This window comes from Hyperolius riggenbachi, chromosome 1 (genome assembly GCF_040937935.1).
Source record: "Hyperolius riggenbachi isolate aHypRig1 chromosome 1, aHypRig1.pri, whole genome shotgun sequence".
NCBI classification, from domain to species: Eukaryota; Metazoa; Chordata; class Amphibia; order Anura; family Hyperoliidae; genus Hyperolius; species Hyperolius riggenbachi.
The window spans coordinates 357,641,472-358,166,740 of record NC_090646.1 but is presented as its reverse complement, the minus strand read 5'-3'; the positions used below and the strand labels follow the sequence as shown (position 1 = coordinate 358,166,740).

At 42.9% G+C, this 525,269-nt stretch overlaps 6 protein-coding genes across 8 annotated transcripts in view; 2 read left to right on the top strand and 4 right to left on the bottom strand.

Moving 5' to 3' along the window:
* Nucleotides 1–20,771, bottom strand: part of CERS1 (ceramide synthase 1) — a 95,965-nt gene extending 75,194 nt beyond the window's left edge. Inside the window, exon 1 of the mRNA XM_068271279.1 lies at nt 19,853–20,771. Within this exon, the coding sequence (XP_068127380.1) occupies nt 19,853–20,098 (246 nt within the window). The 5' untranslated portion in view covers nt 20,099–20,771. The remainder of the gene's footprint in view (nt 1–19,852) is intronic.
* Nucleotides 20,772–41,848: 21,077 nt separating this feature from the next.
* On the bottom strand, nt 41,849–61,726 carry COPE (COPI coat complex subunit epsilon). Its single transcript, XM_068234200.1, has 10 exons — nt 61,511–61,726; nt 56,718–56,780; nt 56,518–56,618; nt 54,134–54,286; nt 48,231–48,284; nt 47,377–47,458; nt 45,797–45,952; nt 45,616–45,684; nt 43,846–43,920; nt 41,849–42,166 (listed from the first exon to the last, which is right to left on the bottom strand). The coding sequence occupies exons 1-10, from the start codon at nt 61,691–61,693 to the stop codon at nt 42,119–42,121; spliced, it is 984 nt and encodes a 327-aa protein (XP_068090301.1). The 5' UTR covers nt 61,694–61,726; the 3' UTR covers nt 41,849–42,118.
* Nucleotides 61,727–61,729: 3 nt separating this feature from the next.
* On the top strand, nt 61,730–101,320 carry DDX49 (DEAD-box helicase 49). Its single transcript, XM_068234199.1, has 13 exons — nt 61,730–61,899; nt 66,350–66,473; nt 66,597–66,682; nt 68,530–68,651; nt 68,793–68,980; nt 74,184–74,324; nt 78,665–78,740; nt 81,860–81,936; nt 85,599–85,696; nt 86,484–86,558; nt 91,985–92,073; nt 92,164–92,235; nt 98,888–101,320. The coding sequence occupies exons 1-13, from the start codon at nt 61,785–61,787 to the stop codon at nt 99,062–99,064; spliced, it is 1,440 nt and encodes a 479-aa protein (XP_068090300.1). The 5' UTR covers nt 61,730–61,784; the 3' UTR covers nt 99,065–101,320.
* Nucleotides 101,321–114,669: 13,349 nt separating this feature from the next.
* Nucleotides 114,670–339,323, bottom strand: HOMER3 (homer scaffold protein 3). 2 transcript variants are annotated; one of them, XM_068234198.1, is made up of 10 exons: nt 338,810–339,323; nt 267,286–267,462; nt 244,282–244,438; nt 243,880–244,011; nt 231,744–231,848; nt 206,917–207,038; nt 175,906–176,062; nt 148,708–148,818; nt 147,828–147,908; nt 114,670–119,143 (listed from the first exon to the last, which is right to left on the bottom strand). In XM_068234198.1, the coding sequence occupies exons 2-10, from the start codon at nt 267,303–267,305 to the stop codon at nt 118,955–118,957; spliced, it is 1,074 nt and encodes a 357-aa protein (XP_068090299.1). In that variant the 5' UTR covers nt 267,306–267,462; nt 338,810–339,323; the 3' UTR covers nt 114,670–118,954. The 2 variants fall into 2 exon arrangements, with proteins under 2 accessions (XP_068090299.1, XP_068090298.1); XM_068234197.1 differs by lacking the exon at nt 267,286–267,462.
* Nucleotides 339,324–439,143: 99,820 nt separating this feature from the next.
* On the bottom strand, nt 439,144–487,206 carry SUGP2 (SURP and G-patch domain containing 2). Its single transcript, XM_068234196.1, has 11 exons — nt 487,127–487,206; nt 482,698–482,829; nt 472,525–473,808; nt 468,194–468,293; nt 466,235–467,676; nt 464,132–464,243; nt 459,073–459,386; nt 455,346–455,404; nt 454,124–454,266; nt 450,319–450,449; nt 439,144–442,772 (listed from the first exon to the last, which is right to left on the bottom strand). Exons 2-10 carry the CDS (start codon nt 482,816–482,818, stop codon nt 450,323–450,325), a joined length of 3,702 nt encoding a protein of 1,233 aa, XP_068090297.1. The 5' UTR covers nt 482,819–482,829; nt 487,127–487,206; the 3' UTR covers nt 439,144–442,772; nt 450,319–450,322.
* A 107-nt stretch (nt 487,207–487,313) lies between these two features.
* On the top strand, nt 487,314–520,058 carry ARMC6 (armadillo repeat containing 6). 2 transcript variants are annotated; one of them, XM_068271278.1, is made up of 8 exons: nt 487,314–487,434; nt 497,117–497,258; nt 497,869–497,951; nt 501,118–501,688; nt 511,200–511,345; nt 515,517–515,648; nt 516,617–516,754; nt 519,244–520,058. In XM_068271278.1, the coding sequence occupies exons 1-8, from the start codon at nt 487,336–487,338 to the stop codon at nt 519,454–519,456; spliced, it is 1,524 nt and encodes a 507-aa protein (XP_068127379.1). In that variant the 5' UTR covers nt 487,314–487,335; the 3' UTR covers nt 519,457–520,058. The 2 variants fall into 2 exon arrangements, with proteins under 2 accessions (XP_068127379.1, XP_068127378.1); XM_068271277.1 differs by having other exon boundaries at nt 487,314–487,482.
* Nucleotides 520,059–525,269: the final 5,211 nt, after the last annotated feature.

The window sequence follows — 525,269 nt, the reverse complement described above, 5'->3', positions numbered from 1 at the left end:
GGCTGTCGTTAACATATGGATTCATGCTGTTGGCAGAAATTGAAAAACTTCGATAGTACTCCTTTAAATATTTTTTCCATCAGGCCCGGTTCACACTGGCGGTAAAAAACGGTTCATGGATTGGAAGGGATGCAAATGGATCCAATGTTAACCTACTGTATGTATCCGTTCACATCTGTCCACTCAAATGGATCCGTTCTGCACGATCCTCTGAACGGACCGCAACTTTGGTTCTGCAGCAATTTGTCCGGACCACTGAGCCCAGCGGAATGGAAACTGAAGCTGAATCGCTACAGTGGGGGCAATGAAAAATGGAACGTTTCTTCACTCTAGTGAAGCAATGGACTGTTCTAAATAGCTAAATACACTTTGGGGGTGGGGGTCTGGGGGGATGTTAGGAAACGGAATGGAAGCAGAGGAACAGAAACGGAGTGAAAACGGATCCGATCAACCGTTTTCACAGATCCTTTTGCCACTTCAACTCAAGTGTGAACCAGGCCTCAGAAGTGTTTTGTAGCACCATAAGACTTTCGAGAGTTTACATTAAACGTTCGTGCGCCTTCACCAGAACCAATAACCACTTTTTAACACTGACAATAGTTTTTAATAAGAAGCAAGTGTCATTGTCATAGTATAGTCTGCTGACATAGCACTGCTGTACACACCAACATGCCTCGGCTCTCACTCGTATTTGTGATTTTACTGGCTTACACCACTACTAGACACACTGAGTATCGTTGCATGCAACCTCCACGCTTATTTTGGGGATACTATACTTGGAGCTGACATCATATTATCATTTTCAGGAAATGATAATTTGTCTGTCAAGAGCCAAACAACTCCTGAAGAAGTGAAGTTCATCCTTCACGAAATGCCTCGCGCCAAGCAGTCGGCCTTGATATACTGTCTTTCTTACGATTAACCTATTTTGGTTCCTGGGCGTAAAATCTACGTCTAGGAACCATGCGCGCTACCGCGCGCTCCCGCGGCCGATCGCGCACGTGCACGCGCACTCCCGGCCGCGGATTCGGTAGCCACGGAATCAATGTATCGGGCTATGGTGCCCGATCACTGATTCCTCTCCCCCGCTGAAAAAGCGACAGCTTCTCTCGGAAGCTGTGCTTTTTCTGGCTGTCACCTCCCCCATGCGTCGCTCTAAGCGTGTGTTACGCTTAGAGTGACGTCATGTAAACAAACTCATGGCCGCCATTTTGTGGCCAAAAAGTAATACTACAACTGAAAGTAAAAAAAAATAAAAATTAACACACATTTACATTATAAATCTATTGTTTACCTCCCACCCTCCCAAAACTACCCAAATAAAATGTTTACTATAAAAAAAACAAAAAACATTACAATAAAACAAAACAAAAAAAAAACGTAAATATTTACCTAAGGGTCTAAACTTTTTAAATATCAATGTAAAGATGAAATATTTCTATATTTTTTTTATTTTAAACTTGTAAATAGTGATAGATGCAAAATGGAAAAAATGCACCTTTATTTCCAAATAAAATATTGTCGCCATACATTGTGATAGGGACATAATTTTAACGGTGTAATAACCGGGACATATGGGCAAATACAATACGTGAGTTTTAATTATGGAGTATTATTTTAAAACTATAATGGCTGAAAACTGAGAAATAATGAATTTTTCCATTTTTTTCTTATTCTTCCTGTTAAAATGCATTTACAGTAAAGTGGCTCTTAGCAAAATGTACCCCCCAAAGAAAGCCTAATTGGTGGCGGAAAAAACAAGATATAGATCAGTTCATTGTGATAAGTAGTGATAAAGTTATAGGCTAATGAATGGGAGGTGAACATTTCTCACGTGAAAACGACGGAACGCGAATGGGTTAATATCTGGGAATTATTTGAAGTGTCTATACCTCTTATCACTCAGATAATATTATATCCAACTCGGTAAGTTGGTAATGTCCTAACATTAAGGTTTACGAAGGTATACTGAATACATAGAACCTGCGTTCCATTTTTATATATGTGTTGTCTATATGTATTTTTAGAGATGTTGTAATAAAAGTTGGTTTTATATGCTGAACAATGACACGTGACCTTCCGTTGTTTAATTGACTCCTATATATTTTTTCTCATAACACTCACAGCAAAAACCTATTCTTAAAAAGTAAAGGACTGCCTGGATTTATTGAGCAAAAAGTACACGTCTCTGCACATGACTACTAGCTGCTAATTTACTAATCTTTCAACAACCTTGTTATGTTCAGATCTGACACTGACATAGGTTGCAAAAAAAAAAAAAAAAAAAAAAAAAGACACCCAATAGTAGAATAATAAAAAAAAAAAAACAGTCTAGGTTTGCTGGTCACTCCAGTCTTAATATTAATCAGCCCCAATGTATTTTATTATATGTACTAACCTTGGTGTGTATTGCAACCTAACAAGGGCACTGTATTCCACTTTCTGTGTGAGGGCACGGTCTGTAAATAGATATCTGTGTAATATAGCTGTTTTTCTTTTATTGAAATATTGATCATTTAATGTACAATACTTTGAAATATGCTACTTCAGGGATTTTAGCATAATGTTTGTATGTACATTTTACTTTTGAGCATTTAATAAAAAGATAATACATAAAGAAATATTGATCATTTGTTTGGCATAGAAGTAAGCACAAGTTAAAAAAAATGTTTTTTGTATAAAATTGATACAAGATCAAGTCAGTGGATGTAATTAAAGATGATCTTTCCTTTTCAACTTGCAGCCAGCAAATAATTTGAAAAACATACAGTAAGATCAAGCTGTGCTGCTTTGAAACCACAGCAACAGCACTTTGTACAGTGTACAGACCGTCCAGAAATACCCACCTTGCCAGAGCTGGATTAAGACCATACAAGGCCCCGGGCAGACTAATTAATTTAGTGTATATAAACAACAAATGAGAGACTCGCAGGGGTGAAGTGACAAAAAATGAGCAAACTGTCGTCAAGAGGCGATGAAGTGCATCATGCTGTTAGTAAAGGTATCAAAACATGCAACAAGTTGTAGATAGACAGCAGCATATGGAGATCAATCAGCACTGGTAATAGGCATGCATTATGAAACAGAAAACATTCCAGCAGTTTGTAGATAAACAGCAGCGTGTATGGATCAATCAGCATTGATAGCAAGCATGCATAAGGAGGCCAAAGCAAAGCATTCCAACAGCAATCCAAATGGCAACTTTCATAAGGCATGCATTTCATAATGCATGCCTATTACCAGTGCTGATTGATCTCCATATGCTGCTGTCTATCTACAACTTGTTGCATGTTTTGATACCTCTACTAACAGCATGATGCACTTCATCGCCTCTTGACGACAGTTTGCTCATTTTTTGTCACTTCACCCCTGCGAGTGGGGGGTGTAAATTTGTGGAACTCACAGCAACAACACTTTTTAAAAGTTCTCTATTTGTCATCACATTGGCTCCTGCAATTGGGGGGCATAAGCTCATGGACTTTTGAACTTTCTCTTCAGGGCAAGAGATGAGAAACTGCTTCATTATATTTCATGCCAAACGTGTTTGAAACCAGCCATAGGATTTTTTTTTTGACACAAGGGTGTGGGACTGGATCTGTGGGGACTGCAGCCCCATACTCATTACCTATCCCCCATCAATGCCACAGAGTATTAGAGCCTGGGTGGTGTATTAGGCGGAGCAGAGATTCATTTAACTTTTTAACATTCTTCTAGTTTTTGTATTTAATGTGGTGTTAGATTATGATATACTGTTGATTAATAAAAGGTATTTATTGTCTTTCATGCACCCAAGAGCCAATTCTCTCATTTGTTGTTTATATATATTATTGTTGGCAGGTTGCATGAAAAAGTCGGTTTTATATGTTTAATTATCCTTTTTTCTCCCCTTTTTGTTCCCATTCAGGTCTAGGTCTCCCCTTTTGAGTAATTTACACATATAATTAATTTAGTGAGTGCACCCTAGAAAGTAATATGTAGACAGATGCACCCACCAATCTGCAGTATTAGGTAGTCCTGTGAGTTCCTCAGTTAGTAATATTAGGTACATATATGTGCCATCAAAATAGTATTAGGTAGCTGGATGTACCCCCTCCCCACCCCACAAAAAATTTATACAGATGTGCCCCACAATATAGTTAGGTAACCCCACAGCTTTAGGCAACCAATTGTTGCCCTTGAATATTATGTTGCCAGAGGTGCCCCCCAGTATTAGTTATCCAGAGGTGTCCACCCAGTATTGGTAACCAAAGGTGTCCCCACACTATAGATACCTAAAGGTCTCCCCAGTATAAGTAGCTTGATTATCCCCCAGTACAGGAAGCCAGAGATCTCCCCCCAGTAAAGATAGCCAGCAGTGTTCCCCCAGTACATGTAACCAGAGATGTCCCCCCAGTAAACATAGCTAGCGATGTCTACCCAGTACAGGTAGACAGTGGAATACCCCCAGTATAGGTAGCCATACGTTCCCTCAATATATCAATATAGTTATCCAGATATCCCCCCCCCCCTCCCTAAATATAGGTAGCCAGATTCTCCCCCAGTATAGGTAGCCAGATTCTCCCTAGTATAGATAAGCAGGTGTCCATCCTCTCCCCTGCCCTGCTGAGTTATTAGCAGAGAAGAGAAGCATCTCAACTCCCTAAGCTCCAGTGCCATATCTTAAGCTTCCTCGCCTTAGCACCACTTAGCGTTCATTCTCCTTGGCTCACCAGCTGGAGCCACAGAGAGGAGATGCTAACTGGCACTGAGGAGAGGAAGCTGAAGATACAGCGCTGAAAATGGGAGAGGTGAGAGACTTCTCCACTCCCAACTTTGCAGTTAAGAAGCCCTTTGGAGGTATCGATGAGGCATACTCTGGACCCAAATCAATTGCTTTGCCTGCTTGGTTGTTAATCCAACCCTGTAGATTGCTATATGAGTAATTAGCTGCACACATTTTCGTTACTAGTTTTCTACACCTTCACACTAATCCAGTCACTTGGAAGAAGAGCGCCAAAGAATGACTGTGTTTTATATGCAAAGTAACCATGCTGAAACATTGTTTGCCATAAAGCTTTACCATATAAAGTATTTGTAGAGAGCTGAACTAAATGAATTATGTTTTACTCAACCAAAGTGGAAACTTCCTTTACAATACATATGATAAGCATATAATGATAATGTTCAAAGCAGGAGGGTAGGCATATGGTTGCAAAAAGTGGAGGGATTAGAACTTGCATTCCAGAGAGCTATGTTCTTTCTTGTTCAGGAGAAAAGCAGTGCCATGGCAGTGTTTTTTAATGAAGGCATATAAACACAACTCAACACAGTACAAAACAAAAACCCTACACTACAAAATTCTTGCCTTGCCATGCTGCCTTAATGTTTTGAGTGATGGTTAGAGGACTAGCTAGCTTATACATATGAATGGGAAGGATGTGGCTGTAAATAAAAATGGCTTTATTTACAGTATAAAGCTTCCATTGTCATCAACAGAAAATGTTGACTGACAAAGCATGTGAGGAGGAAGGTCGCTAAGCGTTACACACTTGAAGCTGACAGTCCATGCTAACTGTGTATATACATCCTGCTAATTACAGTAGCATGACAGCCTGCTTAGTGTGTGCAGTATCAGGCCTGCACCGAGTGATATCAGTAGGACAATGGCGGCACAGTCTCTCACCCACTCTCAACCACACAGCCTTAACCCTTATTATGCTTGTATGCTAAAGGGTCTGAAATTATAACTATCCATATCATTTATGAGCTCTGACCCTTTCTCTGATAAGCTCTTATAGTTTACCCCTACAGGAAATGTTCTAATGAACAAAGTAAAATACCATCTGAAAGCCACTTTCTGAAATGAGCACCATGCAAATTGTTATGTCACTGTGCTGCCAGACATGTCACCTGGTTATGAAAGTACACTTATTAAATCATGCCTGAAGTGAAAATTAAATAATAATAAAAATACTTTTGTGGCTGGATAGTGTAATGGTTAAGGGCACTGCCTCTGACACGGGAGACCAGGGTTCAAATCTCGGCTCTGCCTGTTCAGTAAGCCAGCACCTATTCAGCAAGAGACCTTAGGCAAGTCTCCCTAACACTGCTACTGCCTATAGAGCGCGTCCTAGTGGCTGCAGCTCTGGCGCTTTGAGTCCGCCAGGAGAAAAGCGCTATATAAGTGTTTGTCTTTGTCTTTTGTTGGTAGTGGGAATCTTCTGGATTGTCTAGAGGCATCCCCAATCCTCCTGCCTCCCATCGTTCCAGCGCAGGGTCCCTCTTAACATAATCAACAAGACCTTGTTGAATATGCTTCTTGTGGCTACTGTCTACAAGGGCATCTGTACTAGGCATGCTTGAGTAAGTTCTGCACATGCCCAGTAGAACAAAGCCACTCGTGAGCGGCTTTTTTTTCCTCTGAGCATAAGCAATTTGTTCAACTGGGCATGTGTGGAACTTACTTCTGCCTGCCCAGGACGGATACACTCTTACACAGACAGGAGCGTGGCCACAAGAGGGTCCTGGGCAGCAACGGAGGATCTGGGAAGCTTCTGGACCTTCCAGAAGCTTCTCTCTACTTAGGTGAGTATCCAGATTTAACTCCTTCCTTGTCACATATGTGCTTTAAATTTGTAAATCTCTGCTATATTTGTTTAATAAATTTGTCTTGAACCTCCTGTACATTACTAATGGAAGAGGAATATGTGAGGCTGCATGACACCTTTATCACTGCCAAACATGTCTGCAGAAGATGGACATTTTACTTAACGTGTTTTCTTTTCTAAACCATAGGTGCAAAGGATTCTGGGGGATTGATGTCATAACTCCAACTACACACTGTGAAAAGAGATGTAATTAGATTCAGGCAGGCAGAGAGCAGGGGAGGGAGGGGCAGGGGAGGGAACCAGGGCTGGAGGGGAGGACCCAATGCCGGGGGTGTACTTAAGCAAGGCTTCAGCATGAGGAAAAAGAAGGAAAAAGAAGGAAGTGCTACTACAGATATAAATGTGAATCTGTTCTATCCACTGTGATGTTCCAGATGTTAACTTTGTATGTTCATCTAACTGGACACAGTGCATAGACTACATACATGTATTGCCTTTCAAACCTTTTTTGGGCCGGAGGTGCTCTTTAAGCACAGATGTAATGAAAGCACATAATTAGGCCTTAGTTTTCTACAACTGCTAGGTGTCTCAGGACAGAAAGAGACTTGTTATCAAACATACAGTGAGGCTTAAAGGTAGAGCTGCTGAAGGAAAGGTTTGCACATGTACATTGTAAATCTCACACAAAAAAAGTAATAACAATGGGTAAGAGGGAATAATGAGCTTCTGTTAGTAAAATGGTGAATGATTAATTTGCACACCTTTCACCCCTAACTAGACTGAAAATAACTTCTGTATAAAAATTTGTCTGGATTCAATAGACTTTTATAAACAGACCCCATGGAACTGAGATGGAAGGATTCTGAGAGAAAATAGATGAAGGCCAAATGAAAAAGATCCAGAAGCATAACACAGGATCTTCTCCAGCCTTACCCACAGTCATTTATTTTCAAAATGGGGATCTAATAGCCAAGACATAAAAGTGTTGGGCGTGGAGTGGTGAGAGCAGTAAGGCTCCCGTCACGGCCTAGCCATCTTCTGCCATCTATTTCAGCTCAAGGGTTACTTGGACTTGGAAATGTAACAATCTTACCTTTCACCGGCGGGTCCCGCGGCATCTCTGGCGGCGAGACTTCCGCTCCGTTCTCTTCTAGCATCCCCAGCGCGCGTGCGCAGACTCTCCAGTCAGACGCGTGGGGATCAGAGCAGCCTTTATAGGCTGAGGAGGTGTGTCTGACAGAGGGGCTGTCATCCTGGGGGCGGGACCTGGATCTATCCTGTGCGTATATTAAGCCATGTGATTCAGTTGCTCACTGGCCTTGATACTAATCAGTTCGCTGGTTCTTGGCCTTAGCTAGTGAGAAGTCGAGAGCTACATTCATATATTGTGCATCTGCATGATATATATGTACTCTAGTTAGTCAGTAGCATTATATCTGTAATTTATATTTGTAATATTATATTTGTAAAATATATATTATACTGTATTTTGATCTGTGTACCGACCTTTGCCTGCCTCTTTGACCTCGAATCTGCCTAACCCCTCTGTACATCTGACATCTGATACCTGTGTTGACTCGGCCTGTTTCTGACTTTGCTTCTGTGTAATCCTTCCAGTTCGACTGACATCTGACTTACGTGTATGACCCGGCTTGTTTGATTGACTACGTTTTGCCTGATCCCTTTGTACCTCAACCATCTGCTCTCGTTAACGACTTCGGCCTGTATTGACTACGCTTGCTCTTTAGCATTGTATATTATTACGCTAGCTCCTTTCACGTACCAGCGTGATAGGAAAGCAAATAAGCAAGGCACAAGAGGGTGGTGGTCAAGGCTGCAGTCTGGCATGTGGCTTATTTTTTCAATGTGTGTGTGTGGGTGTATGTGTATATGCAATATTAGTTTCTCTTGAAAAAATAAAATGAGTAAATTTTGAGGTGATCGGTGGAAACAGCACAGAGTCAGGGCCTTAGAAGCACCACAGAAGCAAGGCCTTGTTTACACATTTGCTGTATTCAGAAGCATGTGCAGCACCTATTGTAGTTCAGCTGGTGTTTGGTGCACTCGCTCTGTAGGATGCCTCCTTGAAGAAGACGTTCTTTGTATGGTAACCATGGCCTGAAAGTTGTAAACAAGGTTTGGGAAGCTTAGAACAAATGTACTCACAAACAATCACGTAAACATATACTAAGTCACATGGCTGTTTTCCTTATTTTACTCAGACATCTACAGGGCGGTTGGCAAATGGTGAGTAGCACTTGTAAAACAGCCACTTTTACAAATCTTTTGGAACAAGCTAAGAGAGGATGAAAATGAAAGTAAGAGGGAAGAAAAATAATACGCTGCTGAGTAATCAAAGGTGAATAGAACTGCTGACTGAATTATATAAATACTATTACTAGTATTATTTTTTAGTATTTATATAGCGCTGACAACTTCAGCAGCACTGTACAGAGTATATTGTAGTGAATATATCCCAGACTAGGGTCAGGGGGAAGCCAATTACTAATATGTATGTTTTTGGGATGTGAGAGGAAACTGGAGTGCCATGAGCAAACCCACGCAGACACGGGGAGAACATACAAACTCAGTGTAGATAGACCCACCGCTGCAATTATAATTGGAGAACACTAAGCATTCTGGTTAGGATATACTTGTTCAATACAAATACAAGAGAAATGTGGTAAATGGGGATAATAGTATGAAAAGCTCTAAAGATCTCATCTTTAATTAATTATAGAGTCACACTGCTTTGTCACCATTTGGCACAGTTGAAAAGCCATAGCAAGTTACAGTATGCCCATCAGATACAGGCAAGAAGAAGAAAGAAAATACAGATCTCAGTATCTGAGTAAGGTTTGATCTCCTTTGTTATTTTGAAATCTGGTTTCTGTTAAAAAAGCACAGAAAGTGGGTGTACTAATTACAGGGCTGTACCACTGTCTGGAAAAATATACAAGATTTTTACAAAGTGAAATATTAACATTTCAATACAGCCATGTTGCTCCGGCAAGTGGCCAATGCTCGTCTTTGATATTTACAGTGCTGCCCATAATTATTCATACCCCTGTCAAATTTTGACTTAAACTTACTTTTATTCAACTAGCAAGTCATTTTTTTGATGGGAAATGACGTAGGTGTCTCCCAAAAGATAATAAGACGATGTACAGGAGGCATTATTGTGGGGGAAAAAATTCTCAGCTTTTATTTACATTTGAACAATAAGTATCCAGTCCAAAATTATTCATACCCTTCACAAACTGTCACAGTCTATGGAAAATTCCAAAGTTCTATACCATTCCAAATAGTCCAAGCTGTTCTAAAGCATCCAAATTACCCTGATTAATTGTGAACAGCTGTTTTAATCAACTCCACAGGTGAACAACAGCAGCTTTCTGCAGTTGGTTTGTGGACAGACATGGCTATGACAAAGGAGCTCAGTGAAGACCTGGGGCTGCGCATTGTGGCTGTTCACAAGTCAGGAAAGGACTACAAGACCATTTCTAAATGTTTTCAAGTTCCAGTGGCTACAGTGCAAAGTATTATTAACCTCCTGAGCGGTATGCCCGACACTGTGTCGAGCATGCCGCTTCAGGAGTCTGCCACTATGAAACTATCTGTTTGTACTAATAAATAAGCCAGTATATGTGGCAGCCACCCCCGATTGCCCAGAATCCCCCTGATCCCCCCACTTATACATTACCCAGCCTGGCTCCAGTGATCAGCGCGGCCTCCCCACACAGCTCGGTTCTTCTCTATGGGGAGGATCGGGTCTGCACATGACGTCGGTGATGTCATGTACGATCCTCCCCAGAGAGAAGAGCGGAGCTGTCTGCGGAGGCTGCACCAATCGCTGGAGCCAGGCTGGGTAATGTATAAGTGGACTGATCAGGGGGATTCTGGGCGATCCGGGGGTGGCGGCCACATATACTAGCTAGCCTAGTGCTAGCTAACAGCTTATTTATCAGTACAAACACAATTTCATAGCGGCGGACTCAGGCTAGCAAAACCTCCTGAGCAGCGTAACACTCAGGAGGTTAAAAAATACAAGATGTTCCATACTGTGGAAAATCTCAGATGTGGTCAGAAGTCAAAAGTGACACCTGTGCTGGCCAGGAGGATAGTGAGAGAGGTGATAAAGAATCCAAGGATTACCACTAAGGCCATCCTGGTGACTCTGGGCTCTGCTGGTGGCAATGTCTTAGGGCAAACAATACAAAGGACACTGCACACTGCTGGGTTCCACTGATGCAGACCAAGGAGGATGCCACTTCTCCAGATAAGGCACACAAAAGCTTTGTAGGCCTTTGCTAATGCTCATCTGGACAAAAAAGAAGACTTCTGCTCCTCTGCGTTATGGTCAGATGAAACAAAAATTGAATTGTTTGGTCACAATGATGTTTACTTCATTTGGTGTAAAAAAGGAGAAGTCTTCAACCCAAAAAACACCAAACATGGTGGTGGGAACCGAATGCTTTGGGGGTGTTCTTCAGCCAATGGACCAGGAAACCTAATCACAGTAAACGGCACGATGAAAAACGAGCAATATATGAGGATTCTCAACAATAACATCAGGCAGTCTGCAGAGAAACTTGGCCTTGGGCACCAGTGGACATTTCAACATGACAATGAACCAAAACACACAGCAAAAGTGGTGAAGAAATGGTTAGCAGACAACAACATTAACCTTTTGGAGTGACCCAGCCAGAGAACTGACTTGAATGCGATTGAGAATCTGTGGAGCGAGCTAAAGATCAGAGTGATGGCAAGAAGACCATCCAACCTGAAAGATTTGGACCTCATTGCGAAAGATGAATGTGCAAAAATCCCTGTGGAGACCTGCAAAAAGCTGGTCTGCAATTATAGGAAGCGTTTGATTGCTGTAATAGCTAATAAAGGCTTTTCTATTGATTATTGAAAAGGGTATGAATAATTTTGGACCGGACACTTTTTGCTCAAATGTAAATAAAAGCTGAGAATTTTTTTTGTCCATAATAATGCCTCTTGTACATCATCTTATTATCTTTTGGGAGACACCTATGTCATTTCCTGTCAAAAAATGACTTGCTGGTTGAATAAAAGTAACTTAAAGTCAAAATTTGCCAGGGGTATTAATTATTATGGGCAGCACTGTATATAAATCATTATTAATGGTAATAATAATTAAAAGCTGTCCAATGTTGATTGAAGACTAGTGTCCCACTTATCCTGTCACTAGGGTCACATGACTAGAGATGGTGCAAGCTAAGTGAGACATAAAGGGGAGAGCAATATAACTAGGCCTCACTCTGTACACATTTGGAAACAGATTCACTTTAACTCATTAGGGACGGCAGGCTCTGGCCCCTTTAAAGGATACCAGAACTGAAGACACTTGGAGAAATGGGGGGAGCAGGCATGTATGGGAAGCTGAGATGATGCCCACCGCTACGCCCATTTTCTTCCAACCGACAAGATGTTTCCACTTGTGATAAATTGAAGAATGTAAATCAGAGTGAGGAAAGATTTTAGAATGGGCAAACGCTGTTTAAATAATTAAAAAAAATAAAACTGTAAACCGTAAGCAATTAATTAATTACACTATATTCACTTAAACAGAATCTGTATTGTTAAAATCGCACAAAAGTAAACATACCAGTGTGTTAGGGGACATCTCCTATTACCCTCTGTCACAATTTCGCTGCTCCCCGCCGCATTAAAAGTGGTTAAAAACAGTTTTAAAAAGTTTGTTTATAAACAAACAAAATGGCCACCAAAACAGGAAGTAGGTTGATGTACAGTATGTCCACACATAGAAAATACATCCATACACAAGCAGGCTGTATACAGCCTTCCTTTTTAATCTCAAGAGATCATTTGTGTGTTTCTTTCCCCCTGCAGCTATCTTCCACTGAAGTGTCAGGCTGTTTCTTCCAGCAGAGTGCAGACAGCTCATTCCTCAGTAATGTGAAAGCCCAGCCAGCTCAGAGGAGGATTTATCCAGCTTGTAAAAGATAATAGAGCTGAGAGAATCTGCACTAATCTAAATAACACACAGGCAGTGTGCAGAGAGAGGCCTGGAGGGGGGAGATGCATCACAGAACCACAACACTGAAGAACTTGGCAACCTTCCAGACACAGGCTGACAAGTCTGACAAGAGAGAGATAAGTTGATTTATTACAGAGATGGTGATAGTAGAACGTGCTGCAGTAAGCCAGAGCACATTAGAATAGATTTTGGAACTTGTAGGATGGAAGAAAACCGGATGAAATTTTTGTTACGGAGTCACCACTTGCCGACCGCACACTCATAACGTGCGTCGGCAAAGTGGCAGCTGCAGGACCAGCGACGCAGTACTGCGTCGCCAGCTGCAGCCTAATTAATCAGGAAGCAGCCGCTCGTACGAGCGGCTGCTTCCTGTCAAATCACGGCGGGGGGCTCCGTGAATAGCCTGCGGGCCGCCGATGGCGGCTCGCAGGCTAGATGTAAACACAAGCGGAAATAATCCGCTTTGTTTACATTTGTACGGCGCTGCTGCGCAGCAGCGCCGTAAGGCAGATCGGCGATCCCCGGCCAATCAGCGGCCGGGGATCGCCGCCATGTGACAGGGGACGTCCTGTCACTGGCTGCACAGGACGGATAGCCGTCCTGTGCAGCCCCGATCACCGGGGGAGGCAGCAGGTAGGAGAGGGAGGGGGGAATTTCGCCGCGGAGGGGGGCTTTGAGGTGCCCCCCCCGCCACCCACAGCAGGCAGGAGAGATCAGACCCCCCCAGCACATCATCCCCATAGGGGGGAAAAAAGGGGGGCAATCTGATCTCCCTGCCTGCACCCTGAAGTGGTTCCTCTTTAAGTGGCTGACAGTAGTTTGACAGCCAAAGTAAGCAGTCAGTCTAGAATATATGTATAGATCTTCCTATTACGCATGTGTTGGGATATACTGTTGATGTTATATTGGCCTCATATGTCAGTGTCCATTCTCTGTATAACCTTACATATATCTCTAGGCCCCCATATATAAGTGATGGCAATCACACGATTCAGCTGTGTTTGGCTAGAGTGTTTATGGGAGCCGTGCCTGAGCAGCAGATGTATGCCGCTGGGGAATAGTGTTTATCAAGCATGCTTGAAATACAGGACTAACCAATGTCGCTCTTCTGCTTCTGACTAATGGCTTATCCCCCTCCCCTCTCCATGTACATTAAGCTCCTCTTCACACTTGTCCAATAAAAGTCTGTGTGTTTGCTGCATGAAAGTACATTTCATATAGCAATCCTTCCTTTTCCATATGGCTAATTTCATTTGTTTAATATTTGTCTATTGTATATACTGTATCTAAATGGACTGTAACAGCTTGGTCGAGCTGATGTTTCACATAAATGTAAAACTTTGGTCCTATAGATGATCAGACTCTGTGTTTCCATAGACATTCAGTTACTGTCACCAAAAATGATTGTTTCAGGTGACAGTTTCAGGAATGATGCGCAGAAAGACTGCTCAACTATCTGCCCTGCAGCTTGCTTTAGGGAAGAGATACACTGCAGAGCAGTTTTTCAATCCGTTTTCGCTCTCATTGACTTTCATTAAAATCGTGGCAAAATTGCCGCAATCGCGATTTTTAAAAAAATATACACTCTGGCAATGCCTAAGCATTTCAGATCAGTCAAGCTCAGGGGGCCACAGGCACCAGGGGTCTGGGAGGGGCTTTAAGTTGGTTGAGAAAAGGGGGGTGGGAATTTATTTAACTGTAATTTGCAAATATAGTTATTATTTTAAGCAGAACTGCAGTCACCACTTATGTTGTGTCTAAAATTAGTAACTGTACTTCCTGTAGTATAAAATAATTAGCATTGCAAAAGTATTTTTAGTTTTCAAACTAATACTAAACTATAACATATATTAATTTCCCTGGGCTGTAATTACATGATTATACCTATAGGAAGCTAATGACGTGTAAAAAAAAAAAAACTACCTCCGCAGTTATCCATTTACTAGAAACAGAATACAATTGTAAATATACTCTGAACAAAAATGCTTGGAAATTCAAAATCAGTGAGCTCCTCCACTGTCAGAATAGATGCTGCCAGTAACAGCAATTCCCCTTTTTACTTGGACTCTACCACCTGGCAAGCCATTACAGCACTGCATAAACTGAAACGACCGTGTGCAGAGAAGTAATGGCGGTTAGAACTCTTCTGAGATGGGAGAAAACAAGAAAATAGCAGAATCCCTGTTCCTATCAGTGGCTCTTCTGACAAATCAGAAGCTGAAAGATGCTAAAGAATGAAATTTAACATTGTTTTTGTTTTTTTACACAATATTGAAGAATGATGAGGACTTACTCTAGTGCTATTATTTTACTGACTGAATTCAGTAGAATTTCAACATTTTGCTTGCAGTGACCCTTTTATACTGGATTTTTCTTCCAGCATTTACACAAGCAGTTTTCTGTAGACATAATCATGTGACCACAGTCCAGGGAAAAACAATATACTTTTTTTTAGCTTTAAAATAACATTTACAACTCTATGTTTATGCTAAATGGACTGCAAGGTATTAATTTTGGATGCTGTGTATGTGGTTATTGTTGTGTCATTTTATCGAAATTTTCAAACAGGTGCTGCATAGACAGCAATGCAGTATAGCTGCTATACAATGCAGCTTGTTTAATTTGGGAGACAGCGTTCAAAGCCCGGCACAGGTTATCGGTTTTAGGGTAATTCAATTAAGGGAACAATGTTTAGCTATTTTATAGCTGATTTATGAATTTTCATCCTAGAGGATAGTTGGGCACCCGCACTCAGCTATAGGTTAGCTGAGCACCTGCTATCAGTTCCATGGCGATTTGCCTGTGCTTGACTATAAAGTAGCTTTTCCCACTGATTAGGAAATCACTTAGAATGGTCGGTTGCCCAAAATATTGGCCATGGATCCTCTAATGTGTACTAGGCCTACGAGCACTTTACCATGCCATACGCAATACAAATTGTTTGATTTTTATGATTATTCGATAAAATAATTGATTGTACAGAAAAAAATTAATGTAATTTTTCTTTTGGTAGACAAATCAATTTTGTAGAACATTTGATAAAATAAGTGACTGGACATGGTGGAAAATTCTGTTTGCGCTAAAAAAAAAAAAAAAAGTCATTTAGGCCACGTTCCCAGTGGTGCATTGTGGTGTAACAGCCACTTTGTAACGTGGCTTACCACACTGCAATGCACCAACGGCCACAGTGGGGTGGGTGTGTTGCGGTAGTATATCGGGTTTGGTAAGGCATCGCATGCAGTGAGTTACCGGTTAACGCACATGTTAACAGACGCAGTGAAGCAAACTTTTCATTGACTATATGCTTCACTGTACCAGATTCAAGCACGGTTAACGTGCAGCACCCCTGTCATAATCCATTGCGTTCCTGCTGTCGCAGGAAATGCAAAGCAATAGCCACCGTAAGGCCTCTTGCACACTGCAAGTGATTCCGATTCAGATTCCGCTTTTTAATCAGTTTTTACATCCGATTCAGATTCCGATTTGCAGTTTTCTCCCTGCACACTGCAAATCGGAATCGGATGTAAAAACTGATTAAAAAGCGGAATCGGAATCGGATGTAAAAACTGATTAAAAAGCGGAATCTGAATCAGAACCACTTGCAGTGTGCAAGAGGCCTAAATGTGGCCTAAAGAAAAAACGAACTGTGTACCTTTAGAGTGATGTTACATGGGAGACTCTGCGGCACTAGCATGGTTTAGGTGACCCAGCAGGTGAAGTATGATCCGGTGTTAGTCGTGGAGCAGAAATGCAGACATCAAACCAGCAAACGTTGATTCTGGTGATACCTTTAATGACTAACAAGATCTCTCTGAAAGCTTTCAAAACTTTCAGTTTCTTCTTTAGGCATTATACAGAACGGGATCACAACCGTACCACATACACAGAATGAGATCAGAACCATGGTACGGTTCTGATTCAGCTCTGTATAATGCCTGAAGAAGAAACTTGATGTTTCACAAGCTTGCTATAAGCCATGTTACGTTAGTCATTAGAGATATTACCGTGACCCAGCAGGACACCTTATAGGATAATTCTGCTAATGTGTTTTGGTGGACAGCACCCTCTCAAATTTTTAGGATTCAGATAGGTTGTAGTAATAATACACCCACGCTTTTTGGCCAATTAGAATTCTCCTAGTTGTAAAGGATGCTGTAACAAGTCTCTAGCACATCAAAGGACCACTATTAGGAAAATTGTAAAATTTAAAATACATACAAATATGAAGTACGTTTCTTCCAGAGTAAAATGAGCCGTTAATTAATTTTCTACTATGTTACTGTCATTAGAAGCAGCTGTCTGCAATGACCATGTCCAGAGCCGGGGCAAGGTCTTCCAGCACCCAAAGCTGAGACACCAAAGTGCGCCCCTACATCCCTCCCACCCTAGCAGTCACACACTGATTGCTATTAGACTAAATGGTACTCCAGGGCCCCCAATGCCTTTAAGTGGATCCGAGATGAACTTTTACTCGTTGCATAATTGTGTGTTCCTTTCCTATTGTTTATAGGGCATTCCTCAAGCCAAATACTTTTTTGTTTTTAAACGAAATGAAGAGGATGGGAAAGGCAATCGGCACTACAGGTGCTTTGTTCCAACAGCAAGGCACAGTATTGCAGTACAAAACATTGCAGCTAAAAAAGGTCACATACCATCACTCCACATGATGGTATGTGACCTTTTTTAGCTGCAATGTTTTGTACTGCAATACTGTGCCTCGCTGCTGGAATAAAGCACCTGTAGTGCCGATTGCCTTTCCCATCCTCTTCATTTCGTCCACACTGCCTCGTACTTCTATCTGAGGACGCAGACTGCACCAAAGCGGGAGAAGAGTGTGTGTGAACCCTGCCTGCATCATCCCAGTGCTAGCTGTCCTGAGCTGCAGTGCCAACTATTCCCCCCCTCCTCTTGCTTACACTTTTTTGTTTTTGTTTTAATACTCCTATTCCCTATAAACTAAACATGCCTCGCCCACAGGTTTTCAGAGAGCCAAGGCATATTCAGACAGTAGCAAGGGCTCATGGGAGCTCAGTCTGGGCAGGAGGAGGGGGAGGTATTACTAGCCAGAGATTTCAATGGCAGAGGGGAGGAGGGAGGAGGAGGGGGGATTAGGTTTTTTCACAAGCTGAGTTTACATGGCTGCTGTCATTGTATCACAGGAAGAAATAATCATATTCTATTGAAGCTGTTTGCAGCTAGATTTGCTGTGTAAACTATCTAAAATTTAGATAAAGTATATCGGCAAGTTACTTGTTATAGTTAGTTTTTCATCTCGGATCCGCGTTAATCTCTGGTTATCTGGCTTGCAGTCACTGCCATGTATCCCCTTTTCTTATTTCTCTTCGCTTCAAACACAATAGGGGAACGATAGCTGAGTGAGATGTGCACCCCCTCCTACACTGCGCCCTGAGGATGGAGCATCTCTCACCTCTGCCCGGCCCTGCCAATGTCACTTCTCAATGCTCACAATCCCCACTAGCTTGGTGACTGTTGGAACTGATACAAACCTACAACCTGCATGTTGCAGCAGCAACCATGTGCCATGGCTAAAACTTTGTGTCCAGCTTACCCATACAGCAGTTTCCAGTACATACAGAAAGCATACTGGCGTACTGTAAATTGGATTTTGGAAGGAAGTCTATGGAAACCAGGACTGAACACACAAATTACATGCCAGCAGGGACCCAGGTGATGACTGAATCCAGAGTACCAAGACGGCACAGGGCTACTGCCAGGTATGGCACCTACTATGTTAATCAAGAACTAATGAGTCCATTCTCCATACCTTCTTTTACCACCAACTTGCCTGCATGGAGTTTTTCAAACACTATAATTTAGATGTTCATTATATTCTCAAAATTAACTCATTCTTAAATTTAGAAGAAAATAAAAACATAGTATGAAAGGAAACAGATAAGATGCAGGATTTTCTTTTTTGGGGGGTAAATTAAGTTAGAACCACTGAGTGAGAGAGCATGTTGCTATGGAGACACAGAAGGATGCTGGTGTTTCTATGCTACAGCTGCAGCCATTTATTTAACCTCAAGATCTCCAGCATCCGCTCTGTACGACACCTGCAATGCATCTGATTGTTTGCCTGGTTTAGTTTAAATCTAGTTTCTCTTCACTACTCCATTTATCATGAAGACACATACTGTAGGTGCTGCATGCTTTACTCAAGAGTAATGAAACTAGATACCCATTAAAAGTTGTTTGTAAATTAATCTTGAGCAAATACTCCACAAACTACATGCAGTGCAAACATGATGCAAATGAAGATTCATAAATGTGTCCTATTATTACAGTGATTCTTTATTTTGCATAACGTGCAGAGAAGAATATAGCATAGAATATAGAATAAAAGCATATAGTGAACCTTTCTATTTGCACAATATAAAATGTCACTATCAGATGCCTAGCAGTCTGTGTTTGAATATAGAGAACAAGTTATCTGGAAAACAAATCTTTATAATGTTAAGATTTTCTATTTCACGTAGTAAGTATGCAAATTAATTTTTAGATTATAGAGAAGAATTAACAATCCCGGTCAAACAGCAATATTTGGCAGGTACAGTAAGTGGCAAGCAATAGCATCCAGCCAGAAATCAACTCTTAAAGCACACTTGAATTGAGAAGGATATGAAGGCTGACATATTTATGTCCTTTTAAACAATGCAATTTGCCTGGCTGCCCTGCTGCTTTCAGCCATAGACCCTGAACAAGCATGAAGATCAGGTGCCCTGACTGAAGTCTGACTGGATTAGTTATGCTTGTTCCAGGTGTGTGATTTGATTCAGACACTACTACAACCCAAAAAGATCAGCAGGACTGCCAGGCAACTGGTATTGTTTAAAAGGAAATAAATATGGCAGCCTCCATAGCCCTCGCACTTCAGGTATCAAATATATGGTCTGTGGAAATCACAGTTCATGTTGTCCAAAGCAAACAATCAACTTATCCCTGTCACATTTCAGTGCTATATGAAAATATGCAAGGAAGAACATAATCAGCAGTCATTGGCAAAAGGACAATTATTTCATCACCTAGAGATAGCATTTGTGTAGGTGTCTCCTGATTCTGCTGTAATATGATAAGGAGAGTGAAATGAATTTCTGTTTGTGCAGTGATGGCCAAGACTGTGTGTACAGGCTTACACCTGCCATCATCATCCTCATACATTTCCGGTCTGCTTCTGGGCACATGGCCCAGTAGTCACATTTCATGGAGCGTTACTGACCTGGAAAATCCATTTGGTAGTTGCAGTTCGGAGACCCGTCCATGCCAGTGCACACACAACCACACACATCATCTCAAAGCAGGTGAATTTGGCATGAGCTTGTAAGGTATTCAAGGAAGATGCCACACCACAGTCTTTACATTCTCTCAGGGCACCAAGGAACTGTTCACCACTTTTGATGAGAAGGTCCACATATCCCATAGAGGAAGCAATCTGGATATTTTGCATTTTTTGCTCTTGCTCCATGATAGGCGCACAAGAAATACAACTGACTACTTTGTCCTCCTAAGATGTTAGCTTTTGGTCCCAAGGATACTGGATTAGGAAACCTGCCCCCAAACAGCTTGGCACATTAATGGATGGCAGGGACGCACATGAAAGAAAAAATTAGGTGTTATCCATGAAAACCTACCCTTCCGTGCTGGAGAAAGAATTTGCACAGACATCTGCCAACCTTGGTCCAAATGACCCCTTCTTTCAAAGGGTGCAAGTAATCATGAAGATGGGTAAGGCTGGTTTTTGGTACCTCGCGATGGCCTTATTATGTCTTGCAGATCTGATTAAAGATGCAGGATGCAGTATATAGGTAGAGATAAGGGGGGATCCGTCTGCTACACATGGGGTGATGTCGACGGAAGGATGGGGAGGGAGAGTCTCAGGGCCCCCGAGTCTTCTGTCTCTTGCTGAGGGGAAGAGGGGGGGCAGGTGGTGCAGTGAGGCTCTGTGCTTCTGATTGGAAGGATCCAGTGTAGCAGGGCAGGTTCTAGGAGGGAGGAGAGGCTGCTGCTGCCCGTTCTATATCAGATCTCTATAGGAAATGTGAGCAGACAAGCTAGGCTGGCATCATGTGAGTTACTTGCGCTGGAGATTGGACTCACAGCACGCGAGCAACCTTCTACCCGAGAACGAAGCTGTCAGCCTTCATATATTCACAGCACGTTTGAATGGAGGGGAGGGGATAAGAGGGAAGGGATGTCCAGCAGCCAATCGCTGTCAGTGGAGAAGAGAGAAGGGACAGAGCCCATGTGATGTCACATACTGTGCTGCTGTCCTGCGGAGGTCCGCACATGCAGAAAGAAAGAGGATCTTTTACTAATAAGTCATACGATTCTTTTCTGCTAAATCATGAGATGCATGTGTGTTGCAACGCAACATTTCTCTGTAAGCTGGCTGGCACTACTAGGTATTGAATTTGTGTAACACGGTGGTTTTTCTGTATTCTCTGTATGTAGTCATTACTCAGTCGATGGACTGTGAAGGGCATGTAAGTGGTTGAAAATCAAGAAACTACATGTAAGATACATCTCTATGGAGTTATCACCATATATACAAGCACGCTGTTGAATGACCATCTGCTGTATGAGTGGTTTGTTTTGGGTGTAAAACACCCTCTGGAAAAATACACAGGAGACAAAAAAAAGGGAGGGAGCCCAATGGTGTAGTCAAGATTATGTGGTAAATGTGGAAGTAAAAAGAACTACTCACAAAGGTGGGTTGCAGGAGGCAGGTGGAGACAATAAACCCGACTCCACTCTGGGGCTCGCTGGGGACCTGGATGTGGTCGCACTCCTTAGGAAAAGGAAGGAGACAGATCTCTACTGTGGTAGGACCACGGATGCTCTGCCTCCGCCCCTAAGACGAGTGACGTGTGGGGGTATTAAATGCACCATTTGGGTAAAAGAGTATACGATAAAAGCATTTAAAAACAAAAAGGTAATGAGGTAGCTTACCTCAATGATGACAAAATCTTTGTATCTTTATAACAACAAAAGATTTTATTAGCACAGGCAACGCATTTCGCGGGTCTGAGCCCGCTTCCTCAGGCCAATAGCAGTGCCATACCAAAGGAAATGTTTGGCTTAGGTAGGCTCCCTAAGCCAAACATTTCATTTAGTTTGGCACTGCTATTGGCCTGAGGAAGTGGGCTCAGGCCCGCGAAACGCGTTGCCTGTGCTATCACTAATAAAATCTTTTGTTGTTACAAAGATTTTGTCATCATTAAGGTAAGCTACCTTAATGCCTTTTCATTTTTAAATTGTTTTTAAACGCTTTTACCGTATACCAGGGCGCCTCTTTTACCTAAATAGTGCATCTGCTGTATGAAGTGCAGTACAATTTGTACATGAGGACAATGTTGGTTGTATGTAGTGGAGTGCAGTGATGTAGCTAAGGAACTTTACATTGATATGGCTCACCAAAACCCGAAGCAGCTTATGCCGTCATAGCACTAGTGCTATGCTGCGCTCCCCACACAAGAATCATTCAGGGATCAGCTAAACTCCAGACCCCGAATTACAAGACAAGACAAGACAAATAACATTTATATTGCGCTTTTCTCCTTGCGGACTCAAAGCGCCAGAGCAGCAACCACTAGGGCGCGCTCTATTGGCAGTAGCAGTGTAAGGGAGACTTGCCAAAGGTCTCCTACTGAATTAGTGCTGGCTTACTGAACAGGCAGAGCCGAGATTCGAACCCTGGTCTCCTGTGTCAGAGGTAGAGCCCTTAACCATTACACCTTCAGCCAACTCCCTCCAAGTTGCTAAAACTCGGAGGGGGAATAGTAGTGCCGCCAGGGATTTGAGTGGCAACAGGGTGATCTGTCGTTCAGTTCACCCTGCGCCCAGCTCATCATTGGCGCCATAATACGTACTCCCAAAACCTGCCAAGGACATCCACATTGTCAAAGGTGTAAGCAGGGGATGGGGGACAGATTGTTAAGGATTACCAGTATTCGAAGCATCTGTAGAAGTGATCATTATTAGCACAGGTTAAATGAAGAGCTAATACTGCCTTTGAGGGAGGCAACAATGGTGGGCCTATCCAGCCCAAGGGTGCTGGTGCGGTGTGGTAGCATTTGCATCCTATCAGAATTTGCATCCTTTAGAACAGGGGTAGGGAACCTATGGCTCAGGAGCCAGATGTGGCTCTTTTGATGGCTGCATCTGGCTCACAGACAAATCAGTAGGGGTTGATTAACTAAGCTACACTGCTCAAGCAGCGCAGCTTAGTGTGGTAGCACAAGTAAAACTTTCAAAGTAGTCACACTACTGCTGTAGCGTGTACTGCTAACTTACTCGCACTCCCCCAAAATGAACAGCTGCTCCAATTGTCCCACTCTTCATCCTGTCAGGTCCAGTGACTTTGTAGGACGAGATCCCCGCACTTTGATTGGCCCAATAGACTGCCTGTCACTTGACAAGCAGCCTATTGGGCCAAAGTGCGGGGATCCCGTCCTACAAAGTGAATCAACCGCCAAGTCAGCTAGCCAATTGTAAAAGCTGTTAGTTGGTATTTCTCTACTGCTGAAACCCAAGAGAAGCTGAAGACGTGTCTGACACTTCCCCTGCCTGGCGGATCAACTGTATACACATCACCATGGCAACAGGGACATGAGCCCTCTGCTGCGCAGGTGCACAGTCCCAGTTTGAAACATATTGTATGGCTCTCCCGGAAATACGTTTTAAAATATGTGGTGTTTATGGCTCTCTCAGTCAAAAAGGTTCCTGACCCCTGCTATAGAAGAAGGTTAGTGTTAAGCAGAGGAGAAGGTAGTTTTAGGCACAGGATGGGGTAGGTTAGTGTTAGGTTTGGGTGGAGGGTAGTTTGAGGCACAGGATAGGGGTAGGTAAGCGTTAGGCAGAAGAGAGGGCAGGTTAGTGTTTTCCTAGAAGGTTCATGTGGGGTTGAGAAATGGTAGAGATTGCGAATTCTGACTAAGTTGCAAATATTTTCACTACAGGTAGCATTTTATGCAACCGGTCAGAATTTGCATCCAATAGGAGAACAATGGTAGAGGTTGCAAATTCTGACAAAGTTGCAATTATTTTCATCACACCATCACCTGACCTCAATGACAGGAGTCTGAACTAGGGTTTTAAAGTGGGCCTTTACCCAAAAATATATTTCAGCTTCTATGGAGTGAGTCAAGGTTTGGCCCTTTTCAGGGCCGCCATCAGAAATTTTGAGGCCCCTCACACATCATCAGGCCTGGGCCTCCCCCTCCCTGGGCCCGCCCACCGGTTGCTGTCCACACCTACTAGCCACTCCACCCCTTGTCCATGCGCGAAGTGCGCCGCCGCAAAACATGTGCATGGCACTGACACTGAAGAAAGCGGCATGCACAGCATGATGTGGCAAAAAGTGGGCATGACCATGGCATGTTGTGGGTGGAGCAAAATACTAGCAAAATACAAATAGACCCCGGTTAACAAATGAGATAGGCACTTGTAGGTCAATTCTTATCCTTTATCCGTTCTCTTTTGTCCCCCTCTTTTCTTACTGTGCCTCTTTTGTCCCCCTCTGTCTCACCTCAGCTTGTGCCTCTTTTGTAGGGATGAGACAGCGAATCCACAAATCCCTCGAATATTGGGAAATATTCGAGATTCGTGAATTCGAATCCCTACGCCATTTTCCACTATACGAATCCGCCGAATCCCGCAGACCTCTCGCTTAATTCCTGGTTCCCTCTAGTGATGGCTTTTACAATGACGTCATCAGTAAAAGCCGGTCCGGCCACTAGAGGGAACAGGGAAGTAACGAAGAGGTCTGCGCTCCACGGGAAAGGTGAGTAGATACTTATGCAGGGGAGGAGGCACAGGGGATGGAGGAGGCCGTGGGGGTTTGGGGGTGAGCGGAGGAGGCACGGGGGGGGGGGCTACCTACCTACAGGACACTATACCTACCTACCTACCTACAGGCCACTATAATTAACCTACCTACCTACAGGCCGCTATACCTACCTACCTACCTACCTACTGGCCACTATACTTACCTACCTACCTACAGGCCACTATACCTACCTACCTACAGGCCCCTATACCTACCTAAAGGCCCCCTATACGTACGTACCTACCTAAAGGCCCCTATACCTACCTACCAATCTAAAGGCCCCTATACCTACCTAAAGGCCCCCTATACGTACCTACCTACCTACCTACCTAAAGGCCCCTATACATACCTACCTACCTACAGGCCCCTATACCTACCTACCTAAAGGCCCCTATACCTACCTATCTACCTAAAGGCCACTATACCTACCTACAGGCCTCTATACCTACCTACCCACCTACCTACCTAAAGGCCCCCTATACGTACCTACCTACCTAAAGGCACCTATACCTGCCTACCTACCTAAAGGCCCCTATATCTACCTAAAGGCCCCTATACCTACCTACCTACCTATACTTAAGGCCCTATACCCTGCTACCTATACTGAAGGTCCCTTTACCTACCTACCTACCTAAAGGCCCCTATACCTACCTACCTACATATACTTAAGGCCCTATACCCTGCTACCTATACTGAAGGTCCCTTTACCTACCTACCTACCTACCTAAAGGCCCCTATACCTACATACCTACCTATACTTAAGGCCCTATACCCTGCTACCTATACTGAAGGTCCCTTTACCTACCTACCTACCTAAAGGCCCCTATACCTACCTACCTACCTATACTTAAGGCCCTATACCCTGCTACCTATACTGAAGGTCCCTTTACCTACCTACCTACCTAAAGGCCCCTATACCTACCTACTTATCCACCTATACTTAAGGCCCTATACCCTGCTACCTATACTGAACGTCCCTTTACCTACCTACCTAAAGGCCCCTATACCTACCTACCTACCTATACTTAAGGCCCTATACCCTGCTACCTATACTGAAGGTCCCTTTACCTACCTACCTATACTGAAGGCACATGTACCTTACTACCTATACTGAAGGCCCCTATACCTAATTACCTACTAATACTGAAAGCACATGTACCGTGCTACCTATACTGAAGGCCCCTATACCTTGCTACCGATACTGAAGGCACATGTACCTTGCTACCGATAGTGAAGGCAGACATACCTTGCTACCGATACTGAAGGCCTCTATACCCTGCTACCTACCTATACTGAAGGCACATATACCCTGCTACCTATACTGAAGGCCCCTATACCTAGTTACCTACCAATACTGAAAGCACATGTACCGTGCCACCTATACTGAAGGCCCCTATACCTTGCTACCTATACTGAAGGCACACGTACCTTGCTACCGATACTGAAGGCACATGTACCTTGCTACCGATACTGAAGGCCTCTATACCCTGCTACCTATACTGAAGGCCCATATACCCTGCTACATATACTGAAGGCCCATATTCCCTGCTACCTATACTGAAGGCCCATATACCCTGCTACCTATACTGAAGTCCCATATACCCTGCTACCTATACTGAAGGCCCATATACCTTGCTACCTATACTGCAGGCCCCTATACCTTGCTACCAATACTGAAAGCTACCAATATTGAAGGCACCCATACCTAGCTAGCTATACTGAAGGCACCTTTACCTCGCTACCTATGCCTGGGTACCTATACTGCGGGCAACTATACCATGGATCGCACAATTCTTATGTGCAGGATTCGTTAGATTCGGGACTCAAAAGGTTCGAGATATTCGAGAACCTTTTTAGATTCGGATCCGGATTCGGATTTGAAGAAATTGTGGATTTGTCCCATCCCTACTCTTTTGTGTCCCTCTGTGTGACCTCATGTTCCAGTCTCATCTCTTTTCTCCCTGTGCCTCTTTATCCCTCTGTGTTACCTCTTGTCCCCTTCTGTCTCAGCTCATCCCCCTGCCCTAGCCAGGTATAGGTGCCCCCAGTATAGGTATCCAGGCATAAGTGCCCCCAGTATAGGTAGCCAGGTATAGGTTCCCCCAGTATAAGTAGCCAGCTATAGGTGGTGCCCCAGTATAGGTAGCCTGGTGTATATGCCCCCAGTATGGGTAGCCTGGTATAGCTGGTGCCCCAGTATAGGCCAGCAAGATACAGGTGCCCCAGTATAGGTATTCAACTATAGGTGGTGCCCCGGTATAGGTAGCCTGGTATAGTTGCTCCCAGTATAGGTAGCCTGGTATGGGTGGTGCACCAGTATAGGTTAGCCAGGTACAGGTGCCCACAGTATAGGTAGCAAGCTATAGGCGCCCCAGTATAAATAGCCAAGTATAGGTGGTGCCCCAGTATAGGTAGCCAGGTATAGGTGGTGCCCCAGTATAGGTAGCGAGGTATAAGTGGTTCCAGCCTCAGTATAGGTAGCCAGGGGTAGGTGGTGGCCGAGTATAGGTAGCCTGTAGCCAGATATAGGTGGTGCCCCAGTATAGAAAGTCTGCTGTAGCGGGCTCACTCATCTGCTCCCCACACTCAAGCGCTGATATCACTCTTCTCTCAGTGCTGGAATGTGGTGTGCTGGTTAGTGAGCCACAGGCCCGCAGCCAGTAAATGCGGCAGTTCCAGCACTTTGGGGGGGGGGGGGGCACCCAGAAGCTCTGGACCCCTCACTGCAGTGTTAGTTCTCCCCCCCGATGGCTGCCCTGACCCTTTTTACTGAAGGTAGTGATTTCAGTAAGGTAGATTTCTTTATACCCTCTATGGAGAATATTCTTATCTGGATACATGTGTATTTGGCACTTTCTTGTCTGATGCCTGGTGTACTGAGTAGACGAAATAGGGATTAACAGACTAATCTCAGTGTTGATAGAATTCCCCCCTCTCCCCACTTTACTACCTTCCCTATAGTGACTCCAGCCCTTTAACTTACCAAGTTAATAATTATAGCCCTCTCTACTTCCTAACCACCACTGACTTTAACTTGCACTGTGAGTAGGTGGTGGTGACATGAGGATGGGGGGGATAGATGGATGGGTAGGTAGGTGAGGGACAGGAGAGATAAAGTCAGGATCAAGACAAGTGAGGAGTGAGTGGGTAGGTGAGAGTCTAGAGAGTAGACATGGGATGAACGGATGAGGTGGTTAAGGCAGTGTAAGGAGACTTGACATGCGTTTGTTGGGAGCATAGAAACAGGATGGATTGTTAGTTGGGGTATCAGAGGAAGTGACTCATTAGACTAGAAAGACAGATAAGGGGTGGGAGTTTAGATGGAGGTCAGGAAAGCTAACATCGCGTCCAGAAAGATAGATGAAGGTTGGGTGGTTTACAGGACCGAAGGGAAAAGGGAGAATGGCACTCCATGTGTATGTGTCTCATTAGCTGATATTTCAGCTAATGAAACACATACAGCAAGCTGGTTACTATTAGCTGAAATAAAGAATCGTATACTTATCTTGGAAGACTGCTCACTCAGTCTCATATAAGACAAATACTGTAACATTTATATTGCGCTTTTCAACTGGCAGACTCAAAGTACTTGCGAGGCAGCCACTAGAGTGCACTCTATAGGCAGTAGCAGTGTTAGGGAGTCTTGCCCAAGGACTCCTCACTGAATAGGTGCTGGCTTACTGAACAGGAAGAGCCGAGATTTGAAACCTGGTCCCCTGTCTGAGAGGCAGCGCCCTTAACCATTACACTATCCAGAGGTAGAAGACTGGAATGGTGGTGGACAGAGTTGCAGACTCCATAGAAGCCTATCCACTCCTGAATCATCTAAGCTGAACTGACTCATTCAGAAAGTGCACATGCTGATACTGTCTAAATGACAGGTTCAGCCATTTAAGAAAGGGGAGAGACCCAATAAGGTGTGAGCTCCACAGCAGTTACACTTTTACACACAGGAAGCAACATTCTCCCATTTGCCGCTGTTTTTTAATTAGTTTTTACAGCTACAGTAGAATCCATTTATAGTAATCTCCAAGGGACCAGGAAAACTAGTTTACTATATCAGAAGTTTACTATATTAGAATTAGTCATACATTGTACAGTATATTTATACAGACACATTTGCTGGGACCTGTGGACTGAGTTTACTATATAGGTTTACTACATCAGAGTTTATTATAACGAGATTCTACTGTACACTAATGGCAGCTGCCTATGTCTTCGTGAGCACTTAGGATACACCATCTGTGCTGCCCCAGAAATCCTTTCTTGAGTCATCTTACTTAACTGGTTGAATGGTTAGAGAAGAGATATTGGGTAAGTGGTAGTAACACAAGGAAGGATAGATGATTGGTGGGTAGAAAGGTGATATAACATGGAAGAATAAGTGATTAATGAGTAAGTAGGTAAGAGTTTAGAGGAAACAGGATGAATGGATAACAAAGGTGGGTAGGGTAGGAGGAGGAGAAGTGACATAGGTTTTTTGGGAGGAAAGAGGGATAAGGGGTTAGTTTGGGAAACAGAGGAGGGGGCTCAGTGGCATAGAAGCAGAGATCAGAGTGGCATTATAGGTGGAGTGCAGGAGAGGTAACATGGGGGTGGAAGAATAGATGAGGGAAGGCTGGGTAGAGATAGGATTGTGAGTAGGTAGTGGTGACATGGGGATGGAAGTATAGGTGAAGGGTGGGTAGATAAGAGACATGAGAGGTGACATGGGGTGTAAGAATGAGTGAGAGGTAGGAGGGTTATTGAGGGTGGATAGAGGTGTTACAATTAGTTATGATAGATGAGAGGTGGTTAAGTAGGTAAGGAGGATTAGAAGTGATGACATTTGCAGTAGAAAAATAGGTGAGAGTGGAGGGGACATATGATGGAAGGATGTAGGTGAGGTGTAGGTGTAGGTGAGGGTGAATAGAGGTGGCACATATAGGTGTCACACGCCCCCTAGTGGCTAGACCATACAATGTCTTCCAATCAGTTCCAGCACACAGACCATGCAATCTGTGGTCGCAATCAGTGCGCAGAAACCACTTGAATTTTGGCAGCAGACAGGCTAGAAGGGAGCTTGTGAGTTACAGTAATGCAAATTAAACACTATTTCAGGGTATAGAACTGCCACCACTCCTGCAGAAGGGCAGGAGACCTAACCTCACTGATACTAATACCTGCAAATAAAAAGGTTAAAACACACTCTATGTTATCTAGCTATCAACAGTAGTAGCGACTCTTCGGAAGGCTAGGATTCGTTTTGCGTTGCTAAATAGTAGGCATAGCCGAAAAATAAATGACTTTTAGAGGTCTTTTATTATAAATGCAATATAAATAATTAATATATACAGAAAATCATTAAAATCAACAATTATGGAGACAATAATAGCGCAGTATAAAAATAAAAAGGGAAGAAAATACGAATACTTAGGTTCAGGGGAAAATATATCCTTTCTGGGAAAACACGTGAAGTTCTTTTGTTTCCAGAGCAAAGTTCATACAAGATGGCCGCTAACCACATGGTCCTCTGGCTAGTAGCAGCATGCTTTCGTGATGATGGAATTTGGAGGACTCAAGGGAGGAGTCTCCGTCAAGTTCTTTTGAATGACCCACATTTTTGGGTGGGGTCTCAGGTTCAGCCCAGGGGCTGGACAGGGTGCGGTTACCCTTCTGGGTGGGTTTCTTGTGCGCACCAAATATGACATTTTACATATCTCAGCTTACGTTTCCCACACACACATAACAGTCACAGATTCAGAATCCTCAGAATATGGTGTTGGTGTCGTACGTTCTGTCATGAAGTAGCGGAATACCTCGGGTTCTGGGTACATCAGTGGCATCAATTTAATATTAAAATATTTACCATATCCAGACCAGCAGAATGATATAACTTTCATACCTCTCATATAAATGGTATTCCTTAAACAAGCTAAAATCAAATACTACATTTATGTTTAAAGCTAATGGAAAGGCTCCGCCGTGTCTGGAGCCCTGCTGTGTGGGAAGCTCGCTTTTGGCTGGGATCACCAAATGGTATCCTTTCAAAGGGCATGTTCACACTTGGGTGTCACTGGCCCATGAAGGAACTTCTTTTGATCAAGTTAATTACACAAACAGGTCTTATCAGATAGCATACTTGGCTCTCATGAAAAGAACTCTGCTAACAGCTATGAAGGAAACAGAGACCCCCAGGTTTGACTGCAAGGACCTGAACATCCAATTATGATCTGGCACGTCCACGACAATCGGTGCAGGAAACCAATTGCGATGGCGTTTTCTTTTCTCACGGCACTTCCGTGACAATAGGTATGACAGATAAGTTGTAGCTGGGCGAGGGAGTGGGACTTCAGGAAAAGTGAGGTGTTGTATTAGGATAGCTGAGGGCAAGGAGAGGAGACATGGTAACAAGAGTGGATGGTTGTAGGACAGAAGAGCCATGGGGTTGGAAAGAGAGGTGAGGGTGAATATAGGTGAAATCAATCAATCTGTAATCATCAGGACCGAGATTGGTCCTGTGCAAAGTTCCAGTTTTGCGCACATGGATTCCACTCGTAGAGCAATAAAAAATAGGAAAAAAAATTGCTGATTCAAATCTAAAGCCCAACAAAGCAAAAAATAAGGCAAATTCTCAAAACAATTCTCTTGATTAGTGTCCATTATACGTATTACCTTTAGAATTAAACTTCTCATGTTGAATATTCCTCTGTGTAGCTGGGCTTGCAGCAGCTTTGCATCTATCCATAAATTCTAAAGACCTCTCATGCCTGTTATTCCCACTCCTATCCTTCGTTATTTCCACAAAGTGTGTGCTGTCAACGGTTCCAGTGATTCCTTAAAGGAATGAATAGGTTTTAAGAAAACCTCAAGTGAAAATAAACTTATATGATTGATTGTATGTTTTACTAGAGGTCAATATGTTCAGTTTAAAGCGGATCTGAAGTATGGAAACTTACTATAAGTTAGATATTTACCTATGCAGAGGGAAGGCTCTGGATAGAACCTTCCCAGTTCTTAGTCCATCGCGTTGTTTGTTAGAGTTATTTGACTTGTTAGGTCAAATACCTCTTTGGTACTCCTCGGGCAGCCTTCGGAAGTTCTCATGTCCCCGAAGGTGACTGCATCCGTGTTGTGCATGAGCAAGTCCAGGCATGTGCATGTGCAATAATCATGTGACACTTTACAGAAGCATTTGGGGATGCAAGTACTTCTGAAGGCTGCCTGAGGAGTACTAAATACCTATTTGTAAAAAGGACAATAATTGTCAATTAAACTCCCATGGCAGGATCTTGCAGTACAAAACTTGATACAACTTTATTAGCACAAGAAATACAAAAATGACGTTTCGATAAAAACTTTATCCGTGAAATCAATCTTCATGAATAGCAATAAAGCATGTCAAATAAAGACCTTCATGAGACTGATAGATTCTATAATCTGGCTTGACATATAGAGCAGTTATTGTTTCAGGCTTGAAACAACTTTATTCACGGATAAAGTTTTTAAGGAAACATAACCTTACCGCTGGTACGATAGCTAAAATGAAAAAGTTTAGCTGGAGTTTCACTTCAGTAGTGACAACTAGACCCAGTACCTGTTATCACCAAGTAAGGCCCTGGAATAGTTTTTCCAATAATCTACTCTGTACAAAGAAGACATCAAAACCCCCATCCAATGCAGTGATAGGAGGGCAGCACTGATAGGTGTCAGTGAAGATGTGCACAGTGCACCCATCACAGACATAATGAGTAAGTAAAGACATTAGATATTTGATGGCCAAAACGATCATTTGTGATCATTTCAGATGAAAGTCTGATGTACATCTGTGCACACTTGAAAAAGGCTTTCAAAACGATATTGAACAATCATTTCTGGTGACCTAAGTTGCAAGAGTATAGCAGCCTATTCCCAAAGGAGACTTGCATACACTGTAACTCCAGAGTCACCCCAAGAGGAGATTTACTCACAATTGACTTTAAAGTGTACTTAAACCAAAGGGAGAAAAAAAGAGTTTTACTTACCTGTAAAGCCCCTTGCAGCTGCCCTGTACCCGCGAAGTCCATCAACGATCCTCTGGTCCCCTGTCGCGGTTAAGTTTCATTTTCTGCAACTGGCCAGTAGATCGCCACTGCGCCTGCGCGGCACTGCCTGCATGCAACCTCGTTCACACTCCACTTGTTGGGAGCATGCTGCGCAGGCGCTGTAGGAAATTCTCTCCTATTGCGCATACACAGGACGCTCCTGGCAATGGGAGCATGAACGAAGACACGCGCAGCAAGGGCTGCACAGGCGCAGTGGCCATCTACTAGCCAGTTGCGGAAAATGAAACTTAACCACGGCAGGGGATGGACTTCATGGGCACAGGGCGGCTGCAGGGGGCTGGTAGAAGCCCCAGGTAAGTTAAACTCCTTTTTCCCCTCTTTGACTTAGGTTCAGTTTAATGAAGACACAAAATGTTAGGCCAATTAGTTCCAATTTGAATTACAAATTTACTTTACACCACCTTAATACAGGTACACAGCAGAAAAAAAAAGGAAAAAAAAGGTAGTCACTCATTCAGGCTGATAACCATCATATGAGGAGTTCACAAGGCCGGGCAAATAAACAGTGCAAAATTTAAAGAGACATGGGCTCAAAACTCTCACATAGCCAGCGGCTAACACAACATCTCAAAGTAAATTATATTGTTAGTGCCACATATACAACAGGCATTTGGTTTAAGCCTCTCTACCGGCATCAAAGCCAATCTCCTAGAGGGGTCCCTACGCTAACAGTGGATGCATTTGCATCCTAGACAAGGCACAGAACATTTATATTGTGCTTTTCTCCTGGCGGACTCATAGCGCTTCAGGCTGCAGCCACTTAGGACGTGCTCCATGGGTGAACAGGATCATCAGGGAGCTTTGTCCAAAGACTCCTTACTGTTCACTTACTGGCTCGAACCGGGATTCAAACCTTGATCAAGGGCTGAAATCCTACATCAAAGGCAACAGCCTTACCAGCTACACATAAAATGAGCATATTGATAATTGGACACAAGTCTGATATAAGATAAAAAGCCCTGTGGGCGACATTAGGTAAGTCTGTTCTCAGGCTTTTTATTCTATATCAGATGTGTCAAATCGTGTATATGCTCATTGCATGTGTAGGATGCAGAAGCTTCCACCTATAATGTAGGGACCCCTCATGGAAATTAGCCTTGATGACAGCAGAGGGGCTTAATCTACACCCCTGTTGGATATGTGGCACCAACAATCTCATTTATTTTTGGATGTTGTGTTAGCTGCTGGCTGTAAGTTTTGAGCCAAGGTCTCTTTAAATTTTGCTCTGAATACAGGTACAGATTGTTCTTGCAATAGTGTGGGGATCATCTATCTGCAGGATCCAGAAGAAGGCGAGTTAGGTCTGATTTGTGCCTCAGTGGGAAAAAAAATTCCTTCCCGTTTCGTATATGGCAGTTGGCTTTCACCCTGGATCCCAAGTAAAACCCTGAATCCTGAGTATCACCCTGGATCAAACAGGCATGCTATCTCTGCTGGGAATCTTCTGTCAACTCGTTATTCTTATGTTGCTGCTAGTGATTTGCCTTCCTAAAACAGAAGGTACTTACGATAATTCTACTTTAAAGTGGTCTGAAAATCAGCATTTCTACTTTGCTCTAAAAGATTCCTCGCAGCTTGAAAGCTACTATCCCAGAATTTTTTTTTAGCAGAACATCACTAAAATAGTTAAACAAAGCACTTTGTCCTGCTATTCAGCTTCAAATCTGCATCCAAACTGGAGATAACAGTATCTTTGTTTGCATTCCAATGTTGATACATGTGTGTAACACAGTGTAACAAGTAAAAAGCAGCTCTGTGCTTCAAGCACACAAACAGCTCAGAACAGCTAATTAGAAGACGTTAATATATAATAAAAAGCAGTTTGAATAAAATGCAATGGCAGGTTTCAGGGCAAGGTAAACTACACTTTGGAAATTGAAATTTGTAAACAGACAATATTAGTTATGCACAAAAGCAAATATAATAACTGTATGAGTAGTAAAAAGTAGGAAAACACATTTTTATTGAATGTTATGTCGGAGTTTCAGATCACTTGAAGTGAACAACTGTGGGGCTACCCACAATGCACCGCTACTGAATATGCAAATTATATCTTTATGCCCCTGAAGCCAGGCTTGCATCCAGAACCGCTGGTGTGTAGCACCCCTATAGCTTTACATTTTACAGAGCCACATCAACCCCACATGAAGACAGCCTGTTTCGAATTTTGGTCCTCATCTGTACACGGCAGGGATTGATATGGCTCTATGGGATAGTGCTTGAACCAGTACAATAGAGCAAGGCTCGGTCCACACTAGGACTATTGCAGAACGCAATTCGTGGCCCGGCTCCGGTTTTCAAAAAACGGAGCATAAACGGATCAAAAATGGACCCTTTTGCAGCACGTTTCCAGTCCATTTACGTTTTAAAAATGTATCCGTGTCACATAGCTGTGGGTTGGGGCCACCATGCTTGCAGGGGTAGCATCCAGGAAGGGGGCAGCGGGCACAGCGGCGGGGAGGGGGTCGGATCCCCCCTTCCGTGCTCCCCCTCCAGTTAGTTTCCTTAAAATCAAGCCAGAGGCGAGCAGGGAAATCACTCACTTCCTTGTTCCACCGCTCGCCGTGTGACTTCCTGCAATGTCGCCCACTGAAGTACAGAAGGCAGCATTGCAGGAAGTGACGCAGCAAGTGGTGGAACGCAAGGAAGTGAGTTCCCCACTCGCTGATGGCTTGATTTTAACAAAACTAGCTGGAGGGGGAGCGCGGAAGGGGGGACCCAGGTGAGAGAGGGGGATCCATCCCCCCTCCCCACCGCTGTGCACGCTGCCCTCTTCCTGGCCGCTTCCTCCTCCACCCAACCTGGGGACACCTATGATGTTGAGGGGAGGAGAATGCAGTAGGCAATCCGGATCTCCCTCCGTTTCTATGTACGAAGTTCTCTGTGTAGAGGGAGATCTGATTTTGCATTGCCTTTCTCTACCCCTCCGTGTATCCGGGGTCCGTGGGGTTCCGTGAAGTGCCGACAAATCCGGACTCTCCATTCAGTTTTTCAAAACGGATCCCCCGGATTGCCCACGGATCTGTTTTTGAAGTGTGTGAAGACAAGACGCTATTTTTAACATTTGGTCCGGGCCAAAAAACTGAGCCACAGATACGTTTTTAAAACAAATGTGAACCAACCCTAACCAAGCAGCTTGGGGTGACCCAAACCACTAGGAAAGTATAGTGGACTAAAATAGACCAAAAAGCCCTCCTACTAAAAAGCAATGTTTGGTGTGAGTTGCCTTCTTAAAACAGAAGGTACTTGCCATAATTCAGTTTTAAGTGAACAACTGTGGTTACCCACAATGCACCGCTACTGAATATGCAAATAATCTATTTATGCCCCTGGAGCCAGGCTTGCATCCAGAACCATTGGTGTGTAGCATGCCTATAGCTTTAAAATTTTACACAGCCACATCAACCCCACATGTATTATTATTATTTATTGAATTTATAAAGCGCCAACATATTGCGCAGCGCTGGACAATAAATATATACAATAATGACAGACATAACAAGGTTATACAACATAGAACAAAGTTATACATGCAAATTGTACAAAATACATGATCATGCAATATGGGCTGCTTAGGTAGGCCCAGTAATACAAGTACAGGCTGTCATAGGACAGGAGCACATGATCCTGTAGATTACACTAGGGAATGGAGGACCCTGCCAGAGGCTTACAATCTAAAGGGTGGGGTGGAAACACTAGGTGGGGCTGTTAAATATTCAGTAGAGAGTTACTGTGTGGTAGGAGGTGGGTAGGCCATCATAAAGCGGTGGGTTTTAAGGGCTTGCTTAAATGAGACAGCCTGTTTTGGACCTTTGGGGCCTAAAATCACTTGGGTTTGTTAGAGGCATATAAATGGGATGGGTAGTTATGTAGGGTATCAAAGGAGCTGACTCAGTAGGGCAGACGGATAGATAAAGAGGTTGAATTATAGGTGTAGTGTAGGAGAGGTAACCTGGGGGTGATGGATGGGGGAAGGGTGGGAAGAGAAATGATTCTGGGTAGGCGGTGGTGGTATGGAGAAGGATAGGTGAAGGGTAGGTAGATAAGAGACAGGAGACGTGAAAGGTGGTAGAAGGACAGATAAAGGGTGGGAAGATGAGGGATGGAAGTGACAAGGGGTTGGAATGTCAGGTGAGGGGTGAATAAAGATGAAATGTGGAGTAGAAAGGGTGAGAGTTTGAAGAGGAGGCATGGGTGGAACAATAGAATATATGTAGGGTGGACTCGCAGGTGAGAGCTGAGAGAGGAGACATAGGGTGGAAAAGATAAATGAGTGGGAAGGGGTGGGTGGGTGGGCAAGATTTTGAGAAAAAGACTGGTATGGTAGAAAAGGTGAGGTGTGGGTGGCTAGGTGAGAGTTTAGATAGGAGACTTGGCATTAAGAGCAAACGTTAGTCTATATTTCATATACGATTGCACGTAACTGGGGGGTTAATGTGTAGCATAATAATTATTTCAGTTTACATTCCTGGAGCTCAGTTCCACCAGGTCTTGTTACAAAGGCTGGAGAAAGGTTTACCCTCTTGCATTTTTGGTTATATTGATTTCTATATTTACATCTCTAAAAGATTCAGCAAGAACCGTGAAGCTATTTTGCTGAGCTAGCCTTTATCTTATTTCTAGATGTTTCTTATGGGAAATCAAAACTCTGCATTACAATATGGGCCAATTGCAGGAATGCCCTTCACTGCTTACTCAAGGTTCAAGTATTCTGCAGTGAGTTGACAGAAAATTGTTTCCCAAGAACTGCTTATAACTCCACCAAAATATTGTCTGCCATCTTGAAAGAGACAACATAACCACGTCATCTCCCTCTGAACACCTCCTCTGGATAACACAAATTTTCAAGGTGCTGTGGTGCTATTTCAGTTTGTTTGTTGACTTGTTTTTGCAGCATAAGTGTAACGATTGGGGAATTATCTCCGTGGTCAGCGCACAAGATGTGCGCCGACACTGCGGAAATCCTCCACAAGCGTTTAAATAACAGAACCCAGCTTTGGTGCAATGCACCTGTAGAGAGGAATTCCCACCAGCAGATGGAGCTGTGGAGTGCAGAGGAATGAACCCTCTGCACTGCCACAGATGCCAGATGGAAATTGTACGAGGTGACACAATACAGGGCAAGATAGCCCCTAAAGGAGAGAGTGAGAACAGAGACAGAATGTATGTATGTCCACCAATCCAGTCGCCACCCGGCAACAGTTGACATACAACAGCGAAAATCAAAGTGAGAAAGCAATCGCCAGAATGGCGATTTCTAATAGAGAGACAAGACTGAATGAGACAGAGCGTGACTGAGTAGGGAAGACACAGCAAAACCACAATCTGAACGTCAAAGAAAATAACAAACGAACTACCTGAGCGTGGTCGCCGCACGAGAAGCGCAACAGCGACAAAACACGTTAATGGCGCGGTCTCCGCACGAGAAGCACAACAGAGACAAAACACGCCAACCCTGACTAACAAATGAACCTAACAAAGACGACAGACAAATAACGCGAACGCTTACTAATCGGTTGCCTCCCACCAGACAACAGCAAGCATTCGTGCTGGACAAGACAGACTAAAGGAGTAACCAGTTGCAACCGCAGCTAAGGTTATACTCCAAGACAGACAAAGGAGATCCACCGCCACTACCGCCAGGGCGAATGCGATCTAGGAACGAGACCAAACGATTTACTGCCAGCCGCCGCAGGCGACAGTACAATCGCAGGGACCAGACAAAAAACAGCACAGGAATAAACAGTACAAATAATACAAAGCCTGACTGCACTATAGAGAATGCAAGATGCACTCCCCAATAATTAACTACACTAGAAACTTCGCCAACAATCAGCAGAGGGGCTGAAACTCCAGGAAAGTTAGCAGGAACAAACCTTCATGACCAGCAAGGAATTCTGGGAGGAAATGGTATTTATACTGCAAGCCATCAAAGGAAGCAGCTAAGCAATTCGCATGACAAGTGGATGCAAATTCCTCCGCAGAAAAGCAATTCTGAAACTTGCAGAATGAAGACAGGACTCTTTTCCAGGGACCTGCAGCACTCAGACCTAAAAAATGGTCAAAAAGCTGTCTGCCTGTGCAGACAGCAGAGCAGATCATTACAATAAGACAATGGACTTTCTCCATAACTAGCAGTAACATCTACATTTTTAAAATACAACCTAGAGCATTGTCAAATTCAAAAAGCTTTTTCACTCAAATCAGATACCTCTGAAGCCTGACTCACACAGGAGAGCTACACTAATTCAAGTAATCCAGACAGGATTTGATTTCCATTTTCAGTTTTACAAAGAATGCAAACTTCTGGAAGTGCGGAGTATTGACACGCTCATTTCATTCTGTTCATCCACTAAATAAAACTGATTTATTATTCCTTATTTGGGTGTAACACTGATGTCAATCATCTGCATACCCCACCTGATTGCCCATAATCTATAAATAATGGAAAATTGTGTCTTTCTGTACTGGCTTCACATTTGGTTGAATTATAAAGTGATAAATTAGGTTGTTGAGCATGAAATGTGTCAAGAGCAATTCAATCCAAGGCAGACTGTCTTTGATAACTGTTACTGGGTTTATGTTTCATGCACTTACACAAGGGGAGTACCAGTCGCTTACTTATACATTTTCCATGATCAACCAACTTTTCTTTTGAGTGGATTTGGGTGTCTAAAATGATTTTAGAGAATGCCTTTGCTTTCCATTGTTTTTATAGTAGTGTTTATACCAAAAAAGATGATACACTTGATTCTGTTATTGGCTTTGTACATTTTCTATTGCATTACCCAAACCGCTCATTTGTTTGCTTTGTTAATTAGATACAGAGGATGACAGCAGTAAACTTTTTCCTCAACTGTTCCTATTTATTCCTTCTATGACTAAAGGATTTTTTATAGGAATTAAAATAGGACACTAAGAAAAATTCCATCCGCTGCACACATTACATAGCTAGTAGAATTTACCGTTTATACAAAGCAAATCTTTCCAGGTGAGAGCATTATGCACAGAAGCAAATTAGGTACTTCTTTTTCACCATGCACCTTAAAGATTAAAACTACTGAGTTGCAAATTAAAAGAAGCATTACTGTAGATGGCCACTAGAGGTCTCCAGAAATTTGTCACCATAAGTGATAAATTAGAACTAGTAGTATATTGAACAAATTACAGAACAGTGCAATAAGTAGGAATTTATTATAGAATTGCATTAGCAATCATGACAGACTCCATTGAATTAGTCCAGTGGATCTCAAACTTTCTTTGGTCAAGGCACATTTGATGACTGGGAATTTTTTTCATGGCACCCTTGTCAAAAACAATTACAAAAATGCACAGTTGCCATTTTACGCATTGTCCTCTGCTCCCCTTTTTATTCCCGGTTTTCCAGTGTCCTCCTTTGTCCCTCGGTGTTTCCCCATTTTACCCCATGGCCTCCTCGGTCCCCCTTTGTGTCCCTGTGTTCTCGTTTGTCCCATGTCCCTCTTTGTGTCCTTGTTTGTCTCGTGTCTTCCTCCTTCTCCCTTTATATCTCCTTGTCCTCCTTTGAATCTGTTTGTCCTGTGTCCTCCTCCATCCCATGTCTTCCTTCATTCCCCTTCGTGTCCCCATTCCTCATTTGTCCTGTGCCCTTCTCCATTACCCTTTGTGTTCCCGTATCCTCATTTGTCCCATGTCCTCCTCCTTCCCCATTTGTGTCCTCATCTGTCCTGTGTCCTCCTTCAACCCTCTTTGTGTCCAGTGTCGTTTGTCCCATGTCCTCCTCCATCCCCCTTTGTATCCACATTTTTCCAGTGTCCTCCTTCCTTCCTCTATGTGTCCCCCTGTCCCGTGTCCTCCTCTGCCTCCGTTTCTGTCCCCGTGTCCTTATTTCTCCCATGTCCTCCTTCATCCCCCTTCATCTCCTCTGTCCTCAATCCCCTGTGTACTTTGTCCCAGGTCCTCCTTCATCCCCCTTTTGTCCCGTGTCCTCCTCTGCTCCTCCCCCGCTGATTGCGTCTCACATGATCCTGGGAGCTGGTGGCATTCAGACAATCGCTCTTCTTCCTCCTCTCTCTTCCTCCTAGTGCCAGTCGCGTGTAATGACGCGACCAGGAAAAGTGGAAGAGTGTGGGAGAGAAGTCGCTGTTCGCCATGGGTGCTTATTATGTCAAATCACCACCTCTTTATAATAGGCTACATTGAACAAACCTAACCTTTCACTAAAAAGGCAGATTTGACTTGCTGTCTTTTTTTTTTTTTTTTACAATTTAGAAATATGCCTTAGGGCTAGTTCACATGGATGGCTGATCTGCCAGCGCTTGCTGCATAATAGAAGTGAATGGCAGTGTTCGTCACCACACGTCAGCGAGCACTTGACACATGATGTTACCACGTTACTTCAAAACTACTGCATGCAATAAGAAGCAGGTGGCAGTCGCCCTATCAAAAGTAGATTCCGGAGTCAGGCGTCATTCCAGTACCTGTGCGGAGGTGCCTGCCAGCATATGTAGTATGAGAGCTTACCAACACAATCTGTTCATGGCATTCAAAATCTGTTGACCCTCATACTACATGGAGGTAGTAAAATTGAACAGTGATTAGCCAATCAAAATTGGATGTGTGTATGCACCCTTAGGCTAGGCTATTCCCTTCAGACTCTAAGCTCTGCTTCTTGCAGGATCTAACTCAAGAATTCACCTACTCCATACATACAGCTTTCTCAATGCTCCTCACTTCCTCTCTATTGCCTAGGCTTAGTTCCCACTTGTGTAAAATGTACCTGTTCAGTACATTTTCTACACCTCAATGCAAGGAGCAGATCCGATTGATAAAAATAGGATCAGTTTTCACTTGTTAAAGTGTACCAGAGACGTTAACTTCTAAAGATTTGATACCCAACCGGGGTTTCCTCCAGCCCCATAAGCTCGTCTGAGTCCCTCGGTGTCCTCCCGCGGTCTACCATTCAGCACGGGAAACTGGCTCAATCGGGTCCAGTCTGGGTCTTGAGATGTTTTTCGGCTTCATACTGCACCCAAATCGCGCACACACACACACACACACACACACACACACACACACACACACACACACACACACACACACACACACACACACACACACACACACACACACACACACACACACACACACACACACACACACACACACTTTATCCTGTGCAGGGAAGAGGGGAGCATGTGTACAATTTTGGAAACTCCAAACACTTTATATTAAATCCATACGCAGATTTAATGTTGCCCATTTATACAGTAGAAAGATAAAATATTAAATAAATGCAACGCATTTACTAGTGAACAAACATCTCTTGGGTAATAGAAACAGATGTTTTATTGGGAATGTTGACAGGAAAAGAGAAACAGCTGAACACACTACAATGGATGCGTGTAGAAATGTATCGTGCAACCGTTCACTGGGTGTTATCACATAACACATTCCAAGTATAGGAACTGTACATATTGACTACATGTGGCCAACAATCCAGTCCTAAATAGCAGTTTTGTAGCAGATGGTGACTTCCATTGTAAGAATCTCAGCTTGTTCTGAAGCATACAAACATAAATTAATCAGATCCAGTTCACGAGCAGGGAGCGTACTGCAGCACAAGGCGATCAAATTCATTCTCCTGGAAGAAAAAAAAAAAGTTACAAAATAGTATACATACCGTGAATCATTTAACAAATTCATTTTATCCACCAGATGAATCATTTATAAGAACTCATATGCCCCTGAGCAACACAAGTGCAGAGTTCCTTAATCTCACTTTTACTTTTGATATCATACTCATACCATCTCAAATTTCTGTGTATTTCCCATCACTGATGCTTCAGTTAATATTTATTGAAGTAAGGATCCTCTAAGTGGAAGCTAAGCCCACTGTGTTTTTATGCTTTTAATATTATTAATTGGTCTGATTAGGTTGTGTAAAAATACAGGTGCCCACCAATGGTACAACATTGATTGTACAATCTTCCCGGTGCCGCTGAGAGCCTGAATTTCCCTAAGTCGCTGGCTTAACCTGCTTAGCAACAGCGAAAACCCCCCGCAAAAAAAAAAAAAAAAAAAAAAAAAAAAAAAAAAAAAAAAAAAAAAAAAAAAAAAAAAAAAATCGGCTGGTGCCCGAATTTCCCTATTGGCGCCAGCTTGCCGATATTTTTAATTAAAGTCTATGGCGATGACTGACTTGTCCAAAAGCCGCATGCACAGATTTGCCCGATACCCTACAGAGATACCCCCGAGGAAGTGGGCGTCTGTGCGGGTGTCTGAGTAGCATGAGAAATAACCTATTTTGCTGCAGCATTACTGAAGTAAGCCTCCCATTGGACCTCGCCATGGCAAGTACCTCTGGGCATTGTTTATACAGGTAGTCCCCGGTTAACAAACAAGATAGGGACTGTAGGTTCATTCTTAAAGAGACTCTGTAACAAATTGTTTATCTTTATTTCTTCTATGCTATAAGTTCCTATGCCTTTTCTAATGTGGTCTGGCTTACTGCAGCTTTTCCTAATTGCACAGTAGCTGTGTTATCTCTGTTATATGATCTAATCTTCTCTCTATAGTCGGCACAGTCAGGCTGAGGCAGTCAGACTGGAATGTGCAGGGCTGCTTGTGATTAGCTAGAAGCTGTACACACCCCCTGCAGGCTCTGTGTGACTAACACACTCTGTTTAGCTGAGCCTATTAGAAGCTGGTTAGTTTGTTTGTAAACACTGCCTAAAACTGGCAATTACAAGCCAGGTTTGCAGCAGAGAATGGCAGAAACAGCACAGAGGGGACCAGGAGCACATAATGAATAGAATGGTATGCTTTTTATTGTAAGAATTTCAGAGTACAGATTCTCTTTAACCTGAATCTGTTCAGAGCGACCTCCAGGTCGGCCTGCACTGTGCCTGCGCGAACGGCGTTGTCAATCACAGCCACGTGGGCCGGAGCGGACTGCTGACTGCAGAGCTGTGGCGAGGGACATGCTGGGAGCTTGGGGCTGGAGGAAGCCCCCGGTAAGTACCACTTATTTTATCCATTTTCGCCTGATGACTCCTTTAAGTCGGAACATTGTGCCATCTCTGTCCCTTGTACTTCCCCCTGTGCCTCCAGTGTCCCCCTCTGTGTCACCTCTGCCCTCTGTACCTGTTTATACAAGTTTAAAAGTAAAAGATTGGTAAGGAAAGAATGCATTTTTAAATGTTAACGGTCAGACCCCCGCATCTGCTTCCATTTATGGACCTCATCATGCACTGTAAACAATGTATGCTCAATTTCACGGAAGCTAGCCACCACCAAATGACTAGTGGCTGGGATTATTACCTTTGCCTGGAATTCCTTAATAAATGGATGCGTTCGATGTCCATCTTTCAGCTGAGATAGATAACGGTTGGTGACCTAGTGTGATAGAGATAGATTATAAAACATAATTTCCTTTCACATCTGGTTTGTTTAAAAAAAATACAGGCTCTAAATGAAAATGAAAGCAATTTTTTCCCCAAGATCCAATCTCTAACCAAAGATTACATTTTAAAAAGCCCCTAGGAAAGAAGTACATTATATAGAACAGCCTAAGCATTAAAACGACCTGCCCAATATTTATTTAGTATTTATATAGCATTGACACCTTCTGCAGTGCTTTACAGAATATAGTCTTGCCACTAGAGGTGCGTACACACATGCGACTATAGTCTTTTGAAACGATCGTTCCCCGATCGTTTCAAACGACGATCGTTTAAAAAAAAAAAAAAAAAAAAGCAGCCAACGACCATTAAGTCTAACGACGGACGAGCTAGATCGTTAAAAACGAATGATCTAGCTTGGCGGATTTTTCCCAACGACGATCGTTTGCAAAAGTAGTACATTGTTGGAAACGGTCGTTCATACTAAGCTCGACATGCGCATTTCACTATTTCTCCATGGAACTTTTCATTTTTATGCGCAGGCGCAATAGGTGCTTTTACGTGATGTAACGTTCATTTAACGATCTGATCGTTACACACCTTTTAAAACTAACTTTACTTAGGTCGTTCTTTCGTCAATTAAAAGTTCGTTCATCGTTGACAACGAACGATCGTTGTCGCATGTGTGTACGTAGCTTAACTGTCCCTCACAATCCAACCACTCCAATAGTCATTTTCCCATCATGGTCTAAAGCCAACCTTAGGTTGAAGCCAATTAACTCCTGTTAACTCTCAGCTAAGGGGAACTGGCACGAGAGAGAGTGGCAGCAATGGATATCCCACTAGAGTCGTCTTCACTATCCCCCCCCCCCACCACCACCACTTGCAGCCACAACTGAAGCCAGAACAATTTGTGGAGCTGAAATCAATCTTTGCTGCAGGTCACCTGCCCTGTCTATCTACAGCAAGGGAGCAGCTGCATAATAAAAAGGAGTCCATCTTCCTTTAAGCTGCAACTGGTCAAAAACGAACATATAGAGCCAGGGGGCCGCACCACCAAAACAGGCCTTCGGGGATTACTACGTTACTATGCAGTAATCCCCTTCTGGTAGGTATTCTTACAGGAAGTGATGTCCGCGGTCACTTCCTGTTTTGGAGATCCAGAAGTGCACGGAATCGTATTGTAAAAATAAGCTTCTGAGCATGGGCATCACAACGCCAACATTTTGGCAAACCATAGACTTACGGTCCACCACAGATCAGCGCTGAGGACACGCAGTAATGTCGCTTTGTCCGCATGGTAGATTGGCGACTTCCTGCGCACACCATACAATATAAAAACACCCATAGGCTTTCATTAGCATTGTGGTGAGGTGTAGTAAAATGACCCACCGCACCACACTAGTGTGAAAGGGCCCTCAGGGATACATCCCTAACAAATTTTGTTATATTAAACAGCAGATTCTATGCTGCAACTGGGACACAGTTTAGGAAAGACTATGACAACAACCATCTATCAGACATTACTACAACAGTTGCTTTCCCATTCAGCTGCTGGAACAAATATTCCACCAGTAAACAAAATGTTTTGGAGGGGCTGGGTGCAGACATGGCTTATAAATCATATATGTTACACATACTGCTGTTAAATGAAAAGTTTAAAAGGCAATATAAAAACATTTCTCCTTACCTCTGGTGGCTTGCCAATGTGTTGAGTAAGTATGATGAAATTAATCAAGGTTTCAGGATGACTGCTGTCCTGCAAGAGATATATAAATAATGTTACGTTAATAGCTTTGAAAGCCATTTTTCTTTGGGTTCACATCCTGACATATTCAGAAAAGCACACAATTCACAGGTGTAATGTGTACCTTGTCCAGAGCCTCCTGTAGAACCCCCTCTGCATCTTCCCACTTGCCCTGGCCCATGTAACAAGTGGCTTGTCCATTCAGCAGCAGGAGAGTGGCGGAGTACTTGTCTGACATTTCTTGAAATATATAATAGGCATCCTGCAGTTTATCACCACCCTATTAAAAAAAAAAATTAAAAAAAAAAAAAAAAAAAATCACACATGCATGTAAAACAAGCTGCAGCAAGAAAAGATAAAGGTAAAGATTAAAGGGCATCCCTGAAAAATAAATGCATTTCTCTGGTGTTCCCTAGCGATGCATCTGGACAGCACTGGGGCCCCTGAATTCGCCCTAGCGAATGCATCCAATCGCTACAGAAGTGCAGGCTTGGGATAACGTTCTGCCATATGCTCAACTAGTAGTGCAATTTAGCATATGTGGTATCATTTTAACAGAGAAGGGCCAAAGAATATATTTTGATGGGTTTTATAAATGTGGGACTTGACATGGGAATTAGGAAGGGTGAAAAATGAAAAAATGCATTTTCTACATTTACGCCTAATGTTTCCCCATAAATGTAATATACATTTTTTTTCATCCAGAAAAAGCCTAGATTGTAGTGAAAAAAAATACATACCACCAAAATGGTATTAAAAAAAAGTGTTACTGCTGTACCAAAAGCAACACAGCTAAGAGTTTTAACTCATCAGTAGAGACAGCACTCCTCAGAATGCTAGAGTCTAATAGGGGGAGCCGATGAAAGAAATATGGACGTTGGTAGCTGAGGCCATAATTCTGGAAGAATGGAAAGGAACAAAGGCACCTGCCTTCAATGTATGGTTAACCCGCATGAATAACTTTTTTTGAAGCAGGGGAGGATAAGATAACAGTCATTAATGAATCAGACAAACAGAAAAAGTAAAAACGTGCATGAAAAACCATATTTGGTAAAGGAATTAATTCAAGAGGTTATTAAACTAAATTACTGTAGCCGATGGAAACTGTCACAGTTGGGTGCAGTACCATGTGTATGAGCATTCCAGCAACCACTGAGAAGAAGTATAGGCTACTGGTGAGTATTATGGCAGCAGTTTTAAACAAGCGAAAACTATTTTAGCCACAAGGGTAATACTTTGAAATACTTTTTAAAGGAAACGCCCAGAATGAATAAAAAGTAAAAATCTACTTACCTGGGGCTTCCTCCAGCCCCTGGCAGCCGTCCTGTGCCCTCGCCGCAGCTCCATTCCCCTGCGTTCCAGCATGCGGCTCACATAGTCACACTGACATCATCTGACTGTACTGCACAAGCACAGTAGTTCTGCACCTGCGCAGTACAGTCCGGATGACGCCAGTGTGACTCGGTGAGCTGCATGGTGAAGCATAAGCAGATGCTGACCTGGCGAGGTCGGCATCTGCACCGGAGGGGCCTGGGAGCCACCAGAGCTGCGGCAAGGGCACAGGACGGCTACCAGGGGCTGGAGAAAGCCCCAGGTGAGAAGATTTTTTTTTAATATTTATCCTGGACCTTCCCTTTAATGGCTTATCCATTGATCCATCTAAAATTTTACAACCAATAGTAAAAATGAACAAATATTTCATACCATGGCAATATTGACCCATGCTGTCGCCAGTTGTGTTAGTGTTGCATCTTCATCCATCTCCACCATTTTCTTGAGTTCTTTGCTGGTTGTGGAATAAAAAACAAAATGCATGTTATCCTCTGCAACAAAAATAATCAGCTAAGTCAATAAGCTGCCGCAGAGTTGCTATGAAGACAGACTGCACAAATCTCTTAATACACTTAAAGAAAAAATATATCATGTAAACCGTGTCAAAAACTTGCTTAAAGGTGGCCATTAACAATACAACACTGTGGACGATCGGTCGTTTCTGAGGACTGGCCATGTCCATTAATGGCCAAAGACCTGGTAACCAATCCTATCAGATTGATGGCATTGATCTAAAAAACTGCTCAATTGCATTAATCTGATAGAACTGGTTGGTGGGTGGTTGGCCCTTCGTTGGAACGACTGATCATCTCCAATCGATAACCGCAGTGACCGGAAAGGATCGAACATACAGGGGATTGTATCGTTAATGGCCACCTTAAGTTCAATCCATCTACAGATATGATGGGTTGCTGGCAGTCTGTTTTCATATTTGTGGACTGTAGATTTTCTAATTTTTTTTTTCAGTCTATAAGGAAGCGTGTTTCTGTGCCATGTATTTTCCTTCCTTGGTGTATATGACAATGACTGTTGCCACCTCTGAAACATTTCTCCTGCTTCCAGTTGTCATTGTTACAGAGTTGATTTGCAAATGAAACAAGAACTTGAGCTATAGGCAACAAGCACTAATTCCCACCATATATAAGGCCCTGGCAAAAGCTAACAACCCCGTCCTGGTAAGTAAAACTGGAAAGAAAAATTTACTATAAAACCACATATGTACTTACCGAGCTAGATCAAGTCTGTCAATTTTCAGTAATATCTGAACTATCATTGCCGAGCTGCAATGGAAAGCAGGAGATAATCAGATTAAGTCTTTCATTTTGATGGATTTTGTTTTCAATACTTCAAATTGTGAAAATAAAAAGTAAAAAAAGTACTATTGCTGACGTTGTGACAAAAATCTATAGACATTAACACACAACACTTGCACCAAATACAAATGTGGAGCAAGTGGAACTTGAGGACAGGCTGTTGCTGGACATGTTTGCCTGTTCCACTGGCTGTGACTGTCCTAACGGATAACAGGATGCACCTAGCTTGATGAGATGAGCCCTTGCCCCTTTTTGTTTTGGGTATGTTTGTCCACTAAATAAAGGGATAACAAATACCGGTATACACCATTTGAACATCTATAAGTTGTTAAAGGACATCCGAGGTGAAAATAAACAGATGAGAAAAACAATTGTATCTATGCTCCTTCTCCTTAAAATGACTTTCTTAGATATCCCCCAATTTTAATATTTAAAACTATTTTTTACTGTTTCATTGTCTCCGCTCAATTACACCTTCATTGAAGTTTGCTAGAGCTCACATCTATGAATTATTGACCCCATTTATGTCTTTACTGCTCTCTGAAGCCATTTACTGTCAGGGAAGTGTTTTATGGCTGTAATTACTTATCAGTGAGGGTTATGCTATAGTGTAAACCAGATCCAGACAGAAACTGTCACTTCCATACCTGATATTTAACTCTTTCAGGCAGAGAAAGAAAGAAAGAAACGAACACAGCCTAGTTATTTGTGTGTTTGGCACTGTTCATACACATGTCTATCTCAACATGTCACCTCGGTTGTCCTGTAACCTCCCTGGCGTTCAATTTCCTCAGGATTTCTGTGCAAAAAGTGGTTCAATTAACTTTCATAACCTTTTTCCTGTAACTTACCAAATTGCGTCAAGCAAAGGTCTAGTACACATGTTGAGTATAATGAAAGCTTGAAACACAAAATAAAATCAAAACTAAATTTTAAAATGACTCCCCAAAATATAGCGATGATGGGCAGACCAAGAGATATTTATGTCCCTAGTATTAGGCAGGTATGTGTCCCCAGTATACATTAGGCAGCTTTGGGACAGGCATTCAGCCGTCCTGGGGAAGCCAGGGACGGCTCTTTCATAGAGGCAAAGGGGGCAATTGCCCCAAGGGCCCCTGCAGCTATAGGGGCCCCCAGATGTCCCCCTTCACCTAAGATGACTGCCGCCCAGATACCCCCGCACCCTCCCCCTGCTGTGGCTGCCCACCAGATCTCCCCCTCGCTCAATCCTCCCCCCCTCCGCGCACTGTCTCCCCCCCCCCCCCAGTGCAGCAAAGGCAGTGAGAGACACACACACACACACACACACACACACACACACACACACACACACACATCTCGTGGACGACCCAGACGATACAGCTCCTGTCTGTCTTCAAATGGAGAAGCAGGAAGTGTGGGACGGAGTAACTGCAGGGGAGACAGACAGGAGCTGCCTTGTTCAGGAGGTAAGTGTGTGTATCTCCCACTGCCTTTGCTACACTGGGGGGGGTGTAGTGGACCCCCCTTCAAACCCCCCCCCCCCCCCCCCCCGGTGTGTAGCGATATAGCCCTCCCTTCCTCTTGCCTTCTGATTGTAGCAATCCCTGGCCTCTCACCCCGCCTCCCCCCCCCTTTCCTCTGTACAGCAATTCCCCCCTTCTCTCACCCCCTGCCTGTGAATTGATCCTCCTTCTCCCACCCCTGCCTGTAGCGATGTAGCCCTCCCTTCTTGCCTAAGTTCTGTATAATAAGGGATCCCTGGCCTCTCCCCCCCCCCCCCCCCCGCATTCCCTTCCCTTTGTGTAGCAATCCCCAGCCCTCATTATACGGTAAGTACTTATGGAGCCTCTGAGCCTTTCTGTTCCACGATGAGCCTCTCTGTCATCTCTGCAGCTGCAGTGACACTCTCCTCTGCTCGGGACACAGTGATTCGGCTCATTGAGCCTCTCTGTCCCATGATGAGCCTCTCTGTCATCTCTGCAGGTGTAGGGACACTCTCCTCTGCTCGGGACACAGTGATTTGAATCACTGTGTCCCGAGCAGAGGAGAGTGTCACTGCAGCTGCAGATGACAGACAGGCTCATCGTGGGACAGAAAGGTTCAGAGGCTCCGTAAGTATTTATAATGAGGGCTGGGGATTGCTACACAAAGGGGGGGGGGGGGAGGGGGAGAGGCCAGTGATCCCTACAGAACTTAGGCAAGAAGGGAGGGCTACTTCGCTAGACAGGCGTGGGAGAAGGAGGATCAATTCACAGGCAGGGGGCGACGGAAGGGGGGGGGGGGAAATCGCTGTTTAGAGGGGGAAAGAAGGGAGGGAGAATGCCGCAGCTCCAGCTTATCTTCTCTGCCAGCTCCCAATCACATAAGGGCTTCCCCAGGACAGCTGAATGCCTGTTGTCACACTGTGGGTAGCGTAGATCGCTGCCCACAGTGTGCTGGCTGGCATCCAGAAGTCTTAGGAAATCCCTTGTAAGTAAAAAAAAAAAAAAAAAAAAAAGTAGAGCCGGGTGAGAAGATAAGCTGGCTGCACAGACGAGTGTAGCTCGTCCTTACCACTTTCAGCATTTTTTTGCTGGACGAGTTACACTCGTGCTTACCGCTAGGGAGGTTAAAGGATACTTTACGTGAGAAGAAAATGAAGGGAGATTTTTTCTTTGTTAAAAAAGCAAATTGCCAGAATCAAAACACTTCAGGCACGTGGTAACCAAGAATTAGCAGGCAGATCAGGTATTCTAATGATGGAGACATGTAAAGGTGAACTGGTTTAATGTGAAAACAATCAGTTTTTCTGTAAACTTACCGTATATACTCGCATACAAGCCGAATTTTTGACCCCCAAAAAGGGGGTCAAAAGTTGGGGGGGTCGGCTTGTATGCGAGTCTTCCCTGGTGGTCTAGTGGTGAGTGGTCGGGTGGTCCGCGCCCCCCCCTCCCCGCTCCCCCCGCGGCCGCCGCTGCTATTTTACCTTCTTAGACAGCGGCCGCTTCCTAATCCGCGTTCCTCTTCTTTCTCAGTGTCAGTGTATCACAGCAGCGCGCCGGGCGCTGCTGCTGTGACGATGCAGGGGGCAGGAAAGAGTGGTTCCCTTGGTAACGGCGATACAGATCGCCGTTATAGGGAGCCGCGCTATTTCCTGCCCCCTGCATCGTCACAGCAGCAGCGCCCGGCGCGCTGCTGTGATACACTGACACTGAGAAAGAAGAGGAACGCGGATTAGGAAGCGGCCGCTGTCTAAGAAGGTAAAATAGCAGCGGCGGCCGCGGGGGGAGCGGGGGGGGAGCACTACCCACCTATGCTGGGCACTATACTCGCTAAACTGGGCACTATACTCGCTAAACTGGGCACTATACTAGCTAAACTGGGCACTATACTAGCTAAACTGGGCACTATACTAGCTAAACTGGGCACTATACTGGCTAAACTGGGCACTATACTAGCCATACTGGGCACTATACTAGCCATACTGGGGCACTATACTAGCTAAACTGGGCACTATACTGGCTAAACTGGGCACTATACTAGCTAAACTGGGCACTATACTGGCTAAACTGGGCACTTTACTAGCTAAACTGGGGCACTATACTAGCTAAACTGGGCACTATACTGGCTAAACTGGGCACTATACTGGCTAAACTGGGCACTATACTGGCTAAACTGGGCACTATACTAACTAAACTGGGCACTTTACTAGCCATACTGGGGCGCTATACTAGCTAAACTGGGCACTATACTAGCTAAACTGAGGCACTACCTACCTATACTGGGCACTATACTGGCTATACTGGGCACTTTACTAGCTATACTGGGCACTTTACTAGCTATACTGGGCACTATACTAGCTATACTGGACACTACCTACCTATACTGGGCACTATACTAGCTATATTGGGACACACTGGGGGGCTGCACCAATCCAGCATTTCCTACCCCCGGCTTATATGGGGGTCAATCATTTTTCCCTGTTTTTTCAGGGAAAAGTTGGGGGGTCGGCTTATATGCGGGTCGGCTTATATGCGAGTATATACGGTAATATCCATTTTAACATCTGGGGGTTTTTATTCCTGTCTGTTTAATTAAGTTAATATTGGTATGTATAAAGTCACGTCTCTTTAACACTGGGCATAGACCATTATATGCTAATAATTCCAAGATGATAAAAATTTGATTGGAGCAACTCCTGCATAATTTTACATAAAATTAGTATCATCTCAGAATTTTAAGCGTCTCATTCACCATCCATCCTTACCTAAAAAAAGAAGAGAGAGATCCTTACCTAAGAATAGGTAAGCCTCTGGATTCCGCATAGAACACGGAAGGAAATCCGACAAAAGCCTCTTCCTGCACAAGTGTAGCTGTACTGCGCTTGTGCGAGTACGACCACACCTGTACAGTAAGCTGGAGCCCCGCATGAGCTTTCAGTCACAAAATGCAATAAACATGTTTGACAACAGTTGCTGCCTTTGCGTTTTCTTTACAAAGAGAAGAGACCCAACATCATCTTTAAACGTATGTATTCAAGCTCTTTTTATTTTTAAGGCATTAAAAAGCAAACACAAGGCAGGTCAACGCATTGCAATGCCTTGCCATGTTTCTGCTTTTTAATGGCTTAAAAATAAAAAGAGTTTAAATACATTTTGAAGACTGTGCTGGGTCTCTTCTCTTTGGAATTCCACTTGCTGTTCCTGGAGGCAGAGGGACACTGACCAAAGCAAGTCACACTTGGATGGTTGGGTGCTGCCTACTGCTGTTTTTCCACTCTCGAAAAGTCAGATCAAAACACAACTTTGACTTCTTACTTGACAGAAAGGTTGACAAAATATATTTGTGAGTTTCTCATTTGTTGTGCTTATGATAAATCCTTCAAACTTACAGATAAAGAAAGCGGTCATTTAAAAAAGCAAGGGAGTAAAGAGTACACTCCCATAAAGAAGTTTTCTGACCTTTAGAGCTCGTTCACACTACAAGAGCTTTTCTAAGCGCTATGATTTTAAAAGCTCTTGCTAATGTAATCCTATGTGAGTGTTCACACTGGAGCAATGTGATTTTGTAAAAATCCCCCATAGGATTGCATTAGCAAGAGCTTTTAAAATCTCTGGCGTTTAAAAAGCTCTCGTAGTGTGAATCAGCCCTTACTGAGATCATCCAAATGTGATTTTTGGGGCACTAAAATAAGTTTTATATATCTCAGATATACTCAGCTTTATCCTCAGATATACTCCTCTATTCGCCTTATACAAGAGGAGAATTACAGAGATAGAAACATTTTGGAAGCTGTCCATACACTTTATGCTGGGCAACAACTGATAGTTCTTTGGATCTGATTTAAAGCCCATGCACAGTATGTTTTAATACCTGCTGCACCAAATCATAGATCCTTGTGTTCTAAGAAACCGCTTGCTGCCTGCTCACTCCTCCTCTAGTCAATCTAGCAACACATACCTGCCTACTAGAGTAGAAGAAAAAGATTGCTTCCCTCTTATTTACATGGCCACAGGAATGTGGCGTTTCTAAATAAGATGGAGGTGAGTCAGTGAGGTTATAAGAATTTATGCATATCTTTTCCGTTTTATCTTGCAAAAACCTTTTTTTAATGCCAAATTTAGAATAATGCATACATGAAACACTGTCCCTTAACTGGCACTTTATGAAACAAGCAAATTGACATGACATTGACAGCCTGGCTGCCGTCACACTGCCCACAAACCTGCGTTTTACACAGATTAAGCGCTGATCTGCCATTAGAAAGTATAGCAAAACTAATTTTGAATACTCCTGCCATACAGCTGCAATGCTTCTCTGCCTGCCACACTTGTAATGGGGAAGAATCGCCATACCATTCTAGACTCTCTCCTTGATGAAGAGCTCGCAGGGCTGCATCTGTATTGCCATCATGGAAATAAATTGAAGCTGCAATCAGCAGAAAGGTAGTATTGCTGACATCAACACTCTTGGCCATCTTTTTATCCAGCTCAGAGACAATTGCATCCCTAATAAAAGTACAGCAAAAGATTATAACCATACAAAGAAGAAGATCAGCTGTGTATACAATAAAAAATACCATCAGCAAAAAGTGCAAATAAATTAGTGAACAGAATAAGCCCCATTATTTACTGTACAATACATAAAATAAAATTAAATCCTTAGCTTTTAGTAATGAAGAAACTGTTTCACAGAAGTCCCTGTAGCCAAATATATCATGTGCCTCGGCAGTACCATAGAAAGCATTGTAAATTTGTGGCTATGGTGGCACCGGGTGCTTAGTTTGTAGGCAGGAACTCAACAATGATATAGCCGAGCACACATATCTGTTCTGACTGCTGGGGGGCCGGAGTATACATAAAATGATGTAGAAGTCTTTGTGGGCCAGACAATGAAGCATACCCAGATAACAACATGCAGTCCAATTGGATAACAGTGTCACCTGATGTGGAATTTGATTGGAAACCAGCGAATTACTGCTTTCTGGCTTCAATCTATATGTGGACCACCAATATTTAAAGATGTAGTGGACCGCATCTATAATACATTTTGTGTGTGGGGGGCCGGTAAAAAAGCCTCAGGGGGCCACATTCGGCCCGCGGGCCTTAGCCTAAGGACCACTGGTGTAACTGAACTCAGATAACAGTAAGGACAGCACACAGATCAGTACTAAAAGCATTGCACACAGATCAGTACTGTGCTGGATAGCCTGTGGCTGGATAGTATAATTGTTAAGGGCGCCGCCTCTAAAACAGGAGACCTGGGTTCAAATCTTGCCTCTTCATGTTTACTAAGCCAGCACCTATTCAGTAAAGAGACCTTGGGATAGTCTCTGCTACAGCCTACTGAGCATGCTCTAGTGGCTGCAGCTCAAGTGCTTTGAATCAGCCAGAAGAAAAACGCAATATAAATGTTATTTATCTTTATCTCCATCTTCTTTATCTTGTCTACTGAGTTCGGCTCCACTGTAGGCAAACTCAGCGTCAGGGACTGGGCATTAATCTGAAGGTATAGGAATGGGATTTAGTTGTAATATAGCTGAGTCCTGAGGGCTCGTGATAGAAAATAAAATAAGAGAATGGGAGAATGGTGTTAGGTGTGGAGAGGGAGAATAGACAAGGAAATACTACCGATACTTTAACTATTGGTACTGTAATATCTTGCATACAATGTGGCTAAAATAAGCACACACCAAATATATATCCATTAAGGCTTGGTAATAACATTAATATATCATCCGTAAATATATACATCTGCATAGCAAGGACAGATTTGACCATCTGCAAATCTCCATTAAGGCTGCTTACACACCAAGACGTTACAGGCGCACGTTAGTGCGCCTGTAACGCTCCCCCAACGCACAGCAATGTAACACAAGTGGGCTGTTCACACAGCCCACGTTGCGTTACATGTAATGCTGCACGTTCGGTGCAAAGTGCAGCATGCTACGGCGTTGGAGCGGCTATAGCCGCGTTAGACTGTTTGCACATGCGCAGTGGGGGGCGGAGAGGAGGCGGGGAGAGCCAGCTACAGTAGCCGCGCACATGGCTACTTAATATTCACTGCACTGGCGGCAGCTGATTGGCCGGCGGGACCACGTGATGCGGAGTGTCTCGCTCCGCATCACGTGGTCCCGCTGGCCAATCAGCGCCACTCTGGGAGACATTATAGGAATCGAGCCGCCGAACGCGGCTCACTCTACCGTCGGCTTTTGCAGCACCATACGTTGTGTTAGGTGCACGTTATGCGACCATAACGTGGCACCTAACACAACGTCTTGGTGTGCAAGAAGCCTTAACCTGCCTCTGGCAGCATGGATGACAACCAGACATTACGGGAGTGACTCAGTAAGATGAAGGATGGTTGCTGGTGGTATCTAGATCAATGCAGACTGCAATACATCTGACCACACATTTCAGCTCCGATCGCTCATTGGCACTATAGCCAAATACACGGATCCCATCTATGCAAAATCAAACTAACTAGCCAAGAAGGATCTTTTAATTATGGTTGTTTTAAATGTCTTACAATATACAACATTAAAATCTGTATGTGTGTGGCCAGCATAAGCTGCATGAAAAAAATAAATAAATCAGTGACTCAGAAAAGGGAAAAAAACAAACAAACAAAAAAAAATAAAAAAATAAAAATATAAGGATAACAACCATAAACCGGTCAATACCTATAGGAAAGATCGTCAACGGCATACACATCTCACATATCAATCCAGTACACATACCTGCGGCTCTCGTTGGACAGATATTCAGCAAATAACCGTACAGCCTGAAGCTCAGGGCTGGCGTTGGGATGGATTTCATCAAGAACTACTCCATACTTCCTCTATTCCAAGTGAAAGAAAATTGTCAGTGCTTAAAACTCGCAATGCAATGAAGAGAGAGGTGACAAAAAAAGAAAATGTGTAGGAAACATTTATGTTACCTGTGCTATATAGGCTCTATAAAGGAATACATCTCTCTCCACTTCTTTCTCTGGGCTTGAAGGCTAAATAAAATATATGAGAGATGCAAGACACTTGTAGCATGAAGAAGGCAAAACACATTTATTAACAGCATGAATTATGTTACCTTATTAATGGAACTCCAAACTTAACCTTTTTACTGGGGTTCACTACCATGGGGAGAGTTAGGTTTTCATGGCCTTCTTTGTGTATATGTTATAGGCAAAATACAAGATTCAGGCAGTCTATACAATGCCTAAATCATTTCAAGCAAAGTACAAAATGCTTCCTTTTATCACAATATTATGTACTTTGTCTAGACATGCTATAGAATACCTTATATGGTGTTCATACACAGCACAACAAAAATGTTCGATTTTCTCATTTATGCGACCAAAACGATCAAATTGAATGGAAGTCAAAAATAATTTTTTTTTTCTATCAAGAAAAACAAATGATTACCCTGTTTTTTTTTTTATATAAAAATCTGATCAGACATGTTGGAAAAATCTTTATATTCGATCTAACGGAATAATCAAACAAAATTATCTAATCGAAAAAAATTGTACCATGTATGGGCACCATAAGATGGCCAATCAGACGATAAAGAATAACAATAATGAAGTACTATTTTAGGCAATAAATCATGAAAATTTTTTACACAATAAAGCACATTTATTCTCATGAAGGGCGGCTTTGTTGGGGACCGTCTACGAACTTCTCATTATGACTGGGGTGAAATGCTTTAATGTCATTTCAAATGACAATCGGCCACTCTGCTGTTTTTTTCTACACAAAAGTGGTGAGACGACAGATGACCGATCAAGTCCATCTATCAAGATGGATCATAAGATTTATCATATAAGCGTATGCTTTCACATACATTTATTAATTTCTATTCACTGTAAATGGTTTAATTTTCACAATTGGGATCTCTCCTAAATGATGAATTCCACAATGGTTTGGACTGAGCCTTTCTTTAAAGGGAAGATCCGTGCATAATATAAAAAATAAACTGCACTTACCTGTGGCTTCTTCCAGCTCCTGGTAGTCGATCGGTGAACTCGCCGCAGCTCCTCTCCCTCCCGGCATCCAGCGGTGAAGAAGCCGACTTCGCCAGGTCGGCGTCATGTGCACTCCAAAGCGCGGGTCCCGTGGTGTAAGTGACGTCATCGGGTCTCTAGAGTAGACCACATGACACCCCGCCGTGGAGCGCACGGAAGCCCACCAGGAAAGCTGACCTGGCGAGGTCGGCTTCTTTACCGCTGGACGCCGGGAGGGAGAGGAGCTGCGGCGAGGGCACCAATCAACTGCCAGGAGCTGAAAGAAGCCCCAGGTAAGTGCAGTTTGTTTTTTATATTATGCGCGAACCTTCCCTTTAATCTCCTGCTCCAAACTGGATGCATTGAAACATCCTGTTTGCAGCTGTTAACTGCAAACAGGACGTTTTAATGCATCACTCGAATCTCGTGGCGCCGCGCATGCTCCTGCTGCTCGCACCTGCTGAGACTGACACATCTGTGAGTGGTGAGTGGAAACGTGTTCCCTGAGCCAAAGTGCCTGTAAGGCAAGGATAATGGCTTCTAAAGAAGCCAATGATCATTCCTGTAACAAAGGAGCACACAGAATAAAGTGTGAGGGGACATCTAGTGGTAAAAAAAAACAAAAAACAAAAAAAAACAAATTGAAGTATATTAACTCCTCCTTCTTCTCCCTCCCCTCATAGTTACCATAATAGTTACAAAAAAGTTACGGCATTTAGGACTTGCTGAAGCTGCACCACACCTCTCAAAACCTCAGATCAGCAAATCCTATAAAACTGGTCACTCCCAGAGTGCACCTCAAAACCTTTGGACCCAGAGCTTATTGTCATGCTGCCCCTACCCTTTGGAACTCCCTACCACACCCACTAAAGACAGCCCCTTCCCTGGTGTTATTCAAATCTAGACTGAAAAGCCACCTGTTTAGCCTGGCATTTCCAGACTTACAGAGTTCTTCCTCTGTACCACATTTTACCAATTGAACCAATTATTGGTCTGAGCCATGCTTATTCTCCGAGTCCTACGGGAGAAAAGCGCTTTACAAATGTTATTTGTTGTTAAAAAAAAAAAATAGTTACCTTAGGGACACAGCTTTTTTTTAATATGTATGTCATGAGGATATATTACTGTTATTACAGAAAAAAATGGCTTGTAACCATTGATAGAGTACAATGAGAAAACAAAACAGTTTAACTGATATCCAGTCTATAAAAAAAAAAAGTTAAACTTTACTTACCTAGGGCCTATTCCAGCACCTAGAAGTCTTTCTGGTCTAGTGCTACAGTTCCTCTGCCCTCTAGGGTACTGCTGTCCCCTTCATAGGATCACCAACCCCAGCTGTGTGGCGGCTCCTGTGCATGCGACACACACATGGTCAAGCACAAAATACTAGTGGCTGTGGGAGCAGAATCGCAAGAGGCACATCATCCCGCAAGCCAGCTGGGGTCATCGATCTTGCAGAGGGGACAGTGGCACCCCGGATGGCAACGGAACTGCATTAATGGAATGCATAGACTTCTAGGGGCCGGAAGAAGCCCCAAGTAAAAATTAACGGTTTCTTTTTTAACAGCTACGCCCCCTTGAAAAAGCCAGTAGAGCCGGTGAAACAGGTCGGGTCCCCTGGCGTGTTCCATGCACTAGTGACTGCTGCGGTTGCCTGCTGACTCCGCTCACATGCCTGTACCTCCTGCTGACTACCTTCCACCGCCCAACGGAGACTGCATACATCCGCCGCCGCTATTGTGAGACCACATGTTGCGGCAGAGACATTGATCTCCAGGTGACTGACGGCAGCGTTTTCCAAGCTGGCCTCTTTAGCACATTGCATTCTGCTGACTGTCATCTCAATTTGCCATTCTCACGGAGGTGCTTGTGTTGGACGAGAGTCTGGTACGCTACATCAAGTCCATCAACTACACGGTCTCTCCCCTGGCAGTGAGCTCTGGCGGTGGGTTGAGCGACCAGCACACAAGGCTGGGATATCTATTGCGTGCAGCTGCTTGACGCCCCACGAGAGCCGGTATAGAATGTTGTCGCATTACCCTCCTGGTTGTGGATTGCTCATCGTTGTTGGCTGATCTGCCACTAACACAGCTGTTTGAATACTAACCACATCTGCTTGTCTGGGTCTAGTTGTAAGGCTTTGCTGAGACAATTTACTATTGCCAATTTAGACCTCTGGTGAGATTTGCTTCAAGCTATTTGTGACCATATGGGATCCCTGATCATACTAGGTGATCGTACATAGGTGTGGTTGTATGCGTGTGTGCGTGGAGGCGACGGCCACATCGCATGCAGTCACTTAGTGCATTTTTACTAGTACCAAAAAAGACCACCTCATATATTCTCTGTGCAACTCAATAAGGAGCCAGCAGAATAGCTTCTTCCATAACACACAATAAAGTAAATCTGCTGTCTCGTGCACTTATACATTTTTTGTTATTTGCCTTAGCTGCATCTTGTTGTATCACATACATTAAAATCAGACACAATTTAAAAACAACTACCTGGCCAGGAGTGCTAGCTATTACTCTAAGGGACCTGATCAGCTCAACTGTGCGGTATAATCGCCCAGCCTCAGCAAAAAATCCGCACTAAGATAGATCAATTTGGTCCTCTACCACCACACACACTGTGAGATATCGGACCAATTATATGGTATCACTGTACGAATTCCGATCCTCCAAACGGTTTTCAGCAAGGCAAAACTTTAAGTTGGATGGTGGAAACAGCTGCTGGCATGTGGGAATATACTGAATCCAATAAGCGCACAGCCATTTGCTAGACTAGAGAATATACCAACTCCATGAAGGGGTTGAATATAGCTTTTATACTTGCGCATTTGGTGGTGAGCTCCAGCTCACATTGCTATTAGCGGACAGTTTCTGACCCAGAGCACTGTGGATCTAATAGCAATGTGAGCTGGAGCTATATTCAACCCCTTCATGGAGTCGGTATATGCTCTAGTCTAGCAGGTCAGGTCCCTTAGAGTAAAAGCTAGTACTCCTGGCCAGGTAGTTGTTTTTAATTGTGTCTGATTTTAATTTATGTGATACAACAAGATGCAGCTAAGGCAAATAATAAAATATTTATAAGCGGATGAAACAGCAGATTTACTTTATTGTGTGTTTTAGTGCATTTTTAGTGATTTTCTCTATGGAATTGGATAATTAATAAAGATTTTTTATATGAAAACAATGTTGTTGATGTAGGTTTTGTTGCATATGCCCTCTACCCCTATTCTTCCCTTGATCCATGCATGATTGTTTTTTTTACAGCTCAGATATTGTTTAAGAGTTGTATTTTAAGACTGAATTCTTAACAGAAGCCGAGACAGGCTGATGCAAAATACACAAAAGTATTGACTTTTCAGCACTGAAATGTTATTACCAGTGTTTTGCCAGCCAAATTAAGGTAATTTACTTTCTATTTACTTTTCAGAACAGCGGTCTATATTGGACTTGTTGTTTGACAGTCAATTGCATAGATACAACACCTGCATGCTAGGAAACAGAAGGGGACTTCTGAGTTCATACAGTAGGAATAGTACTATCATGTCACAAGTCAGTTTAGGTACAATTGTCCCTTATGTCCTTACCTGCTGCTGATTGTAGAGGAGTAAAAGTTTAAGTTACAAATATGCATATCATCACTTCTCAACAACGCCCCCCTTCCTTGCCTTATCATGTGATAACCTGCCGCTGAGCGCCCACCCACGTCTGCCATTCCATTACCTTCACTTTCTGCGCTTCATTAATGCTCTGCTGATAGCTGCCGATGTAATACCAGTTTTTTACATCGAACAGCTCATCCACTTCTCCCTGGGCAGCCATCTCTCTCCCGGACACGTCACCCGGCCTGTCTGCTCTGCTTCCGCTGCCTACAGCTTGCTTCCGCATACTCTGTGCGTCAGGCATTGCTCCCAATCGTGCCAGCTGCCAAGCCGACGGGTAGTGACGACATTTGTGTGAGCCGGAAGTGCTGGCTGCAGTACATGTGTTGCTTGCTATGGAGGGGTTTACCAGGCTTGGACTCTCATCATGGCTTATAGAGCAGTGCAAACAGCTGGGCATCTGCAAGCCCAGTCCGGTCCAGGAAAACTGCATCCCGCCTATACTGGAGGGTGAGTGCTGCCACCTGGGTTCTTGTCGTACTGCATGTTTATCTTTGCATTTTCTCCTATGTACATATGCCGCTAAAAGTTTTCACATACGTTACAAAACAAAAAAAGAACAGTAATGGAAAACATTACATATACAAACTACATAGACTTTATAAGGCAATTACGCAAAACAATAAATACTTATACTTACCTACTTATGAGAGAGCCTTTGACGCTAGACTACTTTAGGGGACCCAGCAGGAAATCTCGTACGGAAATTCCGCTAACGTGATTGGGTGGACGGCACCCTCTTGAACTGCTAGGTTTCCAAAGTAGTCTTGTGCCAAATCTCCTTGTTTAGCATATTAAAATTACTTAAGAATATTTGTTACATGTACAGGTATATATTTTGCTAAGTGTGTGTGCGTGCGTGCGATTTATGAGAAGTTTTGTGAATAAAGCCCGTTGTCTTTGTGACATTTCATGAGAGCGTCAGTCTCTGTTGATTCTAATCAGACCATTCAGGTGTTTCTCCTGTCAGTAAGATCAGGCACACTGAGCTTCTGATCTTTACCACTGCAGCAGTTGTAGCTGTCACACTGCTAGAAACCATGCAAAGCTCAAAGCAATTCTTTGTTACAGATGGCTTCAGATCACAGAGATGAGTGAGCATGAGAATTGCTCATTCATCTTCTCCTGCTTCTGCTATTCTGAACATTGCTCCAGCATAGGTATCAGTTAAAAAGGGCGCCAGAGCCGCCTGTGTTAAAAGAGCACCACCATAAACTTCAATGTTTGCCATGATTTGCGGCTATAATGCAGTAGAAAAAGGGTGCCCATAATTTTGTACGGCTATATAAATGCAACTACAACAAGTACGTCTAAAGATCAGTTATATTAGCAGGTCACAAATTTGCATATATTTAAAAAAATACATAAAAGGGCTACAACAAGGATGTCTAAAGATCAGTTATATCAGCAGGTCATAAATTCAGTTATATTTTCAGAATAATGTATATTTGACTTGAGATGTAGTTACAACTACTGTCTAATACATTTGGTGGTACTTATCCGTTAGCCGGGCGCATCCGGCAGGTGGCGCTGTTGTAGCGAATTTCATTCATGCTTAGTTAACGTAGTGCTGTGTGAATGGAAGCGCCGCAGGTGGCGCTAATTACATTGATACGGCACATAACAATAACAGTGTTAATGGGAACTAATATGTATTTCAAGTGGCCGGAACTGTTACTTAATGCAATTAAAATGAAGGCGGCGGCAATGTAACAGATGAAGCCGCCGCCTTCGTCTTCTTCTCCCCCTTTGCCCTCCTCTGGCTTTTATACAATGCTGGCAGCTGGGGGGGACATGCGTCTCCCCCCAGAGTCGTTCGTCGCAAGAAAACAAACAGGATTCCCTTCCGCGACGAACGACTCTGGGGGGAGACGCATGTCCCCGCAGGCTGCCAGCATTGTATAGAAGCCAGAGGAGGGCAAAGTGGGAGAAGAAGACCAAGAACAGACGAAGGCGGCGGCTTCATCTGTTAAATTGCCGCCGCCTTCATTTTAATTGCATTAAGTAACAGTTCCGGCCACTTGAAATACATATTAGTTCCCATTAACACTGTTATTGTTATGTGCCGTATCAATGTAATTAGCGCCACCTGCGGCGCTTCCATTCACACAGCACTACGTTAACTAAGCATGAATGAAATTCGCTACAACAGCGCCACCTGCCGGATGCGCCCGGCTAACGGATAAGTACCCATTTGGTTATATCCGTTCAAATTCAAAATAAAGTATATTTGTTTGACATGAAATGCGGCTATAACGAACGCATCTAAAAAGTCAGCTATATTAGCAGGTGCCTAAATTTATGTAAAAGAAAGAACCGAGAGCCCAGTATAGTGTAGTACGTTCAGGAAAATTGATATGATTGAAACGAGTAAAATAATACTCACAAACCAGGGTTACCTCCAGGCAACCACAGTATAGGCAGGTGAGGATATTGTCCTGTCCCCACTCAGGAATAAGAAGTAGCTCTCTGTAGACTCAAAGAAAAAGTAAGGGGTATCCCCCTCCACCAAGGGTGGATATTAAACGTGTTGTAAGAAAGAACAGAGGTGCCAAAAGGATAAAAACAGTAATTCAAATGTTTAAAATAGCTTAGGAGGCAGTGGTGGGCTTACCTCCTATAAGCAGACACAACAAGCTGTGTATTCAAAATAAAGGACATTTATTGGTACACTCCAGGGGTTAATTGCAACGCGTTTCGCAGGTTCATACCCGCTTCATCAGGCAAAATGTGACAGGAGTACACAACAGCAGTCAGTCCAGATTACACCTGGCGCCTTATTCTTATATCGTTTCAAAATAACATATAGTTGACATGAAATGTGGCTACGTTTAGGCACCATCATGGGGGTCTTAGGTTTAGGTTGGGCTTCACCGGAGGGGGAATCTTAGGGTTAGGCTACACCAGGAAGGGGGGGGGGGGATATTGGGGTTAGGCATTACCTGGGGTGGTTTGGTGTGAGAGTAGGGAGAAGTTAGGTCATAGTAATCACTTTATCTAGTCCTCTATTAAAATGAAAATCACTTTTCTCTGCTATATCTGGAGCCCTTTTGTAACCAAAATCTTTTTTTCAACTGTATCCAGCTCTCTATTATTTTTCTCAGGCTATAGCCAGTTCCTTTTTATAACCAAAAGCATTTTTCTCGGCTATATATGGTAACCGAAATAGCATTTCTTGGCTACATCTGGCGCCCTTTTTTCCAGGCCCCCTTTTCAAATGAATGCCCAGCATATGCTGCAAGATCTCAGAAATGGCTGTCAGTGAAAGGTTTAGTCTTGCTGAGATAAGTCTCATCTTGAGAAAGGGTTAAAGGGAACATGAAGTGACATGATGAGATGTACACCTATGATACTAGCCTTGCAAAGAAATTATGTGGAGTCCCTTTCAGTTTTTCAGTACAGGAAGAGTTAACGTAAACCTGTTGAGGATAAAGGTGCCCCTGGGGGGTACTTAACTTGGGAGGGGAAAGCCTCTGGATCCTAATGAGGCTTCCCCGTCTCCCTCCGCCGGCTTATCCAGCGCTGGCAGTCTTGAACACAGAGAGACAATAATATTTACAATGATCTGCCTGCACAGACGCACTAGCGGTTCTCCACTCAGGCACCGGCGTAAGTAGCTGAGCCTGATTGGGTCCGCTCTATTGCACAGACGGCTCGCACCTCTGCAGTAGAGAGGACCCATTCAGGTTTGGCTATTTTCACCAGAGCTTGAGGGAAAGCGGCTAGTGCATCTGCACAGGAGCTGTGACAAACTGACTTTCTGGGGAGCCAGCACTGGATCCCCTCTGCTGAAGATGACAGGTGCCTCTTTTAGGTTCCAGAGGCTTTCCCCACCCAAGGTATGAACTCCCTGGGGGCACTTTTTTCACTACAAGTATACTTAACCTCCCTGGCGGTAAGCCCGAGCTGAGCTCGGGCTATGCCGCGCAGGAGGATTTCTCAGGGTCTGCTGGGGCGATTCGCCCTATTCAAAGTGCTGTGCGCGCAGCCAGCACTTTGCTAGCCGCGCGCACAGCTCGATCGCCCGCACGCAGCGGCAGAAGAGGGCCCCCCGCCAGAGCCCTGCGCTGCCCGGATCAATGAGTTCCGGGCAGCGCTATGGGCTGGATCGAGTGCGCATGACGTCCATGACGTCATGCCGATCGTCGCCATGGCGACAGGAGAAGCCAAACAGGGTAACGCGTTATATACGCGCTCCCCTGTTTGCTATTGATGCCGGCAACGATCGCACTAGAGGGCCACATGCGCCCTCTAGTGGTGTTTCATGTAGCTACCACTCTGGTAGCTTTACATGAAACAAAAAAAAATTAAAAAAAAAAGGATTTTTGCCCATTTTGAAAAATAAATTAACCGCCAGGGAGGTTAAAGGACAACTGTAACTAGAGTGCTATGGAGGCTGCCATATTTATTTTCTTAAAAAAAAAAAATACCAGTTGCCTGGCTATCCTGCTGATTTTCTGCATCTAATACTTTTAGCCATATATTCTGAACAAGCATGCAGATCAGTTGTTTCTGACTGAAGTCTTACTGTATTACCTGCATGCTTGTTTCAGGTGTAGGAGTCAGACAATACTGCAGCCAACGATTTTTAAAACAAAATAAATATGACCACTCTATATATTGAGTTCTTCAGTATTTTTATTCACTGTAATGTTTATTATTATTATTCTATAGAGTCTCTTTGTGTAAAAAGGACTAATTAACTAATTCAATACATAAAACAATAATCTGTGTGACGTTGAGTCATCCAAATCCTTTTTATTTTTTCTCAACATACTTTGTTAATGGTGTCTAAAATAAGTGCAGTTGTGTATTGTGCTGCTTGTCTTGATAAGCATTGCTGTAAAGCAATCACTGTGTGTTGTAAACCTAGCTAAAACATTTTCCATTACTTCCTTAGGCCGAGACTGCATGGGTTGTGCAAAAACTGGTAGTGGGAAGACTGCTGCGTTTGTGTTGCCCATACTGCAGAAACTCTCTGAAGATCCTTATGGGATATTTTGCTTGGTTATCACACCCACACGGTTAGTAGAATATTCTTTTCAGGGATTGATGCAAATTTTTCATTATTGTTTGTGAAGCACTGATGTGTTCATTATGTTAAATATGGGATAATTAAGAGGGTTGTATCTGTTTGTCCTTTTCAGGGAATTGGCTTATCAGATTGCAGAGCAGTTCCGGGTTCTTGGCAAGCCACTCGGGTTGAAGGATTGCATAATTGTTGGAGGAATGAGTATGTAAATAATTTTTGTTACATTAGTGTGAATTCATTTTAATAGCAAATACAAATCTATGTTTCCCAACATTACTATTATTATTATTATTATTTATTGGATTTATAAAGCGCCTACATATTACGCAACGCTGTACAATATATAAGATTAAACAATGACAATGGTTTTGACCAACAACACAATACAGGCAAGAAGACACAATACAGGTAATAAGCAAAAGGGTACACAACACAATACAGGTAGTAATACAATTCCAGATCATACACTGGAGTGGTATTCCCAGTAATACAACTTCACATTACTCTGGGTAGAGTGCACAATCAAGTATGAGAGGAAATAGACTTTGTGACCTTGCGAGTTGACTGGCTTGTCTTAGTGAAAACACAGGTCAACACCAAAAAGGCCCCACTCATGCCCTGAACCCTTAGTTTTATTGTGTCTTCTACCCAACCAAAAACAAGCTTTTTTTTTTTTTAGCTGCTGTCAGAGTATTTAAGGTTATAAGAGTCTCTTACCATCATGTTTTCACCTTTCCCAGTTGGGATATTACCTGGCAGTTGACATACTTTCTTCCTGGAGAGTTCTTTTTGGAGTGTTTAATTACTGTTTGGTGGGAGAAGGTCCTTATGCTTACTCTACCTCTGCGATGGCTACAGACATGGGAGGAGATCCTGACCACCAAAACTCTTTGCGTTATGCCATTTGTGGATAGCATACTATTTGACACTCTGTGGGAATTGGAAGGCCATGTATGCACCTTTTTTGTTAGGATCCTTGAGCTTTTCTTCCCATGTGTATGTAGTGTGGAAACCTTCTGGGACATTTACTGTTTGTCTCATAGTAACATGGTTTCCACTGAACACCTACCTGAATGTGTTTATTCATCTACTGTAAGTCATAACAAATACCTGAAATCTGCACTAAGAATAAAGATGATTATCAGTTCAGAGCTCTCCTATTTGGCCTGGCACCTGCTCCTTGAACAGCAATAGAGGCAGAGATGTCAGCAATTCTCCACCTTTTCAGGATAATATTTTCCCATTTCTGGATGACTTTGAGTCTTTCTTAGTTGGAGTGAATCTACAGTTCTGCAATGAAAAAAATTTCAGAACTTGGTTGATAAACCTGCAAAAGTCTGCCCTAACTTATTACCAAAGGATCTTTTTTTCGAGGTCCCTTGAAGACTCCTAGAATACAAGAAAATATTTCCAACATCACCCTCAGGATCTCTAGAGTGATCACAGGAGACCTTGCATTATGTAGTATGAATGCCCAACAGAATCCCAATAGTCTCACTGTCCCCTGACCAACTTGTGGCAAAATGTTTCCTGGGATTCATCTCCTGTATTGTGGGTGTGGAGTGACTCCTCCTGAGGCCATCTATGGACCCACCACAGCTTGTCAGAAGTGTAATGGATACGAGTGGGTGAGGGAAGAGCCAGATCAAAAAAAAAATAAGGGATGTGGGTATTCTTTTGCACAGCAGGACTATGGTATCCTTATCTCAATTGAAGGGTCTAGAGTTATTGATCTCATTCATTTGTCACTGGAGATCCTAATCACTGGCAGATAAAACACAACTTCCGTTTTGAGATTTTTTTTTTTTTTTTTTTTTTTTTAGGAAGATCTAGATTTAGTCTTATCATGGTACGGAGAGAAGATATTTCATTGTCAAATTCCCATTGTTGAAGAGTTTCTATTTCATTGTTGAATTCCTATTGTTGTAGAGTTTCTGATTCACCTTGCAATAGAGCTTTTTGAAAATTGCCTACTCTGGTTAACTGAGGGCCGTTGGTGTGCTTTTTAATCACATGTTTGAATTTATTCATACCTTCTGTTTTCTCAGATATGGTTGCGCAGGCTTTAGAGCTGGCCAGAAAACCCCATATTGTCATAGCTACCCCAGGTCGCCTGGCTGACCACATTCGGAGTTCCAATACTTTCAGCATCAAAAAGATAAAATTTTTGGTAAGACTCTATTACAGTAATGTACAGGATAACCCTTCCTTTCTTATCAGGGAATTGTATTAAGCTGCTTGCAATATTTAAACACATTAATTTATGCATTAATTTGAGAAGTAATTCATGTATGTATGTATGCGGTTTTAGGTTCTGGATGAGGCAGATCGTCTGCTGGAACAGGGCTGTACTGACTTCACCCAAGACCTGCAAGTGATTCTTAGTGCTGTTCCTGCCCAAAGACAAACCTTGCTGTTCAGTGCTACCTTAACAGACACGTTACAGGAACTGAAGTCCATTGCTATGAACAAGCCTTTCTTCTGGGAATCCACCTCAGAGTAAGCTACATTCTTGTGATGTCTTTACTTAGTTAATGAAGCATATGCTGACAATTTCAAGGCAGAAATTGTGTGAATTCAGTGTTGAGGTAGAAAGAGTTAGAAATCATAATCACAACACCTTCTATTCATTTAAGTGGAACTAGAATTTCCACATACAATTACCCATGCATTAGAACAGATTGTAAAATATAAAAATCTGCTTTCCTGTTGTGAAGCAAACATTCTCCTCACAGGATCTCCTTAGGTCCTCAGCAGCTCTAAATGAAAGTGTTAATAGTAAAAGATGGGAGGAGCTAAAAGAACAGAACAGTGCCTATTTAACCAATATATGCCCAGAGATGACAGAGCAGTATGTTATGCTGAATACACACCAGGCGTTTCTGCGTCGAATGCGTCCGTCGATACGCGTCGATTCGATTATTTCCGAGCATTTCCGAACGCATTTCGATGATTTTTAGGTCGATTGCCAAGTAAAGTATGGCAAATCGACCTAACTATCCATCGAAGCTTGAATCGGACATGTCAGAAATCGAATCGATGCGTATCGACGGACGCATCGAACGCGGAAACGCATGGTGTGTATCCAGCATTAGTGAATCTGCGTAGCAGATGTGCCAGGTCTTTGTTCTATTGGATGTTTGGATATGTCAGTTTGTGGATAGGTCTGAACACAGAGGCTGTGGTGTAGTGACCTAGCAACATGCTTGTGATGGAAATTACAGCTTAATGAGATTCGGATGGTTGGGCCCAGACTACATGTAGTGCAAGTCATTTTTTTATTTTTTTTTGTATTGTATGCTGACAGGTGGAGGAAAGAAGTTTGTTTTAGACAGTGAAATATTGATTTGAATTATAATATTCATTTAAAGTGTACTGGAGGTGACATGAGATAAATGTGTATGTACAGTGCAAAACATTAATAACCAGGCTGTTTTACTTGTTTTATTTTGCTGCCTGAAAGAGTTAATTTCTAGGCATGGAAGTGACAGTTCCTGTTTTGTTGGTACTTTGGGAGTATAGTAAACATCACTGATATGCAAATAACAGGCCTAAGTTTTCCTGGCAGAATACAACTTCTGAGGGCAGGGAGAGATAAAATTCATGAACCATTGACCTTTTTTCTAATGTTGGGACACTTATTAGGCTGGCAGTGAGCAGAGGCAACACAACATTTAATCTACCGTATTTCGCGCCGTATAAGACGCTCCGGAATATAAGACGCACCCAGGTTTAAAGGGCAAAAACAAGAAAAAAATACTAAACCTGGTGCGTCCATATTCCAGGAGCGCCTTGTAGAAGTTATACCTCAAATGGTATCCTCCTGTGTCCCCCATGTGTCCTTATGTCTCCCCATGTCTCTCCCATATGTCCTTCTGTATCCTCCATGTCTCCCCATGTGTCCTCCTGTCTCCCCCAGTGTCCTTCTGTCACCCCCACCATGTCTCCACCTGGTCTTATGTTTCCCCCATGCATCCTCATGCCCCCACCCCATGGTCCTCCTCTCACCCCCATGCATACTCCTGCCTCTCCCTCCATGTCTCCCCCATGGTCCTCCTGTCACCCCATGGTCCTCCTGTCACCCCATGGTCCTCCTGTCACCCCCATGTCTCCTCCTGTCACCCCATGGTCCTCCTGTCAGCCCATGGTCCTCCTGTCACCCCCACCATGTCTCCTGCTGTCTCCCCCGAAGTCCACGTCTCCTCCTGTCACTTCCATGTCACCCCCTATGTCTTTCCTCCCCCATGGTCCTCCTGTCCCCTGCATGTGTCAGCGGCTCCCCGCCCCCTCCCCTTGCGTTGTGTGGCCATGGTCCCCCTGTCCCCTGCGTGTGTCCGCCCCCTCCCCTTGCGTTGTGTGGCCATTGTCCCCCTGTCCCCTGCGTGTGTCCGCCCCCTGCCCTTGCGTTGTGTGGCCCCCCCCGGGTATTTATCGGCAGCTGCTTACCTCAGCCATCATGCCCGCGTGGACTGCAAACTTCCGGCTTCTGTGTGCGGCTTCCACTAATGCCGGCTTCTAATGACGCGTCATCGATGACGCGTCATCGATGACGCGTCATTAGAAGCCGGCACTAGAGGAAGCCGCACATAGAAGAAGGAGGTCTGCAGTCCACGCGGGCATGATGGCTGAGGTAAGCAGCTGCCGATAAACACCCGGGGGGGGGCCACACAACGCAAGGGGAGGGAGCGGACACATGCAGGGGACAGGGGCACTATGGCCACACAACGCAAGGGGAGGGGGCGGACACACGCAGGGGACAGGGGGACCATGGCCACACAACGCAAGGGGAGGGGGCGGGGAGCCGCTGACACATGCAGGGGACAGGAGGACCATGGGGGAGGAGACAGGACACCGCACACAGGCAGGGAATCCCCGATGTGGCGGCGGTTTGCATCGGCGGGCGTTCGGGAAGTCGGGGATTCCCTGCCTTTGCCGTATAAGACGCAGGGACTTTTTCACCCCATTTTTTGGGGAGAAAAAGTGCGTCTTATACGGCGGAAAGTACGGTAGTTTGTAAATGTTTAAATATAAAATAAAAACCATGGGATATCTAAAAGGTAATTTTTAGGACTAGGAACATAAATACAGTTGTTTATCTCTTCAGTGTTTCTTCACCACGGGTTCACTTTAAGGGAAGATTCACACTGTATTTTGCAACACCAACAAAAATGTGAATTTGTTCAGAAAAACCCAGGTAGTGTGGCTTTCATATAATACTTTTCAGAGAAACAAAAACACAAACAATGCTGCAGGCTGTGGTTTCCACCTGTAGGCTCCTGATGTTTGTCACATGACGCAGAGGCCTCCACCCTGCCCCACCCCCCCTTCCTTGGTTGCCTGAATGCCAGATATGACGAGTTTTAGGCTGGGTTCACACACAAAAGGTGTAATGTCAGTTTAAGACAGTTTGCATCAGTTTTGTATGGGTTTTTGTGGCTTGGTTCACACAACAATCTGTACATGTCCAGTCCTGTGTTTTACACATAAAAGGTGTACATTTCCAATCCTGTCAGGTAAAACTGATAGTAAACAAAATGGACTGGACCAGAATTGTCCAGATTTATGTGTGAACCAAGCTTTAGGCTCGGTTCCCACTTGTGCCGGATCACATGCGGCCGGCAGGAGCAGACAATGCAGTGTCCGTTCTGATAGACCTCTGGTCCAGCTTTAGCCCAGGGCAGATGCACACCCTCATAGGCTGTATGGGGAACACGTCTGCCTGCCAGGGATTATCGCGGACTGCACAGAAGTGCGGCTTGCTTACCGCAACTGATCCCACTAATCCATTGCAGCGTGACAAGTGTGAACAGCTTCTATTTGCCAGTTTTGCAGAGTACAGACAAAAAAAGGCCATTCTTTGCTCAAGTGTAAAGTGACCGAGCTGGACTGTATCACCATAGTCTATCCTCACCTGTCCTGTGCACAGGTTCCTCATTGCAGCAGTTGGATCCTCTAAAATTCATGAACCAAAATGTATAGTTATGCAGTTGAATAAAAAAAGAAGCATGTAAACCTTTTGATGTTCTTCTTCTGCTTTCGCAATTATCTATTAAAAGTCTGCAATTATAACTTTTGCAGCCCTACCTTTTTCCTGAAACGTCCCTGAACATCTGACATTCTCAAGTCATGGTTCAAGTCTGTTAGATCATTTTTTTTGCTTCGTCACACATTCGTTTTGAACAATCTGTCAGTTCATTTTTAGGTGTGAATGCGAATGTTTTGCAATAAGAACTATGTCACATATTGTTTAAAGCAGAACTGCAGTCAGATAAAGGAAGCAATGCAGTATTTGGCAAAGTTATTGTCTATTTGCAGCATGGTATTTCTAGAACTGTAGTTTTGTTAGACACAGACAGAATCATCTTTGTCATCATAAGGCTTTATTTGGTGCAGTGCTACTTTTTTACCACTAGAGGGTGTTTCAGAACTAAAGCTGGAATGGCTAGAAAATGTGTACCCGCTTGCAACAGACACACATTGTACCTATTTTGCGTGTGACATTGTATTTGTCCCATGGTAAACTTCTTTCCTATATTATTTATTTATGTGGCAAGTTTATGAGCAGATTTCTAATGTTGCACTTGCTTGTACATCTTTTTTCAATTTAAATGGCTATTTAGTATCTCCTACTGAAATGTTGGTCTCACTGTTAAAAAAAATAAGTTTTCCTTCATATTCTTGTCACAAGCGATCCTGAAAAGGGCAATTTTATCTATTTTTATTTAAAGCTGACCAATTTATAATTTTCTTGAAGAAATGTTGTGCTCTGCAAGCAGTTCCTGGACCGCAGCCTGGGATTCTAGGTGTGTCACCAGATCAGTATTCAAACTGAACCGCTTTTGACACCCCTTCCCTTTTCTTATACCCAACAGTTAAACTCTTGCCAGCCACCTTCAGTTGTTTGAGTCTAAAAATGTTTTATACAGCCATGAATAAGCCATTGGCCATCATTTGTTTTGTGTAAAACTTCACGCCTCCATATGTGTTAAATGCATTAAATATATCAGTGCCATGCTGCACACTTTGTAATTCAAGTTTATTAGAAACAATCTTCCTATTTCAGTTTGCAACCTACAATGAATGCCTAGAAAGGCTTGTAATTGTTTCAATATAAAATCGGTACATTTATGTAAACCATGTCCTGTCAGGCCTCAGTAACTCCCATATTCCTGCATGAGTAATTATTTGCACAGAGCTGGAAGCAGTACATCTCGGGTGTAGTGTTGGTATTTGAATTTGTAATACCAGAATACTCCCAATTGCCGCTGCTCAGCACTGAACAAGCGGACAGGGTCAGGAGTTCACTGACTTGTCAGTTATGTCATACAGCCAATAGACCTTGTGCTGTTATTTACACTGTGGAAAGGCTGTTACACTCTCAGCAAATACAACAAAAGTAAGAAATCATGTTTGCAAACTTCCTTGTCATGTACAGATCTTATCTGAGGGGATTTTTTTAATCAACAGAAGTGGAATATCACTTTATAGTCTCCTTTATTCTTCTTTGATGTATACATCAGCACATTCACTACCAAACAGCAGTTCCCCAATTGTATGTGTTATGGATCATTTTCCCAATAGGTTAGGTAGATTATGCCCAGACTATACTCCTGATATATTAGAAGTCCATATATTATATTTTAGAATATGGTGTGCTAGAAAGCGATATATCATTTGAGTTGTATTAATTCTTTATTATTAGGGTGCGGACAGTGGAAGAGCTGGATCAGAGATACCTTTTGGTACCAGAGAAAGTGAAGGATGCATATCTGGTGCATCTTATCCAGAAATTCCAGGATGAACATGAGGACTGGTCCATCATTATCTTCACCAACACTTGCAAGTAAGACTGTATAGATAAATCGGTCATAGCTAAATTAGAAAAGGTGTATAGGCTGTTGGTGCAGCTGTTCCAGAGAAATTCACTTTGGAAAAGTCTGTCATGTGACCCTTAATTCTGTGCACAAAAGCTTGCAGCTGCTAGAATCTTAGAGGTTAAGTGTTTTCTGAAACCATTCTGATTGAAGGCAGACATCTAGGCTGTTCGTGTTGTCCAGTCAGTTGGAGTAGTTCACTCAACATGTACAGCCTAGTTTCAGGACTTTTTGTATTGGGAATCTGGAAATGGGTCAAAACCTGTTATGATTTTTTTTTTTTATTGCTGTCTGTCTTCATCTTGTAGAATATTCCCACTTTTCTTCCTTGCAGCTGGCTGTGATATTTTTTTTTCTTTAATGGCTGAATGGGGTGGGGTAAAGGCTTATGACTGGTACATGCTTTCAATTAGGCCAATCACTGACCAATTTTACTACCTCCATGTGGTCTGAAGGTTTGCCTACAAAATCTGCTCCTAGTATTCATATATTTGTTGACCCACATACTACATGGAGGTGGTAAAATTGGTCAGTGATTGGCCAGTCATAATTGAAGGTCTGTACTAGGCTTTACTCTAAGGGGAAAAAAATATTTTACTTTTGGATGAGGGACTGTATTTAAAATTGATTTGAACTCAGAACTTCCTCTCTGGTCTAAAAGATAAGCAACAACATAATAAACTTAAAAAAAGTCTTTATTACAGCTTACAGAACTCCTGCAATATATCTGCAGTGTCTACTTCCTGGTTTCATGGAAGCAGAGAAAGAAATAACACCCTGTGTTTACATATTAGCTGAGTCTCGTGGGACTTCCGAATTTCTGTGCTGACACAGCTGAGAGATTAAATTACACTTCTGATTACTTACAGATGTGGGGAATAGATATGCTATTCTCTCTAAAAACACACAGTGCATTTTTCTCAGTTTTCTTGTGTCTTGTGCAAGAGTACAGGTCCACTTTAAGTCCTCTGTCTTTGGATACGGTCTGTAGGAGGCACGTTACATGTAGGGTTGCAACGGTATGAAATTCCATGGTATGATAACCGTCAAAAAAAATACCACGGTATGACGGTATTATGGTATACGGTATTAAACAATTATTTGGACCTGGGCCCCCACCCCCTTACATTAAATAATGTGCACCCACCCGCCAGTAATAGGTGGCTGCAGCATAGGTATCCAGGGATAGGTGTAGCCAGTGGTAGGTAGCCACAGCACAGGTAGCCAGGGATAGGTGTAGCCAGTGGTAGGTTGGCCACAGCATAGGTAGCCAGTGGTAGGTGGCCGCAGCACAGGTAGCCAGGGATAGGTGTAGCCAGTGGTAGGTGGCCGCAGTGTAGTAGGTAGCCAGGGATAGGTGTAGCTAATGGTAGGTGGCCGCAGCATAGGTATCCAGGGATAGGTGTAGTCAGTGGTATGTAGCCGCAGCACAGGTAGCCAGGGATTGGTGTAGCCAGTGGTAGGTGGCCGCAGCATAGGTAGCCTGTGGTAGGTGGCCGCAGCATAGGTAGCCAGGGATGGGTGTAGCCAGTAGTAGGTGGCGCAGCATAGGTAGCCAGGGATAGGTGTAGCCAGTGGTAGGTAGCGCAGCATAGGTAGCCAGGGATTGGTGTAGCTAGTGGTAGGTGGCGCAGCATAGGTAGCCAGAGATAGGTGTAGCCAGTGGTAGGTGGCGCAGCATAGGTAGCCAGAGATAGGTGTAGCCAGTGGTAGGTGGCGCAGCATAGGTAGCCAGGGATAGGTGTAGCCAGTGGTAGGGTAGCGCAGCATAGGTAGCCAGGGATTGGTGTAGCCAGTGGTAGGTAGCGCAGCATAGGTAGCCAGGGATTGGTGTAGCTAGTGGTAGGTGGCCGCAGCATAGGTAGCCAGGGATAGGTGTAGCTAGTGGTAGGTGGCGCAGCATAGGTAGCCAGGGATAGGTGTAGCTAGTGGTAGGTGGCCGCAGCATAGGGATACGTGTAGCTAGAATTAGGTGGAGAGCCAGAGGGAGGGAGAGGGAAGTCAGGGGACAAATACTCACTTGTCAGCAGCAGCAGTCCTCAGTCCTAAGTGCTTCATTCACTTAGAGTGCAGAGACACTGGGCGGGCACGAGCGTCATTGATGACGCCAGCACAGGACTATTCAGGAGAAGTGCTCTGCATAGGGCGCCGCTGGTGGGAGCCTGGGAGGAAGTCTCTGCGTTCCAGCAGCCGCGTCCTCACTGGACGCGCGTCATATCCGGCGCCTGAGAGCCGACCCGCTGAGTGGTGACAGGCGGCAAATGCGGAAGCGGAAAAACCGGTATTTTGACAATGTGCATGGTATGATAACCATGCACATTGAAACCGCGATATATCGCGATACCGGTATATCGCGACAACCCTAGTTACATGTGGATGCATGGAGACATTTGCACATTTATTTTATATATATATATATATATATATACATATATACATACATACATACATACATACATACATACATACGTTACACTGATGACAGTTGTGAAGAGCCCTTATTCTAATATGATATCTTCCAGCAGAGAGGATGGCCATCATTTCTCTGGTGCATTAATAATTGTTCAGTATTTCATTTTCCAGCTGTGATTCCAAGCCAAGACCTTTCATAAAACACGCTTGATAAATCCAATAGCCATAATAGTAGACCAAATTGCCGTAGATCACAAGAATATTCTGAACATGGAAGCAGGAAGATTCGTATATACTGTGATTAACAAGAGGATTCTTGAAATGACATTGAATTCCCAGGATCCAATAACATGAACAGAGAATTAAGGGTGGTCATGCATCAGGCGACTTTGCAGTGGATCAACCATCCGATTTGTTTATTATAATCTGATTAGATGAAAATCTGTGCCGCCAAGAGCATGCTCAATCGACGATGCAAACCGATTTCGGGCCAAAATTGGTCACATGTATCGATCAGACAATGCTGCAAGATGTAAGGCCGACATGCTTGATCAGGTGCACGGCGGTAATGGTGTGCGATATTGGTACCAACATGATGGAACCGCATAGTGTAAAATGTGCCCCGTGTAACTTACTTTGCCTGTTGGCGTCCGTCGCTGGTTCTGTCTCTGGACTCTCCACACATACATGTGCCCCCCGTGGTTGCCAGTGTAAATGTGGACGCGTCCCATGTGCAATTCGCTGGCAACTATGTGAGGCGTGTGTATCTGCGTAAGAGTCCTGAGACAGAACCAGCGACAGACGCCAACAGGTAAAGTATGCTACACGGGGCACCAGGGGGTACATTTTATATTAGGCAGGACATCGCAGGGGGCGGCAGATGTGTTGTCACAAGGCCAATTTCCGAGAGATTTCATGCTAAAATTGATCGGGAATCGGCCTGTTGTGTGTGTGGACAGGCAACAGATTTCTCTCTGATCGGATTGAGATCGGGGTCTTGGTCGATCTGCCCACGCATTAGCCTCAATTCACTAAGCTTTATCGAACGCTTGATAATTTACCTCATGAGTAAAATCTAATTTTGAATTCACTAAGGTGTTATAGATTTATCGAATGTTTTATCGATAAAATGTTCAATAACTATATAACACTTTAGTGAATTCAAAATTTAGATTTTACTCATGAGGTAAATTATCAAACGTTCGGTAAAGTGTTTAATAAAGCTTAGTGAATTGAGGCCATTGTCTGATGTATGGGCACCTTAACCCTCAAACTTCAATACTATCAGTACTACTATGTCTGCGCCACGATAGTGGCCCTCCACAAGACCCCTCATTAGTAGGGATTAATGACAAGCTGAGGAATAACCGAAAAGGAAGAATGAACAAAAACACAGAAAAGCAAATAAAACTGAAAAGAAAAACTTTGCTTGCAAAACTTTATATTCCTCTAGCATCAAATATTTATAAGTCAAAGGGAATTCACCTTGAAATGAGCTTAATATTATTTGCCCACGCCAGAAATATATAAACAGGAAGGAATGTATGTTGTCTAGAGATAAGACAAGTGGTTGAACTCCTCCAAGTCCTTGAAGTCCAGCCAGATAGACCACAGGAAATGGTCTATTTTATACCCATGTCCTTCCTTTTGTGAAGGGAGGAGACTCGCATTATTTATTTCTTGTGTAAGCTGATTTTGGGTCTTCCTTCTGCACGAAGGAAGTTGCAGCATTTCCCCTTTTGTACCTGTATATAATTAGAACACCCCCTCTCTCGCCCGGTTTGTCCCTCCTTCCTTCTCTGGCAGCGTGACTGTATGTGCACTTTCAGATGACATTTTAGTTAGTCGGCTCTTGTTATGAATATCTTGTAAAGGCCAATATCTTTCAATGTTGCAGAAATTGTCAGATCCTGAATATGATGCTTCGGGAGTTTAATTTTCCTTCTGTGGCACTGCACTCCATGATGAAGCAGGTAAAATATTAAGTTCATGTAAAAAAAAAAAAAAAAAAAAAAAAAAAAAAAACTTGGTCACTTTACATTCTTTTGTTCTTACTTTTTTTTTTTGGGGGGGGGGGGGGGGGGGGGGGGGGTTGTTTTCATTGAGGTATAAAATTGAACAAAAATATGAAAAACAAGAAAACAAGCATAGATTACACTTGTGTCTAATCCTCCCACATAGGGTAAATGCATACACACAGATGGCATTGTCTGTAAATATGAACTTAGGAATCATGTCTCACCTGCTGCTTTAACAATTCAAACGGCAAGATATCTTTTTACTCATTATTCTCTCCTGTAAAAACTGCACAATGCTGTTTTTAATTTAAAAATGCACATGCAAATGCTTTCATGCCAATCACTCATCCAGGAACAACTGCTATCCCTACAGCTAAGTTAAAAGCCAGGATCTTTGTTACGAAAGAATACATACCCCTACGTATTCACATATGCCGCACAGAGGCTCCCTATAGGAATACTGTAGAGTCTCTGCATGGCGTATGTGACTGTACAAGAGCATTTGTTCCTGGATGATTGATTGACATGAAAGTATGTTAGTGTGTGAAGGTTTAACTGATTTTGCTGTTTTAAAGAGAAACTCCGACCAAGAATTGAACTTTATCCCAATCAGTAGCTGATACCCACTTTTACATGAAAAATATAATGATTTTCACAAACAGACCATCAGGGGGCGCTGTATGACTGATTTTGTGCTGAAACCCCTCCCACAAGAGGCTCTGGTACCGTACGGTACTCTGGGCAAACTGCCACAATGTAACAATGACACACACAGGAAATGGCTGTTTATAGCTGTCTGTTAAAGCCAGAACAGCTACATAATCTGCCCACAGTAACAATGTCACCATGTAATACATGTCAGAATGTGAATCTGGGAGAGGAAAGATTTTACAATGAGCAAACTCTGACTAAATCATGTATACATAATTATTGTAAAAATTAAGCACCTTTTTATATTAAATTATTTTCACTGGAGTTCCTCTTTAAGGTCACACCCCCTTTGGCACTTCCCTTATAACTTATTAAAATGTCCTAACTTAAAGGACCACTGTCGCGAAAAAGTGTAACATTTAAAGTACATGTAAACGTATACAAATAAGAAGTACATTTTTCCAGAGTAAAATGAGACATAAATTACTTTTCTCCTATGTTGCTGTCACTTACAGTAGGTAGTAGAAATCAAACAGAACCGACAGGTAAAAGACACTCCCTAAAAAGGATTTATACAAATAAGCTAGCCAGCCTCCCTGCTCGCTGCACAGTTTTTTTTGGCAGTTGGATGGAGAAACTGCCATTGCCAGGCCTTTTGAAAATAAAGAAAATCCCCCATGAGGAGATAAGCTGGTCTAAAACCGGTTCTGTCAGATTTCTATTACCTACTGTAAGTTACAGCAACATAGTAGAAAAGTAATTCATGTCTCATTTTACTCTGGGAAAAATGTACTTCTTATTTGTATGTGTACATGTACTTTAAATTTAGTGGTCCTTTAAGGGGAAGAGCTTGGATTCTGTGTTTGTTTTTTTGTTTTTTTTTTGTAGAGTGATTTGGAAGCCTGCTTGCATTAGCACAAGTGCTGACAAAAAATGGAAATAGGCCCCTATTCTAAAGGTGGCCACACATGATGCAATTTTTTTTTTTATATATATTTTTTTAAAATTTGCCAACAATTTTTTTCTGATTAATTGTAACATTTTGAAATGTCTGACCAATGTATCACACACGTGTTCAATTTTTCCCCAATTGTGTAAAAAAATGTATAAATAGTGTATAAATTAACAATCTACTATATACCATAAACATCATCTACTCCGGACTTATATCGATAAAAATAAAAAATTCAATCAGATTTCTCGCTTGCATAAAAATAAAAATAAAAAAAAAAAACCCTGTACAACCGATAGTCTTCATTGAATTGCGGTAAAATCAGATGTTTTTATTTTATTTCGTGTGGCCACCTTTACACTCCTTGTTGCCTAATAAGCAATAATTTAAACCTTTTCACAGATGTAATTTTTCCTTTACTGAGAATTTATTTGATATTCACTAGTGGCAATGTCCCACTTGTTATAGAGACTCTGAAGTCTCTTAATCCTTTTTTTTTTTTTTTTTTTTTTATCACAAAATTATTGTTTAACATATTAGCCCTAACTAAACCGCCGCATTCCCCGCCGCTGTACACTATCTGAATCCCCCCTAACTCCCGCGGGGGGGCAATCCAGGCAGCGCTTCCGTAAGAGGCAGAGCTATGAGCCGCAGCTCTGCCTCTCAGCGCGTCTGTCAGCCCGGATCGCCGCCTCTCCGGAAATCCGCCGCTGACAGACGCGTGTGAGGCAGGGCTGCAGCTCATAGCTCTGCCTCACACGAAAGAGTAGAGGGCAGCAAAATCCACAACCAAGAAAGTCGTGGATTTTGCACGGGAGAGGGAGGGCGAGTTTGGGGGGATTTAGATAGTGTGCAGCGGCGGGGATGCGGCGGTTTAGTTAGAGCTAATATGGTAAACAATATTTTGTCATTAAAAAAAAGGATTTTTAAGAGACTTCAGTGTCTCTTTAAGTAAAGCCAAACCCTACAGCAAAACTATACCAAAGCAACCACCAAGACCTGTTTTGCTCCAGATACCTCTTACAGTAAAAGTCTTTGGAAAATAATTTATACATTTTTAGCTGCAGCTAATTCTGAAAAGGTCACAAATCGTATTACCTGCCACCGATATCTTGTAGCTTGACTGTTGTACTGTTTCATGATATTTCTTTGATTTTAATCTGTACCATGCTTAGAAGCACCATTGTGGTATATGCTAGTGTGTTGGAACACAGATAAAATGCAGATGAATGTGTGCTGTGTGCTGTGTGCTGTGTTTCTGATCACTTGTAAATTATAGAGAAATTATAGAGAATTATAAACTTATATAGTATTTATACAAATATGCTCTTTCTTTTTCTCTAAAATGCTGTAATGATCTCAAATCTAATAAGCTACAATCTAGAATGTCAACAAACAGCATCCAGTCTTGTTATATCTCTATGATTAGAGAGCGTGCTGCATTTTGATTGTGCCTGTGTTTTGATTGTAGAAACAGAGATTTGCTGCACTTGCAAAATTCAAATCAAGTGTTTTCAAGATTCTCCTTGCAACAGATGTGGCTGCCAGGTGAGAACCATTGCCTGTCACTGATGAAATCCCCACAGAATTGGTAATGTTCCTGCCTTATCCCTATGCCTCATCAGAGGACGGGAAGGCTGTGTTCCATTTGTTCACTTCCCTACTAACAAGACATGTGTATTCAAACACATTCACAGAGGTGAAGCTAAACTAGATGGAGATTGCATCAGGGGTTTTTTGTTTTGTTTTGAAGGAAATGTACTTAGTAGAATTATGCCTACCATTTAGAAGAAGTAAATTGCCATGCAATATTATGGAAACAAAGATCACATTTAGATCAAGTCGCAGATCTCTTAAAGGAGAACTCCGTGATGTGAGATTGAATGGGCGTTGAGGGGAATAACATGGCAATTTATATCTTTATTTATTTTATAGATTACCTTTAAAATATTTTGCCCCTCACAAGGTATCTGTTGCAAAAGTTTTAGCCATGCTCTTGCCAGATTAATGACTCACCCATTTGAATGAGTCTGGCGATAATCGTATAAGCAAATTAATTAATTTGCATTACAACACTAGATACAAGGGAACATCTTTAAATATAAATGGATGCCTGAGAGAAACGGCAGATCAGTCAACACAGCAGATAGTGTGATTAAAGTCTATGGCCCCTATTCAATTAACCTTCCTGGCGGTAACCTGCAGGAGGTTTTCTCAGGCCCTGCTGGGCCGATTTGCACAATTCTTTTTGCTCACGCAGCTAGCACTTTGCTAGGTGCGTGAGCACACCGATCGCCGCCGCCCTGCGCTGATTCGCCGCTTTTTTTCGCGATGGTGGTCCTTTAACGTTTCTCCTAATGTTCTCATATTTTTTTCTATTTTTTCACTTAAGAAATAACTTTTCAGCACTTAACATATGAGAAAATGCCAAAATGTCGGTAAAAAAGGAATATCAAACTTATTTTGAGTATTTTATTCCTTGCAGGGGGCTTAAAAGATATTTGATTGTATGCAGCAAAATATCCTCTGAGAACTCAGGAGAAAAGTTAATTGGATAGTGGCCATTGTATCTCTATCCATGATAAACAATGCTTTCAAATACAGAAATGCTATTTTCAGCAATCCTTAAAAGCATATTATAAGCATACAAATATTTTATTTTTTAATATAATATTTAATAATATATATATATATATAATATTATTTTTTTATTTTTTTTTTTTGCTGCACAACTGACATAACTAAGGGGGATACTTTAAGCAGATTTTTTTTTATGGTACTTATCCGTTAGCCGGGCGCATCCGGCAGGTGGCGCTGTTGTAGCGAATTTCATTCATGCTTAGTTAACGTAGTGCTGTGTGAATGGAAGCGCCGCAGGTGGCGCTAATTACATTGATACGGCACATAACAATAACAGTGTTAATGGGAACTAATATGTATTTCAAGTGGCCGGAACTGTTACTTAATGCAATTAAAATGAAGGCGGCGGCAATGTAACAGATGAAGCCGCCGCCTTCGTCTTCTTCTCCCCCTTTGCCCTCCTCTGGCTTTTATACAATGCTGGCAGCTGGGGGGGACATGCGTCTCCCCCCAGAGTCGTTCGTCGCAAGAAAACAAACAGGATTCCCTTCCGCGACGAACGACTCTGGGGGGAGACGCATGTCCCCGCAGGCTGCCAGCATTGTATAGAAGCCAGAGGAGGGCAAAGTGGGAGAAGAAGACGAAGGCGGCGGCTTCATCTGTTAAATTGCCGCCGCCTTCATTTTAATTGCATTAAGTAACAGTTCCGGCCACTTGAAATACATATTAGTTCCCATTAACACTGTTATTGTTATGTGCCGTATCAATGTAATTAGCGCCACCTGCGGCGCTTCCATTCACACAGCACTACGTTAACTAAGCATGAATGAAATTCGCTACAACAGCGCCACCTGCCGGATGCGCCCGGCTAACGGATAAGTACCTTTTTTATTTTCTCTGACTTCTAAATAATTTCCTCCAGGTTCCCTTTGTCTTTGAACTGTTAAATTTTGGTCTAGACCTCCAGATACCTGACACCGATTTATAATGGTTGCTCAGCTTGCTACCTCATCATAAGACTGGGAGCTAAGTATGTAGACATTAGTAAGTTCTTTATTAGTCAAGGCTTATGCTACGTACACACATGCGACAACGATCGTTCGTTGAGAACGACGAACGAACTTTTAATTGATGAAAGAACGACCTAAGTAAAGTTAGTTTTAAATTGTGTGTAACGATCTAATCGTTAGAACGAACGTTACATCACGTTAAGCAACTATTGCGCTTGCGCATAAAAATGAGAACTTTCATAGAGAAATAGTGAAATGCGCATGTCAAGCCTAGTACGAACGACCGTTTCCAACGATGTACTACTTTTGCAAACGATAGTCGTTGGTAAAAATCTGCCAAGCTAGATCATTCGTTTTTAACGATCTAGCTCGTCCGTCGTTAGTCTTAATGATCGTTGGTTGCTTTTTTTTTTTTAAACGATTGTCGTTTGAAACGATCGGGGAACGATCATTTCAAACGACTATAGTCGCATGTGTGTACGCACCATTAGTATCACCATACAAAGACAAGTTCAGTGATTCAGGTATGTAGTGTTCTGACTCAGCCCAATCCCATCCTGAAGTAGATGCAGGGGCTGCGTGTTGGCTGCAAACGCAATGCCTGCTCTTAGTTGGCAGCTTTCAAATGAACAGCAGGGAAATTACTGATCATGTAACTAGATTAACAACTCTCCTTTGATCAGATCAATACCACAGTCTACAAGCCATATAATATGAGATATGTCACTATAACTGTTATATATATGTGTGTGTGAGAGAGAAATCCACGTGTTTTGCACCTGCATCTGTACTTTACTTGACCTCTGTGCTATCTCTTGTGAGTTATGAGTAATGTAACAGCAAAAGCTGCATCTAACCTTTTAGTTGCACATCTAATTGCAGTTGTTTAAATATAATGATTAAGACAAAATTGTTTCTGTCAGTGGCAGATTTTCATATTGGAGTCACTTCTGTGTAGTGCAGCATTCTGTGTGAATTACATACTGTAAGTGGCTGAACATTAATACAGTTATGTTGGCAGGCACATGTAAACCGTACTATTGAGGCATTTCAATAAACTAAGTTGTCCTAATAAAAAATATTTTTTGTACTTCTGCAGCATATCAATTAGATATTCAAGTATAATTGCCATGAAGTCAAAAATGTTGTAAGACTTCTCCTTCAACACATTTAAGCAAACCCTCAAAACCCACCTCTTTCAGATGCCCACAACCACACAGTAACTCTCTACTTAATATTTATTCCACAGCCCTACTAGTGTGACCACCTCCCCTCCCCTTAGATTGTAAGCCTTTGGCAGGCTCCTCCCATCCCTAGTGTAGTCTACATGATCGTGTGCTCCTGTCCTATGACAGCCTGTACTTGTATTACTGGACCTACCTTACCAGCCCATAATCACATGATCATGTATTTTGTACTGTTTGCCTTGCATAGCTTTGTCCTATGTTGTATTACATTGTTACATCTGCCATCCTTTGTATCATTGTTTGTATTGTCCAGCGCTGCTTAATATTAATATTAATAAATAATAATAAAAGGTCTTTTATTATTCAAATCATTACATATGGTAATATCTTTGTGTCAGTTTTATTAGCTTTTCAATCTGATTTACATTTGCAGGGGCTTGGATATCCCCACAGTTCAGGTGGTGATTAACCACAATACACCAGGCCTTCCCAAGATCTACATCCACCGAGTGGGAAGAACGGCAAGAGCAGGTATACTTTATGTCCGCAGTCACAGGATCACATATTGAATATTTACATGTCCAAGCTGTTATGTGTAGATTTCATTTTAGTTAAGTTTTGGGAAGATGGAAGTCTTGAACTTGGAGCTGTAATGGTCTAGTGCCAGATATACATAACGTGCTGATATTTAACCTCCTTGGTGGACTGTGCAGAGCATAGCGCGCAGCGGGCGTTTTCACACACCTCCCGGGGGATCCAAATACCGGCAGCCATTCTCCTTCCTGTCTTCCAAGTTTCTGCATCCCTCGGGTAAGATCGCCATTTGTCGTCATGATGACAGATGGCGATCTCACTACAGGATTACAGCCCCACCCGGAGGACGGAGGGAGAACTTCAGCGCTGGATCCCAGGGAGGTAAGTGCTGGGGTTGCTGCAGATCTCTCTGCAGTGATTTTTTTTTTCCCCCAAGTTTAAGGGTCTAAAAGCCTACAAAAAATTTGCACTGCTTTTAGACCCTAAAATCTGGAAAGAATCAGACCGCCAGGGTGGTGAATGTCTATCAAAGATTACAGCTATCACCAGCTCCTGCGTTCTCTTTCTGCTTTCCTATAATTGCTGTAAAGTATGCCCTGAAATGTCCAGAGGAGCTGAAACAAGAAAAAAAGCTTTGTAAAGTATAGTAGTTGTATTTTGGTGCTGCGGTAGGTCTCAGCCCAGCAGTGACTATTCATCAGGAGTCCTGCAATGTACCGTAATCATTTACTATTTATTCTCTCTTGTAATGTAACCCATTTCTTCGTATTGTGTTTTTCCTCAGGACGAAATGGCATGGCAGTAACCCTTGTGACCCAGTATGACATTCATCTAGTGCATGCAATAGAAGAACAGATAAGTGCGTTTGTCAAACTTTTTTTTTTCCTTTATTGTCGTGTCTTTATTATTATTTAGTTTCCACAAACTGGGGCATATACATGAGGTATTTGGTCCTTGTGCATTTTTATGGTTTAGACACATTATCTGCAGGACTTTTGCAGAGAATTTAGACCATTTCTGTAACTCTACTGTTGCTACCTCAGTACTTGGGTTTTTTTTAAGGTGGGGCGGGGGTAGTTGAAACTGCCGTACAAGTACAGTATGTCTGATTTTTCTAGAAATTCTACAACTTCCAATTCCAACCAGTGTTAAGAAAACTACACTTCTGTTTACAAAAAAAACATAACATTGCTCAGTGCTAGATGACCTTTACATTTTTATTTTTACATTTTGGAAATCATAACAGCATTCTGGTGTTCTATATATCTAACTTTCCCCAATGTGATTGTTCCGGCTAGGTCGGAAGTGTGGATGCAAGCATCGCCAATAATCCTGGCAATCCATTGAGAGAAGCAGGAAGTGCATCTGGTGGTCTTCCTGGCTTGTGGTGGGACTCCATGGGAGTACACAAGCCCAGTGACTTGTTGAGCCCATGTCCTTTCTAAAAATCAGTTATAACACCTTGCTCGTCTTACAAGTGCTTTCCCCACCTTTTAGGTTTCCAGTATGAAAACAGTACTTGCAGTCCTCTATACAGTGCTTGGTGGAGCAACTGTGGGCATCACTTCTATCAGCTAAGGAAGGATAGGTCCAATTTTTTATAGTTGGACTTTTAAAGTGATATAAAACTCAAATTCCTTCTTTGGTATAAAACATTAAAGTTGCACTAAGCACCTATTTATCAAAATAAACCTCCCCCAAAGGGAGAATTAAAAATGGAGTGTGCTATTATTATTATTATTATTTATTGTATTTATAAAGCTCCAACATATTACGCAGCGCTGCACAATAGATAAATGGGTTAACATACAGGTAGAACATACGGAAACTCACAACAAAACAAGATCATGCAAATGATTTGATAACAATACAGTGTCATAGGTCAAGATAGAGACTGTTCGAGTCTACAAGAAGGGTGGTTGTGAGTAAGATTGCATAATCAAGCTGGATACATTAGGGAGGAGGGCCCTGCCAGAGGCTTACAATCTAAAGGGTGGGGTGGAGACAATAGGTGCGTCTTTTGAGAGGGTGTCTAACAGAACATATTATGATGCTGGTGTAGGGGGGTATGCGAGTGTGAAGAGGTGAGTCTTGAGAGCTTGTTTGAAGGTATTAAAGGTGGGGGCGAGTCTCTGACGGCTGGTGGAAGAGAGTTCCAGAGAGTAGGGGCAGCTCTGGTGAAGTCCTGCAATCGTGCGTGTGACTGAGTTATGCGTGGTGCGACTAGGCGCAGGTCATTGGAGGATCGGAGGGGGCGGGCTGGTATGTGCCTGTGGACCAGATCAGAGATGTAGGTCGGGCAGGTCTTGTGCACTGATTTGTAGGCCAAGCACAGGATTTTGAAATTGATCCTAATGCTGATGGGGAGCCAGTGTAATGCTTTACAGAGCGGAGTTGTAGAGGCGCTGCGGTGAGAAGAATGTATCAGTCTGGCTGCTGCATTAATTACCAATTTAAGTGGGTCAGTACGGTTAGAGGGAAGGCCAGATAAAAGAGAATTGCAGTAGTCTAGGCGGGAGATGACAAGGGCATGAATGAGGAGTTTAGTGGTGTCAGGGGACAGGTAGGAGCGGATCTTGGAGATGTTGCGGAGGTGGAAGTTGCAGGATCTGACAATACCTTGGATGTGGGCTGTAAAGGAAAGTTCAGAGTCCAGAGTAACGCCTAGACAGCGGGCTTGGGAGGTAGGGTGGATAGTAGTATTTTCAATAGTGACATGCAGATCTGGGAGGGGTGCAGCTGTGCGGGGTGGGAATATTAGAAGCTCAGTCTTGTCCAAATTAAGCTTCAGGTACCTGGCAGCCATCCAGGAGGAAATGGATGTGAGGCAGGCAGAGACTTTGTCTATGGTAGAGGAGGAGAGATCTGGGGTGTGGAGATATATCTGGGTGTCGTCGGCATACAGGTGATAATTGAAACCCATGGAGGAGATGATTTTGCCAATTGAGGCAGTATAGAGTGAGAACAGGAGTGGTCCTAGGACGGAGCCTTGAGGAACACCAACTGAGAGGGGTGTAGGAGTGGATGAGGAGCCATTGAAAAATGTTGTGAAGGAGCAGTTGGAGAGGTAGGAGGAGATCCAGGCTAAGGCTGAGTCCTGAATGCCCATTAGCTGCAGGGAGTGGAGGAGGAGGGAGTGGTCGACAGTGTCAAATGCCGAGGAGAGGTCCAGGAGGAGCAGGATGGAGTATTTACCTTCGGCTTTGGCAAGGGCAAGGTCGTTTACCACTTTGGTGAGGGCTGTTTCTGTAGAATGGGCTGTGCGAAAACCAGACTGCAGGGGATCGAGAAGGGAGTTGGAGTTAAGGAAGTTGGTCAGGCGTTGGTGGGCCAGGTGTTCAAGAATTTTTGAGGCAAAAGGGAGGAGAGAGATTGGGCGGTAGTTGGATGGCAGAGCAGGGTCAAGTGAAGATTTCTTTAGCAGGGGAAGCACAGTGGCCTGTTTGAATATGGAGGGGAAGATGCCGGTGGAGAAGGAGAGGTTGAACAGATGGGTGAGGACAGGGGCCAGATCAGAAAAATGTGGGCGCAGAGAATCAGATGGGACCGGATCTAGGTGGCAGGTGAAGTTGCCAGCAGCTGGTTGACTTCCTCCACCGTGACAGGATTGAAGGCGGTAAGGGAGGGGAAAGAGGCAGGAGTCGGATGTGGTGGGGAGGCAGGGGCGATAGTGGAGGAGAGAAATATCCCTCCGGATGGTTGTAATTTTGTTGATAAAGTAGTTTGATAGGTCAGTGGCTGAGAGGGTGGAGGTTGTGGGGGGAGGTGTGGGGTTAAGTAGGGCATTGAAGGTGGCAAAAAGACGACGTGGGTTGGAGGCTTGGGTAGCGATCAAGTGAGTGAAGTATATCTGTTTACTATCAGCGAGGGCAGTATGGTACGTCTGCAACTTGGTCTTGTATCCCAGGAAATCATTGTTGTGGCGGGATTTCCTCCATTTGCGTTCTGCAGCTCGTGTCTCATTTTGTAGTTTTTTTGTGAGGGCAGTGTGCCAAGGTTGGGGGTTGGGGCGACTGTCGGTACGAAAGGTCAGGGGAGCAGCATGGTCTAAGGCTGCGGAGAGGTTATTGAGCTGCCGCTTCGTTGGGGCAGGTTAGGCTGGGGAGGGAGGAGGAGAGAGAGTGGAGGGGTGTGGCTAGTACATTGGGGTCAAGGTTGCGCAGATCTCTCTGCCAACGTCCAGTTTGAGGAGGGAGACGGGGTGCTGGATGGAGTGAGGGCGAAGGTGATGAGGTGGTGGTCGGAGATGGGGAATGGTGTAATGTCCAGGTTGGTAAGTGCGATGGCTTTGGAGAAAATTAGGTCTAAAGTATTACCAGCACTGTGGGTTGTGGCATTAGTATGCTGAGTGAGGCCAAGGGAGTTGGTGAGTGAGAGAAGCTGAGTGGCAGCAGAGGTGGTAGGCTCATCAATTGGAATGTTAAAGTCTCCGAGGATGATTGTTGGGAGGTCGGAGGACAGGATGTGTGGGAGCCAGGAGGCAAGGTTTTCTAGGAAGTGCGATATTGTACTGGAGGGGGGGCGGTATAGGACTGCAATAATGGCTGGGAGGGGATGATAGAGGTGGATAACATGGGCCTCAAAGGAGGTAAAGTAAAGAGACGGGGGAGGGGTAAGGACACGGAAGGTGCAGGATGGGGAGAGGAGTAGGCCCACCCCTCCCCCAGGCCTGTTATCTGGTCTTGGGGTATGGCTGAGGTGTAGACCCCCGTAGGATAGGGCTGCAGCTGCAGGCAGGTCAGAGGGGGTGAGCCAGGTCTCCGTAAGGGCAAGAAAGGTGAGTGTTTTTGAGATAAAGAGGTCATGGATAGTTGTAAGCTTGTTGCGGATAGATCTGGCATTCCAGAGAGCGCCAGATAGAGGAAGAGATTGTCTGAGTATGGGGCGGATGGGAATGAGATTGGGGCGAGAATGTTCGTGGGTAAGGGGAGGGTGGGAGGTGCAGCGGGGAGAGGGGCTTGGTGGGTGAATTTGGTTGTGGTGGGTGAGGTGGGAAGTATGAGGAGGGGAATGGGGGGGCTTGGAGACTGGAGTGGGCCTGGGGTTAGGATGTGTGGTGAGCAGTGGACAAGGGACCAGGGGGAGGAGCAGATGGAGCCAGAACATGAGGCACCAATTGGGCGGGTGATCAAAGGAAAGAGGAGGTATGAGGGGGGTACGCATAATGATGTGTTGGGGATACATACTGTTGCAATGGGAGTGGTGGTGAAAATAGGTAGGGACAATGGTGTAGCAGAGGTTAGAGGATATACTTGGTGGTGGGCTTACCTAGGGCAATGGAGCAGTGTTTAGTGCAGTTTGTGTTTATTTGGTGGGGTGGCTTGTAGGCTGTGCAGTTCAGAATCAAAGGCAGAGATAATCTAGTTAGACAGCAATAGTGTGCAGCAATACAAGTAAGTTACAACAAAGTTAATATTACCTTGATGTGGTGCTTATTTCTGCTGAATTTCTGGTGAATACTGGTAAATTCGTTGTTGCCCTTTGAAAGCTGCCCTTAGAAAGCGAACCTACTTGTCGAACCGACAAGGTGTTTCTCCTTATATACACATAGCTATAGCATTAGCAATGTGTAATCAGGAAGGAAGGCCTAGTCAGCTGGCAGACAATATGCGAATTAAGTAATAGGGGTGGTCTTATTTCCGGCAACTGCAAACAGATCTGCATGTGATACAGGCTTTGATGGAAATTGCAGATCAGCCACCAGTAAACAAGGTGTGAACAAAAAGCCAGAATTCAATAGCAATTACAATACTGTCTGTAATGGAACTCAGGTGCTTACACTATTACAGAGGAAATCAGGAAAGCAAAAAGTGAAAAAATTAAAAAAGACGGAAGAGATTAGACATACACAGCAGATGCAGGAGGAAATTAAGCGTTTGCTTGCGTTGGGGGGGATTACTTACCTTGGGGGCTGCTCCCTAGTTCCCCATCTTTATGCTGGGATTCATCTTTTCCGAGGACGCTGCAGTGCACTCACACTGAAGGACTGCATAGCATTGCAGTGGCTGGGAGCGCACATGACCATACCGCAGGCATTTCAAACTTGCAGTTGCGGGTCTCCTTGAAGAGTATGGATGCTAGCATAAAGATGTGGGGCTAGGCAGCAGCCCCCCCCCAAAGGTAAGCATCAAACTGCATACCTTTGCCATGGTTTCCAGTAGGTTTATCAGAGAGTTTAACATTTACTTGCAAAATGTCTTGTGTAGTGTTTCCATCTGTTTTAGTACATGTTTGCAGCAAGATGGAGTCTTATTTTTCTCATGGCTTTCTCATCACCCTGAACAGATAAGAAGCTGGCAGAGTTTGCTGTAAAGGAAAGTGAGGTGCTGAAAATTCTCACTCAAGTAAATGTGACTAGAAGAGAATGTGAAATAGTGAGTGCTTATTCATAGGGAATGTGATATTCCACAGAGATTGTGGAAACTATAAAGGGTCATCCTGATATTGTGCTCTGTTTATTCTAGAAACTGGAGTGTACAGATTTTGATGAGAAGAAGGAGATCAACAAGAGGAAGCAGCTTATTCTGGAAGGGAAGGTAAAACGCAGTTGTGCAATAGTTTCCATTCTTTCCCATTCAGCAGTTAATACATAACTGGTATCTTTAGCAAATGCAGTGAGGATTGCTGAATACAGAGCAGCTGATCTACAAGGTGTAGCCTGCTGACTGGGAGGTTCCTTTGCCACCTTGGCAAAGCTCATGTGACTTGGTTGTTACATCTTGTGCTCATTTCAGAGCCTTTGCATTACATAATAGATATGTGCTCTTACTGCTTCTGATATGTGATTCCTGAGCTTTGCTTAAAAAACAATGTTCTGATTTGGTCTGCTTTCAAATCGCAGATAGTGTTCCTTGTCTTGTGGTACCTATGGGATAGTCTGCAGATGGGAAATATGGAACCTGAAGTGAGGGTTTCTGACAAAAATCGGACAAGATTAGCTGCATGCTTATTTTAGATGTGTGAGTCAGACACTACAGATGCATGAAAGATCAGCAGGATGCCAGGCAACTGGTATTGTTTGAAAAGGAAATAAATATGGCAGCCTCCATGTCTGTCGTGCTTCAGGTTCCCTTTAACAACTCACCAACCACATACTACAGTTTTGAAGTTTATGGGTACCTTTTAGTCATTAGTGTGTTCATGGTAGCAATTACCATTCTGAGGCCAGTATTATTTTAGGATGTACTGTATACATTGTAAAAAAGCATACAGCAAGACATGTGTTGACTAGTTTTTTCATTGATACTGTTGCCATTTCCCGTTTCGTGTAGTTTTGTTGGGCCTAGTGTCTGTAGAGTATCATTAGGTCATGCGTACCACATAACATTGCTATGAGCATTGATCCTAACACAGAAATGTTGGAAGGGAAATGATACACACTGCCTACAGAAAAAAGTAGTAAGAACTGCAGGGCAAAGCTGAACTAGTTGGCACTTTAAATTTGGCATTGAGTGAGTTCATATAAAGTAAAAAGGTGGTTAGGCTGTGAGCTATGCAGCCTTTCCACACCCAGTGTTCTGAAAGTGCAGTTAAAGAGGAACTGTAGTGAAAATAACGTAATGGATAATATTACTTATTTTTTTATAATATTAATTTATACATATTAGTCAGTTAGTGTTTGCCCATTGTAAAATCGTATCTCTCCCTGATTTACTTCCTGACATTTATCACAGACGGCAAGATCTTTAGTCTCTGCCGTGAGCTCTGCGGAATGATTCTTTACTGAGTTCTAATGCCAGTAGTAAATATACATGGTCTCCCAGAATGCTCTGGGGGAGAGAATTCCACATATCTAATCAGCCTAGGCTAAGCATCACTGGGAGGTCAGGGCTACATACTAATACACAGCAATATACTGTATAGATATAGGAAGTGCTTCTGATGTTGAAACCAGGATAATTAAAGTAAAAGTGGGTACCTGAATAATTGACTGCATTCTGCTATATGTCAGTACTGTGCCTCCATAACTATTGCTGCACAGAGCAGGCTTCTGGCCTTCCCCGTCTGAGCTCTGTACCAGTAAGTGGAATGCTTGCTACTTTATATTTATGACCTTTCTAATAGCACCATGAGGGCTCGTTTCCACTATCGCGAATCTGCATGCGTCCAACGCATGCAGATTCGCACATGTAATGCAAGTGGGTGGGCCTGTTTCCACTGTAGCGTTGTTGAGGTGCGTTTTTTTCAGCGGTGAAAAAATGCACAAAAGAGCCACAGAATTCGCCTGCGAGTGGAATGCATGCGAATCACCGATAATGTATTTAATAGGGAATTCGCCTGCGGCTATGGTATGCGAATTTTCATGCGTATTTTCATGCGAATTCGCATAGGTACCAATGTAACTTCAAACAGGCAGTGACATGGTTAAATTCGCATATACCCTCACCTATGCGAATTTGCGGCAAAAAACGCAAAAATTCGCATCCACATGCTATTTCATGCTATTTCATCAGCGGTGGAATCCAGGCGATTCTGCACCGCAGTAGTGGAAACGAGCCCTGAAGCTTCCCCCCTGCAATCAGCACAAATAAAGATTCCATCATGCTTGGTTATTGGTATAGTGTTGTGTTTTCTCTTCTATTTATCTTGCAGGGCTCTGTCACCATGTTGTAGCTATTATAAACATAATGCTGTTTATGTATGAACTGCTGTTCCTTAGATGTGGAGTCTCTTTTTGTAGCTTTATATAAACCTGCTACTTCCCTCACTAAAGTAAACAAACATTTGTACTATACAGAGTATACGTGCTGTGTGATCCGCGACTTCTGATTTTAGTAGTATCGGTTGGCTCAGATGTTTGTAGATATGTCTGTCATGTAATTTCCATCCAATTAGCCTCTCATCTCTTTAATATGTTTTGTACCCCTCCAAACTAAAGATTCAAGTGAGCAAGTCAGTAAGATTTGCTTTAATTCTCTCCATGAACCTGACAGAGAGAGAGTACAGTTTCATGATGCAAGTCTGAAATGTAACATATGGTCCTTGCTTACATAGATTTCATTCTATAAACACATTCTTGTGTTCATCTAAAATTAACCATTCTCCTGAATCCTTAACGAGCATCTCATAACCATGCATGAATGTACATGGAACAGATTAATATTTTTGGATTGGTGTAATAAACCAAGTCTAAAGACAATGAGCAGAAGTAGAGCAGTTGCACCAACCAGTCATACAGGTTTCAGGTGTTGGAGGGAGCAGACATTTTCATTGGTTACCCTGGGCGACTGCCCTATTTTTGCTCCTGTTATATTTGTACCGATGTCTATAAATTAAGCCCTTTGTGTTCTGAAATATAAAACGAATGCTTCAGTGCCTTGAAAGACATTACATATATTCATCAGTTTTAACTAGTGCTAGCTGAAGCTTGCTGAATTATACATAATAAAGCTTAAGTCCCAAGTTCTCACTTCTCACACAATTTTTGTGTATTTAATAAATCATGATTTTAAATTATGTATACATAAAAATGTTTTCACAATAAAATGTAAACTGTGTAATTTTTTTTTTCTTTTAGGAAAACGTTTGCTGGACCAATTCATTGTCATTTGCTCAGCAACCTACAGCTGCCTGTTTGCTGCTCCCCCCCGTCAGTCTGAATCCAGCTTTCTCTAATAGAGACTGGGAGCCTGATGGGGAGGCATGGCTTCAGCTGAAACATGGCCATGTGATTGTTTCAGACTATCTGTGAGGGTGCAGGCAAGCTGTAATGCTTGTTTCAGACTGTCTGTGAGGGTGCAGGCAAGCTGTAATGCTTGTTTCAGACTGTGAGGGTGCAGGCAAGCTGTAATGCTTGTTTCAGACTGTCTGTGAGGGTGCAGGCAAGCTGTAATGCTTGTTTCAGACTGTCTGGGAGGGTGCAGGCAAGCTGTAATGCTTGTTTCAGACTGTCTGTGAGGGTGCAGGCAAGCTGTAATGCTTGTTTCAGACTGTCTGTGAGGGTGCAGGCAAGCTGTAATGCTTGTTTCAGACTGTCTGTGAGGGTGCAGGCAAGCTGTAATGCTTGTTTCAGACTGTCTGGGAGGGTGCAGGCAAGCTGTAATGCTTGTTTCAGACTGTCTGTGAGGGTGCAGGCAAGCTGTAATGCTTGTTTCAGACTGTCTGTGAGGGTGCAGGCAAGCTGTAATGCTTGTTTCAGACTGTCTGTGAGGGTGCAGGCAAGCTGTAATGCTTGTTTCAGACTGTCTGGGAGGGTGCAGGCAAGCTGTAATGCTTGTTTCAGACTGTCTGTGAGGGTGCAGGCAAGCTGTAATGCTTGTTTCAGACTGTCTGTGAGGGTGCAGGCAAGCTGTAATGCTAGGTACACCATACAATTTTGTGTTATGCTGGGAATACACGTCACGTTTTTCCCGTTCGATTCTCTGCACTATCTATTAGCCATTTGCTTCTCTGCTCGATTCTCTTATCTTTTTTCAATTCACTTCTATGAGAAATCGAGTGGAACCGAATCGAGCGGAGAATCGGACATGTCGGAATTTTATCATCGAAGGCGGCATCTATCGGAACGATTCTCCGCAAAAAACGTAACGTGTATTCCCAGCATTAGATAGATGGTTCAATAGATAATTTCTGACATGTCCGATCTTATTTTCGATCATTTTTCTGATCGATTTATCATAGAGGTGATTGGAAATAGATAAGAAAAGATAACAGAATAAAATTGAATCGGAAATTGATCAGGTGGAAAATCGACTGAAAAAAACGCATTGTGTGTACCCAGCATAAGTCACTGAGGAGACCAAGATTCATGAATTGATGCAGCATGCGTTTTCCTTTATTTTGTAAAACTATACTATTTTTTACAAAACTTTCTTTAAAGGGTATCTGAACTGACATAAGGTAAATGTGTATGCACGGTGCCAAGCATACAAACAACATATTTCTTACGTTTATTTTCAGTTCAGGTTCTCTTTAAATGCATAATTAAAGTAAACCTGAATGGAAAAAAGGTGTTAATTTGGGTACTTACCTCGCCCTCCTCCTCGCTGTTCCAGTGCTGAGACTACCTGCGAATTGCGCCTATGCACTAGCACAGAGCCAATCTGGCTTGGCTTTTATGGCCTAGCTTGAGCAGCAGCTCCGTGCTTCTGAGCAGGTGCAAGTTGGCAGGGAAGCCTCTGGAAGATGCAGAGGCATCCCTCTCCCGAGGTAAGTATCCACATTTTTATCACCTAAACCTCTCCCACATTTAGTTTAACTTAATTTTATGTTCTATTAAATATATTATTATTTTTTTAGAGAGAGTCAAAAAATTCTGTAGCGCTGTATAACATGCCAAATGTAGAATAATGGGGAGATTAGACACATTCAAGCACCGCAGAAACCAGCCTACATAATAACCCCTGCACCACCGTGCATTGGGCTTGATTCACTAAACCGTGATAACTCAAATATCACACCTTATCAAAGTTAACACGCCTTATCAGAGTGGCATAGTGAGCGCTACGAACTTATGCCTGCTAATTGGCAATGGCACTTATCCTGCCCTGAGCCCCTGCGGGTTCGTAGCGCTCGCTATGCTACTCTAACAAGACATGTTAACTTTGATAAGGTGTGATATCTTTGATAAGGTGTGATATTTGAGTTATCACGGTTTAGTAAATCAAGCCCATTGACAGCGTCATATGCATAGTGCCGCCTCCCACTCAGTGACGTACTCCATGCTGGGCAGGAAGTTTGTCACTGGGATTCCCATTGGTCCATGCATGCACACTGCCATCATTTTACATTTACTGCATCGTCCATTGACTTGCATTGCTACATAATCTGTGTGGCAGGCACGGATTATGCGGCACACCTCAAGGCTTTAATGGTGCACCTGATCTCTGCCACTAAATAAATTGTGCGTGATGGTCTGTTAGCTGTGACAGATACTCGGCTCTATCTCCGCTATGTGGTTCTTGAAACATTGTATTCTGGCATCTGGATATGAACTCTTTCCACTGCAATACCACACACCATGGGTCTGACAATTAGTCACGGGAGAGACTGCATGTCGTGTGTGTGTGTGTGTGTGTGTGTGTGTGTGTGTGTGTGTGTGTGTGTGTGTGTGTGTGTGTGTGTGTCTCCATGACCATCTGTTGAGGATAATACCTTTTATGGCAGGTCTGGACAAATTTAATATGGAATTTAGGAGCTGGTATAAAATATTTAAAGGGATCCTTAAAGGATACGTCCAGGCATAAAAACAAACAAAAATCCATTTACCTGGGGCTTCCTCCCGCCCCTGGCAGCCATCCTGTGCCCTCACCGCAGCTCCAGTGGCTCCCAGTCTCCTCCACTGCAGATGCCGACCTCACCAGGTCGGCTTTCCGGGTTGGCTTCTTGTGCGCTCCACCGCGTGGGTCACATGATCGTGCTGACGTTATCAGGACTGTACTGCGCAGGCACCTGCGCAGTACTGTCCTGATATTTTTTTGCCTGGACGTATCCTTTAAGTCACCTGAAAGAAAGAGGGTTTTACTTATCTGGGGTTTCTACCAGCCCTCTGCAGCCGTCCTGTGCCCGCGTAGCCACTCACCAATGCTCCGGTCCCCTGCCGCGGGTTGGGTTCGTTTTCGCCAACTCGTAGTCAGCAGGCCACTGTGCCTGTGCAGCCCTGGCCACGCTTATTCTTGCACGCATTCCTATTCGCAAAAGCGTCCTGTGCAGGCGCACCAGATACGTGTGGGCAGGGCTACGCAGGCGCAGTGAAAATCAATCTAACACGCGGCAGGGGACCGGAGCATCGGTAAGTGGCTACGGCGGGCACAGGATGGCTGCAGGGGGCTGGTAGAAGCCCCAGGTAAATGAAACCCTTTTCTTTTTTTCAGGTGACTTAAGGATCCCTTTAAGTGACAGTTTAATTACCAATAATCAAGAGAAAACCTCAAAAATCTGTAGCCAGCTACCATGTTAGATGCCCTACCAAAAATGTGTGCAACAGGAATTCAAGAGCTCATCAACATTGTACTGGACAATCCAATCCTGAAAGGTAATACTTGAAACATCTACTAGTATGACTTTGTAATGTGATGGCCAGCTTTCTTTACCTGACTTTAGTACTTGATCTTTAGTCATACAGTCTTGTGACACTCATTGCCTTGACTAATGAAACATATGTGTTGTGTGCACCAAAGGAATAGTACAATTAAAACTCCCTAACCTGGAAATCCTTTTTTTTTTTTTCTTCTTCTCCCCTGCTTTAAGGATCCTGATCTGGAAGCAAAAAGAAAGGCAGAGCTTGAAAAAATCAAAAAGCAAAAAAAGAAGTTTAAGGAGCACATCCAGGAAAGCATGAATAAAGAAAGGGATGCAGTGGTGCGCAGGAAGCGGCAAAAGAATCTCCGGAGAAATCAGAAGAAGGCCGCTAAACTGAAGGAGTGACAATTTGTGCAAAGACTAGAGCAAGAGCTGGTGGAGCAAATAAACGACTTCCTGGACCTGAAATGAAAGACTGATATTGGAATATGTACTGGGTACTCCTGGTGTCTGTATAACACAACAGGATTGTGCAATGTACTCATTACCCTGGAGAGGCATACTGTTCTTATAGATACATGAAGCCGGGGAAGCTAGGCACCTCACTGAAGGACACTGACACCTGTTTTGCTCACCACCCTGGATAGAGTTACTGCCACCTGTTGAGCTTCTCATATACGTGAGCTCTGGTGTATGCTGGAAACTGATCTGATTTGTTCCCACTGAATGTCACACCTAAGCACTGCACAGAGAGTATCTGCAGCCAGTGTTGGAGTTTCAAATTTAATATTTATAGTGTTTTTTACTGGAGCTGTATAAAATATGCTATCTATCAGTATGTTCCCCCCTTTTTTTTATTTAAAGTGAAACTGATTCAGAACCAATAATCAATAGGGTAAATGCAGTCTTCATGAAAATGGTTATTTGCAGGCAGTGCTATCTGTTTTGTTTCACACACCCACAGGAAGAGATGCCAGTTCTTGGGAAATCCTGTATCTAAAGGCCAGTATATACATTCAACTAATGTCACCCAATGGGAATCAGAAGCCGATCCTTTGGGGTGACATTGCAGGGGCGAGGCTGTGCAGACACATTGCCTGCTTTGCAGGTGTGGTGGGGAAACAATGTCGCTTGGTCAAAGTGCTCTGCCAGGCGGAGTGGATGTGCGCATTGTGAGTTGCAGTGAACGTGCTGGATTCTCAGCAATGGCGGCCATTATTGCCCAACTCAGCCAAGTTCCATCTGGTGTGTGGTGTCTGGTGTCTACAGACCTTTACTCTTCTCATTGCCCCACTAGCCTCCTCTTATAGATAAGCCTAGATATGGCAAACTTCCTCACTTCAGCTGAACAGGCTATTGGGTAGCTGCTGACACCTCACAGCTCACATGCAGCTCTCCTCAGTCTTCTCTTATGTTCCTGGTCTGGCCACTTTGATATTTTTTTAAAATTTGTGTTAATTATTGCTATAAAGTGAACTTCTAATGGGGAGAGAGATAAATGATACTTCAGTAGTTTAAAGCCTCTGGATGGTCCAGAGGCTTCCCGGATCCTCGTCGAGCCCACTGTTGGAGCACAGGGTCTTGACAACATCCCGGGCATGCGTAAGTAAGATCCATATATGCCCAGTAGAAAGAAGACACTCACAGCTTTTTTCCTCAATGCATATGAGAGCGTCATTCTACTGGGCATATGTGGCCCTTACTCACCCATCCCCAGTCCGGATGCTCTTACCCATGGCAGGAGTGTAGCCCCAAGAGACCTGTTCAACAAGGTTTTGTTGAATAGGTATTAAAACAGTGGAACTGCTGGAGGCATAGAACCGTAAACTGCGCTGGAACAGTGGACTGCTGGAGGATACAGGAACTGGACTATCCAGAGGTTTCCCACTATCACTCTCTTTAAATAGTTCTCATCCAAAACAATTGTTAGAAATTGGAGCTACACACACGCGCGTTACTCAGCTTCCGGCAGTGGTGAATACAACAGTGGTTTGGTAAGAGTGAGCCTGCTTTCCTCAACAATGAAGGGAAGGTCAGAATGATGTTTGTGGACACCTGAAAACACTATAGAGATGATAATGCACTATTGTTTTGGTTGAGGAAAATCTAAAGCATGTGTATAGCTTCAGAAATTGGACCGCACTATCCAGGCAGTGTTTCTACAACACAAGAACTTTGATAGGTTAGTTGGTAGAAAATAACTTTGTGCCAAAAAATTCTTTAGCGATTCTAATTTGAACTTTAACGTGCATAAATTATTGAATTATCTGGCGATTTCCACACCTGCATGCAACAGTTTATCAGTTAAAGTCTGTACATTATGTTGTAAATAATTTCCCTTAACATTCACATTTTATGTAAATTATATGCAGCTTGAATTTGGGCCAATGCGAAAATTGACAGGAGATTATTCTGATTGGTTTAAGCTGCATATAATTTACATGAAATTTGAATGTTAGGGAAAATTATTTGCATCTCATTGATTATTCCTATTTTGTAATCTAGCAATCACATATGTTTTATGCACATCTTGTACCATACAATTTTCCTTTTTGTTTAGTTTGCGGATGGTTGGCTGACCATGGCTGGCCTACTATATGCAGATAATGCTGATAAAGTTTGGCAGGTGGCGTGACAGTAATAAAGTCCTCATGGATCAAGTTTTAGGCTGAGAATGGACTTTTGTTAAGCAGTACAAGTATTTAATTTGGAAATCATTGTCTATAGGTACCTTATGTAGACCTTGTAAAGCTGCCTCTGGTGCCTTGTCATGGATGGGAACTGAGGTGCATGCTGTCTTGCTTGGATTAGGGTACACAACATGCTCACCCAAACATATACTGTAGCCCTACACCTAAAGCAGAGCTCCTTTTACTTTTTATTTCATAATTCTTTGCTTCTGGTCAGCCACGTGAGGAGGCTGTGACCTGTCCATTTACACAACTGGAAATCCAAAGGAGCAACTATGAGTGGGAAAAGGGCAGAATCCACCTAGACTAGTGTTAAGAGATTACTGGGAATGGGAACTTGTCCATCATCTTGCGCAAAAGATCTCAGCCCTAACAATCCCCTTGAAGCCAGATGTTCTACGACTTCACAACTCTTGTTGTTGTCACAGAGAATATAAATCCATAATACTTCACCCACTTGCTCGGTGCAGCAAGAGCACAGATGCCATCTCTCTGGAAATCTAAATCCACCCCTACAGTGACTCAATGGCTCTGCAAAGTCACCAGAATAAAAAAAACCTAGAGGAATTAATGCATTAGGGTCCATAACACAATAACCGCATATAAGACCGACTGGGCGGGATGGTACCGTTTCACCCACTCTAGTGATTACTTACAATTTCCACCCAACTCATCGTCCTCTTTGTGATGGCTCTATGATGGAGATTGTCTGAATCAGTAGTATTAAATAGTACTAAGTAGTACTTTTCTACATATTAAAACACTCTGCCTTATCTTATCACTTTTATCTTTTAAAGTCAGGATATTGGTAAACACTCAATTGTATTCATAATGCTAAACTTATCTTACATATTACCGAGTTATGAAATACCTGACTTCGTTAAGGAAAATCCATGGTAGAACTAGTTCATCATATGAGCTCGATTTTGTTTCTCTTTGAAATTTTTTGACTAGCACATTGTTCTATAAGATGTTTGAATATGGTCCTTTCATTCAAGGATGTATACTGTTTATGCTAATTGCATTCAATAAACATAATTGAAACTGAAAAGATCGAATCCTCCACTGATAGAGAAATGAGACTAATACATCAGATGTTAAAATGAAATATCTGCTCTAGTCCTCAGTTGAGTCTTTATAATGCCTTGGAGCCCTCAGATCCTGGGTTCACTGCTGTAAATAGAGCCTGCCTCTGCAATTAAAGAGGAACTCCAGTGAAAATAATGTAATGAAAAAAGTGCTTAATTTCTAAAATTAACTATTTATAAATGATTTAGTCAGTGTTTGCCCATTGTAAAATCTTTTCTCTCCCTGATTTACATTTTGACATTTATCAAATGGCGACATCTTTACTGCTAGCAGGTGATGGCTGTGAAAGGAGATGTTACCTTGTTTGGCAATTTAAAACAGCTGTTATTTCCCACAATGCAACAAGGCTCCCACAGTGGCATATCAGCACCCTGGTGCTGACATCCCACTGTGGGAGGGGTTTCACCACAATATCAGCCATACAGAGCCCCCTGATGATCCGTTTGAGAAAAGGTAAAGATTTCTGGTGGGAAAGGGGGTATCAGCTACTGATTGGGATGAAGTTCAATCCTTGGTTGCGGTTTCTGTTTAAGTGTGTTGCTTGGGCCTCAGCAGTCAGAAGTGGTGCTGCTAAAGTGTATATATAGTTCCCAGATTTGTTCCACTTCTGCTTACTTTCCTCAGGATTAATGTTAATACCACATATATGAGCAACAATGCACATTCCATTTGTTTGCGGCCCAGAGTTGCTGTTACTGAACCTGAGCAGAGCTGAGATAAACTTCTATTGCAGGGTCCACAGTCTTCCCCAGTGTGCCACAATCCTGTCGCCGTCCTCGTTGATTATTGCCTTCTTCACAGTTTGCATTATTGTTAGTCTGGTGATTCTGTATGAGCTGAACAGATTGGTTTAGTCTGAGATAATCACCCCTTTCAGCCTGATGTTATAAAAGGCAAGCATATAAAATAAGCAGAGAATATAGAATACATCACTTGTTTGCTGACAGAAGGTGAAGGACCAAGGAGGCGTACGAGATGAATCGGCGCCGGGAGACTTGGGCACAGGATACAGCCGGTATATGGCTGATCCTGCTGCCGCACAAGTCCCGGCCGTGTTAATTACTATCCCCCCTCCAGGCCGCCATGGATAGTGCTATTGCTGGAAGCCGAATTACAGTGTCTTAAATGTAACTTCAGCTCTGTCTTCTGACTGCCCCGAAGTTACACTCTGTGCGCTGCTATTGCCGTAATTCCTATTACAGCCTATGGTGGTGCCGGCTGCCCCCAAGTCTCCTGTGCTGGATTCTTAGTGTTCGACTAAGGAGACCTGTTAGTGCCATGTAGATTTCAATGCAGATTTGAAGCGGCTTGGAATTAGGCCAAACACAATCACCAGGATGTGCTTTTGATTGGCCCAATTATTAACCATCTCTACTGCCATGTCCCACAACGGATTCAGTTGCTGCTTCTAGTTGCAGCTACTATTAATGGTTTTCAGTGCAGTTGCTAAGAATTATACTGCACTACTAAAAGACAGAGCACCATAAAATCCATGTCTATGGACCAAATCATGAACACTATTAAACAACAAGAAAGTAGTCCATGGTCTAAATACAACAACTGCACACAGATGTAATAAAATACACAATCATTTTATTCAAGGACTTATCCCAAAAATTAAAAACCAGTGTACTGCCAAATTGGCCAAAGGGGGTAAATGAGTATGTAAATTCATAAATATATATATATTAGTACAAAATGCCAAGCATTGGTAAGCATATGAGAAATACAATTGTTCACCATATGAAAATTCTTGAATGCTGCCAAGAAATGACCTCCCTCTCTAAACAGTGCTGCAGACAGCAGCTGAGTATATAATGCAGTGATCTGGAGGATAATACAGGATCATCTCCGAAGAAGCATCTGTAAGGGTGCGATACATGTGAGGTCCTTACTGCCTATTGGACCTGGGGGTGACAGTGCTGAAGTTTGGTAAGGTTATTTTCTTTTATCTACATTTTGTGTATTATCCTCCAGATCACTGCATTATATACCGGTACTCAGCTGCTGTCTGGCAGCACTATTTAAAGAGGGAGGTCATTTCTTGGCAGCATTTGAGGATTTTCATATGGTGAACAATTGTATTTCTCATATGCTTACCAATGCTTGGCATTTTGTACTAATATATATATTTATGAATTTACATACTCATTTACCCCCTTTGGCCAATTTGGCAGTACACTTGTTTTTAATTTTTGGGATAAGTCCTTGAATAAAATTATTGTGTATTTTATTACATCTGTGTGCAGTTGTTGTATTTAGACCATGGACTACTTTCTTGTTGTTTAACAGTTGCTAAAGGTGCCTATACACTCGTCAGATTGGCAGCAGATAGATAAGAAATGCATCTGATGATCTATCTGATGCGTTTTTAGAACATTTTTTACCAGGATAGAATTCCAATAGATTTCAGTTTGAAATCTATTGAAATTCGATCTGATGGCATTTTTTTGCCATCAGATTTCCATTAAGGCCAATGCAAACTGATAAGCAATCTCATCAGATCGACCTAAATTTTCCACCCTGCAAGTTCGATGGAAATCCATCGAAATCGATCGAAATCGGCCATCGATCGGTCGATTGGCCAACCGATTTGCAATCGATTGATCGATCGATCGATCGGCCAGAAAATCGGCTGAGTGTATGGGCTGCTTAAGAATTATGTCACACCAGAGCAGCAGCAATTTGTTGCCATGTGTCACCATTATTAGCAACTGCACTAGGTAACATTAGCAGCAGCTGCAACACCAGTGAAACATGGCCCTTCAAGTAAACCCAAGCTGAGAGGGATATGGCGGCTGCCATATTTATTTCCTTTTAAATAATACTAGTTGCCTGGCAGTTCTGTTTATCTTCTGGCATCATGTGTCACAACCCTGAAACAAGCATGTGGCTAATCCAGTCAGACTTTAGTTACAGCACTTGATCTGCATGCTTGTTCAGGGTCTTTGGCTAAAACTATTAAAGACACAGGATCAGATGGAGAGCCATGCAACTTAGATTGTTTAAAATGAAATAAATATGTCAGCCTGTATATCACTCTAACCTCAGTTCCCTTGCAAATTACAGCTTTTGTTTGTCAAAAAGGTAGGTTGCAGATATTATATTTTAGATGGAATATTTAACCACTTCCCGACCGCCTAACGCACAGAGGCGGCTGGGAAGTGGAGCCCTTAACCCTCCTGGCGGTTTGCAAAAAAATCGCCAGGGGGCAGCAAATCTTTTTTTTTAAATTTTTTTTTTTTTTTTTCATGTAGCGAGACAAAGTCTCGCTACATGATAGCCGCTGCTCAGCGGCATCCCCCCAGCCCCTCCGATCGCCGCCGGCGATCGGAGATCCGGAGATCCCGTTGAAAGAACGGGATCTCCTGGAGGGCTTCCCCCGTCGCCATGGCGACGGGCGGGATGACGTCATCGACGTCGTGACGTCAGAGGGGACTCCGATCTGACCCATAGCGCTGCCTGGCACTGATTGGCCAGGCAGCGCACGGGGTCTGGGGGGGGGGGGGCGGCCGCGGCGAGAGCAATTGCGGCGGATCGGCGGGTAGCGGCGGCGATCGGGCACTGCACGCAGCTAGCAAAGTGCTAGCTGCGTGCAGCAAAAAAAAAATTATGCAAATCGGCCCAGCGGGGCCTGAGCGGTGCCTTCCGGCGGCATAGCCCGAACTCAGTTCGGGCTTACCGCCAGGAAGGTTAAGGACCGGCTCACCCACAGAGGCGGCGGTCCATTTAAGGGCATGGGCGGAGCGATCGCGTCATCCGTGACGCGATCCTCCGCCGGTGCCTGTCACCGCTCGCTCGCCGCAACATCCCGCCGGCTATACGGAAGCGACGGCGGGATGTTAACCCCGCGATCGCCGCATACAAAGTGTATAATACACTTTGTAATGTTTACAAAGTGTATTATACAGGCTGCCTCCTGCCCTGATGGTCCCAGTGTCCGAGGGACCACCAGGGCAGGCTGCAGCCACCCTAGTCTGCACCCAAGCACACTGATTTCTCCCCCCCCTGCCCCAGATCGCCCACAGCACCCATCAGACCCCCCCCTGCCCACCCCCCAGACCCGTTTGCACCCAATCACCCCCCTAATCACCCATCAATCACTCCCTGTCACTATCTGTCAACGCTATTTTTTTTTTATCCCCCCCCCTGCTCCCTGCCCCCTCCTGATCACCCCCCACCCCTCAGATTCTCCCCAGACTCCCCCCCCCCCCCCCCCAGACCACCCCCCCCTGTTTACTGTATGCATCTATCCCCCTGATCACTTGTCAATCACCCGTCAATCACCCCCTGTCACTGCCACCCATCAATCAGCCCCTAACCTGCCCCTTGCGGGCAATCTGATCACCCCCCCACACCAATAGATCGCCCACAGATCCGACATCAGATCACCTCCCAAATCCATTGTTTACATCTATTCTCTCCTCTAAACACCCACTAATTACCCATCAATCACCCCCTATCACCACCTGTCACTGTTACCTATCAGATCAGACCCTAATCTGCCCCTTGCGGGCACCCAATCACCCGCCTACACGCTCAGATTGCCCTCAGACCCCCCCTTATCAATTCGCCAGTGCATTAATTACATCTGTTCTTCCCTGTAATAACCCACTGATCACCTGTCAATCACCTGCCAATCACCTATCACCCATCAATCACCCCCTGTCACCCCCTGTCACTGCCACCCATCAATCAGCCCCTAACCTGCCCCTTGCGGGCAATCTGATCACCCACCCACACCATTAGATCGCCCGCAAACCCGCCGTCAGATTACCTCCCAAATGTATCGTTTACATCTGTTATCTTCTCTAAACACCCACTAATTACCCATCAATCACCCATCAATCACCCCCTATCACCACCTGTCACTTTTACCTATCAGATCAGACCCTAATCTGCCCCTTGCGGGCACCCAATCACCCGCCTACACGCTCAGATTGCCCTCAGACCCCCCCTTATCAATTCGCCAGTGCATTAATTACATCTGTTCTTCCCTGTAATAACCCACTGATCACCTGTCAATCACCTGCCAATCACCTATCACCCATCAATCACCCCCTGTCACTGCCACCCATCAATCAGCCCCTAACCTGCCCCTTGCGGGCAATCTGATCACCCACCCACACCATTAGATCGCCCGCAAACCCGCCGTCAGATTACCTCCCAAATGTATCGTTTACATCTGTTATCTTCTCTAAACACCCACTAATTACCCATCAATCACCCATCAATCACCCCCTATCACTACCTGTCACTTTTACCTATCAGATCAGACCCTAATCTGCCCCTTGCGGGCACCCAATCACCCGCCCACACGCTCAGATTGCCCTCTGACCCCCCCCCCCCCCTTATTAATTCGCCAGTGCATTAATTACATCTGTCCTTCCCTGTAATAACCCACTGATCACCTGTCAATCACCTGCCAATCACCTATCACCCATCAATCACCCCCTGTCACTGCCACCCAACAATCAGCCCCTAACCTGCCCCTTGCGGGCAATCTGATCACCCACCCACACCAATAGATCGCCCGCAGATCCGACATCAGATCACCACCCAAGCGCAGCGTTTACATCTATTCTCTCCTCTAAACACCCACTAATTACCCATCAATCACCCATCAATCACTCCCTATCACCACCTGTCACTGTTACCTATCAGATCAGACCCTAATCTGCCCCTTGCGGGCACCCAATCGCCCGCCTACACGCTCAGATTGCCCTCAGACCCCCCCTTATCAATTCGCCAGTGCAATATTTACATCTGTTCTCCCCTGTAATAACCCACTGATTACCTGTCAATCACCCATCAATCACCCCCTGTCACTGCCACCCATCAATCACCCCCTGTCACTGCCACCCATCAATCACCCGCTGTCACTGCCACCCATCAATCAGCCCCTAACCTGCCCCTTGCAGGCAAACTGATCACCCACCCACACCAATAGATCGCCCGCAGATCCGACATCAGATCACCACCCAAGCGCAGTGTTTCCATCTATTCTCTACCCTAAACACCCACTAATTACCCATCAATCACCTCCTGTCACTGCTACCTATCAGATTAGACCCCTATCTGCCCCTAGGGCACTCAATCACCCGCCCACACCCTCAGAATGCCCTCAGACCCCAGCCCTGATCACCTCGCCAGTGCATTGCTTGCATCTATTCCCCCCTCTAATCACACCTTGAGACACCCATCAATCACCTCCTGTCACCCCCTAGCACACCTACCCATCAGATCAGGCCCCAATTTGCCCCGTGTGGGCTCCTGATCACTCGGCCAAACCCTCAGACCCCCTTCCGATCACCTCCCCAGTGCATTGATTGCATCTATTTTCCCCTCTAACCACCCCCTGAGACACCCATCAATCACCTCCTGTCACCCCCCTAGCACTCCTATCCATCAGATCAGGCCCAATACAGCCTGTCATCTAAAAGGCCACCCTGCTTATGACCGGTTCCACAAAATTCGCCCCCTCATAGACCACCTGTCATCAAAATTTGCAGATGCTTATACCCCTGAACAGTCATTTTGAGACATTTGGTTTCCAGACTACTCACGGTTTTGGGCCTGTAAAATGCCAGGGCGGTATAGGAACCCCACAAGTGACCCCATTTTAGAAAAAAAAGACACCCCAAGGTATTCTGTTAGGTGTATGACGAGTTCATAGAAGATTTTATTTTTTGTCAAAAGTTAGCGGAAATTAATTTTTATTGTTTTTTTTTTCACAAAGTGTCATTTTTCACTAACTTGTGACAAAAAATAAAATCTTCTATGAACTCGCCATACACCTAACAGAATACCTTGGGGTGTCTTCTTTCTAAAATGGGGTCACTTGTGGGGTTCCTATACTGCCCTGGCATTTTAGGGGCCCTAAACCGCGAGGAGTAGTCTAGAAAACAAATGCTTCAAAATGACCTGTGAATAGGACGTTGGGCCCCTTAGCGCACCTAGGCTGCAAAAAAGTGTCACACATGTGGTACCGCCGTACTCAGGAAAAGTAGTATAATGTGTTTTGGGGTGTATTTTTACACATACCCATGCTGGGTGGGAGAAATTTCTATGTAAATGGACAATTGTGTGTAAAAAAATCAAACAATTGTCATTTACAGAGATATTTCTCCCACTTAGCATGGGTATGTGTAAAAATACACCCCAAAACGCATTATACTACTTCTCCTGAGTACAGCTGTACCACATGTGTGGCACTTTTTTTACACCCTAAGTACGCTAAGGGGCCCAAAGTCCAATGAGTACCTTTAGGATTTCACAGGTCATTTTGCGACATTTGGTTTCAAGACTACTCCTCACGGTTTAGGGCCCCTAAAATGCCAGGGCAGTATAGGAACCCCACAAATGACCCCATTCTAGAAAGAAGACACCCAAAGGTATTCCGTACGGAGTATGGTGAGTTCATAGAAGATTTTATTTTTTGTCACAAGTTAGCGGAAAATGACACTTTGTGAAAAAAAACTATTAAAATCAATTTCCGCTAACTTGTGACAAAAAAATAAAAACTTCTATGAACTCACCATACTCTTAACGGAATACCTTGGGGTGTCTTCTTTCTAAAATGGGGTCATTAGTGGGGTTCCTATACTGCCCTGGCATTTTAGGGGCCCTAAACCGTGAGGAGTAGTCTTGAAACAAAAATGACCTGTGAAATCCTAAAGGTACTCATTGGACTTTGGGCCCCTTAGTGCAGTTAGGGTGCAAAAAAGTGCCACACATGTGGTATCGCCGTACTCGGGAGAAGTAGTACAATGTGTTTTGGGGTGTATTTTTACACATACCCATGCTGGGTGGGAGAAATACCTCTGTAAATGACAATCTTTTGATTTTTTTACACACAATTGTCCATTTACAGAGGTATTTCTCCCACCCAGCATGGGTATGTGTAAAAATACACCTCAAAACACATTGTACTACTTCTCCCGAGTATGGCGATACCACATGTGTGGCACTTTTTTGCACCCTAACTGCGCTAAAGGGCCCAAAGTCCAATGAGTACCTTTAGGATTTCACAGGTCATTTTGAGAAATTTCGTTTCAAGACTACTCCTCACGGTTTAGGGCCCCTAAAATGCCAGGGCAGTATAGGAACCCCACAAATGACCCCATTTTAGAAAGAAGACACCCCAAGGTATTCCGTTAGGAGTATGGTGAGTTCATAGAAGATTTTATTTTTTGTCAAAAGTTAGCGAAAATTGATTTTAATTGTGTTTTTTCACAAAGTGTCATTTTCCGCTAACTTGTGACAAAAAATAAAATCTTCTATGAACTCACCATACTACTAACGGAATACCTTGGGGTGTCTTCTTTCTAAAATGGGGTCATTTGTGGGGTTCCTATACTGCCCTGGCATTTTAGGGGCCCTAAACCGTGAGGAGTAGTCTTGAAACGAAATTTCTCAAAATGACCTGTGAAATCCTAAAGGTACTCATTGGACTTTGGGCCCTTTAGCGCAGTTAGGGTGCAAAAAAGTGCCACACATGTGGTATCGCCGTACTCAGGAGAAGTAGTATAATGTGTTTTGTGGTGTATTTTTACACATACCCATGCTGAGTGGGAGAAATATCTCTGTAAATGGACAATTGTGTGTAAAAAAAATTAACAAATTGTCATTTACAGAGATATTTCTCCCACCCAGCATGGGTATGTGTAAAAATACACCCCAAAACACATTATACTACTTCTCCTGAGTACGGCAATACCACATGTGTGGCACTTTTTTGCAGCCTAACTGCGCTAAGGGGTCCAAAGTCCAATGAGCACCTTTAGGCTTTACAGGGGTGCTTACAATTTAGCACCCCCCAAAATGTCAGGACAGTAAACACACCCCACAAATGATCCCATTTTGGAAAGTAGACCCTTCAAGGTATTCAGAGAGGGGCATGGTGAGTCCGTGGCAGATTTCATTTTTTTTTTGTCGCAAGTTAGAAGAAATGGAAATTTTTTTTTTTTTCTCACAAAGTGTCATTTTCCGCTTACTTGTGACAAAAAATAATATCTTCTATGAACTCACTATGCCTCTCAGTGAATACTTTGGGATGTCTTCTTTCCAAAATGGGGTCATTTGGGGGGTATTTATACTATCCTGGAATTCTAGCCCCTCATGAAACATGACAGGGGGTCAGAAAAGTCAGAGATGCTTGAAAATGGGAAAATTCACTTTTTGCACCATAGTTTGTAAACGCTATAACTTTTACCCAAACCAATAAATATACACTGAATGGGGTTTTTTTTATCAAAAACATGTTTGTCCACATTTTTCGCGCTGCATGTATACAGAAATTTTACTTTATTTGAAAACTGTCAGCACAGAAAGTTAAAAAAATCATTTTTTTGCCAAAATTCATGTCTTTTTTGATGAATATAATAAAAAGTAAAAATCGCAGGAGCAATCAAATAGCACCAAAAGAAAGCTGTATTAGTGACAAGAAAAGGAGCCAAAATTCATTTAGGTGGTAGGTTGTATGAGCGAGCAATAAACCGTGAAAGCTGCAGTGGTCTGAATGGAAAAAAAGTGGCCGGTCCTTAAGGGGTAGAAAGCCCAAGGTCCTCAAGTGGTTAACAGCTGGGTAATCTAAAGATTACAGGCCGCTATCGTAGCATCCTGGGCCTCCATAACACCTAAGCAGTGCCACAGGCTGATTGCCTCCATGCCACACCGCATTGAAGCAGTCATTTCTGCAAAAGGATTCCCGACCAAGTATTGAGTGCATAACTGAACATAATTATTTGAAGGTTGACTTTTTGTTTTAAAAACACTTTCTTTTATTGGTCGGATGAAATATGCTAATTTTTTGAGATAGGAATTTTGGGTTTTCATGAGCTGTATTCCAAAATCATCAATATTAAAACAATAAAATGCTTGAACTACTTCAGTTGTGTGTATTTGAATCTAAAATATATGAAAGTCTAATGTTTATCACTACATTACAGAAAATAATGAACTTTATCACAATATGCTAATTTTTTTTAGAAGATCCTGTATATTCTATACTAAACTTTCAAAGACTTAGAATAAGCATTTATTTTGTCTGGCCCATCTTTTGTCAGTTTATGTATATGCTATCCATTCTTACTGAGCAGTGAAACTTGGGACAATGCAGGGTTCAGGACTTTAGTTTAGAAACTGCTTGAGGAAGACTTATCATCACACAGCAACCCAGCAGTAGCCAAGATAACTAACTGATTTGAGCATGTCTCCCTGTGCATAGCAAATCCTCTGTTATTGTCCAAGTGACTAGTGATATCATATTCCACTGGTAGACTCAGTCTCCTATCCCTCTTATCTGCATGGTGTTTGTATGTTGTCCCTTTGCATGGGATTCCTCTACACACTTTGGATTCTACCCACATCCCAAAAAACACACTGGTAGGTTAACTGGTTTCCCCAAATAGACGCTAAACTGCTAACAATTAAATTGTGAGCTCCTCTAAGGTACAGTTAGAGACCTGATCTGTTCAGTGTACCCTGTAAAATGCTGTATACACAGGAAGACAGGTTTCAGAAAGCCTGCCACATTTGTGTATGACTGGCTTTGCGTGTTGTGGACTGCAGTAGTCCTTGAGAAGGACAAAGGCTGTTGTTAGTATCACTAGACATTGTGGTCTGCACAATGAACTGAGCATGTATGTTTACTGAACAATACCAGAGGATGATTTCCCAAGGATACTGTGAATTTCTGTTTTCATCTAACATCCAGTCATGTAAACATCTTTGCACATATAAAGAGGTGTGTGTGTGTGTGTGTGTGTGTGTGTGTGTGCGTGCGTGCGTGCGTGCGTGCGTGCGTGCGTGTAGTGGTTTCAAATGCTCAAGGAAACTTTAAGGGCCTGTTTCCACTATATGTGGTGCGGTACGATTGCTGCACCACAACCAAACTGCATTCAATGTTAAGCATTGGAACCGATTCCATTGACGCATATTTCCGGTCGCATTAAGGTGCAGCTAAATTTCTGGATAGCATGCTGCAGTTTTCTGCTGTTTCTACATGGGTCCCATAGGGTTTGTATTGAGCCGCAGGTGATGGCGGCAATGTAGCAAGTGGAAAAGGGCCCTTAGTGAGAGTAACATGGAGGCTGCCATATTTGTTCCAGTAGTGTCTGAATCATACAAATGGGACATGCATATGGCTGATCAATGAGATGCAAATTTTTCTGAAATTATGCAAGTTTTTTATGCAAATGTATGTAGTCTGAAAACAGACCAATCAATTTAAACCCAGGTTTAAGGTGGCCATACATTAGAACGATTATGGGCAGATTCGACCAAAAGACAAATTTATCTCTAATCGAATCTGAATAGAGATAAATTTGTCTCTGGTCGAATCTGCCCATACTCTACAGGCCGATTCCCGTCTGATTTCAGCATGAAATTATCAGGGAATCGGCTGAGCCGCCGCGTCCCCCTAAATGTATGTAGTGTAGTGCATTTTATACATTACCTGTCCTGTAGCAGCTTCCAAACGGTGTCCTTCCATCTTGGCGGGTAAGCCGCATACATGCTAGCGGCGCATAGCGTCTGATGTCAGACGCTATGCGCCGGCGGTGTGTATGCGGAACCCGGCGAGATGGACGGAGACCGCGTAGAAGGCTGACACCGGACAGGTAATGTATAAAATGCACTACACTACATACATTTATACATCGCAGCGTCGGGGGTTTCGTCATCTCGTCGCTCCTTCGCAATTTGGCCGCCATACAGCCGTGCACCCGACCAACCAACTTCAGCCTGAAATTTTCCAGCATGCGCGATCGACCGTGCGGGCAATTTCTGTCCCGAAAATGGTCGCTTTGTCAGTCGGGCATACACTTGGCCGCACCAATTTTCATCCAATTCCATTATAATAATCAAATTGGATGGTCGATTGGTTGGTTGGTCGACTAATGTATGGCCCCCTTTAAATTAATTGGTCCATTTTCAAGCTGCAAATATTTGCATACATTTGCATCAACTCGGAAAAATGTGCATATCTGTGATCATCCCTAGACATGCATGGAGGCAGAGGAACCAGAGCAAGCCAGCCATGTACCATTTGTAATAGGAAGTTCACAATGGCACCTTCCATATTTTCCCCACTTCAGGCTTTGCAAAAGTGTTCCCCATTCTCTTGATATGCCTGTGCTTTCTACCAGCAGTTGTCCTATATACATGTATTTTGTAATTCTCCTAAAAATTAAATAGACTTTTTAAGAAAAAAATAAATAAAATGACACCTTTTATTGAAAGCTGCAAAGCTTTATTAAATCAGAAGAAAGCTCCAAAATGTTGAAACAGTTCCAAATGTAAGAAATCTCCTAGTATTCTGCTAATACCTTAGATATAAATAAGGGGAGTAGCAAATAAGGGTTGTGCTTTCATACAAAGAAAACAAGAAATGGCTCAATGTCATCTGTTATGTGTATTTTTTCCTGACTCATGTTCATTTGTTCCTGAACGGTGAGAATGCGCGCTGAACCCTGTGCCATGGTCATGAAGCAGCAGCTAACAGATGGATGCAGTGCTGTCTCCTTACACATGTTGTTTGGCATTCCTGAGTTTTTGAGGCTTGAAATGTGGGGCCTCAAATTATAACACAGATTTCTCAGTGAGTTTAACGGAATGCTAAAAAGGTCACCTTAATGGATGGATTTCTGGTATGAAAAGGATGGGGGCTTCTGCACTAGCATTTCTAAACTCTGCTATATTATGTACCCCTTTGTTAACACGAAGTGCCTTTTATCCCACATCTCTAAACATGCAGTGCCCCATATAGAATTGTTTTCCAAGCAGCCCCCTCAATAGATCTGGTTTCCTTCAGCTTTAGTTTAAACAGTGCTAACCGATCCTTAGAGTAGACAGCACCCCAGAGTACTTTTATTCAAAGGAGTAATGTAATAATTAAGCACTAGAGGTGGGCAATACTATCCTTAAAGCACATCTGAATTCTATTCATGAAAAATGGGGAAAAAAAACACACCGTAAAGCAGCATTACTTGCAAATCAGCACCACCAACTTCAAAAAGTAAGTTATTGGTAAACCCAGGTGGCTCCTCTATCTGCTGGGAGTCAGAGGTCCTGCCCCCTCTCCCAATGTAACCAGGCTTTGCATTCTTGTATTAGAAGGGATGTGCCTGCACTTACACTACCCAGAAGTACAAATCTGCATTGCATTCAGTCCTCGCGGGTTACCCCAAATGCAAGTTGAGTTTGGCCAAGAGCGGACAGAGGAGTTGTGGGTCAACTGCAGGTACAGGTAAACTAGCTGAATTTTTTAAGGAAACGTTCAAAGTTTTTTTTTTTTTCTTTTAAATCAATTTGGCTTTCCCATCTATCCTGTCACTGGTATGCATCATGTGATGTGGTGATCTGGTGAGGACACATGATGCACACTGTGGAGGAGTGAATGTCAGCTAACTAGTTGAAGAGGAGGATTCCAACCAGATGACACGGCTATAAACAGTCTGCTAGGGATGGGGTGGCACGCTGTAAGGCCTGGTGCACACCAAAACCCTCTAGCAGATCCGCAAAATGCTAGCAGATTTTGAAATGCTTTTTTTTTATTTTTCTGTAGCGCTTCAGCTAGCGTTTTGCGGTTTTGGTGTAGTAGATTTCATATACTGTTACAGTAAAGCTGTTACTGAACAGCTTCTGTAACAAACACGCCTGCAAAACCGCTCTAAACTGCTGTTTTTCAGAGCGGTTTGCATTTTTCCTATGCTTTACATTGGAGGCAGAAACGCATCCGCATTCCAAAAAATGCCTCACCCTGGGAGTATGCGTTTCAGCAAAACGCCTCCCGCTCTGGTGTGAACCACCCCATTGAGATTCATTGACCAAGCGTATCCGCAAAAACGCCGAAAAACCCGCTCGGTGTGCACCAGCCCTAAATGCGTATTGGGTAAGGGGAGTTGCTGCACCTACTGGGGTGTGTGCTGGGTCAGGGGTGGATGAGGGGCCTGCAAATAAGTCAGGTTTGGATCTGAAAAAGACATCTTGTCTCTAGCAAAGTCTGCAGTTAAATCGTGGGAACCTCTGGGGCTCATACAGGAGTTATTTTCAGAAACACATGCCACTGTTCAGAACTAGCAGTCTATATGCTTATACTGTGGACCAGAACATGGTTCAGGTCTGCTTTAAGGAGCATAAATCACATACATTTAAACATTCTCTGCTGAAAGTGAAGCTACAGCCAACACATGTTACTCATATTGGATAGAGCAGGAAAGGATAATTACCTTTGTAATTGCTATTGTCTGTGGCCTTGTTGGGGAGATTTTGCCTCACTTCCTGTGTTAAATGACAAGTAAAGCAAGAGGAATATGGAGGCTTCCATATTTAATTCATTTTACACAATACCAGTTGCCTAGCAGTTCTGCTGAGGTGTCTGGCTGCTGTAGTATCTGGATAACCCACCTGAAACAAGCATGCTGCAAATTCAGTAAAACTTCAGTCAGAAACATCTGATCTGCATGATTGTTCTGGGTCAATGGCTAAAAATATTAGAGGCATACGATCAGCAGCACTGCCATGTAATTAGCAATGTTTAAAAGGAAATATGGCAGCCTCCATTTCCCTCTCACAGTCGTCCTTTAAGAGAAACCATTGGAATTGCCTAGAGCTAAACATACTCAGAAATGTAATTTTCAAAAGTTAATTTAAAAAGTCTGCTAGGGTCTAGTGTGCAGTGTGAAATCAGAAGTCTCTTTGTGAAAATTCCCAAATCATGGAAAGGTGAGAAGAAACGGGACCCCACCAAAGGTACCCTTACTTTGTCGCAGTGGTGGGGCTTGCGTGAACAAGTGAGCCTGAGAACTATGCCGGCGGTAGCCTAGCTACTGGTAAGGGCCTCCCTAGCTGGACAGGTCAAAAGGTGATGTTTCAGACAAAATGGGATACCCTGGTCCTCCAAGTCTGAGGGTTGGGCAATAGGCTAACAACCTGTTCCTGTAAAAACCTAATTGTCGGGAAACCTTTAGAGAAGCCTCGGAAATCAAAATGGTGAAAGAGATGGATGGGGTAGGAAACTGAATGAGGCCAAGGCTCAAATCAAACTGTCGTGCCATTGGAGGAGAAGAAGAAAAGGGAAGCTTAAGTCAAAGTAAAATCCAGTAAGGATGGTTGGAAATGCCGATTTCGGCCTTCACGGAAATTCCGCTTACTGCCAATGCGGATTAACGCTACCGGTTTCCACCTGCCGCGTATTTCAACATTCCAATGTGGATTTTCCTTCAAAAATTATCACGTTCTCTGATTGACTTATTAATTGTAAGTCTTCTGAAGTTCAGACTGGCTTAAAATGACCGAATATCGGTAAAGAGAGCAAAAAAAAAACAAAAACGCATTATCTGATTGGCTAATTCATTCCGACTTTCTGAGTCTTCTGACAGGCATAAAATTACCAAATCTCCGTAATGTGGTTTTTCTGCCAAAATTTGTGCCTAAAATCCACATTCTCTGATTGGTTTATTCATTCTGAGTTTTCTGATTAAAATTGCTGCATATCAGTATCTGCATATAGGTAATTTCTGCATAAAATTCACTTTTCTGCAAAAATCCGCAATGTGCATTGGCATTCTGATGCGGTAATACGGACTTCCGAACGAAAATGCGGAAAAGTCCAAATCAGCATCCCTAAATTCCAGTTTCATAATGTTTCTAAACCTCGTACATACACTAGAGGGAACTTTCCATGCACAGGGAGTGAGTAAAAACTTCCCAACTGGAACACCGTTATAAATCTAATTGACATTACAAAGTTTCTTGTATACAAATGTGAAGCACCACTGCCACTTTCTAAAGGAGCCCAAAGTGAGGGCTCATGTGCTGCCTTTGCCGTGGCACAACGCCCTGATTTCTGCAGCAGAGACCTGTCTTCTGGTTGTGTTGCCCCACCCACCGTGTAGCGCAACCTGCGTACAGTGCTAATACTACATCTGCTAATGAAAGGTAGTCTACAAGAACTGTTTAGGATATGTGTCCCTTATGAGAAGATGCTAACAGTCCTATCATGGTTAAGGCATATAGATAGCTGGTCCCAGTTTTCACACTGAGGGGTGCTGCTTCTGCTTTTAAAAAAACTGGATTCTAAGTGGAAAACCAGAGGTGTGATGGAATCACCTATAGCTCAGAAAACAGAATTCACTTGTTAAAATGAGTATTTTGTATGTTTTGAGTTTGTCTCATGGCTTTTGTTCCTGGTAAGAGAAATTGCAGAGGAAAAAAAATGGAAACTACAGTTCTAGTGAATCTGCAGTGTTCTTAAATCATGATTAGAAAGAGCGGTAAGTATGCTGGTCCTGGATGTGCAGGAGACCTGGTTTGTCTACATCTACTGTTGCCTGGGCTAGAACACTAACATGATTTACAGGCATAAAGCCAGTAGAGTTGCTAGAGCTGCACTCCAGCAATCCAGACTCATCTGTCTCTTCTGATTCGCTTCCAGGAACTTAGCCTAGTGTTGTTCCAGAGAACATTAGGCATACAATCATAACACTTCTCAACAGCAAACCTTCCAAAATGCTCAGTTGCTATCAAGAAGCTGGGAGAGTCCCGAACGCAGCTCACTAAGCTGACAGATCTTAGCATCCAGCTCTTCTCCTGCTCGGTTGATCTCCTCTTTTATCCTGTCTCTTTCCATATGAGTTTCTTTCAGGCTCTGCTTTGCCTTCTCCAGCTCTTTCTCTAGCTTCTGGTTTTGATCCTCAACCTCCTGCCAAAACAGACAGTAAAGTACACATTAGAATATGCACAATATCAGTTTTTATCAATAAAACAGGACAAAACACTATTACCTAATATTCATAGGTAAATCTGATAACATACATATGGATGTGATTCAGAATGCCCAATATTTTTACCAACTTGGGTTTCAAAAGTATCTCAATGTTCGGTAATAAGGTTGTTGGTGTTCCCCTTAGTCCCAGACAAAATGCTAATCTGAATTCAGGCATACAGGACTTTACCGGGGAAGCCAACTGTACACAATGTTAAGAAAAGTTATAAACTGATTCTAGAGTCAGGTCATCTAATGGTAAATGAAAAATAATATTTATTAACAACTACAACATGTTAAAAATCATTTTTCACATAGAAAAAAAAACGATTGCTGCTTAGCCATCATGGTACAGTAGGTTATAAAGTTAACAACTTTCTACTTTACTTTCAGTTACTTTCCCATCCGGGAAGTCCTAAAATGGAATAATCTCCCAAAATGTGTTTTCCCCCATACAGATTACAGTGGAGCCACATATATATTCAATATTAGTAGTTATAGAGTTAGCCGAGATATTACTCTATGCGTTTTGTGTGCGTGACAAATGGTATAGTCCACTTCTTCAGGAGTGACGTTTTGCTTCCTGGCTCAGAAAAGGCATAGTTTTACTGTTGGCTGATATCCCAAAGGCTGATAACTAAATACTGGTACATATGCACATCTTGTTTTCTTCTCACACCAAGTTCACACATATTAGGGTCATGGTACTACAGTAAGACAATGATTGCTTGTATACAGAATGTAGGTCAGGGAAATCAGCTAGTCCTGCCTGGACGCTTAGTTTGGCAGGACCTCGTGGAGTGAAGGTTTCAGCGTGCATCTCACATACGGATGCATCAGTGATGATTCTATCAGCAGTACAGCATCCCACCACAATTTGTGTTGTTTTACATGACCGTCATGTTGCAGTGCTATTTTTCAGATTGCGCAATGCAATGTGTATATAGTGTGAAAATACCTAAAAAAAATAGGGGATGGGGAACAGTTTGTTAATGTTTACTGCTATTTAAAGCATCTATAGAAGTGAATACTATCACCACAGGACTAATAAAGAGCTAATTCTGCAGTTGAGAGAGGGCCCCTCAAGCCCAAGGGCCCTGATGCGGTCTCTACCTCTGCACCCCCTACACCACTGCTGCTAGTGTGGAGTCTTACTTAAAGAGACACTGAAGCGAAAAAAAAATATGATATAATGAAATGGTTGTGTACTATGAATAATTACTAGAAGTTTAGCAGCAAAGAAAATATTCTCATATTTTTATTTTCAGGTATATAGTGTTTTTTCTAACATTGCATCATTCTATAATATGTGCAGATTACACAACACTCAGCATTCAAAATGATTCTTTCAGAGCAGTCTGTGACTTAATGACCTCTCCTCTGGCAGAGAAAAAGTAAATAGTTCAATAACACTTGAGATAATAAAAGTCAGATAACAGCCCTCTCCACGACTTTGAAAGTCACAGAGCTTAATTGCTTTTCTGCACAGAGATAACAACTGGAGTTTCTTAACTCTTCCTGTACTGGAAACAATTAGACTGATGTATCTGATCTTAATGTTTTATTTCTTAGCTGTACTGCACATACAAATCATAATATCATAATTTTTTTTTCGCTTCAGTGTCTCTTTAAAGTACACCAGAACTGAGAGGAAGGTAGATGCCATATTTATAACCTTTTAAACAATTCCAGTTGTCTGGGAGTCCTGCCAAATCCTTTGGCTGCAGTAGTAATTGGATCACACACATGAAACAAGCATGCAGCTAATCCAGTCCGATTCTTGTCAGAAACCTCGGATCTGCATGCTTGTTCATGGTCTATGGCTAAATAGGCAGTGGCTCAGCAGCACAGCCAGGCAATGTGCATTGTTTAAAAGGCAATAAATATGGCAGTCTCTATATTCCTCTCATTTCTCACTTAGTGCTTTAAGCCTCATACATACACTAGATTATCCTTAGCTTACATGATCACTTTGGGTCATTTCTGTTGAGATTCTAGTGTGTCCACAGATGTCCCACAGTTGCAAGTTAAAGGTCCTTCTCTATTGTCCTTTGCTTTGGCTAATTACGTATAAAGTGCAGGTAATATATCTTAGCTAGCATACTAAATAAGAAATTCCAGTATTATAGCGCAGTATGGGACTAAAATCCATTGATGCAAATATATTGCATTATTGATCAGGGCCTAATGAAATAAGTACACTAGCTGCCCTATAAAAATGGACCCAAGCCCTGCAAGATTTTGCCACATGTAGATCAATGGAATCGAATTATAACCTGCAGAAGAATAGGAAAGAGGTAGGAGGTGCCCCAGGGTGGTAATATATAGCCAGAAAATATCCGGCAAGGGAATCTTACCTTCAGCAAGTAATTCCAAGCATATGAAGCTTAGAAAAAAAATCTATTTATTATGCATAGCATATAGCACTGCACAAAGTAATACAAACTTTACCCTTATTGGGAAAAAAAAATGATAATTTCTGATGGAGGCCTGAGATGTGATAATTCTGTCTCATGATTGGCTGAGGGCCCTTTCACACTGGCGCGGTGCATTGCAGCAATTTACTGCACTGCTCCCACAGGGCAATGAAAGTCTATGGGTGCTTTCATATTACATGCGGTGCGCCGGAAGTGCTCAATCTAAATTGCTTCCAAAACTACGTTAGTGCGTGTATCTGCATTGACGTGCGGCAGGCCAGAAGTCATATAAGTCTATGGCGCTGCAGGTATTTGAACAAAGGTTGGCAGCGGCCGTGTGGTGACATTGTGCAGCGCATGCAGGGAAGCGTATTTTTACAATACACTTCAGTATATCAGAAAAAGGAAGTGAGTAAAAGCGCACCTCACGTCCTGTTTGTCCAGATGCCAGAAGGGGAATACCGCACAGTATCACGGTATTCCCCTAAGGCCTGGATTTGGCCGTGCAGTGTGGTGCGGCCACTGCACCGCTGACACCAATATGCAGTGTGAAGCTGGCCTGATTCAATACTTCATGCATGCACATTGAGATGGAGACTGGGTGCTGCGGCTGCGCAGGTCTACTGTATTCCTCCCTGCGTTTTTTTTATTTATTTTATTATTTATTTTATTTTTTGTCACAAGTTAGCGGAAAATGACACTTTGTGAAAAAAAACAATAAAAATCAATTTCCGCTAACTTGTGACAAAAAATAAAATCTTCTATGAACTCACCGTACTACTAACAGAATACCTTGGGCGTCTTCTTTCTAAAATGGAGTCATTTGTGGGGTTCCTATACTGTCCTGGCATTTTAGGGGCCCTAAACCGTGAGGAGTAGTCTTGAAACAAAATTTCTCAAAATGACCTGTGAAATCCTAAAGGTACTCATTGGACTTTGGGCCCCTTAGCGCAGTTAGGGTGCAAAAAAGTGCCACACATGTGGTATCGCCATACTCGGGAGAAGTAGTACAATGTGTTTTGGGGTGTATTTTTACACATACCCATGCTGGGTGGGAGAAATAACTCTGTAAATGGACAATTGTGTGTAAAAAAATCAAAAGATTGTCATTTACAGAGGTATTTCTCCCACCCAGCATGGGTATGTGTAAAAATACACCCCAAAACACATTATACTACTTCTCCCGAGTATGGCGATACCACATGTGTGGCACTTTTTTGCACCCTAACTGCGCTAAGGGGCCCAAAGTCCAATGAGTACCTTTAGGATTTCACAGGTCATTTTTGTTTCAAGACTACTCCTCACGGTTTAGGGCCCCTAAAATGCCAGGGCAGTATAGGAACCCCACAAGTGACCCCATTTTAGAAAGAAGACACCCCAAGGTATTCCGTTAGGTGTATGGCGAGTTCATAGAAGATTTTATTTTTTGTCACAAGTTAGTGAAAAATGACACTTTGTGAAAAAAAAAACAATAAAAATCAATTTCCGCTAACTTTTGACAAAAAATAAAATCTTCTATGAACTCGTCATACACCTAACAGAATACCTTGGGGTGTCTTTTTTTTCTAAAATGGGGTCACTTGTGGGGTTCCTATACCGCCCTGGCATTTTACGGGCCCAAAACCGTGAGTAGTCTGGAAACCAAATGTCTCAAAATGACTGTTCAGGGGGATAAGCATCTGCAAATTTTGATGACAGGTGGTCTATGAGGGGGCGAATTTTGTGGAACCGGTCATAAGCAGGGTGGCCTTTTAGATGACAGGTTGTATTGGGCCTGATCTGATGGATAGGAGTGCTAGGGGGGTGACAGGAGGTGATTGATGGGTGTCTCAGAGGGTGGTTAGAGGGAAAAATAGATGCAATCAATGCACTGGGGAGGTGATCGGAAGGGGGTCTGAGGGGGATCTGAGGGTTTGGCCGAGTGATCAGGAGCCCACACGGGGCAAATTAGGGCCTGATCTGATGGGTAGGTGTGCTAGGGGGTGACAGGAGGTGATTGATGGGTGTCTCAAGGTGTGATCAGAGGGGGAATAGATGCAAGCAATCCCCTCGCGAGGTGATCAGGGCTGGGGTCTGAGGGCATTCTGAGGGTGTGGGCGATGATTGAGTGCCCTAGGGGCAGATAGGGGTCTAATCTGATAGGTAGCAGTGACAGGGGGTGATTGATGGGTAATTAGTGGGTGTTTAGGGTAGAGAACAGATGTAAACACTGCACTTGGGAGGTAATCGGACGTCGGATCTGCGGGCGATCTATTGGTGTGGGTGGGTGATCAGATTGCCCGCAAGGGGCAGGTTAGGGGCTGATTGATGGGTGGCAGTGACAGGGGGTGATTGATGGGTGATTGATAGGTGATTGACAGGTGATTGACAGGGAATCAGTGGTTTATTACAGGGAAGGACAGATGTAAATAATGCCCTGGCGAACTGATAAGGGGGGGTCTGAGGGCAATCTGAGCGTGTAGGCGGGTGATTGGGTGCCCGCAAGGGGCAGATTAGGGTCTGATCTGATGGGTAACAGTGACAGGTGGTGATAGGGGGTGATTGATGGATGATTGATGGGTAATTAGTGGGTGTTTAGAGGAGAGAATAGATGTAAACACTGCGCTTGGGTGGTGATCTGATGTCGGATCTGCGGGCGATCTATTGGTGTGGGTGGGTGATCAGTTTGCCCGCAAGGGGCAGGTTAGGGGCTGATTGATGGGTGGCAGTGACAGGGGGTGATTGATGGGTGGCAGTGACAGGGGGTGATTGATGGGTGATTGACAGGTGATTGACAGGTGATCAGTGGGTTATTACAGGGAAGGACAGATGTAAATAATGCCCTGGCGAATTAATAAGGGGGGGGGGTCTGAGGGCAATCTGAGCGTGTAGGCGGGTGATTGGGTGCCCGCAAGGGGCAGATTAGGGTCTGATCTGATGGGTAACAGTGACAGGTAGTGATAGGGGGTGATCGATGGGTGATTGATGGGTAATTAGTGGGTGTTTAGAGGAGAGAATAGATGTAAACACTGCGCTTGGGTGGTGATCTGATGTCGGATCTGCGGGCGATCTATTGGTGTGGGTGGGTGATCAGATTGCCCGCAAGGGGCAGGTTAGGGGCTGATTGATGGGTGGCAGTGACAGGGGGTGATTGATGGGTGATTGACAGGTGATCGACAGGTGATCAGGGGGATAGATGCATACAGTACATGGGGGGGGGGTCTGGGGAGAATCTGAGGGGTGGGGGGGGTGATCAGGAGGGAGCAGGGGGCAGGGGGGGATACAAAAAAAAATAGCGTTGACAGATAGTGACAGGGAGTGATTGATGGGTGATTAGGGGGGTGATTGGGTGCAAACAGGGGTCTGGGGGGTGGGCAGGGGGGGGTCTGATGGGTGCTGTGGGCGATCTGGGGCAGGGGGGGGGGAAATCAGTGTGCTTGGTGCAGACTAGGGTGGCTGCAGCCTGCCCTGGTGGTCCCTCGGACACTGGGACCACCAGGGCAGGAGGCAGCTTGTATAATACACTTTGTAAACATTACAAAGTGTATTATACACTTTGTATGCGGCGATCGTCGGGTTAACATCCCGCCGGCGCTTCCGTATGGCCGGCGGGATGTTGCGGCGGGTGAGCGGAGTCGAGCGGCGGCGGAGGATCGCGTCACGGATGACGTGATCGCTCCGCCCATGCCCCTACAAGGACCGCCGCCATTTGTCAATACGGCGGTCCTTGCGGGGTCCACTTCCCGGCCGCCAATTGTCAATACGGCGGTCGGGAAGTGGTTCAATTTCTCAATAACTTTATCCCTGACCTGTCTGGTGTGTTCTTTGGACTTCATGGTGTTGTTGCTCCCAATATTCTCTTAGACAACCTCTGAGGCCATCACAGAGCAGCTGTATTTGTACTGACATTAGATTACACACAGGTGCACTCTATTTAGTCATTAGCACTCATCAGGCAATGTCTATGGGCAACTGACTGCACTCAGAGCAAAGGGGGCTGAATAATTACGCACACCCCACTTTGCAGTTATTTATTTGTAAAAAATGTTTGGAATCATGTATGATTTTCGTTCCACTTCTCACGTGTACACCACTTTGTATTGGTCTTTCACGTGGAATTCCAATAAAATTGATTCATGTTTGTGGCAGTAATATCACAAAATGTGGAAAACTTCTAGGGGGCCAAATACTTTTGCAAATTACTGTATGCTGGATTCTCTGCCAAAATGCCCTGGAATGAGTTCACTCCAGTAGGTGTACAAGTAGGCACGTGCAGAGGGGGACTATGGGTGCCCAAGCACCTCCCCATTAAAGTATTCATAAAAATGCCCCTTTGGCTGCGAAAAGGAAGCCCAGCCACTAGACGTGATAAGCTCCCACCGCATGTGGGAAGCCCTGCCCACCACCCATGGGAAGCTCCTTTGGAGTAAAGAGGTCCCATACAGGAATTCTAGTGTAACCATCCCCGCAGCTGTGTGGGAGCATGTAAGATGGTGTCTCCCTGACAGCAGTGACCTCTCCCTCTCCCCCAGAATTCACAGTGACCTCTCCCTCAAACTTGCACCCACAGTGACCTCTCTCTCCACCAAGGACCCATATTGATCTCCCCAGCATTAGCACTGCAGTGATCCTGCCTCCCTCAGAACCCACACTGACCTCTCCCTCCCCCAGCACCCACATTGACCATTCCCTCCCACAATGGCACCCCTCCTGTCCCCAGCAGTACCCAGAGTGACCTCCCTCAGCACCTAAACTGACCTCTCCCTCCCCCAGCACTCCCAGTGACATCTCCCTCCCCTAGCACCTCCAAGGACTTCCCCTTCCTGCTGCACCCACACTGACCTCTACTTCTCCCAACAACCATCCACCCCCCTTTCTCCCATAGCTGGTACCCAATACTCACATGACACCAAGTACTCACACCTGCACACAGCCTCCACATGGCACCCACTATCTGCACCAAGCACCCACTTAACCAGTACCCGCACCCAAAGTATCTGCATTTAAAAGTTATACTGGGATGTTTGCGCTCAATACGGTACCCTGAGGCATATGGTAATATCCAGCAATGGTTCAATTCAAGTGCTTTTATCACTCTGGTTGTCCGCTGCAGTCTGTAGCGATATTCCTCAGAAAAAAAACACTGAAGATAAAATCGTAATAGTGTAGTATCCTTGTGTCTTTGTGCACCTCCACCTCAACCTCTGTGACACCAAACACCATGTGAACACCCGCACATAAATTATATATGCAAAGCGCTCACCAGATGAGTATGCTGCCCAATCACAAACAGCACTTAGCGCACAATCAGTTGCAATCTCCCTTGATTTTCCTGATGCCTTCTTATCACTTGGCGGTAGTTCCTCAGATAAAAGACATAATCAAAAACATAGTGCAGTATATTTAGAAGCTGATGGTCCTACACCGTTATCACCGTGAGCACAGCACTCAGCCTCTTCCGCAGTGCTTATACACCCGTGCTTGTGCCCCACAAATCACTATGTGCTCATCTGAACCACCACTCCACCTGCATCAACCACGCAATCCTGTACCTATAATAAGATTGCGTTCACCAAAACCAGATGCTGCCCAGTAACAAATAGCATATATAGCTTTGCAAATATCTTGCGTATGATGCCCAGCTGCTCCTTAATTCAGGGAAATGAGCTCCTAAAAAACTAAGCAAACACTCTCATTGCGCAGTACTGTCTTTAATATGTAGATAAAAAGTAGTATCAAACTCACATGTTCCAAATTAAAAAGCGCGTATAGTAAAAAGTTTAGCAATCAGTCATGCCTCCGTGTAGCCGTCCTTAGCTCCGTCCAACGCGTTTCGTCATCACGACTCATCGGGGGCTAGTGTTTGGATTGGCACACTGGAGGCTGAATACCATTAGGCAACTCCCTCACCAAACGTCATCATTGTGGGCAGGCCAGCTTACCCCGTACATATCCCACTGATCTAACAGAACTACATTACCCATAGCCCATCGACTTCACTTCCGCCGCTAGTCAGATGGCTTCCTGAATAGTTGGAACGCCAGCGGGGAAAACAATAAAGGCATAAGAGATGTGGTGGCATGCAACCCCTTAGTTCTAATCCCGTGTAATACTGTACGGTCTCCCACATTGATGCGCAATTACACAGCTACATCAAAACAAACTATCTATAGAATAATAAACATCCTCTTCCAATTACACAATGCTGAATATTAAAGTTCCTCACCATGCATCACCGCTGTGGGAAAAATCAGCCTGCTCCGCACATATGCCCATGATAAACTACACTACCCATAAACCCGTGCCGTAACAACCGTACGCCAGGCAGGTCAAATGAAGTAGAAGAAGGGTGCTAGAATGACATAACTGAACTCTCATCCTAGCTTAAAACCCGTGCAAGCCTTTATGACCTCCCACAGCGCTGCACATTTACATAAATTATAATAAAAAGCATACACAACACCTTATATAAATATTTAAAACCCACATGACACCCAATGCCCACCTATAGCCAGCACCCAGTACAGGCATGGCATCAAGTATTCGTACCCATATCACACCCAGTAACTGAACCCAGCACCCACATGACATCCAGCACACACACCCAGATCTCACATGGCACCCAGCATCTGCATTCAGCACCCACATGACAACCAATTACCCCCTAACCAGAAACGAGAAGGGGGAACATGTGGCCCCCAGTTGGAGAGCCGGGAAGGGGGGAGGGTGAAGGGCACTTGTCATTGCAAGACAAGGGGTTCGGGGGGTGGGGGAGGTCCCCCACCACTTGTAGGTACTACTTTGTATTTCCATTTCTGGGGGGGGGGAGGGGGAGTCCTTTTTTTAAATTTGAGTACCCCTCACTTAAGGACCCTCTGCACGGCCCTGTGTACAAGAAATAAAGACTACCTAGGGGGAAATGTACAATACAATTAATGTAAACCTCATTCTGATTTAAGATAGAATTGGTGATTGCAGGGGTAAATAACTTACCCGCTAGTTGGTATATTGTTAACCTCCAAACACCCCCATCGCTGGCCTGATAGGCAGCAGTCGAGCTGTAGGCAGGCCACATCGACAAAAGAAGGTGTGGCCACAAAGATCTGGACTTCGTTGGTGAGGCTTTGGGCAATTTTGCTGACGGGGGCAGAGTTTATTATAAATCCATGTTGTAATACATGCAGTATGCAGTTTGGTATTGTGTTGCTGAAATGAGTAAGGCCTTTACTAAAAACACATCATCTGTATAGCACCATATGTTGCTCCAAAATCTGTATATAATTTTCAGTATTAATGATGTTTTCCCAGATGTGCAAACTATCCATAACAATCATCAATCATTTAGTAATTTCACATTGCCTGAATAATAGATAAGAAATTAATCTATGCCTCTATTAATGTTGCTGTCAAATTTTGTGTGCTTGCCACTCTGTGTTCTTCTGTCAGGAGTACGGCAGTGTCAACGAATATGCTTAATAAAAGGGTTAGAAGCACAGCTGCTCCCCAGGCTGCTGTATGTCTTTCAAACCGTACCAATCAGAGTGACCTCAAGTTTTTTCCAAAACATGAAATGAGAATTTAATAAATTCATATGGAAAGCAAAACAACCAAGGATTCGTTTTAAACTGATGACACAGGCGAAGGAGGAGGGAGGGATGGGTGTACCAAATCCACAACTAAATTATGATGCTGCAACATTGACTAGAATTGTTGATTGGCATACAAACAGGGGACATAAACAATGGGTGCAAATGGAACAAAAACTAGTTATAACCCCCTTGGGAAATATCCCCTGGCTAAAGAAGAAGGTAAAGGATATACATCAGGCCGATTGTCTTGTAAGGAATACAATGAACGTTTTCTATAATTACACTAGAAAGGGGGAGGCAACAGTGTACCCGTCCCCCTTCCTCCCAGTCATTGACCATCTTGAATTTGGTATAGCATGCAGTAACAGCGCGTATAGGAAGTAGAGAGGTCAGAAGACGCTGCGAGCTAAATTATTAGTTGAGGGGGAGAACTGGAAGCCCCTGGAGGAGGAAGATAGCATGCAGAGGACGAATTTGCACGAATGGAGTTTAATGCAGTTTCGAGCCTTCCTGATGGCTCAGGGGAAGAGAGCGGAGATGTCTAGAGAGGAGATCCTGTTTGAGAGACTTTATAATGGTGATCAACAGGTTGGGTGAGTGCTATCACAGATATATAAGATACTGAATAGCCCAGCTGGGTGTACATTGTCCCTCAGATATGGATGGCAGATCGAACTGCAGGAAGAATATTAATCAATGCACATAAATTCTCCATCTCAAGTTCCAAGAGTGCAGGAATCGAGGTTCAACATTTTAAGGTGGTATTGTACATTGTAGATTGAGTAGAATGTTCTCAGGGGTGGATAGTAGATACTGGAGGTGCCAGAGGGAGGAAGGGACCATGTTGCATATATTCTGGGGATGTGACATGATCAGACCTTTCTGGGAGGAGGTTAAAAGGCTCATGGGAGTATTCACAAAAATAGAACCTCTGGAAAACCTGAGCTTTTATCTCCTACATTTCAATCAATGGAGTGTTAGAAAATATAGGCGGAGTCTGACCAGACATCTTATAAATGCAGCTAGAATACTAATAGGAAGGCATTGGAAGACAACAGGTCTCCCTACCCTAAAGGAATGGGGAGAGGAAATAATAAATATACAGCAAATGGAGGCGCTAACGGATATACTATATGAAAGAGCACACTTGACTCAACTGACATGATGGGACAAGTGGCAGAAAATTTCGGAAACGGAGTAATATAAGAACATGTTGGGAAGAGATACATAGGTAGGCACGGACAAATAGAGGGACTAAATGAGGATATTGGATCACCTGAGCAAAAATTTTATAAGATGACCCCCACCCATTTCCCCCCCTGACCTTTTCTTCTACACTAATTGCTCTCTGCATCTCATCCTCTTCTGTTTTGCAAGGTTACAGTCATTGAGATAGGGCTTAGTGGAGGGGAAAAGAACGTCGCCCTGAGGTGAGAAACAGTACGCAGGATTTGCTGATCCCCGATGATATAGGGGCAGGTCCAGGGGAAACAGTGGAAGTTAGATAAGTGGCAATGAACTCTGTCCACTGGACCCGAGGTATCAATCTCTCAGGACCATGCTGGAAGTGTGTTACCTTGATTTTTTATGAAAATGGATATACTGTACATTAATAGACTCAAAGAGGTATTTGTAGCAGGAGGAGGGATAGGGAGCAAAATAAGGGTTGTATGGAAAGACAAGGAATTTATTAGATAAATTTTCTAGCGGAATGTATGATTTATCTATTGTATATGTCAATTGATATGTCTTTTGTACACTATTGGAAAGGATAAAGAACAGAAGCAGCTGTGCTATAGAAGCACAGCTGCATTTTGGGTAACATGAATGGTGGTAGATATCTGTGTGTGTGCGTGGGCAAGCGCTATCAGTTCAGTTTGTCCATGGCACATAGAACACCTTTCAGCTTGCTGGGACTTACATTGAGCACAGATCGAGCAAGGTGAGGATGAGAGGGTGATTGTCCCCTCCTATCTGCACAATCACTGGGAGTCCTGTTGTCTGCACATCATCCAGTGGTGTAGCTAAGGAGCTTTGTGACCTAGTGTGCACACATTGTGCAACAAAAGGGGAACGATTTGTTAATTATTACGACTATTCAAAGCATAAATAGAAGTGATCATTAGCAGCATAGCATCATTCAAGAGCTAATACTGTGGTTGAGGGAGGACCTCTTGTGGGTCCCTCTGGTCTAAGGGCCCAGGTGCTGCTGCAACCTCTGCATCTCCTATTTCTACGCCACTGCCGTCATCATACCATGTGTCACACCACAGTTCCCAATCCATAGACCAGTGGTCCTCAAACTAAGGCCAGCGAGCCGAATGCGGCCCCCTGAGACTTTTTCACTGGCCCCCACACTCAAAATGTATTGCTGCCTGCTGCATCTTTAAATATTGGTGGCCCATATATAGCATAGCAGTGCTGGCACCACCCTTCCACATGGAAGCCAAAAAGCTGTGTTGGTGGCATAGGCTATCATTTATAAAAGTGTGGTCGGTAACAAAAATTCGTGCGAAAAAATACCGCTTTCGGAATTTTAGACTTCTGGGTGGTCATTCATAAAAATTTTGCCAGTTGCAATACAAGTGCGGTGATTTGCCGAAAAAGGCTGTCGGTAGGCTTGTGGAAACAGAGACGCTGCCTGAGCTAGTGGCTGGATAGTGTAATGGTTAAGGGCTCTGCCTCTGACACCGGAGACGAGGGTTCAAGTCTTGGCTCTGCCTGTTCAGTAAGCCAGCACCTATTCAGCAGGAGACCTTAGGCAAGTCTCCCTAACACTGCTACTGCCTATAGAGCGCGTCCTATTGGCTGCAGCTCTGGCGCTTTGAGTCTGCCAGGAGAAAAGCGCGATATAAGTGTTTGTCTTCTTTTTTGTCTTTGAGTCCCTCCATGCGCTGCTCTCACTGATGCTGCTTGGGAGGTCTGTCTCCATTAACTTAAATGTATTCCGCATGCTTATCGCTACTTCCAAGGGAACAGTATTCCCCGTCCGCATACCGCTTGCTCTAATGTTTATGAATTTACATTTTGTTACATTTTTTAAGATAATCACCGCACAAGGCGGTAATTTATCACTCTGCTCGGAAATGTCAGCTTTTCATGCGGAAACAGCCTTTATGAATACACATTTTGCGAAGTGGTCGGTAAAGTAAGCTGTTTTAAGCATTTCCGCATGCGGGAATGCTTTATGAATGATAGCCAAAATATCAGCTCTGGATCAATGGGAGACATGAGGGCTGCTCATGTTAATAGTCGCTGTCTACCTAGGTTTAATGTAAAGTGTTTTTTTTTTTTACATCATTTTATGTATTCTCTGGCCCTCCAGCAGTCTGAAGTATGTTGACCTGGCCCTTGATCGAAAAAGTTTGGGGACCCCTGCCATAGACCAACACTGAAGAAGAGTGATTGACAGGCCAACCATGACTTGTTATCAAGAGTTCAACCTGCACGGCTATCACACATCTGGAAATCAACATTTTTCACTTTAAGAGTGCAAAGATTGTATACAGAATATCTGTAAAGAACTTTTATTATTCCTGTTTATATCATATATAGTGATAGTAATTTGGGTTTTTGGTTCCTAGAATTACTGGTGTGGCTTACATTACCTACATTTATACTGGAGGACTCTGGACACCAGTGGCTGGCAACTGCCATCCTGGGTATGCCTCTCTGCACTTTGGTGGTTGGTAAAACTGATGTGATGCAATGATGTCACAACACAGCATTGGCACCACAAGGTCGGCTTGGGTGGTCCAGGCTGGGTTAACAATATATAAATGAGACATGGACACTTTCTCCTCAGGAACATCTCAGGAGTTAATTGGTCTTTTGTTTGCCTATATTTAAAATGGTCCCTTCAGACTAAGAGATGGGAATTTAGCTCTCTGAATAGAAGGCTGCACTCTGAAAAAAAGAATATTGCAGCCATGAATAATGCTGCTTTTCTTATAATTCAATTATGAATATAACCTTAGATTTGAAACAGTGGTTTTGGTCATTGAATGCTTGCTACGGAAGAAATGTGTCAGAACATACTACATATCGATGAGGCAACATCACTGTGGGCGCAATTTGGTTCCCTGTCTCTATTATGAGTATCTGTCTTATTGGAACATACATAGTGTTTCATTGATGTATGTATATACTGATGTTAAAAACCTAATGCTAGTAATTTTGATTTATAGTGACACTATCTGTTTACAAATTGACCAACCACTGTTTGGATTTTTTTTTTGTTAACGTTATGTTCATATCTCTACTGGGTATTTTGTTCACAGTTAATAACCTCTATACTGTAATTTATTACTATCCCTACCGTAAGATGTTTTATTTACAAACAAAATTAGACCTCGTTCACATCTCTTCAAAGCAGATGGCCGTGCGATTGGAAAGCAACGCGTACAATCGCACGCCATCTGCGCTGCTATCCGCTGCGCTGTTGATCCCATCCATTGACAGTGATGGGATCAGCTCTGCGCTTGTGGGCACAATGCCGGCAGCAGTACGCAAGCACATCATAGCGCATCGTACTGCAGCGCAGTGCAGCAGATGTGAATAGCAGAAGGGCTGTCTATGCCCTTCTGCCATTCTTGCGTTTCACCACATCATACGCGCTTCCGAATGTGCACAGAAGCGCGTATTATGTGAATGAGGCCTAAGTGTTCTTCAGCTGTTTATTTGCATATTTTAAATGTTCATAATTATTGTAAAAATTAAGCACTTTTTTATTACATTATTTTCACTGGAGTTCCTCTTTAAATAAGGAAGAACTCTTTGTAGCTTGTATTTGTAAAATAATACCTATAAATACCTCATATTATAAAAAGACAAAGCTATACTTCACAGCAAATAGGGAAGGGCTTTTAGTTGATGCTTCCCTGACTTCAATATAACCTGTAGGTTCTCCATGAAGTGATATAAATATATAAATATGATTGGAAGAAAGCATGGAAGTCCACCTGGCTTGGGTAGCTGCTACTCAGAACAGCCCTGTAGCCCAAATGTAATGAAAGTGTACATGAAGAGCAGGCGTTTCTTCTTCTCAGCGTGAAGCATTCACAAGTACACACTGAGTCTGGGAAGAAAGAAATGCACTGAGGTGACCTCACTAGTCTGCTTTTCATGCTAACGTCGTCTTAACCATATTAACCAAGGCAAAACCCATTTTCTGTTTGCTCATTAGCAACAGCCTGGGGTCATCTGTATATAATATTCTATTAATTTCTCCTCACTTCAACAGCAAGAGCAAGCACACCTAGCATTCAGAAATAATGATCATCTGAAGAGGAAATCCAATATACTGTGATTTTAATTGTACTCTACCTACTACCTTTTATCAAAAGCTGATTCAAAGAAATGAATGTGTTATGTTTTTCTACAGCTGTTCTATGTGTAGACTTTTCTTTCAGCGCAGTGGTTGTGCAGTTATATGGCTAAAAGCAATACAATCCCTAGGATATAATAGGGAACTCAGCTCATTCTGCTCTGTGAAGTCTTATGTTACGAGAAAGACTTGTATCCAGTCAGGTTGTGTCTGCTAAATGTAAAGCCCCATCCACACGATACGATTCTTTGTGCGATTCGATTACGATTCTACTACGGTCAGATTAAATCCGACATGTCCGATCCAATATGTCGGATTTAATCGGGTCGTAAATAGAATCATAATCGAATCGCACAAAGAATTGTATCGTGTAGATGGGGATTAAGAAGGATTCTGATTGGTTGCCCTGGGCACAAAGGCGTAGCAATAGGGGTTGCAGAGGTTGCAACCGCATCAGGGCTCTTGGGCCATAGGGGTTCCACGGGGCCCTCCCTCAACTGCATTATTAGCTCTCTATTGGTCCTGTGCTCATAATAATCACATCTATAGATGCTTTGAATAGTAAAAATCATTAACAATTTGCTTCCCATCCCCTTCTTGCATCTCAGACACTGTGGTTGCCATTGGCAGGTTTTGGTGCACCGTATCAATTGTTATGTATAGAGTGCTTATGGGTGGCCCAATGTAAAACTTGCATCGGGGCCCACAGCTCCTTAGCTACGCCATTATTTACACCAGTATTTTTTGCCTTATTTAATAAAACAGACCTTCTGATAAAAGGCCTTTTTCAAAAATCAGACTGTTAAAGCGGAATATAACCCTGCATTTCAACTTTGCTCTAAAACATTATTTACAGTATATTATATGCAACCAGCATTTTTTTTTTACTAGACCAGCATTGAAAGGGTTACACAGGGCTTTAAAGTCCCTGGAGATTTTTGCAGATGCATCCGAACTTGAGTTAGATACTTTTTGTTTACACAAATGTATCTAAGTGTTTATTGTGACTCATCTCTCTCACTGAGAAGGAGTTGGAGGACAGCCAAAGAGTGTGTAACATTTCTAAATATATACATATAACTAAATAGAATGTAACTATCTGAACGTCTGCACGGAACTTAAAACCTCTGTGTTTAACCCTTCCAATGCTGGTCTAGTAAAAAAAAAAATGCTTTTTGCATATAATATGCTGTAAATAATGTTTTAGATCAAAGTTGAAATGCAGGGTTATATTCCGCTTTAAGGTAGCCCTACATCTAACGATTTGGCTGTGCGATCGACTATTCAATTCGATCATTTGAGGGAATCGAGAGAGAAACAAATGTGTTCCAGAATTCCCAATCGATGAAAAGTGGCTGATTTACTGTCGAATCGACCAGCTTAGTTGATCAAGTAGGATGCAAGATATCGGTCGAATGGACAGGAATTGACTACTGTTCACATGTCATTCGAACGACTCTGAATCAATTTTTTAATTCAGAGCATGGAGACACAACATTGGTCAAATCGAATGTGAAGGTGAATCGCATAGGATATTGTTTGGAGTGTGTGGGTTACTAGTCGATCGACTTTCGATCAACCATACTAAAGTCGATCACTTTGTCGATTGAATCAGAATCGCTAGATGTATGGCTACCTTTATGTGTGTTATTCAATGACAGATAATGAGTAGACAGGCATCATAGTTATTTTTGCACTGTATTTCCCTACTCTATGCCACTTTTCTCTAGGGAATCTGGATCTAGCAAAAGATTTAATTTTTTTTATAGTAGGCACAAAAGAGAAAGAACTGACCTGTAGGTGGTGCCCTTTACAACTCTTCTGTTTCTTTGGAATTCTTCATCTATGCTATATTTTAGTAAACACTTTTTTACTTTTGTAGGTATTTTATTTGTACTGTATTCCACGTTTATACTCCAATTCAGTTCCGTTAAGGCTATTTAACTAACCTTTTAAACAATTACATACATTCACAATTTACACTCATATCTTTATATATATATATTTCATTTAATGGTTTTACAGTTTCTTTATTACATTACAAAAGTAATAATGTAATACCTTATATCACAGGTGTCAAACTCAAGGCCCGTTGGCCGAAGGCGGTCCTCCTTGCCATTTTACAGTTGTGTTCAAAATTATTCACAAAAGTTTTGGGATAGTGTTCTGTGGACTGATGAAACAAAATTAGAACTGTTTGGGCCCATGGATCAACGCTATGTTTGGAGGAGGAAGAACAAGGCCTATGAAGAAAAGAACACCTTGCCTACTGTGAAGCATGGCGGGGGGTCAATCATGCTTTGGGGCTGTTTTGCTTCTGCAGGTACAGGGAAGCTTCAGCGTGTGCAAGGTACCATGAATTCTCTTCAGTACCAGGAGATATTGGATGAAAATGTGATGCAATCCGTCACAAACCTGAGGCTTGGGAGACATTGGACCTTTCAACAGGACAATTATCCCAAGCATACCTCCAAGTCCACTAGAGCATGGTTGCAGATTAAAGGCTGGAACATTTTGGAGTGGCCATCGCAGTCACCAGACTTAAAGTGAACCTAAAGGCAACAAAAAAAATTAGATGAACTCACCTGGGGCTTCCCTCAGCCCCCTGCAGACGATCGGTGCCCTCGCAACCCCGCTCCGATGGCCCAGGACCCGCCGGCGAACACTTCCGGTTTGGCCGTCACCGGCCGACAGGCATGGGAACGCGAGTGATTGTTCGCGTTCCCAGCCTGTATATCGCCCCCTATGCTGCTATTGCGGCCTCCTGGCAGCATAGGGGGCGATATACAGGCTGGGAACGCGAACAATTACTCGCGTTCCCATGCCTGTCGGCCGGTGACGGCCAAACCGGAAGTGTTCGCCGGCGGGTCCTGGGCCATCGGAGCGGGGCTGCGAGGGCACCGATCGTCTGCAGGGGGCTGAGGGAAGCCCCAGGTGAGTTCATCTGGTTTTTTTTGGGTGACTTTAGGTTCTCTTTAAATCCGATTGAGAACCTCTGGTGGGACTTAAAGCAGTTGCAGCACGCAAGCCTAAGAATGTGACTGAACTGGAGGCTTTTGCCCATGAAGAATGGGCTAAGATACCCGTAGATCGCTGCAAGACACTTGTGTCAAGCTATGCTTCACAATTAAAAGCTGTTACAACTGGAAAAGGATGTTGTACTAAGTACTAAGAATGAATGTCACTTGGGGGTTGAATAAAACTGATAATGATGTGAGCACAGAAAAGACATTTGTGGCTATTTCATTATAAGATGGTGCCTGGATAGGAAGCCACGTCCACAGGGCTCCGGCAATTACCTCTTTTTTTCTCCTCTCCCTGGATCCCCGCCTGGCCATGGCTCACCACAGAGGCTCCCTCCAGCACCTTCAGCGGTGCGGTGCAGTGCGGTCGCTCTCCGGGCTCCGGCTTCCCAGCGCTCGCTCTGAGGACCAGCTGGCTGACCCCACGTGTTGATGCGGATGCTGCCCCCTTGGCGGATTTTGCCAGCGGGCTGCAGCTGGTCGGGCCCCGCTCCGCTGTACTGCCTCCTACAGCTGACCCACTCGCCGCTGCTTCCTGCCCGGCCAGCCACGTGGAGGAGCTACTCGCTGCGAGAGCGGCTCTCCGGCCACTCCAGAGGCAGTCTCCACCGCTGCCTTCAGCCCGCTAGGCCCGCTGGCCATGGCTGTTCCGGCCACCGCGAGGGAGGGAGGCAGAACAACCCACACATTCTCTTTGCCGCTCCCAGCTGCTGTAGCCACGAGGACGGCACATGGAGGGAGGCGACAGCTGCTGCAGGAGCCGCCGATCAGGAGCCGCTGGCAGCAGGGCAACACAGGACCACACAGCTTCTCTGCTGCTCCCAGCTGCTGTAGCCACGAGGACTGCACATGGAGGAAGGCGACAGCTGCTGCAGGAGCCGCCGATCAGGAGCCGCTGGCAGCAGGGCAACACAGGACCACACAGCTTCTCTGCCGCTCCCAGCTGCTGTAGCCACATGGAGCCTCCCACAGCGCACTCAGCCGTCCGGGGCCACGTGGAGCCTCAGCCATGGAGTCCCAGTGAGAGGCCAGAGCTAGTGCCACGCTGCTGCTCCCAGCCCTCCAATGCACATGGGAGCTGGTCCACTGCTCCGGGCAAGGCAGCTCCTGCATCTGTTTGAGGGCCGCATCAGCCATCGGGTCACTGGCCATGCTGCCCCCTTTGGCCACCAGATACTGACACCGGCAACACACTGCCCCAGCAGCCATTGGACCCATGCTCTCTTCGACCGCTGCCAGAGCCTCCCCACCACAGGGTCGATAGGGTACCCGATGTCCTGCACTCCACTACCACTGTGCCTGCAGCTCCATTGCTGTACATCAGCTGCACCGACAGCCATTGGGACATTTTGACCAGGCCACTAGCTGGCTGCGGCAATGCCCAGGGACTATCTCTCTCCTCTCTCTCTGCTCTCTCCTTACCTTCCTTCCTTCCTTCCTTTTCTCTTGCATCTTCTCTCGCATCTCTCTCTCTTCCCCAGGGTTGGACTGGGGGGGCATCTGATTCAAGTATCGCTGCAGAAGCGTTTGAGTGCCATATACGGCAGCGGATTACCCCCTCCAGTCCTTCTCCTGGGTCCACCTGTAAGTTCTATTCTCTATATCTCTCTCTACGCTTCTTTCCTGGAATTCTGGGGGGCATCCAAATAGCTGCAGAGCTGTTGAGCGCTGCAGAGAAGGTAGCGCTCCACTCAAATAGCACCGGATGACCTTCCACTACGTAACTATGTAACTAAGTATTATGTTCCATGCACTGTGTACTCACTACTAAATGTAATGTACATTACTGCTTGCGTTTTTGCTGTACCATCACCGACCCTGTATGTGCCAAAAATAATTCCGGGTACAACCCCCGTTGTACTTGGCGAAATAAATGATTCTGATTCTGATAAATGTTATGTTATATTTGTCTGACTTACAAGTGCCTCTTTGATTTAATTGTAAACAAGATGACTGAAATGATCAAAATCAATGTCAAACTGGCCAAAACACTCAATTTCAGTGGAAGTTGAATAATTTTGAACACAACTGTATGTGGCCCTTGAGAGCTTCAAATGTGCATCATAGTAAGTAATGAAAACTTTTTACACTGCCTTGCCATCCAGAGGAGCACACCAGTGACAGTGTTTCTGGGTGAGATGTCAGTTTGAGCCGCGGTTCAGCAACAACCCACAGGATCCCCCAGCAAAATTAGCACAGGGCCCATCCTGTGATCCAAACCCCTTCTTGTTGCATGTAAAACACCCCCCTCCTCCCAAAACCCTCTCACCACATTGCAGATTAGCGCAGTGGAGCAATGCAGAGGCGGTTCTAGGGAAAGCTGCGCCCATGGCAAACACTGGGGGGGGGGGGGGGCATCCTTCAAATATCTTAACATGTAGTCTTGGATTAATTGGTTGTGTGCAAGTTGAAGTGAAACATGGCCTGTAAGAATGGTGTATCATAATAGGTCAGCCTAGGTATATCCCCCAAATAACAGGCAGCTTGTTCTCCTAAAAGATGTAACCCGGCAGCAGAATGTACTCCAGATAAAAACTAGTAGGTGTATGGAAAACAACAAGGATGCTATGGAGCAGTGCCCCCCAGTAACCAGCGCTCATGGCACATGCCATATCTGCACCCCTATAGATACACCTCTGGAGTAGTATAATATTTATTTGCTTAAGCAATGCGGTGGGTTTCTCCTGTTCTTTCCAGCAGCGCCATGCTTTGTGCTTCCATACCTCCAGCTTCCAATCACATAACATGCATTGGGAGCCCAAAGTATGCAGCACAGAGAGTGTGGCTATTGGGAAAATCAGAGGAAACCAGAAGCAGAAATGGAGCAGGTAAATATTTATCTGCTTAACTACACTATTCTGCAAAAGGGGGCAGCACAGGGCTCAGAATATAATCCCTACCATAGTCCTATGTATCGTGTAGTGTATGTACAGTATCGTAGTCTAGGGGCAATTTAGGGGGAAGCCAATTTATCTGTATGTTTTTGGCATGTGGGAGGAAAGCGGAGAGCCCAGAAGAAACCCACACACACATGGAGAACATACAAACTCTGTGAAGATAGTGCCTTGGCTGGGATTTGAACCAGGGACCCAGTGCTGCAAGGTGAGAGTGCTAACCACTAAATAACTGTGCTGCCCACAGAATGTGTAGATAAGCTCTCATACTACATAGAGGTTGTCAAATTGTACAGCCATTGGCCAACCGAAACTGAATGTTTGTACCAGGCTTGGCTACTTTCACACTGACACAATGCAATATAAATGTATTGCCAACACAATGCAAATATTGTAATGGTACTTTCATTTTGGCGTGTTAGCATAGCAGTGCATCAGAAGCCTTTGGAATAACACAAGGCATGCTGTGCGGTACATACAACAGGGAAGCATAATTTGTATGTACTGTATGCTTCACCATATGTGTCGCACTGCATGCTTACCTCGTAATGCAAATTTTTACTTTAGTATGAAAGTAGCCTGAATCACAAAAATAGTGGTTTGAGTTACTCTTTAATACATGTTGTAAGACTACAGGGATGATAGATTGTGGGTATCAGGTAAAGGCATAATTTAGCCATACTGTAATATTTCATCCTGCCCAGAGCTGCTACATACCGCAATAAACAGAACACTAGCAAAATACGAACATGCAAGGATTAAATAAACTATTGTTGTCTGTACTAGAACTCTATGTTATACAGATCAGGATTAGAGAACTCCATGGTATTGGTAAGCTGAAGTCTGAAATGAATGTATATATCTTTAAGTATTTATGTGTTTCATACATAGATAAAAAAATTCTTGAAGGACGTCAGTGTTGCAAGGTCTCAGTGGAGACCCGGTTTGCTTCACGCAGAGTAAACTGCTCACCCCCCCCCCCCCCCCCATCTTCTGACTTTTCCCTTCCAACACATTAGAATAACAGGGAGCCGGCTCTGTATCCTTCAACAAAGCATCAGGGCAAAGCATTGCCATGGCAACCTGGAGCACGCTGACAATGAGAATCCACAGCAAAATAGAACCACATGAATTAAAGAGATTTCAAGACACAACAGTAGAAATATGTGGAATCCTCACATAAACTGTCCGTATCTTCTTCAAACAGTGCTCCTTTCCTACAGTGTGTGAAGTAATCTGTTACACTACATTCTCCAGCAATGGAAAAGCCATGCCCTGGATCCACAAAGTATAGTAGTTGGATCTGAACACGGTCTGCAGCTATTGCTTTTACATACAGCAAGAGAAAGTACGTAACAGTTATCTGTTATTACTATCCTCATAGACACAGTCTGTGAAGGGTTACACTGTGGTGTAAAGTATGTCACATTGCAGTACTGTCTCTGTAATAACTCTCCCATTTGCTGCCTTCCTGCACAGAGTCAGTCATAAGTAGTGCCTCATATACTGTAACTTATTTTTTCTGCCTCGTCATCTACTCAGTTTGTGAGTTGAAGTGCCCAGGCCCATCATGGTGTCAGAGCACATCCATCACTAATAAGTCCCTGCATAAGAAGGACATGATTTGCCATTTAAATTCACTTGTAATTCGACCAAGTACATTGTTAAATGTCCACAGAATGAAGAGGGAGCATAACAACCTACTATCTACATGGGATGGGGCATGGGACTGGTGTTACTAATGTACACTTCTTATATCTTGAGGTTAAGTCACTTGGTCAGGTTGTTGATTAGTTACCTATGCTGCATCCAATGATTCTCTGCAGTTATGACTTTCCCCTAGCAACAGTAGTGGATTGGCTTCTTTCAGATAGGAGCGTTGTAGCTCACACCAGAAGAGTTATAGGCTAGCTAGTCACCTCAGAACTCAGCCATTTGCCCAACACCATAGAGCCTTGCCGCTTAGTCTATTGATTTTATCTTTTGTCATGGTTTTTTGTTTGAGGGAGTTGGTTATTCAACAAATGACGGTATGGACTTATAGTTAATATTAACGACAACCTGATGGCTTTACCTGAATGGCTAGTTGACCAATATTTACTGGTTGTTAGAAATGGTTTCAAGTTACCCTAATAAAGAACCACAGCAGTTTACAAAAAATTGAAAGAGGTTTATTTATTTATGTTGGTTCCATCAAGGGCTGTGGAGTCGGAGTTGAGGAGTTGGAGAAATGTTTAGGTACCTGGAGTCGGGGTCAGTTTATGGTTTCATAAAATGAGGAGTTGGAGTCAGAGTTGGATAATTTGTGTACCCACTCCACAGCCCTGTTGCCATCCCATGTTTTGTCTCCTCCTAGTGCCCAGACACTGAATTATGATACACTGTGGTTGTGTATTTTATAGCAGTTCCTAGGCAGGGCTCACACTTGCTCCTGCCTTTTTCGGTGTGATTTCAGGTTTTCCGGTCCTCTGAGATTGTGTTCGTGTTTTTCTATCTACAATTTTCCACATTGCAGCTAAATACATTGTAATTTGGAGCATGTGCATCATGCGAAAAAAAAAGCAGAAATCCATCCGATTTTAAAACGTGGGGAAAAATGCAGAAGAGGCACACAAAGAACATAAAAAATCCAATTCCTGAGTGGGCCATTAACTTCAATAACAATCACAGTGGTGAGTGCTTTGTCACATGTGGCAAAACATGAGCGAATCTCACAAGTGTGACCCCTACCTAGGTATTACTGGACCGCTGACTACCCTCTGTCAGCCAACATGTGTTGTTGTTAAATCTGGCATGGAAGACAAGACAGACAAGACAAATAACATTTGTATTGCGCTTTTCTCCTGGTGGACTCAAAGCGCCAGAGCAGCAGCCACTAGGACGCGCTCTATAGGCGGTAGCAGTGTTAGGGAGACTTGCCAAAGGTCTCCTACTGAATAGGTGCTGGCTTACTGAACAGGCAGAGCCGAGATTCAAACCCAGGTCTCCTGTTTCAGAGGCAGAGCCCTTAACCATTACACCATGGAGTCAACAACATGGAATTAAAGCTGCAAGACATACAAAAGTCATAGGAATGAAAGATATAACCAGCAACTCATGGAAAGGAACATGAAAAGGTAGAGCATGATTATGCAGCTCAGACAGCTGTGGACTCACTTAATAAAAATAACTGTAAAAGTAGCCATATATCATGGGCACAATCGATTACGAACGATTATAAAAACGGTCGTCCGATTGGATTTTGGGCAAACCAAAATTTGGATTTTCTAGTTGGGTTTGATAGATAGGAAGCAAATATTGGTTTGTTGATGGTGTAGTGAACGATTTTTCTTCCGATCAGAATTATCTGATCACTCGAACGATTTTTTTATTAGAAATTGGATTGTTAGTGGCCACCTTTAGACAGATCTCTCTCTGATCGAATGTGATTAGAAAGGGATCTGTTGCCTGCCCATAAACCGACTGACTTCTGATATATTTCAGCACGAAATCTACCAGAAATTGGCCTAGCGCCAGCTGCCTCCACTGCCTGCCTGGTCACCCCCAAGTATCTAAGTGTCTTCCCAGGTGCCTGTGCTCAGTAACGTCTCACCTGTGCACTGTCGCAACTCCTAGCCTTCTCCAGTGTTCGGCATCGATGCCAGCATCTGTGCCTAATAGGTATATGTACGCCGCTGGTGAGCTGGGTGCAGGGGTGAGCTGAATGAAAGCTCACCCTGCTGACCCACAAATCCCCGGTGGCATAAAACACTATTCCCCTCCGAATCGTCGCAACTCGGAGGGAGATGTAATTCAGGGTCTGGCAGTTGCTGGAACACCGAATTACCCTTACGCGCCCCGCGCAGTATAACATTATTGCTACAGCCTTGTTTCAGCGCTGAATGCCATGCGCCGATACCACCTGCTTCGCTTGTGCCATGTGGCACCAGGTGCATGTAGTGACGTCACACATGCGTCTGGTGCCACGTGGTCCATATGCTCGCAGTAATGGTGGATACTGGAGGAGGCCAGGAATCGCACCATCAGAGAAGTGAGATTTTACACTGCACATAGGAATGGAGAAACTTTTAAACTTGGGTCGGCATTGGGCGGGGGTCCGTCAGGTTTTTTTTTTTTCCAGCATATCCGTTCGATCCTGTAAACCTATGTCAACCATAAATCAATTCAAAGATCGATCGGGCAGCCATGATGCGCCACCGATTCTCTTCCAATTCAATAAAATTATTGAATCGGAAGGTAGATCGGGCTGCAATATGGAGCAGTGTTTAGGCACCTCCACAGTGCTATTTCATGAAACCTTATAGTTGCAGCTCTTTATTTCATCACCCATTTTTAACAGCTTGACATAAATGGATGTTGTGAACCCTTCACTTGTAAACCAAGATAGTCAGTGAGATGCAAATATTTACTACTTGCATGCAAATTGTTGTTGTTTGTGTCTATACTCTTCCATTTTTTTTAATTTATCTTAAATTATATAATTTTAATTGGTTTGTATAAAATTGAATGAGATATGTTGGGCAAAAGGCACTTGAAAATTAAGTTTTTAATGTAATGGAAAAAGCAGTAGAGTGTGATGGCCTTCACGTTATGGAGAATAAACAGCTTAACTTTTAAGTCTTTTGATATTTCCTTCTTGTTTCTATGAAATAAAAAAGACCTGAAAGCTCTGGGGGAGAGACCATGTCCTCTACCTTATAATGGTGTATGTAGGGGCAGTTCTAAGCAAAACTTCTGTGCACAGGATGCCATTGCCTACATCAGTGGCGTATCTAGGTAAAATTGCGTCTATGGCAAACACTGAAATTTGCGCCCCTCCACAAGACATTAGACTATGGTACGGATTAGATTGTGAGCTCCTCTGAAGACATCCAGTGATATGACTATGTTCTCTGTGAAGTGCTGCAGCACGGCAGTGCTTTTATAAATACATAGTAATAATATGGTAGGACATTAGACTATAACTACAGTAGTATTCGATTGTCAGCTCCTCTGAGAACAGTCAATGGCATGACTACGTACTAAAGTGCTGCAGAAGATGTCCAGGGGGGTCGGTAGAGGGAGTGATGGAACTAAAGATGGCTACTAATGGTCCGATTTCCTGAATGAATGGCTGAAAATTGGCCGGGAACACCAATGGTAAATTAAAATCTGCTAGATCCAATCCGATCATGGAAATCGATTCCATAGTTTCCCTGATCAATCACTTGTGGGCGATTTTCAGACAGTTAATTGTTGAGGAAATTGGACCATTAGTGGCCACCTTAAAGAAAAATGTTAAGAGAATGTAATGTTGCCAGTTACTTTCTTGGGGCCTTTTCTAGCCTCCTGAAGTCCTTCTGGTCCCTCGTCTCATTCCGTGCTGCTCCATTCAGCCACTCTGCCCCACCGAAAGCTGTATGCATGGCCCTGTGCCGCATGCCTCCTCCATCGCTCTTCCATTGCTGGGAGCATTAAGCGCTTGTGCAGTAAGTAAAAATTGCTACTGCGCATGCATAGAACACTCCCAGCCATGGGAACGTGATCAAGACAAGACAAGACACAAGACAAATAACATTTATATTGCGCTTTTCTCCTTGCGGACTCAAAGCGCCAGAGCAGCAGCCACTAGGGCGCGCTCTATTGGCAGTAGCAGTGTAAGGGAGACTTGCCAAAGTCTCCTACTGAATTAGTGCTGGCTTACTGAACAGGCAGAGCCGAGATTCGAACCCTGGTCTCCTGTGTCAGAGGCAGAGCCCTTAACCATTACACCATCAAAGAGGTGGGGACAGGGCATGTGTCCTGGCCCGCAAGTGGTGGACTCAGACAGCTTTTGCAGGGGGACAGTGGCTGAACGGTGGCAGTGCGGAATGACACTGAGGGCACATGACTCCAAGGGGCTGGAAGAAGCCCCAGGTAAGATAAACTAGCCAGATATACTTCACTTAAAAGTCCTTTTTAAGGGAGAAACAACAGAGTTAAGCTAAGTACTCACGGGGGGACAATTGTAGCTGTCGCTGCACACGGGAGCGTGTGCGCGACAGTTCGTCAACAGTTCGGCGACAGCTCGTCGCCAAGTCCCTCTGCATCCACACTGCAGCAGAGGGATTAGCGATGCGGCGGAAGCTGTCGCCGAGGTTCCTCCCCCCGCCGGAAGCTCCGTGTGCCGTGTGTGGGTCGCTGTCGCTAGCCCGCATACACATGCGGGGCTAGCGACAGTTCCGGCGAGGTTGCGGCGACGGCTGTAGCCAGCAATTGAACATGTCAATCGCCTGGCGACAGCTCCGACGGGCGATGGCCGTACCCCGTGTGTATGAGCCTTAAGAGAGAAGCAGAGAGAGGGTGGAGTGAGATGGGGAAATGGAGAGTGAGACATGTGGGAAAGGCAGAGGGGTAGACACAAAAGAGAGGGCAAAAAGGGAGGAAAAAACACAGGAGAGAGAAGAAGGGTGGGAGATAAAGTGGTAGAGAAACAGGAGGGACAGACTGGGAGTTATTCACTAGTCCCGTTTAGCAGGGACATGTATACACACCACCAACATGCTTCAATGAGCAGGACAGAGACAGGAGAGCACACAGAGAGAGAACAGGAAAGGAAGGAAAGGAAACTTCTTATCTAAATTGTGGGGAACTTCACATACTTGGGCTATCAGCACTGTCAGCTTATCACAGCTTTGCTTGCAGTAGGGAGACACCGATCGTCTCATTCTGCCCAATGCTGCAGGTTTTCCCTCTGAATGTGGGAATAAAGCAGTGCCCAGCTTCTTTCAGATGTGATCCCTCTCTGTCTCTGCCAGTGCCTGCAATCACTCGCTGTCTGTGTCACTCCAGCTGCTGCAGCTACACAGACTCTTGTTCTCCTCTCCTCTCCAGCCCCCATCAGCCCCAGCAGCAGCAGCAGGGCTCCATGCATCCAATCAGGAGGGGGATGTGAGCCGAGTCGAAGTTAGCAGGGCGATAACTAAGCAGCAGGGCAGTGAAAGGGACACAGCACAGCACTGTAAAAGTGTCTCCTACTACTGTACTGTGCTCGCTGTCATGCGAAGGAGCCAGGAGGTGCTTGGATCTGGCTGGGAGGGAGGGTTTGATGTGCTCACTTCATGCGCCCCCAGGGAGGTGAGTGACAAGGGGCGCCTATAGCAGGAGCCCTATGTGCACACCTCTAGATCCGCCTCTGTCCTACATTCAGCCATAACCACATGAATACTTATTCTCAAGTCTTATTGAATTTACTGCACAAGATCAGGATCCCCCACTCTTTTTCTCCTACATCTGACTTCTGCTGCTGCAGTTTCATGAGTGCATCATGTCACTTCAGAGATGAAGAGGGCAGCTGTCATACTGAGAAATGTCATTTTCATCATCTAGCATATACAGTAGAAAGGACTATCTAGCTATAGCTCATGTGCCTTACCTGAAGCTTCTGCAGGAGGTCATCCCTTTCACTCTCCAGTTCTGTGAGGTCTGGTCTTTGACCTTTCAAGTGAAGGATTTCCTATGGCCAGAAACAACAGAAACAACATTATCACTGACATCAATTCTGATGGACCATAAGGCAATATGGATTCAATGTGGCTAACCTAAGCTATTTAGTTGTCTGAAACAGTACAGATGATTAAATGGGACAACAATCAACTTAACTCTGCAGCCATTTTAACCTAATGGTGTTTCCTTGCAAGTGTTTGTAATGAGGTTTTCATATTGTGCTTATGCAAAATTTATAAGCTGCTGACTTGCTCTACATGCAGTATAAAGGACGGGATGCATTAGCTTCTGTGTAAACAGGAGTGATTTTATTCCCCTTAAAGTCAGCCTTTTATTTTGCTGTATTCGTAGAATTTCCATCCTAAGCGGGTGCAGTGCGTAGAAGGCAACAAGGATGTCAGCTACAAGGCCGTCTTGTAGTTTCTCTAGAAAGCCAAAAGACTACAATGTTCATAGGCTGGATAATGAAACAGGATTATCACATAAGAAAATTGTATTCCATATACCTTTATAATGACTATTATTTTGGATTTTTACAGCACCAGCACCTTCTGTGGCACTGACATAGGGCCCTTTTCCACCAACCCCGATCCGCTTAAAGAAGCAGATCGCCGACGTTTTGCCAATCGTTAGTGCACTGTGATTTACTCGATGTACTTTTCCATTAGCGCATTTCCATTTTCCGCAAATCGCAATTGTCACTCCTGATGGCTCACGTTGCAATCACCGCAAGTGGAAAAAAAAATCTAAGGGCCCTTACTGTACATACTTTGTTTTACATACTATATATTAATGGTATCAACATTAACCTCTTCTTTGCTCTTAAGTAGTGTTTCCAGATTCTGCAGCCTCTCAGTGAGGTCCCCATCCTGCTCGGTACTCGGCACTGTGGACTGAGACTTTGACTCTAGTTCAGCCACCTGTAAGAGAATTATACACAAACTGTTATACATAGCAATGTTTCGCCATAAAACAAAGTCAAACTATGACTACAGGTAAAAGTTAAGTTTAAATCCACTGTAGCTTCCAAGGCAATTTCATTTATAGAATTAAAAGCCTGGCATTAATGGCTTCCACACAGCGACACATGCCGACCACTAAGCAGCGAGTTTCAGATCCATAAGTCCTTAAAGGACACCTGAAGTCAAAGGGATATGAGCGCAGCAGCATATAAGTACTTATTTATTGGGCTATCAATGGTACTGCATCGTTACAACGGCGGAAAAAAGACATTTTATATTATTTTTATTATATTAATTCATTTATGTTTATCTTTTATTCTTTATCTTTAAGTTTTATGATACTTGGAGAGTGTTCTCTAAAATGTATCTAAACTGCTGCCTTAACCAACGCCATGAGCTGGCATGTCTGATAAATGGGACTACAGGGCAACAGGCCAGGGCATCATTGGTGGTGATTACAAACTTTCATGCCCACATCGCACTTTATAAAACATATTTGCAGTCCCTACTACCTAATGAATACAAAACTACCGCAATCACAGAAGAGAAGGAACTTTATCCCCACAGTCTGGTACACTGTAATTTTCATCTGAAAAGTGCAAACCACAGATCAACAACACAACTTATTTTATGATTTTATGTACTCATGCTTGTTAACATAACTCATTTCAAAGAGAACCATTCTAAAAAGAATTAAACAGTGGCTGTTGCCAGCAATGCTTTGGATTTCTGGTCACAGAAATAGAACAATGGGATTGATTCACAACATGTAACCACATTATTTTGCCTTACTTATTTTTCACCTCAACTATAAAATTTATTTTAAAGAAAACCTAAACTGAGAGGAATATGGATGTTTCCTTTTAAACAATACCCATTGCCTGGCAGTCCTGCTTATCTCTTTGGCTGCAGTAGTAGCTGAATCACACACCTGAAACAAGCATGCAGCTAATCCAGTCTGACTTCAGTCAGAGTACCTGATCTGCATGCTTGTTCAGGGGCTGTGGCTGAAAGTATTAGACACACAGGATCAGCAGGAGAGGCAGGCAACTGGTATTATTTTAAAAGCAAAAATCCATATCCTTACTCAGAGGAGTTTCTAAAGACGCTCTACGCCTACTGATCTAAACTATACCTGTCATAGACACCCATTAGGCCCTTGGCAATAAACAAAGATGCTATCCTGCACTGCTTTTACGAATCTTCCTTCAAATTGGATTCGTCTTGAGGAAAGGGGGGGGGGGGGGGGGGTCCGGAGAAACCTAGAAAGGGAGGGCTTCAGGGGTGGGGTTTAGTTTCAGCGTATCTATAAAAAAAAAAAATGTTAAAGAAAATAACCTCTCTGTCCTACCATCTTGAAGATGAAAAGACATGGAGATACTGAGGACTTGTTTATGCAGACTATCTTTAAATGTTTTAAGACGTACTACCTAACCATGTGCCTCCCTCAACATGACCTCCATGTTTTTGATGTTACAGACTCGCAACACACTATGGGACAGGCTACCTCAGTCACATGCCAATTGTTTTATATTAGATGTTATATGATGTTAATATATCATTGGCTATGCAATATCTTACAATTTGTGTTTCATGATATTTTCTCTGACTCAATAAATATATTTAAAAAAAAAATCCATATCCTTCTCAGTTTAGGTTCCCTTTAAGCACGTTTAAAGCAAATAAATAAATATATTACTCAAGTTGGTTCTGATTAACTTAAAATCACTATTTAGGGCTAGTTCACACCAAGAGCGCTTCTGAGCATTTTTAAAAGGGCTAGAGTTTTGAAAAACGATTGGCTAATAATGTCCTTCTATTGGCCTGTTCACACCAAAGCGATGGGATTTTTTTCCAAATGCAAATGTGGGTCCTGCAGCATTTTGGAGGTGATTAAAGTGTTGTACAGTATAGGCAATTAAGGCAGGTTCACACTGCAAGAGCTTTTTCCAAGCACTTGTGATTTGAAAATCTCTTGATAATGTATTGCTATAGCTGTGATCCCACTTGAGTGATGTGATTTTATAACAAACACCCATAGCATTGCATTAGCAAGAGCTTTTTCAGATCACTAGTACTAAAAAAAACTCTTACAGCATGAACCAGACTTTTCTCGCCTTATTTGTAACACTTTATGTTTGCTTGTTGACAAGGTTTTTTTATATAGTATTTGACATATTCCCAACAAGCAAATTCAAATGCCATCTAATTTTTGAAAATACCATCTTTATAGATATGTCCTACAGTATTGTACTGCTATATAAAATGGCTTGTAAGCAATAAAGGAGATGGACAAGCTGCACCAACCTGTGTAATATCTGCTTGTTCACCACTATTGCTTTTTCACAGTAGCTCTGTTCCTTGACATGCAAAACAGCATTCAGCTGATCGAATTTAGCCACCTAGCCCACCCGCCTGCCTGAGACTCTCGATCCCCTACTTGTAACCATTGAATCAGATGAAATAAAAGCAGATATTACATAGGTTGGTGCAGCTTCTCCATCATCTTTATCAATTTCAAATTGCTGTCTTCAAACTCCACAGTTTGCACAGCTTGGCACTGCAATCTCCTCAGAGGTTCACTGATACAGGATCGAAGCCCCAGTCTCTGCACACTTGATACCAGATATCCACAGTTAAACGAGTCAGAAGGTGCTGATCCCTTCCTCTTCTCTTTCCACACATAAAATAGTTTGTATATGCCACTGTATATACACTGAAATAATGAGAGATATCTTAGCTCCATAGTTCCCGACATATTGCATGACACATCACAAAAAGACCTTTGAATTTTCATGACACATCACAATATATATATATATATATATATATATATATATATATATATATATATATATATATATATATATATATATATATATATATATATATATATATATATATACATATATACCTCAGGGACATGTGGTGGTGTGTGTGTTTGGGGGGCCGTCGACTTGACAGCCAAGTAAGGAGCCCTGGGCAGTTTCCCAGTTAGCCTCTGGCCCTGAACAATTGGTCCATAATAATATCAGCTAAAACTAGTATTTAGCAGTATCTGAAGACTTGTGTACAACAAGTAAACCTGAAGAGATCCCCTTTGCAACTGACTGTTTCCCTAATTCCATGTTCTTACGGAAACAATCCCTTTATCTTATCCACGGCCGAAAAGTGACTTCCTAGTGTGTCTTGCTGGTGTTTAAGTTTTTCTGTTGTAAAATATGCCAGACAAGTATGTTAATTTCAAGCACCAGGTACGGTCTCTGATCTCAATCTCAAAAGATAGCTTTTCATTTCAAAATCACTCCTACAGTTCATTTTCTGAGTTCCAAAATGATTTAAAAGTTGGCTAAATGAGAACCCTCTTACATTGTAGTGCATCACAGCAGTGGTATGTGAATATTCTTTTGCTTCATAGAAGCCTTTCAAGAATGTTGGGTTTTTTAGGGGGTTATCTCTGATGTTATACATCTTGACCTGTTCAGCACACACCATTGTTTCTGACTCAAGGGTCTCATGGTGCAGAATGCAATGAATAATAACAAAGTTGGATTATCCTTCTACACAAAAGTGTAACCAAGCAGCTTGGGGCGACCCAAACCACTAGGAATTCACCACTTGGTGAAATTTGCCTTCTTAAAACAGAAGGAAACTTGCAATAATTCAGCTATAAGTGAACATTTGTGGTTACCGACAATGCACCACTACTGAATATGCAAATTATCTCGTTCCTCCCCTGTAAGCCAGACAAGCATCCAGAACCGCTGGTGTATAGCAAACCTATAGCTTTAAATATTACATAGCCACACCAACCCCACATGTAGACAGGCTGTTTTGGGCTTGGGATTCGAACCTGCAAAACTTTCTTCCTAGTCTGTACCCTTAGCACTGTGCTACATCAGTTGCAGGAACATGTCAGAAAAAAACAATTAAGTACTGGTGTCTGTAGTAGCAAGTGTCCGTGGAACGTCTCTGCCCTCCTCCTTTGTGCTCCTTATTGGCCGGACTGGGGAAATATCTAGCAGAGGCTGCCTCGGATTCCTCTCTGTTGCCATGGATTTGGACGCTAGCAAGAAGGATTCCCGGAAATGTGAGAATGTAGCTGTAGTGAAGCCCCTCTGCTTCTTCTAACGGTGCACCGATCCACAGATAAATGTATCTTAAAACGCTATTTACCGCTTTAATGTATTAACATTAAAACGGTAAATAGCGTTTTATGATACATTTATCGGTGGAACGGTGCGCTATCTTTTCCCCTGCGCCATTTTTCCTGCTCCCTTTTGGCATTATTGTGTGGCTGCTAGTCTTGCATTGTAACACTGAACAGTACCATGAGTGTTAACTTTAAAAGTCCACTTACAGCCACTAACTAAGGTCCCTGTTGGTAGTTGTATAGGCATGCAGGTATAATTGTACAGAAAAGATTTAATTACCTCTTCAGCAGCCTGGATCTATTTATTAGCATCCCCTTGAGACTTGAGATATGCTGGTTACTTATGCCAGCTGTATTTGCTTTGTATGAGAGATAAGCAGGTGGTTTGCCTTTCTTCTCTTAGAGAAAGCTATGGTTTGGTATTTGAACTAGCTGGTTTCCGTTCATTTGTGGTGTTTATATTTTTTTTTTACTAGGCAAAATGTAGTTAAGTGTACCTGAGATCTTAGGATAAAAAGATTTCATGCTTACCCGGTGCTTACTCCAGCCCCATGAGCACCAATGCGTTCCTTGCCATCCTCCCGCATGCCTCCTATCGGCCACAATTAGTCCCAGTAATATGGTTCAGCCGCACCAGTCGTCTCTTCAGCGCATGCGTGGGGGGGCTGCGCATGCGCAGCAGAGCCGACTGGCGTGACTGAGTAGATTACTGGGAGTAATTGCGGCTGAACACAGGCACTCGGAAGGACGATAAGGGACATGCTCTGGAGAAAGCCAGGGGTAAGTATAAAGTCTTTTTATCCTGAGATATCAGTTTTACTTAAAAGAGAACCCAAGATGGATCTTCGGGGGCAGATGGGACACAGAGCCATGTTCTCTGCCTATTGACATGGCTCTGTGTCCCCCAACCACCGCTCTCTGCCCCCCTCCCCACTGCCGCATTATAGCCCCCTGAGTTTAACTCGGAGGTAAACAGAGGGCAGAGGTATTCCCTGTTTAAAACGCCCGCCAGGGGCATTCCTACAGTGTTTCCTGAACTGCCATTGGGCAGCTCTCTCCCCCTGGCCGCACCTCCTGCCGCTCATCTGCCTCCCTGCATGCTATGAGAGACAACACAGTCTCTCAGTGCAGCGTTGTGACCCATGGGTCACGCAAGTGGAAGTGGGCCATTGCGGCCCACGGGAGCAACGGGGAGCGGCGTTTTTTGTGGCTACCTGATCCACTCAGCCCTGCGGATCAGGCAGCCTACTTTTTTTTTATTTTTTGAGCCCACCTCGGGTTCTCTTTAAGTTCTGCAATGACAAAAATACAACAGTGGATTACCCCACAACAGCAACATATCCCATAAGGGACCATTGCTCTCTAAACATAGGTGTTAAGATAATGCCAATTTTATCACTAAGCACCTTTCATGGACTAGGTTATGAGAGGCAGAACGCTCTTACAAAAATGGCCAAATTTTATACAATTTCTGCAGATAATTATAGTTCAAACACTATAACACTTGCATAAAAAAAAAAATTGATTTCCCGAACTCAGCTTTGTTTCACCATTACCAGACTTATCCAAAGCCTTCACTGAAACACTTATTTTGTCTGGTTATTAGTTTGCATCAGTGTTCGTTACATATAGTGCTGTGCAAAAGTTGAAGGCTTAAAACTTTGTTTGTAGCAGTCAAACTCTGTTACCAAGGTGAGGTTTTAGAAGATTGAGCACAGCAACAAGACACAAGGTAGTTATACTGCATCAGCAAGGTCTCTCCCAGATAATGATTTTAAAGCAGATGTGCTGTTCAAGCTCTTTTGAAGAAGCAAAAAGAAACAGGCAACATTGAGGATTGTATATATAGTGGTCAGCCAAGTAAACTTAGTGAAACAATTATGTGTGCCTGCAGACAACAGTGAAACATGGTGGGCGGTCCTTGAATGTTTGGGTCTGAATTTCTGCAAATAGAGTTGGAGATTTGGTCAATATTAGTGTTCTCAATGCTGAGAAATACAGGCAGATACTCATCCATCATGTAATACCATCAGGGAGGCATATGATTGGTCCCAAATGTATTCTGCACCAGGACTACGACCCAAAAACATACAGCCAAAGTCATTAAGAATTATCTTCAGCATGAAGAAGAAGAAGAAGTCCTGGAAGTAATGGTATGGCTGTGGCACCCACAGAGCCGTAATCTCAACAACGTAGAGTGTTTCTGGGATTACACGAAGAGTCAGAATGATGTGAGGAAGCCTACATTCACAAAATGTCTGTGGTTAATTCTTCAAGATGTTTGGAACAACCTACCAGCCGAGTTCCATGTTGCTCAGTATGTGGCCTGAGTGGAAGCTGCATCCTCAGTTTACAGGTTGTGAGTTTCCTTGTTTGCCACATAAAGCACAGTGTCTAACAGAATGCTGACATCATAAAAATAGCTTGGGCGCAGGATACAGCCGGTATGGCTTATCCTGCTTCTGCACAAGTTCCTGGCGACGTTAAATCCTATTCCCCCTTTAGGTCCACGTGGATAGTGGGGAAATGAAATAATTCGGCTCCTAGCAATTGCTGGAGGCCGAATTACAGTGTTTAAATAGTAACTTCAGCTCCATCTTCTGACGGCGCCGAAGTTACTCCCTGTGCACCGCTATAGCCGTAATTCGTATTACGGCCTTTGGTGGCACCGGCTGCGCCCAAATCTCCTGCGCTAGAATAGCAGTGTTCGGTCAAAAAGTTGCCAATTTTCACATTAACTGGAAAGGCTGAGCATGAGGCAAGGATCCTGGTGTCATATAATGATCATAATGATTAACAATGCATATGAAGTCACTTCCCTCATGTGGGAGCACTGTGCTGTCATAACTGTACCTTGCTTTCTTTTTACAAAATAAAAATTGATTTGTTAAAAAAAAACAATGTATATGAAGGAAAAAGAATGATAAAGGAAGAGTAACTTGGTCTGGGGCAGAAGTCCACACGGACCACTGTGGACACCACAAGGCCTGCCTGGGTGAAACAAACTACTATTTAAGGGAGACCTCTGCCACTATGATGTCAGGGACTTGGCTCATACCTTGACAAAGGTGGATTGTTATCACCAGAATGTAGGGTAATGTCTCTCTGGGTCCCTCCTCTATATGTAAGTCATTTGCCTACACATACAATTGTATTCTAATGCTGTACATTTGGTTCTATTGTAACGTGACTGCACACTGCCTGTTGCCTGACTGTAACGTGACTGCACACTGCCTGTTGCCTGACTGTAACGTGACTGCACACTGCCTGTTGCCTGACTGTAACGTGACTGCACACTTCCTGTTGCCTGACTGTAATGTGACTGTACACTGCCTGTTGCCTGACTGTAACGTGACTGCACACTGCCTGTTGCCTGACTGTAACGTGACTGCACACTGCCTGTTGCCTGACTGTAACGTGACTGCACACTGCCTGTGCCATTGTAGATTTTTGTAGCAAATTATAGGAAGCACATTATTGGGTTATTTTTAGCAAGATTCTATATATTTTTTCCACTACTGTTTTTGCCTTCTTACTCTTGATCATCATAGAGCTGGGGCTTTACAAGCAGATGTTGCAGCCACTAATCCAATGATTGCATAACATGTATATATGTTTGTTTTTTTCAAATTGATGGCAGAACTTATTAATCTTTGTATTTTTAGCAAGTAATACGAATTGTGTATAGCCTTCTGCTCATAAATGTATTTATGTTGTTTGATGAATTCATACTATAAATATTCCTCTGAAGAAAGAGAAAAACACTTATGGGTGTGTTTGCAATTTTATTTTATTTTATTATGGTTTCTGATTTGAATAAAGCAACCTCTCTCTGACTCAAAGCTTTTCACTATACAGTGGTGGTAGAATTATGTCATCAGGTTATTCAGATCTATTTAAATGTTTGTGCAAGGCTTACATTTTTTTTTACGTGAACATAATCAAAAAGGCTCAGGAATGTGTCTGGGGTATTATCTGGGAGCGTGAAGTTCCTCTTTGTGCCCAAGGTGACACGTGACATGATAAGATAGACATGTGTATGTACAGTGCACCATACACATAACTAGACTGTGTTCCTTTTCTTCTTTTTTTACCTGAAAGAGTTAATATTTAGGTGACAGTTTCTCTCCAGTCGGGACTTAGTCGGACTATACTATAGTCACTATAGCTTGCCCCTCACTGATAAGGAATCACAGCCATAAATCTCCTGCCTGGCAGAGAACAGCTTCTTAGTGCAGGGGCTAGATAAAAAAGGTTAAAAGCTTAATTATTTTAGCTTGGGAACACTTGAAAGACCATGTGACTGAGCAGAGACAATAAAACATTAAATGTACTTTTTAAGTTCTTAAACATAAAATAAAACAATGGGATATCTTTAAAAAAAGGTCATTTTTAGGAGTAGGATAATAGATACAATTGTTTATCTCATCAGTTTATTTTCACCTCAGGTTTACTTTAAGTCAAGTTACAGACTTCCTTTTGTGTGACTCGACCAGCACAGTTTGATAAACACCATGTCACTCCTCCTGCCCTTGGTCTGCTTGAAAAATAACATTTCTAAGATGTACTGCATCATGGGAGTCTCTTTCTTGTGATATCCTTGAGGCAGTGGAGGTAAGTTTTTTCAAATGCTTAAACATATTCTATTAGAGTACAGGGTTGAGAAATACCAGGAATATGCCAGGATACCTGTTTCCAAACCGGCGGCTGGAGCTCTGCATTAAATCGCAGCTCACACTGCAGCATACCTCTGAATTCCAACTCAAGCTAAGCTTTGATTGTAAAGAATAGATAAAATGCCTGGAGAAAATCAACATTTCAAATCATTCAGATATGGACAAATTGCCAGGCCACGATATAATTTCCTCTTTTGTGGCGGGCTGATTAGAGATTTCTGCTAAAGTTGTTTAAAAGGAATCTAATCTCAGTGCATTGCTTTAGAAGCGTTGCTCAGAACATTTTCTGACCTCTTGTGTTATGGTAAGTGCTGAGCGCGTGGGAGAAAATTCTGCTTGGGCTCATACTGCTACATACACTTGAATGTGTGACTTTGAAGACCAACGATGAGAATGCCACAATGGGCTGCCTGGCTCCAGTGCAGTGCTGTTTTCTTTGCCGAACTCAGTACAAATTAACCTGCTTTTTCCCTTTGTGTGCCGTCAATCTGACTGAAGCATGCCCACCTTGCAAAGGGCAATTATTTTATCCCAGCATCCATTCAAATACTGCAGTAAGGAGTTTGCACATTGAAGAGGTATAAAATTGCTACTTTTTTACTTACGTAAACACATCACAGATGGTGACATCTTTACTGTTGGCAAGGTGCATCACTGTGGGATGTTTGTTATGAAGTGAGCAGAAATAGCACCTTATTTCCCAGAGTGCTCTGGGGCAGAAAACTCTGTGACATCATAGCCTAAGCTAAGCTAAGCAACACTGGGTGGGCAGGTTTACATAGCAATATACAGCAATTTATAGGTATATTAAAGGAAACCAGAGATCACAAAGTATAAAGAATTGATACTTACCCGGGGCTTCCTCACGCCCCATAAACACGAGTGAGTACCTCATGTCCTGCCGTTCAGCCATGATCAGCCCCAGTAACTGGCTCAGTGAAGTCAGTCTGGGTTTACTGCGCATGCACAGAAGACCCAGACAGGGCGTGGCTTAGCAAGTTACCGGGGCTGATCGCGGCTGAACAGCAGACTGCAGGAGGACGGCATGGGACTCACACGTGTTTATGGGGCAGGAGGAAGCCCCGTATCGATTCTTTATACTTTGTGATCTCTAGTACACTTCAAGTGTTTCTGATGCTGAAACCAGGATCATTAATTGTCTGTATGGCTGATATTGCGGTGAAACCCTTCCCACAGTGTGACGAATCTCAGCCAGATCAACATCTGCAAGGAGTTTGTATGTTTTTCCTGTGTCTGCGTGGGTTTCCTCCGAGTTCCTCCCACATCCCAAAAACATACAGATAAGTTAATTGGCTTCCCCTTAAATTGGCCCTAGACTATGATACATACACTACACAATATAGACATAAGACTATGGTAGGAATTAGATTGTGAGCCCCTCGGACAGTTAAAGTGAATGGGAACCGCATTTAAAAAAATGAGACAGATACTTACCCAAGGAGAGGGAAGACTCTGGGTCCTATAGACTATAGAGCCTTCCCGCTCCTCTCGAGTGCTGGCTTGCCCGGTAGCAGTATTTGACTAATTTAGTCAAATACTGCTTTACCCGGCTAAAGAAGGCTTCAGAAGTCTTCAGGGAGCCCGAGTGCTCCTGAAGAAGGGCGGCCCTGTACTGCGCCTGCGCAAGCACGCTCTTTTGCACACTCATGCCTGTGCAGTATGGAGCCGCATGGAGACTTCCAAATACCCTTTCGGTGGGGAATTGAAATGGGGGGGAGCCAGCACAGGATAGAGGGCACCGAGAGAGGAGACGGAAGGCTCTATACGACCCAGAGCCTTCCCTCTCCTTAGGTAAGTATTTGCTTCATTTTTTTTTAAAATACGGTTCCCATTCACAGGCATATAAGAAGAATATGCTTTCTAGGCATGGGAGAATAGAGAGAAGCAGAATCCATGTTATCACTGGTAATAGATTATGTTTCCTGAGGAAGTAGAAAGGGTGTATAAAGAGTTCACGTCCACCTTAAAAAGGGGTTTTGATTCACTGGAGGATTGAAGAATGCTGGGGAACTTAAAGTGAACTTGAAGTGAAAATAAAATGATGATTCTATGAGCAGTACAGATGATGGTAACATGAAAATTAATCTCATATTTTTATTTTCTGTTTAATTGCTTAATTTTCAAGATTGCATCAGACTGTCACAGTTGTTATAAAGAATCCATACTCTGCCTTGTTAAGCTGAAAGAGATGTAATGTCCCTTTGATCTTTCCTGCACTTATAGGACACCTGAAGTGAGAGGGTTATGGAGGCTGCCATATTTCTTTCCTTTTAATCAATGCACATTGCCTGGCTAACCTGCTAATCCACTGCCTCTTAATACTTTTAACCATAGACCCTGAAAAAGCTTGGGTATAACAGGAAGCTTCCTAGGGCACAACCTGCTGGAGTGGGCACCAAAACCCATGGCAATCACACGTGTCTTTCAGGAAAGTTTATACACAGCTGTTGGTTACCGTACATGATGAAAGAGATGGAATGGAACTATGGTGTAAATATGAAACATAAAGTTTTTAAGTTATAAATACAGGCCAGATCAATAATTTGTTTACACTTAAAGTGCTTCCCTCATTAGCATAACAATTGCATTCTGATTAGCATATACGTGGTGCATCAAGTGCTATCAATGCACTATTTAGTTTTGTTTTATTGAATACTAATACACAATAGTGCCGTATATACAGGGCCGGCGCTACCATAGAGGCAAAGGAGGCAGCTGCCCCAGGGCCCCAGAGCTTGTAGGGGCCCCCAGTGGCTACAAGAGGAAAAAAAATTCAAATCGGCCTTATAGTTTTTGAGAAAATCGATTTTAAAGTTTCAAAGGAAAAAAAATACACATTTAAAAATCTGCCGACTTTAATGGTTAATAGCAAATCCACCTTAGATGCTAGAAACCCTAAATTTACAGGATATGTTAAGGAGATCATTAGGAATAAGAGGAAAAAACAATTTTTCAAAAAGACCTTATAGTTTTTGAGAAAATCGATTTTAAAGTTTCGAAGGAAAAAAGTATACTTTTAAATGCGGTAAATGTCACTTTTAGTACCTAATGGTAGTGTAATTTTACATGTATCAAAAGAAAGAGCAATACATTTCCTGACGGGGTTTCCAGGGGTCCATCTGCAGCCGCAGCGCTTTGGCCAGGGATCGCTATACAGCCGCAATATGGCTGTATGAAGATCCCTGGCATTTTTTCCTATTTTCCCAATTTTTTTTATGTTTAGAGTGTGGGAATTAAAAAAAAAAAATTATGTGGGGTCCCCCCTCCTGAAACTTTTTAACCCCTTGTCCCCCATGCAGGCTGGGGTAGCCAGAATGTGGAGCTCCGACCGATTGGGACTTCACACCCTGACTATACCAGCTGCAAAAAAGGTCCCCTAATGCCGATTTTTGTTCCGGGGTATCTGTTGGGGGGGCCCCCCAGGTTTATTTTGCCCTGGGGCCCCATTGTTGCTTAAACCGGCCCTGCGTATATACAAGTTCTTTGTGAGTCCAAAAGAAAAAAAACTGGGCGTGATATTTTTGTGCCTGCTTGCTACTTAAAGAGAACCCGAGGTGGCTTTGTATAACGTTAGTGGGGCACAGAGGCTGGTTGGGCACACTAACACCAGCCTCTGTTGCCCCATGGTGTGTGTCAAAGACCCCCCTGCTCGCCGCTATCCTTCCCGCAGTGCTGGCGACACGCAGCGCGTCGCCAGCACAATGTTTACCCTAGCGCTGTCTGTCAGCGCCGCTCCCCCGCCTCCTCCGCATCGCCGCTACCCGCCCTCGTCCCTTCCCTCCAATCAGCGTGAGGGAAGGGACGAGGGCGGGTAGCGGCGATGCGGAGGAGGCGGCGGAGCGGCGCTGACAGACAGCGCTAGGGTAAACATTGTGCTGGCGACACGCTGCGTGTCGCCAGCATTGCGGGGGTATAGCGGCGAGCAGGGGGGTCTTTGACACACACCATGGGGCAACAGAGGCTGGTGTTAGTGTGCCCAACCAGCCTCTGTGCCCCACTAACGTTATACAAAGCCACCTCGGGTTCTCTTTAAGAAAAAATCAAACATTCTTTCAAACCTTACAGTAAATGCAATGCACTGCTGCAGTGTATAAGTACAGGACCCCAGCAGCGAGGAAAGAAGAGTGGGGTGACTGTGGTTACCTTGCCTGGGGCACTGAAATAGTCAGAATCCTCAGACAAGCATTGGAAAAAGAAAAATGGTCAGATGTATGCTCATAACATTTCTGTGTTGTGATGGTACTCTCATTAATAATGCTGATTTATTTTAATTATAGAGAAAAGGCAAACATGAAAAAAGAGCTGTATCAATGAATACATATATTGTACAGGGAAAGGCAAATTGCAGATGGAGAAGAGGTTTAGGTATTTCCCAAATACTGCATGGTGCTGCCGATTACACTAAGCTTTTCTCTAATTGCCACTTTTTGCCTTGAATTGCCACTACTGCAAAACACTCTTCAGACTTTAAAGGGAATATGATGAATGTGATAAGGAAATACATAAATAAACATAAATCACTATCTGGTTTATTTAATCAATTGCCTAATGACTTATAAATAGGTAAACACTGTATCTTAAATGGAAAAATAACCCCTTAACTGATCAGTAAGGCTGAATATGAGCAACTTATCTGTCCTAGCCATAAAGAGGAACTGTTACGACCCATAGGAGAATGCAGTAAATTATTCAGAATACCCACCTATACATTAAATATACTGGTTTCAGCATCAGAAACAGTTCCTATAGCCACATATTGCTGCTGTAAGGATTCTTCCTGTGGCGTGTTCTGTCCATTGCGGTGGAGCCGCAAACGGACAGTTCTGGCTTGTCAGCCTGCATTCGGTCGTGCATTCGCAATGAGTCACATTGTCATTTCCAATTGCTCTGCAGCTCAGAATGCTGTCATCATTCCACCAATGGCTTACTACAGCTGAACTGCAGCCAGATAGCCCTGGATTTCCTGCATGCATGTTGTTGCATAGGACTGCATGCATTGGTACAGATAGTCTTTCAGCTAGCAAATGGTAACCAAGCCAGCTCAAGATTGAATGATTACCATTCAGCTGTGTGGTGTAACGATCGGTGTCAGCAAGAACAGATTTTCTGATTATTGTTGATCTGCAGTATCACCAATAATACAGATGCTATACCGGATTATGTAGTGATCTGCAGAATCACCAATAATGTAAGTATAGCGATACACAGGACAACGAGATGTAAAGATAGGTGTTTGGTGCAACAGTAATACAACGAATACTGATCACCCGAGGAGCGGGTGATTCAGACTGCACTGCAGCTGGTGATCACCTGAGGAGCAGGTAATTAACACTATACTGCAGTTCCTAATCACCTGAGGAGCAGGTGACTAAGAGTGTACTGTAGCTACTGGTCACCTGAGGAGCAGGTGATTCAGACTGTACTGCAGCTACTGGTCACCTGAGGAGCAGGTGATTCAGACTGTACTGCAGCTACTGGTCACCTGAGGAGCAGGTGATTCAGACTGTACTGCAGCTACTGGTCACCTGAGGAGCAGGTGGTTAGCTGTACAGAAAATCCCTCACCAGGGACTAGGCTCTCTGGTGAGGGCAGAAGAGTCAGACAGGCAGATTTGGCAACACACGGACAGATAAGGTACAAAGACAGAAGGCTAAATCAGAGTAGTATTCAGGCTGAGTCAGCAACAGGATCAGATAGGCAGAAGCACAGAATCAGTAAGCAGAAGAGTAGTCAAGGCTAGCAGAAGGTCATAACAAATAATACAATTCAATTAGTACTTTAGCTATCAACAAAAACTGTGTGGATCCCCAGCTCCTGCTGGTTCTAGGCACACTTTGGGATCTGACTAAGGTCTGAGTGCTTACACGTAGCATATGCAACAGCAGACGAGGAGCTACTGACAGGCATGTCCTATATATAATGAGAGCGCCCCATAGCGCCGCCCCAGTCACTCAGCCAATCAGGAGCACTGCTGGAGTCAGCTGACCAGCCGATTAGCTGACTCCCCTTCTATTCGCATAAAGGTCCTGTCGGCTGGCGCGCGCGCTCATTGCCCTCAGTCTATGTGCAACTGAAGGACCAGGCAAAACTCCACCATGTAATAGCACGGCGGACATGAAATGATCTCACACCTCTCATGCTGGCTGGGAGATCAATCACATATGTCACATCATTAATTTTTTTGGACACTGGGTATGGGCCTACAAATCTGGGTCCTAACTTAGGTGATGGTTGCTTTAACGCCAGATGCCGAGTAGACACCCACACCATGTCTCCTGGGGAAAACTTCCACTCAACAGACCGCCTTTTATCTGCCTGTTTTTTCTGCGTCTGGAAGGCTTTTCCCAGATTCCTTTTTACAAGCACCCAGATCTCCTTCAATGCCCTTTGCCAATCCTCTAGAGCCGGAAAAGGGGAAGATGTCAATGGTAAAGGAGAGAATTTGGGAGATCTCCCTGAAACCACCTGGAAAGGAGAAAACCCTGAAGAGAAACTCTTCAGATTATTATGCGCAAATTCCGCAAATGGCAGGAACTTTACCCAATCTGAGTGTGCATCTGCCACATAACACCTGAGAAACTGCTCCAAGGACTGGTTAACTCTTTCGGTCTGTCCATTGGTCTGTGGGTGGTAGCCTGATGAAAATGACAGGTCCATACTGAGCTGATGGCAAAAGGCTCTCCAGAATTTAGACACAAACTGGACTCCCCTATCTGACACCACATTCTCCGGAATGCCATGCAGCCGGAATATGTGCTGGATGAAGAGATCAGCCAGTTCCTGGGCCGAGGGGAGTCCCTTCAGAGGGACAAAATGAGCCATTTTGCTGAACCTATCAACTACCACCCAGATGACCGACTTGCTTTCAGACCTGGGGAGTTCTCTTACAAAGGCCATAGACAAGTGAGTCCATGGTTCATTTGGCACCGGTAAGGGTTGTAGCGTACCTACTGGTGCTTGACTAGAGGGCTTATTTCTGGCACACACAGAGCACTCTCTTTACAAACTCTTTGCAATCAAGGGCCAACGAAGACCACCATACACATCTGGCCAGTAGGTCCTGAGTTCGAGCAGCCCCGGGATGCCCTGCATTCTTATGGGCGTGGAACAATTGCAAGAGTTGTAAGCGAAAAGGAAGTGGCACAAACAGAACCCCCTCGGGCTTCCCTTCTGGAATATCTTTCTGGTAAGGCCCTAGGGTAAGTGCCCAATCCTCCCAGGTCTCCGTGGCTGCCACCACCAGTCTTTGAGGTAAGATGGTCTCAGGGGTTGATGGCTGAACTGTCTTGGGCTCAAAACATCTAGATAATTCATCTGCTTTGACATTCTTACTTCCCGGTGTATACGTAATGACAAATCTGAATCTTGAAAAGAACAAGGACCAGCGGGCCTGTCGGGGGCTAAGTCTTTTAGCCCCTTCGATGTACTCCAAATTTTTATGATCAGTATAGACCGTGATCGTATGTTCTGCCCCTTCCAGCCAATGGCGCCATTCTTCAAAGGCTAACTTAATGGCCAAGAGCTCCCTATTGCCAATATCGTAGTTTCTCTCGGCTGGAGAGAACCTACGAGAAAAGAAGGCACAGGGATGTAGTTTGCCTTGAAGGCCAGAGCGTTGAGACAGCACAGCCCCAACCCCAATCTCTGATGCATCCACCTCAACAATGAAGGGGAAGGTATTATCCACGTGTCTCAAAATGGGAGCAGAACAAAACAACTTTTTCAACGTATCAAAGGCAGACTGTGCCTCTACTGTCCAATGATAAGTGTCAGCCCCCTTCCTGGTAAGGTTAGTGAGGGGTGACACTACAGAAGAAAACCCTTTGATGAACTTCCTGTAGTAATTGGCGAAGCTAAGAAATCTTTGGAGTGCCTTCAATCCTACAGGTTGAGGCCACTCCAATACAGAAGAGACTTTTTCAGGATCCATGGAGAGACTTGAAGTGGAAATGATATATCCCAAAAAAGGAACCTTAGTGACTTCAAAGAGGCATTTCTCTAACTTCGCATACAACGAGTTCTGCCTCAATTTTCTTAAAACGAACTTCACATGTTTCCGATGTTCTGTCAGATTGGGTGAGAAAATCAGTATATCATCCAGATACACTAACACAAATTTTCCCAGAACTTCCCTAAAGACTTCATTGATCAACTCCTGGAAGACGGCAGGGGCATTACACAACCCGAAGGGCATGACCAGATACTCGTAGTGCCCGTCGGGCGTGTTGAACGCCGTCTTACATTCATCACCGTCCCTACTGCGTACCAGGTTGTATGCTCCTCGTAGGTCTAGCTTAGAGAAGATACTGGCATTAGTCACCTGAGCAAACAAATCGTCAATCAACAGCAGTGGATAGCGATTTTTCACTGTGATCTTATTTAAACCCCGATAGTCAATACAAGGTTGCAGCCCACCGTCCTTTTTCTGTACAAAAAAGAACCCAGCCCCTGCTGGTGACCGGGAAGGACGGATAAAGCCTTTGGCCAAATTTTCTTTAATGTATTCCTGCATAGCCAGCTTCTCTGGCCCAGACAGATTATAGAGATGGCCTCTAGGGGGCATACAACCAGATCTTAACTCTATGGGACAGTCGAAGCTCCGGTGTGGCGGGAGTTTCTCTGCTGATTTTGGACAGAACACGTCAGAAAATTCTGCGTACTGCACTGGCACCCCTTTAACCTGAACCTTGGTGGCGCAAACATCAACTTTCTCCAAACAATGATGATGACAATGGGCTGACCAGCTCTGTAGCTGACCTGAAGCCCAGTCGATCTGAGGGGAGTGTAGTTGCAACCAAGGCATACCGAGGATTATGGTAGAGGTTGCCATTTGCAGGACAAAGAACTGTAGTTTCTCCTTATGCAGAACCCCTATATTACACAACAACAAGGGGGTCTGAGAGAGAGGCTGTCTACACTGTAACCGAGAGTAGAGTGGGGCCGAACCTCCGATTTTAGGTTCGAGAACCGGGTTCGCGAACTTCTGCGTAAGGTTCGGTTCGCGGAAAAGTTTGTGAACCGCAATAGACTTCAATGGGGATGCAAACTTTGAAAGAAAGCTGGCCACAAAAGTGATGGAAAAGATGTTTCAAGGGGTCTAACACCTGGACCCCCAGGTGGAGGAGTGGGATACATGCCAAAAGTCCCCGGGAAAAATCTGGATTTGCCGCAAAGTAGCGTTTTAAGGGCAGAAATCACATTGAATGCTAAATGACAGGTCTAAAGTGCTTTAAAACATCTTGCATGTGTATACATCAATCAGGTAGTGTAATTAAGGTACTGCTTCACACTGACACACCAAACTCACTGTGTAACGCACCGCAAACAGCTGTTTGTGTAGTGACGGCCGTGCTGGACTGGTGCGCACCATGGCGAGAGTGCAGGTTTTGGTGGCTTTACAGCCCATATGGTCGCCTGGCTGATGTAGCTGAATGACAGAACAGTGACTGTCCAGCTGATCAAATTTGGTCTGACCACAATGAGGCAACGACCTTATTATCGTGGGTGTGCCCCCCGAGACACTCATCTAGGCGCCGGTCATTGCTTCATTGTGATACGCATTGCTTCATTGTGATGCGGTGGGTTCACTGAACAGAACAGGTATGCAGTGGTGGGTTCACAGAACAGGTATGCAGTGGCAGGTTCACAGAACAGCAGGAAACAAAGCAAGCGCTCACCAACATGGGCCGCATCTGAATGACTCACCACCTCATATGCACCGCTTAAATAGCTCAAATACACACTCAGCAATCAGACAGATGCAAAACATATGCAAAACTAAACTAAATACTTACCATGCAAAACAGGATTAGCACATTTGCATGCAAAACTATGATGGAAGCTAAAATTTCTCCATAGACCAGTATTGCATTGTTTGGATGCGGGCGTACATTTTAGTCCAGGGGGGGCGGTGTGCGCCACAGCGATTAACCATTCAATTGTACAGTATTGGGTCAGGGATGCGCAGCCTTTTACCTATATTTTAGGTTCACAGAACAGGTATACAGTGGCGGGTTCACTGAACAGAACAGGTATACAGTGGCAGGTTCACTGAACAGAACAGGTATACAGTGGCGGGTTCACTGAACACAACAGGTATGCAGTGGCGGGTTCACTGAACAGAACAGGTATGCAGTGGTGGGTTCACTGAACAGGAATACAGTGGCGGGTTCACTGAACAGAACAGGTATGCAGTGGCGGGTTCACTGAACAGAACAGGTATACAGTGGCAGGTTCACTGAACAGAACAGGTATGCAGTGGCAGGTTCACTGAACAGGTATGCAGTGGTGGGTTCACTGAACAGGTATGCAGTGGTGGGTTCACTGAACAGGTATGCAGTGGTGGGTTCACAGAACAGGTATGCAGTGGCAGGTTCACTGAACAGGTATGCAGTGGTGGGTTCACTGAACAGGTATGCAGTGGTGGGTTCACTGAACAGGTATGCAGTGGCGGGTTCACAGTACAGGTATGCAGTGGTGGGTTCACAGAACAGGTATGCAGTGGCAGGTTCACTGACCAGGTATGCAGGTATCCAGTGGGCTCACTGAACAGAACAGGTATGGTGGGCTCACTGAACAGAACAGGTATGCAGCCAGGAACAAGCTAAGCCTAACTAATCTTTCCCTATGAGAGACAGTCTGCAGCAGCTCGCCCTACTCTCACTAACGCAGGCAAACGAGTGAGCTTAATGGCCGCCGCTGCCTGCCTTTTATTAGGGGGGGAGTGGCTCCAGGGGCTAGTGTAGCCTAATTGGCTACACTGGGCCTGCTGACTGTGATGTAGAGGGTCAAAGTTGACCCTCATGGTGCATTATGGGGCGAACCGAACTTCCGCAAAATTTCGCCTGCGGGACGCGAACCACTGAAGTTCGCATGGAACCGTTCGCAGGCGAACCGTTCAGCCCAACTCTAACCGAGAGTCATCTACCGCTGTGATCTGAATTTGATGGTTTAAAGGAAGTAAGGGAATCCCCAATTTTTTGACAAAGTCATAATCTATAAAATTAGCTGCAGAGCCTGAGTCCACGAATGCTTCTGTGGCCGTGGCCCGACCCTCCCAGGTAATGGAGCAAGGGAGGAGTAAACGTTTATTATCTAGAGGTAAACACGGCTCGCCTAGGGTATTACCTCTGACTACACCTAGGCGGCAGCGTTTCCCGACTTTTTAGGGCAATTCTGGACAATGTGACCCTCCTCAGCACAGTATACACAGAGTCTTTCTGACCTTCTGCGATTCTTCTCCACTTGTGTTAACCTAGACTGACCGAGCTGCATCGGTTCGTCCTGAGGTGACGAGGGTGGAGAAGAGGCGTAGGAAACAAATCTTCCAGCATTTCTCCCACAGGTTTGTTTTTGATCGCGAAGGCGGCGATCAACCCGCACCGCCAATGAAATTGCTTCATCCAGAGATTTAGGCTCAGGATGACCTAATATCAAATCAGAAACTGCATCAGATAGTCCTGACAAGAAACAATTTAATAACGCATACTTTGCCCATCTAGCTGAAACAGCCCATCTCCTAAATTCTGCGGCATAAACCTCAACAGGGTTACGACCCTGCCTGAGATTCTTTAGTTTCCTTTCAGCCGTGAGAGCAATATCCGGATCATCGTATAAAACGGCCATAGCCTTAAAAAACTCCTGAACTGAGGATAATGCCTCATGCCCTGTGTGAAGACTATATGCCCATGTTTGTGAATCTCCTGACAAAAGGGTCTTTATAAAAGTTACCCTCTGGTTCTCAGATCCTGACAGATTGGGTCTCAACTTAAAATAAGATAGCACACGGTTTCTGAAACTCTGAAAGTCAGATCTATGCCCCGAAAAGTTTTCGGGTACGGACATACGAAGGTCCGAGACTGAAGGGGATCGCACTGTATCAATAGTCGTTTGAAGTACCTGTACTGTCCCAGACAGTTAAGTGATCTGAGTCTGTTGGGTATTGATCACCCCGGTAAGACTGTTTACTGTGGTGGTCAGGACTTCAAGTTGACTACGCAGTGCGTCCATAATTTTTGGTCTGCTGTTCTGTAACGATCGGTGTCAGCAAGAACAGATTTTCTGATTATTGGTGATCTGCAGTATCACCAATAATACAGATGCTATACCTGATTATGTAGTGATCTGCAGAATCACCAATAATGCAAGTATAGCGATACACAGGACAACGAGATGTAAAGATAGGTGCTTGGTGCAACAGTAATACAACGAATACTGATCACCCGAGGAGCAGGTGATTCAGACTGCACTGCAGCCTGTGATCACCTGAGGAGCAGGTGATTAACACTATACTGCAGCTCCTAATCACCTGAGGAGCAGGTGACTAAGAGTGTACTGTAGCTACTGGTCACCTGAGGAGCAGGTGATTCAGACTGTACTGCAGCTACTGGTCACCTGAGGAGCAGGTGATTCAGACTGTACTGCAGCTACTGGTCACCTGAGGAGCAGGTGATTCAGACTGTACTGCACCTACTGGTCACCTGAGGAGCAGGTGGTTAGCTGTACAGAAAATCCCTCACCAGGGACTAGGCTCTCTGGTGAGGGCAGAAGAGTCAGACAGGCAGATTCGGCAACACATGGACAGATAAGGTACAAAGACAGAAGGCTAAATCAGAGTAGTGTTCAGGCTGAGTCGGCAACAGGATCAGATAGGCAGAAGCACAGAATCAGTAAGCAGAAGAGTAGTCAAGGCTAGCAGAAGGTCATAACAAATAATACAATTCAATTAGTACTTTAGCTATCAACAGAAACTGACTAAGTGTGGATCCCCAGCTCCTGGTGGTTTTAGGCACACTTTGGGATCTGACTAAGGTCTGAGTGCTAACACGTAGCATATGCAACAGCAGACGAGGAGCTACTGACAGGCATGTCCTATATATACTGAGAGCGCCCCATAGCGCCGCCCCAGTCACTCAGCCAATCAGGAGCACTGCTGGAGTCAGCTGACCAGCCGATCAGCTGACTCCCCTTCTATTCGCATATAGGTCCTGTCGGCTGGCGCGCGCGCGCATAGCCCTCAATCTATGTGCAACTGAAGGACCAGGCAAAACTCCACCATGTAATAGCGCGGCGGAGGCCGCCGGCTGAGACGCGGAGGCAGCCGCCATGCCGCTCACTGCTGCGGCGGCCTCTCCACTATTCACTACAGTCCCAGGCAAAACTCCATCATGTAGTAGCGCGGCGGAGACCGCCGGCTGAGACGCGGAGACAGCCGCCATGCCACTCACTGTTGCGGCGGCATCTCCGCTATCCATTATATGAGGAGATTTGCATGCTTGCATCCATTGGCTGATGCCAGCATAAAAGTCTGCCTCCCCTTTTAGGCCTCGCCCGTCATAGTTTCAGCTCTGTCTAAGCTGTTACTGGGTCCCTTTATACTGTGAAATATATTCCTTGTCTTGTTACTTTCTAGTTCAGTTATCTTGTGGAGCTCCGATTATATATTTCCCCCGGGGACATATATACGTACTCCTTCTAGTGCAGAGAATTTGTATTGTTTGTATTGCCTAGTTAGTTCGCTGTATTGCTCCAGTCCAGATCTAGCTAGTCCTTGCTTATGTTATATATTGGTTCATCGCCAATATATACATATTCTAGTCAGCGTTTGTTATTTTCCTTGTATTTGTGTTACAATGATATATCAGTGCCGCTGATATATACGTACTCGAACTGTTGATATCCTATGTTCAGCTAGTCAGTTTTTAGCACGTTTCGGTAGGTTGCGCTTAGCGTGATCACCCGTGCTTAGCTAGCATAGTCCTGTCCTTGAGAGGTAGCTATTGCTGCGGTTGCTATTGGTTACCTAACTCTTGTCTTTGTGAACGCTTGCTGTCACTGAGGCAGTGACTAGATTAGCAAGCGTTCATTCTGTCAGCCTCTGTCCTCCTAGTCCTGTCCTTCCGAGGTAGCCTTTGCTGCGGTTGCTACTGTCTACCTCACTCCAGTCTGTCCTGTATCTGTCTGAATGTTTGCTATCGCAAGAGCAGCGCAACATCGCACTGCGCTGCTATTGGGTCTTATCAGAAGCCCAGACGGTAATGAACATTCTGCAGAGATCACTTGCCAGTACTAGAGATGTTGCCACCTTTTATACATTTCAGAAAGTAAATCAGGGAGAGGAAAATTTTACAATGTAAACACTGACTAAATTATTTATAAATAAATATTTTTTTTAAAAAAAGCAATTTTATTCATAATGTTATCTTGGTTACAGTTCCTCTTTAAATGCGCCTTGGTACCCATGACCTTGTTGACAGTTCACCAGTTATCCTTTCTTGGGCTACTTTTGCTAGTTACTAACCACATGATACCTCAAACACCCCAAAAGACCTGCTGTTATGGAGATCCTCAGACCCATTCGTTTAAAAATCACAATTTTGCCCATGTGAAAATCATTCAGATCCCTATGTTGGTCATTGTTCCTACACGTCATCTTCAATATTTGCTGCCTAATATATCACACCCATTCACAGGTGGCCATCTAACAAGATAAGCAACTTTATTATTTCCGTTCAGCAGAGCTGCTCAAACATTCTTATGGTGGAGCGCCTCTAAAGGGGCCCATACACCTAACGATTTTCCCGCCGATATACAGCAGATTCGATCACTGTGATCGAATCTTCTGTAAAATCGTTGCGCAAATGCAAACGATTGATTTCCGTCCGAAATCAATCGTTCCCGTCGATTCACGTCGAGCCGTCCGTGCGGAAGATTTTTCTCGATCGTCGGGAGTGCATCAATAGCGGCGTTCGAATGCCCGACGATCGATGCAATACAGCGGCAATACATTACCTGCTCCGGCCGGCGCGAGTCCTCCCGGTCACCGATGTCTTCTTCTCCGCTGGGTTCCGCGTTCCGGTCCGGCTGGCTTCACTTCCTGTCCCGGCAGGAAGTTTAAACAGTAGAGCGCCCTCTGCGTTCCAATCGCTGCTCTCTCACCGCCTGTCTTTTCCTCTCTGCATACACGCTGATACACACGCTGCTTCCGGCTAAACAGGAAGCAGCGTGTGTATCAGCGTGTATGCAGAGAGGAGACGCGGCAAGAAAGCAGCAATTGGAACGCAGGGAGGTATGTTGTATACAGCGCTTCCTGCTTACTCTGCATCTGAGGGGGGGGGGGGGCACGGAGGGTGGCCCGGGAGAGGAAGGGACGGAGAGGTCGGGCTGCCATCCCCGCGGTTCCGGCTCCCCCCTCCATTACAGCGCCCCCCTCCCAACAGCGCTCAGGGCAGCGGCACGGCCCGCACGGCCCTAGAAACGGGCATGCACATAAATGTGAATGTTAGTAGCAACCTTCCATTGTTAGTATTACATTCATGTAAAGTAACCGCTGTATTGAGTACTCACTGTCCCAAAATACAAAGAATGTGTTACTTGTGTTTTAATAATTCTGCACTGAATGTTAGCTTTTTTGTTTAGATAAACTTGCCCTTCTTTTGTAGCGGATTGACCCAGTTACTGTGCCTAAAAGCAGGCAACTTATCTGCTCAAATCTGGAGAGATTTTTCTCCAGGAATACATTGAACTAGAAGGATAGAAGGAAAGTGATTCCTTTGTGTACACAGATTAATATAGCTTAAACCGCTAGATAGAATAATGTATTAATATTTGCATAACACAATGAACAATTACACAAAATACTTCCAAAAAACAAAACTGACAAAAAATCTGACCAACATTTTTGAATCTGTAGTCCATCCATATGGTTGTGGTAATAGCAGAGATAAAAAGTCTCTCGCAGGCAACACATAGATATAATTGCATGACACTCCTCTATATCATCCAAACATCATATTATGATGCTGCAAATGACTGATTCCACAGGATCACACATATGAGAAATTGAAGCAGGCAAGTCTCTGCTGGTATCCAGTGTGAATATACGGAGGATGGAACCAGAAGAAAATATAACTGTGATAAGCCTCAGGAAATGCACCAACCAATTAAGATGCAACCAGCCATTGCCATGTGTTGTAGATGGATTGCCAGAATATGCCTGCAGCAACACATACAGAGCTCAGTGATATAATGAAACTGGTGCCTCATAAAAAAAAACATACTTCAAACTCGTATAATGTCCACTAGTCCATAGATGTAATGAATCTGAGCTGTCTACACAAACCAAAGTGAGCAGATGTCATCCACAAAAAATTAAATTGCCAGTTTATTTTGTCTAAACTTCAGTCCAGTCTGGCCATTTACCAGAATAGATGGTGCATGAATTGAGTTCAAAATGTAAACTGCTGTCATTAGCTTGTGTGTGCTAAAAGACCATTATCACCAAAAATTGTAAAGTTTAAAATGGATGTGCATGCATATGTATATAATAAAATATACATACAGATGCAAGCCACAACTGTAACACTGTTGCACATCAGCAGTCCATTAGTGATTACCACAAACTACCAGTCAATTAGATGCAACAGTCCTCTTCAGTAAACCAAATAGAACAGTGATTGACAAAATAGTCACAATATCATGCTCAGTGACCAGCAAAATTATAATCAGCAGTAGCACATAATGATAGGCCTCATTCATAATGATAGGGCCTCATGGGCGGGCGGTGCATCCAAGTAACCGCATGGGTTAGTCACATAGTTTTGTGGGCTTCATAGCTCTGTAGATTGAGAGTATGTAAGATTTAGTTTTGATTTAGTAATCTAGATAGGCCAGGATGGGTAGTTTTATTTATATTAAAAGAGTTAGATACTTAGGTTATTTAGGTATATATATGTATACATTGACATGTATACCTGTGTCTCTTGTTTGGTTCTGCCTCTGTGTTTGTATCTTTCAGGTCCTGAGGAGATGCTGTTGTTAAGGATGTGTAAATCTGCCTCACCTGCAATTGGCCAAGGGCCAGAAGTGCGGAAAAGCTACTGCCCAATGCTGGAGGGGTCATTTGTTCTATAAATCACTTGTCCTCACTTGCCTGAGGTGCAGCCTAGACCGTTCTTCTCCCACCCTCCCTTCCCTTGTTGTGGGCATGAATAATTGGTGGTGTTGAGTCAAGGTCGGTTGTCCGGGCCTATGTTGTTTTGTTGGTTTAGTGACTCATCTAATATGGATTCCATGTGGCTATGCCCATGGAGTATTGGGTGAAGTCACCCACAGCTGTGGGTTGGGCTTTGTTTCCTGTGTCATTGTGGCACATTCATTAAATAATCTGCATAGTTGTATTGTTATTTAAAGATGTTACGGTTAAGTGTATTTGTTTCATTGAAATAAAAGAAAAAGAAACAATTTATCCACCAATAAAAGTGCCTGCTGCCTATTTTATTCCACATTGTTGTGTGAGTCTTTATTCATGTAGGTATTTTTGTCTTTTAAGCTTTTAATTTCTTTTCTCCCCACCACCCCTTTGTATATACTGCCCTCCCATGCTTCTAAATGTGCACACTGCTGTGTAAAACTTCAGGACAGCATATCGCACTAAGCTCATCCAAGACAAAGAGACAGAGAATGATGTGTATGTCACTCAGGCACACGGTGTGGGATCTACCAAGAAGTCCTTTATGTTTTACCTGTAGATCATGATCTACCTAAGGGCACCCCTGGTTTAGTCCATCTCCTCATAGGGGATTCTCAGGGTTTTCTTTATTTTCAAAAGCATTTACTGAACGACAGTGAATCAGTCCAACTGCCAAAACAATGTGCAGTGAGTATGGAAGCTGTCTGGAGGCTGGTATCTTTGTATTGATGCTTTCCAGGGTGTGCTTATGGGAAAAATAAAGGAAATATTCATACTACCACATGAGGCGATGAACAAGTCCAAAATCTGTCACATATGTCAGATTTTAAATGCTAACTGTAAGCGACAGCAGCATAGGAGAAAAGTATTTTATAATACATTTTATTTTGGGAGAAATCTACTTCTTAACATATGTATTTAAAAAAAAAAAAGAATTATTTTAAAGGATCTACTATTCTCAGCTGTGCTGACTCTGCACTAAAATCTGCACTGAAGACTGTCTAACGAAACAGCTGTAAGGTAGGGGGGTAGCGGGGTCTTCTCTGCATATCTGTATGCAGATTGCTGCAACTTACACCTGTTTTTAGGGTGCAACTACAATTAGATATCACTTTGAGCACATACAATTCTCCTAACCCACCTTCTTTCACAAAGCCTGTGTTTAAAGGGTACCTGAATGTACAGCTTATATAGATTTTAACAAGTAAATCACATGACTATCATACCCTTTGACGTAGTCTCTCTGCCTCCTCCTGGTATCCAGCCAGCTGCTTTTTCCACTTCTCCACATTAGCATTTGCTTCACGCAAAGCTGCAACCAGCTTGTTGTTGTTGTCCTGGAGACTGAAAAACTCAGCTTCCCATTGCACTTCACATACGGAACTGCACAACACAAAGGGGACACATGAAATACAATAGATAGTCACACTGCCTAATTCTCATTCTTTTGTATCAGGGTAGTAATCATGCTTGCGCTACTGTAATGATGAATTCTAATTTCTAAACACATCCTCACTTAAAGACGTTCTCCACAAATGTTATATAAAAGTCTGCGCATAGTCATATCAGTTTCTATGATTAATCTTTAAATGCTCTTTCCCCTTTACCCACATTCTGCTTGGAAAGACTATACTGTAAAACCGTATCATTGAATGAGTTTCAACAGACTTTCCGAAGAAGTCTTTACATCTTTTACAGTGTTTAAAATAATAGCCAGTCCATTCCAAGCAGAGTATGGAAATTCTGTTCTCTTTAAAACAAACACCATTGCCATTATGGTCTAAGTTACCTTTAGTTTAAAAATTCACAGCTAATGTAGAAACATAAAACAAACTTGGCCCCAATCACTTTTTAGCACCGTACAATCTCTACCTGCTTTGCTGACCCTAAGTGGATCCGTGAATCTAACTATCTGCCCATCTCTCCCCGGGGCCATATGTAATTCACTTCTAAGTTTTCTACTGGGAGATCATTTTCATCTTCTTTAGAGTCATTTTTCAGCACTTTGCGATTAAAAAAGTACCAAAAAGTAGGTAAAAAGTACTGGTTATAATTATTATTTAGTATTATTTATATATCTTCTGCAGCACTTTACAGAGTATATAGTCTTGTTACTAACTGTCCGATAGAGGGGCTCTCAATCAAATCCCTACTATATTGTAAACAAAACAGAGACACCAAGCAGAATAAAATGAGTTTTATTTTAAGAAAAGTGGCACTGGTGGGCTTACCTCCCCAAGAAATACTTAGCGAGATTATGTCAGCAATCGACTTTAAATATGTACTCCAAAAAATTGTGACACATTTCGTAGACATTAATCCACTTCCTCAGGCAGTATAAAGCAGGAGCAACTGGTGCTGTCTCTTAAGCAAGCAAGGTGCTCCTCTAATCTCAATGATCCTTTCTTGGGGAGGTAAGTCCACTACTGCCTCGCTTCCTAAAGTTGCTTTTAACTTTATTCTGATTGGCGCCTCTGTTTTGCTTACAATACATTGAGTTCACACCTGGCGTAGGGGTGGTACCCCCTCTTTCCTGCATCTATAGAGAGCGACATCTTAATCCCGAGTGGAGTTGGGTCTAATCCCCTCCCCCGCAATAAAAGTGGTTGCCTAATGGTAACCCACAGGTGTGAGTATTATAACGTACATTTTATTTAATATCAAAACGTGGTTTCTAACTACTACACTATAGAGGCTCTCGATTGTCTTTTTATATTACTATAATCCCTACCATAGTCCTATGTCCATCGTAGTCTAATCCCAATTTAGGGGGGAAGCCAATTAAGTTATCTGTATGCAGTAAGTACCCAAAGGAAACCCATGCAAGCAGTGATGTAAACAATGTAGGAATAATTATAGCAGACAAGTCGCGTCTGGTGGCGGAGAAGAAGCTCTGCCAAATAGGATTAAATTCTAAGCAGTAGGGGAAAGGATACATAAAGGGGGATGTAAGTCCGAGGGAGGAGATGGAGCTATGAAGATTGTGGGCAAACTATGGTGAACAGATGGGTCTTTAAAGGGATTCTAAACTGAGAAGGATATGAATTTTTCCTTACCAGTTGCCTGACTCTCCTGCTGATCCTGTGTCTCTAATACTTTCAGCCACAGACCCTGAACAAGCATACAGATCAGAAGCTCTGACTGAAGTCAGACTGGATTAGCTGCATGCTTGTTTCAGGTCTGTGATTCAGCCACCACTGCAGCCAAAGAGATCAGCAGGAAGCCAGGCAACTGGTATTGTTTAAAAGTAAACATCCATATCCCTCTCAGTTTAGGTTCCCTTTAAAGCCCCATCTACACGATACGATTCTTTATACGATTCGATTACGATTCTATTTACGATCCGATTAAATCCAACATGTCCGATCGGGATTCGATCCGATTCAATTCGATTTGCCATTGCAAAACAATGGCAAATCGAATTGGATCGAATCGAATCCCGACCGGACATGTTGGATTTAATCGGATCGTAAATAGAATCGTAATCGAATCGTATAAAGAATCGTATCGTGTAGATGGGGCTTTAGACCTGCTTGAATGAGTTGAAGATGGGGTTGAGCCTGATGGGGGAGAGGGGGCGGAGTCCTGGAGCCTTGCGAGTGAGCAAGTGATGCGGGGGGTGGACATCTGCAGAGTGTTGGTGAAGAACAGAGAGCGGGTTGGGGAGTACCCTGGAATGGGATCCAAGATGTACCAAGGGGAGGTATGGGGAATGAAAACTTTTTTAAATATCAAAGTGAAAAAGTATTGTCAGAAGTATTCAGTTTTTTTGCTTGCTTGTGGTTAAAAGGGCATTTTATCGATAGGTTGTGAAATTATCGCCTAGGAGAAGACTTGTTTTCCAAAGTTTCTTCAAGTGATATTTTCACACCTTCAACGCTTTTTAAGCTACCAGCAAGCAAAAAAAAAAAAAACAAAAAAAAAATTGTAAAAATTACTTTTTGGTATTTTTTCTGATGTAGAATGCTGAAAATGTATTATAAACTGCAGATGAAAAAGTATCTCCGAGGAGAAAAACTTAAGGTGGCCATACACTCGTTAGATTAGCAGCAGATAGATCATCAGATAGATTTCTGATCTATCTAATGTGTTTAGGAACATTTTTTACTAGGAACAGATTTCCAATAGATTTCAGTTTGAAATCTATTGAAAATCGATCAGATGGCATTTTTTTGCCATCAGATTTCCATTAGGGCCAATGAAAAATGATAAGCAATCTAAACAGATCGACCTAGATTTTCCAGCCTGCCAGATTGATTGAAATCGATCGAAATCGGCTGCAAATCGATCAATTGGTCAATCGATTTTCAATCAACCAATCGATTTTCGGCTGAGTGTATGGGCCCCTTCAGGAGAAAAAGTGTACTGAGTAAGGGCCAGTGTATGATTTTCATCTGCTGAATCCTGATTGAAGTGGGTTCCTTATCTACTTGTACAATCACAGTCCCTTCCAGGTAGTATTGGACTCTTATCTCCATGTTCATTTGCTGCCTGGGTGTTTCAGGCCGTGCTTCTCTCCACACTGAGAGCCGAGTTGCTTCAGCAGAAAATTCCAATCTCTGTATGGAGGCCACAAAGCCCTTACATGATTTTAATCATTTTATACATGGCCCGTGGCCATAGAGAGGATGTTGGCCGTGTGTTATTGGGTTAAGTGGGTTACAGGTATAAATTACAAATATTATTCCCCTTGAATGACACATCCAGTGACACTAAAGCAGCCCATACACTCAGCCGATTTTCTGGCCGACCGATCGATCCCGATCGATCGATCGATCAATCGATTGCAAATCGGTTGGCCAATCGACCGATCGACGGCCGATTTCGATCAATTTCGATGGATTTCCATCGAACTTGCAGGGTGGAAAATTTAGGACGATCTGATGAGATTGATTATCAGTTTGCATTGGCCTTAATGGAAATCTGATGGCAAAAAAATGCCATCAGATCGAATTTCAATAGATTTCAAACTGAAATCTATTGGAATTCTATCCTGGTAAAAAATGTTCTTAAAACGCATCAGATAGATCATCAGATGCATTTCTTATCTATCTGCTGCCAATCTGACGAGTGTATGGGCACCTTTAAGGGGGTTATCCTTTAAGCGTTCCTTCCAGTAAATGATCTACTTAGAGGATAAAATCATTTCTGGTAACTGTTCCCTGCACTGGACATTTCCCCAGTTTATCAGAGAAAAGTCATCAGATTTAGACAGGCAATAAGTACATACAGCTCCGCATACTGAAAGGCATTACAATCTACTAATCCACTCTGTAAATGCAAGTGATTTAGCAAGGTTTCATTACACTAATCTCCACAGTAATCAACTGATTTCAGCGTTGGAATTCAGGAGATGAGAGGATACAACTGATTAATGTCTGGTTATCTTTGCCTTTCCCATTTGATTGATATCAGTTTTGATAAATGCTATCTAGAGAGGACAAGCCAAAACCATACAGCACTAAAGAGGTTCTAACCTTGTGCTGGCACAGGGGAGAGATTCTAAATACACAGATGCACCCAAATCATTATCTGTGTTATGTAATTGTTGGGTATTTCAACTGACTGGTAGCAGATGGAGCAGGGAACTACTCAAATCTGGATTGCACTGGCATATTTTCAGCCATACTGTATTATGTGTCATGGAAAAGCTTCACAGCTCAACATTCCTGCTTATGTGCAGAATGCTGGGTTACTAAGATATTGTTTAGCAAATAAGCACAGAGTAGTTTTCCCACACAGAATTTATTGCGTATGTAGCATAATATTATATTTGAGTTTTTTTCTGCTTTAGGGCTAGGGTACCCTTTTTTTTCAGTTCAACTGTCATTTTAACAGTTTGGGAGATTTTTGTTGGCTTGAATTGCACACGTTTTTGCGCACAGTGTTAGGCAATGAGGGTGTACATTAGTCAGTTGCTTCTTTGTCTGCTTTGCATCGCATGCTCCTTCAAATGTTGTTTATGGTTGTGTTATCTGTACATTATAATGCAATACGATGCAGCTTCCCAGTGTGAAAATAGCCTAATTCAAACCAATGTTATATTTAAGTTTCACTCAACCAATGAGCATTTACAACACTACTCCTAGCTAGACGCAGTGACTTTGCATGACAGAAGCTCAAGTATATTCACAAATCATCCAACTAGATGTAAAATATACAGTATAGGGATTGGTTGCTGCTCAGGTATATCACATTTCTCATGATCAAACCGCTCCACTTAAAGAGAATCTGTACTCTGAAATTCTTACAATAAAAAGCATACCATTCTATTCATTATGTGCTCCTGGTCCCCTCTGTGCTGTTTCTGCCATTCTCTGCTGCAAACCTGGCTTGTAATTGCCAGTTTTAGGCAGTGTTTACAAACAAACTAACCAGCTTCTAATAGGCTCAGCTAAGCAGAGTGTGTTAGTCACACAGAGCCTGCAGGGGGTGTGTACAGCTTCTAGCTAATCACAAGCAGCCCTGCACATTCCAGTCTGACTGCCTCAGCCTGACTGTGCCGACTATAGAGAGAAGATTAGATCATATAACAGAGATAACACAGCTACTGTGCAATTAGGAAAAGCTGCAGTAAGCCAGACCACATTAGAAAAGGCATAGGAACTTATAGCATAGAAGAAATAAAGATAAACAATTTGTTACAGAGTCTCTTTAAGGGCCTATTTTCAGTGGGTTGCTGCCTGGCTTTCCGAAATGCATGCAGCAGCGACACCGCGGCTACGTATACATCAAGGCGTAGCTGAGATGATGTTATTCACAACAGGGGATAAGTGGCAAACACAGTCATTGATAAAGGGGGTGTAAGCTGTAATAATGTTGATAAATACTGATATAGATCGCATGAAAAAATAGGAAAAGGGAGATAACTCACGAAAGAAAGATCTTTATATTAGGGCTTTTATATTTTTCTTAGCTTATGTCCAGAATATCTTTCTGACCACCTATCCAGTGATTAAAACAAATAAGTGGAGAATAAATGTTAATTTAGGGGAGGTTGCTTTAAGTACTTCTTTGCTTTCATGTGCTGTACAGGGTAAGACAGGAAACACTTGAGAAATGATGACTTGTCATTTGTTTGCCATTATTGCCCTCTCCTGCTTAATGTGTGCACAGAAACAGCCCAGATTTAGTCAGGCTGGCAGGAGGTGGCGTATCAGGCACAGGGACACTGGCCTGGAGGATTCTAAGTAGAAACCCCACATTACCCAATTAACTATGACAGTAAGAAGAGAGCTTCCTGTGGACAATAATGGTAATTGCAACTGGAAACCTTGTTTACAGTACTTCTAAATGGCCCAGTTGTCACAAAAATGTTAGTGTATTTATACCAAAGTGTGCTTAATAATAGGGTAAGCTTCATAATCCTGCAATATACTTGCTCTACTTAATTTGCCCCCTTTTAAATATACAGGCACGTTAGGCCTAATATGTACAGTATAAGCTGTTACACTCTGCTTAGAGTGATAATAAACTAGATACAGTGTGTGCTGATCTCTGCTTGAATCATGAGTTTTGAAACAGTTCCCACTGCTTCTAACTCTACACTTTCAGTGGAATTATTTCCGTTCGATTATTTAATCAAATCTGCTAAAAATCGATGCCCCAACATTTCAGCCTGATCAGCCAAACACTTGCTTTTCAGCTGATTTCGGCCTGAAATCTATTAAAGTTCAGTGTGTGGAAGGATTCAATCAGATAGATCCCTGTCTGATCAGATTATGATTTGCGAGGAATCTATCTTTTTGGCCATATTGACTAGTATGGCTAGCTTTACAATCACCCCTATACTAAAATGCTGGTAACATCTATAAACACTGAGTAATGCCTTCTGATTACTCATGTTTATAAAGTTACACAATGGCAGTGACAAGGTTGAGTTTTACAGTAAAAGACAAAAGAGAGCGCTCTAAGCAGTGATGTCGATGTGAGTGAGAGCCCTATCCAGATCAGGTCTCACTTGGTTTCAATGTGGCTGTATAGAAGAAAACAGCTTGTGATTGTAGTTGTCCCTTTAGGAAGGCCCTCCTTCATTCATCGTATTAGCTTTGCATTGGTGCTATGCTGATAATGAACTCCTCTATATGTGCATTGCATAGTGGTAATCCTTAACAATCTGTGCCCTTAAGGTGGATCAGTCAAACAGTCTTATCAGTCTGCCGACTGCCTGTACTGACGTACTACTGTCGGCAGAACGACCGCGCCGCGGGAGGGTCTGACGGACCCGTCCTTTGTTACAATAGTGCGTGTGTACGCACCTTAACTCTAAATACACTTCTCAGACACTGCAGCTGTCCTTATTTGGTTTTGGGGCTCCATGTCAATAGAGTGTTTGGGGCCCCAAGCTCCACAGTTATGCCACTGGTTTTAAGCACACATAAATAGAATTTTAATAAAAAATCAGTATGACTTTCCTGTATCTGGTTGTGTACACTACAGGCATACATTGAATGATGAGCCAGCTCCAGTCACTGAAATCTATTGTCATCATACATACAGAATTTCCTGGTTTGCTAGAAAAATCTCCACGCCGTTGGGCATTCGCCCTTTACCTGTGCAATGCTGAAGAATGAATGATTATATCACAGAGCACAAGTCACTGTTACATGCAGGTCATGTATACCTGCAGGTCTTGCCGCTCTTAGTACAGATGTACAATTAGGCCACCAATGTAAATAGGACAAAAGGGGCCCAGTGGGAATACAGTAGCTGAATAGCATTCCATGGCTTACATGAAGGGTAATTTATTACCAGAAATGGTCAGAAGTAACTGGTAACAATGCCTCACTGGAACACTAGCAAATTTGTATCAATACTAACCTCCTGATTAACTAGAACAAAACAAATATATCAATAATGTACAGTGTGCAGTAACACATAAAGTACTTATCAAATTCTAGCATTAACAGGTTAGGTGAGAGGAAAATGATTGCTAATTGGATTCTATGGATAACTACACTTGACATATTACACGTTTTAATACCAAATAATCCTAGTTGATTGGCTGAAGCTGAGCATGCATTTTCAGTGATACAGTATGACTGTAATTTACGAAGGCAAGGGACTGGACATTGCATTCCCACCTCCCACCTGTAATGAGGCGAGAGTGGCAGTAGAGTGGGAGAATTTAAAGCTATTAGGTTTAGGCCTCTTTCACAGAATAAGTGCACAGTTTAGCCTCCCTTCTGCTGGATGTTAAATGCCTTCAGGCTACAATTTAATGGAGCAAATTTAAAGTGTTTGTAACCCCATGCCTGTCAGCATTTCACAAGTGGTGCAGTTACATAGCAGCAAAAAAGTCGAAAGGGGTCCATGTGACAGACACCTTCCCATGCCAAGGACCAGCAAGTGCCAGGCTGCCGCACAGGAGCAGGTGAAAGGCAGTGGATTTCCCACCTGGAGCAGTCTGTGTGAAGTGGGCCTTACTGAGCTGTGCACCACTACTGCAGCAGCCATGCACAGCTCGATCTGCATAGGGAAACAGTGCCTGTGTGGGGAAACATTGCACTGTTGGGAAGAAAGGCCCATCTGTACATTTATTAAGTAAAAATACAGCAGCCAGCAAGTGCAGTGTCTGGCGATGCCACTTTGATAGCCCATGAGCATGTGTAGTGTGTTAAGAGTTTATGGCGGCCACTAATGTTCCAATCTTTTTCTTTCAATCTTAACATTTCCATGTGATACAAAGGACTGTCTAAATTATCCATTCAATATAGTCCCTCAATTTACCCTTATACTACATAGATTTGGTAAAATTGGATGGAAAAGATTGGATCATTAGTGGCCACCTTTAGAATAATAAACACATATTTTTGACATTTTCATTTACTTTAAAAAAAGAGAGAAAATTATGCCCTTTAACCCCTTGACCTCATGCAGGTTGGCATGGCCCAGAGCAGAACACATCGAGGTGTGGATCCACCTTCTAAGTCATACCGATCCACAGGGTACAATAGAATAAGGGAGCCAATCTGCAAAAGCCTTCCCACCTTTGCAAATTGCCTTTGTCCAATATTATGTACAGCTATGTACAAGAGATGCAGCTACCCTCTCCCAGGTAAATGGGGTCATTTTTGACCCCCTACCTATTTACAGTAAAGGGTTAAGTTAAAATTGTATTTATAAATTAAAACTATAAAAAATTTGATTACAAATAATAACTGAATAATGACTGAAAAACTATTTTTATTTTCACTGATATCATTCTTTCTCTTCTGTATACTTGCTGGTAATGACTAGAGATGGTCAATGAGATGGTAATAATTCTGACTTGCATGCAGATTTCATGCAACTTGGAACTGGGCCAACCAAATGCACTTCATATCTATTTTGATTGGACCAGTTTCAAGCTGTACACAATCTGCTTACAGGTTGGAAATCATAATTACCGGTAATAGCATTTCACTGACCATGTCTAGTAGTGACATTTTCTGTATGCTTCTTTCTTTTTCTGTCATTTTCATTTGTAAATGTCTTTGTCCTTCTTTGATCCTCTGTCTTCTGTGCTTCTGCCTCTATTTTCCTAATAGCTTGATTGTAGCTTGCCACTCCCACCCATACTTGCTGCTTAAAGGGAACCTAAACTAAGAAGGATATGGATTTTTCCTCCAATACTTTTAGCTACAGCCCCTCAACAAGCATGCATATCAGGTGCTCTGACTGAAGTCAGACTGGATTAGCTGCAAGCTTGTTTCAGGTCTGTGATTCAGCCACTATTGCAACCATAGAGATCAGCAGGACTGGCAGGCAACTGGTATTGTTTAAAAGGAAACATCCATATCCCTCTCAGTTTAGGTTCCCTTTAAGTGGTAAGCAGTAGCAGGGCATATATATATACTTTCTGGCAGAGCTCTGTTTTGATCCACACTGTGAACCAAAGGGAAATCTAGGCAAATACAAATGATCCCCTGCTAGGAAATTCAATATTTACATTTCCTGCCAACCAGATTCCTAAAACACTGAATATACTTTACAGGTTTGTGATATTATCTTTACCGTATTATGTTATAAATATGAATTATTGACCTTCTGTATATTTTTAGATGAGGATTGTAGAAATGGGGGCTGAGCTATGTCACAAGGAGATGGGGAATAGAGTTGGTGGGGAAACCAGGTCCAAATTCTGCATCGGGACCCTCAGATCTGTAGCTGATCTCTTTGGTTGCAGTAGTGTCTAAACCATGCAGCTAATCTAGTCAGACTTTAGTCAGAGCACCTGATTTGCAAGCTTGGTCGGGGTCTATGGCTAGAAGTATTCTAAACAGAGGATCAGCAGGGCAGCTAGGCAATCTGTATTGGTTTAAAAAGAAATAAAAATGTCAGCCTCCATATTGCTCTCTCTACAGGTGTGCTTTAAGGGAACTCTCACAGAACACCTAAACTCAGAGGGATATGGAGGTGGGCATATTTCTTTCCTTTCATACAATACCAGTTGCCTGGTGTGCTGCTGATCTCTTTGGCTGTAGTAGTGTCTAGATCCCACACCTGAAACAAGCATGTAACTAATCCACTCAGACTTCAGTCAAAAACATCTGCACTGCATGCTTGTTCGGGGTCTGTGTCTAAAAGTATTAGAGGCAGAGTATCAGCAGGACCAGAGCCGGGCCGAAGCAGAGGCTCCAGCCTCAGGGTGCAGTGTAGGAGGGGGCGCACAACTCACTCAGCCATCATTCCCCTATTGTGTTTGAAGCAGAAAGAAATAAGAAAAGGGGATACATGGCAGTGACTGGAAGCCAGATAACTAGAGATTAAGGTGTTGGGGGGGGGGGGGGGGAAGGGGGGCTGAGGCGCCTCTAAGCAATCAGTGTGTGACAGATGGGGTGGGAGTGACGGAGGGCCGCACTTTGGTATCTCAGCCTTGCACCCTGGAGGACCTTGTCTTGGCTCTGAGCAGGACTTCCAGGCAACTGGTGTTTAATAGGAAATAAATATATCAGGTGTACTTCAAATTACAGGAACAAGGAGGCTGCAAAACGTATTCTCTTTTTTTCCTAAATAAATGTGATTTCTCCACTCCAGCTGTCATGCTGATCTTTTTGACAATACCCAACCTGTATGCTTAGTGACTCAGAAGGTATTTAAAGCTGGCGATTACCACAGCAGGGAAGTAACATTTTCAAAAGACAGTCAGCAGTGGCTTCTTGCATATTTCACTCAGCTCAAGTCTCCTTGCAGGTGTAGTAATGAGACCCTCTCTGTGTACAGCCAGGGCCGGATTTGTACTTTTTACCGCCCTAGGCCCACAATCACCAGCCGCCCCCCTGACCAACAGCATAACGCACGCACACAAAATATTACCTTGGACATGAGGAGAGGGCAACCTTTAAACATGAGGAATAGTAAAGTTTTACTTACCTGGGGCTTCTTCCAGCCCCTAGAAGTCCCTGTGTTCCTCACCACAGTTCTGCTGTCCCCTCCATAATTGCCAGTGACCCGGCTGGGTCAGTGGCTTCTGCGCATGCACGGGTGCGCCGCTCCTGATTGATTTAGAGTGGCCTTGAGTGTTGCACACGCACAATTTAAGTCTTTGTGGACTGCGCAAGAGAAGAACGCTTTCAAGGAGGTGCGCAAGTGAGTCTGGGTCAGAATGAAAAGCGGGACCCTGGAGAGGATTGGCACTACAGTGAGGGACTGCAGGAGGCCAGCTGGAAGAAGTCTAGGTAAGTACATCTGCACTATCCCCCCCCCCCTGCATTTAAATAAACTGCTTTTGAAATAGAGGTATATCTACAGTATATACAGCCCCAAATAACACAGAGAGGTATATCTACAGTATATACAGCCCCAAATACCACAGAGAGGTATATCTACAGTATATACAGCCCCAAATACCACAAATAGGTATATCTACAGTATATATAGCACCAAATACCACAGAGAGGTTTATCTACAGTATATACAGCCCCAAATACCACAGAGAGGTTTATCTACAGTATATACAGCCCCAAATACCACAGAGAGGTATATCTACAGTATATACAGCCCCAAATAACACAGAGAGGTATATCTACAGTATATACAGCCCCAGATACCACAGAAAGGTATATCTACAGTATATACAGCCCTAAATAACACAAAGAGGTATATCTACAGTATATACAGTCCCAAATACCACAGAGAGTTATATCTACAGTCAGGGCCGGGCCGAGGCATAGGCTGGAGAGGCTCCAGCCTCAGGGCGCAGTGTAGGAGGGGGCGCAGAATTCATTCAGCTGTCATTCCTAATTGTGTTTGAAGCAGAAAGAAATAAGAAAAGGGGATACATGGCAGTGACTGCAAGCCAGATAACTACATATTAAGTTGTTGGGGAGGTTGTGGGCCCTGTGGCACCTCTTAGTCTAATAGCAATCAGTGTGTGATGGCTGGGGTGGGAGGGATGGAGGGGGCGCACTTTGGTGTCTCAGCCTTGGGTGCTGGAGGACCTTGTCCCGGCTCTGTCTACAGTATATACAGCCCCAAATACCACAGATAGGTATATCTACAGTATATACAGCCCCAAATACCACAGATAGGTATATCTACAGTATATACAGCCCCAAATACCACAGATAGGTATATCTACAGTATATACAGCCCCAAATACCACAGAGAGTTATATCTACAGCATATACAGCCCCAGATAACACAGAGAGTTATATCTACAGTATGTCTATAGTATATATATAGCCCCAAATAACAAAAAGATTAGGCAATATATAAGTGCTTAGAGCTCCTGAGGAACACAAAAGTTGCAGCCAAACAAGAGATAGTGTTCAGTGCTGTACAGCCACAAAATGGATCCCTTATACTGGTCTGGTCAATACACTACACTGGTCAATACACCACATAAAGTACACATTTAATGCAGCTGATATAAGTTGATTAAAACAAAAGAAGAAGAATCTGTAGCATGAAGTGTCTGGCAGAAACTCAGACCAGCAGTGGAAGGGTTAGTAGACAGGAGAGGAGGGATGACGCTGGTGTGAGAAGATAAGAGAATAGATTAAAGCTGGTCAGCTAGAGAGTGGAGGAAGGGGGGCCGTTTACCTAAAATACCAGGTCTGTCTGCCTCAGTGACTCGTTTTCTGTTTATTCGTGGTGGAGGAGGATTGTCTCTGCAGAGCAGCTGGCAGCAATGACTGTGTGTCTGGATCCAGGCTCTGATCTTCAAATCTCCCGGCTCTGTCTCTGCCTCTCCGCCCCACTGTCAGAGGAGAGGGCGGGATGGGTCAGAGCACACAGCGTGCATGAGAGAGACTCAGGCAGCCACAGGAAGTCCCCGCACAGAGAGGTAATAATGGAACAGCTGATCTGTCAGCTGCAACTCCGCCCCAGCTTAAGCTCCGCCCTAGTCCTGTGCCTTTCCGGCCTGCCCACAAATCCGGCCCTGTGTACAGCCTCATCTGAATCGCTGGACAACTTTGAAAGTCACATCTGAAATATCGGCAAAGGATTTATTAACAAATGGAGAAAGGCGGAGTGTTCCCAAGCTGGGGTGCAGCTCTCACTGCTGAGCACAGATCCACTTAGCCACCTCCTTCAGCTGCTGCCCGGAGATGAACTGTGTGTGGCCAGCACTGCACTTACACTATGATGCTACGTACACACATGCGACAACGATCGTTCGTTGAGAACGACGAACGAACTTTTAATTGATGAAAGAACGACCTAAGTAAAGATAGTTTTAAAAGGTGTGTAACGATCTGATCGTTAGAACGAACGTTACATCACGTAAAGCAACTATTGCGCCTGCGCATAAAAATGAGAAGTTTCACAGAGAAATAGTGAAATGCGCATGTCAAGCCTAGTACGAACGACCGTTTCCAACGATGTACTACTTTTGCAAACGATCGTCGTTGGTTAAAATCCGCCGAGACAGAACTTTCTTTTGTAGTGATTTGGCTCGTTCTTCGTTTGCCTTAATAGTCGGTGGTTCGTTTTTTGTAACGATCGTCGTTGGTAAAGATCGGGGAACGATCGTTACAAACGACTATAGTCGCATGTGTGTACGCACCTCGAGACTCTGCTGTAGCTGCAGTGCTCACCACAGGCAGGTAATCTCCTACCAGCAGAGGGAGGAGCTAGGGTGGGTCAGGTGATCTGTGCTGACAGCGAGAAATTTTCTTGTGTCCTATCAATGATGGCCTTGTGTGTGTGATGATGTAATGGGAGAACAGTCTGGACAGCTTTCTCTCCAGTAAAACTGCATTGCCATCTCAACAGGAAATGGAACTGTGAAGGTTCATACACACCTACCAACTATCAGTCCAACTATCTGCCAAACTTGTCTGTTAAGCCCCATACAACTTTTTTTTTGAACCAAGTTGAAACAACTAAAAAAAGTATTTTTCTATTGTTCAAACAGCTGATAAGACTGATAAGAAGTCAATCTTAAGGTCCGTACACATGCCGGACTGGCAGGGGTGCAGCTAAGGTTTTTGTGGCCCCAAGCAAACTGCAGGTAGTGGCCCTATCCTAATGGGCGTGGCCATTCCGCAGACAGTGGGCGTGGCCATAACATTTGGGTGGAGCGGGAGGGTGGGACTGGAGTGGATGTTCGCAGCGCGCGTATTGCGTCGTGCCGAAAAATGGGGTGACCATGACATTGAAAATAAACGCAATTCCGGCCACATGTCAGCAGAAAAACGCAATTCCGGCCACATGTCAGCAGAAATGCAATTCCGGCCACATGTCAGCAGAAAAACGCAATTCCGGCCACATGTCAGCAGAAAAACGCAATTCCGGCCACATGTCAGCAGAAAAACGCAATTCCTGCCACATGTCAGCAGAAAAACGCAATTCATGCCACAGGTCAGCAGAAAAACGCAATTCCTGCCACAGGTCAGCAGAAAAACGCAATTCCTGCCACAGGTCAGCAGAAAAACGCAATTCCTGCCACAGGTCAGCAGAAAACAAACGCAATTCCTGCCACAGGTCAGCAGAAAACAAACGCAATTCCTGCCACAGGTCAGCAGAAAACAAACGCAATTCCTGCCACGTGTCAGCAGAAAACAAACGCAATTTCGGCCACAGGTCAGCAGAAAACAAACGCAATTCCTGCCACATGTCAGCAGAAAACAAACGCAATTCCTGCCACACGTCAGCAGAAAACAAACGCAATTCCATCCACGTCAGCAGAAAAAACACGCAATTCCTGCCACACGTCAGCAGAAAACAAACGCAATTCCTGCCACATGTCAGCAGAAAACAAACGCAATTCCTGCCACACGTCAGCAGAAAACAAACGCAATTCCTGCCACACGTCAGCAGAAAACAAACGCAATTCCTGCCACACGTCAGCAGAAAACAAACGCAATTCCTGCCACATGTCAGCAGAAAACAAACGCAATTTCGGCCACAGGTCAGCAGAAAACAAACGCAATTCCTGCCACATGTCAGCAGAAAACAAACGCAATTCCTGCCACGTCAGCAGAAAACAAACGCAATTCCTGCCACACGTCAGCAGAAAACAAACGCAATTCCTGCCACATGTCAGCAGAAAACAAACGCAATTCTGGCCACATGTCAGCAGAAAACAAACGCAATTCCTGCCACGTCAGCAGAAAGCAAACGCAATTTCGGCCACATGTCAGCAGAAAACAAACGCAATTTCGGCCACATGTCAGCAGAAAACAAACGCAATTCCTGCCACACGTCAGCAGAAAACAAACGCAATTCCTGCCACATGTCAGCAGAAAACAAACGCAATTCCTGCCACATGTCAGCAGAAAACAAACGCAATTTCGGCCACAGGTCAGCAGAAAACAAACGCAATTCCTGCCACATGTCAGCAGAAAACAAACGCAATTCCTGCCACACGTCAGCAGAAAACAAAAGCAATTCCTGCCACGTCAGCAGAAAACAAACGCAATTCCTGCCACACGTCAGCAGAAAACAAACGCAATTCCTGCCACACGTCAGCAGAAAACAAACGCAACTCCTGCCACATGTCAGCAGAAAACAAACGCAATTCCTGCCACGTCAGCAGAAAGCAAACGCAATTTCGGCCACATGTCAGCAGAAAACAAACGCAATTTCGGGCACATGTCAGCAGAAAACAAACGCAATTTCGGCCACAGGTCAGCAGAAAGCAAACGCAATTTCGGCCACATGTCAGCAGAAAACAAACGCAATTTCGGCCACATGTCAGCAGAAAGCAAACGCAATTTCGGCCACATGTCAGCAGAAAGCAAACGCAATTTCAGCCACATGTCAGCAGAAAGCAAACGCAATTTCGGCCACATGTCAGCAGAAAATAAACGCAATTTCGGCCACATGTCAGCCGAAAGCAAACGCAATTTCGGCCACATGTCAGCAGAAAACAAATGCAATTTTGGCCACGTCAGCAGAAAATAAACGCAATTCCTGTCACATGTCAGCAGAAAAACGCAATTCCTGCCACATGTCAGCAGAAAAACAAACGCAATTTCGGCCACATGTCAGCAGAAAAATCCCCTCAGACATGTCCACATCTCCCCCTCCCAGACTACACATAAACATGCCAGCTCTCCACTTCCCATTCATACACTTGCCTCTTGCCTGTAAGAAGCCATCACACACAGTCTCCTGTCTGGACCTCACTCATCCCCAGCAGTGTCGCTTTTACTTGCCTCAGGGGAGAAGTTGTCAGAGGCAGACACATCCATCAATGACAGCCAGGCAGAGGTTAGTCCGAAGAGCCGCTGGGCCTGCCGTGCACATTTCGGCTGGTCAAGATCTCCTGACTCCAGTCAGCTGGTCTGTCTCCTCTTCTCACTCAGCTGTTTCCCGCCTCATTAGTTTTTGCAGAGAGACGTCAGGTCAAAGTGTGCACGTCTGACGTCTCTCTCAGTACCAGCCAGAGAGAGGAGGAGGAGGAAAGAGAGGTGTGGCCAAACAGCACTCGTAGCTGTGGCATCTCTCCAGACTAATAATAAAAAAGAAAAAAAGCAGCGGCCGTATGTAGGCCCCTAAAAACATGAGGCCCCAAGCGGCCGCTTGGTCTGCTTGGTGCCTGCCGGCGCCCCTGCGGACTGGAGGCAACGACGGGTCCGTCGTCACCTCCCGCTGGGTGGGCGTTCCAGCGACAGTCCGGCGTGTGTACAGTCTGTCTGCGGCTGTTTCTGAGCGATCCGCCCGCCTGTACAGACTGTACACACGCCGGACTGTCGCTGGAACGCCCACCCAGCGGAAGGTGATGACGGACCCGTCGTTGCCTCCAGTCCGGCGTGTGTACGGACCTTTAAGGTGGCCATACACTGGTCAATTTGCCATCAGATCAACCAACAGATAGATCCCTCTCTGATAGAATCTGATCAGAGAGGGAGCGTATGGCTGCCTTTACTGCAAACAGATTGTGAATCGATTTCAGCATGAAATCGATTCACCATCTGTGAAGCACCCCCCCCCCCCCCCCCGCATACATTACCTGATCCGGCCAGCGCGAGTCTCCCGGTCTCCGCTGTCTTCTTCTCTGCGCTCGGCTACAGCTTCACTGAACTTCCTGCCGGGGGAAGTTTAAACAGTAGAGGGCACTCTACTGTTTAAACTTCCTGCCTTGACAGGAAGTGAAGCCAGCCAGAACCCAGAGCCCAGCGGAGAAAAAGACAGCGGAGACCGGGGGAGTCGCGCCGGCGGAGTAGGTAATGTATTGCCGCTAGCGTCGGGCATTTGAACGCCGCTATCGATGCACTCCCAACCCGCTGGCGATTGAGCAAAATCTTCCCCACCTACGGCTCGACGGGAATCGACAGGAACGATAGATTTCGGACGGAAATCAATCGTACTATCAGCGTTTGCGCAACAATTTCACAGTAGATTCGATCACAGTGATCGAATCTGCTGTATATCGGTGGGAAAATCATTAGGTGTATGGGCCCCTTAACTGTTGGATTGACTTCTTATCAGTCTTATCGGCTGTTTGAACAATAGCAACATACTTTTTTTAGTTGTTTGAACTTGTTTCACAACAAAAGTTGTTTGACAATTGTGCTGCATAAAAGACCGCTGTTGAGCATGTGTATGGGGCTTAACAGACAAGTTTGGCAGATACAGTAGTTGGACAGATAGTTGGTAGGTGTGTATGAACCTTAATGCTGGGCATACACGGTCAGATAATTCTTATCAATTGAGCCGCTGATGGCTCGATTGATAAGATCCAACCTGTCCGATACCCCACTGGATCGATACTGCGCTCAATACCGGCGGGGAGAACAATGGGAAGAAACGAGCGGCTGATTAGCAGCGCCCGCGGGGACAAGCGGGAATCGATCTGCGCGAACGTGTGGACGAGCGGTGAAGCGCCGGTTTACTACCGACGCAAAAACTAACCGTGTATGCCCAGCATAAGTGACAGCAAGAGAATTTTAACCACTTCCGGATTCCGGGTGGTTTGGCTGATCGGTGCTGCGGGGGCTCTTCAGCCCACAGCACAGATCAGAAATCAGGCAGGGCGATCAGACCTCCCCCCTTTTTTCCCCACTAGGTTGATGTCCTGCTGGGGGGGTCTGATCGCCGCCGCGCTGCTGTGCCTAGCGGGGGGGGGGGCTCCTCAAAGCCCCCCTCCGAAGCACTAGTCCTCCCTCTGCCTCCTTCCCTCCCTCTCCCGTCCCCTGTGTGTGGCGCAGGACGGAAAGCCGTCCTGCGCCGGATAGGATAGGCTTTAGCCTATCAGATGCCGGCGATCCCCGGCCAATCAGAGGCCGGGGATCGCCGATCTCCTCTACGGCGCTGCTGCGCAGCAGCGCCGTATATATGTAAACACCGGGGAAGATCTTCCCCGCGTGTTTACATTTACCCTGCGAGCCGCAATCGGCGGCTCGCAGGGTGTTCACGGAGACACCCTCCGTGAACTGACATGGAACGGCCGCTCGTATGGAAACCACTTCAGGATTCAGGGGCGTAGTTAAGCGTACGCAGAATCCTGAAGTGGTTAATATATTTACTGCAGAAAACATGCAATGCACAAAATCTTATGCACTGCAGTGCTAATTAATGTAAATGTATCATCATTTGCATTAAAAAATGGGAGCCTGAATTAAGTCTTTAATAATATTTTGTAAATGTTTGGTAACTAATGTAGGAAACCAATTAGAGTAAATTTGAAATATTGTCCCATTTTTGACTGATATTGGTTTACAGCAGTCCCACTGTCCAGGGTCTCCTTTTTGTGTGTTTTGTTTCACAAATATGTTTAGTAGGCGACAGGTCTGGACTGCAAGCACGCTAGTTTAACACAAAGATGCAAAATGGGTGCCACATAAATTTGCATGCCGCAAATAGTTTAGTAAAATTACCAATATCCTACTATTGGGCAGTGGTAATTCTAATAGTAAAATATCTGTTAATTTTACCAATATTTACTATTGCTAAACCTAACCCTATTTTCACATGACTCTCCCTCTCCTGATGCATAACCCTAACTGACCCCCCCCCCCACTGATGCCTCAGGCCCCGTTTACACGTCTTCAGTTAGTACGCACTTTTTTTCTTCTCCATAGCAGTGCATTGTGAAAAAGATTTCAGTTAAAACGCGTTAAGTGTGAAAGGTGCTATAGGAAAACATGGGACTTACTTTGAAAATCAGTTGTCCTTTCAATAACTGAGAGTAACTGATTAAATGTAAACGGGGCCTAACTGTAATGATCGGTGTCGGCACACAGAGAGAATCTGATTATTGGTGATCTGCAGTATCACCAAGAATACAGATTATACCTGATTATTGATGATCTGCAGAATCACCGATAATCTAAGTATAACTAACCTCTGGACACCTTTATAATGTGAGTGTTTGGTGCAACAGTAATGACTTTGAGTAAGACCACCGGAGGAGCAGGTGGTCTCTGGCAGTATGGGTGATACCGCCTTTTGGGAAGTACAAAAACCGTCCAACAGCCTGAGGCCTCCAAAGGGGTGGAGTCCCAGGCTGAAGGTAGGAAGAACCTGTGAGTGAGTGACACCTGAAGGTGGATGTCACTAGCAGGTCTGGAGACTATGGCTTCAATTCATCAAAGGGTGTTCGACAACAAAATCCCAGTCCTTAAAATACCGCATTCGGTATTTTACACTTCACTGTGCTAATTCATGAATATTTTCACATGTGTGGTAGAGGTTCCTTAAAGAGACACTGAAGCGAAAAAAAAATGATGATATTATGATTTGTATGTGTAGCACAGCTAAGAAATAAAACATTAAGATCAGATACATCAGTGTAATTGTTTCCAGTACAGGAAGAGTTGAGAAACTCCAGTTGTTATCTCTATGCAAACAAGCCATTAAGCTCTCCGACTAAGTTAGTCGTGGAGAGGGCTGTTATCTGACTTTTATTATCTCAACTGTAAGTGAACTGTTTACTTTTTCTCTGCTAGAGGAGAGGTCATTAGTTCACAGACTGCTCTGAAAGAATCATTTTGAATGCTGAGTGTTGTGTAATCTGTACATATTATAGAATGATGCAATGTTAGAAAAAACACTATATACCTGAAAATAAAAGTATGAGAATATTTTCTTTGCTGCTAATCTTCTAGTAATTATTCATAGTACACAACCAATTCATTTTTTTTCGCTTCAGTGTCTCTTTAAGTTACCGAACTACTAGGCTTCAATTCATCAAAGGCTGTTCGATAACAGCAGAGTGGTGCAGAGCAGCTTGGAATGTCCCTGTGTTGTTACAAGCTGATTACAATAGAAGGCATCCAGACATCCCTTTAGATGTAAACATGTGTTATATTTACTGTTATTTATATTGCCTCTGCTGCTCTGAGTATAAATCAGTCTTTCTTAACATTTTACTTATTTGCCACAACGTAGATTAACTTCCTGGAGACATTACAAATGCCATGCTTGGTGATTTCACCACCAGCATCTTTGCATTTTCAAACAGGGACTCAAAGGGTAATGGCCCATACTCACGGGCTACAATTGTCGCCGCAACACGCGGCGCGCGCGTGTTGCGGCGACAGGTCGCCCATGAGTATGCGCCGTCGCACGGGCGCGCACCCCGAACTGTCGCTCGTCGCTGATGCCGCCAGGCGATTGGCGCGGCCAATCGCCTGCCGACAGTCGCCGCCGCAACTCCGCCGCAACTGTCCCTAGTCCGCGTAAGTACGCGGACTAGCGACAGCAGCCTCCATTGAGGTATACGGAGCTTCCGGCGGGGGGTGGAGGAACGTCGGCGACAGCTTCCGTCGCGCCGCTGGTCCCTCTTCCGCGTGTGTACGCGGAGGGACCTGGCGAGGAGCTGTCGCCGGCCTGTCGCCCACACGCTCACGTGTGCTGGCGACAGGCACAAAAAGTTGCCCGTGAGTATGGGCCATTACACCACCGAAGGGTATCTGGGGATATCTTTTGTCCCGTTCTCTCTGCTCACTGCCTGGGGGGTCTGAAAGCTTGTGTGGAGAAGCCTGCATGACCTATCAGCGGCACTTGCAGGAGAACAGGGGCTGTTTCTATTGGCTGCCTGCTCCTGTTAATCATGAAAACATTCACACAGAAGGCTTTCGAAGCCTGTTACGACAGGGGAGAGCTGGAGATAATCACTGAATGTGTTAGCGAATGTGGTAACCTTGATGAATTAACATTTACTGACATTTGCTGACGTGTGTTGAGCACATGTCGGTAATTTATCTCATTGCTCTGTCATTTCAGCTTCTCATTCGGTAACTGCTTTGATGAATTAACATTTTCTAAAGTGCTCCGTTAAGTCAGCTGTTTTCAGCATTACCGAATGCGGTAATGCTTGATGAATTGAAGCCTATCTCTAAAGAGAGAAATAGCTCTCTAGGTCGGGCAAGCCAGGTCGGCAACACACAGACAGACAAGGTACATAGACAGAAGGCTGACTCGGTATCCAAAGGCAACAGATAATCAGATATGCGTAGGTACCGAATCAGAAAGCAGAGGGATAGTCAGGAATGCAACACGTCATAACAGATATCAACAATGCCTAGTCTTGGGTGTGAGGTCCGTGGTCTCTACACCCTGGAACTAGTCTGGAGTATAATATGATGGTACAAAGTATTCCTAGACTTGGGTGTGAGGTCCGTGGTCTCGACACCCTGGAACTAGACTGGAGTATAACAGAATGATAACACAGAGTCCCTAATCTTGGGTGTGAGGTCCGTGGTCTCGACACCCTGGAACTAGTCTGAAGTATAACAGAATGATAACACAAAGTCCCTAATCTTGGGTGTGAGGTCCGTGGTCTCAACACCCTGGAACTAGTCTGAAGTATAACAGAATGATAACACCGAGTCCCTAATCTTGGGTGTGAGGTCCGTAGTCTCAACACCCTGGAACTAGACTGAAGTATAACAGAATGATAACACAGAGTCTCTAATCTTGGGTGTGAGGTCCGTAGACTCAACACCCTGGAACTAGTCTGAAGTATAACCCAATAATACACAGAAGAAATCTGGCTCAGTGTGAATTCCCAGGTCCTCCTGGTTCTAACACACTGTAGGATCTGACTAAGGTCTGAGTGCTTCCACGTAGTGTTCGCAACGGCAGACAACTTGAGGCTGACCAGCAGTGACTATATATAGCGCGGTGCTCTCCGGCGCCACCCATCAGCGATCAACCAATAGCCACTTGCTTTGAGGTCAGCTGACCAGGTTGTCCCTCCTTGTTTGTCATAAAGGTTCTGCCGCTCAGCGCGCGCGCGCGCGTATTCCTCAGCCTGCGTGAACTAACAGGCCAAGCCACACCAGACGCACGCTGCTGCGTGCAAACCGCCGCGCTGGACGCGGAATCAGCTGCCTTGCCGCCAGTACATGCGGCGGCTTTTCCGCGTTTTATCACACTAACCAACCAAGCCCCAAGATGCCTAACCCTAACCGAACCCCCCTTCCTAGCAATGCCTAACCCTAAGGCCCCTTTTACACTTAGGGCCCGTTTCCACTAGTTAGTGATGCGAATGCGGAAGTGAATTGAGGAGATGGGACGCGGATGCGGCCGTGCGAAAATCTGCAGCATGCTGCAGATTTTTGGATCGCTCCGCACCGCACAACATGCACGCAGTGGAAACTCTTCCACTGGCGTGCATGTGTTTCAGCACACCCGCGGTGCGCACTGCTCTGAGTGGAAATGGGCCCTTAATCAGTTGCTCTCAGTTATAACTGAAAGAAAACAGATTTTTAAAGTAATGCCCATGTTTTCCTATGGCACAGTTCCCACTTAATGCGTTTTAACTGAAATCTTTTTCACAATGCACTGCTATGGAAAAAAGGCGTACCAATGCGTACTAACTCATACTAACGCATACCAACACATTAAGTGTAAAAGCACCCTAACTGACCCCCCAATGCCTAACCCTAAGGCCCCATTTACACTTAATCAGTTGGTACACGTTTTTTTTTCTTCTCCATAGCACAAAAAGATTTCAGTTAAAACGTGTTAAAGGACCACTATTGGGAAAATCGGCAAATTTAAACTACATGTAAACATACAAATAAGAAGTACTTTTCTTCCAGAGTAAAAGCAATAATTAGTAATGAGCCATAAATTACTTTTCTCTTATGTTGCTGTCACTTGCAGTAGGTAGTAGAAATCTGACAGAAGCGACAGGTTTTTGACTAGCCCATCTCTCACAGGGGATTCTCAGGGTTTTGTTTATTTTCAAAACCACTTAATGAATGGCAGTTGCTCTGTCCAACTGCTAAAAAAGGGTGCAGTGAACAGGGAAGCTGGCCAGCATCATTATATAAATCCTTTTAAGGAAAGGCCTTTATAAAGAATAAGAGCTTTGCTGAGAATCCCCCATGAAGAGATGGACTAGTCCAAAACCTGTCGGTTCTGTCAGATTTCGACTAACTACTGTAAGTGACAGCAACATAGGAGAAAAGTAATTAATGGCTCATTTTACTCTTGAAGAAAATTACTTCTTATTTGTATCTGTTCATGTGAATTTTAAATGTTACAATTGTTCACGATAGTGGTCCTTTAAGTGTGAACTGTGCCATAGGAAAACATGGGCATTACTTTGAAAACAGTTGCCCTTTCAGTTATAACTGAGAGCAACTGATTAAGTGTAAACAGGGCCTAACAGTCCCTCAGTGACAAACCCATATCCACGCTGCCTTAGTTATTTTATCAGGTCCGTCTGGTGGCCAAATTTCTGTTTATAGCTGCTATTAATATGGATGGGTGGTTATGGAGCATTTGGCAGTTTAGCACCACAAAGCCTAGTTGCCATAATATGATGCATGGCACTGCTGAAATAAACAAGGTCTACCAAGACCAATGCATTGTCTAGAATGCAGCATAAGTTGCTCCAACTGCTGTACATATGTACATACTAAAGAACCCCTGTAACCAAAAATTGTAACATTTAAAATACACATGTAAGCATATGTAAAAAAGTATGTTTATCCCAAAGTAAAATGAACTATAAAGTATTTTTTTCTTAAGACACTGTCAGTTACAATAGGTAGTAATTTAAAAATCTGAGTGGTTTTGAACTAGCCCATCTCCTCATAGGGGATTCTCAGGGTTTTCTTTATTCTATATTTAAAGCTACAGGCTTGCTATACACCAGCGGTTGTGGATGCTTGCCTTGCTTACAAGGGTGAAAAAGGGATAATTTTCATATTCAGTAGTGGTGCAAATTTCCTTCTGATTTAAGAAAGCAAATTTCATCAAGCATTGCTTATTAGTAGGAGGGCTTTTCGGTCTCTTTTCTCCCCCTAAACATTCCTAGTGGTTTGGGTCACCCCGAGCTGCTTGGTTACTCTGCTTTATTCTCTACAAACGCTCTTCGTTGAACAGATCTATACAAAGATGCTGGCCAGCCTCCCCACTAATTTGGATACTATAAGGCTGAGCAACTGCCATGTAATAAATGATTTTTAACTTAAGAAAACCCTGAGAATTCCACATGAAGAGACGGACTAGTCCAGAATCAGTCAGATGTGTCAGAATTTTACAATCTACTGTAAAGTGACAGTGGCATAGGGAAAAGTAATCTATAGTGCATTTTATTCTGGCATAAATGTACATGTATTCTGAATGTTACAAATTTTCGCAAAAACGGTCCTTCAATATGAAGTTTGGGTGAAAGACGAGTGATTATAGAGGAATAATCAATAAAGAAGCTACTGGAAGTCTTATCAGAAAGGGTTATAGGAAAAGTACAGCAACTAATAATATCTTATAGCAGCTATCATCCTGTTGATGTTTGTGACAACATTCCTTACAGCTATTTCCTTCGTTTGAAAAGCAACAATACCACTGACAGGATCTTCATTATTCAATCCTAACAGCTGAAGGGCAGATTGCTATGATGGAGATACAATAGAGACATAGCTGAAAGAGCATATAGGAGGGGTTTGGCATGGTCTACAACTTCCATAATACCACATAAAAATAAATCTGAGACCAGTAAAGGAAAACATTAGGAAGAGGGTGAAAGGTGGAATTCAGTCAGTCCATGTTCAAACTGCATAAATGTGCATACATAATTTGCATAATTCTGCATCAACTCAGAATTATTTGTTTTTTATTGGCCATCCCTAGTAGTCAGTGATCTATCACAGATACACTTTAAAAGATAATGGTACATTCTAATGCTAGGTACACACAATACAATTTTGTGTTAGATAGATGGTTCGAAAGATAATTTCCGTCATGTCCGATATTATTTCCGATCGTTTTTCTGGTCGATTTCTCATAGAAGTGAATGTAAATTGATAAGAAAAGATAAGAGAATCGAGTACAAAATCGAGTGGAAAATCGAGCGGACAGAAAATCGACCAAGAAAAGCATCGTGTTCACCCAGCATTAAAGTTATTAGCCATGAATTATGAGCTGAATGAAATACCTATATATTTACACCTTGCTTATACAGTATTTGCCACACCTGGAAAATGCAGATTACCGGTAGTTCAAAAAAAAACAAAAACAAAAAAACAAGCAATTACTGAATGTAACCTATTTTAGTTCCTGGATGTAGAAACTACGTCCACGAACCATGCGCGCTCACACGGTCGATCGCGCGTGTGCACGCGCGCTCCCGGCCCGCGGTTCGTTAGCCAGCTAATCAGTGAATCGGGCTATGGTGCCCAATCACTGATTCCTCTCCCCCGCTGGAAAAGCGACAGCTTCTCTCGGAAGCTTCGCTTTTTCTGGCTGTAGCGTCCCCCATGCGTCTCTCTAAGCTTATGTTACGCTTAGAGTGACGTCATGTAAACAAACTCATGGCCGCCATCTTGTGGCCAAAAAGTAAAACTACAAATAAAAGTAAAAAAAAATAAAGCTCAACACACATTTACATTATAAAACTATTGTTTACATCCCACCCTCCCAAAACTACCCAAATAAAATGTTTAATATAAAAAAACAACAAAAAACATTGCAATAAAAAAAAATGTTAATATTTACCTAAGGGTCTAAACGTTTTAAATATCAATGTAAAGATGAAATATTTCTATATTTTTTTATTTTAAACTTGTAAATAGTGATAGATGCAAAACGGAAAAAATGCACCTTTATTTCCAAATAAAATATTGTCGCCATATATTGTGATAGGGACATGATTTTAATGGTGTAATAACCGGAACATATGGGCAAATACAATACGTGAGTTTTAATTATGGAGGCATGTATTATTTTAACACTATAATGGCTGAAAACTGAGAAATAATGATTTTTTTCTGTTTTTTTCTTATTCTTCCTGTTAAAATGCATTTACAGTAAAGTGGCTCTTAGCAAAATGTACCCCCCAAAGAAAGCCTAATTGGTGGCGGAAAAAACAAGATATAGATCAGTTCATTGTGAGAAGTAGTGATAAAGTTATAGGCTAATGAATGGGAGGTGAATATTGCTCAAGTGAAAATGACGGAACGCGAATGGGGTAACCAACCTTTCATGCTTACATATTAGCATCTGTAAGTGTGCCTATACATCTCTCGATTTTGCAAACCGATCAGCCTTTCAATCCAATTGATACCACCACATGGCTACCCGATCAATCTTTTGATCGATTTCCAGACAAAATTGGTTGAAAGGATCGATCAGAATTGCTGGAAAATCTCTGTCACAAGGGCTCAATAGAGTGCACAGTGGTAAGGGTGTTCAATATAGCATTGACTGACAGGCACCCAGCAGATGTCCCCCAAAGTGAATAGTATATGTGTCCTGCCCACATGTTCCTGTGGGCTTGCCTGTGACAGCACGGCAGTGCAAATCCTGGCCTCCTCCTGCACCACTGTCACATTGGAGGACAGAGGAGGCCAGGATTTGCACAGGTGTGACAGGTGAGCCTTCAACATTACTCATGGGCATGGGGGATGGGGTATTGGGGACACAACTCACACATATACACTTGAGAGGAGCGACAGAGAAGGATCTATCTAATAGTCAATATGGTGGCAGATTTACTAATTATTTTTTCGTATTAGTTTTCTGAATGGCCAATTATAGGGGCATTATAGTTCCTGTGCCAGAGGTCACCTCAGTTAGAGCATTGTAACTGTGTAATTCTGGTTTGGGCAAGACACACAGTGAGGATGGCTGCAAAAAGCGGTAGTCGGCAAGATTTGCAGAAAGCGTGGCTCTTGTAATGAATAATATAATACTCTATATACACAATATTATTTATAGTAAGGTATACAGTTCTGGCAATGGGAGCTGGCTGATGATAATATGGTTGTGGATTGATTCTCCAGCCTGCTTCAGCTATCTCTTTCTCCTTGTCTACTAGTGGCTCTAAAGGTCTGAACACACTACCATGCTTCTGTTGGCTTCTGTACATTTTCAGCAACACTTATCAATCTGTTCTATAACACTGATGTGTTGTTAAAATCAGCACAAAAGCGGACAGAAGCGCGCTAGTGCGCTGAGACCCTACAGCAGACACAAAATGCTAGGAAATCAATATAGGGATGGGGATGTGTGGGTGTGAAGAGCTAATTGGCACTGAAAAACACAGTAAAAGAGCAATGTAAGTGTACAGAATTTATTAACATGATGGACTGCTTTACTGTCATTCCATTGACAGCCTGTACAGTGTCATTTGCTTCAAATGTGCAGCACACCAGCTTTAAAGATAGCTGGGTTAAAACAACCAAAATCTAATGCCTAGTACACACCATACAATTTTCTGTTAGATTTTTCTGCAAGATTTTCTGTAATTAGATTATTGTCTGTAAAGTACTGAAGAGACTGGTCATTATCTCTGGTGCATTGTCTTCTGGTTATCTCCTGCTGCGTAGAACAATGCTTAATTGCTAGGCAGATAGATGGTTAGATAGATAATTTCCAACATGTTGGAAATTATCTATCTGGCAGGTAAATCTAACAGAAAATCTTACAGAAAATGGTATGGTGTGTACTAGGCACTAGCTCATTTGGCTCATGTCTTGTCTACCAGCAGGTAACTAAATGGAGTATAATCTGCACAGTGTGTGGTAATGTGGGGCAGCTTAGCTTTGTACAATCTGAAGGAAATGATTGGACTATGTGGGACTGCAGAAGTAGATGTGCTGTACATTGTGTCAGGTGTCCAGGTGAAGGATTTTGCGTTAGGAAAACGAATGCTAAAAGAAAGCATACAGCAACATTTAAGGGCTCTGGGGTTAATTGAACAAGTAAAGGCAGTATAAGATGATTAAGCTAACATATTGACAGTTTTTGATGTAGAAACAGTGCAGAATTCTGAGAGGATGCAGCCAGGCAGACAACAATGTACTGACCTGTGACTGAAGCCTAGGGGGCTTTGGTTGTCTTAGGTTAAATGCCAGAAATGAACTATCCTTTATATGAAATTGTTTGCATTAATAACAATGACATACAGATGCATTTGTATCTGCAGATGCTTACAATTTTACTCGCAAACATAATATGTACTGTATATATTTCATGTTACTCTGCACATTCCTTGTAAAAAGTGCTGTGATATGGCAATGGGTTTGATTATATGCAATTATTTATGTGTCCGGGTGGCAGGGCACTTGCAGGACCTGCTGACCTGATTTAAAAGGTGAAGCTGTCAGAAAAGTAGAATCCCCATTCTCTGAGAAAGCATAAGTCACTGATGGCACAATGCTCATCATCAGGGGTTATTCTTTTATGTCATATGGGGTTTGTTGATGGCAAATTATTGGAAGAAAGTATTTGCATCCTATGGCATCACAATTTCAGGAGTCAGCAGCTGAAAATAAACCACTTGTTTTGGTTCGGTTCTTCACTAAAAAGTCATGGAATGACTAGCATGGGATAACAGACAGGACTCTAACAATCCTGAAAAAAAGATGCTCCCTAATCAATAATGCAATTGTAATGCAGTCATTCTTCTCCTCTGAAGGGATATGAAGACTTCCTGGCTACTTGAGAGACAGGGGAGAGTTAAAAGAACTAAATTGTAACGATCGGTGTCAGCACACAGAGAGAATCTGATTATTGGTGATCTGCAGTATCACCAAGAATACAGATTATACCTGATTATTGATGATCTGCAGAATCACCGATAATCTAAGTATAACCAACCTTTGGACACCTTATTATGTGAGTGTTTGGTGCAACAGTAATGACTTTGAGTACGACCACCCGAGGAGTAGGTGGTCTCTGGCAGTATGGGCGATACCGCCTTTTGGGAAGTACAAAAACCGTCCAACAGCCTGAGACCTCCAAAGGGGTGGAGTCCCAGGATGAAGGTAGGAAAAACCTGTGAGTGAGTGACACCTGAAGGTGGATGTCACTAGCAGGTCTGGAGACTATCTCTTAAGGGGAGAGATAGCTCTCAAGGTCGGGCAAGCCAGGTCGGCAACACACAGACAGACAAGGTACATATACAGAAGGCTGATTCTGTATCCAAAGGCAGGCAGGGTTTGGCAACAGGTAATCAGATATGCGTAGGTACCGAATCAGAAAGCAGAGGGATAGTCAGGAATGCAATAGGTCATAACAGATATCAACAATGCCTAGTCTTGGGTGTGAGGTCCGTGGTCTCTACACCCTGGAACTAGTCTGGAGTATAATATGATGGTACAGAGTATTCCTAGACTTGGGTGTGAGGTCCGTGGTCTCGACACCCTGGAACTAGTCTGGAGTATAACAGAATGATAACACAGAGTCCCTAATCTTGGGTGTGAGGTCCGTGGTCTCGACACCCTGGAACTAGTCTGGAGTATAACAGAAGGATAACACAGAGTCCCTAATCTTGGGTGTGAGGTCCGTGGTCTCGACACCCTGGAACTAGTCTGAAGTATAACAGGATGATAACACAGAGTCCCTAATCTTGGGTGTGAGGTCTGTGGTTTCGACACCCTGGAACTAGTCTGAAGTATAACACAATAATACACAGAAGTAATCTGGCTCAGTGTGAATTCCCAGGTGCTCCTGGTTCTAACACACTGTAGGATCTGACTACGGTCTGAGTGCTTCCACGTAGTGTTCGCAATGGCAGACAACTTGAGACTGATCAGCAGTGACTATATATAGCGCGGCGCTCTCCGGCGCCACCAATCAGCGATCAACCAATAGCCACTTGCTTTGAGGTCAGCTGACCAACCTGGTCAGCTGATTCCTCCTTGTTTGTCATAAAGGTTCTGCCTCTCAGCGCGCGCGCGCGTATTCCTCAGCCTGTGTGAACTAACAGACCCAGCCACACCAGACGCACGCTGCTGCGTGCAAACCGCAGCGCTGGACGCGGAATCAGCCGCCTTGCCGCCAGTACACGCGGCGGCTTTTCCGCGTTTTATCACATAAATACAGGGAAGTTGGCAGAATGAAGAGACAGAAAAGGGGGTGTACAGTGTGCACAGTATACAAAAAGTCGCTAAGTAATTTTACCAGCATTATAACAGAACACCACGGCTTCCCAACCCTGTCCTCAAGTACCACCAACAATGCATGTTTTGTGGAATTCCACAGAGATAATCAGCTCTACTGAGACACTAATTACCTCACCTGTGAATGTGTGCAGTTTCCTGGTGGTACTTGAGGACAGGGTTGGGAATCCCTGGTGTATACCACTCTCGTGCTGCATACATAATGTGAGTTGTGCTATGTGCACAACGCACCCTAGACTACTTTCGTCAACAATGGTGAGGTAGTCATGCACTGTCTGCACATGGCAATTTTACAGCTGGTTAATTAATATACCCCCATTGTCTCTACAGCAGAGCAGAAATTTTTCTTGGACAGAATCAGCAGAGTATTGACAGAGCTTACTTGCTGACTGGTATTCCTGCCAAGACATACCAAAATCAATAAACTTTCAGCTGCTTGTTTTTCTCAATCCTTGTTTCCATGCAATAGAATATCTGGATTTCTTTAGTAGTATTTACCCCTCTGACAGCATTTTCTTCACCCGTTCTCTTTCAGTACTGAGTTCCATCTCTGCACTCTGGCTCCTGAAGAACTTGTCATCTCCTGGTCCATTGGCACTGATGATAGGACAAGGTACAACCTGCAAAGACATTACCACACATGATTCATGATTTACATGTCTGTTTTATAAGAAACAGCTGTAATTTCACTGTGATGCCACGTCTAAAGGTCTTTTTTTAAGTATTCCTAAAAATTGCATCCAAGTAAACACTACACTAGTGCAAACATATCATCAGCGAGAGATACTAGTAATGTGTTCCCCCAACCTTAAAGACATTTATAGATTAGTTATTGCCCAACCAGATAATTTACTGTCAGACAGAGCATTACAGGCCCTATTATGAAGATTGATGGACACAATGGGAAATAATAGATAGTCCATTATCTAATGTATGCACATAATTATGTACATAAATCTGATCATAATGGTAAGACCCAAGGAAGCAAGTTTTTATATATAATATACACTTAACAATGGTGTAAGTATTCTATTTAGAACATTTCCCCATACCCCAATATTATCATAATAGGTATAAGGAAGTAGTCTTGTGACTCTTAGGAAAACAGACAGTTACCGAGAGGCCACAATAGTGTAGTATGTTAGAGACAACATTTGTAAAGACAATTGCATATGAAATGATAGGGAGATTAGACTAGACCCCACTTGGGTTAAGACATCGCTCTCTGTAGTTAGGAGGATAGTAACACATATACGCAGGTAAATGATTGAAACAGAGGCGCCAAAAAGGAAAAAATACACTTAAACTATTTTAAAATGAGAGATAGTGGTGGCCTTACCACCCCACTGAAGACTCAATAGGTCAATTTAAAACACACTTTATTGACAACGCTAAAACAGTAATGCAACGTGTTTCGCAGGTATTTCACCCGCTTCGTCAGGAAGGTCACAGTAGTAACTGCTCTAGAACTCTTAGCGGGCCCAGCGCCAAGGCACATCGCCTATATTATATTATTATATAGGGATGGGGGAACAAAGGCCACCTAACACTGCCATCTGAGGGATCGGGGAGGGGGGCACATAATACTGTCAGTAACTATTATGGAGAGGTATAATGTTCATTTTGACTGAGGGCCCCATTTCAACTAAAACAGGCCCCATACAGAAATGCAGACCATATGTTTAATTCTCAACTATTTCTTATTTTATATAAACAGCATGTTTGATTTTTTAAAGAGACTGATGGCAAAAAGCTGATTTTTGAAGCAAGCTATAATGTAAAAACCTTAGAACTAAAGGCGACCTACAACTTTGGTTTTAAAGAATCACTTGTGTATTTCAGCTGCATAAATTTAAGAAAATCCACGCTGTTTACTGACTTGGTAATTAATGTTCAGAATTGAGTTTTTGGTAACTTTTATTCTGTGCTTTTCTAATTAATATTCCCAATGTGGAAATGAAAGATTTCCACAGAGATTTGTCTGATGACTTATTTTCAGCACAAGGCTGCATGCATTACAGCACAGAGCTACACACTGAGGCAGCCCAATTACAGCAGATATAGGACCTGGTAGAGGCTGGGGCTACATGGGCGATTTGAATCGCTTGGGATCAAGAAATGTAACTCCTTATTTTCAGCTGCCTCATTAGAAATCTGTGTATGGCAAATAAAGCCCATAGCTCCAGTCTCTTGATCTCAAGCCATTAATCTAGCTTGTATAGCCCAGGCCTCCTCTCACTAAACTGATCTCCCAACGATCTCTCGAAAATCTTGCTGTAGCTGGAAAAAGTGGGGATTTTATCTTTAAGATCTATTCAGTCTTTCAGGCCAACTCTACACAGTGAGATGGTCTGCTTGAGATCAAGAAATGTAACTCCTTTTAGCCATTTGATTCCACTGCTATATTATGAGGAACTTTACTGAATATAACTTAATGAATAAAAGTGCTTATTTTTTACAATGGATGTAACTTTAGGAACTATTAAGTCAGTGTTTGCCAATTGTAACACCTTTCCTCACCCTGATTTAAATTCTTAAATTTATCACAGGTGGCAAAATTTTTACTGCTGTCAGGTGCATCACTGACAACAAACATTCCGTTTGTTGTGTGTTCCCAAAGTTATTAGAAACAACACCTGGTTTCCCAGAGTGCACTGGAAGGAGAAGGCTTCGTGACATCATAGCCAAGTCTAAATATCACTGGAAGGGGAAACTTACAATTGACCCCCTTAAATACTCTTTCTCATAACTGGATTCACCTGTGTATGTAGGTCAGGGGTCACTGAGCTTACCAAGCCAATGTGAGTTCCAATAATTAGTTCTAAAGGTTTTGGAATCAATAAAATGACAACAGTGCCCAAATTTATGCACCTGCCTAATTTTATTCAAACAATTATTGCGCACTTTCTGTAAATCCAATAAACATCATTTCACTTCTCAAATATCATTGTGTGTGTCTCCTATATGATATATTTAACTGACATTTTCTATCGTAACAACCAACAATTTATACAGGAAAATCATGACGATTAACACCATGTAAATGCTATGTGGCTACACAGCACTGGGGTCCAGCAGTCCCTGACAACATGGTTATCAATGAAGGTAGTAACTCCCAAATTAACTTTGAACCTTCTATACTATTCCTACCAAGGCAAATAGTATATTGTACAGTAGTAAATGGTAATTTTTATAATGAAGTCAATCTCAAAAGACGACTGCTGATGCTTCAAGAGGCCCTGTAAATATTTTGTTAAGTGGTCCCATCGTACATTTGTAAACCTCTGGAACTGTTATGGGTGTGGTGCAGAGGCTTGAGAAAGGTTGCAACTCAAAGGTAAACTGCAGGTATTGCAGCCTTTACTGTTAAAGGACAAACTGGCACACAGAACAGCCACAATGTGTGGACAATGGTGCCAGATAGGAATGTTAACCAACACTTGCGTAGATTATATCTAGCATGGATCCAATGTTAAAGCAATAATGAAGTGTGCTGAAAAAATGAGTGAAATACTCACCTATGGAGAGGGAGAGCTCTTGATCCCACAGAGCCTTCCCAGTCCTTGCATCGAGCCCCGATGAAGTTCTTCCACTACCTTGGCCAAATATGTCTTCGCCCTCCTCGGGCAGTCTTCATGTCCCCAAGTTCCAAAGATGAGCGGATCTGTACTGTACACGCACGAGACCAGGCTCACGCATGCACAGTACGGATGCACCTGTCTTTGAAATTACTTGGGGATGCAAGTACTTTTGAAGACTGCCGAGGAGTCCAAAAGGCGCAGGAACTAAGGCACTGAGCAAGGACCAGGAAGGCTTTGTGGGGCTCAGAGCCTTCCCTCTCCATAGGTGAGTATTTCACATATTTTTATTTTCTTTTGAGCCACTTCAGTATTGCTTTAAGTAAAACGTACTGAAATGTGCTGCATGGATTTTAAGTGACAGAAAAAAAAATATTAAGAGGTTAAAAATGTAACCTCCTTTAATCCTTGAATATAACTGGGAAGACATTAGAAGTCTGCAGATGTTACTGTATAATATGCATTGGAAAAAATCTCTACAGATAGTAGATGCAATCAATGTCAGGCATAGAAAGAGTTAATGATGCTGCTCTGGAAATAGCCTCGGTTAACCCAGTCTGCTCTGACAGGAGACCGTAAGGCAGGGGGAGGCTAAATTAGGAGCTTCACATGGACATCACAGCTGAGCCAAAGACATACAGCAGAGGAAATGACACAGGCTGTGAGAAATTGATTAATCTGTATACTTAAATATGTAGAAGCTGAGATGCGCTTGCACTCTTTCACCCTTTATGCTGCTGACTGATCTGCAGCCCAGAGCCTAGCAAACCAAGAAATAGAAAGCTTACATAACCTGGAAGATTTCACACATCATACGTTTATTACATAACAAAAAAACTGTTGTTTATAGGTCACGTGAAATGGGCTTTCAACAGTAAACATGGCATTTCTGGGAGAATTTTCATTTATATGGATTATGCACTGTGGATGCGATACATCCTGTTAGCTTCAGCTTAATTTAATAACAGGGTACAGAGAGCATTGATCTGCGATCACGCAGGGTTACCAAAAGGGTATATGCCTTCAATAGTGTAATATGTCCCTAGGCTACCATTAGAATACCTGCTGCTGATACGCTAAAACATACAGCCCAGTAAAGTCAGGGCGAATGAGAACCACTAGGATTTTGTAAAGGACCAAAAAGGCACCTTACTAAATTAGCTTGACTAGTATAGCTCTGTAAAATGAATAGGCTATAGGCACACTGCACACCAGTGCCTCGGTATGCATGCCTGGTCTTTCAGTGACATAAAGGAATGATTTGCATATTCATTTACTGAGCACAAGTGATGCATCATGATATGTTAATTGATATGAAATGTGAGCAAAAAAACTGCAATAAATAACAGCATTATATTGTTCCAGGCAACTTAGCACACCAAAGGATAAAAAAACAGTAAAAAACTGTAATAGGGCAATATATTTTCCAAGAATGAGTATTGCAGTGATATAGGGTGACGCTCCTGTGCTGACTTCAAACCTCCTATTAGCTGGGTTGGTTCTGGCTGACCAATGACAAATCAGATTATCCCACCCATTCTTGGAAAGCAAAAACGTTATATTGACACAAGAAAAAAGGGTGCTGCAATAGGCTCCGATAATAAAACCCGCAATTTGCAACAATGGGGGGAATTTGGTGCAGTGAGGCGCCCGATAAAATTGCAGGCGCTGAGTCTCCCCGCTATATTGCATAATTTAAACAATAAATTCCTGTAAAAGTCAATGGAAACTATAATTCCACATGCAGGGGTATGGCAAGATCTGCTTTCAGTAACACAGAATTCTCTTCTAGCAGAGGTCACAATGCAGATCAGAGTGTACGGTGACATAGCCGGCCTTTGACCTGTGCGACCAGAGCGGTCGCTCAGGGCGCCGGCTTCCAAGGGGGCGCCTAATAGCTGGTTACCTATACTGAGGGCACCTACACCTGATTTCCTATACTGGGGGCAACTATACCTGGCTACCTTTAACGAGGGCACCAACACATGGCTACCTATGGGGGGATGGAGACCTTCAACTGACTTCCTATACTGGGGGAACCTATGCTTGGCAACCTATATTGAGGGCACCTACACATGAGATCGGGGGGCTTTTTTGGGGGGGGAGCGCACTGCGGCTATAATGTGTGGTGCAAATTTTCGGTGCTGTGCTATCATTCTAAATGGGGGGGGGGGGGCTAACTGTCCCACTGAGTGTGTGTGTGTGTGTGTGTGTGTGTGTGTGTGTGTGTGTGTGTGTGTGTGTGTGTGTGAGTGAGTGTGTGTGCGTGCATGCGGGAAGAGGATGAAGGGGGCCACAAAAATCAGGTTTCGCTCAGGGCGCTGGGAAACCTAAGGCCGGCCCCGTACGGTGAAGCCTTTAATGTGCTGCTGGAACAGGTCCAAACCAGTCAGATCTCTCTAGTGTACCACATCTTAGTCAATATTTATAAGCTGAGCTTGTGGTCCTCATAGTCCAGCATCCTTAATACACCTGCATCACTTGTGCTATTTCCAGAATCTTGTAAATGAAATATGTGTGGAATGAGACACTATATTCTTTGTACGCCCTTGTTTGTATACCTGGGAGCTTGCATGATCTCAGTTGGCATTCCTGAATATCTATACCGACTGACTCCTATCGAGCTCCCTTTTGACATTCCAGACTCCTTGGCAGACGTGCCTTATGTCTGCCATGTATTGCATGCATGGCAGATAAGCATACATGGGGTTGATTCAGAAAACATTGTTTATTCATCTCTGAGCTCAAAAAAAGGCTACAGAGTTGAAAAGGAATAACAGCCCCTACCCCCCCCCCCCCCCCCCCAGGAATTCAGAGGCAGGTCTAGAGAGTATATATGTGTAAAATAAACTTTGTAGAAGACAGAAGCAGCAGTGAGTAAAGTATATCGTATGAGCTTGGTACATGATGAACACAATTTAATGGTTTTAATAAACATGAAAGATCGACAAATAAAATGTGTGGGTTTAATGTACAATAGAACTGTTTACATTAATGCTATAATGGATGAAAATGGATAAATTGTGTATTTTTCCCCATATTTTCCCTTTAAAATGCATAGAAAATAAGGTAAATACAAAAAAAAATTACCCCCAAAAAGCCTACTTTGTCCTGGAAAAAAAAACAATATATAGATAATTAAGGTGTGATAAATAGTGATCAATTTATCGCCAAATTAATCAAAGCTGCGCTGAACTGTGAAAACAACCTTTGTAGCGAAGTGGTTTTAATCACCCCTCCTTATCTGTTTATCTCATGAATTACTTCACCTTAAGAGAGAAGAAAAATAAGCAAGTTGAGATGCTGCATGAGTTTTGTTAATTAACCCATATGTTTGAAAACAACATGTCAGCACTAAAATGTCATCCTATGTATGAGGCATGGAGAGACTATGATGCTGTGGAAATATTCTGCTACTTAGAACAAGGATGTCATTCAGTTGTGTACTGGGTCAATAAATTACAAACTGTCAAGATAGTTCAGGGTATGAATTCATAAATCTATGATCTAAAATGCAAAAAAATAAATTCTGTCATAAGTTGACAGTAATTCAAAGCAAAGCAGTAAATCAGTAACAGCGTGTTTCAGACAAAGGGAATTATTTCACAATAAATTTAGATTGCTGGGTGCATTATGATGATGTTTTACAAGCACAAAAACCTTTGAAATACACCTACACTAAAACAGGTTAGCATTCACTCATGTCTAATATGAATTAAAATGTATATGCCAGAGTATCATACAGAGTCTAAGATGGGAACAAATAATGATGTACATACCGAGGTCAATAAAAGGCATACCTCAACTCTTTGATCACGTGAGGAAATTTGGTTTATAAAATAATGGAAGTACAGTGGTGGAGTGCATAGCACTTTTGCCTTACAGTTCTTGGTCCCAGGTTCAAATGTGGGCCAAGGCAGAAGATGCTAGCCATCCCTGTGTTTGTATGGGTTTTCTCTGGGCACTTCAGTTCCTCCCAAAAACAGAGATAAGTTAATTATCTTGCCCCCAAAATGGCCTTAAAGAGAAACTGTAGTGATTAATTAGTGAAACTAACATAATGAATAAAATTATTGAAAAAATATTATTATTATTGTTTCCTCTCCCTGATTTACATACTGAAATTTAACACTGGTGGTGACATCTTTAGTTCTGCCAGGTGATCCGTACAGAATGCTTGTTACTGAGAGTGTTATGCATACTGGTTGCTTGGTAGTTGGAAAAGGTTGTTATTTCCCACACTGCAATGAGGTTAACTGACAGCAAACTGTCAGGACCATGGTCACGACATCACACTGTGGGAGGGGTTTCACCTAAATATTAGCCATACAGAACCAGGTAAAGATTTCCTGTGGGAAAGGTGTACCCGCTACTGACTGGGACAAAGTGCAATCCTGGGCTAAAATTCGTCCTCAAAGACTAAAGGTAGCCATACACTGGTCGATTTGCCATCAGATTCGACCAACAGACAGATCCCTATCTGATCGAATCTGATCAGAGAGGGATCGTATGGCTACCTTTACTGCAAACAGATTGTGAACCGATTTCAGCCTGAAACCGATCACAATCTGTTGTGGTGGTGCTGCCGCCGCTCCCCCCGCCCGCATACATTACCTGCTCCGCTGGTGCGACTGCCCCCGGTCACCGCTCTTCTTCTCCGTCTCCGCTCTGGTCTGCTCTGGTCTCCGGCATGCTTCCCTTCTTCCTGTCTGGGGGAAGTTTAAACAGTAGAGCGCCCTCTACTGTTTAAACTTCCTGCCGGGACAGGAAGAAGGGAAGCATGCCGGAGACCAGACCAGAGCCGATACGGAGAAGAGCGGAGACCCGGGAGTCGCGCCGGCGGAGCAGGTAATGTGTGCGGCTCTATTGCGTCGGTCGTCGGGCACTCGAACGCCGCTAGCGATGCGCTCTTTACCCGCGGGCGATCGACGGTTATTTTCCGCACGACGCGATCGGACGGAATGGATCGAAATTCGGCGTGTAGCGTGAACGATTGGCAGCAGATTCGATCCCAGTGATCGAATCTGCTGTCGAAACGGACGCAAATCGGGCCAGTGTATGGCCACCTTAAAGGTCATAAGAGTATGGAGGGATTAGATTGTGAGTGACAGATATTGATAAGACTAGATACTCTGTAGAGCACTGTGAAAGATGTCTGCATAATATAAATAAAATATGCTCCTCTTTAAGTGGCGTAGCTAAGGATCTCTGGGCCCCGGTGCAAGTTTTACAATGGGCCCCCCCAAGCACTCTATACATAACAATTGATACGGCGCACCAAAACCTGCCAATGGCAACTACAGTGTCAGAGATGCAAGAAGGGAATGGGGAACAGTTTGTTCATGATTACTACTATTCAAAGCATCTATAAGGCTCCCTGCACGCGATTACGATTTTTAATCGTTTTTTACATCAAATTACGATTTTTAATCGTTACTGCATGCTGCGTTTTTTCCTCCGTTTTTCTGTTGATTGCATTTAGGGAAAATCAGAATTGAAAATCGGAATCGAAAATGCAAAACGGATTTGCAGTGTGCAGGGAGCCTTAAAGTGTTTATTACCAGCACAGGACTAATAAAGAGCTAATAATGTGACAATCCAGCCCCGCGATCCCGTCCAATCTGTTCCCGTTAGCGTACGCAGGAAGTACGGTGAGCAGGCGGACAACAAAGACCGGTTGCTGGATCGTCAGAGGAAGAAGGTTAATGCGAAAGAGCGTGCCAATCCCGTCTAATCTGCTCCCGTTAGCATACGCAGGAAGTACGGTGAGCAGACTGACAATAAAGATTGATCACGTAGCTGCCGACAATATGTAATGGGACAATCACTCACCAATCCCGTATTAGTAGGCCACTGTTGCCATGCAGGTCTCATGCACCAGAGACTGCTGGAAGCAAATTCACTGTGTGCGTAGTAAACGGTTAAGATTGGTTGGAGGTGCCCATACATGTACAATCCCGAATGTATATACAATCAGTAAACTAAAAATATCGATTTCGTGCTTGGAATCGGGTAAATTCACTGCCACCACTGTCTGGTTTTGGATGGAGCAGACAGTCTCCAACTAGCTACTCCTAAAAAGAAGAAATGGTTATTTACAACCTAGCTAGCAAATCAACAATTTAAAAGAAAATAAAACAATGCGGTAGTATGACTCTGACTCTTCAGAGGGCAGATTCGTTGTAGCAATAATCAGATGACCAAAACAGGCACAAGACTGAACGATAAAATCGTTAGTTTTATTCTAAAACTACATATACACAGCTTAATTTAGCCTACAGATAGTTATACCTGTCCGGCAGAACAGATTGGTTTGATAGAAAGAGAGTAGAGATGAAAAGAAACAGAATGTCTTAATATACAATTCAAATACCGTTATTGGTAGTCCATGCGGCAATCGCAAGTCTTTGGAGGAAGTCCAAAATGGTGGTTGCCATGCAGCCTGAGGCCTTTGTGAGAAATAATCTAAGATGGAGGTTTTGCGTCAGTGTCCAGCTGGCTGCCAGGATGTTGTTAGGCAAAGATTTCAGATGATGGACGCTGGACTCAGTGTGTCAATGTGTTTTGTTCCTCACTGTAGGTGGGAGGAGTTATGACATGTACAAGTCCAGCCTTGTGCAATTTGAATAAGGCAGTGCCCCCTTAGGCAGGGAGGGATTTTGGGCCAATTCATGTTTTGCCCGCGCTCTCTGTGCCCATAGGTCAGATCAAGAACCCGAATGAATACTCACAATCAGCGCAGTTTTAGGAATCATTTGGTACCAAACACAAGGACCAGGTATGACCCACAACACAGCCCTTTACTTCTCCCCCTTTCTACCTGGGTTTGGAAGCATCTAGCACCAAGTTGGACCTCAGAACTGGTGCACTTTTCAGTGGCCTAGGAACTTTCTATGCCATGAATTATGAAGAAAATGTGAAGGAAATATGGATATTGGGATTCTTGGGTCACAGTAGGTCAGCTGCTTCCAGAGAGACCCTGAAAAGATCTGTGCATTTGCTAGCTCTGTGTGGAGGTGTGAAAGCTGGAGACATCATTCTCGCAGAAACTTGGGCTTTACGATTTATGTCAGGCTTATCTGTGATGGATGGGGCTATAACACCTCAGGGGGTCCCAGGAGGCCAGGAAACCCGCTTGTCACACTGAGGTGAGAGAAGCTATGTAATTAGAGAAGTCAGTGGTAGCTAGCAGAGCCAGGAAGGAGAGAGAGAGGAAAAAACAGTGGATTTAAACCAAAAATGTCATTTTGACTATTTTGCAATAGAATTTGAATTGGCGACTCCATGACGCATTCGATATGTCATATCGACGGCATCACAGGGCCCTCTGGCCCAAGGGCCCTGATGTAGTCGCTACCTCTGCAACCCCTATTTCTATGCCACTGCTTTCTTTGCCCTACAATATTTCTGTCACTGCCTCTGTGGAAAAAAGCAAATAGGGGTAAACCACTGGCAGCAGGTATCAACATGAACATAAAACATAAACTTTTTGTTTAGTTTTAGCAACTGATGAAATTGCAGGAGATAAAAGATTCAGTGGATGTGAATCTTCTGTGCCCTCTTTATCACATACAATTTAATTTCAGATTCAGTTGTCAGTTTCCTGCTGCCTTGTGCGTTATGCAAATTGCCTTGAGCATTACAAGGGGAGTTTAACCACTTCACCACTGAGGGGTTTTACCCCCTGACCACCAGAGCAATTTTCACCTTTCAGCGCTCCGTCCATTCATTCGTCTATAACTTTATTATTACTTATCGCAATGAAATGAACTATATCTTGTTTTTTCCGCCACCAATTAGGCTTTCTTTAGGTGGGACATTATGCCAAGAATTATTTTATTCTAAATGTGTTTTAATGGGGAAAATAGGAAAAAATGTGGGAAAAAATTATTATTTTCAGTTTTCGGCCATTATAGTTTTTAAATAATGCATGCTACTGTAATTAAAACCCATGAAATTTATTTGCCCATTATTCCCGATTATAAAACCGTTTAAATTATGTCCCAATCACAATGTTTGGCCCCAATATTTTATTTGGAAATAAAGGTGCATTTTTTTCAGTTTTGCGTCCATCCCTAATTACAAGCCCGTAGTTTATAAAGTAACAGTGTTATACCCTCTTGACATAAATATTTAAAAAGTTCAGTCCCTAAGGTAACTATTTATGTTTTTTTTTTATTGTATATATATATTTTTTTTTTTTTTTTAAATTACAAAAAAAAAAAAAATTGGGGAGTGTGGGAGGTAATGAGTTAATTTATTATGTAAAACAATTTATTTGTATGTGTAAAATGCATTAGGGTGTAGTTTACTATTTGGACACAAGATGGCCACAGTGAGTATGTTTACATGCGACCTGTAAGCGACCGGAAGGACGCTTACAGGAAGCAGTAGGAGGCTGGGAGACTCACAATGATCGCGCTGTTTCTGAAAGAAGCAGCAGATCATTGCGGGGGCTTAGATCAACGAACGGGAATGGATTTTCCCGTTCATTGATCTCCGGGCAAGCGGGCGGCGGCGTGCACGAGCGGCGGGTGCACGCGCACGAGCGGCGGTAGCGCGGACAGCGGCGGGAGCGCGGAAGGTACGGATTTCTCCGTCCCTGGTTTTTTAGGAGGGAAAAAAGGGACGGAGAAATTCGTACCGCCGGAGGTAAAGTGGTTAAGTGAGATGCTAGGACATTTCTATTGCTTTTGTGGAGCTTTCTTTGAGATGTCTTCACTTCAGCTCTACTCATCACTTCTTGCCTCAGTGGGTTTTTGTTTTTTAATTTCTTTCAAAACTATTTCCTGTTTAAGAATCCCATTGATCATTGCATAGACCAATCCCCATGGCAAATTCAAAAAAGCTTTTTTTGTGGTTCCTTCTATAGCCACAATAGGTAAGTATAGAGAATCAGGGATAAATCATATTTAAATCTGCCACCATTGGTCCTTTGATATTATCAATAGGAATCTGGGCCCTTTACCTATTAACCTGAAAGGGGATGGCGTCAGTGGGTCCTCTTATTATTAAAAGGGGCTCCTAGATTTCACCAACCACCATATGTGTAGGCTATGTGTAGGTTAACCCCACCACCCCAGCAAGAAGTGTGTGGATAAGCCTCTTGTCCCAATAGACCATGAGGGCTGGTATTGTTCAGTTTGGGGAGCCCCATGCTGTCTAGCTCAGCCATTCTGGTATTACCAGCCGACTTGGAGGACAAGGAGTTAAAGAGGCTTGAGGGAACTATGCCAACTGTTATTGATTGTAATATAAATAATTTTAAATAAATAAAAAAGGTAAAAAGCACTATCATGAGATGAATGATATGTCTGGCCAACAGGGAAATGCAGGTAATAAGTTTAGAGCTCATCTTCCTTCCTTTCTGACTTAAATCACCTAACCACATCAAAAACTTTAATTGAATCAGATGGAATCAGATGCTAATCAGCTGCCTCTAATAATGTTAGCCATAGACACTGAACAAGCATAGGGAGATCAGGTGTTTCTGACATTATTGTCAGATCTGACAAGATTAGCTGCATGCATGTTTCTGGTGTTATTCAGAAACGACTGCAGCCTCATACACCAGCAGGGCTGCCAGGCAACCTGTATTGTTTAAAATGAAGTAAATATGGCAACCTTCATATACCTCTCACTTCAGTTGCCCTTTAACGGAGCAGCATTATGTCACTTCGGGTATCCTTTAAGGGTTCTGCCTCTGACATAGAAGACCTGGGTTTAAATCTTGGCTCTTCATGTTTTAGTAAGCCAGACCCTATTCAGTAAGAAGTTCTTGGGTGAGACTCCCTAACACTGCTTCTGCCTGAGTGGATTCTAGTTGCTGCCTTGTAAGCGCTTTGAGTCAGACAGGAGAAAAGCACTATACAACAACTGGAATTATTATTATTATTAATTATTATTGATACATTTAGGTGCCACCGTGGCTGCTGTGGAAATTGCGGCTATAGTGGCGCTTTGGAAGGAAATCTCAGTGCCGGGCACTGGAGTTCTGCTAGCTGAACTCCAGCTTCCACAATTAGTGGCTATAGCAGCATTATATAGTGATGGGAGCTGTGGTGATTTGCTACAAAGTACAGCAAGTTTGTATCTGTTTAGCAGCAGTAGCTGGCGCTGGATTTAGTGGTGAGGAAACAGAGGTGTGGTGGAGTTAGTGTTAAGTGTAGGTTGGGGAGGGAGTTAATGTTAGGAGTAGATAGGGAAGTTTTAGGCATAGGAGGGGGTTAGTGTTATGCTTAGTTAGTGGTGTTGTAATATGAGTGTTAAGTTACCAATATTCTACTAAGTGTAAAAAGAGATGGAATATCAGTACATTTACCAATATTCGCACATCTTGTGCCCTTTTTAAAATGTAGAGCTTTTAAATGTATACCCACTCCTATCTAAACTTACAAAAATACTTCTGGGATGCCAAAGCTGCTACATTGCCTTGGACTCAATTTCATCGTTATCTTTGTCCTTACTGCCACTTATCACTGGCAGTTGTTGAAACTGCATTAGGACCAAGGTGAAATATCCATAGGGAGAAATACTTTGTGAGGTGAGTTTTGTGAATAAACATCTATGGATCTCAGTTGGAATTAGGCAAATTACTCAATGGTCAAACAAGGGCATAGCCCATACATAGGCAGGTGAAGGCGCTGGTGTCAGATAGGCACAGTTGTGGTACTTGTGTTAATATAAGGAAGAGAGATGGCCTGAATAGTTCGCCGGCGGACAGTTCCTGGTGACCATGGGTTGTTTGCTGTTCGCATTTAAAGCAATTATTTTTTTTTAAATTTTACATTAAAGTCACTGGCTACCGACCTTAGCAGTTAATAGCAAAGCCCCTGTATGGGGATCCTCCTGATCCCCATTGGTCTGTTATTAGACCAAACAGGAGGCTTGGAACCAAAATGTAAAGATGAATTAAGAATAATAAAATATTTTATTTGTGGTTGTGTTTTTATTTCATTTAACCCTTTGTGTAAATGGGTAAGGGGTACTTTGTACCTCTATATTCATTTCTCCTGGGGGGCGGGCATCTGGTGGGCCCCTTCTTAAAGGGGACTTCAAGATGCCACCATGAACCCCCTCAGCGTCATCGCCACCCTCCTACTCCTGGGGCACTAGAGATGGGGATGGATTTGACAAGAGCTCCGGGGGGGGAGGGGAAGGCTTGGCCACCCCTCTCCTCTGGAGACCCCCATTCCATGGAGCATGCGGGCTGGTATAGCTCAGGGTGTTAAGCCCCAGGGCTCTGCATTCTGGCTATCCCAGCCTGCATGGTGGACAAGGGGGTTAAAGAGGCTCAGGAGGTTTATTTTTATATTTCCCACACTCTGAACCTACTGTATATAAAAAATAAAAATAAATACAGTAATATACATGTTAATACATTATCTGTCATTTTACTGCAGTAACTTTGCTACTTTTTTCCTCTAAATTTAACATCAATTTTCTCAACAACTATAAGGTCTTTTTGAAAAAAAATGTCCCTCTTGTTCCCACTATCCTCCTTAACCACTTGAGGACCTAGGGCTTTACCCCCCTTAAGGACCGGCCACTTTTTTTCCATTCAGACCACTGCAGCTTTCACGGTTTATTGCTCGCTCATACAACCTACCACCTAAATGAATTTTGGCTCCTTTTCTTGTCACTAATAAAGCTTTCTTTTGATGCTATTTGATTGCTCCTGCGATTTTTACTTTTTATTATATTCATCAAAAAAGACATGAATTTTGGCAAAAAAATGATTTTTTTAACTTTCTGTGCTGACAGTTTTCAAATAAAGTAAAATTTCTGTATACATGCAGCGCGAAAAATGTGGACAAACATGTTTTTGATAAAAAAAAAACCATTCAGTGTATATTTATTGGTTTGGGTAAAAGTTATAGCGTTTACAAACTATGGTGCCAAAAGTGAATTTTCCCATTTTCAAGCATCTCTGACTTTTCTGACCCCCTGTCATGTTTCATGAGGGGCTAGAATTCCAGGATAGTATAAATACCCCCCAAATGACCCCATTTTGGAAAGAAGACATCCCAAAGTATTCACTGAGAGGCATAGTGAGTTCATAGAAGATATTATTTTTTGTCACAAGTAAGTGGAAAATGACACTTTGTGAGAAAAAAAAAAAAAAAAAAAAGTTTCCATTTCTTCTAACTTGCGACAAAAAAAAATGAAATCTGCCACGGACTCACCATGCCCCTCTCTGAATACCTTGAAGGGTCTACTTTCCAAAATGGGATCATTTGTGGGGTGTGTTTACTGTCCTGACATTTTGGGGGGTGCTAAATTGTAAGCACCCCTGTAAAGCCTAAAGGTGCTCATTGGACTTTGGACCCCTTAGCGCAGTTAGGCTGCAAAAAAGTGCCACACATGTGGTATTGCCGTACTCAGGAGAAGTAGTATAATGTGTTTTGGGGTGTATTTTTACACATACCCATGCTGGGTGGGAGAAATATCTCTGTAAATGACAATTTGTTAATTTTTTTTACACACAATTGTCCATTTACAGAGATATTTCTCCCACTCAGCATGGGTATGTGTAAAAATACACCACAAAACACATTATACTACTTCTCCTGAGTACGGCGATACCACATGTGTGGCACTTTTTTGCACCCTAACTGCGCTAAAGGGCCCAAAGTCCAATGAGTACCTTTAGGATTTCACAGGTCATTTTGAGAAATTTCGTTTCAAGACTACTCCTCACGGTTTAGGGCCCCTAAAATGCCAGGGCAGTATAGGAACCCCACAAATGACCCCATTTTAGAAAGAAGACACCCCAAGGTATTCCGTTAGTAGTATGGCGAGTTCATAGAAGATTTTATTTTTTGTCACAAGTTAGCGGAAAATGACACTTTGTGAAAAAACACAATTAAAATCAATTTCCGCTAACTTTTGACAAAAAATAAAATCTTCTATGAACTCACCATACTCCTAACGGAATACCTTGGGGTGTCTTCTTTCTAAAATGGGGTCATTTGTGGGGTTCCTATACTGCCCTGGCATTTTAGGGGCCCTAAACCGTGAGGAGTAGTCTTGAAACCAAATGTCGCAAAATGACCTGTGAAATCCTAAAGGTACTCATTGGACATTGGGCCCTTTAGCGCAGTTAGGGTGCAAAAAAGTGCCACACATGTGGTATCGCCATACTCGGGAGAAGTAGTACAATGTGTTTTGGGGTGTATTTTTACACATACCCATGCTGGGTGGGAGAAATACCTCTGTAAATGGACAATTGTGTGTAAAAAAAATCAAAAGATTGTCATTTACAGAGGTATTTCTCCCACCCAGCATGGGTATGTGTAAAAATACACCCCAAAACACATTGTACTACTTCTCCCGAGTACGGCGATACCACATGTGTGGCACTTTTTTGCACCCTAACTGCACTAAGGGGCCCAAAGTCCAATGAGTACCTTTAGGATTTCACAGGTCATTTTTGTTTCAAGACTACTCCTCACGGTTTAGGGCCCCTAAAATGCCAGGGCAGTATAGGAACCCCACTAATGACCCCATTTTAGAAAGAAGACACCCCAAGGTATTCCGTTAGGAGTATGGTGAGTTCATAGAAGTTTTTATTTTTTTGTCACAAGTTAGCGGAAATTGATTTTAATAGTTTTTTTTCACAAAGTGTCATTTTCCGCTAACTTGTGACAAAAAATAAAATCTTCTATGAACTCACCATACTCCGTACGGAATACCTTTGGGTGTCTTCTTTCTAGAATGGGGTCATTTGTGGGGTTCCTATACTGCCCTGGCATTTTAGGGGCCCTAAACCGTGAGGAGTAGTCTTGAAACCAAATGTCGCAAAATGACCTGTGAAATCCTAAAGGTACTCATTGGACTTTGGGCCCCTTAGCGTACTTAGGGTGTAAAAAAGTGCCACACATGTGGTACCGCTGTACTCAGGAGAAGTAGTATAATGCGTTTTGGGGTGTATTTTTACACATACCCATGCTAAGTGGGAGAAATATCTCTGTAAATGACAATTGTTTGATTTTTTTACACACAATTGTCCATTTACATAGAAATTTCTCCCACCCAGCATGGGTATGTGTAAAAATACACCCCAAAACACATTATACTACTTTTCCTGAGTACGGCGGTACCACATGTGTGACACTTTTTTGCAGCCTAGGTGCGCTAAGGGGCCCAACGTCCTATTCACAGGTCATTTTGAAGCATTTGTTTTCTAGACTACTCCTCGCGGTTTAGGGCCCCTAAAATGCCAGGGCAGTATAGGAACCCCACAAGTGACCCCATTTTAGAAAGAAGACACCCCAAGGTATTCCGTTAGGTGTATGGCGAGTTCATAGAAGATTTTATTTTTTGTCACAAGTTAGTGAAAAATGACACTTTGTGAAAAAAAACCAATAAAAATTAATTTCCGCTAACTTTTGACAAAAAATTAAATCTTCTATGAACTCGTCATACACCTAACATAATACCTTGGGGTGTCTTTTTTTTCTAAAATGGGGTCACTTGTGGGGTTCCTATACCGCCCTGGCATTTTACAGGCCCAAAACCGTGAGTAGTCTGGAAACCAAATGTCTCAAAATGACTGTTCAGGGGTATAAGCATCTGCAAATTTTGATGACAGGTGGTCTATGAGGGGGCGAATTTTGTGGAACCGGTCATAAGCAGGGTGGCCTTTTAGATGACAGGTTGTATTAGGCCTGATCTGATGGATAGGAGTGCTAGGGGGGTGACAGGAGGTGATTGATGGGTGTCTCAGGGGGTGGTTAGAGGGGAAAATAGATGCAATCCATGCACTGGGGAGGTGATCGGAAGGGGGTCTGAGGGTTTGGCCGAGTGATCAGGAGCCCACACGGGGCAAATTGGGGCCTGATCTGATGGGTAGGTGTGCTAGGGGGTGACAGGAGGTGATTGATGGGTGTCTCAAGGTGTGATTAGAGGGGGGAATGGATGCAAGCAATGCACTGGCGAGGTGATCAGGGCTGGGGTCTGAGGGCATTCTGAGGGTGTGGGCGGGTGATTGAGTGCCCTAGGGGCAGATAGGGGTCTAATCTGATAGGTAGCAGTGACAGGGGGTGATTGATGGGTAATTAGTGGGTGTTTAGGGTAGAGAATAGATGGAAACACTGCGCTTGGGTGGTGATCTGATGTCGGATCTGCGGGCGATCTATTGGTGTGGGTGGGTGATCAGTTTGCCCGCAAGGGGCAGGTTAGGGGCTGATTGATGGGTGGCAGTGACAGGGGGTGATTGATGGGTGGCAGTGACAGGGGGTGATTGATGGGTGGCAGTGACAGGGGGTGATTGATGGGTGATTGATAGGTGATTGACAGGTAATCAGTGGGTTATTACAGGGGAGAACAGATGTAAATATTGCACTGGCGAATTGATAAGGGGGGGTCTGAGGGCAATCTGAGCGTGTAGGCGGGCGATTGGGTGCCCGCAAGGGGCAGATTAGGGTCTGATCTGATAGGTAACAGTGACAGGTGGTGATAGGGAGTGATTGATGGGTAATTAGTGGGTGTTTAGAGGAGAGAATAGATGGAAACACTGCGCTTGGGTGGTGATCTGATGTCGGATCTGCGGGCGATCTATTGGTGTGGGTGGGTGATCAGATTGCCCGCAAGGGGCAGGTTAGGGGCTGATTGTTGGGTGGCAGTGACAGGGGGTGATTGATGGGTGATAGGTGATTGGCAGGTGATTGACAGGTGATCAGTGGGTTATTACAGGGAAGGACAGATGTAATTAATGCACTGGCGAATTGATAAGGGGGGGGGGGTCTGAGGGCAATCTGAGCGTGTGGGCGGGTGATTGGGTGCCCGCAAGGGGCAGATTAGGGTCTGATCTGATAGGTAACAGTGACAGGTGGTGATAGGGGGTGATTGATGGGTAATTAGTGGGTGTTTAGAGAAGATAACAGATGTAAACGATACATTTGGGAGGTAATCTGACGGCGGGTTTGCGGGCGATCTAATGGTGTGGGTGGGTGATCAGATTGCCCGCAAGGGGCAGGTTAGGGGCTGATTGATGGGTGGCAGTGACAGGGGGTGACAGGGGGTGATTGATGGGTGATAGGTGATTGGCAGGTGATTGACAGGTGATCAGTGGGTTATTACAGGGAAGAACAGATGTAATTAATGCACTGGTGAATTGATAAGGGGGGGTCAGAGGGCAATCTGAGCGTGTGGGCGGGTGATTGGGTGCCCGCAAGGGGCAGATTAGGGTCTGATCTGATAGGTAAAAGTGACAAGTGGTGATAGGGGGTGATTGATGGGTGATTGATGGGTAATTAGTGGGTGTTTAGAGGAGAGAATAGATGTAAACAATGGATTTGGGAGGTGATCTGATGTCGGATCTGTGGGCGATCTATTGGTGTGGGGGGGTGATCAGATTGCCCGCAAGGGGCAGGTTAGGGGCTGATTGATGGGTGGCAGTGACAGGGGGTGATTGACGGGTGATTGATGGGTGATTGACGGGTGATTGACAGGTGATTGACAGGTGATTGACAGGTGATCAGGGGGATAGATGCATACAGTAAACAGGGGGGGGTGGTCTGGGGGGGGGGGTCTGGGGAGAATCTGAGGGGTGGGGGGTGATCAGGAGGGGGCAGGGAGCAGGGGGGGGGGATAAAAAAAAAATAGCGTTGACAGATAGTGACAGGGAGTGATTGATGGGTGATTAGGGGGGTGATTGGGTGCAAACAGGGGTCTGGGGGGTGGGCAGGGGGGGGGTCTGATGGGTGCTGTGGGCGATCTGGGGCAGGGGGGGGAGAAATCAGTGTGCTTGGGTGCAGACTAGGGTGGCTGCAGCCTGCCCTGGTGGTCCCTCGGACACTGGGACCACCAGGGCAGGAGGCAGCATGTATAATACACTTTGTAAACATTACAAAGTGTATTATACACTTTGTATGCGGCGATCGCGGGGTTAACATCCCGCCGGCGCTTCCGTATAGCCGGCGGGATGTTGCGGCGAGCGAACGGTGACAGGCGCCGGCGGAGGATCGCGTCACGGATGACGCGATCGCTCCGCCCATGCCCTTAAATGGACCGCCGCCTCTGTGGGTGAGGCCGTCCTGCAGGGCTCCACTTCCCCGCCGCCCCTGTGTAGTGGGCGGTCGGGAAGTGGTTAACATACCCTGAAAATAGTTTTTACCATGTTCAGGGGCTTTGCTATTAACCGCTAAATTCGGCAGCCGTTAAAACATTTCCCACACTCAGAACAAGAACTTTACAAACGATTTTCTCAAAAACTATATTTCTATTTGAAAAAAAAATCCCTCTTGTTCCCAATGTTGTCCTTAATACACCCTGTAAACTTGGTGTTTATAGCACGTTCGGGGGCTTTGCTATTAACCGCTAAATTCGGCAAACGTTAAAACATTTCCCACACTCAGAACAAGAACTTTACAATCGATTTTCCTCAAAAACTAAAAGATCTATTTAAAAAAAATACTTCTTGTTCCCAATGTCCTCCTTAATACAACCTGCAAATTTGGTGTTTCTAGCATGTACGAAGGCTTTGCTATTAACCGTTAAAATCGGTGGCATTTCCCACACTCAGCACAATAAATTTAAAATTGATTTTCTCAAAAACTTTCTGAAAAAAAAATCTTGTTGTTCCCACTGAAATTTTGGTGTTTCTAGCACATGCGGGGACTTTGCTATTAACCGCTAAAGTTGGCGGCAATTAAACATTTCCCACACTCAGCACTGCAAATTTGGTGTTTCTAGGAGGCTTTGCTATTAACCGCTAAAATAGGCGGCTGTTCGCCTGCCATTTAAGTCTAGGAAGCCAATCACGAACAGCCGGGTTGAAAAAAATTGCGTTCTCGTTCGTGGACGCAAAATTTGATGTGTTCTCCCCAGACTCTTTTAGCAGGGTGCTCCACCTGGCTAGTTTTGGTGAGCAACCGGCTGTCATCGGCTAAACTCCACCTCTGCTGTAAGCAGAAATGTGCAGAGAAGCACTTCCCTGCATTCTTTCATCTTGCCCCACCCGACTACTTTTTCATGCCACCCGGCTACTTTTTCATGCCACCCGGCTATTTTTTCATGCCACCCGACTGGAAAAATATTCTGGGGAGAACACTGTGTTCACTACATCACTCACAAGGAACCAGAAGACGAGCCAAAACAGACAGAGAAAAAAAAAGGAAAACATCTCTGCTTGTTAACCATTTAAAAAAGGAAGGGGGAGATTAGCTAAAACATTCATCCTGATGTGCAGCCCTGACATAAGAAAAGAAAACAAGTGCTGCAGTGGGAGCAATTAAAATGAAATTGTCAGCTCTCTCATTTACCTAAAAAGTGGGCGAGGGAGAGTTCCCACCAGAGAAGCCTTTAACCTCTTTACGACCGCGTCACACTGATTGGCGTGAACGTGGCAGCCCCCCAGGACCACGTAACACCAACTGGCGTCAAGTCCTCGGGGAGTGTTTTGCTGGGGTGCAACCCCGCTTGAATGACGGAGCTCCACTCCGTCGTGATCGCAGCTAGGAGACTGTTAGACGGCGAAACCGCCGTCTATTTACACAGTACAGTGCTGCAATCTACGGCAGCGCTGTACTGGGGACAACCGCGTCACTCGGCTGTCCCCCTGGGAGGCTCAGAGAGTGATCGGCTCTCATAGGCTGATGTCTATGAAAGCCAATCGTTGTGATTGGCTGGCGGGAGGGAGGGGGGGAAGAGAGATCCGGGATAAAAAAAAATAAATGAAAAATCATCTTTTTTATAATTAAAAAAACAGAAATTAATTTAAAAAAAATCACCACTGCGTGCAGCAGCAATCAGAGCCCGCCAACAGAAAGCTCTGTTGGTGGGCTGAAAACGGGGGAGATTAATTTGTGTGCACGTATGTGTGGCTCTGCAGCAAGCCATGAAAGCTGCAGAGCCCTAATTTGTAAAAAAAAAGAAAAGAAAAAAAAAAGCCTGGTCACTTGGGGGGTAAAGCCTGTGGTCCTAGAGGTTAAAGATTCCACCTTTCAGCCCTTGTTGCTGGCAAATGTGTGAACTTATACAAAAGTTTTAAAGACTCTTTAAGGCCCATCAACTTGAGGTCATTTTTTTAAATGTTTGACTGAAGGCTTGATAACGGTACCGTGATACATGTTTTGCCACAAAAACACATGGCAAAGACTGATAAGCCCCTCATCACTATGAAACCATTTCACTTGTTGTATTATGCTGCAAGGGGATCATTCTCAGGTGCGCTAAACAAGGGTAAGAACTAAGTCCTGCTGTGGTTTACGGGCGAACTGTTGTCAGTGGACACCCCTTTGTGTTCCTGTTTGACATTAGAGGTGAATTAAAACGAAATGGGCCCTAGGCAAGATAGTAGCTTTGGCTCCTCCTTATGATGGGAGGTCCCCTTTACGACCACTAGGCCCCAGGCACCTACCTAGGTTGCCTTGTGGATGATCCTGCTCTGTAAAATTGGCATGATCTCAGGGAGAAAGGGCTCTTCTGTCTTAACTGGAACATTTTCAACTTGATGCAGGAGTACTTACTTTCAACTACTGCACTAATCTAGTGAGTGGCACCACTAGAAACGCACATCTACTAGATTCTGCTAAAAGCTTAAGGAATGGTTTAGTCTAATAGGCACAAAAAACCCAAAAGCAAGCTGAAAGAATACTTGCAGAATACAGAGCTGGACTGAAAGCAGTACGTTTTCCTCTCCGAAATAGATTTTTTTCTCTTTAATTCCAAACGACCACTTATTTGTGTTAATTTAGCTTTCTTGTTCTCTCGAGTTCCAGTACAATAATCATGTAACAGCTTGTTTAAAACCAACAGTGAGTTTTTCTCCCATCTGTTCAATGCCCTGAAATGATAGTGGTTAATCCAGCAGGCCTCTCCAGTGTCTGGCACTGTGAGGGATACTGGAGTGCCATTATGTGATACAGCCAGCCTGTGGCAGTGTCTGTGTGCATCACCCCTGAGCAAGAATAAGCAACCTGTCTAGGTGGAAGACATAAGCAAACAAAGTCCATTAATAAAAAGAGAAAAAGCAATGCATTGAAAAAGCGTGGTTTAAGAACAAACATTTCTAAAATGTAATATTACAAAACAATATAATGCCAATAGCAGTTATGTGCCTTAACCTATAGCAGCAGAACAACACTATAATCTGATTTATGATGGGTTGCTATGGGTTACAGACAACTCTTCAGGTTCCTTATAGTGACCCTGTGGTGTGAAGGATGTGGAGGTTGCCATATTTATTTATTTATTAACAATAACAATTGTCTGAATCACACAAGAAAAACCAGCATGTATCCAGTGTGGTCAGAGTATCTGATCCGCATACTTGCTCTGGCTCGGTAACTTCCAATTATTGGAGGCAGAGGATGAGCAGGAGAGCCAGGGAATCAGCATTGTTTAAAAGGAAATACATTTTGCAGCCTCCATGTCCCTCTCACTTCAGGGGTCATTTAAAAGATGATGCACTTATACTAAGTGAGATTAAAGTAACTTAAAAAAAGACTGTGATAAATAATGCATTATACTAGAAGGAGAACGGGCTACTCCAATCCACCTGAGTGAGGTGATATCAAAAGGTGTATGCGACCGCCGTGTCCATATAGATACCTTTTTATGTGATACTATGCAAGAGGGGTCCAGTGTGCATGGACCCTCAGTGTGAGTTCTGGTTTTATCTTTGTGACTGCGATTTTGAATAAATATACACTCTGTGTTTGCACAACTAAACGCCCTTTGTGGTTTGTGCCTTGGTGGTGGCCACATCTGTTTTGAGCACCGGGTACTGCAGTTGCAAAGAGAGTGAGACGGATTATTCTTTATTTATCTTCTTTGTTCCACTGTGGATCGGGATTCCTCTGGCTGTGATTACAGTATTCAAATTTTATTGCGCTCATATCACTATCGTTCATCTTATACTACTTTTACGATATTATCATGTAAACCATGTACAGTATCTATAAATAACAATCTCTAACATCAGGCTCCCATGGGAATGCTGATTCCTTGAATACTTACAATTAGATTCAGAAGGTTGGCCCCCTGAGGATTTTTTACCGGCCCCCCACACACAAAATGTATTATAGATGCGGTCAGCTACATCTTTAAATATTGGTGGTCCGCATATAGAATGAAGCCAGAAAGCAGTAATTCGCTGGTTTCCAATCAAATTCCACATCAGGTGACACTGTTGTCCAATTGGACTGAAGGTTGTCACCTAGGTATGCTTCACTGTCTGTCCCGCAAAGACTTCTATGTATACACTCCGCCCCCCAGCAGTCTGATGTATGTTGACCCGGCCCTCGACCCAAAACATTTGGGGACCCTTGGATTATACAATAACTTTCCCTTTGTGAGATCTGAGGCATGTGCTATTGGCCTCTCCTTGATGCTGAACACCAGTTCCATTTGGGAAACTGTAGCGCAACTGATAACATCTGATAGAAACACAGAAGTTCTCCAAATGTAATGAACAGTGGAAGGCCTAATCTAAACAACAGTGGGAGGCCTAATCTAAAGAACAGTGGAAGGCCTAAGTGACCCTGTCATCCTGGCTGGAACCATTCATTAGATCATGGCAGACCATAGCAAAAAAGTTTATTGAAATGTGTGACTGCAGTTGTGCAGTGGCATGACTGCAATTTCACAGATTTTTCAACAATGCTTGCTGTGGTTTGTTATGACTTAACATCAATCAATTTCTAACCAACACAGTCCAGCTTCTTCACTGTCCACCAGCATAGAGATCTTCAGCAGATCAGGCCCATGCTCTGTGGCATTCTTGTATGAATGGTGGCTTACCTGTGCAGTGATATTTAGTGCTGGATTTGTTAGCTCAGTCTTATCCTGAGATCTTTCTCTTGCTAGTCGAGCAGCTTCCCTCACTTCCTGGAATTTCTCTGCAAACTGAAGGAGAGGATAAAAAGTAGTTAGGGCTATGCTTACAAAACAAATTATCCCAGTACTTATGGGTACTTATTTTGCAGTGCTCTTTAGAAGGGTGCCGTGAAATTTTCATATTATAAAAAAGATATTTCACAGACTGAGAATATCGGTCCTCATGAGGAAGAACTGTAATAGGGCCGTTTTGGGGCTTAAGAAACAGAAGTAAGTAGCTGGGGCATCACCTGGTGGTGGGAGTGCTGCATTGTTGGCCCAGGCACTGCATTGCTGGCTGTTAATTCACTTCAGTTCTTCTGCCTGTGAGTCTGCAAGTCTCTCACTTTCACTCACTGCTGGTAGCCACCTGGTTACCAAAGTAGTTCCTCTTTACTGTTATCATGTAGTAAAAGGCAAGTTACCTTTAAAAACTGATATTGTATGCTTCAACTAACTTGGCTTGAAAGAGACAAGGAAGCGAGAAAAAAAATCATGATATAATGATTTGTATGTGTAGTACAACTAAGAAATAAAACATTAGGAGCAGAGACATGGGTCTAATGATGTTTCCAGTACAAGAAGAGTTAAGAAACTCTAGTTGTTAGCTATGCAAAAGAGCTATTGAGCTCCACGACTTTCCAAAGTCGCAGAGAGCTGTCTTCTGAAGCTTGGTATCTCAACTGTCAGTCACTGTATTTTCTTTTTCTCTCCAGAGGACAGGTCAAACCTCTGGGCTGCTCTGTAAAATCATTTAGAATGCTGAGTAGTGTGTAAACTGCAAAAATTAGACAATGATGCAATGTTATAAAAACACTATATAACTGAAAAAAAAATGAGAATATTTTCTTTACTACTAATGTTCTAGTAATTATCCGTACTACACAACCAATTCATTATATCATAATTTTTTTTCTTCAGTGTATCTTTAAGTACTTGGGTGGCTTTAAATAGTATAATGGTTACGGTCTTAGTATCTTTAGTACATGTGTGGTGGTGGCAGAGCAATGCTTATTACCCAGCTTCAAGCCAAACTCACAGCTCAAACTCCATCTCCTGTTATAATTACTGTTCTCCTCTGTCCAATCACTAAAGGCAACGCACCAATAACACATCTGACTATGTGAAACTGGGTAGATAAGGAACACAACATCAGCTGCAAACACAGTGATGACAGCTTTTGAAGCCATTTTTTTTCATAAGCATACATTTCTAAGGTGAATAGGAGTTCTTTGAAAGTTAAAAGATCCTTCTTAAGCTCTCCCTTAAGTTGCACACTTATCCAGCAAGCATCAAAAACATCTCCGGCTTCACACATGTCTTTTCTAATAACGTAACATGAAACGATTTAAAAAGCATGATCCTCCTTGACTCCACAGATTGTACTCCAGGCGTTGTTCTTGTTTTATAAAGATGGGCTTTTCTTTTTCTTTTCTTTCTTTTAAAAAAATAAATACGTTTGCAAGGGCTTCTATCCAGGAATGAGTTTAGATGAAGACACTGTAGGGAAAAAGTGTGTTTTTGCTATTAGCATTCTTTTAAATTAATTATTAGCACCAACCGTAAGGATGCAAATAGTCTGACGTTTTAGTGGTTCTGCATCCACAAAGAAATTACAGAAATATCAAAATATCAAAAAAATCAAAAAAAGGTATCGGTTTAAGAATGCTAATAGCAATACCATACTTTTTCCCTACAGTGTCTTCATCTAAACTCAATCCTGGATAAAAGCTCAGGGAGCGTCTTCTTCTTCTGTCTTTCTTTTTTTTCGTTTAAACAAAGCAATAAAGGAAATAGAAAAACTTTATATCTACAGAACTGGTCATGGAAGCCTGGGATGAAAAAAGACAAACATTGAATGTCCTTGGGTGAGGCACCACGGCAACAGCATCAGCCGCATCTTGGAGCTGGCAGGATGATGATGATGATAATAACAGGGAAATTACAAGTCTTTCATAATATTTTTCCTTGGATGTGGCAACACACGTGACATTTATTATCACATTCCAAGTGTCATAAACCTAGGCACTTCCTATTACTCAATTTCAAATGGTATTCTTTAAAAACATAAAGTCACTGTTTTGAGACATAGGCCCATATGCAATTAACTTTTTCTCCTGAGTTTTCTCCTAGGTGATATTTTCAAACTTGTCAATAAAATGCCTTTTAAGCCACCGACAAGCAAACAAATGGTCAAAGTAATTTTGGTAGTACCTTTTCACCTACTTTTTGGTACTTTTTCTGTTGCAAAGTGCTAAAAAGTTATTTTAAATCAAAGATGAAAAATTATCTCTTAGGAGAAAACTCAAAAGAAAAAGTGAATTGCATATGGGCCATAATGTCTCTTCTTCAGGGCATACAAAACACTTCACGACTGTCACACAGTACTCCTCATACATTCCTTATCCGGAATATCGAAAACAGCAGCTGTGTGATGGTTGAAAAATGTTCTGTAGGCCCTGAAGAAGAGACATATAGGCCCATATGCAATTCACTTTTTCTCCTAAGTTTTCTCCTACGTGACATTTTCACACATTATCAATATAATGCATTTTAAGCCACCAGCAAGCAAGAAAATATAATTTTTACAGTACCTTTTCACCTACTTTTTAGTACTTTTTGGATTGCAAAGTGTTAAAAAGTTATTTTAAACAGAAGATGAAAAATTATCTGCTACAAGAAAACTTAGAATAGAATCAAAAAGTGAATTGAATCAGGGCCTATATGGCCCATTCTCAATTCACTTTGGGCCTGATCCAATTACCTTTTTCTCCTAAGTTTTCTCCTAGGAGATCATTTTTCATCTTATGTTTAAAATAACTTTTGCACTTTACTATTGAAAAAGTACCAAAAAATAGGCAAAAAAGTACTGGCAAAATTATTCAAATCTTTTTATTTTTGCTTGCTGGTGGCTTCAAAGACATTTTATTAATAAATGTGAAAACATCACCCAGGAGAAAATTTAGGAGAAAAAGAGAATTTCTTTTTCTCCTAAGTTTTCTCCTAGGTGATATAACACCTAATCAATAACGATGCATTTTATGCCACTGGCAAGCAAGAAGATATTTATAATAATTTTGAGAGCATTATTTCACAAAGATTTTGGTACTTTTTCAATTTCAGAGTGCTGAAAAGTTATTGCTTGTGTATCAAAAACTTGGCTTTACTTATTGGGTAATAGGAGATACCTGCTTATATGGTATTTGGAAACTGAAATGTAAAGGGGCTGTCATTCCCCCTTTAAAGCATAGGCACTCCACCTGTCATTGGCTTTGCCTGGAGGTATGAGTGACAAACTCAATATTTTATTTATCATCATATATGACTAAATCAAGAGCCTGATGATGGAGAAGAAACAGACAGTAACAGAAATCTATTTGTCTGATGTGCATCATCATTGTCATGATTATCATCAAAAGTGAACACAGATCATAAACTCATGTGGATGGCCAATAATAAAGACGATAACAATACCAGTATGTTGTTGTATTTTACAGCACTCAGGATCTTGGACCAGGAAGCGACACATATGCTGTCCTGTGTCTGATCATGTTATACTATTTATGATGCTCATGTGATGTTGCAGCCCAGATAAAGAAATTACATCTAAATGCTGACAAACGGAAGTTCTTGTTATCAGCGATCAGTTCTTGGCAGCAAAACAGCACAAGCCTCAATAAGCAACACTGAGGGTAGGGATCTCGGACCTAAATAGCTCTGACCTTTTGTGCAATTTGGGTGTACTAATTGGCAGGGACATATGTTGTGAAATATTCCTACTTTCACCTAAGGAACATTGCAAAACTGAAACATGTCATACCCCCAGAAGACGTATGTGCTTTATCACATATGCCTTCATCTGTACAGGCCTTCCAAATAAAGACCTGCATTGCCTGCAGTTAGTACAGAATTCCACTGTCAGTATGTTAACAAATCAACCTCGCCATTGCCACATAACTCCCGATTCTTTATTCACTCCACTGGCGCCACATAACTCCCGATTCTTTATTCACTCCACTGGCGCCACATAACTGCCGATTCTTTATTCACTCCACTGGTGCCACATAACTCCCGATTCTTTATTCACTCCACTGGCGCCACATAACTGCCGATTCTTTATTCACTCCACTGGCGCCACATAACTGCCGATTCTTTATTCACTCCACTGGCGCCACATAACTCCCGATTCTTTATTCGCTCCACTGGCGCCACATAACTCCCGATTCTTTATTCACTCCACTGGCGCCACACAACTCCCGATTCTTTATTCACTCCACTGGCGCCACATAACTCCCGATTCTTTATTCACTCCACTGGCGCCACATAACTCCCGATTCTTTATTCACTCCACTGGCGCCACACAACTCCCGATTCTTTATTCACTCCACTGGCGCCACATAACTCCCGATTCTTTATTCACTCTACTGGCTACCTATAAAATGGAGAATCCTTTTCAAGTATGGCCTACTAACTTTCAAACAGATACACAATTTAGGCCTTAGATACCTGAAAGGTTTATTGCAACTTCACCTCACTTCCTAGGATTTGATAACTTGGTCACCCCCAGACTGAAATTTTTGGTGCCAGAGAATTCAACTATGCCACCCCTACCCTTTGAAACTCTCTACAACACTCAGGACAGCTTCATCCCTGGAGATGTTAAAATCCAGACTGAAAGGCTTAATCTGGCTTTTAAGGAAATGTAGCACACAAATATGTATGCTACATTTACAAATGTCATACAAGATATTTTTAAATTAGCTTTTGGATTATTAATTTATCTATATTTACCGTAGGTGATATGTATTCTTTGTAATACATGACTTTTGCAAGAACATTGTTTGGTGTCTTTCGGTACAATGCCAGCATCATTTGTTTTCTTTTTGTTTGTTATTTGGTTGGCAGTACATGCAAAATAGTGATTATGCTTATTTAGCATAGTGAGATAAAAAAGATGTCATAAAATAAAAATATATCAAGGTGAAGTACAGCTGCCTAGGTTCTGGTTGGATTTTTCAGGAGCTGAAATAGCCCAAAATGAACTGAAAGGGAACCTGAAGTGGTAGTAATATAGAGGCTGCAATCTTCATTCTCTAATAAACAATGCCAGTTGCCTGACTTCTGTGCTGATGATCTGCCTCTAATACTATAAGTCACTGGCCCAGAATGAGCAAGCAGATCAGATGCTTTGACTTTGGTCTGACTCCATTGGCTGCATGCTCATTGCAGCCAAAAGCTCAGCACAGAATCCAGGCAACTAGAATTGTTTATGAAGATGGCATCCTGCATATTCCTTTTACGGAACAGGTTCCGTTTAACACATTATTGTCTAATTCAGCTGCAACGGCGTGATATTCATAGGTAGAATTTAGTATAAAAAATAATAAACCTGAATCTTTATTAGCACATATGTTCTCTGATAAGTTTGCTTAGACTAGATAGCGTTGTTTAAGGGATGACAAGGGCCCGGAGTTTTTACAACTCTTGATGTTTTATTTAAATTTGAAATGTTCTATAGGTACCGCTAAGCCAATAAAGTCACTGACCTAGCAAATGCCTCTGCCGCTAATGTGAAAGATATACCTGTTCCTTCACTGTCACACTAAATGTGAAAATTCTTACCAGCACCTTAAAGGACAACTGCAGTGAGAGGGATATGGAGGCTGCCATATTTATTTCCGTTTAAGCAATTCCAGTTGCCTGGCAACCCTGCTGATCCTCTGCCTCTAATACTTTTAGCTATAGACCATGAACAAGCATGCAGATCAGATGTTTCTGACAATATTGTCAGATCTGACTGATTAGCTGCATGCTTGTTTCTGTTGTGATTCAAACACTACTGCAGTCAAATAGCTCAGCAGGGCAGACAGGCAACTGGTATTATTCATTCATTCATATTCTTCTCACTTCAGTTGTCCTTTAAAAATAAAGAAGTTCACATCAGTTCAATTACGTCCTTATAATTCTTAAACTGTCTGAAGCTCCAGTCTTTACAGCTATATATTGTACCCAGAATGGCTACACTATTTAATAGTGTAGTAGATAGTTTAAGTTATAGTGGAAAGAAAGATATTCCCTAAAAATGATTTAAACAATGATGCTGGCCAGCTTCCCTGCTTCCTACACAGTTTTTTGGCAGTTGGACAGAGCAACTGACATTCACTAAGTGCTTTTGAAAACAAATATATCCCTGAGAATCCTCTATAACGAGATGGACTAGTCCAAAACCTGTCACTTCTGTCAGATTTCTACTACTTACTGTAAGTGACAGCAACATAGGAGAAAAGTAATTTATGGCTCATTTTACTCTGGAAAATATGTACTTCTTATTTGTATGTGTTTGCACATATTTTAAATTTTACAGTTTTTCTCTGTAGTGCCCCTTTAAGCTCTAATCTCTCATATCGTTTGGCAAGACAAACCCTCAAGAATTGTCAGAAGATACCCAGCAAGATCTAAAACACAGGGAAGCCCTAGTCTAAGTAGGCTAATATAAACCACTTTAGGGGTGCTAGATTAACACAATCAATGTACTGGAGAGTGTACCCCAAAAAGTGGAAGTAGAGTCACTATTGATACACCCCCTCTCGTTCCCTTATTATCCTTAATCGAGTGAGTGGAAAATCTTTTACTTTTCAACCTTTAATATTACTGCATAAGCATCAATAAGAACAATTTTTTGTCTTTTAGCCTTTTTTGAATCTGCCAGTTTGGAGGAGCTGCACCTGATCCTGGGATTATTAAAAAGAGATTAATTTACTGATCTGATTCAGTATATTCTGTTGTTGCACACTGTAATCCGTTACTGTTTGTAGCCTTTCTGGCAAATGGTGCTGCCAAGGAGTTTTTTTTAATAAAACTATACTTAGAAATAAAGAGGTTAGCATTGGAACCTATATATGACAATCCCGTTTGTCTGCCCACTTGTAGCCCATATAGATGGAGGCCCTGGCTTGGAAGCAGAGTGAGTCTAATTAGTGATGTTCTGCAGAAAGGCTTTATCCTAGCATGGAGTGATTATTCCACCCGATTTAACATTCATCTGTCAGAATTCTTTCAATATGTGTAATTAGACACTGTTTGCTCTCCCAGTGAAAGAAACTACAGATTGGTCCCTTATGGATTTTGAGGAAAAATCCATGAGAGAACCTGATGGAGCTTGTACAACCTCCATTGTTCAGAGGAAGCATTTTTATGTCTTCTGGAGTCCATGAACACAAATGGAGACTGTGAGACTCGCTGCAAACAATCAAATATCCTCATTTGAGATAAACGGTGGTGAAGTGGGAAAACTGCCCAGGAGTCCAATAAATTAATGCTGAATGATTCATACAGGTTTTCTGAGTAACGTACACTGCCATCCAGATAATGTCTTTTTCAGAGAAAACCTTACTTATTTTAGCAAGACACTGAGAAACTGCATTCTAACAGGAATTGACAGACTTTGATCTGCCCGTGGTCCAGACCTGCTGCCCGGTGAAAACACTTGGCATATTATGAAATGAAAACTATGTCAAAAGAGACCCCAAATTGTGGAGTGGCAGAAAATATATATCAAGTAAGAATGGGTCAATATTTCACTTTCAGAACAACAACAACTGGTCTCCTTAGTTTCCAAATGTTTATGGAGAGTTGCTAAAGGGAGAGATACTACAACACAATGGTAAACCCTTTTATTTATTTAGTAATTATTGATTTTTATACATAGACATGCCCCTGTACGAACGTTTTGGGAAATGTGTTGCTGGCATTAAATGGAATCTGAAGTGAAAATTAACTATGATATAATAAATTGTATGTGTAGTACAGCTAAGAAATAAAACATTAGCAGCACAGATATTGTTTCCAGTACAGAAAGAGTTAAGAAACTTCAGTTATCTGTGCAAAAGTGCTTATCTGAGCTCCAGGGCCCCCAAAAAAATCAACATTTGCTATGCTGTCTCACAACTATTTAATTTATTCTGTTTTTGATTGCAATTTATTTGGCATCACAACGTTTTGGGTAAATGGTGTAGAATATTGTTTCCTCATTATATTAGGTGTGGTACACTTATTGCAGTATTTCTTCTGAATATTCTAAAATGTTAATATACTTGATAGGTTAACTTTGTTCCATTTATGAGTGTGTAACTAAAGTCCTACGCTGCTACCATGGTTCAACCTCTGAGAACAAGCATACAATGCACAGAAAGGTAGCAATAGATCAGATCACCCATTGTTGATCCAAAATCCATCTCCAATTTTTTCAGCCAAGCATGACGTCTTATGAATTACATTGGTTTAGACCAGATGTGTTCCCAAAAGGCACATTTTACCATCCTAAAATGCAGTTGTTTTGTGTTGCAAACTAAATATTATAAAACCCAGAAGAATTAGAATATAGTTTAATGTCACAAAAGTGCTTCATATTTTGTTCTTATTGTATTTGCATGAAAGGGTTTTTTTGCGCTAAGATGAATACAATCATGACATGATATTGTGTGATTGTTGATTTTCTGCAACCCATCCTCTACATTCAGGGGAGGTCTGTAGGCAACTTCTGTAGAGCTTTTAGTGGTTTCTTGGGGTCCTTGCCATGGCCATGAATGATCATAATCCTATATGCAAGAATACGGTGAGAAATATAAGGTTTTCTTTATAGGTTTTACAGAAAATCTGAAGTGAGAATAAATTGATGAGATAAACAATTGTATCAGAAGACTTAATCCTAAAAATAGAATATTCCTAAAATCCCATACTAAGGCTAGGTTCACACTCATTCTCGATGCACAATGGCGTGTTCACAGCATATCCTGAGCGGATATGCTGTTCCCCAGTGAATAGGTCAAGGGGAATCCTAACTAGTAAAAGGGAGGATCCTCATTGCTCCATCAGTGAACCAATGAAAGTCCTCGCTGGTGCTAGAGAGGATTCCCATTGGTCTTTTGCAAAGCAATGATAGCCCTATAGTTCTGCCTGGACTCTGATACTCGTGCTTGCCCTCGAGCCCAGAAGTGGTTACTGCATGTGGAGGACCCCCAAATGAAGACAGAAGACACATAAGACAGGTGAGTAGAACCGGAACAAAGGAGGAAAAAAGCCTATTGGGAACAAGCACTGCCCCTTCCCATAGGCTTGCACTAATTTCCCGGCATCTGCAGCGTATGCAGGCTCCGGGAAAATAGTGCCAGTTGGGGACTTTGCTTTCCGTTGCCACTCCATTGTAATTGGCAATTGTAAACGGATGATGATTAACATAGCATCTGCTTACACATGCGCTTATGCCCCATGGATTGGAGCTCTCCACAGTCTCTCTCCCCGGTACATATCCTCACTAATCTCCAGATACAAACCCAATCGCAATCTCAGATCGGCACATGATCTTCTGTTGTCCTCCTCTAGAATCAACTCCTCACATTCACGTTTACAAGACTTCGCACCCGCTTCACCCCTCCTCTGGAATGCCCTCCCACAACACATCCGTCACTCGCCAACCTTTCTTACCTTTAAACGCTCTCTAAAAACACACTTGTTCCGACAAGCATATGCTCTACCTTAGGCCACTTCCCTTTGGACTAAGACCAAATTGCACTCCTACTAGGTATCCTAAAACACAAGGCCTCTATATATTTGCTGCATACTACCCCTCCTCCTGTCCCCCCCCCCCCATTCCCTTTAGATTGTAAGCTCGCAAGGGCAGGGCTCTCTCTCCCTTTTGTGTCTTGGTAACCATTATACATTTTATTCATCATGTTACTTTTATCACTGTCATTACCAATTCGATAATTTGTATTTTGTATCATTCTTTGTATTTTGTCACTAATTATGTATTTTGTATATTGGTGTACACCATTGTCTGTATTATTATGTACCCCAGGTTTGTTTCTTACTTTGTACAGCGCCACGGAATATGTTGGCGCTTTATAAATCAATAATAATAATAATAATTGGAGAGTGTTTTGGCCTTGTGTGAATGGGCCCTTATTTTGTATCTAGAAGTGAACATTTTTAGTTTGAAGCTTGTACTCAGATACATGATGACAGGTTTTGTGTGTGTGTGTGGGTGTGTGCGTGTTTTCTGCTACTATACAAACAAATCTTGAACAAGTGAATGTTTTATCAATTAAATGCACTGAAAGGTATTTAGCCACACTAGAGTTTTATCACCTGTAATTAGTTATTAGTTAAGAGTTACAAAATTCAACTGCGGTTTGACTGCAGAGATACTGGAAATTACAGCCCTAAATGCTTTACAAACAAAAACAAGCAACACAGCTACATACACACATTTATCTCATCGTGTCACACATCACTTCCGGTACCCTTTAATCCTATCATAACCATCCTGGGTTCTCACGTATGCCTTAAAGGAAACCAAGCACCACTTTTTTTCCCTGCAGTGTCTCCTAGTTTTTAATAGTTATAGGAGCTGCCATGTTCCCCCCTCCCCTTCTAGCTGCCCATTATTTATCCAGGAGTAGGTGTGAAGATAGCATCCGTGACTCTTCTAACCTCTCTGAAGCACAGTGTCCTATCACCCCCCCCCCCTTCCTTCCTGCTGAGGAAAGCTTTTGTTTGCTCTTTACTAATGTGTCCAATAAAATAATTACATCAGACTTCATCTACCTGTCATTTCTGCAGTTTGGCAGGCCTCGGAAGTAGGGTAATAAAATCCTCTGGTAAACTTTTAAATGCAAAAAGAAGAGGTAAAAAAGTTTTTTTTAATAATGAGCCACACTGTTAGCATGCATTTTTATTGTGCTTTTGAGATGTCCTAAGCACAGGTTATATTACTTATATTACCTGCTTAGCGATCATAAAACACTTATAACCAAGCCCCTGCTGAGGAATTGACTTTGCATTGATGACTTTTGCTGTTGGTTTTCGCTATTTCAGATCATTAAACAAATACTGAATTGACTTTAGATGAAAATTGTGTGTATTTTCCCTGTTTGCTTAATGTTTAGTAACAGTTGTAATTCTTTTATTTATTGTGCCGTGCCTTTCTATGTGGTATCTTGTTCAGTATGCTGCTGACTTGGTGCTTACTGCTAAACATGTGTTTATCATTTGTCTAAATGTTACACTGTGACACATGCGCGTCACATTCCCAAAATAGATAGATTTACATCCCAGGCTTCAGGAAACATCCAGTTGATCTTGTTTAGTGTCCACGGTCCTCAGTGCTAATGAGTGAATGTTCATGCTCATACACAAGAAGCTACAAAGTTCTTACTATTATTAAAGGGAACTTGAAGCAAGAGGGATATAGAGGCTGCCATATTTATTGTCTTTTAAACAATACCAGTTGCCTGGCAGTTCTGTTGATCATTCTGGCATCAGCTGTATCTGAATCACACACCTGAAACAAGCACCCAGCTAATCTAGTCAGATTTTTGTCAGAAACATCTGATCTACTGCATGCTTGTTCAGGATCTATTGCTAAAAGTATTAGAGCTCGTTTCCACTATAGCGAATCCGCATGCGGGCACTGCATGTGGATTCGCATAGTCAATGTAAGTGGATGGGGCTGTTTCCACTTGTGCGGCGGTGGGAGCGTTTTTCGGTGCGGCAGAAATCTGCACGGCAGAGCCGTCAGATTTCGCGTGTGGGAGGAATGCGGGCGAATCGTCGCGAATGCATTTAATAGGGAAATCGCATGCGGCTTTGTCATGCGGATTTCCCCGCGATTTCGCGTGCGATTTCGCATGGTTTGCTATGGAGCTTTACTCAGGCAGTGACATGGTTAAATTCGCCTTGCCATGCGAAATCGCATGCGAAATCGCGGCTAAATCCGCATGCGGAAACGCAGCCGCATGCGATTTCTTCTGCGGTGGAATCCAGGCTATTCTGCACCGCAACAGTGGAAACGAGCCCTTAGAGGCAGAGGATCAGCAGGACCACCAGGCAACTGGTATTGTTTAAAAGGAAGTAAATATGTCAGCGGCCATGTCCCTCTCACTTCAGGTTCCCTTTAAGGGAAAACAACAATACACATGGGGGGATTCCAGGCAACGGTGTCCTGTATTGTCCACAAAGCATTCACCATCATATATGAAGGTGTTCTGGCACTATGACTTACCTGGGAGAGGTTCTGTTCAGAAGCAAAGCCCAGTCCATACACAGTGTTGGCTCGACTGTCAGCCCATTGTCCAAACTTCTGTGATGTTTTGGTGAAAGTCATGTTAGGAGTTATAGTACTGTTGATGATGGCCTGTGCAAATAAAAAAAACTGTTTAATTAATACCCTTTTACACTTGAATTCTTCAGGAATCTGGTGCACTTGTAGTAGTGGTATAGTAAAATATTTGTAAGGAAAAGCAGTTTCAGAAGATCTGTAATGCTTTAGTTTGATGACTTTTAATACCTAATCAAGTGCGCAGAAATTATAAGAAGAAACCCTGGACCTTCTCTGCACATGATTGCATGTTTACAAACACAGCCAAGCGTCACTGCTATGACATTCCTTCTTATTGTGCCTCACCTTGTTGCCACCCACGCTGATGATGCGATACACATTCCTGGTGGCGTCATAAAAGTAGGAGACGGTGGCAGCATGCTTGCTGGCTGGAATCCAGTTCTTTTTGGTGACTGGGTCGATCTGAAAAACATGAGCTCGGGTGCTAAAAATTGGCTGTTCCCTGTGGAGAAGAGAAGTGAAAGATTGTTCACCTCTTAAAGGAGATTATCGTAATGCATAAAATAAAAAGTACCCCCCCCCCCCTTGCTATGTCAGGTATTGTAACCCATCTTTGGACACCATTTCCACCTTGCTTAGAATTTTATTGGGTCACTAAAAACTGCATTTTCTGTTTATAAAAAGTTTGTGTCAGCCTGCATTTAAATATACAGGAGTCCTGGTTATCCAGAACTCAACCAAGCAGCACAAATAGCTGGCAGTACTTAAAGTCCAACAGTACAGGAAGGCCAACTTCTTAGGCTCAACACACACCATACAATCTTGGTTGTTCAATCTTACCACTTTCATGTAGTATAGGAGCTTATCCAATTAATCATCCAAGGTATTTTCAATCTGTTGGCCCTTATACTACATAGATTTGGTAAATCTGTACAACCAAGATTGTATGGTGTGTGTTGAGCATTAGGCTGTTTGTGGAATCTGCTGTGCTTATAGACTGGGTTCCACAGCTAATCCATGGTTAATATTATTATTGATTTATATAGCGCCAGCATCTTCCATGGTGCTGTACAACAGTATACAAGGTGCATCAATACAATATAAACAATACAGTTAAAGTGTACCTGAGCCCATCAAAAAGAAAAAAAATGTTTATAGAATACATACCTGGGCTTCCTCCAGCCTCCTTCAGGACGACTGGTCCCTCGCTGTCTTCCAACACCCCCTGGATCTTTCACTAGGCAGCCCGGTAATTAAGCCAGTCAGTGCAGGCGCAGCACGGCCATGTGCGCTCCCCCTTTTGCGATGGGGCGTGCCCGCAGTTGGGCCGCACATGCCCAGCTAACAGAAGATCCAGTCGGAGGAATCAGAGGAGGAGGACGATGGCGAGGGACCAATCAGCCTGAAGGGGTTTGGTGGAAGCCCCAGGTAGGTATCATTTAAAAAAAAAATTTGGGGGTGGTTTAAGGTTTCCTTTAACAGTACAAGACAAAGGTGGATTACAGCTTATATAGTTAACAAATCAATAACAGACTTTGACAATGGTAGAAGATATACACGCACATTACTCAGCATTATGAGACAAAAGGGAAAGAAAGCCATGGCCAATTGGCCTTACAGTCTAAAGAGTTAAGGCATAGGATGACAGGTGAAGTGAAACTGTGTATGGGGTGGTAAAATGGTGCTCAGTTGCCAGGGTGTATGCTTGCCTGAAGAGGTAAGTTTTCAAGTTGTGCCTAAAATGGTAAGTGTGGGTGAGTGGTGGATGTGTTGAGATAGAGTGTTCTAGAGGAGGGGAGAGGATCGAGAGAAGTTTTGTAAGCGGGAGTGGGAAGAGGTGACTAGAGAGGAAGACAGGATATTGTTAGTAGAGCGGAGATTGCGTGTAGGATGATATCTGGAAATAAGTTTATTTCGATAAGAAGGAGCTAGGCTGTAAAGTGCTTTGTAGGCGAGAGTCAGGATTTTGAATAGTATCCTTTGTGTAACTCGCAGACAGTGAATGGACTGACAGACTGAATAAGGCAGAAAGTGCTTTAAAAGCGGGAAGAGAGGTGATTGAGTCGTACAGCAGAGTTCATGACACTGTAATACATAATACTGTATTTTAACATTTAACGGGCCACTGCGGCTAAAAAAGTAAGCAGTTAAAATCTGACAGAACCGACAGGTTTTGGACTAGTCCATGTCCTCATGGGGGATTCTCATGGTTTTCTTTGTTTTCAAAAGCATTTCCTGAATGGCAGTTGCTAAGGGCCTGAGCCCACTAACGCAGTTGTGCACAGTTGTGTCCGCTTTTCAGCAACACATCAATGTTATGGTGGCCATACATGGTACAATAAAAACGTTCGATTATCCCGTTTATTCGATCTAAATGATCGAATCGAATGAAAGTTGAAAATATTTTTTTTCCGATCAAGAATTTCGAACGATTATCCAGTTTTTTCGAGAAAAATCAGATTGGACATGCTGGAAAAATCTTTATATTCGATCTAACGGAATAATCAAACTAAATTATCTAATAAAAAAAATGAAAAATTGTACCATGTATGGCCACCCTTACAGATGCTGAAAAGCGGACATAACTGCACACAACTGCTTTAGTGGGCTCAGGCCCTCAGTCTAACTGCCAAAATAATCTGCAAGTGAGTAGGGAGGCTGGCTGGTATCTTACTAATTTTGGCAGTTAAACTGCTGATCAGGAAATGCTTTTGAAAGTAAAGAAAACCCATGAGGAGATTGACTAGTCCAAAACCTGTTGGTTCTGTCAGATTTTAACTGCTTACTTTTTTCGCTGGAGTGGTCCTTTAATATAGTGTTCATGGTATATATTTAGAGTGGGTTATAGTACTTCTTTTGCTAGACCTATTTTTAGCATTGAGTCTTAAGCAACCAGAAAGCACACTTATCTGGCATCAGCCAATCCCCACAAGTGCTGGATACCCAGGACTCTACTGTATTTTTAACCACTTAAGGACCGCAGTTTTTTCACCCCTTAAGGACCAGAGCCTTTTTTCCATTCAGACCACTGCAGCTTTAATGGTTTATTGCTCAGTCATACAAGCTACCATCTAAATGAATTTTACCTCCTTTTCTTGTCACTAATACAGCTTTCTTTTGGTGCTATTTGATTGCTGCTGCGATTTTTACTTTTTATTATATTCATCAAAAAATAAATTAATTTTGGCAAAAAAATGATTTTTTTAACTTTCTGTGCTGACATTTTTCAAATAAAGTAAAATTTCTGTATACATGCAGCGCGAAAAATGTGGACAAACATGTTTTTGATTAAAAAAAAACCCATTCAGTGTATATTTATTGGTTTGGGTAAAAGTTATAGCGTTTACAAACTATGGTGCAAAAATTGAATTTTCCCATTTTGAAGCATCTCTCTCATTTCTGAGCACCTGTCATGTTTCATGAGGGGCTAGAATTCCAGGATAGTATAAATACCCCCAAATGACCCTATTTTGGAAAGAAGACACCCCAAAGTATTCACTAAGAGGCATGGTGAGTTCATAGAAGATTTTATCTTTTGTCACAAGTTAGCGGAAAATGACACTTTGTGACAAAATAAATAAATAAATAAAAGTTTCCATATCTGCTAACTGGTGACAAAAAAAAATGAAATCTGCCACGGACTCACCATGCCCCTCTCTGAATACCTTGAAGTGCCTAGTTTCCAAAAGGGGGTCATTTGTGGGGTGTGTTTACTGTCCTGGCATTTTGGGGGGTGCTAAATTGTAAGCACCCCTGTAAAGCCTAAAGGTGCTCATAGGACTTTGGGCCCCTTAGCGCACCTAGGCTGCAAAAGAAATATCACACATGTGGTATCGCCTTACTCAGGAGAAATAGTATAATGTGTTTTGGGGTGTATTTTTACACATACCCATGATGGGTGGGAGAAATATCTCTGTAAATGAGATTTCTTTTGATTTTTTTACACACAATTGTCCATTTATAGAGATATTTCTCCCACCCAGCATGGGTATGTGTAAAAATACACCCCAAAACACATTATACTACTTCTCCTGAGTACGGCGCTACCACATGTGTGACACTTTTTTGCACCCTAACTGCGCTAAGGGGGCCAAAGTCCTATGAGTACCTTTAGGATTTTCACAGGTCATTTTGAGGCATTTATTTTCTAGACTACTCCTCACGGTTTAGGGCCCCTAAAATGCCAGGACAGTATAGGAACCCTACAAGTGACCTCATTTTAGAAAGAAGACACCCCAAGGTATTCCGTTAGTAGTATGGGGAGTTCATAGAAGATTTCATTTTTTTTCACAAGTTAGCGGAAATTGATTTTTATTGTTTTTTTCCTCTAGTGTCATTTTCCACTAACTTGTGACAAAAAATAAAATCTTCTATGAATTCCCCATACACCTAATTGAATACCTTGGGGTGTCTTCTTTCTAAAATGGGGTCACTTCTGGGGTTCCTATAATGCCCTGGCATTTTAGGGGCCCTAAACCGTGAGGAGTAGTCTAGAAACCAAATGCCTCAAAATGATCTGTGAAATTCTAAAGGTACTCATAGGACGTTGGGCCTCGTAGCGCACCTAGGTTGCAAAAAAGTGTCACACATGTGGTATCGCCGTACTCAGGAGAAGTAGTATAATGTGTTTTGGGGTGTATTTTTACACATACCCATGCTGGGTGGGAGAAATATCTCTGTAAATTAAAATGTTTTGATTTTTTTTACACACAATTGTCCCTTTACAGAGATATTTCTCCCACCCAGCATGGGTATGTGTAAAAATACACCCCAAAACACATTATACTACTTCTCCTGAGTACGGCGATATCACGTGTGACACTTTTTTGCAGCCTAGGTGCGCTAAGGGGCCCATAGTCCTATTCACAGGTCATTTTGAGGCATTTGGTTTCTAGACTTCTCCTAACGGTTTAGGGCCCCTAAAATGCCAGGGCAGTATAGAAACCCCACAAGTGACCCCATTTTAGAAAGAAGACAGCCCAAGGTATTCCGTTAGGTGTATGGTGAATTCATAGAAGATTTTATTTTTTGTCACAAGTTAGTGGAAAATGACACTTTGTGAAAAAAAACAATACAAATCAATTTCCGCTAACTTTTGACAAAAAATAAAATCTTCTATGAACTCGTCATACACCTAACGGAATACCTTGGGGTGTCTTCTTTCTAAAATGGGGTCACTTGTGGGGTTCCTATACTGCCCTGGCATTTTAGGGGCCCAAAACCATGAGGATTAGTCTGGAAACCAAATGCCTCAAAATGACTGTTCAGGGGTATAAGCATCTGCAAATTTTGATGACAGGTGGTCTATGAGGGGCCGAATTTTGTGGAACCGGTCATAAGCAGGGTGGCTTCTTAGATGACAGGTTGTATTGGCACTGAAGTGCAGGAATGTTCTCAAATCGTGACCTGGACATGGCAATTAAGTCGTACCAGCAGTGATCAGAAAAAAAATTTCTGTCACTGCGGTGGGGCGGGTGAGGGTTTGGCCGGGTGATCAGAAGCCCGCAGGGGGCATATTAGGGCCTGATCTGATGGGTAGCAGTGACAGGTGGTGACAGGGGGTGACGGGGTGGTTGATAGGTGATCAGTAGGTGATTACAGAAGAGAATATATGCAAGCAATGCACTGGCGAGTTGATCAGAGGGGGTCTGGGGGGCTAATTGAGGGTGTGGGCGGGTGATTGGGTGCCCACAAGGGGCAGATTAGTGTCTGATCTGATGGGTAGCAGTGACAGGTGGTGACGGGGTGATTGATGGGTGATTGATGGGTGATCAGTGGATGATTAGAGGGGAGAACAGTTGTAAACAATGCAATTTTGGAGGTGATCTGAGGGTGGGTCTGTACGCAATCTGAGGGTGTGGGTGGGTGATCAGGTGCCCACAAAAGGCAGGTTAGGGTCTGATCTGATGGGTGGCAGTGACAGGTGGTGACAGGGGGTGATTGATGGGTGATTGACAGGTGATCAGTGGGTGATTATAGGGAAGAATAGATGTATACAGTACACAGGGGGGAGGGTCTAGGGAGGATCTGAGGGTGTGGGGGGGTGTTCACTGTTCAGGAGCCCCCAGGGGGCAGTTTAGGACCTAATCTAAAAAATAGCGTTGAGATAGTGACAGGGAGTGATTAATGGGTGATTAGGGGGGTGATTGGGCAAACAGGTGTCTGAGGGGTGGGCAGGGGGGTCTGATGGGTGCAGTGGGCGATCAGGGGGCAGGATCAGTGTGCTTGGGTACTTACTAGGGGGGCTGCAACCTGCCCTGGTGGTCCCTCAATCACTGGGACCACCAGGGCAGGAGGCAGCCTGTATAATACGCTTTGTATACATTACAAAGCGTATTATCCGCTTTACATGCGGCAGATCGGGGGTTAACAAGCCGCCGCTGCTAATTGACTGGTGGGTTGACGTCGCGGGTGGGCACATCCAGCGTGCGATCCCAGGCCAGCTAGTCCGCAACGAGCCGCCGCCGATCGGCGTATTGCGGTCGTTGCGGGCTCCACTTTGTCGCCGCCCCTAGGTAGGGCCGGTCGGCAAGTGGTTAAGATCACAATCCAGTAAAATAGATATATATATATATATATATATAGATATATATATATATATAGATTATCTGTATATATATATATATATATATATATATATATATATATATATATATATATATATATATATATATATATATATATATATAGATATAGATATAGATATATATTATATATATATATATACATATATAGATCTATATATATAGATCTATATATCTATATATATATATATATATATATATATATATAGATCTATATATATATATATATATATATATATAGGTAGATAGATAGATAGATAGATAGATAGGTGGTTGGGAGGGGATCAAGGGATACATGGGGGGGAGATCTGGATAAAAAAGTGTTTTTTTACACTAAAATCGCACAGCCTGTCACGGCTGCAGGCTGTGCGTCTCTCCCTGTCACACAAGATCCATAGTGACAGGGAGAGGGAGGCGGAACGGCAACTATGTTGCCTTTCGGAGGGTGATCGCTGTGATTGGCTCACAGTGATCACACAGCAGGGAGCCAATCAGTGACGGCTCCTGTCATAAGACAGCTAAGTGCAGCCGGTTCGGTGCGCAAGATCGCGGCGGGGAGCGGCGGCGTCGGTGATAGAGATCTACGCCCTGCCAGCCAGGAGCCCATCAAAACAAGGCGTAGATCTCTATCACCTCGGTCCGGAAATGGTTAAAGGCACTTCTAAAACCTTTGTCAAGTTAACCTGCCATCCCATGCATAACACATTCATTCTATTGTTCCTGAAGCTTACACTATATTCTATTGTTCCTGAAGCTTACACTAGCTTACACTAACATATATATATATATATATATATATATATATATATATATATATATATATATATATATATCAGATTTTTCGGACTATAAGACACTCCTGACCATAAGATGCACCTAGGTTTAGAGGACAAGAACCAGGGCAAAATATAAATTCTAAACCTGGTGCATCCATTGTGAAGATGCATCTTGTGGATAATGCCCCCTTTGTACCTCTTGTGTCTCCCATGTGTCTGCCTCTGTCCTCCTTGTGATAGATAGATAGATAGATAGATAGATAGATAGATAGATAGATAGATAGATAGATAGATAGATAGATAGATAAGAGGTTACTCTTATTCAGTTCCCAGTCCATTCACTTTTGAATTAATTCTCCTTTAAAGTTTAACATGAAAAAAAAAAAAGACTAAAACCTAATTCTTAGCAAAATGTACTAATACAGTGCAAAACAAGGAAGCAACATTAACAACTTTGTATATAGCAATAAATGTAATCTTTTTATGTTATTATAGACTCTTTCAGTGTCTGTTATACCTAACAGAAAATATGGTAACTTTACATGTTGTTATGGGAGATCTGTAGTAACATGGATTCTGTTATGTCTAATAATAACTAAAGAGTTCCCATTAAACAATCACAGAGGTAACATATCAAACATCTACAACTGTACTGCCACCAAGGTCTATGTGTTCCTAAACAACACAGTATTAACTCCACAATATTCTATTTCATAGCACAATTATTATCAGTTCTAGGTATAACCATATGTATATAATATGTGGTGCCTCTACAAAATATATCTAACTTTCTGTATCATATATATGAGGCTCCCATTTTGGACCAATTTTATAACATTAGAAAAGTTACGACAGTGGTAAATGGAAAAGATTACTGGATAAATAGTTGTGTTGGCAGAAAGAGACCGAAATGGACAATCTTAAACAAAGGGGGAGGGAGGGGCATGATTTCTTGGCAGCCCATGGGTGGTTGGGACATTACATGTCTTGTTGTGTGTTAATTAACAACATGGATCAGCTGTTATTGAGTCAACTGTACTATTTGTATTACTGAAAACATTTAATAAAAAATTGCCTTTAAAAAAAAATCTAGTGCTGTAGCTCTGAGTTAGGCCCACGTCTTCATCTATAGACAAACCCCCGCTTGAACAAGACATGGATTATGTCTCCTGACTTTGGTTACCCCCAGGTCTTATAGCGGCTGAGGCCGAGAAAACCAGACTACCACCAGAGCAAACAAGACTATGCAGCTGGGTAATATTAGGTAGTAGAGTGGAATGCTCTTGTGGAGGAAGTACACAGATCACACCAGGAGCTATGAACAAGGCAGCAAGATTGCTCAGAGCGACTTCAGCTCTGAGCTTCCGATAACCACCTCAATAAACAAGACATAATGGTTGCTCAGTGCGACCGCAGCACTGAGCATCTGATGTCCATCACACTGAGTAACAAAGACAGACAGCAGACAGACAGATGGAATGCTTGCAGGTTAACAAGACACAATGGTTGCTCAGTGCGACCACAGCACTGAGCATCTGATGTCCACCACACTGAGTAACAAGGACGAACAACAGACAGACAGACGAAATGCTTGCCAATCTAATCGCTGCTCCAGCGATAGCAAACATTCACAGGAACAGGACAAGCAAGGATCCTACCAGCCTCAATGTGCTGAAGGCAGTCTCCAAACTGTCAGGATAGGAAAATACTTCACTATACCCCCCACAGGTGCAGTGAACGTCCAAGCAGACAGAGCAAGGTAATTCAATACAATTTTCAAACTTTACACAAGGAAGCCAGCAATCAACTATGCACAGCTGAACGCTATGACGGCCAGGGTGCGAGAGGGGAAGCAGGCTTTTCTATGGACATCAGTCAATGAGAGCAGACATGCAAATTCCCACGCAGCTGAATGGTAATCACGCAATCCTGTTAGGCTGATTGAAGGTTGCAAGCTGCCTGTGAATGGAAACATGCATGAAAAATGTATACATTACAAATGCATGCCAAATTATGCAACCACATGCATGTAAGAAATCCACAGCTTTCTGGCTGCAGTTCAACTGCAGCAAGCCTTAGGTGGATTCATGACAACATCCAGAGCTACTCTGAACTGCAGAGTGATTGCAGATGGCAATGAAAAATGCAGATGGCAAAATGCAGATGGCAAAAAAAAAAGAGTGATTGCAGATGGCAATGAGACTCATTGTGAATGCAATCAAAACTAAGCAACCAAACGCAGGCAGAGGCATCAAAACTGCTCGGTTGCAGCTCCACTGCAACCAGCAGGACATGCTACAGGAGGGATCCTTATAATACCGTAAGAAGTAATGTATTTTTTCATATAAGTCTCCAGCTGTCTACGCTATTTATTAAAAAATTGCATTCATTTTCTTGTAAGCTAGCCACTTGATCCAGGTTACCCAGAATTTTTTGTCACATCCTTTTAATAGAGTTAAGCAAGTTCTTAACCCGTTCTTAAACAGGTTATTTCTATAAAACATTATTTTAGATTGGGACCTCTGTGCTTTTCCAGTGTCTGGCCACAAAGATTTGAGTTGCATTTACTAAATGTCTGATATGAGATCATTTCTATTTGCGTATTCTCCAAACATTATGAAGTATTATGGAGTAGTTAGAAGGCTCATCGGTCCTCATCGGTCTGATCTCTTGAAATGTAGAATTATATGATTGTATGCAAGCCAAGAGTATGTGTAGCATAGCTCCTGTTTCTTGTTGACAACTTCTACAGATAACCATTGTATGTTCTTGAGGTGTTTTTAGCACTCTGCCACTCATAGCACATGCCAGCCACATGACACAGTGTACGACTGAGTGCTGCCATGCTTCTTCCAGTTATACATAAAGTCATCAAGGATAGCTCAGTCTTGGCAGTCTGCCACACCAAATTAACCTCATCAATTCTGTTTCCAATTTTCAAAAATATTCTGTTTATTCAACCTCTGGCCAAACTGTTCTCCTTACTAGATAACCTAAACACACACTGCCTGTATGTGCACTGCATACTTCTCCACCTCTTGTCCCCCCCCCCCCCCCATTCCTTTACATTGTAAGCTCGTAAGGGTCCATACACACTAGAAATCGCTAAATGCTAATGCAAACGCTGAGCAATTTTCTGGAGTTTTTACCTAGCGATTTCCCAGCGATCTTTCTCTGTATAGAAAGTGTTTTTCGAGTGTTTTTTAGCGATTAGCATTTTGTGATTTCTAGTTCAATTTAGCCTGCAGAATCACGTCAGAATCGCTCAAAAAATGCTGCAGGCAACACGTTTGCGTTGCAGCAAGTCGCTTAGATGAGAACACTTCCATATACTTTCATTGTACACATGTTTTTCAAACCACTAGCGATTTTCAGCAATGCTGAACTCACTCTGAAAAAAGGCACAAGTGTGGATGGGTCCTAAAGGCAGGGCTCTCTCACCCTTTTGTGTCTTGGAATTATTCATTTCATAGCTTGCACATACATTTTATTCATCATGTTACATTTGTCCCTGTAATCAACAATTCTGTATTTTATACCAGTGTCCATATTGATGTATATCATTGTCTGTATCATTATGTGCCCCTTGTTTGTTTTCTTACTTTGTACAGCGCCACGGAATATGTTGGCGCTTTGGAAATCAATAATAATAATTGATCAGTGACGGAGAGGAAAGGATGGATAGGCAGGAAGGTCCCCAGAGAAGCCAGATATAAAGCAGTTGGATGAAAATATTTGACTGCCTGTCAAGGCACCCATATTAAGCCAGTACAGATATCAAACAGTCAAAATGATTAAAAATTAACGTTACAGATGTCAAAACTCTAATGTCTAATGTATATATGTTAGAAAAAGTTGGTAGCAAGTTCATTGAAAATATGCAAATATGGTAACTTTCTTAACACTGATCATTTTCTGCAGACTAGACTGAAGAAGACAAAATACTGACAGCCTTCATAGATGTGGCCAAAATTATATGTTAAAGGCAAAATCTATATGGATGAAAACCTAACCCTACTATATACCTATTCATAGAAAATACTATTAACCAGGACAATCTAACAAGCACAAGACACCCATGTCATGGCCAATTTTCACATAATCATTTAATGTTTTCACTTGACAAGCCATTACTGAAGACATTTTAAAGTGGACCGGAACTCTTGCACAGGACAGAAAGAAAACATAGAGAAATGCACCCTGTATGTATTTAGAGAGTTTAGCCTGTCTAATTCCCCCTCATCTGTGTTTAATCACATGTTGTAATTTGATCTCTCCCCTGTGTCACATGACTGCCATGGCAGAGATGGCAGATACGCTTATTTCAAAGCACACTAGGTTAACCCTTTGTCTGCTTCCATTAATCGGGAAGTAGAAACAGTCCAGATTTATTTTTTTGTATCAGCTCTAACAAAGAAAGAGAGAAAGTTCTGAGTTCAGGTCCACTTTAAATCTGATAATACAGCAAAAAGTACATTCTTCGTTTTAAATCTGTGTTGCTAAAGTTATTCCATTGTGATACGACTCTAGCCATTCTTCAAGGATTCAGGATACCAAAGCAAGCTGCAGCCCATCCGCTGGGCAATTACCCTTGTGAAACGCCATTCTGGTTTAAGTGGCATTCAACTCTGTTATTTGAAAAGAGCGTGGCTGCATGCTGAGGTTTGAGTCACAATGCTGACTGTGTTGTCACACCGCTGGCCCCAGATAGAAGTGACATTTACATTATGAAAAAGTCGCAAAGTGAAAACGTAATAAAAGAGGAATAAAGCCCATATTGATTTTTTAACGGTGCCATATCCTAAATTGAGCACTATTAAATAAAAATGTACACAAAGGAGAATGGACTGCAGAACATTTTGTAATGGCAGCTGAATAGCTAAAATACAAAAATGTTCGTTAACGGCAGAAAGTAGTGATTGTTTGCTCTAATGGTGGCTTCAATATAACATACTTTTCTCATCTGATGAAAACAGGTACAAATCCTTTCGTATTTGTATAAACAATGAAAGTAAACCTGCATTCATAGTAATATTAATAAGACATAGAAGGCAGGCATATCACCATATCATTGCTGACAGTCCCAGTGAATTCCCTCACTCATGTACCTTATATACTCGCGTATAAGCCTACTTTTTCAGCACAAAAAATGTGCTGAAAAGTTACCCCCTCGGCTTATATGCGAGTCAGTGGAGCAGAACGGAGGTGGAGCAGGTTTTGTTACTGGCAGAGGAGCGTAAAGACCGTGCACTAGTGATCCTGCTCTTGCCAGCTGGCTTCCTGCTGTGTCCGTGCCCCGCTTCTCCTGCAACATGGTATGCAGAGCGTGCTGCTCAACACTACCTGTATCCCCTGGTTTGTGGAGCGGAGCGTGCCAGCAACAGATTAGCGGTGCAATGATTGAGGATTCTTCCTGTGTGGCAATAGCTATGTCTCATATCTATGACACCATCTAGTGGCGTCTTGAGACACAGCTGTATTATCCTTGGACCACATTTGGGTATGGGGAGGGGGGCCAACTTGTACTGGGTGCACATCTGGCTACTGTGGAGGGGGCTGTGCTGGGGAGGGGGTTTATACGCGAGTCAATCACTTTTCGCTATTTTCTGAGGGAAAAGTGGGTACCTCGGCCTATTCGCGGGTCCGCTTATATGTGAGTATGTATGGTAAATCTCCCGCACAGCCCCTGCATCAATACAGAGGATAGAGGGGCACTGAAGGGGTGAGGCTGTATTCAGGTGGCAGTCAGATTGTCATCTAATTTGGGCGACACACTTGGGAGTAGTAAAATCTGGTATAATATGGCTGACATGATAAGACTTTTTAGCGTGCAGCCTTGCCACCAGTGTCTGTTATGACTTCAGGTATAATTCATCAGTGGCTCATTTAGGTGCTCTGGTGGAAAATTCAAAGATGTTTTATGTTGGGGTCCTTTCCGTCTGCACAGTACTGCTACAGTGAACTGTAGGAGACCCCCAGCAATAAGATCTATGAATCTCCCACTGGGGTTTCCTATGGCTGTTGTGAACTGAAATGTGAAAGTCTTCAGCAGAAAAGATTCTCAATGGTCTGTTAAATGGACCAATAAGAATAAGATAGGAAACCCAAACGGGTGATACACAGATGCATTTGCTGGGGTTCCCTGGATGTTCATTACAGCAACAAGATGCATCGATAAGGTAGAAAGCATCTTTGAACTTGACACCAGGGCTTGTCATTGGTCCACTGATTTGCCAGCCCTCAGGGAGAGTTTTCTTTGATCCAGATAAATGGAAAGCTCAGCAGGACATTTAGATACTGTTACCAGGGCTCAGTTTTCCCTTACTGCAGCAGTAGTGTGGCAGAGCGGACGGCTGTCAGGGAGTCTTCAATCAAGATTACAGTAATCCCACTGAGGATTACAAGCATTGAGACCTCTCCTGTCAATTTTTTATTAATTAATATGTGAATATATATTTGCTTCCATCAGATGTAATGCTAGAGATTAGTGCAATTAAATCAGATCCTAAGTTAGCATAAATTTGAAGCATGTATTCTACGAGTGTTGTGTGCTGCCACTAACCCTTTTTCTGGGCCTGATCCAGCCTAGGATGCCGGTGCACAATCCTCCTGTGGGTCACCACTCCACAATATTCTGTAACACAATAATGCCAAGGAGGCACGCAAAAGGCTTCCCAAATTTGCATTTATCAAATCTCAGCAGTTACATAGCATGTTTCTGGGCTTCCCCTTTCATCAGATGTTGCCGGGGGTAACCCCGAAACATGCCGATTAGACAAACTGCAGCTAGGGCATACTGGGAGTTTTCTGTAGGGACAGCAATTCCATCCATTTAGTAAGGCTATATAAGAATGCATTGCATGATTTGGAAATCAAAGTCTTTGCAGTTAACCCTTTAGCCACCAAATAAAGTAAAATTGTTCCTGCTGTTGGGAAAGTTTGCCTTCCCCAGCCTGGCAGGCTCATCACGGTATGTGGAAGCAGGGTAGGGATGGCATACCGAGTTCAAATACATACCTGTCCAAATGGCTGGATCGCTTCTTCCACCACCGCGGCGCCGACGACGTACTCCCGGCAGGTCTCTTCGGTTCCATTCACATGGTTTGACATGTGATTGGGATACAGAAGAACCCCACTTCCACTACCATTGCTGACACATTCTCCTGGATCCCATGTCATATCATGTGATAGGAAAATCATGAAGAAGGTTCCACACACAAACTGGATTCAGTAACTTTGCACTTTTATTGTCCCATCACACACCACTACAGCATCTGACCATTATTGCCGACGATCGTATCAGGGCCAAGTCAGTCCACTTTCTCAAGGCATGGAGCAGTCAAAAAAAGTACAATGTTTTGCTGTCCCATGCCTTGACAAAGGTGACCAACTTGGCACTGAATTGATCGTTGGCGATAATGGTCAGATGCTGTATTTGTGCGTAATGGGACAATAAAGGTGCAAAGTTCCTGAATCCAGTTTGTGTGCGGAACCATCTTCAAGATTTTTTTTTTCATTACCTGCCATTGGGTTCACGCATCAACAACACTCACAAATTGGTATGCGATCCTTATGACTTGGACAATTGGATATTATGTGATCAGATGTGACCAAGAAGACCTGCCGAGAGTTTAGAGCTGCCGGTGAAGGAGGAGAAGAAGCCATCTGGAGCAGGTTAATATAGTTTCATACTCCGACGCACTTGTTTGACTGCACTAGGCAGCCAAACTAATTATCCCATCAGAGGTTTCCACTGCACAAGCAGCTTCAAACAATGTATCTGGTTTAAAGCTGCCACTGGGTTAGTAAACCTTCTTCAGACTCTAGTTCCTTAGTTCTAAGGAACTAGCCTCTGAAGAAGGTCTATTAGAAACTGAAAACTAGCCAGCAGCAGCTATTGTGCTACACCAACTACCCCACCCTTTTAATGCCAATTCATCATATACCAAGTTGTCATGCCCCTTATCCACCCCTCTATAGCAACAGAACACATTGCTAGACTCTAGGTTACCAATGCAACTGTACAGATCTTTGTCTCAAACTGTTGCCTGAGAAAACTAGTCCCAGTCCCTGCAGGTGGCAGTAATTATGCACATGTAGACCCTAGGCTAGCGACACATCTGTGCATATCTCTGTCTCAAACTGTTGCCTGAGAAATATAGTCCCAGTCCCTGCAGGTGGCAGTAATTATGCACATGTAGACCCTAGGCTAGCGACGCATCTGTGCATATCTCTGTCTCAAACTGTTGCCTGAGAAATATAGTCCCAGTCCCTGCAGGGGCAGTAATTATGCACATGTAGGCATCTGTATTCTTTAAATAATTTAAAGTTAGGTCAATAAATGGTATCATCCTGATTTAAAATGTCCTGTCTAAACTAATAGCTAACACAATACAATAAACTACTGTACATCTACTAACAGAGACTATTGCTATGTTCCCTAGGGAAATACTAAATTGTTTCATATGTCTACTATAATGTTGTCTAAAATAGGCATACAGTAAATTTTCTATCTGAAGTTGCCGCTGCTTTTATTTATTCAGGGAGAGCGGAGGAGGACACGGAGGAGCAGGGAGCACATGGGGGACAGAAGGGGACACAGCGGGACATATGAGGGACACAGGAGGCCACAATAATTGGGGGAGAACATCTACTAGATTCTCCTGGAAAACTGAGGCAACAGGTTTAGTCAATATTTTTTCCCTGGTTTGTGCCCTCTAAACCTAGGTGCATCTTTTAGTCTGGGGGGGGGGGGGGGGGGGGGGGACGTTTCTTATAGTCCGAAAAATAGAGTAAATTAAAATTCCTTAAAAGCGATTGTGCAATGATTCTTTATGGGACACTTCATATCAGTGCATTACGTCCGCTTTCTGTTCAGCAAAGCGCTGCATGTACCATTTTTGGGGCAATTTTGATACAATGGAAGGTATAGGAGAAACGCAAAACGCTCACAAATTGCTTTATGCGGCGATTGCATTTGCGCGTTTATGAATACATAAATTGTATTTATTCATTTCCGGGTGAAAGAGTTCACTTCCTGACTGACGTCGAGAAGTGAAAAAACGGAATCTCTCTGCAAAAGCGCTTACAAGGCGCTTTGTACAAAATCATAGCGCGCAGTGGAGTGCCGGGAGGGGGGGGGGAACACGCAAAAAATAAAAAAATCGCTGGCCTAAGCGATTTCGATTTTAGTTGTGAACAAAGCCTTAGTGTTTGTTCTTGATACGCAAACTAAGCACATCTGATATACATAAAACAATGCGGTGGCGTCTTTACTTGTTTGATTCCTGCAGCATTTCTCAGTCCATTTTGCCATGCCACCTCTCTATTCATTTCAGTTAAAAAGCTCTAAATTTTCAGCAAGGTTATCTTTTTCTCTGAAACAACTCAAGAACAATGTTGAAGTGGATCAAGGATTCTACAAAACACACGGGTGACATTAACATAATACCAACTTTAAACAGGGGTCAGTTAAAATAAAACATTGACGTCCCTCCAATACCTCAGCACCACTGGGAACGTTAGCATGCATTATTGCAGAGTCTACAAGGCACTCACCTGTTCTACTTTATTGGGGTATACATTTTTAATCATAATTTTCAAGGCAAGCACAAAGGCAGTGAGCTGGAAGTGAACCTCCGACCAATCTTTTTCTTTTTTGATCTTTTGCAAGGATGGGGTGTGTTAAGCCATTGTAAGGGTCTGTTTTCCCCTGTAGAGAGATTTCACTTTACTTCTTATCTCTGTGACAGCTGGACCCCAACAACAGAGTGAGTTATATAGCATGTGTGGTTGACATCAAATTGTGCCATTTTTGCCATGAAGAGCAAGTATTTGTTAAAATGGCTTCTTCATTTCTCCTTACTGCAAAAGTCTGTGTATTAGGCATTTTTGATGAGAGATATTTTTTGTCTAAATAAGAGAAAATCATCATCCATTATTTGTTTTATTATTATATTATATAAAGACACTGAAACCCCATCCATGAATATGTCTTCTGCTTTGTAGAATGACCCTCCTGGCCAGCAGTTGGCCAGGAGGGTGTGACACCCAAGGCTGGAGGCTCATCACATGTCATGGCACCCTTACAACCATACCCTATTAATTGAGTCATTCTATATAAGCATACTATTATATGGTTGTAAGAATGTCAAAGTAGATACACCTACAATTGTAAACTCTGTTTTGTTTTGTTTTTGTTAGTTGGGAATCTTAAGTTTGTCGTTGTTTTTTTATTATAACACAAAACAATAAAAATTATTTTTAAACAAAAGAAAAGGCTGACGGACACACACTGCTTAAGGGGTGTGTCTTTATACAAGCATTTCGTATACTGGTTTAGTGACTTTGCTTTCATTCTTAATTTAGGAACTTTACCTCAAATGAATGGCTATCCCTAACCAATCCCTTTATCCTACCCAATGCCCAATCTACACATCCCTGTGCACTTGATAAAGGTCTGTCGACAAAAATGTTGTGCCTACTATCTATGATACTCATGTAAAATAAAGCGCTATTCCTGATAAAATCTAGGTGGAGTCCCAGGTCATCTTTGACAACAATAACCTCCCCCTATAGCGTTAAACCCTATGCGTGGATTCCTTGGCAACTTCTGTTATTATCTGGCATGCGATGCATGTCCTGCTATTAGGGTTGCTAGTGAAAGGACCATCCTTAACAGTATTGCATTCCTTATTCCTTCCTCGTGCCTGACTCTTCTTATCCTAAACTTAATCTTGCCCTACCCACCCTACCATAACTCCTAACACAATCCCTCCTAAGAAGACTCCTAAACCTTACGTTAAACTAGTACTCATATTTTTGTTGTCTTCAGTTCCAATGCCTAATCTAAGCATCAGGGACCAATATCCAAAAGGCTAGTACTTTGGTTATATAATAGCAAGGCACTAATGCCATATTATACATTACAGATAATAGCCTATGCTTGGCTATGTACTAATTAAAAAGCTGACGTAGTTCACTCAAAAGACACACCTGAAACCGTTGAACCGATAACCCAGTTGGATCTATGAGGGTACCAGGACACGGGGCTCTCAGATTAACTGCATCAGATGACAGGAAATACTGCTTCCTCAGATAGGGTAGGACAATTTCAATGACATAGTGGAACTTTATGTATAGGCTGATATATGTCAGCATTTCTACAGCACATTCATTTTACACTAATGACACAGTTTGGCATGGTTATGAAACTGTAAAAATATTCGGATCAATTAACTGCAGCCAAAATTAAACATCAAGCTTGCCTCTTATGATTCAGCCACAATATGGTCTAGGCTTAAATGCTCTTCAGTTACAAGAATACAGTAGGACGGAAGTCATTACTTCAAGCCCAGGAGATTTAGAAGGAAGGGTGGACGGATTAAATAGCATTCTATTAAAGAAGCATATTGTTTTGCTAATTACTTGCTTCCTAATTAATAGCCAGTTTCTTTCTCAAAGGGTGGGGTGAGGAGCGCCAGCTCTAAGAATTTTTGGTCTGTGCATTGGGTGACCCAGATGAAATGACGGCTGATTAATCTGACCTAAGCCAAAGCCTCCCTTAATTGAGTCTTGGGGAATTTCCAAGAAAGATGCACATGCTCTCCGTTAATCATGCCTTGATCATAAACTGATCTAGCCCTTTGGCTAAGTACAGGGGAAAAGACATATTCCTCCAAACTATGATAGCATCACTCTTGTAAAATATTTCATCCATCAGCAATCACTGATGTTTATTACCTGGTGCAGTGACTTCAGACTATCTGTGAGAATAATGTAAGGATGACTATTCCCACCGGACCAGTGACCTCCAGGTTTCAGATATGGTTACCAGGCAGAGTATCTGGTGACTTCTCCACTCGACTTGATGGGCCCTTCAGACTTCTCTCTTCTCCACTCAACTTGATGGGCCCTTCAGACTTCTCTCTCTGCTTACAGGGGCATCTCTTTATTACTGCTCATCAGGACACATAAGGCATTGTACAGATACTGCATGTACTGTCAGTTTCCTAATGTGATAATTTCCTGCTGCATCAGGCAACAACTGGATAGTTTGTAGGCAGTGGTGTAGCAATATGGGAAGAACAGGTTGCAACCACACTAAAGGTGGCCATACACTGGTCGATGTGCCATTAGATCGACCAGCTGACAGATCCCTATCTGATCGAATCTGATCAGAGAGGGATCGTATGGCTGCCTTTACTGCAAACAGATTGTGAATCGATTTCAGCCTGAAACCGATTCACCATCTGCTGAGCTGCTCTTGCCGCCTGTCCCCCCCCCCCCCCCCGCATACATTACCTGATGCTGGCTCCGGGTCCTCTTCTCCGCATTGCACGGCTCTGTTCCGGCTCCATCCCGGCGCTTCCTGTGTTACTCCGTGACCAGGAAGTTCAAATAGAGCGCCCTCTATTTTAACTTCCTGGTCACTGCAGTGACACAGGAAGCGCCGGGATGGATGGAGCCGGAACAGAGCCGTGCAGTGCGGAGAAGATGCCCGGGAGCCAGCCTCAGGTAATGTATACTTGATCGGATCGGCCGCCGCTAGCGACGCGCACTTTACCCGCTGCCGATCGAGGGTAATTTCACCGCACGGCGCGATCGACGGACCGATCCGATTTCGGGAGGAAATCGGATCGGCGGCTGCGTTTACCGCGAACGATTGGCAGCAGATTCGATCCAAGAATCGAATCTGCTGTCGAAACGGCCGGGAATCGAGCCAGTGTATGGCCTGCTTAAGACCTTTAGACCTGAAAGGCCACCTGGGGCCCTCTTCATGTTGCTGCTATAGCTCTTGGTGCTGCAGTGGCAGTAATTACCTCTGTGCTCTTTTGACTCTGACCATTTTGGTGCCACAAACTAGCATATTTGCCTCCCCTAAACTTATACATAGGAATATTGTAACCTTCATTATTTTTACAGGCACCAATAACAAGTTGATAGATTATATACAGAACTGATGTTATTCTTCAAAATAAGTCTACAAAAGATGCACAAATTATTTCCAAGCCAAATGCACCTTGCCAGTTTAGACTTATAGCGCCCACGTAACAAACACTTCCTATAATAGTTATGAGAGGTGTGTAGCTGTTTATTAAACCATCATACTGTTTAAAGTGAACCTCAACTCTGGGAAAAAAATAAGTTTAACTTACTTGAGGCTTCTACCAGCCCCCTGCAGCTGCCCTGTGCCTGCGCCATGACAAAGAGATTCTCCAGTCCCCCACAGCAACCCTCTGTCAATTGGATGAGCGGCCCTGGTCCGCACTCCTCCTAATCGCGTTCCCATGTTCTGCATGAGCAGTATGGAAAAATCTCTACTGCGCATGATCAAGGACACACACAGCCACGGTCTCACATGCAGTGGCCCGTCGACTCGCCAGTCGGCTGGCTGGAAGAGGGTCACTGTGGGGGACTGGAGGGACACTTTGTGACAGTGTGGGCAAGCTGCAGGGGGCTTTTTTTTCTAGAGTTAAGATTCACTTTAAGTACAGTTTGGGATAAATACAGATCAAATTTAAAATACTTACATCTTAATTAGCACATTAAAAACATCCTGCCATATCCTTGTTAAGTCATTCAGGCCTCCTTTGAAATGCTAATCATCAGTGCTCTAAGAGTAAAATTTATCTTCCATTGCTTTTTTAATGGAACTAGCAATTATTGATAAGAATTCCATAAAGCACAGTGCACTAAGAATAGATCTGTGGTGTACCATCCGCCTGGTTTGCCTGTGCCTAGAAACAGCCCTATATATGTGCTTTGAATAGTGGCCATTTAGAAGCCATTCCTTTTCATCTGCTTACACCTCTCACACAGCAGTTGTACTTGGAGGCCAGCTTTGGTGGTCTATATCATGTGATTATCATAAACACAGTGCTTGGCGTGGGGAAGTGCAGGGGGTGGGGAGAAGGGGAACAGTGTAAAATTTGCAGTTGAGCTCATGGCTCTGTAGCTATGCCACTGAGTTTTTGTCAGCCTGATTTTTGCCCCAGCTCTCATCCTTGCCTTGCCTTGAGGTCTGCTACTCTTTGAGAAATAACATGTACCGTTTTGCCAACTTAAGCCAAGTGATCATTTCTGTACATATCTCACTACCAATACAAATCTGTAAGGAGTTTAATGCTGGTGCATAAAGGGGATGTCTTCCCACAGTAAGTGGAGAAAAAGCTTTACCACAGGCGTCCTGTCCAACATTCCTCACTTATGTCATACACTATACAGCATTACTACCACACAAATATCCCCAAACATTCCCTGAAATGTCAAAACTGACAAAGGAAAACGTTGCTAACTACACCGCAGAGACATTTTTTCACCGTTCCTTTGCTTTTGGACTGATTATCTTAGGATTTTTTTGGTCCAAGTACTAGAAACTTTATGGAGAGCAATATACTTTGGTTTCCAGCTGGAAGAAAATTAAAAAACTGTACCTCTTGCTTTAGTGATTTTAGCAATGGTAAAATAAACTGCAAAAAGTAGTTTTCTGCTGTTTCAGTCCATTACTTTTGGCACAACAGTTCTGAGGTTAGTTTTTCAGCACAGCGCTATATTAACAGATACATCAGTTTCATGTAACAGTGACAGTAACCTCAAATCTAAGGCAAATTCTAACCTTAACCCTGGCTTTGCTGATTTCCAGTAGAGTATTGTACTGTGTTAGCCATCAGCAAAAGAAAGAAGTTTTGAATTATACCTATAGAAATGTACATACAGGAATTGAGTCTGAGGAAGGCTTACCAGCTGAAAGCTTACTCTTTTTCTTCTAAGTTAGCCAATACATGGCATCAGCCTGATTCAAAACTTATTGCTTTTGCTCTGATTTCCCTCACTCTAAAGGTGGCCACACACACCATACAATTTTTAAAATATCTTTTCAATTCAATAATTGCAATCAATTTTTCTGACTGATTGTAACATTTTACCTGTATGTTACACAAGCATGGTCATTCAATTACACTCAAGTCTTTACTCAAACCTTTCTAAGCTCATAATAACTGTATGAATAACGTTTTTCCCCACCTGACCTGGACATTGTTCTGGGTGGTTTGATCTTCTACATCTTCTGCCATACACAAGATGTAGAAGTTAAGAGTTGGAGTCAAGCTCCAGGAAACACAGAAGCTCTTGTATGATGAAGGCATACAGAATTAGATGCATACTCATAGCCCTGAATTTTCCATTCTGTTCATGTGATATCAGAGCAGCCGCAGATCAAAGTGGAGTTGAACATCTGCTGACTGTGAAATTAGCAGGGCCGGATTTAGGCCAAGGCCGCCTAGGCCATGGCCTACGGCACCACAGGAGCAGGGGCACCAAAGCAGCAGGCTGAACTTGTGCAGCATTTGCAAGCTTGCAAATGCTGCAATGCAGGGAGATCAGGCGAGTGCCAGCCACCTGTGCAGCAGCCGCCTTGCACTCTGTGCACATTGGCGTTGTGGCGGGAGGCTATGGCCTTGGGCAGCATTGGAGATGGAGGGAAAGAGGAAGCTTCTGCACTGAAGACGAGCAGAAAAGTGAGTGACAGCGATGGCTGCTGCGGTGTGGAGGTGAGCTGTACTGAAAGAGGGGGAGTGGTAAAGGGAGGGATTAAGGGAGTCATTAGGCTACCTATACTGGAGGGGGGGGAGGGGTCATCAGGCTACCTGTACTAGAGGGAAAGAAGGAAAAGGTCATTTGGCTACCTATACTAGAGGGGAGGGTGCATCTGGCTACCTATACTGGTGGGAACGGGATAGGGGTCAATTCGCTACCTGTACTGAAGGGGGGCGGCTGGCGACATTGGCCTTGGGCGGTAAAGAGCACAAATTCGGCCCTGGAAATTAGTTGTGGATTAGGCCACATAAGACCTAAACTGGGCAATATCTGCGTATAAGCATTGTTAGGATAGAGTGAATTTCTGTACAGAACTGCAAGCAGAGCATATGAATCAAAAGAAAGACCATTCAGAGAACTAGAAACTAGAAAGACTGCAGAGAAACCCATACCTGTTAGTAGAAGAAGACATTTGTGTTGTAATGATTGTGGATGACCAGTGACAGAAGAGAGTTAGACAGAGGTCAGTTTCCTTGACAGATGTGAGCACAACATATGTTACAAAAGTTTCCTCCTTAGGCTCCAAAGGGGCAATGTCTGGCCTGCTCACAGCTGATATTACTCATTTCCTACAGAAATAGGAAACACATGTCATTTTTTCTATTATATAAAAAAGAAAGAAGCATTAGCACATCATCCCTTCTTTCAAAACAATTTACTATGCCCAGCCTGTTCTAAGCATTTCATTACTCTTTGACATTAAGGGCAAATATCTAGTGGCTACTTATTACACATTATCATAAAAATAGGGTGAGTATATTTGATAGCTAGAGATAGCTACAAAGATTTAACCCAGGAATGTAACAAAAAAACAATAAAGATCACATTGAATGAGTGCATGAGGACTAACAAAGTACACAGAACACTGAAAAAACTTCAGGCGTTTTCCAGTCAGATAAATGAAAACTCAAGTGCTATTCCATGTTGAAGAGCCCGCCTCTTCTATGTGCTGCAGAAGGCCTCCCACTTCAAATGCAGGTCCCCTAATGCAGCATTTTGGCTGTGATGAGAAGCCCCTACTTCATGCAAATATCCTATTCCATTTGTAGCCCCCTTCTTGAGTGGTGGCTTACTTCTGGCACGAGACATTATGAATATTGGAAATATCAGTAATAGCTTCACTTTCTCCCTTCCTCACAATAACCCAGTGTTTCTCAAACCTGTCCTCGTGACTCCCCAACGGTGCATGCTTTGCAGGCAACCTTACCCATGCAACTTGGAGGTAATTAGTGTCTCAGCTAGGTAAATTCCATGTAGCTGAGACACTTATTACCCCATCTGTGCATAGGTGAGGCTGCCTGCAAAACATGCACCGTTGGGGAGTCACGAGGACAGGTTTGAGAAACACTGCACTAACCTCTCCACCAATGTCTAAAACTAACCTTCCCTCTCCCTGGCTAATACTAAACCACCCTCTCCTCTGCCTCACACCAACCTTTCCTCTCCATGTATATCACTAACCTCTCCTCTCCAATGCCTAACACTAACCTATTCTCTCATCAGCCTAAAACTAACATCACATTCCCTCTGCCTGACACTAACCTCCCCTCTCTTCTGCCTGACACTAACCTCCCCTCTCTTCTGCCTGACACTAACCGCCACTCTCTTCTGCCTGACACTAACATCCCATTCTCCTCTACCTGACCCTAATTTTCCATTCCCTCTGCCTGACACTAACCTCCCCTCTCTTCTGCCTGACACTAACCTTCCCTCTCCTCTGCCTGACACTAACCTTCCCTCTCCTCTGCCTGACACTAACCTTCCCTCTCTTCTGCCTGATAGTAACATCCCATTCTCCTCTACCTGATAGTAACACCCCTTCTATTCTGCCTGACACTAACCTTCCCCCTCCTCTGCCTGACACTAACCTCCCATTCTCCTCTGCCTGACACTAACTTCCCCTCTTCTCTGCCTGACACTAACCTCCACTTCACACCACAAGAGCTTTTTAAACACTAGTGATTTGAAAAGCTGTAGCTAATGCAATTCTATGCTTTTTAAAATATCACATCGCTCAATGTAACATTGCATTACATTAGCAAGAGATCTTAAAATCCAAGGGCCCTTTCACACTGGCACGGTGCGTCAAATTGACGCACTGCTACCGTAGCCTAATGTATCCTTATAGGGAAATTCATACTTCCCAAGTTGCGGTACGCTGCGCCGGAAGTACCTAATTTAACACTAGCGCGGAACTAGGTTACCATGTGGGATCCACAGCGACCTGCGGCGATCTGCATTGGCCCGGAAGTAATGTTAGTCTAAGGCGACGCGGGTTTTAAAAAAAGTTGACGTCGCAATGCACAGGAGCGGAAGCGTATTTTTACAATACGCTTCCGCATATCCAAAGCAGGAAGAGACCGCAAGCGCATGCCTTGCCTGCCTGGTGGCCAGACAGGGAACACTGTGCACTAACGTGGTTTTCCCAGAAGGCCTGTTTTTGGCGGTGCGATACAGTGCGGCGGGGGTAACGCACCACATCTCTACCACCAGTTTACAGTGTGAACCCAGCCTCAAGCACTTAGAAAAAGCTCTTGCAGAGTGAACCAGCCCTGAGGCTACAGTGTAGCTTTTGAAGAAAAAAAGGTATCTGTGCACAAAACAGCGATTGAAAGGAAGCATCATTTTAATCATACAGCATGTCTAAAAAAATCTTGGAGTTTTGAATCAGGATGATACCATTTATTGGCTAACTCAGAGATGAATAAACAGTGAGCTTTCAGCTTATAAAAAGCCTTCGTCGGACTGGTTCCTGACCAGAACTGAAAAACACAGCTTATATACACTGACATACAGAGGAGAAACATTCTTTAGCAGACATAAATGTAATTAGATGCCTTAACTGTTACTCAGGAGGCTTTCCCAGGCATCCTGGCTAAATTGATAAGATCAACAGTTCCCTCAACATAACTTAAAGTAGACTCTGGTGATGGGGAGACATCGTAAATCTTGTAAAGACAAGAGTGCTTTAGAAAAAGGGAAAATAATTTTCTGCTCTTTATTGAAAAAGGTATTGCTCCAAGGGCGGAGTTTCATATTCATGCACTGCGCCTCCCTGGTCACTTTCAGGCTATATGGTGTAAGGGTTTAAAGGAATACTATCGATTCACATATTTTTTTCAATTGACACAGGAATTGTTTGGGAAGTGCTGCTAAGTACTGGTACTATACATTTTAGTAGCAACTTCATTGTTTACTGTTAGCAAAATACTTTCAAACTTTACTGACGCCAAAACTGACGGCTGACTGAGCCATGAGGAGAGGGGAAATTCCCCTCACACTTGATCAGTTAGCTCAGTGGTAGGGAACCTTGGCTCTCCAGCTGTTAAGAAACTACAAGTCCCACAATGCATTGCAGGAGTCTGACAGCCACAGTCATGATTAATAAAGGCAAATGCATGCTAGGATTTGTAGTTTTATCACAGCTGGAGAGCCAAGGTTCCCTACCGCTGAGTTAGCTCTATGTGTAGCTCTGTGTGTGACAGAGAAGAGAGCTCCCAACAGCTGCAGATCCTGTGTCCTGTGTTTCTGACTGACCTGTCTGGAGAGAGCAGAGGAAATGTAACTAATTCTCAGGGCTGTGGAGTCGGTCCAAAAATTCACTGACTCCGACTCCGACTCCTCAGTTTAGGATTCCACCGACTCCGACTCCTCGACTCCGACTCCTCTAATTTGCATATTACAATTTTGTTGATTAAAAGTATGTAACATGAAATTCGTCTCTTAACTGCCAACGCTTAGGAATTTTACAAGACAACTAAAGTGAGAAGGATATGTAGACTACTATATTTATTCCCTTTAGACTACAACTAGTCCTTGGTAAGAGTACTTGTAAAAGGTACAAACCGGAACAAAGAACATGTATCAGGCCCTAGGCAATGTAAGTGTGGGTACATGTAAGAATGATGTGCAGGTACTCTGCAGGGGAATGAGGAGATTGTAAACAGACAACACCTCTGTGTTCAATGTGCACAGCATTCTCAGTGGATTCCCTGCAGCTCAGTGGGGAGTGCATATGTAGAGTATAGTACTACTGTGTAACAAAGTAAACCTGAGACAGATGAAATTAAAGTTTTATACATACTTGGGGCTTCCTCCAGCCGCCTTCAGGATAATCAGTCCCTCGTTGTCCTCCTCCACCACCTGGATCTTCTGCTATGAGTCCAGGTACTTGAACCAGTCGGGCGTAGTGCGCATGCACACACTCCGCCGCCAGGAGCATACTACACCTGTGCAGCACTATTGCGCAGGTGCAGAATGTTCCTGGCTGTGGGAGCGGCATGCGGCCGGACAGCGCTGACTGGCTGAATTACCAGGACTCATAGCAGAAGATCCGGCTGGTGGAGGACAGCGAGGGACTGATTAGCCTGAAGGGGGCTGGAGGAAGCCCCAGGTATGTATAAAACTTTACTTTTCATCCGTCTCAGTTACCCTTTAATTTGTAGTCACCAAACCAAATTTTAACAACATATCAAATTATTTGATTTCATCAGCAAAGGGAGTGCATACACTTGCATAAATCAGCATCAGTGCAGAATTATTTCCATCTCATTGACCATCTCTATTAGTGACACAGCTACACATCAGGCTTTATTCTTACAGCATAATGTTATTTAGTATATATAAGAGATTCCTGTGTACACATCATATATACTGTACAGTCACAATCAGATATGTATATCTGACCTTAAAAATATGGGGACTGCTTTATTGAAGCAGCACAAGTAACTAATTTTGATTGGTTTATTTCATTTTTGTGTACTAAGCACAGCTATTACTGTGTATATAGTGTATATATACATTATTTTTAATGACTTATCTGAGAAATAGAACATTTTATCATATTTTCTATTTTAATTACAGTTACAAATTCATTAGGAGTCGGAGTCGGTGCATTTTTTCCCGACTCCGACTCCAGGCACCCAAAATTGCCCGACTCCACGACTCCGACTCCACAGCCCTGCTAATTCTCACAGCTTTTTCATACTGTTTTTGCTTTCAGAGTTTGATATGTTTAATATTTGCTTTCTGTAGTCTGATATGCAACTCTGGCTGTGCATTGAAGCAGACACCCCTTCTGCAATTGATTTGTCCCAATATAGCTAAATCCAACCCTCAATAAATTACAGCTTTTGCCTCTGATATTTAACATGAAAAGTAGGAAAATGTTTACACAGCTACTTAGACATTATTTGCACACTGTCATTTTAGAACACTTGGGTATCGATAGTATTCCTTTAATGAACCAGAAGAAAATCATTTTGGCCTAAGTCCTACTTTTTACACACCATGTATGGGAATTTTATGTGCATGCATGTATGCTGTTTAAAAAGTTACATTGCCAAGAATCCCAATGCACAGCCAACTATTTATTTGACAAATTATGTGAATGGTCTACACACCTGGAAATGCAATGGTCCATGATGAAGTAGGAGGCGTACAAGCTCATGCACTGGTATATACAGTATTTCAATGGAACGAGGCATTGCGGCCGGGCACCACTCCTGCTCATTATCACAATTATTTATTTAGCTTCACATCAATAGTCCACAATACATAAGTTTAAAAACAGCCTTAATAACCAGAAACGATATAACTGCCTAGCTCTATACAGTGGCCTAAGGACCCCGGTGCGGTCGCAACCTCTGCACTCCCTATTACTACACCATTGGCTCTATATCTGCCCACCAGAGGGACACAAAACGCATCTCCCAGAGGCAAAAATAATCTTAGCAATATTAGTGGAAAAATAGCAAAATGTCAAATAAATGACAATCTATGAAGCAAAATGGTCCCTTCATGTTATAAATAATACTGTATTGCAACTCTGTTTTTTTGAGTACTAAAGAAATATGACTATTGCATGTGATTCAGCACCTCAATACAACCCCTGTACACTGAAACTGGAGAAGTAAACGATATATGAGATCTTAACAGTACCCCAGGTGAATATGACAGCTGTGAAGAGAGAATAGCAACATAAAGGAGAAAAGAAAGGGTCACCAAATCCATGTATCAGTGAGGGAACCTGAAGGCAGAGATACAGCATGCAGCAGTGTAGAAACCATAAGTTATAAAGGAAATGCTTAATCGATGAAGATAACAAAAAAACAGTTTCCCTTCTTTCCTTTTAACCACTTGCTTCTGTGGTATATTGAGCATTAAAGAGGAACCCCAGTGAAAATAATGTAATTAAAAAAGTGCTTCATTTTTACAATAATTATGATAAATGATTTAGTCAGTGTTTGCCCATTGTAAAATCTTTTAGATCCCTGATTTACATTCTGACATTTATTACATGTTGACATTTTTACTGCTGGCAGGTGATGTAGCTGCTGCATGTTTTTTGGCAGTTGGAAACAGCTGTAAACAGCTATTTCCCACAATGCAGCAAGGTTCCCAGACAGGAAACTGCCAGGAGTACATACTCAAGAGTTTCTTGTGGGAGGGGTTTCACCACAATATCAGTCATACAGCTCCCCCTGATGGTCTGTTTGTGAAAAGGAATAGATTTCTCATGTAAAAGGGGGTATCAGCTACTGATTGGGATAAAGTTCAATTCTTGGTCGGAGTTTCTCGTTAAGTCTCCATCTTGTAGTGATACAGTGACACATATATGTGAGACAAAAAGCCGCCCCCATATCTTTATTGAAGAAATGGTTCCATCAGCTAAGATGCCATCTCAAAGAATCAGTACCTTCTGGGGCCTGTATCAGTAAGATTTTTAGGTTTCTGAGACACAGAAACTGATAGGTAATGTGCCTTGCTTAATGGGGTACTATGGTGAAAAATTGTAAAATTTTAAATATGCGCAAACATAAACAAATAAGAAGTAAGAGTAAAATGAGATATAAAAGTAATTTATGGCTCATTCTACTCTGGAAAAAAAACGTATGTCTTATTTGTCTATGTTTGCACATATTTTAAATTTTAAAATTTTTCGCCATAGTGCCCCTTTAAGGATGGGTGTAGCAGGTTTTCTTTCCGTAGAGTTATCTCTTCTCTCTAATATGGTCCATCTCTGCCTTATCCCCAGCTCACAAAACTATATAGCTAACGGTTCTAAAGATCCTCAAGGCAAAAAGGTAATTCTACAGGTGGTGTAGAAATCAATGTACATGATATACAATATAATAAGTATTTCACAAATTAAATTCAGTATGATAGAAGTATTGAGTCCATGGCCCTTATTCAATTCATTTTTCCTATGTTTTCTCCTACAGTATGAGATCATTTTTCAACCTTTGTTTAACTTTTCAGCACTTTGCAATTGAAGAAGTCCTAAAAAGTAGGTGAAAAAGAACTCAGAAAATGATTCTATTTTATTGCTTGCTGGTGGCTTAAAAGGCATTTTATTGATAAGACTTAAGAGAAAACGTGAATCGAATAAGGGTTCATAAGTCCGTTTTGCAGTTTGGAATATAACCATCACCATATGGTGAAGGACATATCATCACTATTTATGGCTAAAGCACTCCTTGCAAGAATTTTGGAGGCTGTCATAATGAACTATTTCTAAAACTAGCCACTTTCCTGGCTGTTTGCTGACCCTCTAACTCAAATATTCTGCTTTTAACTCATCTGGAGCAAGTTTATAGGTTATGTGTATTAACTTTTGTGATCTGCACACTTGTTCTCAGGGAGGGACTTATAGGCATTAGGTGTGTAGGGCCGTAAGGCCTCGTTCGCATCATTCAGCGCAGATGGCTATGCGATCGGAACGCATTGCGTATGATCGCACGCCATCTGCACTATTATGTGCTGCACTGCAGATCCCCTTCACTACTGTGAATGGGATCTGCTCTGCGATTCCCAAAAATGCATGCAGCAGTGCAACAGCGCATTACACTGCTGCGCAGTGCATATGATGGGAATGGCAGAAGTGCTGTCTTTGCCCTTCTACCATTCTTGCTTGTCAAAAACTATGTCCACTGCCAAAATGCGCACGGCAGCGCGTATAGTCTGAACGAGCCCTAATAGAGTCGGGAAGCTTTTTAGACGTAGTAAACTCTGGTAACCAAAATTAACATTCAAGATCTTGGTTGATAGTCTACTGAGTGTTCAGCAATAAGCCATCTTGGAAAATAGTTGGCCAATTAGTATTGCAGTTTCCACATGCTTTCCTTACAGGACACCTGATGTTTATAGTGCACCAAGTTGTTAATCATGACATTTCTGAAGATTAATAGTTAATTAACTTCTGCCCTCTGAGGCACAGCTCCCTTCTTTATGTCTTCAGTTATACTAGATGCTTTTCAGCTGGTTGTTTATTTCTCCTCAGAACTAAAGCAGACATCAGGTTGCCCATCACAACATAGTCTGGTGGGAATTTTAAACATATGTATATAATCCCCATGTGGCTCCTGTTAGTCTCTTGCAACTGCATTGTATTTAATAAAAGTAGCTACTGTAAGCACTTCACTGGCACTGTAATTGCTGCAAGTCATGTAGATCAATGTTTCTCAATATTAATACATAGTTATGAAAGGCCATGTTTATTATTTACGTATCCCTGTTATAGATAACATTGAGTAATCCTTAACATATGCACATTTGTTAGGAACACCCCATATCTGTTTAGGAGTGTTTTTATGCTTTTAGTCTAGCTTTTTAGCCCAGACTGACACCTCTAATGTCTACAAAGATGAACAGTAAAAACAGGGCAGGGTTTTCATGCATGTCCAATCAATTCCCTTTACCAGCAGCAGTTATCAAGCAGTCTACATCTATCTAATGTAGCCCTCTATTAATACGAGATATTTTGGAAATATTATTAAAAATATTCAGAAGATTCACGTTTCCACAATTTTACTCCTCTCATCACACAGTTGGCACAACATAACTGGGCTCAATTTTGTAGATTACATTTTCGAGTGGAGGCGCCCAGCGTAAGTTTCTGATTGAGATATATCTTAATCTATATATATAAGGATAAGAGAAGCAAAGCCTTACCTCCTTAATAGTGACACACCAGTGTAACTGGAATCAGGGCCGGCGCTACCATAGAGGCAAAGGGGGCAATTGCCCCAGGGCCCCAGAGCTTGTAAGGGCCCCCAGTGGCTACAAGAGGGAAAAAATGTTTTCAAATCGACCTTATAGTTTTTGAGAAAACTGATTTTAAAGTTTCAAAGGAAAAAAATACACATTTAAAAACCCGCCGACGTTAATGGTTAATAGAAAATCCACCTTAAATGCTAGAAACCCTAAATGTGCAGGATATGTTAAGGAGATCATTGGGAATAAGAGGAAAAAACAATTTTTCAAAAAGACCTTATAGTTTTTGAGAAAATCGATTTTTAATTTTTGAAGGAAAAAAGTATACCTTTAAATGCGGTAAATGTCACTTTTAGTAGCAAACCTAACGGTAGTGTAATTTTACATGTATCAAAAGAAAGAGCAATACATTTCCTGACGGGGTTTCCAGGGGTCCATACGCAGCCACAGCGCTTTGGCCAGGGATCGCTATACAGCCGCAATATGGCTGTATGAAGATCCCTGGCATTTTTTCTTATTTTCCCCAAAAAAATGTTATGTTTAGAGTGCGGGAATTTTTAAAAAAAAAATTATGTTGGGTCCCACCTCCTGAAACTTTTTAACCCCTTGTCCCCCATGCAGAATGTGGAGCTCCGACAGATTGGGGCTTCACACCCTGACTATAACAGCTGCAAAAAAGGTCCCTTAATGACGGGGAATCTTTTGGGGGGCCCCCAGGTTTATTTTGCCCTGGGGCCCCATTGTTGCTTAAACCGGCCCTGACTGGAATATATTTTTATTGAGCACACAAAATTGGACAATGCATTTCTCTCCCGCTCCCTAGGGTCAGTATAAACTCCCTCAGGTCAGTAAAAGAGGTGCTCACACATATACAGTTACTTTGTAAGACACAGTTTATACTGACCTTAGGGAGTGGGAGAGTACCTGTGAAACACTTTGTCCAATTTTGTGTGCTCAAGAACAATCTTTTCCAGTTACACTGGTGTGTCACAATTGGAGGTAAGGCCTTGCCTCTCTTATCCTTATATATTGATTTAGATATAAAATATCTCAATCAGAAACTTACACTGGGCGCCTCCACCCGAACATTTTAGTTACCGTAGACCTACACAACAGGTAACATCTATTAAGTTTTAATGCAAAAGCATAAAAACTCCCAAGAGAGCGACCACCCAGGTGCTGGCCGCCCTGGAAAACGGGGTGTGAATGGTTTATTTCCTGCATGCTGATACGGTGGTTGCAGGGCTCTGCAACCCATCTTTGTGAGTATAAAACTTCCATTACTTACCCTCCACCAGCTGCTCCCCCCATACTGAACCATTGGGCTCCTGGTCTCTAGGTTTCGCTTCAGGTAACCCTGGACTTTACCTCAGCATTCACCAACTATCACCTTTTGTAGATGCTCTACTAAAAGCTAATACAAGGGTAGTAGGAGACCTGTATGAACCACATACATATGGATACATGGATGATCTCAAATCATGTATACTGTAACTGTAGACAAGCACAGATACTAGCCATTCCCAAAGGACATACAAGCAATGGCCTAGGCTTATGGGTTGCAGACATAGCAATCACAATGGACACATGCTTCAGAGGGCGTGCCAATAACTCCATTGTTGCTATAGTGGTAGTAGTCATCATGGCTTGCTATAGTGGTAGTAGTCATCATGGCTAGGTGTGCTTGTATAGTGGTAAGGATTACCAATACTGCACCCCACTGTGTAATCAGCCATCTCTCAGCACTGCTTTCATTGAGAAGCAGGCTCTGAGGGGAAGGAACAGCAATGCTGGGGGTCCTCTGTGTAACATTTTGCTAGGGGCTGCCCCCAGTGTAAAATATGCAGCTCTGTAGCTTCACTGCTGCTTATAAAGTCTGATTAGAAAGGAATGTTCTGTGTAGAAGGCAGACTGAGTGCATGAATATGAGTGTTCTGTTAAGGAACAGCAAGCAGTAATTGTAGCACAGCGTGAATTTATCCAAACATCTCACCATCCATTATTAATGCTGTGGGATTCCCAATCTGCCTGCTAACTCTGGACTTGTCTTTCTATCTGTACTCCCACCGACTGTAGAGCTAGATATATTTCTAAGTACTACACCACAGTAAATTCACAGTGCTCAGAGCACGGGCGGCAAAGATATTCACTGCTGTACAGCGCTCTGCCAGCCCATGCATGCGCTACGAAAGACTTCACAGTGGAGAGTCGTAATATATAGGCAGATCTGTGTATGTATCTCACACAGGCTTGGTCCCCGGAGTCTTCTTCAAAGCACAGCTTTTGCCAGAGGTGCCAGTAACATATACTAGATAGTTATAGCAGTGGTAAGGTTAAATCAGGATTTTCGTATCGGATGTTCACCCCTCCCTCACAATGGCTCACATCTTTCGGGTTCGCTTGATTGCTCTTGTGTACTATGATTCTCTCTGATGTGCAGTTACTCTTCCTTTCCTTGCTACTTCTGAGTAAATCCAGTTTACTGACCCCATTTGGTTTTTAACCTATTGTCTACCGCAGGATCTTGAAGATGATTCTTTTTCATCCTATCCGTATCATAAAGGAAGTTACCACAGACCACATTATCCTGCTGACTAAATACGAGGAAGATAATAATTTGCCAGTGTATACAGGTGACTGAAACAAGAATTGATGCATCTATACGGTCCTGTATGTTCGTATCCAGGGGCGTATGATGGAATTTCAGACACACATTAATATTGTTCACTGGATGGATGAGGCTGGTTGTGTCAAGGGAATTGCATATACAATCCCAGATAGTAAAATTAATGGCACTGCCAGCAGCATATCAGCCGGGTCGTGGAATGTGTGACATCAATGTACTATGTAAGCAGCGTGATGTTATCACACTATTTCCTGTGGTGTTGCCTCTTTCTTGTACACTATTCCTGTGCTTTGGCTGGCCCCTGACTTCCCTCCATAGATGCAGGCTGTTTGGTGGACTGGGTATGTACAGCTCAGGAATGACTACACTACAAATACCTATCATTAGTTTCCCTGCTAGATACCAGTATTATCTTTCTGAATGGGGAAAACTGTAGACAAATACAGTGTAACAATGAGGTGCAGCATAATGCTGCAAGAAGCAGAACTTTGTTTCACAGCAAACGCTGAATCCAAGCACATTTAGCTTCAGAGTGGGTGCTCAGGAAACGATATAAATACAATGGGATGCTTTCCACTGGAATTCAACATCCTTTCCAAGAACTCCTACTTTGCATTTGGTACCCAAAGAGAAATTTGAGGCTCTTAATTTAGTTGCTTAAATGTACCACTAAAAATGTGTTATAAGGTCTAAATCTGACTTAATTTCAGGACCTCTATATTGACTATTTCCTAATCACAAGCATCAGTATTTACTGGAGAGGGGATGAGTCAAAAAGCCTGCTGTTACACATCCAGGTCTGTCTGCACTATAGTTAACTAAATACAGATACTGTATACAGATATGTACATCTTTCATCTATAATATGCATTTCCTCCCTTGGACTCTGTTTCTATTCATTTTGGAGCCCTTGGCAAGCCACCGTTAGAAGCCCCACCTTTTCTTGTCATTGTGGTATGTTTAACATACAGTCCTAGCATCTCTTTACCAAAGACCAAGCAGTAGGTAACATACAGAAATGTAAATGTTTTTTGCTATATAATCTTATCAATTAATGCAGAACCAAATATACATAACAAATAAATGTAACTAAAATATTACAGTATTCATGGTCTCTACTGTTTTTAATATGGTTGTAGGAATCCAAAACTTTGTCAAAATCTATTAAAAATAAATCATAAACAGTTCAGACTTAATAAAAACAAGAATAGCGGTGACCACCCCACAGTTACGGTATCTTACTTAGTCCACTATTATTATGCCTACAAGGCTTGCCAATTTAGATGTTGCTAGTGCCATGCTATACCTTTCATCATGTAACTGGTTGTTAAAAAGGAACATAAGCCTAAACAAACATACTGTCATTAAGTTACATTAGTTATTTATGTTAATTAAAATTGATAGGTAATATAATCTCTTACCCACCCTGCTTTTAAAGAACAGGCAAATGTTTGTGATTTCATGGGGGCAGCCATCTTTTTGGTTGAAAGGAGGTGACAGGGAGCATGAGACACAGTTCCAACTGTCCTGTGTCCTGATCACCCTTCCCAGCTGCACGCGCTAGGCTTCAAATCTCAAATTCAAAAGTAAAAAAAAATGTGCGCCAAAACAGCAGAACGAGAACAACATCAGAAATCCCATCATGCTTTGCACAGCATCGGGAAGAATGCCCGTGCAGATTTTTTCTGTGCAGCTAAAAATGAGGCTTGGGTAAGAAAAACAAAGTTCTGGTGCTGTGAAACTGTTAAAGAAACACCAAGCCCTTTCAGTGCTGCTGAGTAGATGTTTAGTCTGGGGGTTCACTTTAAGTTTTAAAGAATTGGATAAAGAACATGTGCTAGGAGTGGCCCCATGTTGCCTCAATCTGCAGGAAGCACCCTAGGCACTTGTTTAGTTTGCCTGTGCCTGAAAACAGTTTGCTTGGACTGAATCAGCACAGCATTCCATGTTTTTTGGATTCACAGAACAGAACCACAGACCTGGAAGTTGTTACTTTCAGCAAATAGTCTAATTTCAGGAGACTGTCCTGTGCTATCCATCACTATCATGTCTTGTCTGACAGAAAATAAGCGGGCACCCAGCTCATTCATACTACACATACAGAATACAGATGCCACCCTTCCAATCAAGTGTCATTTCAGTTTACTCGGTTTTGGAAGTTTGCAGCTGGCAGCAGATTGAAATGCAAAGATACTTAAAAATAACATTTAATTCTAAAAATACTTGCAGGGGCACTGATGTATGTTTTCAATGAGTTCCTTTTAGTCTTAACTTACTTATTTCCACTCCCATGAAAAGATCAGATACATTTTTTTAGATTTAGGAGCAGTTCATGCACTGCTACCTTGGTCTCAGAGCTGAGGCCCACTAGCGGCTGCGTTTCCAATTTGGAAATCACTTAGGATTTCTTAACTGCAAAGTACAGGTAGTCCCCGGTTAATGAACGAGATAGGGACTGTAGGTTTGTTCTTAACCTGAATCTGTTCTTAAGTCGGAACATTGTGCCATCTCTGTCCCCTGTAACTCTGTGCCCCTTGTGCCTCCAGTGTCCCCCTCTGTGTCACCTCTGCCCTTTGTACCTGTTTATACAAGTTTTTTTGACTTGTTCCCATGGAAACAGAGAATCCATGCCGTTCGTATCGGCGGGTCGTTCGTAAGTCAGGCGTTAGTAAGTCGGGACTACCTGTATTGTGATTTTCAGCACATTTCTAGAGCAATTGTGATTTGGGTATGAAGCCATTAAATGTGATCGCTCCAGGATCGCTCTCACTGTGTTACATGCAGCACTACAGTGGAACTCCTCTCATAGGGTTCCATTATTGCAGTACTTTTCCGATCGCCGGTGTTCAGAAAGTGATGCACAAAATGCTGTAGTGCGCCCCAGTCCTAATTCACACTAGAAACGTTTTATTTTTTTGCACATAACTGCAATACAGAAACAAATTAAATCTGACAGCCAATGTTACTTAATGGACATCTAATGTGTTTTTGTGTTTATGATGAACAATAAAACACATTTTTCAGACAATGCATAATTTTCCTATCAGTGTATTTTTAGGAGCTTAAAATATATACATCAAGGGCACCCGTAGCCTCCGAGGAAGCGCTGATCACGTGAAAAGGCCGTCAGGCTTCAGTGTCTTGCAGCCTCCGCCTCTCACCCGCCAACTTGGACCGATATGTGCACTTGTAACTTAAGAGACTCTGTAACAACATTTTCAGCCTTATTTCTTCTCTCCCTATAAGTTCCTATACCTGTCCTAATGTGGTCTCTCTTACTGCAGCCTTTCATAGTTGCACAATGGCTGTATTATCTCTGTTATATAATCTACGGTAATCTTCTTTCCTCTGATGACTTTGTCGGGCTTAGGCACTCAGGCAGGAATCTGCTGCTCTGCTGTGATAGGATAGAAGCTATACACACCCTCTCCACGCCCCCTGCAGGCTCTGTGTGAGTCACAGACAGAGCTTCTCAGAGCCTATCACAAGCTTTTAGCAGCCATGTCTTTTGTTTGTAAACACTGCCTAAAACTGGCAATTACAAGCCAGGATCGCAGCAGGGAGTGGCAGAAACAGCACAGAGGGGCCCAGGAGAACATAATGAATAGATAGGTATGCTTTTTATTGTAAGAATTTCAGAGTACAGATTCTCTTTAAAGAAACTCTGAAGTCTCTTTTTTTTCTTGTTTTTATCATAAAATCCTCTTAAGCATGAATGCCCCAGTTAAATTGCCGCATCCCCGTGGCAGCTGGGTGATTTATTACAGAGTAATTGACCTGCAAAGTTCTACAACTTTGCAGGTCGTAGATTATGCTGCCCTGACACACAGGGCTTCTCTTCCTGGAGAGGCAGAGCTTTAGGCTGTAGCTCTGCCTCTCTGCAATCAATCTCGGCGGATCTCCACCTCCTCTCCGCCCCTCTCAGTGAAAGAAGACAGAGGGGCGGGAAGAGGCGGTGATCCGCTGAGATTGACTGCAGAGGAGGCAGAGCTACAGTCTAAAGCTCAGCCTCTTTGTAACGATCGATGTCTGCACACAGAGATAATCTGATTATTGGTGATCTGCAGTATCACCAAGAATACAGATTTATACCAGATTATTGATGATCTGCAGAATCACCAATAATACAAGTATAACTAACCTCTGGACACCTGATAAGTGTAAGTGTTTGGTGCAACAGTATATGAGTCTGGACCACCTGAGGAGCAGGTGACCCTAGACCGTATAATGAGTATCTCCTGGTAGGGTTGGAGATACACAGAGAGTCAGTGATTCCCTGAACAGTTGTGAATCAGACTCTACTGCAGTCAAAGGACTCCTATGAGATTGAGTCCCTGACTGGATTACAGAGAGGTCCCTCTGAGAGACAGTGAGTCCCTGCAGCTACTGGACACTCCACCGGGGGGGTGTCACAGGTAGAAAGGTCAGTCAGGTCGGGTCGGCAACACACGAGCAGATAAAGTACAGAAACAGAAGGCTGATTCGGTAACCAGGGACAGGCAGGGTTGGCAACAGGTAATCAGATGTGCAAAGGTACCGAATCAGAGAGCAGGAGCAGAGTCAAGAGAGCAATAGGTCATAACAGATTTCAAGCAGAGGCCTAGCCTAGAGTGTGAGGTCCGCGGTCTCAACACTCAGGGACTGATCTAAAGCATAACACAGCAATGACACAGTATCCCTAGTCTTGGGTGTGAGGTCCGTGGTCTCAACACCCTTGAACTGGTCTAAAGTATAACACAGTAATAACACAGTAATCTGGCTAAGTGTGAATTCCCAGGTCCACCTGGTTCTAACACACTGAAGGATCTGACTATGGTCTGAGTGCTAACACATAAGCATTCGCAACGGCAGACAACCAGCCACTGACAGACGAGAAGTATATATAGCAGAGCGCTCCTCAGCGCCACCCAGTCCCATTCAACCAATCACCTGCTGCGCTTCGATCAGCTGATCGTCCTGATCAGCTGATCCCTCTCTTATTGGCATAAAGGGCCTGCCTGTTAGCTAGCTCTCCATCTGTGTGCACTACTAGGCTCAGACAAACCAGACGAATGGCGCTGCGGAGAAACCGCCGGACTGAACGTGGATTCAGCCGCCCCGCTGTCAGTCCGCGCGGCGGTGTCTCCGCAATCCATTACACTCTTCAAGGAAGTGAAGCCCTGCGAACCTCGGAGCTTGCAGGGCTATTTCAGTGTAATAAATTATTCATCTGCTGCGGGTATGCAGCGATTTAACTGGGGCATTCATGCTTCAGAGGTTTTTATAACAAAAACAAGAAAAAAAAGAGACTTCAGAGTCTCTTTAAGAATATGCTTGTACTGTGATACATAACATGTCTATGCATGTAATGACCACAAAATAAAAACCACTAACAGCAGTGCCGACTTTTCTTCCTGCTCTTGATTGCAATCTGCAGATGTATTATGGCCAAAGCATGCTGGCACTAAAATCCATATTCAAAGGGTAGATATGCCACCACTCCACATCTTCTAGACTTACACTGCAGTGCCAACACCCTCCATCATTTCCTAAATACAAATACACATACAAATGTGCATAAAATGCACAGTCTCTTAAGTTTAGCTCTATATATTGTAGGGATCAACAGTAACAATTACAGCTCACTTATCTTGTTGCTATATGTAGAGCACTCAGCAATTCCACAGGGTTCTTATTAGAGGCTATTCGATGGGAATGTTTATGCCTGTTTCCAATCCCTGGATTCATGCAGGCATGAGATACACATAACAAGGGCACCTGCAGTCAGTTACTTATTCAGCACAATGTGAAATCTCTAGGCAGTCTGTACTTCACACAATGTACAGCTTCCGGGTATGCAAATAAATACTATTTGAGCTTCAGTCAGTTTTGAAATTTCATATCTGAATGCCAAATGAAATATAAAGATAATTTCAACAACCAGAAATTAAGAAAGAAAATCTCGTGCAGTTCTGACATTTTTTATAGCTTTACTTTAATAACTAAGCTATAGAAGATACAGTACACAATTGTTTTTGATACAAGCGTGACAAGTAAATTATGGAATAGAGGGTCTATAAAAGCTCTTGATATTTTTTTTCAGCAGCAACATTATTATTATTTATGATATAATGCGTAAAGGAGCGATCTTAAACATGGATACATTATAGTAGGTGTTTCTCCACTGCATTTTTTCCTTTCAGTATTAGTTATTGGGGGTGTAAGCTCAGAGAAAAACAGATAAAGTGTGATTTAGCAGTAAACAATGCATCCCTTGTGCTACATGCATGGCAGAATTGTTCAGCACATTTTTAGCCTGTATAAAATGTGCTTTTATTACCCACACTGCTGCCAGCCTCTATACACAGCTCATGTGACTGTCAAACAGTTACTATGAAAGACACCCCATGCATTGTAATATTGGACATTGTCATAATCATTAGCAGTAAGGCCTAGTTTATTCTCCCATACATTTATGAAGGCTAATAGGGAATCATGCATAAGGCTCAACACACACCATACAATCTAGGTTGTTCAATCTTACCACTTTCATGTAGTATAAGAGCTTATACAATCAATCATCCAAGGTATTTTCAATCTGTTGGCCCTTATACTACATAGATTTGGTAAATCTGTACAACCAATATTGTATGGTGTGTGTTGAGCTTAAGTCTTATCCATAGAGGCCCTAACAGAATGTAGAGGGTCTGCTCAGAGATGGATTAAGGTTAAATGGGGCCCTAGGCAAGTAACAACTTTGGGCCCATCCTTGGTGGCTACCTGGCTTTTTGATAAGATTTTGTCGAGGTAAGTGTCAACCAGGCCCTTCGTTTTTCACCAGGCCCTAGACACCTGCCTAAGTTACCTTGTGGCTGACCCAGCTCTGGGTCTGCTGCTAGCCTCCTGGTACCAGATACCACAAGACACGTACATGTAAAAAAGGCGTAGTGGTAATTTGGGAACCGCAAATGACAGATATTCTACTATTGGTCATTGGCTAATTCTGATAGTAGAATATGGGTAATGTTTACCAATATTTTACTATCGTCTAACCTGACCCAATTCTCACACTCATCCTTCGTCTACCGATCTTAACACTAACCTACTCCCCACTCCCCCTCTGCCACATTTTCCATCAATATTAGCACCGCCTTTATGGCTAAAAACTCCACACACAGATATTTTCGCCACCTACTACCAAATTACCCCCTGGAGCCACTATAGTCACAATTAACATTGTAGTCTGTGAGGCGCCTACTTTACCAAAGTGCCGTCAACACCCAAATGACCTGCTTCACCCCAGGACACCTTCAGAGATCTTGTGAAATCCAAGTTATAATGGGCCAGAGCTATTTTGGCAGCACAAAGTGGCTATACACAACAATAATCAGGTGGTTTTAATATTTTTGCTGATTACTGTATTTATAAATAGGCCTAATCATGTCTCACTAAGGGATTGATTCTCGAAACAAACCTTTTTTTTTACCTTAACTGTAAAAGGAGAGCTAATGTAGGAGATAAACAAATAAGGAGAGATAATTCATGAGATAAACAGATAAGGACCCTTATTCAATTCACGTTTTCTCTTAAAGGAGTAAAAGTATTTGCGGAGGATCCAGGCGGTGTAGGATGATGACGAGGGGGCGATAAGCCTGGAGAGGGCTGGAGGAAGCCCCAGGTATGTTTCATTTTTTTCTCCTGTCCCATCTCAGGAACACTTTAACTCATGGTTTATATCTCCTTAACTGACTTTACTCATGGTTTATCAATTGGCCCTGGAAAGTCCTCCAGTCAGGGCCAGTGGGCGCAGGTGCAGTCTTACCATGTGCGCTACCCTGTCGTGCTCCCATGATCAAGAGCGTTCTGTGTACTGCGCAGGTGCAGAAAGCTCCCAGCGATGGGAGCTGGATAAGGGCACGGTCGGCAAGTCCGCGCATGCACAGTACGCCCCAGACTAGTGGACTTTTCTGGGGTGAATAGTGGAATATCTAGGTGGAGCAGAAGGATGGCGAAGGAGCGATCAGCCTGGAGGGGACTGGTGGAAGCCCCACGTATGTATAATTTTTTTCTCCTCCTGCCTCATCTCAGGTTTTCTTTAAAGGGGTTCTGTGGCATGTTTAAAAAAATAAAAACTGACAGTTACCCGGGGCTTCTATCGGCCCCCTGCAGCTGTCATGTGAGTTAAAAAGTAAGGTGAAATAATTCAACAGAAAAGCTTTATGAATCAGTCCCTAAGGCCCATATCCTATTACCTTTTCTCCTGAGTCATCTCCAAGGAGAAGTTTTCAAATCTTACGATTGAAATGCCTTGAAAGAGGACCTGAAGTAAATAAAAAAAATAATACCTGGGACTTCTGCCACCCCCCTGCAGCCGCCCTGTGCCCAAGCCGTTACCAAATGACCCTTTGGTCCCCCGCCGCAACTCAGTTTTGTTATGGCCGACTTACAAGTCGATATCCACTGCGCCTGCATGGCCTTGGCCGCACGCATCCTTCTACGCACTCTCGTCGTAGGGAGCTTCCTTCGCAGGCGTAGTAATAGAAAATCTCTACTGCACCTGCGCAGGACGCTCTCGGCAACAGGAGCGCGGACAAGGACGCAACGGCCAGAGCCGTGCAGGCACAGTGGATGGCAACTGAAGAAAGAGAAACTGAGCTATGGCAGGGGACCGGAGGATCATTTGGTAATGGTGCATGCACAGTGCGGCTGCAGGGGGCTGGCAGAAGTCCCAGGTAAATTAAACTCTTTTTTTTATAATAATAATAATAATAATCTGAACATTTATATAGCGCTTTTCTCCTGTCAGACTCAAAGCGCTCAAGAGCTGCAGCCACTGGGACGCGCTCAAGAGGCCACCCTGCAGTGTTAGGGAGTCTTGCCTTGAACTCCCTACTGAATAGGTACTTGACCTAGCCAGGATTCGAACCCTGGTCTCCCATGTCAAAGGCAGAGCCCTTAACCAGTACTCTATCCAGTCACTTTTATGTACTTCAGGTTTCCTTTAAAGCTCCTATCATGCAAGAAAATACTCAAAATAACTTTGATATTACTTATTTCCTACTTTCTATTTCTTTTAAAATTGCAAAGTGTTGAAAGTTTTTTTTTTTTTTTTAGATATGATCTCCTGGGAGAAAACCCTCAGGAGAAAAAGTCAGTTTTTAAGCATGAACTTTTTTTCTTCAATCTATTAAAAACAGAAAAAAATAAAAGTTTTAAACTGTAGCATTCATGATTCTCTCCATCCTCATCTACACTTACAATTAAAGTAAGGCCTTCAAATCAATATATGGTGTCTAGCTATTTCATGGTTAAAGATAAGCATGAAAACAAACTATTTAAGCTTGTCAGAGGAAGAAGAAGCCCTAGAAGTGGTTGTCTCATGGGAGATAAGCAGAGGCAGAGGCCAAAGCATGCAATCCAAAGCTATTGCCTATCAGTGGCGGCACATTGGAGGTCTGTGGCATTTCTGCACCGTAGGCCTTTTCCTTGACAAATCCATTGATTTCCCCTGGGTCTGGCTGTCTCACTGGCCACCTCTGCTCTTCATGCAAAGAATTTAGAATGTAGTCTGCTATTTTAGTTGTCTCCCTCATGGTATAACATGCTGGTGAATGAGAACAATAGCAGAGAGTAGCCTCACTTGAGGAAACCATGCTCCTGTGGTGTTCCCCCATGTCTATTTTGGGAGGCATACAGTGAACACCTGTACATAACTTTGGCTCAGTACAGCAAATCACATTACACTGCATCAGTAACATAAGTAGAGGTATTTAAGATAGACGGGAATGCTCAGGTTTCCCAAAGCAAGGTAAATAAACGTTCCTAAGTATGAGCCCTAAGGTCACTGTACATTACCCTGCAAACGTCTTGGGATCCGTCACTGTAAAAGGATCCTGTCATATGAACTCACACTTTCTGATTGATACCTGTAAGCAAATTCATTAAAAACACCCGTCCTGCAAATGTGATCAAATGAGTCTTAAATGTGGCTACTGTTTACACCTGAATTCTGTATTAATAAGAACAAGAGAGACATGAGAGCCAATGGGAGGCATAACAGGAAGGTGTTTGTACGTTGTGTTAGCTGTCCTAAAAGCAGACATGGAGGACATTCGTTTTGTATAACTTCAGGCTTTACGATCTGATCCTATACTCTCACCTGTATCCTACACAGCTGGAAAAGTTGTATATTTTTTTAGTTTGTTAGTTTTTATCACTTCTTTCCATAGACTACACTGTTGTCATTTTTTCTTTGGTGTATTATAGCATACAGTATAATGGAATAGGACTACAATTTTAAGCATGAAAATAATATTGTGTTACCTTTATGGCTCCTGGCTGTTTATGTTCATGGATCACAGAGTCTGCCCTAAAAGGGTACCATACACTGGTCGATTTCAGCCATAGATCGATCTGATTGAATCGATCAATTGCCCTCAAATCCATGCACGATCGATTGGCCAATCGATCGATTTGCGGACGATTTTGATTGATTATGATCTATCTGACAGGATAGAAAATCTAGGTCGATCTGCTGCTGGCAGCAGATCGATGGCCCATAGAGTTGCATTGGATCTAATGAAGCAATAATGGATTTAGATCGATTTTGAATTCTGAAATCTATTGGAAATCTGTTACTAGTGTGTGGCACACATCAGATAGATTCCTGTCAGATTCAACCTGACAAGCATCTGACAGAAATCTATCTGATGGTCGAATCTGCTTCAACTCTATCAGTGTATGGCCACCTAAAGCAACTGTCTGTGTGACTAGATCCTCATAGAGGCTGTCACCACACCATTGATTACCAAACAACAGTTAAAGGCAGGGCAACAAAGTAAAACCCATTCTGCAAGTTATTGCTGTATAATTAGTATGATCCACTTGAATGAAGGAATGATTGCTTCAGTAATAGCTAGCATCAAAGATGTCAATTGTATTTCTTGGCAGAGTCCATTTAACCCCTGGAGACTGCCCATAGTGAATTCTACGTCCTATTCGTGGTTGTTTAAACCTGACAGGATGTAGGATTTACAGACCTGCTGCCATGCACTCCTGCTGTGATTGTGTGCACCTGAAGCTGGAGATTCAGCTGTCATCTCTCGGCACTGATCATAGTGGTCACAAAAGGCAGGCACAGAGTGAATGGCTCTCATGTTGGTTCCCCCAAAGATCGTTGTTCCCCACCACTCAGCACTGCATCAAGCCTCGCTCTGCTTCTAGTATCAGGTCCTGCCTTGATGAGATCAGTGTAACGTATGGGGGATCACTACACTACCAGAGAAACATATGGGTGGCAAAGCATATGGGGGACTGCAAGACCACCAGAGAAGCCTATAGGGAGACCACTACAGAAAAATATGGGAAATCCCATATGGGGGAGCACTAGACCATCAGGGATGCATATAAGAGACACCAGGGAAATGTATGGAAGACCATTAAACCACTAGAAACGTGTATGGGGGACCACTAGACAACTAGGTAATCGTATAGAGGACCCCTAGACCTCCAGGGAACTGTATGACCAGACTACAAGAGGTTCTAATGTGGAAATGTAATAGAGAAAAAATAGTATTGGAGATGCAGTGAAAACTATTACAGTGAAATATACTGTTTAACCACACCATACTTTTTAGATGGTGCACACTGTGTAATAACCTTCCTCTTTCACCTTTTCTTCCTAATGTTAACCATTAAATATACTTTTGTTATTTTGTCAGTTCTCACTCAAGACGAAAAGTACAGACTGTAGCAAAAACCCAACTTTACATTTTAGAATCAACTATCATCACCATAAATTGTGACAGGAACATTATTTAGGGTTTGTGGTAAATGGAAGAAATAGCCAAATAAAATATGTTTTTTTTTATTTACAGTAGTACTTTTTATTTCAAAACTACAATAGGTAAAGACAAATGATGGTGAAAAATGATTAATTTCGTAATTTTCCCCTTTTTGCTTTAAAAAGTATAGAAAGTAAAATTATTCTTATAATAAATAAGTAAAAAGTATAAATACTTTCCAAAGAAAGACTTGTTTTTCCCAAAAAACAAAAACAAAATATATGTCACTTAAAAGTCTTAATTTGGACCTGAAGGTATTAAATAAAGAGAGTTTCACTTACCTGGGGCTTCTGCCAGCCCCCTGCAGCCGTCCTGTGACCATGCCGTTTCCAAATGATCCTCTGTTCCCCGCCGCAGCTCACTTTTGTTCACGCCAACTTGTAAGTCACCGTCCACTGCATCTGCGTAGCCCTGGCCGCGCACATCCTGTGGCCAGGAGCTTGCCCAGGCGCAGTATGAGAAAATCTCGACAGCGCCTGCGCAGTAGCACGCTCCCAGCAACGGGAGCACAAACAAGAATGCGCGCGGCCAGGGCCATGCAGGCGCAGTGGACGGCAACTGCCAGAAGTGAAAGTGAGCCGAACGGAGGTTCTTTCGGTAACGTAGTAGGCACAAGGTGGCTGCAAGGGGCTGGCAGGAGCCCTAGGTAAGTGAAATCGTTCTTTTTCCTATATCTACAGGTTGCTTTAAGTGAGATAAAGTAATTGCTGATTAAATATGGACATAGCTAAAATGTCAGAATTGCTCTAGTCCTTACAGAAAACCTGAGATGGGGGAGGGGGGGGGGGGACAAGTTCCATTTTACTTATCTGGGGCTTTTTCCCCTCATAGCATTACAGGTCCCTCTGTATCCTCCCGGTCCCTTCCAATGTGATGCTGTGCCCCTCTGAAAAATTGCCAGTAGCGGGCTATAGCATAGGCGTGGCCTGTGCACCTTCTTGATAGCATTCCTGTGGCTAGGAGCATTCTGCTGCTGCCCATGGGATTGAGGAGTCATGCAGCCAGGGCCACACATGCACAGTAACCCGCAACTGGTCCAGTCACCCAACATTTGGAGGGGCACAGCAGTACAGTGGAAGGGACCAGAAGGACCTGTAAGACTAAGGGGGGCTGGAAGAAGGTCCAGGTAGGTAAAATAGAACTTTTTCCCATGTCTCCTCTGGGACACTTTAAACAGAAACTGAAGCGAAAAAAAAATATGATATAATGATTTCTATGTGTAGTACAGCTAAGAAATAAAGCATTAGAAGCAGAGACAGAAGTCTAACATTTGTTTCCAGTACAGGAAGAGTTAAGAAACTCCAGTTGTTATCTATGCAAATAGCCATTGAGTTCTAAGACCTTGAAAGTTGCAAAGAGCTCTGACTTCTGATTAGGTTATGTCAGCTGTATTGTGTTTTTCTTTTGCAGAGAATAGTTCAGGGCAGGTCAAAAGTTCACTTCCTGTTCTATAAAACATTTAGAATGTTGAGTAATGTGTAAATTGCACATATTAGAGAATGATGCAATGTTATAAAAAAAAAAGCTGTATAACTGAAAATAAAAATATGAGAATATTTTTTTTGCTACCAATGTTCTAGTAATTACCCCTACTACACAACCAATTCATTATATCATCATTTTTTTTCCCGCTTCAGTGTCTCTTTGAAGGAGTTTTTATATGTCAGTCTTGAAGTTTAGGGGTTTGTGGTTGGCTTGTGGATGAAGTGTGAGTGTTTCATCTGAGAGGTGGGGGCTGGGCTAGGTTGAGGGTTAGTAGTAAGTGCTAAGTAGTAAGTAAGAACTTTAGTAATGGTTGCTGAGATGTCATGAGTACAGCATGAATGTACAGATGTACCAGCGGCATATGATAAAGCATCATGCACTAGCATAACTAAGGATCTTGGGGCCCCAGTGTGATTTTTTCATGGGGCCCCAAGCACTCTATTGATATAGAACCCCCAAACCTACTAAGGACAACTGCAGTGTCATAGAAATGTGATCAGAGTAAGAAAATCATTTGTTAAGGATTACCACTATGCAATGCACATATAGAGGCGTTCATTACCAGCATAGAACCAATGAAAAGCTAATAAGATGGATAAAGGAGGGCCCCTAGTGGGCCCCTCTATCCCAAGGACCCTGGTGTGGTCGCCACCTCTGCATCCCTTATTGCTATGCCACTAACATCATTACTAAACGTTACACCACCCTGACTGGTCATCCAGAACTGATCAGATGCACCTATAGACAAGAGAACCATGCCCATTCTGCATGAGCATCATATGGCTGTCAATTCATGTATATGTAAGCGTGCAACAATTCATAGAAATATTTTGTTTCTTATCATTTTTACTTTAAGCGAAGGAAATAGTTATTTAATAGCACTTTCACTGTGTCACATATGCACAGTACACGCTCTCAATTTCCAAAGGAATATATTTTGTATCAATGTACAACTTCTTCCCACATAACAGAACTCTCATTGCCAGTGGGACCCCCACAAATATGTGCTATGCTCTGTGTAAATTGCAGAGCCCCAGCCAAGTTCCATAGTACACTGCAAGCTGTTGATGTGATCTTTTCCAAGCACAGTCATTGTGTTTTCAAGAGCGTGCAATTGCTCCTTTTAATGGCCTGCATCCAACAGGAAAAGAAATTGCTGCAAGTAAAATGTGCAAATGTTTCAGATCTACAGGCCCTGAATGAGACAGTTGTATAATGGGCGCTCTAACATGAGAAATTAATGTATGGTGTACATGTACATCCTGACAGATTGGGTGACAGAAGGGTGAATATCCAAACCAGATAGTGCAGGAAAACCATGTAGGGAATCGGGCCACATAGAGAAGAGCAATCAAGTCGGCATATTTGCAGTTGGATACCAGGTATGGAGGTGCAAGTTGCTTTAATAGTAGTTCTCACAGGCCTGTGCATATACTCTAAGGTTTGTACCAGAGCAGGATAGCTGCTTGGGGCCTAGTGGTTACCAAAGGGGCCTGGCTGCCACCTCTTTTGACTCATCTCCTATCTCATCTTACCAGAAAAACTATTATGGGGAGCAATAGCTACTACTTTGCCTTGGGCCATATTTTGTCTTAATCCTCTGATATGTACCCACTGTAGCATTTCACTGGAAGATCTTGGGTCTCCCTTATATGATCCCTTACTAATGATCACCAATGGGAGGGTTGTCTTGGGTGTCAACCTGATTACATGAGCAGCACACTGCAGCATAGTCTGAGAAAGTGTCCTTTCTCAGACTTTGCAGGTTTCCACCAAGGAGACAGCCCATGATCATGTTTAATCGAGGTACAACTAAATGTTGCGATCACCCTATGGAGCAGAGCAGTACTGACATTTTAGCTTCATCTCTATTGCATCAGCCATAACTTGCCAAGAATTCAGGATCGCCTAGGCTGAACGCCAGTCACACACATTGTTCTCCTCTTTATTCTGCCCTGTCATGCGCTGTGCCCTTGTCCCTCCTACCCCCTCCATAGCAACAGAACATGTCACTAGCCTGTAGGCTATCAACATCTGTGCAGCACTTGGCCCTGAACTGTCACCTAAGGGATCGAGTCCCAATCTCTGCAGGGTACAGTAGCTGTGCGCATGTATACACCTTTATTATTATATTTCATTTATATAGTGCCAAAATCATTCTGTAGCGCAAACATACACAGTACAGAACTTATAATTATAAGAGGCAAAGGTACATGAGCAGTTCAACGCAATGTGCAATCAGGACATCCAGCAACACAAGTACAAATACATACAATTATGTGTAGTCAATTATAAAAACATATTCCATGGGGAAAAGGGGACACAGGAAGTTAATAGAGAGGGTAATTGAGTCATTTTAATAAGCATGGAGTGTGATCTGTGGTCTCCAAAGTGAACATGGTGAAACATTTTCTTTGTGATAGCCCCCTTTTTTGTTCCTATTTTATCCCCAATAATATAGTGCTCCTGTTATATGTCCCCATTCCAAATGTCTACCTTTTAGTTTACCCATTAAAGTGTCCCTTCATTATAGTATCTATATAGGAGCCTTTATAGCACCTTCATACTGTATATACCACCACTTATACTATGCCCCTTTATGATGGTTCCTATGCTATGTGCCCCTTATAGTGTGCCCTATGCTGTGCCCCCATTATAGTGGTTCAGGAGCTGTGCCACCATACTGTGGACCATGTGCTGTGCCTCCATATACTGTCCCCCATGTTGAGCCTTCTTATAAATGCTCCTTTGCCCTCTAATGAGGAGCTTATGTATGTTTTCTCTGGTAGTTTAGTGACCCCCTCCTCAAAAGTTTTCCTTGATGGTCTAGTAGTTCCTCTCTTAAGGTGGCCATACATGGTACAATTTTTCATTTTTTTTCGATTAGATAATTTAGTTTGATTATTCCGTTAGATCCAATATAAAGATTTTTCCAGCATGTCCAATCAGATTTTTTCTTGAAAAAACGGGATAATCGTTCAAATTTTTTGATCGAAAAAAAATATATTTTCCACTTTCGTTCGATTCTATCATTTAGATAGAATAAACGGGAAAATTTAATGTTTTTATTGGATCGTGTACGGGCACCATTATACAGGTTTTTACTTGATAGTCAAATGGTCCCCCATCTCCTAATAGATTTTCCTGAAGGTCTAGTAGTCCCCTCTTATAGATTTCTCCAAACCCCCCCCCCCCCCCCCCCCAATGGACAGATTGGCAACCAAATGCATGCTGAGTAAGTAATGTCGCACCTCTCCCCATTCCATCATAACTTCATTGCTCCTCTGTTTGTACCCCAGTCAGTGTCCTCTGCTGCATGTACTGGGTCCCAGCTTGATGACATTGTCTGGCTTCACCAGGACATGCAGCTGGAGGAGGTCAGCAGCAGTACAAGGCATGGGAGAGCTGCAGGCACCACTAGAATGAGGAAGAGTTGTGATACTTCTTACTTTAGCATTGCCTCTAAGTGCTGATCTTTGCAGAGAGGAGGCAATCATGGGGTTTACCAGGTTAGTCCCCTTAGGAAGTCCCAGGGTATTTAGCACAGGCAAGCACTAGGACATAAAATGTACACATTTAGGGCTTGTTCACACTAAGAGCATTTTAGCTTTTTTTTAAGCGCTGACGATTTTTAAAATTGCTTTAAAAGTGCTTCTGCAATGTTGCTCTATGTGAGTGTTCTCACATGAGTGGTGAGCTTTCTTTCCAATCGCAAACATGCCTCCTGCACCGTTTCCTAAGCGCTTGCACTTCAATACAAAGTATAGGGAAATCGCAAAGCGCTTGAAAAATGCTTTGAAAAGCGATTTGCCCAGCGCCTTCAAAAATAAATGCATTGTATTTATTCAGTTCCAAGTCAAAGAGTTCACTTCTTGAGTGAGAAGATGTTAGATGGGCGGGGACTATGCATCACTGCCTCATTGACCACACACCACCAGAGACACGCTGTGACGTTTCGGCGTCTTCGTGAGGTGAGACGCTCCGACACTTTGTGGATACTGGTGCGAGCTGTCCGGCTGCACCGGTAGGAATACACGGGTCGCAGAGTTCCCTCCTCTTCACTGGTGGCGCAGACAAACGGAGGACAAGCGTGGGTACCCACTGAACTGTGAGCGACGGAAGTGGTGAGAGATTCTCTTTAGCTGGGCTGTGGAAACTCTTCCTCCAGTACATAGTGACAGCAAGGTTGGGAGAAGTTTGGACTGCTTGACGGCTGTTGTTGATCTCTTGCTGCCATTGCTATCGCTGCTATGCAGGTGGACTCCCTGGCTGCCCCCTATGGGGTGCTTGTCTGCTTATGGACTGTGGCCACTAGTGATTGTGTGAAGGCGCCGTGACTGGTTGGTAGCGTGGTTGTATGTGTGCAAGCCGGCTTAGAGTAGGTAAGCTAGGTCTGAGCTATATGTACACTGTGATGCACAGTTTTCCAGCAATTTTTTAACTTGTTTTTTAATCTCCATTTGCTAATTTTTGCATGCAATTAAGCATATTTGTACAGTTTTTGATAATGAATTAATTAAAATTGTGATCTATTTGGCAAACACATTGTGAACCCTGGCCATATGTATATAGATATTCCACTTCTTGAGTGTTGTCAGGAAGAAAAAAGAAAATCGCCATACAAAAGCGCTTACCAAAGCGTAAATCGCTTTGAAAGCTAAGGGAAAATCGTTTTCAAAAGCGCTTAGTGCTTGCGATTGGGCTAGCGATTTATAATGTGAACTACGTGCTAACTGCTGAGGATATACACATACGGTACATCCCTAAGGTTAAGATGCAGTTCCAGAAGATGTAGATATACTGTCCTCAGAACAGGATGATATTCATGTAATTTATTAACTATTCAGTAAAATATTGTCTTTCTATGGAGTACAGTAATTAACCTATAGCCTCCTTTGCCCCTCAAGTGACCTGTATTTGTGTATTGAAGGGCTAGTGTTCTTTTATTGACTAGGTGCTGCTTTTCCTATTTTATTATTTACTGGTTGAAAGGTTTTCAATAAAATTCAAACCTCAATAAATATAGCCTATGCGCTTTTAAATGTCAAATACGTAGGGTCTCTTATTTATTACAGAGATTTAATATAGAGTATTAACAAGAATAACTGCATGCAATCCCATGGGAGGATGATAAAGCAATACTGAAGTGAAAATAAACTTATGAGATATTTAACTGTATGTGTAGTAATAATGGTGAATACAACATTAGGAACATCGAACTGGGTGTCTAACTTTTATTTTCAGTTTAAGGGCTTCATGTGTTAAGACTGCATTCTAAACAGCAGATATGACAGTCTGATGTAAAATCTGCTTTGCAGCACTGCAAAGCAAACAGAAGTGATAACTCTTTCAACTTCTCAGATCCAAAACCTTTTCATCAGCATTTTTACAGCAAGATAATAGCTATTCACCTTCTATTTACTTTTTAGGACAGCGGACTAAATTCAAAAAAGTTTTCAACAAGTTTAATGGGATTGCTAACACTTGCTGTACAGGAAAACAGATGACTATACAGTGGTTTGCAAAAGTATTCGGCCCCCTTGAAGTTTTCCACATTTTGTCATATTACTTCCACAAACATGAATCAATTTTATTGGAATTCCACGTAAAAGACCAATACAAAGTGATGTACACATGAGAAGTGGAACGAAAAATCATACATGATTCCAAACATTTAAAAAAAAAACTGCATTCAATGTACTGAAACATTTTATGGTATTACTATTCCCATATTCCTGCTGGTATGGTAATGTTAACGTTAATGAGTCACATAATTAATGTAATCTCCTGCCTGTAGGAGCACAGTGCTGTTTTGTGTATTGTTTTATCTGTGTTTAAAATAAAACTGACTTGTTAAAAAAAATATATATAACTGCAAAGTGGGGTGTGTGTAATTATTCAGCCCCCTGAGTCAATACTTTGTAGAACCACCTTTTGCTGCAATTACAGCTGCCAGTCTTTTAGGGTATGTCTCCACCAGCTTTGCACATCTAGAGACTGAAATCCTTTCCCATTCTTCTTTGCAAAACAGCTCCAGCTCAGTCAGATTAGATGGACAGGGTTTGTGAACAGCAGTTTTCAGATCTTGCCACAGATTCTCAATTAGATTTAGATCTGGACTTTGACTGGGCCATTCTAACACATGGATATGTTTTGTTTTAAACCATTCCATTGTTGCCCTGGCTTTATGTTTAGGGTTGTTGTCCTGCTGGAAGGTGAACCTCTGCCCCAGTCTCAAGTCTTTTGCTGACTCAAGGTTTTCTTCCAAGATTGCCCTGTATTTGGCTCTATCCATCTTTCCATCAACTCTCACCAGCTTGCCTGTCCCTGCTGAAGAGAAGCATGATGCTGCCACCACTATATTTGACGGTGGAGATGGTGTGTCCAGAGTGATGTGCAGTGTTAGTTTTCCGCCACACATGGCGTTTTGCATTTTGGCCAAAAAGTTCCATTTTGGTCTCATCTGACCAGAGCACCTTCTTCCACATGGTTGCTGTGTCACCCACATGGCTTGTGGCAAACTGCAAACGGGACTTCTTATGCTGTTCTGTTAACAATGGCTTTCTTCTTGCCACTCTTCCATAAAGGCCAACTTTGTGCAGTGCACGACTAATAGTTGTCCTATGGACAGATTCCCCCACCTGAGCTGTAGATCTCTGCAGCTCGTCCAGAGTCACCATGGGCCTCTTGACTGCATTTCTGATCAGTGCTCTCCTTGTTCGGCCTGTGAGTTTAGGTGGACGGCCTTGTCTTGGTAAGTTTACAGTTGTGCCATACTCCTTTCATTTCTGAATGAACGCTTGAACAGTGCTCCATGGGATGTTCAAGGCTTTGGAAATATTTTTGTAGCCTAAGCCTGCTTTAAATTTCTCAATAATTTTATCCCTGACCTGTCTGGTGTGTTCTTTGGACTTCATGGTGTTGTTGCTCCCAATATTCTCTTAGACAATCTCTGAGGCCGTCACAGAGCAGCTGTATTTGTACTGACATTAGATTACACACAGGTGCACTCTATTTACTCATTAGCACTCATCAGGCAATGTCTATGGGCAACTGACTGCACTCAGACCAAAGGAGGCTGAATAATTACGGACACCCCACTTTGCAGTTATTGATTTGTAAAAAATGTTTGGAATCATGTATGATTTTCGTTCCACTGCTCACGTGTACACTACTTTGTATTGGTCTTTCAAGTGGAATTCCAATAAAATTGATTCATGTTTGTGGCAGTAAGATGACAAAATGTGGAAAACTTTAAGGGGGCCGAATACTTTTGCAAATTACTGTATGTATCTCATCATGTGACATCAGTTCCACTTCAAGCAGAAGAGTTCTGAGTGACCTAATGAAATTGGTGAGCTGGTGTTGATTTAATGGTATATCTAAGCCAATGTCTGTTTGGCTGGGTATTTCTAATCAGTAGCAGAAGGAGCTCTGTAGTCAAAAAATGTTTACACTTCAAGCTACTCTCTCACCCGCCCTATGATATAGGTACAACTATTAGGGTAACTGTCACCTGGAATTTTGGATGGACAAGGAGTTTCCATATGGATCACAAATTTAAAGTGTAATGTAACTCATTAATTTTCCCAGGCATAATTCTCTGGACTTTTGGGGGGTAAAGGTGCCCATACACTGAATGATATGCCAGGAGATAGATCCCTCTCCAATCTATCTGCTCGATTTACTCCACACACTGCACACAGATTTTCAATTGATTGCAGCAAGAGATCCATGAAAAAAACTGTATGCCTGCTAGATCCAGGTCCCAACCCCCCTAGTACTCACCTGTCTGCCACGTGGTCCCGGTCTCTGCTTATCCTGGTTTCTGCTTCTCCCTGCTGGCTGCTCCTCTTCACGTACGTGTCCCCGGGCACCTGTGTAGTGTAATGCAGATGACAGATACTAGGGGTGCTGTGACCATTAGAGGCCCCTAGCGTCTAACCCCTGCATTATGCACAGGTTCCCAGGGACAGGAAGCGAAGAAGACATCGGGGAGCAGCAGAGACTGGGACATGCAGTGGACACGTGAGAGTACCTTCTCGTTGGTTGCCAAATTGAGCGCCACTAACGCTCCTGTTCTGCCGCCAATCTACCAAAATTATCTGCATACATTTACACATTACCCATGTACATTTGTAACAGATCAGATGTGGCGAAAAACAAAACGGTGAAAGTTCCAATCTGCACCATTTTTCCGAATGCGTCTGCCATAGAAACCTAAAGTGGAAACTCATCCATTCCGGACTCTACAATGATATCAAAGGACCACTAGAGTGGATCTTGCAATGTCCGCTCCGGATGGCAGTTTGCAATCCTGTCCCAGCGTGGTTCAAGCCCAATAGTGTATAGAGCAGTGGTAGGATGAACGGTACATATACTCCCCAAGCACCAGTGTACTTAGTCAGTCATGCAACAAGTTAATGAGCCAATTAGGTGACAGCAATGCTATGCATAGACTTATGTGGGATGAGGTCAGAAGCTTCAATTAATGTTAAAATTATGGTAGGGCTGAAGTGGAACATGCTGGCAGGCGATAAACATTCTTCCCGGTGACAAAAGATGTTTAATGTAATTTAGATTTTTTGCTACAAGTAAATAGAGAACCTTGTAATAGTAACAGACAATGCAAGCTCTTACAAATGAAAGCACACAGTGTAGGTGTTGCAGAACATTAATTCAATGAAAGGAACGGTGAAAAATGTGAATGAACAGTAAGCCTCCATAAGCAGCTCTGGTTTAGGCCAAGCCTTGTGGGAAATTTTATTCTATGAAGCAAGAATGTGCTTCCGGTTATTTTAAAGGCTACACAGGGCAATCATTTATATGACATTTGATAATTTTATCATCTCCATTACAGTCAAATGAAACATAAAGCAATATGGTTTTAAAGGAATAGCTTGTAACTAAGCACATACATATCCCATATTCTAAATTGCCTGAGCAGTAGCTTAGAGGAGAGAACATGACATTACCTGTTCTCAGTCTAGCATAATGCATTGCTTATTATTCACATTGTGAATCCCACCATCAGATTATGACATGTGCAGATAGCCCATGACATAAATATGAGTAATCCTGTCTCCCACAGGGGTTAGCCCGTACTTATTATCCCGCTGCCGGTGTGTTGGGTGCGGGATAAGCCGAATGACGGCTCACCCTGCTGCGCTCATATTTCCGCTGGCGTTAAATACTATTCCCCCTCCAAGTCCTAGCATCTCAAAGGGAGAAGTAATTTGGGTCAGGCGATAACTTGGCGATTCTCACACTGAACCCTCTCACTACTGATGCCTAACCTTAACGCCCCCCCCACAACTAACCTTAACCACTCACCCAGCACAGCTATCCTTAACCACCCACCACCCAAGGCTGATCTTAACTGTCCCCAGCAGGCAATCGCAGAAAATAAAAAGATGAAAAAAACACAATTTTGGGACGTTACCATAGGCGACCATTCAAATATCGGCATTGAGGCAAGATTTGGGCCCCAGCGCATTGGGCACCCAAATTTCCCCTAAATGCCAATATTTGAATGGTCGCCTTTGCCCAAACTTCCACCTCTAGCAGACACCCAAAATTTCCTGTATGGCCATTATTGGAGAAGTTTTGTACACAACAAATATCCAGATAGTTCCCAGATATTTTAATTGGAGCAAATTCAGGAACGGACTAAAACTGCAAGACTGACCAGCATGCAGGGAATAACTCACCCAGCCAGCTGCATCAGGTAAAAAAGCTAAAAGAATGGCCAGGGTGTTTGTTTATTTTTTTTCTTAACCATCATTTTAATGTGCCTCCCCCACAAAAATAAAAGCTTCCACCAAAAATAATGAAATATTAAATCTCTGATGAATGTTTCAAAGTGACACACAGGCGCTTCCAGGAGGTGTTCAATCTTCTGTGGAGGTGGTCTGCCACATCATCCCTCAGAACTACAGTAACCAGCAAGTTCTTCTCACAGCAGCATCTACTCAAATTTGTTTTAAATAGGACTTGAATGCTCTATAGGAAACTCAAAGTATCAGTAAGGCTGAAATGTTCCAGTCTTTCCAATCACTACTGTACAATCCGTTTTTTTAAATTGCTCCCTACTCATGACTCTTCATTAAAGCTCACACTTCTGGGTAGTTACATGCACTGCAGGCACTCCTCCCCCTAGTGCCATCCTCTGCAGTAATACAAATGCTGACGCTTGGTCTCATGGGCCGAGGAGTGGGCTGAGCCAGTATTGTAGAAATGACTGACTCACCTATGAAACAGGAGGCTACTTCAAGAACCAGCACCAGGGATTGGTAAGTAAAGCAGCTGACACTGTAGATAGTCTGTATAATTCCCATAGGAAACCATGCATGATACCAGTGGTGTAGCAATATGGGATGTAGAAGTTGCAACCTCACCAGGACCCATGGACTAGAGGTGCCCAATAGGGGCTCTCCTTCATCCGTCTTATTAGCTTTTCATTGGTTCTATGCTGGTAATGAACACCTCTATATGTGCATTGCATAGTGGTAATCCTTAACAGTAATGCTAGATACACACCATACAATTTTCTGTTACATTTTCTGTAATGCCTGGTACACACTATGAGATTTTCTGGCTGATCCACTGTCAAATCGATTATTTTCAACATGTCCGATCTGATATCCGATTGATTTCAGGTCATTTTCTGATCGACTTCTGACTTTTTTCCGTTCACTACCATCGAAAATTGATCGGACATGTCAAAAATAATCGATCTGAAAGAAAATCTGCCAGAAAATCTCATAGTGTGTGCCAGGCATCAAAATTTATCTGCCAGATAGATTTTTTCCAACAAGTTGGGAAAAAAATCTATCTGGCAGGTAAATCTAACAGAAAATGGTATGGTGTGTACCTAGCACACCTCTCTGACAATACAGCTGTCTGTGGTAGGTTTTGGGTGGGGCCCCATGTAAAACTCACACTGGGGTCCCAAGCTCCGTAGTTATGCCACTGCATGATACAACAAAATCCTTATGCTGGGAATACATGATGCGTTTTTTTTGGTCGATTTTCCGTCCAATCAATTTTCAATTCGATTTTCTGGTCAATTTCCCGCTCCATTCTCTTATCTTTTCTTATCTCTTTCCATTAACTTCTATGAGAAATCAATCAGAAAAACGATTGAAAATAAGATCGGACATGTCGGAAATTATCTATCGAATCATTTATCTGCCAAAAAAAAGTATGGTGTATTCCCAGCATTAGATTTTTAAAAGATTTAAAATGATCACTAGCACATACAAAAAATCAAATGGAACTTATTCTGATTGATAAACCTGATTGAACAAGGTAGAAAATTACATTCCAAAAAAGTGATTGTTTAGCAAACAAAAAACATGCTTAGTCACTTTTAGACAGAATTCATGTCCATTTTTAGTCAAAAGCAAAGAGCATTGTGTCAGAAGTGAGACATTAAATATGCAGTATAAATTTGCAAACACAAAGGAGAACAGTGGGAGAGACTATAGTCCAATTCAAGCAGAGCTTAATGTGATTTCTGAAGCTCTACCTCATTCGCAGCCTACTCATGTGAAAACTAAACCCACCAGCTCAATGTTGGTGTAAAGAAGCAGTAATTATCAGATTCCTAAAAGATGCACAGGAGGGACTGCTTGCTGGGGCAAAACCCAACCTTTTCTTTTATTATTTTATTACATAAAGGATGTTCTGACAAGAAAATCATGTATAATACAACGCTCTTATCGTTCTTACATAATAAATAGGACATAGGGGTTCATTCACAAAACTTATCTTGTGAATTTTCTCCCCTTATAGAGTCACCTTACTTACCGACAGAAATAAATAATTGTTGCTATCTGAAGCCACTTATATATCTAGGAAATGGTCAAATGTGATCATTTCAGATGACAGTTTAGGAACAATTGCTATTTAAACTTGATGCTTAGCTATCTGCTGAGCAACATTTTATTCTATGGGAAGTTATTCTACCAGCTTGGCCAGTCAGAGAACAGGAGGTGACTGACATTTTAGGACTTTTGTACATACAAATTTTCACCTGATACAATGATGAATGAACATTTCTGACCATTAAAATTAGCAGTTTGTAGGTACGCTGTATGTATTAAGCCCCACTGAGCCACAGAGCTTGGTTTCACTTCCTGGTTCAGAGATCAAGCACATCCTCGTCAGCCACACACCCTCCTTGCCCACGGCAATAGCTTCCTATAACATTTACCTTAAAGAGACACTGAAACAAAAACAAAATTATGATATAACTAATTGGTTGTGTAGTACGGATAAATACTAGAAGATTAGTAGCAAAGAAAATATTCTCTTATTTTTAGTTATATAGTGTTTTTATAACATTGCATCATTCTCTAATATTTGCAATTTACACACTACTCAGCATTCTAAATGTTTTTACTGAGCAGTCTTGTGAACTATTGACCTGTCCTCTGGAAAGAAAAAAGAAAATACTGAGACTGCGGGTTGAGATAACAAGCTTCAAAAGACAGAGCTCTCTGCGACTTTGAAGCTCCAAGGCCTTTTTTGCATTAATAACAACTGGAGTTTCTTAAGTCTTCCTGTACTAGAAACAATATTAGACTTATGTCTCTGCTCCAAATGTTTTATTTCTTAGCTGTACTACACATACAAAGCATTATACAATTTTTTTTTGCTTCAGTATATCTTTAACCATTTCAGCCGCCCGGGCGTGATCTTCACGTCCAGGCGGCTGCTCTGCTGCAGTGGCGCGCTCCCCTGTGCGATCGCGGGCGCACCCCCATGCCGTTCCCCGGTAGCCCTGAGATCAGTGAACGGGAACATGGTTCCCATTCACTGATCTAAGTCCACAACAGAAAAACCGACGGTCTCTTATCAGAGGCTGCAGTTTTTCTGAAACAAAAAAGTTCCCCGTCCTCCCTGTGCTTCCGGGAAGCAAGAAGCACAACGGAAAAAAAAAACTCAATGTGGCCATCTTGTGGCCAAATAGTAAAACTACATCTACATAAATTTTTTAAGGCAATGTACACACATTATAACATTAAAAATTAACTGTTTATTTCCCAACACCAAAAAATTACCCAAATAAAATTTGTAATGGAAAAAAAAAATTACAATTAAAAAACAAAACATAAATAGTTACCTAAGGGTCTGAACTTTTTAAATATGCATGTGAAGGGGGTATACTACGAACATTTTTTAAATTATAAGCTTGTAAATAGTGATGGACGCAAAACTGAAAAAATGCACCTTTATTTCCAAATAAAATATTGGCGCCATACATTGTGATAGGGACAAAATTTAAATGGTGTAATAACCGAGACAAATGGGAAAATAAAATACACAGGTTTTAATCATGGTAGGCAGTAAGAAGGTTCATGACGCTCTACCCCTAACCATCATACCAGTCGGTGCAGGATCAGGCAAGCCAGGCCATAGTAGTAGAGAAGTACAAAAAAGGATCCGCAAGCCAGAACAGGATGAGGTAAAAAAGGGCTGAAATGTTTATTAGAAAAATCCACAGACAAGGCAATAAAATCACAGGATCAACTAACGCGTATCGGGCCTACCATCTGCCCTTAGTCGTAGTTAAAAGTGAACCTGAACATGAGGAGAATTTATGTGAGGCCAGGGAAGAGAAAGCTCCACCCCCGGGGACACACAAACCGCCTCTTTAAAGAGACATACATCCCCAATGGGTACAATGTAAAAATACAATAATAACATTGAAAATGAAATATAAAAGATGTAAAAATGTGTTATCACTGACAAACTGTAAAGTTGTATATGAATAGGAGAGGAGAGAGGACAACAGCAATTCACATAGATTGTTATCTGAATACAATAAGTATGATTAAGGAGAGGAAAGAGAGGGGCTCAATATGTGTAAACCAAGCTCAAGTCCCATCTCTTGTTTAAACCCTGTGGTGTACGGGTACCCAACCTATGAATCCAAAAGGCTTCACGCTTTAAAAGCATTCTCTGCAGATCACCTCCCCTAATTGGACAAACCACCCGTTCCACCCCCTGAAAAGTAAAGGAAGAGAGATCTTTCTCATGTACTGTTTCAAAATGTTTGGAAACCGCAGACTTGCGAAAGGTGTTCCAATTTGTGCCACAGTAATGTTCAGCTACGCGGGCTCTAAGGTGGCGAGTGGTACATCCCACATATTGTACACTACATGTCATGCAGGAGATAACATAAATCGTGTTTTTGGTATCGCAGTTCACATACTGTTTGATAGGAAAGCTTTTGTTACGGGCAAAAGAAAAAATCGAGTTGCTTTTTTTGTGACACTGACAATAATTACATGTGGTGAACCCGCAGGGATAGGAACCCACTGTAGCCAGCCAGGTTGGGGTGCGAGAAGAGGAGGGGGACCGAAAAAGACTGGGTGAAAGGATGGACCCCAAAGTGCGGGCCCTTCTAGCAGAAAAACAGCATCCCTTGTCCAAAATGGTTTTTAGTTTTGTATCCGGATACAGCACAGGAATATATTTTTTAATAATGCTTGTAATTTTATTGAATTCAAGGCTGTAGCCGGTGACAAAAGTAACCCGATCATCTCCGGCCCCCCTCACAACCCTGCTTCTCAGTAGATCTGAACGTGATCTATTTATGCCCTTTTGGAGCCCCACGGCCAACTGTCTTCCAGTGTAGCCTCTTTGTTTAAGTCTGGTCTCCACCAGGTTGCACTCCTGTTTAAGATCAACTGGATCCGAACAGTTACGTGCAGCCCTGGTGAATTCCCCCGTGGGGATGGCATTTAGGGTGTGTCTGGGGTGACATGAGCTAGCAAGCAGGATGGAATTTCCCGCTGTGGGTTTCCGAAAGGTACGGGTGGTAACTGTGTGTAATGAGGGGTTTCCTGTGAGAGTAAGATCCAAAAAATCAATTTTGATCGGATCCGAGCTCATAGTGAAATTTAAATTCAGATCATTACTGTTGACATAGATTAGGAAATCACTCAGGAGAGCAGGGGGGCCACCCCACACCAAAAGTAGATCGTCAATGAACCTGCCATACCAAATGATATGGGAGGCATAGGGGTTGTCATCTCCAAAGATGCGGAGCTCCTCCCACCACCCCATATAGAGGTTCGCAAGGGAGGGGGAAAATTTGGCCCCCATAGAAGCTCCGCATCTCTGGAGATAAAACCCCGAATCAAACATAAAATAATTGTGCGTGAGGAGGTACCCCAGCGCCCCCCTGAGGAAAACCTGTAGGGATTCATCAAAGGAAGAGTATTTACGGAGATGAAAATCCATAGCTTCCAAAGCTAGGTCATGGGGAATGGATGAGTACAGTGATGTGACATCCAAAGTCACCCACAGGAACCCGTCCTCCCAAGAAAAACTATCAAGGCTTGAGAGAACATGACGGGTATCCTGCAGGTAACCCGGAAGTCTGGTGACAAGGGGCTGTAGATGTGCATCGACCCACTCACCCAGACGCTCACCCACGGAGCCAATCCCGGCCACAATCGGCCGGCCCCGCGGGGGAACATCCGGTTTATGGATCTTCGAGAGGTGGTGGAAAACGGGCACAACCGGGTGCAATGGACACAGAAACTCAGACATTCGCTTGGTTAGTACACCCGTGCTGTGCCCGAGGTCCAGCAGCACCCGAAGATCCCGCTGGAAATCCTGTGTAGGGTCCCGAAGCAGGGGCCGATACACATCCACATCCCTCAATTGCCTAAGGGCCTCCGCTCTGTAGTCCAATGCATCCTGGACAACGACCGAACCCCCCTTGTCTGCCGAGCGTATGACAATATCTTTGTTACTTTCAAGACTAGTAAGAGCGTGTCGCTCGGAGACTGAGAGGTCGGAGGGGGCCCTGGACGCCCTGGACAATGCAGTCAACTCCTTTTCAATAAGATCCTGAAAAGAGTCTAACTCGGGAGACCTAGCATTCACGGGGTAGAAAGATGGATTGGAAATCCTAATTGGAACCACCTGCTGTAAGCCCACCCCGTCTGATTTATATTCATCCAGATCCTGTAATGCACTAAGAGTCCTAATGTCCTGAAATGAAGAGACATTCTCAATATGATTCTGGGACAAGGAAGGCAACTCACAGGATTCCATGGAATCAGGGTCATCCGATAGGAAATGTTTTCTCACCACTAGGTTTCTCACAAATTTGTTGAGATCCAGAATGGTGTGAAACAGATCAAAGTGACATGAAGGAGCGAAAGATAAGCCTCTAGACAAAAGATTGACTTGGTCAGGAGAGAGAGTGTAACTAGAAAGATTAACAACATTACGTGTGGGGGGATCTAAGTTCCCTGATACCAGTTTGGATTTGTTGTGTTTCCGCCCCGCTCGCCGGGTGCGTTTCTTTTTTGCTTTCGCTTTTTTGGTTTGGTCGTTCTCTTTGGTGTGCGGTAATAGGATGTGGGGGGAATAGGGACACCTGATGTCTGAAGTACTGGAGGGACCCCTGGTGTTTGGGAATTGGTGGGAAAAACAGTTTGTAAATTAGTACGATGTACGTCGGATGCCTCCGAAGTGTCAGATTGAGATCCTAAGTTGTCTGATGAGCTGAAGCTCACATTCTTTTTTGGGGTGAATTTTTTAAGAATAGATTTAGGTGACCTATAAAAAGATTCCCACCTGCCCCACTCATACACAACATTTTTGTTGTAATCATTCGTGTCTCTCAGGAATTTCACACGTTTCGTCTCCATGATGATAGTCTCCAACTTGTTGATATTAGACTTCAACTTTGAATTCAACTCATCAAAAAGAGACAAGGTGTCAAATGCCCTTAGATCCTGGTTTGTTTTGTCTATTTGTATTTTTAATTCTGTAAGTTTTTGTTCTTCGTATGTGACTATAAGTCTCATAAGCTGTAAAGAACAATTGGACAGAATCTGATTCCACTCTAGGATGAAGCTGTCGGAGTACACTGTGGTGGGGATCTTTTTAATACGTAAACCTCTGAGTATAATCCCTTTACTAATGTAGTGTTTCAAGCTGGTAACGTCCCACCACAAACGCACTTCCTTATCCATCAAACATTCCAGAGTGTTTTGTAAAGAATGTAAAGTGAGTTCTGGCTGCAGACTAGCTGCATTGGAATTACCTGAAAATACTGAAATGAATTTGTTTTTACGATCAGTATCATGCAGTAAACCACCAAAACTATCCAAGTTGGCATTAGGGTCAAAGCCATATTTGGACTCGTCCCCATGAATCATCTGTTCAGGCCCTGATGCGGTGACAGCTGTTGCAATGTCATTATAAACTGTATCATTGGAGGATAGATCCGCATCAGTGCCGCCAGATGGCTCTGGAGGGGACTGAATGTTTCTAACAAGTTCTGGCTGTGAAACTGATTCTCCAGCAAGTCTGGAGGAAACATCAACATAATTGGTAACACTCGGTTTAGAGACAAACATATTAACATTATGCAAAGGTATATGGTTGGAACCATAAGCACCCAAATGAACATTGCTATGTGGTACACCAGAAAAGTCCATAGATGCAAGGCGTGAAGTGGGTATGTGAGGTGGCATGACATCATATGTAGATGGTCTGAAAGGGATAATAGTAGCATCATGATTCGGTCCCAATACACCATGCTGGGGGAACTGTGCTTCTGAATACATAAACGGGGTGGGGTTAGAAGCAACGTTCTGTGGTAATGGGTATGGACAAACAGTTCCATTGGCATAATAAGCTGTCCCTTGTATGGGTGTCAAAGAAGAAGCAAAGGTAGAAACAGGCATAAATGTCTCAGTCCCATGTGGACGCTTTGACACAGCTCCCAAGCAGTGTGAGGCAACAGGAAAGGCAGCAAATGCACTTTTAATCATGGTAGCATGTATTATTTTAAAGCTATAATGGCCGAACACTGAAAATAATGAATTTTTTCCATTTTTTTCCTTAATATTCCTGTTAAAACGCATTTATAAAAAAATAATTCTTAGCAAAATGCACCACCCAAAGAAAGCCTAATTAGTGGCGGAAAAAACAAGATATAGATCAATACATTGTGATAAGTAGTGATAAAGTTATTAGCGAATGAATGGGAGGTGAAAAAGATACATAAGGTGAAAAATTCCCGCGGGCCACTAATGATCCAATCTTTTTTGTCCAATCTTACCATTTCTATGTACAGCATAGTATCCATCAAATAGATTCATTCAGTTTACCCTTTTAATATATAGATTTGGTAGAATTGGACAAAAAAAGATTGGATCATTAGTGGACACCGTTTGTCTTTGTCTCAATGTCACCTGTCACAGTAATGGGTGGGGAATCTTCTTAATAGAGACATATAAAAGACAATTGATTCTTAACTGATATCTGATTCCTTCCCCACTATATCTAAATTAGAAACTAAAATATCTAAATTAGAAACTAAAATGATTGCAAATCAAGACTATTATGGTGCCCATTAATGGTACAATTTTTCCTTCAGATTCGATATTTCGACACAATTCGAACAATTAAAACTAATCGGAATGCAATTATCGATTGTTCACATTAACAGAAAGATTTAAGAAGGTTTAACATTCCGATTCGATCATAAAATAAAATAAAAACCTTTGGATCAATTTTTTCCCTTTTTCAATTGACCAAAGAATCGTTATACATCAATCTGCGCCACACACTGTGCAGTTTTCTATACATTTCCATCATAAATATTGTTTTGAAAGATCGAATCTGAAGGAAAAATGGTACCGTTAATGGGCACCTTACCACTTAGCTTTCTCTGTCTATGGGAAAAAATGATTTATACTAGAGTAGTCCTTGTCACTTCAACACCCATCACATGTAATGGAGACAAGCAACCTGGTGCCCACTAAACTGGTGCCAATCAAAATTGGATGTGTGTACTAGGCTTTATAGTTTGGTGAATATACAGGATCTTTATTTTGCATGTTTTTTTTTTATTACACTAATTTGAAATGAGATTTTACTATAGGCATTTTATTATAGATTCATGAATTATTAAAACGACTATGAGCCAAAGAGCTGAACTGAGGATGCTGAAATGTGGGGAGATGTAATAAGGCACAAGACATGAAAGTGCTGCTCTGCTCTGTGTAGAAATATCTGCAAAGATGAGGATTGCTGAAGATTTAGAACGCTACTAAACTCACAGAGACTTGGGAGTGTTTGTAAAGCCGCACAACATGTATAGCACTTCCAATTAGTAATCTGGCAGAATAACAACCTGATTCAACCAACAGGCTGACTGCTGCAAAATCGATAATCTTTTTACACTTTCATTTTTTTTTTTTACTTACAGAACATCTGTGACAAAAATGTGTACACATGTAAGGTGTATGTTAGTCCCAGTGTAAAATGCACTGTGAATAAAATATTTACTGTGTAGAATGTCATTTAGGCCCATTTCATAGTTTTGCATTGCGATTTTCATGCAACTTTGAAGGAAGGTCCAATTTTGCACCGTTTCTTCAATCAAAATCGCTCAAAACAATCGCACTGAATTACATTGAAACTGCGCTTTGCTGATAGCCCCCAGTAGTATTGTTAACCTGACAACTTTGAACCTCTTGTTTTACACTTGAAGTTAGATTTAAATTATTTTACAACCTGCTAAGGACCATATTTTTTTTACTATGTCCTGATGTGTAAAACTTTAGAACTGAAAGAGGATGGTTTTTTTTTCCTCATGAATGTACGAATGTGGCGTTTATAGTGAACGACAGGGTTGCATTCAAAGTCTTTGTATAATTGTATATCCTTATCTGACACAGGAATACCTTTAGGTTAGGAGCACATTTATTTTAATCACATGTATTTTGCCACATAGCAGAAAATGCATGCAAAATGTTATGAGCATTCTAAAGGTAACATCTGAGAAGTAAAAAAAAAATAACTTACCTGGGGCTTCCTCCAGCTCCTGGAAGCCTATGTGTCCATCGCCACAGCTCCACTCCAAGGCTGTCTACCAGGGTCCCCTTTATAGCAGCGGATGACCCGGCCAGGTTGGCGGCCTCTGCGCATGCACAGAAGTACTTCGCCTGCCGGGTCGGCAGCTGCTATGGAGGGGTCCCCTAGGAGAAAGGCTTGGAGCGGAGCTGCAGTGATGGACACATAGGCTTCCACGACCTGGAGGAAGCCCCAGGTAAGTAAATCAGATTTTTTTTTTACTTCTCAGATGTTTCTTTTAAAATGGCACAGCAAGTTACAGCTTCCTGCATACTGTTAATGCAATGCGCATGCGATTTGCATACAATTCCATCATGTGGGAAATATATTTGCATGTGTTTTGGTAATGGGCTCACTTTAACACTTTTTTAGTCAGAGGTAAGAATGTTCGTTTTAAGGTCTAACCGCCAGTTAGTGTGATGTGTGCTGCTTGTGCACAGAACTCAGGCAGAGTATGGCCCCCTCCTGATCCTGACAATGCTATCTACAATTAATAATAGCACAGTGACCTTTTAGGGTCAGTATGACAGCTCTCCTGTAAAAGCACTTGCCAGTGCTGTGCGCACCCAGGAAAAGGCCTGGAACAACAATAGTGGATATCCATAGAGAGGACACCCACTGAGGTCTGGCAATTACTTTAAGGTTGCAAACCACATTAAAGAATATTTCTATATTCATGTTTCATTTAGAAGAGCACCTTTGTAAATGATCTTGCTAACCAGCATAAATGTTAGCAGGGTTTACCAGTAACGATAAAAGCTGTGCCAGAACAAAGTATATTACAAGCACAAATAAAATATTACTTAGGAAAATAAATCTCTGTTAAAGGAAATCTGAGGTGAATTAATGTGCCGTATTTATATTTACCTGGGGCTATCTCCCGCCCCATTTGCTGCATGGGCCCCCTCGCCGTCCTCCCGGGTGGTTTTGCACTTCTTCAATTCTCTTGGGTAATTGGGTCCCAGACGCGCTAGTCAGGCTGCACTGTGCATGCGCAGCCTGGCTACGCCACCCCCCCTCCCCCCATTGCAAACGTGCATGAACCCACAGAGCACATGGGGCACATGGGGCTGGAGGAAGATAATTATAAATACTGCACATTACTTCATCTCAAGTATACTTAAATTTACAGCATGTATAGGGTTTGAGGGCCCCCTGAAACAGAAGTTTTTGTTGTCACTCGTATGCTGTCTCCTTTGTAGCAAAATGAAGAGTAAGGATGTCTCCTTTCTGTATACTGTGCCCAGAGGCTTAACTGGAGTCTGAGTCGTGGAGTCGTGGAGTCGGGCAATTTTGGGTGCCTGGAGTCGGAGTCGGGAAAAAATGCACCGACTCCGACTCCTAATGAATTGAAACTGTAATTAAAATTGAAAATATGATAAAATGTTCTATTTCTCAGATAATAGTCATCATAAATAATTTATACATACAGTAATAGCTGTGCTTAGTCCACAAAAATGAAATTAACCAATCAAAATTAGTTACTTGTGCTGCTTCAATTAAGCAGTCCCCGTATTTTTAAAGTCAGATATACACATCTGATTGTGACTGTATATATGATGTGTACACAGGAATCTCTTATATATACTAGTATACTACTACGTCTATGCTGTAAGTATAAATCCTGATGTGTAGCCGTGTCACTAATAGAGATGGTCAATGAGATGGAAATAATTCTGCGTTGATTCTGATTTATGCAAATGTAAGCACTCTCGTTTCTTTGCTCATGAAATCAAATAATTTGATATGTTGTTAAAATTTGCTTTGGTGACTATGAATTAAAGGGTACCTGAGAAGGATGAAAAGAAACATTTTATACATACCTGGGGCTTCTTCCAGCCCCCTTCAGGCTAATCAGTCCCTCGCTGTCCACCTCCACCACCTGGATCTTCTGCTATGAGTCCTGGTAATTCAGCCAGTCAGTGCAGTCCGGCCGCATGCCGCTTCCACAGCCAGGAGCGTTCTGCACCTGCGCAATAGTGCTGCGCAAGTGTAGTATGCTCCCGGCGGCGGAGTGTGTGCATGCGCACTACGCCAGACTGGCTCAAGTACCTGGACTCATAGCAGAAGATCCAAGTGGTGGAGGAGGACAGCAAGGGACTGATTAGCCTGAAGGGGGCTGGAGGAAGCCCCAGGTATGTATAAAACTAATTTCATCTGTCTCAGGTTTACTTTGTTAAACAGTAGTACTATACTCTACATATGCACTCCCCACAGAGCTGCGGGGAATCCACTGAGAATGTTGTGCACATTGAACACAGAGGTGTTGTCTATCACCCATAAACCTAGTTCAGATTGTGCATGAAGAATGTGTAATAGAGGAAGAATCTCCTTATTCCCCTGCAGAGTACCTGCACATCACTCTTACATGTACCCACAGTTACATTGCCTAGGCTCTGTACCTTTTACAAGTACTCTTACCAAGGACTAGTTTTAGTCTATGACTAAAGGTAAATATGGCAGTCTACATAGCCTTCTCATTTCAGTTGTCTTGTAAAATTCCTAAGCGTTGGCAGTTAAGAGACGAATTTCATGTTACATACATTCAATCAACAAAATTGTAATATGCAAATTAGAGGAGTCGGAGTCGAGGAGTCGGTGGAATCCTAAACTGAGGAGTCGGAATCAGTGGATTTTTGTACCGACTCCACAGCCCTGTTAACTACAAATCATGGGGCCCGCCAGCAAAACTTTGATTGGATCCCCTTAGTGTTCAAAACCCTTTTCCTTGCCTTCCCTTGGTGACCCAGTCACTCAGATGATAGCACACACCTCATGGAATGATCCATCCATTGCCTCGCCTGGCTGTGTACTGCTTGATCCAGTAGAAAGCTATGGGAGTGCCACTTGAACAATGTTTCTTCTTTGCCACCCTCCACATCGATCTGTAGAGGAACAGCTTTGCTGATGAATGCACAATCAATATTCTGATTGTGATATAACTTGGTTGTTCCCTAGCTCCAATAGTTTTTACCTTAGATTTGATGTTTTGATGAAATCTAATATCTAATCTATTCAAAGCATCGTATAGTATATGGTGTCCTTTAAAGGACAACTGAACTGATAGGGATATGGAGGCTGCTATATTTCCTTCCTTTTAAACCGTACCAGTTGCCTAGCAGTCCTGCTGATCTCTTGGGCTGAAGTAGTGTCTGAATGCCACACCTGAAACAAGTATGCAGCTATTCCAGTCAGACTTTAGTCAGAAACATCTGATCTGCATGCTTGCTCAGGGACCAATGTCTTAAAGTATTAGAGGTAGGTGATCAGCAAGGCAGCCAGGCAACTGGTATTGTTTAATAGGAAATAGATATGGCAACCTGTATATCCCTCTCACTTCAGATGTACTTGAGCAATCCCAGCTTTGATTTATTATAAAAACTGTCTCCTGTTAGAAGGCAAACGTGTGTCACCCTGGCCTGGATTTAAGTAGGATATAGCGTGGATTGGTAAACAGTATAATTAGTAAAATAACAGCTGTACGATTGCAGTAGCATGCATATAACTGCACTTAATACTTTTTGTGATGAATCTGGAACAACCTGATTTATTAAAAAGTATTTGGAGAAAAGGTGTGTGTATCCTTCTAACCACCCTCACTGTCTTCTGCTATAACCCAGGCGGGATTAGCAACCTTTTCTTCCATCTACGTGCAGACAAAGCTTAATAAATCCAGTCCAGGAGCTGCAGCTTGGGAAAGCCTTAGTAAATCAAGGCCATCGTCTCTGCAGCCGCTTCCACAAGGTCATAACAAAGGTAGCAGCTTGTCTGCCCAGTTATTTGTGAATTCTACATTATGCCGACGAGTCGCGCCATCGTTTGGCTTGGTATTGGCTGTCACAGTTGAATGGAATAGGAAACGTGGTTGGAATATCACAGCAATTGATTTTCATATATATATATATATATATATATATATATATATATATATATATATATATATATATATATATATATATAAGTAACAGCTTTTACTAAAGTTGATGCTCGGTTAGGCCTCTTTTCCACGGGCAGATGAACTGTGTGCTCAGCAAGCAGTTACCAGGGAGCAGTGAGAAGTTAACAGGCAGCAGTGAGCAGTTACCAGGCAGCAGCAAGCAGTTGTGAAAGTTTGAGAGGCATTTCACTGCTTCACAACTGCTCGTGGAAAAGAGGCTTAGAGTGGATACGAGGTGAACTTTTACTCATTGCATAATTGTGTTCCTTTTCTATTGTTTAAAGGGCATTCATCAAGCCAAATACTTTTTTGTTTTTGTTTTAATACTCTAATTCTCTATAAACTAAATACACCACGCCCACAGGTTTTCAGAGAGCCTTGGCAGTAGCAAGGGCTCATGGGAGTTCAGTCTGGGCAGGAGGAGGAGGTGTTACTAGCCATTGATTTCAGAGGCAGAGGAGAGATTAGGTTTTTTTCACAGGCTGAGTGCTCAAGACACAGATAAGCCTGCCTCTGTGTAATGTTTACAAACAACATGGCTGCTGTCATTGTATCACAGGAAGACATAATCATATTCTATTAAAGCTGTTTGCAGCTAGATTTGCTGTGTAAACCATCTAAACTTTAGATAAGATATATAGACAAGTGACTTGTTATAGTTAGTTTTTCATCTCGGATCCGCTTTAAAGGGAACCTGAAGAGAGTAAAATTATTTAAAATAAACTCATGACGTAGCTGCAAATGAATATTACATACTTACCTAACCATCAGTTCCTCTCAGAAGCTCACTATTTTCTTCTTACAGTGATCCCTGTACATATACTGTTTGTGAGGCAAACTTCCACCTGAAGTAATCATGAAAGATAGTTTCAGATTTTATTTGTATCTTGTTTAATTTTCAATTAACCAGAATTTCTTCCTGTGTGTACAACAGATGTCCAGCCCTTACCAGGGCATACCATAGCTGTATTCAGAGCCAAACCTGCTCACATGGACAGTAAACGTGAAATTGTGTGTGGATTCACAAGTCTCACATTGAAAAATATAATGGCTTTGTGTGATCATGTTGCCTTTCATTCTTTTATAGAATAACTATTAGCTCCGTCTACTTATACTCATCATTAACGATGAGAAAACATTGCTACAAATATGCAAATTAGCCCCACCCAGTGGGTGATCAAATCAAAGCTCTGTGTGGTTGATCCAGTTAAACAGCAGCCATGTTACTTACTCAGTGATTGCTAGCCCTGATTTCCAAAGCATGTTGTTTCATCACACGCCGCTCAGCTACAGTGTGCGGGGCGCATAGGGTATTTCGGGTTCTGGTGATCGCTGGACCCTGAATTACATCTCCCATGAGTTACTACGACTCGGAGGGGAAATAGAATTTAACACGCCCGGGGATTTGAGAAGCAGCAGGGTGAGCCATCATTCTGCTCACCCGTGCCCAACTCACTGGGGTCCTACTAATACGTATGCTTAATTTTGATCTCCCACATACAACTTATCAGAATTCTAAGGCCTCTTTTCCACGGACTGTTGAACTGTTTGCTCACCAAGCAGTTGTCAGGCTGTAGTGAGCAGTGTCCAGGCAGCAGTGAGCAGTTTCCAGGCAGCAGCGAGCAGTTGTGAGAGTTTGAGGCATTTCACTGCCTATCAACAGTCCATGGAAAAGAGGCCTAAGAGAACTGTTAACTCATCATAATGAGATGCAAATCGTTCCAAGTTCTACAGGATGATGTTGCATGCAAATATATGTAGCTTGAAAATTGACTAATTAAATCCTGCTGAGGTGGGATTAGACTGCCTATCAACTGCATGTGGAAAAGGGTCTGGAGGTCACTTGAATGGCCCAATTGCAAGCTGGGGCTGATAGACGGAAGGTCAGAAATCACAGGGCAAAAGTGCAGAGCATGACTTCCCTTAGGGCAACAAAATTGCATATTTTGGGAGCCATCACAGCATGGGGGGAGCCGAGATTGACTGCAGGGCAGAGAAGCTGGGTGGAAAGCTTTTTGAGTTTAATAACTCAAATGGAGCAAGGTAAGAATATATATATATATATATATATATATATATATATATATATATATATATATATATATATACTGAACACCTAAACACAAAGGATGGATATCAGTCCCTCCACAAAACAGTTTCAAATCTGTAAATGTGGCCACTAACAATCCAATCTTTTTCATCCAATTTTACCAAATCTATGTAGTATAAGGGTAAATTGAGTAAATATATTTAATGGATAATTAAAGCAGTCCCTTAAATTAAATAGAAATGGTAAGATTGGATGAAAAAGATTGGATCATTAGTGGCCACTAACAATATTAGTTGAAAGTGTTTTCAGAGGAGATCTTGTAATGTGGTGATATTGCCCTCAGTGCGCGGTGTCGCTTTGTACAGGCTGTAGTTTTCTTTCTCGTCTGTTAAAATTGCATGGTAGAATCTACTGAGCAGGAGCTTTCAAAAGAGGAAAATTGCTACGTACATTTTGACTGAATCTATTTTTTGGTTAACTGGTCAGTCCATCTAAATTTGTTTCAGTATCTGAATTACTGATAGATGCTGGTGGGCTGAACTTCCTAGAATGCTGAGAAAAAGCAGGTGACAAAATGTCCCTCCAATAGTTCCCAGCTTTGACTCTTTGTTCAGCAGTCTCAATGCTCCTGCTACATATTCCATAAAGTATAATAAATATAAATAGCTCAACAAGCAGAATGTAATGCACACAGCAGATGGCTGGACCTTGCAATGCAAGTGCAGAGATCTCCTCCTATGCCCGAGACCTGCACGAGGCTTCTGTGTGATGCAGCTGACATTCAGCCTGGGGTGGACTAACCATTTAGAAAGACCCCTTCTGCTGAAGAAGCTGTATGCTTCACACTTCCAGTCACTTTTAGATACAGCCTGGAAGTGCACAGAGCACTGATGATGTGCAATGATTTGTTTTTAAGAGTGAGAAGACACTTGTATCGTGTCTGGTTCAGCATAATCATTTCTACATCATTTGTGACCTTAGATCACTGACCTGACTTAGATCACTGATGTGATCATTTACTTTTTTCCATCCCAATGTCTAGTAAAGGTTTCTCAGGGAAAATAGTGTATCGGCTACTGATTGGGATGAAGTTCAGTCCAGAGTTAAAGTTCTCGCCATAGGTAACGTCAATAAAACTTCAAACTTTAATGCGTTTCTTCCAGTAAAAAGCTTCAATAGTAACCGGTCTCGAGAAAGCCCTCATAGAGGGGCGAAACGATTGTCGACCTACCTCCGCACCACCTGTAGCCTCCTCAAGAATGATAAGTATTGCTGCCTAAATGTCTTTTTACTATTGAAGCTTTTTACTGGAACAAACACATTAAAGTTTGAAGTTTTATTGAAGTTACCTATGGCGAGTTGCTCCTGGATTATCTTTTCCTTTTATATGTGAAGTTATGAAATAAGCTTTATTCATCTGGATGTTGCACCGTTTGAATACAGTGTATGCGTATATGTAAGGCATTGGTGTGCACTCGCTCTGTGACTTTTTGATTGATACAGAGTTAAAGCTCTTCTGTAAGTCATAGTCAGTAAAGACAAGCTGATATAAAAAAAACCCCAGAAAAGTATTTTGGTAATTAAATAATAAATAAATGGATGCTTATATGAATGTAGGATGTACTATTAATAAATGAATACGTCTGAGGGGGTGCAGGGGATTCTTGAGATGATCATACCAATACGGAGTACTGAACACACTGAGCTATACTTGATAGCTATACTTGATAAGCACAAGTGCTCATATTAGGGTACATACCGAAGTGTTGTCACTTATCTTGAAAACTATATGTAACGAACACTCAGGTTTCTAGCTAAGAGAGTATTCAAAGACTTTCAATACAGTTCCCTCCTTGTTTCCATGAGAGAATATAAAACTATGTATAAAAATGAAACCTGAGGTAGGGGGAAATTACAGTTTTAAGTGGTGCTTGTCTGTACAACACTGGGGTGAATGACAGAGCCTATGCTGCAACTTCCTACAGGTTTGTTTGGCTGGGGATATGAAGTAAAGAAATCTGCCAAATAATAGCAGCATATAAGTCTTGCACTAGAGTGAAGAATAATACCTTTTATCACGCTGCTTACATTAAAATATATCACTCTGCTTTCTTGCAGCAGCAGCCATTAACGGGTTTGTGAGGAAAAGTAGGAAAGTAACACTGAACCGAGGGAAAGAAAAGTGTATAAAAAAAAACAGAGCTGACACTTTCTGTGTTACTTTCCTCTGTTCTGGAGGCATAACGTTTCATGGAAACTCAGTCAGATCTCAACTTGCTTTTCCATAAAAGAAAAAAGAATTAAAAACAGCTATAATACCACGGAACATCTGTTATATCTATTGTGAAATGCAGATGTCTTCACTCTAAATGTTAAAAATGAGTCTGCAGAAAATGTGCTCAGATCATCACTAAATTCTATAAGCAATGACTTAGTTATTAGCAACTGTATTGGATAACATTAGCAGTTCTAGTTGCTACAAGTTTCTGTAGAGGACATTTATCTAGCAAAGCTGCGTCAAAATCAGTCATATTCTTTGTGCAAATCCAGCTGCCACTCATGGAAACCAAGAGGTATTTGTAATAATTCAGCTATAAGTGAACATCTGTGGAGACCCACAATGCACCGCTACTGAATATGTAAATGATCTCTTTATGTCACCGAAGCCAGGTTTATTTCCAGAACCGCTGGTGGATAGCAAGCCTATGGCTTTAAATTTTACAGAGCCACACCAACTCCACATGCAGACAGCCTGAGCAGGACCAAAAGTCCAAAACAGGCTGTCTGCATGTGGGGTTGGTGTGGCTCTTTCTGCCGACAGCTTGTACTCACGTGTAACTGTCAGCAGAACGACCGCCCTGCGGGAAGGTCTGACGGACCTGTCGTTTGAAAAAGTACGGCGTGTGTACGTGCCTTTAGTACACTGTACTTTCCTAGTGGTTTTGGGTCCCCCGAGCTGCTGTTATCAAGGATCTGCAGCAGCTGTACTCTTCTTTGCCACCTCTGTGCTGAATGTCTATTGAAGAGTCGAGAAAACATTGACTGAAATCAATTGAGTGAGCAAGGCGTGATCGAGGGAATGTTTTAATGCAAGCCTATTTTCTAGGGATAGTATTGCAGTGGCACAGATTTGATAAATGTCCCTAGATACACTGATAATGTATGCCACCTCACTTTACATGCTAGAATATGGAACTCTGCTATTGTTTTCCTGTAATGTTAGGCCTTCCTACTAGTTCCTACGATATCATACCTGGTTTTCAATAACATCAAAATTGTGTTTCTAACTCTGCCATGAGTATGGTTATGAATGTTACCACACAGTGCCACAAGTCCCAGGTATGTTATTTAGTATCACTTCATATTGGTGGATTCAGGGTTTGCCCTGCAATCATTTGCCTAACCCTAACCATCCTTGTTAATGTAAGCCACTTTCCTGACACCTAATACTATTTTCACCTTAAAGAACAAGCGACAGCCATGCTAACCTAGAAATAAAAAACATATATAAGTAGATAAATACTAGTTCTACTTACATAACAGATGTATTGTGCTATCCACGTAATGATTCCTGTGAATTTTATAAAGGAAAAGCAGAAAATTCTAGGCAGTGGCCATCTTGCCAAGCTAATGCTGACATCATATCCTCCCTGACTCTAGTTTTCCCCCCTCCCTTCTCTTGCTCATTGTGTATTCATTAGCTGCCCTCCTCTCAGAGTCTTCAGACACTCCCACAGTGGTGTATACTAGGAACTGCACTGTCTTTTTTTAAACACAAGTGATCAGAGGGTGTTTCTGATAAGCAGCTAGGCAGGGAAATAAATGGAAGAGGAGGAATATATTATAGATAAAAATAACTCCCAGCATTCAACTCTTTGGCACTGTTTGGCAATAGGGCCAGTGCATAAAGTATGTGATAACTCCAAACCATAACAGCAGAAAAAGTTTTGCAAGTTTTGAATGCAGGATTAGCATCTTCATCACTTAATACAATCAGACCAGTTGCTGTTGAAATTTTCCTTCCTGACACCTGAGGCATATCTAGGGTATGGCAGGCATGGCTTGTGCCCTGGGCTACAGATGACTAGAGGCGCAGGACGCAAGCAATGTTCTGCCATTCATCCTGCAGAGTAGCTGTTGTGGTGTAGCCTGAAAATAGAGACATGGGCTGCATTGGATGGGAGGACAAGCTGTCACTGTCTGGTATAGTGTTATTGCAGTTACCAGTATGTGATCCCGGAACTCTTCAAGCCAGTAAGCGTTTCTGCTATGTGGCATCTCTAGACTTCCTCCTTCCAACCCTTCTCATTGTCCATTCATTGAGGATGTGGTTGAGGCACTGAAGGGGTGGGAGACAGTGTAGGGGATTGAGTATCACTAGACACCAGGGAATGCTGCATGGAGGAAGGATGGGGCTATAATTCCTCCGGGAAAGAGATATGGGAATGTTAAAAGTAGCAGCCTATGGTTCTACCTTAGGTTCATACCCAAGACAAACATATTTCTGGTGTCTGAAGAGAAAATTAAGTACTTTGGTTTACACTCAGATCAGTTTATATTCGAGTATATGCAATAACTATACACTGCTCTAACTAAATTGCATATTTTAATGCAATATTTTTATTTGTTTCATGCTTTTTGCAGATGTGTGAAAAAGAAACTAACAATGTAAAAAAATAAAAAAATAAACCGCAACTGCAAACAGGCAGTTACCATTTTTAGAATGATGTCAGCAATAGATGTTACCATGGTTCCTCTGCATAGATCTATACCAACTTCATAAAATGTAGCTGACAATGAGGCAACATTGGAGTAGCATTAGTGTCCCCTGATGCTTCTGTCAGTCACCATTCTCAGGTCCCTCTGTGGCTTTTACCATGTCTATTGCTCTTCCTGGGTATGCACAATAATGTCCTTTCCTATGCAATGCAATGAGCTGGCCCGGGTCAGCTCATTGTAGTAATATAGACACTGCTTGCATGGTCACCAGGGGTGAGAGGACAGGAGAAAGGGAAAAATATCACAGGTAAGAATACCGTACATTATGAAATGTGAAGATTGCTCTCAGCAATAGTGGCCTTCCCTGGAATTGAATATGCAGTGTAAACAATGTGTGGGCAATTCCACTTGTAATTTGTTTGGGTCTAGGAAGTGTCTCTGGCAGGTACAAAACTGCTGTATGTGTACATGATAACTTACTCTGACAACAAAAACATTTGACATTTCTGTCTATAGCCTAGCAACGGGTGCTTGGTACCTGCAAAACTCATTTATATAGCTTATACTGTCCATATTCGCAGGAAAAGTCATATTTCTACAACCAATTGTTGTAGCATTCCTCTTTGTAACTACACAACTTTATTTATCACACTAGCAGGTTATACACACAACATGTATGTTGCTCATATAGGGCACATTATGCTGTTTGAGAAAGGTTATTCCAATATATCACTGTAGTGTACTGTGGGTCAACAATTTGTGCCTCACATGGGACACTACAATTGAAACAGGAAATTTGGGCTTTGCAGTCGTTTGAATGCCCTGTTAATAGTGACTATAAAGGGAAATTTGGGCACCCAAAGCCGCAAAATAAAAATACAAATAACTTGAATAACTTGTATATTGGCAGGTTTTGGACAGGTGGGGGCGGGTGTCTGTGGTTAGAGCTAGGCATTGTTGTAGGGTTGGGTAAGGGTAGGCATCGGGGGAGGGGGGGGGGCTGAGGTTGCTTAGGGTTAGGCATCAGTGAGGGGGGTCACTTAGGCATCGGTGGAGTTAGGGTTATTCGTCGTCAATGGTTAGGATTAGGCATCAGTAGAGGTAGGGCTTGAGAGAGAAGAGGGTTAGGTTTAGCAATAGAAAAATATCAGTAAAATGAACTGATATTTTACTATCGGAATTACCACTGCTCAATAGTTGCTGGATAGTGTGGACAGAGTGGCTGGATAGCTGGCCAGAGTGGCTGGATAGCTGGCCAGAGGGGCTGGATAGTGTAATAGTTAAGGGCTCTGCCTCTGACACAGGAGACCAGGGTTTGAATCTCAGCTCTTTGAGTCCGCCAGGAGAAAAGTGCGATATAAATGTTTTTTGTCTTGTTTTGCCAATAGTAGAATATCGGTAATTTTACATATATTCAACTAGCAGCTATTTCTAGTGCCCAAATTTCAGCGGCGCCCGTTTTGCATGAACGCCACTAGAATGGCTTAAATCTGCCCTGAATAACTGGATTGTATTGGATGGTTCACTACTAATCATGGTCCATACTTACAGTATCTCATCCTTTGTACTACTCCAATCAGTGTGCAATCTTACTTGCAGACATCGGTTTCTGAATCCAATCTTCCCACAGTACCCAGCATTAGATTTACCATAGTATCTTCCGTCTCTCTTGGCAGAGTTTCAGATTAAATAGCGCAGCTGTTTTATACTGTCACCAGTTACCACACACATCTGATGCTGCCTTACTATGTGAGAAATGTGCACAGTCAATGACACGTGCTGCAGTCATATATGAATTAAGACTTCACAGCAGCCTATGAGAAGGACTAGACTGTGACACAGTAAATATTCAGGTGAAAGCGCCACAGATAATGTCTGCAGTGCACTGAAGCTAATCTCTATGCAGAGCAATGCATTCCAAGAACAGTGTCTCTTCATCACTGCCATTAATCTGAGCAGTCCTCCTGGATGTGCATGGTCCTAAAATGTCACTTTGCCAAGGATACTGACAGCAGTGTTTTACAAGTGCCAAGTACTGGTATTCTGATACCAGGGGAATGCGGCAGCAAGTGACATGAGGTCACACGAGAGCATCTATAAATACACATGCATGAATCTTAGCAGGTGACGTGCTGCCCTGTTTAAAGACATACTCTGCTGACCACCCACCTTTCACTCAAACTTTAAACACTGCCTTATTGGAAAATGTTACATTTTTCTACCTCTGTTCCCCACTTACCATGCATAAGGTACATAGAACATATTCAAGATTTAAAAAAGAGGTCTACATTTTATTTCCCGTTGTTCAAACTCTGCATTTCTCCCGCTAATCCAAACTCAGCAGAACTCAGTTAAACTAGCACAGGAAGTGTCCTAATGAGCATTTATCACACAAAAAAAGTAAAAAGAATGGATTTAGGTAAGATGCTGAAAGGTTAGTTTATAAATGCATTTCTGAGACTTGCTACAAAAAGAGACTACGGTAAGAATCGGGGTCAGGCAGAAGGAGAGAGGGCAAGGCTGTTCTGAGGTTTCCTCCTGCCCCGAGGCATACATCATGCTGTGAAATAGGGATGCTCAGGGAGGTGCTGCAGACTGAGTCCATGCAAATTATATGGTAATTTTATGCAGCTTCATGGACCAATCAAATGCATCTGCTGCAGAATTTGATTGGTCTATTTCCAAGCTGCATATACTTGCACAAAATTAGCATAATCTCAGAGATATTAGGATTCCATTGACCATCTTCCCTGGGGAACAGTCAGGAATATCAGGTCTGCCCTCTTCAGAAGGGTGAGGATGGGGGGGGGGGGGGGGGGGAATCGGTAGCGATCATGTGGGGGATAGAGCAGGCCAGGTGCTTGTCAGTCAAGAAAAGGAAGCAGCAGGAGACAGAGCTAGGCAGGCACTTTGGTGGTGGCAGCAATAAGAAGAGGAGGAGCATAAAGTTGCCCATTAACAGTGCAATTTTGTGGCCGATCGTTTCCAATCGCTGTAGTAATCAATCGGCAATGGATGAATTTGCGCAGGCCACTTCGATCGAACTAATGGAATCTATCCGTTTTTTAACTGATCCCATGGAGTCAATTGAATTGGCTAACAGGAGCCTGGCTGTTAATGGGCATGACCGATCATCTCAGATCGATGACTGCGGCAATCGGAAACAATCGATTTGCCACAGAATTGTACCACTAATGACCACTTTTATAGAATAGTCACTATGAGCAGATAAGCGTGCAGCAGTTCAGGGAGCATGACTGACTTACATGGCAGAAAAAGGGCTAGCATAGCCCGCCCACCATCCTGAAGTAATACATTATGGGCATCTCTTTTCGGACACACAGACGTGAGAACCTGTAATTACTTTATGTAATTAGGGGGCCATGCCATATCTGTTAGAGCACTTATCATCATTGCTGAAGTTCTTCACTATATCTATTAAATCTGTGACATATTACAAGGAGAATGTAGCAATATGTAGCTTGCATGACTTCCCTTTCCTGCTATGCAGTGGTACATAATCTCTCATGTATACCAAGTAAAATACTCTACTTTATTGCATTACTTATTCAGAAATGTCACATATCGCAGAAACACATTACTTCCTGAACACGCTTTACTCCTAAGTGCCGCCACTTGCAATTTGTCGTCACATCTGTTGTGTTTTTACCATATACCAAAACAATACCGCTTAAAGAGACACTGAAGCGAAAAAAAGAATATGATATAGTGAATTGGTTGTGTACTATGAATAATTACTAGAAGATTAGCAGCAAAGAAAATATTCTCATATTTTTATTTTCAGGTATATCGTGTTTTTTCTAACATTGCATCATTCTCTAATATGTGCAGATTACACAACACTCAGCATTCAAAATGATTCTTTCAGAACAGTCTGTGAACTAATGACCTCTCCTCTGGCAGAGAAAAAGTAAATAGTTCAGGAACAGTTGAGATAATAAAAGTCAGAAAACAGCCCTCTCCACGACTTTGAAAGTCGTAGAGCTTAATGGCTTTTTTTGCATAGAGATAACAACTGGAGTTTCTTAACTCTTCCTGTACTGGAAACAATTAGACTGATGTATCTGATCCTAATGTTTTATTTCTTAGCTGTACTACACATACAAATCATAATATCATAATTTTTTTTTTCGCTTTAGTGTCTCTTTAAATGGTGAATCTGACATGCAGTGCTTCTCAGCAGCAAATTGCAAAATGGTGTCCTGCTGTTATACAGCGGGATAACTGCAAATCATGGAGCCCCATCATCAAAACCTTTATAGCAGGCGCCCCTTTCTACATTCATACATATAGTAGTCCCTGCAGGGTTATAACAAAAACAGCCGTCACAACCCTCCTTTGCTTCACTACAAATACAACCAACACAACTTATTTTCCTTTCTTTACATTTTTATTGCTATTAATTCCCTACCCCCCAATAACAAGTTCTGACATCATGTCCCCATCTCCATAACACAATAGCCACCATATTCCCCCATAACATGATTGGTCACCTTGAGTTTACACCTTCCCCTTGCAGGGTAACACCGCAGAGGAGTGAATACATTCAGCATTGGGACCATTAGCCCCCCTCTCTTCTCTTGATTGCAACCACCTGCTTGAATCAAGCGACATGTAAGAAGACCAGGATGGAACAACATTATGCAGGAGAACAGAGGCACCAAAAGGATAAAAGGAAGCTAAATGAGCTTAAAAACTAAATTCTTGGTAAATAGAGGAGGTAGTGGTGGACTTACCTCCTCCAAGTAGACACACAACGACTGTAGTAAAGACAGTCAATATATTTTATTTATGAACTCCAAATATGCAACACGTTTCGGAGGTTCGATCCCGCCTCATCAGGCAATAACAACTTAGCAATAGCATATGTGGTCAGTAGAAGAGCCAGGCACCTCTATCCTTTTTTTAGGATGGAACAACAGCACAGGACAGTGGGACTCCAGCACTGAGACCCATATTTTTATTTAACCTATTATTATTTTTATAAAATCTAGGCATCAGGCATATGACTGCAGATTTTTAAAGAGGAACTAGTGAAAATGGTTTTGTTTTTACAATATTTATTTATAAATTATTTAGTCAGTGTTAGCCCATTGTATTTTCTCCCTCATTTACATTCTCAAATTTATCAATGGTGGTGACATCTTTAGAGTTCTATGCACAAGAGGGAGATGCTGCTTGCTTAGCAGTTGAAAACAGCTATTATTTCCCACAATGCTATGAGGTTCGCAGACTGCAAACTGTCAGGGAGGGGTTTCACCACAATATCAGCCATGTCCCTAATGATCTATTAGAGAAAAGGTAAAGATTTCATGCGGAAATAAAAATCTATAAACATTTGAGGCCTCGATGATAGTAAACATGACATGTCTTGTGATGATACTTTCTGAGTTACATTATGCTATGTTCATTATACTGTCTATAATGTTATAATGGTTTCCTCATGGTTACTTTGCAATGCATTCCTGGTCCTCAGTAAAAAACTTTTAGAGTACAAAAAGAAAAAAAAATTCATGCGGGAAAGAGGGGATCAGCTAACGATTGGGATGAAATTCAATCCTGGGTTAAAGTACTTCTTTAATGTTTTCTCTGCTCCCATACAGACAGAATTTGACCAATTGATTTTTTATTAGTTCCCTGATCTCAGAAGTATGGTTCTTCAATACAGTATCTAATAAGTAAAAACAATGTCGATCTTTTTGTTAACCTTCCCTGAATTGTCAGTCATAGAAGTCAGCAGTTTGGTTCTTTCTTCTTAAAGTGGATCCGAGATGAACTTTTACTCATTGCACAATTGTGTTCCTTTCCTATTGTTTATAGGGCATTCCTCAAGCCAAATACTTTTTTGTTTTTGTTTTAATACTCTAATTACCTATAAACTAAACAAGCCCCGCCGAGTTTTTCAGAGAGCCTTGGCAGTAGCAAGGGCTCATGGGAGCTCAGTCTGGGCAGGAGGAGGGGGAGGTATTACTAGCCAGAGATTTCAGAGGCAGAGGGGAGGAGGAGGGGGGATTAGGTTTTCACAGTCTGAGTGCTGATGGTGCAGATAAGCCTGCCTCTGTGTAATGTTTACAAACAACATGGCTGCTGTCATTGTATGACAGGAAGAAATATTCATATTCCATTAAAGCTGTTTGCAGCTAGATTTGCTGTTTAAACCATCTAAGCTGTACATAAGATATACAGACAAGTTACTTGTTATAGTTAGTTTTTCATCTCGGATCCGCTTTAAGATTTCTCAGCTTGAGAAAACTTCCTTGAGTTGGGGGCTTTCAAAACTCCTCTCCTATGTCTGGACCTGCAGGCAATTATTTAGAATGAAGGCATTCATGCTATATTTAGCTTTATCATTTGAATGTGGGCAACAGCAGACACGGGGCAGTGATGTAACTGCTTGTGATGAGACCCAATAAAAGGTCACCATAAACCCCCCTAAAGCTAGGGTCCATCTAGGACACAGTCCCTTTAGTGAGATCTACAAGAAACAATTTACTGCAGTATACTAGTGCAGCTGTATAAGGGTTCCCTACATAACTAGTACATTCATTTGATACATCACATCTGACTAAAACTAAAGTCTGCCTCTATATTGCCAAGCCATACTGAAGGCCATGAAGGTGATATTTTGAAAAGGGGAAAATATGGCCAAAAGGCCAAATTGAAATTGTGGTAGCATCTCCAAAAGGTAATTCAAGGTCCCCATGTTCACCCACTTTAATCTACTAACCAAAATTAATTTAAAGGACATATATAGAGCAGCTTAACTGCAGACCAGTCAGACTGCTTATGCTGACCCCTGTCCACCAAAGTACCTGCAGCGAGTACATAAACATCAAACCTGGATCATGGAGCAATAGAAGAAGATAGCCATGTTTGATGATAATGTATTTTTCATTTGTGGCTTACAAGCTTCCTAGATCTCAACAATTGAGCATTGGTGGGATATGCTACAATCTGGTGGATGTATCACATCTGCAGCTGATTTCTTGAAGTCATATACCACAGGACACTGTCAGAGGTTTTGTGGAGTCCATACCTCAATGGCTATTAGGTGCTCTGGCAGCACAAGTGGGGGCCTACTCAGTATCAAGCAGGTGGTTTCATGCTTTGGCTATCAGTGTATGTTATATGTACACTTATCCTTTCAAGTGAGCCTGTGTCCAAGTGCTCATGGAGTGAGACTCAGGCCTGAGTAGTAAATTGTGTCTGCCCCTTTCTCCATCATAGATGCAGCCATTTGCCAACTGTCACCAATAGCCCACTACGGATTGTGACCGCTGGTCAGTGAGAGCAAGTCACTACTTAGGCCTGAAAGTGGCCACACACCATACAAAATAATTGAAAGCTCAGAAAAAAATTTATTAGAACTGTACATCAAGTAATTGACAATCCATCACACACCATACAATTCTTGATAAAGTTGGTCTAAAATTTCCAACATGTCCAAATTTGATCGGATTTCTCGCTCGAAAACTAAGAAAAGCTCTCGATTTTTTGGGACAACCGATCATGATTATCGAATTGGTGAAAAATAGGATCTTTTAATTGTATGGTGTGTGGCCACCTTGAGTCTTACTCCCTAATTGGTCACAGGCTTATAGAACCCTCATCAAAATGAATGCAGTTCACGATGAGCTTCAGTAAATTACTCAAACTTTAAAAAAAATAACCAAGTTTGTATTTTACTGCAACTGAGAATCCTCATTATGATTTAACTCACAAAATAATCAGTATATTTAATCCTAAATTTTGGAAATGGGGGATTTAGTTTTGGATCTTTAACAAAGTAGTTTATTTTTGCAATTGTTTACTTTCTCAGCAAATGCTTTTACCAAGCTACACATATAAAAAGCACCGGCTGCCAAATAAGCCATTATGTGTAGCCGTGTTATGTTAATTGATTGGAGACATGGGCAGCATGTGAGCGGTGGATTGCTGTGCTCAGAGGGGTGCACACATGCGGAACATGCAATAGACGCTTGTGCCAGCACTTCACACCTTCTTAGCGAGCCTCTGACCTTATAAAATGTAGGAATTTATTAGTGGCGTAGCTAAAAATTATGAGGCCCCATAGCAAAAACATTTTCAAGAGACCCTCAGGATTAGGCACTCTTGAGCATTGCCACCTGACCTTACCCTATGGATATGAGTTGATTTACATTTCTGTGCAATGTACACTGGGTATAGTCCTTGGACTAAGAAACAAAATCAGAGGGTGGAGAAACAAGGAAAGTTAATAGTGAATACATCAAGTACAACCAGGGCCCCTTCTGGTCCAGGGCCCCATAGCAGTTGCTATTGCTGCTATGGCTATAGCTACGCCCTTGGAGTTTATTAACACTTTTTGTCATTACTGAATTGTTTATTGTGGACGTGTTCCTTTTAAATGATAAAAATAATGACCCTGATCCATTTACTTGATCCGCCATATGAAGTGTAATTAATCATCATGGCAGGCTATACAGATGGACCGAATATGGCAAAGATCTTGTGACATACTCCTAGTTGCTCCGCATGCATTTTATAAACCTTGTTTCTGACGTAGCACACCGAAATAAAGCAAACTCCTTGTTTCTTTCTTTATTTTTGAAAGGTCGTGCATTTTCCGCTTTTTGTTTTCAGCCACTGCAAAATAATCAGATACCATCTGTGCAATCTTGCGTAGTTTCTTACCACTACAAATGGCTAAAGTTTAGCAGCATATGCCACACTTCTGGCTGGTGTGCGCTGGCAAGTGAGAGTAGGGGTCGCTCTAAAAGCCGTAATACTGTGCACAGAAACATCTCACACCTACAGATGCATAATCCCTGGGATCCAGTGTGGTACGACAAGAATATTGTGATGTGACAGTTTTATGCTGCCAGAGATTCCAGCTGCACCATATACCTTCCCTACAGCCCAAGTCCAACACACATCTAAATACACCATTTGATGGCTTAGTGTTCAGTGTTCATATAAGGCTGCTGCAACTAAAAATCCTCTTTGCATTTGGTCATGTGACCAGAGGCAGCCCAACTGGAGGAGCTAAAGAGAACCTAAAGTCAAAATAGGACTTTTCATTTATGGCCTTGCTACAATCAAGGGCTTGAGAAAAACATGGGGAAGAAAATCTTTTTATTAAGTTTCTTGAAGGCTGCTACTTTATAGAGTTGTTTCCCTGGCCTACAACATAGATGTAATCGAGCTTTGTAAATAGACCAGTCATCAGATAGGACCACTCCTCTCCTCCCTCCCTTCAGTCCACATAGTTCTGCATTTCACCGTCCCCTTCCATACACTGGAAATTTGTAACATTGCACAAAGAAGTTTATACACAACTGACCTATCTATTTTCGCTTTTCTTTATTTTATTGTTTCTAGCCTCGCAAAACAGAAATTTGTTTTCTTAAAACAGAAGGTATTTGTGCTTATTCAGGTTGGAGTAAGCATCTGAGGTGTTAAAGGGAACCTGTAAGGGCCTTAAAGTACCCTTGAACCCTTGTAAAATCTATTAAAATTAAGCCCATGGTGAGCTAGATTACGTTTTTAAACATGTCCTGGCATTACTCATTGTCCTCGGGGTACTCCATGTTCCCGGCCCCTGATCCTGATAGCTCTTGCCCCACCAGGATGTTCCTCCGAGCAGCACAGGTCTATCCTGAAGTGGGTAGGTGCAAGTTTCAAGCTGCACCTGCGCAGTGAAAGAAAGTGCTCATGAAGCGGCCAAGGGCAACGAGCAGCGCCAGGAAACTTCTAAAAAGGTAATATAGCCCAACAAGGGCTTAAGACATATTTCTGTCTTCAGTTCAGGAGTACATTAAATTAAATAAGCTATGTAAATCCCCATGTAGGACAGTGATTAAACTTACATTCAGTGCCATCTGTTACCTCAACCACTGAAGTAAAGTGGAATATCCTCTGGTGTCAAGTGCTGTGCAAATGAGACTATCACTATGATAACATAATACAATACAATACAATACAATAACATTTGTAAAGCGCTTTTCTCCCATAGGACTCAAAGCGCATAGCTGTGTCTCAGATTAATACAGGGTTTCAGGCTGGGTTGTGTTACAGAGGAGATAGTCAGATGTTCATAAATGCCAGACTGAAAAGGTAGGTTTTCAGTTTAGACTTAAATGCTTCCAGGGATGGGGCTGTCCTGATTGGGTGTGGCAGGGAGTTCCAAAGTGTAGGGGCAGCATGACAAAAGGCTCTGTCTCCAAAGGTTTTGAGGTGGACTCTGGGGGTGACCAAGGTGTTACGTCCTTTTGATCTAAGATTGTGGGGGCATGACTAGGGTGCAGTGACCACATCTGCCCCCCTCTGACCAACTGACATCACTCCCTGCCTAACTTTCCCCTTGCCGGCATGAACGGATGTACTGGAGAGAAGAAGGTGGGCATGGAGTGATGCCAAAATGTGTGTAAAGAGGGGCAGGTGTGGCCGCTGAATTCAGGTCCAGATGGTTACATCTGCACAAAGCTTGATACCATAGGATACTACACTATATAATAAACATACCAACATTTTATTAAAACTACTCATACTTCATAGAACCACAGAAGAACTGAAATTAACTTTCTTGGACTTCATGATATTGAGTAAAATTCAGTTATAATTGTTGGGATAACTATCCCTGGTCTCTATGAATCAGAATTAGTAATGCATAGCTCTAGCAGCATAGGTAAACGCAGGGGGGATTACAGCTGAGTCACCAGAATCCCCCCTCAGACCAGGGCAGGTGCAGTGTCTGGGGATGGGCACAGGTTTACAGCATAACTGCAGACATCCTGCAGCTCACAGCACCGTGCTGCTGCCTGCACTATGTGATGCTCCGACCCCTTTCTTTCCCTCCTACAGCTGACTTTGGATGGAGCAGCAGCGTGTGTACAGAGAATGGAGCAGCTCTGGGGAAATTAACAGAGTCAGGTATGAGCACAGCCCTGTGCCCTGCTGTGTGAATGCTTCAATTTCCCCTTCATTAGCCATGTCGGCTGTCCTCATTATCTGTATCCAAACTGCTCCTGACAATCCTGTTGTCGATTCGGACAGATCGAACATTAAGGAAATAAGTGTCAGATCCTGTCAGTTGGTTGGGAAATTGCATTATGTGTACCCAGCATGTTGTTCTACCATATTATTATACTGTATTGTGTGTGGCTGAGGAAGACTTTTCAGGAATCCCCCCCTTGAAAATCCTGGGTTTGCCCCTGAGCAGTAAAGTATAGCCTGTAACAGAGACAGGGAGATGCTCAGTGTGGAGGATTCTGGGTATGCGGAACCTTATGTAACATTAAAAGTAACAATGTATTCAGTGTGCAACTAATGTGTTAGATTAAGGCCCCGTTCACATTACAAACGCGGACGGCCGTGCGTTCAGAAAGCAACGCGTACGAACGCACGCCATCCGCGTTTGTATGCGTTGCGTGGCTGATCCTATTCACTGAAAGTGAATGGGACAGCCGCGCGTTTTTGGAACGCATGCAGTGTGAACATCAGACAGTGCACTCTATGCACTGTCTGATGCCATGCGTGTCGGCCTCCTGCACGCTGTGAACGAGGCCTAATGTAGACTGAAGTCAGTGTCAATGTAATGCAACAGGCTGGGTAAACGTCTGGTGCGTGCAGCCCCTTAACAACAAGGATAAGTTGTGATGCTGAAACAACAAGGAGTGGAGCACTCCTACAGTGTATTACCCTTTTATTCACAATCCCAATAATGCATAAAGTATTGCATGTACAAGAAGCTTATCTCAATCAGAGGCAACTTTCCCATTTGACATCCAGCACAGCCAGGGGTGCCTCTAGTCATTTTGTCACTCCAGGCAAGAAAACCTGTGGCGCCCCCCCACCCACCAAGCCCCCCCCCCCCAGGAAAATAATCATAATGCAGCATCGTTTCACCAGAAAATAATCATAATGCGGCAGTGTTTCATCAGAAAATAATACTAATTATCGTAATTCGGAATCGTAATTCACCAGAAAATAATCGTAATGTGGCAGTGTTTCACCAGAAAATACACTTATTGCAGCAGCAGTTCACCGGAAAATATTTGTAAGGTGGCAGCGTTTCATCAGAAAATACACTTATTGCAGCAGCATTTCACCAGAAATTAATCATAGGGCAGCAGCGTTTCACCAGAAAATAATCGTAATGGGGCAGCGTTGTCAGAAAATAATCGTAATGAGGAAGCGTTTCACCAGAAAATACACGTAATCCGAGCAGAGGGAAAGAGTAGAGAGGGAGAGGCAGCATAAGATGTAAGAGGGGGGTAAAGGAACAGAGAGGGGGAGGGATAGACAGCATAAGATGGAAGAGGGTGCAGAGAAACAGAGGGGAGAGACAGCATAAGATGGAAGAGAGTGCAGAGGAACAGAGAGGGGTAGAGACAGCATAAGATGGAAGAGGGGGCAGAGGAACAGAGAGGGGAGAGGGAGAGACAGCACAGCACTAAAGCACAGGTTTACAGCTTTACCAGCCTACAGCCTAACCAGCTTTCAAAGAAAACTCTAGTATCAAAAGAGCAGGGCACATTCTAGCAGTTATAACAGTACTGGGAGTCTGCACACAGGACAGGAAGTGTTCATAGCAGCCTGCCTGCATACCTTCTCTTCTGCCTGTGCATGCAGCTTATCATCTGGAGCAGAAACTTACCTTCTCCCGGGCTGTGTTTCTGTCTTGTGCGGGGGCGGGGCTCCAACACGGACACATCACATTCTTCTCTCTGTGACTGCATCTGTCCCCTGGCTGTCTCGCTCCAGTGTCTGTGTGCAGCCAGTGACACAGGTGGGGGGGGTCAGACTGTCGGGGGCATAAGCTGGCTGGCCGCTGGCTCCTGGTTTGACTGGCGTGGGGCGGAGTTAAAGGCTGGGCCACACGAGTTAAACACTTTACCTGTGTGGCTACTGAGAAGAAGGGGCCGGCTTTAAAGAAGGAGCCTGGCAGAGAAGAGCAGTATTGATTGCTCTATTGGCTGGGGAGAAGTGGAGGTGGAGGCACTGCTGAGCACATGGTAGCGTGCCGAGCACCTGGGACTGAGTCGGGAGGTAATATAATCTAAAAAAAAACAAAAAACATGGTCACGGTAGCAGCGGCGGGGGAATGCGCCTCACCACCTCATGGCGCCTCACCACCTCATGGCGCCCCAGGCAACCGCCTATACTTGCCTGGTGGGTGAGACACCCCTGAGCACAGCCAACTGGGATGAGCGATCCAAAAATTGCCCATTATGTAGAGCTCCTTTGCTAGCCCACTCTGTGATTTAGCCAACAAGCAGCTTTTACAAGCTTTACCACTGACAGGTACAGGGAAAACTTGCATCTGAAATTGGGGTTAACTCACCACTTCCCCCCAGTCTTTAGGATTACCACCTTGGTAATCTCGGTTGCCTTTTACCCACATGCTTTATGCTGTATTGACAATATAATGCTTTGTGACTGCCTAACAACCATCATTAGGAAGTCTAGCTAAATTAAAATATAATAACCTCCCAAGCTGAATGGAAGAGAGAAAATTCTCTGCTCAAAATTATAGGTTGTGTGAACTGATGAATTACACACTATAAGAAAGAAATCTTCGGAGATCAATGTTCTATTTCAAAAAAACACAATAGCCTTTCAGGCAACAAGGAATGTGCAAAATCCCACAGAATTTACCAGATGTTTATTCACTATTCTGACTCCCCCAAACATATAGAATTACAATGCGATCTGTACAATTAAAACTCTGAAATGGTTCTTAGCAGCCAGTCAAGTCTCAGCTTTCAGGATGTAACAACTCCCCTTCTAAACATAACATCTGGAGTCTGATTGGTTGCTATAAGCAACAAAGACACCCATGTTACCTGTACATGCCTGGAACTGATCATCTGACTTTTAGAATAACAGATTGGCCAGCAAGCTCAGCTGAACCAGAGGTGCTAATAAGGACCTAAAAGCCCTCTTACTACAAAATTATGCAAAACAGAAATTTGCCTTCTTAAAACAGATGGTATTTGTGATTATTCAGGTTGGAGTGAGCATATGATGTCTCCCACAGTGCTTCACTGCTGAATATGCAAATCATCCTTTGTTGTCCCTCAAAGCTAACCACACCTCCAGAACCGCTGGAATGCAATGATGTGTCAGCTTATTCATATAACAGAGCCACAATAATCCAACATACATACAGACCGTTTCGGACTGTTTGATCCTCATCAGTACATACCATGGATTAATCTGGCTCTATGGAGTAGGACTCGAAACACCCAGAGTTACAGATTACCCAGAAAGCTCATGAAGAACCGGAATTCCTGGAAGGGGCTGCTTGTGTTTGTGGTGTGTGGGGGGAGGAGAGGGTGATGGGGGTATAACTCCTGTATATCTGCAAATACGATTCAGGGGACCACTACCTACACTCTGGCTGTATGTAGCTGTTTGCCAGTCCTGGCATACTCCCACTTTTTGAGGACCACTGTGTATCATGCTGAGTGTTGGATGATTCCAATTCTTCTTTATGGGGCTATGTCAATATGCATGCTGCTGAGTGGTGATCAAGTAGCAGAAGCATTCCAGGGCTGGGAGCACACTGCAACTATCTGAAATAGTACAAGTTCCCTGGATGGCAGCTTCAGACCCAAGTGTAACTGACACCTTTACACCTAACTTCCCACTATCCTAAAATAGGATTTTCATGGAGTTCTACTTTAAGAGCCAATCTTATATATCTGTAATGTTTTACCATACATTAGACAACAACACAAGCACTGTGGGCAGCCATTGCCACACAATTTATTCTGGCAATAAGTGGACATTTCCAAAAATTCAAACAGACCAGTTACCTAAACTTTGCTATAATTAGATCTTTACACACACGTACATAGACTATCGATCTTTGCACACACATACATAGTTTACCAATCCTTGCACGCACAGTCTATTGATATTCACACACACATGTAGTCTATTGATCTTTGAACACACATACAGTCTATTGATCTTTGCACACACGTCCAAAGTATATCGATCTTTGCTCACAAATACATAGTCTACAAATCTTTGCACACACACACATATTCTATTGATCTTTGCACACACATACATATTCTATTGATCTTTGCACACACATACATATTCTATTGATCTTTGCACACACATACATATTCTATTGATCTTTGCACACACATACATATTCTATTGATCTTTGCACACAGATACATATTCTATTGATCTTTGCACACACATACACAGTCTATCAATTTTTGCACACACATACATAGTCTATTGATCTTTGCACACACATACATAGTCTATTGATCTTTGCACACACAGTCTATCAATTTTTGCATACATATACACAGTCTATTCATATTCACACACACAGTCTATCAGTTGTCCAAACCAACCAGAAAAGACCATGATCACTGAATAATCATTTGTACCTATGCAGAGGCACCTACCTTTCTAACACATTTTAATTAATAAACCATAGATAAATGATTACATCATATGATCAGTAGTAACATTAACTGTTGAGCAAAACATAAATAGAAAGACAGACGGACAAATTAAGTATCCTGATAAGGTAAAAAGTGAACCAGTGTTTTGCCACGCTAAGCTACCTTCACAAAGTGAGCACAGATAACGTGTTTTGCTGATCTGTTCAGTTTGTGTGAGCTACCTTGTTACATTAAGATAGCTGTAAGGCAAAACTTTCTTTAATACAATAACCCTCAAAGCATGGTGCATAATTTCAATACTATTGCAAATCATCTGCTCCACAAAACCTGATGCCCACCTCTAATACCCTCTGGTGCAGCCTAATGTAAATCCTAGCCCTGACTTGTACTGCCTGGTGCCAACACTATCCACCTCTAATGGTATCTATCCTTGCTCCTGACCTACACATAAAATAGTCAATTCTGACAGTAGCCTATTTTATTGGACTATTCTGCCCATATGAGCTTAGTCAGTTTAAGCTATCTTAACCTATGCACGAGGTATCCTGACCTGACAGGCAGCCTGATTTGATAGGGCACCTGTCAAAACTTTTTACCTGTCATCATCAGTATTGGATACAATCAAGCCCCCAGCATACCAGGACCCTGCATTTTTCAAGCCAGACCGGTCAGCAATTACACTGAGATTGGAGGCATGCACTCCATGTGCTGAAATCTGCATGTCTCATATATAAGGATTAATATAAGGTCTTTTTGTGTCCTCATTTATACCAGGGGACTGGATCTGGCACATTTTTAGTGCCATCACACGTGTCCTGTCGCAGTGTGGGGCGCAGTGAGTGTGATCAGCCAGACGAGCAATGCATACATTATTTCAGCCATATACTTTATAGTGTGACTGTGTGATGTGTCCACAGGGCGATGCATTGCATGCATTCACTTACGCGTTGTCCTTTTCCATGTCTGCCTCTTTCATTGCTTCCCTGTCTCACTTTATCCTCTTCTTCCCTTCCACTCTCTGGCTTCCTCGCCGAAGCCGGATGCTCTCCAAATTTCCTGTAATGTCCCACTTCCCAGACCCGTTAGATTCTGCAGCCACCCCCCTCTGCCCCTTCTCCTTCCAGACACAAAAGGACGGCCAGACACAGCTGCTGCTCCAGCACAGGCTGCTGCTCCGAGCTCACACCGGCTCTGCCTCCTGTTGAAGGAGAACTTTTATTCACTTCCCTCTGGCATCCAAACAGCTCGTGCCACTTATCGCCAAAATAATATCCACACTAGTAAAATCCAGCCTTGCGATTTTGACAAGTCAGTCTGGATTTAGACGCGACTTCCAGTAGCCAGAATGCCTATCAGCGAGTCCTGAAGCCCTTTCTGTGGCTCTTTCCTGGATGTGAGATCCCTTCTCCCTTTGTTCTACTAGGCTGATCAGCTTTCCTTCCTCTTTATAGATGCCCCATCCCATTACATTTCTTCCCGATTTCCGATCCTCACTTTATTTGCAGGCAGATTGCGGACTCGATGTCTCCCTCTGCTGATGGCTAGAATGCAGCTTTCTGATTTCTCTTATCGTGGAATCTCGTGCAGGCTGTTTCTTTGAAAAGTTGCGAAATGCATTGAAGTACCTCCAGAAACAGAGCTGGCTGCGCTGCTTGTTTGGGCTATTGCATAGTATCTAAAAAAAACCAAATTATTGCATGTACAATTTTGTTTTCCTAAAACAGAATTAATTTTCAAGTATCCATCCAGTTTCAGCTAGGTACGCTCATGGGCGTATATAAAAAAAAAGGGGCGTCTGAGAAATATGGGCGCAGGGTGAAGCCACTAGTAGAATATTGGCATTAGGAAGGCAGTAAAGACTTGCAATATTTGTATATGGTGTTGTGAACCAGATGGAGCATCCATGCACTGTATTAAAATGATGCATGCTAGTGAAGTGGACCACTCTAAAATATTGCACTGGACTGGGATGGGATGTGTTTGTTACAATCATAATGACACTGTTATAAAGTCTGGTACACACTTTGGCCTGGTGCACACCAAAAACCGCTAGCAGATCCGCAAAATGCTAGCAGATTTTGAAACGCTTTTTCTTCTTTTTCTGCAGCGTTTCAGCTAGCGTTTTGCGGTTTTGTGTAGCGGTTTTGGTGTAGTAGATTTCATGTATTGTTACAGTAAAGCTGTTACTGAACAGCTACTGTAACAAAAAACGCCTGGCAAACCGCTCTGAAGTGCCGTTTTTCAGAGCGGTTTGCGTTTTTCCTATACTTAACATTGAGGCAGAAACGCATCCGCAATCCAAAATCTGCTGCAGCCCGGGAGTATGCGTTTCTGCAAAACGCCACCCGCTCTGGTGTGCACCACCCCATTGAAATGCATTACCCTAGCAGATCCGCACCCGCAAGCAGATCGCAAACCGCAGCGGAAACGCTCCGGTGTGCACTAGGCCTTTCAGTTTACATACTTTTCAATTATGATTGGCCAATCACTGACCAATTTTACCACCACCATGTTGTATGAGGGCTGGAACCCACAGGAGCGCTTTTGGCCGCGTTTTGGCAGCACTGCGATACGCTAGCAGTTTGCCAAAACGCTGGGCTAATGTTAATGGATGGGGCAACTTCCACAGGAGCGTTTGCGTTTCTCAGAAACGCAAACGCAGGACGTGCAGAATTTTGGGAGCGTTAGCGCTTCAATGTAAAGTATTGAACCGCTAGCGGAAACGCTCAGCAAAACCTAAACTGAGTGGTTTTGCTAGCGTTTTGCGGTTCAGCACACTGTAACAAAATTAAAAATAATTCACAGGACCAATCAGGATAAAAACGCAAAACGCTAGGCACCCGCTGGGGAAAGAAATACAATGTTGCAAAACACGACCAAAAACGCGCATGAATCCGCTTGCAAACCGCTCAGACAAAACGCTAGCGGTTGCGTTTTGCGTTTGCGGTTTTCAGTGGGTTCCAGGCCTGAGAGTTTACCTACACAATCTGCTCAAAATATTAAATATCTGAATCTATAGAAAAGAGTAATTATAGAGCAGAGGGTGGGTGTGCGGCTAACGGAGAGACATCAGATAGATATTGAATACTATAGGCAGATTATGTAGGTAAACCCTCATACTACATCTAAATGTAGGTATAAAATTGGTCAGTGATTGGAAAATCATAATTGAAAGTATGTACCAGGCTTAACAGTCCCATTCCAAGGAACATTTGGTAAAAAAAAGTTTTGAATCAACTATTAGGCCAAGGCACATTCTTTTAGGGCAGGATCTACAAAATACTACATTGTACTAGTACTGACATTAACCATCATTGTGCACTGTTCGAAAGGGGGATGCATGTGTGTGCAGCAAGCCTCATCTATTCCTATACCTACTAACCGATGTCACAGCTTCTGCGCCTCGTCGTGTCTGTAACTGGAGGAAAAGCTCAGGGTGTCACTTATAGAAATTTTCAGTAGAATAAGCAGGAGCAATCTACGCCCAGCAAGGTCACCACCACATTTTAAAAATCCAGATGTACAGATCACACAGATGCACGAGCTGTGACGTCCCCGCGATCCTGTCTAACTTACTCCAGTACCATTGGGAATAATCGCCTCTGATGGCTTGTAAGACTGAGTGAGCTGATGTTAAAAGACCAGTTGCTGGATCATCAGATAATAATGTGACAAAGTGCACCAATCCTGTCTAATCTGGCACCGTTACCATTCAGGGAATAGCCACATCTGATGGCTTGAAATATGGTGAACAGACTGACGCCAAAGATTGGTCACACTGCTGCCGACAATTTGACGGAATGCGGTCACTCTCCAATTCCTGTTCCCTTTGCCGCAGTATACCATTCAGCCTGAGACCCTGAGGGAATCCTAAAGGCAGTCACCACTGCAGGCAAAGAAAACTTTTGGATAGGTTGGTGAGTTTACACACAATCCAATTTTGATTTATATGTACAATTGATACAATCTGTGATTTCATATAGAAACCAGTTTGCTGCCACCAATCCGCAATTAAGCATGCAAATACGCTAAGTCTAACTGTAGCTAAATCCTGTAGGAAAAAGGGTTAATTCAACTTTTCTAGAGATAGCAAAAACTTTAATAAAACGGTTATGGTAGCGTCTCTCTTAGGAGATGTGAACGCTTTGCAGAGATTTCAGAACAGCAATTAGATGAACGACTTTTTAATCGTTTATTTAAAAAAAATAATGCATAACTAAATTTAGCAATTGAAACAAATAGATACAGTAAAAAGATAAACATTAAAAGTGAAAATAACTGAATATGTCATGAGCAGTCTCTCAAGTTACCGTATGTCCTTTGCGATAATACATCCAAACGAAAGATATAAAATCCAATTATGGAAAGTTTTGTGGTTAGAAGTCCACACAGCCAATCTGTGATGGTATATGGATGGCCAGGGCCGGCCCGCTCATGAGGCGGGGTGAAACTTTTTTTTTGCCTCAGGCGGCAAAAAGTCTAGGGCCGGCCCTGTGGATGGCTGCAGAAGGACTCTCTCTCTCTCCAGCCTGTGTCCAGCTGATTTTTTTTTACCCTTTTATCTGCCGGAGGGTGGAGATTGTACATGATTGTAAAATGAGTTGTTTCCCCCACCCTTAGCAATCTGACTTCAGACTGAGACCAGCCACTTGCTTCTGGGGAGCATTGTGGCATTTTATCAAATTATGCCACAACGCTGACCAGGGCCGGATTTGTACTTTTCACCGCCCAAGGCCAACTATACCGTCTGTTTGGTTGTTATCTCTGTGTGCCCCAATGAGAATTCTACTTACTTTCCCTCATTGGATGTCAGTTGTCACAGATGACTATTTTAGTAATATGCGTATAGATTATAAGTTATGTTTTCCTTAAGAACTTTTATGTTATGTTTGTTATCTCATTAATGATGGAACCATTGTGTCACCATGAGAGCTAGGATGAAGTGTACCTGCAGGATAGAGCTTACAGGTCTTGCAGGGACAACACAAGTACAGGACAGGGAGTTTGAAGGTTAAATCTGTTCTTGTAGATATGGATGGCTGCATAGAATAGCTTTACTGCCCCTCACTGAGCCGCCCCTAAATTTCTGGTGCCCTTGGCCATGGCCTATGTGGCCTTGCCAGAAATCCGGCCCTGACGCTGACAATATTTGGTAAATTATATGAAAAACTCCATTTTAGGTTTGGTCATAATGTGTTGGTTCCATAGATATGCATCTTTTAACACCTTTCGTGTCTATGGCATTGATATCTCAGGCTGTAGGACAGCTAGATGCATCATAAACCTCTTAAAAAGTGTATTGATCCTGGTGTATTGATCCTGGTGTATTATTTTCATGTTTCGACCATGCGATTCCTAAATATTCATCAAATTATGACACCATGTGAACCGGTCCCCCGGTTGTATGGGGGCATTGGGGAGCCTCCCCGCAGGGGCGTAACAATAGGGGGTGCAGAGGTAGCGACCGCATCGGGGCCCTTGGGCCAGAGGGGCCCCAAAGGGCCCTCCCTCAACTACAGTATTAGCTCTCTTTTGGTCCTGTGCTCATAATTATCACTTCTATAGATACTTTGAATGGTGGTAATCACTAACAAACTGCTCCCCATCCCCTTCTTGCACCACTGACACTGTAGTTGCCATTGGCAGGTTTTGGTGCGCAGTGGCAATTGTTATGTATAGAGTGCTTGGGGGGCCCCACTGTAAAACTTGCATCAGGACCCACAACACCTTAGCTACACCACTGCCTCCCCGTGGCTCTCCTGGATAGTGCTAAGGTAGCATGAACGAATTCCCGCAGGGCAACCGCTTTGCGGTATTAGTTTTTGACCCTGCAAAGTTTGGCATGCGAAAGCAAATGCATTTTTGCATGAGCATTGCCTCATGATAAGCCAATTAAGCCATATTTGCAAAGCCAGACTTGTAAGGGTTAAGCTTGGTGTTGTGCACGCATATATCTTCTTGTTGTAAGAAGTTATGTATTTATCAAAGTCTAATTAAGGGACATAGGCCTCGATTCATAAAAAGCAGTGCAATAAAAAAATCTTGTCGGGAAAATACCGCACTCGGTATTCTCCCGATCTGTGTGCTAATTCATAAAGATTTCCCCAGCTGCCTTTGAAGGTCGGTAAATTACCGCAGCTCATTGAGCGGTAGAGTAGAGCAGTGTGGCGATTCTCTCTTTTGCACTGCACAAATGACTCCGCAAATGACTCATGACTCGCACAGACTTTGCCTGCCTGCACAATTGACTGGCACAAATGACTCACTCAGATGACTCGCACAGACTTTCCCTGCCTGCACAAATTACTCACTCAGATGACTCAGACAGATGACTCGCACAGACTTTCCCTGCCTGCACAAATGACTCACACAGATGACTCAGACAGATGACTCGCACAGACTTTCCCTGCCTGCACAATTGACTGGCACAAATGACTCACTCAGATGACTCGCACAGACTTTCCCTGCCTGCACAAATTACTCACTCAGATGACTCAGAAAGATGACTCGCACAGACTTTCCCTGCCTGCTCAAATGACTCACACAGACGGCTCTCTGGCTCTCTCCACAGATGACTCAGACAGACTTCGGCTCTCTGCACTTTGCATTCATCAGAGGTGTCGGTAACTTGTTAACGCCTCACCAGAGATGTCAGTAACTATCATCAGGCTTGTTGCAGGCTTTATGAATTGACATTTGCTGACAATTAACCGACATGTTGGAGGTAACTACAGCCAAGTCCACCGGACCCTCCCGCAGGGCAGTCTTTAGCCGACAGTATGCGCGTGTGTACGCGCTGTCGGCGGACTGATAAGGCTGTTTCTGAACGATCCGCTCAGCCACAAGAAGAATGCACAAGGCGTCCAGATGTCCCCCTTCATAGCCCTATGTGTGCAGGGCCAGCCTTTGATCTGAGCAACCTGATCAGTTGCTCAGGGTGTGACATAGAGGCGCCAGCAGGATGCCCCTCAAGTGTTTCGCCCTACCCCTTGGGCACAGTGAGAAGTTAGAAGTAGATAGAGAGTCAGCATCTTCTCATGCTCCGCCTCCTCTCGAGACTCTGCATTGGGGGAGTGGGGGCATATCTGCTACCTATACTGTGGGGGGATTAATACTTGGAGCATATCTGTTACCTATAATGCAGGGACATGTCTAATACTGAGGGCGGGGTAGGGGGCTACTTAATACTGGGGCACATATCTGCTCCCTATACTGGCACCCTTCCAAATAGTGGGGCGCCAAACGGGTACCTATATTGGGGCATATCTGCTATCTATACTAAGGGGGGTAAGTAATTCTGGGACATCTGGCTACCTATACAGGATCTGGCGACCTATACAGGAGGGGGCATATCTTCTATCTATACTGAAGGGACTATTAACACTGTGTCACATCTGCTACCTATACTGAGAAGACTACCTAATACTGGGGCACATCTGCTACCTATACCGAGGAGATTACCTAATACTAGGGGCACATCCTCTACCTATACAGTACTGAGGAGACTACCTAATACTGGGGGCACATATGCTATGTATTCTGTGGGGGCTACATAATTATGCAGGCACATGGGAGGGTATCTAATAATAATATCTAGGGGCATACCTGGCTACCTAACACCTGCCACTACCAAAAACACAGTGTTCTCCGTAGCAGCATTTTGAACTTTGGCAGCAGGGGCGGTCTACATTGGGGTGGGGTCACCAAAATCTAATTTCAATCAAGGTGTTTTGAAACCTAAGGCTCTGGGTCTGGGCACTGCCCTTGTTATTCTATAAATGAATAGCTATAGGGTGTATATAGTGTATTAAACCTCAACAACTATGAGTTATCAGCTAAAAAAAATCTGTTTTTTTATTTCTTTTGCTGCTTATAAATTGTAGCTGAAAGCTCAAAATTCTATTCCAGCTTTAAACGGAAACATCATGCATTGTCAATCTTAAAGGTCCCTGTAGAGTTCAGCTTCTCAGCAACTGTGAAGAATGTCCAAAATGCATAGACCTGTGAAAATATGGGGAGGAAAAAAAAAACGTCCCTTTTACTGTGAAAATGATTTTCCACACAATTAAATAATAAATTAAATAATCAAATTATTTTTGGATCTATATATCATAGCTGGGGTATTGCAGGCAATGACATTAGAATCTCTCTAATATTATAAATGCGAACGTTTGGATGTTTGCTACTCAATCACGCAACAATGGATTTGAATGAAATTTGGCACACACATTGTACATTACTTGGAATAACATATAGGATACTTTTTATCCCTTTAAAGGACCACAAAGGACAAAATTGTCAAATTTAAAATACATGTAAACACATACAAATAAGAAGTGTGTTTCTTCCAGAGTAAAATGAGCCATAAATTACTTTTCTCCTATGTTGATGTCACTTACAGTAGGTAGTAGTAATGTAACAGAACCGACAGGTTTTTGACTAACGCATCTCCTCAGAGGGGATTCTCAGGGTTTTGTTTATTTTAAATAGCAGTACGGCCTTGTTCACATTGTGTTCCCGCTCGCGTGGCCATTCGTGTTGGCCATTTTTCGAGGAGTTTTTTTTCTGCTCCCGGTGCTCGGATGGGCGATTTTTTTTTTGGTGCAAAGCGCATTTCTATGCGCTTTTCCTGAGCAGTTTTTTAATTCACTCCCTAAAGCAAGTTAGGAAGTGAACTCTGTGACCCGGAAAATAATAAATACAATGTATTTATTCTTAAAAACGTGAACGCAATCGCTGCACAAAGCGATTTTGTGAGCGTTTTGCTTTCTCCTATACATTCGATTGAGGCGCAATGGCCTCAAAATTGGTCCACACCGCTTTGCTGCCCGCACAGCGCACGACCCGCGCTGATATGAACATTCTCATAGACATTCATTGCACAAGCGTTGGGGGGGGGGCATTTTTAAAAAGCGCGCGCGGGAGAAAACATTGAGAAAACGCCTGCAGTGTGAACGAGCCCTTAGTGAATGGCAGTTGCTCTGTCTAACTGCCAAAAAAGTGTGCAGCAAGCAGGGAGGCTGGCCAGCATCATTGTTTAAATTATTTTTAGGGAATATATAAATAATAAGAGCCTTGCTAGGAATCACCGATGAAAAGATTGACTAGTCCAAAACCTATCAGTTCTGTCACATTTCTACTAACTACTGTAAGTGGCAGCAACATAGGGGAAAAGTAATTTATGGCTTATTTTACTCTGGAAGAAAAATACTTATTTGTATGTGTTTACACGAACTTAAAGTTTTACAATTTTTCGCAATAGTGGTCTTTTAACCAAAAAGTGGGTGGAGACAAATACAAATTTCACTGGGAAAATGTAAACTGCAGCCATTCTTACACGGTTAATGGTAGGGTTCTCAAACTTTGCACAGATGGTCACTGGGTGACTGCGATTAATATTCAGAAAAGTGGGTGGAGCCTACAAAAGCCAATCAAAATTCACCTATTGATTTACAAGGGGAATATTTAATTGCTGCCATTCTTGCACTGTTAATGCCACAAGCCTCAAACTTGGTACAGTTGGTCATTGGGTGACTTAAGCTACATACACACGTTGGATTTTCGCAAACGACCTGTCGTTTGGATGTTTGAATGTCCAATCGTTTGGACGTCAAATCGGGCGTGTGTACGGTCTGTCATTCAGCTGATAAGACTGGACTTGAGCGGTCCGATTGGCGGATCATTCAAATCAAGTCTTAGGGCCCGTTCACACTACACGCGTTTCCAGACGCGTTTTGGAAACGCGTGCGGGTGGCCCAACACGCACGACATCAGACAGTGCATAGAGTGCACTGTCTGATGTTCACACTGCATGCGTTCCGGACCTGTGCGGTCCGGGAACGCATGCTGCACGCAGATTTTACAAAAACGCGCGGCTGTCCCATTCACTTTTCAGTGATGGGATCAGCCACGCAACGCATACGAACGCGGATGGCGTGCGTTCGTACGCGTTGCGTTCTGCATGCGTGGCCGTCCGCGTTTTGCAGTCTGAACGGGCCCTAAGTAGCTGAAAGACAGACCGTATACACGCCTGATTTGATGTCCAAATGACGGGTCGTTTGCGAAAATCAGACGTGTGCACGAGCCTTGAGGTTCAAATTCAGAAAAGGGTATGGAGCCTCAAACAGCCAATCAGATTTGTTTCATTTCAATGCAAATTTTTGATGCCAAAGACTGCAAAGCTCACACACTAGCTCATTGAGTAATTAAATAATTGGGCCTGATTCCATTCACTACTCCTACTTTTTCTCCTTGGTGATATTTTACATCCTATCAATAAAATGCCCTTTAAGCCACCAGCAAACAAGAAAATAGTCAGAAAAAATTTAACAGTACTTTTTTGACTACGTTTTAATACGTTTTCAATTGCAAGTGCTGAAAAGTTATTTTAAACAGAAGATGAAAATTATCTCCTAGGAGAAAACTGAGGAAAAAAAGTGAATAGAATCAGGGCCATTGTGTGTTAGGGTTAGAAAAAGTGGGCGCAGCCAACACCAGCCAAATGCATACCCAGGCAACACCAGGCCATCAGCTAGTAGTATATATACACACGAGAAGCAAATGCTCACTCCCAACCAGCAATCCACCATTTTATATGGTCCACAAACAGCCCATTAGCCAATCAAGTGCGATGGTATACGCATTCGTGTCTGCAGTACCAAATCTAGCAGGAATTGAATAAGTTCAGCAAAATTCAGGTGAGAGGATTCGGTCGGACATAGTCATAGACTATGTCACCAGCAAGGGGCACCACGTGCAGGTATACCCTCTCATGTCCTCCTCCCTAACCACTTACCCGATACTGCATACTGGAAGCTGCAAAAAAGAAGTCTAAAAACACAAACACTGGTGCATGTGGCAGGCTGGGGGCCCTGAGTTCTGCCACCTCCTGGGACCCCCAAATCCTCATGCGACACCAAGAGGGAAAGTGCAGGTGAGCCCCGGTGCTCCCACCAAAAGGGGATTCAGGTATACAGTCTCATGCCCCCTCCCTAACCACTTACACAATTCTGCATACTGGAAGTTGCAAAGCAGTATGCAGAATCTTTGTTGACGGCGCTATTCAAATCCTACCTAATAAAATCTCAGGTGTTTGCGTCCACCGGCGTCCATGTGTGCCACCGCTGTTTTGTGCAGACACAAGGCTGCGTGGTGTGCACTCGCAGAAGGGCACAGGCGGGCACGTGAGCAGGGACGTGTGCGCACCCAGTACCACGTGCGTTCATCAACAAACGGGCCTTATACCTAGTTAATCATTATAATCACATTGATAGGATCCCAACAATGTTACAACTTAAAACTGTAGTGAGAGGTGTATGGAGGTTGCCATATTTATTTACTGTTAAGCAATACCAGTTGCCTGGCAGTCCTGCTGGTCTCTTTAGCTGCAGTAGTGTCTGAATCATACCAGAAACAAGCTTGTTCAGGATCTACGGCTAAAAGTATTAGAGGCAGAAGATCAGCAGGACAGCAAGGCAACTGGTATTGCTTAAAAGGAAATAAATATGGCAGCCTCCATATCCCTCTCACGACAGTTGTCCTTTAAGTGTTTGTGGAGAAACAAACATTTCTTCAGTACCAAAAGGTGAACTTTAATAATGAATCAAGTGCTCAACTGAACCTAATTCTCCACTCTAATATAAAGTGTAAGATTTTTTTTATTTCAAACAAAGTTATTTAAATGTACATCCATCTGCACTGCTTCCTAAAAGTGTAGATAATCTGAGCTTGATGTATTGTATTAAAGATTAGGGTTCATCTGCTTCTTCTAGGGCCTAGATTATGTAGATATGTAGTAGGCATATCAAGCATGGCCTCCCAGTTAGATGTAATGGCATAAAATGTAATAGTAATAGCACTGAAATTACAGTCAGGTAGTACAATCTAAAGCCTTAGTTCAGAGACATATTTCATTTAATAGAATATTATTTTAGATTTCTAGTGCAAATGATTTGGTACAGTGGTTCACAGGTGCTTGTCTCCTCAAATTGGTGTCCAAGTGCCTGCATGCTTCCTTTTCCCTTTGATCACATGACTACCACAGTGATCTAACAAGGAGATCACATGACTACCACAGTAACCTAACAAGGTATATGCTAATTATCTCCCTGCTGAACCAATGCCTCCTTTCCGCCTGACAGCCAAAGCTTGGTCTGGCACTGTATGTATGAGGTCCGTCAGCAGCAAGAGAAATGTCAGCTCCCCCCTCCCTCTCTATATGTTGACATCATCATTGCAGTGGCCAGTGGCCACCACAGTGACTAAAGGGGGCATGGACTGCAGATGACTGTGAGGGACAACTGACTTGGACATCAGTTGCAAGGAGATGAGCACCAATGATTGGCTGCACCAGGTGTGTTGCAATTTTTTTAACCTTTTTTTCTACAAAATTTTAAAAAACAGCATGCCTTAAAAATGTATGGAATTATTCTAATAAGAGCGTAAATAAAACAAATTTGAACCTTAAAGGATACCCAAGGTGACATGTGACATGATGAGATAGACATGTCTATGTCCAGTGCCTAACACACAAATAACTATGCTGTGTTCCTTTTTTTCTTTCTCTGCTTGAAAGTGTTAAACATCAGGTATGTAAGTGGCAGTTCCTGTCTGAGTCAGGACCTGGGCAGACTACAGTGTGACCCTTGCTGATAAGAAATTACAAGTATAAAACACTTTCCTAGCAGAAAATGGCTTTTGAGAGCAGGAAAGACATTAGAAGGGTCAATAGGTCATAGATTTTAGCTCTGGCATACTTCAATGAATGTGTCATTGAGAAAAAAACAATAAAACAGTAAAAAAACTTAAAAATAAATTTAAATATAAAATAACTGTGGAATATCTTAAAACATCATTTTTAGGAGAAGGAGGATAGATACAATTGTTTATTTCATTAGTTTATTTTCACCTCAGTGTCCTTTAAAGGACAAGGAACCTGATAACAATTGGAGAAAAGCAATAGGAGAAATTCTTGGGGAACTGGACCTCGTGTGTTACCTTAAAACACAGGTTACATTTTGTTAAATCTATGCTATTTTAGTCTAAATCTATGCTCACAATATTGGGTGGTCAGTGTCAGGCCACCACTAGCAGTATTTCCAGTGAGATTTAGCTTCTTTTGACCCCTAATCTTGGTGGCTTCCCATTGGTCTTTATTTCTTAGGCACAGATAAAGAATGGCCTCTAAGTACTGGGGAATTTGGTATACTAATACTAAAAAAAGGTTCCAAAGGTGGTGACAAAGGGTGTCTTGCTTTTCATAGATGTCACAGTAAGTGTATAGAATATATTTGTATTCTCCCATCTTTAATCACAACATTTTTTTGCAAGCCACATCCATCACCTTTAAATGAAATATCTCCAAAAATGTACAGAGCCTAGTGCCTTTTTAAGTGAAAATAATGGAGTTGACAGTATCTTAGCACATCGCCGCTAATTCCAGCAGCCATAGTGTGAAAGAGGCCATAGGGAAAAATGGACACTGAACTGCACATCAATTGTCCTTTTACACTATATCATTTGCTTAAAGGACAAATTATTTTCAAAGTAATGTCTATGTTTTTCTATGGCTCAGTTAACACTATAAGCATTTTAACTGAAAGCTTTTTCACATTGTGTTGCTATGGAAAGTTAAAACGCATCAGTTTTTCAGCATATAGTGTAAAATAGAGGCCTAAGGCTGAATTCACACTTGTCTGTTTTTCTGTGCGTTTTCTGCATAGGAAAACCGATAATCAACGTTAATCAATGGACTAGTTTCCACTTGAATGTGTTTTTCACATGCAAAAAAACAACTGACAGCAATGCAGTGCTGTCAGAAAACTCACATGCAACTGATAGTCAAGTGTGAATCCAGCTTTAGGCTCTGTGTACACTAGTATTTCTTCAAACACTATGCAAATCATTGTATTTGGTCAGCAAACCACCACCTGAGTTGAAAGCAATGCCAATCAGAAGTGAACTCCAGCCAGGGCAAAACAGAAAAGACTACCTTTGAAAACATGCTATGCAAACCAAATTCAACTCTAAACGCAGATGAGATGAGTTCAAAGTGCTTCCGAAACGCAGCTCAAAAGCAAAAATAAATACCTATGGGCACAGGCCCTTGAGCTTAATTTTTCTTAACGTATATATAGAAGCTCTTCTTTGGATTCATTATTTGTGTTTCATATTCCTCGTAATACCATACCTTTTATTCTGGGAAATATTCTTGCCATAGCACTACATTTTATTTGTTTGTAAACCACATATTCACCAAGTTCATCTGGGATGATTCACATAGCATGAGTTCTTTAAAGGGGCACTATGGTGAAAAATTATAAAATTTAAGATATGTGCAAACATATACAAATAAGAAGTACATTTTTTCCAGATTAAAATGAGCCATAAATTACTTTTCTCCTATGTTGCTGTCACTTACAGTAGGTATTAGAAATCTGACAGATGCAACAGATTTTGGAATAGTCCATCTCTTCATAGGGGATTCTCAGAGATTTATTTAGTTTCAAAAGCACTTAGCGAATGGCAGTTGCTCTGTCCAAAAAACTGTATAGCAAGCAGGGAAGCTGGCCAGCATCATTGTTTAAAAAATTGTTTACATTTTTAGGGAATATTTTTTATGAAGGATAAAAGCCTTGCTGAGAATCCCCTATGAAGAGATGGACTAGTCCAAAACCTGTCACTTCTGTCAGATTGTGATGATCCGCTCAGCTGGCTGCACAGGCAGACAGCTGTTTGTCCATTCCTCTAGTCTGTGGGCTGCAGGTCTCTGGAACAGAGACCTGTCTTTCCATTGCAAGTTTCTGGTCTGTTCTCTTGCTGGGGAATTTGCATACATTCGTTATGCAAATCCCCTACCTGCCTTCTTTGATGACTGGCACTATAAGAGCTTTATGTTTCCCAGAAGGCTTTGCTGGTCATTTCCCTTCCATGGTCTGTTCCTGATGGACACTGCTAGAGTGTCAGCCATTGCTATCTAGTATAGTTAATTCCTGGGGGTTGCTTTAGGCTCCCCTTCTAGCCCAGTCAGGCTGTATTATCTGTATTGCCTGTTCTGTCTTGTCTTGCATGTTGCCATTGTCCTGTCCCAATGGTGGTCGACAGGAAATGGTTCTGATCTCTGTTCTTGGAGGGTAGCTGGTGCAGCGGTTGCTACCAGCTATCTCTTCTGTTCTGTCTCCTGGGATCGCGCTAGCTACTTTTCGCTAGCGCTGGGGATCCTTCTGTTCTGTCTTCTGGGATCGCGCTAGCTACTTTTTGCTAGCGCTGGGGATCCTTCTGTTCTGTCTTCTGGGATCGCGCTAGCTACTTTTCGCTAGCGCTGGGGATCCTTCTGTTCTGTCTTCTGGGATCGCGCTAGCTACTTTTCGCTAGCGCTGGGGATCCTTCTGTTCTGCTACTCTGTACCTGGATCGCGCTAGCCACTTTTCGCTAGCGCTGAGGATCCTATCTCTCGCTTGTCCCTGTTTTCGTGTGTCTGTCTCGTCTGCTACGCTTGCTGGAGGCTCGGTGAGGTAACCGTTAAGCAAGCGCTCGTGTCCTCTGTTTCATGTTTGTCTGTTAATGGTTAGTTAGGCGTGCTTGTCTCTATTGTGCTTATCACGTGGAGATCGCGCATAACCGTGTGCACTGTTGCGAATGAGTGCGGTGTTCGCGGTTAGCTAGCGTTTGTTATTTTCCGTATCTCCTTATTGTATTATTTGCTGTGCCTTTGCTACCCTCGTATTCTATTCTGTTCTGTCTTGTGTCACGTCTGGCGATCGCACCTCTCGCGATCGCGTTCCTATTTCGTATCTGCTGTTGTGTGTGCGCGGTCGCGGGGTGGCGACTGGATTGGCGCACACACATACAACCTGTCCCTTTGCTCAATCTCATTCGCAATCGCCTCTCTTGCGATTGCGTTCTGCGCTTCGTACAATTCCTGTCTCGCACTTGTGGAGGTACAGAGGATTGGTTCCTCTGCACTCCCCAGCGCCATCTGCCGACAGGAATTTCCCTCTACAGGTGCGTAGCACCTTTTGCTGGGTGCCTGCAAATATACGCTTGTGGAGGATTTCCGCCGTGTCAGCGCACGCGTGGTGCGCGGATCACGGAGAAAGTTCCACAATCGTTACAGAATGACCAGCCCAACCCAAAACCCCAGTGTAGACGGAATTTCCGATTTGTACGATTTTGTCGAATATGGCTCTTGTACCTTTAAGAGATTTAAAAAACTTGAACCTGAATCAGCAGACGAATTTTTGTCTGAGTGTACGAAACTGTTAGCGAACCCTGAATTCCAATGCACTCCAGTGTCTACCTGGGCCCCCCAAATGGTCTACATTCTGTTGGGGGGCTTAATGTCAATGTGGGGTTATGATGTGTTAGATCATACCACCCTGAGTCAAAGACCCCTGGAATTCTTGGCCTTTTTAATTCACAATTGGCTGAGATTACCTCAATTACCATACCCCCTTAATGAGTTGTTGTCAGCAGCTCAATCAGCTGTTCCATCTACTCTTTCATCCATAAAGCAGCCATCCAAAGCCTCTAAAGGCAGCCATACACTGGTCGATGTGCCATCAGATCGACCAGCTGACAGATCCCTATCTGATCGAATCTGATCAGAGAGGGATCGTATGGCTGCCTTTACTGCAAACAGATTGTGAATCGATTTCAGCCTGAAACCGATCACAATCTGTTCAGCTGCTCCTGCCACCTGTCCCCCCCCCCGTATACATTACCTGATGCGGGCTCCCGGGCGTCTTCTCTGCATCTTCTCAGCGCTGCACCCGCTCCATCCCGGCGCTTCCTGTGTCACTCCGTGACCAGGAAGTTCAAATAGAGCGCCCTCTATTTGAACTTCCTGGGTCACTGCAGTGACCCAGGAAGCGCCGGGATGGAGCGGGTGCAGCGCTGAGAAGATGCAGAGAAGACGCCCGGGAGCCCGCATCAGGTAATGTATTTTTCATCGGATCGGCCGCCGCTAGCGACGCGCACTTAACCGCGGGCGATCGAGGGTAATTTCCCGCACGGCGCGATCGACGGACCGATCCGATTTCGGGAGGAAATCGGATCGTCGGCGGCGTTTACCGCGAACGATTGGCAGCAGATTCGATCCAAGGATCGAATCTGCTGTCGAAACGGCCGGGAATCGGGCCAGTGTATGGCCACCTTAAGTCTAAACGTAAAAGATCTAGGAAGGCTTCCCAGCGGAAAGATCCGTTGCCCATGGCAACCACAGATAGAGAGGTTATTTCTGTCAAGTCTGAAATGGGCAAAACCATGCAGTATGATAATGATGTTCAGTTTCCAGGTTTTTTGCCCCAATCCAAAGCTTATGTGGATCCTGCTATAGGTAGGATCGCACACTACATTAAAGCAGTTAAAAAATCTGTTCTTGTTCCTGAACTCCACCCCTATGGAGATTATCTGGATACTGGCCTGTTTGAACCCCCATTTGCTTCCTGGGATGTTGGGGCCTTGCTGGAAGAATTCGATTTTGATTGGAAAGCCTTTTGCGATTTTTATATCGCAAAAAGCGAAAATGTCTTGAATGCTTGTCTCGATGCTGGCATCAGCCAATGGATGCAGGTATGAAAATTCCCACACAGCTGAATGGTAATCATTCAATCCTGAGCTGGCTTGATTACCATTTGCTAGCTGGCTGTGAATGCAAAGGACTCCCATAAGAAATACATGCAGTATCATGTAACAACATGCATACAAGAAATCCAGGGCTATCTGGCCGCAGCTCAGCTGCAACAAGCAATTGGTGGAATGATGACAGCATCCTGAGCTGTCCAAAACTGCAGAGCAATTGCAAATGACAATGAGACCCATTGCGAATGCACAACCGAATGCAAGCAGATAAGCCAGAACTGTACATTTGCAGCTCCACTGCAACAGACAGAACACGCTACAGGAGGGATACTTACACTAATGTTCTATTTGTTAGCTATACTACACATACAATTCATTATCATTATCTCATAAGGTTATTTTTACTTCAGATTCCCGTTAAAGTACATTTTGGAACAATGCATAAAATACTTTTGCTCAGCCTCTCAGGACAAGTGACTTTTGCGCCTCCAATTGGCTGAGTTTTCATATAACACCTCTACACATTAAGCTTTGTCTCAGTCTCTAGTGAGCCCTTTTGTTCTGTCAGTCTCCTATGAGACAATCCCAGGGGCCATGCCATGGTGGCCACTAGCAGTAAACTAGTCTACTGTCCACTAGGGGTAGCCTAGATAACCGAAACTGGTAAATTGGGCATTAATAGCAGTCTGGAGAAATGAGCGCCACCACAAGTGTCCATGTTAAATTATAGAATTACTGGCTGCAGCAGGTAATTTGGGCACTGGACGTGCCCGAGGAGATAACAGCGGGGAATTTCTCCTACATTGCATTATTGCAGCGGGGGCGTAATGCTACATTGTAGCAGAACTCTATAGTGGGTTTGATAGTGGTGGTGTTAGGTGTAGGCAGGGACTACATTAGTGTAGGTAAGAGGGTTAGGCCCCTTTCACATTGCCACGTTTTCATTGCGCTACGTTACTCTTTTTTAAATACATTTAATACTGGATGTGATGCGAAGCAGTGGAAATAGATAATTTAATGCTAGGGCAACAGCACATTATGGGCCAGCATCTGCGGTAACATACTTTGGCCGAAAGTCATGTAAGTCAGTGGTGCCGCAGATATTTTAAACTATGTTGTGTTAGTGTTGCGCATGTGCGGTAGCAAAAATTTTCAGTACACTTGCTTGCAATACATATTTCACAGGAAGTGAGCGGTAGAGAGTATCAATTATGGTATGTTTTGCCAACATGAATTACATTAACGAGCATTACCCCAGGTATCCACGAGGCTTGTTTTTAGTGTTGCGGTGCGTTTCATCGTGCCACAATGAAAATGCTGATTGTTGATTTGGGCATAGATGGGGAGGTTAGTGTTAAGGCTCAGTACAGACGTCCAACTTTTCCACTCAACTATCATCCCACCTTGGTCTGTTGGACGATAGTTGGGCATGTGAAAGTGTGACAAACGACTAGCCGCACAACTGATTAAAGGTGGTTTGCCCAATCCAACAGGTGGTAAGACTACATGGTTGTTGTATTGGCTATCATTCAGTTGGCCCACGTGTGTACAAGTCATTTGCATGACTTATACTTGTTTTGAATGCGGCCATATTGTGCAGTTCATTGTGTGCTTGCATGTGCAGTATGCAAATGAGTTGGTCGTTTAGTTGGCTGGTTTACAGAAAATACAAGTCATGCAATTGATTGATTGTGCAGTCGGTCATGTTGTCGGGTTGATCGTGCGGAAAAGTTGTACATGTGTATTAGCCTTTAGGCATAGATTGGAGGATATCGGTAACACTACTAGTATTTAGCTATCAATGACTTATGATAGTTGGTGCCAGGGTCAACAGAACTTCCACACCATAATACTCAGTCAAGTTTTTATCGCCATCCTTAATTTCCTGTCCACAGAACCCCAGGGCTCATGTTATAGTCATGGAGAGCCGAGAAACAGAAAGGGATTGAAAAGCTCCCCAATGTAGTATTAAAAAGCATAGTTATACAAGATGATTGTAATAAAGGTTTGCCATTCAGCATAATAGCTTCATTTCATTTTGAGCAGTTCAGTTCAATACTCATACATTTTTGAATGTCATTTACTAATTGATCCCATGTAAACCTTTATGATTAAGCTCAATATTGGCTATGAAAATGTATTATTAAAATGAATGCAATAATTTAGCTGTGATTTGGGAACCCACTTTACAGCAAGTTTTTAATAACAGCAATTTGATTTATTATTTCAATAATGGTTGGCTACACTACTATTAAAAGAGCCATAACATAGAATCTGCACTGGAAATTAATTTAATCAGTAAAAATTTAAATACAGATTGTCAATTAAAACAAAAGCACATGCATAGTTGTTTGTAGAAGGGTAAATCTAAATGTACAGTTTAAAATAGCAAATGATTCCCTTGTATGAAATGCAATGATATTTCTATTATAGATGTACTGTAGATGTGTTGAAGAATCACCAACATTCTATTTATAACAGGGGAAACAGTGGAAGATCTTTCTACTTTGACATTGATTCTTTTAGCTTTACCCTTGCACTGCCAGTAAATGTATAAGCAGTCTGGAAAAGATCCTCGTACACCAAGAAGGAAGTTGCCATTTGTTTGTCCCCCCAGAGGAAACACATAACCCCCTCCCCAATGGCCTACATGGGTGTAAAAGTGATTGATGCTCATCAGTATTCAACACCAGTTCTTTGCAAGGGGTCTGAGATGTTATGAAACCACCATTCAAGGGGCACTATAGCAAAAAAAAATTTTTAATTTTAAATTCGTGCAAACATAGACAAATAAGAAGTATGTTTTCTCCCAGAGCAAAATGAGCCATAAATTACCTTTCTCCCATGTTGCTGTCACTTCCTGTTGCTGTCACTTACAGTAGGTAGTAGAAATCTGTGTAACGATTGTGGAACTTTCTCCGTGATCAGCGCACAACGCGTGCGCTGACACGGCGGAAATCCTCCACAAGCGTATATTTGCAGGCACCCAGCAAAAGGTGCTACGCACCTGTAGAGGGAAATTCCTGTCGGCAGATGGCGCTGGGGAGTGCAGAGGAACCAATCCTCTGTACCTCCACGAATGCCAGACAGGAATTGTACAAAGCGCAGAACGCAATCGCAAGAGAGGCAATTGCGAATGAGATTGAGCAGGTTGTATGTGTGTGCGCCAATCCAGTCGCCACCCCGCGACCGCGCACACACAACAGCAGATACGAAATAGGAACGCGATCGCGTGAGGTGCGATCGCCAGACGTGACACAAGGCAGAACAGAATAGAATACGAGGGTAGCAAAGGCACAGCAAATAATACAATAAGGAGATACGGAAAATAACAAATGCTAGCTAACCGCGAACACCGCACTCATTCGCAACAGTGCACGCGGTTATGCGCGATCTCCACGTGATAAGCACAATAGAGACAAGCACGCAGCGCCTAACTAACCATTAACAGACAAACATGAAACAGAGGACACGAGCGCTTGCTTAACGGTTACCTCACCGAGTCTCCAGCAAGCGTAGCAGACGAGACAGACACACGAAAACAGGGACAAGCGAGAGATAGTATCCACAGCACTAGCGAAAAGTGGCTAGTGCGATCCAGGTACAGAGTAGCAGAACAGAAGGATCCCCAGCGCTAGCGAAAAGTAGCTAGCGCGATCCCAGAAGACAGAACAGAAGGATCCCCAGCGCTAGCGAAAAGTAGCTAGCGCGATCCCAGGAGACAGAACAGAAGAGATAGCTGGTAGCAACCGCTGCACCAGCTACCCTCCAAGAACAGAGATCAGAACCATTTCCTGTCGACCACCATTGGGACAGGACAATGGCAACAGGCAAGACAAGACAGAACAGGCAATACAGATAATACAACCTGACTGGGCTAGAAGGGGAGCCTAAAGCAACCCCCAGGAATTAACTATACTAGATAGCAATGGCTGACACTCCAGCAGTGTCCATCAGGAACAGACCATGGAAGGGAAATGACCAGCAAAGCCTTCTGGGAAACATAAAGCTCTTATAGTGCCAGTCATCAAAGAAGGCAGGTAGGGGATTTGCATAACGAATGTATGCAAATTCCCCAGCAAGAGAACAGACCAGAAACTTGCAATGGAAAGACAGGTCTCTGTTCCAGAGACCTGCAGCCCACAGACTAGAGGAATGGACAAACAGTTGTCTGCCTGTGCAGCCAGCTGAGCGGATCATCACAGTACCCCCCCCCCCCCCCCCTCTAGGGATGGATTCCAGACATCCCTCAAAACTGGTATCATCACAAAACTCTAACTAAAGACTCATGAAGGTCAGGGCAGCCCGACAAGGCCCAATTCCAGAGTCAGTCCATCCGAAACCGACCTCATCGGAAACAGAAGCCACCGAAACATGCCCATCAGCACTACAAGTCTCAGCGTAACACCCATCAGGACTGTGGACACCAGAGACGAAGCCATCGACACCCTCCAGACAATACCCACCACCTTCCAAGGAGCGTCCAAGAATACCAAACCTGCCGCAATACCTGTTCGAAGTGTCCCTTACAACACCAAAGCCATTGCTGATCGTATTCAGGGCACCAAGCAAAACCTTTCCCGGAATCTCCCAGAACGCCTTGAAGCTCCGCAGAGATCCCAAGAAGCCAGAACGCTCACCAGGCTCACATGGACAACCACCAAGAACCCCTATGGAACCTATGATCATTCCAGACTCAAAATTAGCAGGACACCCATCAAGATCAGGACTTTCAGGGACCACTTCTGGGCATGCAAGCAGGCAGGCTATATCGGAACATGTCTCCACTGAGGAAGCATCTGAGTACGCTGGTAACCGAGGCACACTTGGGCTTTCTGGGTCACAGAGCACATCGGGGTACACTAGTACAGGAGAAACCTCAGGACATGTCGGGGAACTGCCAACCTCAGAGTCCGACACGACAAGACCAAAACCAGTACCAGGCAGAAAATCATCACGAGTAAAGGTCACAGGTACTGGTCTTTCAAAAGAAGACTCGGACTCAAATTCAGAATTTTCTGTAACTGTAATATCATCATTGACTACACATGACTGAAGCTCCACCAGAGCTGAAAAGGTAGCCAGCAAGGCAGCAATGCCTACGGAAGAGGGCAACACCTCAGAAGGACTTGGGGGGCAGGAGACATCTCCTACAAGTTCTGCACCCTTTGGGAGGAACTCGGAGACCTCCAGAACATCATTTTTCAAGTTTTCTAAGAAGGATTCTGTACTATCCATGTTACAGGGCAAAACTGGAACTTTATTTTGTGAACAGGGCAGATGTCCCAGGGAAGATTCCACCACAAACTGAGACTGGATCTCATCATCATGAGGGGAATGTACAGGTATATTTATTGGAACACACACTGACTCCCTAACTTCAATCTCACTGCACCCGGAATTCTGCGTAGCAGTCAAACTAGCTTGCAACTCCAAAACTGCAGAAAAACAGGTAAAAATAGCAGCAATACCTAGACGAGCCTCTAGGGACAAGGCAGAAGATATTGTACAAGGGAATATTGACTCATCCAGAGTACAGGGTGGAGAGTCAGAACTTCCCTCAGAGCAAGAAAGGGGCTCACAAATGTCAGTGTGAAAGGAAAACATGTTTTTATTCATGGTACAGGGCAGGTTCAGAGAAAGCGTCTCTGAATAAGGCAAAGAGGGTTCAGCATCAGATTCGCAAAACCGAAGCGCTGTCTCACTCTTAGATTCGGCTAACAATGTCGAATCCGAGGAATCAGAACGCAAAACCTGCAAATCAAAATTCACTTTAGGTTGTGAAACTGACGCTTCTATAGCGCAAACCTCCGCGATCTGCGGAGCAGACTGCAAGGCATCTAGGACCGAAAAAACTGGAGCAACTGTCCCCAGGCAACGGGCCCTTACAGGTGTGAACAGGGTGAGACAGAGACTCATCTGCAGAAGAAATAGTGACATCAACAGGACAAACTTTATTAGGCATATTAACCCTCTGGGCGATACAATTATATCGCCCAGGAGGTGGCGCAGCACTATTTTTTTAAATTTTTTGTTTTTTAAATCATGTAGCGAGCCCAGGGCTCGCTACATGATAGCCGCAGCGCAGCGGCATCCCCCCGCCCACTCCGATCGCCTTCGGCGATCAGAGTAAGCAGGAAATCCCGTTCAGAACGGAATTTCCTGCTGGGCTTCCCCGGTCGCCATGGCGACGGGGCGGGATGACGTCACCGACGTCTTGGACGTCGTGACGTCAGAGGGAGTCCCGATCCACCCCTCAGCGCTGCCTGGCCTGATTGGCCAGGCTGCGCAAGGGGTCGGGGAGGGGGGGGGCTGCGCGGCACGGCGAGCGGCGGCGGCGATCGGAAGTTACACGCAGCTAGCAAAGTGCTAGCTGCGTGTAACAAAAAAAAATTTATGCAAATCGGCCCACCAGGACCTGAGAAATCCTCCTGCGCGATATACCCCGAGCTCAGCTCGGGATTATCGCTCAGGAGGTTAATTTTACTTTTGACGCTGCATAGTCGAGAACTTTTCCCCATAGCAGGGTCACAGACGGAAGATCTCAAAGATCTGTTACTAAATGACAAAGGATCCCACACATCCTTGAGGAAACCGGCAGACTCATGCCGATCACAATCTGCAGGAACATCCGAGAAACAGGCATCAGATCGCACAGATTCAAACTGCACACTGTCAGGAGAGAATCCTTCAGGATTCGCACAGGAATCAACCACAGCGGCATACTCATTCATTTCAGATTGCACAAAGTCAAGACTCTCATGCTTTACCCCAGAAAGGCAGGAACAATCATCCGACAACGATGTCTCTTTATTGGAATCAATTGGTGTGTGTGCAACTCATCCAAAATCGTTTGCCATACATAGATCACCAGATCCACATCATCATGAGAACTTCAGTTGTTATCGATGCAAAAGAGCTTCTCTGGTCTCTCTGACCCAACTTTGGTTGGAGACAGTCCTATTTTCTGAGGCACATATACATCAAAGAAACAGTGAGAGGCAGCTTCAGATAAGGTTTTTAATAGGGGAGTTCAAAGGATAATCAGCTCTGCGTCATAGTTTAAAATACAGTGTGTGGTTTGTAATTGCAAATATGACAGAATTATGCAATGTTATTATGAAAGCTATATGCCTGAAAATAAAAATATGAAACTGTTTTCTTTGCCACTAATGTTCTATCAACTATCTGTACTACACGTACAATTCATTAAATCATAAGTTGTTGGTTTTGTTTTGTTTTTTGCTTCAGTGTCACTTTAAAGAGGAAATGTAGGAAAAATAACATAATTAATAAAATCGCTTATTTTTTACAATATTGATTTATAAATTATTTAGTCAGTGTTTGCCCATTGTAAAATCTTCCCTTTTTCTGATTTACATTCTGAAATTTATCACAGGTGCAACATCTCTAGTTCTTTAGTGAAAAGGCCATTATTTCCCACAATGCAACAAGATTCAGAGACAGCAAACTGTGCGGACCTGTGAGGGCCATGATCATGACTACGTCGAATAAGTTTTACCGCAATATCAGCCATAGAGACGATCAATCCTTGGTTAAAGTTCCTCTTTAAATAGCATTGGGGCTCGAAACAAGTCGACGTTGCCGCCTGCCTTAAAGGAAAACTCAAGTCAGAAAAAAAAAATGACATTTACTCACCCGGGGCATCCCTCAGCCCCCCGAAGCTGGATGGTGCCCTCGCAGCCCCGCTCCGATCGTCCTGTCCCCGCCGGCGGCTACTTCCGGGTTCGGCGACAGCCGCCGACAGGCTGGGAACGCGGCTGATTTTCCGCGTTCCCAGCCGCTATATCACCCCTCTATGCTGCTATAGCGTATATATATATATATATGCGCTGCTATAGCGTATATATATATATATATATATATACGCTATAGCAGCATAGAGGGTGATATAGCGGCTGGGAACGCGGAAAATCAGCCGCGTTCCCAGCCTGTCGGCGGCTGTCGCCGAACCCGGAAGTAGCCGCCGGCGGGCAGGGCCGGATTACTGACCAGGCAACAAAAGCAGTCGCTTGGGGCCCTATTCAGCACATAAACCAGCCCTCGCCATCCTGTCAGCGGTGGCTGGATGGTATAATGATTAAAGGGACTCCGAGCAGTGCAGTAACTATGGTAAGATGCATATCATTTTAAAGCTCTCTTTCTCCTCTTTCCAATGATATATAAACCGTTGCCCTATGTCTTTTAGTTTTCGCTATTGTCGCGATTGAAATTGCCGTGGCCACAGGACGACTTTTCTCCAAAGTCGGCAGCTCGATTCAGCACAATGAAATGAAATATAAGGAACCCGGGGGGATATAATTACAAACATCATGCTGGTAGGTGTGAGGATGTAATTAGTTGTAGGTATGCTTAAAGGCATACCCACAGGCACTGCTCGGAGTCCCTTTAAGGGCTCTGCCTCTGACACAGGAGACCAGGGTTCGAATCTCGGCTCTGCCTGTTCAGTAGGCCAGCACCTATTCAGTAGGAGACTTTGGCAAGTCTCTCTAACACTGCTACTGCCTATAGGGCGCGTCCTAGTGGCTGCAGCTCTGGCACTTTGAGTCCGCCAGGAGAAAAGCGCAATATAAATGTTATTTGTCTTATCTTGTCTTGTCAAATGATGCCGTGCACTGCTGATTGTCTTCAGAGCCAGGCTCTCCTGCTAGGTCCCCCTCCTGCTACTGTGCGCTCTGCCACTGCCCACTCCTCCTTCCCTTCCCACAGAGAGCCACAGCTGCAGCAAGAATGATAGCAGCAGATGGCAAACGCTCACTCACCTATCCATGATCCAAGCGATAGAGATCCCGTCATCTGAAACCCATCTGTCTCTTCTACAGTGCAGCCGCTCGCTCTGAACTTCTTGATTCTCAGATCAGACAGGAAGTAGTAATAGTAGTAGTAACAGAGTGGCAGCACTCTAGAGGAGACAGATGGGCTGCGGATGACGGGACCTCTATTGCTTGGATCGCAATAGGTGAATGTGAGTCATCTGGTGCTGTCATTCTCCCCTGCTGCGGCTGCCTTCTCTGCTGGACTATCGTATTCACTGGGATGGAGGCTGCATGGTGGCTGTCTAGTTTGGGAGGAAATCGGTTGTTCGGTGGTGGGGGTGGTTATGTAATTCTGTCTGGGGAACGGCTTCCGGTTTGGCGGTATCCAGAGCTTTCTGCTATTGCCAGGCTGGAGATGCAGGGGAAAAGTGCTGCTGCTGTGATATCTGGCGCCCTCTTCACAGGGGTGCCCCAGCCCCTGAGTGCAAATGTCCCGGCCATTCATCTCTCACTCTGTATTTTGCCACTGCTATTCTCTGCATTGTGCACTCACAGAGGAAAGTGGGCTGTTGCCCATAGCAACCAGTAGCTCGGCTGCCCCGGTGTGTGCGGCATGTTGCTGGGCAGCTGCATCTTCTGATTCTATTACGACATGATGGGGGGCCCAAATCAGTTACTTTGCTTAGGGCCCCATTTAGCCTTAATCCGGCTCTGCCGGCGGGGACAGGACAATCGGAGCGGGGCTGCGAGGGCACCATCCAGCTTCGGGGGGCTGAGGGATGCCCCGGGTGAGTAAATGTCATTTTTTTTTTCTGACTTAAGTTTTCCTTTAAACATGTATTCTCCACTTGTATTGAATATATCTGTGGATAAATTTATGGATTGAAGAATCTTGTACACTTTTGCTCTTTTTTGAATATAAAAAGAGGGAAAGTTCATTGCTTATTTTGCTGGTTTCCTGACATTTTGTTCTTGCTTGTTTAGCCTTGTAATTGATCATGGTCTGTATTGGTGTGGTGGGCCACCATAAAGGATAATTTTTTTTGTATCTCTCCCAAGCTATAATTATTTGCCCCGAGAACACCATCGCCTTTGTCTTCTTTGGGTTGATGGTTAAAGGTTGTCATTCATCCCTTTGAGCAGCATGAAATGATTATCAATATTTCATAGAAGTTCTAGAGCACTAGATTAAAATTCTACCCATAATGCTAGATTGTGGTCCCCAGCGTGGGACAGCTAGTGATGTGAATGTTGTAGTAAAATGTTCTTTATCAAGATGGGCGAAATCGCAAAAATCTAGTTTTGGATTTCCTTTCACAGGTTTGACTTTTTGTATTAAAGTCTGCAACATTGTCTTTCTGGGTTAATTGCATAGCTTACAAACATGCCACTGTCACAAATGTGCTACATAAGTCATGATTACTAGTGGGAAAATGTCACTTGTCAAAACCTTGTAGTTTTTGTGAGAATTTACTTTAAAGCTTTGGACGGGAAACCAATGTTAGATTGTGGCAGTTTTTAAGCATTGCTATACATCACTATAGATATTTTTCCCCCAGCTGTCCGTTTTTTTCAGAATGTTAAAATAAAATTTAAAAAGCGCAAATTGTGAGGGTCCCAAGTACTGTTAGCCCCTTGTCCTCTGTGTAAACTGTTATTGCCTCATGTAGACTGGTATTGCCTCAAGGAAACATTAACCTCCACCCCCCCAGAGAATTCCAACCAACATAAATGGTCCATAGGATGGGGGAACCCTGTAGATAAGTAGGTGAAGCCCCCCCCCCTCCTCTGTTGTGCACCCTTGGCCAGGGATATGGATAAGGGGCTCATTATCACATCTGGGCCCATATGCAATTAACTTTCTCCTGAGTTCTCTCCTAAGTGATCATTTTTCATATTGTATTTAAAATAGTTTTTAAGCACTCTGCAATTGAAAAAGTACCAAAAAGTAGGTGAAAAAGTTATTTTGAGTATTTTCTTGTTTGCTGGTGATTTAAAAAGTATTTTATTTACAAGTTGTGAAGATATCACCTAAAAAAGAAAACTCAGGTGAAAAAGTGAATTGCATATGGGCCCTGGTGTTTAGGAGGAGGTAAGCGTAACTACAGCCACAGCCACAGCCACACATTTCTTAGTAGGCCTCAGGGGTTGACTTATGGTGGAATCTGGAAGCCTTCTTTAAAATTTAAGGGAGTATCCAGATATCACAAGAGAAGACATAATAAACATAATTATGCACACTGCCCCCCCCCCCCGGCTGTGTCTCTCCCAGAAAAAACAAAGTTAAGGCGCATACACACGCCATACTGTAGCAAACGACGGGTCCAGCAGACCCTCCCACTGGGCGGACTTTCTGCCGACAGTAGCACGTGTGTACGTGTGGTCATAAGACTGTTTCTGACATCAGAAACAGTCTTATCAGTCTGCCGACAGCGTGTACACATGTGCTACTGTCGGCAGAGTCCGCCCAGCGGGAGGGTCTGACGGACCCGTCGTTTGCTACAATATAAACTAACATAATTAGGTGCAGTGTCCCGTCTACACTACATAAATAAGGCATTGTCTAACCAAAACATAGTTAGGCAGAATGTACCCCAAAATGACAATTAGGCAGTGTGCACCAGTCAAATAACATAATTAGGCAGCACGCTCCTTAAATAATATAATTAGGCAGTATGTAACACCCAGATAATACGGTATATGGTAATCAGGCAGTGTTTACACCCAAACAACATAAGTAGACAACATGTGCCCCACAAACAACAGAAATAGGCAGAATGTCCGCATAAAAAAAAAAAAACATAATTTCTCATGATGTTCTCATAAATACGTGTACTTACAAAAAGAAAGAAAATCACAAACGAAGAAAGTAATACACAGGAGACAAACAGAAGTATTCAGATCAGAAGACAAAAGTATACAAATTGAGACAAAAGCATACAGGACAATACAGATAGTAAAAATACATAGTAAAAATGATAAATGATACAGAAAAAGATTTTATCAAGGCACTCACACACTCTTCCCACAGACTGATGGCACTATTTACCTAAAGAAACAGACAAATTGCCCAAAATGCATTGCATTAGTGTTTTCATGAAAGTTTTTTGCCCATTTAGTCTGGTTTAATTACTCAGTATTTAAGTGCTTTGTTGCTTGCACACTTTTTGACAATTATTAATTGTTTATTTCACAGCTCTGTTAATAGTTAACATGACTGTTTTTTGTGAACACATTTACATAATTGGGATCATTTAGTGAGGTACATGTGTCATTGGTTTAAAACCCAACAGAATAAATGGTAGCCATGGTAACTTGCCCCATCTGGGGACATAGGTTGTACATCTCCTCTCCCCACACTGGCACACCTTGGTTTCAGAGATATCAAACAACTTGTGATAATCAGCTTTAAGCACTGGTGATTTGCTCAATGTGCTAAATTTATATCTAATCACCCAAGCACTTGGTGTGGATTGATTGCAATGCTAAACATCATTCTCTCTAATGAATGGGTTTGTGTCTTTTTAAAAAGAGATATCATTTACAGGAAATCTGAACTACAATGAATCTCAAGGTTAACATATTTAATTCCCATTAAAATGATAGCTGGCGGGCTGATTTAGATGTAGGATTAACATGCAGTCAATGCAGTGTCACTACGTTCCCTTGGTGGGATACTTGGTGATGAGAACGGACTTGCACCTGGAATAATAATTCTTTATTGTTTCTGGTACCCTTTGCAAAACATTCTCAGGGCCCTTTCACACTGGCGCGATGCGCAGCCTAATTAAGCCCTATGGGGAAGTTCATTCTAATATATTGCTCATGCTTCCCACATTGCGGTAGGCTGCGCCGGAAGTTGCAAATCTAAAAGTAGCGCACAACTACGATGCCATGCAGGATCCGTGGCGACCTGAGGCGATCTGCATCGGCCCAGAAGTTGTGTTAGTCTATAGCGATGCGTTTTAAAAAAAACAAAACTTGACATCGTGGCGCACACGCGCGGAAGCATATTTTTACAATACACTTCAGTGCACTTCCACATACCCCGAAGCAAGAAGTGACCGCAAGCGCGCATCACTTCCTGCTTGGCTGGTGGCCAGACAGGGAACACTGCGTACTAACGCGGTGTTCCCTGAAGGTCTGGTTTTGGTGGTGCAGTGCGGCGGACGTTATACACCGTTGACGCTGACTGTGCGGGGGAGGCACCCTGGAGCAACTGCATGTTTTGGTATGCGCCTGCTGTACTACTCCTTTCCTGGTGTGGTGCTCCCAAGTCATGCAGTGTTGCAAACTTTATCAGTTGGAGGAAATTCGCAAGGAGGTTGGGAGTGGGTGTGGACAGCTCTCCCGGGCAATGGTCACACTCAGATGGCCTTCCATATTCCTCTGATTTCCCCCTGGGGTGCAGCTGCAGCACGTCTGAGCAGTGTGAGTGCTTGAGGTGCTGGTCATGTTGCTCCCCTTTCTCAGGGGCATGGGGGGCCTACCATATGAGTCAGCTGCTGCTTGGTTGAGCATGCATCTAGCATACCCACCAACTTTTTGACACTTAAGCCACACCCCTAATCACACCCCGACACATTCCTAGTCATGCACACCATAAAGATTTCATAAGAAAAATATGTTATTTTATAATGCAAAATACACTGGTCCTCTCTATCATCAATAGTTTTTCTTCATATTAACATTTGAAAATAAGAAATATATACATTTAGGCTACTTACACACCAGGACTTTGCGTTTAGGGGACGTTATAGGGCACATAACGTGCCCCTAACGCAACGCCTGGTGGCGTTGGAGCAGGACGCTACCAAGAGCCGCGTTACAAGCAGCTCTTGGTGCGCCTGCTCTGTCGGAGGCACTACGGAGACCACGTGAGTGGAGCTCTCTGCATCACGTGGTCCCGCCAGCCAATCCGCGGCCGCTCCAGGATGTAAACACTGCAAGTGCAGTGAATAATAAGTAGCCATGTGCCTGGCTACGTAGCGGCCTCTCCCCGCCTCCTCTCCGCCCATAAAATGGAAAAAAAAAACCTTCTGAGCATGTGCAAACAGTCTAACGCGGCTTAGCCGCGTGTAAAGTACTGCATGCAGTACGTTATGCAGACGTGCTGCGTTACAATGTAACGCAACGTGGGCACTGTGAACAGCCCATTGATTTTTCATTGCTGTGCGTTGGGGTGTGTTACAGGCTGCTCTAACGTGCGCCTGTAACGTCCCACTGTGAAACCAGCCTTAAAGAGACTCCGTAACAAAAATTACATCCTGTTTTTTATCATCCTACAAGTTCCAAAAGCTATTCTAATGTGTTCTTGCTTACTGCAGCACGTTCTACTATCACCATCTCTGTAATAAATCAACTTATCTCTCTCTTGTCAGACTTGTCAGCCTGTGTCTGGAAGGCTGCCAAGTTCTTCAGTGTTGTGGTTCTGTGATGCATCTCCCCCCTCCAGGCCCCTCTCTGCACACTGCCTGTGTATTATTTAGATTAGAGCAGCTTCTCTCTTCTCTCTTATCTTTTACAAGCTGGATAAATCCTCCTCTGAGCTGGCTGGGCTTTCACATACTGAGGAATTACATACAGGCAGAGCTGTCTGCACTCTGCAGGAAGAAACAGCCTGACACTTCAGTGGAAGATAGCTGCAGGGGGAAAGAAACACACAAATGATCTCTTGAGATTCAAAAGGAAGGGTGTATACAGCCTGCTTGTGTATGAATGTATTTTCTATGTGTGGACATACTGCACATCAACCTACTTCCTGTTTTGGTGGCCATTTTGTTTGTTTATAAACAAACTTTTTAAAACGGTTTTTAACCACTTTTAATGCAGCGAGGAGCGGCGAAATTGTGACAGAGGGTAATAGGAGATGTCCCCTAACGCACTGGTATGTTTACTTTTGTGTGATTTTAACAATACAGATTCTCTTTAAGGATAAGAATAAAGTTTAGAGTAAAAAGAAACAACACGTTTTTCAGTAGAAAAATACATATATTCACAAAGATCTGTACAGCAGTACTGAAAGAGGGACTAATGAGGAAGAAAAAGGGACAAATGAGGAAGAAAGAGGGAATGGTTTCCCAAAGCGGAACTGTCCCTCCAAAAGAGGAAAAGTTGGTAGCTATGATGAAGTTTTTCTTTTGTCATTCGCTTGGCATGGGTGGCCCATGCTGCATGTCTTGTTATAATAAGTAAATAGATATCTACTGTGTCTATGGTATGACATAGATAGTCTATGACTATCTATGTCATACCATGTCTTCTAGCAGAGTCCTCTGACTGCTTTCATGGAGGAGGTGTGGTACTTGTGTGGTACTAATTACCAATCACAAGCTTGTTGTTCCCAGTGGAAGTAGGGCAGAGAAGTATTAGCTCATAGCCACTTGTCCAACTTCCTGTTCAATCCTACGAAAGGGCCATGGTTATGATACAAGTGATATGGTTAGAATCTGTGGCAAGATCTGAAAACTGCTTTTCACAAATGCTGTCCATCTAATCTGACTGAGCTGGAGCTGTTTTGCAAAGAAGAATGGGCAAGGATTTCAGTCTCTAGATGTGCAAAGCTGGTAGAGACATACCCTAAAAGACTGGCAGCTTTTAGGGTATGTCTCTGGTTCTACAAAGTATTGACTTTGCAGTTATTTTTTTTTTTTTTAATGTTTAGAATCATGTATGACTTTCGTTCCACTTCTCACGTGTACATCACTTTGTATTGGTCTTTCATGTGGAATTCCAATAAAATTGATTCATGTTTGTGCCAGTATTGTGACAAAATGTGGAAAACTTCAAGGGGGCCGAATACTTTTGCAAACCACTGTAAGTCAGCCCTGGAGTGAGGAGGAGGATTGTGGCCACTCAAGAATGAAGGGGTCATGTGACCATCCCAAAGTTGAGTGCTTCATAGGCTACATGAAGCAGATTATGGACGATGGGGGCTCCTGTGTGTTATGTAGGAAGGGGGGAAGGAATTTACAAGATGACAAATCTGAAAATGGCCTTTCATCAACAGTAATTTCTGCAACTTTTGATCCCATGTTTTTCCTTTTTGTTAGTGCAGGCTGAGTTTTCAAGCTAAAGGCAAACTTCTGCCTGCTCATTATAGTAAGTAATCATACATTCATACTGTATAATGGTGGTTTAGTGTTTGCATGGAAGCAATAGTCAGTGATGACAGTTACTTTCACTACCTTCTCAAGGAAATCTTACAAGACTGCACCTGCATACCCTTAGGACTAGGTCAGTGCTCCATCTGCTAATGAGGACGTTCATTCAAAATACATTAATGATAGGGTTTTGTCGCACATTTGTGATCATTAAAACTAATTAGCATGGTTAATTATTTTTGCTAATGTAAGTCAATCTCTAGTGGCATTTTTGCAGTGTAAAAATAATTGTTGAGCCATTTTTAAGCAGTAGGGCACAGCACAACAGGTGACCTGCATTCTTCTTGTGCCAAGGTGCTCCTGATAAAAGCAGAGGTCCCCAAAGCTAGTGGCTTTTATATATGATTGAATTTTATAGCTTATGCTTTTCAGCTGTAACCTGTAAGTGGCTAGAAGGAGCTATTTCAGCATTTAGTAACAGGCAGTATCGTTATTTAAGACTTGCATGTAAAAGCGAGCAGTCATGGCCTAAATATCACATAGTAGCCCATATAAGATGTATTATACATTTTTTTGCAGCATAATAATAACTGCTGTAGAGACTATTGTGTTTCACTGGATTCAATAGAATTATTATTAGCCATCATATTTTTTTTTACAGCAAATAAGATTTGGCCTTTGTCACATCTTTACCAGCAAGACAATATTGTTGCAGTAAGTGCAGAATCTCTTAAATGTCTCTCCTGATGGAGGATCACAGCACATCCAGCTATTTTCATAATACTCCTTACTGGAAGGGTTCTGGCTCACTGCTGGACATTGTTTCTTAAATTGAATGAGTTTCTGACTTTTTTGAAAGAGGTAAAGCCCTTAAAAGAATATTAGGACTGAGAGGAATATCAAGGCTACCGTGTTTATTGCCTATTAAAATGCCCACTGGCTGGCTATAATGCTGATGTCTTATCCTCAGCACTTTATGAGTCAGACATGGTATAAGCATATAACTGTTAAAAAATAACTGTGGTTTATCACACCTGAGTTCAATTTCTGTAGTCACCCCCAGGCCTGATTACTGCCACACCTGTTTCAATCAAGAAATCACTTAAATAGGAGCTATCTGACACAGAGAAGTAGACCAAAAGCACCTCAAAAGCTAAACATCATGCCAAGATCCAAAGAAATTCAGGAACAAATGCGAACAAAAGTAATTGAGATCTATAAGTCTGGTAAAGGTTATAAAGCCATTTCTAAAGCTTTGGGACTCCAGCAAACCACAGTGAGAGCCATTATCCACAAATGGCAAAAACATGGAACAGTGATGAACCTTCCCAGGAGTGGCCGGCCGACCAAAATTACCCCAAGAGCGCAGAGAAAACTCATCCAAGAGGCCACAAAAGACTCCAGGACAACATCTAAAGAACTGCAGGCCTCACTTGCCTCAATTAAGGTCAGTGTTCACGACTCCACCATAAGAAAGAGACTGGGCAAAAACGGCCTGCATGGCAGATATACAAGGGGCAAACCACTTTTAAGCAAAAAGAACATTAAGGCTTGTCTCAATTTTGCTAAAATAATTTTCAATGATTGCCAATACTTTTGGGAAAATACCTTGTGGACCGACGAGACAAAAGTTGAACTTTTTGGAAGGTGCGTGTCCCGTTACATCTGGCGTAGAAGTAACACAGCATTTCAGAAAAAGAACATCATACCAACAGTAAAATATGGTGGTGGTAGTGTGATGGTTTGGGGTTATTTTGCTGCTTCAGGACCTGGAAGGTTTGCTGTGATAGATGGAACCATGAATTCTACTGTCTACCAAAAAAATCCTGAAGGAGAATGTCCGGCCATCTGTTCGTCAACTCAAGCTGAAGCGATCTTGGGTGCTGCAGCAGGACAATGACCCAAAACACACCAGCAAATCCACCTCTGAATGGCTGAAGAAAAACAAAATGAAGACTTTGGAGTGGCTTAGTCAAAGTCCGGACCTGAATCCTATTGAGATGTTGTGGCATGACCTTAAAAAGGCAGTTCATACTAGAAAACCCTCAAATAAAGCTGAATTACAACAATCCTGCAAAGATGTGTGGGCCAAAATTCCTCCAGAGCGCTGTAAAAGACTCGTTGCAAGTTATCGCAAATGCTTGATTGCAGTTATTGCTGCTAAGGGTGGCCCAACCAGTTATTAGGTTCAGGGGGCAATTTCTTTTTTCACACAAGGCCATGTAGGTTTTGAGTGTTTTTTTTTTCTCACAAAATAATAAAAACCATAATTTAAAACTGCATTTTGTGTTCAATTATGTTATCTTTGACTAATAGTGAACGGTTTTTGATGAGCAGAAACATTTAAGTGTGACAAACATGCAAAAGAATAAGAAATCAGGAAGGGGGCAAATAGTTTTTCACATCACTGTATCTGTAAAAAAAAAAGTTTCACTTACCTGGGGCTTCTACCAGCCCCCTGCAGCATTTCTGTGCCCATGCCGGTCCTCTTGAATCCTCCATTCTTCCGCTGCAGCTTAGTCTAATTTTCGCCGGCTCTGAGTCGTTGGGTCACTGCGTCTGTGCAGCCCTGGCAAAGCGTATACTTGCTTTGACTATTTTTTTTGGGGGGGGGGGGGGGGGGGTGTTCTGTTTAATTATTAGGGAGGGGCGGGGGTATCCCAATTATATTTGAAGAAGGGTGGATGTTTCTGCATAATCAAGTTTGGAATTGTTGTTTGGATGTGGATGTCCCTAAATATGGTTGGGAAGGGGGTGGCTATGCCTAATTATGTTTGGGGACTTAAATAGGAGCTCTGCAATACTATGTCTGTGTCATACTCACCGGTGCCGGGGTCCAGCAAGGATCTTCCCAAATGCCGCCTCGTCAGACTTCCAGGAATGGTGTGGACACTGCCCCCCACTTGCGGCAGCGTGCGTGTTTCCAAGAAGGAAGGAAGGGTATTTAAAGTGAATCTGAAGCCTACTTTAAAATAAAAAAACAGATACTTACCTAAGGAGAGGGAAGGCTCTGGGTCCTAATAAGCCTTCCCATTCTCCTCCCGGTGTCGCTGTTCCCCTGCAGGCTCCACAGTTTGAATCTCTTGCCGCAGGAGACTTGGGCAATCTTTGGAAGCGACCGTGCTTCTGAAGACCGGCGGCTCTGTACTGTGCACACACAAGTGCACCAGAGAGGGCCCTCGCACGTTTGCAGTACCAAGCAGCTTGCCTTTGGAAGCCCAAGTGCTTCCAAAGGCTGCTGAAGTCTCCCCAACCTGGAAGAGAGCAGTCACAACCAAATTGGTTGTGTACTGCAAACAGTGGGGAGCCTGCATAGGAACGCGGACACCAGGAGGAGAATGGGGAGGCTCATTAGAACCCAGAGACTTCCCTCTCCTTAGGTGAGTATCTGTTTTTTATTTTAAAACAGGCTTCAAACTCTCTTTAAACCCTGATCAAACAGTGCTCAGTACTGTTCCGTCATTGAGCAGCCGCTGCATGGTCCACGCCATTCATGACTCCGGTCACCCCCTGCCAGTCAGTCCTGTCTTCAATTAGTCCTGTCACCAGTTGGCCCTGTCAGTAGTCAGTCCTCTCATCAGTCGTTTCTGTCACTTCAGTCCAGCCAGTCCTCCTGTCAACAGCCTGTCCTGTCATATTAATCCAGTCGGTCCTCCGTCCGTCCCACCACACCAATCCTAATCCTGTCATTCTGGTTCTTCCTTTACTGTAGGGGCGTCATGACCTGGTGGGCACCAGGCAGCAAAGTATTCCGTCAGTCACTAGGGCTGACGGCCCATCATCCCTTGCGGGGTGCACTGGTTGAGGATCACTTAGATTATATGCCCTAGGTGTGCCCGCACCAATTACTGGTTCCGGTCGCCAATCTGCAAACATAACTTTTCAGGGTCTAGAGAGGATTCTGGCTTCCTAATGGTACAGAGGGGAAGAGTCACTGCTGATTAAAAAAGGGTCATTGCTTGACACCAGGGGAGATTCTGCTTATATAAAGGGGGATACAGCCTACTTAAAGAGGTACACTGTGTACCTAGAGGGGAACACTTACCAATTACAAGGGACACTGCATTAATAAAGGGGGCCACTAGAAGTCTAACAGGAGTAATTTCAGTCTAAAGATGGACACTTCCTAACTAAAACTGGGCACTGCTTGCACTTACCGCTGTGTAACTAGAAGAGGAATGTTTAATATGGCCTTAGCAATAGATATTATAGGGCCATATTTGATGCATATGGTAACTGTGGTTTACAGTAGATATATAAAATCGCATAGCATGTAATTCAAATACATATATTGCATACAGTTGTGTTATAAATGGAGTCTATATAGGTATGAAGAAACGCTGAGTGTAGTAATTGGATAATATAAGCTTTAATAGAGTGTTATGGCTTGTATATATTCAGAATAAATTTCAAAGCACAAGGTCAAATGCTAAAAATACAGAATTTAAAATCTATAAAAGGTCGCACCGCATATAGCTAGAGTGCATATATTGCATACAGATACCCTGCGCATGTTTAGGATTAATATTCAGGGGGGGGCAGATGAATGATGGATATTCTAGTAGTAGAGACTGAGTTAAGAGTACTCCTAGTGGCTGCGCCTCAATTGCGCTTGCGGCGATTCCGCCAGATGTAAATAATGGTGGATCACAAACTTAATGAACGGATCTCTTCCCCGATCATCGTGCTGGAGCGTGAGTACCTCCGTTGATCGGGGAAGAGATCCGTTTATGGTGAATACTCCCAATGCGGTGTGAATTTTTACAACTTTTACAACAACCGAGTTAGCTGTATGCAATATATGCATTTGAATTACGTTCTATGCGATTTTATATATTTTGCACTTTTGAATAGTGATCTCTTTTTTTTGATTGAATATTAATCCTAAACATACGCAGGGTATGTGTATGCAATATATGCACTCTAGCTATATGCGGTGCGACCTTTTATAGATTTTAAATTCTGTTTTAAATTCTGTATTTTTAGCATTTGACCTTGTGCTTTGAAATTTATTCTGAATATATACAAGCCATTACACTCTATTAACCTCCCTGGCGTTCTATTAAGATCGCCAGGGTGGCTGCGGGAGGGTTTTTTTTAAATAAAAAAAAAACTTTCATGCAGCCAACTGAAAGTTGGCTGCATGAAAGCCCACTAGAGGGCGCTCCGGAGGCGTTCTTCTGATCGCCTCCGGCGGCCAAAAGTAGCACGGAAGGCCGCAATGAGCGGCCTTCCGTGTTTTGCTTACTTCGTCGCCATGGCGACGAGCGGAGTGACGTCATGGACGTCAGCCGACGTCCTGACGTCAGCCGCCTCCGATCCAGCCCTTAGCGCTGGCCGGAACTATTTGTTTCGGCTGCGCAGGGCTCAGGCGGCTGGGGGGACCCTCTTTCGCCGCTGCTCGCGGCGGATCGCCGCAGAGCGGCGGCGATCAGGCAGCACACGCGGCTGGCAAAGTGCCGGCTGCGTGTGCTGCACTTTATTTCATTAAAATCGGCCCAGCAGGGCCTGAGCGGCACCCTCTGGCGGTAATGGACGAGCTGAGCTCGTCCATACCGCTAAGGTGGTTAAAGCTTATATTATCCAATTACTACTCTCAGCGTTGTTCATACCTATATAGATTCCATTTATAACACAACTGTATGCAATATATGTATTTGAATTACATACTATGCGGTTTTATATATTTTTTGTACCTTTAAATAGGGATTTTTTTGATTGAGTATTAATCCTAAACACACACAGGGTACGTGTATGCAATATATGCACTCTAGCTATATGCTGTGAGACTTTTTACACATTTTAAATTCTGTATTTTTAGCATTTGACCTTGTGCTTTGAAATCTATCCTGAATATATACAGGCCATAACAATCTATTAAAGCTTATATTATCCAACTACTACTCTTAGCGCTGTTCATACCTATATAGACTCCATTTATAACACAACCAGAGGTGGTTGGGACCCCTGGCCAGTGAACAGCAGCGGGTGAAAAGAATCACACTATCCCCATCTGTACTCCTATACCACCTAAGCGCCTCTCCACCTTTCTAAAACCGTGATTTACAGTTGTTGCTTTTGCCAAGGGGTGCCTTTAAAAATATTCCCAGACATCAAGTGTGCCCTGACGTGGAAAATGTTGAGGACCATTGTACTATGGGATGTCGATCACAAATACAAGATAAACAGTAACAGAACCATGACACATAAAGAAGAGGACACAGTAACAGACTTAAGTCAAGTTTCTAATAAAGTATCGAACAAGACAAAAATACAAAAGGCTAAATTATCATTGCTGAAAGTCACAAAACTTCTGTGCAGGGAAAAAAAGGCAATTCACCCTGGAAAACTGTAAACAGTACGGTACATACTGTAATGATTTCTGCACAAATAACACCAGCCTCTTACCTTTTCTATTATGGATGTAGACACACTAGACAACAGTCATGTCAGTCTCTGCAAACACACTGATAATGTAGATGAACTGCTCAGACTAGAGTGAAGTAAGTAAAGCTTAAAGGGACTCCGAGCAGTGCAGAAACTATGGAAAGATGCATATCATTTTAAAGCACTCTTTCTCCTCTTTCCAATGATATATAAACCGCCGCCCTACACCTTTTAGTTTTTGCTATTTTCGCGATTGAAATTGCCGCGACCGCGATTTCAATCGCGAAAATAGAGAAAACTAAAAGGCGTAGGGCTACGATTTAGGTGTCGCCAGAAAGAGGAGAAAGAGAGCTTTAAAATGATATCCATCTTTCCATAGTTACTTGTATTACACAGGACGACACTTTCCCCAGTGTCAGCAGCTCCATTCAGCAGAAAAAGTCGCCCGGTGTAATACAATGTAACTATGGAAAGATGGATATCATTTTAAAGCTCTCTTTCTCCTCTTTCTGGCGACACCTAAATCGTCGCCCTACGCCTTTTAGTTTTCTCTATTTTCGCGATTGAAATTGCGGCCGCGGCAATTTTAATCACAAAAATAGCAAAAACTAAAAGGCATAGGGCGGCGGTTTATATATCATTTGAAAGAGGAGAAAGAGAGCTTTAAAATGATATGCATCTTTCCATAGTTTCTGCACTGCTCGGAGTCCCTTTAATTTTCCTTTCAGTTCAGGTTTGCTATAATATAGAGTAATAACTGCATATGAATAGCTGGTTAGTATGCCAGAACAGAGCCAAGCTCACTCACTATCTCAAGATAAACCACCTGTCTGATTCACAGCAGAAAATAGCCTGAAAACACCCATTACAAACCGAAATGGAAAAGGCACATGAGATCAGAGCCACAGGAGGTGATGAACAGAGCAGTGGATGAAATTAGAGCTTGAAATAGTGCAGGGAGTATAGTAGACTCTAAGAAATAGCTTTCCAGTGTAACACAATGCAGGCTCTTCTAGTCCCAGGGACAAGAAGTGAGGGACAGCAATGAAAACTCAATCCAACTCTTCCCCACTCTTCAAATAGATTTCATTTTGCTTTCTCTGTCCCTTGGTTAGTTGGGCCTTAGGCTAGTGACACACCAGGACGTTGCGTTTAGGGGACGTTATAACGTGCTCCTAACGCAACGCCTGGTGCTCTCTGGTGTGAACGTCGGAGGGAGCCGCGTTGTGCAGCTCACTCTGGCGTCCGTGATGCCGTGATGCGTACTCTTGGGCGCATGCGGCATCACGTGGTCTCGCCCGGCCAATCGCCGCACAGAGCGGCCGCTCCAGGAAGTAAACACTGCACGTCACTAAGTGCAGTGAATATTAATTAGCCATGTGCCCGGCCGCTCTCCCCTCCTCCCCAACATGACTGAGCATGTGCAAACAGTCTAACGCGGCTTAGCCGCCTAGAACGCACAGCATGCAGCACTTTGCTGCGTTACAATGTAACGCAACGTGGGCAGTGTGAACAGCCCACTTGTGTTACATTGCTGTGCGTTGGGGGAGCGTTACAGGCTGCACTGATGTGCGCCTGTAACGTCCCTGTCTGCAAGAAGCCTTAAATATATAGTACTTTAATGAGCAAAACTAGCCCTGAACTAAAAGTTAAGCTTTGTCAGGCCTGTAGGGATATCTACTCACAAATCAGCTTCAATGCCCCAATCTACCTCCACATGTTTCATCCTATGTGGCGTGTCCCCGCTTGAATGGTAGGTGAAGAGACAACACCTACCCAACTTTGGTTACACCCAGACCTTTAGTGTGCAAGGTATTGGAGCTAAATGCAGGGCGAGCAAATAAACTTCCAGGCCAAACAAGGAAACAGAATAACAAAGTCCAGCAACAGTCCAGGGTCATACACGGGTAAACAGAAATATCACAGTACCGGAGGGCAAGGCAAAGAGTAGTCAAAGAACGTTTCCGAAATCAAACCAGGCAGCAAGGGTTGTCACGATATTCCAGGCAAGAGGTCCGTCAGGCAGCAGACAAGAAAGGTCCAGTAATCAAAGCCGAGGTCAAAGTCCAGATAATCCAATATAAACAGCAGGTAATAGCACACCCAGCAACCAGCAAACTAGAAGCTATCACAGGCAAGATGCAGGTGTCACAGTAAGGTTTAAATACTGACAGCATCCAATCAGTGGCCAGCCACATGCACACAACAACCAATCACACACAGGCATTAATCTTGTTTAAGTATCAGCTGAGAGAGTCATCAGCCGACACCAGTGGCAATACATGTTAGCTGAGTAACCAGTAAACATCCTGACTGTGTGTCAGCTATAGCATAGTGGCAAAGAGCACCGCCTCCGACGAGAGAAACCAGGGCCCAATCCCAGCCAGGGTCAGCATTACTCACTACTATTTATTACAAAAAACCCTGCCTAAGTGTCAGCTGACTCTACCTCTGTCGGCCGAGAGGAGCGATCCCTTACAAGCTTATTAAAGAAGAACGTTAACAAAGGATTGAACTTTATTCCAGTCAGTAGCTTATGCCTCCTTTCCCACGAGAAATCTTTACCCTTTCCAGGGGCGGACTGACAACTCATGGGGCCCCCGGGCAATAGGAGATTATGGGGCCCCCATACCAATGTTTCCCACCTTCCACATTATATTTTTACAGACTAAGATATAATAATTTACTGACAACAGTAAATATTTTATATTGTGATAATTTATACTGCGCCGAAAAATGGGTGTGGTCACGCAACAGAATGTGGGCTTGGTCATGGGTGGAGCAAAATATACATGACCTTAGCAGTGGTGTAAAAAGGTCTGCCGGAGTAGTTTGAACTCTGCCATAGTGTTTCCCCCCAAAATACATGTAATCTGACAGCATTATAACAAGTCTGGTCTACTCAAGCCCAGACTAGCAGCGCACAGATCAGCGCCTCCTCCAGTGGCTGTACAACGGTAAGTTCCCGCCCGCTGTCAGCCGCTGCGGCGACATTTACACATTGCGGAGGGGAGAGCCAGGAACGGGGGCACCAAGGTGAGGGAAGGGGGGAGACTTCCCCCCTTCTCCGCTGCTATCGCCCTCTTTCACTGGCTGCCTCCTCTCCTGCTTAGGGTTCTCTGCCGGGCGGCGGCCCCCCCCCCCCCCCTGACCACGTGCCCGAGTGCCCGAATCGTCAGTCCGTCCCTGACCCTTTCTTCCATAGAACATCAGAGGGATCTGTATGGCTGATATTGTGGTGACAGTTTGCTATCTGTGAACCTCATTGCATTGTGGGAAGTAACAGCTTTTTTAGCTGCCAACCAACCAGTATCTGCCTCTGTGCATAGAACTCTCAGTAACGAACATTCTGTGCAGATCACCTGGAAGAACTAAAAATGTCACCACCAGTAATTCATTTCAGAATGTAAATCAGGGAGAGGAAAGATTTTACAGTGGGCAAACACTTAGTGATGAGCATAATGACCTAATTACGATTACGCAAAATCTCGCATAATTCGCGAAATTACGATTAAGGACGTAATCCAAATTTCACATTTATGGGGAATTTCGTAATTACGATCATTTTCGTATTTACGATCGTTTACGTAACACAAACAAATCAGAATTTTGGAAATTCGTCAATTCTCGAAATTGTGTTCCAGTCTAGAGCCTCCTGATACATTTAAAGCGACAGCACTTGCAGGTACCTTTGCATTATCAGATATTGCAAGGCCCAAAACCAAGCAGGGCCGGCGCTACCATAGAGGCAAAGGAGGCAGCTGCCCCAGGGCCCCAGAGCTTGTAGGGGCCCCCAGTGGCTACAAGAGTTAAAAAAAATTCAAATCGACCTTATAGTTTTTGAGAAAATCGATTTTAAAGTTTCAAAGGAAAAAAAATACACATTTAAAAACCAGCCGACTTTAATGGTTAATAGCAAATCCACCTTAAATTCTAGAAACCCTAAAATTGCACGATATGTTAAGGAGATCATTGGGAATAAGAGGAAAAAACAATTTTTCAAATTGACCTTATAGTTTTTGAGAACATCGATTTTAAAGTTTCGAAGGAAAAAGTATACTTTTTTGTATATATTTATTGTCCAGCGCTGCGTAATATGTTGACGCTTTATAAATTCAATAAATAATAATAATATACAGTCGCAATATGGCTGTATGAAGATCCCTGGCATTTTTTTCCTATTTACCCAATTTTTTTTTTATGTTTAGAGTGTGGGAATTTTTTTTTTTTAATTATGTGGGGTCCCCCCTCCTGAAACTTTTTAACCCCAGGTTGGGGTAGCCAGAATGTGGAGCTCCGACCGATTGGGGCTTCAAACCATGACTATACCAGCTGCAAAAAAGGTCCCTTAATGGCAATTTTTGCTCCGGGGTATCTGTTGGGGGGGCCCCCTCAGGTTTATTTTGCCCTGGGGCCCCACTGTTGCTTAAACCGGCCCTGAAACCAAGTGTCTCGACATGACTGCTAAGTGCACCGTCTTAGAAGTGGCTGCAGATAGAGCCTCCTGATACATTTAAAGAGACAGCATGTGCAGGGGCCTTTTCATGATCAGTAATTGCAATCAATGAGTGACTTTCCTGAGTTTAGTCATTACCTAAATGTGCATAATTACGATTAGAAACAAAATTACGTCCATTTTCATAACTAAAATAAAGGTTCTATCGAAAACATTATATTTTGCGTTAAACGCTAATTTGCGACGAAACGTGACATTACGATACTGAAATTTTGCTTATGGAATTCCAAATTACGGTTTGTATGGCAATTACGAAATTACGAACTCGCGTCCGTAATAAAGGAAACACGAAATTATTAAAATGTTGGCTCAACACTACAAAATCACCTCTAAATACGCTAATGGGATAAAGTTCAAGTTGCATAAATTATCAAAATCACTACCACAGCACGGATTACTGCAATATAAAAATTAACTTTTATTGCTTATACATAAAATACCAAATCCTACAAAACCCTATATTTAAAACGCCCTCTAATAGGGCACTACCTGTGAAAGTCCCACAGTGCGCACTGTATATATGACCCAGGGCGATAAAAATCGCCTATGCACTTAATATAAAGCCTCAAATGACTGTCACAATGTCCATAAAAATGTATCCATCTGTAACTGCAGTGTTCAAAAAACATCCGTATTCATAATTGTGCAATAGTCCATGAGATAAAATAAATTGGGTAAATTTCAACAATGCACATAAACAATTGCATAGTCCGATTGGGCCTTAGTAGATATAAAGTTCATATAAAGCCGCTAGCTGTGCTTGATATTGGCCATGAGTGTAACAGAGGAAAATAAAGTATGGAACGGTCTCACCATCTGTAGTCACCAGTTGAATTCGCTGGTTATTAGCGGTAGAAGTTTTAAAGACCTTGCTTCACCACTCTGGCGACGTCTCGCCTTGTGGCAGTCAGTACTCCATGTCACACTCTCGGCAACCTGCATAAGGTTTACTGTCCCAGTTAGCGTCCAACTCCCAGCGGTGATGCTGATTAGCACTGTAGCGGCACAATAGAGGCACACACTGCGGGACCATCACCCGTGTCGACCGGTTTTCTAAATAATCTGTAAATGAATATTGTAAAAATTAGCAATTGTATTCATGTTATTTTCACTACAGTTCCTCTTTAAATGTGCCTGAAGGAAGAAGTGGAACCAAGTCGTGCAGGCACCACCACTGTAATTATAGCTTCTTTTATTGGTTACATCAAGTAAAGCAGAAGGTACAATGACAGACCGCTGTTTTGAGCAATCACGCTCTTTGTCAAGTCGATAAAAACTGCAATTGCATTTTTTATCAACTTGACAAAGAGCGTGATTGCTCGAAACAGCGGTCTGTCTTGTACCTTCTGCTTTACTTGATGTAACCAATAAAAGAAGCTATAATTACAGTGGTGGTGCCTGCACGACTTGGTTCCTGTATCTACGGCTCTGGTGGTGTGGAAGGCCGTTTGCTTGGGCACACCTTCTCCTATACATGGGTGCTGTCCCATCCCTTACTATTGGACTTTATTGAAGGAAGGAGTGGTTAACAGGCAGTACAAGCCACACATAAGAATGGGTACAATCCTAATCAATTTCCTGCTAGAAATCCGATTGGATCTGTGAACAGTCTGCTGTCCCTTGATGTGAATTTCTATCAGTGCGTGTCTATTGGGTGCGGGCAGCATAAATAAGGAACATTTTGTCTATATACATAAAGTAGGTTATATTCAAAGTGAACTCTTATTTAGTGTTACACTTGGTACAACGCGGCAAAACTAAATCATCAAAATCCCTGTAAGGATTTGCTCCAGTGTACATAAAAATAACACTCATTTATTGCTTTTCTCCTATGGGACGCTAAGCATTTTACACCAATTGCATAACTAATGAATTCGGTATCATACAGCAAGTTTTTAAAAGGCATGAAAGTCACTTATAAATACAAATGTCTTCAAACCCATTTCTGAAATTAGACTTCAGTTTACATTTTAAAAGCACAGTGTCCCAGTAGGATTGTAAATATCCATAATCAGGATAAGAGACAGGTGTTTAGGACTGTGAAAAATGAACGTCTACTGAATATTATTTTCATTTCATTCTCAATATCATTATACTTACTGTTATTTTCATTTCATTCATATATTATTTTATCTTGTTTAATCCGTAGAGGATAATAGAGAAACCAACAAAGCTGTTCCTTCTGGTCAGGGAGATTAACCACAAATGTCCAACCAAACACAGCAGAAAAAATGACATTAGCAGATTTTTTTTGTTTATTAAAGTAAACCTAATTTAAAAATTACTAAACTGCAAATATCGCCATGTACAGAAAAGCCTGTAGTGTTTGAGCAGGTGGCAGGGCCGGATTTGTACTTTTTACTGCCCAAGGCCAACGATCACCAAACACCCCCCTTGCTCACGTGCTGTAATGCATGTGCAGACCTGAAGATCAGCGGTGCCGGAGGCTGACAGTGGCCAAAGCGAGCAGTGGCCCATGATCATGCAGTATACAGGAAGTGACATCACTGCTCACTTCCGGTATTTGAGGTACAGGGCGTGGTAGTGGGGCGCCGCTCACTCTCACCACTGTCAGTCACTGCAGCTCCTGATCTGCCAATCTGTAAATGCAATGCAGCGAGTGAGCAAGGGGATCTCTTGTGGAGGAGAGAATAGCTCTCATTAACCTGGCTCTCATTAAGCTATCTTGCACAAAACACTGAAATGTTGGGCAAATACAAAACATCACTCTCCAAACACTTACCGTAATCAATTCAGCCAGACTTTTCATAGCACACCACTGGAAGTTCCTACAGGCCCTTTCTGTGACAGAATGGCTGCAAGAGGTTAAAAAGATACAGCAGATGGAAGATTTAATGCAATCCATACAGAATAGAAATTAGCAATTCAATTGCTGCAGATTCAGGAAAAAAGTTTTGGGTCATGGGGGAAGGGCCCTCCCTCAAGCACAATATTAGCTCTCTACTGGCCCTGTGCTGGTAATAATCACTTTTATAGATTCTTGGAATAGTAGTAATCATTAACAAACTGTTCCTCCTCCCCTATTGCACCTCTGACACTGTGGAAATCCTTGGCAGATCTTGGTGCGCCGTATCAATTGTTATGTATAGAGTGCTTGGGGGGCCCCATGTAAAACTTGCACTGGGGCCCATAGCTCCTTAGCTACGCCACTGTCTTCATGTCATTTTGATATATATATATATATATACTGCTTTTCAGTTATTTTAAAAATTGTACCAAAAGTGTTCCAAAAACAGACGTTCTGTCACGCTGATATGCACAGGATTACAGCACAGCCATGGACTATAACTACAGTGGATGGATAAAAACTAATTTATGTGACCACTGTAAAAGTTTTTACTGCATCTACATTGATTATCTCCTTATTACCTGCGATTTTTTACTTCAATAAAGTATCCACATGATTTATATGAATGTAATAAGATATATTAAAAGCCGAAGGGCTTTTCATAGAACTTCTTAGTTGTATTAAATTACAGGGAATTATTGAGCAGATCACATGGCGTGTCACCAAGTGAGCATGGTAACGCTTGTACCCCTTTTTGACAACAACAACAAAAAAGTAAGTCTATCAAACGACAATGAGTTTTTAATTCTGAAACGGTAAAACAAGCATTGTCGTTTTCGCAATGCACTGCAATATTGGTTTGTACAACAAAACCATATTATGAATATTTTATCACCCGAGGACCTTCAGGCATAGGCCAAGAAGAACACCCAGGGATCAGGATCTTGCATGTAATTTTAAATATTCATGTTATTGTTGCTCTTTGAAATATTTACATTCATGCAACACATAATAGATATCTTATATTAAATCATATTTGTATTACATATTTATACAATAATACAAATCTTGCAAGTCTCACATCCTGCTGAGACATACATTCTTCCCTACATTAATCTGCTATGTAGGAAGTGATTGCAGTTACAGTTCTGACATTGCAAAACGTGTATGAATAAAGCCAATCAGCAGCAGATTTTATGAGCAGCTGCCTGCTTTCCCCATCTCTGCCATGTATAAGCAGCTTCATGGTACTGCGCAGTGTCACAATGCTTGCATTACTTGTTCATTGCAGGTTATGCTAATTGTGTAACACGCAGTACTCTGCTGGCGGGAGTACCAGTAATATTGCCGTGCACTACCTACACACAACAATATTACCGTAGGTTAAAGATGGCCATACACTAATAGATTTGCAGCAGATTCGACCATCAGATAGATTTCTGTCAGATGCCTGTCAGGTCGAATCTGACAGGAATCTATCTGATGTGTGCCACATACTTGGAACAGATTTCCAATAGATTTCAGAATGAAACGAGGCAATGGAGACAGAGGGTTTGTGCTGTGGAGCTGTTCTTCAGCACCACGGCACTGCTGCCTCCACCGGGTGATCCATGTTCATCTACAGCTAAGCTCCCCGTCACTCATACACCGATCGGCGCTACATCCTGGTATCATCACTCTCCATCACTCCATGTTGTCTTCAGCTGATCACTGGACCCGCCGAGATCACTGCCAGTGCTCTCCTCCACTTCTGTCTGGTAGGGATTCTTAGGAAGATTCTTATTGGTCCACCTAGTGGACTGATGGGAAGTCCTAGTGGGAGCTGTGAGGATGCTTTGCCAGGGCTCTAGGGTTCTCTATTACCAGTCAGTAATGGAGGTTACAGCGGTCTTGGCGAGGCTGGCAGTGCAGCTGATGCTGACAGAGAGTGAACGTGCCAGTGGAGCCTGGCATGTAGTGGGCGGGCGTTGGGTGAGCTCCAGGGTGCCTGGGGCTGAAGTGCCTGCTAGCAATGGGTGCAGCAACCAAAGGACTCCCAAATCCAACATAAAGCAGGACCGATTCTAGACTTTTTGCTCTATGAGGCAAACTTGTAAGGAATCGCTCAGACATTGCTCACAGTGGGCGGCATTGAAGGAGGAGACCTGTGGGATGCACGCAGCGCTTCGATGCCTGGAACACAGAAGGAAGAATTGAGTTAATTATTCCCTGCCGCTTACACACTGCTGTAATATTTGGAGAGGGAGCGCGGATGGGGGCCCAGGTGAGGGAGTTCCCACCGCTGTGCCTGCTGCTCCCCCTTCCTGGCTGATACCCCCTCCAGCTCACTTCACAGCCACCTCCCCCTCCCACGGCCAGGTGGGCGGTGGCAAGCAGGGTGGTGGCAGGCCAGGCGCACTTCCCGTTTCAGCCTGGTGCCACCCCAGACTTCTGCCGCCTGAGGAAGACGCCTCACTTGGAGTCATGGGTGGACCGGGCCTGGTTTTGTGCAATAGGTATCTGGCAGGATTGGGATTTATTTCTCAGTCCTGATATCCTGAATCCTCCCAATGTGCTCCATGCACACTGTGCATGTAAGCAAGCTGATATACAGTTTGTGGTTAATACCTTCCTTCTACTGAGCTGAGCTGCAGGGCTTGCTGTTATCTCACTGGTAGTGGAGTTTTACTGTAGCCATGGCATCCACAACTATATTAATAATTATCCTTTAAGCTGTAAGCACCTACAAATCATCAGTACTTTTGCCTTTTGACTGCCCAAACATATTTTTATCTCACACATAATTTTTTAACAAAATAAGAAGCTAAACACTGAAAGCTAAATAAACAATACATGCTGTTCCCCCCCCCCCCCCCCTTTCTTTGCTAAGGGCATTGCTTAAATATTTACCTGCTATAATCCACTATTTGTTAGCCTGAGTGCTTCCATCCGCTTGCACATATTGGTGCAAATCCATCACCCTGCTTTAGCATTTGTGATAGTTAGAGATTCTTCATCAGGAGAAAAACAAAAATTTGCTTTCCTAAAACAGAAAGAATTTGCGATAATTCAGGTTGGAGTGAGCTCGAGATGTCTCCCAGAGCACCACTGCTGAATATATGCAAATTAACCATTGTTAACCGAAACAGTCTGTATGCATGTTGGATTATTATGGCTCTGTACAATTTAACAAGCTGACACATCATTGCAATCCAGCGGTTCTGGAGGTGTGTTTAGCTTCTAAGGGTACAATGGTTAATTTGCATATATTCAGCAGTGGTGCTCTGGGAGACATCTCGAGCTCACTCCAACCTGAATTATCGCAAATTCTTTCTGTTTTAGGAAAGCAAATTTTTGTTTTTCTTAACATCTTAGTAAGGGGGCTTTTAGGACCATTGTAGTCCCTTACACACTCCAATGAGTTCTGGGTCACCATGAGCTTGCTGGTTAGTCTATTCATCAGGAGAAGAAAGCAGAACATTTATTTCTGCCATGCCATCTACTACTGATGGGTGTTTTATGCCATATGAAATCTGTTTGTCCATCTGGTGGAGTTCACGGTGCCTGTCATACTCCTAATGCTGAGGCTTCCATGAAAATCTGCTGAAGAGGTTGTGTGGGCCAAGAGCCATGGAATACACATCTAAAGCCTGGTACACACATTCAATTTTTGATTGGCCAATAATGGCAGTATTTGTATAATGGCAGTATTTGTATAGCGCCTTTCTCCTGTCGAACTCAAAGTGCTTGCGAGGCAGCCACTAGAGCGCACTCAGTAGGCAGTAGCAGTGTTAGGAAGTCTTGCCCAATGAACTCCTTACTGAATTACTGGCTTACTGAACAGGCAGAGCCAAGATTCGAACCCTGGTCTCCCATGTCAGAGGCAGAGCCCTTAACCAGTACACCATCCAGCCACAATGATTGTCCAATTCTACCTCTTCCAGATAGAATGAGAGCTTATCTACACAATTTGTTCATAGCATTCAGTCTGTTGGCCCTCATACTACATGGGGGTGGTAAATTTGGTCAGTGATTAGCCAATCTGTGAACTCCTAAGAGGCTCAAAACGCAGTGCGACAAATGAACGATGGGAAAAAATGCCAAAAGCTGCTCTGCTTGTTTGTAGAGAAGCGTTTGGCATCAGCAGAGCAAGACATCCCCCAAGCATCCCCTAAGCACCTGTCTGAACCGAGACACATCTTGCAAAGTCCAATTGTCCATATCAAAGACAAGTTGCTTATCACACCTCATCCTCAGGTAACAAACCACAAGCATGGGGAGGCCCTTGGTGGAATATGGAAAACCCCTTTAATAAAAGGATCCACAGTCCTCTTTGGAAAAGGAGGTATTTTTTTTTTACCTCCTACTGATTTATACCAATAGATAAATATAGTGTTAATTGTAATAAAAGCTGACAAATATACAGTATACATTTTTCTTTTTACATATCTATCTATCTATCTATCTATCTATCTATCTATCTATCTATCTATCTATCTATCTATCTATATCATTGATTTATAAAGCGCCAACCTACACCCATTGTACACCAATATACAAGATACATTAATTAGAGACAAAAATACAAAAACGATACAAAATACAGAATACAAAATACAGAATTGGTAATAACAGTGATAAAAGTAACATGATGAATAAAATGTATAATGATTTCCAAGACACAAATGGGGAGAGAGCCCTGCCCTTGCGAGCTTACAATTTTACAATCTGATTATATATATATATATATATATATATATATATATATATATATATGTATATATATATATATATATATATATATATACTATTTTATGTTAATCTTGTCCATGAAACTAATTTTCTACTTTGTATTGATTATATGCCATATTAAAAATGATGTTTTATGTGTGAATTACTGGCATACCGCAGTTAAACCCTCACAGTTTTATTGCTGTTTGATCACACATTTCTAGCCTATGACGGGGCGGTGTTACAAATGATTTATCTTACACCACATTTTTTTTTACTTCTGTTTTCTTTATTCATCTGTATACTTCTAATTTGTGACATAATCTTGCTCCTTTATTATTCTGATATGTTCTGTTTTTCTTCTACTTCAAACTTATTTTTTTCTAATCCTCTGTTGTTTTGTCTTTTTTGCCTCTAAAATGTTAATTGAAGAGCAGTGGTATACCTAGGGAATTTGAAACCTGATTAGAAACCTGATTAGAAACCTGATTGCCCCCCCCCCCCCCCCCCAAACAACCAAATTACTTGATGGGAGGGTTGATGGGTTGGGGCGCGGAGTCTGTCGCTGCAAATGTTAGGGAATTCTGAGGGAAAAGGAGTCACCAGGATGTGGACGGAGCTAACCCTTATGAAACTCTGTACTCTATACAGTGCTGCAGATGATGTCAGTGCTATATAAATACACACTAATAATATGGTAGGCTATAAGACTACGACTATGGTACAATTAGATAGTGAGCTCCTCTAAAGACATTTAGAAAAGGGGGACATACAAAAGGGGAATGCATAGGAGGGGGGTGGGATAAAGAGGTAGAGGCACAAGAAAGAGAGCCTGGTGGGAGAGGAGAAATGGCAGGACGAGAAAAGGCTACTCTTTAAAAGAAACCACTAAGATCTTACAAGAGGAAAGGGTCATGGGGAAGACAACGGGGTGGGAGGGGGAGCTGGGAAAAGAGATAAGATTACCTGCAATCAAGATAATCTGAACTGCCTGAAGCTTGCTTCTCTGCTCACTACAGAAGTCGGCTGTCAGCACCTGTATTACTAGCTTCTGCACCAGCAGACTGCCTTGCATTATTGATTAAATACTCTGATCAGGATAAATAATCAATAGTCTGAGGCACTCTGGTATTACAGCAGCTAGTGCACATGGCTACTAATGACAGGCAACTACTGAAGCACTAAACACATCCTGCCCCCTCTACCAGCTAATGCCCCAGCTGTAGCACAGCAATCATTCTCTCTACTCACCCTGCTGCTCTGCACATTCACTCACTGCAGGCTGTGTGTAGAGAACAAAGAAACACATTGCTCATGGAACAAGAAAGGGACAAGGGTGCTACATCTAGTGCAGGAAGTAGTACAGTCAACTGCACTGCATGCTGCTGTTTTCCAGAATGTAGCCCAAACTATGAAAAAAGGTCCCAGGTGGAAGAACACAGTGGCTGAGCACCACAGTGGCACCCCTAGTCATGGCTATACCCAGTGCTGTGAGCACCTGCAGCCTTATGGTAGGTACACTACTGTTGAAGGGCCACGGCTGCATGTCTGTCCTGGTTGCATTACTGCCCCTCCATAGAGGCTCCTCAATAATGCACTGACCTGGAACTATGAGAATCCTTTCTGAGTAGGTTTCCCTTTAGTCAGCCCAGATGACTTAGTGAAGCCCCAGAGGCATATTCAAAGATGTTTTCCCTTCTCTCTGATATTGCCAATGCAAGGAGACCTAGCAAAAACAGCTTTGAATTTCCGACTGGGATTTCCTATTATTCTATGCGTTACCCAATGGGATTAATGGGAAATGCAAAGACAAACAGGAAACCCTGGAAAGAAATTCTAATGTGCTTTTGTGGTGTGCCCTGCATTTTATTATTGCAACAGAGAGAAAACCGAAGTGATCACTGCTAAAACAAATTAAGTGTATATATACATATACATATATATAATCTGCTGCTGATGCTTCACATTGGTCCTTTGATTTGATAATTGGGGTTCTTATTAGTGCAAATCAATAGACCAAGGGGGAGCCCTGGCGGGGGATTTAAAAGATGCTTTTACCAAGGCTCCCTGTTACTATTGTGGCAGTCCGATGACACTGGAGTGGTGGTATTGTGGCATACAAGTAAGTGGTATTGTGACATACAAGTAGAGTAGCTCTTCAATCAATATTTTAGAAGGAAATAATAGCAGAAGAACATATGACTAGAAGAAAAAGAAGTTTAAACAAGATTGAAGATTGCAGATGAGAATATCTGAAGAAGATGACACCACGGATTGAAAATACTGTATATACAAGAAGAAAGAATATTACAGAAGAGAAGACAGAAATATACAGATTGAAAAAGGAGTAAACAGAAGAAAAAATGATTAATTATTTTATATTATTTTCATTGGCGGATTTACATTTCACCCATCCTCTACTAAGGTAAAATGAGATAATTTGGGTTATGTTGATTTTGTTTTAATTAGAATTTAAAAAAAAATCAAAAATCAAATGAAAACAACGAAGTACTCAGGCATTAAAGGGAACCTGAAGTGAGAGTAAAATGGAGGCAGACATATTTAATCAATTTTAAGCAATACCAGTTGCTAGCATTCCTGTTGATCCTCTGCCTCTAACACTTGTAGCCATACACCCTGAGCAAGCTTGCAGATCAGTTGTTTCTGACAGAAGTCTGACAAGATTAGCTGCATCCTTATTTTAGGTATGTGATTCAGACACTACAGATGCCAAAGTGATTAGCAGGACTGATGGGCAATTGGTATGGTTTACAGAAAAAAAAATATGGTAGCCTCCATGTACTCCTCAGGTTCCCTTTAAGTGCTACGTGGTGCTCAGCAAAAGCAATAGAAATTTTCCAGTAGTTCACCTAAAGCCACCTATCTAAAGACAGTTGATTAATGATAATTAAAGACGGTTAATGTGCCAGGTGAGTTAAAATTTGCACAGACATCCCTAGCAGTAATTTTAAAAATTGAATCAGCTTATAACTTGTGTGTAAATCAGGGTGATAGGAGACTCTCAAGGATTTCTCTCTTTTATCACTTTAAAGTCAATCCAAAGACAACAACAAAAGTTGTTTAGGTGATACCTTTAATGACCTTACAAGATTTCTTTGCAAGCATTTGTTTCTTCTTCAGGCCTGTTTCTGAACTGGATCAGAACCATCCTATCATTGTGATTGTTGCATTTACTTTTAATCACTTCGCACCTAGACCTGTATGGAGCAGTTTTGACGTTTCAGATGTTCCCCTATTTAATCAGCAACAACTTTATTACTTCTTATGACACCTACATGATATATATATATATATATATATATATATATATATATATATATATGTATGTATCAGGACAAACTAGACTTTCCTTGGGTGCTTTTTTCCTATGCATTTTAAATGGAAAAGAAGAAAAAAATGTATAGTTTCTCAGTTTTCAACTATTATTATTTTAAATGATATAGTGCTACCATAGATAATAAACCCTAATTCAATTTAGTGTTATTTAAGCTATTTATAGCACTTATTATAAAACTTGTTTTTTAGGCTGGTATAATGTATGGTGAATAGATTTAATTTCGAAAGAAAGGTATCGTTTTCTGAACTACCCGTGTTTTTCGGACTATAAGACGCTCCTGACCATAAGACGCACCTAGGTTCACATGACAAAAACCAGGGTAAAATATATATATATTAAACCTGGTGCATCTTGTGTATTATGCCCCCTTTGTACCTCATGCCTCCTTGTACCTCGTGTCTCCCTGTGTCCTCCTCTGTCCCCCTTGTGTCCTCCTTTGTCCTCCATGTGTCTGCCTCTGTCTTCCTTGTGTCCTCCTCTATACCTCTTTGTGTCCTCCTCTGCATGGGCACAATACAGGGAGTCCCTGACATTGCGGCATGTTGGAGGTTCATATTGGCACACGTTCACAAGTCAGGAATTTGGACTATAAGACGCAGTGGCTTTTTCCGCCCACTTTTGGGGGAGAAAAAGTGAGTCTTATAGTCCAAAAAATACAGTATGTAGTATTTTGTCCTAGTACTGCAAAGATAATAAAAATGTGTCTAAAGGTAAACGGGGGGCAATCCCATTCTCCTCGGCCAATTGGGCGTACCGCGCATTCATAACCCGCCTGCCCACCTTGCCGCACTTTCGTCGCTGCGCAGGAGCAAAACACTCCCAGCCATGGGAGCAAGATGGGAAAGCGCGCTTGGCTGCACTGCGCATGTGCAGACTGGCTAAAGATAATGGGGCTGCTACTGGAGGATCCAGGAGGCTTTGTACGGCAGTGAGAGAGCGATCTGCATGGAGGGGCTGGAGGAAGCCCCAGGTATGCATAAAACTTTTCCCTCCTTTCGTCTCAGGTACACTTTAAAGCTTGCCCTGGTGATCTAAGAGTCCCACATCTTGTTTATAGCTTTTGCTAGAGTCTAGTGGAGCTTTCCATTGGGTCTAGTTGTCCCCTTGCCCTTCATATATTTTTCAGGAGTAGTCTAGTATTCCCCCTTTAATTTCAAGGCATTCCCTGGTAATCTAGTGGTCTCCTGTCCCCTTTAAGGCATTACATTGGTAGTATTGTCTCGCACTCACAAAAGTATCAAAGTATCAAACTCACTAAAGTATAAGTGCAACAGCTGAAAAGAGGGATGACGCCCTCTATGCAGTATTTAACAAAGAAAAGAGCTGGCACATCCAAAGTTAATCTTTATTAGTTCCATGTAACAAATGTGGCCAACGTTTCTGAGCCACATAGGACCCCTTTATCAAGGCAATGTTTGCTCGGAGGCAAAGATCTACAGAAACAAAAAGATAATAAAAGAAATATAAACAAAGAAAAAAAAAAACAACCGTATGTACTACCTCAACCAGATAGTAGAGAGTATGTGCTATTAAACCAATAGAATGGAAAACGATTCCAGAGTGAGATAAAAACGGTTCCCGTGTGAAACTAAAAAATGTACCGCAACCATATCACTAGCAACACAAATCCAATTCATGCAGATGGAAATATGCAGATGTCCCAAACTTAGCTTAAAATCATGTGACCCTAGAAGCCAGGATGCAAAGCCAACCGATCTGGATAGAGATATAGCAGGCGATAAAAGCATTGTGTCACATGCAAAACACAGTAACAAAATCAAGAATGCAGTTATGTGCAATAACATGCTCATAAATTGGAAGCAGTGTCTCAGGCTAGAAGGACAGCGTGCATTGTATGCAGGACCAAAACACATACATTCAGTATGATAATAATGACCTGTCTGCTGCTGTGCTAAAGTACCTGCCTGGAGAGGGACAAATTCATATCAAATAGTGAACACGTTGCAGGTATGTCAAATCAGAGGTAGCACCCTTCGTGTCAAAAGCAGAGCAGGAGACAGGTCAGGTCATTTGTCCGGACACTTAGCACTGCCTGGCAGTACAGTATTACCTGAGGAGGCAACTTCATTTTGCTTATGGAATTTATCCAAACTTTGTATACTAAAAAGTACTTTAATTGTTTTCAAGAACAAATCCTTTCTTTAGGGTGGAAGAAAGAGAAAAATGAGAGCTAAGAGAAACGACTATAACTTACCTCTCATTGTTGAAGAAAAGGGACTTTGCTCCATATAATATGACTTTTGTGACTTTTGACAACGTTCTTGTAAAAAATGAATTAGCCCATGTAAAGTGTAATTGCATTGAATGCTATGTTTCTCTTTTAATAGTGCAACAAGGATATAGGGGAAGCCTTTTGTGATGTAATAAAGGTATCAGGACACAGTGGCGTAGCTAAGGAGTTGTGGGCCCCGATGCAAGTTTTACAATGGGGCCCCCCAAGCACTCTATACATAGCAACTGATACGGCGCACCAAAACCTTCCAAGGACAACTACAGTGTCAGAGGTGCAAGAAGGGAATGGGGAGCAGTTTGTTACTGATTACCACTATTCAAAGTATCTATAGAAGTGATTATGATGAGCACAGGACCAATAGAGAGCTAATACTGTAGTTGAGGGAGGTTGGTAATACTGCTTTTAAAACAGGGCTGATGTCAGAGAAAATGACAAAACAAAACTAAAACAAACAAACAAAAAAAACACATCTGCAGCTTCTGGTGAATGTTATCGTTTTTTCAAATTCTCAATTAAAAAAAGAAAGTGTAGCCCTCTTCACAAGTCTTATTAAGCCTTTAATCTACCAAGTAGGTTGCATGGCGAGGACAGCAGACAGAGTCACTGACTGACTAACTGACTGACGTACACCAACCCACGTGGTTTTCAACATTGGGGGTGGGAGAGGGGGGTGCCTAAATATCCCCCCTCCTTCACACACACACACACAAATACACACACACACTTCATCTGATGTTGATGGACAAGGGACTTTATTCCACCATCAAATTAACAGGGGGAGTTAACATAATTGGAATGGGGGAGGCTTATGCCATCTGGTCACCCCACTTATAAAATAGCCACTCCCAGACATCAAATAGTTAAACTGGTCTGGGCTTCTATTTATCCCAAAGTGTTATGGAAGAACAGCGTCTGCATAGCCTCTGCGTCTGCACTGATTCTGCTGCAGAGGTGTCTGGTTTATCCCTTGCCATTGTCCCCTGAACATGTGACGCACACTGGCCTGCTCTGAATCCCTTCTTATCACTTCCCCTCAGAGGCAGCCATACTGTCAAATTAGTTTGTAACTGGATGGGATGGGCACATTTAAACACAGTCATGGTCAACTCTATCCCTCCCTTTCCTTAGCTTAAAGACAACCCGAGGTGGATCTTCGAGGGGCAGATGGGACACAGGGGCATGTTCGCTGCCTAATGACATGGCTCTGTGTCCCCCCCACCACCGCTCTCTGCCCCCCCCCATCCCTGCGCTATAGTCCCCCGAGTTTAGCGACAAGATTTGTCACTAACTCGGAGGTAAACATAGGGGAGAGGAATTCCCAGTTCAAAATGCCTACCAGGGTTTCCTGAGCTGCCATTGGGCAGCTCTCTCCCTCCCTGGCCACACCTCCTGCCACTCCCCCGTTTTTCTGCACGCTATGAGAGACACACACAGTCTCTCATTGCAGCGTCTTGACCCAGAGGTCATGAAAGTGAAAGTGGGCCATTGCGGCCCACGGGAGCGGTGGGGAGCGACAGTTTTTGCGGCTACCTGATCCCCTTAGCCCCGTGGATCAGGTAGCCTTTTTTTTTTTTTTGAGCCCCCCAGTCTACATCCCAAATTGCTATGTTTTCTCCTCTCTTCTTATTGACACTGGCTAGACTACATTGTGAAATGTATCATCAGTGGTGATATCTTTAGCCCTGCCAGGTGATCTGTACAGAATGTTTTGAGGGATCCATGCGCAGAGGGAGATACTGCTTGCTCGGCAGTTGGAAAAATCCATTATTTCCCACAATGCAATGAGGTTCACAGACAGCAAACTGTCAGGACCATGGTCATGACATCACACTGTGGGAGGGGTTTCACTACAATATCAGCCACACAACCCCCCCCCCCCCCCCCCCCAATGATCTAGTTGAGAAAAGATTAAGATTTCTCATGGGAAAGGTTGTATCAGAGGCTGATTGGAATGAAGTTCAATGTTTGGTTAAAGATCCTCTTAAAGTGTAGTGAATGTATTGTAATACGATGGAGTGTTAGCCATAACTGATCATGCAGCCACCATGGGCATCAGCAGGATCTGGCTACACATAGAATCATGTTCCAAGAAACAGCATTTCTAAAATCTATTTGGATAAAATGAAGGCCCATAGAGTTTTTATAGAACTGCTATTTTAGGAATAAGCATGATTTTCTGCAGTGTTTAAAGGAAAGCTGTAGAAAAAGGTATATTAAATTGCATTTTTTTACTCTTTTAAGAATGTCTCAGAGACCTGGCAGCGATGTGGATCTTCTAGCTTCAAAAGGGAGTCTCACACCTGGAGAGCAGCTAGCGGTGTCACAATGTCTGACCTCCATACCGTTTCTGGGTTAGTATGTGTATCAGAAGACCAGCACAGACCTTTCACTCCAGGCTTCATTTAATGCTGTCTTAGGACTTGTCTACACCTCACTAGAGGGATTGCTTTTACAATGAAGGTTAGACAGCAACATTGCACTGTAGTGATTCTGTTACGGGGCTCCGTCACACTTAGCTATGCTCCTGGCTTTTTATAGCGTCCTTTCCATTTGCTCTATTAATTTTATTGTACGTGATTTTGTTTCCTTTCTGCTCTGTCATTACTTTCTAGGTCGTCTGAGCCATCATGATGGTAGATGAATTTCTCCATCTTTCCCATCTACTTGACTTTCAGTGTCTGGCCTCAGAGTTGGATTGTCTGAGATAGGCAATGGATGGGAAGTTCAAATAAGACTTTTTTTTAAAATATGCTCAAGATTCGCTTGTCACTGCTGTGTATAGAATGTTCGAATTTCCACTTACTATTTAGCGTGTTGGCGTGACAGGGCACAGGAAAGTTCAGGTGACTTCTGGGAATATTCAATAGAAAGGTTACCAAAAGCTTCCTCCAGTCCTTAGATTTATTTGAGGTAAAGAACACAATCATTTCATGTCTGAATCAATTATGAAATTTATAATAATAGTTTAACAATTCTAACCAAAACTTTATTTTAGTTTGAAATAGTGTGGGGAACAGTTGTTATGTTTGTGAAATGGTACTATTGTTTGTGTCCCCAAGGAAGACATTTTCATCACTTCCTTTCCCCAATTCCCTCATTCTGTTTAGAACATGTTTTTATTGCTTTTTTTTATCCCCACCAGAAAAATATCTGACATCCTGTTATTGGTTGTAACCTTTCCTATCTTAATTACATTGTATAGGACTACATTGATTCTGCATAGTTAATGGTGAAATCAATATAGTATTTACATTTGTAAAGATGCATTTCTGCATTATTATAGGTGCTGAGCACTAGATGGACTATGCCAGTGGGTATTGAATTCATTAAAAAAAAAGTGTTCTCAATGCAGGTTTTCAATGCAGGTTTCTGCACATGGCTGCAGCCAGTCATATAACTACCAAGTATTTGATCACACAATGTGCAGTTTTCTGTGTTATATTATAATGAGGAAGTGCACTAGAATTGACAGCCCATGGACTAATTCACATTGAATGCATTTTTACATTTCTGGAAAAACAATACTGCATGCTGTACATTCTTCTGCAGATGTATTCTTTTTCATATCTTTTATATTTTATACAGACATGCATATTTTACCATTTATTTTTACACCACATATTGGGCATAAGGCAAATGTGTATATCAATGTAGTAGTAATTATGAAACCTGAACATAGCCTTAGTTACTTTCAGCAGTCCTTACAATGTTCTGATATGACCCAGGAAACAGTCACAATTCTTTTCTAACTAACAGCATACAACATCACACAATTAAATTGTCATTATTCTGTATTTTTTTATCATTACAGTATTGTTTATTTAATATGAACTACCAGGCTAAATTATAAAATGCAAACTTTATTTGCAAATACAGTACAATTACTGAGCACTGCTTATGAAGCAAGGTTCAAATCAGTTTAAAAACGCACATCCACTTGCGCATCCATATTACATGACGAAAATCTGATGAGGAAGGACATCTTGAAATGGGGTCATTTTCAGGCATAGGCAAACCAGGCAGGTTTATAGGGCAACACCAGCAGAGCTCTTAGCACATTGGGGTTGATTCACAAAGGTTACTTATTTTTCACCTTAAGTGCAGGGAGTGCTAATGCATGAGATAAACAAATAAGGAGAGATAATTCATGAGATAAATAGATAAGGAGAGCCAAACCATGCGTTATGTCAAATAAAGAGAGCTAAGCCATGAGTTATGTCAAATAAGGAGAGCTAAACCATGAGATAAACAAATAAGGAGAGATAATTCATGAGATAAATAGATAAGGAGAGCCAAACCACGAGTTATGTCAAATAAGAGCTAAACCATGAGTTATGTCAAATAAGGAGAGCTAAACCATGAGTTATGGCAAATAAGGAGAGCTAAACCATGAGTTATGGCAAATAAGGAGAGCTAAACCATGAGTTATGTCAAATAAGGAGAGCTAAACCATGAGTTATGTCAAATAAAGAGAGCTAAACCATCAGGTATGTCAAATAAGGAGAGCTAAACCATGAGTTATGTCAAATAAGGAGAGCTAAACCATGAGTTATGTCAAATAAAGAGAGCTAAACCATCAGTTATATCAAATAAGGAGAGCTAAACCTTGAGTTAAGTTAAATAGGGAGAGCTAAACCATGAGTTAAATTAGATAAGGAGAGCTAAACCAAGAGTAAGGTTAGATAAGGAGAGGTAAATCATGAGTTGAGTCATTTAAGGAGAGGTAAATTGTGAGTTAATAAATAAGGGGAGATAATTTAACAGAAAAATTTTGTGAATCAGGCACATTGTGCTTTATGGAATTCCTATACACGACTGCAGGTTCCATTAAGAAAAAGAAAGGCAGTAATTTTAACATCTAACTGGAAACTACTAATTGTCATAACATAGGAGGCCTGAATAGCAACAGTGATATATGGCAGGTGCTAATAATGTACTAATTCATCTGTAATTGCTTTATATTTGGTCTCTATTGATAGCTGCAAATCTTCTGATTGCCAGAACAATATTATGACTTGTTAAGATCCGGGCTGTACATAAACAGTATAATGTTTTTTATGAAGTGCGTATCACCCTTCAAAATGATTATACGAAATGTTTGTTATGTGAGTTACACAAGTTTGAGCTGGTGCGGTGTATCTGGCAATTTGTGTATCTTTTATACACTTATTTTGAGAAACAACATTATTTCTGTATATAACCTAGCAAATTGCATTTTTTTTTTGTTTATAACCTAGCACTTTGTATTATGAGATTTTGATAACTAGGTTCACAGTGCAGTCATGGCACAGGATTTGCAGATTGCAGACCGAAAGGGACCAGAGTCTCTTTATTATACCAACTTTTTGATTGGGATATTGTTTTCTCACTTATTCTATCATGTAAGCCATATCTGGTGGTTGAATATAGATGTGTGAGATGATATGAGAATATAACGTACATAGCTGTTTGGAAACATTCAAACTCTCCATGTGTGTTGTACTTTTAATTGATTTTAACCTTGCTTTAGAAAACAATGCTTAGTATTTATGTTTGCCATTAAAGTTTGTTTTTTTGTAATTTAAGAGGTACTGTTGTAAATATAACATAACAAATTGCTTATTTTTTTTACAGTATTTGCATATAGGTTATTTTGTCAATGTTTGCCCATTGTAAAATCTTTCCTCACGCTGATATGTATCACAGTTGGCCACATGTTTAGTTCTGCAGGTGATCTGTGCGATATGTTCGTTTACTGAGGGTTCTATGCTTAGAGGGAAATAATGCTTACTTGGCAGTTGGAAAAAGCCATTGTTTCCCACAATACAACATGGTTCACAGACAGAAAACTGTCAGGGCCATGGTCATGACATCAAACTGTGGGAGGGGTTTCATAACAATATCAGCTACACAGATCCCACTGATCCAGGGTGGCTGGATAGTGTACTGGTTAAGGGCTCTGCCTTTGACATGGGAGACCAGGGTTCGAATCCTGGCTAGGTCAAGTACCTATTCAGTAGGGAGTTCAAGGCAAGACTCCTTAACACTGCAGGGTGGCCTCCTGAGCGCGTCCCAGTGGCTGCAGCTCTTGAGCGCTTTGAGTCTGACAGGAGAAAAGCGCTATACAAATGTTCGGATTATTATATTATTCGGATTATTATCTATTTGAGAAAAGGTAAAGATTTCTCATGGGAAAGGGGGTATTAGCTACTGATTGGAGTGAAGTGTGATCCTGCTTTAAAGGGACTCCGAGCAGTGCAGAAACTATGGAAAGATGCATATCATTTTAAAGCTCTCTTTCTCCTCTTTCCAATGATATATAAACCGCCGCCCTACGGCTTTTAGTTTTCAAAATTTTCGCGATTGAAATTGCCGCGGACGCGATTGACGATTTAGGTGTCGCCAGAAAGAGGAGAAAAAGAGCTTTAAAATGATATCCATCTTTCCATAGTTACATTGTATTACACAGGACGACTTTTTCTCAAAGTCAGCAGCTCCATTCTGCTGAATGGAGCTGCTGACACTGGGGAAAGTGTCGCCCTGTGTAATACAAGTAACTATGGAAAGATCGATATCATTTTAAAGCTCTCTTTCTCCTCTTTCTGGCGACACCTAAATCATCGTCCTACGCCTTTTAGTTTTCGCTATTTTCGCGATTGAAATTGCGGCAGCGGCAATTTCAATCGCGAAAATAGCGAAAACGTAAAAAAGGGCGGCGGTTTATATATCATTGGAAAGAGGAGAAAGAGAGCTTTAAAATGATATACATCTTTCCATAGTTTCTGCACTGCTCAGAGTCCCTTTAAAGTTCATCTTTAGCCCGGCAGCTCAGTATGCAATTTTATTGTATGGATTTTGGTGGTGTATTAGACCAGTTGTCTCTTCTGTAGGAATTATTATGGAGTATGTTATGCAAATGTGGATTATCACATGTTATTATTCATATGAAGTTTTTTTTATTGCCTACTGATGTATATTACAGTGCTAGCACTGCCAGTTAAATGATAATGAATACTGCTCAGAATTTCTTGCTAAAAGCAGAAGATCATAAGCATAGTCTATGATATAGCTAATGTGTTTAACATTTATTGAAGTCTAATGAGGTTTTCAGCTGCAGACGTTAACTATGATGTGTAAAAATAATGAACTTGTGAATCGCTCAGTCATATTCCATGAAAGACTGCATATTACCTTGATCCTATTTAATACACTGTCCCACAGTCATGATAATTACAGTGTTACCAAGGCAACACTAAACAAAAAGCCAAGGTCGTTAGATAAGTTATACTTTCTTACTGTGAAAAATGCTGTACTGTACTATAAAATCATGCTATAAACAGTCTAGAAATAAATATGTAAAATGCTTTGGCTGAGGAAGTGCAGTTATCTGTTAAGCTATGTAAAGATGTTCAATTGTTGTCTAAACAACAACAACAAATAACATTTGTAAAGCGCTTTTCTCCCATAGGACTCAAAGCGCATAAGCATGGCTCCGACCATCGTGGTACAGAGGAAGAATTCTATAAATCCGGAAATGCCAGGCTAAACAGGTGGCTTTTCAGTCTGGAAGTGAATAGCTCCAGGGATGGTGCTGTCTTTACTGGGTGTGGCAGGGAGTTCCAAAGAGTAGGGGCAGCATGACAGAAGGCTCTATCTCCAGATTTTTTGAGGTGCACTCTGGGAGTAACCAAGTTTATAGAACTTGCTGATTTGAGGTTGTGAGAGGTGTGGTGCAGCTTCAGCAAGTCCTTCATGTATCCTGGGCCCAGATTGTGCAGGGATTTGAATGTCAGCAGTCCAATCTTGAAGAGTATTCTCCATTCTACTGGTAGCCAGTGCAGTGAGCGAAGGATCGGTGTAATGTGACAGTGGCGAGGCTGGTTTATTAGCAATCTGGCAGCAGCATTCTGCAGATTGTTAAGTAATTATTAGGATAATAGTTTTTAGAACAGATACTGTACAGAAATCCTGCATGACTACAGTTGAGCAGTCTGTTCTGTTCTGTGCACTTGGCGGCACCGATTTTCATCGGATTCGGTTGTGATAATCGAATCGGATGGTCGATCGTATGGCCTGATGTATGGCTACCTTTACTTTTCATAACTCTGGAACATTTTTTGGGCTGTTAATGATCAGTGTTCTTTGCTCATTTCCAACAACTTATGCATCATGGCCTATATGCAGTTAACTTTTTCTCCTGAGTTTTCTCCCCTTCTAACTTCTGCCTTCAGGGGTGATATAATACCGGTCAGTTGTAACAAAAATTTCCAGGCACAGAAACAGTTTCTTCCCTCAGGCAGTAGCCCCGCCTAATGCAGAACCACACTAATTCTAAAACCCCTAGATCTGTAATTATCTATACTGTCTGTCCTTGTATCATATTGTCTGTGTCTGTAAAGCAATGGCCAAGTCAAATTCCCTTGTACATGAAATCTTATTTGGCCAAAATAAAATTATTCTAATTCTGAACTCTCTCAGTATTATCTACAAACCTGGATACCTTTGTCCCAGTGCTAGCTAGGGATTTTTAGGCATCTTTCACACTGAACGCTGAAAAACGGATGTGTTGTAACTGATTTGATCTGTTGTTCCATAGCAGTGTAATGTGATTGTGATTTGTAAAGAGCTTTCAGTTAAAACACATCTAATGTGAACTGACCCATAGGGAAACATAGACACTGGGCTGCACATCAGTTGTCCTTTCCAAACAGCAACTGATTCAGTGTGAATGGACCCTAGGGGCCCTTTTACACTTAATCAGTTGCTCTCAGTTAAAACTGAAAGAAAACTGATTTTCAAAGTAATGCCCATGTTTTCCTATGGCACCTTTCACACGTAACGCATTTTAACTGAAATATTCTTCCCAATGCACTGCTATGGAAAAAACGCGTACCAACGCACACTAACGCACACCAACTGATTAAGTGTAAAAGGGCCCTAAGGGTCCTTTTACACTTAATCAGTTGGTAAGCGTTATTTTTTATTCTCTATAGCAGTGGATTATGAAAAATATTTCAGTTAAAACGCTTATAGTGTGAACTGAGCCATTGGGAAACATGGGGATTACTTTGAAAATCATTTATCCTCTCAGTTATAACTGAGAGCAACTGATTACCGGTAAGTGTAAAAGGACCCTAACTCTTCTTATATATATATATATATATATATATATATATATATATATATATATATATATATATATATATATATATATCATAGCAAAATGATAAATGGCCGTGTTATCACAGTGCAAAGGCTAGCTTCAACAAATTACTGGCTTAGTGTTTGTGTTCCTTACAATTAAAACAAAATAGTTCCAATTACATTTAACATACCATAGAGTATGATATATGATAGGCCCAGATCCCAGGAAGTTGTTGGAGGTATCAGAACAACGTTGTCTTTCTAAATATAACAGCACAAGCCTTTACTATCTCCACAGAGGTCACTGGAAACATCTGCTGTGCTAGTGCATGGCTATTAATATGTCGTAACTTCATGATTTCCACATCTGATTTGCATAGTTTTATCCTAACTGGCGGTGCTCTGTTATACATATAAAACACTTTGAATATGTAATAAACACAATCTCAGCTCACCCTGCAGTGACTTGCTATGGGCCTGTATTCAGCTCCACAGCCTCCCAAAGCTGGTGTCATCTTTGCTGTAGCAGCATAGTCTTCCCTTTGCCGTTGCTTCCTGTAAACAGAGACCACCCATAGGGAACATGCTATTTCTAATCCCGTGCATGTGCATAACTTCTAAACTGAGACGTGTTTCTCACTGTCACTGCTTCTCAGTGGGGTCTCGTGGTGCTGCAAGGGTTTTGAAGTCACTTCATTATCCATAATGCTCGCATCTGTATGTCAGACATATTGAAAATGAAGTCATTTGTGCAGAGGATGACAGCTCAAATGTACTTTGCAGAATACTGGATGGAATTACTTCCAAGAAAAATCACTTCCACACATAAGATGAGCAGAATTTATACATACTATGTTTAAATGGTTGATCATAAACTGCTAAAATTGGCAAATCTCAAATACGAATGTTAAACAGAGGAGGCCCCTATGGAAGGGGATTACCACATTTGCATCTCCAAACAAAAAGATTTGGCCTCGATTCATCAACACTTAGCAAATTTGTTAACAACAGTTTGGTAAAATACCGAATTTGTTAACTTCATTTCAGGATTCATCAAAGTTATCTACAGCTGTTAGCGAACATTCGTTAACGATTCGGTAACGATTCGCTAAAACGGAAGAAAGTGCAATTCATGAAAAAGAAAGTGGGCGTGGTTTAGCGTTACATTTAGGATTAGTTATCTCCTTCACTGCTCTGTCGTTATTCCTGTCAGATCATTGCTGACAGAGAAGATGGAGCCATTTGAAGTGGTTATGTATCAGCTGAGAGTGATTCAAAGGCGCAGAAGGGCAAGAATAAGGTCTGCAACCATATAAATTTGTAAGAGAATAGATTTATTTGCTATAACACGACATCTGCATTTCTCTTGAATCATCTTGTAAGAGAACACAGGCAGTGCCAGGGTTAACTAATTTTGCTAGCTGCACTATAATTTTTTAGAAAAGGCTCCTATCAAATTGTGGGATTGTCCAAACCACTTCCAGAATCCTGGTCCAGATGTTAAGCCCTATTCAGAATGTTGCTACGTAGTGCTCAAAGGACTGCCCTTTACCCACAATTCCATGGGAATCTTATGGCCTTGTGTTAAATTACCGCTGTAAAATGGAAATATCGACACGTTACCGAATGGTTACCGAATTGTTATCGAATTCACACCGAATGCCAAAAAACCTTGATGAATACAACTAGAAATTGCTAAACTTCGAATTCGGTAATTTAACAAACTGGAAAAAGTTATCTCAAAGACAATGATGAATCGAGGCCAAGGTACACTGTCATAAGCCCCCTAGCGACCGGACCGCACAATGCTTTCCAACCGGTTTCAGAATCAGAATCAGAATTTATTTCGCCAAGTACAACGGTGGATTGTACCCGGAATTGGTTTTGGCGCATACAGGGTCGTTGATGAAAACAAGGAAAGAGCACGATTAAGCATGGTACATACATAGACATGGGACAAGCATACATAGGACAACATTACAGCTTGTGCGTACAGTTGAGCGGAGCGTCATATACAGTTAAGCATGGTACATACGTATAAACATTAAAAGCAAAATAAAAAGCAAAAACAGAGAACATTACAGCATACACGTACAGTTAACGTAATACAAACAAAGCAAAAACATACACTGATAGCAGGAACAGAAAAGAGTGGGACTGGAGGAGCAGCCTGAGAGCTGATCTGAGCGCTGCCATTTTCGGCACTGGACGCTACACAGCGACACGCTCCCAACAAGACAGGTGCTCCGATTGTCCACGAAAAGTAGAGAGGAAACTGAGGGGAATTATGATAGAGGCGGACAGCAGAGTGTCCTGGTAAAGAGTGGAGAGGGATAGCTACAGAGAAAAAGAGGAAAGAAGGAGAGAGAGCTAAGGCTGCAGATTGAACAGATTAAAACACCTCTGGTACAGTCCGACAATCAGTCACCGTGTGCTTGAGCCACGCTTGGCTTGCTGCTCAACCAAGGTGGTCCAGAGTCCATATGCTGGTGGTTGCAGGCAGAGGGGGGCCAGTGGTGAGGAAGAGGCAGGGCAAATCAGTGCAGTGCCATGCAATCTGTGGTTGCAATCGGTGCGCAGAAACCACTGGAATTTTGGCAGCAGACGGACTAGAAGGGAGCTTGGCCTCGATTCATCAACACTTAGCAAATTTGTTAACAACAGTTTGGTAAAATACCGAATTTGTTAACTTCATTTCAGGATTCATCAAAGTTATCTACAGCTGTTAGCGAACATTCGGTAACGATTCGGTAACGATTCGCTAAAACGGAATAAAGTGCAATTCATGAAAAAGAAAGTGGGCGTGGTTTAGCGTTACATTTAGGATTAGTTATCTCCTTCACTGCTCTGTCGTTATTCCTGTCAGATCATTGCTGACAGAGAAGATGGAGCCATTTGAAGTGGTTATGTATCAGCTGAGAGTGATTCAAAGGCACAGAAGGGCAAGAATAAGGTCTGAAACCATATAAATTTGTAAGAGAATAGATTTATTTGCTATAACACGACATCTGCATTTCTCTTGAATCATCTTGTAAGAGAACACAGGCAGTGCCAGGGTTAACTAATTTTGCTAGCTGCACTATAATTTTTTAGAAAAGGCTCCTATCAAATTGTGGGATTGTCCCAACCACTTTCAGAATCCTGGTCCAGGTGTAAAGCCCTATTCAGAATGTTGCTACGTAGTGCTCAAAGGACTGCCTTTTACACACAATTCCATGGGAATCTTATGGCCTTGTGTTAAAGTACCACTGTAAAATGGAAATATCGACACGTTACCGAATGGTTACCGAATTGTTATCGAATTCACACCGAATGAGTAAAAACCTTGATGAATACAACTAGAAATCGCTAAACTTCGAATTCGGTAATTTAACAAACTGGAAAAAGTTATCTCAAAGACAATGATGAATCGAGGCCCTTGTGAGTTACGGTAATACAATTTACACACTATTTCAGGGTATAACTGCCACCACTCCTACAGAAGGGTAGGAGTCCTAACTATACTGTGACTAATACCTGCAAATAAAACGGTTAAACACACTCTATTTTATCTAGCTATCAACAATAGTAGCGACTCTTCAGAAGCTAGAGTTCAGTTTGTGCGGCTAAATAGCAGGTTTAGCTGAACAAATAAAATGACTTTTTATAAAGTCTTTATTATAAGTGCAATATAAATATTTAATATATACAGAAAATCATTAAAATCAACAATTATGAAGACAATCGTAGCGCAGTATAAAAAAAAAAATAAAAAGGGAAGAAAATACTTAAGTTCATGTGGAAATATGTCCTATCTGGGAAAACACGTGCAGTTCTTTGTTTCAGTTCAGGAGCCAAAGTTCAGACAAGATGGCCGCTGCCCGTCCTCAAAGCAGTGGCAGACTCCCATGAAGATGGAATTGGAGGAATGAAGGAGGAGGCAAACACTTTTGAATAAGCCACAATTTTGGGTGGAGTCTCAGGTTCAGCCCAGCGGCTGGGTGGGTTTCTAGTGCCCACCAAATAAGACAATTTTCATATCTCGGCTGACGCTTCTTATAGAAAATGACCAGGTAGATAGGCTGTCTAGTCTTGACATGCTGGTACAAATTCATGGATTCTGAAGATTACAAGGTCATAATTAAGTGATTTTGATACACTGGCCCATATGCAATTCATTTTATCACCTGCTTTTTCTCCTAGGTGATATTTTCAAAATTGTCAATAAAATACATTTAAAACTACCAGCAAGCAAGAACATACTGAAAATAATTTTGATAAAACATTTTCACCAACCTTTTGCCACTTTTTCAGTAGCAAAGTGCTGAAAAATTATTTTAAATAGAAAATGAAAAATTATCTCCTAGGAGAAAACCCAGGTGAAAAAGTGAATTGCATATGGGCCACTGTTTTTTAAACTCTTACCTATTGTGCAGTGGCGTAGCAATAGGGGGTGCAGAAGTAGCGACCGCATCGGGTCCCTTCGGCTAGTGCCTCCTGCACGCTTTCTCTCTTTTCTATCCCTTTCTTTCTTGGTCTTTTCTCTTTTCCTGGTACCTTTTTTTCACTCTTCTCCTACAATTTTAGGTCACTATGAAGATCGACTGTATTAAACGAGTAATGCAACCTATTGTGGAGTATGCTAATAAATCATTTGTTTCATTGACAGTTTCAGGTGTCTGCTTATAGGAGGTAGGTCCACCACTGCTTCCTAAGCAATTTGTAACAATTTTAAAGGGAACCAGAGATGAACGTTTCACACAAAATAAACATATCAGTTGATAGCTTGTAAAGAATAAATGCTCTACCTGATCATTTTGCCGCTCTGGTGTGCCTTTTTTAGTGTTTTTTATCCATTATTGCTCCAGGAAATATCCAATATGGCCGCCGGCTCATACCTGTTCTGCTTCCGGGTTATAAGTTGTTCTGGATGTGCTGTCTAGGCTATATGAGACTAGGCTGCTATCTAGGCTATATGTGAGAAAGGCTCATCTGTGTGCTTTCATTTTGGTATGATGTACTGTAAGAAGTGTCTCTCATAGGAATGAAACTGCAGTGATCAGTATCTAGTGCACACAGAGCACACAGGGATCATATTACAGCCACAGAGCTTCTCTCTCAGCAGAGCAGCCCCTCCCAGTCATCACAGCTCTCAGTATGCAAAGCAGGAAATCTAAGCCAGGAGAGGGGAAGGCTTGGGCTTGAAAACACGTCACAGAAGAGTGACTCAGCTATAATGATTCCACGTCAAACCTCGACTGAATAGTCGGTGGATTCTTATCACAGTTGCTAATAGACGAATTAAGCAGATAACAATGAAACTAAAAGCAGGGTAGGTGTTTACTGTCATGTTCTCACTGATAAATGTAATAAAATACATGAGGGTGCTTCGTCTCTGGTTCTCTTTAAAGTCTGTTTTAATTCTCCTGGCACCTCTGTTCTTCGTCCTGAGTAATGCCTTTAGGCACAAATATCGGAGATCTACATCTTTATAGACTGTATACTTCTGCCTCTATCACATTGGCATGTTTTTTTGGATAAATTATCCATAATATCTGTAATGATCTCCCGTAGCATTCTTCTGTATATATATTTTGTTTTGCAGCAAATAAAAATCACAAAAAAACTGTGTAGTCAAACATGTGATGTTCATTGTATATGTTCTTTTTGATGCATTTGACCCCTCCAGGGTCCGGTTGTATGGGGGCATTGGGGAGCCTCTCCGTGGCGCTCCTGGATAGTGTTAATGTAGCATGAACTAATCCCCGCAGGGCAACCACTTTGCGGTGTTAGTTTTAGACCCTGCATATTTTGGCATGCGAAAGCAAATGCATACTTGCATGAGCAATGTCTCATGATAAGCCAATTAGGATAAATTTGCATAGCCAGATTTATCAGGTTTTAACTTGGTTGATGCACACATTTTCCTTGTTGTATTAACAGTTTTGTAGTTCTTTCCTTTGGAGGCAGGTGGTGGATGGCTTGTTCTAGGAGGTGAGAGCCCTGGAGCGGGCTGTTTGCGCCTGTCCTCCCCCACCCCCTCTGGAGTGTTGTGTGAGAGCTACCCCTGAGCCCTACAAGCTTTGGGGTCCCATGCTTCACTCCTTTCCAATGTGTCGCGCCCAGGTCATGCACATGTAGCAGAACGCAATGGACAGAAAGGTAAGTGCCTGTTTTTAATTTTGGGAGGTGGGTGCGGGCAGCTCTTCCCGTCACTGGCCACGCTGGGGGGTTGCCTGCACTCCCCAGTCTTCTCCTCCGGGGTGCCGCTATGTGGTTCCCGAGCGGTGAGTGGGCTCGGGACCCCGCAGCGCCCTGGTTGTATGGAGGCATTGGGGAGCCTCCCCATGGCGCTCCTGGATAGTGCTAATGTAGCATGATCCAGTCCCTGCAGGGCAACCGCTTTGCGGTGTTAGTTTTAGACCCTGCATATTTTGGGATGCGAAAGCAAATGCATATTTGCCTGGACAATGTCTTGTGATAAGCCAATTAGGCCAAATTTGCAAAGCCAGATTTATCAGGTTTTAACTTGGTTGATGCACACATTTTCCTTGTTGTACATAAAATATATTGAAACAGAAAATGAAAGTGAAAACTTCCTTTGTACTGTACACAGGATAAAGGGTGGGGACATCTGGTGGATAAACAGTAGTGGTGTGCACTACGAGTAGCTACGAGTATGTAGCTAGTCGTAATCGAAATTTAAATTAGACATCGCTGCCTGCAGTAGAGCGGGGTTGACTTGCCCAAGCTGCCGCCGCCTTAGGCGATGCGCTCCACCCGCATTCCACATCGTGCTCCACGTCACTTCCACGCTTCCTTCTTTCAGGTTGAAGGCGGAAGCATAGGAGTGATGTGGAACGTGATGTGGAATGCAACTGGAGCACTTCAGCTAAGGAGGCGGCATGGGTAAGTTAACTCCCCCTCTGCCGCGGGCAACGCTGTCTAATTTAAATTTTGATTACAAGTAGCTACGTATTCGTAGCTACTCAAAGTGCACAACATTAATAAACAGTAAAATTAAATGTAAAATGCTATTTAAAAAAATCTCCTATAGTTATTAATCCCTTCAACACCCTCCCCATAGTTGCCAAACTAAAACACTTGTAAAGAAAATCCAAAGTGACAGCATTACAAAAATACATAAATAATTACCTTACCTTTTTTTTTAATATGTTTGTGATGACGGTATATTACTGTTATTTTTGAAAATAAGGGCTTGTAATTATTGATAGTGTAAACAAACACAAAACACAAAAATACACCTTTATTTCCAAATAAAATATTGTCAGTATACATTGTACTAGGGACATAACTTAAATGTTGTGATAATAACCAAGACAATGGGCAAATAAAATGTGTGGGTTTTAATCTGTAGTAACACTTTAAAAAAAAACAAAACTGTAATGGCTGAAAATTGAGATATGACTTTTTTCATTTTATTCTCTTCTTATTCCATTAAAATGCATATGAAATAAAATAATTCTTAGCAAAAAGTACCACCCAAAGAAAGCCTACCACCTTAATAAAATGGGAATTGTTGGTGATATTAACTTCCTGTTTGTGGCACATTAGTATATGTGAATGGGGGAACTTTTCAAGATGGGTGGTGACCATGGCGGCCATTTTGAAGTTGGACATTTTGAATCCAACTTGTTTTTTTCAATAGGAAGAGGGTCCTGTGACACATCAAACTTATTGGGAATTTCACAAGAAAAACAATGGTGTGCTTGGTTTTAAAGTAACTTTATTCTTTCATGAGTTATTTACAAGTTTCTGACCACTTATAAAATGTGTTCAATGTGCTGCCCCTTGTGTTGGATTGTCTTCTCCACTCTTCACACACTGATAGCAGCACCACAGGAGAAATGCTAGCACAAGCTTCCAGTATCCGTAGTTTCAGGTGCTGCACATCCCGTATCTTCACAGCATAGACAATTGCCCTCAGATGACCCCAAAGATAAAAGTCTAAGGGGGTCAGCTTGGGAGACCTTGGGGGCCATTCAACTAGCCCACGATGACCAATCCCCTTTCCAGGAAACTGTTCATCTTGGAATGCTCGGACCTGACACCCATAATGTGGTGGTGCACCATCTTGCTGGAAAAACTCAGGGAACGTGCAATCTTCAGTGCATAAAGAGAGAAACACATCATCATGTAGCAATTTTGCATATCCAGTGGCCTTGAGGTTTCCACTGATGAAGAATGGCCCCACTACCTTTGTACCCCATATACCACACCATACCATCAATTTTTTTGCTCCAACAGTTTTGGAGGGATCTATCCAATGTGGGTTAGTGTCAGACCAATAGCGGTGGTTTTGTTTGTTAACTTCACCATTCACATAAAAGTATGCCTCATCACTGAACAAAATCTTCTGTGTAAACTGAGGGTCCTGTACCAATTTTTGTTTTGCCCATTCTGCAAATTCAGTGCGCCGGTCTGGGTCATCCTCGTTGAGATGCTGCAGTAGCTGGAGTTTGTAAGGGTGCCATTTGTGAGTAGCTAATATCCGCCGAAGGGATGTTCGACTAATGCCACTCTCCAGTGACATGCGACGAGTGTTACGCTGTGTGCTCTTGCTGAATGAAGCTAGGACAGCCACTGATGTTTCTTCATTAGTGACAGATTTCATGCGTCCACATTTTGGCAAATCCAACACTGAACCAGTTTCACAAAACTTAGCAAGCAGTTTGCTAACTGTAACATGGGAGATGGGTGATCTCATAGGAATCAGAATCAATTTATTTCAGAATCAGAATCAATTTATTTCGCCAAGTGCAGCAGTTGCAGCACCCGGAATTATTTGTGGTACACATTGGCATAGAGCATAGTGCAAGGACAACAGTCAACTACAACATCAGAAGATAACTAGCAAGTAGCAATACAGAAATGCATTTAAGAACAGATGCAGGCATTGAAAACATAGTAGTGCAAGTACATGTGCACAATGAACAGACGTAGAACATAGCAGCTGGTCCTGCTATTTGGTTAATTAGTCCTAGGTGCAAGTACTAATGAAATGAAGAAACGCCCCAGGTTAAGTACATACAGGCTATTAGGGTCTGGGTGACAGCCCTGCTATTTAGCTTTGCTGTGTGCATGGCTCGAGTTCAGAAGGCGCACTGCTTGGGGGAAAAAGGATTTCCTATGTCTGAAGATATGGTGGAAATAGCTCTATAGCGGTGGTCGGAGCGCATGCGTTTGAAAAAGTGACTGCCGGGGTGGAGGGGGTCTTGCGTGATCCTATTTGCCCTTGTTCTCAGCCTGGAAGCATGGAGGAGGTACCGATAATTCTTTCTGCGGCATTGATTACTCTATGTAGTCTGTACTTGTCGCTTGTGGTGGCGCCGCTATACCAGACGATGATGGAGGAGCACAGGAATGACTCAATGGTGGCAGTGTAGAAGCTTGACATCAGCTCCTGCGGCATGCCAAACTTCCTTAGCTGTCTTAGGAAGAACAGCCGTTGCTGAGCCTTCTTTTGGCATTTAGTGGTGCTTTCCCTCCATCTCAAGTCATTGGTGATGGTAGTGCCCAAGAACCGAACACTTGATACTCTGGTGACCTCTGTGCCTGCGATGATAGGGTGTCTTGTATTGAAATATGCTGCAATGACCTGGGTACTGCGTTCACCAGACATCAACACAATTTCTATCCGCTCCTCATGTGTTAATCTCGCCGACATGTCAATGGCTGTAAACAAAGAGAAACTTGTAAATAACTCATGAAAGAATAAAGTTACGTTAAAACCAAGTAAACCATTTTTTTTCTTGTGAAATTCCCAATTAGTTTGATGTGTCACATGACTCTCTTCCTATTGAAAAAACAAATGTTGGATTTAAAATGGCCAACTTCAAAATGGCTGCCATGGTCACCACCCATCTTGAAAAGTTTCCCCCCTCACATATACTAATGTGCCACAAACAGGAAGTTAATATCACCAACTATTACCATTTTATTAAGGTGTATCCATATACAGTATATGGCCTACCCTTTATAGTTCATTTAGATGTGATTGGTAGCAATAAAGTTATTGGCGAATGAATGGGATGAGAGTGAAATGTAAAAATTGCTCTGGATTTTAAGGGAAAATAACCTGTATGTATGTACAGTTGTGTTCAAAATAATAGCAGTCAGACATCACTAACCTGATCAATCACTGTTTTTGGTAGAAATTATATATAAAAATAATTTACTAGCAGGTGTAGTAGAGTAATAGAAATCCAATAGACCCAACAGTCATGACATGCATGCAGCTAATTCTGTGTAATTGAATCACTACTTGAAAGGGGTGTGTTCAAAAAAGTGTGGAGTTCAATTAGTGAGGTCATTCATTCTTTGGGAAACAAGTGTCAGTTATTGCCCTTATTTAGGAATGAAAGCAGCAAATGCTGTACATGCTGATTATAGTACATTTCTCTCAGAGATTCTGAAGAAAATGGGTAGTTCCAGACATTGTTCAGAAGAACAGTGTACCTTGATTAAAAAGTTTACTTGAGAGGGGAAAACATATAAAGTGCAGAAAATTATATGCTGCTCAGCTTAAATGATCGCAAATGGTTTAAAGACCTGAAAGACGTAGAAGTGTAATGAATAGCGGAGATGCTGCCGCGCGGTCTGGCGGCGGGGCGGCTGTCTCCGCGTTCAGACTGGCGGTTTCCGCACAGCAACATGTGTCTGGGTTGCCTGGGCCTCCTAGTGCACACAGATGGAGAGCTACACGCGCACGCGCAGAAGACAGGACCTTTATGCCAGCAGGAGAGGTATCAGCTGATCAGGACGATCAGCTGATCCCAGCGGAACTCCTGATTGGCTGAGTGGCTGGGGGCGGCGCTGCTGAGCGCTGTAGTATATATAGATCTTGCTTGTCAGTTGCTGGTTGTCTGCCATTGCGAATACTTATGTGTGAGCACTCAGACCTCAGTCAGATCCTACAGTGTGTTAGAACCAGCAGGAGCTGGGAATTCACACTTAGCCAGATTCCGCTCTTGATGTTTACTTTGTCATCACTGTGTTATACTTTAGATCAGTTCCAGGGTGTTGAGACCAAGGACCTCACACCCAAGCATAGGATTACTGTGTTATTACTGTGTTATACTTTAGACCAGTTCCAGGGTGTTGAGACCAAGGACCTCACACCCAAGCATAGGATTACTGTGTCATTACTGTGTTATACTTTAGACCAGTTCCAGGGTGTTGAGACCAAGGACCTCACACCCAAGCATAGGATACTGTGTTATTCTTTAGACTAGTTCCCGGGTGTTGAGACCAAGGACCTCACACCTCAGACTAGGATTGTGCTTGATATCTGTTAAGATCTCTGGCTCTGTTGACCTCTCTCTTGCTTTCTTATTCAGTACCTCTGCCTATCTGTCTACCAGTTGCCAACCTTGCCTGTACCCGGTTACCGAATCAGCCTTCTGTCTCTGTACCTTATCTGCTCGTGTGTTGCCGACCTGGCCTGTCTGACCCTTCTGACTGTCACTCATCCCTCGAGTGATCAGTCTGTCTGTACTACCCGTGACACTAGTCCACCAGGTGTCAGTTAACTGCAAGGACCTCCTGCTCCTCAGAAAGTCCTTCCTGCAGTTCAGCCAGTGGCCTCTCCCCTATAGGAGTCCACTGGCTGCAGTACAGTCTGATTCCCAATCCATCTGGGAATCCTTGGCTGCAGTACAGTCTGATTTTCAGTCCATCAGGGAATCACTGGCTGCAAGATTATCTCTATCGCCTCCTCTTAAAGAGATAGCCCCTGCACAGCCAGGGGCCACCTGCTCCTCAGGTGGTCACTGGCTGTAGTAGTATCTGTGTCTCTCGCTCCACGGGAGATAGCCTTACAGTTGCACCAAGCACTTACACTTCATTAGGTGTCCAGAGGTTAGTCATACTTGTATTATTGGTGATTCTGCAGATCATCCATAATCAGGTATACATCTGTATTGTTGGTGATACTGCAGATCATCAATAATCAGATACTCTCTGTGTGCTGACACCGATCGTTACAGGAAGAAAGTGAAAATCTACCATTCAAATGGATAGAAGAATAACCAAAATGGCATGGACCCAGCTCCAGGAAGATCAAAGAAGGCCTAAAGTTACCTGTAAGTACTGTTACAATTAGAGGATGCCTCTATGGCAGTGGTCCTCAAACTAAGGCCTGCGGGCTGAATGTGGCCCCCTGTGGCTTTTTTACCGGCCCTCCCACACAAAATGTATTACTTATAGATGCGGTCAGCTACATCTTTAAATATTGGTTGTCCACATATAGAATAGCAGTGCTGGCACCACCCATCCACATGGAAGACAGAAAGCAGTAATTCGCGGGTTTCCAATCAAATTCCACATTAGGTGACACTGCTGTCCAATTGTACTGCAGGTTGTCACCTGGGTATGCTTCACTGTCTGGCCCGCAAAGACTTCTACATCACTTTATGTTTACCCCCGCCCCCCCAGCAGTCTGAAGTATGTTGACCTGGCCCTCAACCCAAAACGTTTGGGGACCCCTGCTCTATGGGAAGCCAAGTTATCTGCAAGAAGCCCCTGAAAAGCCCCACTGTTTAAAAAAATATTTGTACTGAAAAGGTTACAATTTACCAAAGAGCACACTGACTGGCCTAAAGAGAAATGGGGCAACATTTTGTGGACTGATGAAAGTAAGATTGTTTTTTCTGGGTCTAGTGGCCAGAGACAGTTGTCAGACAAACCCCAAACACTGAATTCAAGCCACAGTGCACTGTGAATACAGTGAAGCATGGTGGGGCAATCATCATGATATGGGGATGTTTCTCATAACTATGGTGTTGGGCCTATTTATTGGATACCGGGGATCATGGGTTAGTTTGAATACATAAGAATACTTGAAGAAGTCATGTTGCCTTATGCAGTAGAGGAAATGTCCCAAGACAACTTCCCCAAACACACCAGTAAACGTGCAACATCTTGGTTCCAGACCAACAAGATTGCCGTTATGGAATGGCCAGCCAAATCCCCAGACCTTAATCCAATAGAAAATTTGTGGAGTGACATCAAAAATACAGTTTCCGAGGCAAAACCAATAAATAGAGAGTAACAGTGGAATGTAGTCCAATCCTCCTGAGCAGGAATACCTGTTCACAGGTGCCAGAAGTTGGTTGACTCCATGCAACACATATGTACAACAATTCTCAGAAACAGTGGTTACACAACTAAATATTAGTTCAGTGATTCAAAGGAAAGCAAAAACTTAAAACATTTTTCAGTTTATATAGTGAATGTTTGAGTTTGCAAAAAAAGAACGCAAACACTGCTATTTTTTGAACAGTCTAATATTCACGTTTCTTCAGTTTCTTTAGAGGAATGACAAAAATTGGATATATATTTTTTCGTATTTTGATTTGGAATGGAATGTGTAGTGTTCCCAATGCATTTGTGTGTATGGAAATAAAAGCCATTAGAAGGATTTTGCGCTAGGAATTATTGAGTTTGCTAATTGCTTATGATTCAGGAAAATAAATGACCACCAACCTATGACATTGACAGGGACTATTGACAAGACATAATCTAATACATGGACATTCTACTCTGTAATGCTTATTGCAATCAATAGCACAAACAGTCTTCTGCTCTGGGCTGAAGAGGGGGGAGCCTTGTAGGCATAGTGTCATTTTAGTAGAAATCATTTGTTGTAGATGGTTTTAGCTTCACAGACAAATGTAGAATTATGAATGAAAGTCATGTGATTACAGCTTGTAAGTACAATAGCTGTGGGTGGGGCCACATTATGGCAGTGCCTTTGTGAAGGACAACCTTGTAAAGACAGCATTAAGTATTCCCCTTAGACAAAACGATTCTTAGTAAGAGGCCCATACATGTAGTATTTACATATAACGAACAATAGATCATCACTTAACTTTATTCTTTAGGAAAAAATGTCCACAGAACAATGTTATTCTCTTCACATAGAAATTATGAAGTAAGGGAATGTTTCAGTAAAAGTGAATGGTTAGACTTACTCATCAATTAATCACGATGTGCAATTACTCTAACCATGGGGAAGGGACAAATATTCAGAAATAAGCTATTTCAGAACTCAAAGGCACTAAGACAGCACGTTCCTTACCATATAATCACAAGTTGTATGAAAAGCATTCACTCCACGCACATAAAATGCGGAATTACTGACATCAGGAAGTGAGAGGACATAATGCCTATACTCAGCATACAGAATGCAGAAAGAAATGAGCCTCTGTATACTTTGCTTGAAAACAGCACACAGTCTTTATAGGCTTCACAGCCTATTCCCAAGCAAAAGCATAAGAAACAGCATGTATATTCACTGGGCAAATCCAGCACGGCTCAAGTGTAAAGCCAATTCATCCACTCATCTTTGGCTTACATGTTTCCTGGGCTCATTTTTGATTATTAAAATTCTGAAATGTCCCAAATTAGTATCATTAAATCATTTTTTATTTTTTTTTACATCTGAGAATAGTTGTAGGATTCCATTAACAGACAGAACATGTACTCGCTGTATCAATAAAATGTCTGATCTCCCAGACACCTTCTTTTCCTACAGTGTCTTTGCTGATAAGGTGACTTATTTTGGAATGCTGAACAACCCAATCCACTCTCCACCTGATTTCTTTCCGGGCCAAATGCATCCCCATCCCAGCAGTCCCTTGATTTTTTTTTTATAAAGAGCTTTATTGTACAATAAGGCAAATACAACAACAAGCTAGAGATAGCAGAACACATACAAAAAAAAGAATAATATCAAACGTGGATACACATCCTACTCATATATATATTAAAGAGCAAAATTCCGATGTCCATACCGTTCAACCTAGGAAATGGGGCACAAGAGTGCCTCCTACTGAGATCCTAGGGATCAGTCCAATCTAATAAGTTCTATAGTACGTTGCTCTTCTTGACTGAAAGAAAAACCTCTTAACTAAAACCAACCACAAAATGAAACCAACCCCCCCCCCCAAAAAAAAAAAAACCAAAAGGGAAAAAGATAACATCCTGTCTAAACACAAGAGTCCCGAATGTCATAGAGGTATACAAACAAATAGAATCCTATCACACATCTGTCCAAGGGGAACTAAAATTGTCTATAAGTTTTCCATGCATCCCAAATAAGATCAAATCTTGTTATATTCTCAACACTATAATAATAGACTCGATCAATTAACATCATCAAGTCAAGACGCTGAGTAACCAAAGCTAACTCCAAATCAGTGGATTACAGTCCCTTGATTTTAACATACATGATACATATGATAATACACATGTGCATGAGTCACATTTACCTTTTTAGCCCCTTAAGCCACCGTTTTTGTACCACTCACCAGTTCCATATGCAGCCCCTATCTTTTAGTTCACTTCCTTGAGTTGCAGTCTCCTCATGTGCAGCAGCAGAGCCCTCACCTTACTTCCATATGCAGCAGTGACCCTTTTCTATGTGTAGCTTCCCTTCCTTGCAATACCCTACTATTCCCTTTGCAGCATACATATAGCAGAATCCATATTCCTCTTAGTTCCAGTGTGCTTTAAAGTGTACCTTAAATTAAAATAAATTGATGTGATAAACAATTATATTTATCCTACTTCTAAAAATTGCTCTTAGATATCCCACAGTTTTATGTTATGTTTAAAAACTTAATAAAGTAGATTTATTGTTTTGTCTCAGCTCAATGACATAGTTTGTCCCGTGTCTTAAAGTGAACCAGAGACGAAGCACCCTTGTGTATTTTACCATAGAAATCAGTGGGAACATTAGAGAAAACATTTACCATGCTCTCTGTTCCATCCTCACTGCTAAAAGTGTCTGTTATCTAGCTGAGATAAGAATCCCGGACTGAGCATTGAGTCTGGCTTTGCTATAATGACTCAGCTATAATGATTCCTGAGCAAAGCCAGCAGGGGGCAGGCTTGGACTTGAAGACAGCAAAGAACACAGTCTCAGCTATAATTATTCTGTAGCAAAGCCAGACCGACTGCTTAGTCGGGATTCTTATCTTAGAGGTGATAACAGGCAAATTAAACAGAGAACAATGTAACAAAGAGCAGATTAGGTGTTTACTGTCATGTTCCCACTGATTTATAAGGTAAAATACATGAGGTTGCTTCATCTCTGGTTCTCTTTAAAGAGCTATAACTAATGACATTTTGTATCTATCCCCTGCTCTTAGAAGCCCAGTTAACTGTCAAGAAAGTATTTTAGGCTTCAATTCCTTAAAAGTGAGGGTTGCTCTAGTCCGACTGGGTCCTGACTGGAGAGAAACTGTCAGTTGCATAACAGAATATTAACATTGTAATAAATGTGAAAAGTGGCTATCATGAAGCATATTTAGACATAACCTGATTGATCTCTGGGCAAGAGTGCTCTCTGCAGACTATGCAGCTGAAGCAGAATACATAGCTGCCCATACTAATATCGGCTATTGTGGAAAATTTGGGTACTTGGGCCGCCCGCTAGGCAAACAGCGGCTAGAAATAACGGACGCTAGCTATTTAATCGGCTACCTCCAGCGCCCAAATTTCCCACAGAAGCTCATATTATTACGGGCGCCTATGGCAGTGCCCTAACTTCCGTGGCGATTTGATTGCATTGTCAGCTTAGGAAATTTTAGCTAATTGCAGATTGAAATGGAAAGATAATTTGTAATACCAATAAATTACAAAACGGCTTGAGCAGAACTGATCTATGCTTATGGCAATGGTTAGGGTTCTTTAAATAACAAAGATGAAACTTCTCCTTAAAATATGATTGCTTACAGACTTTGCAATAAGATGGCGGTTTGCTCTCATTATTTAACTTTACGCTAACTTTAAATTAAATCTCCTTACTAATGACAGACATAAATAAATAAAAACTAGACTTATGCTGAAAAACTAGAAAGAATAAAAGAGTCTGGAGATCCCATTTCATTAAAAATTCAGACTAAAACAAACAAAATAAATGTCACAGATATTACTAAAAGCAGCTGTTATGAATGTAATACATCTGCAAGGTTGAAAAGGCCAATACCCTTGGAGACCTCTTATAATTAAACCATTTGTTTTACTCTTTGTAATGCTGGGGCGTCATACTTTCTGGCCACCCAACACAACAAGGCTAAGAGCTGGATAATGGAAGAGGCTCCACAGATGGACACAGGTGTAATGGACAAGGGAGCAAGATTGCCCAGAGCAACTGCAGCTCTGGGCCGCCTATCAGGCTAGATGCTATGTGATACAATACACAACAGACGTAGTCGGTAACAGATTTGGGTCATACACATTAATTCAGATGTGTTGTATTGGAAGGAGTAGGCAGATTCGTAGTCGAGAGGCAGGCAAAGGTCGGTACACAATACAATATTACAATAGATGTTACTTCAAAAATATTACTAGAATATTACAAATAAATTACAAGATATAGAACTACAAAGTATAAGACTGACTGACTAGAGTACATATATAGCATGCTGATGCGCAATATATGAAATGTAGCTCTCAAATAACTCTATAGCTAAAGCACAAGTAATGATAATTAACAAGACAGACAACAGACAGACAGACGGAATGCTCAGCCAATCTAGTCACTGTTTCAGCGACGGCGACATTCACACTGAGATAGACAAGACTAACAGGTAGGAGCGAACTAATGGCAACCGCTGCTATAGTTCGTCCTCAAGAATAAAGCTAGAAGGAATACTACCAGTCACCAACGTGGTGCTGGCAGAATCTAACTATCAGGATCAGAAGGATTTTACTGAGCAGGTCAGCAAACATCCAGTAGACATGACAATACAGAGCAAGGCATTATACATTTACAATAACAACTTTCACAGCATAGACCCAACGACAACTCAGAGAGCTGACCGCTATGATGGGCGGGGTAGGAAATGGAAGGCAGACTTTTAATGACAATGAGCCCCATTGCGAATGCACAACCGAATGCAAGCAGATAAGCCAGAACTGTCCGTTTGCAGCTCCACTGCAACAATCAGAACACGCTACAGGAGGGATCCTTACACTCTGACTTTAATTTGCTTGTAGACTTGTCAGCCTGGTCTTTAATAACATTTTCAGTGCTAATTGCAAACTGTAAGTTGCAGTTTGTAACGTCAACAGGGATTTGAATTATCATAGTATTTGGCCCCTTCTGGGTATTACTTTTTGTTACATATTTTCCATATATGGAATGTTTTCTGTTCCTTAACATACTTTTATAGTTATACCTTAATTAAATCCGAAGAGGAAAGCGGTCAAGATGAGAAATTCAACAAGCTCTTGTCGGATTTCTTTGTAGGGTCCATGAGCGGCAAAGGAGGTCCAGAGGACAGCGTAGGAAGCCTCTGCAGGATCCAGAAGCTTCCCTCTTCTTATGTAAGTATCTGGTTTTTGCCGCAAGGTTTGTCTCAGGTCATTTACACTTTAAATTTCCAATCCTTTCACACTTGTGCTATGCTTTCACACATAAGTTAATAAATTGCCTTTTTTCAGCCAGTACACAAAAAATATACACGTTAAATATGCAATGCAGAATGAATAAGCGCCAATGGATACGTGTGAAAGACATAATGGTTTTCCTGTGGAAAACTGCATGCAATGAGCAAATGGATGGTGTGAAAAGATCCATAGGCAATGTTTAATATAACACTGTTTTAAATTTATTATCCCATTCAGGTTCCGTCGTTTTCACGTGAGAAATGTTCACCTCCCATTCATTAGCCTATAACTTTATCACTACTTATCACAATGCACTGATCTATATCTTGTTTTTTCCGCCACCAATTAGGCTTTCTTTGGGGGGTACATTTTGTTAAGAGCCACTTTACTGTAAATGCATTTTAACAGGAAGAATAAGAAAAAAATTGAAAAATTCATTATTTCTCACTTTTCAGCCATTATAGTTTTAAAATAATACATGCCTCCATAATTAAAACTCGCGTATTGTATTTGTCCATATGTCCCGGTTATTACACCGTTAAAATTATGTCCCTATCACAATGTATGCCGACAATATTTTATTTGGAAATAAAGGTGCATTTTTTCCGTTTTGCATCTATCACTATTTACAAGTTTAAAATAAAAAAAAATATAGAAATATTTCATCTTTACATTGATATTTAAAAAGTTTAGACCCTTAGGTAAATATTTACATGTTTTTTTTTTGTTTTTTATTGTAATGGTTTTTTTTTTTTTTTTTTTATACTAAACATTTTATTTGGGTACTTTTGGGAGGGTGGGAGGTAAACAATAGATTTATAATGTAAATGTGTGTTAATTCTTTTTGTTTTGTTTTTTTCAGGTGTAGTATTACTTTTTGGCCACAAGATGGCGGCCATGAGTTTGTTTACATGACGTCACTCTAAGCGTAGCACGCGCTTAGAGTGACGCATCGGGAAGGAGACGGCCAGAAAAAGCTCAGCTTCCGAGAGAAGCTGTGGCTTTTTCAGCGGGGGAGAGGAATCAGTGATCGGGCTCCATAGCCCGATACATTGATTCCTTGGCTACCGAATCCGCGGCCGGGTGTGCGTGTGCACGCGCATGATCGGCCGCGGGGGCGCGCGGTAGCGCGCATGGTTCCTGGACGTAGAAACTACGTCCAGGAACCAAAATAGGTTATACACACTAACGAAGGTTGGGTTTTGTTTTGTTTTTTTACAATTTATTTTTTCAAGAAATAAAATGGAAATACCTGCTGCACAAATGTATAGAACCTCACCTATTTCTTAAGGAACCAGATCTGCTTGTTCACTCCCAGGGAGTCTGAATTACTCCACCTTTAGTCACATGGCCATTGTGCATGTCCTGATTATTGCAGATTACTGCAACTCTCTGTGGCCTACCTGCTACCTGTTTGGCCCCTCTACAGTCCATCATGAACTCTGCTGCACACATTCTCTGCTCTACTAACAATATTCTCCTGTCTTCCTCTCTGGTCACCTCTTTTCATTCTCACAAGACTTCTCTTGATTATCTCCACTCTTTTGGAACTCTCACCCTCAATACATCCGCCACTTACTCACACTTCCCCTTTTTAGGCACAACCTGGAAAGCTAGCATACTTAGTACACTTCAGCTACTGAACACCATTTTTACCATCTCATACAGAGCTTCCCTTCACCTACTGTCCTATCCCTTAACCTTTCTGGCGTTATAAATTATTTCCAGATTTTAGGGTTTGAAAGTGGTGCAATTTTTTTACATGCTTCTAGACCCTAAAAATCATACAGCTAGATAGATCTGCGGCAGCCTATCACATTACTCAACTCCTATGGATCTGTGTATTATTTGGAGATATCTTCCACCCCTGTGTAAAAATCTGTAGTTGATTTGTTCATTGCATCAGCTGTAATCCACCATTGTCTCGTATTGTTAACTGTTTTATTTACTGTATTATTTACTTTGTATTGTTATACCCTGTATTCTGTTGTACAGTGCCACAGAAGTTGCTGGCGCTATATAAATCAATAATTATAAAAAATTAGGAAAGTAATTGCTCTGTAAAGGTGCGTACACACGCACTACAGCAGCCAAAGACGGGTTCGTCGACACCTCCCGCTGGGTGGGTTTTCAGCAGACTCTAGTGTGTATGTATGCACTGTCGGCGGACTGATAAGGCTGTTCCTGAACGATCTGCCGGGCTCCATATAATCACCACTTTTGTTTAAGCATAGGCCATATCTGTTTGCAAGGTTTTCAAACCCTTGGTTGTAGAAGCATCATGCTCCTCACCTATGGGTTGGAGGGTCTGGGGAACATACATTGAATAGGTACACATGGCAAACAGATGATAATAATAATACACATAAATGTGATTATACAGTTTACAGTACAATACAGTATAATAATACGCAGTGCAGTGTGGATGGCTAGTTACATTGCTCAGAGTGGAACGGTAAAGCTGGAGGCCCCCCCCTCGTCAGCCATTAGTGGGACTGGGGGGACAGGGGCAGAATTGATAGGGGGCTCTGTAAGCTGGGACAGAGTTTGGTTGGTTTTCCTCGAACCTACAGTAGAACCTGTTTAGGGCTTCAGCTAGCTCTAGGCTGGGTGTCGTGCGTTGGGGGTGGGGACCTGTAGTTGTTGGCCGCTTCGAGGCCTTTCCACACCTCCCGTAAGTTGTTTGAGCTGAGGCTCAGTCTCAGTTTGTCGGAATAAAACATTTTAGCAGCTCTCACTTCCCTGTTGAGGGAGTTCCTGGCTTTCTTGAACTCCTCTGGGGTACCAGTCCTATGGGCCCCCTCCTTGGCACGCCGAAGCAGGTGTAGCTTGTTATTAAGCCAAGGTTTATTTTTGGGGAACACCTTGTAGGTTTTTGTGGGGATGCACGTCTTCTCGCAGAAGCTGATATAAGAGGTGACGTTGTCTGCCCATTCATCCAGGGTGCCATCTGGGGAACAAGGACTGACCAGTCGTTGCAGTCGAAGCAGTCCTGTAATTGTTGTTTGGCCTTATTTTTCCACATTTAGACTGTCCTCAGGGTTGGTTTGGAGGACACAAGGCGCCTTCTGTAAGTGGGAATTAATTGTATGAGGCAGTGGTCGGAGTTACTCAGGGCGGCTTTGTAGGCGTCCTTGAGAACGGTGTAGCAGTGGTCCAGATTGCTGCCATTCCTGGTAGGGCATGAGATGTGCTGAAAGTAATGTGGCACCTCTGAGCGGAGATTGGATTTGTTGAAATCACCCATGATGATGAAGAGGGAGTCTGGCAAGGCAGTTTCCTAGTGTGAAATAGTGTCACTTAGACAGCGCAGGGCTTCTTTAACATTTGCATTGGGAGATATATAGACCCCTGTGAGCGCATAGGAGGAGAACTCTCTTGGTGAGTATCTTGGTCGGCAGTTGAGTAGGAAGAGTTCTAAGTGTGGGGAGCAGCATTTGGCCAAAATGGTAGTGTCTGGGCACAACACAGAATTGATGTAAAGGTAGGCGTCACCTCCCCTTTTTGTCCCTGATGAGATGGGGTCTCTTTCAGCATGGAAGAGGCTAAAGTTTGGGAGATTTAAGAAGTTGTCCGAGATGTTATCGTTGAGCCAGGTCTCGGTGAAGCAGAGGATTATTATTATTATTTAGTATTTATATAGCGCCAACATATTACGCAGCGCTGTACAGTGTATATATATATATATCTTGTCACTAACTGTCCCTCAAAGGAGCTCACAATCTAATCCCTACCATTGCCATATGTCTATATTATGTAGTGTAAGTACTGTAGTCTAGGGCCAATTTTAGGGGGAGCCAATTAACTTATCTGTATGTTTTTGGAATGTGGGAGGAAACCGGAGTGCCCGGAGGAAACCCACGCAGACACAGAGAGAACATACAAACTCTTTGCAGATAGTGCCCTGGCCGGGATTCGAACCAGGGACCCAGCGCTGCAAGGCGAGAGCGCTAACCACTACGCCACCGTATGGTTGATCTGGGACATGGAGCTGAGTAGCAGGAGCTCATCAAGCTCGTTTGGAAGGGATCGGACATTAGCAAGGAGGATGGATGGGATGTCAGATCGCAGCCCCTTCCTTTTTAACCTAACAAGGGCACCCGCACGTCTCCCTCTGTAGCGCTTTATTTTTGTGTGGCTGAGAGACTCCAGTGAGGAGGTAGATGTGGTCCCAGATGGACTTCTTTAGGGCCTTGGCAGTGGGAAGCAACCCTGAACAATGTTCCCAGCGGGCAAGTTCATCTCTGCTGTAGTAGTAAGTGCGATGGGGCAGGGAGCTCATGATGGGGGTTTGCTCAATGGGGGGTTGGCGTCCCACCGTGTGTGGGGGCTACATAGGAGGACATGCAGCAGTGGGACCAATCATTGTACAATAGACTGGGAATCACTAGGCACCTGCTGTCCATGCAGTATACAGTTTACAGATTACAGACAATCCAAGCCAAGGACCTCAGGGGTGGTACCCCCTATACAATCATCGTCAGCGGGGACAGTTCGTCGGACAAAGAATAGCGGGAACAAAGTATTGGGAACATACTTACACAGATAAAAAGTCCATCAGTGTTTGGGGAAGTGGGGCCATACCGATACAGTTTGGTGCAGATGCAGACAGTTTAAAAGCATAAGCTGCTTCAGTACAGTGCAGGCAGGTTTAGGCAGGCAGACAGATTGAGCCATAAACAGTTCAGTGCGGACAGGCAGGTAAAGCCACAACAGTTCAGTTCAGGGGCAGGGGTGTAGCTAGAAAACACTGCCCCCCCGTAAAACTTTGGATGGGCCCCCCCAACACCCCCCTCCTTTTAACAGAAATCAGGCAAGCTGGCACCCCCCCCCCCCCCCCCCCCCAAATAGAAATCAGGCAGCTCTCCCTGCCCATTTCCCTCAGTACCATGGTTGGGAGGGGTGGACCCCACTGTGGGAGGGGTTTCACCACAATATCAGCCATACAGAGCACCCTGATGATCCATTTGAGAAAAGGTTAAGATTTCTCATAGGAAAGATGGTATCAGCTACTGATTGGGATGAAGTTCAGTCCCTGGTTACGGTTTCTGTTTAAGCTGACAGATGCAAGTTAAATTACACAGAAAGAATACCTTGCATGGCAGATAAAAGTAAACAGGTATTACTTTCTGGATGCCCCTTGTACAATCAAGATTGAATCATTGATGGGAAACTTTAAAGTGGCCACTAACGATACAATTTGCTAAACAATAGTTTACAAACTATTCTCTGTATGAACGATTGGAAATGATCGTTTGCGACCACTAATGGAAAAAAAATCCCCAGACCAATCTGATCAGTTGAATGGAATTGGTCTAATTTTCTGAACAATCCTGTCAATGTGATTGGATTGGTTAGGAGATTTTTGGCCATTAATGGTCCCAAACGATCATTTCCGATAAAAATCATAGGAAGAATGGTTCATAAATGATCATTTGGCAAATTGTCTCATTAGCAGCCACCTGAAGGAAGCAGCCACAGCAATGCTGAACGTGTGTACACACTGCAAGTGAACTGGTGCCCAGAATCCCCCATCAGACTGTTCTGAATGTGTCTCTCTGTCTCCCCCATTCCTGTCTCTCAGTCTTCCCCTCTCTCTCTCTCCCACTCTCTTCTTCTCCACAGACACACTGACAATCATGTCTCTTCCCCTTTACTGGCTTTCACCTTCCTCTCTCTACCTTTCCCCCACTCTCCTCTCTCTCTTTATACCACTATCCTGTCCGGGCTTGTTCACGCTGTGAGCATTTTTGTTTTTTTTTATAAGCGCTGGAGATTTTTAAAATCGCCATGAAAGCGCTTCTGCAATGTTGCTGTATGTGAGTGTTCTCACATGAGCGATGAGCTTTCTATCCAATCGCAAACGCGGGTCCTGCACCATGTTCTGAGCATTTACGATTCAATAGAAAGGATAAGGAAATCGCTAAGCACTTGAAAAAGTGCTTTGAAAAGAGATTTCCCGAGCGCTTTGAATGAATAAAGACATTGTATTTATTCATTTCCGGGGTAGAGAGTTCACTTCCTGACTGACGTCAGAAAGTGAAAAAAAAAAGAAAACGCTACACAAAAGCGTTTTTCTAAGCGCAAATTGCTCTGAAAAAGCTTAGAAAATCGCTTTCAAAATCACCCCATAAATCGCTCAGTGCTTGCGATAGCGCTGGCGATTTATAATGTGAACACGGCCTCTCTGTATCACCATCTGTCTTTTAACCTCCCCCCCCCTCCCCCCATTAAAAAAAATCAACATTGTCTCATTCTAGTTACTATTATCCTCTATAATAAAACCCCTTTGTCTCTGCGTCCCATCCCTGCACTTCCTGTGTGTGTCCCGTGTTTTGCGCTACTGCGCATGTGCAGGGAGACTGAGGAGAGCTGAGGGAGGATGGGGCCAGAAGGGGCGGGCGTGTGCGCATGTGCGGTGGGCGGGCGCACACGCGGCGGGAGGGCGCGTTCATGCGCGGTGACTGCGCGGCGGTCATGGGGGAGGATGAGAGGGAAGGAAGGAGAGGAAGGCGGGGTTTAAACACGGACCTAGAGCCGGTTTTTAAACACGCTTAGGTTCACTAGTGTATTTATATTGTGCATGGCTGAGAGAGACCTTTTAGGAATCCCCCCTTGAAAATCCTGGGTTTGCTCCAGAACAGTGAGCAAGAAGAAGGGTCTTATCTCTCAAGGGAACAAAGTCAGCAATGCGTTATAATTCATTCTTATTCAGAGACAATTTAAGGTTCATCTAGCATATCTAGGTTATAAGTTCACTTATTCTTTAAATCAAATGCTGGATAATAACTGAACTGGATAATAAAGGAAAAGGGAGGGACAAGTCCAATGAACTGACCATCTGTATAATTCTCTGGTTTTACAGAATTAAAGCATGTATTCCAAACTGCCAGAATCATTTCTTGGGAACGCTTTGTATTATCCAAGTACTGAAAGAGCTTCAGGAAAAAACAAGATTGGAGCCAACAGTAGCGAAAGCTCTAATAAGCACCCTGAGCACCAGTGCCATTTATAAATCGGAGGATATTAATTAGGAAGATTTGCTTAACATTCTTTTGACTTGACACAATTCTGGCTGCTTCAGAGCTGGCATGCTCATTTCATAATGAATTTGTGCCTCAGCTTCCACTTCGTATTATAAGGCGATGCATCACTTTCAGGATAAAAGCTGGAAAGTGGTCTGCCAGTAAGGAATTAAAGAAGTATAATTGTGTCTGAGAATGAATGAGAAAAACTGTGTAATCAGTGTATGTACATTGTACACCATGAAAGATCAATAATTCTAATGAATAAAGTTGGCTGCTGTACAAATTGCCGCTCATCTCTATCAGTCATATATCTGTTGTGCACTGGAAGCATTTAGGCGACTTTCTCACAGGTGAAGTGTGTTTCACAACTGATCCTGAATAGAAATATGAATGAAGTTAAAGGTGAGCCCCAGGCAGCAATCCAAACACACACGCATAGGTTTACAATTCTTCTGCAAGATTTTTTCTACATTTGTCACTCCCTCCCATATGATAGAAAGTAACCATACCCACAAACCCCCACCATTTGCCACCCACTAGGCTTCACATTGGCACAAAAACTGGTCCATTTAGCAGAGCTAAAAGGACCGGATACTAACAGAGGTTGAACGCATCCTACGTTGATCAATCAATAGGATCCGTTCACATTGCTCCATTAGAACTGATTCGTTCGGTGGATCTGTCTTTCTCCTGGGCCTTAGTGCTGACCATGATGTTGCCCACCTAGACGGGCACAGCTGTTCACCAGCCTCACCATTCTGGAAATACATTGATCTCCCTGGAAATGTGTGTTCAGTCCTTTGCTTGCCAACTGCTTACACCTAATAGTCCACATTTTCATTAAAGGGAAGATCCGAGCAAAAAAAAAAAAAACCCAAAACAAGTTCTACTTACCCGGGGCTTCCTCCAGCCTCTGGCAGCTGATATGTCCCTCACCACAGCTACTGTGTCCCCTCTGTTATAAACTGTTCTTATCACCTTGCTTCGACACCAGTAACTTCTTACAGTTACGTCTCACAGACTATTGAGATCACTTGACTCTCCACACAGCAAGCAGGAGATAGACTTCCTCAGGCTTCTTCAAGGTTTACGTTATTTATTCAAGTAACAGAAATACAGATAGATACAGTTTATCATCTCCTGGCAAAGCAGACTTCCATGTTGCGTTACAGCGGCGTGAGTATCTTCCTACTGAAGATACCCAGGTCTTCTTGTATCTACTCTATGTTACATCTAGACTACCTATGTACAGCAGACATTATATCAGATTACAGAAAGGAAGAGCATACTTAGAGGTCCCAGTCAGCCTTGCGAGCTAGTGTGAAAGTAAAGAGCAGAATGCTCTCTCCATCGCTCACTCCGGGTTTAATACCGACTAGGAAAGAGTTTAATATGACATCATCTTCGCCACCCCCTAGATCAGATTATTGGTGGACCCACTCGTGGTGTCATCATACCTACCTACTTGATTAATAATCAATGAGGCATTTGACCTAAATGCAGGAATGTGGATGTTTAGTAAATATGGCCGATGTTTACTGTTCCTGTGGTGTACATGGAGGTCAGAGTAGGCCGATGGCCTTCTTTTAGGAACATGTTCTCAGTATCTGCGTGTATCCTCTGCTACACGCAGACCCTGAGATGCCTCTGCCTGCATCACAAAACCTCTATTGATTTTAAAGGCATACACTGCGGACAAGCCTTTTACATAAAACTCAGGCCAAGTAACTGAGGCCTACTTAAATTATAACACCCTCCATTGCAGATCGGCATCTTCTGCACCAGCGCACGGCGCAGCCATACGTTCACTGCAACGGAAGGGACCCCGGGACACTGGAGCTGCGGCGAGAGACATATCGGCTTCCAGGGGCTGGAGGAAGCCCCGGTAAGTAGAACGTTTTTCCATTTTGCTTGGATTTTCGCTTTAAGGATAAGCAAGAACATACAGCTCATCCTTAACTGCTATAACCAGATTGTGTTTGTCAGTACTGTGACATACAAGAATGCCTTGTCCATTTTATCCAACAGAAATGCAATTTGCATCTGCAAGATCGATAGTGCCAATGCAATTTGCATCTGCAAGATCGATAGTGCCCTATCCTGTTCCCTAACTCTGCAGCATTAAGTGATGGCGAGTTCAAAAATCACACGACGATCCTATCCCACTTTGCACATGGAAGGGTGGTAAAAAAAAAAAGTAGTGTGTGCGATTTTATCTGGCAGCAGCCAGCAAATTCTTTTTCCCCTAACCAGTCGCCCCTTTTATGCTGCCGGGAGGCCCAGCTTCCCTTCAAACATGATTAAGTTAGCGTTACTTTTTATCTGCTTTAAACAGGTGCAAAGTCTGTATCACTCATCTGTCTGTGGCTTAAGTCAGCATCTTGGAGCCTCCTTTATTAAGGAATCTGTAGCTGCCCCCATTTTCAATAGGTAAAAGGCATCATTTTTGACCCCCTACCAATTTAGTGTAAAAAAAAACAAAACATTACATTTTAGTAATAAGAACTCCCAAGCCTTCTGTATTCTTTTTTTCATCTGCCCTTTGCTCTCTTTCTTTTCTGCCTTCTTTTTCTTGCGTGCAGAATTGACTCCTGGCCATCACTCCGTCAGACTACCGCCGCTATCTAACTTCCCTTTGCCTGGCATCCCTGTCCCTGTTGGTCTCCGCTACTCAGCACCACTGTTCCCTGCAGCTCTCCTGAGTACCCTTGGCACTGTCACAACTGACTCCCACAGTGCTGGCATCATCGTTACCATCCGTCACGCACTCATTGGGACTTCACCACTATACAATACCAGCAAAGCGACTTCAAATCTGCCACTGGGGCTCCCATTGAGGAAGATTCCCATTGGTCAGTTTAGTAGACCAATGAAAATACTCCACTTAGTGAACCAATGTGGAGTCCCAGCGGTAGATTTAAAGATGCTTTCTTGCCAGGGCTTGTTTTTAGTAATGAAAAACAGAAACCAGGGCTTTGTTTTCAGTGATGCGATGGTGCCAGGGAAGCCTTCCGTGTAGCAGCAGACATCCGGTGAGTGCTAGTACGCTCTGCAGTGAGCAACGGACATCGGGAATGTGCCTGGTGCCTAGAAAGGTAGTGGAGAGTGGGACAGATCTCATGGGAGTGAGGTAGCAGTGTTGTGGTGCTGAAAGACAGCTCCACAGCACAAAACCTTGCTCCCCATCACCTGGCAGCTACAAGCAATGTTCAGATGAACATTGGCAGCCATCACACAAATAGAGAGCAATTGGATCTGCCCACAACTCCTGAGCCATGGCCAGGTGATAAGCAAGCTACTTATCACCTTTACTTATAACCTCAAAAAGAATATCGCCCAAAGTCTGTTACTTCAAGCACTGTGAATAAATGTCCAGAGCCGGGACAAGGTCCTCCAGCACCCAAGGCTGAGACACCAAAGTGCGCTCCTGCATCCCGTCACACACTGATTGCTATTACAGTAAGAGGCTCCCCAACACCTTAAAGTGAATGTTTACCGGTTTTAAAAACAAAAAGTCAGATACTCACCTAAGGAGAGGGAAGGCTCGGTCCTAATGAGCCTTCCCTCTCCTCTCCTGGTGCCCGGTCCCGCGCAGGATCCCCCGTGGCAGTATTCGACCAGTTCGGTCAAATACTGCCACTTCCGCATGCCGAAGGGAGCTTTCGGAAGGCTTCGGGAGCACTCGGGCTCCCGATGACACGGCCGCTCCATACTACGCATGCGCAAGCGCCCTCTATGACACGCTCGCGCGTACGTAGTATGGAGCGGCCCGTCTTCGGAAGCCCGAGTGCTCCCGAAGACCTCCGAAGTCCCTGCGGCGGCGGACGCGAACGGGGGAGCCAGCGCAGCACCGAGGGTATGATAAGCAAATACAATTTTTTATATAAAATCATATACTGAGTGCTCTGATTCATTTCAAGGTACACCATCAATCTATAATTACTGTTATAGAGGGTAGAGACCCCACTATGCCGGATTTATATGATAGCAACGCTTTAAAGGCTGGTCCTTTACTGAGTTAGCAATCATGAAAAAGGCAAGAACCGCGCGGGTTTTTGACAGTAGGGTAGTGGAGGAGAACAGGGGAACAAAGCAGAGAGTCCCTGACATCGCAGTGGGTCCGCGGTTTGCATCAGCGGGCATTCGTAAGTTGGGGACTCCCTGTATTTGAACTATAATATGCAGGGACTTTTTCTAACCAAGTTTAGGGGAGAAAGTGTGTATTATAGTCTAAAAAATATGGTAATTGAATAAGGGCCTACCGGTACTAATGTTTATGTCATCATATCACATCAATCAGATACACTTTAATTAGGTTGCCTCTCATGACTTCCCAGATCTCACCCTAAATACAGTTATACTCATTAGCTTACATACCTTGCAGAATTTATGATTTCCTAACTATTTTATGCAATATAAATAACACAAAAACTTTTCTTTCACTAATGGTTAGTGGTTGGCTGAAGCCATTTATTGTCAAACAATAGTGTTAACTCTTTTTAACCACTTTACCCTCACGAGTACGCATTTCTCCGTCCCTTTTTCCATCCTTTCACCCCCAGGGACGGAGAAATGCGTACTTTCCGCGCTCCCGACGCTGTGCACACTTCCGCTAGTAAACACGCCGCCGGCCGCTCGCCCGGAGATCAATGAACGGGAAAATCCATTCCCGTTCGTTGATCTAAGCCCCGCAATGATCCGCTGCTTATCCGATAAGCAGCGCGATCATTGTAAAAAAAAAAAAAACGTTCTCAGTCTCCTAGTACTTCCTGCAAGCGGATGGACGCTTGCAGGTCGCATTAAACAAAAAGTTACTGTTGCCATCTTGTGGCCAAATAGTAAAACTACACCCTAAAGCATTTTTCACATACAAATAAATGAGTTTTACACTAAAAAATAACTCCTTACCTCCCACACTCCCCAATTTTTTTTTTTGTAATTAAAAAAAAAATTACAATGATAAAAAAAATACATAAATAGTTACCTTAGGGACTGAACTTTTTAAATATTTATGTGAAGAGGGTATAACACTGTTACTTTATAAACTATGGGCTTGTAATTAGGGATGGACACAAAACTGAAAACAACGCACCTTTATTTCCAATTAAAATATTGGCGCTAAACATTGTGATAGGGACATAATTTAAACGGTTTTATAACCGGGACAAAAGGGCAAATACATTTCATGGGTTTTAATTACAGTAGCATGCATTATATAAAAACTATAAAGGCCAAAAACTGAAAAATATTTTTTTTCCCACATTTTTTCCTATTTTCCCATTAAAACACATGTAGAATACAATAATTCTTGGCATAATGTCCCACCTAAAGAAAGCCTAATTGGTGGCGAAAAAAACCAAGATATAGTTCATTTCATTGTGATAAGTAATAATAAAGTTATAGATGAATGAATGGAAGGAGCGCTGAAAGGTGAAAATTGCTCTGGTGGTCAAGGGGTAAAACCCCTCAGTTGTGAAGTGGTTAAAACTATAATCACTTGAAAAGACAGAGAACATTTATAGTGCGCTATTCTCCTGGCAGACTCACAGCACTTGAGCTGCAGCCACTAGGGCGTGCTTAGCAGGCAGCAGCAGTGTTAGGGAGTCTTGCCCAACGACTCCTTACTTAATAGGTGCTGGCTTACTGAACAGGAAGAGCTGAGATTCTAACCCAGGTCAACTGTGGCAGAGCCCTTAACCATTACACCATCCAGCCAAAGCTGGTACTACATACCACAGGTAAAGATGCCTATTTTTCATAGCCAAATTACCAGGGTATGTAAATGTTTAATCAGCTTAATGTGTGTAGTGATTATAATTTAAAAAGAGTAAACATAGCTGTTTGGCTTCAGCCAACCACTAACCAGGAGTGATTTTTTTGTGTGTTATTGATATTCTATGAAAAAAATGGTTAAGAAATCATGAATTCTGTCTTGCCTCCCAAATCAACAATTTCCTGTAGTGTAGTGGGTGAGCCTCCTTCTACCCTGCTTGTCCGTTCAAAAGCTTTGGCTTAATTTTAGGCCAGTCCGTGCTCCCATCCATTGGATTGCATACACACACTCCACCTAGTGTTCCAATATTGGAAGATCTGACTTGCTGGTAGCTGAATCTGAGCTGAGGTCAGAGCACCAAGCTAATCATCACCAGGAAAGGCAGTCGTCCATATACACTATGGAATAGCATTCTTCTGGAAGGTATGACAATGGGCAGTGCTAAACTTTCAGCACTACCCTACTGTCCACTTTTCCTTTAAATGTGCTTTACAACCAAAACGGGCAAAGAAGCCTGTGCCATTCAACCTCCAGGCAAAATACTGTACCATTCTTAAAGTCAAACTCAAGTGCAACTCAACTCAAACTGATCCCATTTACACGTCACAGGGTGAAATAATGTATTTCACACTAGGTGTGCAGCTCACCCAAGCCTTTGTGTCTTCCTCTGTAATGCATACACTGCAGGCCTCCCTGGACCTATACCAGCTCTGAACAATTGAATACACCACTCAGAAATTTTCTTTAACATGCCTTTATTTAAGGATCTTTAAACTGCATTTTACATGAGAAAAGTATGCCTTTCATATTTCCCCTCAAGCCCAAGGAACCTTTGTCTAATACACACAACTGATATTGTTATTACAAATTTACTATAGCACTGATATTTATGCAGTGCTGTACAAACAACATTGAACTACTCCTATTACTACCTGTCCCTTACGGGGCTCACAATCTGTTTCTAGCACACTCTAGTGCTAATGTTGTAAGAAGCCAATGAACCTACTACTGTAGTACATTTTTGGAATAATGGTGGAAACCCATATAAACAAGAAGAGAACCTACAAACTCCATGCAGATGTGTGTGCCTGGTGGGATTCAAACTCTAGTGCAGCAACATAAAAGAGCTATCCACTTCACCTACTGCTGCCACAGTTATCTATGAAGGATCGCAGAATAACATGCTAAAACTTGATCTCCCCGGACACAGCTTAGAGTCAAAGTCCAGGGAGAAACAAAATCTAAAATATGAAATATAAATCTGCTTCAATGATGTTTCACCTGTTACCTGGTTCAAACCACCATATTTCTGACAGCAGTGATTAATGGCTACAACATTTTCTATAGTGGTGTGGTTGTTACACTGCAAAGCATTAATGGAGCTGGGCATCGGTAGAGCAGCATGCTATTCTTTATGGGCCAGATCTCAGCCGCTCCACTCTAAAGGCGGCCACTAATGATCCAATCTTACCATTTCTATGTAATATAAGGTAACTGCCTGACTTATCCATTCAGTATATTCACTAAATGTACCCTTATACTACATATATTTGGTAAAATTGCATGAAAAAGATTGGATCACTAGTGGCAACCATTAGTGTCATAGTGGACAGTAACCCCCATGTTCCCAGGCAGGGAGGATATAGAGGCTTACCTGTTAGCAGATTATGCCATCCGACATAGCATTATTTGAACAAAGAACAGAAGTGAGATAGTGTGCTTAGATAACTAAAATCAATATGGCTTCTTTATTCCAGGTGAAACGCCTTGTAATAAATTAGGGACTGTTTAAAGTACATCTTACCTGCCTGGAGTTCGGCTTTTATATTAAATGAAATAACACATCTGAACATGGAGCAACAGACATAAATGGTAATGCTATTTGCCTAACTCAAATTTGTAGCAGATTTATAGAAATTACCTTTTTGTTAGCAGAATTAGTAATGTTCCCACAGCTAAATATTTTTTCATTTTGTTTTCCATGGAAAACAAAACAGGACGGCAGATTACTGTAACTCTTTAAAGAAAACCTTAAAACTTAAAACGCATACAAATAAGAAGTACATTACTTCCAGAGTAAAATGAGACATATACTACTTTTCTTCTATGTTGCTGTCACTTATAGCAGGTAGTAGAAATCTGACATTACCGACAGGTTTTGGGTTAGACCATCTCTTCATGGGGGATTCTCAGCATGGTTTTTATTCTTTATAAAGACATTCCCTGAAAAAGATTTATACAGAGATGCTGACCAGCCCCCCTGCTCGCTGCACACTTTTTTTTGGCAGTTGGACAGAGCAACTGTCATTCACAAAGTGCTTTTAAAAATAAACAAAACCCAGAGACCCCCCCCCCCCCCCACATGAAGAGATGGGCTTGTCCAAAAACGGTCGGTTGCGTCATATTTTTACTACTTACTATAAGTGACAGCAACATAGGAGAAAAGTCATTTATGGCTCATTTTAGTCTGGAAGAAACATACTTCTTATTTGTATATGTTTACATGTATTTTAAATTTTAAGACTTTCGTGACAGAGGTCCTTTAACCTCCCCGGCGGTTAATTTATTTTGCCAAATGGGCAAAAATCCTTTTTTTAAAAAAAAATTTTTTTTTGTTTAATGTAAAGCTACCAGAGTGGTAGCTACATGAAACACCACTAGAGGGCGCATGTGCCCCTCTAGTGCGATCGTCGCCGGCATCAATAGCAAACAGGGGAGCGCGTATATAACGCGTTCCCGTTTGGCTTCTCCTGTCGCCATGGCGACGATTGGCATGACGTCAGCCGACGTCCTGACGTCAGGCGCACTCGATCCAGCCCATAGCGCTGCCCGGAACTCATTGGTCCGGGCAGCGCAGGGCTCTGGCGGGGGGGGCCCTCTTCTGCCGCTGCGTGCGGGCGATCGCCGTAGAGCGTCGGCGATCGAGCTGTGCGCGCGGCTAGCAAAGTGCTGGCTGCGCGCACAGCACTTTGAATGGGGCGAATCACCCCAACAGAGCCTGAGAAATCCTCCTGCGCGGCATAGCCCGAGCTCAGCTCAGGCTTACCGCCAGGGAGGTTAAAGGATACCCCAACTGACATGTGACATAATGAGATAGACATGGGTATGTACAGTGCCTAGCACACAAATAACTATTCTGTGTTCCTTTTTTCTTTCTCTGCCTGAAAGAGTTAAATATCAGGTATGCAAGTGGCTGATTCTATCCTGACTCAGACAGGAAGTAACTGCAGTGTGACCCTCACCGATAAGAAATTCCAACTATAAAACATTTTCCTAGCAGAAAATGGCTTCTGAGAGCAAGAAAGAGGTAAAAAAGGGGAATTTCTTATCAGTGAGGGTCACACTGTAGTCACTTCCTGTTTGAGTCAGGACTGAGTCAGCCACTTGCATACCTGATATTTAACTCTTTCAGACAGAGAAAGAAAAAAGGAACACAGCCTAGTTATTTGTGTGCTAGGCACTGTACATACACGTCTATCTCACCATGTCACATTTCAGTTCGGGTATCCTTTAAGGGGCCAATACACTGGTCAATTTCAGCCGGAAATCGATCGGAAATCGATTCTACCAAATCTATCGATCAATTTGCGGCCGATTTCAATTGTTTTGATCTATCTGACATGATGGAAAATCTAGGTCGATCTTCTGCTGGCAGCAGATCGATGGTCCATAAAGCTGCATTGGATCTAATGGTCCAATAATGCATTTAGATCGATTTTAAATAGATTTCCAATAGGGTTCATTCTTAAGTCTATTGGAAATCTGTTCCTAGTGTGTGGCACACATCAGATAAGATTCCTGTCCGATTAAACTTGACAGGCGTCTGACAGAAATCTATCCGAAGGTCGAATCTGCTGCAAATCTATAGGTGTATGGCCACCTTTACTTCTAGATTTTTAAGGAGGTAAGATATTTGCATTTGGTGATGTGTGGTATCATGACAGTGCCAGGAAAACTCAATTAATCAGGAATGCAGACATCAGAAAGTATCAGTGGTCTAAGCAAGGTTGATTAAGGTTAGTGGTAGCAATGGCTTTAGTTATTGGTAGAATAAGTGTTTGGTTGAGGTGGCTATACATTTAAAGATGGCCACCAAATGGACTATCAGGTAGATCCCCCTCTGAATTTGGAATCATAGAGGAATCTATTAGCTGCCCACACTTCATACAGATTTTAAATAGATTTCAGCATGAAATCAATTGAAAATCCGTGGAGCCACAGCCTCCCTGGCTGCCCTGGTCTCCCCCATCTATGCTACCCCAGGTTTAGCTCTCACCTGTCCAGCCTGAAGGCCTAACCTGTGCGGTGGCTTTTCTTTATGTTGCAGGGCTCCTCCTCTGTGTCTTCTCTTCCTGTATCATGTGACAAAAGCTGGAGAGATCTGGCAGCATTCATGCCGGACCTCTAGTGTTTAAACTCGCTTTTGTCACATAACACTGGGAGAGAATATACAGGGAGGAGGAGCCCTGCGGCATGGAGAAAGGCCACCCAACACAGAAGAAGGCATGCTGACAGGTGAGAGCTAGCTCTGCTGCCAACACTCTGCAACAGTCATCGCCAAATCAAATGCCCCCACTGGCTCGCCACTGATTGATCAAAATGTTTTGCCCTGCGGGATTAACTGATTTCGGATGTAAGTTGATTGGCCATCGTTTGCAGCATCGATTTCTAGCAGATGCTATCACAGTGACCAAATCTGCCAGATATCAACTGGTAAAATAGTCAGGTGTATTGCCTTTTTATAGTTAGTCTAGGAAGGCATAATTACTTTTAAGTAGTACAGTATTAGAATACTATAAAGGATGGTTTTAAGTTAATGCAAATCTAAAGTGAACAAACTTAAGCAAAATTGTACAATATATCCACGGATAGAAGGTAATCTTGCATATAGGTTAACTCAAATGTTTAACCCTCTTAAGCTGAAGTTTTTTAATAACTCAATTATTAAGTCTTATCCAGCAAAGGTAAAGGCTGTACTTGAAGACCAGGAGGGATATTGCAACCAGTGTCAGTCCCTCCCCCTGGCAGTCATTGTACAGCCGTGGGCCATCAGCCCAGGCCCCTGGCTTCTTTCTATTGGGTGTGCATGGACCTGACTCCTGCATGCCCAATCTGGATGTGCTAATCAATGTCCAGGAGGGTGGTAAGGAGATGAAGAGGGACCCTGTTCTGGCTTTCAACTAATGAAGTTAGTAAGTATTCCAACCACCCACTTCAGGTTTGCTTTAATGCTGAAGGATGGCGCAATGTCAAACACAGTGTCCTGGGATTAGCATTCTCTACTCCACTACTGACAACATCTCTGCACTAAAATCAGCTGAAGCCAAAACTGTGGCACATAAATCTGATTTACTCTAGCTGGTGGGTATCTTAATCTGCCTATGCATCTCATCAACACATTTTTGTGTTTGGACTTACCCTTCAATTACAAAGAAAAACCATGTAAGAGAACATATATGTGGGAAACCTGTTAGAACATAAAAAAAATGAGATGGAGAATGTTGCAGTTTATTGCTTGCTCTGGTGTGAACAACCTCCATTAAGCTACATAGATATTTGAAGCTTCAACATGGACATCAGATGACAGTCTCTCGGATCCAAACATGTTAGGATGGAATTCTCATATGCTTGAATGAGCATCTAGCGAGTCTCTGCTCCGTTGGATTTTCTTGACCGACTGCAATGGTATTCCTCAACATTGCGTCGTCCTGATGTTCACTCCTCCGCTTTACTCCAAACAAATGAACATGCCACTTGCCCAAGCTGAACAGCAACATTCACATGACTACCGGTAATAACAGTTGTCAGGCTGTGCTTTGCAAAGCTCACAACCACCTAATGTCTACACCAGGTTAGTGTTCTATAATAGGGTACAACGTGGCTGTACTATAGCATATACATTATAAATACAAGTCATGTAGTTGTACGGAAAACCGGTGGTGTCAAATTTGGTCCTGCAGAAGTGTCAATAACTTTTCTCATTCATATATTTTTTAAAAGACTAAAAATAGGTATGCTCATCATAAAAGCTGAAGTCTGGCTACCAATTTACTATGCTGACAGTTTTGTAAACCTTGTATGGAAACAAAGCTTAAGGTGTGCAGAGGAAGCAAACTGCTAAGTTCACCTCTTCTATAAGGGTCCATACCAACTGAATGCATTCTATTAAAATTGATTTGTTCAGCCACATATAAAGTGCAACAATTTCTTCATTGTTTCTACACTTCTAATAAAATGAATAGTCGTAGAATTATATTCAGTTCAATTGAAGATAAATTTGAGGTGGAAGCTCTTTCTAATGGCCAGTTGTACTGCATGGTGTCTGGCTGGAGTCTTTGCTGCTTGGCATAGCATTAACATGCTGTTCAGACTTTTAGTAATGACAGGAGATGGCGCTCCTGACCAAGTATTTTAATTGTGATTTGTCAGACAACATGTAGGTTACAAACGGATAAATAAATCAATCTCTTCCCCAAGGAACCTATACAGGACTTGTGCCTGGAACCAGGTTTTAAGAAAAACCCTCCATTAGGAAAGACAAATGCCCATTCTAAAAGACAGCTAGGACCAGTTTGGGTGAGGTTAGGCTAATTAACCTACTAATAAGTTTTTGGGATATGAGAAAAAAACTGGAGTGCCTGTAGGAAACCCACACAAACCCAGCAAGAGCAAACAAATGTCATGCAGATAGTGTCTTATGTGAGAGTTCTCACCAGAGACAATGTATCCAAAGAAAGAATGTGAATGGGTGGAGTCAATCCATGTCACATTAAAAGTGGAAATCTTTTAATATACAATATTAACTGCAAATAAAAATTGGGCTGGGGTTCTAAAGGGTAACAATAACTTGTTTGATAATAAAACAACCAACATTACTATGAACATAAAATATATTACATAACCAGACCCCCTTTTCTGTAGATTAAAAAACACAGTATGTAATTCAATGAAGAAGTAAAAAAACAAAAACAAAAAACAGCAAAAAAACGAAAAACCACATGCTGCACGTTTTGTATATTGACCTATAGGGACAGACCCAGAACGCACAGAACGTAAGTTAAATCATGGATTTCTGCAGCCACTGGAGATCCTGCAAAATCAAAAAAAGAGACTGTGAATAGCTCATCAAAGAAAGTAAAGTCAGCAAGCACAAAGACCACAGCAAGCCTGTACGGAGTGTTGAGCCCTAAAGGGCAAAGTCAAATTGCATAACGCAAGCCATCAGGTTCTGGGAACTTATTCATATTATGCCCACTGATAAAATGTCCGGCGCTAAAATATTATCACACGTGGAAAAGTCCTGTGTGACATGGGCCACCTCTGAAAATGTAAGGTCTGTAACCACTCTGGTATAAAAAAAAAAAAAAAAAAAAAAAAGGCTAAGAGTGACAATGCTGAAAACACTTACTCTCAAAGTATGAAAAATGATTTGCCACTCGCAGCAGAAAAAAAAAATCTCATCTTATTTGAAAAGATTATCAAAATCACTGAAAATCTTTAGATTCTGTATATGAAACCGCAGCCATTAAAAAGGCAAAATGGTGTTGAAGGCATAGCATTGTAAGCCATGAAGCTGCTTTACTCATGAACCTCTGCTTTACCTCTCGTCCGATGAAGCAAGGTGGAAACCATGGATAATACACTCATTGAGGCTTTCTGACCCCTTTTTACCTGGCCTGTTTACAAAGCTCTTAGAGACTCGGACCATGCCATAAAAGCAAAGTGGTCACTACTTTGTGATCTCAGTCACAACCAGTCACTAGGCCATGCCCTGCATGTTTTGTGAGGATTTTCACACCTTAGGCAGATATTTAGTAGGCCTCAGAGGAAATATAAAAAGGTCTTCCTTTCAAACCAATTGTTATCCATGAGGGGCTCTGCCTCCATACTGACACTACGAAGATTAAGAGGAAATGGAGAGGTTCAGTCACATTAACATGAGTAACCTGACAAAAAAGGATGTTGATAATAAAACAGAAAAACTGCTTTACTATCATGGTATAGGACGTCCCAGATTAAATATAAAAATAAATAAATAGGCAGATTACAAAAAATAATTTATCAATGTGGCTGGTGAATTACACACTCTGAAGGCCATAATAGCGGGAAACATGATGCCAATACAGGACATTCACAAAAAGTACTTAAACGTTTGAATTCATCCACGGGTATTGAAATGAAACATTCATGTTATGCGCAGTCCCATTAAAAGGAATAAGATACTGAACAAATTAACTAAGAAAAAAAACCAAACCAAAGCATACAAAAAAAAAACAGTGTGTGCAAAATAAGGCGTAAACAGCAAACAGACCACCACAGTGGCCATTGATCTTGATACTACTGGGTATACAGTACAAGCTCCAGAAAATACTAGGCGCTTAGAGTAGCGCCATGGTTCAAAAGAATTTTATTGTTTCAGGTATGAACTTAACACCTGTTTCAACAGACCAGCTAATAACCGGTAAACAAAATGAATGCATGATTGAGTATTGCTCACAGCTTCTCCAGCAAGGTACTTTCTTGGGAAGTCATGATATGCACTTAGGGGCAAGAAAAATCCCCACTTCAGGAGCAAAAAATGTGCATGATAATGTTCACTCTTAGGTCACTTTTCCCTCAAATAGGTTGTGAAAAACACAAGCGACCTGAAAATTCTTCCACTAATACGCCCATATATTTAAACATTCTTGTTAAGTTCCACATATGTCCTGAATAATATGCTGAGCCTCTGTCCACAAATGATTTTCAGCCCAGCATACAAAGAGACCACATGAAAAGCCCACTGTAAAAAAGTGGCTGAATGGAAAGTGTCTGTCTGATGTTGTCTGTAGATCTGGAATGGCTAGATGCGGCTACACAGCACTGTTTTTGGAGTTAGCTCTTTTGTTCCTATCCTATTTAGGTAACTTTAATCGATCCCCTTTTCAGCACCTAACCTTAATCTTCAACCCCAATGGGAGCCCCGTCCTGAATCCCAACCCCGTAAACTCAACCCTTTCCTGACATACAGTGCTGCCCATAATTATTCATACCCCTGGCAAATTTTGACTGAAAGAGACTAACAAAATTTTCAGCCTTATTTCTTCTATCCTATAAGTTCCTATACCTGTTCTAATGTGGTCTGTCTTACTGCAGCCTTTCCTTGTTGCACAGTGGCTGTATTATCTCTGTTATCTAATCTTCTTTCCTTTGCTGGCTTAGTCGGCTCAGGCAGGAATGTGCTGCTCTGCTGTGATAGGATAGTTATGCACACCCTCTCCACGCCCCCTGCAGGCTCTGTATGAGTCACAGACTGAGCTTCTCTGAGCCTGTCACATGCTCGTTAGCAGCCATGTTTTTTGTTTGTAAACACTGCCTAAAACTGGCAATTACAAGCCAGGATCTCAGCAGGGAGTAGCAGAAGCAGCAAAGAAGGGCCCAGAAGAACATAATGGTATGCTTTTTATTGTAAGAATTTTAGAGTACAGATTCTCTTTAAAGAGGAACTTCAGCCTAAACAAACATTCTGTCATTAAGTTACATTAGTTATGTTAAATATAATAGATAGGCAATATAATCTCTTACCCACCCATCTTTTTGGTTGAAAGGAGGTGACAGGGAGCATGAGACACAGTTTCAACTGTCCTGTGTGCTGATCATCCCTCCCAGTTTTGCTGATCACCCCTCCCAGTTGCTAGGCAATGTGAATAACATAGGAAATTCCATCATGCTTTGCACAGTATCAGGGAAAAAAAGCCTGGTCAGTTTTCTTTGATGGGTAGAGCTTAGCTAAAAATGATGCTTTGGTAAGAAAAACAAAGTTATGATGCAGTGAAACTGTTAAAGAAACACCAAGCCTTTTCATTTCTGCTGAGTAAATTTTTAGTCCGGAGGTTCACTTTAAAGTTACTTTTATTCAACCAGCGAGTACTTTTTTTGACAGGAAGTGACATAGGTGTCTCCCAAAAGATAATAAGATGATGTACAAGAGGCATTATTGTGGAAAAAAAACATTTCTCAGCATTTATTTACATTTGAGCAAAAAGTGTCCAGTCCAAAATTATTCTTACCCTTCTCAATAATCAATAGAAAAGCCTTTATTGGCTATTACAGCAATCAAACACTTCCTATAATTGCAGACCAGCTTTTTGTATGTCTCCACAGGTATTTTGCCCATTCATCTTTAGCAATGAGCTCCAAATCTTTCAGGTTGTTGCCATCACACTGATCTTTAAGCTCCCTCCAGATTCTCAATTGGATTCAAGTCCGGACTCTGGCTGGGTCACTCCAAAACGTTAATGTTGTTGTCTCCATTTCTTCACCACTTTTGCTGTGTGTTTTGGGTCATTGGCAAGCTGAAATGTCAATTGGTGCCCAAGGCCAAGTTTCTCTGCAGACTGCCTGATGTTGTCATAGAGAATCCCCATGTATTGCTCTTTTTTCATGGTGCCATTTACTGTGATTAAGTAGTCCATTGGCTAAAAAACACCCCCAAAGCATTAGGTTCCCACCACCATGTTTAACAGAGGGGATGGTGTTCTTTGGGCTGAAGGCTGCTTCTTTTTTACATCAAATGAAGGAAACATCCTTTTGACCAAACTCAACTTTTTGTTTCATCTGACCCCAACACAGAAGACCTGAAGTCTACTTCTTTGTCCAGATGAGCATTTGCAAAGGCCAAGCGAGCCTTTGTGTGCCTTATCTGGAGAAGTGGTGTTCTCCTTGGTCTGCATCCATGGAACCCAGCAGTGTGCAGTCTCTGTTGCATTGTCTGCCTTGAGACATTGCCATCAGCACAGCCCAGAATCACCAGGATGGCCTTGGTGGTTATCTGGGATTATTTTTCACCTCTCCTCCTATACTCTGGCCAGCACAGGTGTCACTTCCAACCACGTCCTCTGAGATTTTCCACAGTGCGGAACATCTTGTATTTTTTTTAATACTTTGCACTGTAGCCACTGGAACTTGAAAACATTTAGAAATGGCCTTGTAGCCCTTTCCTGACATGTGAGCAGCCTCAATGCGCAGCCGCAGGTCCTCACTGAGCTCCTTTGTCTTAGCCATGACTGTCCACAAACCAACTGCAGAGAGCTGCTGTTTTCCACCTGTTGAGTTGATTAAAACAGCTGTTCCCAATTAATCAGGGTAATTAGGATTCTTTAGAGCAGCTTGGACTATTTGGAATGGTATAGAACTTTGGATTTTCCCACAGACTGAGTTTATGAAGGGTATGAATAATTTTGGACTGGACACTTTTTGCTCAAAATGTAAATAAAAGCTGGGAAATGTTTGTCCACAATAATGCCTCTTGTACATCGTCTTATCTTTTGGGAGACACCCATGTCATTTTCCATCAAAAAATTACTTGCTGGTTGAATAAAAGGAACTTTAAGTCAAAATTTTCCAGGGGTATGAATAATTATGGGCAGCGCTGTACTTCCTCCCCATTAACCCGTTCCTGCCAAGTAACACTAAACGTCTCCCTTTAACATTAACCCCTTACTGAAGCCCAATTCTAAACATTTCCCTTAATATTAACCCTTTCCCGATGCTTAACTTCCTATTTTACCCTTACTGATGCAAAACACTAAGCACCCTTCACCCACCCTCAATGATAATCCCTCACTGATGCCTAACCTTACCCAACTCACTTATCCTATGACACCTAACCTTTGCCCCTAAAAATTCCCTCCCCAATCCTATATCCGAAACCTCTGAATTGATGCCTGCCTGTAACGTATAACCATAAATAATACTCACCTTTTCTCATATTTACTGTGGAAGCACACATTCACTGGATAAAATCTTTATCACCGAAATGTCATCACTGTAACAGCCATCCACTGGGGAAAAAATAACCTCTGCCCAGCTGAATCTCTGTTATAACCAAAAGTCAGCACCTGCAGTCTATTGCCACCTTTCACCCCTATCTGACTGATCTTTCAACATAGAGGAATGCAGCTCTTAAAGGACAACTGTTGTGAACATTTTTAAATACGTACAGTATAAAATGTGGATTTCCCCCAGAGTAAAATTCTCAAGTATTTCTTTATTTGCAGATACATCAACCAGCAGAAGGAAGTTCCAACAGTGCCTACTGCATATTGGAAGCAAACTCCCAAAGTCCAGCAGCTGACTTGGGTGCAAGTCAACCAAGTAGGGACAATGGCCAGAGTCTTCGAATAGATTCTTTCCAGGGGAAGCTTTTGTAACAAATATAAGGTAAAATTGAGAATCTCCCATGAGGAGATGGACTAGTCTGAAATCTGTCAACTTTTTACTACTACCTACTTTAACTGACAGCAACATAGGAAAAAAAAGTAATTTAGAGTGAATTTTACTCTGGGAGAAATGCAGGGCTGTGGAGTCGGAGTCGTGGAATTTTGGGTGCTTGGAGTCAGAGTCGGCAAAAAATGCACCGACTCCTAATGAGTTTGTAACTGTAATTAAAATAGAAAATATGATAAAAATGTTCTATTTCTCAGATAATAGTCATTAAAAATAATGTATATATACAGTAATAGCTGTGCTTAGTCCACAAAAATGAAATAAACCAATCAAAATGAGTTACTTGTGCTGCTTCAATAAAGCAGTCCCCGTATTTTTAAGGTCAGATATACAGATCTGATTGTGACTGTATATATGATGTGTACACAGGAATCTCTTATATATACTAAATAACGTCTATGCTGTAAGAATAAAGCCTGATGTGCAGCCGTGTCACTAATAGAGATGGTCAATGAGATGGAAATAATTCTGCATTGATGCTGATTTATGCAAATGTATGCACTCCCTTTGCTGATGAAATCAAATCATTTAATATGTTGTTAAAATTTGGTTTGGTGACTGCAAATTAAAGGGTACCTGAGACGGATGAAAAGAAAAGTGTTATACATACCTGGGGCTTCTTCCAGCCCCTTTCAGGCTAATCAGTCCCTCGTTGTCCACCTCCACCAACTGGATCTTACGCTATGAGTCCTGGTAATTCAGCCAGTCAGCACAGTCTGGCTATGTGCCGCTTCCACAGCCAGGAGCATTCTGCACCTGCGCAATAGTGCTGCGCAGGTGTAGTATGCTCCCGGCAGCGGAGTGTGTGCATGCGCACTACACCAGACTGGCTCAAGTACCTGGACTCATAGCAGAAGATCCAGGTGTCGGAGGAGGACAGCGAGGGACTGAGTAGCCTGAAGGGGGCTGGAGGAAGCCCCAGGCATGTATAAAACTTGAATTTCATCTGTCTCAGGTTTACTTTGTCACACAGTAGTACTATACTCTACATATGCTCTCCCCACAGAGCTGCAGGGAATCCACTGAGAATGTTGTGCACATTGAACACAGAGGTGTTGTCTGTCACCCATAAACCTTGTTCAGATTGTGCATGAAGAATGTGTAATAGAGGAAGAATCTCCTCATTCCCCTGCAGAGTACCTGCACATCATTCTTACATGTACCCACAATTACATTGCCTAGGGCCTGATAGATGTTCTTTGTTCCGGTTTGTACCTTTTACAAGTACCAAGGACTAGTTTTAGTCTACAGGGAATAAATATAGTAGTCTATATATCCTTCTCACTTCAGTTGTCTTGTAAAATTCCTAAGCGTCGGCAGGTAAGAGACGAATTTACATACTGTTAATCAACAAAATTGTAATATGCAAATTAGAGGAGTCGGAGGAATCCTAAACTGAGGAGTCTGAGTCGGTGGATTTTTGGACCGATTCCACAGCCCTGGAGAAATGTACTTTTCACATTTGTATTTACAATTTTTCATGATAGTGGTCCTTTAACGGCTTCATCTGCCTGTCACAAAGGTTCTCCATTATTTTCAAGTCTGCGCTAGAAACATGAAATGAATCATTGTATTCTTTGGAGAGAAGGAGGTAAAGGGGCGCCCAGGAAATATAAAAAAGCTAAAATCACTAAAAATCAAAAGATTGAGGTGGCTTACCTCATAGACGACAACTCACTTTGAGTAGAAATATTTATGCAATAAGCACAGGCAACGCGTTTCGTGGGATCTAGCCCATCTCCTCAGGCCAAATAAAGTGCTGCTGTAGTGGCTGCCCCGAATGCGGACTTTAGACTACAGCGGCACTTGAGGAAATGGGCTAGATCCCACGAAACGCGTTGCCTGTGCTTATTAAATAAATAGTTCTACTCAAAGTGAGTTGTCGTCTATGAGGTAAGCCACCTCAATCTTTTGATTTTTAGTGATTTTAGCTTTTTTATATTTCCTGGGCGCCTCTTTACCTCCTTCTGTGCCATACTCCCCTCTACGGTCCAGTAAAGGGGAGTTCCGTACACCTAACCCGAGGTGGATTCCCCCCACCTCACGGGTCTAGAGTGCATGTGATTTTTCACCAAGAGAGCGACTGCCTCCAAGATTGCTAGCATACCTGAGTGGAGTCAGGTATAAGACACTCCACCTGCCTTAAGTGGTGCAACCCACCTTTGTGAGTATTCTCATCTCAAACACATTTATATATTCTTCTGTGACATACTGCACAATTTGGGCTCCCGTTGTCTCTGTGCTTCTTTTCCTAGTACCCTACAATTGTATTCTTTGATATGAGACACAGATACTTTCCATCTACACAATTGAGTGTATTAGGACTAACTTTAATAATAACCAAGCCACATACAACACAATGTACTTACCTATCTATTTGGAAATTTTATGCTTGTACATCTGCATCATTCTCTGACGAAAAGCATCAAAGTTGTTCTCGCCGGACACAGCAGTCTCTTTTTTTTCAACGCCCAGACCCTCCCCAGCAGAGACTGTGCCCCTGAGAAAAGGAACAACAACAGTCATTTAAGTAAAGACTCCAAATAGAAGTATTGGGATACAGCCTGTACTTATTTCACTGTAACAGTAACATTTATATTCTGCAAACTAAAGCCATAGGATGTGTTATGTTCATGATTGGACTTCAGCATTCAGCGGTATTCCACTCTTCCCTGGATGGGAAAGGCTTTCCAGAAGGACTGACTATTGCACAGCTGTGCTGTCACTGCACTGGGTTGACTAGCAGGGAAAATCTGTTTCCTTTTGATAAGCACAAAGCAAAAATCTGCCGGGTGAGCAATCATCTGTGTGACCAAAAGAATGCACTGACAATGCTTTCCTGTTTTTCTTACTGCAATTTACTTGTCCTACAGCGCTCTTCTATGGGATACAGCTTGAATTAATAGGATTGTAACATCAGTGGACAACACTCCACTAAAGATAGCAAGCACCTTAATGCAGTAGTCACAGTAGAGTCTATAAAGCTTAAGCACTAAAAAGGACGTAGAACTGAGTTCAGAATTCTTGGGTCACTAGCTTGTAAAAATGTACGGACCACTACGGCCTGTATAAATGTACGGACCACTACGGCCTGTAAAAATGTATGGACCACTACGGCCTGTAAAAATGTACGGACCACTAAGGCCTGTAAAAATGTATGGACCACTAAGGCCTGTAAAAATGTATGGACCACTACGGCTTGTAAAAATGTGCGGACCACTACAGCCTGTACAAATGTACGGACCACTACAGCCTGTACAAATGTACGGACCACTACAGCCTGTAAAAATGTACGGACCACTACAGCCTGTAAAAATGTACGGACCACTACAGCCTGTAAAAATGTACGGACCACTACAGCCTGTAAAAATGTACGGACTACTACAGCCTGTAAAAATGTACGGACTACTACGGCCTGTAAAAATGTATGGACCACTACGGCCTGTAAAAATGTACGGACCACTATGGCCTGTAAAAATGTACGGACCACTACGGCCTGCAAAAATGTACGGACCACTAAGGCCTGTAAAACTGTACGGACCACTACAGCCTGTAAAAATGTACGGACCACTACAGCCTGTAAAAATGTACGGACCACTACAGCCTGTAAAAATGTACGGACCACTACAGCCTGTAAAAATGTACGGACCACTACAGCCTGTAAAAATGTACGGACCATTACAGCCTGTAAAAATGTACAGAATACTACAGCCTGTAAAACTGTACAGAATACTACAGCCTGTAAAAATGTACAGACCACTACGGCCTGTAAAAACGTAGAGACCTACAGCCTGTACAAATGTACGGACCACTACGGCCTGTAAAAATGTACTGATGACTACGGCCTGTAAAAATGTATGGACCACTACAGCCTGTAAAAATGTACAGACACAGCATTAGTGCAAATAGAGGTCAATTCTTTAAAAGAGTACCGCCGCCCCAAGAGCGAAGAGCGCGCACATTTACATCAGTCAGCCTTGGGCATGAAGTTGTTAATACATAGAATAAAAAGTCAGAATAGAATACATCCAAGCTTTAACAGGTTAAGGTTCTGTAAAGTAGCCTAATAATTCACTTTGACAGTGATGAACACCTTGTATGCTGCACACTTGCAATCGATATGGTAAATGTATAATTTGTGCATTCAGTGTTCTCACAGAATATTTTTCCAGCTGGGTGGCATGAAAAAGTAGCCGGGTGGAGAGGGTCACACTGGGGGGTTGAGTCACAAAAGTGTGAAACGCGGGCCGATCGCGCGCAAACCCTCCTTTATCACGCGGAGTAATGGTGTATGCGCGTAAACCTCGGCGTGCCGAGGTCAGGTACTACTGGATGGGTGGGGACAACCCAGGATAAAAACACACACGCACGCAAACACTACACACACACACCCCAAAACACCCCCCCCCCCAAAAAAAAACACACACACACACACACACACACACACACACACACACACCACACTCGCACACACACCACACACCACACTCGCACACACACCACACTCGCACACACACCACACTCGCACACACACCACACACCACACTCGCACACACCAAAACACACAGACACACAAATCGTCTGTCATGAGGTTACTGTGCTATGAATATCAAAAGGAGGCTGCTGAATAAAGTGCTCTGAAGTTTAGACTGCAATAACCAAAAGTATTTTCCAAGTTTAGCTAAGATTACAGCTAAACTGTTTTTTTTTTTTTTGTCTTTTTTGAAGGTCAGTAATGTCACGTTTTATAAGCAGCAGAAATCTTCTGCAAGGTTACAGCTCTCCTCTCCACATTAGTCATTAGTGGGGGTAGTACAAGTGTGTGAAGCTAAACTAATTCTGTCTGCATATAGAAGGCATTTGCCACAAAGCAACGGCTGCAAGACAGCCCCCCTCCCCCGTTGTGACAAGAGACTTGCGGGAATGAATAGAGCCTGGCGTCCCGCGGTGCAAGTTTATCTGTCCCGTGTGTAACTTCACAGGAGCTTTCCCCGCCCCTCTACACTACGAAGGGAGCTGGGGAAGAGGGCGGAGATAGCATCCTGAATAACAGCGAGCTGGCTGCACAGACAGCCGCTGCTACTGTAATAATTCAAGAGGAGGAAGTAACTCTGCTACAGACCAGGGCAAACGGCAACCGGGCGGGAGGGCAGAGTCAGGTGGGCGCTCCGCCCTGCTGAAAGACTCTGGGGAGAACACTGGCATTTATAATTTTCTATGTTGATACATAATTTAGGGAGGTAGAGGTACCATAAATAAATGAGTCAGACTTGAAGGTTTTACGTGCCAACTCTTTAGATAAATATCACGGACGTAACATAAAAAGCCACAAACTTTCCTTCCCCAAGGAAAAGCTGCAGGAAGCATACAGTAGTCTCTCATTTATCTCACAGGTGGGGAATCGGGCCGGTTGCTTAAGAAGTCAAGCAACCCGCGTTAAAATTAACACTAACCTTTCCCGATGACTAGGGCTGCTCAAATCTGGAACCGGGAGACATCCGGATAGTTGCTATCTAAACCTGTGCAGGCTGGGCGGGGTCAATCTTACCTGTCTGACATGTTCTGTCCCTCGGCGCCTCCCACGATGCGTTCCACGCGCGTCACGTGATTACAAAAACACTTCCTCCTTCAACCCGGAAGGAGGAAGTGTTTGTAATCACGTGACCGCCGCTTGGACCGCATCGTGGGAGGCGCCGAGGGACGGACGAAGAAGACGTCAGACAGGTAAGATTGACGCCCGCCCAGGTTTACTGGGAGATATCCGGATAGAACTATCCGGATGTCTCCCGGTTCCGGATTTGAGCAGCTCTGCCGATGACAGGCAGAGTGGTGTGCCGCAGCGGCAATCACTTACGAATCCACTGGGTGCCGGTCTGCTTTAGTCCTGTAGCTCACAGCGGCTTTCTGATATCCTCTGTACACAGCTCCAATGCGTTCTGTGACCCAATGCGGGTCAGGAGACAAGTCAGGGAGCCATACGGGGGCTTCGCAAAGCAGACTGGCGCCTGGAAGATTCTTAAGTCACTTCCGCTGCGCACAACTCTGTGTGACAATGTCTCCCTCCAGGCATGCTAGTTGAGGCCGCTGGATCTCTGAGTTCCAGTTAACCGGGACTTTACTGTACATTTATGATTGTTAAAGTAAAAAAAGATTAAAAAAAGTTTCCCAACATACACTTTTATAGGGTTTTTTATTCCAGATCCGCTGGATCCAAGTCCTTGTCCTTCTCGCCAACCCATCTTACTCAGCATTTGAAAACCCACATTGTGCTGGGTTATCTTCTTATTAGCAAACTCTAAATCTGCTGGTCTCTGACCCTGTAGAAAAGACAAGGGAAGGAAATCGTGTCATCATGTGTAGGCATGTGTACAGGTAATCTGATAGCTTCCCGAATTGCAAACCAAAAGGATGATCGTACTGCTCCTAGAGGAAGGAAATGCATAACTAAGTTCTTTCTGTGGAGGACAAAACTAACATGAATTCTTCTAAGTACTCTGTAAAGATCTGCCGAACAAAACAGTTTCTTCAATAAAATTAAGAGTGTACCTGGACACAAAGTCTTTCAAACTGAAGTGTATGGCTAAGTTCCCTCCACAAACATGATCAAGAATCATTAGCTGCAATTTACCTTCCCTGCAGGACCAATAGCAGGTACAGAAAGAGTGGCCAAGATTGCTTCTGACCAATATCACCCTGTTCACTCCATCTTCCAAATTTTGCCTTCCAGAGACACTGATCAGTTGCAACTAAAACTTCCAGGCACAGGAACAGTTTCTTCTGTCAGGCAGTAGCCCCGCCTAATGCAGAACCACATTGATTCTGAAACTGACTTGAAAACATTATTGCACAGAGCTGAAAGACAAATGCTTCATACCATATTCCAATTATTTTAACTCCTATACTGTCCTTGCATACTATCTGTCCTCGTGTCAATATCGGTTTCCGTTAAGCAACTGCCAAGTCAAACTCCATGTAAGCCCAAATTTATTTGGACAAATAAAGGGATTCTGATGATTCCATACATACCTTTTGTTTGCATTGTTGTAGCTTTGCTTAGTGGCAATTCTGTGAAGCCTGTGTGAACTCAACACCGACTGTAGGACCCTACTCTGCCACCACAATATAACATTTCTGGCAAAGAAACAGCAGTGGTAGAAATAAAACTTTAGTGCCTACATTAGCTGTCAGCTCTCAGTTACTAACATATGCCAGCATGTTACAGATATCAGACTGAAGTTCTGGTCAGCAAGGTAAAAGGACTGCTTGTGCACACAATTGCCAGGCACAAGGCAGTGATGGGATCAAACAAAGGAAAGTTGGGCTGAGGATTCCTTTGAATACTTTTTTTTTTTTTTTTGCTAGTCTAACCGTATTATGACAGAAAAATTTTCTTTACCTTTCTTCTGTTTCCACGACCCCGAGGGCGTTCATATTCAATACGGACTGGATCATGAACTAAAAAGTAAGAACAATTAAAATGAAATATGAAGAATCTTTCCCTAACTTGGTATTAAAGGACACCTGAAGTGAGAAAGATATGGAGGCTGCCATATTTACTTTCATTTAAACAATACCAATTGCCTGGCAGCCCTGCTGATCTATTTGGCTGCAGCAGTGTCTGAATCACACCAAAAAGAAGCATGCAGCTAATCTTCTCAGATCTGACAATAATGTCAGAAACACCTGATCTTCTGCATGCTTGTTCAGGGTCTAAGGCTGAAAGTATTACAGGCAGGAAATCAGCAGGATAGCCAGGCAACTAGTATTGTTTAAAAGGAAATAAATATGGCAGCCTCCATATGCCTCTCACTTCAATTGTCCTTTAAATACTTGTTTGAAATGCTAAACATGAAAAGTTACAAGTACAGTGCCTTGAGAAAGTATTAATCTTGCTCAGTGTTTCTCCTTTGTTGTCGCATTAAAAAAACTGAGAAAGGCCTCTTTTCCACAATCGCATTTCAATTTCCACTATGCGATTGCGATTGAGCTACTATACTCATAGTACAGCTCAATCGCATACAAAACGCGGCAGGACGACGATTGCGCTTTGACCAAAATCGCATCGCAATTGGATCGCACTAATGGAAATTGCTGCTGCAGTTTCCATTAGTGTAATGTACCTTGCGATCAGAAGCAAATCGCAGGCTAGTGGAAAAAGGCCCATAGGGCCCTTTTCCACTGCAAAACGCAACTGCAAACGCATGCGTTTTTCGTGCGTTTGCGTTTTCCGTTTTTCTGATTGGCAAGTGTTGTCTTGAAAATAGATACTAATGGTCCAAATCAATACAAAATGCAAAACTCATTTCTATGCGTTTTTCATGCGTTCCTATTAACATTGAAATGCAAAACGCATCATAAATCGCACAGACATGCATTTTTAAAAAAAATTGGAACGCAGCAGTGGAAACAGCCACCCTCATTATTTAAACAGGCTGCACTTCAGAATCAGCAAACGCATTTGGCAAAAAATGCAGCTAGTGGAAAAGGGCCCAAAAGGTATTCCCCCTTTTCATTTTCCATAGTCCCAAAGTCAATACTTTGTAGAGCCATCTTTTGCTGCACATAGAGCTCCAAGGGCTCAATCCAATTCACTTTTTCTCCTAAGTTTTCTCCTAGGAGATAATTTTTTATCTTCTGTTTGAAATAACTTTTGCACTCTGCTATTGAAATAATACCATAAAGTAGGTGAAAAGCTACTATCAAAATTATTCTGATTATTTTCTGGCTTGCTGGTGGCATAAAAGGCATTTTATCTATAATGTGAAATATATCACTTAAAGGGATACTGTAGGGGGGGTCGGGGGAAAATGAGTTGAAGTTACCCGGGGCTTCTAATGGTCCCCCGCAGACATCCTGCGCCCGCACAGCCACTCCCCAATGCTCCGGCCCCGCCTCCGGTTCACTTCTGGAATTTCTGACTTTAAAGTCTGAAAACCACTGCGCCTGTGTGGCCGTGTCCTCGCTCCCGCTGTTGTCACCAGGAGTGTACCGCGCAGACACAAAATGGTCTGTGCCTGCGCCGTGCGCTCCTGGTGACATCAGGGGAAGCAAGGACACGGCAAAGCAAGCGCAGTGGTTTTCAGACTTTAAAGTCTGAAATTCCAGAAGTGAACCGGAGGCGGGGCCAGAGCATCGGTGAGTGGCTGCGCGGGCACAGGATGTCTGTGAGGGACTATTAGAAGCCTCGGGTAACTTCAACTCATTTTCCCCCGACCCCCTACAGTATCCCTTTAAAGGGATACTGTAGGGGTGTCGGGGGAAAATGAGCTGAACTTACCCGGGGCTTCTAATGGTCCCCCGCAGACATCCTGTGTTGGTGCAGCCACTCACCGATGCTCCGGCCCCGCCCCCAGTTCACTTCTGGAATTTCTGACTTTAAAGTCAGAAAACCACTGCGCCTGCGTTGCCGTGTCCTCGATCCCGCTGATGTCATCAAGAGCGCACAGCGCAGGCCCAGTATGGTCTGTGTCTGCGCAGTACACTCCTGGTGACATCAGCGGGAGTGAGGACACGGCAACGCAGGCGCAGTGGTTTTCTGACTTTAAAGTCGGAAATTCCAGAAGTGAACCGGAGGCGGGGCCGGAGCATCAGTGAGTGGCTGCACCAACACAGGATGTCTGCGGGGGACCATTAGAAGCCCCGGGTAAGTTCAACTCATTTTCCCCCGACCCCCCTACAGTATCCCTTTAAGAGAAAAGGTGAATTGCATATGGGCCCAAGACCCATATGCAATTAGTTTTTTCTCCTGTGTTTTCTCCTAGGTGATAATTTTTCATCTTCTATTTAGAATAACTTTTCAGCACTTTGCAATTGAAAAGGTGCCAAAATGTAGGCAGGAAAGTACTTTGAAAACTATTTGAAGTACTTGTTTGTGTTCTGGTAATTTAAAAGGGATTTTATTGACATGTTTAAAAATATCACTTAGGAGAAAACTTTGGAGGAAAAGGGAATTGCATATGGGCCCAAGTCTCTTTAATTATCTTTACACTGGTGCATAGACACATACAATTACTAACACTGATCAATTTTACAACCTTCCTGTAGTTTGAGGGCCAACAGATTTTGAATACCATGAAGAGATTGTGTAAGTAAGCTCCCACACTACATGGAAGTGGTCAAATTGGCCAATCAAAATTGCATGCGTGTCTGCACCCTTAGGCTAGTATAGCTAAACACTGGGATTCATGTCCATTTCTTGAAGCAAGTTTGGTGGGATGCAAATAGCTGCCCTGCTGGTGTTAGTGACCCTCCCTCCCTGTTAGTGCTGGCATATTCATCGGGTTTGGGACCAACTTGTTACCGTTCTTGGAACTGTGGTATTGCAACGTAAACTAACGAGTACTCATATTTACGCCCCTAGTGCGCAAGTGTGGTTTCCAGGGGGCGTAAATATGTGTAACAACGGTCGGGAAATGGTTAAATTAGGCTGTACTTCATGTGCACATACTTTGACCAGCATAGTGTAGAAGTGTACATGTATTCCAGTGTTGTAGATATGCATTACGCATGTCAAAATGTGCGCTGGTAGCAACGCGGCGTAGTTTGTGTGTTGGTTTAAAGAATTCCACTGCATCACATTGCAACTGATTCAAGGTGAATGCTGAGATGTGAACCTTAGACAGAGCCATGAAGTGTGAACCTTAGACAGAGCCATGAAGGCACTGTCTGATGTCGCTGCAGATATGAAAAATGCATTGCTGAAATTGCTGAATTTTACCCTATTGTGCAAGTGCTTGTACTGTACATCCAACGGGAGGATAGAGCTGGTTCTTTGCAGCAGAGAATGTACCAGGGCATGTGGGGCCATTTCTTGACAATTTCTAATATATTATACTTTTGATATAGTAAACCACTTTTCCTGGTCCCTTGGAGTTTACCAAATATAGATGATACTGTACCGTTTACAATTTAGTCTGCGGGATCTAAAACAGGTTAATGTAACATTTACATAGTTACATATACTAAAAAGGTTTTGATTCAGAGGCTTAAGAACAAAAACATTCAAGACCACTGTACCTGAGTGGAAGAGGTAGAAGGACTATGCATATTTAATAGCTGATTTTTTTGGGGCGGGGGGGGGGGGGGGGGGGGAGGTAGTGCTCCCACAGAAAATGCAATCTTACCTTTTGGTTCATCCACTAGACAGACCCGTTTAGGAGGAAGCATGCCAACCTTGAGCTTTGTTACTCTCTTTCGAGCAATGGAAGGTCGAGCTGGAGTGGGCATTGGGGTAAATGCAGCTACCGGAGCACTTTCAGCACTGGGAGCCTCAGCAGCTTCACATGCTTCCATCTCCACATCTTCATCTACTGCCTTAATGTCCTCCAAGTCGCCATCGTCATCCAAATCAGATGTGGCTTCTTGTTCCGCTTTCTTAAATTCCTCAACCTTGCCCTTGTAAAATTGATACGCTTTGCTCTCCTTGTCATGTAGAAACCTTGGCATAGAAGCAAATACAAAAATAGGTTTTACTTATAACAGTGCCTTGCTACATCAGGGGTTCTAAAGCACTTCCAAAGGGGCCTCATTCTCTAAATCTTAATGACACTAAAGCATCACCAAAGAAAACTAAAGGCAAAATACTAATAGCAAAAGCTGCTGTTGTTATTACAGTATTTACAAGTTAAAGTACTTAAAGAGGAACTGTAACGTGACATTGTCCCCTGGGGGGTACTCACCTCGGGTGGGGGAAGCCTCAGGATCCTAATGAGGCTTCCCACGCCGCCCTCCGTCCCTCGGGGGTCTCGCTGCAGCCCTCTGTACAGCGTTGACGTCATTATTTACCTTCCCGGCTCCAGCGCAGGCGCTCTGATGGCTGTCGGCTCCGAAGTAGGCGGAAATACCCGATCGCCGTCGGGTCCGCTCTACTGCGCAGGCGCAAGTCTCCAGCGCCTGCGCAGTAGAGCGAACCCAACTGAGATCGGGTATTTCCGTCTACTTCGGAGCCGACAGCAGCCACAGCGCCCCCGCTGGAGCCTGCAAAGGTAAATATTGAAGTCACAGTCGGGTCTGTCGCCGGCTGGTCGGAGGGCTGCAGCGAGACCCCCGTGGGACAGAGGACGGCGTGGGAAGCCTCATTAGGATCCCGAGGCTTCCCCCACTCGAGGTAAGTACCCCCCAGGGGCGTTTTTTAATCTTACAGAGTCTCTTTAACACAAATTCAGTTAAAGATAAACTACAGTAAAAATGAAAAAAGCGCCTAATTTTTACAATAACTGTATAAATGATTTAGTCAGTGTATGCCCATTGTAAAATCTTTTCTCTTCGTGATTTACATTCTGACATTTATCACATGGGGACATTTTTACTGCTGGCAGGTTATGTCTGTGGAAAGAGATGATGCAGTTTTGGCAGTTGGAAACAGCTGTTATTTCCCACAGAGCAACAAGGTTCCCACAGTGTAATGTCAGCACCCTGGTCAGGTGCCGACATCACACTGTGGGAGGGGTCACGCCACAATATCAGCCATACAGAGCACCCTGATAATCTGTTCGAGAAAAGGTAAAGATTTCTCATTGGAAAGGGGGTATCAGCTACTGATTGGGATGAAGTTTTATCCTTGGTTACAGTTCCTCTTTAAACCTAACACCTGAATCACCAATGCACACCATGCAGTCCAAAGACAGCAGTTATGCATGCTCCTTATCCCTAAAATAGGACTCCAAAAATACACTTCCAAATGGCCAGCTACAGCAGCCATAAACCTCCTAAACAAACAGCACAAATGTAAACACGGTTTGTACTGGCTATAGCTTTGCACATCATGTCTCTCAAAGGCTGAAACCTCAACAATATGCTTCAGCTTTACAGTAACTTTGCATCTATCAGGCCTTGTTCACATCTAAAATCGAAATCGCAAACCACAGCGATTTGCGAATTTGTGAGTGATTTTTTTTCCGTCGCTTACCGGCACTCTATGATTTTGTGTAGCGCTTTTGCAGAGCGATATGTTTTTTTTACTTCCTGACGCAAATCAGGAAGTGAACTATTTGACCCTGAAAAATATAAATACAATGTATTTATTCTTAAAAGCACAAACACAATCGCTGCACTATACCTGCCATTGTAGCAAAATCGCCCTAAAAATGGTACAGGCAGCGCTTTGCTGAGTGGAAAGCTGACGAAATGCTCAGATATGAACTATCTCATAAGGATACATTGCACTAGCGATTGATAAGACATTTTTGTAAATCGACGTCACTCAAAAAAAAAAAATGCAAAGTAATGACTACAACTGCGATATGCTACTGTCTCCTTATTAGCTGTACTAAGTCATATAACAATGAAACAGAAAATGCTGCTCCTCCATTGATAGAAGCAACATTCATGACTGGGGTAGACTGGACACCAGCCCTGAGTGGGAGAGGCTTATGTTGAATCCTCGACACAATTTGCATTTCCAATAAAGATTTATAAATAGGCCCGTACATGTGGATCTGAAATGTCTGAAGAAATGAAAATTAAATGAAGGGTAAAGGCTGCCTTCTTATCAGCCTTACTTACTGACCTGAAGAGAAGTCTGTGTTAGCCCCTCCCACCGTGTGTCCAGTAAAACTCTCCAACACATGCAACAACTGTGTGTCATTGCTACCAGTAAATCTACATTATGAAAATCCACATCACACTAGATCACAAATCTAGCTGTTTATTAATATGAATCCAAAGATGCATGAACAGCTAAAATGTTTCAGAAAATTAAAATCGACAATTTTACTATGATGAGCAGTGTTTCAACCTCAATTGTGTTTTCTTAAATTCAGTGGGTTCTATTGCGCTGCATTCAGAAAACTGAAAACGCACTACAACCGCGGTATGCACCGATTCACACAGGACCTAAGTCTGTCTGGGTTTTACTCCCATTATTGGGCACCTGTCCCAGACTGGCTGAATCGCACAGCCTCCTTCATTTTCTCCCATCCTGAAACATGGACAAACTAAGATGAGATTACTTCTTCTCTATTCAGCTGGCTTGAGTTGAACCTCTTCTCAAAGTCTGCAAATAAAACTGTACCTTTTATTCTTATGTTGGGGCAGCTTTGACTGTCATGTGGTACATAACAGTTAGACTCTGATGTAACAGAAGTCATGGCAAGTGCACAACAGGCACTATACATGAAAGGTAGAAATCTAGAATTCATTTATCAGCTGTAATATCATGGGCTGACCAGCCCAGATGGTTAAAAAGTGCATGTATCCTAAGGTGGGTGGTCCACGTGCAGCAAATATAGCCTGTTAAAAGTTCCAGTGTTCACAGTAGTGTAGCAGATTGTCAGTGTCGTCCGTATTTTAAGGCTTTCTGTTGCTCCCCATATTGCCCCCTTTGTTGAAGTGATCCACAGAGAGGTCACATGATTGCAGTATTCCCCCAGAGTTCCTCTATTATAGTGCTTCCCCAGGATACCATCTTTATTATAGTACTCCGATTCTTCATTTAATAGTGTCCCCCTTTACTATAGTGCTCCCTCCAAATTCCCCCATTACTGTAGTCTCCCTCATAGTGCCCCCCCCTTTTCATATTCCCTACGCACTATAGTGCTCCCCAGGTGCCCCATTATTACAGTGCCTCCAGTAAAGCTTTCCCTCCTAGTGCCCTCAGTATTTCCGTATTGTAATGCCCACAAGCTGGCAGTTGGTAAAATAAGCTGCAATGGATACATAGCCAAGGCAGCCCAGGAAGATCAATGTGCGGCATGGGCATTATTTCTTTGAAGGGGTTCTTCCGCGAATGAGGAAAAAAATTAAAAGTGGTTTATGCATAAACTATTAAACATCCTTCTAAAATAGTGTAAAACGTTTTTTAAAGAAATGAATGGTTTCATCAATACAACATGTAATGTAAATAGTGACGGATGACGGCTGGGAGGCTAATCCATTTGTTAGGAGTGTTTTTTTTTTTTTTTACTTTCTTTTCATAAACATAACTCCTGCCTAAGTAGGTTTCAGTGGTATAACCCACTCCTAGCAGGAATCACCATTACAGCACTAATAATGGCTGAGCTCCTGCATATGTGTTTACATTGTTACTAGGCAACCGGACCCCAGGTGCAGAGAGACTCGTTTGTGAAGAGTCATAAGCTGCTGTGAGAATCAGCCCCATCTACACTATAAGATTCTTTGACAGATTTGATTCAATTCGATTCATTGATTTGATTCAATCTGACATGTCAGATTCATGATTCGATTCAGTTTAATTCGAATTGAATCGAATCATGAATTGGACATGTCATATTGAATCAAATCAAATTGAATAAAATCTGACAAAGAATCATATTGTGTAGATGGGACTGATTAATTCTCCCAGCAGCTTATGAGGGCTTGTTTCCACTATTGCGGTGCGGAATCGCCTGGATTCCACCGCTGATGAAATCGCATGTGGATGCGATTTCCCATGCGTTTTTTGCCGCGAATTCGCATAGGTGAAGGTATATGCGATTTTAACCATGTCACTGCCTGTGTGAATTTACATTGGTACCTATGCGAATTCGCTTGCGAATTCGCATGAAAATTCGCATACCATAGCCGCATGCGAATTGCCTATTAAATACATTAGCGGCGATTCGCATGCATTCCACTCGCAGGCGAATTCGTTGGCTCTTTTGTGCGTTTTTTTACCGCTGAAAAAAACGCACCTCAACAACGCTACAGTGGAAACAGGCCCATCCACTTGCATTACATGTGCGAATCCGCATGCATTGGACGCATGCGGATTCGCGATAGTGGGAACGAGCCCTGACTCTTCACAAAACGAGTCTCTGCACGGCATCTGGTTGCCTAGCAACAATGTAAACACATTCAGCAGCTCAGTGGGAGCCCTTAGGGATATAAAGGCGATTCCTGCTAGAAGTGGGTTATACCACTGAAAACTACTTAGGCAGGAGTTATGGTTGTGAAAAGTAAAAAAAAAAACACCCCTAACAAATGGATTAGCATCCCAGTCCTTCATAGGTCACTATTTACATTACATGTTGTATTGATGAAACCATTCATTTAAAAAAACGTTTTACACTATTTTAGAAGGATGTTTAATAGTTTATGCATAACCCACTTTTTATTTTTTTCCTCATTTGCGGATGAACCCCTTTAACTACCTAGAAATATCACCACTACTCACAGCTTGAGAAACTCTGTTCTATATTAACATTATATAACGTCTATGTTTAAGTACTTTTAAAAAGATCATACCAAAACTCAGGGTTGTTGACGCTGTTCTGCATACTGAATTCCTCTATCTCAGGACCCATCTGAGCTACAAATTGAGCCAGTTTCATGGCAGTATCCTTTGTCTTCTCATCAACTGTAATGAAATACAGAAGCAGAAATAGCACAAATATATCACAGTAGGCAAACGAAAAGTCAAAGGCGGTGGCATTCTGTTCACATCAGTGTTAACATACAGTAAGGCAATTAACCTCCATTGGCGGTATGGACAACCCTGACACATGAAGGGAAAAATAGCTGAAACCGCTATGGATGAGTCAGGCTTGTCAAACAGTTCTATGGCGGGGTTATTTTTTTTTTCGCATGCATTTTTTGCATTAAGAATTCACATTCATATGCAATTTTTCACATGCTCTGGAAATTTGCATGGAAAAATTCCCACACAAGCACAAATTTTATTGTGAATAACTGCCCTGTTTTCTGCCAAAAAGTTGAAGAGCGGGGAAATTGTAGCAAAATGATACCGTTTTTGCTAAGGCTTCCTGGCGGTAAGCCCGAGCTGAGCTCGGGCTATGCAGCCGGAAGGCACCGCTCATGCCCCGCTGGGCCGATTTGCATAATTTTTTTTTCGCTGCACGCAGCTAGCACTTTGCTAGCTGCGTGCAGTGCCCGATCGCCGCCGCTACCCGCCGATCCGCCGCTATCCGTCGCGCCGCAGCCGCCCCCCCCCCCCCCCCCCAGACCCCGTGCGCTGCCTGGCCAATCAGTGCCAGGCAGCTCTATGGGGTGGATAGGAATCCCCTTTGACGTCACGACGTCGATGACGTCATCCCGCCCCGTCGCCATGGCGACGGGGGAAGCCCTCCAGGAGATCCCGTTCTTTGAACGGGATCTCCTGATCGCCGGCGGCGATCGGAGGGGCTGGGGGGATGCCGCTGAGCAGCGGCTATCATGTAGCGAGACTTTGTCTCGCTACATGAAAAAAAAAAAAAATTAAAAAAAAATTTGCTGCCCCCTGGCGATTTTTTAGCAAACCGCCAGGAGGGTTAAAACATTTTCCCAGCTGTTCATCTGACTGTCACCACTTCACTTCCTAATGACTAATCGCCTCACTAAGATCAATACAGAATTTGAATGGATTTCCCTTAATAATGCCTAACTAACTAGTAAGACAAACCTATTCCTATAACCCTCCTTCACACTTTGGCTTGTGTACCAGTGCCCTGTCCACCATTCCTGCCCCGATAAACCTTACTGCACTGCTATACTGCCAGTGAACACACCATCATGCTGAACAGACTTGCTTTGAAGAGAAACATTCCCGACATGAGGGTAAGGATTTCCATACATCTGCAGATGGGTCTGCACAGTCCAAATATTAACCTGCTTTCCTGGAATGTGGTTTGAAAGATACAAATATACATTCTCGTGGGAAAATAATGAAATTAGTGCTGTTCATTGTCAATAGAGATGGTCAACCAGATGCTAATAATTAAAGGGAACCTGAAGTGAAAGGTATATGCAGGCTGCCATATTTATTTCCTTTTAAGCAATACCAGTTGCCTGGCTTTCCTGCTGATCAGCAGGACAGCCAGGCAACTGGTATTGTTTACAAGGAAATAACTATGGCAGCCTCTTTATATTTCTTGCTTCAGTTTCCCTTTAAGGATTGCACTTAGTTCGGAATTAGGCCAATCAAAATGACCAGGAAGTGCATTTGGTTGTCCCAATTCCAAGCTGGATAAAAATTTGAATCAAAGGGAACCTGAATTAAGTGGGATATGGTGGCCACCATATTTATTTACTTTTAAACAATACCAGTTGCCTAGCATCCATACTGATGATAGCCCTGGGTTGCAGTAGTCTCCGACTCAAACACTGGAAACAACTGTACAGCTAATCTAGTCAGACTTCAGACAAACATCTGATCTGCATGCTTGTTCAGGGTCTATGGCTAAAAGAATTAGAGGCAGAGGATCAGCAGGACAGTACGGCAAATTGCATTGTTTAAAAGGAAATATGACAGCCTCCATATTCTTTTACTTCAGGAGTGCATGCACGATGATATCATCAGCATGAAATTGACTATCGCAGTTTGCATATGAAGCATATGCATTAGCTACTTACCATCTAAATCTTCTTGTTTTGCAGCAGTTTCATCTTTTTCTTTAGCGTTTGGTTCCTTTTTCATTGGTTCACTGGAAGCACTGGTATGGGTTTTGTCTGGCACGTCCTTAGCTTTGATTTCTGATTTGTTTGTAGATTGTAATGTTGTGCTCTGCTTTGTTGCATCAGCCTTTGACACATTTTCTATCTTTTTGCTGTCTGGTAAAGTTTTCGACTGCAGAGGCTCTTCCTTTACCACCTGCGTCACAGTCTCTGCCTTTTTACTGGCTGGTGGAGCCTTAGACTGCTGAGGTACTGCTTTTACTCCTGAAGTCACAGTCTCTACCTTCTTACTGGCCTGTGGAGCCTTTGACTGCTGAGGTACTTTTACTCCTGGAGTCACAGTCTCTGCCTTTTTACCGGCTGGTGGAGCCTTAGACTGCTGAGGTACTGCTTTTACTCCTGGAGTCACAGTCTCTGCCTTTTTACTGGCAGGTGGAGCCTTAGACTGCTGAGGTACCGGTTTTACTCCTGGAGTCACAGTCTCTACCTTCTTACTGGCCTGTGGAGCCTTAGAGAGCTGAGGTACTGCTTTTACTCCTGTAGTCACAGTCTCTGTCTTTTTACTGGTCAGTGGAGCTTTTGTAGATCCGGACTGCTGGGGCTGCACTTTTACTCCCAGTGTCGGATCCTGCGCCTGTGGAGTCTTTACAGCCTTAGACTGCTGTGGTTCTTGTTTCACCGCTTGGGTCACTGTCGTTTTATTGGCTTGTGGAACCTTTGCAGTGTTAGATTGTTGGATTTCTTGTTTTACCTCTGGGGTGACTTTGTCTGTTTTTGTGGTGGTCTGTGGAGCCTTTACAGTTTCAGACTGTTGGGATTCTTTTACATCCAGAATGACATTTTCTGTCTTTGAGGTAGCTTGTGGACCCTTTAAAGCCTTAGGTTGCTGGCAATCTTCCTTAACCTTCACTTTCTCATTTTCTCCTTTAACACTGGCTTGCGAAACCTTTGAAGCTTTAGGCTGCTGATTCACTTTTTTTGCACTGTCTGCCTTAATGGTCAGATTAGGTTGTTGGGTCTCATCTTTTGCCTCTACCATCATATTTTCATTGGCCTGTGGAGCCTTAAAATTCTCAGATTGGTGGGTCTCTTCTAATTTCACATTCTTTACTTTAACAATGCCTCGTGATGCCTTTAAAGCCTCTGAGGGCCGGGCTCGTATTTTGTTTAGCTTTCTCTTCCTTGAAAATGCCAAGCTGTGGAAAAGCCTCTTCTTCACAGCTTGTGCTTTCCTTGCATATAGCATTGCTCTAACTGACTCCACAGCTAGCTCTTCAGGAGACCTCTTTGCTTTTTTGGTCTGCGAATTCTTAGTTTGCAACTGACCCATAGAGGTCTCATACTCCCCTAGCTTGTGGCGATAATATTTATACTCATTGCTGTTCGTATCAAACAAAAACCTTAAAGAAACAGGTACATGTTAGTCATGAATAAATTAATTTAACTGTCAATACAGTACATACATTAAAGCAAAGAAGAGACTTTGCCAATAACTACATAGTATGCAAACCTACTTTTTGCAAACTGAAAACATATTTATGAGATAATTAGTTGTACATATAGTACTAAAATAAATAGCTCTTTCCTGCAGCCTCATGTTTATGTTCAGTTTGAGGACTGTTTTTCTAAGGCCTCATTCACACTGGAGCGCAAGCGAGTTTCAGGCCACTTTGTGACAATTAAGACAAGTGACAATTAAGATCTTTGTTTTAAAATTAAATATGCACTGACAACATCGTCCTTAATCTTCTTTGTATACTTTTCTTCATTTTTTGCTCACCATATAACAGGGAGTGGACAGGTTTACAAACTGATTTGTGAAGATTTCATGTTATTTACAACTTAAAATATCCCTTTCTCTATCTCATCACTAGTGGTATTTTAGCCTCCAACAAAGCATAAACGGCATTTACTTACCAAAAAGCAGGTTTCTCTCCATCTTCCTGGTCTCCCTTTTTAGTATGTTCCAGAAGCTGATCTAGCGTTGCAACAACATTGGGGTCGGCTTGTTTTCGCACTTTAAGAGAAAGATGTAAAATCCTCAAAATAATGTAGTCTTAAGCTATTTAAGTTGCTGGAAAAGTGTTTCTGCATGCAAGATAAAAAGGTCAACTATACACAAAACCAAAGAAAGAAACTGTGAGGAATAAGACTGATAAGTGAACGTGCCTGCTAGTGCTTGGAGTGAATAGTGGGGAGTGGCGGACTGACGGTTGGAAGGTGCCCTGCAATTTGTCAGAAATGCTGTTAATCTATCTGGGTCCCTTTAACAAGGGCTCACATGTGAGTGTACTTCTATTGCTTATATTGATTTTAATAATAAAAAATGCCATAGAAAGATACACTTAGAGGTGATTTTTTATTTTGTTTTATGTCACGGTTTAACAACCTTTGAATAGCTGTCTGGAATCCTTTTGGATACCCTGTACAGCAGGGGTGTAACAATAGACCCTGCAAGGGATGCAGCCGCAGGGGGGCGCAGAAGCATCAGGGCGCCCCATGCGGGGAGAAGTTTCTTTTTCCTGTCCTGAGAGACTGACAACTACTGGTTCTGAGAGAAATTGTTATACTGACTGCTTCTGCTCAGTCATTGATAAGGAATCATACAATGATTTGTAGACAAAGATTTGTAGACAGTCCCTATTCAGTGAGATCTTGCATACAATGCCCAGCCCCCAACCTCTCTTCCCTTCCTTAAAGGGAAGGTTCAGGGAGTCTGAAAAAAAAAAAAATTAAAAATCCATATCCACTTACCTGGGGCTTCCTCCAGCCCGTGGCAGGCAGTAGGTGCCCTCGCCGCCGCTTCGCAGGCTCCCGGTGGCCGACCCCGACCTGGCCGGCTGCCAGGTCGGGCTCTTCTGCGTCCCACGCGGGCGCGCTGACGTCATCGGACGTCCTCCGGGCTGTACTGCGCAGGCGCAGAACTACTGCGCCTGCGCAATACAGCCCGGAGGACGTCCGATGACGTCAGCGCGCCCCCATGAGGCGCAGATTGGAGCGCAGAAGAGCCCGATCTGGCAGCCCGGCCTGGCCAGGTCGGGTCGGCCACCGGAAACGGCCAGGAGCCTCTGGAGCGGCGGCGAGGGCACCTCCTGCCTGCCACGGGCTGGAGGAAGCCACAGGTAAGTGGATTTTTATTTTTTTTGGCTTTACCCTGAACCTTCCCTTTAAGTGCTGTGTAATGTAGTGATGCTGGAGGATGCAACAGAGCCAGTTGTGCTCCATCAGAGATGGACAGAGTAATAAGCTGAGGCTGGGAGCACACTCGTCTGTCGGTTTTCTGCACACCATGTGTGTCTGTATGTGTGAAAACATGTACATTTTATCTCAAAAGCAATGTAATTGATAGAGAAAATGCTGCCCTGCAGTACGTCACTGCTGTCAGTTTTTATCTGCACGGAGAAAACACATTCAAGTGCGCACTAGCCAACTGAATAACATTGGTTCTCAGTTTACCTGTGCAGAAAGCAAGGGGGAGCCCCGTCCAAAGTTTCGCAGGGGGGCCAAGTGATTTCTAGTTACGCCCCTGCTGTGTTGGAAAGGATCGGCAGAGGAAGAGAAAGCTTCTGGTCCATTTGTGCTAGATTTAGCCTCTGTACACATGCCCGATAACCATCTGAGGTGGTCGTGATCGGCCGCCTCTGACGACTTTAACCAAGCGTGTGTACGATGCTTTAGAGATGATGATTGAGATGCTAATAATTCAGTCCTGTATGTATATGTAATGCAATTGGAACAATCAAATGCACTTCCAGCCAATCTAGCCTAATTCCAAGCTCCATACAATTTACATACAAGCCAGCATGATTTGTGTCACAATGGCCTCAATTCACGAAGCTTTATCAAACACTTTACCGAACGTTTGATAACTTACCTCATGGGTAAAATCACATTTTTAATTCACTAGCGTGTTATAGGTTTATTGAACCTTTTATCGATAAAACGTTCAATAAATCTATAACACTGTAGTGAAATCAAAATGAGATTTTACCCATGAGGTAAATTATCAAACGTTCGGTAAAGTGTTTGATAAAGCTTAGTGAATTGAAGCCATTGACTACTTCTACTGCTTCCAAATCTGGATTCTCCTACTCAGATTCCTTCTTAGAGCTACACAACAATCTATAATGTGTTACAAGGACATAAAAGTGTGTGTTCTGACACTGTACTGTGACCCGTGTCTCCAAACCCTTACCCTCTAGATTGTAAGCTGGATGTAATGATTGTATAGAGTTTTGAAATTCTCATGCATCTATGCTCCTCACTATTTGTTTTGTACTATGTACATCACTACAGAAGATGTTGGCGCTACATAAATAAAAAACAACCACCAGCACCTTACTGCACAGCTGTCCAAGTGAACCATGTACCATATCAAGAGCATCCTTCAAAGCCTACACTGTATAAAAATAGGCAAGTCTGATAGTTTTGTTATTACACCTGAGATTATTATTATGTAGATTGAAGCACAGGCTATGTAATCATACTAGCAGTATGTAAAGACAGGCCATGGATTTAAATCTCCAATTAAGAGTACATATGCCATTTTAAAGTGGTATGAAACCCAAAAATACATTTCTGCTCCAACACATTAAACTTAGCAAAACAAACAAAGATTAAAAAAGATATTATGTCACTTAAAGACATATTTACACTTCACTGTAGCCCAATGATAACATTGCCTTTTGCAGGACATACTATCAGATTGTCTTATTAATTGCTGTCCAAATAAAGTAGAGAAAGTTCTTTGCTTCCCCCCGGGTACAGCAGAAGCAATTCAGCATTGTGTACGCAGCTTAGTAAAGCTCAAGTTAATCTGAAAATTTTGGTAGGCAATGGCAATCTTATCAATTGGCTCGAGTGAAATAGAAGTTTCAGTATTAAAAAGTTAAAGTTTCCAGTAACTTGGAATTCCATTTACATTATATATTTTTGCTATTCATTTTATACTGTGTTTAACCACTTTAGCCTATCTGGACGAGTATTCTCGTCCACATAGGCGTCACTAAAGTCAAACCGGACGAGTACTCTTGTCCAGTGTTTAACCTCCTTGGCGGTAATCCTTAGCTAGGGTCAGGGCAGAAAACCGCAGCCAAGAGCGGTAATCCTCTTGCTCGGGGTAGCCACCGGGAGGTCTGTGTAGAGTATAGCGCGCAGCGGGCGGTTTTACATACCTCCCAGGGATCCCGACGTCGGCCGGCATTCTTCTTCCTCTCCTCCGGGGCTCTGCTTCGGGCTGGTGAGATCGCCGGCTGTCGTGGTGACGACAGTCAGCAATTTCACTTTAGAGTTGCAGCACCACCCAGGGGATGGAGAAATAACTGCAGCGCTGGAGCCAGGGAGGTGAGTGATTGCTGGGCTGTGCAAATCTCCCTGGCAGCATGATTTTTTTCCCAGGTTTCAGGGTCTGAAAGGGTGCAAAGAAAAATTGCACAGATTTTAAACCCTAAAATCCAGAAAGTGTCATACCGCTAAGGGGGTTAAGCAGCGGTGCGCACACATCCGTAGGGCCACTGCCTTGGGCACCCCGGCGGTTTTGCGTTTCAGCAATTGGGGAAGGGAAGCAAGGCTTCCAGGAACCAATTGTAGTGCCTGTAATGAATAAGAATGAAAGTGTCTCAAAGTGGTGAATCAGGGAGTGTTTTTTTTAATTAACAAAACTAATTAATTGAATCACATTCAAACCCCCCCCCCCCCCCGTTACCAAGCTAACAAGTAAAAAAATAAATAAATTCATAAATAGTTGCCTTAGGGACTTGTTTTTTTTATGTGTATGTCATGAGGATATATTACTGCTATTTTAGTACAGAAGGGCTTACAGTTGATGGGACACACAAACCCCCTCAACCCCCCCCCCCCCCTCCAGAAAAAATACACCTTTATTTCCACAATATATTGACGCTGTACATTGTACTAGGAATATAATTTAAATGTTGTGATAGCTAGGACTAATGGGCAACTACAATGGGTGGGTTTTACTTATAGTAGCATTGCTTATTTTAAAACGATAGGGGATGGCATTGGAGAAATAGTGTATTTGTGTTTTTTTTTTTTTGCTTCCAACCTGAAGGTGAAAACACCTGCGAGCTGAAGTGGTTAATTCTTTTAGAACATAGAGGAGATCTGAGTTTCACACCACTCTACACAGGCACTGTCTACTGCACAACATTTCTGTATGTATGTGGAGGTTAGAGGTGGCTGAGTGCCCAAGAACATGACTGATACAATACGATGATAACTGAACCAACCTTCAGTGTCTATTTTCATTTTAGATTCTGCTTCTTTACCAACAGTTTCAGCTGGAGCACTTGTTCTGGACTTCAGAGTAAGCTTGTGGCCGGTTTTTCTAAGCCAGGCTTTCAGGTGTTTCATAAATTCTTTTCCAAAAAGAAAGCAGTCTTTATAATTTGGATAGTCTGAAGGATGCAATTCTGCTCCACTAAGTCCTAGTGCGTCTAATACATTTTGCTGCCTAACATTAGTAGCCAGGGCAAATGTTTGGCCCAAAAGCACTAACGATTTTCTACACGAAAATATAGTATTTTTCAAAGTACTGAGCAGTTGCTTTGGATCCGTAAGAATAGATTGCTTCAAATCAAAAGTGTTGCAAGCCAAGAGCAATGGATTTGCACATGTCAGCATACGCTGCTGTAATATCATAATTTCTCTGTCAAATGGCTTAATAACTTCAAAGAAATCATTCTTCTCAGTAACTGTATTTGTTGACATTAACAAGTCCAACAAATCATTATCTATCCTTGGACTCTTCAAGGCTGCATGACCTATGGATTTTAGGCTGGAAAAACAAAGATCTGAGTAAAAGTTAGATAATTGACCTTTGAAGCAGTCAACCATAATTTTACTGGTTTCGGTCTTCATCCTGAAAAGGGCTGTGTGTTGTCTTTGAAGATCAGGATCATTTCTCACCTTGCGGAACTTTGCCCACTTTACAATCTCCACGCTGAATTTTTGGCTTCCACTTGGCTGGTCTTTATTGTGAAGAAATTGCGATTTAGCTGTGGATTCACCATCTTGATTTGCATCGCCACCACTACTCAGGCGCTGTCTTTTCTGTCCTTTAGAACCTGGACTGTATCCCATTTCACGCTTCATTTGTCCTTGACCTTGTGTCCTATAGATGTCTTTGACAGCACCAAGCTCTACATTTGGAGCTGATCTAAATTCCCTGAAAACATCTGGTCTAGTCACACCGAGATTAGAAGCAGATGCAATATTACGATCAAGATCCCAATTTCTGTGACTAAGATTCCTGTCTCGAGCCAACATCTCTTCTCTGTACATCTGCTCTTTTAGAAGTTGATCACCAGAGTTCCATCTTCCTAACATTGGATCAGCAAGTCTTCCCCCAGAGGACTCTCTTCCTAATTCACGGAAATATGAAGTATTTGGCATGAAGTCTCTCCTCATGTCCATATCCATGCTTCTATTTACAGGGTCACGTGGAACTTCACGAAAGGAAAGCCTCTCTTTGTAAAGTGGATCATAGTTACCCATTGGCATTCTTGATGCCCCTGATGAAGAAGAAAAAGAAAGCAGAATATTAGTCAAACAAAAATCATGAAATCGTCCCCAAAACAGTTCCAGACATGATGTAAATTAAAGCAGAAATACAGTCAAAGAACTATAGCAGCCCACCAATTAGACAGTGGTCATAGATAGTAGCAATGTGTGCAGTACAACCTTTAAAAGGGGCACCATGGTACATTCATAGCATTTGATGCAAAATTATCATTAACATTTTTTTTATCATATAAGCTACAGTGGAGGAAATAATTATTTGACCCCTCACTAATTTTGTAAGTTTGTCCAATGACAAAGAAATGAAAAGTCTCAGAACAGTATCATTTCAATGGTAGGTTTATTTTAACAGTGGCAGATAGCACATCAAAAGGAAAATCGAAAAAATAACCTTAAATAAAAGATAGCAACTGATTTGCATTTCATTGAGTGAAATAAGTTTTTGAACCCTCTAACAATTAAAGACTTAATACTTAGTGGAAAAACCCTTGTTTGCAAGCACAGAGGTCAAACGTTTCTTGTAATTGATGACCAAGTTTGCACACATTTTAGGAGGAATGTTGGTCCACTCCTCTTTGCAGATCATCTCTAAATCCCTAAGGTTTCGAGGCTGTCTCTGTGCAACTCTGAGCTTGAGCTCCCTCCATAGGTTTTCTATTGGATTAAGGCCCGGAGACTGACTTGGCCACTCCATGACCTTAATCTGCTTTTTCTTGAGCCACTCCTTTGTTGCCTTTGCTGTATGTTTTGGGTCATTGTCGTGCTGGAACACCCATCCACGACCCATTTTCAGTTTCCTGGCAGAGGGAAGGAGGTTGTCGTTCAGGATTTCACGATACATGGCTCCATCCATTTTAGCGTTAATGCAATTAAGTTGTCCTGTGCCCTTAGCAGAAAAACACCCCCAAAGCAAAATGTTTCCACCCCCATGCTTGACGGTGGGGACGGTGTTTTGGGGGTCATAGGCAGCATTTTCTTCCTCCAAACACAGCGAGTTGAGTTAATGCCAAAGAGCTCTATTTTGGTCTCATCAGACCACAGCACCTTCTCCCAGTCACTCACAGAATCATTCAGGTGTTCATTGGCAAACTACAGACGGGCCTGCACATGTGCCTTCTTGAGCAGGGGGACCCTGCGAGCCCTGAAGGATTTTAATCCATTGCGGTGTAATGTGTTTCCAATGGTTTTCTTGGTGACTGTGGTCCCTGCTAATTTGAGGTCATTCACTAACTCCTCCCGTGTAGTTCTAGGATGCTTTTTCACCTTTCTCAGAACCATTGACACCCTACGAGGTGAGATCTTGCGTGGAGCCCCAGAGCGAGGTCGATTGATGGTCATTTTGTGCTCCTTCCATTTTCGAACAATCGCACAAACAGTTGTCACCTTCTCTCCCAGCTTCTTGCTAATGGTTTTGTAGCCGATTCCAGCCTTGTGCAGGTCTACAATTTTGTCTCTGACATCCTTGGACAGCTCTTTGGTCTTTCCCATGTTGGAGAGTTTGGAGTCTGATTGATTGATTGATTCTGTGGACAGGTGTCTAGTTAAGACAGGTGTCCTTAATGAGGGTGACTAATTGAGTAGAAGTGTCTAACCACTCTGTGGGAGCCAGAACTCTTAATGGTTGGTAGGGGTTCAAAAACTTATTTCACTCAATGAAATGCAAATCAGTTGCTATCTTTTATTTAAGGTTATTTTTTCGATTTTCCTTTTGATGTGATAACTGTTACTGTTAAAATAAACCTACCATTGTAATGATACTGTTCTGAGACTTTTCATTTCTTTGTCATTGGACAAACTTACAAAATCAGTGAGGGGTCAAATAATTATTTCCTCCACTGTAGCTTTTCACTGCCTGAGACAATTGCTTGAGGTTATCTCAACTGAAACACTAGCATGAGTTTCTGTTCCGGTAACCACCCCCCTCACGGCTCACGGTGCCAGGAACCAATGAAAGCAGCTCCTGACCTGCTCATGGAGCTCTGCCGTCATAGCGATGGCAGAGCGAGGGGCCTGTGGTAAAAGAGAGGTCGGCGAGAGCAGCAGGTACGCGCAGCAATTGAAATCTACAACCCGGCAGGAATAAGCAGCCACAAACAGGGCGTAGATTTCAAATACCGCGGCACGGAAGGGGTTAATGCATTGAAGTTTATTGTGGATTTGAATACTAACTTTTCACCTTTAAAGAGAACCCGAGGTGTGTTTAAAGAATGTTATCTGCATACAGAGGCTGGATCTGCCTATACAGCCCAGCCTCTGTTGCTATCCCAAACCCCACTAAGGTCCCCCTGCACTCTGCAATCCCTCATAAATCACAGCCGTGCTGTGAAGCTGTGTTTACATCTGTAGTATCAGTCTCAGCTGCTCCCCCGCCTCCTGCATAGCTCCGGTCCCTGCCCCCGTCCCTTCCCTCCAATAAGCAGGGAGGGAAGAGATGCAGGCGGGGACCGGAGTTCTGCACGAGGCGGGGAGAGCAGCAGACTGACACTATAGAGATAAACACAGCCAGCTCTGACAAGCTGTTTGTCAGCAGCGTGGCTGTGATTTATGAAGGATTGCAGAGTGCAGGGGGACCTTAGGGGGGTTTGGGATAGCAACAGAGGCTGGGCTGTATAGGCAGATCCAGCCTCTGTATGCAGATAATATTCTTCAAACCCACCTCAGGTTCTCTTTAACCTTCCTGGCGGTAAGCCCGAGCTGAGCTCGGGGTAAGCCGCCGGAAGGCACTGCTCAGGCCCCGCTGGGCCGATTTGCATAATTTTTTTTTTGCTGCACGCAGCTAGCACTTTGCTAGCTGCGTGCAGTGCCCGATCGCCGCCGCTACCCGCCGATTCGCCGCTATCCGTCGCGCCGCAGCCGCCCCCCCCCCCCCGACCCCGTGCGCTGCCTGGCCAATCAGTGCCAGGCAGCTCTATGGGGTGGATCGGAATCCCCTTTGACGTCACGACGTCGATGACGTCGGTGACGTCATCCCGCCCCGTCGCCATGGCGACGGGGGAAGCCCTCCGGGAGATCCCGTTCTTTGAACGGGATCTCCGGATCTCCGATCGCCGGCGGCGATCGGAGGGGCTGGGGGGATGCCGCTGAGCAGCGGCTATCATGTAGCGAGACTTTGTCTCGCTACATGAAAAAAAAAAAAAAAAATTTAAAAAAAAAGATTTGCTGCCCCCTGGCGATTTTTTTGCAAACCGCCAGGAGGGTTAAAGGGAACCTGAAGTGAGTGATATGGTGGCTTCCATTTTTACTTCCTTTAAACAATGCAGTTGCCTGGCTGTCCTGCTGATCACGTGTCTCTAATACTCTTAGCCACAAACCCTGAACAATCATCCATATCAGATGCTCTGACCCAAGTCTGACTGCATTAGCCACATGCTCGTTTCAGGATTGCAACTCAGACACCATTGATGCCAGAATAATTTCTAAGGAAATAAATATGTCAACCTCCATAACACTCTCACCTCAGGTTCACTTTAAGAGACAGGTTAAAAAGTGGCACTGCATAGACCAACAGTGCTCTTGCTTCCCAGACGATTTTTTCCTTTATTAATAATGAATGAATCCTCACATTGAACACCAGCCTAGAACTCAGACATGAAATAGCATAATCCCCTGTAAAAATCCAGCAACTCCCATGCTTTCAGAATTTAGGTGAGGCTTTGCAAGGGGGAAGGTTTCACTCAAATCCTGTCAATGAATGCAAGGGCTATAAATAAAACAATCATGCTGTTTTTTTTCTTTTATATAAAGCAAAACAAGACCCCAATGTAAATTCTATTCTATGGAACCTAGGCACATCTATATGTTGGCGGGACACTGAAGAACGGGTCCTACTGGTGCTGACTGAAGGCCTTGAAATCAATTGAAGCCGAGGCGGCCTTTGGGGGGAGCAAGTGGGGCAAAACCCCTTAGGCCCCACACCTCAAGGGGGCCCACAATTATGTGTGTACCAGACTGGCTGGGGATGGGTGCTAGGCCGGCTGGGTAGCTGGAGATGGGTGCTAGGCTGCCTTGGAGGGCTGGGGATTGGTGCTAGGGTGGCTGAAGAGCTGAGGGTGGGTACTAGGCTGTCTGGGGAGCTGGGGATGAGTACTAGGCTGGTTTGGGTGCTGGTGATAGGTACTAGGCTGGCTGGGGAGCTGGGGATGGGTGCTAGGCTGGCTTGGGTGCTGGAGATGGGTGCTAGGCTGGCTGGGGAACCGGGGGTGTGTACTAGGCTGGCTGGGGAACCGGGGGTGGGTACTAGGCTGGCTGGGGAGCATGTCTGGATAGAAAAACTTAAACTTCCCATTCAGCCAAGCACCCATCAGTCAGTAAAAAACACTTAAAGAGTAACTGTTAGCCCCCAAATTGAAATTTAAAACACTATTGCAATGTTTTATTTATTATATAAGTGAGCCAAAAAGCCAATGTACAAGTTAAAAATCAATCTAATTTTGTTACTATCTAACCTTTTCCCCCAGCTCCGGACGCAAGCCGCATATCAGATACTGTAGCATGCAGAGCATGCCTATGTCTGGCCGACCCCCCTTTTCCCCCCAGGACCAGGTGCCAATATATTCTCCCCACCGCAGCTGACCGCTCTGACACGGAGAGAGAGCGGCAGCACTTCCAGAGCAGCACCGCAGAGCAGCCGCCGCCGAGTCACATGTGAGAGAATCACATGTGAGAGAGATGCACGGCGCTGGCTGCTCTGCGGTGCTGCTCTGGAAGTGCTGCCGCTCTCTCTCCGTGTCAGAGCGGTCAGCTGCGGAGGGGAGAATATATTGGCACCTGGTCCTGGGGGGGAGAGGGGGGTCGGCCAGACATAGGCATGCTCTGCATGCTACAGTATCTGATATGCGGCTTGCGTCCGGAGCTGGGGGAAAAGGTTAGATAGTAACAAAATTAGATTGATTTTTAACTTGTACATTGGATTTTTGGCTCACTTATATAATAAATAAAACATTGCAATAGTGTTTTAAATTTCAATTTGGGGGCGAACAGTTACTCTTTAAGCTGGCCATACACTAGGCCGATTCCCCGCCGATCGAATCTGCTTTCACATCGTTCACGCTAAATTTCGATCTATTTCGCCCTAAAATATAGATCGATCCCGTCGATCGATCCGTGCGGGAAATTACCGTCGATCGCCTGCGGATAGGGAGCGTGTCGCTAGCGGCGTTCGAGTGCCCGACGACCGACGCAATACAGCTGCAATACATTTCCTGCTCCACCGGAGCGACTCCCCAGGTCTCCGCTGTCTTCTCCGCTCTGGTCTGGTCTCCGGCATGCTTCACTTCTTCCTGTCCCGGCAGGAAGTTTAAACAGTAAAGGGTGCTCTACTGTATAAACTTCCTCCAGACAGGAAGAAGTGAAGCATGCCGGACCTGGAGACCAGACCAGAGCGAAGACAGCGGAGACCTGGGGAGTCGCGCCGGCGGAGCAGGTAATATATGCGGGGGGAGCGGCAGCAGCAGCACCACCACAGATTGTGAACGGTTTCATGCTGAAATCAATTCACAATCTGTTTGCAGTAAAGGCAGCCATACGATCCCTCTCTGATCAGATTCGACCAAAGAGGGATCTATCTGTTGGTCGAATCTGATGGCAAAAATCGACCAGTGTATGGCTACCTTAAGCCAATATAAGAATAAATTACAATAAGTAATGTAATCAAACAGCAAATGGTAGTACCATTGGCTGTTTGATTACATTACGTATTGTAATTGTTCATATATTGGTTGGCTTATTGGCCTTAATTGTTTGTAAACAATAAAAAGGTGTACTGCATTCGAGGTGGACAAGCCCGTGGGCGTGATGGTACCAGGGCTGTGGAGTCGGAGTCGTGGAGTCAGAGTCGTGGAGTCGGGCAATTTTGGGTGCCTAGAGTCGGAGTTGGGAAAAAATGCACCGACTCCGACTCCTAATGAATTTGTAACTGTAATTAAAATAGAAAATATGATAAAATGTTCTATTTCTCAGATAATAGCCATTCAAAATAATGTATATATACAGTAATAGCTGTGCTTAGTCCACAAAAATGAAATAAACCAATCAAAATTCGTTACTTGTGCTGCTTCAATAAAGCAGTCCCCGTATTTTTAAGGTCAGATATACATATCTGATTGTAACTGTATATATGATGTGTACACAGGAATCTCTTATATATACTAAATAACATCTACAGTGTTCTCCCCAGGCTCTTTTAGCCGGGTTCTCCACCCGGCTAGATTTGGTGACCACCCGGCTGTCATTGGCTCACCTCCTCACATCCTCCTATGCTGTAAGCATAGTTGCCCTGCATTTTCATCTCAACCCACCCGGCTACTTTTTCATGCCACGCGGCTGGAAAAAAATTCTGGGGAGAACACTGATCTATGCTGTAAGAATAAAGCCTGATGTGTAGCTATGTCACTAATAGAGATGGTCAACGAGATGGAAATAATTCTGCACTGATGCTGATTTATGCAAGTGTATGCACTCCCTTTGCTGATGAAATCAAATAATTTGATATGTTGTTAAAATTTGGTTTGGTGACTACAAATTAAAGGGCAACGGAGACGGATGAAAAGTAAAGTTTTATACATACCTGGGGCTTCCTCCAGCCCCCTTCAGGCTAATTAGTCCCTCGCTGTCCTCCACCACCCGGATCTTCTGCTATGAGTCCTGGTAATTCAGCCAGTCAGCGCTGTCCGGCCGCATGCCGCTCCCACAGCCAGGAACATTCTGCACCTGCGCAATAGTGCTGCACAGGTGTAGTATGCTCCTGGCGGCAGAGTGTGTGCATGCGCACTACGCCCGACTGGCTCAAGTACCTGGACTCATAGCAGAAGATCCAGGTGGTGGAGGAGGACAACGAGGGACTGATTATCCTGAAGGCGGCTGGAGGAAGCTCCAGGTATGTATAAAACTTTAATTTCATCTGTCTCAGGTTTACTTTGTTACACAGTAGTACTATACTCTACATATTCACTCCCCACAGAGCTGCAGGGAATCCACTGAGAATGCTGTGCACATTGAACACATAGGTGTTGTCTGTTTACAATCTCCTCATTCCCCTGCAGAGTACCTGCACATCATTCTTACGTGTACCCACACTTACATTGCCTAGGGCCTGATAAATATTCTTTGTTCCGGTTTGTACCTTTTACAAGTACTCTTACCAAGGACTAGTTTTAGTCTAAAAGGAATAAATATAGTAGTCTACATATCCTTCTCACTTCAGTTGTCTTGTAAAATTCCTAAGCGTTGGCAGTTAAGAGACGAATTTCATGTTACATACTTTTATTCAACAAAATTGTAATATGCAAATTAGAGGAGTCGGAGTCGAAGTCGGTGGAATCCTAAACTGAGGAGTCGGAGTCGGTGGATTTTTGGACCGACTCCACAGCCCTGGATGGTACGGTAATGTATATGGCCTACACCCCCGTATGGCTCTAGGCCCCCGCATACGACACTCAACCCAGGCCCTGCGTACTCTAAGCCGCCTCTGATTGAAGGGCTTGAAATCAAGAACTGATGATAGAAGAAAGAGCATAACAATGGAGGAAAATAATAAACTTTATTCTAAAAGCTAGCTTAAAAATGTAATGAAGAACAAGCTGTCTTTATCATATATTAGAGCCGCAGATGCAACAGTTTGAAGTGCTCACAGTGATGCATGCCGGGAGATGAAGTCCTTTAATGAGAGTACATCTCCAGGACTGGAGCTTAAAATTACAGCACCTATGGTTCTCCCTGAAGAAGATGGTAGAATCATAAAGATGGGAGGGGTTAGGGAGCATCCCCCTGAAATGGAAGTAATGCCTGCCGACCCAGTATTTAAACCGTTAGGGGCAGGCTCATTTATGTGTTTTGTCCTTTCCTTGAACAGCCAATTTGTAACAATGACTGAAAAATGGCTTGTTAAAGTTGTAAACTACAGGCTCACTATAAAACAGCGCTTTTGGATGGAAGTTTGGTTTTAGGGGCATAAAGAGAAGATCTGCATATTCAGAACTGATGATGCATTGTGGAAAACCGTACTTGCTTAAATTACTTGAATTATTACAAATACCTTCTGTTTTAAAGGATATCCGAGGTAAGAGGTATATGGAGGCTGACATATTTATTTCCTTTTAAACAATACCAGTTGCCCGGCAGTCCTCCTGACCCTGTGTCTCCAATAATTTTAGCCATAGACCCTGAACAGGCATGCAGCAGATCAGGTACTCTGACTCAGGTTTTACTGCATTAGCCATATGCTTGTTCCAGGGTTTTGACTCAGACAATACTTATGCCAGAAGATCAACAGGGCTGCCAGGCAACTGGCATTGTTCACAAGGAAATAAATATGGCAGCCTCCATATCCCTCTCACCTTGGGTTCCCTTTAAGGAGACAAAATTATAATTAGCATGGTTATTTAGTAAGAGGGCTCAGTTTCTTTTAGGCCATTGTACTCTCCTATTGGTTCTGGGTCACCACAAGCTATCTGGGTATTCTGAAAAATGAATTATTTTCAAGCAAGGAACCTGTACTGTCTATGAAAGACAACCTGCACAACTATGTCCACCTTGCTGCATGAGTGATTAGCTGCAGAGTAAATGCATTTGTTACAAACATGCAACATGAGGACTAATTTATTCACAGACGTAAGGTCATAGGATATTAGGAACACACTGAAATGGCTGTGTTTGATATGCACACCAAGTCATGTCAGAAATCCTTGCAAAGCATAGAACGACACTTATACAAAAAAGTGCAGGTTCACTTAAATAAAAGTACTCAGATTCTGTGGTCTTAAAACTGAAAAAGTGATAAGCAATTGGCAGAAGCAAAAACTCATGTTATCACTGATAAGCCAAAAGACTTCTTTAATCAGGTGTGCCCTAAGAATCTTACGTACTATTTGGTTCACATTACTCACCTTCCAATTTAAATTCCCGGATAGTTTCAGCAATTGCTTGGTCCATGTTAATTCCATATCTTTTCATCTTTTCCTGTACTACTGCATCAAATGTTTCTCTTGTAATTCTTTGGCTTGCCATGTTTTCTATTCCTTCAAATGAAAATATTTAATTTAAAATTAAAATAAAAGTATACAGTGCTAATAATGACAAGTAATAAATGCACATCAGTGCTGGACCAATCCCAGAGCCCCATCAGAAGTAGATCATGCTGCCTAGCGACCAAGCATCTTGCCTCCTGTGCTCAACACAAGCATAGCCAGCTTCTGATGCTACGTACACACATGCGACAACGATCGTTCGTTGTCAACGACGAACGATCTTTTAATTGACGAAAGAACGACCGAAGTAAAGTTAGTTGTAAAAAGTGTGTAACGATCACATCGTTAGAACGAACGTTACACCACGTAAAAGCACTTAATGCGCCTGCGCATAAAATTGTAAAGTTCCTTGGAGAAAAAGAGAAATGCGCATGTCCAGCCTGGTACGAACGATCGTTTCCAACGATGTACCACTTTTGCTAACGATCGTCGGTGGTAAAAATCCGCCAAGACAGAACTTTGTTTTGTAGCGATTTGCCTCGTTCGTCGTTTGCCTTAATAGTCGTTGGTTCGTTTTTTGTAACGATCGTCGTTGGTAAAGATCGGGGAACGATCGTTACAAACGACTATAGTCGCATGTGTGTACGCACCTTTACACAGGATCAGCAGCTTATACTCTTCATCCCTCGAGTCTCTCTAGCTAAGGGCCAGTGCGCACCAAAAACCTGTAGCAGATCTGCAAATACTAGAGGTTTTTGAAGCAAATTTTCAGAGCGATTCTAGGCATGTTTAGAGCGGATTTTCTAAACATGCCTAGCGTTTTTTGGAGCGTTTTTGTGTAGTAGATTTTATATTTTGTTACAGGTAAGCTGTAACTGAACAGCTTCTGTAACAAAAATGCTTGGAACACCGTTGAAAAACATTGAGGCAAAAACTCCTCAGAAATCTAAAAAATGCTGCAGGACCAGAGTTTGCATTTGGGGGAAAAATTAACCACTCTGGTGTGCACCAGCCCATTGACATACATTAGCCAAGCAGTTTTCCACCCGCAAGCGTTTTAAAAAACGCTCAGAACCATTCTTGGTGTGCACCAGCCCTAATATCTTTCCCTGCTTTTCCAGAAGACTGTCCAAGCCAGGGCTGTGGAGTCCATACAAAAATCATACGACTCTTCAGTTAATGAAACCACCGACTCCAACTCCAGGTACCCAAAATTGCTCTGACTCATCCAACTCCGACTCCACAGCCCTGGTCCAAGCACAACTTCTTTGTGATATCCTTGCCTGTCTTTCATCAGATAGCCGTTTTTATTTTGACAGTAAGTAAGGACAGGTCTGCAAGGAATCTCTGATTCCTGAAAGAAACAATCAGACCAGAATGCCACACCAACATGCATGTGTATGGTACCTTTGGAAACCAAAATTGAATCTCCTGCAGATTCCTCTGTTTGCGCATGGGGAAGACAGCTGAAGGAGGAAGATGGGAGCTGGATCATGTGTCCCCTCTAAGCAGCTGCATCCTGCATGCACATCCCTGCTCAAAATGATTAGACTCAAGCCAAGGTTTTAGCAGGACTAATAGGTGCTTACCAGCATTTTTGATTCGTTAAAAGGCCAATAAAATGGTAATTTCTGATAAGTTCACAGAATAATATGCTCTAAAGATCATAATTTAGTAGGTGATACATGCTGCAGCATTTACAGTTTGGGTTTAAATTTAGGAGGGGGGCTAGTAATCTTGTTGCCAGGGTTTTTTAGCAAGCATACAAGGACTCAAAATATATATGTACGCAATTTGCATACAATGCTTTCCTATGAGGAAAAACAGTCATGTGTTTCACTTGCATTTGTTTTTACAAAATAGATATGATACTGTCTTCTCCATAGCAAAAGGGAGACTGAAAAAAAAAACACAAATGTGTAAAAAAACAAAACGCACAACCAGAATCGAAAAAAAAAAACAAAACAAAAAAACCCCACAGAAATGCCCAAGGCCGAAGACTCATGCTTTTCTGCACAGCCTCATTGTTTCTTCCTCCATACATGTAATTTACAACAGGGGTAAACACAATTTTTCCATAAGGGTACATGCTTTAATAACGTTGAAATACACTGCTATATACTAGCTGACAGTCTACTGACAGGAAGCAATACAATTCGAGTAGGGTATGCTGAAACACGTAGATATTCATTTTCACATTAGGTATTAGGGCTGCACAGTTTTCAGTTTAAAATCGAAACCGCGGTTCGTGTCAAGATGATCTGGTGATTGTCGGTATCCTCGGTTTTTCATAGTGCCCGGCCCGCTGTCTGTACGCTTGTCTGGCCCGCCTACCGCTGTGCGCCGATTGGCCAGAAGCAGTGAATAGGTATTATTGTTAATGAGCGGAGGGCGGATCCACTCGAGCAAGCGGAGCACACAGCTTTACCAATCGCTGTATAGCGATGGAATGACGGCAGCGGTAGGCGGAGCTGTACGCTCTGTACAGCTCCGCCTACTGCTGCCGTCATTCCATCGCTATCCAGCGATTGGTAAAGCTGTGTGCGCCGCTCGCTCGAGTGGATCCGCCACCCGCTCATTAATACATATTCACTGCTTCTGGCCAATCGGCGCACAGCGGTAGGCGGGCCAGACAAGCGTACAGACAGCACCGGGCACTATGAAAACTGCAGATAGTGACGATCACCAGATCGTCTTCACATGAACCGCCCCCCAGCTCTTAAAGAGGAACTCCAGTGAACGTTTTACTGCTGACAGGTGACGTAGCTGCTGCATGGTTTTTGGCAGTTCGAAACAGCTGTAAACAGCTATTTCCCACAAGGCAACAAGGTTCACAGACAGGAAACTGCCAAAAGTTCGAACTTTTCTTGTGGAAGGGGTTTCACCACAATATCAGCCATACAGCGCCCCCTGATGATCCGTTTGTGTTATAGTATCAGCTACTGATTGAGATAAAGTTCAATTCTTAGTCGGAGTTTCTCTTTAAGCAATCGTCCGGCCGCAGTACCTGGCTAAACTATACTGGGGGCATTGTGAATTTAGTGCTAAAGCTCGATTTAAAAAAAAAATTGTGAAAAAAATCAAAATCTCAATTTTTGAGAGAAAAATCGCAATTTCAATTTTTACCTAAAATCATGCAGCCCTATTAGGTATACAGTATAGATTTCAGGTGCTACAGTAAAACCTTCATTATTTGGCACCAAGGGGATTGGCTGATGCTGGATCAGTGCAGTTTCTGGTTGCTAGAGGATCAATGCTAAAAAATAGGCCTGACTAAAGACAGTACTATACCTCAAACTGTATACTTACCAAAAACTCTGTATTGTTATTAATATTGATATATCGCTATCATCTTCCGCAGTGCTGTACAGAGTATACGTAGTCTAGTCATTAACTGTTCCTCAGAGGAGCTCACAATCCAACATGTTGAAATACAGTAATTAAAAACAAATTAAGACAAAGAACAGATTTAGCTTAAAGCGGAACTGAAGATCTTCTAAAAATAAAGAGTTTCACTTACCTGCAAGCCCCTTGCAGCCCATCCAGTCCCGTGCTGGTCCTCCACAATCCTCTGTTCTCTCGCCGCCAGCTACTTTTGGTTTCGCCGACGGGCTACTGCACTTGCGCGGCTCTGGCCACACGTATCCTTCACGTTCCAGTCCGCAATAGTGCTATTGCAGGCGGGTACACGCAGGCGCAATGAACCCTTGACTTACAAGTCGAGTACCGAAACTAGCTGGCGGCGGGAAAAGAAGTATCGTTGAGGAGTGCTGTGGGACAGAACAGCTGCAAGGGGCTTGCAGAAGCCCCAGGTAAGTGAAACTCCTTTTTAGAAGAGCTTCAGTTCCGCTTTAAAGGAGAACTGTAAGCTATAATAATAATAAAAAAAAGTTTAACTTACTTGGGGCGACATTAAAGTTGCAAAACCCACAAGTGAGCTGCAGTGGGGGACAGGAGGATCTTTTTTTTGTTATAGCTTACAGTTCTCCTGTAACAGAGGCTTATTACTGTATAAAGAAGTGTAAAAGTAAATGCATACATCCTGAAAGGCTAGACTTGTTATTCTCGTTGCTTGAGAATTCTGATAAACTGAGTTCTGGATAGCGGGAGTTTTACTGTATAGTGGAAAGTGGGTTTAACACGAGATTCAAGAAAGTAATGGGAAAGGATGGGTGTGTTCCGCAGTTCATCATTCGGCCGTCGCAGCAGCCACGCGTCCGCCGCACAGCCAGGCTATGCATGCAGCACGTAAACTAGGTATTGCAGGAAGAAGTGCATAGTGATTCACTGCTGTCCTCTGACCCGTCTCCTACCTACGACATAACAAGAAAAAAACAAGAGCAATTACCTGTTCACACAACAAACCACACCAGGCCTGCAGCTCCTTCTCTACCCAGATTACGCTGAGCTCACAAGCGGCGGCCGTGCGCAGACGCATGACGTCAGCGAGATAATAGCCATTTTTACTAAGGGCAAACCATTAATTTTGTCATAGTTTATGTGTAATACTAAGAAATACTCTATCACAAGAGAGTTTCATATTGGAATTGGCTAGAAATGTTGTACTTAATTTTGGAAATAAATGGTAAGAAGTACATAGAGGAGAATGTAGTGACGCCACTTCCGCCCGCGGTGGTGATGCCAGGAGCCCAGAAGGTACACTGTATGACCGCTTGTCAGCCTTGCATGAGCGACTGTTTTGGGGTAATTTACTGTTTTAATATAGTAATATTGGTTAGTTATGTTGAGGTAGATTACTGTGTTTGTGAAAGGGCTGACTTGTGTCGTTGAATAGATCAGTGAGGTGACTGCTCTTTTGTTACACATAGCAACCTGTGAGGCGTAGATTTCTATTATGGAAGCTGAAAAGACATAAAAATCCTACTGGCTACTTATAATGCCCAGCTGATACCAGAGAAAATGACAAATATGCATGGGCATATTTTGCTCAACACGTTCTGCTGTTTATAAAGCAATAAAAGAGTACAATTGTCTGGCACTCGATAGTGCTGGAAGTTGCAATTGGAAAAATTGAGACTGCTCTCTACCTGGTGAAGAGATCACAATTGTAGCAGAGAAGAAAAGCAGGTCTGGCACCAGTCGCAATGCTTCAGTGAATTTTTATTCCAATAAGTACAGTAAGGTTACATGGAGGTCCTGAAAGGACGGCCTGACATACGTTTCGCAGGTTCCCCCGCTTCGTCTATTGGCCTCTGACGAAGCAGGGAAACCTGCGAAACGGCTGTCAGGCCGTCCTTTCTGTACCTCCATGTAACCTTACTGTACCTATTGGAATAAAAATTCACTGAAGCATTGCAACTGGTGCCGGTGTAGTGAAAAATTTTGCTACCCATCATATTTTGCAACTTGCCATAGAGGACAGTGTATGACTGTGTAGGCGTGGCTCCTCTCTGTTAACACGCCTGTAATTTTTTGCCACCACAGATCCCATTGAGCTAGAAGGGGGATTGTTCCCTCCAGGGGGGGGGTTATTAGTTGAGCAAGAGGGGGGATTGTTCCCTCCAGGGGGGGGGGGGGGTTATTAGTTGAGCAAGAGGGGGGATTGTTCCCTCCAGGGGGGGTTATTAGTTGAGCAAGAGGGGGGATTGTTCCTTCCAGGGGGGTTATTAGTTGAGCAAGAGGGGAGGGTTTGTGTGAGAATAGGGTTTGGTTGGGTTGCATTTTCTGATACAGATAGGTTAAAGTCAATGGTTAGGTTGCACTTTCTGATAGCTATACCTATAAATAAGTGCAACCGGTTGCAAAATCTGATAAAGTTGCAAAACATTTCACCACACCGGACCTGCTTTTCTTCTCTGCTACAGTTCTGCTGTTTAAATTGGAAATCCAATAGCCTATTATTTTTTCAGTATCTGCAATTTTAGGGTTTTATGCACAACTCTACCATCAGCCCTCATTTGCCAAAACAATGTGAGGGCTGGTGCACACCAAGAGCGCTTCTGAGCACTTTGAAAAGCGTTTGGCTAATGTATTTGAATGGGATGGATCACCGCAGAGCAATGCGATTTTCTCCCAAACGCGGGTCTTACAGCATTTCTGCGCTTTTCTGAGGCGATTCAGTCTCAATGTTAAGCTTAGGAAAGTGGAAAATCGCTCTGAAAAGCCCTCAAACACAGCGAGATACTATTTAATTAGCCGGGCGCAACCACCAGGTGGCGTTAATTACTATTCCCCCTCCAGGCCGCCATGGATAGTAGGGAAAGATGTAACTCTGGTGCAGTTTTATCGCCGCCTAGTGGATGCGCCTGGCTAACTGAAAAGAACCCACAGCGATTTTCCAAGCGTTTTTGTTACAGAAGCTGTTCAGTTTCAGCTCTACTGTAACAAAAAATAAAAGCGCTACACCAAAACGCTCCAGAAATCGCTAGGCATGATTGGAAAATCGCTGGGCACATGAGCCCATATGCAATTAACTTTTTCTCCTGAGTTTTCTCCTAGAAGATCATTTTTCATCTTCTGTTTAAAATAACTTTCCAGTACATTTCAATTGAAAAGTAGGTGAAAGGGTACTATCAACATTATTTTGAGTATTTTCTTGCGTTTTGGGGGCTTAAAAAGGCATTTGATTGACAAGATTAAAAATATCACCTAGGAGAAAAATTTAATTGCATATGAGCCATGGAGTCTGCAAAACATACTTAGATTTAGGGCCAGTGCACACCAAAAAGCGCTAGCATAATCGCAAACGCTCAGCGATTTTAGAAGTGATTGTTCAGAGAAATTCTAGGCATGTGCCTAGCGATTTTCTAATCATGCCTAGCATTGCTCTGAAAAACCACTTCAAAAATCGCTGAGCGTTTGCGATTATGCTAGAGCTTTTGGTGTGCACTGGCACTAAATCTAAGTATGCTTTGCAGACTCCAAAAAAAAAATGGTCTGGCATGGTCTGTGTGCTGCATTCTAAAACCAATTCGGATCAGCTCACTGGGAGTGTCCTTCAATTCATACCAAGATTGCAAGCAGACAAAGGCATCAGCTATTGAATTTGTTCAACCCAAATTGTCAGCATCTTATTGATCACATTTTTTTTTGTTTTCCATTGGCATCATCACGATCAACATACAGTAGCAAGAAAAAGTATGTTTCTGTAAACCCGTTGGAATTATATGGATTTTTGCACAAATTGGTTATAAAAAGTGATTTGATCTTCATCTAAGTCACAACAATAGACAATGACAGTCTGATTAAACTAATACCACACAAATAGTTAAATGTTTCCATGTTTTTATTGAACACACCATGTAAACATTCACATTGCAGGTGGAAAAAGTATGTGAACCCCTAGACTAATGACATCTCCAAAAGCTATTTGGAGTGAGGTGTCAGCCAGCTGGAGTCCCAACAATGAGATGAGATTGGAGGTGTTGGTTACAGCTGCCCGGCCCTATAAAAAACACACACCAGTTTTGGGTTTGCTTTTCCCAAGAAGCATTGCCTGATGTGAATGATGCCTCGCACAAAAGTACTCACAGAAGACCTACGATTTAAGAATTGTTGACTTGCATAAAGCTGGAAAGGGTTATAAAAGTATCTCCAAAGACTTGCTGTTCATCAGTCCACGGTAAGACTTTGGCCTCGATTCATAAAAGTGCCTGCGAGTGGGGAAAGTCGAGCGGGGAAACACCGCTGTCGGTATTTTCGCCTTCAGGGTGGTAATTCATAAAAATGTAGCTAGTTGTGACAGGCGTGCGGAGATACTCCGCTGTAGGCAGGCGTTAGGCTGTGCTACGCATGCGGAAACAGGAGAAGCAGGCGGAATCCCTCCGTGCGGTGTTCTCTCTGCAGCTGCTTGGGAGGTCTGTCCCATTCACTGCACTGTATTCCGCACGCTTCTCGCCACATCAGAGGTAGCGGTAATACCCGTCCGCATACCGCTACCTCTAATTTTTATGAATTGACTACTTGTTACTTTTGCTGTGATAATCACCGCGCAAGGCGGTGATTTATCACTCTGCTCGTGAATGTCGGCTTTTCATGCGGAAAAAGCCTTTATGAATACAGATTTGGCTGTGTGGTCGGTAAAGTGAGCCGTTTTCAGCATTTCCTCATGCGGAAATGCTTTATGAATCGAGGCCAAATTGTTTATAAATGGAGAAAGTTCAGCACTGCTGCTTCTCTCCCTAGGAGTGGCCGTCTTTTAAAAATGACTGCAAGAGAACAGCGCAGAATGCTCAATGAGGTGAAGGAGAATCCTAGAGTGTCATCAAAAGACTTACAAAAGTCTCTAGCACGAATCTACAATACGTAAAACACTAAACAAGAATGGAGTTCATTGGAGGAAACCACAGATGAAGCCACTGTTGTCCAAAAAAAAAAAAAACATTGCTGCAGATTTAAAGTTTGCAAAAGAGCACCTGGATGTTCCACCGCAGTACTGGCAGAATATTCTGTGAACAGATGAAACCAAAGTTGAGTTGTTTGGAAGAAACACACTACATTAGAGAAAAAGTGTGGAGAAAAAGAGGCACACCAACATCAAAACCTCATCCCATCTGTGAAGTATGGTAGTGGGGGCATCATGGTTTGGGGCTGCTTTGCTGCGTCAGGGCTTGGACGGATTGCTATCATCAAAGGAAAAATGAATTCCAATGTCAAGACATCTGTCCACCAACTAAAGCTCAGCAGAAGATGGGTGTTGCAACAGGACAACGACCCAAAGCATAGAAGTAAATTAACAACAGAATGGCTTAAACAGAAGAAAATACACCTTCTGGAGTGGCCCAGTCAGAGTTCTAACTTCAACTTGATTGAGATGCTGTGGCATGACCTCCAGAAAGCAATTTACACCAGACATCCCAAGAATATTGCTGAACTGAAACAGTTTTGTAAAGATGAATGGCCAATAATTACTCCTGACTGTTGTGCACGTCTGATCTGCAACTACAGGAAACGTTTGGTTGAAGTTATTGCTGCCAAAGGAGGTTCAACCAGTTATTAAAGTGACTCCGAGCTCATAAAAAAAATGAAAGTTGTACTCACCTGGGGCTTTCTCCAGCCTAGTGCTGGTCGGGAGGTCCCACGATGGCGTCCTGGCTCTTCTCCTTCTCCCCGCTCCGGAATGGCTGACAGGCCGCAGCCCGGGCGACACTCGCCCGAGTGTCGGGCTGCTCCTTCCGCGTATGACGCGGATTACGTCACACGCCGGCCGCCTCGCGTCATCTAAGTCGATCTCCACTGCACCGTGGCCACGCGTATCCTAGTACACGTTCCTGTAGCTAGGCACGCCCTGTGCCTAGCTACTGCGCCTGCACAGTATGCGTACTACGCATGCATCTGCACAGTACGCATACTGCGCCTGCACAGTACATGTCCAGCTGGGGGCACTCTAACTGCGCGAAGTGAAATAGCCGTGGCGTGGGACCAAAGCATTGGTGAGTGGCTGCGAGGGCACAGGTCGGCTGCAGGGGGCTGGCAGAAGCCAGGTTTCAGTTCCATTTTAAAGCAAACCTGAGCCTAAGCTCGGGTGAAAAGTCACATACTTACCTAAAGGAGAGGGAGGCCTCTGGATCCTCCAGAGCCTTCTCCAAGCTGTCGCCTGCCGCTGCCCAGGACCCTCCAGAACATTGTGGCCATACTTCTCTTTTGGCGCAGGCGCAGTACGGGTACAGTCATGCTTAAAGAGGAGTGTGGCCCTAATCAAATTTCCATCAAGCCCTTGTCAGAAATCTTTGGGCTGCCCGTGAGTGGCAACAAGGAACCGGATGACGCCATAGGAAGCCTCTATAAGATCTAGAGGCTTCCACCATCTTAGGTAAGTATGTGATTTTTTTTTAAGTCAAGCATCAATAAGTCAAACATCTGATAAGCATGCTTGTTTGGGGATATGGCTAAAAGGACAAGCGGCAGAGGACCAGCAGGTCAACCAGGCAATTTGCATTATTTAAAAGGAAATAATTGTGATTAGCAAAATCGCAATCGCAGGACATGCCGCATTTTAGGAGCATTTGCACTTCAATGTAAAGTATTGAAGCACTGGAAAATCGCTCATGAATCGCGACACATGCGATTTGTGTGTAATTTTACATTACTGCAAACTGTTAAAAAAAAATTATAATAATTTGAAAGGACCAATCAGAATTAAAATCGCTAATCACAAATCTCTAGTCCCTTTAGTTAAAGTGGATCCGAGATAAACTTTTATTCATTGCATAATTGTGTTCCATTCATATAGTTTATAGGGCATTCCTCAAGCCAAATACTTTTTTTGTTTTTGTTTTAATACTTTAATGCCCTATAAACTAAACAAACCTCGCCCACAGCCCTCAGAGTGCCAAGGCATTTTCAGACAATAGCAAGGGCTTACAAGAGCTCAGTCTGGGCAGGAGGAGGGGGAGGTGTTACTAGCCATTGATTTCAAAGGCAGAGGGGAGGAGGGAAGAGGAGAGGGGGCTGAATTTACACACAAGAAAACTGATAGCATCTCCAGCTCTTAGCCTGTGACAATATGACAAAAAGAGCATGGCTGCCCTCATTGTATCACAGGAATAAATAATCATACACTTTTTAAACTTTTGCAGTGAGATATGCTGTGTAAACTATCTAAACTTTAGATAAGAGATATAGACATGTTACTTGTTATAGTTAGTTTTTCTAATTGGCTGCAGTAATGTCTGAATCACACCAGAAACAAGCATGTAGCTAATCTTGTCAGATCTAACAATAATGTCAGAAACATCTGATCTGCATGCTTGTTCAAGATCTATGGCTAAAAGTAGGGTTGCCGCGGTATACCGGTATACCGCGGTTTGATTGTGCATGGTAATCATACCATTCACAATCTCGTTTTACCGGTTTTCGAGGGGTGGGGATGCGACGCAGCGACGAGCGCACGAACAGCAGTGGGGATAAGTAAATACTTGCTGGCAGCCTGGTCCTCCACGCTGTACTAGCTTCATTCTACTTCCTGTTCTTACCTCACATTTCCCTGAAATGGCGCCCCCTGGGCGCTATTATAAGGAGATGGAAGCAAGAACAGGAAGTATAATGAAGCCAGTACAGTGTGAGGACTGGTCCGGCAAGTAAGTATTTGTAACCCCTTTTTGCTACGTCCCCCCCCCCCCCTCTATACTGCGGGCACCGACATCTATCCCTAGCTTCCTATGCTGCGGCCACCTATCCTGCCTACACCTATCCCTGGCTACCTATGCTGCAGAGGCCTACTACTGGGGTGGGGGGGCCATATTATTTAATGTAAGGGGGGTGGGGGCCCAGGTCCAAATAATTGTATAATACCGCCATACCATGGTATTTTTTTTTTTTTTTTTAATATCATACTGTGGAATTTAATACCAATGCAACCCTAGCTAAAAGTATTAGAGGCAGAGGATAAGCAGGATAGCCAGACAACTAGTATTGCTTAAAGAGGAACTGTAACGACAAAACGGCCCCTGGGGGGTACTCACCTCGGGTGGGGGAAGCCTCAGGATCCTAATGAGGCTTCCCACGCCATCCTGCGTCCCTCGGGGGTCTCGCTGTAGCCCTCTGTGCAGCGGTGACGCAATATTTACCTTCCTGGCTCCTCCGCAGGCGCTCTGATGCCTCTCGGCGCCGAAGTAGGCGGAAATACCCGATCGCCGTCGGGTCTGCTCTACTGCGCAGGCGCAAGTTTCCGGCGCCTGCGCAGTAGAGCGGACCCGACGGAGATCGGGTATTTCCGTCTATTTCCGTGCCGAAAGTCGCCACAGCGCCCCCGCTGGAGCCAGCAAAGGTAAATATTGAACTGACAGTCGGCACAGTCGCCGGCTGTTCGGAGGGCTGCGGCGAGACCCCCGTGGGACAGAGGACGGCGTGGGAAGCCTCATTAGGATCCGGAGGCTTCCCCCACCCGAGGTGAGTACCCCCCAGGGGAGGTTTTTGTTGTTACAGAGTCTCTTTAAAAGGAAATAATTATGGCTGCCTCCATATTCCTCTCACTACAGTTGTCCTTTAATTCAAACGCATCGACAATGAAAATGGTGCACATTTCATTCAAGCTGCATTGGACTGCAGTTTGACTGCCTCATTTACATACATAAAGCATTGGTATATTAAAGGCATACCAAGGTGAAATAAACTGATGAGATCAACAATTGTATCGATCTTCCTTCTCCTAAAAATTACCTTTTTAGATATTCCATAATCTTATTTTATATTTAAAAAATGTTTTTATTGTCTCTGCTCAATGCCACATTCACTGAAGTATGCCAGAGCTAAAATATATGAACTATTTACCCTCTTTATCTTTTTCCTTCTCTCAGAAGGTCAGGTCCCAATCGGACAGAAACTCACTTGCATTCCTGATGTTTATCTCTTTCAGGCAGAGAAAGAAAAAAGGAACACAGCATAGTTAGCTGCGTGCTTGGCACTGTACATACACATGTCTATCTCATCATGGGGTTGATTCATCAAATGGCGGTAATACTGCGGTGCACACAAAGCACACGTCAGTATTACCTACACTTCCGCTTGCAACACTGCGAGTCTTAAGGCTCATACACCCATCAGACTATAGTCTTTGGAAAATGAAAGATCACAGACCAATCTTACCACCTTTCATGTAGTATGAGAGCCATACTCTACACAGTCTTTTCTATGGAGCTGAACTCCACATCAGAAAAAAATCTTTGCAAGATGCTGCACACAAACATGCTGTACAGACACAAAAGATCAGTATCTGCAAAAGATCTGTTCCTGCCAAAGATCCGTTCCTGCAAATTGCATTCATAGTCTATGAGATCTGCAGATCCTCATACACACCTTGTTTAACTGACATTCATCTGCAGATCAGACAATCATCTGCAGATCTGAAAATCCATCCTGGTGGATCTGATCTGCAGATGAATGTCTGTTAAACAAGGTGTGTATGATGATCTGCAGATATCATAGACTATGAATGCATTTTGCAGGAACGGATCTTTTGCAGATACTGATCTTTTGAATGTCTACAGCATCTTTGTGTGCAGCATCTTGCAAAGATTTCTGTCTGATGGGGAGTTCAGCTCCATAGAACAGACTGTATAGGTATGGCTCTCATACTACATGGAAGGGGGTAAAATTGGTCTGTGATCTTTCATTTCCAAAGACTATGGTCTGATGTGTGTATGAGCCTTTATAATAGTGTGACCATTGCTACAGTAACACGCATAACTGAGGAGCATTACTTGCGTAATTCACGGTGCTGCATGCGGAAATAATGGTAATACTGCTATGTGCTATGTGTGCACCCCAGTATTACCACCATTTGATGAATCAACCCTTATGTCACCTCGGTATTCCTTTAACCCTTGCAATGAATAAAAATGAATGACTAAGTAATCACAGACAAGTTCTAAATAGGCTTAACACTGTTATTTTATTATGTTGCATGTCAGTTCAGGTATGCCTTAAAGGCTGCCATACACTGGTTGATTGCCACCAGATCGACCAGCAGATAGATCCCTCTGTGATCAAACGAATCTGATCAAAAAGGGATCTGTTGGCTGCCTACACTGCAAACAGATTTTGAATAGATTTCACTATGAAACCGATTCACAATCTGTGCCGCTGCCGCCGCCGTCCCCTGCATACATACCTGATCCGGCCGCTGCGAGTCCCCCGGTCTCCGATGTCTCTTCTCTGCTCTGGGATCCAGCTTCACTTTACTTCCTGTCGGGGGAAGTTTAAACAGTAGAGGGCGCTCTACTGTTTAAACTTCCCCCGACAGGAAGTAAGTGAAGCCAGCCGGAGCCCAGCGCGGAGAAGGGACAGCGGGGACAAGTGCCGGTGGAACAGGTAATGTATTGCCGCTAGCGTCGGTCGTCGGATATTCGCACGCCGCTATCGATGCACTCCCGACATGCCGGCAATCGACCAAAATCTTCTGCGCGGACAGATTGACGGGATGGATCGATTGCAGATGGAAATCGGTCGTTCGGTCAGCGTTCGCACATCGATTTCTACCGGCGGGAAATCGTGTAAGTGTATGGGCACCTTATGGCGGGGAGCACACTTATTTGAATTGCACACATTTTACTATATGCAGAAAAATGTGCAATGCCACACTGGTCATGGAAGTCAGTGGCCGGCTCAGGAATAAGATTTTTCATGTACGTCCGCTATCTATTTGGCTGTTTTTTTTTCATCGAAAGATCTTCTGCATTTTTTTTGCACATTGCATACATTTCCAATTTCATTATATTTTGCTGCAGTATGAAAGATCACAACAAATGCAAACATTGCATGCAGAAAACACAATAAATGTGGTCACCAGAAAGCGCCAAGTGTGCTCCTTGTCTAAGGAAATGTAAATTGTTGGTTGTCTTACATCTTGGCATTCAAATATTTATTTTATTCTTCTCAGATAACAGTGAGCAGTTTGAAAATGGCGTGCAAGTGGATAACACAGGAGACCTTTGATGCTGTTGTACAAGAAAATTTGGATATGTTTGATATGCAACCAGAAGAGGCTGTGATTGAAGCTGTCCAGCAGTTTGAATCTCAAGGTACCAGAAGATACAGCTGAATCCTTTGTAGCTACAGGTTTTTTTTTATTTGTTTTGATAATCAGTAACCTCACTTCACATTAGGCAGTCACCTTATTGATGATTTACAACTTGTTAGGCTTAGTACAGTACAATTGAGGTTTACCTGACCAACTTAGTGTTTGGTCCTAGGTAAGAAATCTTCGGAGACTGAACATAGAGCTGTTTCAACAGCAGTTTTTGCTTTCTAGGAATTGCCAGCTATTCAAAAAGGGCTAGGGTAATGAAGGCCTATGGCAGTGATTTCAAATTTCGGTGCCTACAGCATTTTTAGAGTAATTTCACACAGGGAATGCAGGGGACAAAATTTCAAAAATCTCTAGCGTTTTTGAGAGTGATTTGCGATCTCTGGTGCACCCCACTATTCTTCTGAATGCACATTATTATTATTTTTTTTTACAAATCAATTTTTTATGATTTTCAAACAAAACAAGAACAAAAAAGTTAAACATACTAATAGAGGAGTGATACAATAGAGTTGAATGCACATTTCTAGTTGCCCAGTAATTAATATTGTCTGCATAATTAAGTACAAAGGTTTTAAAGCAGCTGTTTATCTCTGGTTAACTAGGTGTTGACTTAACAAATATAATAAAGGAGTTTCGGACACAAAGTGAAAACGGTGAGGAGGCTCCAGATCATGGGATTCTACAAGTAAGTTTTATCTTGTGTATATGTAGTTGAAGCACACAGGAGCACTGCAGCATGATATATAAACCTGGACGATGTATGATGTCATCATTAGAATGCCTTAGCTCCTTGATCCCTGCAACTGACACTGAGCGTCTCATGCTGGAACCAGTATCTTGTTAGTAAATAACTAAATCACAATCTTATCTGTACAAGGATAAAAAATATGTCCTGTAATCAACTTTGTAACCATCTGGGATTTGGCTCAGTTATAACGTGGTGTATTGAAATTTGTGGGAACACAGCTATCCAACAATCATCATTTGATATTCTAGTCTTGTTTTCCACTCCAGGAAAAATCAGTTTATGCATGACCATTCATTGTTCATTTTAGAGGCTGGGACACACTAGAGCGATTTTGGGTGCGTTTTTGAAGCTCCGACAATCGCCGGCACTTTAAATAATGCGTTGCTAGTGTAAGTCTATGGTGTTAAGCCCACTAGAGTGCTTGCGATTTTGGAAATCAAAAATGCAGGACATGCAGCATGTTGTGAGTTTTTGGGCTCCAATTCATAATAGATAAGTTATCTTAATCGCCGGAAAAAGCAGCATCGGCAACAAAACGCTGACACAAAGTGCTAGCAATTTCGATAGTGCTTTGCAATTTCTAGTTTGCCCCTGGTCTAAATCAGATTCTGTAAGATACAGTAAAAGCATGGAAGATTTTGTATGTTGGAAATGTTCGACTCATACATAGCACAACAGATATGTCATCTAGTCTATTTTAAAAGCAAAAGGTAAGCAACTCAGACAGGTTGTATATAAACAGAAGGACCATGAAAATAAGAAGAAAATGAATCATATTCACATCAAGGGTCTGCTGGAGGCAACTGAGGTCTAAGATCTCCTAAGGGTTTTGCCACCTCTGCGACTCATGTCCCTGAGTGCACCCAAAGACGGCTGGCTCTGTACTGCGAGTGCTTCCGATGCATTTACAGGGCTCCCGGAGGTGGCAATTTTTTTTTTACTTTCGTCTTTATAAAGTTTTTAAAACGGCAATACAAAAGACAGCTTATACAACACAGAATGAAGTGTAAACAACATACAAAAAGGCAAAATATCCACAAAGGGCAAGGATGTCCTAGTTTAAATAGTACAAAACAGTGCATACAGGTTAGATATAAAGTACTAGTGACAAGTGCAATTCTCTCTTAAGAAAGAGACAGGATTATACGGTACATTTTGATAATTAACCGGAGGGGAACCTAAGGGGAATCTAATTATCCAATCAGCCCAGATACGATTGAACCTTATATGTAAAAACTGAGGAATAACGCTATTAAATGTGGTATATAGAGTGCTGTCTGGAGTAATAAATCTACAAACTCACTTATTAAGGTGGCCATATGTAAATTTACCAATTTTACGGCTTGATCGACCATCTGATTAAATCATTTTATCAAATTGGATGAAAATTGGTGCCACAACATGTCCACCCTATCAATGAGTCTATTGACTTCTGACTGGAATCGGTCAAATGCGTCAATCGGACATGCTGGAAAGATCTTGGTCAAAAGTGCTCGATCCAGTGTGCATAGATAACTGTGGTGGATCCCAAACTGCTGTCTCCCAAGTGTAAATGTCACCAACTCCCCCTCAGTGCCCATGCAGTGTTAAATCTCACCAGTCCTGCTACCGCCACTCCTGCCCTCGTGTGCTTGGATCCCGGAGGATGCCGTGAGTCTCAGCAGTGATACAGGTGAAATTTTACACTGTACAGGCACCGGGGGGATATTTACACTTAGGGGGTGGCCAGGCAGGCAGCAAAGGTGGTGTTGCTAGGCCCATTCTTGGTAGATTTCATGCTGAAATCTATCGGGAATCAGCCTGCAGTGTATGGACAGGCAACAAATTTATCTCTAATCAGATTTGATCTGCCCATACGTCTCTAGATGTATGGGCACCTGTAGGCAGAAATGATCTTAGGGGTGTATCAATGTGGCTTTAGACCATAAAAGTATAACGATCAGATATTTACAGGTAATAGAGTAGTTCTGTGAGTACAACTTGGAACTACTTAAAGTAAACCTGAGATGGTGGTGGTGGGAATGTATATACCTGGGATTTCCTCCAGGCCGATCGCTTCCTCACTGTGCTTCTGCGCTGTCTGGATAGTCTGAAATTTGCCCCGGAAAATCCTCCATTCTGTGGCGTACTGCTAATGCGTAGCCACACAGGTACCCCCATCGTGCTGGAGCAGAACACTCCCAGAGGCGGGGGAGTGTGCACTTCCGGACTGCGCCTGCACCCACTGAAGGATTTTCCATGGCCAATTGCGGACTATCCATACAACACAGAAAGACGGTGAGGGAGTGATCGGCCTGGAGGAAGCCCCAGGTATGTATACGCCCCCCCCCCATCTCTGGTACACTTTAATCAGCTTAAAACCGCCTAACGCCAATTGGCGGTTGCAAGGTGGCTTCCCCAGGACCGTGTAACTGTGTCACGTCCTTGGGGAGTGTTTTGCAGGAGATTGCGCGCGCATCCCCGCTTGTGTGACGGAGTGGACCTCCGTCTACAGTCTGCCAGAGGCGATCGTGGCTAGCAGACTGAAATGAAAGTAAACGGCCATTTGTTTTCACTGTACAGCGTTGCGATCTACTGCAGCGCTGTACTGGGGACAACCCTGTCACTCGGCTGTCGCCTGCAGTGGCCCACAGAGCGATCGCTTTTTATTAAGAAATAAATAAATAAGTAAATTCATAAAAAAAAAATACTGATGACAGCAGCGATCAGAGCCCACCAACAGAGCTGGTGGGCAGAAAATGGGGGAAGAATCATTTGTGTGCTTTGTTGTATGGCTCTGCAGCACACTAAAGCTGCAGAGCACTGAATAGCCTGGTCACTGGGGGAGTGGTTGAGCTTTTAGATTTTAGACTTACATTTGACAGGGTAAAAAGAATAACCCTGTGCTGTTCTTGAAAGGTAAGAAATAACACAAAAAACGAGTAAACCTTATTTGAATGATCTTGGGTGGCACACTCCCTCCTTAAAAAAAAAACAAATTAAAACTAGGCAATGAAAAAGGGACTTAAATTAAAAAGTGTAGTCTGGGAAAAGGACTTAATGCAATGTTCAATCTTACTGTACTCCAAGTTATCATTGATTATTATTGTTGTGTTACTTGCAGACACTGGAGTTATTGCGAGAGAGTGTGGAGTCAGGATCTGTAAGCAATTTCTCAGACCTCCTCGTCAAATTTGGGGATCAATGCAAACTTGGCATGGCGCATCGCTACCTAGCAGGACAGAAGCTTGCTTATGCAGTCGTTCTTGATGCCTGGAAACTTTCTCAGGAAAACAGGAGGGCTCTGTTGAATGCTCTTTATGCCATGTCTTGTCTTGCTGATGGACAGCCTGATTTGTTGGAGGGTGTTGGACAGGAGCTCTTAATTCGCAATTTAAAGAAATACTCAGGTGATGCTGATGTGACCTTGATGGCGATCCGTCTCATTCGCCACGTGTGCCTGAAACATGAGCAGAATCGTCAAGACCTTGTGAAAGCTGGCATTTTGCGCTGTCTTACAGAAGCTATTACTAATCATGGGACAGATCCAGATGTGGTACGTGAAGCTTGCTCTGCATTAAGAATTATGACCTTGGATGATGACATCCGAGTTCCATTTGGACATGCACATGACCATGCTAAAATGATTGTTTTGGAGAATGGAGGCCTAAAGCTGTTGATAGAAGCTGCAAAAGGTAGGTTTGTACACTGGACACTGTATGCCTGTGCTCAATGCTTCAGACTTGTTACTTGCATATTAAAAATGAGTCCTTGTACAATAGCCTGCCCTTTAGGGCTCGTTCACACCTAAAATTGCTAACCACTAGCAATTTGCGGTAGCATTTTCCGTGGGTGATTTTTCTGCGATTTAACACAGAAAAATCACTGTACAAATTCGCTTTTTTGGAGCGATGGCGATTAGCATTTCTATATATGCTAATGGCTAACGGAACGCCCGCGATTATCGCTAATTGCTCAAGTGTGAACACTGCCATAGACTAAAATAGCACTAGCGTTTTTCAAAAAATGCTAGCGCTTTACAGATTAGCAGGAATTGCACGGTTCCCGCTTAGGTGTGAACGAGCCCTTAAAGTGAACCTGAGAGCAAGGATTTAAAACGGTTTATACATACCTGGGGCTTACTGCAGCCCCCTTCGTGCTGATTAGTCCCTCGCCGCCATTCTCTACTGCCTGCAGCCTCCGCAATTATCTTTTGTCTCAGGTACACTTTAAAGCCCGATTACTTGCAGTTTTTTATATGCATAAAAAAAATGCAATTTCACAGTTTTTTTTAAAAGGCTAATGTGTGCTACAACATTTCATAGATCCTCTGGTCCGTCTCATCTCAACCTATGTGTGAGCAGTTGGTGGAGGTTTCTAGGGAAATGAGGCTCTATAAATTGGTAAATTGGTATAACTGGTAATTTTCATTTTGCAACAAAAACGGCAACTTTACAAAAAAAAAACAACGTTTATTGGAATCAAGAAAGTGTGTCACTCTTGCATATTGGACATCAAACATTACAAACATATTCTGTACATAAAGAGCACATATTAAAGAAATTAGCACAGAGTATAACAAGTAGGGTCACACACAACTTTACACAGTCCTTAGTCCAGCTGCATGTCTTGTTTGTCTGCTGGGTGACCAGTTGCTTGTCCTTTACAGTAAAAGCTCTTTGTTTAGTATTTGAATACCTAGAGGAGTCATGCATAACCAGGACAGCCCCATATTACATGTACACAACCAAGAAAGGAACAGGTTACAAGTACATAATCAGGAGATGCCCAGGTTACTTGTACATAACTAGGGGTTGCTCAGGTTACACATACATAACCAGGAGAGCCCCAGGTTACATGTGCATAACCAGGAGATGCCCAGGTTATGTGTACATAATTAGGAGATGCCCAGGTTGCATGTACACAACCAGGAGAGGCCCAGGTCACATGAACATAACCTGGAGAGGCCTAGGTCACATGAACATAACCTGGAGAGGCCCAGGTCACATGTACACAACCAGGAGAGGCCCAGGTCACATGTACACAACCAGGAGAGGCCCAGGTCACATGTACACAACCAGGAGAGGCCCAGGTCACATGTACACAACCAGGAGAGGCCCAAGTTACATGTACACAACCAGGAGAGGCCCAGGTTACATGTACACAACCAGGAGAGGCCCAGGTTACATGTACACAACCAGGAGAGGCCCAGGTTACATGTACACAACCAGGAGAGGCCCAAGCTACATGTACCCAACCAGGAGAGGCCCAGGTCACATGTACACAACCAGGAGAGGCCCAGGTCACATGTACACAACCAGGAGAGGCCCAGGTCACATGAGCATAACCAGGAGAGGCCCAGGTCACATGAGCATAACCAGGAGAGGCCCAGGTCACGTGAGCATAACCAGGAGAGGCCCAGGTCACATGAGCATAACCAGGAGAGGCCCAGGTCACATGAGCATAACCAGGAGAGGCCCCGGTCACATGAACATAACCAGGAGAGGCCCAGGTCACACGTGGGTGCCGCTGTGCAAGTACATGTTTTTTAAGAAAGGAATTAATCTTTCCCGCTTATCAAGTTGTGAATTGTTTGATGATCAGGGGCAACCATTTACAGGGAGTGCAGAATTATTAGGCAAATGAGTATTTTGACCACATCATCCTCTTTATGCATGTTGTCTTACTCCAAGCTGTATAGGCTCGAAAGCCTACTACCAATTAAGCATATTAGGTGATGTGCATCTCTGTAATGAGGAGGGGTGTGGTCTAATGACATCAACAACCTATATCAGGTGTGCATAATTATTAGGCAACTTCCTTTCCTTTGGCAAAATGGGTCCTCTACTTCTCTAGACTGCGCTCTAGGGCCGCCAGGATAGCAAGAGACCCCACTCACCCTGGCAACTGCTACTTCAATCTTCTCCCCCTAGGCCGTCGCTACAGGTCCTTACTCACCAAGACCACTAGACACAGAAACACCTTCTTCCCCCAAGCTATTGATCTCCTCAACTTTCTCTCCCAATCACACTCCCTTGCTCCAGCGTTCACACCTGGGTAGACTCCCGCCGACGGCACATCTCCTTAGGGGGTCTTGCTCTACTAAGTACTCTACCGTCTTCCTGTACTACTATTGCATGTATGTTAGTCTACATTACTGTATATCTTGTCTTGTGTACTTTTTTGAGCTTGTCTGTGCTAAAAACAATTCCATGTACAAACCCCTGTACTTGGCCATGAAACTTGATTCTGATTCTGAAAAGAAGGACTTGACATGCTCAGAAAAGTTAAAAATAGTGAGATATCTTGCAAAGGGATGCAGCACTCTTAAAATTGCAAAGCTTCTGAAGCGTGATCATCGAACAATCAAGCGTTTCATTCAAAATAGTCAACAGGGTTGCAAGAAGCGTGTGGAAAAGCCAAGGCGCAAAATAACTGCCCATGAACTGAGAAAAGTCAAGCGTGCAGCTGCCAAGATGCCACTTGCCACCAGTTTGGCCATATTTCAGAGCTGCAACATCACTGGAGTGCCCAAAAGCACAAGGTGTGCAATACTCAGAGACATGGCCAAGGTAAGAAAGGCTGAAAGACGACCACCACTGAACAAGACACACAAGCTGAAACGTCAAGACTGGGCTAAGAAATATCTCAAGACTGATTTTTCTAAGGTTTTATGGACTGATGAAATGAGAGTGAGTCTTGATGGGCCAGATGGATGGGCCCGTGGCTGGATTGGTAAAGGGCAGAGAGCTCCAGTCCGACTCAGACGCCAGCAAGGTGGAGGTGGAGTACTGGTTTGGGCTGGTATCATCAAAAATGAGCTTGTGGGGCCTTTTCGGTTGAGGATGGAGTCAAGCTCAACTCCCAGTCCTACTGCCAGTTTCTGGAAGACACCTTCTTCAAGCAGTGGTACAGGAAGAAGTCTGCATCCTTCAAGAAAAACATGATTTTCATGCAGGACAATGCTCCATCACACGCATTCAAGTACTCCACAGCGTGGCTGGCAAGAAAGGGTATAAAAGAAGAAAAACTAATGACATGGCCTCCTTGTTCACCTGATCTGAACCCCATTGAGAACCTGTGGTCCATCATAAAATGTGAGATTTACAAGGAGGGAAAACAGTACACCTCTCTGAACAGTGTCTGGGAGGCTGTGGTTGCTGCTGCACGCAATGTTGATTGTGAACAGATCAAAATACTGACAGAATCCATGGATGGCAGGCTTTTGAATGTCTTTGCAAAGAAAGGTGGCTATATTGGTCACTGATTTGTTTTTGTTTTGTTTTTGAATGTCAGAAATGTATATTTGTGAATGTTGAGATGTTATATTGGTTTCACTGGTAAAAATAAATAATTGAAATGGGTATATATTTGTTTTTTGTTGAGTTGCCTAATAAATATGCACAGTAATAGTGACCTGCACACACAGATATCCCCCTAAATAGCTAAAACTAAAAAACAAACTAAAAACTACTTTCAAAAATATTCAGCTTTGATATTAATGAGTTTTTTGGGGGGTTTATTGAGAACAAGGTTGTTGTTCAATAATAAAATTATTCCTCAAAAATACAACTTGCCTAATAATGCTGCACTCCCTGTATATGATATAACTTGCCTAGCAGCAAATAGTTTGAGAAATAAAAGATCACATAGGAAAGAAAACATTTTATAGGCAGGTTTATAAGCATTCCATTTTCATCATATAAGGATGCTTCCAGTGCTTAGTAAAGCTATCATGAACATTCCCACATTAAATGCAGGAATTAGGGCTCTGCTATAAAACATTTATGATATGTTGAAGATATCAGAATTAGTTTGTTGAATTTATTTGGTCCAGTGGGTGTCAGATAAGCTTGTTGATGGCTATACAGCTATCCTCTCTATAACCATGTATGCCTGAGAATTATGCACCAGAGTAATGATGGACCTGTAAATTTAGGCATCAGTGTTGCTATGGCAACTGCTGAGAACTCCTCCAGCAGACTTTGTAGACAGTGAGAGGCTGAAAGGGTTGCTAATGATATTCAGGAGATTTCACAGGCTGTCTGGTTGTTGGGAAAAGAGTGTAAATATTGTGAGATCTCCAGCTGACTGGATTCAAGTGAGCTTCATAATCACCATGACCACTGTAAATGGAGCAGTTTAAGGAGCGCTGCTGTCGCTGTATATACAGTATGCTAAGTATACAGTGGCTTGCAAAAGTATTCGGCCCCCTTGAAGTTTTCCACATTTTGTCACATTACTGACACAAACATGAATCAATTTTATTGGAATTCCACGTGCAAGACCAATACAAAGTGGTGTACACATGAGAAGTGGAACGAAAATCATACATTGTTCCAAACATTTTTTACAAATCAATAACTGCAAAGTGGGGTGTGCGTAATTATTCAGCCTCTTGAGTCAATACTTTGTAAAACCACCTTTTGCTGCAATTACAGCTGCCAGTCTTTTAGGGTATGTCTCCACCAGCTTTGCACATCTAGAGACTGAAATCCTTGCCCATTCTTCTTTGCAAAATAGCTCCAGCTCAGTCAGATTAGATGGACAGCGTTTGTGAACAAAAGTTTTCAGATCTTGCCACAGATTCTTGATTGGATTTAGATCTGGACTTTGACTGGGCCATTCTAACACATGGATATGTTTTGTTTTAAACCATTCCATTGTTGCCCTGGCTTTATCTTTAGGGTCATTGTCCTGCGGGAAGGTGAACCTCAGCCCCAGTCTCAAGTCTTTTGCAGACTCCAAGAGGTATTCTTCCAAGATTGCCCTGTATTTGGCTCCATCCATCTTTCCATCAACTTTGACCAGCTTCCCTGTCCCTGCTGAAGAGAAGCAACCCCAGAGCATGATGCTGCCACCACCATATTTGACAGTGGGGATGGTAAGTTCTGAGTGATGTGCAGTGTTAGTTTTCCGCCACACATAGCGTTTTGCATTTTGGCCAAAAAGTTCCATTTTGGTCTCATCCGACCAGAGCACCTTCTTCCATATGTTTGCTCTGTCCCCCACATGGCTTGTAGCAAACTGCAAACGGGACTTCTTATGCTTTTCTGTTAACAATGGCTTTCTTCTTGTTACTCGTCCATAAAGGCCAACTTTGTACAGTACATGAATAATAGTTGTCCTATGGACAGAGTCTCCCACCTGAGCTGTAGATCTCTGCAGCTCGTCCAGAGTCACCATGGGCCTCTTGACTGCATTTCTGATCAGCGCTCTCCTCGTTTGGCCTGTGAATTTAGGTGGATGGCCTTTTCTTGGTAGGTTTACAGTTGTGCCATACTCCTTCCATTTCTGAATGATCGCTTGAACAGTGCTCCGTGGGTTGTTCAAGGCTTTGGAAATCTTTTTGTAGCCTAAGCCTGCTTTAAATTTCTCAATAACTTTATTCCTGACCTGTCTGGTGTGTTCTTTGGACTTCATGGTGTTGTTGCTCCCAATATTCTCTTAAACAACATCTGAGGCCGTCACAGAGCAGCTGTATTTGTACTGACATTAGATTACACACAGGTGCACTCTATTTAGTCATTAGCACTCATCAGGCAATGTCTATAGGCAACTGACTGCACTCAGACCAAAGGGGGCTGATTAATTACGCACATCCCACTTTGCAGTTATTGATTTGTAAAAAATGTTTGGAACAATGTATGATTTTCGTTTTACTTCTCACGTGTACACCACTTTGTGTTGGTCTTTTACGTGGAATTCCAATGAAATTGATTCATGTTTGTGGCAGTAATGTGACAAAATGTGGAAAACTTCAAGGGGGCCAAATACTTTTGCAAGCCACCGTATGTGTGTGTACACACACACACACACACACACACACACACACACACACACACACACACACACACACACACACACACACACACACACACACACACACACACACACACACACACACACACACACACACACACACACACACACACACACACGGGTATAGTGAACAACGATAAATGTCCATGTCCCGGCTAAGTGCTGTAAGTATATGGGAGTAATGCCTAGTATAATAAACCTGGATATAATAGAACTTTGGTTAAAGCGAATCTGTTTTGTGGCGCCTGCGGTATTCTGTATCCAGCTATAGTGGAAAGTGAGAGGGCGCATGCGTCAGTCAGAGACCCATGATCCGTGGGCGAATGGGCCGGCAGCCACTTGTAACCAGCTCGCTATCTGCACACCGGCCAATGCATGGGCTAAAGAGCACAAGCTGCATCAACTGCTGAGACTTCTGCTTCCTGTGTAAACTGCTGCCCAATTACTGAGGGTATTGCCTATCATCTGGAACTTGTTTGTGTGGTGTGTGTGTGTGTATGTAATATACAGTGCTGCCCATAATTAATTATTCATACCCCTGGCAAATCTTGACTTAAAGTTACTTTCATTCAACCGGCAAGTATTTTTTGACGGGGAAATGACATAGTCTCCCAAAAGATAAGGCAATGTTCAAGAGACGTTGTTGAAAAAAATATTTCTCAGCTTTTATTTACATTTGAGCAAAAAGTGTCCAGACCAAAGTTATTCATACTCTTCACAAACTGTCACTGTCTGTGGGAAAATCCAAAGTTCTGTACCATTTCAAATAGTCCAAGCTGTTCTAAAGCATCCTAATTACTCTGAACAGCTGTTCTAATCAACTCAACAGGTGAAAAACAGCAGCTCTCTGCTGTTGGTTTGTGGACAGTCATGGTTACTGCTGGGTACACACTATGAGATTTTATAGTCGATTTACTGTCAGATCGATTATTTCCAACATGTCCGATTTGCTTTCCAATCGATTTCCGAGCATTTTCCTATCGATTTCCGTTAACTTTAATAGGAAACCGATTGGAAAATGCTTGGAAATCGAATCGGACATGTTGGAAATTATCGATCTGACAGTAAATCAACCATAAAATCTCATAGTGTGTACCCAGCATTAAGACAAAGGAGCTCAGTGAGGACCTGTGGCTGCTCATAAGGCAGGAAAGGGATACAAGGCCATTTCTAATTTTTTTCAAGTTCCAGTGGCTACAGTGCAAAGTATTATGAAAAAATACAAGATATTCTGCACTGTGCCAAAAGTGACACCTGTGCTGGCCAGGAGGATAGGGAGAGGTGAAAAAGAATCCAAGGATCACCACCAAGGTTATCCTGGTGAATCTGAGCTCTGCTGGTGGCAATGTCTCAAGGCAAACAATCCAGCGGACACTGCACACTGCTGGGTTCCACTGATGCAGACACACCACTTCTCCAGATAAGGCACACAAAAGCTCGCTTGGCCTTTGCAAATGCTCATCTGGACAAAGAAGAAGATTTCTGGTCTGTGTTATCGTCAGATGAAGGAAACATCATTGTGACCAAACAATTCAATTTTTGTTTCATTTGGCGTAGAAAAGGAGAAGCCTTCAACCCAAAGAACATCATCCCCATTGTCAAACATTGTGGTGGGAACCTAATGCTTTAGGGGTGTTTTTTCAGCCAATGGACCAGGGAACCTTGTCACATTAAACAGCACTATGAAAAAAAAAAAGCAACACGTGGATTCTCAATGACATCAGGCAGTCTGCAGAGAATTGTGGCCTTGGGCTCCAGTGGACATTTCAGCATGACAATGACCCAAAACACACAGCAAAAGTGGTGAAGAAATGGTTAGCAGTCAACAACATTAAGGTTTTGGAGTGCCCCAGCCAATGAGAATCCGTTGAGGGAGCAAAAGATCAGGGTGAAGGAAGACGACCCTCCAACCTGAAAGATTCGGAGCTTTTTGCTTAAGATGAATCGGCAAAAATACCTATGGAGACATGCAAAAAGCTGGTCTGCAATTATAGGAAGCGTTTTATTGCTGTAATAGCCAATAAAGGCTTTTCTATTGATTATTGAGAAGGGTATGAATAATTTTGAACTGGGCACTTTTAGTTCAATGGAAATAAAAAGCTGAGAATTTTTTTTCCCCCCACAATAATGCCTCTTGTACATAGGCATCTCCCACTGTATTTATGTGTATGTATTATATATTATAGCACATATATATATATATATATATATATATATATATATATATATATATATATATATATATTCCCCCCCCCCCCACACACACAAAAAAAAACGGGGAAAAGATTGTTCCCTGCTGCCCTCTGCTCCCTCTCTCCGATGTGCATCTACGGGTTCCTCACTCTGCTACTCCAGAAGCTTCCTGTGTCCTCCTAGAGATCACAATTATAATGATACAGAATGCGCCCACCGTAAAACAACAACCACTAAGCCCTTTCAAACGTCCTTATATCAGCCAAATCCAGAGTGTTCGCTATCAAAAAATCCACCAGATTGACTTTAGAAGATATGTATGCTGTGACAGCGCTCCTCTTCCTTTACAGTACACCCTGCAGGATTAAAACCTCAACATAGTGCATTACTGTTGGATTAAACGTATTCACACAAACACCCAGTGCAAATAGTGTATCACTCGTCTTTCATTCTTTGTGCAATTGATCATGCGACCCTTTTAAAATACAGGCTCACCAGACATTGGCCACCTCAGTTTCCAGGTGGGTCTTGCGCATAATTCAATGTTAACACTCAGGCAGTTGTAAATTTCCAATGGCTTTAATCCGACTTTTCCACTTAAAAAATCACAGTAAAACACACATAGTGTAAAACCATAAAAACAATTGCCAGTGCCCTGCGCTATATTGCACTCACATAGATAAATGGTTAAAAAAGCATATCTGGCTCAGAGAGAGCCTTGCGGTGTCACCTCCACTGTGGTTCCGGCGTCCCGTCTCCACTATGGCGCATCCGCTGTGTACAACACTCCCGGCCGGCTCTCGTATCTCCGTCTGCCACCAGTGACGTCACTGGTGGCAGACGAAGATACGAGAGCCGGCCGGGAGTGTTGTACACAGCAGATGCGCCAGAAACTTGGCTCAGGTACACTTTAAACTGTTTTATTCAATCTAATGTCTGTTCCAAAAAACGTATCAAAAAAGCTGGTGTGAGGGAGTTGGGCCCAGATAAGCACATGGGAGAGAGTATGGGGGGGGGTGGGGGGGGGCTTCACCAATATGATTATATTCATAGTCTACTCTAGTCCTATAATATATTGCAGAATAGATTGCACTGATGGTGCCATGCAAAACAAACTTTTGATATATATTTATAATCTGTCATATCAAGTAAGAGATGTTTTTATTCAAGAATTTCTGTCTTGTCTAATAGGTTTTACAGATAATGTTGGAGTACTAAGTGAACTTTGTGCAACCATCTCCCGCCTTTGTGTTCGTAATGAGTTCTGCCAAGATGTTGTTGATCTGGGTGGTCTAAATTTCATGGTGGCGCTCTTGGCTGACTGCATTGATCATCAGGTAATAACCAGCCTTCATTTATATCACTATAGGCAAACCATGTCTACAGCTGTTTCCAGAAAATAAGACCATGATCTATAACCCTGTACATCACCCGTGTTCTGCCTTAAAGTGTCATAAGCTCCACTTGAACTGAAAACAAAAGGTGGTAGTGCATGTTCTCCTCTAGGGTTTAACCACTTCAATAGGTATCAGTAGAACACTACTCCCAGTCACCACTGCCTAGGTATCAGTGGGACTGTATTCCTCGTCACCACTGCATAGGTACCTCCAGAACACTACTCCCAGTTACCACTGCCTAGGTATCGGTGGGACTGTATTCACCGTCACCACTGCATAGGTACCTGCAGAACACTACTCCCCATCATCACTGCATAGGTATCAGTGGGACTGTATTCCTCGTCACCACTGCATAGGTACCTGCAGAACACTACTCCCAGTTACCACTGCCTAGGTATCGGTGGGACTGTACTCCCCGTCACCACTGCATAGGTATCTGCAGAACACTACTCCCCCATCATCACTGCATAGGTATCTGCAGAACACTACTCCCAGTTACCACTGCCTAGGCATCGGTGGGACTGTACTCCCCGTCACCACTGCATAGGTATCTGCAGAACACTACTCCCAGTTACCACTGCCTAGGCATCGGTGGGACTGTACTCCCCGTCACCACTGCATATCTGCAGAACACTACTCCCAGTCACCACTGCCTAGGCATCGGCGGGACTGTACTCCCCATCACCACTACATAGGTATCTGCAGAACACTACTCCCAGTCACTACTGCCTAGGTATCGGTGGGACTGTACTCCCCGTCACCACTGCATAGGTATCTGCAGAACACTACTCCCAGTTACCACTGCCTAGGCATCGGCGGGACTGTACTCCCCATCACAACTACATAGGTATCTGCAGAACACTACTCCCAGTCACTACTGCCTAGGTATCGGTGGGACTGTACTCCCCGTCACCACTGCATAGGTATCTGCAGAACACTACTCCCAGTCACCACTGCCTAGGCATCGGTGGGACTGTACTCCCCGTCACCACTGCGTAGGTATCTGCAGAACACTAATCCCAGTCACTACTGCCTAGGTATCGGTGGGACTGCACTCCCCGTCATCACTGCATAGGTATCTGCAGAACACTACTCCCAGTTACCACTGCCTAGGCATCGGTGGGACTGCACTCCCCGTCACCACTGCATAGGTATCTGCAGAACATTACTACCAGTTACCACTTCATAGGTATCAGTAGAACACTACTCCCAGTTATTGTGAAACACTGCTGTTTCCTGCACCGTCACTGAACGATTCTCGGGTCCCCCGTAGCGACCCACTGTTATTTGGATGCGGGTGCCTGGTCTGCGCACCTCCTGATCGAACTTCCGTGGTTGGGAACGCTCTGCACATGTGAAGTACGAAAAAATCCCTACTGCACATGCATAGAGTGCTCCCGGGGACAGGAGCGTGATCGAGGACTCGCTAGCCGGTCGGAAGAGGGTTGCTGCGGGGGGCTGGAGCATCACTAAAGTGACAGCGTGGGCTCAGGGCAGCTGCAGCAGGGGGCTGGTAGAAGCCCCAGTTAAGGTAGTTTTTTCTTTCTTTTTTTTTTCACCCCCAGTTTTCTGTTCACTTTAAGATTAAAAACCAACAGATTATATTTTAAATGTTTTAATAAATTTGTCAGATAACATTTTCTCTTACATGTTTTTTGCTATATTGCTTTGGTTTATTATGATTGTTTTCAAGTAACGTAATATTAATCTATTTACTAGAGGGCACAAAAGCTATCTCATAATGGTTTTACTTCAAGGACTTTGTTTCACATTCCAAAGTATTACTGCAATTTACTCAAGTCAAGGCTTGCCTAATGTGGGATTTATCTGTTCTGTATGTTTCTTAAGCAGTTTCAAAAACTCTGCAGCAAATGATTCTGGTGGTACAGAGTCAGATCACATAGTATGGCCCTTATTCCAAATAGATTTGATATTTTGTGTATTATTGCCATGGGTATACTTTTAAGTCTTGTTTAAAACAGCTGACTTAAAAAGGCAAACCTGTCAGTGTTTCCAGCATTTTTAAAGCTTAAAGAGACACTGAAGCGAAAAAAAAAAATATGATATAGTGAATTGGTTGTGTACTATGAATAATTACTAGAAGATTAGCAGCAAAGAAAATATTCTCATACTTTTATTTTCAGGTATATAGTGTTTTTTCTAACATTGCATCATTCTATAATATGTGCACATTACACAACACTCAGCATTCAAAATGAGTCTTTCAGAGCAGTCTGTGAAGTAATGACCTCTCCTCTAGCAGAGGAAAAGTAAATAGTCCAGGAACAGTTGAGATAATAAAAGTCGCTTCAGTGTCTCTTTAAACAAAACAGATGACAAGGCCTGTACTGACTAGTTGAGCAGTGTCCTGCATGTCTTACCAGCCTGGAAAGCTTTTTCTTATACTGTAAGATATTTCTGTACTTTTTCCCTCTCGGGAACTTGTGTTTTATATTGGAGCTCTTGGCAGTGGCTCCTCCTAGCTTTACAGGTGCCGAATATGCCTAGTAGGTGTGAACTAAGAACTAGTAGAAGCCCTGCTGTAGTGTGAATTTTGGCATTAAGGACAGGAATCTGAGAAGGAAGGAAGGTCACAGATACACCAAACTACGGAAAATAACAGTGACATGATCGTAAAACATGCAGGGTGGGACTGAACTAACTAACCACCGCCTATCTTTTTAGTGCCTAGAACAGTTTTTCAAATGAAAGATGTGTGAGCATCTATTAACGTTATATTATTTTGTGTGGAAACACAAACCTATGGGGTGGTGTTATTGACATTTGAGGTATTCCTGCTGGTTTGTTAATGGTAAGGCGCGACAGATTGGAGCTTGTATGAAAGCTGATGACTGATAGCTTATCATGAAGTAGTCTACCAGTCAGACCCATTCCAATTAGTTTTATTGCACATGGTCATTTACAAAGATGCATGTGTGTGGTTGCATTTGGCTCACACAGCATTAATACCAAATACCTGATAACTTGGAGAGATGCTGACTTCTGTACTTGTGACAGTCTAGCTACAGGGAAAAAAGGGACAAACTAGATAGACAATATTCCTAAAGGTAGGCATACTCTGTTACATGTTTTAGTTTAATTCAGTAACATCACATGTTCTGAAAATGTAGTAAAAACGTGGTCGCCTTTGTTCAGTTGTATTTTTGATCAGATATTTTTTAGACATGCCTGTTCTTAATTTCTTTCAATGTTGGCAGGAGCGTTATGTTACGTTTGCCTAGCTCCGTTCTCCATCAAGTACAGGTAGTATGAAGCTGTAAGAGCTGTAAGCTCCATTAGTATGATCAATATTAGACAAGATTGATGACATTTTGTCTAACCCACTGGTGCAAGTTGGGAGGCCAGGTAAATGATTGATATCAGTCATGTACCATAGATTGGTCAGTCTTTGCCTAGCATTTAAAGGGAACATAAGAAATATATGGAACACAACAAAAACTTTGGTGAAATATGCTGGGAATACACGATAAGATTTTTCAGCAGATTTAGGGCCTTTTTCCACTAGCCTGCGATTTGCGATTTGCTTCTGATCGCAAATCGCAAGGTACATTAAACTAATGGAAACTGCAGCAGCAATTTCCATTAGTGCGATCCGATTGCGATGCGATTTTGGTCAAATCGCAATCGTTGTCCTGCCGCGTTTTGTATGCGATTGAGCTGGACTATAATGAGTATAGTAGCTCAATCGCAATCGCATGGTGGAAATTGAAACGCGATTGCGATTATTTCATAGTGGAAAAGAGCCCTTATTAGTGTCCGATCAATTATCCAATCGTTTTTCATTCACTTCTATGAGAAATCATCAGAGAAATCATCAGAAAAAACTATCGAAAATCAGATCGGACCTGTCCGAAATTATCTGCCAAAAAATCTCATGGTGTATTCCCAGCATTAGCTGTATGTTTTTGTTGTGCATCATGTGTATTGGCCACACTTTTTATAGATTTGTATGTCTGACAAAACCATCTGTATTGAAACAACAAAGAGAAGATAATTGAATGTTAGATTTGTTCATTAATAGTGTATGCTATGTTGTTACATTGTTTATATTTCTAATCCTTTGTGGTCATTTGTGTCCTCATTTTCTCAGGAACTTGTAAAGCAGATGCTGAATGCCATCAAAGCAATTGCTGGGAACGATGATGTAAAAGATGCAATTGTGAACTGTGGAGGGACAGATCTGATTGTTCTTGCCATGTCTCGTCATCTCTGTAATGCTCAGGTAAAGAGGGAGTACATTATAGTAGGTATTACTAAATTATTCAAAATCAGTTTGCCAAAATGGAAGTAAAACTTATGCCAGATAATTAAGTCATCTGCTGACAGGTTATTGCATGACTATGCCTCCATTGTAACTCATATCTTTGTGGGAAATATACTGCCAGATAATTGTATTACTGTTTTTCTTTATGAATATTTTTTTTTTTGATAGCTACCTTTTATGTTGTTAATAAATTAAGCTTTTCATACCCTGAAAAATACCAGTAGTAATAGAGATGAAAAATACATACTGGTAACTTTTTTCTGTAAAAATTGTTTTTCAAAAATGACCATTCATTTCATATAAAGGCACTGCCTAATTATTGTAATAGGATACTTCAAATTTTTTTTGGTTTATATAAAATTTGAATTTGGCTTTGCCTGTTCCATTTTCCAGACCTCCCTGTTATATGGCTGGCACAGTTACTGTCCAATAATCTCTTATCGAGATGGCAATTTTGGCACTAGGCAATCCGAGTGCCTAAAAGTATTGTTTTCATCTACCAAAGTACACATTTTGGGAGGCTAGGAGATTTTGAAACTGTTAGGATGGAAATGGTATTAGGCTAGGGTTAGGGGCAAACTTTGCATGAGATTAATGCATGGGAGGTAGGCACCACCTAAATGGTAGAAGTTAGTGTAGGCATAGTGGCATAGTATGGAGCAGCTGCTGGTCTCATCCTCTACCATCCTGATTAGAATGGGTGGCAATATTAGGGTATTTAACAGACTTTTGTTTTTTATCATTGCACAAGTTATCAAAGTTTTGGGGGTAGGGATGGAAAGGCAAGGTGGAGGTAGAACGAGGATTACAATTGTAGGCTGAAAGTTTTAAATGGTTTTTTTTGCTCTGAACACTTCCAAATATCTTGGTACACTTTGAAATGACCAGATTATGTGAATGATATGAACTTTGCTGTATTTTTGTAGATCTGTGAACAAGGCTGTGCTGCACTTGCTATGTTAGCTCTCCGTAAACCCGAGAACTGTAAGGTCATAATGGAAGGAGGTGGAGCTTTGACGGCTCTTCAGGCAATGAAGGCACATCCTAAGGATGTAAATGTTCAGGTAATAATACATCCTCTGTTCTAGTCTTACCAAAGTTTTAACTGTGGATTCAAGCAAGTGACTGCAGCTGCCCAGTCACAGTCAGTAATAGACCTACATGGGTCTTTGCAGCTCTCATATAACTTGTAGTCCAGGGATAGTAACACAATAGTTATACTTGTTGCTTGCTCTTTAATTCTTAAATACAATTTCCTGTCTGGGCAGGAAGTGATAGACATTCTCACAAGTGGGGACACAGAAACCCTGCAAAAATGTTTTCTGGAGGTGGCATTTAAAAGGAACCCAAGGTGTGAGACCTATGGAAGCTGCCATATTTATTTTCTTTTAAACAGTACCAGTTGCCTGGCTATCCTACTGATCTTTCTGGTCAGTAGGGTCTAAACCATACACCTAAACAAGCATGCAGTTCATCTGGTCAGATTTGTCATAGACATCTGATCTGCATGCTTGTTCAGTGTCAATGGTTAAAGTATTAGAGGAAGAGGATGAGCAACACAGCCAAGCAATGAGCATGATTTAAAAGGAAATAAACTTATCAGCCTCCATATCCCTCCCACCTCAGAATACTTTTAAAGAGCGCAATATTGTTGCCCTCGCAGGACCCCAGTTAAGTCATCTGCTTTTGCTTGTTGAGAGAATAAACTGGGTCAATCATCTAAAATTTATATTTTAGATTTAAGGTGCCCATTAACGGTATAATTTTTTCATCAGATGCGATCTTTCAACACTTTACGATTGGAAGGTACTTATCAATTGCTTCCATAAATGGGTCAATTAGGGCATTTTCTCTCTTCAGGTGCAATCATAACTTTTGGATCGATTCAATTTTATGTTCCAATCAACCATAGAATAGTTTTACACTACTCAGTTTTATGTACAATTTGATTCTTAAAGAGTGCATCGAAATGGGCACCTTTAGATTGATCACAAAAGATTGTCTCGGGAGACATGGAATTTTGCATGAGAACATAGCTTAAAGGACTTACGAGGCGAAATTGCTAAAAAAAAGTAAATTACCTGCCTCATCTTTTATGGCACGGAGGACGCCGTCCCCCGGGTCTCCCTGCTCATTAGACTCCCGGGCCGGCTGCCGACCCCACGGCCTGGGTCGGGCTCTCCTGCCTCTCGCAACATGGCCGCTTCCTCTGGCCGCGGCTGCGCAGTCCGCCTGGCCGCGAGTGCGGCTGCGCAGCTCTAGGGCCAACCCCCCTGATCCACACTACGTAGCGTGGATCGGGGGGGGGGGGAGGGGGGTTGGCCCTAGAGCTGCGCAGCCGCACTCGCGGGCCATGTTGCGAGAGGCAGGAGAGCCCGACCCGGGCCGTGGGGTCGGTAGCCGGCCCGTGGGTCTAATGAGCGGGGGGACCCGGCGGATCGGCACGGAGGGCGTGGACGGCGTCCTCCGTGCCATAAAAGATGAGGCAGGTAATTTACTTTTTTTTTTTAGCAATTTCGCCTCGTAAGTCCTTTAAAGTGAACTGAGCATCATTTTTAACACCCAGGGCAGCTCTATAGCAAATTAAAAATGCATTCTAAAAATGTGGTGGTTTATTAAAAAACACCTTTCATTTTACCTAATTTTTTAACATCTAAGGGTTAAAATAGCCACTTTGTCAGTCCATAAAAGACCTGTGGAGCAGGAGATGGTGGAAGGCAGATAAGAAATCACCTCATTAGACTTAATTGACCACAAACAAACCCCCATTGTACTTCAAACAGAAAACATCAGTTAGTTGAAGAATTTCACACCTAGCCTGGATAATGCTAGTTGTAAAATAGCAGGGGGTTGAGCTTCTGAACAATGGCAGCCCTTGCAGCTATTTGAAGCCAGGAGCTGCTTAGTTCCCTTTAAAGAGGAACTCCAGTGAAAATAATGTTATAAAAAAAAAAGTGCTTCATTTTTACAATAATTATGTATAAATGATTTAGTCAGTGTTTGCCCATTGTAAAGTCTTTATTTTCCCTGATTTACATTCTGGCATTTATCACATGGTGACATTTTTACTGCTGGCAGGTGATGTAGCTGCTGCATGCTTTTTTCGCAGTTGGAAACAGCTGTAAACAGCTATTTCCCACAATGCAACAAGGTTCACAGACAGTAAACTGCCAGGAGTACCATGGTCCTCAGAGTTTCTTGTGGGAGGGGTTTCACCACAATATCAGCCATACAGAGCCCCCTGATGATCCTTTTGTGAAAAGGAATAGATTTCTCATGTAAAAGGGGGTATCAGCTACTGATTGGGATGAAGTTCAATTCTTGGTCACGGTTTTTCTTTAAGTGGCTAGTCTTGGAACAAAATCCAATATGTTTGCCATCAAAATAGGGATTTTTTTTTTTTTTTTTTTTTTTAGACCCGAGAAGGTGTTGCTTAACGGATAGGTACGTTTCCTTAAACTGTTGCTTTGTTTTTTCACCAAATGCTCATTTTAACTTTGCCTAATACAATATAGGTCCCGATTAACAAAAGCATCCTTCTTCTGTCTCTCAGAAACAGGCCTGCATGGTGATCCGGAACTTGGTGTCACGAACTCGGGATTTTTCACAGTCCATCCTTGAAATGGGAGCAGAGTCTCTAATTCTTCAGGCTCGCAGGAATCATAAGGATTGTGATGATGTGGCCAAGGCAGCACTAAGAGATCTTGGCTGTAAAGTAGAACTCCGTGAGCTTTGGACTGGGCAAAAAGGCAGCTTAGTGCACTAAACCTCACTACATTCTGTACTCGTGGCAGCTTCAAAGCATTCCCCACCCCTGTATTAATGAACGGTGTTCCTACCAAGCTTCATAGCTTTTATTTATTGGTACTATATTAAGTGCTATTACTGTTTTGCAAATTATCCCGTGCACTGTCATTTCTACTTGTAACAATAGACTCTTTTGAAGTTTAAACATGTATTGCCTTATCCGAGACTTGCAGTAATATGGCAATTAATGTTCTATATATGGTTGTTTGCCTTTTCAAGTGAGAAGACTGAAGAAGAAAGAAAATAATATACAGCCATAATGTATTTATAGCTACAGCTAGAATAAAAGCCTTTGACCACTCAATTGCTGTGCCCCATACTACATGCATATGAAATATCAATTTATGTTTTCATTCGGGTTTGCAAATTTGAAATCAACCTCAGTATTGATCCAGCTTTGCTGTAGAAGCACAAGCTGTTCTTTATAATCATGCTAAGACCTTTTCAGGTGTAAAGTATACTGTTAGCAAATCTGTAACCAAATAAGTTACTGTTTTTCAGTACAGTTTAAGTGTACCATTTTTCTGCTACAGTTAGTCATTAAAGGTATCACCTGAACAACTTTTGTTATGTCTTCGGATTCTCTCCATGACTAACACCGGACCACATGCAACTAAGTGTACCTGATGAGACCTAAAAAGTAATAGTGAAGATTGTCTCATGTCTAGGGGTGACTGCTTATAGTAAGCTTTATCCCACTTGCTCTCCTCCTTCATATAGTGCTGTAAACTCTTAGGCGTCTTGCTCACTACATGCGATTCTGATTTTTTTTTTTTTTTTCTATGATCCAATTTTTTATTCCGATAAAAAAATTACTGTATGCTGCTATGTTTTTTAATCGGAATCAAAGATCTGATCATATACAAAAAAAATGCATGTAGTGTGCAAGAGGCCATAAGCTGGTAAACCTGACTATGAGAGCAGTAGTGAAGCAGTGCCATGCTTCTCTCATTCTTGGCCACACATTAACAAATCTCCACTCGCCTTCCTGCTTACAGCATGAGCATGCAGCTGCCTGGTAAAGCTGGGTGAAAAGCTTATGTCAGTGATTATTAATAGAGAAAGTTGGCTGCAACCAGCAAAACACAATAATAAAGTCCATTACCTATTCCCGTTATTTTGCCTACTTGCGTTACCGTATCAATGCTCATGTTACTCATGTACCACATGTCACACTTATAGCATAACTCGCAATATACTGCTGCAGTAGTAGTGCTGTCTCCGCATGGCAGTATTGCCACTATTTAGTGCATCCAGCCCATTGTGAGAACACGAGGCTTCACTTCATTACTTTTTATATAACTTTTGGTTTGCGCTAAAGGAGACCAGTATAGATGATCAAAGGAAAAAGCTGCAGTGTAAAGGTGCCCACTAACATTATAATCTGCCAAAGGTATGATTGATCAGATTGGGTACTGTTGATGGTGCTGATTGAGGACGAATGATCGTTCTGAATTTCTGGTCGATTCTGTTAGTCTGATTAGATTGCTTATTATTTTCCCCTTCATTGGCGGACCCAAACGATTGTTTCTAATTGATCACATTGATTAAAGCAGGCAGTCGTTCGTTCAGAGTATTGGATCGTTAATGGGCACCTTAGGTCCCGGGTCTGGCCTCTCGCCGCCCCCCCTACCTCCCCACGGCTCCTTTTACCCTATGAGCCAGCGGCCGCTTCCTCTTTTAGATTGCCCAGTATTCCCTCTCCTCTTTGCAGCATCTTCTATTACAGCAGTGTGTCCCACAGCTGCTGTAAGGAGGGAAGGAAGCAGGACAGCGGTTCACATGGTAACATCAACGTTTATCGTTGCTACAGGAAGCTGCTGTCCTGCTTCCTTCCCTCCTTACAGCAGCTGTGGGATGCGCTGCTGTAATAGAAGAAGCTGCAAAGAGGAGAGAGGCTACTGGGCAATCTAAAAGAGGAAGCGGCCGCCAGCTCATAGGGTAACAGGAGCGGCGGCCACGGGGGGAGTGAGCTATACTGGGGCAACTATGCTAGCTATACTGGGGAAAATATACTTGCCATACAGAGGTAACTATACTAGCTATACTGGGGCAACTATACCTAGATACCTTATACAGGGGGCACTTATACCTGGCTACCTACCTATCTATACACTCCAAATGGGGGGGAGAAGCTCCCGCAGCTAACTCAGATTCCACCGTTCTGCACAAACTGGATTCACAGTTTATCAGTTCACAAGTCCACTGTATCACTTCTGTGCCCACAGCCTAGACCAGGCTTTCTCAACCAGGGTTCCCTGGAACCCCAGGGTTCCTTGAGTACTCTGCAGGTGTTCCTTGGCATTTTTCCCATCGTGGGGGAAGTATAATAGAGCACCCTATAATAGGTGGTACGGTAACAAGAAGCACTAAATTGGGGGGTCAGGAGACAGTATAATGAGTGGCAGTGTAATAGGGGGTATTGAAATAAACAGCCACACAGATTAAGACCATGCCTCCTGCAAAACAAATGCAGGGGTTCCTCGAGATCAAAAAATTGTTTGCAGGGGTTCCTCGAGATCAACGAGTTATTTTCAGGGTTCCTCCAGAGTAGAAAGGTTGAGAAAGGCTGGCCTAGACAATTAGTGGACTTCTCCTCACATACAGGATAAGGTGATATCCCAGGAGGTATGTACTATATAGTGATAGAATGGAAAAAAGGCTCTAAAGGCCTGAGCACACTTTTCTGTGCTGGTGTCGGCGATGTATATCAATACGTGCAATTGACAAATGTGTATGCGCTCAGGACACCACTAAACAACAGGTATTGCCAAACTGTGGTTCACGTACCAATACAATGCTGTACACAAAGCAATTAAACACCAAACAATTATAGAGACATGCTTTGTCTATAGAGATGCAAAGGGAAGAAATTGATATCACCCAGCAAGTGGCCAAACAAAGTTCAGTCTTTCAGCTTCGGTAAATCCAACAATCCTCAATGTAGGTATTCTTCCTCTTGCGCCACATATGACCATCACAGGATATACAATACATCAGAGAAAAAAAATTATAACATAGTGTATCACTATAAAAACGGTGTGCCTCCACCAACACCGTGAAGTGATGCCTCCACACCACCTTGGATGCCAAACAAAATGCAGTGTCAGTGCTGGGTCACTCCCCCATGTGCCCACACTCACCCTGTTGGCCACCTAAATATCCGGAGTCAAGAATACAGAGTATTGGGGGTTAAGATTTCTGGCTTCTCTGTTGTCACTAGAACTCAAAGGAAAACTCCTATAGCGTAAAACCATAGACGTTTAACAGAAGGTAAATAAAACCGCACTTACAAGCATTAGATAAGATAAGCGTATACAAATCACTGTGGGTGATTAGCTCCCGGGTAGCCGCTCACACCCATCCAGCCTCGGATCAGCGCGTCTCCTTCCACTGCATTACTGCCGGTCACGTGGATTGTAGCTCCTCCCTACGCATTTCATCATAACGATGACTCATCAGGGGCTGGTAATCCACACTAGACCGGACAATAAGAAGTCTCATAAGAACACTCCCAAGTGTTGGTTTCAATTGGAATGCATGAAACACGGATGTAGGAGGTCTATCTACTAATTCCCCAATTAGAAGCTGTAGTGACATTCGAGGTGCATCTAAAATAGCACTATAACATATATTAAACATGCCTAAAATAAATAAAATTAACCATGTACGATCCTATAATATGTAACTTAACTGCTCAAGCATAAGTAAATTAAAATTAACAGTCATTGCGCTGCCACCTCCATTTGAATCAGGGACCGGTACACACTACTTCGCGCTGCGTAATACCACATTAAAACGATGTGCAATAGCCGCATCACATCCCACGTTATCTGTTTCAAGAATTTAAAGGTGCCGCACTGTAACAAAGGTTCAACTATACATAACCGCAAAGGGCCAGAAAGTTACATATACATCCCTGTCAGTTCAAAATCCTCATCTGCAATATCTTATGAGCAGCAACCCTCTGATAAGGTACTATAAAAATGACAATTCAACATATATACATATTATAAACATTATTACCACTAATTATCCTCTATTTATAAAACAATTTATATCTAATTCAACATTCAATCCACTAGGACAAGAAGTTTCCAGGTCAAAAATCAATTTTGTCTCCCTTTTACATGATCTTCTCAAAAAATTAGCATATTGTGATAAAGTTCATTATTTTCTGTAATATACTGATAAACATTAGACTTTCATATATTTTAGATTCAAATACACACAACTGAAGTAGTTCAAGCCTTTTATTGTTTTAATACTGATGATTTTGGCATACAGCTCATGAAAACCCAAATTTCCTATCTCAAAAAATTAGCATATTTCATCCGACTAATAAAAGAAAAGTGTTTTTAAAACAAAAAAAGTCAACCTTCAAATAATTATGTTCAGTTATGCACTCAATACTTGGTCGGGAATACTTTTGCAGAAATGACTGCTTCAATGCGGCATGGCATGGAGGCAATCAGCCTGTGGCACTGCTCAGGTGTTATGGAGGCCCAGGATGCTTCAATAGCGGCCTTAAGCTCATCCATAGTGTTAGGTCTTGCGTCTCTCAACTCTCTCTTCACAATATCCCACAGATTCTCTATGGGGTTCAGGTCAAGAGAGTTGGCAGGCCAATTGAGCACAGTAATACCATGGTCAGTAAACCATTTACCAGTGGTTTTGGCACTGTGACCAGGTGACAGGTCATGCTGAAAAATGAAATCTTCATCTCCATAAAGCTTTTCAGCAGATGGAAGCATGAACCCACTTTTGAACCAGAAACAGCGGCAAAAGCGCCTGACCTGGGCTACAGAGAAGCAGCACTGGACTGTTGCTCAGTGGTTCAAAGTACTTTTTTCGGATGAAAGCAACTTTTACATGTCATTCGGGAATCAAGGTGCCAGAGTCTGGAGGAAGACTGGGAAGAGGGAAATGCCAAAATGCCTGAAGTCCAGTGTCAAGTACCCACAGTCAGTGATGGTCTGGGGTGCCATGTCAGCTGCTGGTGTTGGTCCACTGTGTTTTATCAAGGGCAGGGTCAATGCAGCTAGCTATCAGATGATTTTGGAGCACTTCATGCTTCCATCTGCTGAAAAGCTTTATGCTCACAGTGCCAAAACCACTGGTAAATGGTTTACTGACCATGGTATTACTGTGCTCAATTGGCCTGCCAACTCTCCTGACCTGAACCCCATAGAGAATCTGTGGGATATTGTGAAGAGAAAGTTGAGAGAGGCAAGACCCAACACCCTGGATGAGCTTAAGGCCGCTATCGAAGCATCCTGGGCCTCCATAACACCTGAGCAGTGCCACAGGCTGATTTCCTCCATGCCATGCCACATTGAAGCAGTCATTTCTGCAAAAGGATTCCTGACCAAGTATTGAGTGCATAACTGAACATAATTATTTGAAGGTTGACTTTTTTTGTTTTGCAAACACTTTTATTGGTCGGATGAAATATGCTAATTTTTTGAGATAGGAAATTTGGGTTTTTATGAGCTGTATGCCAAAATCATGAATATTAAAACAATAAAAGGCTTGAACTACTTCAGTTGTGTGTATTTGAATCTAAAATATATGAAAGTCTAATGTTTATCAGTATATTACAGAAAATAATGAACTTTATCACAATATGCTAATTTTTTGAGAAGTTCCTGTAGATATATAGGAAATCTTAAGTCTCACCCAAGAACTAACTGCTGGCTTACTGAATAGGAAGAGCTGAAATTTGAACCCTGGTCTCCTATGTCAGAGGCAGAGCCCTTAACAATTACAGTG

Bases quoted from the DNA above. Each gene is read 5' to 3' on its own strand.
- HOMER3 (XM_068234197.1), bottom strand. From the start codon at position 338,841: ATGAAAGAGGCAGACATGGAAAAGGACAACGC. The intron at 231,849-243,879 runs GTAAGTCATAGT...CCTCTCCTTCAG, and splicing joins CTGAACAGAACCTCTCCCAG to TTTGCAGAGAAATTCCAGGA. The intron at 119,144-147,827 runs GTAAGGCACATG...CTGTTTTGGCAG, and splicing joins ACCTCCTGCAGAAGCTTCAG to GAGGTTGAGGATCAAAACCA.
- DDX49 (XM_068234199.1), top strand. From the start codon at position 61,785: ATGGAGGGGTTTACCAGGCTTGGACTCTCATCATGGCTTATAGAGCAG. The intron at 74,325-78,664 runs GTAAGACTGTAT...TCAATGTTGCAG, and splicing joins ATCTTCACCAACACTTGCAA to AAATTGTCAGATCCTGAATA. The intron at 78,741-81,859 runs GTAAAATATTAA...TTTTGATTGTAG, and splicing joins TGCACTCCATGATGAAGCAG to AAACAGAGATTTGCTGCACT.
- COPE (XM_068234200.1), bottom strand. From the start codon at position 61,693: ATGCCTGACGCACAGAGTATGCGGAAGCAAGCTGTAGGCAGCGGAAGC. The intron at 48,285-54,133 runs GTATGGCGATTC...TTTCCATTGCAG, and splicing joins CAAGGAGAGAGTCTAGAATG to CTCGGCAATGATAGTTCAGA. The intron at 47,459-48,230 runs GTAAGTACATAT...TTCCACAACCAG, and splicing joins GACAGACTTGATCTAGCTCG to CAAAGAACTCAAGAAAATGG.
- ARMC6 (XM_068271277.1), top strand. From the start codon at position 487,336: ATGTTGTACTTAATTTTGGAAATAAATGGTAAGAAGTACATAGAGGAG. The intron at 487,483-497,116 runs GTAATTTACTGT...TATTCTTCTCAG, and splicing joins GCATGAGCGACTGTTTTGGG to ATAACAGTGAGCAGTTTGAA. The intron at 516,755-519,243 runs GTAATAATACAT...TCTGTCTCTCAG, and splicing joins CTAAGGATGTAAATGTTCAG to AAACAGGCCTGCATGGTGAT.
- SUGP2 (XM_068234196.1), bottom strand. From the start codon at position 482,818: ATGGCAAGCCAAAGAATTACAAGAGAAACATTTGATGCAGTAGTACAG. The intron at 468,294-472,524 runs GTTGGTTCAGTT...TTTCTCTTAAAG, and splicing joins AATGAAAATAGACACTGAAG to TGCGAAAACAAGCCGACCCC. The intron at 459,387-464,131 runs GTATGATCTTTT...TTCTATGCCAAG, and splicing joins GTCAACAACCCTGAGTTTTG to GTTTCTACATGACAAGGAGA.